General features: G+C 38.7%; 2 protein-coding genes, 2 non-coding genes and 4 pseudogenes across 4 annotated transcripts; 4 read left to right on the top strand and 4 right to left on the bottom strand.

The window, feature by feature from the left end:
- Positions 1 to 79991: 79991 nt before the first annotated feature.
- On the top strand, positions 79992 to 80095 carry LOC136396512 (U6 spliceosomal RNA). The gene has a single exon (XR_010749797.1). It is a non-coding gene; the product is annotated as a U6 spliceosomal RNA (small nuclear RNA).
- A 17731-nt stretch (positions 80096 to 97826) lies between these two features.
- Positions 97827 to 99407, top strand: LOC136393159 (14-3-3 protein epsilon pseudogene; annotated as a pseudogene).
- A 4524-nt stretch (positions 99408 to 103931) lies between these two features.
- Positions 103932 to 463188, top strand: SLC2A13 (solute carrier family 2 member 13). Its single transcript, XM_066368963.1, has 10 exons — positions 103932 to 104629; positions 174022 to 174181; positions 197105 to 197313; positions 276751 to 276859; positions 360589 to 360752; positions 366340 to 366460; positions 403172 to 403297; positions 449060 to 449181; positions 449300 to 449452; positions 458021 to 463188. The coding sequence occupies exons 1-10, from the start codon at positions 104077 to 104079 to the stop codon at positions 458245 to 458247; spliced, it is 1944 nt and encodes a 647-aa protein (XP_066225060.1). The 5' UTR covers positions 103932 to 104076; the 3' UTR covers positions 458248 to 463188.
- On the bottom strand, positions 235968 to 236110 carry LOC136396037 (small nucleolar RNA SNORA67). Its single transcript, XR_010749468.1, has one exon. It is a non-coding gene; the product is annotated as a small nucleolar RNA SNORA67 (small nucleolar RNA).
- On the bottom strand, positions 432083 to 441852 carry LOC136393913 (proteasome subunit beta type-2-like; annotated as a pseudogene).
- Positions 463189 to 480007: 16819 nt separating the features above from the next.
- Positions 480008 to 548094, bottom strand: REDIC1 (regulator of DNA class I crossover intermediates 1). The gene is made up of 10 exons (XM_066365792.1): positions 547989 to 548094; positions 544838 to 544970; positions 544405 to 544453; positions 542056 to 542171; positions 534894 to 535420; positions 533305 to 533374; positions 531362 to 531422; positions 505409 to 505484; positions 484050 to 484132; positions 480008 to 480472 (listed from the first exon to the last, which is right to left on the bottom strand). Exons 1-10 carry the CDS (start codon positions 548092 to 548094, stop codon positions 480008 to 480010), a joined length of 1686 nt encoding a protein of 561 aa, XP_066221889.1.
- Positions 548095 to 556481: 8387 nt separating this feature from the next.
- Positions 556482 to 557591, bottom strand: LOC136391574 (small ribosomal subunit protein eS7-like; annotated as a pseudogene).
- Positions 557592 to 560882: 3291 nt separating this feature from the next.
- On the top strand, positions 560883 to 561269 carry LOC136393157 (large ribosomal subunit protein eL31-like; annotated as a pseudogene).
- Positions 561270 to 564689: the final 3420 nt, after the last annotated feature.

Raw genomic sequence — 564689 nt, 5'->3', positions numbered from 1 at the left:
TAATGAGGAAATGGATATTTCAAGCTGATAGAAAACTATTGTTGGAGTCACACAGATAAGTTGAGGACCATGACTTAAACCCAGGGAGCTCTCCTAAAGCCAAGCTAAAGGTTCTTCCCACTTCACCACTTTCGTCAAGATGAGCCAGGCTCCCTTAATACATTAGGTTGGTAAAATTGCAAATTTAAATTCAACCTGGATACTGTGGATGTGCTTTGTTGTCATAAAGACTTCTTATCTTTTACAGACTTACACTAAAATATTTGTAGTGAAGATGATACAATGGTTAGGAATTGCTTCAAAGAAACCCAGTGGTGGGGAACACGGTGAAATGGGAGGATGTCGAGATGAAACAAAACCATTTTTGAATTGATAATTGTTGAAGATAAGTGATGGGTTCATGTGGTCTATCATACTATTTCCCCTGCATAAAATTTTCCATAGTGAAAACAAACCAAAATCTCTCAACCTTCTCATCTTTATCATCCTTGCAATATATCCTTTCCTTACTGGTTTCTGAACACGTTTCGACTTCTGACAAGCATTCCTAGCAATTAATTTCCCTTTCATTCCTCCATCCTGAAGTTCCTCTGCATCAGTTTCTCCTTCTCAGTGTTCCAGATTATTATCTTGCAAAAAATCAAAACCTACCTTCCTCCCAAAGAAAACTAAATCTAGCCCTGGCCGGTTTGCTCAGTGGTAGAGCATCAGTCTGGCGTGCAGAAGTCCCAGGTTCGATTCCCGGCCAGGGCACACAGGAGAAGCGCCCATCTGCTTCTCCACCCCTCCCCCTCTCCTTCCTCTCTGTCTCTCTCTTCCCCTCCCGCAGCCGAGGCTCCATTGCGCTAGAGTGGCTCTGGTCGCAACAGAGCGACGCCCCCTGGTGGGCAGAGGCGTCGCCGCCTGGTGGGCGTGCCGGGTGGATCCCGGTCGGGCGCATGCGGGAGTCTGTCTGACTGTCTCTCCCCGTTTCCAGCTTCAGAAAAATACAAAAAAAAAAAAAAAGAAAACTAAATCTAAAAAGGTGTCTCTTCCTCAATTCATTCATCATGTATTGTCTGTTTATTGTTTGCTCTCTGTTAGTCAGGCTAGGAGTAAGCAATGTGAAGACCTGAATTCTCTGTTGGGAGCATTTTCCCGCAGTACTACGGTAGTAAGTCAAAGTATCCTCTTAGCTTTCAGAAATATTAATTGATTGACTAAAATCCAAGACTTATTAAGTCTTCAGGGTATTAACAAGACAGAAAAGGAAGGATACAGATACAAATTCATGATAGAAGTAGTGTCTAGTAGAGAATAAAATGGTGTCAGAACACTTGGCTAAATTCCTGGGGAAAGAATAAATAAAATGGACATTGCTAATTAAAACAAACACCAAAACAAATTCCAGATGAATTTAAGAATTATAACTATTTCTCAATCACTGGTTCGTGGACTGGTCTACCAGAAATTTTGAGCTGGTTCACAAAAGAGTTAACCACCATGATATTGTATGAAGATTATAGACCTAATGATCTTAGTCAAGTTTGCCTTTGCTTGGGGTGATTTCTGCCTTAGCGGTCCCTGAAATAATTTTCCTATTTTCACTGGTCCCCAAGTGTAAAAAGATTGAAAACTACTGAGTTAAATGAAAATAACTTTAAAGAGAAAATATAGATTAATAGTTATTTAATCTTGGTATAGAAACCATAAAAACTAAGAAAGAAACCACAGAAGATTGGTATTTCTGACTCCATAAAAATTTTAATTTTCTTTGTAAAAAAAATAATAATAAATAAAACAAAAGCAAATAGCAAACCAAAAAAAAGTTTCAATACATTTAACAAAAAACAAGTATCCTTAATCTTTTAAGAGTTTTTACAAAGTCGTTGGGTAGGGGAGACACCCCATACATATCCAAGGAGAAAAATGGGTTAACGTTGTGAACAGGAAATTTGCTGTGAATGGACAATAAGTATAAGAAAAGTATGTTCATATACAATATGAATATAGTATATTCAATATACAAAAATTGTGTTCCTCAACTTCAGTAATGGTTATAAAATGTAATTTTATGTGTATTTATGTGTGTGTACAATAAAAACAAGAGAGAAAACTTGAAAGCCTATCTAAAAATATTTACAAAACTTTAAGAAAAAATTATTAAACTATATTAAAAGACATTAATAAGGTACAAATAAACAGGTCATATTAATTAATGAGATTAAATATCAAAAAGTATCACTTGTCCACAAATAAAAAAAAATGCAAATCCAATGGAAATCTCAGCAAAGATTTTTTGTTATAGATTTCAACTAGAATAGCCAAGACATTTTTGAAGAAAGACAGAGCAGGAGAATTGCCTAGTTAGACATTGATTTAGGGGTTTCTACTAGCTTTTATCAATTTCCCAAAGAAAGAAAAAGTCCCCCAATCACATCTTTCTGTTAATTAGAAAAATGTGCCCCACCTTGCAGGCAGACAGCCCTATGCCATGATGTACAAAGCAGGAGTTGGAATTCAGACACCACCTGCCCCTTAAACCTGGTGAATGTGTAGATTATATAGAGAAGGTATGTGGGCCTTTAAGTCTAGGGGCACATAGAACCAGGCCAAGATTGCCATGCGCTCTGGGAAAAGGCTTCTTAGTGGAGAGACAACCATGCTGTTCCTGACTTCCTCTGTCTTGAATTTTATATATTCTTTTAAACTTTCCATTATCAGTTATAGTACACACTTATACTAGAGCCAAACTAGGGTGAATAGAACTGGAAGCATCACCGATACTGAAAACAATCTAGGTCAATCCCAAAAGTAATAAATCAAAAAGAAAAATTTTTGATAGAAAAATAGAATAAAATCTTCTGCTGCATTGGCAGTCAAGGCAACCATCTTCTCAAAAGGAAATATTAATTTAGCCCTGTTCAATCCTAAATGCTTATTGATCAGCCACTATCTACTGGGAAGATACTTATAAGCTAGTGAGACTAGCCCCTTTTCTCCGACTATCTACTGCCAAATACTGCCAAGATGAAAGTTTACATAGGATATAATAGAATAGAACTAATAGAAAGGACACCTAAATATGTCAATCTCTTGCTGACAAATTTCTTCTTTGACTCAATCCAATTGTTGAAAATTGGCAGATATAAACTGAGAAAGTTCCTGTCATGTTTACCATAGAAATATTATTGTGTTGAAGAGTCCTTCAAAAAGAAATTTTAGAGTTTAAAATTGGATAAAGGCATCAAAGAATATCTTGATGAATAATATATTAGGCATCAAGAAATTTTCACCTTCATTTTTCTGACTTGGAAGAATAAACAGAAGAAAATGAGAGGACATTTTTATACAACATGTTAGTACAAATGTTGCAACTGAAAGATAAATCTCAATGATAAAACATAATAATGATAAATTAAAACAAACATCCAAAGTGGGATTTTATCATCAAAATATATTACATCCTTTAGGAATGTTATAGCAAGCTCTCTAAACACAAGGCTAAAAAAAAAAGAATACTAAAAATGTAGTCCCAGGGGAGTCTTACAATATAAAAATACACGGTTTTGCCATATTCCATAGCAGAGCTCTGGAAAAGATGAAAAAGGTAACAGAAGTCTGCTAGCTGCAAAAACTGTATCAGGTGTTTTTAAATTGCTACATATCCTGCGCGCGCGCGCGCGCGCGCACACACACACACACACACACACACACACACAGTCTATAAGTGATCCCAAAGAAGAGTAAAAACTTCTTTAAAAAGCTAAAATTGCAATGGCCCAGCACTTGCTACAGCAGAAAGAAGGAAAAGAGAAACCATAGCAAATGTCAGCCTAACCATTATAGAGTGACCATGCTTCTCTGGTATGTGACATTTGTTTGTACTTCTGGCTCAAGGGCATTATGTAAACGTCCTGGGTAGACGCAAAGCCATTGTCCTCAGTGGTCAGCAATGATGATGCAGGGTAGGAAGGATTTCTTGTTACAGTTTAGATGGCTACCTAGGAAGTAAAAGGGGGGATGGGCAGTTGGAAATAAAGGGAGACAGAATTTACTGAGCGCCTAATGAACCCTGCTTTATGCAAGATATTTTACATATACAATTTATTAAAGCTCAACAACCTGAAGAGGCTGCTATTGCTCCTATTGTTCAAGAAATAGTGTTAGAGAAATTATAAATTGCCTACGTAAGAGGTTCACAACACATAACTATATAACTTTGAGTTTCAAAGACATAATTATATAACTTTGATACAATTCTTACCAGGAAGACTGGGCCATCTAAAGGCAGAATACAGAGTGATACACCCAACAATGTGACAGGTCTGGGACCCAGATCAAAATAGCAATAATTGTTAGAATTTTCTTTGGCTGAGAGCATAATGGAACCACAGATAAGAGTCTCTCCAACTTTAATTCCTGTCTTAAAAACAACAAAATAAGAAGTGTTGTTTTCAAAATTGGTAACTAAATTTGGATTCATACACAGTTAAGTTATACACCATAAAATGTAATCCACATGTCATTGGCCACACCAGACTAGGGGTCCACAGTGACTCAAAGTAGACAGGCAGCAATTCTTGGGAGGTGTCATTATCTGCTCTGGGCCAACATCAGGCCCTTCATGTTCTTCCAAACATGTCTGGGTCCCCAAGATGTATATCATATGTACCCTCAAAGTATTCTTTTGTCTACCATGTGAAAACTTAACTTTACTTTTTTCTTCTTTGCATTGATTGGATTATAAACACCATGATACTCCATGATTTTCTTACTCCTATATCTTCAGAGTTTAGCCAAGTTCCTTAATTCACAAAAATGGTCAATGAGTACTAAGCAAATGGAAAATTGTCTGTTTCTGTCGCAGCAAAAGGAAGACAACTGTTGCTGACCACAGGCCGGAGGGCACCATGGGTTCCTGCTGCTAAGCCAGGGAAACCATCTCCCAGTCCCTCCAAATCATCAGCCTTGTCCTTTCATTGTGGCCAAATGCTGCTGATACCAAAGCTGTGCCCTCTGTATGCTGTGACTACCCCGTAAATGATATTAATGATACAGTGATTTTAATTTTTCTTTACCTGATTTGTTGTTTCATGCCTCAGGCTAGAGGACAGTCTTCATGACAGACACTGTACTAGTCTCAGAAACAACTCTTCCCTCTGAATTTTATCCTCTTGTCTTTAAAATAACCCTGTCTCCATATTTCTTTTTTCTCTTAGAATAGCCATTTTTAAGCTTTTTATATATGTATTTATTATATATAAGCTTGCAATATGAATACATGCATATGTATGTATATACATATATAATATATAGCAGTGGTCCCCAACCTTTTTTGGGCCACGGACCGGTTTAATGTCAGAAAATATTTTCACGGACCAGCCTTTAGGATGGGACGAATAAATGTATCACGTGACCAAGACAAGCATCAAGAGTGAGTCTTAGACAGATGTAACAGAGGGAATCTGGTCATTTTTTAAAAATAAAACATCGTTCAGTCTTAAATATAAATAAAACGGAAATAATGTAAGTTATTTATTCTTTTTCTGTGGACCAGTACCAAATGGCCCACAGATCAGTACCAGTACACAGCCCCGGGGTTGGGGACCACTGATATATAGCATATATAGTGCATATCACCGGTTATTACATAATATATAATTATAATATATAAGTATATATTATATACCATATAGTACCCATATCATATATTGAAATATTAGAATTATATAATTATATATAATTCATTATAATATAATGTATAATTATATATAGTTTTCATATACATATATGTAATCAGGGTAGGGAAAAAGTAAGTTTATAGTTGTGAGTATGCAAAACAGAGTATATTATTGTATTATTATTTATTAGTTATTATATTATTTTCCATAAGAACAACTGTAAACCCACTTTTGCCACACCATGTATGTATATATAAATTTATCAGATGTGTGTGTATTTGTGTGTGTGTGTGTGTGTGTGTGTGTGTGTGTGTGTGTGTGTGTGAAGGAAAGAGGAAAGAGAGGAAAAAGCCTTAAAATAGAATGAGTAGGTTTGGGGTTTTAATTTCCAGATGTTCCTTTCTAGAAAGTGGTGCTCCCTGTAGCTTGTACCTGAGGGAGTGGTTCTGATCTTTGCCCATCTACATTACCTCTGGTCCTGTGCCTATGATTACTTATGTCCTGGACAATCTAGCCCAAATCATTGCCTAGGTACATCAAGAAGAAGCAGGACTTTGTAATCGTCATTGGAGATCATTTTGGATTTTTGCTCTCAGTGCTTTTCCTTCAACTTCCATTTCTAACTATTCAGGCCCTTTGTGTTTCTTGCCCAAGATCTATGAAGCTCAGAGGAAGATTCTTCCCCAGCTTTGTTCTTCTAAGGCTGTTCCAAGTAAGAGATAAAGCTAAGTGCCAATAAAAGCGAGGTGTTATCTGAGGGGAGAGGCAGTGGGAGTGGGGGAAGTCAGATTTCCCCCAGATTTTGTTCCTAACTGAGGAGTAGGAGAACTGGGAGGCTTTGAAGCAAAGCAGTTCTGCGTAAGGGAAAAGGCTGACTTCCCTCCGGTCTTCCCAGCAGCAGCTCAGATTCCTGACCCCCTATGGAACCCAAGAGGAGAGATGGCAGGACTTCTGCATGCTTGGGCTGGAAGGAGAACCAGAAGAAGCCCAGAGTTCATTCTGCCATTTTCTGAATCACAGGTAAACCTCTGATTCGTTGCCGCCCCAGGAAAGGCTTCAGAAACTGGATTTCCCGCTGTGCAGTGGAACGCTGTTTGGAGTTAGAACCCAGTTCATTTAAAGAAAGTAGTGATAATGTTGACACAATCAAGTGTTCCATCAGAGATGTACTTTTATTATTAAGACTTTTAAAATTTTAATGTTTCCTCAATGAACTCATTCATTCAACAAATACTTATCGAAGGACATGTAAGTGCCAGACATTCGGGATAAAATGGTGAACAGAATAGACATGCCAGGGTTTGTAGCCCAGCAATAGAGTAGGCTCATAAATACACTTAAATACAACGTGCCAAGGATGATGACAGGGTGAGTTAATTTCATCAGGGGAAACACAGGGGACCCCTTATCTCAGACCTGAGAAGTCAGAGAAGACAATGTCTACCCAGAAAGCGGCCAGGAGGGGAGAGAGTGCAGTGAGTACTGGAGAAAGGAAGATAAACATGGAATTCAAGGTGGGAGTAGCTAGAAGTAACTCCATAAAGGACACCAAGGCCCAAGTCACTGATAGCCTCGAAAGCCATGTTAAGGGATTTGGGCTTTTCAGTGACTGCTCCAATTTTTAATAGCTAGTACAAAATTTACTTCAGTTTCAAATGTTTTTTTCCCCTCCCATTGCGAGCCTAGTGGCTACCGCTACGGGTTTAGCAGGAATTACCTCTTTGACTTGTAGTGGCTGGTTTATGGCTGGTTTAGAGCTCTGTTTCTCTCTTACTGATCAGTAAGCCGTGAGGGAAGTTTTGTGAGTCACGAGTGCGTTTCACCAGAAACGGGCAGTTTCCAATCTATTATCTGAAAATGGCCCTTCCTTGCACAGGATTCCCACACCTCTGTTTTGCTTCCTTTGTTGTAATATCAGAGGTCCCCACAATTGCAGCTGCTCAGGTCTGCTTCTGTCTAAAATAAGGAAGAGGAAATTCACTTCTACTTTCAATTTAGATTTACCTCATCATTCTTCATTATTTCAGTTCTGAAAATGAGCCTACATTCAAAAACTAACCAGACTAACTGATTTACTAGGTGAGGCAGAAGTCTTAGAACCTGCCAGGAACAACACAGGCCCACGGGCTCAACACTGATGGGTGATTTGCTCAAGGGGAGGATAGGGTAAGGCTTCCTAAAGTAAAAATCATATTAAAGATATATTTTCTTTCAACTATATGTCACCCACATTTGGAAAATTAAAGAAAGCTTAAACATGAACTTTGTTGTCACTCATTCAAAAGCAAAGGATGTTATCTTATCTATAGCTAAAATTTTCCACTTTCTAAGGGCTGCAAAAATCCCAGTGAATGCTTTACCTGTTCAAGGAAGTTAGATGACCAAACCATTATTATTTAGATGAATTTATATTTGCAGCATGCAACAGTTATAACTTAAAATCTAAAGAAAGTTACAAACATTGGAGAGAAGACAATGGATGCAAAGAGATCTCAAACCACTGTTTGTACTCCTGAGTGGCAAGCAAATTTTTATTTTTTTTTATTTTTTATTTATTTATTTATTTATTTATTTTGGGGTATTTTTCTGAAGTTGGAAACGGGGAGGCAGTCAGACAGACTCCCGCATGCGCCCGACTGGGATCCACCTGGCACGCCCACCACGGGGCAATGCTCTGCCCATCTGGGCCATTGCTCTGTTGCAACCAGAGCCATTCTAGCACCTGAGGCAGAGGCCACAGAGCCATCCTCAGCACCCAGGCCAACTTTGCTCCAATGGAGCCTTGGCTGCAGGAGGGGAAGAGAGAGACAGAGAGGAAGGAGAGGGGGAGGGGTGGAGAAGCAGATGGGCGCTTCTCCTGTGTGCCCTGGCCAGGAATCAAACCCGGGACTCCTGCACGCCAGGCCGACGCTCTACCACTGAGCCAACCGGCCAGGGCCGCAAGCAAATTTTTAAAAAGTCAACCTATACAATAATCTCACAGCCAGCTACAGAGTAAAATCAGTTTATGAGCTGATAGGCTTTTGTATTCATTTAACTTGGTAAGTTATCTAATATCTATTATATTTGAATTTCCTCAGCTTGGGTGAATTCTATTTGGAATCTATGACATGGACTAATAAAGAGTTTATGAAAATGCCATATTTTCCCAGCTCTGTAATGTTCAGTAGTGCCATCTAGCAGGTCCTCAGAACAGAGGCTGATACTATACAATGTTGTCTAATATCCACAACCATGTGGCCTGTTCTCTGAGGGGTCCAGGCAGCCTATGGGAGGGGCCTGCATGGCTATAGATATTTTATGTGTTTCAATTCCTCCTCCTTGAAAGCCAGTAAGTGAACGGTTTTGTTGAGGTCACTGATGTACATTAGCAACTCCTCGATTGCAGTTTTGTCAGGGAGCCATCACACAGCCTGGCCCTCTTCCAAGATAAGGGACAAGACAGAATGCATAACGATGCAGCATTGCTGTGTGACACAGAAAAAGCTGAGCTTTAATCCACAAGTATTTGCAACTTCATTGTGACTCTCTTAATGTGCGTTCCATTTAAATCAAGTGTTTGAGGACAGTGTATCATGTGGCCTCTTACATTAATAAGCAGTGGAAAAAGGGGGAGAAAGTTCTTCCATTCTGATAAAGTCACAAGCTTTATAACCTCTGGACAAAACAGCTGGAAACTAGCAGTTTATAGAAAATTAAGCAAAAAAAAAAGCTAATTTAGATTTATAGAAAAGATGAATGTTATAAGGAAATACATAATTATATTAGAACATTGTTTACATCATTGCTCCGCTAAAAAGGACCATTCTTTCTAAAGCTAAATAAAAATAGAGAACTTCCAATTAAACCAAAACCAACAAATATCCTGAGACTATGTGACAAAAGAGATCACAAAGTAATACACTAGTCACAGTGTTCATCTCTACCACAGATATCTAACTTAACAGGTTTAGAGATTATCATTTACCTGAAAGGTTATAAGTCCCTCAAACACAGTTTTACAAAAGTGGATCTACTAGTAACATTAAAATAATACTTGAGAACATCAAAACTTATCAAAAATTTTTGTGACAAAATTAACAATAGCAAAAATAACATGGGCAAAATACCTAGAACATTATCTGAAATATACTAAAAATGGTTGTGTAGTTGTTATGTATTAAACCTGACATAGTTCCAAGAAAAACTAAGGTCACTTGACAAAAACATGCAATTATTTACATACATTTTAGTATAGATTACACTACTGAAGACAATATATCATGAATAAAGCATAACTGTATGAATAGGTACTTAATATTTTTTTTTTTTGTATTTTTCTGAAGTTGGAAATGGGGAGGCAGTCAGACTCCCGCATGCGCCCGACCGGGATCCACCCAGCATGCCCACCAGGGGGCGATGCTCTGCCCATCTGGGGCATTGCTCTGTTGCAACCAGAGCCATTCTAGCGCCTGAGGCAGAGGCCATGGAGCCATCCCCAGCTCCTGGGCCAACTTTGCTCCAGTGGAGCCTTGGCTGCAGGAGGGAAAGAGAGAACAGAGAGGAAGGAGAGGGAGAGAAGTGGAGAAGCAGATGGGCGCTTCTCCTGTGTGCCCTGGCCGGTAATCGAACCCAGGACTCCTGCACGCCAGGCTAATGCTGAGCCAACCAGCCAGGGGCAATAAATTTCTTTTTATTGTAATAAATATCTACTGTAAAGCTTATCCTAAAAAGGAGCATGCAAATTATCTATATTTTAGTGACTAATCTTCAGAAACTTTAATCAGTCCTAGCAATTCCTACTCTTGTATTAGGAAACATTTTAGTAAACATAACTTAAAAAACAAACTCATAAGTCTGTGAGTAGAAAGACACATTATTACTGTGGATCTTAATCAACTGGAAAATCTTAAAAAAACACTTTTACTTAAATAAGCTTACTGATGAAATAAGTTTTTATAGTGTACCTCCTTTATTATAGGTAATGTGATAGGTGTTGATGATTTAAAAACAAACAAACCATGAGCTCTGCTCTTAAGAAACTCAGAATATCTCCCAGTTTGCTAATAGGAATATACGTCAATGTCTAATAAGGCAAATAGTTATTATTTACCAGTCTTTTGTAAATTCTGGGTAGGTCATAAGATAAACAGAAACAAGAAAAAGTGAGTATTTTAAAGAGCTTCACTATTTGCAAGTTATATCTTTATGAGTCTAAAGAATTTAAGTGAGTGATTACAAATCTTTTAAAATTATTAAGAGTTTACTAAAGTGATAGAATACAAGTTTTATGTTTAAAATATAGTTTACAATAGAACAACAGTAAAAGAGTTTGTAAATATAATAGAAAAAATTTTACATAAATAACTACAAAAATAATAAGTGAAAAATAATCCTGGGGATTAACCTAAAAATAAATGTGTATAGGGTCTATTAAACATATTAATATACATATATACACAGAAAACACCCTTAACTTTATTAAAGTACATGATGAGATTGGAATAAGTGGGTATCTCATGTTTCTAGATGAAAAAAATTAAATACAACAGAGCTCTATAAAGATATTAGTTCATCCAAATTAATTTATTAATTTTATATAACTCAGGCCCTGGATGGTGGCCCAGTGAATAGAGCATAGGCCCTGCATATGGACATCCTGGGTTTGATTCATGGGGAGGGCACACAGGAGAAGCCAACCATCTGCTTCTCTGTCCTTCCCTCTCCTCCTTCTCTCCTTCTCTTCCCACAGCCAGTGGCTCAATTTGTTTGAGCATGGCCCCAACCACTGACAATAGCTCAGTTGGTCTGAACATCATCCTCTGGTGCTAAAAATAGCTCAGGTGATTCAAGCATCAGCCCAAGAAGGGGGTTGCTAGGTGGATCCTGGTCAGGGAGCATGCAGAGTCTGTCTTACTATATCTCCCCTCCTTAAAAATTTTTTTCACTTAAAAAAAACTTTTTTAACATAAGTCCAAGAAAAGTCAGTGGTTTTATTGTCAGTAGTGGAATTAAATATAATGTTTCTAAAAGTTTATCTTGAGAAGCAAGTTTGTTAAGAAAGCTAAGAAAGTTTGAAAAAAGAAAATTAGAGAAGATTTGCCCTAGGAGACAGATATAAAGTATATTAGAAGGCAAAAATAATGAAAGAGTAGACAATTGTTGCAAATATTATTATACAATAAAACAGAATTGATAGATCTAAAATAGCACTTCACATATATCAGAGCTGAGTAGTGATCAGAGAAGCATCATGAATAAGGAACAAATGGATTATTAAATAGATAATTCTGAAGAAATTCTAATTATTGAAAGAAGATGTCAAATTATTTCTCACAATAGAATATATATCACATAAATTCCAGATGGATTATGGGAATAAATGTAAAAAAATTTTAAATGTAAAATTGCTTTCTGAGTATAAGTTTTTTAAAGCCTACCATAAAGAAGAATATTACATTTAATTAAAATTTTAAATCCTAAAAAGAATTTTAATAAAATAATTTAAATCCTGTACATAAAAATGCACTAAAATTTTATCTGGCAAAGAACAAACAGAATATATTTGTATAATATATTATGGGTAAAGGTATAGTGTCCTTTCTTCTGTCCTTTTCTTTTTTCTTTCATTCAACAAACATGTACTAAGCTCTGGCCTACATTGTGCAGGAATTAAATATGCAATGGCAAACAAAAAACATCTAGTCTCCATGGCTACTGCTACCCACAGGGTACCTCTGTGCAAACGAGAGAAAAAGGGGCCACTTATTGGTTGCAGATTGTGGAATTAAAAGGGTCAGGTTTCAGGCTCCACTAAATTTCCTCAGTTGGTGCTCCTGGGCAAGAACGGTGGACAGCCCTATACAGGGATTCTTCAGTTCTCCTGCTAACAGCCAAACAGGCAATAATAATAATAAAAAGTCATTTGAACAACTACTGTGTAAGCACTCAGGCGGAACAAAGGAGGGAGCACCTACCCTGAACTAACACGCATGAGAGGGTAGCTCCAAAAGTGGCAAGAGCTGAAGAGTGAGCAAGGTTGATACATGGACACAGAACAGCATACATTTCAGGTGAGAGCCTCATTTTCTAAAAACAACCAATAAAAAAAAATTTGCATTCCTGCCTGAGCTGTGGTGGCACAGTGGATAAAGTATCGACTTGGAATACTGAGGTCACCAGTTTGAAACGCTGGGCTTGACGGGTCAAGGCTCATATGAGAAGCAGCAACTGAGTTGATGCTTCTCGCTCTTCCTTGCCCCTTTTCTTTCTCTCTTTTTTCTACAGTCAATAAATAAAATCTTAGAAATTTGTTTAATTAGCTTTACAATATAAAACTAGGCAAAATACATTAAAATTCATAGGGTATTAATCAAAGAACATGAAAATTTGCTCATCTTTCCAAGTAATCTTAGAAATGCAAATTGAATCAATAATTGAGTTACAATTTTCTTCTATAAATGTCACAATACTTGATAATACTTTTGTGTTAAAAGCCCCGAAAGTATTCATACACTTTGTCATTTCACTATTAAAATTCTAATATCAAATAATAGTAATAGAAATGCAAAGGTATAACTGTAAGATCATTCATTGTTAAACATGTATGCCATTAACTGACAAAGGGAAAAACAAAAGGTTATCTACTGGAATAAAGTTCTAATATACGCTACATCATAAATGGTCCTTGAAAATAATATATAAGTGAAATTAGCCAGCCACAGAAGACCAAGTAGAGTTGCAGTGGTTGCTTAGAGTTTGGGGGTAGGAGGTAGCAGGGAGGAAGGACAGGGGATGTAACTCAAGGGTACAAGGTTTCTTTTAAGATGATAAAAATGTTCTAAAATTAACTGGTAATAGTTGCATATATTTGTAAATATACTAACAACCATTTAGTTATATACCTAAATAGATGAATTATATGCTATATGAATTATATCTCAATATAACTTTTAACAAAACAGTATGTATGATAGCAAATTGAAAAAGCAATAGTCAAAAATTTTTGAAATGATTAAACAACATAAATGGTACCAGTGTAAATTGAAAGAGTATATGTGAAACACTGCATAATGCAATATTGAGGTATAAAAACACAATACTATTTCTATCTATCTATGTAACATCAACATTAGTTATCTAGTTACTTCAGGATGGTGGCATTCATGGGTGATTTTTATCTCTTCTCTATATTTTTGATTCATTAAAACTCCTTTGTAGCATAAGCATCTGATTATTTTTACAATTGAAGAAAATTGTACATTGAAGAGAAAACATTAACACAGATTGGTAAAAAGAATTTTTTCGATGCAGAATACAACCTCTGGAAGAACAACACAGGACCTGGAAGTCAGCACACTGAAAGTGAGTAGTTCATTTGACTTTCTTTTTCGTTGGTTCCCGTTTTTTAAATGTGTGTAATATTTTACGTAATTAACTTTCTGCCTTATACTTCCTGTGGTGAACCACAGCTGTTTAACTTTTTTCTGTCTTGTTAACCATTCAGTCAAAAAGACAAGCTGTTCACCAATGATATATGTGTGGCTCTAAAAATCCTATGTTCTTCTTGCAATTTCAACATGTAAAAAAAAAATTCATTCAGTGGGTGTTCCATAATAAGATTTTTAAACTGCTGGTTCCTTAGAAATGAAAAAAAAATGTAAAGGACTATTAAAATTCTTGAAACCATAATATAACTTTTAGCATTATTTAAGCTGACCTTTCCCCCGAAGTGTGGAGTTTAAGCTATTTAGAAGCAATCTTGTCTAAAATCATCACCTTTTCCAAATGTTAAGAACACATTATAGTTATGTAAGAAAATATCCATAATTTTAGAAACTTATATGTAAGGGTGAAATAACATAATGTCTGTTATTTGCCTTAAAATACTTAAGCATCAGGAATGAAAAGTATATGTGATGGATGAAGCATATGTGGTAAATTTTTGATAATTATTAATTTTGAGTTATTGATATATTTGAATTGCTTGTGAGTTTTGAAAATTTTATAATAAATGTATTTTGAGTGGAAGAGATATTTTAAATTTCTTAAAAAGAATATAAATATCACCTAAAGAAAGAAACCAATAAATTATACAGGGCACAGAGGAAGTTTATAAATCTTAATTAATATAAATATGCTAAAGATATTTAAATTTGTGTTGTGACTCTGAACATCTGTAATCTAGTGCAAGAATAAAATGTCCAACTCCATATGCATTTGAAAATTAAAAGAGGTCTGAGACTGTCTTCATATTATCATAACAGATAAAACTCTCACCAATGGGTGTAAATTCAAGGAAGGCAAATATTCCAGAGATGGCATAGGCTGCCTTGGAAAATTGTAATTTATCCATTCCTGGAAATAGCAACTAGATGTGCTCTCAGAAAAGCAGTTAAAACAAGACGTTAGTCATCAGATGTGGCGCTGGACTGAGTCCTTTAAACTAACTTTGTTATTCAAGCAGGGTCAGGAAGTCATAGTAATGAGCTGGTTACTAGTTCTATGACTCCCAGGTCAGTCATGCCCAACTTTTAGGTGCTTATGAAGTAGTATGTATCTCTCAGGGCTGATGTGAGGGTTAAGTTATAAAATATATATAAAGCATTACAATAGTGCCTGCCATATAGTAGGCACTCAAAAATATTAAGCTTTATTGTGATGATGATTAATGTCATAAGCTTTGGAGTCAAACATCTGGTTTCGAACCCACTATTTGTTATTCTTTTTCTTTTAAATGTCAGGGAGTTTCACTTTTGTTTAAATCCATCTATGCTAAACTTTGGATAACAAGTGCTAGAATTTGATAAATGATGCATACATGACACAAGATCAACACTCAACAAATGATACTTATTATATTATAATAACAATGACGCATTATTTCCTCCATTTCAAAAAATCTATTATTCCAAGAAAAAATTACTGAAGGATATTTCAAAATTGGGTTTCCAACAATATTGTTTGACACTACTATTGTGCTTGAAATTTACTTTGAGAATATAACACACCCCAGAGAGCAATTGCTGAGAGCCACATGCGTCATTAGCAGAGCAGAGGAACCCTTTGGTTTTTGCTGGCTGGACCCTCTGGCAGAGCTCATCTACTGAGCAGCTGATCTTGTGACAAGAGATGACTTCTTTTCTCCACAGCAACCGTGTTCTGTCACCAGTGAGATGTGTCCAGAAGTAAAATCTCTGTGGTGTTTATGATTTATTTTAAGATCTTTGCAAGAAAAGTTAAAAATGAAAAACATGAGCATTGTAACATTTGTAAGACAGGCCATCACAAACTTATCTGTATGTAAGGAAAAAAAACTATATTTATTGTTCTGATTCAAGACAATACATTTTAAGATTTACTGCTTTGTAGTTAAAAATATATATATATATTTAATAATGTCTGTTTATTTCTCTCCATATTTCTGTAACTGAAGCAAGAAGTCCTGAACTGAATGCACTTTGAGTCAGTTTTAAATATGAAACATGATATTTGGCGTCAGCGTCTAGCATGATGTCCTTGGGTGGGCAAAAGTAGATTTACATACACCCTCATAAGGCTATAAGTGTTCCATCCATTTCCTCTTCGAAGTAATACACGTCATTTGTCATACCGACATGAGAAAAAAGCCTATAATTCTCCCAGTTCTCACCCTGTGCCATAAGATTAGGTTGAAACCATGATGGGGGGATAGGGGACCCATCAGCACTCATCCATGGAAAGAGAGTGTCATGAAAAAACTGATCGCCAATCACCTTGCCTTTAATTTTTGTGTGCCCACTCTATCAGCCAGGATACTAGAGAGGACAGGCAAACAGCACTCAGCAGAGCAAAAGTAAAATGAAAACTTGCATTGCATGTGCTTTTTTCATTAAGAGAACTTAACTTCCTTCTTGTGAGTTGTCTTTGATTGAGCTCTGTAGCTAAAGTCATTGGAAATTATAGAACACCAAAACTCAGAGCTAAAATCACTAACTGAAAGGATCTGGCCACAAAAGCTACATGATGCAGTGTTTTTAAAATGTAGCCCACAACCCATCAGTGTGTCAAGCGATTAGTTTAACAGATTAGTACTAGGATTTAAAAAAATAAAAAAGAACAAAAGGCTTCAGAGTGTACTAGGGGTTTTTTCGGGGAAGGAAAAAATCCCAGTGTGGTTAACAGTATTAACCTTTACACGGTTTTTGAGCAACAATGAAGAAACTTGAATTTAGACCATTTGAATCCATGCCACATGCTTTGGGCTGCGTAATGCATCTCATTTTTGCTGGTTTTCAATAACATTATCTCCTAAATGTCTCAGTTGGTTATATTCTTAAACATGACTATGCATTGATCTTGAAGTACAAATTCCATGCAAGTTAGTTTACCTCTCTGAGTCTCATCTGTGAATATAATGATTTATTATAGGCTAAATTGTGCCCCCCCCCTTATTTGTTGAAGCCCTAACCCCTAGTATTATGGATGTGACTGTATTCAGAATCTTTAAAGAGGTAATTAAGTTAAATTGAGGTAGTGAAGGGTGGTCCTAGCCCAATTTTACTAGAGATTAGGAAACAGACAGGCACCAGGTATATGCACACAAAGCAAAAGCCCCATGAGGACACGGTAAGAAGAAAACCATTCACAAACCAAGAAGAGAGATCTCAGAATAAAATCTGTCAACATTGTGGTCTTGGATTTCTAGCCTCCTGAACTGTGAGAAAATCAGTTTTTGTTGTTTAAGCCAGCCAGTGAGCGGTATTTTGTTATGGCAACCCAAGCAAACTAATACACGGTTGTTATAAATACTGAATGTTAATATATGAAAAGTTATTGACAATAAAAGTTCCTTATTGTTGTTTCTTGCCTCAAAGTCCATTTCTCTATGTCTTCAATTCTTAAAGCTAACTTCTTCCTTATATGTAACCCTATTCATTTGTTTACTATTTGCCCTTGGGCTAATTTGTAAGCCTGCAAAAGAGGAAGCACCATGTTGGCCTGTTCAAATAGAAGAGAATTTGGCTCATATTAAGGATTCACTAAATAATTACTCAGTTATTGAAGCCCATATGACAGGTATCTCTCCCACTACAGTATAGTTTTTAACTCTACGACAGAAGAGCATTCAGGATAGGGACAGGGGTTGTCTATGATTCATGAGTTTGATGGAGCAGGGTCCAAGCCACCCATTAAAAAAATCCTCAGTCCAGTTATAGAATCACAGGCACCACTCACTATTCTTGTATCTATCAAGGTTCAAGTTCTAGAGCTTACACTGTGGGCTTATCCTGCTTATAGCCCAGACCTTAAAGGCTCTGCTGAGATTTGTGTTTCCTGAGCATGAAGTAGATAAATAGATGAAAAGGCAGTATCCAGTGTGAGGAAAAAGGACTGTGCCTCCTGCTCTGTCAGAATGTGTCAGTACATAAGAGATAGTAAGAAATTATCAGTGGGGGTTGGGCAATGCAGCCAGGCACTGAAGTATCAGCTAAGGCTCAATAAGGACAAAAGCAACATAACCTTTTGAGGTAAAAATAATTCATACTTCATTAATAATACAATGACTATGATTCATTCCAAAGACAGGAGCATCATTAAGTCTTGGAAATATCAGTGTAAGGTGTTTTTTGGTCAAAAGAATCAATAAAATGCCAGTCACCTTTAGTAAGGAAGCAAATTGTGAAACAGGATGTTTGTTGTGTTTAGTTTCTTTAATATACCTCTAGTCTCTAAGGTAGTGCAAAGAAGTTCCGGGTCAAGAAACTTTCAAGATGACTTAACAGATTTGGAGGAGAGACGAACACACAACCAGAATAATATAGGAAGTAAAGGGGCTTCTGTATGAGAAAATACCTATGACTATGCAGTCTGAAAAAAATGAAAGAAGATAAAACCAAAGATTATAACATGAGGACAGGCTTACACAGAACATCTGTACAGTTCATCAGATCACTGAGTTAGAATGACAAGGGACCAACTTGATAGAACATCAGGACTATACAGAAACTTAGAAGCCATTCTAATCCGATCCCTTTATTAAAATTTAAGGAAGCCTGACCTGTGGTGGTACAGTGGATGAAGCACTGAGATCACTGGTTTGAAACCCTGGGCTTGCCCAGTCAAGGCACATACAGGAAGCAACTACCATGAGTTGATGTTTCCTGTTTCTCCCTCCTCTGCTCTCTCTTCCTCTCTTTCATTCTCTCTCTCTCTTCTCCCTAAAAGTCAATAAGTAAATCTAAAAAAAATAAAAATAAATTAAGGCATAGAGACCCAGAGAGATGAGGGAACTTCTCCAAGGACACCCTGCTGGTAATAGCAATGCTGGGACTAGGCCTATTTCTTTACCCAGTCACTTCTCCTGAGTCAGTTTGCACCCTGGCTGGTAAATGATGCCTACCATGGAACCTTTTCAGTGCTGTTCAATTAATTCTCTGTTTGCAGTCATGAATCATTCAACATAAGAAGTAATTTACTCTAAGGTAAAAAGAGCAATAACTCTATGCCTTGCCTCTACCATGTATTTCTATTAAGACTCCTGAAGATGGAATACCCTAAACCAAAAAGTCAGATGTCTACATCGCCACTTCATGATGTGGGAGATAATGAGAACTAAGGCCATTCTCCAAGACTTTGTAAAATTATACAACTTAGATACCAACTAAGTCCTCTTAAAAACAAGACTGAAGGCTCATAATGGAGTCCCTTAGGCTAAGTCCAACCAAACTGATACCTAATTACAGTTTAGGTTCATCCAGAAATAGAAAATTAAGCCAGCCAATCAGAAATCACCTGATCAGCGTTAATTAATCAGTGTTTTTCAACTTCCAGGCCATGACCGGTCAGCCAGAAATTTTGTGCTGGTCTGCAAAAGAGTTAACCACCTTGATGTATAAAGATCTTAATTGAATTCACTTATGCTCAAGGTGATTTGTGCCTTAGAGGTCCCCAAAATAATTCTCCTATTTTCACTGGTAAAAAGGTTGAAAACCATTGAGTTAAGTAATCTGCCTGATAGATTCCTATCATCCTCTATTAGGAAGTAATTTTTCAATAACCAGTTTGCTAGTTTTGCCTAGTAAAAGTTATTGCTTCTGCTCCCTCTGCCTATAAAATTTCTTGCTTTATATAGCTTTTCAGAGCTATTTTCCATCTGCTAGAGTGGATGCTGCCAAATTCATGAATCACTGAATAAAACCAATAAGACCTTTAAAATCTACTCAGTTAAGTTTTGATTTTTTTGTGTGTGTGTGTGAAAGTTTTTGTGGTAGCAGTGATATCTGAAGGTTTGGAGACAATGAAAGACAAAGGCATCAATACTCACTGAACCCTTTGATGTCTCTGTCTTTCTCAATATTTCTGAGAGCCATTTAGTAACTTCCTCTTAGTTCTGAACTCACATTATGTATGCAAGCTCCTTACTCTTGCAGGTTTTCCAGGGCAGGATTAACGGCTGGATAAGACTGACAAGTGGCTCTTTCACAGCACCAGTCCTTGGCCTCTGTTAGTCCAGAGTTGCAGTCCAGGGCTTAGCTGATCAGCCGGAGCTGGCAGACGGTTCCATCTGAAACTCCAGTCCCTAGCTCCTGGCCAGTCTGCAGTACCATGTCTTTGGTTACTTCTGATGTCCATAGTTCCATTTCCTTGGTTATTGTAGGTTTCTGTTAATTTGCACATGAAGTAAAGGAATAATAAATATAATGGTAGTGAGAATCTTGGAAGCCAAAGCTGCAAAATTAGTGAGGATGGGTTGAGCACTTAGAAGCTGTTAGAGAACTTGCCACCTAATTCTAAGACTCTCATGCAAGGATAAGTTGGTCATACAGATGGTCACCTAGATCAGTGGTCCCCAACCCCCAGGCCACGGACCAGTGCCGATCCATGGGCCATTTGTTACCGGTCCACAGAGAAAGAATAAATAACTTACATTATTTCCGTTTTATTTATATTTAAGTCTGAACGATGTTTTATTTTTTAAAAATTACCAGATTCCCTCTGTTACATCCGTCTAAGACTCACTCTTGATGCTTGTCTCAGTCACGTGATACATTTATCCATCCCACCCTAAAGGCCGATCTATGAAAATATTTTCTGACATTAAACCAGTCCATGGCCCAAAAAGGTTGGGGACCACTGACCTAGATGACCATTAGGTGACAAGCCAACCTCAGGAAAACCTTCATGCAACGAGGTATGCTGTAAAACACCACAAAATCCCCAACCCAGAGGCACATCCCCCTTAGGTATTAATATGGTTCTGAGAGACCCAAGGCTTAACTAAAGAAATCAGAACCTCAAATTCCAAAGAATTAAGTGCTCCACCTTCCAGCACACCTGCTTATTTTTAAAACCTATAGTCTGGGAAGCTATAGATATCTACAACAGTGGCATAATCTTTCCAATGAAGTACCCTTGAAGGCAGTGGTTCCCAAATCAAAAAAACAGAATGGGATACCTATTTTATGTATGTACATATGTATGTATGTATGTATGTATGTATTTTTATTTATTTTATTAAGTGAGAGGCAGAGAGACAGAGACACCCAGCAAGCCCGCCCCCCCCCCCAGGAGATGCTCTGCCCAGCTGGGTCACAGCTCTGTTGCTCAGCAACCAAGCTGTTTTAGTACCTGATGCCAAGGCCGTGGAGCAATCTTCAGCGCCTGGGGCCAACTTTATTAGAACCATTCCAGTCATGGCTGCAGGAGGGAAAGATGGGCCATGAAGGTGAAATAGATGGTTGCTTTTCCTGAGTGCTCTGACCAGGAATTGAACCTGGGACCCACACACACTGGGCCAACGCTCTACCACTGAGCCAACCAGCCAGGGCCAGGATACCTGCTGAATTCTCCAAAAGGCTTCAAGATTCTAAAATAGCTTCATTGAAAGATTCATTACAGCCTGACCAGGCAGTGCTGCAGTGGATAGAGCTTCAGACTGAGATGCAGAGGACCAAAGTTCTAAATCCCAAGGGTCTCCGGCTTGAGCACAGACTCATCTAGCATGAGTGTGGGCTTACCAGCTTGAGCATAGGGTTTATGCTGGCTTGACCATGGGGTCATAGATAATGAGCTCATGATTGCTGGCTTGAGCCCAAAGGTCACTGACTTGAGGCCCAAGGTTGCTGACTTGAACTCAATGTTGCTGGCTTGAGCAAGGGGTCACTTGTTCTGCTGAAATCCGCTAGGTTAGAGCACATATGAGAAAGCAATCAATGAACACCTAAGGTGCTGCAATGAAAAATTGATGTTTCTCATCTCTCTCCCTTCCTGTTTGTCTGTCCCTATCTGTCCCTCTCTCTGTCTCTCTCTGTCTCTGTCACACAAAAAAAGAAAGATTCATTACACAGGCTAATGAAAAATTAAAGACACAGAAGAACCTAAATCAAAGACAGTAAAATTGATGTGACGTTATTGCTCCCTTCCACCCCCCTTTACCTGTGAACTCAGTCTGCTAATCTTCTCCTGAACTGCCTTTGTGCTCTGAAGAAACTATTCAAGTTACCTTTTTATTTATTTATTTTTTCTGTTTTTTAAAGATTTTTATTTATTGATTTTACAGAGGTTTGGAGAGGGGAGCAAGAATTATCAACTCATAGTTGTTTCACTTTCGCTATTCATTGATTACTTGTTGTATGTTTCCTTTTTTAATTTAATTAATTGTGTTTACATAGATTCTAGTGTCGCCCGGAATGCATTCTCCTACCCCCGTATTCCCCTCAACATCTCCTTTGCCCCCTCCCAACAGCACCCTCCTCCCTTCCCTTCAGGTTTATCCCATCCTATCATCCCCTTTCCCTCTGTCCTCTTTCACTCTGGTCCCTTTGATCTCTCCTCTGTCTCAATTCCATTCCTCAGTTCTCATTATTCCTTGGATTCCTCAAATGAGTGAGGTCATATGATATTTTTCTTTCTCTGCCTGGCTTATTTCACTCAACATAATAGTTTCCAGGTCCATCCATGTTGTTGCAAAAGGCAATATTTTTTCTTTTTCATGGCCCCATAGTACTCCATTGTATATATGTATCACTCGTCCACTGACAGACACTTGGGCTGTTTCCAGATCTTCGCTATTGTGAACAATGCTTCTATAAACATGGGGGTGAATTTTTTTTTTTTTTTGAATCAGTGATATGGTGTTCTTGGGATATATTCCTAAATATGGGATGGCTGGATCAAAAGGCAGTAAGTTCACCGACATCTCTTACAGCAATATATTTGCTGATTTATCTCCACGGGCAAGTGAAATAAAAGCAGGATAAACAAATGGGACTATATCAAACTAAAAAGCTTTTGTATAGCTAAAGACAATATGAACAGAATAAAAAGACAAACCACACAATGGGAGAATATATTCGACGATACGTCTGATAAGGCATTAATAACCAAAATTTATAAAGAACTTGTAAATCTCAAAACCAGAAAGACAAACAATCCAATCAAAAAATGGGCACAAAAAATGAATAGACACTTCTCCAAAGAGTACATACAGATGGCCAATAAACAGATGAAAAAATGTTCAACATCACTAATCATTAGAGAAATGCAAATTAAAAGCACAATGAGATACCACCTCACACCAGTCAGAATGGCGCTCATCAACAAAACAATACAGAATAAGTGCTGGCGAGGATGTGGAGAAAAGGGAACCCTCCTGCACTGCTGGTGGGAATGCAGACTGGTGCAGCCACTGTGGAAAACAGTATGGAGATTCCTCAAAAAATTAAAAATCAAGTTACCTTTTTAAATAAGACCACTGGAGGCTGCAGGTAATCCCCTTCAGGTATTTTCTACTTCTTGATCAAAGACCAATTCTGAGGGCCATGGATAAAATATTTCCTAAACCTGGGGAAGATCCCCAAAAGTTTTCTGAAGCCTTTAGATTCTTCATCAGAGGCTTTCACCCTGGCTGGCAGATGTTTACCAGCTGTGCAAATGCTGGCAAGGCCTGTTGCTGCCCAAATATAAATGTGGGAAGCAGAATGGTAGAATATCCAAAAGTGATATTCAAGATCTTCGATTTACATACAACATGATCCCCTTAAAAACCAGAAAAAGCTCACAGAACAGCAATCAACCTTTTAAAAGTGTTTCGTAGAGACTTCCCTACCGCACATTGATTGATCTATTATTCAAATCTACAAACAAACAAAAAGATGAATCTGTGGCAGCCTTTTAAAGCCCATCTGTAGGTTTTCTTCCTGTGGCTAAGGAATGGCAAGGCAAGGTAGGCAGGGACACACCTTAAGAGAAATTGCCTGTTTCCCAGTTTTTTGCTGGGTCTCTGAGTCTTCTTATTCTTGACACAGCCACTGTCGAGCAGGAAGGAAAAGCTGCCAGGGTGCTGCCTTCTAGAGTGAATGCTTGTCTTTAAATTTCCCTCCACAGGTTCACCCCCTCAGAATGTTAGTCTCTGAAATGCTCCTGTCTTGTACGAAATGAAGGGAAGGAGGGACATTGTAGCCAAAACTATAGCAGAGTTTACAATTTAAGCCTGAAAAGGCAAAAAATAAAAAATAAATAAGAAGTCAATGTAAACACAAGTGGAGGTGTATTCAAGTCTCTGAGCCTCGTTGTGTGTTTAAAGGGATGAAGACCGTGGAGAACAGGCTCAGCCGTCCCTGAGGTGGCCGATCAAAGAAAATCTTGGCAGCATCTCATCTCAGCAAACAGAGCTTGAGGAAATGATCCATTATACAGACAAGTTTCTTTTACTTTATAGTTGCATACTCAAGCTTTATTAGCAAGATTTCAAGCAAATACTTGATTGCACTAATAACCTAAAAATTTAGCAATGATCTCTCCGTGTAGAGTCACCCAAGCACACATATTAGAGATGATTGCAAGGGATCATCTCATCTGTCCTCTCATACTGAAATATTCCCAAAGTCAAGAGGATCCCTTATTTTAAAATATTTTGGGGACTTCATCAAGAACTTTGTGAATTTTCTTGAATTGCACACATAAACATTCTTACTTGTTTACTTAAGAGTTTATAAGTAGATGATTATGTTAGAATAGTCTACCATATAACTATTCTCTGAGAGTTTTGCTAATACCAGAAAACTTTAAAATCATGAGGGAAAAAAAATCTGAAAGGTTACTATCTTTAATAAAAGCATACTGTGGTTAACTTTGGAGTAGGATTTTCAGTAAAAATGCTTACATGGTACACCAAGCACTTTTCAAGTGCTCAGTAAATATTTGTTGAATAGATGACTGATGCTTTGCCTGATGGGAAAAGAGTGCCACTTAAAAATAAGAAAATAAACATTTGAAAGTGGAAAATTCCAAGAACTGGAAGAAACAGTCAAATGCCAGTTATGTTTTGAAATAGTACTATCAAATATGCTATTGACAGATTACCTCTCTTGCTTATGCTGAGCCAATTAAAGAAGGCAGTGAACCTGCATTAGAAGGCTTTTAGAGAGGCATTTGGATTTTGATGACTTTGTGTTTATAACTTTGAGATACAGAAAAAAGCAACAGAATTAGCTGATTCTTTTTAATTTGCACAAGTATTGGTTTTAGTAGGTTTTAATGGGTAGAAAAGGCTCTTTCCCAAAGGACCACTGCCCATCCATCTACAAATGACTCTCTTAGCATGGGAAGCAGGTACTAAATAAAAAGAGGACAAAATCTGGATTCTGATACACCTGGACAAAAATCTCAGCACCAACATTTGTACTTGTGTGGTCTGCAGTTAGACAAGAGCAGAGCAAGGACTATAGGCCAGGCTCAGAGGCCAAAAGGAGGTAAAGCCCAGGTGCCTAGCAACGGGCAAAACTGGGAAAACAAGGACCTGGCCCTCAAGGTGACCTTTCCTCCCTTAGCTGGTCATGCATGTCACTAGTCATGAAATTCAGATACTCCTCTGGTGTATAGCTACTCCTGCGGTTTTAGATCCCCCGAAGAACAAACAAGAAAGCTGGAGAACAGCCTTAAGCATTAACCCATAGAGATAACATCTAGGCCTCAGTTGTGTTTCAGTTCCAGACCCAGAAAAGCAGCAAAGCCAGACAAAAGAGAGCCACGGCTGACCTCAGGACCGGCTGCATGGACTAATGACCACCTGCTCAGCACCAACCAGTGGAGAACACAACCCTAAAAGAACACACCTGGAAAGCTGATGAATATTCTATTGAGATTCTCCCTGGGCCCTCCCCTAAAATCCTGACTCTTAAAATCCCTTAGGATGGCCTGTCCAGGCGGTGGCGCAGTGGATAGAGCATCAGACTGGGATGCCGAGGACCCAGGTTCGAGACCCCGAGGTCGCCAGCTTGAGCGCGAGCTCGTCTGGCTTAAGCAAAAAGATCACCAACTTGGACCCAAGGTTGCTGGCTCGAGCAAGGGGTTACTCGATCAAGGCACATAAGAGAAAGCAATCAATGAACAACTAAGGTGTCACAACGAAAAACGGATGACTGATGCTTCTCATCTCTCTTTGTTTCTGTCTGTCTGTCCCTATCTATCCCTCTCTCTCTCTCTCTGTCCCTGTAAAGAAAAAAAAATCCCTTAGGATGAAGATCCCAGGGAGCTCTCCCTTCTGGGAGTATGTCTGTGCCCTTCCCTTCCCCTTCCCCTTCCCCCATCCCCTTCCCTCTTTTCCCTCCTCCTTCTCTTCTTCCTCCCTCCAGGAATGTTTTCCTGCCCCCCTCTCTCTCCTAAATTCTAAGGGACCCCACAAGACTTGCCACCAGGGGAGCAGTGGGCAGCAGCAGCTTGTCCTGGGCTAACCCCCTGAACCTGTCTCAAAGGCCCCCTTTCCTCTGACTCTCTTCCTCCGTGGCCAGTAAACGCTTCCTTTACTTGCTGCAGTTTGTCTCTTCACTGAATTCTTCCTCTCACAAGACAAAAATCTAGATCTCACCACTCCCCAATAACAGTTCCATGTGACCAAAAGCAAATAATTTGGTAGAGCCTTTCCTTTCTTTTCTGAAAAATGGAGACAATAACATTTACCTTTCAGGATTGTTGTGAGAGTTGATGACAATATATGTAAAATTCATAACATATAAATGTTAAATTAAAGATTGCTGTTATCATAATGATAAAGAATATTCCAAAATGAGACCAAGTTATGAAATAAGCATTGATTTAAAAATAACATTAAAGACTACAATTCTGGATAGAGCTCATGACCCAGAATCTGAAGTAGTATTACAGAAGTACTATGTTGTTTTTTTTAAATTTTTCTATTTGTATAAAAAAATCTTATAGAAAGGCTGAAGAACAGCATGATGAAACCTTTGTACCCTTCATCTAGACTCAACAATGAATAATGTTTTGCCACATTTATTATTTTTTGCACATGCACACGTACTTTTTATTTTTTTTACCTCTTAAGAGTAAATGAAAATATGATAATGCACTCCTAACAACTGCAGCATGCCTTTCCTAAGAATAAGAACATTCAACAGGCTCATTTATTTTAATGCATCAATGTGGAAAGGTGTCAGATGAAAAATAATTATAATTGTTGACAGTACATTTGGTTTCTCGTGCAGGGAATCTCTGCACTTTTCCAGCTACCAATTTGCAATTTTGGGCTTGGCAGACAATAGACACTAATAAGACCACTTCTATAGTAAAGTGTCTTATGTGACCATTTAAAAATTACCTATTTTATTATTAAATTAGAGTTTTATCATTAGCAACTGTATTCATGAAAACATGTGCTTAAATATAGCAACAGAGCTGTGGAAAGCTATAAATGATTATATAAACATATCTGCCCTGGCCGGTTGGCTCAGCGGTAGAGCGTCGGCCTAGCGTGCGGAGGACCCGGGTTCGATTCCCGGCCAGGGCACATAGGAGAAGCGCCCATTTGCTTCTCCACCCCTCCGTCGCACTTTCCTCTTTGTCTCTCTCTTCCCCTCCCACAGCCAAGGCTCCATTGGAGCAAAGATGGCCCCGGCGCTGGGGATGGCTCTGTGGCCTCTGCCTCAGGCGCTAGAGTGGTTCTGGTTGCAACATGGCGACCCCCAGGATGGGCAGAGCATCGCCCCCTGGTGGGCAGAGCATCGCCCATGGTGGGCGTGCCGGGTGGATCCGGTCGGGTGCATGCGGGAGTCTGTCTGTCTCTCCCTGTTTCCAGCTTCAGAAAAATGCAAAAAAAAAAAAAAAAACCAAAAAAAAAACCAACCATATCTAAGACCTGAAGCTCAGTTTTCCAAATTTTATTACCTACTGTTACCTTTTCCTAGTCTGTATTCTGCAACATTTCTGCACAATAACTCAGCTGTGCTGGGTTCAGATTATCACCAAGAGCCATCTCACCAGAGAACTATTTTACAGAAATCTGCTTTCGCAATACTGTCCTTTCACCTCAGCCTTATCACCGTATTCAATCATTTCCTACCTTTATTTGTGCACAATTCTGTCAATTCTAGCTGAGGCCACTTCAATATGCCTCATCATATAGCCAATACCTCAGTAACTCACCTGTGTTAACAATTTCCTCTCCCATGAATTTCCTCTATTACAGCTTTTGCTCATTTATTGCAAAAAGATCTCACTCCCTCTCTACACCTAGCCTTTTCTGTTCTCCTCCTTTTCTTTTTACTGTGAACTAACAAAATCATCCCAACCACTACTAATTAGCTAGTTAACCTTGAGCAAATTGCTTGAATCCTCCTGGACTTTAGTTTTCCTTCCTGGCAGCCAAGGTTGAATGACTGCTATCTGCAAAGCCAGAATTGAGAGCTTCACTTGAGTGAGATTAAGTATGTGTATTTTGGCCTCCACTGGCCTGGGTTCAAATCTCTGCTTCTCGGTTACTAGTCTGATGGCTGTGATTGAGTTACTTAACTTTATATATTTTGGTTTCCTGTCTGTAAAGCAGGAATGTTAATAAGAGTACCTGCCTCATATATTAAAATGGAGTTAATACTTATAACCAGGGACACCGTCTGTGATTGAAAAATCATGTTCAGAATATACCCACATGCTCTGAATATACCCACATCAGGAAAACAAACACTAGAAGAACGGAGATCAATATAAACAATAAAGAACTAATGGGATCAAATATCTAAAAGTATTTGTTCGGCCCTGGCTGGTTGGCTCAGTGGTAGAGCGTCAGCCTGGCGTACGGGAGTCCAGGGTTCGATTCCCGGCCAGGGCACACAGGAGAAGTGCCCATCTCTTCTCCGCCCCTCCCCCTCTCCTTCCTCTCTGTCTCTCTCTTCCCCTCCTGCAACCAAGGCTCCATTGGAGCAAAGTTGGCCCGGGCACTGAGGATGGCTCCATGGCCTCTGCCTCAGGCACTAGCATGGCTCTGGTTGCAGCAGAGCAACGCCCCAGATGGGCAGAGCATCGCCCCCTGGTGGGCATGCCGGGTGGATCCTAGTTGGGCGCATGCGGGAGTCTGTCTGACTGCCTCCTCGTTTCCAGCTTCGGAAAAATACAAAATTAAAAAAAAAAAAGTATTTGTTCAAGGAAAGCCCCCAAAGTCTAAATTCAGGATTGATTTTGAAGAACTGACATGTAGTCTTATCTAAATTCATAAGAGCTTTCATAGGAGAAACTTACAGGGCAAAAGCATCTGCTCCAATAGTGGGCTGGGCTATGCAAAATCCACACCCCTCTCAGAACGGGGTCCCTTTTTATAGGAGGTTAATAACAAAACCACATGATGGGTTGTCATATGGACCACCATAAAAAACAATGCATTTATTTCTAAGTTAAAAGATAACATCAGGTAGTTGCTACGCTCTATACATTCATTAACCTCCCTCCTGACAGGATGTTTGTCTTTGGGCTGCAGCATTCCAGCTGGCCTTTGGAGCAGTCAGCACAGCATAAGGTTGCAGAGTCGCAGAGGGCACAGCACTGGAGCCACACTGCATCTCTAAAGTGAGTTCCCCTACTGTACAGAACACATGTAAGATGTCCTATCAGAGCAGATACTTACCAGGGCTTCCACTTACTTTCTTCTCATCCTCTAATCAAATATACCTTCCAGCAGAAAGATAATTAAGGTTAAATTCCTTAACATTATGTTGAAATTACTGTCATTACTGTGTCAGTGATGGCGCAGTGGATAGAGCCTCGACCTGGGACACTATGATCCCAAGTTCAAAACCCCAAGGTTGCTGACTTGAGTGCAAGCTCATCCAGCTTGAGCGTGGGATCATTAACATTATCCCATGGTCACTGGCTTGAACCCAAAAGCCACTGGCTTGAGCAAGGGGTTACCGGCTTCACTGAAGCTTCCGCCCAACCAATCAGAGCACGTATGAGAAGCAATCAATCAACAACTAAATTGCTACAACTATGAGTTGATGCTTCTCATCTCTCCTTAACTCTCTCTCTCTCTTTCTCTCACTTAAATATATATATATATTTAAATATATTATATATATATATATTTTAAAATAAATAAAAACAAAATTATAGCATCAACATGTTACTGGGGTTGGGGTTCTTGAGTTTCTCAAGATAAAAATTGAGAGGGAACCCTAGGGTCTGGACAGATCTTATGAAGCTTATGTTTGAGCACAAGGGAGGTAGTGCAGTGGGGGGGGAAATGGCCTCTGTACTGGCGCAGGGGCTGACTCAGCTTGGCTGCTTTTAGAAGCTGGGGACAAAGTGACGTTTTCTGAAAGAGTGGAATTTTAGAAAAAGGTAAGCTTATGGAATTTACATTTCAGAGTTGGGTGACTTCTTTCTCCAGCTGCATTGCTGGCTACTTATGTTTGGGTCTGTGCTGTGGGGGCAAGATGGCAGACTGCTCATTGCTGCTGCTCTAGAAAGGTCGAACAGTGGTCAAACCTTGATCAGTAGTTTAAGCAAGGAGTCAGAAGGGAGCTAAAATCAGCCAGCTCTGTGTTTTTGAGTAGGGAGTAGAGGGGTGATGACATTTTTGCAGTCTGCTTATCCCTCGTTCCTTCTGACCACCTACTTTTAACTTGGCTTCCTGGACACCTGGTATTTTCTATTCCTGGGCCCAAATCCCTATGCTGTCTCAAACAGGGCTATGCTCTCTCTCAAGGTTCTCAAGAAAAAGTCTCCCTTGCCTCTTTCTAGTTTTTGATTTTTGGTGGCCGCCAGCCATCTTTGGTGTTTTCTGCTTTAAAGCTACATCATTCCAATCTCTGCTTTCATCTTCACATAACATCCTCCCTCTGGGTATATGGCTTTGTGTCTCAATTTTCTTTTTTCTGTTTTTGTTGTTTGTTTATTTGTTTGTTTTAATTTTTTTATTTATTTACTTTTTTAGATTTTTTTATTTATTCATTTTTATTAGAGGGGGGGGGAGAGATAGAGAGAGAACAGGGGAAGGAACAGGAAGCATCAACTCCCATATGTGCCTTGACCAGGCAAGCCCAGGGTTTTGAACCGGAGACCTCAGCATTCCAGGTCGATGCTTTATCTACTGTGCCACCACAGGGCAGGCTCAATTTTCTTTTTTTATAAAGATTCCAGTCATTGGGTTAGGGCTCATCCTAATTCAGATGACCTAATTGTGATGACCTCATCACAACCTGATTGTATCTACAATGACCTTGTTTCCAAATAAGGTCACATTCTGAAGTTCCAGGTGAGCATGAATTTTAGGGGACACTATTCAAACCAGTACAATTAGCAAGGATTTTTACCTAATAATGCATCCAGTACTTGGAGTCACCAGGTCTCATCTCTGTCTCTCATACCACATCTGGTCAGCCGAAAGCCTATTACTCTGTGTTTAAAATATCTTTTGAATCTGACATCTTACCATCATTTCTCCATCTGGACATTGCAGCTGCCACCTACTTTGTTTCCTGCCTCTCTTCCTGCCTCCCTGCAGTCTCTTCCCCACACCATGCCAGGGTGAGCCTTTAAAACCTCAGTCAATGAATATCACCTTACTGTTCAGACTCTGTCAAGAACTTCCCATCACACTTAGAATGGAGTACAACCTCCTTGTCAGATTGTACAAGGCCTTCCTTAGATGCTCTAGACCCTTGGCCCCTATCTAGTCTCATTTCTAACCCTTCTCTTTGCTCATTCTTCACAGATAACAGTTCCCATCTGCAGCCATTTTCACTGGTTATCCCCTCTCTCTGAAACAGTCTTCCTCAAGCATGGCTGGCCAACTCATTGTATTTAGGTCTGTGCTCAAATGTTACTTTTGCCATGTGTCCTTCCTTGATTGCTCTTTCTGAAATAGAATTCTTTAAGCACTCTCTCTAGCCTTTCTCTGCTCCAATGTTCTTCAAGGAACTTATGACTACCTACCTGATATTACTTAGTTATGTATGTACACATATTAATGCACGTGCAATATATAGTAATGTGAATATAATTTACATTATACCTATATATAATATACGTTATAGCTAATTATAGGTGTACATTTCATTTTGCTCGTCTTACTCTGTCCACCAAGAGATTCTGCAAGCATAACATTTGTCTTTTCTTTCTAGAAATCTTAATCCCTGTGTAAGTAGGGCTGCTCACTTATACAGGAAGTTCTCAATGTTATTGCTAGGTTCTTGAAAACTGCAACTTGTAATGAAACAGTGTATAATAAAACCAATTTTAGCGTGCGGAGGACCCGGGTTCGATTCCCGGCCAGGGCACACAGGAGAAGCGCCCATTTGCTTCTCCACCCCTCCGCCGCGCTTTCCCTCTCTGTCTCTCTCTTCCCCTCCTGCAGCCGAGGCTCCATTGGAGCAAAGATGGCCCGGGCGCTGGGGATGGCTCTGTGGCCTCTGCCCCAGGCGCTAGAGTGGCTCTGGTCGCAACATGGCGACGCCCAGGATGGGCAGAGCATCGCCCCCTGGTGGGCAGAGCGTCGCCCCTGGTGGGCGTGCCGGGTGGATCCCGGTCGGGCGCATGCGGGAGTCTGTCTGACTGTCTCTCCCTGTTTCCAGCTTCAGAAAAATGAAAAAAAAAAAAAAAAAAAAAAAAAAAAAAAACCAATTTTACCATCGGCTAATTGATATAACTTCCCACAGCATATTTCTCATCACAAAAACATTAGAAGACCCAAAACACTTCTAATATTAACCATTGAAATACATGTTAGCTATACATACATCTAAAAAAAGATGAATAACAACAAGTAAGATTATTTCTCTTCCCACATATACAGTTCAGATTGAGGATGGCTGGAGCCTGTCCCGGCAGCTCAGGGAACCAGGTGTAGCACCCTAGACAGGACACCTTCTCATCGCAAGGTACATTCTCACCCACACCCACACTCACTCAGACTTGGACAGTTTAGACATGCCGAGCAACTACCCTTGCCTGCGTATCTGAGAGGTAGTGGGGAATCTGGGGATCCAGAGAAAACTAGCATAGTCATTGGGAAAATGGCAAACTCCACGGAAAGGGGCTCTGGCTGAGAATAGATTTTTTTTCTCATCAACATTATAATAAAACAGCATTGAATGAAGCAATGTTATTTGATGATCTGCTCTACCGTGTGGCCAACCTGTCATCTTAATTTCTAGAGAAGAGATGCTTCCAAAAAAAAATAGAAATACCTTGGGTGAGTTATACTTATTGAGTACCGTAACATACACAGGATCACAACAAATATGAGAAATGACCATAGCCTTCAAATACTTGCTACAGATTAGTTATGTACAGTATTATAATATCCTCAGCTTTAGTTTTGAAAATAAACCTTCTGCTCCCAATATTAAATTCCCAGAAAGAAAAAGAAACCCCAAAGTAAAGTGTCCTTCAGTTTGTTAATTTATATTAAAAAAAATTAAAGCTCAATATTCTTTCTTTTCTAATTCTCTTTTCTTCTCCATCTCAGCGTAGGGGGTCTCTCTGGTGCCCTTGACATGGGGTACTGCCACCTGCAATGGGTGAATTCCTTCACTCCCTCAAGACTTGAGTTAACCCAGTACTAAATCTCTTGTGTCCCACTGTGACAGGACAACTCTCTAGAGATTTTTGGATCTGAATTCCTTCAGGGAAGTCATTCTAATGTGTTCCCTGAAAGCTTGCTTTTTGTATTATTTTTTTTTTCTCACCCCGAATGCCTCCCCCCTCCCCCCTATTCCCTTCAACATCTCCCTTACCCTCCCCCCTATAATTCCCTCCCCCCTTCCCTTCAGGTTTATCCCATCCTATCATCCCCTTTCCCTCTGTCCTCTTTCTCTTTGGTCCCTTTGATCCCTCCTCTGTCTCAATTCCATTCTTCAGTTCTCATTATTCCTTGGATTCCTCAAATGAGTGAGGTCATGTGAGATTTTTCTTTCTCTGCCTGGCTTATTTCACTCAACATAATAGTTTCCAGGTCCCTCCATATTGTTGCAAAAGGTAATATTTCCTTCTTTTTCATGGCCCCATGGTATTCCATTGTATATATATACCTCCGCTTTTTAATCCACTTGTCCATTGACAGACACTTGGGCTGTTTCCAGATCTTCGCTATTGTGAACAATGCTGCCATAAACATGGGAGTGCATTTCTTTTTGTTCAGTCGGTGATATGGTGTCCTTGGAATATACTCCTATAAGTGGGATGGCTGGGTCAAAGGGCAGTTCCATTTCTAATTTTTTGAGGAATCTCCATACTGTTTTCCACAGTGGCTGCACCAGTCTGCATTCCCACCAGCAGTGCAGGAGGGTTCCCCTTTCTCCACATCCCCGCCAGCACCTATTGTGTGCTGTTTTGTCAATGAGTGCCATTCTGACTGGTGTGAGGTGGTATCTCACTGTGGTTTTAATTTGCATTTCTCTAATGATTAGTGATGTTGAACATTGTTTCATTTGTCTATAGCCCATCTGTATGTCCTCTTTGGAGAAGTGTCTATTCATTTTTTGTGCCCATTTTTTGATTGGATTGTTTGTCTTCCTGGTTTTGAGTTTTACAAGTTCTTTATAAATTTTGGTAATTAATCCTTTATCAGATGTATCGTCGAATATGTTCTCCCATTGTGTGGTTTGTCTTTTTATTCTGTTCATATTGTCTTTAACTGTGCAACAGCTTTTTAGTTTGATATAGTCCCATTTGTTTATACTGTCTTTTATTTCATTTGCCTGTGGAGATAAATCAGCAGATATATTGCTGCAATAGATGTCGATGAGCTTACTGCCTAAGTTTTCTTTTAGGATACTTATGGTTTCATGATTTACATTTAAGACCTTTATCCATTTTGAGTTTATTTTTGTGCATGGTGTAAGCTGGTGGTCTAGTTTCATTTTTTTGCAGGTAGCTGTCCAGTTTTCCCAACACCATTTGTTAAAGAGACTGTCTTTACTCCACTGTATGCTCTTACCTCCTTTGTCAAATATCAGTTGTCCATAAAGATGTGGGTTTATTTCTGGATTCCATTGATCTATATGTCTGTTCTTATGCCAGTACCAAGCTGTTTTGACTACAATGGCCATGTAGTATAACTTGGTATGAGGAAGTGTGACACCTCCCACTTTATTCTTCTTTTTCAAGATTGCTGAGGCTATTTGTGTTCTTTTTTGGTTCCATATAAATTTCTGGAATATGTGTTCTATATCTTTGAAGTATGTCATTGGTATTTTAATTGGTATTGCATTGAATTTATAAATTGCTTTGGGTAATATAGACATTTTAATGATGTTTATTCTTCCTAACCATGAGCACGGTATATGCCTCCACTTGTTTTTGTCTTCCTTGATTTCTTTTATCAATGTTTTATAATTTTCTGAGTACAAGTCTTTAACCTCCTTGGTTAAATTTACTCCTAGATACTTTATTGTTTTTGTTGCAATAGTAAAGGGGATTGATTCCTTAATTTCTCTTTCTGACAGTTCATTGTTAGTGTATAAAATGCCTCTGATTTCTGTGTATTAATTTTATATCCTACCACCTTGCTGAATTGGTTTATTACGTCCAGTAGTTTTTTGACTGAGACTTTAGGGTTTTCTATATACAGTATCATATCTGCAAATAATGATAGTTGTACTTCTTCTTTTCCAATTTGGATACCTTTTATTTCTTCTTCTTGTCTGTTGTGACTAGGACTTCCAGTACTATGTTGAATAAGAGTTGTGAAAGGGGGCACCCCTGCCTTGTTCCTGATTTTTGGGGAATTGCTTTTAATTTTTGTCCGTTAATTATAATGTTGGCTGTGGGTTTGTCATAGATGGTCTTTTTTTTTTTTTTTTTTTTTTTTTTTTTTTTTTTTTTTTTAATTTTTCTGAAGCTGGAAACAGGGAGAGACAGTCAGACAGACTCCCGCATGCGCCCGACCGGGATCCACCCGGCACGCCCACCATGGGGCGGCGCTCTGCCCACCAGGGGGCGATGCTCTGCCCATCCTGGGCGTCGCCATATTGCGACCAGAGCCACTCTAGCGCCTGGGGCAGAGGCCGAGGAGCCATCCCCAGCGCCCAGGCCATCTTTGCTCCAATGGAGCCTTGGCTGCGGGAGGGGAAGAGAGAGACAGAGAGGAAAGCGCGGCGGAGGGGTGGAGAAGCAAATGGGCGCTTCTCCTGTGTGCCCTGGCCGGGAATCGAACCCGGGTCCTCCGCACGCTAGGCCGACGCTCTACCGCTGAGCCAACCGGCCAGGGCTCATAGATGGTCTTTATCATGTTGAGGTATGTTCCCTGTATTCCCACTTTGCTAAGATTTTTTATCATAAATGGGTGCTGGATTTTTATCAAATGCTTTTTCTGCATCTATTGAAATTATCATGTGGTTTTTCTCCTTTCTTTTGTTTATGTGATGAATCACATTAATTGATTTACAAACGTTGTACCATTCTTGCCTCCCCAAAATAAATCCCACTTGATCATGATGTATGATTTTTTCACGTATTGCTGGATCTGGTTTGCTATATATAAATATTTTGTTGAGGATTTTAGCATCTGTATTCATCAGGGATACTGGCCTATAATTTTCTTTCTTTGTGTTGTCTTTGCCTGATTTTGGAATCAGAATTATGCTCGCCTCATAAAAGGAACTTGGAGGTGTTCCTTCTTCCTGAATTTTTAGAAATAGCTTGAGAAAGATAGGAGTTAGTTCTTCTTTGAATGTTTGTAGAATTCACCACTGAAGCCGTCACGCCCAGGAGTTTTGTTTTTTGAGAGCTTTTTGATAACTGTTTCGATCTTTTTTGTTGTAATTGGTCTGTTTAGGTTTTCTGATTCTTCCAGATTGATTTTTGGAAGATGATATGTTTCAAGGAATTTGTCCATTTCACCTAGGTTAATTTTTTGACATACAGTTCTTCATAGTATTTTCTTACTTTATTTTGTGTTTCTGTTGTGTCAGTTGTTATTTCTCCACTCTCATTTCTAATTTTATTTCTTTGCATCCTCTCTCTTCTTTTCTTGGTGAGTCTTGTTAAAGGTTCATTGATCTTGTTTACCCTTTCGAAAAACCAACTCTTGGTTTCATCGATCCTCCGTATTGTTTCTTTAGCTTCTATGTCATTTATTTCTGCTCTGATTTTTATTATTTCCTTCCTTCTACTACCTCTGGGCCTTACTTGCTGTTCTTTTTCTAGTTCTTTTAGATGAAGGGTTAGGTTGTTTATTTGAGCTTTTTCAAGCTTCTTAAGGAATGCCTGTAGTGCTATGAACTTCCCTATCAGGACTGCTTTTGCTGTGTCCCATAAATTTTGAGTTGTTGTTCGCTCATTATCATTTGTTTCTAGGATTTTTTAAATTTCTTCTTTGATTTCATTGTTAACCCATTCAAAATTTAATAACATGCTATTTAGTTTCCATGTATTTGAGTATTTTTTAGTTTTTCTGTTGTGGTTGATTTCTAGTTTCATCCCATTGTGATCAGGGAAAATGCTTGATATGATTTCAATCTTCTTAAATTTGTTGAGATCGCTTTTGTGTCCTAACATGTGGTCTATCTTAGAGAATGTACCATGAGCACTTGAAAAGAACGTATATTCTGCTGCTTTAGGGTGAAAGGTTCTGAAGATATCTATTATATCGAGTTGATCTACAGTGTCCTTTAAGTCTGCTGTTTCTTTGTTAATTTTCTTTCTTGAGGATCTATCTAGTGATGTTAGTGGGGTATTGAAATTTCTAACTATTATAGCATTGTTGTTGATCTCACCCTTTATATCCATCAAAGTCTGATTTATATATTTAGGTGCTCCTATATTAGGTGTGTAGATATTTATGATGGTTATATCTTCCTGTTGGATTGCTGCCTTTATCATTATGTAGTGGCCTTCTTTATCTCTTACTATAGTCTTTGTTTTAAAGTCCATTTTGTCTGATATAAGTATTGCTACCCCAGCTTTTTTTTATTTCTATTTGCATGAAATATTGTTTTCCATCTTTTTACCTTCAGTCTGTGTGCATCTTTTGTTTTAAGGTGTGTCTCTTGTAGACAGCATATGTATGGGTCCTGTTTTCTTATCCATGCAGCTACCCTATGTCTTTTAATTGGATCATTTAATCCATTTACATTTAAAGTTGTTATTCATATGTAGTTGTTTATTGCCATTTTATTCTTTAAAGCTGTATTTTTCTTTTGCCATATTCTTTTCCCACTTTGATCTGTTTACAACAGGCCCCTTAACAATTCCTGCAGCATTGCTTTGGTTGTAATGAATTCCTTGAGGGTTTTTATTGTGTGTGTTTTTGCCTGGGAAGCTTTTTATTTCTCCTTCCATTTTAAATGATAGCCTTGCTGGATAAAGTAGTCTTGGTTGTAGGCTCTTGTTCTGCATTACTTTGAATATTTCTTGCCATTCCCTTCTGGCCTCAAGTGTTTCTGTTGAGAAATCTGATGTCATTCTTATGGGGGCTCCTTTGTAGGTGATAGTCTTCTTTTCTCTAGCAGCTTTTAATATTTTCTCTTTATCGCTTAGCTTTGGTATTTTAATTATGATGTGTCTTGGTGTAGGTCTTTTGGGGTTTCTCTTTAATGGAGTTCTCTGTGTTTCTTGAACTTGTGAGACCCTTCCTTGCATCAATTTGGGGAAGTGTTCAACTATGATTTGATTGAATAAAGTTTTTATCCCTTGTTCTTTCTCTTCTTCATCCCCTATGATGCAGATGTTATTTCTTTTCATGTTGTCACAGAGCTCTCTCAGAGTTTCCTCAGACTTTTTGAGACTCTTTTCTTTCTTCTGCTCTGCTTTTGTGCCTTTGTTCATCTTGTCTTCCAACTTGCTGATTTGAGCCTCAGCTTCATCCATCCTGCTTTTAATTCCTTCCATTGTGATCTTCATTTCTGATATTGTATTTGTCACCTCCTACTGATTCCTTTTTAATATTTCAGTGTTCTTCTTTATACTTGCTATTTCTTTATTTAGGTGTTCATAATGACCATCCATTGTTGTTCTAAGATCCCTAAGCATCCTAACAATCATTATTCTAAACTCTGCATCTGGCAGTTTGGTTATTTCCATATCACTCAGTTCCTTTTCTGGAGATTTCCCTTGTGATTTCATTTGGATTGCACGTCTCTGTCTTCTCATTATGTCTGTGTGTTTGGGTGTGTTGTTTGTAGGGCTGGTTGAGTCTAGGTTTGGTGTTGTCTGCCTCCAATTTTCAGTTGTGTTATTTCTAGGTCTTCTTGGGTTGGTATCAGCTGTTATTTGTAATCTACTTTCAGATTTTGGCTGCTTTTAAGTCTTAATTTGTTTGTTTTCTTCTCACTTGTAGTCTTGTTTATTGATCTCAGCAGGGTGCTTATTTGAAACTGTATCTAGAAATGTGGTGGATGTAACCTGAGACTCTGAAGGCCTTATCTGCCAGTTACTTTCTGGGGGCCGGGTGCTTTCTCTGCTTCAGTAGGGGGAGGTGTATCTCAGATCTCCATGGAGACCTGAGTTACTGCCCCTCCTCCCCACTTCTTGTTTTTAGCTGTGTCTTGTTGCACTGATTGGAGCTGGAAAGATGTCTGGAGATGTATGATTGCTTTTTGTATTATTAGTGTTGTTAATATCAATAATAATATTATAACAATAGCTTATGTTTTAGACGCTATTCTAAGGTCTTTATACATTTTATCTTAATCCTTTCAACAATGTTATAAAATCACATTTTTATTATTTCTGTTTTATAGGTCAGAAAACTAAGGCACAAAGACTTAAAAATAATAACAACAATAACTGAGATTCAAAAGCCAGCATTGTGGTTTCAGAGGCCACAGTCCTAACCATATACAATATTGCCTTTACAAATCTTTTTTCATTTTGGGGAGACCCAGTCATACACTTCAATCTAGTCACAAATAAATTTGGCCTCTTTCCTTGAACTCTATTATTTAGAATAATTGTATATAAGTGTATTATATTATCTTTTTCCTTTCTCCTACCATAACATGAAAACTCTCAAAATTTCTTCTAAAATGTGTTTGCTTCTTTTAGTTCTATCAATAAGTTTTTCTTCATTTTTGTTTCATGTTGCTACTGTTTCTAGAACAACTACTTGTCTTTCATATCAGACTTTTCTTTGATATTGTTTCCATGAAATAAACATATGCATATATACTTTATATGAAATTATTTTACTTATCTTAAAAATAATAATCAAAATTAAAATTTCACAATTATTAAACAACCTTGCTTTGTTTTTTTTGTTTTGTTTTGTTTGTTTGTTTAGTGCAGGTATTTCAGCTGGTTGTTCTTATTATCTTTCTTATAATGGATTGTTATTATGTTCCTAAACCCTCTTCAAGAAACTCTTTTAATCTTTGTGGGAATTCGAAGTAGGAGAGTGTATTTGCTCAGTAGCTCATTTAAAATGTAACAGATAATAGCCTACTTTGGTATGTTCCATTTCTAAGATCAAAGAAATTCTTTAAACCACTTCCTGTAAAAGTTCCTTTAAGAGAAAAAAATCAATGTGCTTTATTATAAAACTGAAGCTGGCCACTGTCAAAGTCCTTCAGAAAACCACCAAGTCCTGGAAGTTGTTCATATAGTGATATTTACTCATCCATCTTCACACACTATGCAGTTATCTTACTTGGGAAGAGATGGATTAGGAGGAGTCTAATTTTGGAGTCAAGCTTCTACTTATAGCTCTATAGTTATTGGTAAGGAAACTTACACAAATCCTACTTATGCAAACAATTTTTTTTTAAATTTATTTCAGAGAAAGCATGAGAATCAGAGAGGAATAGATAGGGACAGACAGACAGGAACGGAGAGAGAGATGAGAAGCATCAATCATCAGTTTTTCGTTGCGACACCTTAGTTGTTCATTGATTGCTTTCTCATGTGTGTCTTGACCGTGGGCCTTCAGCAGAATGAGTAACCCCTTGCTGGGGTCAGCGACCTTGGATCCAAGCTGGTGAGCTTTTTGCTCACACCAGATGAGCCCGCGCTCAAGCTGGCGACCTTGGGGTCTCGAACCTGGGTCCTTCCACATCCCAGTCCGACGCTCTATCCACTGCACCACCACCTGGTCAGGCTATGCAAACAATTTTATTTCATAGTAGGTATATATACAAATAACAAAGAAATATACCCATTGTTCAATAGTAAAAACTCTTTTATGGAAGTTGTTTACCAATGTATTTTTTAGTTAGCAGCTTAATTATCTCTTAAAAGTATACATTAACATAAAAAAATAACAAAATTGTAGAAAGGTGCTCAAAAGAGATAATACAATCCAATTTTATCCTAAACCTATAATAAAACTGTGCTTTCCTTTTTCAAATGAAAATTATTTCTCTCTTTCATTAACAGTTAAGTTGATGTTTTTTATAACCAACTTCACCTAGAACAAAATAATAAAGTAATTATTTTACAATAAAAAATTATTAGTACCCATAAGATTTTAGAATTTACTATGTGAGTACAAGAATTTGATATGTTTTTTTCAATTTCTGATTAAATAAACCTCAATTTATATGGTTATTCATTGTAACATAACAAATTAGCTTAAAACTTAGTAATTTAAAACGATGAATATTTACCTTCTTAGTATCTATGATCCAGCAAGTTTGGGAACAGATTACCTGGGCAGTCTGGTTTGGGCTCTCTTAAGAGGTTGCAATCAGTGAGACAGGGCTGCAGTCATCTGAAGGCTTGTCTGGGATCTACTTTTAAGGTGGTTCACTTTCATGGCTGCCACATTGTTGCTGGTGTTTTGGCTGGAGTTCTAAATTTCCCTGTGACCCTACCCACAGGCTTAAGTGTCCTCATAACATAGCAGGTGGCTGCCTTCCCACAGAAAATGGTCCATATGGAACAAAGTCCTATCTGCAATGTCTCTTATGGCATCGATTCAGAAATCACACACTGTCACTTCTACCACATTGTAGTTGTTTGAAACCAGTCAATAAGGATGGCTCAACAGAAAAAAAATTAGACTCCACTTTTGGAAGGGAGGGATGTTAAAAATGTATAGAGATGCTTGTTTGTTTTTTAATAATGATTTTTAAAATTTGTTGATTGATTTTAGAGTGACAGAGAGAAGAAGAAAGAGAGAAAGAAAATGAATGTATGAACATGTTTTTAAAGCACTTACTTTATTTCCTATGTATTTTTTTAAAAATTTTAGCATAAACCTAAACTTCTAATAATAGATATTTATTTTATTCTCAAATATTTCCTCAATAAACTTATTTTACCCTCTATATCCTTAAAAATCTTTCTCATAATTTTATTGCTATTCAACATATAAGCCTGTTCCCACTTTTACTATTGCTAGATTGTGAAGTTCTTTTTGAGCTTTGAGCTTTGAGATTTGAAACTTGTTGTTTTTGCTCATTTATCTCCACAGCCTCAGAGTTTCCATTATGTCTGTAACTTGGATAGCACTCAGTAAATGTTTGGTGAATGAATGAAGTAACTATATTCCTTTTTGTTGTTGTTTGGGATTCTTGGATCCAGCATTTCCCATTATGTTTATAAAGTAATCTCACGGATTTTCTAAAATTAGTATATTTTGTGACCTGAAAAGTTACAGCAAAAATATATATGGTGAATAATTTTCATTAAAAAAATGGAGTACATTATGAAAAAAGAAAATTAATAAGATGATAAAAGCATTGAGTAGAAAAGAGTGGTAAATTGATGTTAACCTCTCTTTTCTCTTAAAAAGGTGATGTAAGAAGAGGTTTCAAAAGCATAAAACACAACGTGCTGAAAAATAGAGAAAAGTCAGCACAGTCACCATGTGAAAATAGGGCACATAAAGGAAACGGGAAGTTTGTATAGGAAAACAAAAGAAAGAAAAAGTTATTTTGGAGAGTAGAATAGTGAGGGAAGTTAAGAAAATGCGGTTTACTGCAGTGTCATATGGAGGTCCCCTTAGAATTAGTAGTCAGTAATTTAAACTGACAATAATCAGAATGATTATATGATTTTCTCCAGCCACATTCAGCTGTTGGGGAAAAAAAAATAGAAAGGCGTTCAGTTTGAATTATAACTGGGGTTTTGGCAGAAGTAACTAAAGGGAGAACAAGGCAAGGACTATGCAACAGACCATGGGATCTATAGTGGGTAATCAGTGAAGACAAAACAGACATGATGAACAGCAAAAAGGTGATAAAATCAGTAGAGTGGAGGTCCGTTTGGGACTGGAGAATCTGGGAGTACAGATGATTTAGCTAGAAAGATAGTGGCAGTGGGAGAGTGGGATGTCAGAGCTTATGACAGGAGAGACTTGGTAATTATACCGTCTAAGCTGAGGCCACAGAAGTGAATGATTGGCATGATGTGAAGAACAAGATATTGGAGAGGTAAAAGAATTAACAGGCCACTGTTCTCATAAGTACACTATCAGACAGTTTCTGAGAATAATTATTTAAACTTAGAATTCTATATTTATCCAAATTATCAATCAGATATGAGCAAAAATTAAAAGAGATTTTTTTAAACAAAGAAACTTAAACAACATACCACCAAAATACCATAAATAAAAGTAATCCAGTCTGGAAAACAGAATAATATAATATATAGCCTTAAAGCAAAACAATTCACTTTAAGGCTATATATATTAAGGTTTTGAGTAACTCCATTTAAGAAATGATAAAATGGAGTTACTCAAAACAGGTGATGGAAGCTAGAAAATGTGAAGAGGGTCCATTACATTCAAACAAATGGAGATTTCTCTTCAAATGGAAAAATTTAAATGATACAAGATTATATATCCCCTTTCTTTGACTCTAATCCCATAGTATACTATGAGTTATACAGTGAACTAATTCTTTCATGCTTTGAACATAAGTTGATTATACAAATGGAAGCCAAATAAGCGATATCTACAATATGAATATATAAATAATAATTACAGTTACAATAAAAATGTAATCATTATAATTCTAAATAATGTAAAATGATAATAGACCTAAAGATAATTAAAGAGTAAAGTTGGAAGGAAGGGCAAGGTAAGGGTACCAGTTTCTCATCTTTTTTGGCCAAAGGTGGTTGATATTGCATAAGTCAATATAAGAAGGGAGTCCAGGCCCTGGCCGGTTGGCTCAGCAGTAGAGTGTTTGCCCCGCATGTAGAAGTCCTAGGTTTGATTCCCGGTCAGAGCACACAGGAATGGCAAGCACTTGCTTCTACACCTTACCCCCTCTCTTCTCCTCCTGTAGCCATGGCTCAACAAGCAAGTTGGCCTCAGGAGCTGAGAATGGCTCCATGACCTGGCTTCAGACACTAAAACTATCTCAGTTGCCAAGCAATGGAGCAGTGGCCCCAGATGGGCAGAACAACAGCCCCAGATGGGGTTGCTGGGTAGATTTTGGTTAAGACGCATATGGGAATCTGTTTCTCTGCCTCTCTGCCTCTCACTTGATTAAAAAAAAAGAGTTCAAGTGTATTATTTCAAAAAGAACTAATGTTGATACTATAATTTGGAAAGTGGAAGTTCAAGTAAACTAAATTCCTCCTACCTCATAGCAGATACATGAAGTAAGGAACTGAAGTAAATAATGACCATAAATAGGTATAAATGTAACCACAAAAAGTACAACAAAACGAGAATGGTTGCCTCTGGGAAACAAAATAGAGCCTGGGACTTGGGAAGAGAGATTATTAATCTTTATTTTCTGTCTTTTTGAATTCTTGGCTTGAAAAATATTTAACTTTGAAAAAAAATGCTTTCTTTTTATCTTTTTTTAAAAAGCTCTCAAGAAAAATAAAGAATGTGGAAGGCAATGGGGTAGGGTGTATGCTACACATGATTAATTTCAAATCTACTTTTTTTGTCATCTTAGAATATAAGTAATTATAAGTTTACTTTGTTTTATAAGGATAAATTTTGTCATATAGAGACAATAATGAATAAAGTCACAATTTTTATCTTTAAAAATTACCTACTAATTTCACTTTTTCTTCTCTTATTTATTATCATCAGTAATGTTTTTATTACTATTATTAAGTGAGAGGCAGAGAGGCAGAGCTAGACTCCTGAATGCACCCCGACCAAGATCCACCCGGTGAGTCCCCTATCAGGTGATACTTTCCCTGTCTGGGCCACTGCTCCATTGTTCAGCAATTGAGCTGTTTTAGTGCATGAGGTGAAGCCATGGAGCCATCCTCAGCACCCAGGGCCAACTTTCCTCAACCATTTGAGCCATAGCTGCAGGAAGGAAGAGAGAGAAGGAGATAGAGGGGTGAGGGGTAGAGAAGCATTTGTGTGCCCTGACTGGGAATCATACTCAGGAACTCTATCACTGAGCCAACTGGCCAAGGCTATCGGTAATGTTATAGCATCCTTTTTCTTAAAAAAGAAAGAGAAAAGAATAGGAAGAGTAGGGAGTAGGGCTCAGAAGAGATGAGAGAACTAAACAGTGAGCTAGAAGTTTGAAAGAAGCAAATCTGAGAGTTAATTATATAGAATAGAGGTAAGATGAACCATAAGTAGCATCTACTGCAATAATTCACAAAGCTTGTATATTTAAATAGTTTTGCATCTTTTGGTAGGGCATTCATAAAGAGATCTACCAAACATTGCCAAATAAGTTTTATATATTAGATGATTCTTTGCAATGTATTTGATAATGGATTACAAATAATTCAATAAATGTAACAAAATGATTAGAAATAATGTAATTCTTCCAGTGAAAGATTACTGATATGTTCAGGAAATTATGAAATTTTTGACTAAATGTATTATTAGTTCTGGTATGTCATGTCACAGCCCTAATTTGGAGCAAATTGTTCTGCACTTTTGAATTAAGTCCAATTTTTTTTCCTTCACTTTTGATCCTGTGCCCTACCACCTCACTTTCTCTTTCTTTTTGTTAATTCTTTTGATTGTGTCATCAGTTCAAGGTCATGGGTCCATTCGAGTAAAGTGACCAGTGTGCAAGAGATAAAACATGGTGAAACAAGTAGAAATCTTATTTATTTTATTTATTTGCTTATACTCCTCTTCCTTTTTTTTAAGGACAACTTTATCACCAAAATGAGATCACTCTTTTTTAAAAGCATAATTTTATAATTATGTGTAAGTATTTCTACAATCTGTAGATGAGAAATAAGGGGAATGAGGGTATTTCTAACACCAGTGATTCTAACAGCAAAGGGACAAAGAAAAACCTAAATATAAAGCTGATTGATACCTCTCTATCTTGCACAGATGAAACCTCAGGTAAGTCACCTAATGCCTCTAATCTTCAGATCTCTTGACTATTTGAATTTTTTATAAAATGAGGGAGTATGGAGAAAATGGGGGAATTAACATGTTCTGTTTGCATCACTGGAAGGCAGTGAGAATGAACTGAGGTAGGGTATGTAAAAGCTATACAAACATTACACAATGTGATAAACCATCATCCTCATTATTATTGTGACACTAGATAAGAGCACACTATGTTCTATGTAACATCATACTTACCCTGCTCTAGCTCTGTGGAGTTAAATAATCAAGTTTCTTCTTATACTTTCACTCCAGAAAGCATAACACCACACATTTTAAAGGCAATCTCCACCTGCCCCTTGGTAAGGTTATGCACCATGAGTTACAGAAGGGGATTGGCTAAATTGGAAAGACCACTTAAATAACTTATAACTATTATTTCTTAGACCATGCATGATTTCCCTGTTTAAGTTAATGTGATAATTTGAGGAAATCATATATGAAACAAAATGCAATATATGCAATAATATCAATATGTAATCTGTTCTGAAATTCAGTAAGCTCATGAAGAAGGGACAGAGTTAAACCCCTGATATTTAGTAAAAATTAAAGAAAAATTCACAACAGAATAGTCTTTCTCTGTGGAATTCATAACAGGCGATAGCTAATGGAAACAATGTGTTAATGATCACCTACCAATGTGTTAATGTAATGAGAAGAATACTGGACTTGAAATAAAAGTTTTGTTTATATCCCAGATATACTCCCAATTATAACAAGTTACTGAGCAGCTCTTGTCTGTTTTCTCATTTATACAATAATATTAGTAGCACCTCACCTAGTAAAATTGCTGTAAAGATTAAATTAGGCAAGGCTTATTAAATAAGAGTAATGCATATCATACTCTCAGTTTCTCTTTTTTCCTCCATCTTCCTTAAAATTTGGTTAGAGGAAATCTTGCTTTAAAGGACCAATATGTATATCTTCCTTCCTTGAAGCTAAAACCATTTCTAGTGAGCTTCTGCTCATCAATTGTGTAATATAAGCATCATTCACTTGCTATGAATGGAGGTCTTTATAATTTGTGGCATTTATTTTTTACCCATAAATTCTGCAACTCCTGATCTCAGACTCTAATTCTAAAATGTAAAAAATATCCTTCATGTACTCACTTTGTGAGCATACTTTATCACCCCCTCCATATCAGCTCCTATGGTAGAAACCTATATAATTGTAAAATGGTTGCATAGCAACCACATTATCAAGCATCTTTATTTTGCCTCCTCTATCTTAAAACTCCAAACAGCCAGAGGAATATTTTCAGCTAACAATTGTCTTTGATCAAAAAAAGAGGATATAAAATCCCACGTTACTAATTCAGTTTTTTAATTTACCTCTATTTTTATATTCACCAGGCTGTGTAAAGCAAAATTGAAGTGCTCACAGATGAGGCAGCAATTAACATCTAAACATACCATATGCCCAGGGAGAGCTGTTGTTAAGCTATCCAGAGTTCTCTAGGTTATCACTGACAAAGAGCTTCTCCAGAATATAAGAAATCGACAGCCATCTGCTTCTTCTTGGCTGGTGGAGTAAAACAGACTTTATAGTCTAGTAGCTCTGCTAAACTATGAATTACAGGTGAGCCAAAGTCACACTGCCAGCCATTGAAAGAAAAATGACATTATCCAGAAGGAGGACTCCCCCTTGCCAAAAGAAAGGAAAGAGACTAGAGAAATCATTTAATCCAAAACCTTCATTGTACAGATCATAAATTTAAGGTCAAGTGTTTGACTAAAATCATAACAGTTATTTAGTTACAAGAATAGAATGAGTGGAAAAATTTCTGCTTAAATTAAGAATCCTTCCAGGAAGCCAGCATGACACTGTATTTTAAGAACACACCACCCGTATTGAGTGAGACTGCCTTGGTTTATATTCTAATTATATATAAGCTATCAAGTTAACCTTTAGGAACTACAATTTCCTCAATGCTATTTTATAGGATCATTTTGAAGAGTACATGAGACAATCCACATAATATTCTTGTAATTTCACCGTGCACAATTTAAGTATGTGTAAGCAATATTTATTATTATTAAATGGTCTAGAAAATCTAAACCTTGTCAGGTCTCAAAATATCTTATTGATATCTTCAAAATAAGGAAACATCTTACATCTAACGGAACTATAAAGTCAAATGAACTTCTAAAATTTTAAACTGTATCTAGATCACCAACTATTCAGTCCCTTTAAAATTCTCTCTTCCATGTCTTTGGAATGACTGTCTTAAACTTTCAGTAGATTCAGATGGCCCAGAACGGTAATCACATTTAACACAGAGCTTAAGAAATGCGGATTTTATTTCTATCTAAACATTAATTTGAGCCTTTAAACCAGATTCTATCTCTTTTATAAAACTAAAAGAAAAGGAAACAAACTATAACAAAAGTTTATTAAGTAGGAGCTACTCTGCCTAACTGGAGCTTTGAGATATGGTTTAAACATTCTTTCAAAGGAAAGCCTCTATGACGAATTACTCCTAATTTTTTTTTCATCTAGGACATCAACAATCAACTAGAAGTAACACTTGGGAGAGTCTGGTTTGGTTTGCCTATTAATCTTAGCCAGAATGGTGTGGGAGAATGTATTGATAGAAATGTTTCAGAGATCAGGATTTTCAAAAAGACCAAAGCATGTTTCACCCCACACCAAGATAACAAACAAAACAAACAAAAAATATGGAGGGGGTGGGAACTTATACAGCTCCTTTAAATAGGTTCTTAAAAAAAAATCATTTTGCATATTACTCTTAAGTCTGGCCATACTTACCAATAATAAGAGTATGGGTTTTGGATACCTTCTTCTACAATCATCTCTCCTTCACCTAGTAAGGAAGACCCACTCCTTATCCAACTTCAAAGATCAATAAGTATCGTCAAGCAATGTCAAGCTATCGTTTAGCTTACCCCCCCATTAGAAGGTATGTTTTCTCACATGATTTGCAAGTATTATTTTACCACATATATTAAAACAGAGGTTATCAGAAGTGTGTTGTTGGTTCACAACCTTAGAAATTCTCGGTGAAATCTGAAACTGGTCTGCACACACAGAGGGCAAGGAAAGACTGAAGAAAGAGGCAGAGAATTCCAGATTGGTAGGTGGCAGGTTTAACAGCAAGGGAACTGACACAGGAGGCTTGTCTTGGTGGCTGAAAGATGAGTAGATCTCTGCACATGCCCACCAGAATCTTAAAAGTTGATATAGAGGCCTTAATTTGGTTCAGTCATCACATATTCAGTCCAGATGGTCTTAACAACAGCTTATTTTCTCAAGGCTGTGCCCTTGAAGTGGCTCCTAGTTCAGGAACAGCAAGCAGAACATCTAGGGGATGAGATGCCTCTGATTGGATAAGGCTAGGGGATGAGAGCCTCTGTTTGGATAAGGCTAAGGGATGAGAGCCTCTGATTGGATAAGGCTAGGGGATGAGAGCCTCTGTTTGGATAAGGCTAAGGGATGAGAGCCTCTGATTGGATAAGGCTAGGGGATGAGAGCCTCTGATTGGATAAGGCTAGGGGATGAGAGCCTCTGATTGGATAAGGCTAGGGGATGAGAGCCTCTGATTGGATAAGGCTAAGGGATGAGAGCCTCTGATTGGATAAGGCTAGGGGATGAGAGCCTCTGATTGGATAAGGCTAAGGGATGAGAACCTCTGTTTGGATAAGGCTAAGGGATGAGAGCCTCTGATTGCCCAAGTCCAGCTCAAAGTCCATTTCTGGTCATGTCCTTGTTAGGACCACCTCCAACTGGCTGAATCAAGCAATTGGAGCACTTAGCTGGAACTTTCAGATTTTTTCCTATTTCCTCTGAACTAATTACACTGACTCATAAAGAAGTGGCTATGGTAGTCTCAGGCCAGCTTCATTATAGTATTATAATCTGCTACTCCAAAAATATTTCTTTCATTTTCTTGATGATGCAGTGGACCCTGAAAAACATTGTGGGGGTTTTCTGTTTGATTATTTATGTGAGTTTTTTGTTTTTAAAAACATTATTAATGCAGATGATAATAATGAAGACCGTATAGTCTTAATGTATGTAAGGTTGGTTAAAATTTTCCCAGTTGGTATTTTCTTCTTTTGCCTGTGTAAAGAAAATTCATGTTTTGTTGTTGTTGTTGTTGTTTAAGGGGACATAGTATTAGGTGAGAGAACTCTCAAAGCAAACTTAAATTCAGGCAGGACCACCACCTTCCTTTCCCCCATTTCATTGATATTAGATTATGAAGCATTTTCCAGTTAATTATTTTTGCATTTTGGTGCTATCTATGACCATGTATAAAAATTGCTATCATGTATTCAACTGCAAACATGGGATGATAAATTCTTTAAATAAAAATTGAAGCCCACAGTAAGTTATGAATTTCTGTGATGGATTTATGCAATAGTAAAGAAGGTGGTATGAATTTGACACACCAAGTAATAGTAAGTCAATTAGGAGGTTGGGGAATGCGGACAAATGGAGAAAAAAATGGGTAATAGATCCATATACATCTGGCACAAATATAGAAGGGCCAATAACATGAGCCTCGTGTAACCTCATTTTTTCTAAAGCTTAGGGTACTTGGTAAGGGTAAAGAAAGATTATTTAAGAATTATTTAAGAATCAGCTGGAATTTTGAAGAATTATGCAAAGTCAGTGAGTGATCCATGAAATGACAAATATTGTACGGTATCACCTATGTGAAATACCAAGGAGAGTCAAATTCATAGAAACAGAGAGTCTGGTGGTTGCCAGGTGCTGGAGAGAGGGGAAAATAAGATTGTTTAATGGGTATAGATTTTCAGTTTGTAAAGATAAAAAAATTTGCCTGACCAAGAAGTGGCACAGTGAATAGAGCATTGGACTGGGATACACAGGACCCATGTTCAAAACCTGAGGTTGTCACCTTGAATGCGGACTCATCCGGCTTGAACGCAGGGTGACTGGCTTGAGTGTGGGATCATAGACATGATCCCATGGTTGCCAGTTTGAGCTCAAAGGTTGCTGGCTTGAAGCCCAAGATCACTGGCAAAGGATCATTCACTCTGCTTTTAGCCTCCCGGTCAAGGCACATATGAGAAAGCAATTAATGAACAACTAAAGTGCCACAACAAAGAATTGATGCTTCTCATCTCTCTCCTTTTCTGTTTGTCTGTCCCTCTCTCTATCTTTCTCTCTGTCTCTGTCAAAAAAAGAAAGAAAGAAAGAAAGAAAGAAAGAAAGAAAGAAAGAAAGAAATGAAAAAATTCTAGAGATAGATGGTAATGATGGTTGCACAACAATGTGAATGTACTTAATGCCATGGAACTATACACTTTAAAATAGTTAAAGAGGCCTGACCTGTGGTGGTGCAGTGGATAAAGTGTTGACTTAGAACACTGAAGTCATCAGTTCAAAACCCCGGGTTTGCCTGATCAAGGTACATATGGGAGTTGATGCTTCCTGCACCTCCCCTTCTCTCTTTTCTCTCTAAAATGAATAAAGTTTTTAAAAAATAAAATCTAAAAGAAATAGTTAAAGAAGTAAATTTTGTGTTATGTATATTTTACCACAGATATATTTAATGTTACCAAATTTTCTTATCCTAAAATCTGTTTTTATCTTAAAATGTATAGAAAGCTCAGCAAAAGAGTGCCCCCTTGTGGACCTCTGTGAGGTGGCAAAATATATAATGATTAATCCTACATGTCCCTCTTAAATTACAGAACTCTTTTGAATTATACATCCTAGTTTTTGCACATAACACCTATGCTCATATTGCTTGCTAGTAGAGGACTCAAAATCCTCCCAAAATTTAATCCAAAAAAGGAAGACTAAAATAAGGACCCTGATGTATTTTGAAAAGATTCTCTTAATTTTTTAGTTGACAAAGTCAAATTTTCCTGAAAGTTTAAATGTTGAAGCTCCGTGGTTCTTATGCTAATTGTAACCTAGGGCGTTTAAGTTCACAGTGGGTTTCTGGAAGAAGCTTCTTGATAGGAAAAAAAAAGAATATATATATATATTTTTTTTTGTATTTTTCCAAAGCTGGAAACGGGGAGGCAGTCAGACAGACTCCCGCATGTGCCCGACCGGGATCCACTCGGCATGCTCACCAGGGGGCGATGCTCTGCCCATCTTGGGGCGTCGCTCTGCCGCAATCAGAGCCATTCTAGCGCCTGAGGCAGAGGCCACAGAGCCATCCTCAGCGCCCAGGCCAACTTTGCTTTTGTGGATCCTCAGCTGCGGAGGAGAAGAGACAGAGAGGAAGGAGCGGGGGAGGGGTGGAGACGCAGATGGGTGCTTCTCCTGTGTGCCCTGGCTGGGATTCGAACCCAGGACTCCTACATGCCAGGCCAATGCTCTATCACTGAGCCAACCAGCCAGGGCCAAAAAGAGTTATTTTGAGTGTGTTTTTTTGGGGGAAGGGAGGCAGTTTTTGAAGATTAAATTTATGTCATTCATTACTACATCTTGTTCTGTTTCTCATCAGAAATGACCTTTTCCTGTTACTGCCATCCAACGTGGCTATTAAGAAGAAATCAGCCCTGGCCAGTTGGCTCAGTAGAGCATTGGCCGGGCGTGTGGAAGTCCCGGTTTTGATTCCCAGCCAGGGCACACAAGGAGAAGTGCCCATCTGCTTCTCCACCCTTCCCCCTCTCCTTCCTCACTGTCTCTCTCTTTCCCTCCTACAGCCAAGGCTCCATTGGAGCAAAGTTGGCCCAGGCACTGAGGACGGCTTCATGGCCTCCACCTCAGGCGCTAGAATGGCTCCAGCCACAATGGAGCAACGCCCCAGATGGGCCCAGCATCGCCCCCTGGTGGGCATGCCAGGTGGATCTTGGTCGGGGTGCATGCGGGAGTCTGTCTGACTGCCTACCTGCTTCTCACTTCGAAAAAATACAAAAGAAGAAGAAGAAGAAGAAGAAGAAGAAGAAGAAGCAGCAGCAGCAAGAAATTGGGGAAAACAAATATATTACTGCAAAGTAGTATGATCTCCTACCATAACAGATATTTTTAACATTTTTATTTTACATTACTGTTTGATTACACAATTGTTTCTCTTTTGTATCTTATAGAATATTATCAACTGCATTTGTTGGCCAAGGAAATGGTTAAATAAAATTTTCAAGGTCATTGAAAGAATGAATGGCAAAGCAAAATTAAAATTCTGATGTACTGATTTTTTACCTTAAAATGAACTGATTGCCAATGTTGCTGTTCTAAAAAATGTATATTTTTAAGTAGAAACAATTTTAGTTGGGTTTGTAAAGGTAATTCTATGAGTTTGTAAGAAAAAATAATGTGGAATTTTATAAAATTCTCTTGCAAATACAGGGTCTTAACCTAATGTTTATCTTGAATGAATATTTAATTTTTAAGAAGACATTAGAAAAACTAACTACACCTGCTGGCAGCTTTACTTGACCTTGAAAAGGTTAGAGTCATCCAGAAATTTCATTAAAAATAATGTTTAGTGAAAAGTTCAAATTAAATATTTATCTGCACTTGGGTTTCTGTTTTCTTAGGACTCTGGAACCTGGACCTGCCTGGTATTAATGATATAATTGTAAGTAGTTTAAACAATTTGTAATTATCCATCCCAAGATGCTCTGGAGACCATTAGTTGTAAGTTCAAGATGTCATTATAATGTCCCATTAACAACCTATTTTTATTTTCGAATGTAACTATGTGAGGATTCATTATAACTTTTTATTTTGGAATAATTTTAGATTTATGTAAAAGTTGGAAACATAGTATGAAGAATTTCCAGACACCCATCACCCCACTTCCCTTTATATTAACATCTTATACGACCATGCTACATTTGTCGAAGTTTAGGAACTAATATTATTGGTACATTACAAACTCTAAAATTTACTCAGTTTTTCCTCTAATGTTTTTCTTAATTGCAGATTCCCATCCAGGATATTGCATTGCATCCAGTCACATTGGTTCCTCTATGACAATTCTCAGACTTTCTCTGTTTCTGACCTTGACCATTTTGAGGAAGATGTATTTTGTCAATTACCCCCAAATTTGGGTTTGTCTGATGTGTTTCCTTACGAGAACACTGGCGTTGAGGACTTTGGTGTCGAATATTGACAAGGTGGCAATGCTCTTCTCATCACAGCCTGTCAGATGTGTATGATATCAACATGACTTATCGCTGGTACTAAAACCTTGACCACTAGCATAAGATTGTGCTCATCAAGTTTTCCACTGTTTCACATCAGTTATTTGTGAGAAAAGCATGTGCAGCCCTCCTACGTTGCTCACAACTCACCTTTATCTGTAATATTTGAAACATGCCAGAAATGATTTAGCTGTCATTTTGATTTAGGCAATGCCAAGTATCTGTAAACCTAATTGACATGCATAAAATATGACTTATGAAAGGTATCCAAAGGATTTTTGTAATTTTTTTCTATATATAATAAATATATGTTTGTGATTGTACTCGAGAAAATTTTGCTTGTTTAACAAATTAGGAAATAGAAATTTCTACCAGAACAAGAAATTATTTCCCAACATTTTCAGTGTAGTTTTTTTAGAAGACATAATGCTTTTTTCTCACCATATTTAAAATAGTCGTAATCTTATAATAGATCAACAGGGACATCATCAACTATTGCCTTGTGAATATAAACAGTTTTGTGGGGAGATACAGCGTGCTTAATATAACTATGCACAAACCGAACTAAATTGTCTCAAAAAAGCAATTTCCAAGTATTGACAGTCATTGCAGCAAACCCTCATATCTGAAAGTAGCATCCATAAGAACTCAATTCAAATATCAATATGTAGTTTCATAAACCCTTATTGATTAAAGAAAATAAATGCACTTTTTTTAAAAGAAAAAAGGTTTCTGTAAAATGAGATTGCTAAAAGTCAATATAATTGCAGCAGCAGCCTCTGAGGAGAAATGATATTTCAAGAAGTATGTATTTTATATGGAGCCCAGATGTCACATGGGATCTCCAGACTTCTTAAGAAAAATTTCCTCCATCATCCCGTGTCATGCCTCATGTCAGTATAAAATATTTTCTTAATTTTTATGAAAATTTCCAAACTCCTACATTTTTTTTTGTGGAGATTCTTTTGGCCTCTAGCATTTTGTCCTTTGAATTTGTTTAGCTGATGAATAATCTTGCCACCTAAAATTATCCTTTCTTTTCCAACCATGTTAACCCAGACAGGAAACCCAGCCATTTATGGTAGTCCCACAAAATAAAAAAAAAATTTTTTAATTTAATAGACACATAATGTGTGGAACATAATTTACGAAATTTGGGAGGAGATAAGAATAGAAAAGACTTTACAGTGAAGCAACATGAGCATCTTAAATTAAATCACAGACACCCTAACTATTAAAAACCCTCAGCCACCCACCCGGGCATGGATTGTCCCTGCTACCTCACTGCAGGTCGGCCTGTGGCTCCTCATTCATCTTCACCCTCCTCACTCTCCTCTTCCTGCCCTTTTCTTACTAAATTGCCACCCAGAACATCAAATTCAGCAGAGAAATTCATTTTCTCTTCCCCCAAGTGTCCTAAAAAAAAAAAAAGTCTGAATAAAGCTTCTCTGCTACTGTTTGAGCAGGAAGTGATAGTCAAGGGAAACAAGAATGAGGCAAAAAGGAAAGTGAAGCAGAGAGGAAGTGAAGAAAATATGAGGGCGCATAACTGACCTGTTGCAGTTTCACAAGAAGACAGAACAGGATAGTCAGACGTGGGAACTTTCTGCATCTTTAAACAGCGGCTGGAAGGGAGCCAACTTTATTGGCAGGACCCTTTCTATCTCCCGTCTTTTGCTGGTCAGTTTCCTTCCAATGTGACATTAATATCCCTGCCCTTGTGGTTTTAAACTCCAGTATTCCTCATCAGATGTATAGGTAACAACATTACTTGATTCCTGGGTATAAATAATACATTCCTGCTTCCGAACCTGAATTAGCCATCAAACTCACTGGCATTGATCACTCTCCATTTCAATAATCTCTTACCAGTGTCCTAAATTCTTCTACCCTGTTATTCTGTTGTCACAATATGCTGGGGGTAAGGAGGTGGAAATCCTAGAAAAATGTACCCATATTGAACATCGCTAGAGGAAATTGTACATCTGAGAATTCTGGCTACAAACTCACCAACCTTAAGTGGAATGTCCACACTGCCTGACTTGACTGTTTTGTTTCTTGTTCTTCACACAATTTGAAATCTTCACCCTCCTGAAATTTCAAGTCCCGTGCTTTTGTCCCATTCTCAGGAGATGGCTTCATCACCTACTTCAGAAAGAAAATGAAATCCTTTTTAATGGACAACCCATCGAATTCCTATCACCCAGTATTGAGGTCTACCTGCGTTTCTTGTGTCAACAACAGGGCCTGGCACCGTGTGGGTGCTCAATAAATATTTATCAAATAAATGCACACTGACTCTTACCTCCTCCCTCATTCATGAACAGGAAATGTCTCTTCCACTTATCTCCAAATTATTTTTCTTCTGCCTTTCAAGAACTTCATACATTTCATGTTTTTATTCTCTCTTCTATATCTTCATCATCCCCTCCTTACTATTTCTCATAGACATTTAAATATGCAATAATACCTCTTTAAAAAAAACAAAACTTCCTTATACCCAAGTCTAAGGAAGATTAAATAAATTTCCCCAAGTCATATGAAGTGACCTTGACTCTGGTCTTTCTAACATGAGAGCCTATAGTTTTGTTTTGTTTTTCCTTTTTGTGACAGAGAGAGAGAGAGAGAGAGAGAGAGAGAGAGAGAGAGAGGAACAGATAGGCAGGAAGGGAGATGAGAAACATCAATTCTTCGTTGCGGCACCTTCGTTGTTCATTGATTGCTTTCTCATATGTGCCTTCATGGAGGGGGTACAGCAGAGTGAGTGACCCCTTGCTCAAGCCATTGACCTTGGGCTCAAGCCAACAACCTTGGGCTTCAAACCAGTGACCTTTTGGCTCAAGCCAGCGACCACGGGTCATGTCTATGATCCCGTGCTCAAGCCAGTGACCTTGTGTTCAAGCTGGTGAGTCTGCACTCAAGCTGGTGACCTTGGAGTTTCAAACCTGGGCTCTCTGTGTTCCTGTCCAATGCTCCTGCACCACCATCTGGTCAGGCTGTCTTCCTTTTTTTTAAAGATTCTATTTATTGATTTTTTTTTTTAGAGAGAGAGAGAAAAATTTGGGAGAGGAGCAGGAAGTATCACTCATAGTAGCTTCTCATATGTGCCTTGACCAAGCAAGCCCAGGGTTTTGAACTGGCCACCTCAGCATTCCAGGTCAACACTTTATCCACTGCACCACCACAGGTTAGGCTGTTTTCCTTTTCTTTCTTTTTTTTTTTTATTGTGCCTCTGCCTCAGGTACTAGAATGGCTCTGGTTGCTGCGAAGCAATGCCCCAGATGGGCAGAGCATCGCCCCCTGGTGGGCATACTGGGTGGATCCCGGTTGGGCACATGTGGGAGTCTGTCTGCTTCTCATTTCGGAAAAATAAAAAACAAAAAAACAACAATAAAAAAATCACTTCACATAATGTCTATATGACGTCTATCCGCTTAAAATGTTAAGTATACAATACAGTATTATTAATTATATGCACAATGTTGTACAGCAAATCACTAGAGTTTCATCATCTGGTATGACTGAAACTTTATGCCAGCTAAATGGCAACTATCCATTTCCTCCTCCTCTGAGCCCATGACCACACCGTATTACCCTCTATTTGTATCTATTTGATTATTTTAGATACCTCATAGAAGTGGAATCATGCAGTACTTTTTCTTCTGAAAGTCTTTTTTAATTTATTAACTCTTTGAAAAAAGAGCAAAGAAAAACCATAACATTTTTACATAAATTACATAAGTATGAAAAATAACTACATTTTCAAAAAATGACTAGCTGAAAGAGTGGCATAGTCTTACATATACCCATCAACCTTATTAAAATATTTGAGCTACTGAAAAGCATCAAGTTCATGCCAGCCAACACAGATTTTTCAAAATATAATTCTTCCTTCTAAACTCAAAATTTATCATTGGCAACAAATATACTGTCAGTTGTTTTCCTTGAAATAGCAAACTCACTTTTTTCATTTTTGAGAAAATATTTGCCAAATATCTAAGTCTGAATTGGTAGTTTGTCAATGTCCTTTTAAATATGTTCTATTCAGTAAACAAAAGTGACCACTTCAACTTGTAAGTCACTTACACAAATGCTTTCCTTCAAGACAACAATAGTAATTTTGTGAACAACCAAAGAGTCTTCTTTGTGCTTCCCATTTCATCACTGGACATGTTCTTAAGGGTTGAGAGTGAATAACATTAATAATTTCTATTACTTCATCAAAAACATACTTAAGAATCAGGCTTTTTTAATGCAAGTTTGTGATTGTGAAGACACAGTGACTATTAATATATTTTGGTGCCATTTTGGATTTGGGCTAAGGTGCCAGCAGTTATTTCTTATTGCTTTGGCACCATCAGTGTATAAGTCAATACAGTGAAAAAGGCAAATAACATCTTATTTACTTATCATTCAAATAGTTTTGACTTCTTGGAACCCTGAAATGTTTTGGGGGTTCCCCTGGGTTTCCTAGACTACACATTGAGAAGTATACAAGGTATTACCACAGCTTCCTACCTGCTCTTCTCCAGTTTGATCTCCCCATAACACTCTAAATTGGGTTGGGTTGCCCTTCTGCGCAATACTGAATGGACTTCCCACCTCCTGCAGAGCAATAAGGAATGTCCTGATCCTTCTGATCTCAATTCCTACCATTTTCTCAACTGCTCACCTTCCTCACATCTCATGCTGCACTATTGTTCTTGGACTCTTTAAGCACACTTCTGCACAGTGGGTCTTCATACTCTCAATTCTTTCTGCATAGGGCATTTTTCCCCACACACACACAGATTTTTTGTGGTTCTTTGTCTCTCTTCTATTTAAATATCACCTATGGAAAGGTGTCCCCTGGCCGCAATCTACAACTGCACCTCTGTCATTCTTTAAACACTTCGACTGTTTTACTTTCTTTTTTGCCACTTACTTGTTTATTTTCTGACTCTCCCATACTAAATGTCAGCTCCATGACTGGGAAGCCCTCTCCTAAATCAACATGCTACTTCCCAATGTGAGGCATTATTAGATGCAGGTATGTATGAAAGGCAGCTCGGCAGTGTGCTAAGTTATTATGCAGAACACTCAAATTTTTACTGATTGTGATAGTGAAGATGGTCATAAAAATATGTAACTTGACAAAAATCAACATAAAACGAGATGAACTAATTTTTCTATATTTACTATAATATTAATACACAAAAATCAATCATATTTTATATACTACCACTGATCAATCTAAAAATGAAATTAAAGCAATTCCTTTTATAATAGCATCAAAAATAATAAAATGCTTAAGAAAAAATTTCATAAAAGAAATATGAGACTTGCAGGTACTACAAACTACAAAATAAAATTAAGTGGGAGGACACCCCATATTCATAGTTAAGAATATTTTAATATTGTTAAGATGGCAACTCTAATTCTCAAACTGACCTACAGATTTAATCAAACACCCCTCAAAACTCCATCTGGCTCTTTTGCAAAACTTGACAACCTGATCCTAAAAGTCATATAAAATTCAAGGGATTCAGAAAAGCCAAAATATTCTTGGAAAAGAAGAGCTATGTTTGGAAAGAATAGTCTTTTCAACAAATGATACCAGAACAGCTATATATCTATATACAAAAGAATGAAAATGGATACTTTCTCCACAACATACACAGAATGAATTCCAAATCGATAAGTTTACATTTATGAACTAAAACTATAAAATATCTTAGGATAAAAAATAGGAATAAATCTTTATAACCTTCAGTTAGACAAGTCTGTTTAGACATGATGCCACAAGCACTATAGGAAAAAAAATGACGAATTGGACTTCATCAAAACTAAATGTTTTGTGCTTCAAAGGATACCATTAAGAAAGTGAAAAGAGGCCTGACCTGTGGTGGTGCAGTGAATAAAGTGTTGACCTGGAATGCTGAGGTCACCGGTTCAAAACCCTGGGCTTGCCTGGTCAAGGCATATATGGGAGTTGATGCTTCCTGCTCCTCCCCCCTTTCTTTCTCTCTCTCTCTCTCTCTCTCTCTCTCTCTCTCATTCTAACTCTCCTCTCTAAAACAAATAAATAATTTTTTAAAAAAAATTTAAAAAAAAAAGAAAATGAAAAGACAAGCTACAGATTTACAAGAAATATTTGCAAATCATATATCTGATAAGGAACTGGTGTTTACATATAAACAACTACTACAATTCACTATAAGACAAATAACTCAATTAAAAAATTAACAAAGGATATAAAAAAACGGTTCTCTAAAAAAATAGGCAAATAGCCAGGAAACTCATTAGAAGATGCTCCAAATCACTAGCCATTAATGATAAACACATCAAAATCATAATGAGATATTACCTCTACCTAACTAAAATATATGTAGCTAAATTAAGACAATAAAACAAATGTCAGCAAGAATGTAGAGGATTTGAGCCCTGGCCAGTTGGCTCAGTGGTAGAGTATTGGCCCAGCTTGTGGATGTCCTGGGTTTGATTCCCAATCAGGACACACAGGAGAAGCACCCACCTGCTTCTCCACCACTCCCCCCTTGCTTCTCTCTCTCTCTCTCTCTCTCTCTCTCTCTCTTTTCTTCTCCTGCAGCCAAGGCTCAATTAGTGAGAGGTGGCCCAGGACGCTGAGGATGGCTCCATGGCCTCTGCCTCAGGCGCTAAAAAATGGCTCCAGTTGCAACAGAGCAAACGTCCCAAATAGGTAGAGAATTGCCCCCTAGTGGGCTTGCCAGGTGGATCTCCATCAAGCACATGTGGGAGACTGTTTCTACCTCCCTTCCTCTCACTAAAATTTTTTTTTAATTTTTAAAAAAATTTTAATAAAATGTAGAGGAATTGGAATCCTTACATGTTGGTGGTAGGAATGTAAAATGGTGCAGCCACTTTAGAAAACAATCTGGCAGTTCCTCTAAAGGTTAAACTTAGAGTGACCAGTAATTTTATTCCTTAAATGAAAACTCCCAAAATGGAAACAAATATTCATGAAAAACTTATACCTTATTATCACAGCAGCATTATTCATAACAGCCAAAAAGTAGAAACAGCCTGACCAGGCGGTGACGCAGTGGATAGAGCATCAGATTGGGATGCAGAAGGACTCAGGTTTGAGACCCCGAGGTAACCAGCTTGAATGTGGGCTCATCTGGTTTGAGCAAAGCTCGCCAGCTTGGACCCAAGGTCACTGGCTCAAGCAAGGGGTTACTCGGTCTGCTAAAGGCCCGCGGTCAAGGCACATATGAGAAAGCAATCAATGAACAACCAAGATGTCGCAACGAAAAATGAATGATTGATGCTTCTCATCTCTCTCCATTCCTATCTGTCTGTCCCTATCTATCCCTCTCTCTGACTCTCTCTCTCTGTCTCTGTAAAAAAACAAACAAACAAACAAAAAAGTAGAAACAACCCAAATGTCCATCAACAGATTAATGGATAAAAATAAAATGTGGCATATCCATTAATGGAACATTATTGGCAATAAAAAGGAATGAAGTACCAATACATCGCAACACAAATGAGCTTAAAAACATCGTGCTAAGTAAAATAAGCCAGTCTGACCACATATGAAAAGTTCAGAATAGATCTGCAAAAACTCTAGATCACCTATGACAAGAGATGAGGGCTTGGGAGAAACGAAAAGCAACAACTAATGGGTCTATGGTTATGCAGTTTCTGTTGGAGTTGTTATAGAAGCCCAAATGGACTAAGACAATTCCATATCTCAAATATCTGATTTCCAAACCCTAAGTGTGTCCAATGCATAGTCTTACTAAGCATGTTACCTTCCAAGGTAATAAGGAGAGGAAGCTTTCAAGGAGAGGAATCAAGTGAGCCTCTTGGTTAGCTCCTGAGCTTCCTTTCATAGCCTCCCTGATTAACTTATGAAAAAATTACATTGTTTTTAAATTATAGCCCTCATTACTTACAAGGTTTATTTTGGCATAATTTTTTAAAAAATACATTCTCTTAAAGTACACTAACTGAAGGTAAATACTGAGCAACACTCAAATACCCTTTCATTGCAACATTGAAGTATTTACTTCACTGTATTTTATTTTCACAATAAAGAATTGTCTAGCCTAAAGACTATTAAATTGTATAGGAAATTACTTTTTTATTGTGGTAAAATGTTTACCATTTTAACTATTTTCTAAGTGAACAGTTCAGTGGCATTAAGTGTGCTCACATATTGTGCAACTATCATAGCAAATGACTTTTATATAAATAGTTTAATGGAAAAGTCAAGGATATAATTAAATCTACATTGTACCCTCAATTACTAAACTAAAATCATAGGTCTAATAAAGAACGTTATCACAAGACTTCAGATAAAACTAGTAATCTTATTGATAAATTCATGTTTTATGGAACTGCATTTAAAATTTATTTACACTTATAATTTCCTTTTACAACCCAACATTTTTCATCCAGATCTCAAATTGAAAATAAATTCAGTGATGCATCATGAGATAGATTGCATATTGAGTACATTAAATGTCAGGCTTGTTATTCTATTTTCCATTTGCAAAACAAATTTTCCCAAAGGCATGGACAGATGTTTATAAGACAACAGCAGCTGTGGCACAGAATACATTTTCATTAAGGAAAATTGAAAATGTTTTTCTTTAATTGGTAAGGTTATCGATAATACTTTGGAAGTATGAGACAGAGTTGTTCCAGGATGTTTTAAACAAAAACATCTATACTCAATAATCTGTCCACTGTGTTTCTTACTGCAATACCAGCAGCTACTGTCTTATCTCCCTCTAACACACATCAATCAGCCTCCAAGGCTATGCTTGCCTGACCCTATTAGGTCAAATCATAGCCCCGCACTTGACTAAGAGAATTATTCAATCAAACCAGACTTTCCTGTTTTCTCTCCTTTCATGTGTTTCCTTCTTTCTGCCTGGGTCTTTTATCCATGCTCTTCTGGTCCTTAGGAACTTGCTATCCATCACTTTCCACTCAGCATTTTCACACTTTGAAAAGAAAAAAAATCAAAATCCCTTTTCTTCTCTCTCATATTCCCACCTAGTTAGTGTTTAAGGTCTCCACTTCACTTCAAAGACAAATTTCTTTAAAGAGAGAATGACATCTCATCTCTATTTTCTCACCACAATTCACTCCTCGATCTACTGGAAAGTTACTTCTACTGAAATTGCCCAGTTGCTCAGACAGCTCAGGTCAATGGATATGTTTTTGTTTTCTTACATGACTTCTCTCTGCCTTTGATGGACTTATGCATCCTTACACTTGACACTCTCCCGCATTGGCCCCTCCAACACTCCCTCAGTTCTTCACGTTTCTCACTCCTTTGCAATTTCTCTTGTGGACTCTTCCTTCCTGTCTTCTTCTAAAGTATTGATGTTTCCCATGCACCCAACTCCTTACTAAACATCTAGAATTGGACAGACCATCTCAAACTCAATTACAAAATTTAATTTTTTATTTTCTCCCCAATCTTTCCCTCCTTAGCTGTTTTCCATCTCAGTAAAGGTCACCATCGTTTGCCCACTAGTTCAAGATTTAGCACCGCCCTGACTTCTCCTTCTCTCCCCTCCTGCATAGCATCAACTACCAGGGACTGTTGAGTTCTCTCCTCACCCCATTTCTAACCTATTTCCTTCACCACTCTGTGCCTCGTGCTCAGAACTGGTTTACTGCAATAGCCTGTGTCTATCAACTCAGATTCTCCATATTGCCTCTGGTTCGTTGTCCTAGTTTTAAATCTGATCATGCCACTCCATCAATGCCTCTACATAAGAGAATAAAGTTTAACTTTGCCTGCTTCCCACTTTCCACTATATCCTTCACTCTTATTGTTCCCAAGAATCATTCTGCATTCCAGCCAAGTGAAATTTAGTGACTTCCTCCAAACTATACTGCAGTTTCGCGTTCCTTAGACTACTCTTCTCACTTTTCCCTCATCCATTAAAAATAAGCTACAGGCCCTAGCCGGTTGGCTCAGCAGTAGAGCATCGGCCTGGTGTGTGGAAGCGCCAAGTTTGATTCCCGGCCAGGGCGCACAGGAGAAGTGCCTATCTGCTTCTCCACCATCCCCCCCCTTTCTCTCTCTGTCTCTCTCTTCCCCTCCCGCAGCCAAGGCTCCATTGGAGCAAAGTTGGCCTGGGCACTGAGGATGGCTCCATGGCCTCTGCCTCAGGCACTAGAATGGCTCCCATTGCAGTGGAGCAATGCACACCATCGCCCCCTGGTGGGCATGCAGGGTGGATCCCGGTCAGTCACATGCGGGAGTCTGTCTGTCTGCCTCCCCACCCCCGCTTCACACTTCAGAAAAATACACACGTGCATGCACACTCTCTCTCTCTCTCTCTCACACACACACACACACACACACACACACACACACACAGCTAGAACATCACTACCTTCATGAAGTGTGCTTTCATCTCATCCCACGTCACATCCCCAGGCATGAACTCAGACCTTAGTTGCCCCTCATTTGTCCACCTAAAGCCACTTCAATATACCTCTTCCTAACTGGCTCATATCAAAGTCAATTATATTCCAAGGTTTACTTTTATTTTCTCTGCTAAATTATCAACTCTAGGGAAAGGAATGTGCTTCACTTTCCTCTATATACTAAAGCTAAGTATAGTGTTTGTCTTTAGCAGTAAGCAATAAGTTTGTTGAATTAATGAATATAGGAATAAAGTTAGTCAACTCAAGTTTTGACTTGAATGCATGGCCATCTCTACCATAATATAAGGACCCAGAATTTGCCCTGTCCAGATAGCTCAGCTGGTTAGAGCATTGGCCCGAAAAGCAGAGGTTGCCGGTTTGATGCCCTGTCAGGGTACATACAGGAATGGATCAATGTTCCTGTCTGTCTGTCTGCCTCTTTCTCTCTCTCATTCCCCCTTCTTCTCTGGCTGAAATCAATAAATAAAAACTTTTTAGAAATCTTAAAAAAAGAACCCAAAATTTTTGTCCTGCTACTCAAAATGTCCTGCTCCTTCATAAATGGAATCTACTCAATGTTTGGTTTTCAGTTTGGTTAATTCTTAGACAAGAAGCCTTAGTGTACTATAGAAGTTATTTCATGAATTTTTAGACAGTCTTATTTTCCCTCATTTTTGCAATATGTCACATATGTGAACTCTAATGGAAAAAATATCTGAGCTTGACTTATACATTTGGTTGGTAAACAGTTGTTTGGGCATGAAAATAAAAATCTCTGGTCACCATAATATCTCAACCCAAGTAGTTCATGAAGCAGAGGGACTTCCAGCAAAGTTGATCACACTGTTACAAAGACAGAGGGCTCCCACCAGTGGCACTCGGGTGGCACCAGCTGCTGTAGTTGGTTTCTTTGCCTGCTTATTTTTCCTTGCCTTCAGTGCCTGACACTGCTAAGTACAGAATAAGAGCCGAGTAAACATTTTATTTGATGCTTATTTAGCAATTGACATTGAAAAGTACTTTCTTGTTAATTTTCCCTTTTTATGCATTTGTGTTATGTTCATTTTACTCAATCTTCCTAAATCTTTGATGGCTTTAATAAGAAAAGAAAATGGATTCCTTTTACCATGTCTCAACATTAAAATTCTATTCTGTCTGAATGTATTTTTAAAATATCTTCTGTATGTTTCCATTTTGTTTCAATTAGAAAAAAATGGTCTGTCTCGTGTATTATGGTATTTTTAAGTGAGCTTGAAGTGATTTGTTTTCTATAAAATAAAGATAGGTATCATTCAGAGAGATGTACAGCTCAGATCAAAAGTATTCCAATCACTTCTTTGGCTGACCTTGAGCTACAAATTACATCTTTGAATATAATTCGAAGACTCCATTGCTCTTTGTTTATCAAAGAATATACTTTGTTCAGCTATCAAAGTAACATGTCAAGTCCTCACTTTATTTTGAAGTTACTCCTTATTCTTGCATTATTGTAAGGCTCTTATAAATACCTTTTCTTTAATGGAGAGAAAGCAATAATTGTTCTTTTTAAACTTTAGAAATAACTTTCTCTCTTGTGTTACCCTCAAACCTGAACCTTTGGAACTTACCGAACTTATTCTGGCATGCTATTTACTCCCAAGGCCTTCACATTTAGTTTCTGGATGCTATGTAGGAGGTACGCATACTTAAAATGTATACCTAATTGAATTTATTTTAAACTGTCTGTGTCTCTCATGAGTTGGACACATATAGAGACTGTATGATTAGGCATATAATAGTCAACAACTAGTTTTTGACTCCTGCTGCGGGCCAGACATTCTTATAAGCCCTGTCATAGAGCAGTGAACAAGCAGTACTAATATGTTGCTGTCATACAGAATGACCCATAGTGTCTTACAGGAAACATCTTGGTGCCCATCATTCTGTTTGGAGTGACACCTGAAGTCTTATATATATATTGTTCCTACCTTAGTGTTTCTTTTGCCCTTAATACCCTCATACATTATTCTTAAATTCTTGATTTGTATGCACATTTGTATGACACCTCAAATTATTACGGAATGAGCATGACAGGAATAACTAAATACCACTCTATGTAGAAGTAAATTTTTCAGCATAGATATAATAATGAAGTCACTCTTTCCTGCAAGTGAACAGGAAATGAGTTTGCCTTTGCCTCAACACATTAAAGAATGCACAGTCCTCAAGTCGGAAATCAGAAAGTCAGCACCAAGGAAGTGGAGAGAGAAATCCTTCCCAGAATAATCAGCAACACACATTTTGCGAGCAAATGTTTTAGGAAATATATATCAGGTTCACATTTAAAGTGAACCATGAGGAAACAATTAGCCAAACCCAGAACTGTGGAAAATTCTATAGCACAAATCATCCAACTTCTTCAATAAATAAATGAAAGGTAGGAAGGAAAGAAGGAAGGAAGAAAGGAAGGGAGGGAGAGAGGGAGGGAGGGAGGGAAGGAAGGAGGGAGGGAGGGAAGGAAGGGAGAGAAGGAGGGAGGGAGGGAAGAAGGGAAGGAGGGAGAGAAGGAGGGAGGGAGGGCAAGAAATAAGGGGAGAGAAAGAGAAAAAGAAAAGAAACTGCTACAGATTAAAGGTGTAAAACACATATCAACCAATTACAATATATGACCTTGTTACAATTCTAATTCCAATAAACTAGCTGTAAAAAGATGTTACAACAAAACTAGAGAAACTAAAATTATATTAGGCATTAGATAATATAATGAAAATATTGTTCATTTAGGGAATGTGATTATGAGATTGTAGTTACATTTTTAAGGCCTTATATATTAGAGTTATATATTAATATATTTATAGAGGAAATGATATAATATTAAATATTTGCTTTAAAATAGTCCAGATTACATATTTTATTTGTGAATAAATAAGATTATCAGTTTAAAAGTAAGTAAAAATAATTAAAGCAACCCTTGAATTACAGTAAGTTTCTAATAGGTTTTTTAAAAAATCACAATGAGATATCACCTCCCATCTGACAGAATAGCTATCATCAAGAAATCAACAAAAAACAAGTGTTGGCAAGGGTGTGGAGAAAAGGGAACCCTCGTGACTGTTAATAGGAATGCAGCCTGGTGCAGCCACTGTGAAAAGCAGTATGAAATCACCTCAAAAAGTTAAAAGTGAAACTGCCTTATGGGCCTGACCTGTGGTGGTACAGTGGATAAAGCGTCGACCTGGAAATGCTGAGGTCACCGGTTCGAAACCCTGGGCTTGCCTGGTCAAGGCACATATGGGAGTTGATGCTTCCAGCTCCTCCCCCTTCTCTCTCTCTGTTTCTCTCTCTCCCTCTCTCTCTCCTCTCTAAAAATAAATAAATAAAATTTAAAAAAAAACTTAAAAAAAAAAAAGAAAGAAACTGCCTTATGATCCAGAAATTCCACTTCTAGGAATATACCCACAGAGACCTGAGATACCAATTTGGAAGAATGTATGCACTTCTATGTTAATTGCAGCATTATTTACGATTGTTAAGATTTGGAAGCAGCCTACATGCCCACCCTTAGATGAGTGGATAAAAAAGCTGTGGTACGTGACACAATGGAATACTACTCAGCCATAAAAATGAAAGAAATCTTACCTTTTGCAACAGCATGTATGAACCTGGAGATTATTATGCTAAGTGAAATAAGTCAGGCAAAGAAAGATAAGTACCATATGATTTAATTTATATGTGTAATTTAATGAACAAAATACACTGACAGAAAAAATAGGAACAGATTCTAGATATGGAGGACAGACTGACAGCTGTCAGAGGGGATAAGGATTGGGGGACTGGGTGAAAAAGGTGAAGGGATTAAGTAAAGGAAAATAAAACTTATAGACACAGATGACAATGTGGGGAATTGTAGGAGAGAGAGAGAGTAGAGAAAGGTGGAGGAAGGAAGAGGGGAGATTGATGGTGATGGAGGGAGAGTTGACTTGGGATGGCAAACAATGAAATATACAGATGATGTATTATAGAAATGTGCACCTGAAACTAGTATAATTTTATTAACCAGTGTCACCCCAATAAATTCAATAAGTATTAAAAAAATAAATGAATACAAATTACAGGGTGGGGCAAAAGTAGGTTTTCAGTTGTTCATATGGAAAATAATATAATAATTAATAAAAATACAAGAAAAAATCAGTGTTTCATGTACTCAAAACTGTAAACCTACTTTTGCCACATTCTGTCTATTGCTGTCTCAGTCTGGGTCCCTTCAAAAGTAGTAACTGAGAACAAAAAAGCATACTGGAAAGAAATTCATTTAAGAATGTTTTCTCACAGAACAGCCTCGAGAGTCAGAGAGAGTGAAAGTAGGAAGAAGAGAAAGCCAATAGAAGAATGCATACTGAGCTGGCTACCACTTTTGAATGACGTGGAGCTCAGTCACGCAAGGATAGCTAAAAGCCTCATGAAATGCATGTCAGAATCATCCACTGGGGGAAGAAAGGAGAAAGCATTTATCAATCACCTCCCTTCTCCACTGGTCAAGGGCTAAGCCATAAGGTAGTAATACCTCTGAACTTTTTAGTTACCCAACCATGAATTCTGAGAATCCTGTGCAGTGGTAAGATTCAGCCAGTTTGCCCCAGTTTGGCAGAACCAATACCTCATTTTTTGTTGAGGTCAGTGAACCAGTTGTTAAAATGGCACTTATAATCAGGGTTCTCTCTCAGATGGGCGCCTGGGCAGCCATCCAATGTGGAAATCACAGATTTACATTCCTTACTCTTTTTTAAAGTTCATCTATGCAACAGCATATACTAAGCGCCTGTAGTAATGTTCATTCTGTCCATAGGTGAAAAAATTTGCAAATGAGAACACCAATCAAGAAGCAATACCTCCCTGGTCTAGTGGTTAGGATTTGGCGCTCTCAAGAAGTAATATGAAAGTATCTTAAATAACAGTTTTATTGGGGGTTTTTTGTGTCAGGTATTATTTAATATTTTTTCATTAATATTTTAAAACTCATAACAATCTATGTTTGTGTACCTCTTTTATTGTTCTTATTTAAGTATTAAATGCATGAAATAAAAAACTACCTTTCAGTAGATCATTTTTTTAATACTTAAAATGGTCATTAGGTCAGAGAACCAGTTCTTGACTTATTTGAATCCCACTTCTGGTCCGGTAGCACCTAATGACTATTCATAATAGAAGCCCTCCAACAGGAAGTGAGAGGTATCCAGCACTGGCATGAGGCAACGTGCTGTTGATTGCACCTGAATGAGTCTGGTTGAAGTCTTTCTGGGAACTAGTATCTACAGCTAAGATAAGAATAAGAGGATTAGAAGAGGCACACGACTTGTTCTGATACAGTCCATTCTCATTACCTACTACTCCCTTTACCTTCCATTTATAGGACCCTCTTCAATATGGTGGCCAGTTGGAATCTGGGCAAAGACCTAGTGTAAAAAATTCAGTGAAACAAGGTGTAATACCTAATGCTGCACCTGGTTCCAAGGCCATAATAGGTACTGTTTATCCCCCACTACCAACTTAGCCTTCTCTCATCCTAGACCTGTGCCTGTGCTGGCCTATGTTTTCCTGGTGGCAAGGCCCAGACTTTGATCCCCAAGTGGTCTGTGCCCTTGATTTTCTTGTGCTTGTCGGGCTGTAGTTGCTACAATTTTTCATCCACAATTTTCAGCGGTCATGGTAGCACCAAGAGACACCAATTAGCATCTTCTAGGCATCCTATAGGTCCCAGATCTATACCTCCCTGCCTTCATGTTGTACCAGGAACTAGCTCTGTGTGGGAAAAATCAATAATACTTACTACTACCAATACAAATGCCCTTCCTGCCTACTGTTAGAGTTCAGAACCACCACTGTTCCAACATAACAATGTACTAGGTTACCACCAATAAGGTATTTGGACTGTAACATTTAATGTGGTAACAGGCAGTGATGAGGGTCACAAACAATCTAATATTACGTGCAACAGCAGGTGTCATGTTATACTTTTGTAAACTTGACTTCAAACCATCAATTACCTTGAAATGCAAAAAGACAAAACCAAACAAAAACAGGGGAACATGTCTCAAAAAAACAAGGCTGTGTTAAATTAGATCTTTTTCCCATAAACCACTTAAAAAACTAATTCCTGTCTTTTTATTTTTATTTAAATAATTTATATTTTTTCTCATTCAATAAAGATTTAAAGGAGATGTGTTGGATTAATAATTTTTAGCAAGTGTGGACAGCGACCTAAGAAAACTTATTGAACAGAAGAGTGGAATCTTATCTACCTGATTGGTTATGCCTATTTTAGATAGATTTGCTTGTTTGATAATAATAAAAATTATTTCACTATTTTATCCACTTATTTTGTGAATATGCAGTGATAGACTCTTACATAAATTGGCCTTAGTCCCCATGATAATCCTGCAAGATAAGAAATTGAAGGGTTATAGGAAGTAACTTATCCAAAGTCAGTCACTTTTCCAATTCAGACCTGTTGCCTTTCAAATCATTATCTGGAGTACTAAAAGAAGTCATTCAATTTAAAATTGTAAATATTGTGGGAGATCTGTGTAGATTGGGGCTTTTTGGATTGTCATTTTGTGATTCCAAATTAAGAACAGAGGTGTAATGAAAAACAGATAAGTAATTTACAAACTGTTGTTTTCAAACAGCTGGCTTTTATTGTATATTATTCCATCGTTGTCTGTTGTATCATAGGCAAAAGCAGAAGTCTTTATAAAGTTTTTGTGGGTTGTAAAATAAGGTGCCTTGTTCTACCATAGACAAAGAGTTGTCATTTTTTTCCTTTTTACAGAGTCAGAGAGAGGGATAGACAGGGACAGACAGACAGGAATTGAGAAGCATCAATTATCAGTTTTTCGTTGTGACACCTTAGTTGTTCATTGATTGCTTTCTCTTATGCGCCTTGACCGCGGGCCTTCAGCAGACCGAGTAACCCCTTCCTCAAGCCAGTGACCTTGGGCTCAAGCTGGTGAGCTTTTGCTCAAACCAGATGAGCTGGGCTCAAGCTGGCGACCTCAGGGTCTCGAACCTGGGTCTTCCGCATCCCAGTTCGACGCTCTATCCACTGCACCACCGCCTGGTCAGGCCAAAGATTTGTCATTTAACTTAAGTTCAAACAGTTAAGTTTTCTCTCCTGAGATTTTGACATATGAGTGAAGGGACACAATATGCAAAAATAGATGGAGCACTTATTCCAGGGAGCAGCATCCTTACAACACAATCAAGCAGTCAGGCAGCTCAGCCTTCGAAATCTGTTCTTTTTTGTGGGTAGTTCTTTACTCTTCCCATAGATTTTGTAAGGTTATCATGACCTCTTTCCAATAAAGTTTTTTTTCTTATATTAAGCAGATTCATTTCCTGTTGCTAGCAATCAAAGAACCTAAAATTATGCATACTTTAACTGAGAGTGACCTTTTCTTTCTGTAAATACCAGTTGCATTAAGAGTCCACACCACACAATTTAGCATCAATGTCCTCTAATTCCATCAGGAATATTGCCTCCCTAGTTTGAATGTAAACTACTTCGATAATTTTATTATTATTCTTTGGGGTGTCCTCATATGACCTAGCACAGGTCGATGGATAGATTTTAAAAACAGACTAAGATGGATATGATGGTGAAGCATGGGCTGTTGGGTAGATCAGGGGTAAAGAATGAAGATCAGGGAATGCCAAAGCAGAAGTCCAAAGTCTTCTCCTATATCCTGCTTCAACCTCATGACTCTTGTAAAAACACAGTTCTCTGGCCACTTATTCAGACTAACAATTAAGTACATAAAAAAACATTCATACTGGTCATGTCAGCTTGTGTTTATGCAAACCCACTCTCTCCTACATGGAGAGATTTGGTATCATTAGATTTTCATGGAATAATGTATGAGTTGTGAACAAATTATTCTTGTACAAATATATAAAAAGTTACTAGAGTGAACCTGACCTGTGATGGCGCAGTGGATAAAGTGTCAACCTGGAATGCTGAGGTCATTGGTTCAAAACCCAAGTCTTGATTGGTCAAGGTATATAGGAGAAGCAACCATGATGTAATGCTTCCCGCTCCTCCCCCTGTCTGGCTCTCTTTCTCGCTCTCGCCTTTCTCTAAAATCAATATATAAAATCATTTTTATAAAGAGGTTAACTAGCCTGACCAGGCAGTGGTGCAGTGAATAGAGCATCGGACTGGGATGCAGAGGACCCAGGTTCGAGACCCCGAAGTTACCAGCTTGAGCGCGGGCTCATCTGTTTTGAGCAAAGCTCACCAGCTTGGACCCAAGGTCACTGGCTTGAGCAAGGAGTTACTCGGTCTGCTGTAGCCCCATGGTCAAGGCACATATGAGAAAGCAATCAATAAACAACTAAGGTATTGCAACAAAAAACTAATGATTAATGCTTCTCATCTCTCTCCATTCCTGTCTGCCTATCCCTATCTATCCCTCTCTCTGACTCTCTCTCTGTAAAAAATAATAATAATAAGGCTAACTGTTGTGGACCGTTAATGGCAAAAAGCCATTATAGATTCGAGGCTTGGCAGGGGGCTAAATTCTACCCCCTCTATCTCCATATTTGGCTTTGATGCTGAGTGTTTGCACCCACTCCACTTGTTTCCTTGGGTTGCAGGAAGCAATATACATGCCCTTCCTCTGACTCTTTGTTTGTTTCAGATGTTTGTAAATTTCACTAATGTATCCTGTTTTTGCCTTGGGAGAGTTCCTGTCTTAGCCTTTGATGTGCAACTTTGTATCAGGGTCCTTGATTTGCATAGGTCTATATAATAAAGCGAACTGGGGCTATGAGGCACTCAGATGTTGCCAGGCAGTTTGAGAAGTTTTCCTGGTCCCATCCGTTTTGCTGGTCCGCGGCAAGTGGTGCCCAAACAGACGATTTGAGTATGAGTACGAGGAAACTAAAACTGAAGGAAGGTGATGGAACTCCCCAAAGTGAAGTGCGCACAGTGAGTAAAGAAAGTTTTTGGGGAAAGTGTAGTTGGGAGTAAAAGATTATGGGACAGATAGGGTCAAAAGTAAGGGACCTTTATGTAGAAATGTTTCTGTATGAAGACAAATTGTTGTCTGAAGAGTATCAGGGTGAGCTGGAAACAGAGGTATGTGAAAACAAGGATAACTTAGAGTCTGAGGATGACAGGGGGGATGAAAAATCCGTGACTATGGCTGCCTTAGCCGCGGGGCCTCTGCTGCCCTCAGTTCCTTCCTATATTCAACCCTCTGCTCCTCCGTTCCCTTATCAGGCTGATTACCAGGCTCGAAATGTAGGGGAAACAATAAATGATGGCTTTACCCATTTTCCTGTTGTAGAAAGACAGGATGATACAGGGAGACTAGTGCGAGAATATAAACCTGTACCTTTTAGAACTCTGAAAGAGCTTAAACTTGTTTGTGTTCAGTATGGGCCTACTGCCCCTTTTTCACTAGGTTTATTAGATAATATTAGGGCAAAGGCTCTTCCCCCAAATGACTGGAAGGTGATTGCTTGTGCTTGGCTCTCTGGGGTAATTATTTGCTGTGGAAGTTGGACTTTCATGAAGGGGCTGTTGAGGTAGGAGAAAAATCTCAGCATAGTCAACCTGAGCTGCCGGTTACAGCAACTATAGAATTTGAGAATGGATAGGAAATTCAGGTATTAGGAAAGTTACAGTTTTTCCTGTCCTGATCTGATTTTCTTTAATGTTTTGGCTATGATCTTCTAAACTATCATTTTGTTTCTTTCTTGTTCTTTGCCTGGAGGTTGAGGCAGGGGATCTGTGTTGGATCTGACTATGGAAAATATCCCAGCAGCTGCCGAGAGCAAATTTTCTCGGGGAGATTTTGTTTAGTCACATCCTTCAGTCCCTCTGTCAGAAAATGCCCTAATATCAGGCAGGCATCTTTCTAATCTGGATGTGCTCTGAAATCCCGGGTTTCTCTCTGGTTTGTCTGATTCATCTAATTCTTGTTTCTGTTTAGTCTTCGTTTAATGTTGTCAAAATGTGTCTGTTTTTAAGGCCTGAATTAAGTTTGTTTTTGCATGCAAAGGTTGGAAATGCTGGCTCTAATATTTAGAAAAAATAAAATGTTTTTAGAACTTGTAATGAGCGCTCATTTTAATTTAAATAGAATAGAATGTAGATCCTTAAGACTTACTGATTTGGTTAGTGCATTGTGAGGTGTGTTCAGAGTTAGGAGCCAAATAGCAACTTAAGTATTAGGAAACTCTTGCAAATCTTCTTTGTCATGCTCTTTTCACTTTAAATTTTTTGAATATTGATGTACAGGGTCATTCAGCAGCAGAGAGACTCTGGAACCCTGCAAGGAAAGCCTTCCCTGAAGTGCGATGGAGGGACCCACTCACAGGAATCTGGCAAGGGCCAGACCCTGTTCTCTTATGGGGCCGAGGATATGTGTGTGTTTTTCCTAGGTCTGCTGAAGCTCCTCGGTGGATCCCTGAATGACTGGTGAGACACCATGGTTCTAGATGAGAGACTCACTTTACAAGAGCAATTGCATAAGACTTACTATGCTCTCTTCCCTTTCTCAATTATTATTATCTATTTTTTTAAATGTTTTAGATCATTTTATTTTCCTGCTCCATTGCTTGATAAGAGGGCGAAAGGGGGGCCTGATTTGGGTATTGCTGAATAGAGATCTCATACGGCCGTCTTGAGATTTTTCGAGAGAGAGCTCTGTTTAGTATATATCCTTATTATGTTCCTATTAAGGTAGCCCTACTTAAGATCAAGCAGGCCATAGTTTAATCTCTAAAACCCCGGGTTTCACTCTTGATTTGTGTGATTGTATGTGAAGTCTTTGTATAATGTCTAAGTGTTTTTGTTTATAAGGCCTGAATTAAGTCCTTACATGAAAAGTAATGATGATAACAGTTTTGGAAGTGCCGGCTCTAGTATTGAAAACAAAATGGGGATAATTTCATTTCCCTACATAAATATAATTTTGTTTGGAATAAGTAAAGCACACTCATTTTGGATCCAAAAGACTTGCTGGTTTGGCCAGGCTGCTCCAGGCCACAAGTGAAAGGCTTGAAGCAGCATAGATTTACATAATAAAAGTGTAAAGATTTTTTTTTACTATAGGAGAATAATGAAAATCACACTGGGATTTTTCAGTTTTGATATGTACTCTTTTAAGGTGCCTATTAATTAATATTAAGGGAGTGTTTTGATAAGTGTGGGAATGTTGCTTGAAGGTGCATTTACTCTATTTTTGTTAAAAGTTAACAAAGTCAAGAATTTCTTGCAATCTTTGAAGTCAAAATATTGTAAAGTGTGCTTAACATTTGCTTGAAGATTCAATTGTAAATAATATAAAAAGAAAGGGGGGGGGGGAGTCATGTCCTGGAGCTCCTGCAGGTCTACCCTGTTACGCTTTTTACTTCAAACCATTTATTCTGAATGCTGATGTACAAGAGATGCCAAATTTTTTGTCCTGCAAACTATTACTCCTTTTTAATTTTTATTTGATTCCAGCTAATAACACTGTTTTGTTCTTTTCTGAATAGCTCCAGATATATAGGCAGATAGGGACTCTCAAGCCCCTCAGCGAGATCTTCTGAGCATGGCTTTTAAGGTACCAAGAGGCCAAAAAAGCCCAAAGGAGATCAGGTAAAATACTAGCTCTTGGCATACGCCCTCAGAGGCTCCATCACTCCAACTGGAACTTCATCAGGGCCCTGCTTCAATAGTGGAAAGGATGGTCATTTGAGCCAAAGCCTGCCAGGCTTACATGCCTTTGCTGTGAGGAAGAAGGGACACACTGGAAGGTAGGCTTCCCCCTCACTCCTCTAAGGGAGGGTTCAGTCTCTTCCAGCCCTGCTCCAGCCACCTGTGACCTAACCTTGCCCAGAATACTGGGATTTGCCACTGAAGGCTAAAAGGTGCCCAGGGCCGTCGGCCCCTTCTACGACACTGTGAATGAGCCTGGGGTATTTCTTCCAAGTAGCCGGTAGACTGGTCTCATTTACACAAGGGCCATTTAACTAGGTCTTGCCTGAATATTCAGGTTTTTTATTCTTCCCTCGAAGATCTCTGTTGTGGATATTGATAGTCCTGTTTTCTGCTGCTTTGATTAATATATAGTCTTTCCTTTATTCCTCCTGCCTCAATGCCCCACTCATAGTTTAGGCTAGGACCTACTCCTAATTCAGAGCTCCTTTTTTCCTTTTTTGCCAACTTACAATTTTACCTCTGCCACCCAGCTTAGTGTATCTCAAGGTTCTCCTCACCACCCCATGACTGTAAAGCTCCAGTATAGGACCCCTGGGTTCATCTTTCCAGTTTGAGGAAAACGGAAGCTCCGTCTTCATGCATGCTGCAGATGGCTTTTCCAGTCTACCTGGGTCATTGCCAGCTGGGAGCACCGGTCATTGGGACTTTGACACTAACTGCAGAGTGTAGAAGTGTAACGGCAATTCCAGTGCCATGAGGACTTCTCCTGAAAGTGAACTTTTCCTGGACTCCTGCTCCTGTGACCATTTTTGATGGACTGAACCGGGGTTGGGTTGCATTTGCAGAGATTTGGAATGGTGTTGGTGCCAACTTGGACTTGGTGAACACTTTAAGGACATTACTCTTTTATAGATTCTTGTTGTATTAGCTTAAAGAGTTTGCTTAAAGGCTTTAATCACTGTGATGTATTAGTATACTTGTTTTGGGTATCTGTTAGCATTGGCTATACTAATTTTGTGTTTGTTCTGTATTTTTTCCGTCTGCCTCCAAATTAGAAAATCAGATGAGTGCAAATCTCAGCACACAAATTAAAAAGAAAAGGGGGATATGTTGTGGACCATTAATGGCAAAAAGCCATTATAGATTTGAGGCTTGGCAGGGGGCTAAGTTCTACCCCCTCCATCTCCATATTTGGCTTTGATGCTGAGTGTTTGCACCCACTCCACTTGTTTCCTTGGGTTGCAGGAAGCAATATACATGCCCTTCCTCTGACTCTTTGTTTGTTTCAGATGTTTATAAATTTCACTAATGTATCCTGTTTTTGCCTTGGGAGAGTTCCTGTCTTAGCCTTTGATGTGCAACTTTGTATCAGGGTCCTTGATTTGCATAGGTCTATATAATAAAGCGAACTGGGGCTATGAGGCACTCAGATGCTGCCAGGCAGTTTGAGAAGTCCTCCCGGTCCCATCGGTTTTGTTCTGACAAAGTGTGTTTCCTTAATTCCGCACCGTTATTTGGAGCTGCGCTGGTCCGCGGCAGCCTACTACTATTCTCTCAAGAAGATAACTTTTTAAAAATTTAATAGAGTGGTATTCTCATCTTTCATCAGCATTAATGATTATTTAAAATATTAAGGCAATTGTCAGGAAGAATATATAATCTCTTATTAGATGCCGTAAATGCATTACAGTAGTGTCTCCCTTATTCTTGTTTTTGCTTTCTACATTTTCAGTCATCCCCAGTCAAACGTAGTCCAAAAATATTAAATTGAACTTTCCAGAAATAATACTTAAGTTTTAAATTGTGTGCTGTTCTAAATAGTGTGATGAAATTTCATGATATCTCTATTGGGATGTAAATTATCTTTTAGTTTGCCCAGCATCTTTGTAAATGCTCCCATTAGTCACAAAGCAGCCTTCTTGCATATCAGTATTGTAGTGCCTCATTTTACTTAAAAATGCCTCCAAAATGAAAGAGTAGAGATGCTGGTGATTGAGAGACAGATATGCTACAGAGAAGCTGCAAAAGGCTTCCTTCAAGTGAAAAGGTGAAAGTTCCCAAATTAGTAAGAAAAGGAAAAAAAGATATTTGCTAAGTTTGCTGGGATATAAGGTAAAGACTAATGTTTTAACCATGACACTGTGAAGAAGGAAAAAGGAATTTGTGCTAGTTTTGCTGTCGCACCTCAAACTATGAAAGCCACAGCTACAGTGAGTGATAAGTGCTTAGTTAAGATGGAAAAGGCAGCCTGACCAGACGGTAGCACAGTGGATACAGCCTTGGCCTGGAATGCTGAGGACCCAGGTTTGAAACCCCAAGGTCGCCAGCTTGAGCGCAGGCTTATCTGGTTTGGGCAAGGCTCACCAGCTTGAGCCCAAGGTCGCTGGCTCGAGCAAGGGGTCACTCTGTCTGTTGTAACCCCCCGGTCAAGGCACATATGAAAAAACAATCAAGGAACAACTAAGGTTCTGCAACAAAGAATTGATATTTCTCATCTTTCTCCCTTCCTATCTGTCTATCCCTGCGCCCTCACTCTCGCTAGTGATGGGAAAGACATTAAAATCATGGGTAAAACCTGACCTGGGGTGGTGCAGTGGATAAAGTGTCAACCTGGAAACGCTGAGGTCACCAGTTTGAAACCCTGGGCTTGCCTGGTCAAGGCACATACGGGAGTTGATGCTTCCTGCTCCTCCCCCCTTCTCTCTCTCTCTCTCTCTCTCCTTTCTCTATAATGAATAAATAAAATCTTTTAAAAAAAAAAAATCATGGGTGAAAAGCCAGAAGAGAAAACATGGTCCAACTGATGACAACATGTTGCTCAGAAAGCATTGAACCTATTGGAAGACTTCAGGGGGGGCATGTCCTGAAATGAGTGACACCAAACCATTTGCTGTAAATGAGAGATGATTACCCAGATTCAAACTGGAAAATATAAAAATGACTAGAGAGGCTGTGTCTGCTGATGCCACATTTCCAGGAGAGTTGAAGGAGTTGAATAGGGCATAGTACTATCTAGTTTCAGGTATTCTTAGGGGTCCTACAATGTATCCCTCAAGGATAAGGAGGGACTACTACTGTATTTTGAAGAATTTTAAAAATCACAGTACAATGATCTATTTTCCTTAGCTTGCAGAACATATACAATTTATTTCACAAAAATCTCAATAGAGATTTTTTAAAGTATATTTTAAAAAAGTGCTTATTCCACAAGTGCTTATTCCACAAGTGAAATCATTCTGATATATGAATTTAGAGCATATGTTTGTTCATAAGGCATGGCTATTCTTACCTGAAAACTGAGAAAACAAAAAGAAAGAAAAACCATTTAGAAATAGTCTTTAAATTTTTAGCAAATAGCAACTGTTCCGGTTGAATAGCATAATGTCTACTGTTTCCTCTTTGCTTTTATCTATATAAATGCATGCCCTCTAGTAAGTACAAAAGGTTACTCCAATTCAGAATGGTCTCATTTACCTTGAGATGAGTCAAACATTACCTCACCATGCCTACCTACCATGCTTTTCTTCATTACTATAATTTTCTTTGAAACTTTTCTTAAAGACATGTTATTATGGTTAAGTATATAAGGGAGAACTAAATTAAATGTATCTTTGGAATTTGTGCACAAGGAACATTTTTTTGATGCTTGCTTTGGCAGCACATATACTATAATAAAATTAGAACTATACAGAGAAGATTAGCATGGACCCTGAGCAAGGATGACACTCAAATTTGTGAAGCATTCCATTAAAAAAAAAAAAAAAAGCCCTGACCTGTGGTGGCTCAGTGGATATAGTGTTAACCTGGAGCATTGAGGTCGCTGGTTTGAAACCCTGGGCTTGCCTGGCCAAGGCACATACAAGAAGCAAAAATTGTGAGTTGATGCTTTCTGCTCCTCCCCCACTGCCTTTCTCTCTCTCTCTTACTTCTCTCTAAAATCAATAAATAAAATCTTTAAAGAAAAAAACATTTTTTGGAAACTAACAATTGTCTGTGAAGTCATTTGATTTTGAAGGGTATCATGAATTCTACAAAACTACATAAAAATTATTTAAGGAGTTAATCCAGAAGGTGTGTAAAGAAAACAACAACAACAAAGATACAAGAAGCAGAAATAGCTAAGTTCATCCAGAAGTCTAAAAAAATCTAGAGAAAAATTAAGAATATTGTAAATCTAAATGGACTGAAAGATCCCCCTTAGAGTAGGAAAATTAAATGATACAAGATTGCATTTACTTCTTTACACATCTAACCACATTATTTTATTCAACAGAAAATATTTATATAGCAATATTGTATTTGCTGTTTACTGGATTTGGGAATGAACATACAACAGATAAAAAATATAATTCAGTGACTGTCATAAACTTTAACTATCAATACAATAACACTAATACAAAAATAAAAACGAGAAGGTAGATGGGGGAAATGGAAATTGGTAAGTAGGGTGGATACATCAAATGTTTCATCTGTTGAGTTGGCAATCAACAGATGCTGTCTAATGTTGTTGGTAAATCTAAAAATGGCAACCAAAGGTAGATTGACTCTGAAATAATAACGTTTAAACTTCTGGAATCTTCACTGACAAGGGGTTCCTGCAAGGCACTGGGAACAGTCCTAGTAATTTTATATATGTAGTTTTGCATTTATTTACTTAAAGGCTTTTTCCCCAAATGTATACATTTTAGGCTTCACATAACCTGGACCCATTTCTGGGCCACTCCCATAGCTTTGGAGAGACCTCTGCACCTGCAGGGCCCCAAAGCTAAAGTGTCTGTTTGCTACAAGGTTAATCCAACATTGATGGTAACCAGCAAAATAATTGAAAGTAGAAATTGTTGACACTCCTTGCTTTTGGGGATAGTCCTGGTAGAACTGGGATGGGTGAGGGAGAAAGAAAGAAGGACATTTGACTTTTCATAGCCACCAGTGCCATTTTATTTATTATCCCAAAGATGTGCCTTTATTAAAAAACAGTACAATTCATTTATAATTTATGTATTACTCAACATAAACTTTCCTCTTTCATGCGAACTGAAGTTGTATATTGAAGGCAAAAGATAGGGTTGCAATGTATAGAAGTATATTTTATACATTTTTCCCCAAATTGGTGGCAATTTTTATTTCCTCCTCACAGATACATTTATTCTGGATTGGGTGCTACCTTTCAAGCTAACAGAAATTTCACAGAGAATTCACAAGCAGCAGCAGTGTGTAAGATAAAAGGAAACAAAAACATCTGGAATTATTTCCCTCTCCCTAGGAAGAATGACTCCAGAAAGCATCAGTGATAGCCTTTTCCTCTCAAATACCTAGTGTTATTGATAGAACTCTTAAAACTAGACTAGTGTTTTCTTCCAAGATTTTCTCATGAATGAAATCTTTCCTAAATACTTTTAAAAAGAGATTCATGATTTTCATGATAGAATCCTGTAGCAGCATAACAACAGGATTTTGCTCTTGTAACAGTAAAGTAGTAGTGTTTGGGGTAGATATATTTAGAGCTTGCAGTAGAGTAAGAAAAAAATTAGTTTATGGAGGAATTTCAAAGTCTCGTATACTGCGTTGGTAAAATGAAGCGTTGCTTTTTTCGGATAAGCAGACCGTTCCCTACCTGCCCTGAACAAGTGCAGCTGCCAAGAGACTCGAACTCCATGGCAACATGCAGATCAGCGTAAACATCATTTCTCTGAACTTCTGCTCAGGTATTTATTCTCAGTAACGGGTTAGACAACTAGCAGCAAAAGAAATGTTTAAACATGTTTAAACTAGAAAACAGTATTGGGTCATTCAACTTCTTAAACAAGAAAGGATAGTTTTAGCAAATGAAGGGGAAGAATGCAGGAAGATTGACGCAGATTTCCTCCTAGGCTTGAGTTGAGAGCAGATTGACGGGAAGATTCCAGCAGGTAACTAACTGGGAAGCGCAACTGCTCTCTTTTTGCTTATCTCCTGAACAGCTTTGCAAAGAGTGGCAGAGCTTATAAAGAGACTTAACTAAACGACACAAATACCTGGGTTTTTTTATTCTTTTTTTGGAGTTAGGGATGATTAATCCTTATTTCTTTCTCACTGTGTGTGTGTGTGGCTTTAAATAATTTACTTTCAAGTCTTGGTAAGAAAGCCTACATAAACATTTATTATACCAAATGGAGTCTTAAAGTATTGTGTGGTTAGGCCATTTTTTTTTTTTATTCATTTTAGGGAGGACAGAGAGTGAGAGAGAGAAAGTGGGTAGGAGCAGAAAGCTTCAACTCCCATATGTGCCTTAGACCAGACAAGTGCAGGGTTTTGAACCGGTGACCTCAGTGTTCTAAGTTGACACTTTATTCACTGTGTCACCACAGGTCAGGCAAGTTAGGCCATTTTAAATGAACAACTAAGGTGCTGCAATGAATTGATGCTTTTCATCTCTCCCCTCCTATCTGTCTGTTCTTATCTGTTGCTCGCTCTATCTCTCTCTTCTCTGTCACTGTAGCAAAAAAAACAAAAACAACTACATAGGATATTCAGAGGTAAAATACAACCTTGAACTATTTAAAAATTCTGAACTACTCTTGAAAAATGCTAACTTATAATGGTATGGTAGGCTACAGCTGGCATGAGAGGTAACTGGTAAAAAAAAAATGGTTTGTTTATAAGAATAAATGAAAAATATGTCCCTTAGAAAAATAATGGAACAGGAGAAAATATAAGAATATGTAGGCAAAAATATTTATGGGTAAAAAGTTTACTAGAAAAAGTATTTTAGAAGTAGACATTTTAAAGCCCCCAAAACATTTGTGATAGCAGAATTAATAATAAAAATGAAACTTAAATGAGTTATTTTAAACTAGAAAAAATGAATAATTATGTATATAATACAATATACTATACAATAACAAAGTACTAGCAGGAGCAGAATGCCATGCAAGTATATTAAAGACTAAATAAATAATTTGGTGTCATATTCAAGAATTTAAAGATCAAAGGAAGAAAAATGTCAAGAAGAATCAACCAAAAATTTATTAAGAGTTTATCAGTGAAAGACACTCATTTTACAAGACTTTGGGCTTCATCCTTGCTATTTTTCCAAAATCATTTCATTCCTCCTCACCTTTCCCAGGCCACACCTTGTGTTCTGGTCACATGATCTTCTTTTACTTATTTGAACATGCAGAACTTCAGGTCCCCTAATGAAGCTGTTTCTTCTGCTATGAATCATCTTCCTCTTAATATGCTTGACTAGTACTTCTTCATTGTTTAGAATTAGTTTAAAATACTATTTTGACGCATTCTGATCCATATTTCAAAACAATCTAAGCATCCAATGTTAACCCATGACTACTGACTACCATTATTTTATATTTTAGCTATCCTAATATCTGTATCCTATAGGACAGTGGTCCCCAACCCCCGGGCCACAGACTGGTACCTGTCCATGGGCCATTTGGTACCGGTCCGCAGAGAAAGAATAAATAACTTACATTATTTCTGTTTTATTTATATTTAAGTCTGAACAATGTTTTATTTTTTAAAAATGACCAGATTCCCTCTGTTACATTTGTCTAAGACTCACTTGACGCTTGTCTCGGTCATGTGATACATTTATCCGTCCCACCCTAAAGGTCGTTCTGTGAAAATATTTTCTGACATTAAACCAGTGCGTGGCCCAAAAAAGGATGGAGTCCACTGCTATAGAACACATATCAAAAATTGCAATTCTTTTATTTTTAAGACTAGGAATTAATTGCATAACTAGAAATTAAGCCAATAAGGGAAGGGATTGTATCTGTCCTTTTCACTGGTAGGAACCCAAGTATGGAACTTGGCATATGGTAGACACAAAACAAAGAATAATTAAGTCAATTATTACTAATAAAACATGTAAATAATATGATGTAAAATATAATGTAATAGGTAAACAAACATCTGTTTGAAGGTTGTCTTTTGTGAACCTCATATGTTTCCGAAAACTCTTTATGAAATTCTGGTTTACTTTAGATGATAAGACTACAGTGTAGCTGCCAGTGATCATGGAGAACAATTATCTGGACTTTTTGGTTACTAAGTTAAGGCCCCCAACAAAATTGAGCAGAGTAGTAGATTTTCCAAACATCAGAGAGGGGTCAGATACTAATCAGCCAAAAGCCTCCTAAGAAATGTTCACAAGAGCCAAGGATCCTCACACTGGAATTAATTGTGTATAAGGGCTAGAGAAGAGCTCCAATGAAGAAAAACAAGTGAGTTTATCAACAGCTATTAGCAAGATCCTGTTGAGTACCTATTGAAAATATGCTTTGTGTCAAGCTCACATCCAAGTCCCTAGAAGACAAAGAAGAAAAAGAAGAAATCTCTGCTTTCCTGAAACTCAGTCTAATAAAAGAAGCATACATGTATACACACAGTTTTCTGCAATTTTGAGAAGTACGTTCCTGAAAACTCTTTGACAATAACTTGCATGCTAAAAATGTAAGAATTTAGGCCCTGGCTGGTTGGCTCAGTGGTAGAGCTTCGGCCTGGCGTGCAGAAGTCCCGGGTTCGATTCCCGGCCAGGGCACACAGGAGAAGTGCCCATCTGCTTCTCCACCCCTCCCCCTCTCCTTCTTCTCTGTCTCTCTCTTCCCCTCCCTCAGCCGAGGCTCCATTGGAGCAGAGATGGCCCGGGCGCTGGGGATGGCTTCTTGGCCTCTGCCCCAGGCGCTAGAGTGGCTCTGGTCGCAACAGAACGACACCCCGGAGGGGCAGAGCATCGCCCCCTGGTGGGCGTACCGGGTGGATCCCGGTCGGGCGCATGCGGGAGTCTGTCTGACTGTCTCTCCCCGTTTCCAGCTTCAGAAAAAAAAAAAGGAAGAATTTAAGAGACAATAGAAATGTGGGACGAAGTTCAAATGAAAATGTGAGATTTTTATATCCCTAAGTGTGTTGCAGGAGAGCAAAACCTCAGAGGATTGACATTCAGATAACTTATAAGAGGAAAAAGAGAATTAATTAAGCCGGTGGAGCACACAGAGCTATAGCTCCAAAGACACGTGCTCCCTGAAATTAGATTTCTTACATCTTATATACCCTTTACCGAACATAAGTTCACATTCGTGGGTCACATGATTCCTTTGTCGTTAATTACACGATTTCAGGATGGGAGGAGGCTTACAGGATGCCAGAGGATAATCATTTGTAAATTGTCCATTAAGGAGAAAGAAAAGGGAGAGGAAAGGGCTACTCAAGTCTCCCTTCCCCCTTCTACATTCCTGGCTGTTTTACCTTCTTTCACCCAGGTGTATAGAAGGGAGGGGGTCTGAGCTCCTTCCTCTTTCTATTCAAACTCTTCTAAGTAGGAAAACCTCTTTATTTACATTATAACAGCCCTTCCTAAGCAGGAATATGATCAACCATCTTGAGATTTTGTAAATTACACAAGTACAATATTATATTTACAAACTTTCTCTGAATGCTTGGCCTATATCAGGGGTCCCCAAACTTTTTACACAGGGGGCCAGTTCACCGTCCCTCAGACCGTTGGAGGGCCGGACTATAAAAAAAACTATGAACAAATCCCTATGCACACTGCACATATCTTATTTTAAAGTAAAAAAACAAAACAGGAAGAAATACAATATTTAAAATAACAAACAAGTAAATTTAAATCAATAAACTGACCAGTATTTCAATGGGAACTATGCTCCTCCACAGACCACCTATGAAAGAGGTGCCCCTTCCAGAAGTGCGGGGGGGCTAGATAAATGGCCTCAGGGGGTCGCATGTGGCCAGTGGGCCGTAGTTTGGGGACCCCTGGCCTATATTATAAAATATCTTTGAAGCCTCTTATTTGAAGGGGGGGTCTCCTTCCTCAAGAGCAGATATTCAGTAAAAAGAAATCATTCAATGATTTTAAGAATGATTTAAGAAATCAATGATTTCTTTTGAAATTCAATTTATTAAGATTCTTCTTTAGAGTTTTAAGTTGAATGCACTAATCTAGTCTAGTTTAAAGTCTAATAATTTTAGCAGTTTCTGAATAATATTTGATATTGTTGTAAAGTATCCAAACCTCAATTCCACAGGTTTACATAGAGACACCAAATCCAGATGCATTTGAAGAGTTTTATTAAAGGAGGAGATTTATTAAATATGCCTGCCACATATAGCTTATATGAGGCAATCTGGAAGGCCCAAATCATGTGTTTCAAAAACATCCTAGGGGTTGGTTATATACCCTTAATCACACACGGGCTGGGGAGAACATGACATCATGAAATAAGCTTACAACCTTTGTTTTCACCTATACAGGTTTGGGAAAAGGATGAGGGTGACGGGACACAATTCATTAGCAAGTTTACAACATTTGTCTATAGGATTCATAAAAAACGTTTTTACACATTAAAACTTATAAGGTAACACAATAATAAAAATGTCATTCTACATATTAAAAGATATTCCTAAATTTTCTAGTGTTCATTTGCCATTCCTTTGTTTAGAGATACATACATCAACTACGTGCTTTCAGGAGGGGAGGGGTAGTGTCCATGGCACTAGGGGATAAAATGCCTGTAAATGGCCCATCACTATAAGAAAAAGTTTATTTTAATTTTTCTCTTCCTGCACCTGGCTAGCTATTTACCTGCTTCCTTACAGGTGTGGGAGAAGGACAGAAATTTAAATCTCCTTCCCCTCTTCATTTACAATACAATGCTATCAGCCATCCTGAGTTGGTGCTCATCTCACAAGTATAGAAATCACATTTACAAAATCTCTCTGCACGCCTAGCCCAAATTAATAAAATGTTCTTTAAGCTTCCTAAAATATTAATATTAATTCTGTAGCTTTTTGGTACCTTAAATATTAAGACCCATTTAATATTTTAAACTATATTAAGAAAAATAAAATATTCAATTTCCTCCTTATGTTCTTTAATTATATGGCTTAAAATCCTCTCAGGTATTGGCCCTGGCCAGTTGCTCAGTGGTAGAGCATCGGCCCAGCATGTGGAAGTCCCCAGTTCAATTCCCGGCCAGGGCACACAGGAGAAGCGCCCATCTGCTTCTCCACCCCTCCCCCACTACTTTCTCTCTGTCTCTCTCTTCCCCTCCCACAGGCAAGGCTCCATTGGAACAAAGTTGGCCCAGACACTGAGGATAGTTCCATGGCCTCTGCCTCAGGCGCTAGAATGCCTCCGGTTACAATGAAGCAACACCACAGATGGGTAGAGCATCGCCCCCTGATGGGTATGCCAGGTGGATCCCAGCCAGGCATATGTGGGAGTCTGTCTCTCTGCCTCCCCACTTCTCACTTCAGAAAAATACAAAAAAATAAAATAAAATCCTTTCAGGTATAAAACTGGTTTTTTATAAAAATATTAAATTAAACTTCTAAATACTTTGATTCTTGATTTCTCTTAAATGTTTCAATCTATGCAGTTAATGAGGGCTTACTTTAAAAACAAAAGTCTAAATTAATCACAAATTAATTTTAAATTAGAATTAAATGCTTGATATATGTTGTTCTAAAAGGCCTTTTTTTTTTTTTTTCATTACAAGGATACTCCAATTATGTTTAAATTCCATAACACTGAAATGTCAATACTGTGATTCTGATTTTCTTTAATACCTCTTTACTTAGTCCTAAATCTTCTAGTAATTGAAAAGTGGTTACTTGATAAGAAAATAATTATGTCATCCCAACCAAATTTCAGCATAACTTCATCGCTGGTTGGTTTCATAACTAGGGCATTGGGCTTTGATGCTGACTGGATTCTTAGCAACTGATAAGAAAAATTTAGCACGATAGTCATGCACTGCCTAAGGACCGGAATTCATTCTGAGAAATGAGTCCTTGGATAATTTCATCATTGTGAGAATTTCATTGAGTACTTATGCAAACTTAGAGGGTGTAGTCTACTACACTTGTAGGCATTATGGTATAGCCTATTGCTTCTAGGCTACAAGCAAGTACAACATGTTACTGTACAGACAAGAGATTAAATAAAGCACAAGGGAAAATGATACAGTTAAGAGACCTACATTTAAATGTAAACATGAGATGTATGAGGTTGCTGCTGACATAACATGGGCATACAGTTTCACAGAAAACTCTTTTTATTTGTAAGTAGAAATAGTACATCCTAAAATAATGGCAAAAAGTATAGCATTGTAAATATATAAACCAGTAACATAGTTGTTTATTATTACTATCGAGTATTATGTACTGTACATAATTGTTTGTGCTGTACTTCATAGTAGGTTTGTTTACACAGGATCACCACACACATGTAATGAGTTGCCCTATGACTTTATGACTGCTACAGTGTCATCGAGTGATAGGAATTTTTCAACTCCATTAAGATAATTTGAGACCACCGTCCTATGTACAGTTTGTCATTGACCTAAAAGTCCTTATTCAGTGAATGAATACTTGTACTCCTACAGCATTGCAACTTACAGTTTATGTAAATCACATCACAGGGGTCAACTTACAGGTACCTGAATCTTCTGCTTACTCACAGTAATCTTATATCATGGTTTCTTATATCATATGACTGGGTTTCATAGGTTATAAGCATTTGAGACATGTGCATTATTTTCTGGCTAGCTCTGATCTGGAAGGAATCTTATTTATAAAATTTGTATGTTCTATTTCTTAGGACACACAAGTGTTATGAATATTATAATAATAAACTATTCAATTTTTCATTTTTAATCGCTTAGTATGACTATTTAGGTACAATTTCTAAATCAGTCAGGATTTTAGTTAAACTGCTTGTAAAAAAATTCAAAGATCAGTGTTTTTTAAAAATCAATGTTTTAAATTTTCTTATATATATAAAGAATACTTTTTGCATGGAGATAACCAAATGTTCCATCTTCATTTATTGAAAGGACTATCCTTTCTCTACCCAGTTGCCTATTACTGCGTTGAAAACCAGTTGTGCATATATATGTGGATCAATTTCTGGTCTAGATGCTATTAACTCTGTTATATTGTCTGTTTTACATCATTGTCAAACTATCTTGATTATTATATCTTTGTAATAAGACTTAAAATCAAGTAGTCCCTGATTTTAACTGGCCAAATCAAGCGTGTTTTTAATCTTCCAACATTCTTTTTTCATTTTCAAAGTTGTTTCATATATTCCATCTCCTTTGCATTTCCACATAAACTTAATATCAGTTTGTCAGTATCTTTACCAAAAAAAACTACTAAAATTTTGAATTGGATTGTATTTAATCTGTGGATCAACTTGGGGAGAACTAATATCTTAATGATACTGAATCTTCAAAACCATGAAAATACTAGGGATCACCATTTGTTTAGGTTTTCTTTCATTTTCCAGGCAATTACAGGTTTGTTTTTTTACATCTTTTATAAAATTTATTCTGAAGTATTTAATATTTTTATGCAATTGTTAATTGTAATTTTATTTCAACTGGTGATTGTTTCAAGCATATAAAAATATAATTGATTTTTGTTAATGATAGTATATCTCATAACCTTGCTAAACTCATTAATTAGTTCTAATAAACTCTTTTGTAAAGTCCGTTGGATATTTTAGAGACTAACATTATCTGTGAAGAAAGACAGTTTCTTATCTAGATGAATTTTGTTTTATTAGTATTTTATTTTTTGTTTCACCTACTGTTTATTCAGTACTAAGTTGAATAGAATTGATGAGCATGAACGTTCTTACTTTGTCTCTGATCCTAACAGTCAAGCCTTCAGCCTGTTATCACTAAATATGATGATAGCTATAAGCCTTTTTAAAGATAAAAAAGTCTTTTATTTATTTATTTATTTATTTATTTATTTATTTATTTATTTGATGACAGAGACAGAGAGAGGGACAGATAGGGACAGACAGACAGGAAGAAGAGAGATGAGAAACATCAACCATTCGTTTTTCGTTATGACACCTTAGTTGTTCGTTGATTGCTTTCTCATATGTGCCTTGACCCAGGGCCTACAGCAGACTGAGTGATCCCTCACTCAAGCCCGCGACCTTGCGCTCAAGCTGATGAACTTTGCTCAAACCAGATGAGCCTGCGCTCAAGCCTGGCGACCTCGGGGTTTTCAACCTAGCTTCTCTGTGTCCCAGTCTGACGCTCTATCCACTGCACCACCACCTAGTCAGGCAAGGAAGTCTTATGATTCCTAGTTGCTAAAGGATTTTTTATTTTATCATAAATGACTGAAGTATTTTTTAAAATGTATTTTTCTGCTTCCATTCAGATGATTATATGGCTTTTTAAAAACAAAATTTTAATATAGTGAATTGTATTGATAAATTTTGAATTTTAAAACTGACCTTGCATTCCTAGGACTAACTCCAGTTAGTCATAATGTATTATCCTTTTAGTATATTGTTGGATTTAATTTACTAAAAATCCAGTTTAGATGTCTTATATGAGAATTTTGTAGTTTTCTTGTAATGACTTTGGTTTTCTAATCAAGATAATGCTGAAGTATTCTTTTTCAATTTTCCAAAAGGGTTAGTGTAGAATCATATTTCTTCCTTAAACATGAAGTCTTATAGACTTCACTAGTAAAACTAACTCCAGTGGGCCTGAAATTTTCCCCATGGAAACTACAAATAGATATAAGGCTTTATAGATGATCTTTTCTTTTTAAATGAACTTTGGCAATTTGTCTATTTCAAGGAATATGTTTATTTCATCAATTTATGGCATAGAATGTTTATAATATTCCCTTACTATTCTTTTAATATTCGTGAAATGTATAGTAATGTAGCCACTCTCATTCTTGATACTGGTTATTTGTGTCTTCCATCTTTGATCCTTGATAACTATAGTGAGAAAATGATCAATTTTATTAATCGTTTTCAAGAATCTCCTTTTATTCTCATTTGATTTTTTTCTGTTGTTTCTATGTTTTTCATTTCATTGATGTCTACTCTGACCTTTATTATTTTATTTCTTCTATTTAAAATTTCATTTGCTCTTCCTTTTCTTGTATCTAAAGGTTAAAGCTGAGGTCAATGCTTTGAGATCTTTTTTTTGTTTCTCTTATAGGCATTTAGTGCTATGAATTTCTCCAGAAAGGTGCTTCAGTGTGATCTTACTAATTTTGATCTGTTGTGTTTATATTACCTTACTTCTCACTGGTATTAAAATTATTTTTTAAGACATTTTATTTATTTATTTATTTATTTTTATAGAGACAGAGAGAGTCAGAGAGAGGGATAGATAGGAACAGACAGGAACGGAGAGAGATGAAAAGCATCATTCGTTTTTCGTTGCGACACCTTAGTTGTTCATTGATTGCTTTCTCATATGTGCCTTGACTGTGGGCCTTCAGCAGACCGAGTAAACCCTTGCTCGAGCCAGCAGCCTTGGGTCCAAGCTGGTGAGCTTTGCTCAAACCAGATGAGCCCGCGCTCAAGCTAGCAACCTCGGGGTCTTGAACCTGGGTCCTACACATCCCAGTCCGATGCTCTATCCACTGTGCCACCTCTTGGTCGGGCTGGTATTAAAATTATTGACAAAATGTCAACTGTCTAAACTATAGAGTAAATGATTTTGTTTTGTTTGGGTTTCACAATCTACTTAGTTTTTACATTTATCTGGCCTATTAGTGATCACTGTCAGTCACTATTTGGGGAACCTTAGGTTAGAAGTGGCAAGTCACAACTTCTGTGGTATTGCTATACATTCATAGAATTTTGCAAGTGCCAGAAATCACAATTGGAGGCTATGTTTTCAACCACATCTCAGTTTCTCCACTGGCTGCTGCAACAGACCCTTCTGCTACTGCTGGGTCAAGACCCCACAGTTCCTGTTGTCAAGTTGGCCTATACCCACTAGGACTGTTGCTGCCATATTTTCAAGCTATATGTCTTTCCTCTGTCCATCTCTGCCACCCTCATTAAGATGGATTTCATGGATAGCCTCTCTTTTCATGTTATTCTTTTCCAAATGAAGTCTTGTATAGATGTATTTGATTGGCTGAGCCTGGGTCTCATATCTGCCCCTGCCTCTGAGGAATGCTGGAAAAAAACCTTCTGGCTTCTGTTTTGGTAAATGTAGGCAATTCCCCAAATGGAGAAAGAGTGTTCAAAAGTACCAGGTCAAAAAGCATAATAAATGTCTACTATAAATTGGGAAATTAAAATGAATACAGGTGATTCTAGAATATAATTTTAAAAAGAAAATATTAAAAGAACACATAATAAGTGCTGGCAAGGATGTAGAGAAAAGGGAACCCTCCTGCACTGTTGGTGGGAATGCAGACTGGTGCAGCCACTGTGGAAAACAGTATGGAGATTCCTCAAAAAATTAAAAATGGAACTGCCTTTTGACCCAGCCATCCCACTCTTAGGAATATATTCTAAGAATACCAAATCACTGATTCAAAAAAAGAAATGCACCCCCCACATTTATGGCAGCATTGTTTACAATAGCCAAGATCTGGAAACAGCCCAAGTGTCCATCAGTGGATGAATGGATTAAAAAGGTGTGGTACATATTCACAATGAAATACTACAGGGTCATGAAAAAGAAGGAAATTTTACCTTTTTCAACAACATGAATGGACCTGGAAACTATTATGTTGAGTGAAATAAGCCAGGCAGAGAAAGAAAAATATCATATGACCTCACTCATTTGAGGAATCCAGTGAACAATACAAACTGAGGAACAGAATAGAGGCAGAGGCAGGATCAAAGGGACCAGAGGGAAAGGGGATGAGAGGATGGTATCAGAGAAGGGAAAGAGATTGGTGAAATTATATATACATAACACAGCGTTGTGGAGAGCAGGAAAGCAAATCCTAGAGGGAAGGGGGGAGGGCACTGGGGAGAGGGGAAAAGGGGGATGTTGAGGGGAACAAGGGGGTGGGGGGTTGTATTCGCTGGGACTCTTGAATCTATGTAAACACAATAAATTTAAATCAATAAAAAAAGAATGCAAAGTTTTAAAAATAAAAGTCACAAAGCACATTATATACCTAAACCATATCAGAAACCTAAAATATTATTTTTAATATCAACAAGGATTTTAAAATTATGAGTATTATGTACAGTTGACTGTTTTCCCATGAATCTCTCATCCATTAGGATGATCACTGAAAGCTGAGGCTACGCTTAGCCAGTAGATCTATGAAGAATAGTTGTGATTAGCCCAGGGCTCCTGCATGAACATTTCATGGCAATTTTCCAAAACAAAGATCATCCCAAAGAAATTAACTTTGCTTTTCTTGTAAGTGCACTATTACATTCTTATTTTCATACCAAATCACTCCCTGAGGAATATCTGTCATCATTAGCCAGGGGCAATGATGTATTTACTGAATTTTTCTATACTCATTTAAACATGTCCTATGACAATTCAAAAATTCAGAGAAAATAATAAAATTTTCTCAGCTTCTCAGCTCAGAAACACAGTTTGTTTTTGTGTTGCATTCTAAGAATGCTTTTTCACACTTGGAAGAGTTTCTTGTTCTTTCAGCATTGGAAGCGTTGCTAGAAGAATTCATCTCATTCTTGATTTCCATAAAATTTGGAGTGATTTTCCAAGATGACAGATCACTGATTACCAAGTATATTGACTTAGCTTCCAGCTTTAAAATTGTCAGGATTTTCTTTTCAATGATTTTCAAAGGATGTATTTTTATTCTGTTTGGGGTTTATGCATTTTTTTAAATTTGACAATTTTTCTTTAGAATAATATGCAAAATCACAGCGATAAGCAGGGTAATCAGGTATCTGGTTAGTAGCTGGGTAAATTCCTATTAATCTGGAGATAGTTCACAGAAGTTGTGCTTTGCCACCTGTAACCTAGGGCTCCTCAGATAAATGACAAACAGTGATCATTAGTAGGCCAGATGAATGTAAAAACTAAGCAGATTCTAAAACCTAAACAAAACTATTTATTCTTTAGACAGTTGATATTTCTTCAACAATTTTAGTACCAGTGAAGAATAAGAATAAATCTATTATAACAATTTTTTTTTTACTTTGTAGCTATGAACAGGAGAAAAAATACAACTTTATTTTTTAAATATTTTAAATTTCAATAAATTGATCTCTTCTCTTTCCTCCTGTTTACGCAATCAGAATTTTTTCACTTGTAATAATTTGCTTCATAATGATTTATATAAGCTCTTTTATCTATTAACTTCCAGTGTTTTCCCACTGGGAATGAGAATAATTGAGGACAGTACAAAGAAAGTGCTTTTTATAAAGTAAATGCTTAAGGGTTAGTACATTTATTTTTACTAAAATCCATAGTCTATGCTCTATATTTCTTACAAACCATTTTTTTTGGATCAGTTAAAATCTGACACTGCCTGGACTCTATATATATCGGGTTGGAGTCAGGGGTATGTTATACAGACACTTATATGCTCTCAGTTGTCATTATTTCATCATATTGCGTATAGATGTGGAAAACGATGACTTACAGACCCAAGTCAAACCTATTTCATACAGAATGACACCATTCATTCACACTGGATCTTTCATTCATTTCTCAATAAATGTTTTTGAGTCCTGCTACATTCCAGCAATGTGTCAGAGAATCAGGGATGGACAGAGCCTGCTCCCCTTTACTTAGAACACTCTTCTTAAGTTGTGGGCTGACTCTTAGATAAAACCTCTCTAACTGCACTATGAAGACACATTCCCTGAAAGACTCCCCAGTTTAAGAAAATCACAGGAAGGAAGTAGTGAACACTCCTACCTCCACAGCAGAGGAGGTAGGAGTTCCACACTTACTGACCTTGAGCAAGAAAATCGGATACAAAAGCAAGTTCAACATCACTCAAGTGACAGTGTATTTGAGATACTGTATATAAAAGTATTTTGTGGTGTACATTGTAAAAATTGTGAGAGAAAGTCTGAAAGGAAATTATATAATATTATAATGTTCCTTTGGAAACCTTGAGGTTGACCACTCTTGCTCAAAATTTTCTTTTTGCCTTAGTTAGTTTAAATGATCTTATTTTGCATTGCAAGTACTAATGGCTGTTTGTTAATACCATGTAACTTATATGAGCAATGAGTTACAAAATTTGTATTATCAAATTAAAAGTTTGGGTTCTCCTGAGTTAGGAGGATAGTATATGGAGACAGAAATTTATTAATTTATCTAAATAACTTCATTAGCCAACTATAAAATATAAGTAAATTGTTTCAGCTGGATAGTTTATTTAGTTTTAATATGATAAATTCACTCGATTTCGAAAAGCAGAGTCCTAATATCACCATGCTTACAACTTCAGACAGAGCCACTTTCACAATTAAGTTTACAATTTGGATTCAAACTGCAAAATAAAGCCTACTGAATTGTTCAAATGTGATTAGTGAGGACCTCATCATGTTGCAAAACAAATTTGAAAAGTATTTTCCACTACTGGCCAAAACATTGAAACTGGCTGAAGAACTAGTAACCCAAAAAATAAATTCTCAATCAGAAAAGGTGAGTTATTGTTAGTTTTATTAGTGTTTCAACTTTGAAACAAATGCTTCCCACTATTCTCATGTCAAATTACTAGATTCTGTTTAATTAAAATATTTCTTGAAATTGTAAGCCATGTTTTAAATTTTTTTTTTGCTTGTTTTTTAACTGTTATCATTTGCAGCTACTCATTCGGGTCAATAAAGAATATTCTGACACTCTGCAGTCAAGGTTGAGCTCCACTGCAATTTTATCACTACAACAGTTTCGTACATAGGCTTTAGGTGTTTTTACATGTGGTCAGGTGGTCTTTTTCTACCTGGAATGTATTACATTTGAGGATAGGAATGAGGTTCTATGCTTTTCTGTATAAATTGGACAAATAGGATACCTGGAAATGTTGGAGCTCTCTCACAACTTTGAAAGAAATCAGCAGAGGATAAAACTAATACTTAAGAATAGCAGAATGGAGAAAAGAATAGAATCTGGATCTTTGATACCATTTTTCTAAGACCACTCATACTATTCCTGATGCCAGCGCCTGGACAGTCAGATTTATACAATAATACATTTCTGTAGTGTATAAGATAGTTTTGAGTGTGGAGTTTCTGTTTCAGAATGAAACCATCTAAATATTGTAAAACTATCTAAATAATGAAACCATCTCCCTTTTAGTGAAGAGAGAACTGGTACTTAGAGGAAAGAAGTTGTTCAAGGTCGCATAGTCAAATAAGTAGCAGAGTAAAGACATAAACTGGGGTCTTTCTGCCTACAACATCTAGGCTCACTCCTCCCCTCCAACCACTTATTCAATCAACAGAACTTTTTCCCTGTTCTTGTTACTAATACTGTGTTGCCTTTTTCTCAGAGGAAGAAGTGTTCCTCTTCCGCCTATGGCTAGCTTCTCCCCAAAGATTTTTGGTTTTGTTTTTTTTTGGTGGCAGAGACAGAGACTCAGAGAGAGGGACAGATAGGGACAGACAGACAGGAAGGAAGAGAGATGAGAATCATCAATTCTTTTTGCGGTTCCTTAATTGTTCATTGATTGCTTTCTCATATGTGCCTTGACTGGGGGGCCACAGCAGACTGAGTGACCCCTTGCTTGAGCCAGCGACCTTGGGTCCAAGCTGGTGAGCCTTGTTCAAACCAGAAGAGCACTTGCTCAAGCTGGCGACCTCGGGGTCTCGAACCTGGGTCCTCCACATCCCAGGCTCCCCCAATGATCTTGCTCTTTATCCTCCCTGACTTCTTTGGGACTTTGCTCTATCAATCATTTAGGCTCTTGAATTGTCAATGTCTTCCTTCTTTTCAGCATCTAAATAAATTCAAGTCAGGCCTGACACCTTCACTCTTTCTCTTGGTTCTGCTAACTCTTTAAGCTATTCTCTTCTTTATTATGTTTACCAAGAGACTCCTAGAAACTGTAGTGTATGTTTGCTATTTCCCACAAATGTTCTCTGAATTGAAATTGCCCTTGTAAAAGTCTGTGAGGTAGAAGAGGCGTTGCAACCCTCCCCACCCAAAGAAGGAGGTGGCGATATTTTGTTGTGTTACAGGTTCTGTTCCTAGGTGGATCATGGTGATTAGTGGGCAAGGTCAATGTGTGTTAAAACATCACCCATGCCTCGAAACAGGCAGGGAAGACCACTTCCCATCAGCTCAGGGCTCCCAAGACCCTACTCACTCTCTGGCTATACCAGAGTCATAGGGCCCCACAAGCTTTAGCAGGGCTCCTCTCTCTCCTCTCTTCTGAAAAACCAGCTGGGGGAAAAAATACCCACCTCCAGCGAACAATAGCAAACAATCACCCCTCCCAAACAGGAAGGCAGTCCATCATTTGAAATCTGCCACACTGAGGGCACGCACCACACACTTCCCTAGACTATACACACACGGAGCTGCCCCAATACAAGGAGCAAATTAAAAAAAACAAAACATTTGTTTACCCAACGGCATTGAAGCAAGATCTCAACAGACTGAGAAAAATCCTTCCTAAAATAACAGCTTGCAGTTTCCATTTGTGCACTGGGAATTCAGAAGGGACCATAAAGAAGATTACATGAAGGTGGGAGAAAGCAAAGTGAAGACTGAATACAGGAAATGGTGGAATCAATTAAGAAAGTAGCAGGGACGGATGTGGAGTTAACAGTTGAAGAACGAAACCTTCTATCTGTTGTATATAAAAATGTGATTGGAGCTAGAAGAGCTTCCTGGAGAACAATCAGCAGCATTGAACAGAAAGAAGAAAACAAAAGAGAAGAAGACAAACTAAAAATGATTCGGGAATATCGGCAAATGGTTGAGACTGAACTAAAGTTAATCTGTTGTGATATTCTAGATGTACTGGACAAACACCTCATTCCAGCAGCTACCACTGGCGAGTCCAAGGTTTTCTATTATAAAATGAAAGGGGACTATCACAGGTATCTGGCCGAATTTGCCACAGGGAATGACAGGAAGGAAGCTGCAGAGAACAGTCTAGTGGCTTATAAGGCTGCTAGTGATATTGTAATGACAGAACTTCCACCAACGCATCCTATTCGCTTAGGTTTTGCTCTCAATTTCTCAGTATTCTACTATGAAATTCTTAATTCCCCTGACCGAGCCTGCAGGTTGGCAAAAGCAGCTTTTGATGATGCAATTGCAGAACTGGATACGCTGAGTGAAGAAAGCTATAAGGACTCGACACTTATCATGCAGTTGTTACGTGATAATCTGACACTATGGACTTCAGACATGCAGGGTGATGGTGAAGAGCAGAATAAAGAAGCGCTGCAGGATGTGGAAGATGAAAATCAGTGAGACATAAAAGCCAACAAGAGAAACCATCTCTGACCACTCTACTCCTTTCCATCCACCCCCTCCCGGAAATTTCCCCATTGTCACTGAGAACCACCAAATCTGACTTTTACATTTGGTCTCAGAATTTAGGTTCCTGCCCTGTTGGTTTTTTAAAAAACAGTTTTCAAAAGTTCTTAAAGGCAAGAGTGAATTTCTGTGGATTTTACTGGTTCCAGCTTTTAGGTTCTTTAAGACACTAACAGGAAGGACTGCTAGAGGCTTTTTCAGCATTACTGTACTGTCTCCTGCCAGATATGGCAAGGTCACCTTAGAACTGAGAGTTACATTTGCAAGCCATTAGACTTCTAGGTGAAGCAAGCATCTAAGAGAGAGATTAATCACACTATAGAGGCACACATGATATCATCCTTCCTTTTTCTAATTGTTTAAATTGAATTTTATACCAATGTTTAAAATTGGGCGTTACCTTGAGGTGGTGAGAGATTGTTTGGGGAGTTTGCTGTAATGGTTTTGCTGTAAAAAGTGTTTCAAACTCCGCTGAAATGTTGCTGAAAAGCATGGTGCTGGTAACAGTTCAATAGTCTGTGGCTGCTCATTCTTGCCTACTTTTACTCTCCCTCTGAAGCAGGTTAGCATTGAAGGTGGTATGGAAAAGCCTGCATGCGTGTTCAATTCTTTGTTTCTTCTCCTTCCCTTCCCCTTCACCCCTCCTTCGCTCCCTCAACCTCTTTTGTTCAGTATGTGTAACTTGAAGCTAATTTGTACTACTGGATATCTGACTGGAGCCACAGATACAGAATCTGTATTGTTCTTACTGAAACACAGCATGGAATTAACATTAAACTTAAATAAAAACAAACCTAAATTAAAAATGCCAAATATTATTGTGCCTCCATCTTTTATCTTTCTAAAATAAAATCTTTTAAAAAAAATCACCCATGCCTCATGCATTCTTGTGTTTCCTCCCCCCATCTCCCTACAGAACACAGTTCTTGATAGTGCATTGTCCATTAGGGCATGCTGACCAACCTTTCTTCTTACCCTCCAGTCTCGCCTTCCCCATCCCGTCTCTTTCCTCCTGCTCCATAGAGCAAATCAAAGAAAGGCAAGATCTGGGGAGAACTATTAAGCACATGTTATTATATTTTATAACTAAACCATGGAACACACACTTCATCTTTGTACTATTGACTATTTTTCTCTATTTCCCTCCAGGTTTATTGTGGTATGAGTGACAAACGAAAATCATATATATTTAAGATGTGCAATGTGATGTTTCTTATATACATATACACTGTGAAATCATTACTGCAACCAAGCTAATTAGCATAATCATCATCTTAGAGAGTTATCTCTTTTTGGTAGTGAGAACATTTAAGATCTCTATTAGCAAATTTCAAATATACAATATAAAATGAACTATTCACTATAGTTACCATGGTGTACATTACTTAGGTACTCAGCATTGACTTTCTTCTTCCCCTCCACCACCACCACCTTCTTCCTCCTCCTCCTCTTCTTCTTCTTCTTCTTCTTCTCCTCCTCCTCCTCCTCCTCCTCCTCCTCCTCCTCCTCCTTCTTCTTCGCCAAGGAGAGATACATAGACTTCCTCATGTGCCCTGACTGGATCTATCTGGTAACTCCCATCTTGGGCTGATGCTCCACCCATCATGGGTCATGCTCATAACCAAGCTATTTTTAGCACCTGAGGTGGAGGCTCCACGATCCATCCTCAGCACCTGCAGCCGACACACTAGAGTCAATTGAGCCATGGCTGCGGGCGAGATGGAGAAGCAGATGGTCGTTTCTCTTGTGTGCCCTGACTGGGAATCCAGCTGGGACATCCACAGGACTGGTTAATGCTCTACGACTGAGACAACCAGCCAGGAAACCATTGACTTAATAGTCAAAATCAGTGATTTTATATATTTCATTTTCTTTGATATTTATGCAATATATTTTATTCTCTCAGCTTTTCCTCCTTCTTTAAATGCTTTACTTAGCTTTTATGCCATGTTACTTTATTAGTTACTTTTGATAACTCAAATCTGTTGGCTTTATTGTTCAGTATTTGCCTATCTACTGGCAAAATAGTACCCTATATTTGTATGGGAACACCCCAACCATCTCAGCCTATATGATACAATTCCACTAACAGTTCAAGATGTGGGCACTGCTTGGCCCTCACCTGGTCATCAAACTGCAATCATCAAGCTACGGTAATTGGGTCAGGGATGGGTGCATAATTGACATATCCAATTAGATACAACAAGAAGTTTGCTAGGGCTGCAGAAGAAGAAGCTCTTTCTGTGCCCCTCAGACATGAGTGGAATAGGATATAGAAAATGGAGCTTTTTGTAGCCTTTTGGTCACCACATGGAATTTGAGAATGGAGCCTAAGTAGCCAGAAACAGGATGGAGAAATGAAGTCAAGTCTCCTCTTGGGGGATCCTGGTGTTTGCATCCTAGATCCAGCTGTACTTGAAACCAGTTACTTTAAACTTTTCAGAGCCAAGAGTCAATAAATCCACCCTTTCTGCTATGATTTTGATTTGGTATTACCAGTTTGATTGGGGTTTTCTTCCTTTTGCAATCAAAACAATACAAACCAGCCTGACCTGTGGTGGCACAGTGGATAAAGTGTCGACCTGGAAATGCTGAGGTCACCAGTTCGAAACCCTGGGCTTGCCTGGTCAAGGCACATATGGGAGTTGATGCTTCCAGCTCCTCCCCACCTTCTCTCTCTCTGTCCTCCTCTCTGTCTCTCCCTCTCCTCTCTAAAATGAATTAAAAAAAACCAACAACAATACAAACCAAAACAACCTCCATATTTTACTCTGTATATAGCAATGTATACATATGCATGCATAGAGAAAGTTCTGGAAAGACTCATTTTAAAGTAGTAGGAGGGCTTATCTCTGAGGAAAAGGGACTGTTATGGTGGAAGAGATGATTGAGAAGGACTTTGTGTTATCTTTTTTGTTAGACTGCTTTACAACAAGGATGCATTTCTTGCGTAATTAAAAATAAACATCCAACAAACATAAAGAAAACAGTCAACAATAATCACCACAATTACTTATATTGAATTAACGACTAATGTCTGGGCCTAATATTCAGGATCTGCAGCAGTATAGATAACCACAGTTGCCCCCCCACTGCCTTCTTTCTTCTCTCCCTTCTCTAGAGTAGGCTTTGAGGGTTCCCGCACGTTGTAAAGCAAATATACTTAAAACTGGGGATTTTGATTTTACCTTGTAAACCAGTAGTGATGCTTATATTTATTATTTACTCTGCAATAGCAATTAATTATATTTCAAAAATACTTTTTCATGCTTACTCTAGTTAGTAGTTACAGCATCTTTATATCCTTTGCAAATGAGAAAACAAAGCAAAAACTAATCAAGTGGTTTGTCAGAAGTTGTAGAATAAAACAGTGATCGTGGTAGAACTCAGGTCTTTTGATGCTCAGCTGATGGGCTTTCCATGAACTTTAGTTGGGGCAGGCTTTGGGAACCCCATGTTAGACTCACACTGTGTTGCTAAATTGAATTGGGCTCCCTCCATAGGCCGAGTAGAACTCTGTGTAACTCTCCATGCCCTTTTTCTAAGTCATATTTCTTTTCAGATGTAAACTGATGGTATTTAAATACCCTAATGACACGGAGTAAAACTATTTAAGTAGTTTAGTGTTCTGTTACACAAAGTTGGATTTCCAACAAGGGGATGCTCTGGAGGCAAGGTGATCCCTACACGGGCTGGTAATAAAAGGCAGCTTGTTTCACCTCAACAAGAGAACTGTCAACAAGAACAGCTGATCTCAACTAGGGTGCCTTTCTCATCAGAAGCGGTGAACCGGATCACCACCAGGTGGCGCAGTTTTACTATGTAGGCATGGAAAAAGGCGCTCTGAATCTTTTCTGACCCTGAATATTATTAAGTTCATTGGTCCAGTGTTTAAAGCTCTCTGTGTATAACTGATTCCGGATGATGATAGAGCCTTGCTTTGAACCCACATAATAAGTTTCAGAAGTTAAGCCCTCTGAACTCTATTTTTCCCTGTTGCTGGACAGGAAAGTGCTATATTATGGGATATAATCATGACTGATAATCCAAATAAAGGCGATTTTGACAAATTCTAATATAACTTAAAACAGAAACGACAAAATCCTTTCGTCTAAGAGAAAAAAGTTTTGGACTACATGAAAATAGGCCTCAGGCTAAGAAATCTTTTGCTCAAACAAGGGACATAAAAGAGCACCGAAATTGCAAGGACTACAATCATATAAAGCCCTCAGCCCTCCTGCCCTTCAGCCCTCAGAATGAAAACAAATCAGAAAGTGGAAGTCATGCTTCTCATCTGAAGTGAAACTGTATGGAACGATTTACAAATGATTTAGATCAAAGGGAGAAAAAATTACGAACAGACAATTAATTGCAACAGTTACAAAACAACAACTGGTTGCAAAAATGTTTTGCTTTGTTACAAGCAAATGAAGTCGTTCAGTTTGTCCCTACAAATGGAGGGCAACGTTGGGGATTTCTCTGGGAGAAGATATCCTTCCTTTCCGTGAGCAAGTTGGGGGAGGGTGTGAAGGTGGCGTGTTAAGTCACAAAATAGATTCTTGGGTTTATTTTCTACCACTGGCAACTACCTGGTTACACAAGAGTGAAATGAATAAACGTGAATCTTTTACACATCACGAAACCATAGAAGCAGCTTTGGGATTCACCTGGGCAGATACGTGATCTCTGCCCACAACGAATCGAGGTGTACCATGTTTTTAAAATAAACATAAACTGAGGAAGGACTGGCGATAAGAGAAAAATGCGTTATACAAATGGGAGAACACAGCCTTGAACTGCTCCACAACAAACTCATTTATGTCACAATATTATGAAGTGAAGGGTTCTTGCTGTGTGCCACATTAGACCCTTTCTAGCCATCGACATCACCAGGTGGGCAGAAGGCGGGTCAGGATGTTTTAAAGGGTTCTCTCCCTATCCTCCCGAACTCTGCAATCATTGTAGCCTGTTTCTCCGGTATGGAAACCTATTGCCTGGCATTCCCAAACTGGCCTGTTTCTCAACTGCAACCACCAGGCCGGGATTTATCCCTGAGAGATGGCCAAAGCCCTAATGAAGCAGCAGCCTAGACCAGAGGTTTCCCTGGACCTGGGGGGGCGGGGTCCGGAGCTGGCTGAGCCTGGCCCCGCCCAGGGAGGGGGCGGAATATCTCCGGGTCCCGGGCTACACGTGACCGCGGCCCCGCCTCCCGCCCGCTCCGCGACGCCAGCTCGGCAGGCGCGGGGCGTGAGTCTCGAGTGAGACCCGCCAGGCTCCAACTCCGCAGCTCCGGAGCTCGGCGGGCAGCAACTTTCTCCCCGGAGCGGCCGCGGCGGCGGCGGCTGCTGCCGCGGATCCGGAGCGGGAGCCGGGAGGAGGAAGGCGGCGGCGGTTGCTCCTGCCATCTCAGGCTGCCCAGCCCTCCGAGACCGCCGGCCCGCGGAGCCTCGCCCCCCGGGAAGCCCCGGGCCCCTGCCACCCTATGTCCCGCAAGGCGAGCGAGAATGTGGAGTACACGCTGCGGAGTCTGAGCAGCCTGAAGGGCGAGCGGCGCAGGAAGCAGCAGGAGCCGGACGCGGCGAGCGCGGCCGGGGAGCGCAGCCTCCTGGCGGCCGCCGAGTCGAGCAGCAGCCTGCAGAGTGCGGGCGCGGGCGGCGGCGTCGGGGACCTGGAGCGCGCCGCGCGCCAGCAGTTCCAGCAGGACGAGACCCCCGCCTTCGTGTACGTGGTGGCGGTCTTCTCCGCGCTGGGCGGCTTCCTCTTCGGCTATGACACCGGGGTCGTGTCGGGGGCCATGCTGCTGCTCAAGCGGCAGCTCAGCCTGGACGCGCTGTGGCAGGAGCTGCTGGTGTCCAGCACGGTGGGGGCGGCCGCCGTCTCGGCGCTGGCCGGGGGCGCCCTCAACGGCGCCTTCGGCCGCCGCGCCGCTATCCTGCTGGCCAGTGCCCTCTTCACCGCCGGCTCCGCGGTGCTGGCCGCGGCGAGCAACAAGGAGACCCTGCTCGCCGGCCGCCTGGTCGTGGGGCTTGGCATCGGTGAGTTCGGGCTCCGGCACGGGCACCCGGGGGCTCCTGGCGTCGCCGCCCTGGACCCTGGTCGCTGCGCTCCTCCAGCTCCCCCGGGGTCCCCGTCGGGTCTTTCCTTGAACGCTCCCTCCACTTGCCCCGAGAGCGCCCGCCCGTTAGTCCCGCCTCTGAGGCTGCCTCTCAGAGGGGTGGTGGGTTGCTGAGTAGTCAGTCTCCCCCTCGCCCCCGGTCCCACGTGGAATCTCTGCTCACCCACGGATAAGTGAGCCCGCTGATTGTTGCCTCTCTGGGCACTTCAAGAACCCCGCTCTTCACCGGCTTTTTCCTTGATCTAGCCCCTCCTGATGCCGTTCCACACTTCATGAGGGAAGGTCTCTTTACTTTTCTCTCTGCATGGTCTCGCTTTGTTTCTCCACTGCTAGCTCCTTGCCTTTTCTAGATTCCAAACTCCAAACCCAATCAGCCTTAAACTCACAGTAAGTTAATGTTAAAGTAATTCTGTACTCAAAAACTATTCTTTGCTATCCCTTCTTTTTCCTTCTTTAGTCATTTCTCTTTAGGTATAATTTTTATCTCTTTTTACTTTTACTTTTTGTATTGCCCTTGACTTTCATCTTCCCAGTATGCATTCCTTGCTCCTCTGTTTTTTTCTTTTTCCTTTAAATTCATATTCACCCATTCTTCTCTTTGTTTTGCCTCTCCTGCCTTCCTGTTGGGAACCAAATTATCTATTAAAGGTCATGTTTATTTCCTAAATGTATGTAGGAGTTACTTTCTCTGTGGATAAATGCCCAGCAAGATAGATATTTGCAATTTACTTCAAAAATAAGGGATTAAGGGTTCCCTGGCATTGATTTTTTCACCCTGGTTGCTGAGCAGGGGAAGGGAAATTGGCGAGTTCTTGGCAGATGGAAGCTATTTGGAATGTGGTCAATATTATTAGAAAGCGTTTTTGAGGGAAAGTGGGGAGGGGTTGAGACTTCAGCCTCGCTAAGACACACCGCTGATGCTTTTCAAACGTTGCATTTCGTAATTCAGTTTTTGTTTCCTTTAGGGTGCATTTGATGTTATTTCTTCCCTGCGGCTGGGGCTTGAAGAAAGCCCTGTCAACCTGGGGCCCATTCACCATTCATCTGACGTTTATGCTTCTCACCCCTTCTCTGTAGGCTCTCGGGGAAGCGAGCCCCGTTTAGACAACTCCACACGTAGAAACCATAAGCCTAAACCCCAGCTCACAGCATTTTTTGTCCCAGAGATGTCATGACCGACCTCCCTTTTTATTTATAGGACTGCTAATTAGTGAAGCAGGAGGAGGCTCCCAGCAAAATGTTAAGTTGGCACATTAAAGTCCAAAATGTCCAAAAAGTACAGCTTTAGAGAAAACCTCTCTTAGAGGAACCACCTGTGCCTTTAGGGCCCTTCAGCAGGTCACCTGGCGTTCAAGTCAATTGATCCGGATTCTTTTTCTCGGCATTCTCTGCTTGGGATACCCAGACCACTTTTTGTTTCTTCTGGCATAGAAATAACAATCTTGTTTGTGATTTTGAAACTGAATAATGTTTTCCAGAGATCTCTAAATGAAATTTCCTAGTGTTCAGCTATTGGCAGGTGCAGGGTTTTGGGATATTATGTTGTTGACTCTTATCTGTTAGGAAGATTGAGCGCCCCTTGTGTGTCAGCACCGTTTCCAGATGTTGTGAGCAGAATGATGAGGAGTGTTGATACTTCAGTAGGGGAGTCAGGAGGGACTAAAGCAGGATAAGATTTGCTAAGATCCATAAGAAAGGCTTTCAGGGCTGTTGAATTCAAAGAGGTTAAGGTTACCTGGAACAGGAAAAGCCAGAAACCTGTCCTGATGGAAATGGTATGTTGTTAAGTACTGTAGTATTTTAACAGTGGAAATGAGTAAAGGCCCTTTATGCTGGGGAATTGAAATGAAGAAAGGAAAGCATGCAGAGGTAGTCAAACTTTTTATAAAAGCCGCCCACTTTTGCAGAGCTGGTCAACCTAGTCCCTACCGCCCACTAGTGGGCGTTTCAGCTTTCATGATGGGCGGTAGCAGAGCAACCAAATGGCGCCGCGATTGGCCCACCATGAAAGCTGGACCGCCCACTAGTGGGTGGTAGGGACGAGGTTGACCAGCACTGCAAAAGTGGGCGGTTTTTATAGAAAGTTTGATTACCCCTGGTAGGGCATGCTTGGGTGTCAGATTGGATGTAACAAAGAGGGTGAAGCAGGAATTAAGATTGAGAAAGTTGGTGTGCAGAACCTGTGGACACCTCTAGGTCTCAGCCTGGTCCTGTAGCGCCTGGGTTGCCTGCTTGACGTCAAGGTGCATGCAGTGAGGACGTGGTCCTGACTCAGTTCTGGGAAATAAAGCCTATGCCACTGGTTTGGGGGAAGCATTGCTTAGAATAGAACCCCTGATACAAAGTTTCGTAAAAGCTCTGCACTTATAAAATGAAGAATCATTTAAGGTCATAAACAGGCTTTGAAATATGCCACATTGAACAACAGTTGCCACATTTCAGATTAGGATCCTGCAGTGGATGCAGTTGTACATGGGAAATCCTTGTAACTCACAACGACTACTAACCTCATGAAAGAGAAGTCACAAGAATTATTTTTAGCTATAAAGAAATGAGTCCCTGATGTAAGCATGTTTTTAGGGACACTAAATCAATTTTGTTTGTTTGATTCATTAAATCTGGGTTAATTTTAAATAGCTCAATTTTATGTGCGGTCAAGAGTTTTTTGTTTGTTTTGTCTGTTGATCTTTTTGAACCTTACTTAATGTCGACAAATTGTAGTGATTATTTCTTTCACAGATTTACCTATGGAAATATAAGGCCCACAGGGACAAGGTATTTTGTTCTTTTAGTTCACTGATGTAGTCCTAACCCATAGATGATACTTATTTAATAAACAAATTAAATGAATGAATAATACGCAGAAGCATTAAAAAAAATTCCACCATAAGTTAGAATTGTTCCTTTTTTTAAAATGTATTATACAATATTTGAAAGACCATCTAAGGTTTTCAGTTGGTCACAATTTAGTGAAATTCATTTTTCTATAGAACAAATGCTAATTAAACTTCCCTTATTGATTCTGTCAGACTTGAAGTAGGCAGTAGTTAGATAAAGATCCCACCCTGGAGGTTGTCATTTTAGTGGCACAGAGAGACCGCCCACAAGCAAGTAGAATGCAGTGCTCTCCCTTTCAGTGTGTTGGGACAGACTCCCATTCCTCTGGGGAGGGGGAAGTAAGGAAAACCCAGAATTAAGGAGGTTTTACAGTGACAGACTTATTTAAACTGGGGTGTGTAGTGTGAGCAGGAATTCAAGAGATGTAGAGGGAGCTGGGAAAGGAGATGCAGTGCTTTAGTATGTACTAGCTACACTATTACTGAACATGCGTTTGTCTCCTGTAGTCCTTCTGACTCTGAAAGAGGTGTGCGACAGGTCCCCTAATGCTGGATGTGGAAATAGCTCACAGCAGGTAAATGACAAGGTCACTGGTACAGAGTCAGGATTAAAAAAGCAAAACCTCTTTCTGTTGCTCATACTGGGCATTTAAGATGGACTGAGCAGAGTATAATGGCACAGAAAAATCAAAGTAGTGTTTGAAGCATAAAGTGAGTGAAGCGTGGCAATGGGGTGGTCATGAAAATAGAATGAGGGTTTTTTTGTTGTTGTGTTGGGAGTGGTTAGGCTGACAGTCCCTGGGACAGTCTTATGCTGGGACAGTCACTGGAGGTTTTTAGTTATAAAAAGATGAAACATCTGTTGAATCTGATCCCCCCTCTTCGCCTACCATTCTGCTTTAAACTTTACTTTCAACCCCCCCCCCCCCCCCCCCAAGCTCATGCCTCCTTAAATGTTGTAGTACTAGAAATCCTTGGCGAAGAGTTACTACAGGGTGGGTAAAGCATAGCACTTAGTCATGAACTTCTCTAATTGGAAGAGTCCTTTAACAGAAACCTCTAAAAAAGATCAAGCCCTTGAGTGTAGTTTTTAATCTGTATTAAATGAGTTATATAGTAAAAGAAGCATCTGAAATCTTGGGTATTTGTATTGGCTTAAGTTTAAGGGTTTCATTTCCTTGATGAGTTACAACAATATCAGCTAATTGAGCCCCTGTTTTGAATAGGCAATCTTTTTAGGTTTTTCGTTTCATCAGAGGTACCTTTGCCTCTTCAAGTATGTCTTGCTATTATCCTTGACTTGAAACAGTCCTGGAAACAGACCACTATCTGCCCTACTACCATTGCCACTCAAAACTTTTGAACTTGAAGATTCAAATTTCGGAAAGGACATGGTAGAGAGGAAGACACTTTCCACTGCTTTTCTAGGTTTCAGCTGGTCATGAGACAGATTAGATTAACAAAACATACATATGTATGGGAACCCCACATACATATGTGAAAGAGTTGATACCCCACTTGCATGAGAGGTTCAGAAACAAAGTTCAAATGGGGTGTATATGGCATTTTGAGTTAACAAAGAGGTAAGGCGCCTTGGGGCTTCAGAGGAAGAAAGGGCATCGGGAGGAAGATAAGAACAGATACTCAGTAATTAGATGTTTGCCCTGTTCTATGGCTAGGTCATGAAGAAGTAATCTCTGACAATATTTTTTACTAGGGGCAATGATCCCAATTTAAATTATTTGAGGGAGATCTAAAAGTTTCTCTTGAGCTCTCAGCACCTCCATTACCTCCAGCTGAAAGGAATCCACAGGCCAGAGTGGCTCATCTTGGCAGGCCTGTCCTGAACTTCAACACAAATCTGTGTTTCCAGAGCTTATTATATTTTATGTGGGGCTCTTACTTGTTATGTTCTCTACATACAATCACATACTGGAAGGTTTGTTTTGCAGTGTTGTACTGGAATCAAAGTTTTTAGGTATGGTTGGGTATAGCAGGATTGAGCTTGTAGTTTTGTTTTATTTGATTGTTATTTGGGATGTTTTCTCATGTATTAACACTGCAAAATGTCCAGAAAAGGCAAATTCCAAGAACTTGGTGCTATTTTCACTGTTAGTGCATACATAGCCAAAAAAAAAAAAGCAAGCAGTGTAATTTAGCCCTTTCTTTGTGGTGTTGTCATTTACTTTGCCCATTTTAAGTGATAACCTGGTGCCCTGGTTGGCAAACCGCGGCTCGAGAGCCACATGCGGTTCTTTGGCCCCTTGAGTGCAGCTCTTCCACAAAATACCACGTGTGGGTGCTACCTTGATAAGGAATGTACCTACCTATATAGTTTAAGTTTTAAAAAATTGGCTCTCAAAAGAAATTTCAATCGTTGTACTGTTGATACTTGGCTCTGTTGACTAACGAGTTTGCTAACCGCTGAGGTCCTAGGGCCTGTGTGGGCAATGTCAAGAGATCTCTAAATTTGGATATTCACCAATATTCAAAACCTTTACTGAGAATTGAGGATGTCATGTATACAGCACTGGGTTTGTTGAATTAACCTTAGTCAGTTTCTCCTGTCAGCCTCTGTTCCAGTGCTCCCTCTACTGGAACACAACTTGTAGCTGCACAATGCAGCTTGTAATTAGTATGGTATAGCCTGTTGAGTAATTGTTTTAAATAAATATATCACATTTTCCCTCCAAATAGCACTCTGTATTCTTATTCTTTAATGCAAAGCATATATATCAAAAAAGAATTTCATTTAAGATAAGCATAGTTAGCTAGAATCAGCCATATTTTAATTAATCAGCCATGATTCTTTGTTTTGCAATAAAGTGTGACTTTTCTACCCTCTTCCCCAATAGTTTCATTTTTTTTTTCTTTTTTCTAGGGAGAGATAGAGGGAGCGAGATGAGAAGCATCAACTCGTAGTTGGGGCACTTTAGTTGTTCATTTCATTGATTGCTTCTCTTACGTGCCTTAATCTAGGAGCTTCAGCCAAGCCAGTGACCATGGGGTCATGTTGATGATCTCATGCTCAAGCTGGTGACCTTGGGGTTTTGAACTTGGGACCTCTGCGTCCTAGGTCAACACTATATCTACTGTGCCACTACTGGTCAGGCCAGTTTCAACTTCTTTTAAAGCAGGATTTCTGTATTGGATTTAGGCTCTCTACTGGTATGAAACTGACACGTAAAGTAAAACTTCATTTGACTTCCTTGTTTCTTTATTTCATACACATGAACAGTTTCAGTTTATGTGCACTACCTTCCCTATTTTATTTGTGATGGCATTGACATTGCAGAATTATAGTGAGGATTATGACGTAGTTGTGTTTGCCCAGTATTGCAGCACCCTCAAGTAAGTAGTAATTGAAATGATGGAAGTCTATCACATGAATTCTATGAAGTTATTCATGTGACTTCTGTATAAAACAACTGTTTCTTACCCACCCATATTTCCCTCTTCAGTATTTTAAGCCCAAAGTAAGAATATAGCCTAATTGAATAACTTCACACTGATTCTTTGGCTTTAACACCTCTAATGATGTAGAACCTGCTGGTAGATGCCAACTAGCAGGCAGTCTTTGTCATCTTTAATCAACAGCACGTGAAAGTATTTCCTTTTCTTTTCTGATTCAACTGGGTTCCTTTGTATGTCCTTCCTGTCTACAAATCTTTTCATTTTTTTACCTTAATTTTTCTCTTTGACCTTCACAGTTACTAGTAGCAACACTTCTACAAAGAAAACTTCCATTGTTATAAGGAAAAGCTGTATTCACCTGAAACCTCAAAACATTTTTCCACATTTAAAATTGAATTTCCCTGAATGTAGAATGAGAAAAAAAATAGCCTAGTTTTGTGATATTCTAAACTTGTTGGGAGTACTGCGTGCTTTCAGCTCGGGCCTTTTATTAAATACTAGCTCACTGCTTGGAACGGTGTGGTCTGGAATATGTGTCAGAAGCCTCATGGCAGGAGCCTGCCATCACAGCACGGCCAGGCAGCGTCGCGAGGTCACCAGTGCCCCCCGAGGTGGTGGCCTCTTATTTTTTTTATTTTTTTAAATTTAATTTTTATTGATTTTAATTTATTGTGTTTACATAGATTCAAGTGTTCCATCGAATATATTTCATCGTCTCCCTGTCCTGTCTTGGGAGAGGTACATAGCATCACTCTTCACGGGAGAATGTGAATTGACAATCCATTTATCTGCCAGTGCCCTGGAATGATAATACTTAGCATTTGCTCAATGCTACTTTGTGTCAGGCATGCTTCTAAACTCTTTGCATATATTTACATAATCTTCATAATAACTCAGTGACATAATACTTTTTTTTTTTTAAGGTAAAGCTGTCCAGCAGAAAGAGATGAAATAACTTTCTCCTGGTCGCAAAGCACCTGGTGGAGCCGGAGCTCACTCCCAGGAGGAGTGCTTTTGTAGTCGGCCATGTGCAATGGCTCAGGGCCACTGCCACTAGTCCCTGAAGCTCGCATAATCATTCTTTACCATGATATGTGATGTGGACGTTATTTTAAAAATGTAAATATTTTTTAAAAATTTATTGGGCTGACACTGGTAAACAAAATTATACAGGTTTCAGGTGCACAATTCCACAACACATCTTTTTGGCAATGTATTGTGTGCTCACCCCTAAGTCAAGTCTCCACCCATCACCATTTATCCCCCAGGCTCTCCTCCACTCCTCCACCTCTCTCCCCTGCCCACCCCCGTCCACAGTCACCTCACTGTTTGCCTGTGTCCATGAGGTTTTTTCTCCCTTTTTGTCCTCTTTTGGTCAGTCCCTTCACCCCCCTCACCCAGCCCCGACCCCTGACAGCTGTTAGCCTGCTCTCTATGTGTAAGTCTATCTCTATTTTGCTTGTTTATTTTGTTGATTAGATTCCATATATGTGTGAAATCCTATGGTAACTGTCTTTCTCTAACTGGCTTATTTTACTTAGTGTAATGCATGCTGGCCCATCCATGCTGTTGCAAGGATGAGATTTCCTTCCTTAGGCCCTGGCTGGTTGGCTCAGTGGTAGAGTGTCAGCCTGGTGTGTGGATGTCCTGGATTCAATTCCCGGTCAGGGCATGCAGGAGAAGCAATCATCTGCTTCTCCATCCCTTCCCCTCCCCTTTTCTCTCTTTATCTCTGTCTCTCTCTTCTCCAACTGCAGCTATGGTTTGATTGGTTCGAGTGAGTTGGCCCCAGGTGCTGAGGATGGCTCCTTGGCCTCTACCTCAGGCACTAAAAAATGGCTCGGTTGCTGACAAAGAGGCAACAGTACCAAATGGGCAAAGCATCACCCCCTAGTGGGCTTGCTGGGTGGATCCTGGTTGGGACACATGTGGGAGTCTGTCTCTCTGCCGCCTCTCCTCCCACTAAAAAATAAAAAATAAAGAAAATAAAAAAGATGTCCTTCCTTTTTTATGGCCGAGTGGTATTCCATTGTATAAATGTACCACAGCCCTTTTATTCACTCATCTACCGATGGGTACTGGGGGCTGCTTCCAGATCTGGACTATGTAAATAACACTGCAGTGAACATAGAGGTGCATATATTCTTTAAAATGAGTTAAAATGAGTTTGTCAAGACTCCTGACATAGCATATCATAGAATGACAATGAGGCAAGACAAGCTGGTTAGAACATTTCTTTGCTAAGAGCTGTGAACAGTGATGCCTCTTATCAAGACGGCCATGCTGCACAACTTAGGGACTCCATTCACACTGCATTTACCGTGGGGGGGGGGTGTATTCACGTGGAATACTGTGGGGCCTCCTGGAATTTGACAACACAGACTGCCTATGATATGGCAACTGAAACTTAAAAAAATGCTGCCCTGGCCGGTTGGCTCAGTGGTAGAGCTTTGGCCTGGCGTGCAGGAGTCCCAGGTTCGATTTCTGGCCAGGGCACACAGGAGAAGCGCCCATCTGCTTCTCCACCCCTCCCCCTCTCCTTCCTCTCTGTCTCTCTCTTCCCCTCCCACAGCCAAGGCTCCATTGGAGCAAAGTTGGCCCGGGTGCTGAGGATGGCTCCATAGCCTCTGCCTCAGGCACTAGAATGGCTCTGGTCACAACAGAGCAACGCCCCCTGGTGGGCATGCCGGGTGGATCCCGGTCGGGTGCATGCAGGAGTCTGACTGCCTCCCTGTTTCCAACTTCAGAAAAATACAAAAAAAAAAAAAAAAAATGCATTTTCTGCTTTTCCCTTTCAGCCCATGATATTCTGTCTGCTTGGAATGTCCTTTTCTATAACATTTTCTCTACCCCTGTCACACAGCCATTGACTGAGTGATAACTTTGTTGGGTGCTAGAGAGACAAGGATAAAAATAGTCCCTGTTCTTAAACCTAAGTCTGCTGGAGAAAGACAAACACGAGGCTGGTAGTCCTACCATAGGTGTCTGAAGGTGTTCACTCACCCTTCCAGGTCTAGCTTCATCAAGAAAGCTTTCTTGGCCTCTGCTAAATGTTAGCACTTTCTCTGAACCATGCACTCAGGGCATTTAACGGCATTATTCCTTGCAGTGTATGGTTTAGGCCGTGACTCATCTCTCTGGTAGATCAGACACTTACAGAGTTAGCTAATTAGGTAGTAATAGTATTTATGTCCTCTCACTGCACTTACTACCCTACTGTTTATATATTAAGCTCTTAAATATGTAACAAACTAAAGAATGCAGAAAAGCAGTACTCAACAGACCATTGCCGTCGTTGAACACAGAACCTCAGGCACACAATTAATTCAGAAAGTGGAATAACATGGTGTGGTGATGCTTGGGCCTCCAGATTCACATGGCCTGGGCTCGCAGCCTGGCTGGCCACATACTGCCTGGGTGCCCGTGTCAAGTCTGGTACTTCAGTTTCCTCATCTGTAGAATAGAGAAAGCACCTGCCTCACAGGGCAGGGTCGTTAGGATTCAATGAGTTAATATTTGTAAAGTGCTTTTATAATGCCTGGCAAAGTAACCATCGATGGTTACATGTTAAGTGATCACATGGAAGCCACATAACCTTTGGCAAATTACCATAGTGTGCTTCAGTTTCCTTGTCTCCAGAGCGAGTGTTGTAACAGCACTTAGGAAATAAGGCTGTGGTAGAAATGAGCCGACGCAGGTGCCGCGCCTGGCTAGCACTGCACGGCAGCCTCGGGCACCGCCCTGCCGCCGCCTTACAGTCATGGGAAAGAAAAATTATGAATTTAATGTTTATCATAACTAGTAACAGGTCAGTAAAAATTCCATATATATATATATATTTAATAGTCGGCCTTGAAGGACAGGATGAGAAATGTAAAAGGGGACAGCACTCTGTCTTTCCGGTGCTCAGTTTACGTTCTGGAAAATCGTCTTCCCACCAGACAGGCGGAGCTTTGAACCGGTCTGGAAGGGAGTTGTAACCGTAGCTTGTCTGAGAGAAGGGTACTTTCCTAGTGAGGAAGAGGAGGGAGGTAAAGGCAAAGCCGTGAGGAGAACAAGCCGTTTTCTTGTCTATGGGGAGGGGTTGAGTAAGAAAGGAGTAGAAATGGGAACCTGTCTCTGCTAGTAGTAAGGGACCAGTTGGACCTGTGATATTAGATCTGTCTTGTAATATTTTTACATGCCTGTTTATAGACAAAAGATACATCTTTTTCCCAGGGGAAAAGATATATCTGCCTTTTAAGAGGCAAAGAATGAATAGTTTTAATAAAAACTTGAAAGTAATAGCTTTGGAATAAAAGAATATTAATAAATGGGAAGCTTTCATGTAAAACTTCATAATCATATTTTTGGATTTAGTTTATGACTCCATGTCAGGAACTTATTCCACATAACAGAGAGAAAATTGGAAACTAAAATAGTGTGACTAGTATTCAAGGACGGGACAGTCACCATTTAATAATTCAGTTAGCAAGTGCTTGTAGTTTTGAAAGGAAATTATACAGTGACTTTATCATATGAAACAATGGGTTTCAAATATTCTTGAAATGTCGGCATTATGATAAGTTGATGTCAGTAAAACCTGAAGCAGTTATTGTCAAGTCTACTTAATTCCAATATTTGCTATAAAGTCATAAAGAAAATGACTACTAGAGCTCTTCCCTCACTAGTTTTGGGTGGGCGGGCAGTATCAGTGTAGTCCGGCCGTCTGTGGTCTTGCAGGCGAGGCAGTGTGTGTCAGGACCATCTCGGAGGCCCTGTGGTGCCCACGGGCCTCATGCCACCTGGCAGTGCAGTCACTGAAATGAAAACATGCAAAACACTCTCTCTCTCTCTCTCTCTCTCTCTCTGTTGGAGTCCCCTGTCATTCTTCTTGAAAGTAAACTTGTTGGGAATTACATCTTTCGTTGTATTCACTCCTATCCTGTATTAAGGAAACCTTTAGAATTAATTCAGTTACTGTTCTTTCTTCTACTTGTTCCCCTTTTTAAAATGATGCCTGATGTTAAAATTCATCCAGTATGTGTTAATCAAATACTACAAACATAGAGTTGTAACAGTCTGTCATTTTTCCTTGAATACTGAAAATCTCTAATCTTTACTTCCTGTGCTATAATGCTTATTAGAGGTACTGTAAAAAGTCAGAGTGTGGTAACTTCAAAAATGGCCCATTCTTTACACCTGTGTGTATGTGCATTTTATGTGCATTCATGCACTAGCCAAGGAAGTGAGTGTTTTCCTTACTTGAAGAGTGAGTTAAGACGTGCGGAGAAGGAGAAGTTAGGTAAATCACTGACAGTGCTGAGGTTCAGATCCGAGTTTCTGATCAAGGACCAGTGTGTGCCCTGCCTCTTCATTATATGACAAATTCAGTTCTTGATTGTGAAAGCTAACTATATGATGATATTTCCTTGGTTAATGTATATATTTAGTCCACTAGTAATTCAGGCTCCAGTAAGATACTTTATGAATGCTTGTTGAGGGAACAGTGATGAGGTTAGCAAAACAGTACTACTGAAAGACAGGAAACTACTTAGATGGAAAGCAGTTACTCCAAATAAAGAATATATAATGTATAATGGCATAATATTGAATATATTATTGAAAGCAAAAAAGAGATGAGTGGAACAAAATATATCTAGCAATAGATCCAACTATTTGTAAGAGTTTAGTTTTGAACAAATCAGATAAAATAATAGGGAAAAGAATTGTATTAATAAGTAATTGGGAAAAGGAATGAATATGAATAAAAATAATGTAAATAAAATTTAGATCTTATTCTCAGTATCGTATTTAAGAGTCTCTAAAGTTTTAAAAAATGGAATAGAATGATTTCTTCTGTCTGTGTCAGTGACATGGTTCATTGTAATATAGTTTTTATTTTATTTTTATTTTATTTTATTTTATTTTATTTTATTCTTTTGTATTTTTCCAAAGTTAGAAGCTGGGAGGCAGTCAGACAGACTCCCGCATGCGCCGGACCAGGATCCACCTGGCAGGCCCACCAGGGGGCGATGCTCTGCCCATCTGGGGCGTTGCTCCATTGTGGCAGAGCCATTCTAGCGCCTGAGGTGGAGGCCATGAAGCCATCCTCAGCACCCGGGCCAACTTTGCTCCAATGGAGCCTTGGCTGTGAGAGGGGAAGAGAGAGATAGAGAGGAAGGAGAGGGGGAAGGGTGGGCACTTCTCCTGTGTGCCCTGGCCGGGACTTCCACATGCCGGGCCAACGCTCTATTGCTGAGCCAACTGGCCAGGGCCCTGTAACATAATTTTTAAAACTTCAGTACAAGTTTTAAAAGCAAGATGACAGATTGGAAAAATATGCTATATTTATTTACCTGAAAGCAAATACAGTTATGCTCAAAGCATGTTAAATACAGTATTTACAGCAGGAGAAAATGCAATTAAAAAGTAAACTCAGTAAAGTGTTAAACGTTGTTAATTAGAAGTGAAAATTAAGATAACATAGTAAATTAGCAAATTAGGAAATAACTTAGTAAAATAGCAAATTAGGAAAAAATACTAGCTGTTGGAAGGAAAAGATTTTTTAGTTGTAAAATAAATTGGAATATGATCTGTAGAGAATATTCTAGATACTAGCCAGGCATATTTAACATATTTCATTCATTTGTTATTTTGCTTATACATCAACCTACTTTGGATAACGATGAGTATTAGATACCAAAGTATATAAATACTTTGGATATAGAAGTTAATATAGTGAGGAGTATGTTTTTGGCATTCATTTGTAAAACTGCTAATATTCTTTGATTTGAAAATTTTACATGAGGGATTATAATATAAGGCAATAAAAGAAAAACATGATTTTGTATAAAAATGTTATTCGTTGTACAGTATGTAATATTGTCAAACCCAGAGTGCAGGGGAACCTCAGAATGCCTAGGGATTAGGAAGTGGTTATAGATCACACAGAATGTGATAGAACTTTGCATTGCCATTCAAATCAAAACGTGGACGTGAAGTACATATACAAATAATAAGCCCAAACTCTAGAACCTAGTTTTATGGACAGCTGTTTACAACCATCTAAAAAATTATGTCTGGGCATAGAGTTTGGATGAAGGCATAAAACTGTACAGCTAGTGCTCGATTTACGACAACGATTGGTTCCGATAGACCGGTCGTAACATGATTTGGTCGTAAGTTGAGTAGGCTATATGTACAGTACTGTGAAATGATGTTATAAAAATCTTTAAGTCATATTTTATCATAATTCTCTTATTATTGTTATATATCATAATTTTCTTTGTTCATTTTATGCCATTTGTATCATCTCTACACTATTTTGTTTCTTATTTTTACATTCTTCAGGTTTAAGTAAAACACTGCATTACCAGTACAGCTGGTTTAATATTTGCAAAGACAGTTTCGTCTTGGTAGACATCTTGGGACGGGGTTGATGAAAAATATCCAAGAAACAAAACACAAATTGCTGTACCGAGTCTGGGATAAAAATTGAAATGGTGCACGTGGAGATGGTAGTGCTGCCGGAAGCTGGCCCGCACTGTCATACACCCAGCTGGGCAAAGCTTCGCTGACAAACGCGGAGCAGTCATGGCTAGTGATTGTGGTCGTAAAGTCAAATGGTCATAAATTGCATAGGTTGTAAGTCAATCGATATTTGTATATCATATGGCAAAATGATCTTTAAATATCATTTTTTTGCTATTATTTTTATATTTTTCATTATAACTTAACCTGAAATTCAGATTTTTTATTTTAAAATACACATACACTTATAACAAAATACTCTCATTAGTAGTTAAGGAACAATGACAAAATGTTTTAAAGAAAATAATCATGAAAGTTGTGTGGATGTATTTTTCCCCCAGTTTTTAACTCATTGCATGAATTAGCAAGACATCAGGATGTATGATGTACATTGCTCAGATATCTTATTATGTTATGTATCCCAGTAGAATATGCTGCTTACTCTATCACTGAGGAAAATAGACACTTTCATCCAAATGAGAGCTCCCATTCCCAAATTCCCTCAGCTCTTTAATGTTTTCTCAAATGTCCCTGCATCCCTGCCTGCACCCTGTCAAATGTTCTGTCTTCCTGGACCTCTGGATATACTATTTATGTTTCTGGCCAAGGCCAGTACCTTAACTTGTGTCTGAGACGTCATCTTCTATTCAAAGCTATCATTCCAGCTGTTTCCATTTATTTAAAAAATTTCCCATTCAGCTGGATTATTTCCGTAAGCATGCACATATGCTAGTTTTTTCCATTTTAAGACTACCCCTTTCTACCTCACTTCATCTTTCTATCATTTTTGTCTCCTTTTCTTTACAGGAAACAGTTTGCTATATTCCTTCTCTTCAGTTCTTCTCACTGTGCCTTTGCCCTGGCCACTCCACCAGTGTTGCTCTTGTCACGTTGATCATGTTCTCTGTGTTGCTCAACCCAAGGACAGTTCCCCCTCCTCATGCTACTTGACCTGTGGAAGGCATCTGACACAGTCATGCCTTCATGAAGCACTTTATCTTTGGCCTGAGGACGCCATATCCTTCTGGTCTTTCCTTAAGTCATTTCTTCTCAATCTCCTCTGCAGATTCTTCCCCATCTCCCGGAACTGTTAGCTTTGGAAGGCCATGGGGTCACCTCTCCTTGGTTTACATTCCCTCCTTTGGTGAACTCATCTCAACTCCTAGCTTAGAATACCTTGTGTTTGCTGACTGCCTGATCTCAGCCCAGTCCTCTCCTGGTCTCCAGACTCTCAGACCAGCTTCTCACCAGCTTCCACTTACTAGGTAAGTCATCCCGGTGTTCCTGGTGTGCAGGTCCAGAGCCTTGGTGTGGTCCTGGGCTCTTAACGTTCCACGTCTAATCTGCCAAGGAATCCTTTGAATCTAGCTTCTAATTATATCTAGAACCTATTTCTCATCGCTTCCACTGCTGTCACCCAGATCCAAAATGCCATCTCTCACCTGAAGCACTGCAAGTCTCTTAACTGTTCTTTCTGCCTTTTCCCTGACACTCTCCCATCTTTTCGCCACGTGACAGCCAGAACGATTCCTGTAAACATAAAACAGATCATGCCACAACGATGCTCCCTAAAGTACTGCCAGCGGTAGCTCCAGCGCAGCAGAGAACCAGTAGCCTGCTGGGCTGCAGTGGTCCCGCCCCTTCCTCCTCTGGCTTTCCTTCCTGCTGCTCTTCACGCGGGCTCTCTGAGAACAGGAAAGCACATCATTCCTTCATCTTTGCGTTTCTCCAATGTCTCCTCTTTCTGAATTCTAACATGATCATTATTTAAAGTTGCCATTGCTACTCCCTACTCTTTATTTTTATTCTCATTTGTTTTCTGCCTGCTTTTATCTTTCTCTGTGGCAAATTTCACTAATTGTTTAATTTTATTGATATTTAGAGAGAGGAAGGGAGGGAGCAAAAGAGAGAAAGAGAGAGACAAGAACATTGATCTGTTCCTGTATGTGTCCTGACTCGGAATCGAACCAGCAATCTCTACTCATTGGGCTGAAACTCCAACCAACTGAGCTATCCGGCCAGGGCACTAATTGATATTTATGTTGCTTATTGTTTCCCTTCACTAGAACCTAACCTCCATGAAGACAGGTTTTCATCTTTCTGTTTTGCTTATCCCTTTCCCACTAGTGCATAGCGTGGTGCCTGGCACACAGCAGTTATTCAACAAATAGTTAATAGATAAAAACTAAAACAGCATAGCTCTGGTGAGTAATTTTTGAGCTGAGATCAGATTATGTAGGCATCAGGGATGGCATAGAAAAGTGGTGCAGTGGGTGTCAGTAATTAATATTCTCTTGGATTGCTTCTGACTCAAGTCTATCATTTCAAACTTTTTAAAGTAGTTGGGAAAAATAGGTATTTTTTTAAGTTAAATTTTGGTAGACATTTAATTCTACCATTATTCTTAATACTTGGAACAAAAGATCTCTTCACCAGACTTGCAAGTCTAAAAAACGGAAGTTGATTCATATATGAAAAATGATTAGACTTTCAGGGATGAACTTAAAGTGACTAAGCTGACCCTTGAACAACATGGGTTTGGACTGTGTGGGTCCACTTTAATGTGGCTTTTGTTCGAGGTATGTACAGTCAGCCCTTTGTATCCGTGGATTGAAAACAATATTTTTGATTCATGGTTTGGAAACTGCAGAGGCAGAGGACTGACTGTATATATTGTTCTACACCATTTTATATAAGGGACTTGAACTTCCAAAGATTTTGCTATCCATGGGTGTCCTGAAAACAATCTTATGTGGATACCGAGGGAGGACTATAAAATTTCGGGAGAGTCAGAAATTAATGTGGATTTTTTACTACACATGGGTCAATTGTATGTTGACTCATGATGGTGGAATCAACTGGCGTGCAAACTTCTTATGTGGGACATGTTTTTTCCCAGCGCACAAATGCTAGGAATACTGTCTCTGCCATTTCCTGGTAGGAAGAGGGATTATAGTGAAAAAACACTTGCATTTTTTTAGTTGCGCCTGGAATTAAAGCAAGATGGTGGTTGGGTTGGGGGTGAGCGTTGGATTGTAAAGAGGCCTGAGGAGTTTTCCCTGACCTTGAAGTCATCTCTTTGATGACTCAGGTTTCCAAAATTCAGTGAATCTTTCTCTTGGATAATGCAAGATATGGAATTTGAAATCTCCTGTTTTCTTTCTGGTGCTCAGTCCATATTTCAGATTCTGTGATAGATTTTATTAAGTATGTAGTTACTAAGCACTGGACCAGGCACAATGCTAGTATCTCAGGATTCAAAACCATAGAAGACATACTTTATTTTTCATTATGGACCTGGTTATAAATTTAGAAGGGGACAAAATATAGGTAAATGTATTATGGGCTAAATTTGAAGAGATGTTATTAAGTGTATGGAATTTTAAAAGAAGTATTATGATCTTGAAGTAGCTCTGATTTTTTTTTTTTTTTCAGAGACAGAGAGAGAGTCAGAGAGAGGGATAGACAGGGACAGACAGACAGAAACGGAGAGAGATGAGAAGCATCAATCATTAGTTTTTCATTGCGCGTTGCAACACCTTAGTTATTCATTGATTGCCTTCTCATATGTGCCCTGACCGCGGGCCTTCAGCAGACCGAGTAACCCCTTGCTGGAGCCAGCAACCTTGGGTTCAAGCTGGTGGGCTTTTCCTCAAACCAGATGAGCCCGTGCTCAAGCTGGTGACCTTGGGGTCTCAAACCCAGGTCCTCTGCATCCCAGTCTGACATTCTATCCACTGCGCCACCGCCTGGTCAGGCAGTTGCTCTAATCTTTAAATGATCTATATTTGAATTCTGGATATGAAAAGTAGGGTGTTACTTCAAGTGAAGCCAGTCTGTATCTTCATAGCAATGAAGTGGCAACACGAGTCCAAATTATGAGAATTTAATGGTAGTCTTATATTAAATTTTAAACTTATTTGAATTGGGTACTTCCGATAAGTGTGGAAACTTAAATTGTCAAACAAACTAATCAAATTATGCTGTGGAGACCTGACTTGAGCCAATTTTCCAGTTTATCATGTTAGTTTTTAATCTTGTAAACCCTTTAAACTCTTAATACCTGTGAAATTGTCTTTGACATCCCAGACACACTTTATTATGCCTTTCTCTAGACCTGGTCTGGGATGGCTCAAATGTGATGTTAATATATCTTTGATGTATACAGTAACAGAAAAATATGCAAGGCAAAGTAGACCAGATAGTGTCTAACTGGAGATAGCAAGTCAGACTTTACAAAGAATTTATTTCATAGAGTTCATGTGTGGGTCAGATGATAAAGTAGCTCCTCTTAAGATTGTTATACTTGTGATTTTTCATAGCTGTATTCTCTACCATATTATAAGTTTTTAAAAATTCAAAGGTGATGTCTTTTGCCACCCCCTGCCCGTTTTTCATCCCTGTGACCTAGCCCAGTGCCTGATACGTTACTGGCACCTGTGTTTGATTAATTGATCTAAATTATTGTAGAAAGAAGCAACATCTGTTGAATTAGTGAACAGAAGCAGACTATGCAGAGTAAGTTTTCTTGGCTTGTTAGTAATTAACAAAAACCCTCTGAAGAGCTAGAATTTCAGTATTGGTATGAGTACAGTGGGTGAGTTAACCTAGCTTCACAGCCATAATTACTGGTTAAATGCAGAGAAAAATTTGAAATTTTTATGGTGTGATTTGAGCCTTGAAATACTGTATAGGCTGGACAGAAAGAAACAGAATTTACTACAAGTATATATATGGCATGCCTTTACTCTTTATTGTCAGTAGTTGGCCATTTTCAACTTGAATTGATGTTTAGGAACAAAAACAACAAGAGATTCTAACATTATGCTTTAATTTTAGGTCAGATTTCTTCCTTATTCTGTGAAATATATAAGAATAAATAAATGACATTTTAATAATAGTCTTAATATAAGTAAATTAAAGGATATAATAATGTTCAGATGAATGGATTATTTATTGTGAATGAACAAATCTTGAGACTGAAGAAATAACTCATTTTTTTAAGAACTCTTTTTTTAATGGTTAATCCCCTAATTAAGAAAAAACATGAATGTTGAAAAAAAAACATTAATTTTGTGATACTCATTTGGTAATTACACATCATTTATTTAATATTTATCTATGTAATAGATCATTATGTTCTAGAGCATTTTCAAAATATATTTTTCTAAAAATGACACCCATTGTTAAACATGCATTTATATGTTTTAAGCATTAAGAATTACAGTTATTAATAAGCATTGAAGCTTTGCATATAAATTTTGAGTGCTGTGGTTAGCACTTAACTTCTTTTATTTGCTTTAAATGAACAACTAGCCAACTTAATCTAATTTGAATTAAAATGATTTATAGATGGGAATTTAATGCCACTGTCAGTAAATTTCAAAGCAGTCATGAAGCTGAGGTATCTAGAGATAAGGCATTTAGTAAAACTTTGCCTTAATTATTCAAAAGAAAATGAATTCTAGGAATTATAGATCAACAGACCTGTGATTAATTTCTAGCAAAATTATAAAATATGAAAGTGAAGGTTTAGGGGCATTTGCAAAATAATCTGATGATTACTAGAAGCTTTTGTGGATTCACTAGGAATATGTCTTATAAAACTAACCTCATTTTTTTTCCTTTGAAAATAGGACTGGGTTTGTAGATTAGGAAAATTCTACAGATAAAGAGTTTGACATACTCCCTTTCTTTCATTTAACGTATTTGTAAAACCCTTTATACTAGGTGGTGAACAAAATATACTTTTATTAGTCCCTTGGGGGATTATGATAAATAACCTCTGAAATTTTACAGATAATAAAACATGGCTTAGTTGGATGCTCTGTCAGGGATGAATAGCAGGGTCTCTCATGGGTTCCAACCCAGAGCTCAGTCCTTTATGCTCTGTGCTCATCCAGCCTGAGGGAGCCCAGAGCCAACCAATGGCTGTTATGCTTGATAACAGAATTAATATTCAAAATATTTTCAGTATACTACTATTAAAAGTCAGGAAAAATAAGCCTGGCCTGTGGTGGCACAGTAGATAAAGCATCAACCCGTAACATTGAGGTTGCGGTTGGAAACCCTGGGCTTGCCTGGTCCAGGCTCATATGGGACTTGATACTTCCTGCTCCTCCCCCTTCTCCGCCTCTCTCTCTCCCCCTCTCCCTCTTTCCCTCTTTCCTTCTTTCCCTCCCTCTCCCCCTCCCTCCCTCCCTCTCCCCCTCCTTCCCTCTCTCTCTCCCTCTCCCTCTTTCCCTCTCCCTCTCTCCTTCTCTCTCCCTCTCTCCTTCTCTCCCCTCCCTCCCTCTCTCCCCCTCTCCCTCCCTTCCTCTCTCCCCCTCTTTCTCCCCCCTCCCTCTCTCCCTCTCCCTCTCCCTCTCTCCCTCTCTCTCTCTCTCCCTCTCTCCCTCCCTCCCTCTCTCCCCCTCTCCCTCCCTTCCTCTCTCCCCCTCTCTCCCCCCTCCCTCTCTCCCTCTCCCTCTCCCTCTCTCCCTCCCTCTCTCTCTCCCCCTCTCCCTCCCTCTCTCCCCCTCTCCCTCCTTCTCTCTCTCCCCCTCTCCCTCTCTCCCTCTCCCTCTCCCCCTCTCCCTCTCTCTCTCACTCCCTCTCTCTCCCCCTCCCTCCCTCTCTCTTTCCCTTTCCCTCCCTCGTCTAAAGTGAATAAATAAAATCTTTTTAAAAATCAAGAAAAAGGCCCTGGCCGGTTGGCTCAGTGGTAGAGCATCGGCCTGGCGTGCGGGGGACCTGGGTTCGATTCCCGGCCAGGGCGCATAGGAGAGGCGCCCATTTGCTTCTCCACCCCCCCCCTCCTTCCTCTCTGTCTCTCTCTTCCCCTCCCGCAGCCAAGGCTCCATTGGAGCAAAGATGGCCTGGGCGCTGGGGATGGCTCCTTGGCCTCTGCCCCAGGCGCTGGAGTGGCTCTGGTTGCGGCAGGGCGACGCCCCCTGGTGGGCAGAGCATCGCCCCTGGTGGGCGTGCCGGGTGGATCCCGGTCGGGCGCATGCCATGCAGGGGTCTGTCTGACTGTCTCTCCCCGTTTCCAGCTTCAGAAAAATACAAAAAAAAAAAAAAAATCAAGAAAAAGTAAAAGTATTAGGTAATATGTTTATAATATGTTTGTATCTTTTACATTTTAAATATTTTGCACTGTTTCTTTTGGCCTACACTTCGACCTGGCCAGCAATGAGACAGACTCCTTCAGTGATAGTCTGTAGGCGCCTGTACAAGTAGGTGGTCTGCACACGGTTAAGGTATTGAAGGCGAAGTGTGCGTTGTACTCACTGGCCTGACTGTAGGGCCTCGATAGTCCCATCTGCTTCCAGATTTCGAAGGGCTGCCTCAGTGATTGCAGTGGAGAAGTGGTTTCATCAAATCTGTAAGAGATCTTGTCCTCTGAAACAGAATAAATCAGTTAAGATACTCAAGGTTGCAAACTATGTGAAAGGGAAAATGATGTCACCTTTTCTGACTTCCTATTTGTATGTAATAAATGTTGGTTGACTTGCTGACAGCACCTGAATCATTTTATTATATTTGGCCTCTGCCTTTTAAGTTATCAGATTAGCTTAACTTTTCTTAAATGTAGTGTGAGTCTTCCTTTTATGAAATCAAGAACATTATTTTATGTTGTTCATTTGAGAAAGAGAATTTGTAAAATGTGGCGATGACAACTTTGAAAGCCATATGTCTCTGGCACCCTCAGTGGAGCTCCTCAATTCTCTCTTGACTCTTTAAATGATTCATTCTGCCACTTGCAGGATTTCTTTCAAGAAAACCAATTATTTAGTGTTCTTGAGTGATTGATTTGCAAATTAGTCTTATTTTAATGATGCTATGATAAACATTTGCCTTTATTTTTTTTTTTTTTTGCTGTTGTAAAAAACCTTTCACCAAAGGAATTAATATTACCCTTGTGAAAACAAAAGCCAACCATTTGTCACCTGCTTTGTTTCCACTACTCCCTGTCCCTTCATCATCTTCTTCCTTCCCCTGCTCTCACCACACTTTGCTGTTGTTATTCTTTGCTAAAATGCTTGGTGTTTCTCAATCTTAAGTGTGAATAAAAGCATTTTTAGACAGCTCTGCCATGTTTACTGGTCTGTAACATACAGTATAGGTAGTGTGCTTGCTGTGCCAACAAAGCTTCAGGACAAGACCCCTAGCTCTTCTCCAACCAGACTAACACCCCCAAGTCCCACCATGTAGGGCTCCTGGATCTGTGAAAGCTGTCTAGGTCAGTGGTAGTCGAGCTGGTCCCTACCACCCACTAGTGGTCGTTCCAGCTTTCATGGTGGGCAGTAGCAGAGCAACCAAAGTATAAATACAAAGATAGATTTAGCCTGACCAGGCGGTGTTGCAGTGGATAGAGTGTCAGATTGGGATGCGGAAGACCCAGGTTCAAGACCCCAAGGTCACCAGCTTGAGCGCGGGCTCAATCTGGTTTGAGCAAAAGCTCACCAGCTTGAACCCAAGGATGCTGGCTTGAGCAAGGGGTCACTCGGTGCTGAAGGCCCGTGGTCAAGGCACATATGAGAAAGCAATCAATGAACAACTAAGGTGTTGCAATGCTCAACGAAAAACTAATGATTGACACTTCTCATCTCTCCGTTCCTGTCTGTCTGTCCATCCGTCCCTGTCTATCCCTCCCTCTGACTCTCTCTCTCTGTCTCTGTTAAAAAAAAGAAAAAGATAGATTTAACTATAGTAAGTTGTTTTATAAAGATTTATTCTGCCAAGCTTAGCAGAATCTGACATAAAGTACTTGGTAAGTAATTATTATCATATGCTTTAACTTGCTGTAACTCTGCTTTATAAATTTTATAAAGTCAGGTTACTTCCCTACTTTATAAATCACCATTACTGTGGAACCAATGGGTGGTTAGAAAATTTTACTGCTAACAGAGATACAAAAGTGGGCGGTAGGTATAAAAAGGTTGACTACCCTGGCCTAGGCAATACAGCTTTCCTTAAAAGGCAGCCATTGTCAATGATCGACTTCAAAAATGATTTTGAAGATGGGATTATTCTCTCCACACATTAGAATGTGTAGCTACCTAGTCAGGTGCAGTTTCTTCCAACTTATAATTTCTTTTAATGTGTGATGATATTGAGGTCAGTGGGAAAGATAACAATTTTAAAGTGGGCCAATAAAATCAGGTTAAATGTCATCTTTTTCAATTTAGATATTGATGAAATAATCAAGTCCTACCAAGCAGTTTATGTTTGAGCAAGAGCTGCCTATACTGTGGGATAGCTTATCTTTAACTGTTCTGCATGTGAGCTTCATGTTCTAAAAGAAATGTTATACTAGTGATGTTACTTAACAGCTTAAACCTTTTCAGGCCATTAAAAAAAAATGAGGGACTTGTTTCTTTCTCTGCCACCCTCCCTTCCTTTCTTCATATAAATATTTAGTAAACTTTAGGGCAAGGAAAATGCTGAAGGATTAGGAAGAGGTGGTAATATTTTGTCTTAAAAAGAAAAAAAATTCTTGTGGTAAAAACATTGAACATGAGAATTATCCTCTTAAATTTTTAAGTGTGTGGTACAGTATTGATAACAATACGTACAATGTTGTACAGCGATCTCTAGAGCTCACTAGTCTTGCTTCCCTGAAACCTTATGCCCGTTGGTTAGCAGCTCCCTGTTTCCTCCTCGCTCCAGCCATGGCAACCACTATTCCACTCTTCTAGGCTATGAATCTGACTATTTTAGATGCCTCATGTAAGTGGAATCATATAGACTTCTACTTCATCCAACTTGAGCTGTTTCTTCTTGAAATAGATTTCTTCCCTTGAGCATTGTTCAAAGTATTCTAGTGTGTAACTCATTTAATCTTCATACCATAGAGTAAATACTGTGTTGTTTCTCATATTATACAGATGTTATCTTAGACATAGGGAGATTAAATAACTTAATGAAGAACTTATGTCTAGTAAGTTGTGGAGATGAAATTTGAACCCACCAGTTTAACCCAAAGTCTGGGCTCTTAACCACTCCACCACAATGCTTCAGGGTGCTAACAAGAATACCTGCTTCACAGAGTTGGTGTGAGAAATCAGCTAAGCTGTATAGAGCTCTTAGGACAGTACCTGGCTTGTAGTAAATATATCATAAATGGTAGCTATTATTACTGCATTTTAACTTTAATATGTGTACTAGGTATCTGCCTCAGTGAAATACTGTAAAAGGATATTTATACTGATTTGTAGTATGAGTTGTTTCATGAACTTAAGTGATTTACTGAGTCCTTGGTTTCTCAATGTTTTATTATTATTTTAATGATAAAATAATATCTACATCAGGGGTCCCCAAACTTTTTACACAGGGGCCAGTTCACTGTCCCTCAGACCGTTGGAGGGCCAGACTGTAAAAAAAACCTGTGAACAAATCCCTATGCACACTGCACTTATCTTATTTTAAAGTAAAAAACCAAAATGGGAACAAATACAATATTTAAAATAAAGAACAAGTAAATTTAAATCAACAAACTGACCAGTATTTCAATGGGAACTATGGGCCTGCTTTTGGCTAATGAGATGGTCAATGTGCTCCTCTCACTGACCACCAATGAAAGAGGTCCCCCTTCTGGAAGTGCGGCAAGGGCCGGATAAATGGCCTCAGGGGGCCGCATGTGGCACGCGGGCCATAGTTTGGGGACACCTGATCTACATCATAATGATTTTTTAAATTTTTTTAAATTTTATTTATTCATTTTAGAGAGGAGAGTGAGGGACAGAGAGGGAGAGAGAGAGGAGAGAGAGACAGAGAGAGAAGGTGGGGAGGAGCTGGAAGCATCAACTCCCATATGTGCCTTGACCAGGCAAGCCCAGGGTTTCAAACCAGCGACCTCAGCATTTCCAGGTCGACGCTTTATCCACTGCGCCACCACAGGTCAGGCCATCATAGTGATTTTATGTGGATTAAATCAGGTAGAATTATATCAGGATACCTGGTACACATAGAATACTTAGTGGTGTTGGCTTCTCTGCTCCCTAACGACATCTGTGTTTCTTGGGGATAGGAACAATGTTTTATTATTTTTATATCCACCCCAGAGTCTATCACAGCTCTTGGCACATAGTAGGCATTTCGTAAATACTATTAGAATAAGTGAATTAGAGCATTGGAAGGAGAAAGAACAGAAGGAAGGTCAAATATGTGGACATTATTATTACTATTATTTATTATTATTTTTTGTATTTTCCTGAAGTGAGAAGCGGGGAGGCAGAGAGACTCTTGCAGGTGCCCAACCAGGATCTACCCTGCATGCCCACTAGGGGGCGATGCTCAGTTGCAACTGGAGCCATTCTAGCACCTAAGGTGAAGGCCATGGAGCCATCCTCAGTGCGCAGGCCAAGTTTGCTCTAGTGGAGCTCTGGCTGCGGGAGGGGAAGAGATAGACAGAGAGAAAGTAGAGGGGGAAGAGTGGAGAAGCAGATGAGAGCTTCTCCTGTGTGTCCTGGCCCAGACATTTTTCTAATGAAGGTAACTTTCTCCTAGAGGAAAAAAATAATCATTGGAAGGCAACATGGATCTAAAAGTTTATCTTTTTGTTTGTTTTTAATTTAAAGGTTAAACTGATCTGGTATTTAATTCTAAAGTATTATGCAACTAAAATGGCCACTTCAGGACTGGAGAATGGAAGAGAGGGTGAAGGAAAGCAAGGGTAAGAGACTTAGAACTATAGACATGTTGTACTCTAAACTCAAGTCATGCTCTTGAGCAGTCTTCAATCTTAGTAACATTTATTGGGGCCTTTGGAAAACTAATTCGATGGTTAGCCTTTATTTTTTGAAAAATTATTTACTGTTTGCCTTTACATTTTGAGGAATCCTTTCTGAATGAAACTGCAGCACAAAACAGTAATGAGAGGCATGGAGTGCCGAGGAGGGTGTGTGTGTGGTTGCGGCACCAGGAAGCAGAGAGAAAAGCCCTGGTACCTGATGAAATCAGCCTGAGGACGGGTACGTGTCCTTCCCCTCCACGGGCAGAGCAAAGGCAGCTGCTGGGGGGGAAGGTGCTCCGTTTCTAGAGTTGGTTGTGATGTCTTGTCTAATTTTACCTCTTGGGATGAGATGGTGAAACTTATAACTGGAACTGGCCTTTGGTAACTGTACGAGAGGACCAGCCTAAACAGGTCATTCACTCAGTGTGTAGATTTCTTCAGAAACGTGTTGCAGTCTTCAGTCAAGGGAACAAACCAGGATCTGTCCTTGGCTTCAGAGGCACACCTGTTCACTCTGCCCATCAGCTGGGCCCTGGCGCTTGTAGTACCCTGCTCTTGTGGCAGGTCTTTCTGTGTGGACAAGGGACTACAGTGCCTCTTTTGTTTCTTCCTCTTAGTTTCTGTTTTGCTTTTAACTGAATTGTCTGGAATATCTTCTGCTGTTGATGTAATAAGGAAAAGCAGGTGGTGTTTCTAACCAATGGGGAAAAGTAAAATATTTCTTCCCCAGAGGGATGAAACATGAGAATAGACATGTCACATCTTGTTTGCGGGCCTGTCTTATTTCTCGCTTCAGGTTCAATTCTGCCATGTTATCAGTGACCTCAGGTTAAGAAAACAAGTGGCACCAAAAGCAAAGACACATTTTCTTTTATCATGGCAACAGGTGTTGACTTCTATTTATGTTTATGAGTAGATGCAATGAGAAGGCTTCAAATTAAACATTTTTAGAATGGTGATGCCAGGTGGGGACAAGGAGACTTAAAAAAAAATCATCTTCCTAGACCACCTGCATTTTGACTGCCGTGTGTCTGTTGCTGGTGCTGTTGCTTCGGCAGTTCCCGGGTTTCTGCTCTTGCTTAGAAGGCAGCATAGCAGAGCCGAGGAAGCTTGGGAGTGACATTGGAATTCCTGGGTCGCAGTCTTGCTTTTACGTTTTGCTTAAGTATGTGATTTTTGGACAAGTCACTTAACCTCTCTTAGCTCATGTTCCTTTATGGAACGTAAGGGTTTTATTAGATTCTGGACAAAGTTTCTTCTAACACGGGAGCTTCATTAACCAGGTGAGAGGAAAGGAAAGGGAGTGTTGAGATGACCTGCTCCCTACGCAGGCCCCTTTTGCACTGCGCAGTGGGCAGGAACCCAGGCTGTGTCAGGCCTGCGCGGGAGGGAGAGCTTACTCCTAGACTCCTGAAATTCTAAGCTCTTAGATAAACTGAGGTTATTATGAAAATGAGGCTTCAAGTCCAGTGCTGGCCTAGAGTGAATCTTTCTGTGTTCACTCTAAAACATTTTAGCTTTTAATAGACTGCTCTTTCCCTCTGTTCAGACTTGGTGCTCAGTTCCAGACGCCTCTCCAGTCAGATCACCTGACTTAGGTTGAATTTTGTCATTTGAGACGGCTCTGGGAGCAAGCCTGCCTACTGGCTATTTTTGTGTTTGTTGTTATTTAAGGCATCTTGTTGAAGCTGCAGAGTACTCTCTCTGAAAGAGTGATTTTTAATGGAAAGCTGTTGCATTGAAAAGGGGCTTTGTGTTTTTATAGACCACGCAATTCTATGCCAACTGACACAGTTTAAAAGTGGTTATTGGCGGGTAGAACACACAGGTGAGTACTTGAGAGCCTGGTGGTAGTATTTTGAAGTACTTGTACTTGAGAAGAGAAGAAAGCACAAACCAGGTCTGAAGTCTTCTGTTTGATGATTTTTATAATATCTTAAAATAGATTGATGTTTCTGTCTTATTCTACCAGATGTGTGCTTCATCTTTAATTAGATACCTTTAAATATATCAGTTAAAGAGTGTTTGCTTCAATATCCAGTGTTCGTAATTCTTACTGATATTGTTGGAATGTCTTTTTCTGCCTCCCAAATTCATATTTGTGTCTGTATGCTGTAAGGAAAACAATTGTTTTAAAATGTGACGAGTGATATCTGATGCTAGTCAAATGGCGTGCGTCCTCCGTCCTGTCCTTCCACTGATTACAGCTACAAGTTCGGGAATCGTGCAAAACACAGCTGAGGGCCCTTGAGCGTACATGACACTCTCTGGCTCCTAGGGTCCCCCGTTTCCCAATCAGATGTCTAGAAGATCAGGGTTTGTCTCAAAACTTTAAACCTGTCATACCATTCCGCATACTAGGGACTGCCCTTGGGGAAGTGGCAAGAGGAACTGGAGAGAAAAGGAACAGTGATACCTCACATGCTCTCCACCCCAGCACTGCGGTGCTGCACCAGGGCCTCCACCCTGCAGCGGGGCGCCTTGTGCCGGGCTGGCCTGACACAGGGCCGGGCCAGGCGAGGAGGGAGCAGTGGGGGATTTCTTCCATATCCTCTGGCTCACTAGGAGGAGGGTCCATTTTCTCAGTCCTTCAGCTAGAAAGAGTGGGTTTCTCCAGAGGTTTTGTTTTCTTTCTTTCTTTTTTTTCTTTGCTGCTGTTCACTCGAATAGTCTTGGGCCTCAGCCCATCCACAGGTCAAACCCAGGAGATTAAGCTGGAAAAACACAAACAGTAAACTCAACTGCATTATCAGTTAGTTTACACATTTTGAAAGTAAATTATGAAAGCGAACTGTTGAAAATCAAAGAGAGAAACAAAACAAAACTTGAAAGCAGTGAGGAAAAAACCACAGTTTATACACACAAGGGACCAATGACACAAATGATTGTGGGTTTCTCATCAGGAACCAGGAGGCCAGAGACAGAGGGGAGAGAGGACTTTTTAGGTGCTGAAAGAGAAAAGCTATTGTCCAAGAATGCGATTGTCAACAGCTGTGCTCTAAAATACTAAAGCAGCTACTTCAGACTGAAGGGAAATGATATCAGAAGAAAACTTAGAATATCAGTCATGGAGAGTCACAGAAATAGGAAATAACTAGGTAAATATAATTATTTTTTCGCATGAGTTCTTTAAAATATGTATGATGTTGAAAGCAAAATTCATGACATTGATAGTTTTTCAAGGTATGTAGTTGTAATATACTGTATATGACACCTATAACAATGGGAGAGGTAAAGGGATCTCTATTATTGTAAGCTCTCTGTATTTACGGAAAGTGATAAAATATTAATACTGAGTAGTTTGAAAGTTAGGGATGTATATTATAATCCCTAGAGCAAGCACTAAAAAGTGAGTATAAAGTGATACTGCCCGGTGACCCAATAGATAGGTTAAAATAGAGTATAGGAAAATATTTTTTAAATGCAGAATAAGGCAGTAAAGAGGAACAGAAGAACATAAAGCAAAGTATACAAACAGAAAACAAGTGATGCAATAACTATATTAAATATATATGATCTAAGACAAAAGACACAAATTGTCAGATTAAGTAAACAACAACAACAAAAATCCCTAACTGTACTCTCAATAAGAAAGTGATTTAAAATATAATGTTGAAGATAGATTAAAAGCTAAAAGGATGGAAAAAGATACATCATCTTATTCACTGCTAGTGGGAATGTAAATTGGTACAGCCATTACGGAAGAAAGTATGGTGGTTCCTCAAAAAATTAATAGAACTACTTTATGACCCAGCAATCCCTCTACTGAGTACCCAAAAAACTCAAAAACATGGGTATATAAAGACACATGCACCCCCGTGTTCATTGCAGCATTATTCACAGAGGCCAAGGCATGGAAACAACCAAAGTGTCTATTGACAGAAGATTGGATAAAGGAGATGTGGTACATATATACTATAGAATATTACTGAGCCATAAGAAACTGACATATTGCTATTTATGACAACGTGGATGGACCTTGAGAATATTATCCTGAGCGAAATAAGCAAATCAGAAAAAACTAAGAACTATGATTTTACATATAGGTGAGACAAAACTGAGACTCATGGGCATAGATTAAAGTGAAGCGGTCGGTTATCAGGGGAAGAGGGTTGTGGGGGAAGCAGAGGCGGAAGAGGAATAAAGAGCGACAAATATACAGTGACAGAAAGTGATTTGACTTTGGGTGATGGATATACAATGTAATCAACTGTTCAAATGCTTACAGAAATGTTTACCTGAAATTTATGTACTCTTACTGATCAATGTCACCCCATTAAAATTTCTAAATACAATTTTAAAGGAATATTGAATGTCTGTTAATATCAGGTTTCAAACAAGAAAAATTTCCAGAGCTGTCCTGCAGTAAATGAATGAATAAATTGATGCATCTATACAATTCATATGTATTACTCAGTGCTGAAAAGAATAAGCCTGGAAAGACATGGAGGAAACTTAAATGCCTATTACTAAGGGAAAGAAGCCAATGTGAAAAGGCTGCATACTGGATGAGTCCAATGATATGACACTCTGGAGAAGGCAAAACTGTGGAGACAGTATAGAGATCAGTGGTTGCCAGGATTTCGGGGTGGGGGAGAGGGAGGGAGGAATGAACAGATGTGGCACAGGGGATATTTAGGGCAGTGAAACTGTTACGTGTGATGCTGTAAAGGTGGATGCATATCATTAAATATTTGTTGAAACTCAGATTGTATAACAGAAAAGTGAACTCTCATGTAAACTACAGACATCAGTCAATAACAAGAATATTATCTCATCAGTTTTAACACACGTACCACACCAATGTGAGATGTTAACGAAAGGGGTACTGGCAGGGCAGTGGGAGATGGAAGGGGTGTAGGGGAACTCGGTACTTTCTTCCCAATTTCTTAGTAAAACTAAAACTTCTAAGAATAGATACTTTTAAAAAAAGATGCTTAATATCATTATTAGAGAAATACAAATTCAAACTGGATACTAGTATACACCTGTTAGAAGGGCAAAAACAGAAATCTGACAATACAAAGTTCAAGTGCATATGGGTTGCCAGTGGGAAGCTCATACATTACTGTTGTGATTGCAGCTGGTATAGCCACGTTGGAAAGCTGCTTGGCTGTCCATTCTAATGTAAACGTATACTCACCATACGACCTATCGGTCCTACTAGAAGATATTTATACAAGGGAAATAATTTATGTTCACATAGAAATGTATGTGCACATGTTTATAGCAATTTTATTCATGATCATCTAAAACTGGTAACATCTGAAATACCTTCAAATGACAGATAAACTGTGCCATTGTATATCCATACAATGGAATACTGCTCAGCAATAAAAAATAGAGTATTGCTACGTCACACACCAGCATATATGAGTCTCAAATGCGTTGAGTAAACCATACCTAAGGACTACATATTGTATGATTTCATTTACATGACAGTGTAGAGAAGCTGAAACTAGAGGGATGGGTGAACACAGTCTGTGTGGGGCTGCTGTTTATACAGATGGAGAGATTGAGGGAAGGGTTATGGTGATGGAAGGGTTTTGCATCTTTATTGTGCCTGTGGTTACATGACCATGTATTTGTCAAAATTCATAGAACTATACACTGAAAGGAGCTAATTTTACAGTATATACATTTAAAAATATATTGTTTTTTGCCTTTTATACAAATGAGGGAACTGAAACTTGTCGAGGTTAAATAAGGTTTCTAAGCTAATAAGTGGTAGAGACGGGATTCATTTCACTCCTAATTGAGGCTTTCTCAGTCTCAGCACTATTGCTATATTAAGCTGGATAATGCTTTGTGGTAGGCATCTGTCTCATGTATTGGAGATATTTAGCAGCATCCCTGGCCTGGACTCAATGCCAGTAGCAAAACTGCCCCCAGCTGTGATCAACATAGTTTCTCAGATAGTGACATATTCCTCCACTCCCGGGGGTGGGTTGGGGTGTCTGTGTGAGGGTGATAGGAATTGTCCCCAGGTGACAACCATTCTAACCCATTGAATCACTGCATGTGACCTATTGGGTCATTTGTTAGTTCCCTCATATAAAAATGGGCTGATAACAGGCCCTGCTTATTTCAGAAGGTAGCCCTAAGTATCAGATGAGAGGATAATGTGTGGACGTCCTTTGTCAAATGTACTGCTCCAAATAGATTTTATTATTTTAGGTTGTTGGAAATAAATAAAGTTGGGGGCGAGGAGAATGCCCAGAGGTGAAGAAAAGTACCTACTATGATCACATCAAAGAAGACATATTTTATTAGAGGTGGAGATTGACATTTAAGGGAAGATGGAGAGGATTGTTCAAGCAGGATCTCATAAGATGGTATTAACTTTAGTGGGGCTGCTAATATCTAGATTCTGGCCCTCAATTTTTTAAGTCTGTAAAGTTGATCTCTCCCCATTCTTACTGAACTGATTAGGTTTAAGGGTGCTGATTCCTACTAAGCCAGCATAGAACAGAAGGAGGAAGAACCAGATGCCTGTTGTGAATTAAGGGAGAACAAGAGTGAGAGTCAAGTGAATGGAAGTGCTCGGTCTGGCTGGTCAGTGTTGGAGTTTCTGTTCTGTCGCTCCTTCATCCCCACTCGTCCTGATGCAGAGTTGCTCTGGGAATTAGCAGTCGGTACAAAGGAAGTTAGTAGCATACCTGGAATATAATTGGTGTTATTTAAATATTCATTTTCATTTTGTTCATTTTTCATATAAAGAAAAATCTACCAAATCAAGTGGCATCTTTCACTGTCTTGTCAGGAAATTCTCGGCTCTTTCAATGCCAGAGACACATTGAAAGTCTTAAACTTTGGCTTTGTTTTACCTTAGATTTCACAGAGACCAGTGAGTGGTTCTCTGTTAACATGCTCATTCAAATTACTAAAAATATGACGGACTAGTTTACGTTATTCTGTTCATGCCTTCCTGAGGGCATGTTCTCATTACCTTGATTAATATAATAGCATTGGTGTTTGGCAACCTTCAATCAGTATTTTTTTTATAAACCACCTCTTATGGAAGGGAGCCATAGCAATAGTAATATAGGTCTCATAATGATTACAAATAGCTCTCTTAAACTGATTACACAGAAATAATGAGCTTATAAAATTAAGGATGCACAGGAATGATTTAATGTGAAACCTAATGTTGTAATCCAAAATTTAAAAGTCATAGCAAGTAAATAATATGTTACTGATGCCGCTTCTGGAAAAACGTTTAAATAGCAGCTGATTAGGAGATTTTAAAACATGAGGTGTTTATTAAATGGATAAGAAACTATATATTGTATAATTACATTTATGTCATTGTATTAAAGAAGGTAGGCATTATTTTCACCACAGTCCTAATTAAGTCATATATTCTGCATTTCCATGGAAACAAGATAGTATCTCTAGATGCTTGTCATTTAGTAATTGCTAATGGATTTAAATAAAATTTATCATTACAAAAATGTCTGCTATTATGTTGGACACAATAGTCCAGGAAAGCCATTTTTTTCTGACTTTTTTTCCTATTGCTTAATAGGTGTAAAATTTATATCATTATTTATACGTTTAATATTTCATCTTAATGGATTCAAAAGGGAGTTGACTTTATTACTAAATACAATCAAAAGAATTCTTTGGAAATGTTTAATGAATATGTATAATATGCAGTTTCTTTAACTTATAGATACTTTTTGAATATAATATTTCTGCTAGTGATAACCATAAATACTTTGAGATCTTAGATAAATTCTATGTTTTCTCCTTTTCTTCCTCCTTCTTCTCTTCAACAGATATTAAGTACCATAAATATATATATTTAGAGAGATAGGGAGAGAGAGACAGGAACATGAGCTCTTGCTGTATGTGCCCTGACTGGAGAATTGAACAAGCAACCTCCGTGCTCTGGGACAATGCTCCAACTAACTGAGCTATCTGGCCAGGGCTTTTTTTTGTTTGTTTGTTTGTATTTTTTCAAAAGTGAGAGTTGGGGAGGCCTGCATCTGCCATACTGGGATCCACCAGGCATGGCCACCAGGGGGTGATGCTCTGCCCATCTAAGCTGTTGCTCTGTTGTGGTTGGAGCCATTCTAATATCTGAGGCGGAGGCCATGGAGCCATCCTCAGCACCCGGGCCAACTTTGCTCCAATGGAGCCTTGGCTGCGGGAGGGGAAGAGAGAGATAGAGAGGAAGGAGAGGGGGAAGGGTAGAGAAGCAGATGAGCACTCCTCCATGTGCCCTGACTGGGAATGGAACCCCAGACTTTCACATGCTGGGCTGACACTCTAGTGCTGAGCCAACTGGCTAGGACCTTAACCAAAGTTTTTAATTCCAACTTTTACTAAAGCAACGCATTTCTCTAAGCACTCTACTGATGAGGCAACTGGCCAAGGCCAGGGCTTAATTTTTATTTATTTATTTATTTATTTTTATTCATTGGTTGATTCCTAGGCAGAGAGAGGAAGGGAGAGAGAGGGGAGGGAGAAGGGAAGCACTCATTTGTTGTTCTATTCAGTCATGCACTCATTGGTTGCTTCTCATTTGTGCCCTGACTGGGGATCGAACAACAACCTTGTCGTCTCAGGACAACGCTTAACTGACTGAACTAACCAGCTAAGGGCCTAAGTACCCAATATTTGCAAACTTATTCTAGGTTCTCCTCATACTTTGTTTTTATGACTATTATTATACATTTATGACATGTAATTATGGGAGACATAAGTGTATAAAAAGACCATCTTTCTCTGCCTGCTTTGTCTAGGCAGCCCTCAACGTGACTGGTCACCAGCCGTTTGTTCACCAGGTCCAGCTCCTTGCAGGTGAGCACTGCCGTCAGCCGTTGTTTATTCAGCCACTCCTTAGCCCTTTTTTTTTTAGCACTTTCTTCCTGGCTCCTGCCTTTGAGTTGTTTCACATTTAGACAAGAAAAAAACAAAAAAAGAACTCAGATTAAGTAATTACTTTGGTATTTATTTATTATTCCTATCTTTACATTTTGCAGATTACTTCCATAGTTATTTTTAAATTTATGAAAGGTACCTAAAATTCAGAAGGTTAAACTTTCTGGGAAACAAAGTACTTGTTTATCATAATAAACAATTTTCACTAGAAGCAACCTGTGTATGAGGCTAAATAGTCAAGAAGGGGAAAGAAGAGAGAAAACCAATTAAAAAAATTTGTATTTTGACAGATACTCTGAGTAATATAAACTTGTAAAGAGAAACATGCAGAATCATATTGACATCAATATTTCTAGTTTCTTCAGTCCTACTTATTATTAAGGTGACCAACTTTTTTACAATGAAAAGGACAAAAATAAATTGAAGAAAACAATATTGTAAATAAAAGAAACATTTTATTCATTGCAACAGTAATACACTATAATACAATAAATGCATAATAAAAACATTTGTAATCTTTTATATTGTAATTATGCTTATTTACATGCCTTAGTTTTTAATAGTAATTATAAGAAAAAAGTACTCATTTCCATTGAATGAATTTTTTTTTGTCAATGTATCATCTTGGAACAATATATTGGATATATCTGAACAAGAAATATCCTTCATATTGAATTTTATGGCAAATGCTGCAGCTAGAGTACCAGCATTCAATCTTGATTTCTCACTTGTCCAAAAATCATTAGAAATTGAAAAAACTCAACTGCTGTGTTAGTTCTAGGGCAGCACAGTGTAAATTGAGCAAGAATAAATTTTCACATGGAATATGTTCATTTTTGAAATGGCTGAGTATTTCCACCCATCTTTTATCAATTTTGACATGTTCATTTTCCCATTGTATTAATTTTTCAGAATTTAAATATACATTCAGTCTTCTAATTTCTTCAAAGAGACCATTGTCGTCTATTTTGATGTCTGGCATTTCTTTTGATAAAAAACTTTTGATAAAGACAAGATTCAATATCTGTCCAATATACTTGCGATGAAGTAAAAAATAAACCACTGAAAACTGTTATTTCCCATGATGTTTGTTTCAGACCATTCTTCGATATATTGAAAACATGTTTGGTAAAAATTCTGCACTTCTTTGATAAACTTTTCTGTTATGCCTGGATTTGATTCCTCTAAGTCTGACAATTTTCTTTTTATAATTAAAGGAAAGAATTTTTCTTCAAAATGAGATTTATATTGCAGGATAAAGTCATTCAAAATAAGACTAACTTCCATAGCTGAAATGTGTTCACTTTCAATCTTTTGAATCATTTTGTGAAAAACAGATGCTTGATTATGTACAAAATACATTAATATCTCAGATATTTTATTGAAAAACCGATTCCAGGATTTTAGGACATTTGTCTAAACTTAAAAAATATGAACGGAGAGGCTCAAATAATTGTAGAATACGCTCTCCATTGCAGTTGTTAGAGTAAGCCATCTGACTTTTGAATATCCTAAAAGTTTTTTGTATTCAATATTTGCTTCACAAAATTGTTTTAAAGTAGCAAGATGAATGGTATTACTTCTACATCAATTGGCATGGCACATGACGCTGTGTTGATTGCATTTGACAAAATATGTGCATTACAACCTATTCCTAGTATTTTATTTTGGAGTAACTCTTGTAATTTTGCATACACATTATTCACTCCTTTGCATCTTCGCCCACCAAAATTTATATCTGTATTATCAGCCGTTACTGCAATAGCTTTGGATTTCAAATTGTTTTCATTTATTACTCTGTATAGAAGATGGTTTGACAAAATTTCAGAAGTTTCACCCTCAATGGATTCTAAATGTAAAAGTTTTACTTGAATGCCCTTGGTAACATTAAAATACTTACTATTATTGGATACAATTTAATTTCATTATGATTTGATGCATCAGATAAAATCATTACAAATACTGCAGTTTCCAAGTCCTCTGTAAGTATTTTGTCACAGTAATTTTTAAATACTGATTTCAAAGTAGCCTCGCATTTTGTTCTGGCACATGAAAATTTTGCATTGTGAAACTTTTTCAGTAATTTAATTGTACAATCCATACTACGAAAACTTTGTGAATTATGTTATGAAATGCAAATGTTCCCTCCATTGCAGCCAACTGTTTTTTTATCTTCAGAATAATTTGAAGTTTTTAAAAAAACTTGTTACTTTACAACTGGAAGCTGATGCATCTAATGATTGCTTATGTTTGTTGGTGGTCAAGTGTTTCATTATTGCTGCTCTGCCCCCAACTGCAATACAAAATTCTCCGCTGCAAATATTGCAGAAAACAATGGTATCTTTCTTTGATATGAGGAATGGACATTTATTTTTCAATTTATCATTGAAGTGGCATTTTCTCTTTTTTGATTTTTCCATCCCTTAAATGAAATTTAAAATTAAAAATAAAATATAGAGCTACACGAATGATGCAAGCACATTAGGAACTGAAAACGTTACATCATTGTAGGCAAATTTTCCGGAAGCTAAATTAACAAAACTAAATATCAAACAAAACCACTAATTTGGAGTAATATTCGGGTGTATTTATTGTTTTCTAATTAAAAAACATCTGTTTTATGCATCTATTTAATAAAAATGCATTATTAATAGATACGGTTTGAGGTTAGATTTCCACTTTAAAACTTGAATTTCTGGGCCCTGGCCGGTTGGCTCAGCGGTAGAGCGTCGGCCTAGCGTGCGGTGGACCCGGGTTCGATTCCCGGCCAGGGCACACAGGAGAAGCGCCCATTTGCTTTTCCACCCCTCCGCCGCGCCTTCCTCTCTGTCTCTCTCTTCCCCTCCCGCAGCCTAGGCTCCATTGGAGCAAAGATGGCCCGGGCGCTGGGGATGGCTCTGTGGCCTCTGCCTCAGGCGCTAGAGTGGCTCTGGTCGCAACATGGCGACGCCCAGGATGGGCAGAGCATTGCCCCCTGGTGGGCAGAGTGTCGCCCCATGGTGGGCGTGCCGGGTGGATCCCGGTTGGGCACATGCGGGAGTCTGTCTGACTGTCTCTCCCTGTTTCCAGCTTCAGAAAAATGCCCCCCCCAAAAAATGATAAAAAAAACAAAACTTGAATTTCTGGAAAATACTTGTAAATAAAATTTTACCTACTTGGAAATTATTAAATAATGAATTAAACATGAATTGTGCTTACCTGTCTATGATTGAAAATTCACTGAGAAAGAAAAAATTATGAGTCTACACTGTCGTATGTGCCGAGTTGTGTTTCAGCAAGAAGTACACAAAGCCATCTGCATGCTCGGTATATCATGTTCTCGCTCAAGGTCTCCCGTGTGGAGCTCATGCATCTCATAATCATGTCTCGCAGCACTGTACTGATCCTTGACGAATCGTCATGTCAAATACAAATACGTCACATCACATGCAGTGGATCGACTCTGCATCAATCGAATATGGACATTTACAGATTAGTCTTCCAGTACCAAAAAGGAGGACATGTAGGAGGACACTTTTTGAGGGAGGACGGAACTTACAAAAGAAGGACTGTACTCCCTAAAGGAGGACGATTGGTCACCTTATTACCAACAACCCATTGGTGACCCAACTAGACATATAATAGTAATACTAATATTAGAATAAGGAAAAAATAATAGTTATGTTTAGAGGGACTGTAGAATGATATTAGAAATTACAACTGATACCATTGAATTAGTACTTGTACGTAAATGAAAAGAGCTGGTTAAAAAAATTTTGAAAATAATATACGGTACTAACCATATTTACTATACTTAACAGACCCAGTTTATTGTTAGAGATTAAAGTTACTTTAATGAAACCATTTTGAGATAGAAAAAGCAGAAAAGTTTGTTTAATTTAGACTAAGAATTTGATTGTAAAGAATTTAGATAATTAACTCATTTTCTAGAGGACATTATCTAACTGAGGAATCCTAAAGCCTCTTGAGTTAATATTATCACCCACATTTTATAGATGGGTAAACCAAATAGGTTAAATAATTTGCCATGGTTACATTCAAAGTATAATGTAAGTTGGCAGAACTACAAATTGAATATTGTGTATTACTTAGACCCAAATTCCTCATTCTCTCCATATGCCACAAAGCATATGTAATTTGCTTTAATATTTAAAATTATTTTTCTTAGGACTAGTAAAACTACATCTTTAGGATTTTTAAATCTCTGATTCTAGACAAAAAGAAGCTTTCACGAACCCACCCCAAACTTGTGGCATTTAGTTTTTGCCAGTTATGTGACTGGGATAGCTGTTCATTAAGATGTATCATTTTCCTTTCATTACCTTACCTCTTTTTTACTTGCAAATATGGTTCTTCCATGAAACTGCCTGGCAAACCCAGAGTGATCTTTCCCTCCTACAGCTTCAGGAGCACTTCTTATCATTAGTGTTCCTCTCACACTTCCTGATAACGTGTTATTATTGATGGTATGTTTTGTGTGTCCAGCTATATTACAGGTTACTTGTATTTTATATATCTTTATGTGTAGGCATAGCATTTTATTGTAGTGCGTGTTAAATATTCCCTGAATGTATGCTGGATTGTTATTGCCCATTTTTTACCTTCGTTCTACCTCTGGACCGTGATGGGGCATTTCTCCCACTGAATGTTCATTAGGCAGAGTTTGAAGAAGCTGAAAGCCTTTGCCATTCTGTCGTTTCCTAAAAGAGTGCATGTTATTTTTTTGAACAGAAGTTCACGTGATATTAGAGTTTTCCTTTAGAGCAGTTATATTTTAAGTAAGCAAGAGTGGAAGAAATATCTGTGGGTTTAAGGCTGGCTTTGGAGCCATTAACTGAATATTATACTCAGCACAGCTTGTCCTTCCCTCAATACTTTATATTATGAGACACAGGCCTAAAATTTTCTGGCCAGACCTCTTAACTGGAAACTGGTTGTAGGGACTCAAAGTTACTTTAATAAATATTTCATCTCAAATGTCTATGTTTAGTTATGTACATTAGACAGCTCCATTTTTATGTGTGCATGATACGTTTTCTTAAATTGTTTTTAATGTGTAAGTTTCCTAAAACCCTTTTGAAAAGTGGGCTGTGTACAAATGTTTTTAGAGAGACTTTTTTTCTATTCATTTTAGAGAGGGCAGAGGGAGAGAGGGAGACAGAGAGAGAAAAGGGGGGAGGAGCAGGAAGCATCAATGCTCATATGTGCCTTAACCAGGCACGCCAGGGATTTCAAACCAGTGACCTCAGCATTCCAGGTAGACGCTTTAACCACTGTGCCACACAGGTCAGGCCTAGAGAGACTTTTTACCCACATAAGTGTGAATACTTGGATTAGACAGTCCTGTCACTTAACTAGTTGGGTGCTCTTATGTATTTTATTCAACTCATTCAAGCTTCTGAGTCTTCACCCAGTTGTAAAATGGGACTAACAATGCTTATTTTAAGTGCAGTTGTGAGAACTAAAGAAAGCATGTGTATAAAAATCTGACTCATAGTAAGTGTTCAAGAAATTCATTTTTTTTGACAGAGACAGACAGAGGGACAGATAGGGACAGTCAGACAGGAAGGGAGAGATGAAAACCATCAATTCTTCGTCGCGGCTCTTTGTTGCCGCTCCTTAGTTGTTCATTGATTCCTTTCTTACATGTGCCTTGACTTGGGGACTATAGCAGAGTGAGTGACCCCTTGCTCAAGCCAGGGACCTTGGGCTCAAGCCAGAGACCTTGGGCTTTAAGCCAGCAACTATGGGGTCATGTCTATGGTCCTGCGCACAAGCCAGCAACCTTGGGGTTTTGAACCTGGGTCGTCTGTGTCCCAGTCCAATGCTCTATCCACTGCACCACTGCCTGGTCAGACAAGAAATTATTCTTCTAATTTACCTTGTCTCCACCGTGGTTTAATTTTGTAATTAGCATCACAATTAATATTCTTCTTAAAATAAGTTGGCTCTTTGTGTTCCTTAAGGTTGCATTCAAGAAGTTATAGAGTGTGCCGTACATAATTTTTATAGAATCTTAGTAGACAGCTAACATTTTTAAATGGTTAGGTTTTGAGGGATACCAGATTAATATCCATATGTTAATAAAATACCCAGAAGGCTGTACAGTAATCCCTTCTTATATAAGGGTGATTTCTTCTAAGAACCTCCCATGGATGCCTGAAACCATGCATAGTACCAAACCCTTATATGTACTGTATTCTTTCCTGCATATACATATTTGGGATAAAGCCTAATTTATGTTAGGCACAGTAAGAGGTCAATAGCAATAACTAATAATAAACAGAATAATTATAACAAGTTTCATCCTTATTACAATAATGCTGTAATAAAAGTTATGTGAATGTGGCATTATGAAGTAAAATAAAGGTTACTTGAACACAGGTGGTGCAATACTGTGACATGACATTTAATAACTGAGATGGTTACTAAGTGACTAATGGGCAGGTAGTGTGTACAGTGTGGAGAAGCTGGACAAATGGATGATTTAGGTTCCAGGTAGGATGAGGATGGAATGGGGTGGTTCCAGATTTCATCACATACTCAGAATGGCACTCAATGTAAAACTTATAAATTTTTTCTTTCTGGAATTTTTCCATTTTATATATATATAATATAATATATATAATTATACATTATATAACATTTCATTATATTATACATATATAATTATATATTATATAATATGTATATAACATATAACATTACACATATTTTATTTTATGCATTATATATCATGCTTATATATCATATTTAGATATTATATAATATATACCATATATTATATATGATATGTACCATATATTATATATAATATGTGATATATATTATATATGGTGTATATTATATATTATACATATTATGTATATTATATACATTCCATTTATATATAAGATCTATAATCAATTTACATATATAATATATATATTCAATTTATAATATTATATATTATATATATATATATTCTACTGCAGTTGATCATAGGTAAATGAAACCATGAAAAGCAAAACCCCAGATGAGGTGGGACTACTGTATAATTATTGTATAATCTCAGCCATTTCATTTCATGCTGATAATCTTGCTTATGAAGCCTAGCTTGGACTACTGTTACCTTCATTTTTCTTTGTCTCACTTAAAAGTTAGTGATTCACTTTTTTATTTTTTAGTAGCTAGGCTTTAAGCTTTTCAAGGTTGAGTACTATAACTTTCTGGTATGATTTGTATAGACCATGCACAATAGACCATTGCTAAATCAATTATATTACAAATAAAAAATGGATTGTTTTGTTATTTATAGTGATATCACTGCTTAGTTTTTAAAGTGTTTAATACAGAGTGTTTGATTTTAAGAAAAATTTTTATTTTTCTGTGAAAAATATTTATTTTTTAAAAACTTATATATTGATTTTAGAGAGAAAGGGAGGGAGAGAGAGACAGACAAAACATCAGTCTGTTTCTGTATGTGTCCCTACTGAAGACCAAACCCTGCAACCTTTGCCTGTCGGGACAATGCTCTAACCCAGTGGTCCCCAAGCCTCTGTTACATTCATCTAAGACTCACTCTTGACACTTGTCTCGGTCACGTGATACATTTATCCGTCCCACCCTAAAGGCCGGTCCGTGAAAATATTTTCTGACATTAAACCGGTCTGTGGCCCAAAAAAGGTTGGGGACCACTGCTCTAACCAACCTAGCTGTCCGGCCAGGGCTACTTAGAAATAATTTTGTAACAAAGTTTATTTTAATACGTTTTTTAATTAACCAGCAAAGTACAGGTTTTTGAAGGATTTCCTGTATTATAATAACTAATGATTCACCATTATTCCTGCTGTTGCTTCTCACCACTAACACTTAAGTATTATATTTTATGACAGCTTCAAATAGCACCCTTGATGAAATATTAATAGTATTGATTAAATATTTTGCTGTATTTATTGTGATGGAAACTTAATATACTGAGATAGTACTATGAGATATAACTGGCTTATAATGGATTCTTATTTTAGTAACTTTAATAAGGTGGAGAGCTGTGGGACACTTACTTGGAGTGAGATTCTCTAGATCATGAAAAAAAAATTCCTTGCACTGTGGGCGTCCATCAGACATTTTTAGTATTGTCATTTTTATTCTTTCCTTCCTCCTTTCATCAATAAATTATTATGCCATCCTAGGTATTTTTATTTAGGTTGAAATACATCAAAATCACATTTTATTTATTCATTTTTTTTCTAAACGTACATATTAAAAATTGAAGACCTTCCTGTTGTAAGAAATGGATTGATATTTTAAAATATATGTATAATTGATATTGAAGGGTTTTTTCCTATGAAGTCCACTGGAGAAAAATTATCTGATATGTGATATATCATCTAAGCACTGATGTTTAGTTTTAACAAAAGGGAAAGAATAGATCATGAAATAACATAGTCATTGTTTTCCTGAGTTATGCTAATTAAAGTCAAGTCCAGTCTAACACTTATGGCCATTATACAGCTTCATTAGTCTGTCCTCTGTGGTTTTCTTGTTGGAGGCATCTTCCAGTTATAAATAGCCCAGGCGTGGTAGTTCAGATGAACACGTGTGGCTATTGTTTCATTGCTATGGCAATTGTACAATTGGTGTGAAGTTGCTGGCAAGCTCTTGAGGGAGAGGGTTTTGATGTACTGACTTGGAAGGGAAAGAATAAAACCCTTTTCACAGCTGCTGTGTGTCCTGAATAGACACAGCAGCTGCTTTTTTTTTTTTTCAGTTTTATACTAATTTAGATGTAGACATTATGCTTCAGTGGATTGTTGGCAGGAATATCTCCTATTCTCCTGTCTATCAAAGGAAAACAAATTTGGGTTTAAAGTAAATATTGGGGCAAGTTGTTTGTGAAAGTTCTAGAAAGTAGTCCTGGCACTGAGATTCTGATCTTGGATTTAAAATTGAAATGTCACAAATAGTAGAACAATCAATCTACAAAGCTTCACCAGGAGATTTTTTTAGTTACTGGAATGCATAGACTTGTCCCATTTCTTGGAATGAAATTAAAAGTTGTTCAGAAGGGTAAATGAAGAAATATCTCTATAGAAGAAACTGTAAAATAAATACTGCAAAAATGGTAGTTATATATGCATGTTGTTAGCCCAGCTATGAACTTTTTTGGTAAATGTCATTTTAAAATTAAGATACAGTGATGTCGTCCACTTGTATCACTAAGTTCTCATAGAGGTAAATGAAGCAGGACAAATAATTCAAGCTTTCAAAGGGTAGAATTTTCTCTAAATTTAGAGTGTAATTCATGGCAATATTCTCAAAGATTTTAAGCAATTTTTTTCCTAATCAATATTAATTTGTAAACTATATGAAACTCTAAGGTTTTTTTTTTTTTAATATAACAGCTTTGTACTTTTTTAAATATAAAACCAGTCTAATTTCTTTTTCAGAATATGATTATACTATGCAGTAAAATTTAGCCATTGGTTTCCTTTTTGAAAGTCCTCCTAAGACATTTTAAAGTTGACTTTTTAAATTTCTTTTTAATTACAAATGTATTTTTCTCCTTTGTTTCCTCAAATCGTCAAATATATAAAATCAGACACACTTTTTTTCCCCGCTCTTCTGTGTTATAAACAAAAATTCATTTTTTAAAATATCATTTCCATGTTCACAAGCTGTGGATCATCTGTTTTTCTGTGTTGTTTTTTTTCTGAAGCTACAAAAGTAAGGAAACAGTCATTGTTTTCTGTGAATTTGTACCATAGTAATAATCAATTTCTGGTGAAGGCCTTACCCCCTACCATCAACCAGGGTAGGTTAAAGCGAAGTCTTGTAGATTTTCTTCTTACCAAAGAGTAGTTTACCATAGGTTACCTACCACGAGTAACCTATCTTGTCTTGTAAAAACTTTATAGGTTTGCTTTTGATATGTATTTAAATCATTATAAATTGATTTTTGCATATAGTGGAAGGTAAGGGTTCAGTTTCATTTTTAACTTACTGATTTCTAGTTTGCTCACCATGGTTCCCCCCCCCCTTCTCATTGAATTATTTATTCAAAGGTCCTTCTTTTCCTCCATCTCCGATACCCCTCTGCTGTGTATAGTTGTTGGTACAGGGGCATGTATCTTACTCTGGGTGTTCTCTTCTGTATTTGGTCTGGTTTTTTTCTGTCGGTTCTGTGTAGTTATATTAGCATGGTAGTAAGTCTTGAGCTGGGAAGAGAAGTCCTCCTTTCTTTTCATGTGAAGTGATTGACTATCCTTGGTCCCTCGATTCTCATCGAAATGTTAAATCTTCGTTTTATTTTCAGCTTGTCAAGTTAAAAGAAAAACTGCAAATTTGTTGGGATTTTGATGCAGATTATTGTATTGAATCTATCAATTTGGAAAGAATTAGGATCTTTATACTGTTGAGTGTTCTAGTCTATGAACATGTTTTATCCATCAATATTGAGATATTCTTTACTGTCATAATAATAAAGCTTTATAATTTTCTCCTTAGACTTTTTTTTTAATATTTGATGCTGATACTTTATAATTTTTATTGCTGTCGATAATGGTATATTTAAAATTTTTATTTTCAAGCTGTTTGTTGCTAAGTGTAGAGATTTATAGTAGACGTTTGTGTACTTTTTAAAGAATCCAGTGACATTGTTAAACTTTTATTAAATTAAAATAATGCATCTGATTTATTTTTTAGATTTAAAAAATTTACAATTATCTGTGAATTATGATTTTTCTCTTTCTAATTTTATATGTATTTTTTTTTCTGTTGAATTGGTTGGAATCTGTAGTGTTGAAAGAAACCTTCTTCCTAATTTTAGATAAAACACTGTAATCATTCTATTGTTAAGAATGATGTTTACTATGGATTGTTTTGTGGCTAACCTTTATCAAATTAATGTAGTCATCATTTATTATTTTGTTCTTCTTTTTTAAAGCATGAATGGATGTTGAATTTTATCCAGCAGATTTTCTGCACCTGTTGATAAAAGTATATGATTTTTTTAAAATCCCTTAAATACATCAAATAATATTGTAATGATAATCTAATCTTGTGTTCCTAGGTTATGATGAATTTTTATATAGTGCTGGATTGCTATATTTGGTTTGTTATATTTTTTTAGGATTTTGTTTTCCATTTGCTCATTTGTGGTAAAGGATTTACGCTAGCCTTTTTAGGTTTGAGTATGTTAAGAACTGTGAAGGTTGTAAACTGAAAGTTAACCTGCCATAATTTTATGGAATCTGGTAGAAGACATGAGATTATAGGGTTATGTATGAAGGACAGTTTGTAATGCACAGCAGTATCCAGAGAATCGGTATTTTTGTACCTATTTCTTGAGCCCCAGTTCTTATCTGGTGATGGTAAAAGGACCAGCACACAGTGGATTGGGTTAGAGAGAATCATTGAACTTAAGGAAATTAACTTTGTAATAGGCAGTAAGCACACCTACCTTTTGCTCTGGAGATAGTATTTATATCTTTAAGGCTATATTGAAAATTATACTTTGCTTTTGAAAGGAGATGCTGTATCTGTCTTACAGGGTGTTTGCTATAGTAAACATCCTAGAAAAGGTTCTATGAAACAAAGAGCAGTCAGTGCCTACTTGTAAGACATGCAAAAAGACAATTCATGGAGACTTGTATCCCAACACAGCAAAAAAACTGGTTAGACTAGTCCACAGAATTAGTTGGGAAATACGGCCTTTTTCTAATACTGTAGGATAGTTTTTGTAAGAATGAAGTTAATTTTTTTTTCTTAAATGAGAAGCGGGGAGGCAGACTTCCACAAGCGTCCCAACTGGGATCCACCCGGCACGCCCCCTACCAGGCAATGCTGGCCAGTTTGGGGCCAGTGCTCTGTTGCTTGGCAACTGAGCTATTTTAGCACTTGAGGCAAGGCCATGGAGCCATCCTCAGCGCCCTGAGGTGGGGGGAACCTGCTCACAGGGAGCCAATGCTGCAAGAGGCAAAGGGAGAGGGGGAGGGGCCAAGCAAATGGTTGCTTCTCCTGTGTGCTCTGACTGGGAATTGAACCCCAGACTTCTACAGCTGGGAGGATGCTCTACCACTGAGCCAACTGGCCAGGGCCTAATTTGTTTCTTGTAGAAACTTAGTTTAACTAAATAAAGCCATCAAGATTTGAAGTTGTCCTTATGGGCATTTTTATTTTTTTGATCATTGATCCAATTTTCTTGATGGTTATAGGACTATTATTTAGGTTTTATAATTCCTCCTGAATAAACTTTTTCTGTGACTATGTCAATTTTATAGGATTAAAGTTGTTCATAGTGGCCCCCTTGTCTTTTTAATGTTTCTGATTTTTGTAGCTATTTTTCATTTGTAATTGATTAATTTTAAAATTACATTTGTTGGGGTAACATTGATTAATAAAAGTACATTGGTTTCAAGTGTACAAGTCTATGATACATCATCTATATATTGAATTGTATGCCCACTGCCCAAAGTAATATCTCCTTCCATCTCCATAAACTCAACCCCCCTACCCTTCCCTACCTTCCCACCTCTCTTTCCTTCTGGTAACTAGCATACTGTTGTCTGTGTCTGAGTTCTTGTTTCTACTGTTTGTTCATTTGTTCCTTTTAGTTTTATATCCCACATATGAGTAAAATCATATGGTCTTGACTTTTTCTGACTTATTTGCTTAACATGATATCCTCAAGATCCATCCATGTTGTCACAAATGGCAGTATTTAATCTTTTCTTATGGCTGAGTATTATTCCATTGTATATGTGTACTATAGTCACTATGGAGAACAGTATGGAGTTTTCTCAAAATATTAAAAGTAGAGTTACCGTATGACTAAGAAACCTCTCTTCTGGGTATCAATGTGAAAATTTTGAAGACATTTATTCCAAAGGTATAATGTATTGCTATGTTCATTGAAGCATTATGCATAGTGGCCAGACGTGGAGACAACCAAAGTGTCCCTGAATAGATTGAAGTTTTTTTTATTATTGGTATTGGTTATTTAGGCTTCTTTTTCTTTCCCTGTCTTTTCAGATATTTGTGAAATTTAATATTTTAGAAGAACCACCGTGTATTTTTTGAATCCTCTTGTATTTGTTTTTTATTTCATTAAATTCTGGTTTTTTTAGTATTTATTTCCTTCTGCTTTTTAAAGTTTTCTTCTTCCCCCCCCCCTCGATTTCTCTGGATAAGCATAAATGATTTATTTCCAGTGCTTGTTATCATTAAAAAAATTTATTTTTGGTAAATCACAGAATTGATAATATGTAACATTGATTTTTCTTTACTTCCAAAAAATTTAATTTTCAATGATTTCTTCTTTGACCAATGAATTATATGAAGTTGTATATCTCTTTTTAAATTTATTTTTTAAAATAGTTAACTGATTTTTAGAGAGAGAAGGAGGGCAAGAAGCATCAATTCAACTCGTTGTTGCTTTACTTTAGTTGTTCATTGATTGTTTCTCATGTATGCCTTGACCAGGTAAGCCCAGGGTTTTGAACTGGCGACCTCAGCGTCCAGGTTGATGCTCTATCCATTGTGCCACCACAGGACAGGCTGGAGTGGTATTTCTTAATTCTCAAGCATATATGGTTGATGTGTTTTGTTTATCTTTTTTTAAAATCAGTTTTCCATGTAATTGCTTTGAGATTGGAAATTATGGTCCATATCATTTTGGTGCTTGGATGTACTGTGAGGACTGTTCTAATGGACCAGCAGATAGTCAATTTTTAAAATTGCTTCTATTATGCTTGTAACAATAATGTGTAATTTTACTTGTTGAATGTAGAGTTCAGAAAGTGGATGCAAGTCTTAATTGTATCATTCAAATTATCTCTAAATATTTTTATCGAACTTTTGTTTCCTAGATGTCTGTCAGTTACTGATTCTGATATGTTACTGTCACTCATTCTGGTTGTGGATTTGTCTATTTTTCCTTGTATCTCTGAAATCTCTTGTTCTCTATATTTTGAAACCATGTTTTTGGTTATACATAATTTGACTGTTCTCTTTTGCTGGTGAATTGAACCCTTTATAATTATGAATTGACCCTGTTGGTCTTTAGTAATACTTTTTGCTTAAATGATTATTTAGTTTGGATGAATATGGCAACCACAGCTTCTGTTTAGACTTTTCCTCATTTATTTTTCTAATTACTTGCCTTCAGTCTTGTTTCTTTTTAACTTTTCCTTATTTTGTACAAAAATAAATTACACATATTAAATTCAGGCTGATAGCTTTAAATCTAGGCGAATTGCTCTTCTTTTAACTTGGTACATTTGATCCTTTTGGACATTATGATGATTGATATAGTTGACTTTATATCTGCCTTTGCATCCTTATTGTGATTCTTTTTCTCTCCTTTTTGAATTGCACTGCATATGTATTTTTTTCTTAAGCAACTTTCAACTAGTTTGGAGGTTATATTTTGTTTGTGTATATTTTTTAGTAGTTGTCACTGAAATTTTACTTGTCCATATTTAAAATAGAGTTGAAGTTTCATAATGTCTTTATCCTTCATTCTAATAGTACAAGCAACTTTGAGCACATTAACTCCCTTTATATACCCTTTTCTCAACTTTAATTCTATTGTGGTTATGTGTTTTGATATTCCTTTACACCACAAGATACTGCTACTGGTTTTTTTGTTGTTGTTGTTGCCTTCTTATGATTTACCACTTTCTATGGTCTTCATTCCTTCTTGCATTTTTATTCTTCTTGCATCATCCATTTGGGTTCACTTTCTATCTGAAATACAGTTCGAATTTCTTTTATTTCAGAATTAGTTCTTGAGAGAGATTTCTTTCTCTGTTGAACCAAAAACCTAGGTTGATACATTCAGCATAATAAAAACACCATTTTGATGTTATCTGGGTTCCATTGTTGCTGAAGAGAAGTCAGCTGTCATGTAACAGAGAAATTTAACAGCAATTAGAGGATTGGAGGTGGTCAAAACACTGTGAATATTTCTTGCCTCCTACTTTTGTATTTTCAAAGAAACTAGACATGCATAGGAATTTTGCTTTTTTCTCATTTCTGATCTCCTGTCATAAACATAAAGATGAACACAAGTTAAAGGTGGGCATATCTGGAGAAAGGAACCTTAGGATTTGGGAGATCATTTCCAAATTGTCAAGACAAATGTAACAAAAGGAAGTTTTTAACTTTTTGCATTTAAAGCTACCCATTTAAGAGTTTTCTTTAGGTTGAAATTAGTCCTTTGAAAACAAAGAATATAAATAATCTTTAGCTATCTGTCTATTACCATTATTTATCTCTCATCTGTTCATCTTTAGATGAATCATTTTACCTCATCATTTGTCAAAGAATTGGAAGTCAGTACTTTATTCTGGCTGTATCAGTGACTCAGTGCTGCTGGAACAGAAGTTAGAGATAATGCCGGCTAATTGGTAACAGAGCCAGGTTCTATCGAGTCAGAGCTGCCACTAGATCTACAATTAGAGTGAAAAGATGTTTATAAGCTATGGGGTTATTAACAAGGGTTCATTTTAATCTCTTCCAAAAGCCAATTTATGAGAGCTCATACTGCCCTTTTTACAGGCTCATTATTTGTCATTTCACTTGGAGTCTATTCTAAGAGTGTTAGCCACTTTTTTTTTCTTTTTAGATTTTATTTATTGATTTTTAGAGAGAGAGGAGGAAGAGAGAGAAAAAGGTGTGGGTTGAGGGAGAATCAGGAAGCATCAACTCGTAGTTGGGCAAGTCCAGGGCCTTGAACCAGTGACCTCAGCATTCCAGATTGAGGCTAGGGAGCCATTTTTATATGCATATTGCTTTACACATGTTGCTTATAACATTTCATAAATGTTAAGGATCCCTCTATTCTCTTTAGATCTTACAAGAAGAGACAGGATTGTAAAATGTTGGTAAATGTTTAACCATGAATGGTGCCTACCATTTCAAAGAATCAACTAAACAATCTTTTAATTATGTGTACATTCCTCGAATAATAAAGAACAACATGTGATATTTGCTTTGTCTGTTAAAGTAACTCTGTATACTAAAGAGAACCTAAAGATTTTCCCCTCTCCTCGCTCTGTTCCATTTATCATTAGTGAGGCCTTGCTTCCTCACAGCCTGACGGTACAGAACGAGAGCTCCTACAAGCAGACTCTGTTTCATGTTAAGGTGGTTCTTTGTCATCCTGACCATAGTTCTTTAACAAATTTTTTTCTATTTCAAAAGTGGCTTGGGAAATAAGTGCAAGAAGTATACATGTAGAAAATAATTCCATACTTTATAGGAATAAAATAAAAGGAAGTGAAAGTTAACTTGGCTGTGTTCCTCATCAAACATTTAAAATTTCATAATAGATTCCAATGAATATCATGGATTATTAAAGAAGAGTTTAGGAAAGTGTGTTGTGGATCATTGTTGATCTTAAAAACGTGCTTTTTCCTCTTTCTTTTTACTCGGTAACGGTTTTATGACATTGATTTTTAAATATAAGTAGATAGGGATTTTCATATCCTAGATGGAGAAATAATATTGTAAGAGGTTGAGAAAGATAGATATCTGTTGGTGGGTGGCTTATATAATTTCTACCACTTTAAAAAACTCAGAGGTCACTCACAGTCATTGCGTCTACTTTTTAGAGACAAAGGAAATCATTAATAGGTATCTCTGGTAATAAAGATGGACATTATGTTGTGCAATGATTCTATTCCTCTTTGAACATTAAAAAAATAAGTAGAAAAAAATTTAAAGTACTGAGTCATAATGTTCTAACCAAGTAAAATGTGTAGCCATTGTTGTTACTAAGTTCTAGCACAGAAAAAGACCTTTGAAGAAAATGCTTTGAAGTGGTTATAAGACAAGCCAGATATTCTATGTAACTCCCAAAGTGTGTTACTCAGAGAGGAAATAGGGAGAATAGTTGAGTGAACGAACACTCAGTAGTTTACTTACTCAGCTAGATTTCTGTAGTACAAACTGAGGGGCAGATTCTCTGAGTGGTTTATATTGAACCTCCCTATCCTTAAAGTTTTTGTTGTTGTTAATTTTGGGGTTGGTTTAAGGTTGTTTCGGAAAGTAAACGAGTCTTTTATCTCATGGTATTTATCCATCACAACTGGATTTTTAATACTGTTTGATTATGAAATTGTATCCCTTGGCAAGATAGAAGAAACTTGGATCACATTTCCCTCCAATTGTCTGCAGTTGTTGCTCGCATTTCATATTGCCTGGTTGTTGTTATTTTGTAGATAACCTGTTTTTCTTTCTGCCCTATTAATTTGAAGAAAAAAAATCATTTTTGTTAACTGTGCAAATCAGGAAATTTTCTAGGATGTGTTGTCTAGCTGTTACTACCTACTAGCCCTGGGTCCATTTCTTTCTTTTATAATCTTCTTTTTTTCAACAATATCTTTTATCATTTTAATATATTTTGCTTTCCATTTTTGGAGAGCATCTCAGATTGATATTCCATCCTTTCTCAAATTTTACCCAGCTTTATTTTTGTTATTTACTTCAATATGTTATTTACTTTTGTAATTATTTGCATATTCTGCTATTAAACTTTTAGTGTTTGCAGGGCTTCCTTAAAAAACCTACCTATTTCCTTGTTCAATTTGATTCTGTTGTCTTTTTATTTAAGCTGATTCCCTCCTTGTAGCTCTCTGTTCTTGACTTTTTGGCAAGACTTTATAGTGAACAGCTTTAAAAAATTTACAGGGTGTTCATACATTATTTTGGCAGCCTAATATTTCCTTCAACACTTTTTAAAAAAACTTCTCTACCCTTAATATTTATTGCATGAAAATTTCTACAACCAAATTCTAGCCTGGACTTATTTTATTCTGTACACATTTCTTGTATGTTTTATATATACCTTTTCAATTGTAATCTATACTCAGGTGGTGCACAGCCTCTGGGCTCCTGTTTCAGTCCGCACTGTTTCTTGTCCTTAAACTCGGACCTCCAGATGGCAGATAGAGCTAAATATGAAAAAGCACCACTTGTGTTCCTATTTGCTAAATTCACTGCCTTGAGGAAACTGTATTGCTTTCTTCTTAACCTTTCTGCATTCCATTTGCTAGGTTTAAAAACATACTGCTTTTGGGTGGCATTTCATACAGGTATATGGCTGAGTAGTATTCCATAGTGTATATGTGCCACATCTTCTTTATCCAGTCTTCTATTGAAGGGCTATTTGGTTGTTTCCATGTCCTGGCCACTGTGAACAATGCTGCAATAAACATGGGGTTGCATGTGTCTTTACGTATCAATGTATCTGAGTTTTGGGGGTATATACCCAGTAGAGGGATTGCTGGGTCATAAGGTAGTTCTATTTTCAGTTTTTTGAGGAACTACCATACTTTCTTCCATAATGGTTGTACTACTTTACATTCCCACCAACAGTAAATGAGGATTCCTTTTTCTCTACAGCCTCTCCAACGTTTGCTATTAGCTGTCTTGTTAATAATAGCTAATCTAACAGGTGTGAGGTGGTATCTCATTGCAGTTTTGATTTGCATTTCTCTAATAACTAATGAAGATGAGCATCTTTTCATATTATCTGTTGGCCATTTGTATTTCTTCCTGGGAGAAGTGTCTATTCATGTCCTTTTCCCATTTTTTTATTAGATTGTTTGTTTGTTTGTTGTTGAGTTTTATGAGTTCTTTGTATATTTTGGATATTAGGCCCTTATCTGAGCTGTTGTTTGAAAATATCATTTCCCATTTAGTTGGCTGTCTATTTTGTTGTCGGTTTCTCTTACTGAGCAAAAACTTCTTAGTCTGATGTAGTCCCATTTATTTATTTTTGCCTTCGCTTCCCTTGCCTTTGGAGTCAAATTCATAAAATGCTCTTTAAAACCGAGGTCCATGAGTTTAGAACCTATCTTCTTCTATGTACTTTATTGTTTCAGGTCTTATATTTAGGTCTTTGATCCATTTTGAACTAATTTTAGTACAAGGGGACAAACTGTAGTCATGTTTTATTCTTTTGCATATGGCTCTCCAGTTTTCCCAGCACCATTTGTTGAAGAGGCTTTCTGTTCTCCATTGTGTGTTGTTGGCCCCTTTATCAAAAATTATTTGACCATATATGTGGTTTTATTTCTGGACTTTCTATTCTGTTCCATTGGTCTGAGTGTTTATTTTTCGGCCAATACCATGCTGTTTTGATTGTTGTGGCTCTATAATATAGTTTGAAGTCAGGTATTGTAATGCCCCCAGCTTTGTTCTTTTTCTTTAGGATTGCTTTGGCTATTCGGGGTTTTTTTATAGTTCCATATAAATCTGATGATTATTTGTTCCATTTCTTTAAAAAATGTCATTGAAATTTTGATGGGAGTTGCATTCAATTTGTATATTGCTTTGGGTAATATGGCCATCTTGATTATATTTGTTCTTCCTATCCAAGAGCAAGGAATATTCTTCCATCTCATTGTACCTTTTTCAATTTCCCTTAATGATGGTTTGTAGTTTTCATTATATAAGTCCTTTACATTCTTTGTTATGTTTATTTTTAGTTATTTTTGTTGTTGTTGCAATCGTGAAGGGGATTATTTTTTTGAGTTCCTTCTCAAATGTTTCATTGTTGGCATATAGAAAGGCTATGGACTTTTGTATGTTAATTTTGTATCCTGCGACCTTACTGTATTGGCTTATTGTTTCTAGTAGTCTTTTTGTAGATTCTTTGGGGTTTTTGATGTATAAGATCATATCATCTGCAAAAAGTGATACCTTTACTTCTTCTTTTCCAAAATGGATGCCTTTTATTTCTTTATCTTGTCTGATTGCTCTGGCTAGAACATCCAGCACCATATTAAATAAGAGTGGAGAAAGTGGACAACCCTGTCTTGTTCCTGATTTAAGGGGGAAAGCCTTCAGTTTTGTGCCATTGAATATGATGTTAGCTGATGGTTTATCATATATGGCCTTTATCATGTTGAGATATTTTCCTTCTATACCCATTTTGTTGAGAGTCTTAAACATAAAATTGTGTTGTATTTTATCGAATGCCTTTTCTGCATCTATTAATAAGATTATGTGGTTTTTGTTCTTTGTTTTGTTTATATGGTGTATTACGTTAACCGTTTTACATATGTTGAACCATCCTTGAGATTCTGGGATGAATCCCACTTGATCATAATGTATTATTTTTTTAATATGTTGTTGTATTCAATTTGCTAGTATTTTGTTTAGTATTTTAGCATCTGTATTCATTAGAGATATTGGTCTGTAGTTTTCTTTTTTTGTGCTGTCCTTGCCCGGTTTCAGTATGAGGGGTATGTTGGCCTCATAAAATGTATTTGGCAGTATTGCTTCTTCTTCAATTTTTTGGAAGACTTTGAGTAGAATAGGAACCAAGCATTCTTTAAATGTTTGATAGAATTCGCTAGTATAACCGTCTGGGCCTGGACTTTTATTTTTGGGGAGGTTTTTAATAGTTTTTTCTATTTCTTCCCTACTAATTGGTCTGTTTAGGCTTTCTGCTTCTTCTTGACTCAGTCTAGGAAGGTTGTATTGTTCTAGGAATTTATCCATTTCTTCTAGATTGTTGAATTTAGTGGCATAAAGTTTTTCATAGTATTCTACAATAATTCTTTGTATATCTATGATGTCCGTGGTGATTTCTCCTCTTTCATTTTGGATTTTGTTTATATGAGTTCTTTCTCTTTTTTCCTTGGTAAGTCTTGCCAAGGGTTTGTCAATTTTGTTGATCTTTTCAAAGAACCAGCTCCTTGTTCTATTAATTTTTTCTATAGTTTTTATGTTCTCTATTTCATTTATTTCTGCTCTGATTTTTATTATCTCTTTTCTTCGGTTGGTTTTGGGTTGTCTTTGTTCTTCTTTTCCAGTTCCTTAAGGTGTGAAGTTAAGTGGTTCACTTGGGCTCTCTCTTGTTCATATTGGCCTGAAGTGATATGAACTTCCCTCTTATCACTGCTTTTGCTGCATCCCATAGATTCTGATATGTCATATTGTCATTTTCCTTTGTCTGTATATATCTTTTGATCTCTGCATTTATTTCTTCTTTGACCCATTCATTTTTTAAAGTATATTGTTTAGTTCCCACATTTTTGTGGGTTTTTTCCCCTCTTTTTTGCAGTTGAATTCTAGTTTCAAGGCTTTATGATCAGAAAATATGCTTGGTAGAACTTCAATTTTTCTGAATTTGCTGATGTTGTTTTTGTGGCACAACATATGGTCAGTTCTTGAGAATGATCCATGTACACTGAAGAAAAATGTATACTCAGTCACTTTGGGATGAAATGTCCTGTAGATGTCTATCATATCCAGGTGCTCTAGTGTTTTGTTTAAGGCCACTATATCTTTGTTGATTCTCTGTTTGGATGACCGATCTAGAGCCGTCAGCGGTGTATTGAGGTCTCCAAGTATGATTGTATTTTTGTCAGTTTTTGTTTTAAGGTCAGTAAGTAGCTGTCTTATATATTTTGGTGCTCCTTGGTTTGGTGCATATATATTAAGAATTGTTATGTCTTCTTGATTCAGCGTCCCCTTAATCATGAAATGACCATTTTTGTCTTTGAGTACTTTTTCTGTCTTGTAGTCAGCATTATTAGATATGAGTTTTGCTACGCCTGCTTTTTTTTTTTTTTGGATGTTATTTGCTTGGAGTATTGTTTTCCAGCCTTTCACTTTGAATTTGTTTTTATCTTTGTTGCTTAGATGAGTTTCTTGTAGCAGAATACAGTTGGATTTTCTTTTTTAAGTACATTCTGCTACTCTGTGCCTTTTTATTGGTGAGATTAATCCATTTACATTTAGTGTAATTATTGACACTTGTGAGTTCCCTATTGCCATTTTATACATTGCTTTCTGTTACTTTTGTGTCTTGCTTGATTCTTCTCTTTCATTTTTCTATCTTTTGTTTTTGTTTGGTTGTATTCCATACATCTTTCCTCTGTTGCTATCTTTTTTAAATAATGTGCTTCTGCGGTGGTTCTATCAATGGTGGTTACCATTAAGTAATGAAAAGGGTTCCTACCCTGTTCATTATAGTGCACTATCTTGTGAGTACTTTTGCACTCCATCGTCCTTTGCTACTGTTAATCTCCGTCCTCTCCCCCCCTTTTTTTTGTTGTTGTCACAGTTTAAATTTTTTTATTGTGTTCATGGTGGAGCTTTTCCTTGTGGTTTTGTTTTGTTTTGTTCTTTTTATCTGGTTGGAAAACCCCCTTTAGTATTCCTGGAGTGGGGGTTTTCTGATGATAAATTTTCTCATCTTTTCTGTATCTGTGAATGTTTTTATTTCTCCTTCATATTTTAAGGATAGCTGTGATGGGTATAGTATTCATCGCTGAAAGTTCCTCTCTTTCAGGACTTTAAATATTGGGGTCCACTCTCTTCCAGCTTTTAGAGTTTCTGTTGAGAAATCCAATGATAATCTAATGGGCCTTCCTTTATATGTTGTATTCTTCTTTCCCCTGGCTGCCTTGAGAACTTTTTTCTTTGTCATTGGTTTGTGCCAATTTCATTATTATGTTCCTTGGAGTAGGTTTGTTGTGGTTAAGAAAACTTGGAGTTCTGTTTGCTTCTTGAATTTGAGGCTTTAGTTCTTTCCACAGGCTTGGGAAGTTCTCATCTATTATTTGTTTGAATATTTTCTCCATTCCATTTTCTCTCTCTTCTCCCTCTGATATACCTATTATTCTTATGTTATTCTTTTTGATGGAGTCAGACAATTCCTGTAGGGCTTTTCATTTTTTTAAAATTTTTGAGTCTCTTTCTTCTCTCTCTGTTGTGCCTCAAGTTGCTTGTCTTCTATTTCACTAATTCTACCTTCTATCTGGCCTGTTCTATTAGCTAAGCTTGTTACTTCGTTTTTCAGCTCATGAATTGAGTTTTTCATCTCTGTTTGATTTGTTTTTATAGTTTCAATTTCCTTGGTAATATATTCTTTGTGTTCATTGAGTTGTTTTCTGAGCTCCCTAAATTGCCTTTCTGTGTTTTCTTGTATTATCTCTGAGTATTTTTAGGATTTCTATTTTAAATTCTGTCATTTAGCTCCAAGGTTTCCAATATATTAAATTTTTTCTCCATAGATTTTTTTCCTCATCTATCTGTGCTACCTCTCTTTCTTTTGTATCCATGATATTTGATTTCCTTTTCCTTAATGGCATCTGAGGGTGGTTTTGTTGATAGCATTAATGAGAATTAATAAAGAATAAAAAGTTAAAAAATAAAAATAAAAAAGAATAAAAAAAATTATTATTTCCCCCCTTTTCTTTTCTCTCCTCTGCTCTCCCCTCCTTCTTGAGAAAATCTTGTGTGAACTGTGAATTATATTGTGCTAAATAGAACAATAATTACCTATAATAGGCGGCCTGAGTTTGGGAGACATGATAAAGGGTAAAAAAGAGGGTATGGACCCACAAAATGCAAAAAAGGAAAAAATTTGAGTCAAGAATAAAATGATTTGCTTTTAGGTGGTGGTTGACTAAGAGATATGATGAGAGGAATAAGAGGAAAACAAGAAAAAGGGGAAAAATTAAAAAATTACTATTGTATTTAGTGGAGCAAGAACTAGATAAAATGGAGAGCTAGGGTTGGGAGCACTGCTAGTGAGTTAAAAAAGCAAAGTAAAAATCCCCCAACGCGCCACAAAGGAAAATTTGAGTCCCAGATAAAATAATTTGTTCATGATTGAGGATTGAATGAGAGGAAAAGTAAAGGAGCAAAGAAGAAATTAATATAGAGGGAGAAAAAAAAGAAAGAGGAAAACACAAAAATAAGAAAAAAGAATAAAAGAGAGAGAGAGAGAGAGTTAAGGGTTTTGGAGTGGAACCCTCAGAGAGAGAAAGGAAGAAGAAAAGATAATGGGAGATGTAACACTTACGGGTAGTGTAGTTCAAGGAGAGGAGAGAATAAGACCGGCAGAGAATTAAACGACCAAATTGGAAGAGGAAGATAATAATCAAGACAAGAAGATAAGAGAAACAAACGAACAAATATAATAAAATGGGATAGGTTATAAAGTCTGTGGATTGTTCTTGATTTTGAGAGGTTATCGTCTTGCTTTTTCTTTTCTCTCCCTCTTCCTGGTCGGTGACTCTGTACCCCAGGTTCTGCCCCTGTGGCACGTTTAGGTAGAGGTTTGCAGTTGATAAGTCTCTACGGCGATGTCATATATTGGGCTTCAGTCTTGTTGGCAGTCGAGGCTCATTAGCATTTGCAGGCTCCGCCAATGAGAGAATCCGTGTTCCCGGAGCCTCTTTCCTAGTCTTTCCTTCCTAAATTAGTAGCCTGATGATCCAGCTATGGGGTTGCTGCTGCCTCTGCCTGGAGAGTAAGAGCTCAAATTGCTGGCAAATCCCCACTCTATTCCCACTCAGCGCAGGGCTCTGGGTAAGGCTCAATCAGTCAGAGCCGCTAGTATAATCAGGCGGGGCTTCGGCCCACACAAAGATCTCTGACTCTGCCCCTCTGTCCGGGAACATGGGCGCTCACTCCTGGGGGAATCTCTCGCCCACTGTCTGCGCTCCCCGACCAGGATATCCAGCCAGCCGCCTCTCACTCCCAGTGAGGCACCCCGCCCGCACGGAAAAGTTTCAGTGTAGGGAATTTCGCTCCCGCTCCCTCCCCGTACACTGCTTTTTCAGGGCGCAGGGGCGACCCCGAGATTCCGCTTTCGGCCCACACGAAGGCCTCTGACTCTGCCCCTCTGCCCCGGAACACGGGCGCCCACTCCCGGGGGAATCTCTCGCCCACTCTCCGCACTTGCTAACCAGGAGATCGGGGCAGATGGCTGTCCCAAGTGCCTTTCTTTGTCTGGATTTGGCGCGAGCGTTAGCTTGTGTTGACTGGGTTGCCACAAGCACAGTTTTTCCTTGGCAGAGAAAAGGGAATGTTTGTAATGTAATGAGTTAAAGTTACAGACTTTTGGAAAAAGTACTGCAAGTTATAACCAAATTTTGCTAGTGGTTATCTGTGGGTAGTGTAATTTTTTTTTTTTTTTTTCATTTTTCTGAAGCTGGAAACAGGGAGAGACAGTCAGACAGACTCCCGCATGCGCCTGACCGGGATCCACCCGGCACGCTCACCAGGGGCGACGCTCTGCCCACCAGGGGGCGATGCTCTGCCCATCCTGGGCGTCGCCATGTTGTGACCAGAGCCACTCTAGCGCCTGAGGCAGAGGCCACAGAGCCATCCCCAGCACCCGGGCCATCTTTGCTCCAATGGAGCCTTGGCTGCGGGAGGGGAAGAGAGAGACAGAGAGGAAAGCACGGCGGAGGGGTGGAGAAGCAAATGGGTGCTTCTCCTGTGTGCCCTGGCCGGGAATCGAACCCAGGTCCTCCACACGCTAGGCCGACGCTCTACCGCTGAGCCAACCGGCCAGGGCGGGTAGTGTAATTTTTATTTACTTTATTTCTTATCTGTACTTTCCAGTTTTTCCTGAACGATATCCGTGCCACAGCCTGGTTCAGACGTTTGTGCCGCAGTCTGGTTCTATTCACACCCTATGCCTGCCTCAGTTCCTATACTCTCAGTTCCCAGTGAAAGCAGCCCTTATTTAGGTTAGTGAGCAAGGCAGAGTGTTTCTTCCTCCTTATTTCCTTCGGAGTTAATTATATATTTAGTCAATTTTTCGCTCGATCATACCTTCGCGTTTAGTGTGAAACTTTTGCAGGCTCCAAGGATAGATTTTTCTGTCTCTGGTTGAAGATCTTGTTGAATTTTTGGGGAGATTTATCGGTATCACTCCTTACAGCGCCATTTCTCTGACGTCACTCTTGTTTAATTCTTAAGTTGCCACTCTCCCATAAAGAAATTTTTTCAGTCTCTCTTCTTTTCCTGCCCTCTTCATTTGTGTATTCTAGGAACACTTCTCTTCATCTGAATTCTGGCATATTATGCTGTTATTTAAATTGATCTTTTATTACAATGGTGCCAAACCTATAAGTATCCAGTTAGTACATTGGTTACATTGGGATTTGTCTTGATGGGCTGTTTTCTTTGGCCTACAGAGTTGTTCTTTAGTCAGCTTAATACTTTGTATTTTATACTCATTCTGCATCTATATTTCTGGTACCTGCCTATTTATGTAAGAAGTTCAAGACCCCTTTTGGGGAAAGAATATTCAAAGAAAAGGGAATGTTTGTAATGTAATGAGTTAAAGTTACAGACTTTTGGAAAAAGTACTGCAAGTTATAACCAAATTTTGCTAGTGGTTATCTGTGGGTAGTGTAATTTTTATTTACTTTATTTCTTATCTGTACTTTCCAGTTTTTCCTGAACGAGTAATGCCTTTAGTGTAAAAACCAATCAGTAAACAATAATTTAAAAGGACATGGTTTTGTGTATGCATCCCATTGTACTAATCAGCAGGGTCTGTGCTTGACACTTAGGTGAGTTGTATTTCGGAAGGTGCAGGCACCGCTGTCCTGGGCAGGATGGCTAAACTGAAATGTGCAGTGAGGGATATTGTTTGTTCAGACAGATTCTCTTTCTCCTTAGGACTACTGTTTCTTTAGAGATCATAGAGCAACAATTTATAAAAATAAAATGAGGACAGCATAATCCTTCTTGGTCAAGAAGCATTATTATTAAAAGGTGGCTTCATGTGCTTCTGAGAAGCTAATTAGTTGCTGTCCGCCTTATCGTGCTGAGAGCCTGCTGTGATTCATGGGTGTTTACCCATCGCGACAGGATTTCCTAATGCTGTTTGTTAGGAAATTATTTATACTTCTGACTCAGGGCTTTAAAAGGGCTTCCAGCAGTTTTTGAAAGCCAACTTCTGGGCTCAAAAGTGTTTTGTGCTGTTTATGGTGAATCATCCTGGCAGCATGAGGGAGTGTGAGTCCAGTTTCACTGCATTGTCTGAGGTGCAATTTTCCAGTGAAACTCCTTGCCAAGCATGATAATGAGTTTTCATTGTAGACTTTTTTATTTTGTGAGAAACAAACTTTTCTTGTATCAAACTTTTAAAAAGTACTCAGAACCAGTACCACCACAGGATTTTTTTGTGGTTCCGTTTAGTGTTCTGGCAGTCCTTCCTTATCCTATCCATTTCCCTGTTCAATTTGATTCTGTTGTCTTTTTATTTAAGCTGATTCCCTCATTGTAGCTTTCTTTTCCTGCTTTTAAGGCAAGATCTTATAGGGAACAACTTAAAATTTGAGGGGAAGGGCTGTTCATATATTATTTTACTATCCTCATTTTTTCTTTAATAGTTTCTTCTCTTTTGCTTTTCAACACTTTATATCTATTGCATGAAAATTTCTACAACCAAATTCTAGCCCTAGGTTATCTTATACCCCTAACAGAGACGTACACCATTACTTTCCTTATGTTAATTTCAGTTCATGAGTTTAGTATGGGTGAATAAGAATTTATTCTTTCTTTATTAGACATTTATCTTCTTTGACTACTGATTGCTGTGGGGGGAGGAAGAAAATTTATTCTACTCTTCGAGGTTCTTTCTGCAAGAGAAAATAACCAAATCTAATTACATACATATGTATGGGCACCTCACATCCATGAAGGAGTCAGACACTGCACATACAGGAGATGTTTAGAGACACAAAGGTAAAATGAGGTCCTTCTGAGCTAAGGATGAGGTAGGATGCCTTGGGGCCTCAGAGGGGAGAAAGGTCATTCAAAGGATGATAAGAAGGGCAGATGTTCAGTGCCTTGCCCTTTTGTTAAGTCATAGCAAGTTGTTTCTGGTAACAACTCATTATGTGCAAGGATCCTAATTTAAATTCTTTAAAGGGAGAAAGAGGTAAAAGCTTCACTTCAGCCCTGGAGGTCTCTGTTGCCTCCAGCTCAAAATAATTCACGTGCCAAAGTGACTCAGCCTGGAGAGGCCTGTTCTGAACCCCTTCATTAGAATAGAGAAGAAATCAGAAGCTCTTCAAAGAACCTGCTTAACTTTAAATATCATTAATTACACCCATTAATGAAGCATTCCCATTTTGGGGAATCTCATACAAGATTGACCGTTCATCATTTGAACAGTGAATTTCGTTTGGGGACAGAATTCCATGTGTTTCTCTAAGCAGGAAGGAGATTTGGGGGTGACATAGCCTTAATGTCCAAGACTTTTCAAAACTGGTCATGTTTGGGGATCCATAAATTATGGTTTTATGAATAACAGGGTAGGTTAAATAGGGTCTTTGCCATGCATATTGAACAAACATGAATATAGGGAACACGAGTCTGCTGATCTTTCTGATCATTAGCATTCTTTTATAGTTCTCTATTGCTTGAAATGACATAGTTAGTCACATTTAGTTCTCAGTTTTCTGAGTAATTCATCTGAGCTCATACCGTGGTACCTGGTGGCAGTAAGTTATGTAGCAGGCAGTAGGAGCAGGGAAGAGTTTGGACACTCTTGCTTCTAGAAGATCGTGTGTGCTAGCTAAGGAAAGAGGGCCACAGAGAAAATGTTTCTGAGAAATTTACAAAGGACCACATCCTGATAAGGGGCCTGATACTCAGTCCTGGAGTGGCACATTACAAAGATTAGGGGACTTAAATCTGGGAGACCCATTCTGACGATAACCTTCTATGATGTGTCTTTCTGAAAATCTCTTCTTCTTGTCCTCTAAGGTTTGGTTTTTTACTTTCCCAAGGGAATAATGAGTATCTGTCCCACCTACCTATTGATAGGATGACCTTACATAGTAATGCAAAACCGTAACGTAAAAAATATTTTAGAAATAACATACTATTCAAGAGTAAGGTAGATGCTTGCTGGTTTCTCCTTCTCAGTTTCTTTCTCCAGCATTTTCTTAAATATTACAATTTTTCTGGACTCAGTTCTAGTCATTCTTCTCATTCCTTTTTTTGGGAGGTCTCCATTCCCATGGTTTCAGTTATATGCACCAGTCACATAGAGCCATCTTCTGAGCTGCAGATATTTGTGTAACTCCCAAACCCTGCTGAGCCCAGTCTCAGTTTGGAATTGCATTTAGAGAAATAATAGTCCAGCAACTAAAAGCAATTGAAAAGTAATACTACTTTTGTGTCTTGAAGAACATAATAGCATTCAGGTTATAACTCAGCAGTCATTCTTAAAATCTGTTGTCTCAGTCAATCCCTTTGTTATAGGCTCAGTTTTTCCCATACTGATCTTGAACCTCGCACTCACAACTCTCTCTGACCTTTTTTCATTTGAACTTCTCCCCACTAGCCAAATCTTGGACTCGTGTTTTCTTCTCCATCTTTTTTTCTCTTCTGTGGTATGATAACAGCTCAAGAACTAGGCTGACAAAGACCATATTTTCCCTAAGGTTGAAGGAGAGGTTGGTTATTTTGGGAAAGATTCTTATTGGGTAAGAGAAGAGAAGGAGGCTGGGGACGTTCACATATAACTAATCTATATTCCCAGCATATTTACAGAGCGCTCTACTTGCGGTATGCTTGTATATTCCACAGAGCACCTTTCTCAACCTGTCTAAAAGTTGACCTTATTATGCTCTACCCAAACTTGCTTTTTCTCCAGTATCCCTTATCTTTGTACAGAGTACCTGTCAAGTTGCTGGTGGCTTATTTTGGACATCTGAACATCATCCTCAAATTCTTCCCTTCCTTGTCCTTCACATTACATTCAAATTCTCTTTAGCCTAAATATGAATTCCATAAATCCAGGATTTCTTCTTTTTACTCCATTTCCAGTGCCGTCACTGCACTCATTGCTTCCCTGCAATCAGTTTTCCCTACTACCGACCAAAATGATCCTTTTACACAATTGTGACTTTTCCTGCTTTACATTATTCAAAGTCTTCTTAGTACCAAACCCTTTCCTGTATTGCCTAATTAATCTCTGCCCACGTCTCCAGAAAGTCCTCACCAGTATGCATTTCTTCCTGCCTTAAGGCCTTTGTCTCAGCTGGTCTGATGGTCAAAAGAGCCTCTCACCCTCCCCACTACCACCTAGCTCTGGTTTACTCATTCACCTTATCTCGGCTTAAATAGAGCCTTGCTCAAGGCGTTTCTGAGTCCTCCTCCAGCGCCTTTGCCATTGGCTCATGTTCCCCACACTTCCCTTTTGGTAAGACCCATCATACTTGAAATGTAATTACTTGTTTAAACACAGTTTTCTCAGCATACCCTCAGGACAGAGGGCATGTCTTTCTCCTGAACACTCTGTCCCCAATGCCCAGCAGATCAAGTGGTCAGTGGATGCTCACTGATAAGTGGATGCTGCTTCCATGATGTGTGCCCTGTCTGCCTCTCCCACCTCATCTCCACATACCCTGCCTCACACTGTTGTGCGACCCTTGAGAAAAGCCAATGCCATGTCGTTTTTCTGTAAGGTCATGCTCTTTTCTGTAGAACTGTCTGCCCAGCCTGTCCTAGCAATGTCAGCTCCAGAGATAGGAGGCAGGTGTATAGCTGTTTTGTCACCTTTATCTGTTATATTGAAATTTTATATCTAACTGCATGGTTTTTGAGTAGGGTTTGTGTGTTGCTTCCTTCAGGGAAGGGACCTTATTTTATTTACTTATACTTATTTATTTTGATAATCCCAGCACCTAAGACAGGTCAAACTGAATCACAATGTTGGAATACCTTCTTACTAGTGATATAATAATAATAGAAATACTGCTGATTTTACTGACTGCTTTCAGTATGCTAGGCACACTTTTAAGTGTTTTATTTCTAGTAATTCATTGAATTTTCCCAACTTCTATGAAGAGTTACTTTTTTCTATCACACAGATGAGGAACTGGAGACCCAGAAAGGTTAAGTAAATTGTCCAGACGTAGCCAGCAGGTACGTGGCAAGGCTGGATTCAAGCCCACTAGTTCCAGAGCCGGCCCTCATCTGTGGTGGTCAGTCAGTGTAGCCTAGTGCTTTCAGAACTGGGTTCTGGAGTCTCGCTGTCTGGTTGAACTTCTAGTTTTTCCACTTACTTACTCATTGTGAGACCTGGGGTAAAATCCTGCAGTGCAAAATGGGAATAATTATATGTCCTTTAAAGGGATGTTCTGAGGATTAGAGAAAATAATCAGTTTATGTGATGTATCTAACAGACTGGAAGCAGTTGTAACCGTGTTAAGTCAATGTGAGCACTCACCAGACACGTCTTTTCGGGTTCTTTCCAACTCTAAATCCAGCAAGTCTGTTTTTTTTCTAGTTTTTTAATCTTTTTCCCTCTGTTATTATCTGTTACTTTTTAATGTTGTGGTGTTTATTTTTAATAATCTTTACAAGGACTTGAGGACATCTCTGCATATCCTATCAAATAAAATCTGTGGGCTTCGAGACAAGTGGGTGCTGCCTACAATTACCTAGATCCCCATGCTCCGGTCTGCGGCTGGATGGCTGAGGACTGACCTCTAGCCGAAGGGAGCACCTGAATCCCTATTGACCACCAGACCAAAGCGGAAAAAAGATAATCAATTGCTGTTGTCTGATTTTTAAAAAAAGGTTTAATTATTTTTTTTTTTCATTTTTCTGAAGCTGGAAACAGGGAGAGACAGTCAGACAGACTCCCGCATGCGCCCGGCCGGGATCTACCCGGCACGCCCACCAGGGGCGATGCTCTGCCCCTCCAGGGCGTCGCTCTGTTGCGACCAGAGCCACTCTAGCGCCTGAGGAAGAGGCCACAGAGCCATCCCCAGCGCCCGGGCCATCTTTGCTCCAGTGGAGCCTTGGCTGCGGGAGGGGAAGAGAGAGACAGAGAGGAAAGCACGGCGGAGGGGTGGAGAAGCAAATGGGCGCTATTCCTGTGTGCCCTGGCTGGGAATCAAACCCCGGTCCTCCGCACGCTAGGCCGACGCTCTACCGCTGAGCCAAAAAAAGGTTTAATTTTTAAAAGAACTGAAGAATGTCAACTTTTGCTGCAAATGTTTCCTCTTTCCAAGTTAGATGAAAGCCATTTTAGGGTAGTCTGTGTTGTTAAATTGATTAGTCAGAAGGAAATTTTTAGCTATTTAGGTGCTGATTTAATTACAAAGACTACTTTTTTTTTTCTTTTTTTCTTTTTTTTTTCCTGAAGCTGGAAACGGGGAGAAACAGTCAGGCAGACTCCCGCATGCGCCCGACCTGGATTCATCCGGCAGGCCCACCAGGGGCGACGCTCTGCCCTCCAGGGGGTGATGCTCTGCCCCTCCGGGGGCCTCGCTCTGCCGGGACCAGAGCCACTCTAGCGCCTGGGGTAGAGGCCCAGGAGCCATCCCCAGCGCCCGGGCCATCTTTGCTCCAATGGAGCCTTGGCTACAGGAGGGAAAGAGAGAGACAGAGAGGAAGGAGAGGGGGAGGGGTGGAGAAGCAAATGGGCGCTTCTCCTGTGTGCCCTGGCTGGGAATCGAACCCGGTTCCCCCACACGCCAGGCCGACGCTCTACCGCTGAGCCAACCAGCCAGGGCCCAAAGACTACTTTTTGTCTACCAACACATATATATATATTCTGAAATTCATAAAATCATAAGATACTTTCTATCATTGCCATATTTTGACAGGGACTATATAACATTGATGGAAACTACAGAGTGTATAGTTCTGAGACTTACTGGTCTGACTTGTGTGCAAACATAGTGACTACTTCACAGTAATTATACAACAATACAGTGAATGTTTCAGAAGCAAACATATGTTACTTAAATCTTGTCTCACTGTTCATTTATTTATTTGCTTTGCTCAAAAACAAAAAATCAAAACACAGAAAATAAATATATTTAAAATAGGTGAAATTGGTTGTGATTGTGACATCAGCAGGGAGGTTAGTTGGCAGAATAAATACCATGAAGTCTAAAACATGTGATAGAGCTGGGCCTCTGCCTGTATAGAGAGGTACATGAGAGACAGCCCGGTGATTTATAGTGCCAGTAAACAAGCAAGTCAGTTAATGAGAAGCACAACTATCGCAGTTACAGAGACTAGAGAGAAATGTCTCTTGTCTAGAATGTGGTAAATAGCACCTTCAACAGCCCTTGTCCAGAAAACACAGCAGCAGATTTCTTAATGCTGCTACCTTTAATAGAAGCTACTTTCTGGCGTCCTGAAGATCAGTTCATTAAAAGCCATTCTAGATGCACCTGTTTTGCAACCTGTTGATGTCTGATTTAATCTAGGAATCAATTTATAGAACCTACAGATATAAAAAGATGAACTTTTCTTAGTCCTGCTTCTGTTTAGTTCTTTTAATGAACTATTGGTACGTATTGATTAGATCTTAGTTTTAGGTTGACAATTGGAAGTGCCACTATAAGGTAAGCTAGATATGGCCAGCAAGGCCAAGGTTTTTTTTTAAGAAACAATTCTGGATTGGCTCAAGATATTGAACTATAGAACCGTAGCTTTATAAATATATGGTGAGCGTCAGGATCACCTGGAGGATTTCTAAAAGACAGGCTCATCTTCTAACTTTGCAGCTTTTTATTGACATCTGGGGTGGCTGAGGTGAGCCATCTTCATTAAAAAAAAAAGAGCCACATAAATGATTCTAATGATCAATGAAGTTTGAAAACTACTACCATAGATTATGTTTCATTGATTTTTAGATAGAAAAATATTTAAAGCAGGTATAATCAGGTACACTTAACCTGTTTTGTGGTTAAGATCATCTGTTTTTGAAAACTGTCAATTCCCAAAGTAATGTCCATTGTGAGCTATTTCTGAAATGTACACATAGACAATTAAATAAGGTGATTTAATGTGTGGATTTTTTATCAGTAAACCAACTAAAAGTTTGGGTGAGTCTGCTGGAAATGATGACTTTGGATAGTGAATATGTATTCTGGGATAATTTTTTATTTTCACCATTGTCTGATTACATTTTCAAATAAAGTAAACATTTCAATAATTATATGCTCTTTAGTGAGCATTTTCATATTTTTAGTTCTCAAAAAATTATAAAGCATATTTACATGCATTCTAAAGTTATCTGAGACCTCTAGAGTTCATTTGTAGGTTTGCAAGCAATGATACAAAAATGATACTCAGAAACTGGTGTTTTGTATATATCTTTACTGATCTGTAGTATAGCTAGAGCTTGACTTATGACTACGATTGATTCCAACAGACCGGTCTTAACATGATTTGGTCATAAGTTGAGTAGGCTATATGTACAGTACTGTGAAATGATGTTATAAAAATCTTTAAGTCATATTTTATCATAATTTTCTTTCATTATTGTTTTATATCATAATTTTCTTTGTTCATTTTATGCCATTTGTATCATCTCTACACCATTTTGTTTCTTATTTTTACATTCATCAGTTTTAAGTAAAATACTGCATTACCAGTACAACTGGTTTAATATTTTTGCAAAGACAATTTCCTCTTGGTAGACATCTTGGGAGGGGTTTGATAAAAAATATCCAAGAAACAAAACACAAACTGCTGTACCGAGTCTGGGATAACAGTTGAAATGGTTCTGGTAGTGCTGCCGGAAGCTGGTCTGCACTGTTGTACGCCCAGCTGGGCAACGCTTGCGCTGCCAGACGCAGAGCAGTCGTGGCTAGCGGTTGTGGTCGTAAAGTTGAATGGTCGTAAGTTGCATAGGTCGTAAGTCGATCAATATTTGTAATCACTAGTTATGGAAAGCATCTTTAAAATATGTGATAGACCTTTGTTTAAAGTATAATACCAGGCCCTTGTGTGTGTGTCTCTTAATCTCACATTAATATTTATTTATTTATTAAACAAGGGACAGAGGCAGAGGCAGACAGGAAGGGAGAGAGATGAGAATCATCAACTTGTAGTTGTATCACTTTATTGTTCTTTGATTGCTTCTCACACGTGTCTTGACCAGAGGGCTCCAGCTGAGCTGGTGACCCCTTCCTTGCTCAAGCCTTGGGCTTCAAGCCAAGTGTCCTTTGGGCTCAAGCCAGTAACCATGGAGTAATGTCTATGATCCCACACTTAAGCCAGCGACCTCAGGGTTTCGATCCTGGGACCTCAGCATCCCAAGTCGAGGCTCTGACCACTGCGCACCACTGGTCAGGCTTGCATTAATATTTATAACAACACAAACATCTTGAGTAAATGTCTTGTTTATTTTTCATTGTTTCTTTGCAGGCATTGCTTCTATGACAGTGCCGGTGTATATCGCTGAGGTCTCACCGCCCAATTTAAGAGGTCGATTGGTCACCATTAACACCCTCTTCATCACAGGAGGGCAGTTCTTTGCAAGTGTTGTTGACGGAGCCTTCAGTTATCTCCAAAAAGATGGATGGAGGTCTGTAAATTGTTCTTACATTTAATTTTCAAATAAATCATGATTGTTGGGGATGGAGGAAGAAAGTTGAGAAATGAGAGGAAAAATATAACTGGGTATTTTAAATCATTATAGCTTATGTATAAGTGGGTGGCATTCAGCAAAATTGAAAGTGGACAAGAAGTTGATATTTATTTTAATGATAGACAAGGAACCAGCCAGTGAGAATTGATATTTACAGGGCATTTTTAGCATTTAGGTGACATTTCTCACACTGTGAGAATCTTTTGCAATATTTGTTTTAAAATGAATTCAGCAGTAAATATGCATGGAGTTCTTGAATTGTATCAGTGATTGACAAGCTGTTTATGAACTGCAAATAAAACTAACATCTTTTATTATTATTTTTTTTGTGACAGAGACAGAGAGAGACAGAGAGAGGGACAGATAGGGACAGACAGACAGGAAGGGAGAGAGATGAGAAGCATCAACTCTTCGCTGTGCCACCTTAGTTGTTCATTGATTGCTTTCTCATATGTGCCTTGACCGGGGGCTACAGCTGACCAAGTGACACCTTGCTCAAGCCAGTGACCTTGGGTCCAAGCTGGTGAGCCTTGCTCAAATCAGATGAGCTTGCGCTCAAGCTGGTGACCTTGGGGTTTTGAACCTGGGTCCTCCACGTCCCAGTCCAATTCTCTATCCACTGCACCACCGCCTGGTCAGGCAACTAACATCTTCTTTAGAGGCTACATTCTAATCTGAATGGCAGAAAACCCATTGTTTAAAGCTATAGATTTAGCTATACTGTATAAAAAGATGTTAACATATATACATTTAAAATACACAGATTATTTCTTGATCACTATTTAGTTGATTTTTAAAAAAAGAGATAAGATATTTTTAAGCTGCTTTAATATGTATATTTTCAAACTGAATATTGTAAAAATAAACTAATCTTATGTTAAAGCTTAAAGATAGTATAAACTCTAAATTTTGATATCATACTTTATAATATTCAAAACAACAAATTCATGTAACTGTTCCAGGGAGGTTTCATTAAAAGGCATAACAGGCTACATTCTCTAACTTATATTCTTGCCATCATTTATTACAACAAATGTTTATTGAGCATCTACTCTATATAGGTCTTGGGAATAAAATATTAAAGAAGACAGATTTTAGTACTTATTTGCATGGTGATATAGTGTTAAAGTTAATTTTTAAGCTTACAAAAAGAGTTCAATGTAATGTGGATGTAGAGAATTAAACTTCTGTGTAAGCAGCACAATAAGTAATATGGCTAGAATAAGCCATTAAAGACTTAGATGGAAGTTATGTTAAACATCATGGGGGAAAACTTGTTGAAGCTAGTTAGGACCTGCATTTGTCAGGACTGTGAAAGAGAAGACTCGGTTCTTAAACATCATTACCTCTGTCTGTCTGTGTTGCTAAAATGCTTTCTACCATTTTCTGCCAAAGTGAGAAATTCCTGGAAAAATTAAAAAGCATGAAATTTCAGCTTCCTTTTTCCCACTCTGTAGATGAACAAAGAGAGGGAGATGACACCTGTTAGGAGCATAAGCTGATATTTTGAGTTTTTCTTGGGAGCTCAGTGGAAGCCATTTAATCTTTCAATGCTATGAGTATTTAAAATCTAAATCATGTATTACATTTGGTTTACAATTTATTAATGAAGCTAGTATAGAGATATGTGTATACTTTTATTAAAAATCTGTTTTTAAATGGAAATCTAAAGTTCCTAAGCCCAAATTTTGAGTTAAGTATAGCAAGTTAGATATTTTTCCGCAGTACTGGCTAGGAAAGAGAGAAAAGATTATATACAGTGGTGAAAAATGACTTGTGAGTGTGGCATTCCTGTGCAGAAGTTCAGGCCTTGGGTCAGGGATGATGAGGACACCTTTCAAAGGCAGGATGACAGGGTTATAGACAGACCAGGATTTAGAATGGCTTTCTTCCAGTCATTCGCTACGAACCCCAGACAAGCTGGCTTCCCTGGGCTTTACTGTGTCACTGTAAAAAGTGGGACCAAAACCACTCATCTTGTACAATTGAGGGAACTAAATTACTATATGTAAAGTATTCAGCCTAGTGCTTGGCACATGGCAAATGATCAATAAATATCGAATCACATTATTATTTACTATTCTGATGAGTGAATAAAGGATGAGTGCTACAGTAGGTGAGCTGTAAGGGTGGTTGAAAGAAAGCATACTATGGCTTCTGGTTTCTTTATCCGTGAAGATAAGTCTTGGATTGATAGGGTAGAGACAGAGAAACGAAAGTTAAATGCTTATAGCAGCTGTAGGAAGTATAAAAGGAAAAGCCTGGAGACAGAAATGATTTTTCAAATGACATGGAACTCCAGTTGAAGTTGGAGCCATATTATCTGCAGTAAAGACAAATAGTATTCCTCTGTGATTCTTTTCCACAGTCCTGAGAGGACCCAAGGATGAAACAATGAATTAGAGGGTGGGACAGCTAACTTGGCTGGTATTCAGACCAGTGCATCACCACACCAGATCACTTGAACCCACTTACTGTTTGCACAGATACACATTAACTTATACATATAGGCAAATATGTTTCCTTTTTTTTTTGTATTTTTTTTGTATTTTTCTGAAGCTGGAAACAGGGAGAGACAGTCAGACAGACTCCTGCATGCACCCGGCTGGGATCCACCCGGCACGCCCACCAGGGGGCGACGCTCTGCCCACCAGGGGGCAATGCTCTGCCCCTCCGGGGCCTTGCTCTGTTGCGACCAGAGCCACTCTAGCGCCTGGGGCAGAGGCCAAGGAGCCATCCCCAGCGCCCGGGTCATCTTTGCTCCAATGGAGCCTCGGCTGCGGGAGGGGAAGAGAGAGATGGAGAGGGGGAGGGGTGGAGAAGCAGATGGGCGCTTCCCCTGTGTGCCCTGGCCGGGAATCGAACCCGGGACTTCTGCACGCCAGGCCGACGCTCTACCACTGAGCCAACCGGCCAGGGCCTGTTTCCTTTTTTTTTTAATGGGTGAATTTTCTGTTACTCTCTTTAATTATCATATTTAGCATCCTTAGCAGTATGTTTACTTCATCTGACTCCTAGGCTAATAGGACTGTGGTTTCAAGCATATAAAGATTGAAGTGGTACTGAGCATCAATTTTAGAAAACATATCTAAAAAAACAATTATTGATCATTTTAACAGTGCCAATCAGATTAAGACATACAGAAGAGCAAACTGTTTAATCAGACAGAAAATCTTAGATTTTCATGTTGTTGAAAGACTAACCTTTTGTGCCAGACAGGTCAAAGCTTCTGTTCTCTTATTGTTTGGATGTCATAAAAATAAATTGTTTTCCGCCCAACTGGAAGATTAGTTTTCTCAGGAAAAAGAAAAAGGAATTGCCAGGAGACTATTGAAGAAAGTATTATTAAGTACTCCAGTACTTACAGTACATCCTGTGCTGGGAAGGATGTCATCTGGTTTCTTGAGAAAGGAGGAATAAAAATTTTGAAGAGATTGTTAAAGATTAGATTTTTAAAATATAACTTTATTAAGATATAATTCATATACCATTTAATTTACCCATTTAAAGTATACACTGCATTACCTTTTAGTATATTTGTAGAGCTGTGCAGCCATCGCTGCTTTCAAATTTAAAACATTTTCATTATCCAAAGAAGAAACTTCACCGCATTTGTCTGTCTCCCAGTTCTTCCCAGCCTTGGCAACCATTAATCTACTTTTTGTCTCCGTAGATTTGCCTATTATCGTATTTCATATGTGGTCCTTTGTGACTGGCTTTTTTTCACTTAGCAGTTTTTCAAGATTCATCCATGTTGCAGCATAGATCAGTATTTCATTTCTTTTTATTGGCAGATAATGTAGGTATACCACATTTTGTTTATTTTTTCATCAGTTGGTGGACACTTTTTGGCTATTATAGATAACGCTGCTATGACTATCTGTGTTCAACTTATAGTTGAACATATGTTTTATGTTTTTATTTCTCTTGGTTATATACCTAGGAGTGGAATTGCTAGGTCAGATGGTTACCCTGACCTTTGAGGAAATGACTGTTCTCCAAAGAAGCTATACTATTTTATAATTCCACTTAGCAATGTAAGAGAATTCTGGTTTTCCTATATCCTACTAAACACTTATCTGTCTTTTTGAATATAGTCAAACTTAATGGGTATGAAGTGGCATTTTGTTATGGTTTTGATTTTCATTTCTCTGATAACTAATGATGTTGAGAAAGGTTTTATTTTTACCTAGTATATTATACTGCTTATAAAAATGGCAGAGGTAAAAAAAAAAATGGCAGAGGTAGTTTGACAGTTAATAAAAATTATATAGCCTGACCAGGTGGTGACGCAGTGGATAGAGTGTTGGACTGGGATGCTGAGGACCCAGGTTTGAGACCCTGAGGTCGCTGGCTTGAGCGTGGGCTCATCTGGTTTGAGCAACAGCTCACCAGCTTGGACCCTAGGTCGCTGGCTCAAGCAAGGGGTTACTTGGTCTGCTGAAGGCCCGTGGTCAAGGCATATATGAGAAAGCAATCAATGAACAACTAAGGTGTCACAATGCGCAACGACAAACTAATGATTGATGCTTCTCATTTCTCCGTTCCTGTCTGTCTGTCCCTGTCTATCCCTCACTCTGACTCTCTCTCTGTCTCTGTAAAAAAAATAAAATTAAAAAAAAAATTATATAAAATTTTATTATTGGTTGCCCTTTCCTGTGCTACTATTTTTTAATCTTGCTTAGTGAATGAATATAGTGAAATTTACTCACCACACCTCAAGCAAGCAAAGATTTTCTTCCTTCCTTCCTTCCTTCCTTCCTTCCTTCCTTCCTTCCTTCCTTCCTTCCTTCCTTCCTTCCTTCCTTCCTCCCTCCCTCCCTCCCTCCCTCCCTCCCTCCCTCTCTCCCTCCCTCCCTCCCTCCCTTCCTTCCTTCTCCTTTCCTTCTCCCTCCCTCCCTCTTCTTCCCTCCCTCCCTCCCCCTCCTCTCTCCCTCCTTCCCTCCCTCCCTCCCTCTCTCCCTCTCTTCTTCCCTGCTTCTCTTCTTCCCTCCCTCCCTCTCTTCCTCCCTCCCTCTCTTCCTCCCTTCCTTCTTTCTTCCCCCCCCTCCCCCTTCCCTCTTCTCCTTCTGTTTCCCCTCCCTTCCCCTCTTTCTTTTTCTTTCATTTTAATTCCTGGGGTAAAGCCTGACATGTAGCAGACCCTCAGTAGTACATAAAAAGTGAATTTAACTGTCACCACAGTGGTCTAAAACACTTTTCTGGGCATGCCACTGCTAAAATGCTTTAAATCCTCCCCATTTCCTACAGGGGGAGAATTAAGCTGTTTATCATGGTTTGTAGTGTATTCCGTTGTCTGATGGGTGCCTGATCCTCTAGATTTTTGTTGCTCATCATTGCCTGGGTATATGTCTCCTCTAATTTGCTTTGGAGCTCCTGAATGTCATTTTTAGATCTAGGAAAGGGCCTGGAACAAGGTAAATACTCAATAAATGTTTATGGAACTGAACTGAATTGATTGGGCTCTAGGGAAGGGCCAGAGTAAAAAGATATTGATTATAAACTAAAATGCCAGTTCACTATTTATGCTGAGAAATACTTTACAGATAGCTAAAAATATTAAATTATTAATCATAGGTATTTCTTACTGAGCATAAAAATCAGAGAAAGAAAGTTAATTTCTGAGTCTATGGACATTTCTGGACCTAAGAATACGTTTTGTTCTCTCTAGGACGGAGCTGGTTTTCAAATGAAAATGAGTATTCCTATGTTTATAATTGCATAAACCATAACATGATTTATATAAATAAGAATGGTGTATTCATAGAGAGGCTAAGTTCTCTTTCACGTTGTTTCTTTTTTTACTAATTTTTTCTTCACATTTAATAATTTTAAAACTAGTTCTTTTGTTCCAACTCACTAGCTGATGCACAACCATTGGTTAAGTGTCTGAGTGTGCTAGATATTTTTATAATTTATATGATGGTTTCTTGTTTTCTTGGTATTGTAGGATAAGTTGAGATGTGTCCAATGAGAAATAGGAAGTACTATTAGTGCTAGCAACATCCCTATGAGAGATTTTTCTGTAGTGTCTTCTGGCTAATGCATGTGAGACTCATGCTGAGCAGTGAAGAATTGGTGGGATTTATGGAGACCAAGGTAAAAATGAGGGCAGAGTGGACTGGGTGAGAGCGTAGTCGTGGGTGTGAGGGTGAAGGGATGTGCATGGCCGATGGGAGCCAGACTCTAGGGCAGGGGTCGGGAACCTTTTTGGCTGAGAGAGCCATGAACGCCACATATTTTAAAATGTAATTCCGTGAGAGCCATACAACGACCCATGTACGTTACGCATTATCCAATAAAAATTGGGTGTTGTCCCGGAGGACAGCTGTGATGGCTCCAGCCACTCGCAACCATGAACATGAGTGGTAGGAAATGAATGGATTGTAATACATGAGAATGTTTTATATTATTAACATTATTATTTTTTTATTAAAGATTTGTCTGCGAGTCAGATGCAGCCATCAAAAGAGCCACATCTGGCTCACGAGCCATAGGTTCCTGACCCCTGATCTAGAGCAGTGGTAGTCAACCTGGTCCTTAGCTCCCACTAGTGTTAGCTTTCATGGTGGGCAGTAGCGGAGCAACCAAAGTATAAATAAAAAGATAGATTTTAACTATAGTAAGTTGTTTCATAAAGATTTATTCTGCCAAACTTAGCGAAAATTCAACATAAAGTACTTGGTAAGTAATTATTATTATATGCTTTAACTTGCTGTAACTCTGCTTTATAAATTTTATAAAGTAAAGTGACTTCCCTACTTTATAAATCACCATTACTGTGGAACTGGTGAGTGGTTAGAAAATTTTACTACTAACAGAGATACAAAAGTGGGCGGTAGGTATGAAAAGGTTGACTACCCCTGGACTAGAGGCTGTGAATTCTAGGCTGGAACTTTCATCTAAAGGCAAAGGGAAGCTATTATTTTTCTGAGCAGGACATGTAGTCATATGAGTTGATGATTAATATGACAGTGGTGCTCAGAATTTATTAGAACTCTTGGCTCTTGGGCTGGATTCAGGGAACCTGTTTATGAGGCAGCTGCCGGAATGTGGATGTGAGGCAGTGAAGTGATACTATCGGAGACATGTGTTAGTGTGAAAATCCTTCAGTCATTTCCAAAAAGTTTTCTTCAGGCATCTACTGTCCAGTGCGATGGTGCTTGGTGATAGAGATGAAAGGTCCATAAGAAATGTACCTGTGCTCAGTCAGGCACCTGACAGTCTGAGGGAGAGACTTTTAATGGTAAATGGTGTGAGTCCCCGGGGGAGTGAATAACAGGGCTTCCCAATGGAGAGATATTTGACCTGAGTCTTTTATGAATAAAAGAGTTTCAGGCACAGTGAGGGAGAAGGACATTCTAGGTGAAATATAATTTTCAAAAGCCGCATGTAGACCATCCTGTGAAGGTTAGAGCGCCCGGTTGGGGCCGTGCTTACTGCCTCGGAGTCTGAGGGTGATGGGGAAAGGCGTCTTCAGTGGGCATGGAGCAAATTTTAACTACGTTGCACTCTCTTTAACAGTACCTTGAGTTTGAGTTTGTTTATGGAAAATCTCAGAAAATAAATTTTATTTTATTTTTTTTGTGACAGAGACACAAAGAGGGACAGATAGGGAGAGATGAGAAGCATCAATTCTTCATTGCAGCTTTTTGTTGTAGCTCCTTAGTTGTTCATTGATTGCTTTCTCATATGTGCCTTGACAGGGGTAGGGGGGGTGCTACAGCAGAGCAAGTGACCCCTTGCTCAAGCCAGCGACCATGGGGTCATGTCTGTGATCCCACGCTCAAGCCAGCGACCCCATGCTCAAGCTGGTGAGCACATGCTCAAGACAGTGACCTCGGGGTTTCGAACCTGGGTCCTCTGTATCCCAGTTCAATGTTCTATCCACTGTGACACTGCCTGGTCAAGCTCAGAAAATAATTTTTAAATAATCATACTAGTTTGGGATGAAAATATTAATGAGCTTCTGTTGGTCAAATAAGTTTGTAAATATATATGTTTGCTCGCTTATAGTTTGTATTGGGTGTGGGGGACAGGCTGTGGGCAGGAGGGATGGTTATAGCCTAAGGCTTGGTTTTAAGACTAAGCTTTTCCCACACCCTTGACTGATTGCATGGTGTGGGTGCTGCACTCTCATGCGGGGTCCTATTGTGCCTCGGATGGGTGACTTTGTGTCTGAGACTTCCTATTTTGTATGTTGGATTGGGGGTTTTGATTTCTATACTGTAAAGTGGGGCAGACTGGGAGCTTCCTCTCTCTTGGTTCCTGCTATCACCATTGCAGGGGCCTCCCTGATCCCTTGCCCTTCATGGGAAAAGCTGGTTTTCTGCTTTTCCCTTGTCCTCTCTTGTGGTTTTCCTGTCTTGGTGAGACACCAATTAACAGAATGGCCCGCCATCCTCTCACTCCACCATTTCTTTACCATCTGCCCGAATCCCAATGGGAAACTGCATGTGAATGGCCACGATGGCGGCTCCTGGCCTTACAGCCTCTCTCACCCATAATACTGTACAGTTTTAAAACTACCATCGATAAGATGCTTTTAAAATCATTTAAAAGAGGGTGATATTTCTAAATAAGTTTATGCTGAGCAAAGTATTCTTATAATTTATTGTTAATAGGTTGGTGGTATCTGGCTTTATACAAAATATGATATATGAAGCAGTCTTTGTCTTAAATATTTAACTATGCAATGGCCATTTTAAGAAAGATGGATTTGGTATGGAATGCTATGGATTGAATTGTGTCCCACAGCCAGATTCACGTGTTGAAGCTGCTGACAGTCAAAGTGACTATATTTGGAAATAGGTCCTGTAAGGAGATGATAAAGGTAAATGAGGTCATAAGGGTGGGCCTCTAATTAAAAAAAAAGAAAAGAAAGATGAATTTGGTTAAGAGCCTGCTTACAAGGAAATACCTTAATTCTGAACACATTTTTAAAACGTAGAATTGTTTATCATCAAGTATCACAGTGTAGTGGGAGGAATGGATTTAAAACTTGCTTCCACAGCACAGGAATTAATTTAAGCTCTAATATCTGCATGTAGCTAATGCTTTACAATTGCACATTGTTGCTGTTAGGATCAGGTGAGTTAAGGGCTGTGCACATACACACAAACTCTTAAATGCTCCTAGGGATTGTTGGCTGTTATCTCCAGACAATTTTAGATTGACTGTATCTTGCATCTAAACCTGGTGATGGAGATTGCTCTCATGTTTAATTACCTGGATTTTCCAGGCAAAAAGTAAATATTAATACTGATGAGAGTGGTGTCTTGTAAGAATACCCTTCTCTAAAGATAACTATTGTAAATCATAGACAGAATATAGTCTATGATTTAAGATGCTGGAGAGGTCCAGCTTCAGGGGTAGATCAGAACTGAAAGGAATTTGATCCTTGAAGTGAATGGTTCATGGTGGGATTTACATTTATGGCTTTGTCCCTGAGGGCAGCCCTCATCCCTGAGGTTTGGCAGCTAGAACTTCAGCAGAAAACTACAGTTTTATTGACTTGCGGTATCAGTGGCTAGAGTTAGCAATGGCCAGAGCAGCTGGAATCTGGAGGGAAATCCAGGAAAAGAATGATCCATAGAGGAGCAAGCCTCTAAATCTGAATATTTATTCACCACAAATGTTTTTCTGATTTTTGAACTATGAATATACAGGAGAGATTCCGTGGAGCCTGCAGGAAGTAACAGAAGTTGGTGAAAGCTGAGAGAGGTGTCGTTTCCTGCCCATAGGAGGAATGACATTTCTGGACTTTAAAGCCTTCCAGGTCAGAGGGGCCAATAGCTTGAGCTTTTCTGCAAGACCCCTGAAGGACCATGCATTTGGAGTAAAGACTTTGCTGCTTGACTAAGCATTTTTCCTGAGACCAAGTCAAAACTGACAGTCACACTAACCAAGTCTAAAACCAAGCCATACAAATTTAAGGTGCCTGATAGGACAGTGTCAACATTCTTTAGGAGAAGAGAAGAAAATCTAGGGTCTCTACGTTTTATCCTGGGCCATAAAGATGAAATTTAAAAAATGAAATCTTATGGAAGATGTCCTCTCATCACAGCAGAATTAAATTAGATATCAACAGCAGTAAGATAACCAGAAAAGCTTCAAATATTTGAAAAATAAAACATGTTCTAAATAACTCATGGGTCTAAGGAGAAATCGAAAGGAAAATTAGAAAATAGTTTTGAACTAAAAGAAAAGACTATATCAAAATTTGTGGAGTGTAACTTCAGTATTGCTTAGAGGGAAGTATATAACTATAGTGATTATATTCGAGAGAGGACAAAATATCTAAGTTTGGGGGTAAGAAGGTAGAAAAATGTAAGCATATTAAACCCAAAGAAAACAGGCAGAATTAAATAATAAAGAATGGAAGTCAATGTAAAAGAAAGCAAGCAAACAATACAAAAAATAATCTTGGAGCTTTGAAAAGAGAGTCATTTAAATTTTTTTTTCAGTTATACAATAGTTAACATAGAATATTTTATTAGTTTCAGGTGTACAACATAGTTATTAGACATTTCTATTGCTTATGAAGTGATCACATGGATAACCCATCTGACACCTACATAGTTATTAAAATGTTACCGACTGTATTTTTATTCTGTACTCTACATCCTCATGAGTATTTTCATAACTGTCAATTTTTACTTCTTCATCCCTTTCACCTTTTTGTCCATACCCCAAACCCCTTCCCATCTGGCAACCATCAGTTCTCTGTGTCAATGAATTTGTTTCTGTTTTGTTTAAGTTTCTATATTGTGGTATACTTGACATATAATATTAATTTCAGATGTACAACCTAATGCTTTGATATTTGTATATACTGCAAGAAGGTAGACACAAAAGAGTAGAATCTCCATGGTTCCCTATGAAGTTCACCCGCATGAAAAATAAGCTGTGAGGACAAATATTTGGTCATTGCTTGGCTATGGCAATGAGGATTAACTGGAAAGAGGAGGTTATAAGGGAACTTTCTGACATCATGGAAATGTTCTCTTTCTTATTTGGATGGTATTAATATTGATAGTTACAAGGGTGTATATATACTAAAGACTCATAGAATTGTAACCTTGGTTCTCTTTATTTTATTGTATGTAAATTTTACCTGAAAAAACTCATCTGAACTTTATGTTGGCTCCTTCCATTATATTTCTTTTCTGCTTTGCATTGAATAATTTATGTTGTTTCTGCCATGATGCTTTTTCTTTAAGAGAGAAAGAGACAGACAGACAGGAAGGGGAGAGATGAGAAGCATCAACTCGTGGTTGTGGCACCTTAGTTGTTCATTGATTGCTTTCTCAGGTGCCTTGTCGAGGGGGCTCCAGCCAAGCCAGCAACATTGGGCTCAAGTCAGTGATCTTGTGCTTCAAGCCAGCAATATTTGAGCTCAAGCCTGTGATCATAAACATGACCCCATGTTCAAGCTGGCGACCCGCACTCAAGTTGGCGAGCCTGAGCTCAAGCCAGAGACCTCAGGGTTTCCAACCTGGGTCCTCAGTGTCTCAGGTTGATTCTTTTTTTTTTTTTTTGTAAACTTTTTTATTTATTCATTTCAGAGAGAGAGAGAGGGAGAGAGAGAGAAAGGTGGGAGGAGCAGGAATCATCAACTCCCATATGTGCCTTGACCAGGCAAGCCTGGGGTTTTGAACTTCCGACCTCAGCATTCCAGGTCGACATTTTATCCACTGCGCCACCACAGGTCAGGCTCAGGTTGATTCTTAATCCACTGCACCACTGCCTGGTCAGGATATGATGCTTTTTCTAATTGCCTCTGCTGAAATCACTTCTCTCCTTACTCTTATACTGTGCCTAAACCTGAGTGTTAGCAATTAAACAATTCTGATGATTACTATAAGCTCCTTGAAGCAAGGGATGTCTGCTAATTATTACTGCACCTCCATAATCCCTAGCCCAGAGATTTGCATATGGAAAATTCTCAGTTTGAAAAAAAGAGGGTATGTGTGTCTGTCCCATTGCGTGAGCATTATTTTCACCACTAGTACTGTGAATTTAGTCAAGACAGATACATTTCACCATGTTTTTTAAAACTATCTGCCTAATATCTATGCAAAATATATTCAGTTTGTTTCAGTAGTACCACATCTTATTCTATCAAAGCAAGTGCATCTGCTTCTTGTACTATAATCACAACACTCTAAATCAGTGGTTCCCAACCTTTTTTGGGCCACGGACTGGTTTTCACTGACCAGCCTTTAGGGTGGGATGGAAAAATGTATCACGTGACCGAGACAAGCGTCAAGAGTGAGTCTTAGATGGATGTAACAGAGGGAATCTGGTCATTTTTTAAAAATAAAACATCGTTCATACTTAAATATAAATAAAACGGAAATAATGTAAGTTATTTATTCTTTCTCTGCGGACCGGTCCGCAGCCCGGGGGTTGGGAACCACTGCTCTAAATAACCTTGGCCATATCACCTACTCTGTATATTGATATCAAATCATTTTGAGAGTTTTCCCCCTAGCTATGTAGGTCATTAATATTTTCTTACATTTGCATATTTGGTGATGATTGTTTTTTGCTGTTGACACAGAAATATTCACTGGGTAACACAAAAATTTCCCATTTGTTGATCATATATCATTGCTTTTTACTTGAAAGAATTTAACTGAGCCACCATTGGATTATCAGGTGCATCAGTCATCAGGTTGATCTACCTAGCCCGTGATGGCAGAGAAAAATTTGCTTACCAGCCTGCGGTCTCAATTTGGCAGTGTTTTCTTATTTTAATTTTTATCTGTTAAAATGAAGTTGTGAATCATGAACTAAAGTTGTAAACTATGTTATCAAATGAGTTGCGACTATAACTGGTGGTTAATTAAGTTCAGTGCTCTTTTTGCATCTAAAGTGTTTGCATTAAGTACAAATATATTGCATGTCACATTGTAATTTATGGTTAGTGGTCATCATGTAAATATCTTGTAATTGATATATAGAGATGACCATACCTTTTCTAAATCCAAGAATAGATATCTTTTGGTAAATGAGTCATTCATGTGATTATTACTTAAGTGTAACAGAAGTATATGAAGAAAACTCCAAATTCATAAGAACATTGAACAGTAAAAGCAGGTAGTGCTAGCTGTAGGGCTGAAGGAATAATGTTCTTGTATGTAGTTTGGGGTTGGATTATGCCTTTATGAGGAGAAAACCTCTCACTATTGTAAACAGTTTATAATGGTAAATAGTATTGAAAAAAATGATGTTTTTGGAGTGATGCAACATGACACTGTCTCTGGTTAAGTTTATTCATGATGCTTAATGATTGACTTGAGTTTGGCACTTAATATACATTCAGAAGTTATTAGCTGTGTAAAAAGCTCAGAAAGAACACAAGAAATTTAACTATAGCGTGCCAAGCAGGGTAAGTCTTCATTAGGTAACTGGCTCTAACTGCAGACCTTTCTATTTTCAATGAACTGTTTCTAGGGGGGAAAAGGTTTAGAGTTTATTTATTTTATAGTTGTAAGTGAAAATATGCCAGTTTCAAACTGTAGGGTTTTAAAGAATAAAGCCTAGCATCTTGATATTTATACTATTTCTTGAATATACTTGGGCTGTACACAGTGGGCTAACATGGGCATGATTTGTAAATTAATAACCAGTATAAACAGAATGCTGGCTAGAAGACAATGGGAATAAAACTATTAGAATGACAAATACGGTTTTGTTACTTGATTATGACAGCATATGATATTAAATAATATTGCTAAATACCCTCCCTGTACTCAGGACTGAGTTTCAGAGGTTGTCACTGAACTAATCTTAATGTTTCAAAAATATAAGGTAGAGGTTTGGTTTGAAAATGGATGCTTTTGGTAACATGAGGCTGAGAGACAAGTAAGGAAGTGGTTATTGACTGTATGTACCTTACTGCTCTCATGGTCTATTCAGAGGATAACTGGCTACATGACTGTGGTGTCCAAAACACCTTTCCTGTGCCTTTCAGAGTGGAAGGTTTCTTTCCTTTGTAAAATTCAGCTCCTCAAGAGCTATGAAACCAATAGCAAACAATTTGTTTTAAATATAACCTATTGTAATGCAGATCCATTATCTGTGATAGTTTTTCTGTTATAGCTAGATTTACAATTAAAACCATAAATCATACAGCTCTTCTGTTGTGAGGCATTGACAAACTTCATCTGTGAACTTCTGGATGAAAAGGAACAGAGAGGAGGAGAGAACAGAATGGAGATGCAGGATAGACTTCTTGCACACAATTCCTTCTGGGAGAGGAGAGGCTGCGGAAACCTGTGGGAGGCAGAGACTGAAAAAGAATAGAGAAAAACAACTTTAGTTCTTCGTGTTCGTTCCAATATTTATAAAAGATCAAATCTCAAATTATATATTTTGCTTCCAGTCATATTTTCAACTATCTGCTTCCTTGTTACCTGTATTTTTCCTACATGAAAAGTTTACTTATGTACATTAAAGGTGAATGACATAAAAATTCAGTTTGGCACAGTGTTGAGGGCAAGCAACTCATGTTTACCCTTACCAGTGAGATTCTTTGAACTAGTAGCCAACCATTTTCATAGTAACACACTGCTGTCAAGAGACTAGCTATAGGCCCTGGCCGGTTGGCTCAGCGGTAGAGCATCGGCCTGGCGTGCGGGGGACCCGGGTTCGATTCCCGGCCAGGGCACATAGGAGAAGAGCCCATTTGCTTCTCCACCCCCCCCTCCTTCCTCTCTGTCTCTCTCTTCCCCTCCTGCAGCCAAGGCTCCGTTGGAGCAAAGATGGCCCAGGCGCTGGGGATGGCTCCTTGGCCTCTGCCCCAGGCGCTAGAGTGGCTCTGGTCGCGGCAGAGCCACGCCCTGGAGGGGCAGAGCATCGCCCCCTGGTGGGCAGAGCTTCGCCCCTGGTGGGCAGAGCGTTGCCCCTGGTGGGCGTGCTGGGTGGATCCCGGTCGGGCGCATGCGGGAGTCTGTCTGACTGTCTCTCCCCATTTCCAGCTTCAGAAAAATACAAAAAAAAAAAAAAAAGAGAGAGACTAGCTATACTCCATTTGTCACCAGCAGGTCTTGGTTAGTCCAGCTTGTATGTCCCCGCCCCTGGGTGCTATTGTGTCAGGAGCTGTGCTTGGCCCCATTCAGGGTGGCTGGTCCCAGCTAGCCCTTTGTGCTGTTCTTCTCCAGTGCTCTGCTGCATTTAACAGAAGTCAGTGAACAGTAAAACTTCTGAAGGGACCCTCAGAAGTCTTTAAACATGAGAATAAGGTAAATTAATGGCCCTTTTTATGAATTCTGCAGAATTAAGTTAACTACTCGTTGAACATTTATTATAGCTTCACTTAACAATAAACATTTGTGCCTGTCCAGGTGGTGGCACAGTGGATAGAGAGTCAGACTGGGATGCAGAGGACCCAGGTTTGAAACCTTGAGGTCGCTGGTTGGAGCACGGGCTCATCTGTCTTGAGCACAGGGTCACTGGCTTGAGTGTGGGATTATAGACATGACCCCATGGTCACTGGCTTGAAGCCCAAGGTTGCTGGCTTGAGCCCAAGGTCACTGGCTTGAGCAAGGGGTCACTTGGTCTGCTGTAGCCCCCTGGTCAAGGCACATGTGATAAAGCAATCAATGAACAACTAAGGAGCCACAGCTTCTTGTCTCTCACCCTTCCTGTCTGTCTGTCCCTATCTCTCCCTCTCTCTGTTTCTCTGTCACAAAAACAAAACAAAAAACAATAAACTTTTGTTCTTTATAGGAGCCAGACTGCCTAGATTTTAATCCTAGTTCCACTGCATACTAGGTCTATATCTTCTTTGTAGCTTGTCTTTAAATGGGGGTAATAATGGTACTCACCTCAGAGGGTTGTTGTAAAGATAAATTAGTTAAGGTATCCAGCCCTTTGAACAATGCTTAGCACATAAAACAAATGCTGTATATTAGCTGTTACTATGGCTATTGGTGTTACTATGGTTATTGGTGTTAAATGATTTCATGTCCACGATGAGTTTGTACGTTCAAGTAGATTTGCCTGTATTTGATTCATAATCATCACTCTTGTGGAACTACTAGAGAGTAAGTAACCCATTTATTTGTTATCACTAGGCCATGTTATCAGATAATCATGCTGTGTTCATTCAGAGGAGGGGGACAATTATGAGCTGGAAAATTATGTCTGAAATGGCCATCTACCAGAGGACACTTGTCTTTAGCTTCATAGGTGAGAGCATGTGACTCCTGTAAAACAAGAACGATGGCGAAGGTTCAGTTTAGAGAAGGACCTGTCTGGTTTTGTGTGGGGTACCTGGCGCTCTGTTGGCGGCAGGTCTGCCCAGCTGCAGAGGGGCAGGCTGGCACCCAGGAATGCGGGACCTTCGATTCACAGAGTTTCAGGTGTTGGCACTGGGAAGAAAGCTTAACCTAAGGGGAAATAACTGGGCTTGTCTCTGTGGTTGATGGCTGGCCCGACCGCCCCGTATGACAGCATCGCTCTCCATTCTTCTCACCGTCCTTCATTTTCTGGTAAGCAGGTGCTGGTACTGCTGGCTGGACCAGAAAATAACTTATTTGTTAATTTCAGTTTAGAAAGTTGAGAAGGTACCTTTCTGTGAGTGATCGTGATGCCAAAAAATATTCTGAGGATTTTTAGAACGTCTGAAAGCTTGGCATTTTTGCTAGAGCCAACTTACCTACTCTCCCTTCTTTGCAGCTGGCTTTTGCGTAAGGTGTGGACTTTGGGTGCTTATTGTTCACTCTCATCCCCTGGGTTTTTAAAACACTTAGGTCAGTGGTTCTCAGCCCTGAGTGCACATTACCACCTTTCAGGAGCTTTTAATAAAATGGAATTCCCTGGGACTGGAGCTCAGACCAATTAATCAAAATTCCTGGGTTGAGTAGAGCATGGACACTACTATGTTTTAAAAGCCCCCTGGATGATTCTAATGTGAAGCCAGGGTTTATAACTTTGGCTTTAACTAATAATAATAAGATCCCCATATCAGTAGGGGCCTTCTTGTATGTTTAGGGATTGATCAGTATACTCTTTGTCATATCAGTATACTCATTGCCGTTTGTCTGGTTGCTGATTTCCTTGGTTCTAGGGAAGTCCCCAATACTGCCTTAACTGTCTGCAGAGTTTCTGCTCTTTCAGTAGCATGATTAAAATTCCCCTCAGTGCTACAGCAAAAGTAACTTCTTATTTGTCTTCTGTCTGCCCATCATCAGAGGAACGGATCTTTCTTGAGAAAGAAATTGGTTAGTTCTACCTACCAAAATTCGCAGTGGATAATACAGCCAAGATGGACAAGTTGCTTTGAATTAATTAAAGGGGAGGGAGTCAGAGGTGAAAACATTTTTTGCTGAGCATCTACTCCATTTTAGGGACTAACTGAGTGATCTCACCTAAGTATCCCAGCGATCCTATGCAACAGATACCATCACCTGTGCGTTAAAATGTTGTAAGTAACTTGCCCAGGTTTTGTGGTTAGCATGTCCAAAGCTGAAGTGTGACTCAGGTCTGTTTTTCTCTCTCCATCATAACACAGCTCTAACCCCTCTCACCCCATCTTGTGTCTCTGCAAAGCCATGGAACTTCATTCCTATCAAAATATCTTTCCTTTTATGCCTCCAGGAGCAAGTTTGAGATTATACATCAGGTTCCCTGTCAAAATATCTTTACCATGTAAGATAATTAAACTATAGTAAGAAAATGTGCCTTTGTTTTATTTCCAGAAGAGAAACCTTAGGATGTAAATGTATATAGCAGGTTTTATCTTGAGTAGCCTCTGGAATCAGGCTTTTAATATCCTTAAAGATTGGCAGCAGCGTGCGAATTTCTTTTGCCCATCCTGACATCAGGACGTGGAATTGTCACTTTCAGACATAGACTTGTCACACAGCAGATTTCAGAGGCTAGGGAGCTAAAGTACTGTGTCTTCTGTAGCCTACTTTAGCATCATAGGCTAGCCAATATGTATGTTTACATTTTCCCCTTCATCTTTTCTCCTTTTTTAATAGGATTAAACAGTAAATATATAGTAAAGTGCAAAGTGTTAACATCAGCATGTTTGAGCCTGAAAATGATTGTTTCTATATTCATTTCAATTGCCCTTCTGAAGTATTCTGTACTTCTCTTTAATTTTATTTATCACTAACGGGTGTTTGGAGAACAGAAGGAAAGATCATAAGCAGGGTGGAGAAACGAAACATAAAGGCTTTCATTTTGAGGACTTTAAAACTTATTTCCTGGGCCTAGTTGGGTAGCTCAGTGGATGAAGCCTTATCCCCTGTACACTGAGGCCGTGGGTTTGGTCTCTGGTCTGGGCACGTATGAGAAGCATCAAGGAGTGCACACTGAATGGCACAACCAAGTGAACAAGTGGGTGTTTCTCTCTCTTCTCCTCTCTCTCACTCTTCCTTCCTCTCAAATTAGTAGAAAAATTAATAATAATAAAAAATGTATTTCCTAATCTATTTATCTTTCATTGCTTTTCTTTCAAATAATTGGTTATAATTATATATATTATATATATACGTATATATATACACTATATATATGTAACCTTTTCTTTTAAGAGAGTTCAAACGAATGGAAATTTCATTCATTTACAGCAGTGATTTTCAACCTTTTTCATAATCATGGCACACATAAACTAATTATTAAAATTCTGCGGCACACCAAAATATATAGTCTTTGCTGATCTGACAAAAAAATTAGGTGTAATTTTGATTCATTCACACTGGACAGCTATTGTTGTGTTGACTGATATCAATTTTTAATTTGACAGTCGAGGGGAAAAAGAGGTCAGTGCCCCTAAGTAGTTAGGTATTGCATGTTTTAAATTTTTTTGTGGCATACCACTGTGCCTCTTGTGGCACACGGTTGAAAATCGCTGATTTACCTCAATAAAACTGATGTTTAAGTAATAGATTTGATATACAAATTAACATTGTAAGTGGAAGAGGCCAGAAATGTGCATTGGTTTGAGCTGATCTCTATCTCTCATCTGAGGAATCTTACCAACCCTTCTTTAGATGAGTCATCTTCAGAACGGAAGGTCTGGCTGTATCTAAAAGAACAAGAGGTTTTGTCTCTTGGTTCCTGAGATTATCATTAGAGGAGAGAGCAGAGCAGAGAAAGGCCACGTGGAGGAGGCCAGGAGAAGCAGCCAAGATGGCGGAGTGTTGAGTGAGAGGCCAGTTTGTGCAGAGTTTGCGCAGGGAGAAGGAAGGAGATGGGGAACAGAGGTGAATATGTCTAGTGAGCTAAAAACCTTTGATTCTAGAAAACTCGGATAAGTCAGTAGCTTTGTGAGCACTGAATGAGTGGGCTTTGGAGCCCAATGTGTATTTTTTACTTGCCCGCCTGGTGCAAGCTAGAATTAAAGATAGTGGCCCACCAGTTTTTGGCTCTGTTGTTTCTTTACCGACTGTCCGAATCCAATGCGAACCTGCATGGGCCGGGTGGCTGTGATAGTGGCCTTGTATACTGGCTTCACATTTGGCATAGTCTGCGGCAGGATTCGATACAGATCAGCAAGGAGCCTTTGAGTGGTGGAGTAGAGGACTGGCTAGTGTTAGGGTTCCCCATGGCTGTCCTTTTGGGGATTGTAGGCTGGCTGACTTTTACAGCCATGCGTGAGGAAACTGAGAGCTCTGTGGAAGAGGCTGCCCGGGACCTGCAAACCGAGCAGTGGAAGGAGCTGGAGCAAACGCAGGAGAAACCGATGCTGACCCTGGAGTTGGAGGAAGCGCTGTAGGAGGAGGCCGACCAGGTTAGCGAGATTCGCCTGGAAATGGAGCAGCTACTGGAGGAGGATTCACAGGTTTGTGAGTTGCAGATTGCCCTGGATATTGTAGAGAGCCAGCAGCGGCAGGAGGCTGAGGCCAGGGCTAAGGCCAGGGCTGGAGCTGCGAGGTCTGCGGAGCAGAAGGTGGCGGCAGCCCGGGGTTTGAGCCTGGCAGCCGGAGCTGGTGTTTTCAGTTCCTGTTTGGAGGATGAGGAGAATTGGGCTGGAGTTGCAATCTGCAGTCTCCATAAGATGGGAGCCCAGCTGGAAAGAGCACCTACTACGGCCCTGGTAGGTGTGCAATTTTGGGACACAGGGCTGGATATGCTTTCCAGAGCAGAGATGGAAATGCTGACTGCCATTGCCATGTGCCCCTCTTTGGGACAGTGTAAGACCTGCCAGGATGGCAGGAATGAGGGGGGTGGCTGAGGTCTCATGTGCGTGGACTAATTTCCTGGACTATGACCGGAGTGGGCATTAGCTCCTTTGTTGGATGGACTTACGAATTTTGGACAATGTGAAATACCCTGATGGGGGTGGGGGTGGCTTTGCTGGAAGCACTCCCCTGCCCCAGGAAGCTTTTACCATGGCTAAAAAGAAGGCCGAGGACATTTTGCGCTTTGGGCAAAGTGCTCAGATATTTGTGAAATGTACCTTATAATTGTTGAAATTGTATGATTTGCCATGCTATTGTAATTTGTGTGATGTGTTAATTTCCTTGCACAGGCATGCCGGTGATGTAGATTGTGGGTAGTAAAGTGAGCATAGGGGTGGATTGTTGGGCAGATAAAATGTATTATGCTCACTTTGTTAAAGATGGCGCCGCTGCCCACGTGGAGGCCGTTGCCCAGGTGATATTAATGTGTGTCTCTGTGGGCAGGCAGGATCATTGTAGCCTGGGGCTTGGTTTTGGGATTAAGCCTTTCTTACCCTTTTTGATGTGGGGTGGTACAATCCCATCATGCCTCAGAGAAGTGACTGTATTAGAGACTTCCTTATTTTGTATATTGGATTAAAGGTTTTGAATCTACACTATAAAATGGGGGCAGAACGAGAGCTTGCTCTCTTGGTTCCTGAGATTATCATTAGAGGAGAGAGCAGAGCAGAGAGTAGAGAGAGGCCATGTGGAGGAGGCCAGGAAAAGCAGCCAAGATGGCGGAGTGTTGAGTGACTGGCCAGTTAGTGCAGAGTTTGTGCATGGAGAAGGAAGGAGATGGAGAACAGGTGAGTAAGTCTGGTGAGCTAGAAACCTTTGATTCTAGAAAACTTGGATAAGTCAGTAGCTTTGTGAGCACTGAATGTGAGTGGGTTTTGGAGCCCAGTGTGTATTTTTTACTTGCCTGCCGGGTGCAAGCTAGAATTAAAGATGACAGCCCATCAAAAAAAAAAAAAAAAAAAAAGAACAAGAGGTTTTATTGGAAGGAATTACTGTGCAAGTAAGTCTGCAGAGCTAAATGATCCAGAGTTGCTACATAAGATATTGTTGTATGAGTATGAAGCACAGTTATTTTCTGTTTATATAATACAGAAAGTTGACATATATATATATCTACTTTTGTATAATTTTGTAAAACATTTACTAAATTCTGTGTTCAAGATACTTTATTAGGTGTTGTGCTGAAGCAATCAAATGGGACAGGTAAATAATTTATTATAATACAAGGAAGGCACAAGGACATAAACTGAGGTTAAAACCTGTGTTCTGTGGATGAACAGAGGAAGGAGTGATTCAGTACATTATATTGGTGATCTAGTATTTTCACAGCCCCTGGCTTAAAATATAAAACTCTTCTAAGAACATTTGTTTTAATACTGGAAGCCAATTGATTTTTTTAGTCAGTCATTCATAAATGCTTTGTTTACTTTCTAAATCTTAAATTTTTATATTCATATGTAGTTTTAGCTACTGTTTTGAGTAGGAGTTATTCCTAACACCTGTGTGACAATTGTATTTTTTTTTTCCTTCTGTTTACAAATTAAAATGAAATTGCTTTAGAAATAATGGGCTTTTTTACAAGATATATATCTGGAGCTGTGGATGCTATACATTGGGTTTAACAGAGCTTTAAAGTCAGAATAGCTTTGAAAAGCATATTGAGGTAGGTGACTTCTCACTGGTTTATTATTACCTGTGAGCATGGTTCTTATGTAATTGGAGTTGGTCTTCTGAGCTCTACCATCATGAATCCACCATGGAATGTGCACAGGAAACTTCAATCAGTTGAAAGTATCTAGGTGTCCTAGATTCATAGAAATTTATAGTTGAAAGAGACCTTGAAGTTGACCTAATCTAATCCCTCAGTTCAAAAGGAATGAGTCCTAAGAATATTAGGAGATTGGTCCAATGGCAGAATAATTTGGAGACATCTTTGATATTAATGTACTCCTGTTACTATTCTGTTATTTTTCTGATGGATTTAAAATGATATTTTATTTACTATGTAGCATTTTGCCGGTCATTAGAACAGACATTTGAAAAAGATGGTATATAACTTAGAACAACATGAGGAGGGGCTTATTTTATTTTATTTGTATTACTATAATTTTAATAATAATTATTTCCTTCCAATTCCATTTTCCTTTTATTCCCCCTATTGGCGACTACTACTTTGTTAATGATGGTTGAACATGATGCTTGATGGCTAAATGAAATAACTGATCATTCACAGAGCAGAAATAACTAAAGAAATCAATTTGGGCATTTTATTGAAAGGTATACTTTTTCAACAGATCAGAGAATTGTGTCTTAATCCTATTTTATCTTGTAGAATACAGAATCCTATTACATATATTAGTATTGGTTAGGGATGGTGATTGTGGTGTTTTGCATGATGAGTTTTGATCAAAATGCATATATGTAATTGTGACCTTTGCCCACTCTTTTTCATTATAATTTGTGTGAGAGATAGAGAAGAATCAGACTTTTCTCATTTTTCAGTTTCTCACTACCACATAAAAATATCCGTTTCTCTCATGACACATATAATAAAAAGAAAGTCATTCTGACTAATTTAGGTTTAGGTATTATTTCCAAAGTGGCGCTAATAAGATGAAATTTCAAAATAAATAGATGTTATTTTTTTTTATTGCAGGTACATGCTGGGACTTGCAGTAATTCCAGCAGTTATACAGTTTTTTGGCTTTCTCTTTTTACCTGAAAGCCCTCGATGGCTTATTCAGAAAGGACAGACTCAGAAGGCCCGTAGAATTTTGTCTCAGATGCGTGGTAATCAGACCATTGACGAAGAATATGATAGCATCAAAAACAACATTGAAGAAGAGGAAAAAGAGGTTGGTTCAGGTATGTGGATTTTGTACTTAATAGGAATTTTAAAACTATACAGTGATTTTATTTAGAAATTATATTTTAGTATTAATATTCTAAATCTTATACAACCAAAAATATTTCAATTTTGTAAAAGCAATGTATATAATAATGTTATAAAAGAATGAAAAAAAGTAAGTCCCTAATGCTATTTTCCTTAGATAATTACTATTTTAATTTTTGTATAGTCTCTATTATTCTTTCTAACGTGAATATATTGGACATAGTTGCCATTATTTGGTGTGTATGGGTATTTTTTGAGTGCTTGTTATAAATTTGTCTTATATATAAGGATACATATGTATTATTGACTTTCCATATTAATTTATGTGAACTGTTGTCAAAATGAATCACCATAGCAAAATTAAATATTTGTTTATGTATGTTATATTAATTTCCATACAAATTTTTATAAAGACTAAGAATACCTTCATATACTAGTTTTGGAATCATTTCGTATGTTCTTGTTTTCATTAAAATGTTTAGGCAGCCATCTAACTTAATTATGCCATGTCAGAAAACCACAAAAGAGGAAGATTATAGTTAAGGTATGTTGATGAGTTTATTTTCAGAGAAGAAATCATGTAGGGATTTACAGAATTCTCAGACAAGATCTGTGATCTTGACAGGCTGATTTGGGTAAAGGATAGATAAGATTCACATAATGGGAAGAGGTAGACATTTACAGTACATTTCTTCAATAGTAGCCTGCCAGATTCACATTTCCCAAAACTGTTTTGTTTTCTCTTGGCTTTCCTTTTGCCTGTACATTAATTCATTAATTAGTAGCCTAAATGAAGACACTAACATATTTCTAAAATTAATTTTTGTACCTGAGAAAATGCCAAACAGACACACCTCTTTATTGATATATGTCATACACATACACAGGTTTTGGAAGGTCTCTTCACTCCATTTTCCTATGATTTTTTGGTGGAGTCAAAGGTTGTGCTTTCCCGAAACAATAGAATGAATATGGCAGAAACTGGCTACTGTGTCAGCCACACATGGCTTGACTTAACTTATGTGAAGTACAGTAGTGTGTACTTTATATAAGTGGCTCAGACCAAAGCCCAAACTCAACTGAGCCCATTTTAGGTGAAGGTCATTTTGAACAGTTTCAGAGCATGTGCCATATAACCTGGCACTCTCAGCATTTACAGACTAGAGCATTAGTGCAACTAGTAGAGGGAAGTTTGCTTTAACAAAGTAATATACTTTTACAGAACTCAACATTGTGTTAATTTTAAAAGTGTGATTTTAAATTACAAATTACTTCTTTTATGCTCCTGTTTAAATTCCTCTCAGCAGTAGCTTGAATGAAATATGAGGTTGTTTTTGTAATTACCAGTGTGCTTGAAACCCATGGACTAATAGTGTGTGAGTGAAAAACCTTTCAGAATATTAGGTTATTAAATACCACTTAGAACAAAAGTTTTCATTAATTTTCATAAAGGGTAAGAAAACAATTTAATAAAAAGCCTTCTTGTTTAACAGTAGGAATACCATTGATTTTACTACAGTGCACTGGGCACATATCTTCATTTTGACTACTTAATAATTTGTTTGTCTAGCCATGCAACTGTTGAGGATGCACACTGAGTTCTGTGACTGTTTGGAAAGTATACACAGATGGATTTTAGAAACTTGATTTATATAGGATTACAGTTATCTGCATCTTCTATAGTTTTTATCAGAAGTCTTTGAGAGCCACGTATTAGGGCACTATTTCTTGGGTGTAGATAAAATATCTATTTACCTCTTTCCTAATATTGCTTTATATACACATCTGATGCAGGTTTTTAAAAAAATACTGTTATCCACTGAATCCTAATAACATTTGTCTCATGCTTGGGTGAATATTCTATAGTTTGTAACTAATGGGATTAATAATTTTCTCACTTATGGATTTGTGTTTCTTGAGTACTCTCATTTTGCTTAATTTAAAACCTAGTCTTGTGTTGTTGTTTTTTAAAGTACCAAATTAACAGCATTCTGGCATGAAGGTGTACAGACAGATCAGCCAGTGTTGTATGGCACCAGTGATATTGGGCCTTGTTTTGTTTTTTTGTTTGTTTATTTTATTTTTTTACAGAGACAGAGAGTCAGAGAGAGGAAGAGACAGGGACGGACAGACAGGAACGAAGAGATGAGAAGCATCAATCATTAGTTTTTCATTTTGCATTGTGACACCTTAGTTGTTCACTGATTGCCTTCTCATATTTGCCTTGACCATGGGCCTTCAGCAGACTGAGTAACCCTTTGCTCTAGCCAGAGACTTTTGGGTCCAAGCTGGTGAGCTTTTTGCTCAAACCAGATGAGCCTTCACTCAAGCTGGCGACCTTGGAGTCTCGAACCTGGGTCCTCCGCATCTCAGTTCCACGCTCTATCCACTGCACCACCGCCTGGTCAGGCGGGTCTTGTTTTTATGAGTGAGAAATCTGGCCACAGGAAAACATGTTCTGCACAAGTGTGAATCTTATTTCAGTATGTTATGCAAGATTCTGTGTCAGGTCAGTGGGAATAAAAGAGACTGGTGACTGGTACTATGGTTAAACTGATAGGGTCCTGGCCCTCGGTAACTTTACATTTGAAAACAATCGACTAGATGAACAAATACACGTGAAGAAGCAGCTAACTGGGAAACAATAAAAATGTCCTGGCCCAGAGTAGACAAGTCAGCCATTGCATTAGCGGGTAGGCAGTGACTTGGGTTGATTGGCCCATGGATCCTAGTGAAGTGAATTTTGAGGCATGGCTTCGAGCCTGGGAACTACGAGAAGTGGAAGGCAGCTGCTGCAGGGAAGACCCTGACCTGGCCACCTTGGAACGCTCAGCCATTCCAGGAAGTTAGAAAGACAATGATTATTCATAAGACCCCTGCTTTCATCAGGGAAAAACTTTTTATTGTTAGTCATGGTGACTCACTTACTTGCTACCTGTGAGCTTCCAAAGAGGTCTAATTCCAGATCATAAATCATGCCCTTTTCTTGAGGTTTCCAGAGGATTTGAGACTCGTGACTGTTACAGTACTTGCTCCAGTGACCCTTTTCCTTTTGTAGGACTTATTTTCTTGGTCACTTGAGTTTATATTTGATCTCTTTTAGAAAAATAGGCATAGCTATTCAAGTATGTATTTTTTTTAATTAATTTTTGAAAGTATGAGATGTCAGTGTATATAGCTTTTAGTTACTTCTCCTAGTTTCAAAACATACTTTATGAGTTTATCAGTGAATGTGGTGGCCACGTTGGCAGCAGTGCTGAGGCTCACAGGACATGCTAGCAAAGACTGGATTGAACTGGGCTTCCCTCTCTTCTGTGCATAGCATAAGGTTAGCCTTCTTAGCATGTGATTGCCCTACTCTAGGTGGAAGAAAGATTTTATGGGCCCTGGCCGGTTGGCTCAGCAGTAGAGCATCGACCCGGCATGTGGAAGTACTGGGTTCAATTCCCTGTCAGGGCACGTAGGAGAAGTGACCATCAGCTTCCCCAACCCTCACCCTTCTCTCTCTCTCTGTCTCTCTCCCCTGCTCCTGCAGTCATGGCTCATTTGAGCTAGTTGGCCCCGGGTGCTAAGGATGGCACCATGGCCTCACCTCAGGTGCTAAAAACAGCTCAGTTGCTGAGCAACAGACTAATGACCCAGATGGGCAGAGCATCGTCCCATAGGGGGTTTGCCAAGAGGATCCCAGTCCAGTCGGGACATGTATGGCCAGCAGTTGCTGCCGTTGCGCCATGCGCATGCAGGTTCACATTGGATTCGGACAGATGGTAAAAAACAGTGGAGTAAAAAAATGGTGGACCATTCTTTATTAAAGTCTTGCACCGGCCGACGAGCAACACACACAGGGAAAATACTTCCTGTTCACTCAGGGCTTCCAAAGACACTGACACATTTTCTGGTTCTACAAACCAGGAGAATCTTCTCCGGTTTCTCCTAGAATCAAAGGCCCCACCCGTCTCAGTGGAGCTCACAAAAGCCCCTCTCCTCTTGTTCCCCATTTGCACACCGTCTCTTTCTGTACAAACTGGCTTCTTCCTCAGCACAGTCTCTCCCACTCTGCAAACTGTGGCTTCCTTCTCTCTTCATCTCCTCCCCTATTCAAAAACTTTCTGGCATGAAAACCTCTCCTCCAACAAACATTAGCAAGACAGTGGCCCTTCTCAAGCAGGAAGGTAATTTGCAGTTTCACAGATCACATACCTGGTGCTGCCCTGCACCATTTTTTAACATGAAAAGTGAGCAAACTAAAAAAATATACATTTTACAAACTCATGTGCCCAACAGGGCATATGCAGGAGTCTGTCTCTCTGCCTCCCCACCTCATTTAATAAAAAAAGAAAAATAGGGTTTATGGGTAAAGAAGCGAACAATTGATTTTTACATGTGTTTAACATTATTTATATATCCTGTAGGACTAATAGAATGAAAGTAGATGAAACAACAGCTTGGTTTGCCAGGCTCCCTGGAGTGAGACAGGGAAATGAATACTAGTCCTGGCTCCGCCCCAAACTCGTAATCCTAAAAGGATTGGGGGGAGTTGCTGAGCTCAGTTTCTTTTTATGTTTGTAAGAAAAGAGAGCCAGATTATAACAGCTTCACAGTCTGATTTTTTAGAGTTTTAAAAGTCTGTGAGAAATGCCTATTTTTTAAAATTTTCTAAATGCATACTATGCAGTAGTTTCCATTCACAAATATTTATTGACTGACACAGTAGTGGTGGAGCTGTGACAGTAAATAAGACAGACAAGGTTCTGGCTCATTCTGTTAGGAAGAGACAAACAAATGATATAAAAGATTAAATAATTATCAGGTAATTCAAATTGTGGTAATGTCTTTGAAGGAAACAAACAGGATAGTTACATTTATAGCAAGTCTGGAGAGGGGCTACTTTAGGTGGAATAGTTAGGAAAGGCTTCTCTGAGGAGGTGAATGTGATAAGTTAGAAAGAATCAGTAATGCAGAGAACTGAAAGGAAGAGTGTTCCAGGCAGAAGGCACAGCAGGTACAAAATTCTGTGTATCAGTAAGTGAACCAAATTTATTTCCTTGGAAGTTTTGATTATAGTTGTAAAGTGTACATTGTTGGGCAGATAAAATGTATTATGCTCACTTTGTTAAAGATGGTGCTGCCCAGGTGATATTAATGTGTGTTGGGGATTGTTGTAGCCTGGGGCTTGATTTTGGGATTAAGCCTTTCCCACCCGTCTTGATGTGGGGTGGTACAATCCAATCATGCCTCAGAGAAGTGACTTTGTATTAGAGACTTCCCTATTTTGTATATTGGATTAGAGGTTGTGAAGCTACAATATAAAATGGGGATGGAGTGGGAGCTTGCTCTTTTGGTTCCTGGGATGATTAGCATGAGAGAGCAGAGGGAGCAGAGCAGAGAGCAGAAAGAGGCTATGTGGCCAGGAGAAGCAGCCAAGATGGCGGAGTATTGAGTGAGAGGCCAGTTTGTGCAGTTTGATGCTGGAGAAGGAAGGAGATGGGGAACAGAGGTGAATAAGTCTGGTGAGCTAGAAACCTTTGATTCTAGGAAACTCGGATAAGTCAGTAGCTTTGTGAACACTGAATGTGAGTGGGTTTTGGAGCCCAGTGTGTATTTTTACTTGCCCGCCGGGTGCAAGCTAGAATTAAAGACTATGGCCCATCAGTTTTTGGCTCCACTGTTTCTTTACCAACTGTCCGAATCCAATGCGAACCTGCATGGGCTGGGCTGCTCTGATGGTGGCCCTGGCCTTGGCTACTGGCCTTACATACATGTATCAGATTTTTAAGATATTGCTGCAAGACTGTGTTCTTTATTAATCCCAAATTGCCAAGACTAAGCTTTAAATTAGTAGGGGCATAACTACTATTTTTAGAATCAAAAACAAATTTGAGTACAAAGTAGTATATATAATTTCTATTATTTTGTTGCTAATCTCTTATGATTTGTCTTTTTAGTTTATTTCAATGTTGGATCGATGTGTAGTAGAGCTATGATTTGTATGTACAGCAGAAGAAGAAACCGTAGAGAAACCTAGGTTTTACGTTTGACAATAATTTGCGAACATACCCACTTAGCTCCAAAGGTGAGTGGGGATCTGGGTATCATAGCAAAAGGCAGCTGCAGTAAGCTTAATGTTTATTTAAATTTTAATGCTTTATCCTATAAATGAGCACAAGTATGTATTCTGTTATATAATACAGCTACTTTACTTGACTCTAAATATGTTTCTTTGTAACTGAATATCTTCAGTGATTATTCATTGGCTGTATGTTATATGTTCCATCATTCTGTTATGTACACACCGTGAGATATGCATATCTCAGTTTGATAGACATGGAGTTATAGTGTTTGGAGTTTCTCTCCTGGGCAAATTATTTAGGCAAGGTGTTACAAGTTGAGTCTGCCTAGATGGTCATCTCTTAATTTATCGGGCGTGTGAAAGATAGAGAGTCTTTGTCAGGAGCTTTAGTTTAAAACAATGAAGAATTTGCTACCACAAGAAAAGTAAAATCAATTAACAAAAGAGACTTGATTCTTCCAAAGAGAGTCTTAGGGAAGAAGCTAAATGAAGTTGGTGTGTTTATATGCTTCATACCATCTGGTGTGATAGCATGCTCTAACTGACTTCTTCAATTTCCTTTTCTTTTAATTGAGCTTTGATTGACATGTAATATTATGTAGTTTCAGGTACACAGCATAATAATATATGTATATGTTGTGAAATGATCACCACAGTAAGTCTAGTTAACATCCATCACCAAACATTGTTAATTTTTTTTTCTTGACTTCTTCGATTTCTTATCCTGCACCGGAGAACAAGTGTATCCCTGGGATGAGGTGGAAGGAAGGCAAAGGCACTGCTTGAGCTGAAGAAGCCTCTTGGGCAGGGCTTAGGGAAAGGCTTCAAAAAGTCACCATCTCTGCCGCTCCCTTCTCTGCTCTTCATTGGGTATGAGAGCAGGCTCATAGGAGGGAAGAGTAAACAAGGTAAGCTGCCTCTCCCTAGAGCCGTGATGGCGAACCTTTTTATAAAAAACCGCCCACTTTTGCAGTGCTGGTCAACCTGGTCCCTCCTGCCCACTAGTGGGCGGTCCAGCTTTCACTGTGGTCCAATCACAGCGCTGTTTGTTTGCTCTGCTACTTCCCACCATGAAAGCTGGAATGCCCACTAGTGGGTGGGAGGGACCAGGTTGACCAGCAGTGCAAATGTGGGCGGTTTTTATAAAAAGGTTCGCCATCACAGCCCTAGAGGAACTTGCAGATATTGAGGTTTAAACTACTACACAAAGACAGGGAAAGAAGAGGGAGCATATGGCAGGACAGTGACAGGGCAGCTTCAGTGCAACGTAAGGTTGAATGAAGGGAACAAGCAAGGGAGAGGCTGAGTGCGGATGCAGGGCAGAGGCAGCAGCCCAGCAGCCTCCCACAAACCTAGTATCGACTTAAAAAGAATGTTTTTTTCATTAATTTGAGAGAAAGAGAGGGAGAGACAAAGGGAAGGGAAGGAAGATAGAGGAGGAGCAATTAATTCCTTTTCATTGTTGAGTCTATTTGTGCACTCATTGATTGCTTCTCAACAGTGCCCTGACTGGAGGTTGAACCCATGACCTCTGGCATGCCAGATCAGTGCTTTATTCACTGAGCCACCCAGCCAGGGCCCACCTATTGTCCATTTGTTGCACAGGGTCTATTAAGGGAAGTTAAAAAATGTATATGAGCTTTTTTGGAAAATAGTTTTGTGTGTGTCCCATCTTCAAAAAATTAAATATACACTCACACATAGTATATAAAGGGTGGGCAAAAGTAGGTTTACAGTTGTTAGTATGGAAAATGATGCAGTAATAAATAATACAAGAATGAAGTCTGTTTTGCATCCTCACAGCTGTAAACCCACTTTTGCCCACCCCTGTATATCTTTTAACAGTTAATATTACCTAGATCATAGTTACTTCCAAAACGATTTATTGCACATAAGAATATCAACAGGAAAATTGGCCCTGTCCTTTGATCACTAAAATCTTCACCTTTAGGCATGTGTGAGAGGTAGCCCCCCGGGGGCCCCTAATGCTTCAGACTTGGCTCCCTCCAGGCCCACTGGCTGCTCGCCTGTCCCAGGACTCTCAGGTTACCTGTGCAATGTCTAATTGATGCAAAAACATTCAAGCCAACAAGGTTTGTACTGTTTAACTTTATCAACTAATCAAGGCAGTAATCTGGGTGAATGTGGCTCTGTGTTTTCCCTTTTTCGGGTAGTTAAACCCACAGCCTGGAAAGGAGGAATGTTGTAGGGAGAAGAATTTATTCAATTCTGACTTCACTTAAACTTAGGCGTGATTTACCTCCAGCTCTTTGAAGGTCATGGCTACCATGGGCAGAAAGGGACAGCTGCATCTTTTCTTCCCACAGTAACTTTGCAGTTAGGTCATCAAGTCTTATCTTTTCATAAGTCATTTTCTTTTTCTGTGAGTAGATATGGCCTGTGGCCATTTCAACAAATCATATTCTGCAGAGAGGTCAGAGAGGGTAGATATTTATCATATTTTGATAGAAATTCTTCCAAAAGTTTCTTTAGAAATCTAATTCCAGCATAATGACCTTGCAGTAGGATGCTCATCATGGTTGACATCTGCTGCACTTAGAGGAAAGTTGTCATTTTTTCTAGTACTTCTGGTAGTTCTGCTTGTATTTTCTTCATGTGGTGGCGCAATGTTTTCTGACCTGAAGCAGTGCATGTAATTTACTGGATAAACTTGAAATGGATAATGACAAATTGTTTCTCAGCAAGAGGTCCCCAACGTATGAATATAGGCAAAAAAAATATTTCTATATCTAATGTTCTCGAGGTTGTGGCAAAATTGCAAAAATTGTCAGCCTGATGCTGTTACACATCTGGTGGTAAACAGTAGAGTAAAAGAAAAGGTCATGTAAAAAGTGGCTGTCGGGTGGATCCCGGTCGGGCGCATGCGGGAGTCTGTCTGTCTCTACCTGTTTCCAGCTTCAGAAAAATGCAAAAAAAAAAAAAGTGGCTGTAATTCTCTACCCTTATGTTAAGCTATAAGCTGGAGGAATATTAAAATAATATACAGTCTATTCAGTTTTTGGTAAAATTTATTTTCTTAAGTGTGCTGACTTATTTGAAAGAAACTTTATTTAACTCAACACGTCTTTAAATAAAGGTTGCCGTCTCTCTTCTAAACTCCAGAGGACTTTTAAAATCTTAAACAGGGTTGGAATCACTCTTGGATTCTACCATATTTCCCCATGTATAAGATGCACATTTTTTCTAAAACTTTGGGGTCTAAAAACTGAGTGCGTCTTATACCGTGGTTATAGATTTCTTTACTTGCATTTCCTGCTTTTTCACGCTTGTTTTCACGTTCATTGTTGAAGACAGTGATTTGTCATCAGACACAGATGAGGAAAAGCTAATGGATGGGAATTTTGATAGTGATGAAGAATTGTATGAATTTTATGATGAATAAAACTTGAGTTCAATAACTTTATGTAATACTTTTTTTTTCAAATTTCAAGCCCCCAAATTAAGGTGCATCTTATACATGGGAGCATCTTATACATGAGGTTATATGGGATTTTATAATATATTTGACTCCTCTCTTACATGGGGATAAAGAATGGCACAGAGAAGATTTTCTACTCAGCACACTCATGGGAGAAGAAAATGATTTCAGCTTACCTGTAGGCTTTCAAGAAGTTTTTCTTTTCTTTTTCTTTTCTTTTTTTCCTGAAGTGAGAATCGGGAGGCAGAGAGACAGACTCCCGAATACACCTAACCGGGATCCACCTGGTATGCCCACTAGGGGGCAATGCTCTGCCCATCTAGGGCATTGCTCCATTGCAACCAAGAGCCCTTTTAGCACCTGAGGCAGAGACCATGGAGCCATCCTCAGCACCTGGACCAACTTTGCTCCAATGGAGCCTTGGCTGTGGGAGGGGAAGAGAAAGAGAAAAAGGAGAGGGGGAAGGATGGAGAAGCAGATGGGTGCTTCTCCTCTGTGCCCTGGCCAGGAATCAAACCTAGGACTTCCACACACTGGGCCAATGCTCTACCGCTAAGCCAACTGGCCAGGGCCTAAAGACGTTTTTCTTGATAATGTATTGAGAATCCAGGTTGACTTAGTAAATTGCTGGATAATACCTGAAGGCTTATCTTTCTGCTTTCTTGCGAAGATGTACTTAACTCTATATCTCATAAAAAGAAATCCATGCTGGAGGAGTTTTGACTGTATCAAAGTTTTTAGACTGTGTCAAAGTTTTGTTTTCCTCCCAGCATATTATGAAGTTCACACTGTTTTGTAATTCAATCAAACAGGAGGGAAAATAACCTAACAACGTAGACATCTGAAGAAGAATATAGTGCTTAAAATGCTGATTCAGGGCAGTTCATTTCCAACTTAACGCTAAATCCATCCTTCAGCTCTGATGCTCGTCTGCAGTGTAAACAAAATCATAGTCTGGAGATTTTTTTTTCCCCTTCAGAAAAGACAAATTGCTGTATCATTTAATGGTTACTTCGTATTTAGAGAAGGTTAGGGAAGATGAAGAAAACCCAGTCTTCATCACCTCAGAGGAGTGGGTTCATGAACCACTCTTGGGTATAAGGCCTTTTTAGTGGTAATGGGACCATTCCATTGATGGACTCTAGAATCCTAATATTAATAGCCATGCCTATTTACAAATATCAGAAGAGATCTCTTCTTGAATTAAAAATCAAAGTGTTACTCTTAATTTTTTCTAATATTTTGCATTCAGTTTGCATTTAGGAGATGGCGTGGTCAAATACTATTAATTTTCTTTTTCCTTTGACACTTTACCTCAGGCCCTCTAAAGCAGCCGTTCTCAACCTGTGGGTTGAGAACTGCTGCTCTAAAGCTTTTGGTCTAACCACTAAGCAGTATTTTTATCAGTATCTTAACTGAACACTTATCAAAAATGTACATTTCAGTTAATTTAACACCATCCATAGTGCTTGAAATGTAGTGTCTGTTGAAAAGGAGATGTGGTAGAAAAAAATTACTAGGTTTTTGAAGTTAAAACAGTAAATCACTATATAGGCATACCTCTGAGATACTGAGGATTCAGCTCTAGACCACCACAATAAAACGTGCATGGTGGCCAAATGAGTCGTAATCTTGCTGGTGGAGGGCCTTGTCTTCAATATGTAAATAACTTAACATTTATGAAGTACAATAAAATGATGTATGCTTGTTTCAGTGTCTCACATTTTGAGTACTATTTTTTCTTCCCTGCATTTTTAAAGATATTTCCTTGAAAAATGACTCTCACTGCACATGCCTCAGAATAAAATAAACCCTCAAAATAATGTTTTAGACAACTGAGCCCAGTAACTGCTCTTTCCAGAGGGGCAGAGCCTTTCAAAACCAACTTTGGCCTGACCAGGTGGTGGCTCAGTGGATAGATCATTGGCCTAGAATGCTGAAGCCCCAGGTTCAAAGCCCCAGGTTCAAAATCCCGAGGGTGCCAGTTTGAGTGTGAGGTCACCTGCTTGAGCACAGGATCACAGACATAACCCCATGGTTTCTGGATTGAGCAAGGGGACACTGGCTCAGCTGGAGCCCCCCCCCCCCCCCTCCGTCAAGGCACATATGAGAAAGCAATCAATGAATGGCTAAGGTGCTGCAATGAAGACTTGATGCTTCTCATCTCTCTTCCTTCCTGTTTATTTCTCTAAAATAAAAGCTTTTATAAAAAAGCAGAGACCTTTTGCAGTTTTAACTTAACATTCATATTCACATTTGACTAATTGTCGCGGTCCAGCCACGATGAGTCTATTACAGGGTCTTCGAATGGGGAAAGGTATGGAATTGAAATAAATGATAGACAGGGACTTAAAGACACACACACACACACACACACACACACACACACACACACACACGGGTTCAGGAGGATGCCATGGCAAACAGTTTCTACTGTTCCTTCTTAACTTAACGTGCCTGCTCCTGGAAACACATCCAATTTTATTCATAGAAAAAATGTGGTCCATCAGCAATTCAATTAAGTTTCCAAGGCAACTCAAAGACAACCCCCACCATACCATCCAAATCTACTTCACACTAATAAGAAACTAGCTTCCAGCCTCCTCCAGAGAACATGGGTGAGACAAGTGAGAATCAGGTGTAGCTCTTTGTTAACGAGGCAAATGAGGTGGGGTTTGGGCCCAGCACCTCTGTCCAGATTGCAAAAATACCCTGTTTAGTTATTCGGTCCTCAACAACTAATACTAGTGTGAAACTACTGGTAACATTTACTATTTAATGCCTGTTTTTGTAAATGAGTGTGCACATGCACACATTCTCTCTGATTCTTAAAACAACACTAAAAATTAGCCATTAAGATTCGTATTATAATGAGGAACTGGAGAGTTGTCCAAGTCACACATCTAGGAAAGGGAAGAGGCGGGACTGCGCCCCACCCACTGCCTCCCGCTGCGCCTGTCTCGCTGGACTACCTGCAGCTCTGTACCTCTGTGCTGTGCGGTTTGGGTACAGATGCTGGGAAAGAGAAAGAGGCATAGTCTTTGCTCTGAAAGAACTGAGAACCTATCAAATTTCCTTAAGATTGTCCTTGTTTTCTAAAAGGAGAGAACACGATACAACTACAAAATAGAAGAGTAAGACAAGAAACCTTTAAAATCAATTGGCAAACGTTTAGTTCAGTGGAGAGTGTATCTTCCGTCATTTTCCTCTCCCCCACTCTCACTTCACTGTTCGGGTTAGGTCTCCGGTTCCTCCTCGGCCGGGTCGCTGTCTCTTCCACTCCTGTCCGTGCTTCTAGATCTTCCTCCCCGCCATAGCCTCAAGTTACCATCCCGACCCACAGGGTCATGTCCCACTCCTCTTCAGAATCAAGTTGTGTAACATACTGTTAAATTTCCTTTAAAAGCTGCGTTGACTTGAGCTTCTCGGTTTAGTTTATTTCGCTGGAGCCAGGACTCCGTCGTCATTCTAAGGGAGAAAGACGCGCCCTCATTGGCAGAGAGCGCCTCCAGACTCCCAGGAGGGGGCGAGATGACAGGGTTTGGGGCAGAGGGGTGGGGCGGCGCCAGGAGCTCCTGAGCTTCTCTGTTTAATCCAGCCGATTTTAAAAATAATTGTCCATCCGAAGTACATTCAAAAGAAAATATTAAATCTGAGAACTAGTAACATCTTAGGGACTTTTCTGTGCTAAAAGGTTCTTTTGATACTGTTCTTCATTAGATACCTTAATGTAATTTATTGTTCATTTTACTTTTAGAACCTTTTTTGAAAAAGGCTGAAATGAAATGACGCATTTCTCGCTGTTTAGCTTAGTTCAGTAGATGCTATTTTTTTTTATTGTGCTGCACAAGAGAAAAAGTCTACAAATTAGCCAAAATCACATTTTCTCTGAAAGAAAGAACTGAGAAGTTAGTAATAGGGATATTTCAATTCTCTATAATAGCTTTGTGGCTGCTTCTTTTGTTGGTAGAAAGGCATTGATTTTGACGCTTTATTCCAAGAGTCGGCAAACTTCTGTAAATAGTAAATGTTCGGCTTTGTGGCCATATGGTCTTTGCTGCAGCTACTCTGTTCTGCCCTTGTAGCATGGAAGCAGTGACAGTATATAAAGGAATGCATTGGCTTTGTGACAGTGAAACACAAAAGCTTATTTGTGTGTGTGTGTGTGTGTGTGTGTGTGTGCGCGCGCGCGCACGCAAGTGAGAGTTGAATATTTACAAAAATGGAATGCCGATCAAATTTGGCATGACCCCTTGTTGGGCAAATGAGTTTGTAAAGTTTGTATTTTGTTAGTTTCCTCACTTTTAATGTTAAAAAATGGCTCTGGGCAGCACCAGGTATGTGATCTGTGAAATTTCAAGTTACCTTTCTGCTTGGGAAGGGCTCTTGTCTTGCTAATGTTTGTTAAAGAGGAGTTTTCACGCCAGAAAGTTTTGAAGAGGAGAAGGAGAGGTAAGAGAGAGAGAAGCCAGTTTTGCAGAAAGAAAAGCCATGTTTTGCCGGGAGAGCAGAGAGAATGCAGTGTGCTGAAGAAGCCATACTGGAGGAGAGAGAAGGTGTGCAGATGGGGAACCAGAGCTTGAGGGGCTTTGCAAGCTCCGTTGAGACTGGTGGGGCCTTTGATTCTAGAAGGAACCGGAGAAGATTCTCCTTGTTGTGGAACCAGAGGGAAGTGTTTTCCTGTGTGTTTGCTCGTCAGCCGGTGTGAGACTTTAATAAAGGAATGGCCCACCATTCTTTGGCTCCACTGTTTCTTTACCGTCTGTCACAATCTAATGAGAACCTGCCTGTGCATGGCCATGACGGCCGTGACTACTGGCCTTACACCCCTTCTCTAATCAGTTATTAAATAAGTTTGCGTTATCAGTTGCCTCAGTTTTTACTCATGGCACTAATTTGGGATGCTGCTTACTTTAAAAACATATATCTGCATTAACACCTGTTCAACATAGTGTTCACTAGCAGGTGTGTCTCCTTTGGTGTCTGTGCAGGCGGTGAAGTTGTGTGTGTGCATGTGTGTATTTGTGTGTGTGTAAGTATGCACATGGTGTATAGTCACAGTCACGAAAGAACCTAGAAGACAGTGTTGCAGGGAAGCCTCTGGATAGTTGAAGCAATACAAGGAGATCCTTGGTAAGATCATATTGCTGTCTCAAAGTCTGGGCCAAACTCCTGTATTTGTCACCGTATAACAGGCCCGTCATGACGCACTGTTACATGTGACCTGGTGGGGATTCGGGACGCAGGGATCAGTGGTGAGAGCTGGGTCTCCTCATCTGATGCTGTGGCTGGCTGTCCTGTCAGAACAGCTGTTCACAAGGAAACAGAAACCCTCCGTCCCTTTCCTTGGACTACAGTCAAAGCAAGGTGATAGCCTTTGTGGAAGACAGTGCGCAGGACAGTTGAGATGTTTTTTATTCAGGTTGCAATAGGGAGAAGGGTCATTAATGAAGAACTTCTCAAAGAAGAGGGGGGAAAGCTGGGGTTTTGATAGAGCAGATAAACAAGGGAGTCCCGGGGCAGGGTGGGGGTGAGTCTTAGCCCGGAATGGGGGGGGGGTGCTTTCCCTCGCCGTGCCTCCGAGTTGATCTCTGTAGCAGTCAGTATTTGATTTTCATGTCCCTGTCTCACTAGTGACTCAGCCTGATTTACCTCTGCATCCTCCCCACCAGGTACAGATTCTGCTTTACGTCAATAAGGTTTTTAAAATACTCTGATGGAGGAGTGGAGGCGATGTCTGATCTTCGACCGCTGAGATTTAGAGGAGGAAGTGGAGTTTTTACAGCTTGAGAAGCCTGAGCTGTGTATGACTCAGTTATTATGAAGCTTTGGGGAACCCTGAGTGGTGGGTGAGGAGGAGATGTAATTTAGTGCACTGTGATTATTTCTGAATGACTCTGTTTCCAGGGGAGGATGGATACTTTTAGAATCTTACTGTGGATTTTGCCAAGACTATTTGGAATTTATTTGTGTATTAAGAGTTATTAGTATTTACTCCTAGTTCTATCTCACATGTTGAGTTCAAATAAAAAGCCTAACTTTTGAGGTCAAAAGTTTCATTGATAAGTACAATGAAATTTCAAACATAGAAGTTGTAAAATTTTATATGATTTATTATTATTTTAGAATTAATTTTAAAGCAGGCCCTTGCTATTTCTAAATCTGGGACATACCACTTGCAAAGGAATGAATTAGCCTCTGCTTATAAGTATAGGGACTGGACTGTAATTCAGAGTAAGCCCTTATTATGGGTATGCATACTTTGAGATGTGGCAGACTGTTCTGCTATGAAAGGTGAGCCTTACGAAATTCAAATATATATATTCACTAGCCATGGCTACAGTGGCTTTGGCTCTCTTAAAGCTAATGACAGTATTGATCGTAGAATTGTAGTTTATGTGTGGAATTTGGTGTTTGTTTTATTTCTGCTATTCTGTTAGCTAGTGTATATTTGGATGTACCTACTTCAGGAAGTAATTGTGGAAACATCTATTTCTCAAAAATGTTCTGAGAAAAATGTTTAAATTTTATTCTTTGAAACAGCTTGTCATTAGAGTTTCTGTTCATCCTCCAAGAATTACTGACAAGATGGAAGAGTAGGGTGATCCTGACTCACCTCCCACAAATACCCTGGAACTACAACTATTGAATACATGTAAAACAACAATCACTGAAAACACCTGACTATTAGCAGAACGGATTTACTCCAACATGATATAAATAAAAGATACATAGGAGGAACGGAGGCACAGTCTAGTCAGGACGCACATCCCTGGTGGGCCACAGGGGGAATGATATAACAACTGTGGAGCTTCCCCAAACGAAGTGAGAGGGCTGAGCCTCACATTGGGCTCCCAGCCTGGGATTCTTGTACCAGAAAGAGAAACCCCTACAACACCTGTTTTTGCAAACCAGTGGGGCTTACGCCTTGAAGAGTTGAAGGAAGCAGACCCACTGCTCTTAAAGGGCTCATGTACAAAATCACTGGATCTAGTCCTAGAGTGCTGGCAGCAGTTTGAAAAGTGCTTAGGTCATACATGAAGGAAATCCATTGATTAACTTTAGAGTGAGTGCTGGAGGGGCAGGGATCTGTTGGAAATTTCTTGGGGGATGGAAGCACTGACAGGTGCTAGTTGTTTTTTTTGTTTGTTTCTTTTTTTTCCTCCTTTTCCACTTGGCTGTCCCAACATTGACAGGCACCAGTTCTGATACTCTTAATTAAATAATACCATAGTTCACTCCACCTTAGCATGGCCCCAAGAACCCACCTGTGCAACCTGCTGCACAGACTGACAACCAACCAAAGCGACTCCAGCTCAGCCACACCTAGTAGATGGTCTTGGCTCCCAGTGCCCCTCCAAAGCGGCTGTCACTTCAAGGAGCCAGGCCCTGCACCTGAGTGTGGGTCAACCACTTAAAAAGTTAGCATGAAGGTTAAAAGACAAAAGTAGTAAAAACAATTATTAACTACAAAAATTAGTTAAGGGGTACACAAAATGAAACAATGTAAAATGTGAAATCAAAAATATTAAATGTGGACGTGGGGTGAGTAAAAATGTAGAGATTTAGAATGCATTCAAACTTGCTAACAACTTAAAATAGATTGTGTTATAGGTGTGTGTGTGTGTATACAGAGAGAGAGAGAGAGAGAAGCTGTATGTGTGAGCCTCATAGGAACTCATCAACCACTTGGAGATAAAGCAAAAGAAGAAAAAAAGTAACAGAAAGGAACTATAAAACCAACAGGAAAAAATGGCAATAAGTACATATCTATTAATAATTACTTTAAATGTAAATGAATTAAATAAATCAATCCTCTGCATATGCAGATTTCTAACTGCAGATCACAAATACAGTTGATCTTGAAAAACATGATTTGAATTGCATGGGACCACTCATACATATCAACTGTACATTTTATCATACAAAATAGACTTTAAGGCAAAGACTGTATTAGGAGACAAAGAAGGTCATTATATAATGGTAAAAGGGTCAATTCAATAAGTCCACAGGACATTTGTAAACATGTATGCCCCAACAGAAGAGCACTTAAATATTTAAAGCAAATATTAACAAACATAAAGGAAGACTTTGACAGGAAAGAATAATAGTAGGGGACTTTAACAGTGATTTATATCAATAGATATATCAGACAGGAAATCAATATAGAAACATTGGCCTGAAACCACACATTAAAACAGATGGACTTAATAGATATATACAGAAAATTTAATCTAAAAACAGCAAACAATGCATTCTTTTTAAGTGCACCTGAATCATTTTTTAAGATAGGTCACGTTAGGCCATAGAACAAGTCTCAGTAAATTTAAGAAGCCTGAAATCATATCAAGCGTCTTTACTGGCCACAACAATATGAAACTAGAAATTATATACAAAAAAACCCCCTGAAAAAAACACAAACATTGACCATTATTAAACCAATGGGTCAATGAAAAAATAAAAAAATAACTTGCGATAAATGATAAGGAGATACCTTTTCAAAATCCATGGGACACAGCAAAAGCCATTTTAAGAGGAATGTTTGTAGTGATACAGGCTAACTTAAAAAAAAGGCAAGAAAAATCTCTAACCTTATACCTAAAAGAATTAGAAAAAGAAGAACAAACAGAGCCCAAAGTTAGTAGAAGGGAGGACTTAATAGAGGTAAAAGCAGAAATAAAAGATGATGGACATTAAACGAACAAGTAAAAACAATGAAAAAGAACAATGCTATTAAGAAATGGTTACTTGGAAAGTTAAACAAAATTGATAAATCTTTCCCAAGACTCATCAAGAGAAAAAATAAATAAAATCAGAAAAAGAAAGAGAAGTTACAATTGACACCACAGATAAAAGAATACAGTAAACAATTATATGGCAACAAATTGGACAACTTGGAAGAAATGAATAGATTTCTGGAAACATACAACCTTCCAAGATTGAACCAGGAAGAAACAAAATGTACACACATTGGTTAGTGTTAGTCAAATAAGTTTGTAAATATGATATATATGTTTGCTCACTTATAATTTGCACTGAGTGTGGGAGACAGACTGTAAGCTGGCACAAGGTCCTTATAGCCTAAGGCTTAGTTTTAAGACTAAGCCTTTCCCACTCTTAATACTAAGATCTTTTCAACATCCTTCTAATACTAAGATCTTCTCAAAACTAAGCTTTTCCCCACACCTTTGACTGTTGAATGATGTGGGATGATGCACTCTTATGAGGAATCCCATTTATGCCTCAGATGAGTGGCTTTGTATCAGAGACTTCCTTATTTGTATATTGGATTAAAGGTTTTTATTTCTACACTATAAAATGGGGCAGACCAGGGGGCTCTCTCGCTCAGATTCTGCCATTAGCATTGCAGAGGAGAGGCAGCCAAGGTAGTGTGGTGCTGAAGGAGAAGCCAGTTTGTGCAGAGTTTGCAAAGAGAAGGAGATGGAGAACAGAGGTGAATAAGGCTTGTGGGGCCTTTGATTCTAGGAAACTCAGATGAGTCAGTTGCTGTGGGAGCCCTGAATGGAAAGGGAAGTGTTTTCCCGCTGTGTGTATTTCTCGCCCGCCGGGTGCGAGCTAGGATGAAAAGTAATGGCCCACCAGTTCGTGGCTCCCTTGTTTCATTACCATCTGTCTGAATCAAATGCGAACCTGCACGGGCCCAGGTGGCTGTGATGGTGGCACGGCTACTGGCTTTACAGTTAACAATAACAAGATTGAATCAATAATCAGAAACTCCCAACAAACGTAAGTTCAGAACCAGATAGCTTCATAGCTTAATTCAAGCAACTACATAAGAATTACCTATCTTTCTCAAAATATTCCAAAAATTGAAGAGGAAGGAATGCTTCCAGATTCATTCCATGAGGCCAGAATTACCCTGATTCCAAAACCAGACAAGAAACTGGGAGAGAGAGACAGAGAGAACAAACGAATTATAGGCCAGCATTCCTGGCTAACATAGATGCAAAAGTCCTCAACAAAATATTAATGAGCCAAATTTAACAATATACTAAAGGATCATACACCATCTTGGGTGATTTATTTCAGGAATTCAAGGATGGTTTAATATCTGCCAATCAGTCAATGTGCTGAAACACATTCATGAAACCAAGGGTAAACATATGATCATCTCAATAGATGCAGAAAAAGTATTTGACAAAATCCAACATCCATTTACCATAAAATCTCTCAATTAAGTATGTATAGAGGGAATATGCTTCAATGTAAAAGTCCATTTATTATATACCCACAGTTCATACTCAATGGTGAAAAGCTGAAAGCTTTTTCTCTAAGATCAGGAACAAGACAAGGATGCCCACTCTCAATGATTTTATTCAACATAGTATTGAAAGTCTTAGCCACAGCAATAAGACATTAAAAAGAAAGGCACCCCAAATGAAAATAAGTAAAACTATCACTATTTGCAGATGACATATTATATATAGAAAACCCTAAAGACTCCCCCCCCAAAACTACTAAATTAATAAGGGAATTCACTAATGTTGCAGGAAACAAAATTAATACACAGAAATCAGTTGTATTTCTACTAATGAAATATAAGAGAAATTAAGAAAAAACCCATTTATAATTGCATCACAAAGAATTTAAATACCTAGGAGTAATTTTTTTTTTTTTTTTTACAGGGACAGAGAGAGAGTCAGAGAGAAGGATAGATAGGGACAGTCAGACAGGAACGGAGAGAGATGAGAAGCATCAATCATCAGTTTTTCATTGCGACACCTTAGACACCTTAGTTGTTCATTGGTTGCTTTCTCATATGTGCCTTGACCGTGGGCCTTCAGCAGACCGAGTAACCCCTTGCTTGAGCCAGCGACCTTGGGTTCAAGCTGGTGAGCTTTCTTGCTCACGCCAAATGAGCCCGCGCTCAAGCTGGTGACCTCGGGGTCTCGAATCTGGGTCCTCCGTATCCCAGTCCAACACTCTATCCACTGCACCACCGCCTGGTCAGGTACCTAGAAGTAAATTTAACCACGGAGATAAAAGCCCTATACTCTGAACTCTTACTCAAATTGTAAGATGTTGATGAAAGTGATTGTAGATGACACAAATAAATGGAAGGATATTTTGTACTCAAGGATTGGAAGAATTGATATTGTTACAAGGTCCATACTACCTAAAGTGATCTACAGATTCAGTGCAATTCCTGTCAAAATACAAAGGCACCTTTTCATGGCTCTAGAACAGGTAATTCTAAAGTTTATATGAAACACGGAAGACCCCTAATAGGCAATAAAATGTTCAAAAAAAACAGAGGCTTGCCAGGCTTACATGCCTCTGCTGTGAGGAAACAGGGACACTGGAAGGTAGGCTTCCCCCTCGCTCCTCTAAGGGAGGGTTCAGTCTCTTCCAGCCCTGCTCCAGCCACCTATGGCCTAGCCTTGCCCAGAATGCTGGGGTTAGCCACTGAAGGCTAAAGGTGCCCAGGGCCGTCGGCCCCATCTACAACACTGTGGACGAGCCTAGGGTATTTCTTCCAAGAAGCAGGTAAACTGATCTCATTTGCACAAGGGCCACTTAACTATGTTTTGCCTGAATAGTCAGGTTTTTTATTCTTCCCTCAAAGATCTCTGTTGTGGGTGTTGATAGTCCTATTTTCTGCTGCTTTGCTTAGTATATAGTGTTTCCTTTATCCCTCCTACCTCAATGCCCCACTCATATTTCAGGCTGGGACCTACTCCTAATTTAGAGCTCTCTTTCCCCCTTTTGCCAACTTCTATTATGAATCTACCTTTGCCACCCAGCTTAGTGTATCCCAAGGTTCTCTTTACCATGCCACAGTCACAGAGCTCCAGGGAAAAGCAACCTGATCTCATCTCTCCAGGCAGAGGAGAACAGAAGCTTCATATCCACGCATGCTGCAAATGGCTTTTCCAGTCTACCTGAATCACTACCAGCTAGAAGCAGCGGTCATTGGGACTTGGACATGAGCTGCAAAGTATCGAATGGTGACAACAATTCCAGTGCCATGAGGACTTTTTCTGGATGTGGACTTTTCCTGGACTCCTGCTCCCTGTGACAGCTCCTAACAGACTGAACTGTGGTTGGGTTGCATTTTTCAGGAATTTGGCATGGTGATGGGGCCAACTTGGACTTGGTGAACATGTTAAGGACACTACTCTTTTATGGATTCTTGCTGTATTGGCCAAGAGTTTGCTTAAAGGCTTTTAATCACTGTAAAAAAAAAATAGAGGACTGGATGGGGAAGATGGGGCACATATACACCATGGTATACTATTCAGCTAGAAGAAATGATGACATCGGATCACTTACAGCAGAATGGTGGAATCTTGATAACATTATGCGGAGTGAAGTGGGTGAATCGGAGAGAAACAAGAACTGCAGGATTCCATGCATTGGTGGGACATAAAAACGAGACTAAGAGACATGGACAGGAGTGGGGTGGTTACGGGGGGTGGAAGGAGGGAGAGGGGGAGGGGGAGGGGTACAAAGAAAACTGGATAGAGGGTGACGGAGGACGATCTCTCTTTGGGTGATGGGTATGCAACAGAACTAAATGACAAGATAACCTGGAAATGTTTTCTTTGAATATATGTACCTTGATTTATTGATGTCACCCCATTAAAATAAAAATTTATTTATAAAAAAAAAAAAAGAATGCATAGGAGCAAGGTCAGCTGGCTGGATGCCACGTTGCTCAAAGCTACTGCTTCTGCCCTTAATAGTATGAGTGATTTCTCACTCCGGGTGCTTTCTGCATTTGTATACCTTCCAAACTTGCTATTGCATGTACATGTGCATGTGTAGAAATGTATTTCTTTTATAATATGAAGAAATTTAATAACAATTTTACAGAGACCCCCCCCAAAAAAACAACAACAAAAAAAAAACACAGAGGCTTCACACACTGATTTCAAAATAAACTATAAGGCTATAGTAATCAAAATAATATAGGACTAGCATAAAAACAGACCAGCAGAACAAAATAGAGATCTCAGAATAAAACCCATACTTATATGGTCAATCTATGACAAAGGAAGCAATAATGCAAAACGGAGAAAAGGCGGTCTCTTTAATAAAGGGTGTTGGGTAAAATGAAAAAATATATGCCATAGTCCACAAAAGTTAACTCAAAATTAACTAAAATTCTTAGAAGAAACCATAGGTAGAAAAATTTTTGACATCGCTCTTAGCAATATTTTTCAGATATTTTCCTCAGGTAAGGACAATAAAAGCAAAAATAAGCAAATGGGACTACATCCAATTAGCAACTTTTGCACATGAAAAGGCATCCTAATAAGGGGATTTATTTGCAAATGATTTATCTGATAACGTAATTCATATCCAAAATATATGAAGAATTTATTATACAACTCAATATCAAAATAATCCAAACAATTTGATTTTAAAAGTGGAGAGAGGAACTGAATAGACATTTCTTCAAAGAAGATAATGCCGATGTATAAAAGACAGAAAGCTAGCTACTCAACATCCCTAATCATCACAGCAATGCAAATCAAAACCACACTGAGGTACCACCTCACACCTACCAAAATGGCTGTTATCAAATAGACAACAAATAACAAGTCTTGGTGAGGACGTGGAGAAAAGGAAACCTTCCTGTACTGTTAGTGGGGCTGTCAACTGGTGCAGCCATCATGGAAGCAGTAAGGACATTGGCCTCAAAAATATAAAAGAAGAGCTAGCATATGACCTAGCAGTTTCACTTTTGATTATTTGTCTCAAGAAAACAGAAACACTAATTTCAAAAGATATATGCACCCCTTTGTTCATCAGAGCATTAAAGTGAAATGAAGAGGTTGTATAGCTTGTATGTTAAAAGTTAACCTCACTTTTGGTATGTGTATATGAATATGTTGGCTTTATTCTCAGCTTAACTCTCCCTATAGGCTGGCAGATTAATTGGGTTAAACAGTAGAGTTGTAGTTGGCAAGGGCTTGAATGGGGAGTGATAACTAATAGTTATGGAATTTCTTTTTTAGGTAATAAAAGTATTCTGGAAATAATGATGATTTAGCACAACTTTGTGAATATACTAAATCATTGAATTACATATTTTCAGATGGTGAATTTTATGGTGTGTAAATTATGTTTCAGTAATTTTTTAAAAGTAATCTCATCCACTTGGGTGGTGGCACACTAGGGTTTAAGAGAAAGTAGTCGGATGCAGTGTGTTATTTAACCTAATTGTTTTACTGAGGATAGATTTCTTAGGGTTTAAAACATTCTAGATTAATTTTCTGATCTCAAGCTTATAAAACTCTTGAGTAGGATAAAGGTTGTTCTGATGATGAGGCAGCTAACATTTCACTCGTGGAGCAGACGTATTAACGTGCACTATTTCTAAAACAGAGTCATGTTGATATCTCTTTGATCTTAGGTGAACTCTAGGCATCATTGTTTTTTACCTATGCCTATGAGATATTTTTGTTTTACTGAATTTTATTCAAAATAAATTTTGTTCAAGAAATGAGACTCTAAAATGTAACCATTTAAATGATGTTATGATTAAAGATGATTTTTTAAGAGATTTAATCTGTGTGTTGTATTTGAAATTGTTTCCTCTCTTGAGTGAACCAGTAAGGTTATTATAATTCTAATATCTTTTTAAATACCCAAATAAGAATAAATTAGAGCCATTAAATAGATTTGTATATAATGTGAGAAATATTTCTTTTAAAGGTTCTCTGCTATACTTCATTACTTGTTGATTTATACCAGCAGCAATACCAACATTTGCCCCAAAAGATGTTTATTTAGTGTCTGGGAGTTTTTACTAATTACTTGATTCAGTTGTCTTAGAAAATTAGTATTCCCGAAATGTAGTCATTTACATAATTTTATTATTATAGTGATCTTTGAGATAAAAACTGCTGCATCTAATACTGTTTTATGTTAGTAATCTTACTCCACGTAGAAAGGTGATAGTTTAGAAATATCTTTTGTAAACTTGGATGAGTCTGACACTTGATTTTAAATTATTCAAAAAGAATCATTATAGAATTCTTAGGTGAATTTTCTTTCAACTTGATGTTTTGGTGTATTAGTTTGCTAAGCTTTAAAATCTTACTCTTTTACTAAAGAGATAAACATTTTCTGTAGTTAGATAAATTAATGAGAACCAGAGATCACCAAATATACTGATGGTTTATACTTGGCCCTTAACAGGCACATACTAGACACTCATCATGCATTGGTGGTTTGACCAGATACACATCTCTGTCCGTTATTTGACACGTTTATCAGGAGTTTGTGATTTGCATGTTATAGTACTAAATTATTTTTTAAGTTCCTGTCTTTAAGAGCTTTTATACTTTACTAGATAAGATCAAACACGTAAACAAGGAGGCAGGAAATTGGCATTATATAATGTTTAAGTTATACACACACACACACACATATATATATATATGTGTGTATGTTTATGTCTTAATACAGTTACAGTTCCTCTTTTGAGATTATATGGTTTTTGTTTAAAAATAAGCCTGACCAATTGCTACCTGTGTAAACATGACCAAGTCACTTACTTTTTTTCCTAAGTATTAAGCCTTTCAGCTGTAAAAGCAGGTGCTGCGGTTGGCTCTACCCCACTGTTGTGAAGTGGGAGTGGGGTGGGGTGTGGACAGTGAGTGGCACAGTGCCTGCTCCTGTGGGGCCACAGAGTAGGAGCCCATTCAGAGTGGAGCTCGCATCTTTGTTTTATACGTTAGTGAAGTGAGCCTGCAAGAACATGCCCACAGTCACATTCTAATGAGCTATTTTTATTATACAAACTAGACAGATATGGAATGTCTTAGTGGCATACTGTTGTGGGTTTGGGATCATGAGTATTATATAATGCAGTGGGATCAGTTTCACAAAAAGACAGGCTTGAGTGGGTTCAAAGCCAGACCATGATGTTGGGTGAGTTACTTAACATCTCTGAACTCAATTTTCTTATTTCCAAGATGGTGATAATATCTCAGAAGGCAGTAGTAAGATATAGAAATTCCCAGCAACTTTGTTAAAATATTATTATTTTTTAAAAATATTTAATTTACTGATTTTGGAGAGAGGAGAAAAGGGCTGGGGAGGAGAAGGAAGCATCAACTCATAGTAGCTGCTTCTTGTGTGTGCCTTGATCAGGCAGGGCTGGGGTCTCGAACCAGTGATCTCAGCATTCCAGGTCAATGTTTTATCCACTGCGTCACCACAGGTCAGGTTTGTGAAATTATTGTTGACTTAGCAGCTTTATCTATTATAAACTCCTGTCGATCTCTTAAGACTCATACTTCACTGTGATTTATACAAGTTTTCTGACATAGGTGTTGCCTACAAATTCAGTGGTTTATGTCTAGAGAGCTGTCTGCTTTATTATATGTGGGGCTTGATGATGCCTCTAAGTACTTAGGTAGCAATTATTAAGAGATAAGTATTTGGCAGACCCACACTAATTTTCTTAATTTTATATGAGTTAAGCATAAAAAATGAAGACATTTCCTTTAAACATCATATTCCCATATAATATGCTCTTTTGTTAAGCATCCTTAACATATGAGTTTAAGCAATCCCTTAAGGCTATATAGGTCTGGGAGGGAGAAGAGGCCCATGAGGAGGCCGTGCTGATCTCATGTGATATGGACTTCTTGGGAAGTACCAGAGGGTCCTGGGGTTGCCTCCGTATTTGTCCCTTTCAGAGAATAAGCTGTAGTGAAGATGTACGGATTCTTGCTGTAATTTATTTTGGGAGAGTTTAGGAAAGACTGTTTAAAGATATGTTAAAAGAAGCAAAGGAAGTCATACAGTATAATAAAAAACAAGCAAAAGGCTCTTCTGCTCCTCCACTATATTGAAAAAACCCCACATTAATCTTGTTTTGCTATAACGTTTGGCAAAGGATAACCTTCAGATTTATTGGCAACATAAGGAAGAGTTTAGTCTTTTTCTAGATTTGTGAAATGATGACATTCTTATTGTGAGTGAAACAGGAAAGCAGTGTTTTGCATGGTACCAGTTTTCCATCCCTGTCGTTTTCTTTACACGTGTGCGTGGCCGGGCCGCGTGGGCTCCGGGTGCCTGGACTTCTGCAGCTGTGCAGCCTCAGGTGGTGTAGTGACCTCCTTGTGCTTCAGCTTCCGCTTCGGTACCATGGAGGTGGTTGTAATATCTGTCTCAAAAATTACTTTGAAGCTTGAATGATTTAATGTGTGAAGCTATGAGAACAGTGCCTGGCACATTATAAACTCTGTAAAAGAACTATTATTATTGAGGTTTAGCATACCAACAAAGTAACCAAGGGTCTGCTAAGAGTAATTATCTTGTGCACCTTTTCCATTTTTAAAAGTAGATTTCATAGAAGGGACGGGAAGTCAGATTGTAATCTACTATGTGCCAATTTATTCTGCTAGATTTCATTTTAAAAAGTCTGATTTTTTTTCCCTTCTTTTCTTAGTGGAGGTGATAACCTATTTCACTGACTCAATAAGTATTTCTTGATTGCATATAACATTGTAGGTACAGGAAAGAGGGTGGTGAACAAGATCTCTCTCCTTTTCCACCATACTGTAAATTTTAGATCTCACGCAGCCTTTGTTAAAGACATCTCATTTTGCTCCCTTTGCCCCCATTATTTTCTAAAACCACTTGATGATTCGGGCTATCCGTTTTGCAAATAGTTTCTTAGAAGCTCTCCTTTATAACACCTTTTAACTATACAAATTTTAAAAACATTTTTTTTATTTTTACTTGGATCACATTTCTGTTAGTTTCTCCTTAAAAAGCTCATAGAAATAGCTTTCGATGGGATTTTTCTAACCAACACCTTTGAACTTAGAAACTGGGAAGCAGAGAATTAGAAGTGACATCTTCTGTCAGATGTTCTCTGCCGAGTGCTTCCTACATCATTGTCATTCGGTCCCAGTTTCAGAGGTGAACTGTCTATGACTGCTGAAGTGTGACTTCCTGTGGCACTTTCTATTCTGGGACAGCAAAATTGGATTCCAAACACTTGTCAGGGAGCTTGTGATTTTTTGTTTTAAACCTTACTGAACCAGAGTACTAACCAACTACTTCAGTTTTGGAAGCAACTTTATCTGTGACATAGATGTTTATTGCCTGCTTGTTTACATTGGGAATAATGTTTTTTGAAAAGACAGGGAAAGAATGAAAAGACAGAGTCAAGGAAGTCCTAATGATCTTTAGCAGGTGTAAGACCAAACTGACGATAGTGAAGCTAGATTTTTAGGTTCCTTGTGGTCGCACACATGCAATGGTCAGAAAACCTCACATCTTTCAGCAACACATATCCTGAAATGATTATATCTTCTTTGACCATGTCAGAAACAATGCTAATTTTCACACCTGGAGTCAAAACATTTACTGAATGTAGAAATAATTTAAAGAATTGATTCATTGCCAAAGATAATTTATGAGGAAAGAGTAGCTGTTCCCAAATGGCAAAAGAATATCATTGATATCTTCTCTAGCAAAGACAGGAGACAGATGCTACTAATAAAATATAATAAACTATAATGAACTCTTCATGGTTTTGCTTCCAATAAAACACAAGTGATTTCATGGTCCTAAAATTTGAAATGTCAAACTAAATTAGGTCTGTTTTGAAAAATCTGGATTTTTAAAAAAAATGAGGTGAGAATCTTATTCACTATTATGTCCAACATTTTTGCTCAGTATAGAGAATATTAGTGAAAAGGTGTGATAAAGACAAAGACCTGGGACAAAGAAAGACAAATTAGATGTCTAAAATATTAAAACTCTTTACTCACAGAGAGATGTAATAGATATTAGTGTGACTCTGAGTTTTGTGGAAAGGGCACCAGAAATCCCAGGTTATAACTCCTGCCTTGCCCTTGACTAGGAACCCTTGGAAGGGCTGGCTTCCTGGACCTTCTGCACTCAGAAGGGCCCTGTGCCGGTTAACACTCTGCTCTCGCTGTCTGGAAATTTGTATTGATGTTTGAAAAAGGGGCCCACATTTTCATTTTGCCCTTCACCCTGTTAATTGTGTAGCCAGTTCTGGCTGTTGACAGGTTACTTCTCTGAATTTCAGTCATGGCAACAAAGATCTTTCATAGATTACAAAATTTGAAATTCAATGAGTCCCAGCAAAGTTTTCTAGACACTGAAATTTCCTAGTCCACCCTAACTCAGTGTGGTTCTCAACCAGGAGCAAGTTTGCCCCCTAGTGGACATTTTGCAATGTCTGGAAACATTTTTAGTTGTCCCAGCTCAGGGGATAAGTAGTATCTAGTGCAGGGGTAGTCAACCTTTTCATACCTACCGCCCACTTTTGTATCTCTGTTAGTAAAATTTTCTAACCGCCCACCGGTTCCACAGTAATGGTGATTTATAAAGTCGGGAAGTAACTTTGCTTTATAAAATTTATAAAGCAGAGTTACAGCAAGTTAAAGCATATAATAATAATTACTTACCAAGTACTTTATGTCGGATTTTCACTAAATTTGGCAGAATAAATCTTTATAAAACAACTTACTATAGTTAAATCTATCTTTTTATTTATACTTTGGTTGCTCCGCTACTGCCCACCATGAAAGCTAGAATGCCCACTAGTGGGCAGTAGGGACCAGGTTGACTACCACTGCTGTAGTGGGTCATAGGATGTTTAATCTTACTTACTAATAATGCTCAGGACAGCCCTCACTTTTTTAACCTCAAATTTCAGTACTTTGCAGGTTGATAAACACTGTGTTACTCATTATTTGTCTCTAAAACCTGATTCTGGCCCTGGGGAGTTCTTCAGTACTTGTGGAACCCATGGGTAAACATATTGTAGATGTGAGAGGGTTGTGTTCCTTATTGTGTTCAGACAAAATTACAAATCTGGTGATTACTAAATATAATCTAACATGTGCATGAAGTGCAGTACAGAGATGCCATTTCTTCAGTTAACTGCTGGGCACCCAACCCTCTTAAACACGCATGCTCACATGGGGTGGATGCCTTCCAAGATGACCTGGTACTTCTGCTGTCACATGTAGGGTTGTCGGTGCACCAAGATTTTTAAGTGTGTTCTCAGATCTATTTATGGCATTGTGCTGGTTGCCATACTTATGCAATGTCATCAACAATTATAGGAATTTAGGGAAAGAAAAGTACTAAAAGGGAGAGAGATTTCCGGGAAAATCTAAGTGGAGTGTGTTGGAGAGGTTCAATAAAGGTATCACTGTAGAAAATTGCTCTTGACTTAACTATAGGCAAGGTGACTCAAAGACTTTGGAGAGAATCATTAATATTAGATTCTGTGTTGAATATGCATAACTATTTTAAGTTTGCACTGTTCTTTATAGAGATTACAGATGACTACATCTGTGGTTCCTGCAAGAAAAATAATACTTTAAGTAGCTGATTCATGCTCAGGTAAAAGGCCTTGTCCTGCATCACAAAATGGCAAAATGAATGACATTTATGTATTTTAAGATGATATAAATTATTTGATTTAGGAGGGTAACTTTAGATTACTTTCCTAATAATTGGTGTGTCATACAGTAAGCCTTCTACTCTTTTCTGGTGACAAACAAAGAAAAGGAATATGATCAGATATTTTACTCGTAGAGCCAAAGAACTGTCAGCTCACTGATATCTGTAAATAGTTTTTCTTACTTAACACCATCTTGTATCTTAAGAAGATAATTGTTTATTCCATAAACATCAACCTAAAGTCTCTCTTTCAGATCCTGTACTGAAGTGTTCAAGAGCTATTTGCTTCCTTTTTTTAGTTCATATATTTTCTTTCTTGAATTTTCCATGTACTTATACAGATTAGAGGTAATGTGTCACATTCTTTTAGAATTTAACAGGTATAAATAAATAATATAGTCTGAGCGGGTGATGGTCCAGTGGTTAGAGCAGCACCCTTGGACTCTGAGGACTCAGGTTCAAAGCTCAGGGTTGCCAGCTTGAGCACAGGGTTGCTGGCTTGAGCGTGGGATCAGACATGAGCCCATGGGCACTGGCTTAAGTTTGAAGGTTGCTGGCTTGAAGCCCAGGGTTGTTGGGTTGAGCCCAACGTCGTTGGCTTGATCAGGGTGTCACTGGCTCAGCTGGAACCCCCAGGTCAGGCATATAATAAGAAAATCAATAAACAACTAAGGTGCCACAAATATGAGTTGATACTTCTCTCTCCCTTCCTGTCTGTCTCTCTCACTAATTAATTAATTAATTAGAAGTGTAGTCAAATCACTTCATTTCAAAATACTGTTAGAATGGAGGTAAGAGACATTTGTCAGTCTATGATTTTCATGATGGTTTTAACTTGTTATTATCTTGTTAGGACTCATGTCTCTGAATTAGATTTGGGAGCAGAGTTCTGAGTCTCTTTTTTTTTTTTAAGTGAGAGGAGGGGAGACAGAGAGAGACTCCTATACATGCCCACGCTGGGATGCACCTGGCAACCCCCGTCTGGGGTTGACATTAGAACCAGTTAAGCCACTGGCTGCTAGATGAAGAGAGAGAAAGAAGAAAAGAGGGAAGGAGAGAGAAACAGATGGTTGCTTCTATTGTGTGCCTTGACCAGGGATTGAACCCATGCTGAGTTGGTGCTCTATCTACTGAGCAAGCCAGCCAGGACCCTGAGTCTCTTAATACTGAACTTGATAAAAGAAAAAAGTGGATTCCTTTTTAATGTAAATTAACCATTGGTATTTTTGTTAACATTTTGAGAGACTTTATAATGTTTTATTTTCCTTCGGTTGTCATTATTTTGCAGATATTTTCAAACAATTTATAGACATAAACATCTTATTTAGCTATAAAAAGATTTAACATTTACGATAAAAAATATCAGACTTTTTTTAAAAGTAGTTTAATGAGTAATATATAAATATAGCCTCCCTTTAAAAGGTTAGAACATTATAGATAAAGCTAAATTTCTCTTTGTCCATTTGATAGGGACTTAGAATCCTTCCAGACAACCAGCCAACACACACACACACACACACACACACACAGATTTTTTTTTTTTATAGTGGTGGCATGTATTGTTTAGTTATTTTGGTTTATACAGTCAGGTGGCATAAATTTTAATCAGCTTTTCTATAAATCTAGTTCATTCCTTTTAGCTGCTATCTGATATTTCAGGTATGAATATACCACATTATATTATTCCTCCTTTAAAGGACATGAAGTTGTTTTGTATCAGTACTGTAATGAAGCATGTTTTCTTGAGCACGTGTGTATGTTTTTCTCTAGGGTAGGTCACTAGAAGTAGAATTGTAGACCGTCAATATCATAGCATTACAGTGTTGGCTTGGTTTATTTGTTTTAGTGGTAGATTCTTTCTAAATTACATAGTACGTAGTACAAAAGTCATAGAATCAAAGGATGAAGGATTAGTCAATAGGTTTATCCATACTCAATATTTAATATTTTTCACCCTAGAGCTTCCTTTACAACTTGCCCTGCTTCTGATGTCTTAGTCAAATGAGATTGGCTCTTCTAGTGCCTCTACTTTTAGTAAAAAAGTTCCAGAATACAAAATATATTATCTTGTAAGGAATCACTTTAGCAGGTGTGTTACTATATTCAGTCTTAAATTTTAAAGTCTTTTTATTAAAATACTTTCTTGAAATGTTCTAAGAGATTAATTCTGTCAGAATTATACCTACGTTACATTAACACTTTGGATCTTTGGATAGTGTTTAATTACCTCAGAAGAGGAAAATACTTAGATTTAAAATCCCTTAAAATCCATTTTGTGTTATAAATGTAACAGATAAGGCACATTAGTATGGTAGAAAACAGGGCTGATCGCCTCCTATCAGCTTTATTTAGATGGTGTTTTTCCATTTGAAGAATTGCACCACTGTTCATATTCAATGCCTTCTATGTATGAGGTGCTGTGCCCGTTTTCCTTGAATTCTTACAGTAAACCTAAGAACTTGAGAATGTTTTTCTCATTTCATAGTTGTAAAAATTAATAGAGAAGCTAAGTAACTTTTCCAAAGGTCACTTATTAGGGAGTAGGGGAGCTAAAAATGCAGAGCAAAGCTGATCTCACTTAGAACCATGTACACTCTTCAGTGTGCTGCATATGCTATCCTTTCATCATCATCATCATACCAAAATCATGTGAGCCTGATTAATTTTAATGATCCCAAAGTAACTCAGTTGCTTTCAGGCATAATTGTAGATAAAATAGTTTTGTGCTGGATAATCACAGTTAATTTTGTATGCTTTTTTTTTTTTAAATATACGTGTAAAGAGAGAAGGAGAAAGAAAAGTCAGGAAGGGAGAGAGGTGAGAAGCATCAATTTGTGGTTGTGTCACTTCAGTTGTTCATTGGTTGCTTATCATGTGTGCCTTGACTGGGGGGCTCCAGCCGAGCCAGCGACTTAGGCTCAAGACAGCAACTTTTGCTGTCTTGATCAACCAGTGATCATGGAATCCTGTTGATGATCCCACACTCAAGCCAGCGACCTCAGAGTTTTGAAACTGTGTCCTCCGAATTCCAGGTCAATGTTCTGTCCACTGCACCACCATTGGTCGGGCTGTATGCTCCTGGTTTTTTCCCCAAGAAGTCAAAAGAACTTACCAAGCTTTTAGGACATTTGTACTTTTTTTTTTTTTTGTATTTTTCCAAAGTTAGAAACAGAGAGGCAGTCAGCACACTCCCACATGCACCCGACCAGGACCCACCAGGGGGCGATTCTCTGCCCATCTGGGGCGTTGCTCCGTTGCAGCCGGAGCCATTCTAGCGCCTGAGGCCGAGGCCATGGAGCCATCCTCAGTGCCCGGGCCATCTTTGCTCCAGTGGAGCCTTGGCTGCGGGAAGGGAAGAGAGAGATAGAGAAGAAGGTGAGAGGGAAGGGTAGAGAAGCAGATGGGTGCTTCTCCTGTGTGCTCTGACCGGGAATTGAACCTGGGACTTCCACACACCAGGCCAACACTCTACTGCTGAGCCAACTGACCAGGGCCAGGACATTTGTTCTTTCAACTTTATTTACTTATGAATTATTTATTTTACTTTTTATTACAGATAAGGCCCTATGCTTACAATTGTCAAATTTTGAAAGCAATCTATGCTTATTATGAAAATTTTTAAAATATTCTAGATTATTAAGAAGAAATGAAAATTACAGTAATTCCATCAGCTCTTTTTCTAACAACAAAATGAACAAGTGGCTGCACCCCACCCAGAGCACAGGCCTGTGTTCCTGCGTGCGTGCTGACCACTTCTCAGCCACGTAGCGCAGTGTGAGCAGTTCAGTCGTTTCAAGAAAATCTTACACCAGTCCAGCTTAGTGAAAAAGAAAGTAACTGAATAATGGACACCTGTCTGTTTACTAATTAGATGGTACTTATCTTGGTCATGTGATAATTCTGTTTAATTGCTTGGTCAGTTGCTTCCAGTTTTCCATAGTGGCTGCACCGTTTCACATTGTTACCAACAGGACATGGGATCCACATTCTCCATGTCCTCACCATGGCTTGTTATTTGCTGTTAGCCATCCTGATGGGTGTGAGGTGAAGAAAACTGGCGTTTTGAAAAAAGAATGGAAGAGAAAAGAGCAGATAAAACCTTGTTGTTCAGGTATAAAATTGCCACTAATAAATTTCTTTTTGTATGGCTATGGATTGCTTGTATAATAAGCAAGATAGACTTGGGTAGAGAGGGATTCTATTTTAAAATTGTAATTAGCAATTTCACACTCAGTTTGTTGTTTATACAATTAGCTATGTAAAATTTCCCTTGAGACGATCCTACTATTCCAACTACACATATTTTAGGGTAGTTGCTATGCATCCTTATAAAGTATATTTTTTAAAAATCTTATGGTCATGCCTTTGTGATTGCCCCTAGATAGATGTCAATTACATTATCAATTAGCAGACAGTCTTTATATTGACATTTAACAAGGAAAAAAAATAGGTGGCAGTTAGATGTGGTAAGAGTAACAGATTGTTTTTGAGCAAGAAGTTCTTCAATTATGAATTGTTGTGAAGATTAAATGAGATGCAGTTTGTAAAGGAACAGGGTTGAGGAGTGGTGCAGAATAGAAAATTACCAACAGAACTTTGCAGCTTAACTTGTATATTGAATGCCATTGAAACGTCTAAGGTTTTTGTGTTTTTTTTACCATCTGCCTAATACGTCTTTTGGCAGCCTTAATTCTAAGACTTGTCAAAGCTTGGGTATGACTTAGATCTAGCCAGTGTATATCCTTAAACTTGTTATCTGCTCTGTTGGAAAAAGAAATTTGACACTTGATTCAATGATTAGTTTTACCTTGTTTTATGTAACTTTTTTTGTTTGAGAAACTGAATTTAGAGTTAAATAGTAGGATTGGCTCAGTTTCCTCATAAATTTCATTGGGTTAGTGAGAGAATAGTTAATGCATCTAAATGGCTTGAAACAGTGTTAGGCACACAGTCATCACATAAAAATGCCTATTATAATTAGGGTTTGCGTAAGTACTGCAGCAGAACAGGGTGGTAGGTAAGGATGTTGCTTTAGAATTAGGCTGCTTGGCATTAATCTCACCTTCACCAATTACTAGCTTTGTGTCTTTGGCTAAGTTACATAAATTTCTATATTTCAGTTCCCTCATCTATATAGAATGGGAATAATTACTTTCATTTTTTTGTTGTGTGATAGTATATGAGATTCTGAGAAAAATTTCTTTGTAAGTACTCAGTAAAGACTAGATGCAATGTATTTTTACAATTTTTTTTATTGAATTGGGGTGGCATTGGTTAATAAAGTTATATAGGTCTCAGATGCACAATTCTTCAGTACATCATCTGTACATTGCATTGTGTGTTCAGCACCTCAAGTCAGGTCTCCTCCATCACCACCTCTTCCCACCCCCTTTCCCCCTGCAGTCCCCACACTGTTGTCTGTGTCTATAAGTTTTATTTTCTTTGCTTAATCCCTTTACCTTCTTTACCCAATCCTCCAGCCTCCATCTCCTGTGATAGCTGTCAGTCTGTTCTCTGTCAATGTATTTATTACTTATGAGAGTTTGTCTTTGGAGCGGATTTGTTTTTTTATATCGGGAGTTAGGTCATATTAGGGATTTGGGGTGTTGTTAGCCCCTTTAATAATCTACCTTAGTAGGCATCTCAGAATTAACGACCCACTGGGCATCATGCCTAAGGTAGCATGTCAATCCTAGACTTAAGAATTTAAGAACCTTTATAGATGTTTGCCTACAAGGTAACTCTGACTTTGAAATATGGTTTTGCTATCAGCTCCCATTTATTATGTAGTTAAATGTTTGTTCTTGTCTCTCCTTTTTCTTGATCCTTGAAGATACCCATTACTTTATTAGGAAGCTAGCCCTGCATTAAAAATCATAGGCATTGAAATTTATCTAAAATTCTAATTGTTAAATAGGGTAATTCATAAACTATTCTGTTTGAAGCAGAAGTTAAAGCTGCATAATTTATAAGCATCCCTCCAATAGGCAATGCTTTATTAAAAATCAGTTTCATTCTTGATGATATAACTTTTAATTAACAAACGTTTTTGGGGAGTGAGCTGTATATCAATTTCTACTTCTGGATTGTGGTTTTCAGACATTCTCTTTGCCTTATCCCCATTATTTTTTAATTGTACTTATTGGGCTGGCACTGGTTAACAAAATTATACAGGTTTCAGGTGCACAATTCTATAACACATCAGTACACCGTATTGTGTGTTCACCAAACCCCCTGTCAAATGTCCATATATCCCTATTTATCCCCACTAGACCCTCATCTACTCCTGCCTCTTGTCAGCCTACTCTCTCTATGCATCTGTCTCTATTGATTCTGTCATTCTTCACTAGGGGAGAGGAGGAAGGTGGAGCCCTGAGCAGGACAGTGAACCTGTGACTGATATGCCCATTAAGTGAGCATCCCTCTCTTACCTACAAATTGCAGGTCTAAATTATTGATTCATAGTTTGTGTTGTGAGTAGTCATACTTGACACTGCAGATTGGAATCTTTTGTCATATATTTTTTGCTCTACTGAATTCCAGTATAGAAGAATGACTTTTCCCCCCACTGTTATATCATTGTGTGGATTTATAAATGTCTATAGGATAGCATCACAGTCCTAGTTGATTCAATTAATATTGAGACATCTTTTAGAAAATGGTCATTTTTTTTCCAAAGTAATTTTTATTTTATTCCTGGTGACTGCAGCCTTCAGAGAGCGAGAATTAGACAAAGACTGATACGAGAAGTTGCAGCATGAATGAATTCTGACTAGGATTAAGTAAGGAGGCCATTTTTGAAGACCAATTTCAGAATCACTATAATATGAGCCATACAAGAAAGAAATCTAATCCAACTATCCACCTTACAGGAAGTCTTTTGATTTCATGGTGTGGTGGTGATTTGTATTATAATAACCTGAAGTCGTTCATTGTAAAGTGCAGTCTTCTGAGATGATTTTAGGTATAGTTAATTGTGTTTCTATTATCAGAAGATTCTAAAAAAGTATCTTGAGAGTTTTAGTTCATTAATAATGCATTGTTTTATGATATTATGGGTTACTATTGGTAAATAATTAGATAGCACTTTAATAGAATATTGGAATTGCTTGTTCGACTGATAATAAAGGTATTAATAGCTGTCAGAATTTAGAGCTCTTTGAACTAGTATCAGAGATTCACTAGTTTAAAAAGTAGTAGACTTACTTGTTTTAAAATATAATACCCCATCTACCCAATTTCCAAATAAATACTGTATTACTCTCCTATATAAAGTGGTAGAATAAGGAAATATTTAATTTGCAAGTCACAAACATGTTAAATGTTTTAAACCCTTTTTTTTAGAGTAAAGGGAAGTATGAATAAATGAATAACAAAAAGAAACTAATAATTGTTGCTACAAGGAATAAAAAACCTCTACCTTCTTTGCTTAGCAGTTTGTTACTCCAGAAGCCTCCAGAAATTGTATTCTTGCAAATACTAACAGATGTTTACCTTCTGATGACGCCACTCCATCTTAAGAGAGCCACCATGATTTGTAAGATTGGGTACATCATAGAAATGTCAACTGTTTATTTAAAATCAACAGCTATTTCAAGTATTCCAAGTGAAAATAAATTTAAAAGTGGGCACATAACTCACTTGTAGTTTATTTAGTATGAAATGGATATTTGTGAGTGTTAGTAAAATGGAGTAAAACAAAAAATGGCTATTATTTCTTAGGTTGTTTTAGGTTTTTCAGTGTTTAAGTTGTTCAAAATAGGGTTTCTTTTTTCCTTTTAAAATAATCTTTTTTTATGAGATAGCATGAACTGAGGATAGATAAGTAAATAGATGTAAACATGATGATTTCAACTAAGCACTTTCAGTTATCTAATAAAAATACAACTTTTGTTTGTTTTGCTTTGTCTTTTGTTTTAGGAGTAGTTTATTGAAAATTGAGTATTCAGGTGGTACAGTCTATAAACCTTGGAAGTATTTTATTTCTATCTATATATTGCAGTATTTACTGAATTTAAACCCTATATAAAGACATGAATCTATATAGCATGAGCCTCAAAATAGATATAAAAATGCAAAAATACTGTGCATCATAAACAGTTATACATGTTTCTCTATTCTCAGTAATAGTAGTTATTAAGCACCATGTAGTGATAGAATTTTATCTTAATAAACCATGTTAGTGAACTATAAACATTGAAACTTTCCTTTGGGTTGGAGCAATGATCCATATAACATTTTTAAAAATCTTTTTTATTTTTTGGCCTCAAAAACTTAAATTTATTTTTTCAGTTTTTTAAAAAGAGAGAAGTATGACAACAGTGTCTATGCCTGATTCCCTCACCTCTTGCTCCATTTCTTCCTCAGTCCCAGAATTGGACCCTCCCTGGGCCTAACAGACCTCTCAGATGATGTCAGCAACATTGAGGCATGTCCTCAGTGGATATATTATAGACTCCTTATCCCAAGATGTCCTCTTGTCCTCTTCTGTGACTATGTTGATTACACCTTTATGATCAAAATGTCCACTAGGACCGAGTCTGTCGATATAATTTGCCCTGTTGGGGGTGAAGTCATGGTTAATAATTGAAGTAACCAGTTGCACATCAGTGCCTCTGGACCGTATGCAGAAAGATAACAACTTCAACATGTGGAGGGGGAGACAGGAGGACTTAGGCATATTTATAAGCATTCGGAGGTCAAAAGGAAACATGTTCTTACTCTCACAGACCTTGGGCATGCCAGATTTTATCCCAAGTTGCTCTGTATCTGGGAAGTTGGGGGGCACTAGTTGGCCCTTTTGAGAGGGGTCACCTTGAAAGAACATACTATTGGCCTGACCTGTGGTGGCGCAGTGGATAAAGCGTCGACCTGGAAATGCTGAGGTTGCCGGTTCAAAACCCTGGGCTTGCCTGGTCAAGGCACATATGGGAGTTGATGCTTCCAGCTCCTCCCCCCCTTCTCTCTTTCTCTCTCTCTCTGTCTCTCCCTCTCCTCTCTAAAATGAATAAATTTAAAAAAAAAAAAAAAAAAAGAAAGAACATACTATTTAATATCTATGCATGATCAAATGAGCGTTTTGTGTAAAAGGAGAGTAGTGTCCTTTGCATGAACATAGTGGAAGTTCACTAACATAATATTTGGTTATGACCTTCTTCTCTACAACCTTATGTAATTATTTTATAAGCTTTTACCAGTTTCATGTTTCTTCTATACGGATTGCTAACCTGCTGACTCACTTAATCAAAGGACTTAAGCAAGAACCAGAGTCTCTAACTTAAGTTTCATCACTTATTTTTGTGTTATTTGTACTTGTTTTTTATGTTCCTAAAAGCTTCTTTAAATTCTTGTGTGCATGTATAATAAAGTTGATATAAGAAAATAAAGTGTCACTATCTAAAAATGCTAACAGCCAGGAAAGGATGGGCAATGTGATCAGTTATTATATATATATATGATGTTTGTTTGATTTTAAAAGTATTCCAATAATTTGGAAGAAGGACAAGTTTTCTGGTATTGAAATATGAGATTCGATATGCTTTATTGGTGCTTATGAAGGAGACACTGTGATGTAGTAGGTTGGCTCATTAACAAATTCCTTAAAATAGTAGAACTTGAATTTTCTCTTTCATATTATGCTTCTAGGTCATTTTCAAAAACTATTTTGATTAAAATTTTGTAGGCTATAAATTTATTCATCCTGCTTAATTATTTTTATCATAATAAAATTTACATTGCATAAAATTCACCTTCATCTATTATTTAGCTTGTATAAAGATTATCCCTGAATAAAGCATGACTAACAAAAGTTGTGTATTTGGTTCATATGTATAGTTTTGGCCCATCAAGAGATCTACCATTTTGCAACTAACATGTTACTATTTTGTCATTTGCTTGCAATGAGAGTGAGAAGCTCCTTCATAGGACGTTTCTGTAACTTTAGTCTATGCCATTGCCTGCATGAATGCCTTTTAAAATCTCTTCTATATATAACCCTTCCTTGGTAGATTTTGAATCCCTCAAGGGCAAGGATTATGTCATATTATTCACAGACTCTTAAGGACCTAGGAGAGTTTCTCGTTCATGGTATGTGCTCAACAATTTTGTTGCGTGAAAGAGTGAATGAATGAAATTTGTTCTTTTTTAAAAAAAAAAAAAAAACCTTTAGAGGAAACTCTATAATCTTATTCATTCATTTTATGCTTATTAGTATACACCATTTAGAAATTATATGTATTTTTGTTACTTTACAAGTCCTTTCTTTGCCCATTTTCAGTTGTGATAGGCAATATCATTATTTGTGTTCAGGATCATGCAGTAGAGTAAAATACAGTACAGGCTTTGAAATTAAATAGAGCTGGTTATGAGTTGGGGCTTAGCCACATTTTCAATCTGGGTTATTAAATACACTGCTGAACCTCAGTGATATCTCTTTATTATAAAATGAGTATGAAGTAGTCCCTGTCATGGAGTAGTTGTGAGGATTGAGTGAAACAATGTACATAAAGTGCTTAGCCTGGCATGTATTAAGTGCTTAATAAAACAAGTTTTAGTGTAATTGATATTGAGATAGTTGGTTTTCCCTTCAGATTATATAAGCTTAATTTATTTAACTATGTTAAAGTTTACTTGTTCAGTGGTTAGTTATTCTCCTTAAATCAGTGAGCTGAAGAAATGCTATAGCCTAGTGAAAATGTGAGGTAGATTAATAAGATCATCTGGTTGATAAAGTCATCTAGCTACTAGATTAAATTTTGCCTTGTATTATTATGGAAATTTCTTTTTTTATTTTGAACTTTTATAATATTTACCCAGTTATTTGACCTAGTGCAATAAATTCACACACACAAAAAAATGCTGCTTTTAAAATTTAAGCTGATTGCCATCTTAACGATGTTATATTTGTTGTAGAAGCGATCAAATGATGTTTATTTCTGATTAAATTAATTTTGTGGTTATGTGCAGAATTTCAGCAAATTTTATTTTATTTATAGAGTTTACTTCCCAGCGGTGCTAAATAAAATGAATTTCGCAAGATTGTAGTTTCAGCACCCTGAGTGTCATTAAGTTGCAAGAATAAAGAGTGCTGACTTAGAAGTCAGAAGACCCGCATTCTCATTCTGATTCACTTGGTAATGAGTTGGTGACCTTGGGCATGTCTTTTAGCTTTACTCCGTTTCATTTTCCTCATCTTTTTCTGCCTCCTCTTCCTCACTGAGTCATTATGAGGGGGGAAAGGAGAAAAATATTGGGAGATGGTAAAAATTTAGATAGCTAATATATTTTTGTGTGAGGCAGTGTTCTGTGATGTTATTTTTAAAGATGAAATTACAGCGCAGGCTACGAGTGGAAATGTGGTCAGTTCATTTGCCTTTTTATTCCAAATCAATTTCAGAACTATTCAAGAACTGCTTTTAGTGATTTTTTTTTATAACTCCCTTTGAAAGACAAATTGCAAAGTCATCACATTGTGGCTTGTTATTTCTGTCCCCTCCCAGTATTTGCTGTATATTTGGAATTTAGCAGTGCACTTTTTTTTTAGTTGAAGGCCAGCTTGAGTAAATGCCAGCGTTGGTAGAGTTGAGGAAACTTTCTGAAAACGGCAGAACATACCAGTGTTTGTCCTTTCAGTTTGTTGAGTCCAAGAGACTTCTGTCTCCTCAGCCATGTTGACATTTATGTATGTTAACACAATTTCTCCTGAATGTCCATGCCCTCCCTCACTGTCTCCTCTCTTGATAAGGACCTGGAGCTTTCTGATCTTGGGGATGTTCTCCAGCCTGTGTGTGGAGCTGGTCACTCGTTCAGCATTTCTTAGTGCTTAGTGTTCTATCGAGAACATGTAGAAGTGGACTGCTGTGGACAAAATTGTGTCCTTTTAAGGTCACATGTTAAAGTCCTAACCCCTAGTACCTTAGAAAGTGACCTTATTTAGACAGGGATTTTACAGAGGTAATTAAGATGAAATGAAGTCATATGGGTGGGACTACTATGACTCGTCTCCTTGTAGGAAGAGGAAGAGATAGCAGGGATGTGCATGCATGGGGAAACACCATGTGGGGGCACAGCGAGCAGACGACCATCAACAAGCCAGGGAGAGAGGCCTCGAGAGAAGCTAAACCCGGTGACACTTTGACCTTGGATTTCTGGCCTTTCGAGCTGAGACAATAAATTTGTGTTGTGTAGGTCGCCCAGTCTGTGGGATTCTGTTGTAGCCGCCTTGGCAAACTAATACATCGAGTGCCCCAGATCCTGGGTGTGGGACACTTCTAGTGCAGGTGTCAGCCGCTGGGAGCACAAGAAACGTTTCAACAGACCCCAGAATCTGCATGTAGATTCCGTTCCAACTTGAATTTAGTAGTGGTCCACAGATTCTGTAGTTTGTAAGTTCAGTTTTCTTTTTTTCTTTAAATAGACGTGATGGCAAAGCTACCCCTAGCATGGAATAGCATGGAAAAGACGAAGAAGACACTATTTAAAATAGTTCATTTAAAAGCTTGCTCTTATATCTTTCCTAGCTTTTTATATTTTTCTACTTTAAAGCTGTGGAAAGATTTATGCAAAGGCTTCAAATCTTTTGAAGGGACATGCGCAAGGTTAGTTCTTCTTGTGGTTGTTTTTGTTTGTTTTCATCATTGTTTTTCTATGTTAATTCACGCCAAGTTACTTACTCTTTTGGTGTTAATATGAACGAAGCAGTCTAATTTATGAGAATCACACAGTGAATTCATGGATCCCACATTTTTGAAGTCTCCATCCAGAGTTCTTTTTTCTGTTTCTTGGAGCAGGTAGGCTAAACCCTGAGGAATCGGGTGCGTGTGTGTTTGTGAGTGTGTGCACGCATGCGCACCATTAAGTGTTTCTAGTCCCCTCCTTTGCTCTTCTAGTAATTTTGAGGCAGATATTTTATTATGGTAGTGGTGATATGTGTGTTTTCTTTTCCTTTTCTATTGTATGCACTAGTGTGCATGTGCACATGCGTATATGTGCAGCAATATCTCAATATAGTTTGAAGCAGTGGAAAAAATAGTTCTCATCATCTGTAAGTCTGGATAGCAGGATGTGTGCAACTTCTGGCTGAAAAAAATATTTTAAGGTGTCTACAGCTATTACTTTTTATTTCAGTGAATACCAGAATCTGTTTATCATAAAGGCTAAGACCCCAAATCTGTGACTTTTGAAAAACATCCCCTGTAATCTTCAGCTTCCTAAGGTAGCAGCAGTTTATGAAGAAGATGTGTCAGTATAGTAGATACCTATTATGTTAGTTCATTGTGCCTCAGACCTAATACTGAATCCCTGTCTTGCACGTTTCCTAGCAACTGACTCACACGTGGAAGATGCAGAAGGAAAGCCATCAGGGACCTGCTCTGCATTTCTCAAACAGCATCTGAGAAATGGTACCCAGACTACACTGTTTCTCTTTACAGTGTCTACTGAAAGCATGCCTTTTATGTTTGTTAGCTCTCAAAGAAGATGGTCATAAAAGTGGAGCATGAAAAATTGAGTAGTGATGATAAAACGTCTAGTCAAATTATTGGAAATTTTTCTCAGTAGTAGTATTTTTAAAATAGGCATTGCTATTTATGTATATCTTGAAATTGTGGTTACTGGTCTAAGAAGATGAAATCCTGTTTTATGTTTGAGAATTAAGATCTTTATAATTGTATGGTCATTCCTCTTAGATGCCTAAGTACTTGCTCATAATTGTAAAATAAGATGCATTTTCAGTTTTTTTCCTTAAAGGAGAGGAGGGCAATGCACCATAAATATTTTACACATAAGTGTATGTGTATGTAACTGTTCATACACACATCTGTGAATTTTAAGCCTTTAGATCAGCAAATTGAAAAATGCTTTGAGCTAAATTTTATTACTTATAAGCAAAGAAAAAAGAACAACAACCTAGCCCCAATTTCTCTTAATGGGAAATTAATAGGTTGATGTTGTCAGTTTGAACATGTTTAAAATAGGAAGTATGATTTATATTTTTATATATTTTTATTCATTTAATCATGTCCCTTAATTTTGGTAAAGTAAAATATAATGACCTTTATTAATAATTCTAAGGCATCTAGTAGAAAACACTGGCTTTTGAATGACAAGAATCTGAAGTGATGTCTCTTTCTTAACTGTCACTCTGCCATTGGCTGTAACTGACTATAGGAAAGGGGATGAAAAGATAGTCAAAGAGTGATGGAGGCAGGTGGCCAAAGAGAGTGCGAGGAAAACGCCAGGAAAGATGAAGAATAAAAAAAAAAAAATGGCTGTGAACGGTGGGGCTGTGAACATTGGCAGCTAATCCCTCTTTCTCCCTACTGCCTCTATAAAAGTATTCATTGATTCTTTTCCTGTCCCGTATTGAGTTTGCTAACAAGGCTAGTTCCTATCAGGGGAAACAGATGTTCTCCATGGGCTATCCAGAGTGAAACAAGAATAAGGTAGAACACATAGCGTCACTATTTGGGGCCTTAAGTGTGAGCTGACAGCCATGTTTTCTCCTGTATCAGACAAAGGCTTGAACTAGATCAGGTGTTTCTTAGAAGTTTACTTGGTGGCCTGTGCTGATTCACTGAGAGGTTTTCCTTGACTTGCAGCTAGCTCAGAAAACTAAATATTTTATATCTGGTTCCTTATATGGTGGTTAAGTTCATGGAGTTCAAACATAAAAATAATTCACTTTTTCTCTCCTCACTGAGCCTAGCAGTGCTTTGTAGAGCTGCTCTTTCTCATAGGTAAGCAGAGTTCTCAAATTCTGTTTCCAAGTTTTTCTATAAGTCTGTTTGATTGAAAACTTCAGTTTTACATCTGATTGAAAACGGTGTCCTTCCTCTCAGCTGAGCTCAGAGTGGCGTTGCCCGGCCACATGCTAGTTGTTCAGGCTAATCCTTCCTCCACCCCCACTCTCTCCCATTTTCCCTCCGCCACTCTACCTTCCTCTCCAGTTCTCTTTCCTGCCTGTGCAAGGAGACACAGGAGGCGGGTCAGCAGGGACACTTCATGTGTCCAGGGGATTCAGGGTCTTTCATTCAGGCACCTCCCATCTTTATGAATGATTCTCTTGAGCCTTTATCTTGGGCTTGGGATGTGAGGAGCACCATTCCCTCCTCACGTGGGAACTCCCTTTAGAATATAGGCTACTTGAGTGCCCCTTGGTTCGCACTCCTTGGATCCCACTCACGGCATCTGTGCAGGGCAATTTAAAAAAAGCCCCATTCATCATGCTATTATTTTTTCACATGTGTAGGATAAAGTTTCCTAATGTCCTTTCTGGGGAAGTGTTGCTCCTTATATATATATATATTTTTCAGAACATGCAACAATGTCTTTTATTATGAGTGGGTTTTAGAAATTATTCCCTTAATCTCTCCATACACAGGCAAAAATAAAGTGTACTGTTTAACATATTAGAACCTGCAAAACTGATCATTGCCTACCTACAGCAGGGAAAATTATCCCCCAAACCTGCTTAACCAGGAGGCCAGTTCATCTGCTGACCCCCAAGAACATGAAGATGAACGTAATATATTCTTACTACTTGAAAAAGTTTTTTATTAAATAGTGATAATAGGTTATAGTTGATTTATTTTTTCTGACGGAAGAATTGAAAGCTGCCAGCCCTTTGTATCACGCATATCCTGGTTTGGTAAGCCCAAGTATTCTTCTGGCATTCTTCCTTCCCTTTATGCTTAAGATCTGAGTGTGATGCATCCACTGTTACCCTGAAGCTGGTTTTAAAAGGAAAGAGAATCAACCATTGTAGCACAGATCACAGCTTTATCCAAACCAACAACCATCACTGAGCTTGCAATGTAGCTGACTTGTCTGGCCTCTAGCCTCAACTGAGACAGCGTGTGTGACCTTGTTCAGGGCTGCCTGGTGTGCGGGTGGAGGTGAGGGAGGGAGGTGGCCTGTAAGTTCACAAAACCTGTAAGGGAGCCGTCACTGCCCAAGGGGACCTGGACCCAAGGAGAGGAGAAGGATCCACGGGCAGCCGGCTGGCCAGTGCGGAAGTCACACTTGATAATTACCTGTAGGGGCTGGCAGGGAATCAGCAGGTCAGAGTTCCTTTATTAGCCAGTGAAACATTTCACAGTGCTGTAAACACAGAGAAAATCTTGTGCGGGATGCTGATAGCTGTGTATGAAATGGGTAATGATGAATGCATAAATGGATGAGTGAATTCTGAGGGTGAGCAGCAGACAATGCAGTAAGCATAGGGAAGAAAGCTGCAGTGATGAAAAAATCGACAAGACCTGGGCCTTTATTCCTAGGCATGTCAGTGTAATAAAGTTGAGACTAATTTGAGTGTGTGTGTGTGTGAGAGAGAGAGAGAGAGAGAGAGAGAGAGAGAGAGAAAGAAATGAAGAGAGAGTTTGGAAATTTCAGAAGCACTGATATTTTGACTTTTATTATACTTTATTTTATTTTTTTAAGTGAGAGAGAAAGAGAGAGGGACAGACAGGAAAGGAGAGAAATGAGAAGCATTAATTCTTTGTTGTGCCACCTTTGTTGTTCTTTGGTTGCTTTCTCATATGCGCCTTGACCATGGGGCTACAGCTGAGCCAGTGAACCCGCGCTCATGCTGGTGAGCCCTCACTCAAGCAGGTAACCTCGGGGTTTTGAACCTGGGTCCTCCGCGTCCCAGTCCAACACTATCCACTGCGCCACCGCCTGGTCAGGCTAAATCTTATTTTAAAGACAGTATGCATTGCTTATATTGACATTTTCTAAGCTGTGATCATATAATGAATAAGCTAAGTATGGGTGGTATTACACAGAAGTTTCCCAAGTGTAGCTGTCACTTCTCTGTGTCAGCACCACCTAGTCATAGCCCTGGCTCCAGGGTTGGGGGGATCCCTTTGCTTTCTATTGCAGCCATTTCACAGATGTTACAGCCTCCCTGCTATGTGCTGAGATACTAGTCCCAGAATATGGTAAAGCCAGAAATGCAAGTGTGGACATAGTTCCACTTGTACTTTTGATAATGTTTAGGAGAAGAATTCATAGGAGAATAGCTAAATCAGATGCTGGAAGTTCAAGTCTTAACTCCCTGTGTGACATAGTTATTCATTTATTATTTGAATTTTGTTCATTTACTGAGCATTTCTTGGGTGCTCTGTGTGCTTGGCACTGATCAGACCCTAGAGGCATGATGGGAAAGATAGATAAGCACCTGCTCTATTAGAAAGACTTCACTTTCTAAGGGAATGAAGAAGAGAAGTAAGAAGAAAATAAATATGTGTGAGACCATTTCAGATAGTAAAAAAGAGGTAAATTTGGGAAATATGATTCCAGAATTGCATGACCATAGGTGTTGGCAGACGAGTTGTACCTCAATAGACCTCTGAAGTTGAATACTGTTTTCTTCTCCTTGGTTAGCTGTTTAAAAATCAGAGCTATAGTCCCACTATGTAGATAAAACACTAAGAGAATGAAATTGAACTCTTGTAGCAAAAAAAAAAAAAAAAAGGTTGAGACACATCAATAAAACAAATTTTTATATTATTTTTACATATAAAACACATGTTTACATTATTCAGGAACTTAATGTATTTTACAGTAATGTCTCATCTGTAAAATTTCATGAGAACAGTGGCAGTTTTCTTGTTAATTCATATCCTGCTCCTTTTCTTATTTTTTTTCCTGGAGATTTCTCTCAGCTAAAAAGTTCATTGTCCTCCTTAAATGCATTCTTATGCTTCAAGATTTTGTAGAAAATGTTGTGCATATGGCAGTGATATTTTTAGCCCTTTCTATGTCAGACGAGCTTCAGTCTTTTTTTCAAGACCTAGTTTCAGTGTCATCTGTTTTGAATAAATCCATCCCTGTCACTCCCCATACCAGCCAGAGCGAGTCATCCATCTTTGATTATTCATTCAGAAAAATATTTTGAATACCTGTTGCATACCAGGCACAGTTATGGACACTGAAGGTTTAGCAGTAAACAAAAGGAAGCCTTCACAGAGTTTCCTTTCTAGTGGGGAGAGGTGACCTAACATCTGAATGCCAAGGGCTAATAAAAGTTAATGAGTAGATAAAGATGATAGAAGACAGGGGGCAAGGAGTTTGAACATCTTTTATAGCTGGGTGCAGGAAGATCAGAAAGATGGCATGTGTTCAAAAGGCCAAAATAAGTGAGGAGAGCGAGTCATGCAGATATCTGTTCCAGTATGGCTAAAACAGAACAACCTGGCATTTTAGAAGGTAATATCAGAAGAAAAGATTGTGTAGAGACTGTAGGGATGTAGGCATTCATTCTGAATGAGAAGGGCAGCCACTGCAGGGTTATGAGCAAGGGACCGACACATCCGACTTCGGGTTAGAAAGTCTCATCTAACTCCTGGATTCAGAATGAACTGGTGTAAGTCAATGGTGGAATCAGGTTTCTTAAAATAGAGGCTATTGGATTACAGTAGTCCCCCTTTTTGTGGGGATACATTTCAAGACTCCCAGTGGATGTCTGAAACCGATGGTGGTAGCAAAGCCCGTACTGTACATGCTATGTTTGTACTCTGCCTGTGATAAAGTTTAATTATTAATTATGCATAGTAGATTAACAATAATGAGTGATAAAATAGAACAATTATAACAACATACTACAATGAAAGTTATGTGAATGTGTACTCTTGCGCTTGCTCTCTGGCCCTCTATCGTAATTTTTATATTTTTCAGCCCAAACTTATTCCTAAATCTGTGTAACCACCCCTTACTTTCAGTTGCAGTAAATGGCTTGCTGTCACACACTTCAGGGGTCCCTTGCTGAAGTCTTCGTAGGGGTTCAGTGCTTTCTGGTTTAACGTGTTGCCATCAGTTTGAACACATTTTCTGTTCATGTCTTCCACCCACAAATTTAATGCCTTTTCCATCTTAACTGAGCACTTTCCATGCACTGTGCCTATAACTTTTGAAGTTTTGGGATTTGACAGAAAACTAGCAGAATTTTTTTTTCTTTCTTCCTAACTTCACATATAGAGAACTTGTTCTTACTGTGGATTTCAGCAACCTCAATATATGACTATTTTCTTTCCTTGTTATTTCAGGAATGTTTACTTTTTCACTTGAAAGAAGCACTTTACGGCTTCTTTTTAGCATATCAAAATTGCCAGCATCAACACTCTTGCTCCGGGACCATAACTAAGTAAAGTAAGGGTTACTTGAACACAAGCACTGAGAAACTAAACTACAAGTTGATGCAATAACTAAGAGGGCTTCTAAGTGACTAACAGGTGGGATTGTCTGCAGAGTGGAGACTGGGACTGTGGACAAAGGGCTGATTCACACCTGGGCAGGATGGACTGAGAAGGCACAAGATTTTATCACGTTACCCAGAATGATGCACAACTTAAAACTTTTGAATAGTTTATTTTTGGAATTTTTCATTTAACATGCAGTTGACTATACTTAACTGAATCTACGTAAAGGGGGGACTACTATAATCCCAGAAATAACAGGCCAGCATCTAGATGATTGCTGAGAAGGGAGGGTGAGAATTGGTAGAGTGTGCATGCGACAGTATTTACTAATGCACTGGAAATGGGGTATAAGAGAATTAGAGGAATTCAGATGTATCTTAAGGATGGGGTAGTCATTAATTGAGAGAGACATTGGTAGAAGCACATTATTATTATTGGGTGTGGTAGAGTTAGGAGTTTGCTTTGAACACACCTAGTTTGAGATACCTTTACTTAAAAAAATAATCATCTTGGCCCTGGCCGGTTGGCTCAGCGGTAGAGCGTCGGCCTAGCGTGCGGAGGACCCGGGTTCGATTCCCGGCCAGGGCACACAGGAGAAGCACCCATTTGCTTCTCCACCCCTCCGCCGCGCTTTCCTCTCTGTCTCTCTCTTCCCCTCCCGCAGCCAAGGCTCCATTGGAGCAAAGATGGCCTGGGTGCTGGGGATGGCTCTGTGGCCTCTGCCTCAGGCGCTAGAGTGGCTCTGGTCGCAACATGGCGACGCCCAGGATGGGCAGAGCATCGCCCCCTGGTGGGCAGAGCGTCGGCCCTGGTGAGCGTGCCGGGTGGATCCCGGTCGGGCGCATGCGGGAGTCTGTCTGACTGTCTCTCCCTGTTTCCAAGCTTCAGAAAAATGAAAAAAAAAATCATCTTTTATTTTTTAATTACAGTTGACATACATTATTATATTAGTTTTAGGTTTACATCTCAATAATTAGACATCACACAACTTACTAAGTGATCATCCTGATAAATCTTGCACCCATCTGACACCATGCATAGTTATTACAACATTCTTACTATGTTCCCTGTGCTGTGCTCTACATCCCTGTGACTATTCTGTAACTACCAACGTGTACTTAATCCCTTCACCTTTTTCACCCATGCCCCTCCCATCTGACAACCATCAAAATGTTCTCTATATCTGTGAGTCTGTTTCTATTCTGTTTGTTCATTTATTTTGTTTTTTTTAGATTGAATTGTTGATAGATTTATATTGCCATTTTATTGTTCATATTTTTTTATCTTTTTTTTCTTCTTTCTTCTTCAGAAAGGAGACTCTTTAATATTTCATGTAATACTGGTTTGGTGGTGAAGAACTTCTGGAAGCTCTTTATGTGCCCTTCAATTCTAAATGATAGCTTTGCTAGATAATCTTGGTTCTAGATCCTTGCCTTTCATTACTTTCAATATTTCTTGACAGTCCCTTCTGGCCTGTAAAGTTTCTGTTAAGAAATGGCTGCCAATCTTTTCTTTTTCTTTTTCTTTTTCTTTTTTTAAATGAGAGGAGGGGAGATAGTAAGGCAAACTCCCACATGCACCCTGACCGGGATCCACCCAGCAACCCTGTCTGGGGTTAATGCTTGAATCAAATCGAGCTATTTTTAGCATCTGAGGCCAATGCTCAGACAAACCAAACTACCCTCAGCACCCAGGGCCGACACTTGAACCAATTGGGCCACTGGCTACAGGAGGAGAAGGGAGAGAGAAGGGGGAAAGGGAGGGGAAAAGCAGCTGGTCTCTTATGTGCACTGAGTGGGAATCAAACCTCGAAATGTCCATAAGCTGGGCTGATGCTCTGTCCACTAAGCCACTGGCTAGAGCCAGGAGCTGCCAGTCTTATGGGAACTCCCTTATGGGTAACTGACTGCTTTTGTCTTGCTGCTTTTAAGATTCTGTCTTTGTTTTTAACCATTTCCATTTTAATTACATTGTGTCTTGGTGTGGGCCTCTTTGGTTCATTGTGTTTAGGTATTTCTGTATTTCTTGGACTTATATGTCTATATCCTTCACCAAGTTAGGGAAGTTCTCTGTCATTATTTTTTTTAAATACATTTTCAATTTCTTGCTTTTTCTCTTTTCCTTCTGGCACCCCCATGATGTGCATGTTGGTACACTTGACAGTGTCCCAGAGGTTCCTTATACTATCCTCACTTTTCTGGATTCTTTTTTCTTTTTGCTGTTCTGATTGGGTATTTTTTGCTTCCATATATACCAACTCGCTGATTTTTTTTTTTTTTTTTGTATTTTTCCGAAGCTGGAAACGGGGAGGCAGTCAGACAGACTCCCGCATGCGCTGGACCGGGATCCACCCGGCACGCCCACCAGGGGACAATGCTCTGCCCATCCAGGGCATTGCTCCGTTGCGACCAGAGCCACCCCAGTGCCTGAGGCAGAGGCCACAGAGCCATCCCCAGCGCCTGGGCCATCCTTGCTCCAATAGAGCCTTGGCTGCAGGAGGGGAAGAGAGAGACAGAGAGGAAGGAGAGGGGGAGGAGTGGAGAAGCAGATGGGCGCTTCTCCTGTGTGCCCTGGCCGGGAATCGAACCCGGGACTTCCACACACCAGGCTGACGCTCCACCACTGAGCCAACTGGCCAGGGCCCCAACTCGCTGATTTGATTCTTAGCTTCATCTACTCTACTGTTGATTCCCTGAAAATTAGTCTCCATTTCAGATACTGTATTCTTCTCTTCTGACTGGTTCTTTTTTATGGTTTCTCTGTCCTTTTCTTTGCTCTGGAAATTCTCACTAAGTTCCTTGAACATCCTTATAAAGAGTGGCTTGAACTCTGTATCTGTTAGGTTGTTTGCCTCCGTTTCATATAGTTTTTGTTGTTGTTGTTCTTTAAATTGGAACTTTTTCTCTTTGTCTCCTCATTTAACCTGCTTCCTCATATTTGTTTCTATGTATTAGGTAGAGCTGCCACATCTCCTGAGTTTGGGTAGAGTGGGCTAATGTAGTACGTATCCTTTCTTTAGGGGCACACTGAGATCAGATGCTGCTTATTTGAGAGATTTTAGGAATGTCTGAAACATGAGCCAAGATAGGCCATTCACGTAGGCCCACAAGTTAGGTGGGGCAGGATCTCAGGGAATCACCAGAGCAGGGGGCTAACATCCTTAGGCAGGTTTATGGAGACTTGGTTCTGGCAACCTCCTGCCAGCTCTGTGGCAGGGAGGACTGACAGAAGGAACAATAGCCTCTGCCAGTACTTCTGTCTGGGAGAGAGCTACCCCAACTGTTGCCTTGATACCAGACAATTCTTTCCTCGCCGTATGTCTCTGGTTCCTTTCAAGCTACTGCCCCAGTGCTGGACCTCAGAGGGAGTGAGTCCTAGTAAGTCTGTACACGGGCGCTTTAAGAGGAATGCCTGGGACTCCAGTAGCCCTCTCTCTCCCTTCCTCATCCTCAATGCCTGATGGTTTTTACAGCCAGAAGTTATGGGACTTACATTCCTATCACCGGAACCCTCCGCGGGTGCCTGCTGTGAGGCTGGGGCCCTTCTCTCTTCACCAGGCACCTTTGCTACTGAGATATCCCTTCTCATCTTTATCTGCCACATGTGGGTGAGGGACCAGTCTTGATCTGCACCTCCTAACAGTCTCAATATGGCTTCTTTAAATCCTTAGGTGGGGGACCTTATTCAGCTGGATTTCAGGCAGTTGTGAGTGATGATTGTTCTGTAGTTTTTAGTTGTAATTTTGATGTGGTTGTGGGAGGATTTCATTCAAGATGGGTTTTACTTAATGCTTTACAGGAAAAGTCATTTTTCTAAAATATAAAACGATTGTAGTTTAAAAGCGGCTTAAAGGGGAAACAAGTTGTTAAATTTACAGTTTATAGGTCAAAGCTTAAGATTTTATCCTTCTAGGTATTTGAATCTTGCTCTCAATAGCAGTTATCCTTTTGTTCTAGGAAATACATGTCTTAGGTGGATAGACCCACTCAGTACAGTCATAGTCCAGGCATAAGTGGCAGCTTTAACCCAGATAATTGCCCTAGAAGAAATAATCTTTATGTAAACTCAGACCTTAGCCTGTTCTAGGCACCATAGGTATTCCTGAGACATAATGATCTTTGAAATTGGTCGGCTTGATCAGTGTCAACCAAGTGTGGCCCTGTCTTTAAATACCCCCCTTTTGATCTGCTGTGTGTTAAATACAGAAAATGAGAATAAGCATTTAGAAACTTTTATAGCAACGGTCAGAGTAATTTTGTGTCTATTGACTCTAATAAAAAAAACTGCTTGTGTTTGTATATCTGCTTTTAAATTTTATCTTTCCAGCAATACATTTTATTGTATTTAACAAAATATGAGTCTGCAAAAATGGGAATTTGAAACAGTTGGTTCATCACAAATAATTTGAGCAGCTTTATAGTGGTTCGTACAATAGAAGGCACTGCATTAGTTAGGGACTCAGCTAAGTCAGTGATTCTCACTGGAGGTGGGTGGATGAAAATTTAGCTAGAAGGCATGATTAATATCAACAGAAAAAAAATGTGTATATTTTGAAAAAAATACTCTATATTTCACATCATGACTTAGTCATAAGGTTATGATACGGCAGCATGGAAAGAGGGTTAAGAACCAGTCTCCTACAAGGAACATAAAGGGTTTAGGGATTTGTTTAATTTTTTGTTGGTCCAGTTGCCTGTCATCTCAAGCCTGACATTGTGGTGGGTAGATTTATAAAGCCTATGACCACCACTGGGTTTTGTAAATATTTCCTTTCAGCATCCAAACTTCAGGTGTATCTGTATGTGTCAGTATGTTTTTTTATGGTCTCCTAAAAGCAACCTCTGAGCTACAGCTCATCTGTGCACCACGTATTAACCTCGTTTCTTAGCTACTAGACATTCTTGCATCTTTCATTTTATCTCTTTGACACTTCAAAGGGATGTTATCAGGAGACACTCTGATTTAATAATCACTTTGGTCAGTTCTTTAATTCTTTCTTTAACCGTTATTATATCTCATGAATAATTTTATTTCATTTTGATTAAATAAGCAACAGTAACATGCCTCACAGAATGCAAGTAACCTGGTAATCTCAGAGAAAGGCAGGAGCAGATGTGAGGAGGAGATGGCAGGGAAGCTGGGGAATTCTGTCAGGCCATCTGACGCTGAGAACGGAACAGCAGGATGAGCAATATGCACAGCAAAGCACTGGGGAGAGAAACAAGATCACGACAACTGTGGCTTTCTCTAGACTGAGGTTCAAAGCTGTTTCCCATTTTTCATTTTTTAGAACTTCATAAATTATCAATATGAACCGTATATTAGTATTATAAATATTGTTTATATATAGTCCTCCCCCAAACATGTGAGTAACCTACCTGTAGGTCAGAGAAGCAAGTTGGTGATTTGGTGTTCTACTCTTGATGGCCTTGCTTTTGGAGGAACTGAAAAATTATTGTCAGACTCTTTCTTCTTCATGATTTCCCCAGTGACCTTCTGTAGATTGCTTTTTCCATCTTTTGTAAAGAAATATGACAGCAAATCTCTGCCAGTTAGCACATGGAAAACTGTTTTGTCTAAGGGCTGTTGGTTTTGCTTCTTACAAAGCCATAATGATCTTGGCAAACATTTCTCAATCCCAGTTTTTAGTCATCAAGGACATTAGCCACTTAAAAAATTAACTGAAAGAAATTATCAGCTACCTTTATGAAACATTATTAAAGAAATGGTTTTGATGAAGCAGATGATAATGATAAGATCCGATGGTGTGTGCACACTGCCCAGACATTCACTCAACAGTTGTTAACCCCTGTCCTGGGTTCTGCATTATTAACATCCTGTTAAATCCCATAATTTTATTTTATTTTATTTTATTTTATTTTATTTATTTATTTTTTTTTTCCATTTTTCTGAAGCTGGAAACAGGGAGAGACAGTCAGACAGACTCCCGCATGCGCCCGACCGGGATCCACCCGGCACGCCCACCAGGGGCGACGCTCTGCCCATCCTGGGCGTCGCCATATTGCGACCAGAGCCACTCTAGCGCCTGAGGCAGAGGCCACAGAGCCAGCCCCAGCGCCCGGGCCATCTTTGCTCCAATGGAGCCTCGGCTGCGGGAGGGGAAGAGAGAGACAGAGAGGAAAGCGCGGCAGAGGGGTGGAGAAGCAAATGGGCGCTTCTCCTATGTGCCCTGGCCGGGAATCGAACCCGGGTCCTCCGCAGGCTAGGCTGACGCTCTACCGCTGAGCCAACCGGTCAGGGCAAATCCCATAATTAATGATAGTAAAGGTTTTCTAAAATTTACTTCCTCTATGTGTATTGTATAGCATATTGAATCCTAGTTTCAGTGCCATAAATTTGCATTTAAGTTGGGTAGAAACAAAATTAAATTTAAAAATTTATTTTATTATCCTTTCCCTTTATTCCACTTCTTGTTTATACAGGCAGCCTGCAGGTTATGAATGAGACAGGTTCTCTAGTTTTGTTCTTACGTTGAATTTGTACATGAATTGGCACAGGTGCATTTACCTATTAAATGCGACTTAGACTGATGTTTGTCTTAACATAGTCTTTATTTTTGTCTCTTTGATCTTTGGAAAATTAGCCTCTCAGAGCCCTTGTTTTCTAATCTGTCAAGTTGGATTAATACTATAAATCTCTTAGGTAGTAGTGCAGATTAATTCATAGTTTGAATCTACTAGGTGTCAAGTATTAGCTCATGCCAACCTTTCTTTCTCCATTGTCTTCATCCCCCATTTTTACCATGGTTGTCAGACTGAATGAAATCCATTCATTAGCTTAAAACACATTTATGTTGTTTCCATACTTTCCTTGTGTGATTTTTAAAAATTTATTTTTTCAGAAATCATGTTAGTATATTATAGGAGATGGCAATGGTGGGGTTAAGAGTAGAAAAGACAACATGAATTTTTCTAGCAGTATATTTAATTCTTCATCTAAATAAGGCCAGAAAACTTTAAGAGATGTGTCTAGCAAGGTGGGAGTTTTGGGTTTGATAACTGGAAAGTATACAATAAAAAGATCTTCTATAAAGCCTTTGATAAGGTAAGTCAATTTGGTCCCCTTCACTCAAATGATATATTTCTCATAAAAGGTTAAAACATTGTTATAAGTAAGAAACACCAGAAATCACATTTATGAAAATTAATCTTTGTAACCTGAAATGATGATGGAACTAGTAAATGTATTTATAGCCTACTTCAGCTAGAATCTCTCTCTCCTGTTTTCCTCTCTCAGCTCCTTAGTTCCCCCTTCGTGGTTCTTACGATTGTCCACTGTGCCATCTTCACTGTAAGTTTCTTGAGGGCCAGGGCCCTGCCTAATTTATCTTGGAAACTCTCTGTTAGTATAGAGTCCCGGTGATGGAGATAAACAATAGCATTTGATGGTAACTAGAAAGAACGTGCTTTAGTGCTGTCTTAATAGGTACCTGAGATGATTGTTCAAGGAAGCAGCTATTGTAAGGTGTGTTGTTTTCAGCCTTATTAGAAGAAGATGAACTGAACAAGACTGACACCTGTGACAATACTGCCTCTTCTGTGATTCTCATTTCTGAAAATTGTCATTGTTCTTATGTATGTCTTGTTATATTTTGGACACTTAGCTGAGAAGGCAGTGCTCCTAGTGTGCTGTTCCTGCACATGATTACTTAGAGTGTTCAAATTTTATAACTCAAGATCTATAAATAAGTATGCAGTGTTGAAAATTTATATACTTTGACTCTTGAGAGTTGCTCTATCCATTTGTGATGCATGTTAATAGGAAATGAAGTAAAAACCGTTGTGATTATTAAATCGCTACATCTATTCTGTCCATGGGTTATTTGAAGTTTGGAAAGCTGTTCTGATCAAATAAATAAATCTTTCAACATGTGCCTTACTTACTTGAATACTTATAACTTATTTTCCAGTTCCTTATAGGAAATGTTATATTTGGCTGAACTCTCTGTAAATTGTTTTATCTGCCAAGGATAAACCTGGGAAGAGAAAGCTTCAATTAAAATTGATGAGACTTATCATGGGGAAATTTAGAAAATTGCCACTACCTTTCAGTGGCACAAATATAGTAAAAATGTAGACAATGTCCAAGCAACGTTTATTACATGGACTTATTTTTATAAGGGAGTTCAAAATGCAAATAGATTGTCTTTAAAAGGATATATGTGGTTTAAACTGCTGTGTTGGTTTAATATAAGGGAGTATAAAATTTTCTCATTTCCCTCCTTGGGCATTATCTTTTTCCTATTCCATAGCAGATAAACAAATAAAGTGTAAACTAGTTAAAGGAGGTGATTTTTTTCTCTCTTCCTCAATTTTCTAAAAGAAGTTTTTAAAGAAAGTATATAATTTGTCTCGGTGAAATTTGCTCTAAAAATCTGCTAAATATCTATCTACACTGGAGGCATTTGTAAAAATCACAGAGTAGGTAGCAGTTCAGCCCTTTCTAGCCATAGTAAAAGCACTTAATCATGTGACATAAAAGAAAAATCTTGTACAGAAAGAATACATGTTTTTTTGTTACTAGGTGAGTTTTAAGATTTCTAAATGGTAACATAAAATTGAGTTATAATTCAGTTATTACATATTTGTGCCTGAACACACAAAAAATGATTAATTCTGCATTTAAGAAATGTTGACAACAGCAATAAATTTTGCCTCTTAGTTGTCTGTGAAAAATTATGTAAAAGTTCACAAAGAAAATTTATAGTGTAAACACATTATAAGGGGAGTAGGAATTATCAAGATTCATAATGTAAAACTTCTCAGCTAGTTTACAGGCAGTGATATGCAGTGAAATTCACATTGTTCCATGCAATTTTTTCTAAAATTGTACAAATTGTTATATAAATGATATATTTTAATAAGTTTAAGCATATATTGTAAAATAATTTTGAAATATTTACATTTAATTTCATCATGAAGAAGTACTTCAAAAATACTGGAAGAAAAAGTATAGAGACTAAAGAAATATTTTGTAAACAATATGAAGCTTTAAAAAATGTAGTCAAGCGCATAGAGGCATCAGAACTCAGGACAGGGAGCAGCAGCTGTTGGGTATGTCTGGGCAGTGTGCACACATCGTCAGTTTGTGTCATCATCACCTGCTTTATACATGAGGACACTTTATACATGAGGACACTGATTACATCAGCAGGAACATGAATAGATAACATATCTGGCCTGGAGTTTTCTCTGTAGCAATTCCTAATTATGTGGGAGACTTTGGAAATGTTGTTTAGGTTTGCAAAAGGGTCTTTAGCGTTTGACCCTCATCTGAATCCTAGCTTTACCAGTTAGCAGTTTTGTGATCTTTACAACAGGAATGATAACACTCACCTCACACATTTGTTGTTAGGATTAAATACAGTGAGTAAAGAAGTTATAACATAGTTTGTGGTGTTGAAAGTTCAGAAATAATAAAAGGAAAACCAATGAATGACCAAAGTCGTAATTAGTAGAAGTTTATTGTGCACACATCAGAGAGAGTGAGTTTAGGAACTAGAAACACTCAAACCAACACATGGACTGAGGCCCAGGGTATATTGTTATAAAGCAGTTTATACAGTGGGAAGGTAGTGACTTTATTCTTCACAGTGATTGGTTATAATATTAGAATTTTCTTAAATGATGGGGAATTGAATAGTGGTTACCTCATATCAGCCTTGGGAAGCAGTTTTAAGTTCTGCTTATGGTTTTCAGAGGCATAAGCAAGAAATTACCCAGGTCAAGGCAATCTTGCAAAATAAGCTAAAGCAAGCTTTGTTTGTACGACTTAAACTGCTTTTATCTGTTCGGGGAATTTTCAAGACAGGTCTCTATTTTCTATGCTAATGGTGGGCTGTAGTAAGTGCCTAATAAATGATGTTGATGTCAAGGATGTTGCTGCTGGTGGGGGCTGGGTGGTAGGGCAAAGCTCCTATGGAGACCCAGGCATATCTGATTTCAGGTCACATGCTATTTCTACTTGCCTCTGGTTCTGGCAAAGATCAGACAGAAATGTATGCAAGTGTGCCTTGAATCAAAAAGCAATTGTAGTTTTTGAAGCAGAAGACTTCTTTCAACAAATATGCAAGGCACGGACTGTTCTAGGGGTGAGCATGAGAGATGAGGACACCAGCCAAATGGAAAATAGTCCAGTGAGAGGGAGAGACAATAAACAGGGAAACAGATGCATAACCCGACTTCTTACAATTGTAAGTGCTGTGAAGAAAGAGCGGCCTAAGTGGGTAAATTTAACTGACAGGTGTGAGGGGAAGATGACTAGTTGCTTGAGCAGCTGAGTGAATGGAGACTTTATTACATGGGGGAGGTGGAGGGGATGCTGAAGGCCAAGTTCATGGGTCAGGTATCAGGAGGACTGGTTTGCCCCTAGAACAGTTTGAGATGCTGATTATGTACGATTGTGTATTCAAGTGCATATGCAGATTAAGAAATCGGGCATGTGAGTCTGGAGCTCAAAGGTGAGGTGAGCATGGCAGTGTTAATTTGGGAGGCATGAGATTGAAGGCGATCCAGGGGGAATGCACCTATGGAGAGATAAGAAGGAACTCGGGGCATTCCAAGTTTTGGAGGGCTGGTCTAGGAGCTGGTCCAGCCAAGGCATCTGAGCAGAGGCGTCTAGTGATGTAGGAGTATAGCCAGGACAGAGTGGTTTCTGGAACTAGTGATGGAAGTGTTTCAGGAAAGAAGAATAAAGCAACTTCCCTGTGTTGCTGTTAGCTGAAATTTGAGCATTGGATTTGCCCAGTGAAGGCTGTTGGAGACCTTCACAACACTTTCAGTGGATTATTGGGGATGAAAGCCTCTTAGGACAGGGTTGAGAAAACAGGAGGTAAGGTTGTGGAAATGGAATGTATAGGTGACTTTTAAGGTGATATTTCTCTAAACTAGGACAGGAAAATTAGACATGAACTAAAGGGCCATTTGTATTATTTTAAAAGTTGCTTTTTCACTTTTATTTTACTATAGCTGATACTATATAATACATTCAGATTATATGCTGATGGGAAGGATTCAGTAGATGAAGGAACTGACATGGAGGAACAGGGATGGATAATTATTTTTTTTTTTTCACTTTTCCAAAGCTGGAAACAGGGAAGCAGTCAGACAGACTCCCGCATGCACCCAACCGGGATCCACCCGGCATGCCCACCAGGGGGGCGATGCTCTGCCCATCTGGGGTGTTTGCTCTGTTGCATCCAGAGCCATTCTAGCACCTGAGGCAGAGGCCATGGAGCCATCCTCAATGCCTGGGCCAACTTTGCTCCAATGGAGCCTCGGCTGCGGGAGGGGAAGAGAGAGACAGAGAGGAAGGAGAGGGGGAGGGATGGAGAAGCAGATGGGCGCTTCTCCTGTGTGCCCTGGCCGGGAATTGAACCCTGGACTCCTGCACGCCAGGCCGACGCTCTACCGCTGAGCCAATTTGGCCAGGGCCAGGGATGGATAATTATTACAGGAGCAATATTCTCCAAAGATGTAAAGGAGTAGGATTCAGAACAAAAGTAGAGAGGTGAGCCTTATGAGTCAATATTGCCATTGTGGTGCTGAGAAGATGAATTAGTTTTCTTCTAATAGTTTCTGTTTTCTCAGTGAAATAAGAACAGAGGTCATTAGTAAGTGCAGTGTAATGGATGAGTCATGTTAATTAACCAGCATCTGCATAAACTGCATTCTTGGGCAGAAAGCTCTTGGGAGATGTTTCCCAACAGAAGGGCTTGGTTGGGGCTTTGTGGGCTATGTTCCCTGCCCTACTTTTGTCATAAATACTGTTCCTGTGTTCCCACCATGTGATTCTTACAGAGTTCAGTTGAGCAGTAAGGTGTGAATAAAAGGCCCCAATAAAGAGCCTACTTTATACCTTCAGTTTTTTGCTGCATTTTTATCAGTTGACTTCCTAAGAAGTAGGGCATCAACAATTTTTATGCAAAAAAAATATTTTCATTTTTATTAAAAAAATGTATATTGTTTTAAACCCCTACTGTAAATTAATGTGATTTGTGACTATAATGTATATAGTGAGTCAGATGGTATTAGAGGAACCGTCACTACTGTAAAGAAACTATAGCATTGGAGAAGAGGTGCTGATATCACCCAAGCCAATTTTGAAATGATGGAAGTAGTTCATGGTTAATAAACTTCTTGCACCTTTTGACCAAAGTGGTAACATTTCAAATTATTATATTTGTTAATGTTAGACCTTAATGGAGAGAAATAAATTTGTTAGATGAAAACAATTTAAAGGAGATATTTTATATAATCAAATTATCTTCGAATTCATCTCGATAACTGTTCACTTAGCACTGAGGAACCAAACACGTGCGTAGGCACATGGACTCAGCTGGTAAGGGGCTTAAAAGCCTAGTGGTAGATAAACAAACATAAAAAATAGCCACTGTACAAAGTCAAAATATAAGTGATAGAAGAAGAGTGTGAAAAATAAGATTAAGCAAATAATTGACATTTGAGTCAAAGTAGGGACAGTTCTGTGGATAAGATAGTATTTGAGCTGGACATCAAGGGATGGGTAGGATTTGGGAGGAGTTTGGGATGATTTCAGTGTTTCCTGAACCTAAAGAACTTGAAATAAGGCATAAAAATATGGTAGTACATATGTTCAGTGAGTGGTGATGAGTTCAGTGCTACTGTATTGTGGGAGTTATATTTGAAGCCTGGTACCAGATTCTTTTCAGCACTGTAATAAAGAACCTCTAAATGCTGGGAAAGCATTGAAATTATGTTTTGAAGAAGGGAATGAAATGATTATGGCAGTTTATTAGTTTGATGGTTAGTCACAAAGGGTGAACTAGAAGTAGGGAATAATCTGAGAACATTTGACAAGCATATTTGTTGATCATCCAGCCCCAAGTAGTATATAATGAGTAAAGAGAAACCAAAACTGAGAACTGAGCTAATATTTTCAGAATGATTTTTTAATACCCTTTATCGAGAGAGAGAGAGAGAGAGAGATAAAGAGATACAGAGCAAATATATCATATTTATTTGTTTTTTTTGTGTGTGTAACTGTGAGTGATTTAATGACTTTCATGTTGAATTTGTTGAGTATCTACAGTTGTTCTACATTATTATTTGCTTGTTGGTTTAGTTACAACCTGACGTATTTCCTAAATGATATGGGGAAGTTGACAATAAATACATCCAATAAAATAGAATTTAAATTAAAAAATAATGATGATGGAAATGAAAAATTAGGAGAGAAAGTCAAAAACACTGAGGAGAACTAACCCGTAGATATACATTATTGACCATGAAGGCATAAACACTTATTATCAATTGGTTGCATATTTGATTCTGGGCTTCCTGTCAGCCATAACAGGAAGAATAATGCAGTTACATGATTCTCACTGTCCGAGGATAAAAAATGAAATAATGCCTTCAATGCCATTTACATTTTGTTTTTATTTTTCTTTTTATTGAATGTATTGGAATGGCATCAGTTAATAAAAATTATATAAGTTTTAAGTGTGCATATTTTGTAATACATAATCTGTGTATTATATTGTGTTTGTGACACCAAGTCAAGTCTTTCATCACCATTTATTTCCCTTTTACCCTCTTCTACGTTCTGCTGTGAGACTTCATATAGATAAGAGTAATTAAAAATGTCTTCCAAAATAGCAAATGCAATAATGAGATTTATAAAGTTATTGCAGCATCAGGACACTTAAATATTACTTTGTTGATCATGAAGGAGGACAGGATTCTAGATAAAATTTTTATATACGTGTGCATGTTTTTTGTTGCATTCTTAAAAAAAGATGGAATTTTGGAAGTAAAAGAAACTTGCTACAATAGAATTTAAAGGACGTGGGTGGAATAAAACCTTGGAGAATGCCTACATAAAGATAACAGAAGAAGAAGAAGAAGATCCAGCAAAGGTTGCAGGAAGGGAACAAAGAAATGTTAGAGGAGAAACAAAATTTTCTAGTGTCAGAGATCACAAGGGATATGAGAATTTTACAGAAGAATCGCCCCTAACATGAAATACAAGGAGATTTAAAAAAAATGGCTAGAAGTTGTAGTTTAGTATAATTGGGATATAGGGGGGATGAAAGGAGAATAATGACATGCGGGACCCCAGAGGAGGAAGGAGGCAGTAGATGAACCGTGTAAAGGGGGCGTCAGAGAAGAAAGGATTACTTTTACTGAGCAGGAGGGGAAAGAGAAACGGGTTATGATATTGAGCAACTTTGTATTGGAAGGGAGGTAAATTACAGGAAATATCATCTGATGGCTTCTGAATTGGTTAAAGCAGCAGTTCTCATATGTATTTTCGGATGGCTTTAGGCGACCCCTGTGTTTTGGTCGTTCGACCCCTGTCGGGATCTCGACCCACAGGTTGAGAACCGCTGGGTTAAATAAAGATTGAGGTAATTAGCAAAGTGGAGTTGAAAGTATGTGTGGATGGGGAATCTATTTAGGATGTGACTCTAGGTCAAAATACCATTTTAGAACAGACATTTTTGAGGTAATGAAAATGCCATTTTTTCTGGTTTTGAATATGTCAGTGTTTTGTTTGTTAGAACTGATTTAGCTTGCTTGGCCGCTTTATAACCATTCAACTCCCTTGCAGATGTATTTCTTTTCATTAAAGGAACAAATGCATATATAACAATAAAGTGAAAAAACTTCATATCAATAGGCTAAATAGAATATTTATGGATAGTGCTTTTTTAGAAAAGTGGTGCTGGGAAAATGGCTTTTTACTATTTTCCTAAAACATTTATAGTAACTTGATGAATAATGAATGGGAATAATTTATAAAAGCTACATATCTCATTCACATAGAACATTTGTTTATGCTCCTCCATACCTACATAACAGTTACACCATGGCTGTGCTTCACATAAAGAGCCATATATTTTAAAATAAATGTTGTTAAAAATTATTTTATTCAAAGAGTCATAGAATCTTGGTGTTTTAAGGGATCTCAAAGGATGAGATATTCTAGAATATCCCTAAGAAGCATTCATCTACACATTGCTTTACTTCTGTTTAAATTGTGCATTCAAATTATCATGAGTCATACTGGAATATAAGTCATGAACAAGTTGAGTAATGAGATTAGAATCATTTCTACCTCTGATAATGAATAGAATGTATGCTCTCTATATATGCACAACTGAAAATATATAGAAACGACTTTTTTAATTTAATTTTTATTTATTTATTTTTTTTATTTTATTTTTTTTGCATTTTTCTGAAGCTGGAAACAGGGAGAGACAGTCAGACAGACTCCCGCATGTGCCCGACCGGGATCCACCCGGCACGCCCACCAGGGGCGACGCTCTGCCCACCAGGGGGCGATGCTCTGCCCATCCTGGGCGTCGCCATGTTGCGACCAGAGCCACTCTAGCGCCTGAGGCAGAGGCCACAGAGCCATCCTCAGCGCCCAGGCCATTTTTGCTCCAATGGAGCCTCGGCTGCGGGAGGGGAAGAGAGAGACAGAGAGGAAAGCGCGGTGGAGGGGTGGAGAAGCAAATGGGCGCTTCTCCTGTGTGCCCTGGCCGGGAATCGAACCCGGGTCCTCCGCACGCTAGGCCGACGCTCTACTGCTGAGCCAACCGGCCAGGGCCCTGTAATTTAATTTTTCAGTCCATAGGCAGATTGAGTTTTTAAAAGACTAAGCTTCAGTAGTCTGAAAAAGTAGATAGATCAAAGTATTTCTAAGGAGAAACTCCCATTTCAGTCAGTATTTTAAATAGACACATCCTGACTCCCTTCACAGAAGATCGCTATTGGCCATATGGTAACTGCAGACATGCCTCAAAATAAAACAGCCATATGTAGATTTTCAAATACTGACCTCATCCCTAGAGAGCCACATTTATCTAGAAGAGCATCTCAACCCATAATAAGTAAAATTATGGTTTATGTCATGTTAAAAGATTAGAAGAATCTGCTTAATGAAAAACAATCACACATTAAAAACAAAGATGCCAAGGAAATATGGTTAGATGCCCATAGACATCGAACAGCAAAGGCATCTGGAGACATATCTTTTGAATTCTCCTTGCCCCATTGTTACACACCATAGGATAATACATGAAAGCTGCATTAAAATTGATTCTGTGTTGTCATCAAATGGATTTAGTGAAAATGCTTAAGGCCTGATCTATAGGAGTTGAGTGACATGTTGATCAGTTCTTGGCTAGCAGGCACTGGATGCAGATATTTTCTGTCTGCTGGGTTTGCTCGTCGAATACCAATTTTTATTTTTTTCTGATTCCTACCATAGAGTTTCCAGAATAGAACAGGTGGAACTCACTTCTCCTATTTCCTGCTACTGATCATTCTCTGTTGAAATTCTGGCCAGCTTTTCATAGCTTTTAGACTTGTGGGCATATGCCTATGCATTAAACAAAAACATGGAAGAAGGAACAGAATTGCTATAGCAGTTAGAAAAAAATGTATTTGTATATTCAGTGATGCCTCATTGTCCTCATCTAAGTAGCAGTGGAGAAGAGGCATCAGAAAGTGAGGGTCTGAGTGGTAAGAGATTCTGTAATGGTGACTGAACTACAAAACAGTTCTCTCCTTTTTGTGTTTGTATATATGTATATATGTACACACACATATATACTCATACAGATAATACATACAAGTACATACATCTACATATGACACATTTATATCACACACGTATATTTATATACACACATACATACCTCATGGTGTCCAGGCAAGTCCCGTTTTCCATAGGTACTGTGTTTTGCTAGCAGATCTCTCATGTTAGCGTTTTGTTTAAATCTGGGTACTCAGGGATATGTAATTTGCCTAAAGTTAACAAAATAATACTAATCACTCCTAAGTGCTATTGGAGACCTTTACTTTTCCTTAGCTTTCCTTTTTTTTTTTATTGGATTGTGTTCAGTGATGAGTTGTGTTTCGAGTATAATGATATAGCATAGGTTGGTCTTAAAATAAAATTGTGATCATGAAGGAAATCACCCTCATAGATCAAGACCTCTGAAAACTGTGCTGTCATAAACGGTAACTGAAATTTCTGGACTAATTTTATGATACATGAATAAACATGAACCATGTCCTTTACAAAGCTAAGCTCTTCACTTGTATATCATTGGACATATAAGTAGAATTTGTGAAAACTTATTTTTAAAATAATATTTTTGTTTTTTGGTAAGTTAGATTACTTCATTCCAAGCCAGATTTAAAAGTACTTTTTAAAGTAATTTGAATTTACTCAGATTTATTAATCTCTCTCCTACTCTTTCTAGTTATCTTGCTATGTTCTTTTCAGTAGATGTCTTTAACAGAAAAGCTTAAAATTTTATCTCCAATAAAAATGATCAGCTCCTTGTGGCAGTTCAGTAGCTTTGTTAAAATTAAAACAAATGTCCCAGCTTGTTAATGTGCAATGTTGAGAAGTTGTTTTTCAATATTGATTTATTTTAGGTATTGAACTCATGAGGAAGGTTGTTTAGTTAGTTGCTGTCAGCCATAAAATGTTTTGAGGACTAGGAAATTAAAAGGGTTGCTGTGGTACTATGTTGTTTTTCATGCAATGTCTTTCTGGAATAAATGAAGCTATGTTTATGCCAGTTAACTGGTCTTCCTGTTATTTAAACTGTGTTTGATTTGGGAAATAAAATGAGTATATTTTGTCATTAGTGTCTAACAATTTATTAGTGATTGTTTTCTTCAGAAAATTTATGAGTTAAGAAAAGAAGGCTAAATGGCTTTTCTAATCAAATTTATTCAGAGAGAATCCAGGTTTTGATTTAGACTTGCTATTTGTACCAACTTCTCTAAGGTCCACAAACTGAATAGTATTCTTTACTAACTCAAAGCAAGCTCAGCAGCTGCTAAGAACTTTGCTTGAAAGACCTTAATTGTGACAACAGCCAGTGTGTAAAGCAGCCCTAAAAAGAGAGATTTCTTTTATTATACATGCTACAATATATAAAATTTTTGCCTTGCCACTGTGAACAAAATTGATCCCGGAATCTCTCACCCACCCTTGAACTCCAGGATTCTGTGCACCGGCTTTCCTGCATTTAGTGACCAGATGTGTGAACGGAGCAGCCTTGTAGGCTCTATTTGTTGTGTGTTCATGGGGTGGTAAAGACAGTTTTAAATCTCACATGTCCTAGTACATGTGAATAAATGGAAGATACAGCTATTGCCCTATTTATTTTCAACAGCATTTACATTCTAATACGTTATTTATTTTGGGAGTTGAACCTTTATAAGCGAATGATGAGAGTACTGGGAAATCCATATTGTGAATCGTTGAGCCCGATGTTCTAATTCCTGCCCCGCTTTGTAGAACTCAGGACTCAGTGCTTTTTATAGAAACTTTTTGTTTCTTCCTCTGTATTTAACATCTGGCACTGATGTTAGGTAACATGTAGGAAATCATGATCTTTCATCTTTATTTTTTTGGTGGAGGTAAGTGAAGCAAGCGTTGGCGAAGAAAGTTGGGGCAGGAGAACTCACTCAGGAGCAGAGAGCACATTTATAGACTCCTATACTTGGTTCATTTTTAATTTTAGTCCCTGTGTATTTTTGGAATAATTTTTATGAGAACTAGGCTGACAGAAAACAGTCTCTTTCCTTTAAGAGATTATATTTCAAGATACAACATACGTATGTAGCAGTCATGCTTCCGGAGTCTGGCAGACCACTTGGGGATTTTAGATATTCTGCCACACCTGAGGCTCTGAGCCATTCCTTTGGCCTGGTTCTTACTTTCTGGTATCTTTCTTCATGGGAACTTTCACAGATAAAGTCCAATATGGTGAGAAAGAACAGTAGAAAATACATGAATTGTGGTTACATTTTCCTCTTTATTCTCAATGGTGCTTATTTGTTGACTGCTGAGTCTGTAAAAGGAATGGGCTCAGAGAATATTACTATTCAGACATTCATAGAAATTTCAAATAGCCATATAAATACATACTTCTTTTTAAACCAAGCAAATGATTAATGTTTAGAAGCATACATGTATCTTAAAATGTTCTAGTCTGATAGAGATATATGCATACTTAAATTGTACAGAGTCTACACGTGATCGAAAATGAAGTCAGGGGAATGAATAATTCTCATTTATCTACCTATGCTTGTATGAATGGTTTAGCTACATATATCATTGAATCTGATAGAACTTAGTACTAAGTGCCACTTATTATGGGAGTGGACTGTTAATTATAAAAGAAATAGAAATGATGAGTATAGAATTCACTTATTTTTATGTTAATGAAGCTGTTTGAATTATTGTGTTGCATCTCAAAAATGAAGACTGATTATTTCCATAGGAGAACCCATGCAATTTGTTGACAGTTTTTAATTTAAAACTTTCAAACTATATTTAGCTATGGAGAAATTCTACTAGAGAGCTGTTAGATGAAATGATAGCATCATTCTTTTTTTTTTTTTTGATAGCATCATTCTTTGAGTTTTGCTGCTGTGTGCTTCATATGCATTACCACTTTAATTATCAAAACTCACCTATGAAGTAGATGTTGTCACACAGGAGGCATGTGAAGCTCGGGGTGAGGACCCTGTCCCAGGGCAGACAGCTTCTGCCGCTGAGCTGGATTCAAACCTGAGTGGGGAATCTCACTGTTTGCACTATTGCTTATGAATGTAAAGCCTGAAGCAGAGACAAGTCATAGATAGCCTTGTATATCTCAGTGTATAATAACTATTGAAAAATTAGGTGAGAAATTTTTTATATTACTAAGAATGACAACTTGTTTTGAAAATACTGTCAGAATATCATTAGGTTAGGAGTATGTGTCCTGTCGTTAAAAAAATTATTTTGTCCAAAAAACACTGTTAATGTTAAGAATATAGTTGTTTAAGAAAATTTACTTTTTTTTTTAAAGGATGTCTCTATTTGCTCAAGAAAAGTTTTCTAAGGTAGTAATTCTTCCCCAGCCCCCACCATGGCAATATACTACACTGTCAGAGCTGCTGGGAAGTTCAGAGATCTCTTGTGTGAGAATTGCTGATCTAGAGGATGTATTTTTTGATTGCCTTTGTTTTTGTAGATGACTTTGATACAATAAGTATTTTTGACTTTTGGAAGAATTCTTGATAGTAACAAAACAAAGTTCTTGAAAACGGCATTGTAGTAACATTAAGAGTTATCATCATCTCTCCTTAGAAGTAGAAAAAGGTCTTTAGCAACCTGGAATAATAATGACTAGATTAACATAGTCAGTGCACACAGGCCTTAATGTACCATGGTCAGCTCACAAGCACGCATCTATAGACAGCCAACCCCACACAGCATGTTGGCAAATTGATAGCCTAAGAAGGATTTTAGAGGTATTGGCATAAATGCCAGACTGAAGGAATGATTGCGCCACATGGGGCTGAATTTATTAGTAGCAGCAGTCCATTCTTTCAAACAGCACATGTGCCAAGCACCAGCTCGTCATCGCAAACATCATCTGCTGCATATTGAAGAGGAGAGCAGCCTGGCGTGCTCAGGATCTCAGTGGTAGTTTATAATTAATCACAACATTGTTTAACAACTTGCAGTGTATTTCAGACTGCTTCAATCTTGAGTTCGCAATAACCATTATTTGCCCTGGTGTTTCTTTCTTGTTCCTTCCCTTCCTTCCTTCTTCCTCATATTCATGGAACAAATATTTATTGAATTTCTTCTATTTGTATGACCCTAGGCTAAGTACAGTGGGAAGTAAAATGATAAAACCTGAGCCATCCACCCCACACATTCAGTATGGAGGTCAAATCCAGTACAGAAGCGACGTCAGCTACATAACCTGCAAAACAAATTAGCCAGCAGCGAGAGCATAAGAGAGGTATAAAAGTGACACCAGGATTCAGGTGACAGACTGTCTTCTTTTGGGAGCAGGGCTGGCCTCATAGAACAGGAATATTTTAAGAAACAGAGATATAAAAATATGAGGCTTCTTTTTATAAAACAGGTTACCTAAAGATTGTTGAAGCATTGTCTGTTAGTGGAGAAGTAGATGAGATAAGTCACGAAGGGTAACCTGGGGCAGGAGTGCACCCTTTTTGAAATAGGTCCTGATGGTCTGTTATCACAGGCTTTAAGCAAGTAAGTGAAGTAAGAGATGAATGGTATGCATTAGTAGACGACGAGGGTGGGCAGTGGAGTGGAGAGGCTGGATCTGCTAGAGATTGGGAATGTGCAGACCATATGCAATGCTTTGCTATTGAATATAATGTATTAGTATTAGGATTCTGCGAAGAAACAGAACCACCAGTAGGGGAAGGATTGACAGAGAGGGAGAGAAATTGATTCATTCACCTGTCGATCATGAGGATTGGGCTCACATGATTCTAGAGACTGAAAAAATGATATAATCTGCCCTCTGCTAGCAGCTGAGGACCTAGGAGGTCTAACAGTATAAGTCCCAGTGTGAGTGCAGGAGAAGACCAGTGTCCCAGATCAAACAGGCAGGTTGAGAAAACAAACTGTCCCTTCCTACTCTTTTTGTTCTATTTTGACCCTCCGTGGGTTGGATGCTGCTCACCCACTTGAGGAGGGCAATCTGCTTTACTCAGTCTGCTGATGCAGATGCTAATCTCCTCCAAATACATCCTCAGAGGCACACCCAGAATAATGTTCAACCAAACATCTGGGTCTTCTGTGACCCCAGCAAGTTGACACACAAAACTAATCGCCACATATAGTGTATGCCAGGAAGCCTATTATCTCTAATGCTCCATGGCAAGTACTCCGGCTACTATATCCACGCTTAGAAAGGTTGAATAACATGCTTAACACCGCACAGCAGCTCAGCCATGGCGCTGGAGATTCCACCTGAGTCTGCAGAGTGCCGCGTGCTGCCCGGCAGTCTCACCCAGGAGGTGGGAGCCAGGCAGTCAGGGCAGTCGTGAGCTGGGAGGTAGAGAGGGAGGACCCTGATACAAAAACAAGAGACATTTTTTAGAAAGAAGTCAACCTTATATTCATGAATTTTCCTTAGAATTTTGCAACTTTCTGGATATGGAAAGTAGAAAGAGGGAATGAATAGCCAAGTGTCACCTTCTTTCTAACTTAATATGAAATTAAGTAACACAGGGTCAAGAGAAAGTTTGCGAAGAGAAAGCACGGCTTCTGTCTTATATGTCCTTGAGCTGCTACCCCCTTTCTGCGGATCCTTCCCTATTCCTCAGTCCCACAGTACTCTCCATGCACCTCTGTGAAAGCACGTAAGCTCTTGAGTTGCTTGTTTTGTTGTGTGTCACTCCCTCCCCGTGGGATACAGTGAGCCCCTCTGGGCTCCATAATATTTCTGTACCTGATGCAGAGCAGACTCACACTAGGTGCTCAGGTTCAGTAAGTGGGTTAGTGAATACTGGTCAGAGAGGCTGGAGAGAACAATGGAAATTCAAGGAGGAATAGATGTTTGAAATGGCTGTTGTGAGAATATGATTGGCAGTCAACTAGAGGTGGGTGAAGGCCCTTCGGTAGCATGGGGGACCTGACTCCTCCAGACACTGCCTTTCTAATGAACCAGGGCGGCCCACTTTCCTAATAATTGTGAACAGTGTTCAACTCCCTGGATATCAGAAGGGAGAAAGGAGTACAGTGAAACAGATGTTTTGAAATAGATAACTTTGGAATTAAAGCTGGGGATAGTGTCAAGTGAGGCCATAGAAGAGAAAGAAGTTCAGAGATTAAAGTCAGAATGAAGAGTATGTTTATTCCTGTAGCTTGAAAGTGCTGCAGTTTTGTGTTCTGTTACTCACACTGTTCATAACTGTTGATTCATTTATGCCGAGAAAAATCCACTTACTTAAGTATACATATAAAATTTCTTGACATTTATGGCACGAACAAGAAGTCAGCTCAAGTCCTAGCTTCAACATGCTTCTTCGTTTGTGCTTTGGGAAAGCTATCACATCCCTCTGTGCTTCCTGTCCTCGTTAGCAGCACCTGCTCTTCCTCACTTTGCGAGGCTCTTACAATGATGAAAAATGGTTCATAAAGCGTGAAGAACTATTGAAATATTAGAGAACCTACTGAGATTTGAGCAGATGCCTAATACCCTTGGTGTTATGGATTGAATGTTTGTGCCTCTCCCAAATTCATACACTGAGGTTCTAAACTGCCCCCCCCACACACACCACCAATAATGGTATTTGGAGATGAGGCCTTTGGGAGCTAATTAGTTTAGAGGAGGCCTTGATTTGGGAACCCTTGGGATGGGATTAGTGCCCTTAAAGGGAGAAAACAGATCTCTCCTCCTTTTCTCCCTTTCCCCCTTCCCCTCCTTTCTCTCCTCTCCCCGCCCCCATTCCCCTCCTCTTCTCCTCCTCTTCTCCCCCTCCGTCTCTACCACTTGCCCCATCTATCCCTCTTCCTGTCCCCACGTGAGCACACAGTAAGAAGGTGGCCATATACAAGCCAAGAAAAGAGCCCCACCGGGAATGAAACCTGCCAGCACTCTGGTCGTGGACTTCCCAGCCTCCAGAACTGTGATAAATAAATGTCTGTTGTTTAAGCCCCCAGTTTATGGTATTTTGTTCCAGCAGCCCAGGCTGACTGAGATATTTGGTGATTGATAAAATAATTAAAGTTAAATGACTGTCAAAAACATGTGCTGGTTAGAGCTAGATATCAGGATGTCAAGTTTTCTTGGTGCTGGTGGGAGACGGAGCGGAGAAGGCCAGAAAGGCTGAGTGGTCTTTCGCAGCCCTGCCTCTCCCTGAGGGCTGCAGGGTGTGCGCATGTCCCCCTCCACGGCCTTCAGGGGAGGGCCATGGTATTGGATCCTGCTGTGCTTGATTATGGCCCAATCCTAGGGCCTCAAATTGGGGTACAGAGGGAGTAATATTTGAAGCTGAGCAGTGATTATCTTGCTCACAGCAAGGGCCTTGCTTTGCCACTGAGGCGCCGTTACCTAGAATAGAGAATTGAGTCTGCAAGAGGCCAGCAGCAGTGAGGAATCCTCCGATGGTTTGCATCTTGTAATTCATTAGTTATAATGTGTTTTACTTTTTCTTCCTTAAGTTTTCCTTAGTATGAAGTAAACTCTAAAAATGAAACCAAAAGAAAGGGAAGCCTGACTAGGCAGTGGTGCAGTGGATAGAGCATTGGACTGGGATGTGGAGGACCCAGGTTCGAGACCTTGAGGTCACCAGCTTGAGCGCAGGCTCATCTGCTTTGAGCAAAGCTCACCAGCTTGGACCCAAGGTCGCTGGCTCAAGCAAGGGGTCACTTGGTCTGCTGAAGGCCCACGGTCAAGGCACATATGAGAAAGCAATCAATGAACAACTAAGGAGCCACAACGAAAAACTGATGATTGATGCTTCTCATCTCTCTGCTTTCCTGTCTGTCTGTCCCTGTCTATCCCTCTCTCTGACTCTCTCTCTGTCTCTGTAAAAAAAATAAAAATAAAAAAAAATAAGAGCAAAGAAAACCTTGAAGAAATTCTAAGGGTCCTGCATCCTGGCTGGTCCCACTTAGTAATCTTGCAGTCAACCTCATTGGTCCAATTTACCCAAGTACTACTGGTGCTTCTACCCTCTGTTCCTCATTTAAGTGAAGGTCAAGATTTGTGAATGTCTGAATTTTCTTCTTATCCATTTCACCATTACAGCTAGCTCTCTTGACATCTAATTTCTTATAAATTTTTTAAGCACTTCTATTGAGGCATAATTTATATAAAATCAACAGCACATGCTGGATGGGGCAAAAGTAGATGTACAGTTGTATGTGAAACACAGAGTATATTCTTGTACTCTCATTTATTAACTGTTGTATTGTTTTCCATATGAACAACTGTATATCTCTTTTTGACTCACCTGTGTTTAAACTTTATACCTTGACAAGTTTTGGCATAAGTATATGCTATGAAATCCTTACCACATCTGAACAGTGAACCTGTCCTTGCCCCTCAAACCTTTCCTGTGTCCCTTTGTAACTTTTCCTTCCACAGGCAGCCACTAGTTTGCTTTCTGTCAGACCATTCAGACTTGGGAGAAAGTTTTTAACTATAGATTCAGTATTTTTAATAACTCACAGGGCTTTATATATATTTAGTCTGTTTCTTGAGTTAGCTTTGGAAGATCCTGTTTTTTTAGAGAATTTGCCCGTTACATCTAAGATGTTGAATTTAATGCCATAAACTTGTTCATAACATTCCTTTATTACTTTTTCTATCTGTAGATTCTGTGCTGAGTTCACTTCTCTTATTCATGATATTGATAATTTACGTCTTCCCTCTTTTTTTCCTGATCGGTCTGGATATTAGTCTTCCATGGCTGCTGTAACAAATGACCTCAAACTTGGCTTAAAACCAGAGAAATTTATTCTCACAGTCTGGTGACCACAAGCTCAAAATTAGTTCAGCAGGTCAAAATCAAGGTGTCAGCATGGCCATGGCTCCCTCCAGTGGCTCTCGGAACTATCTGTTCCTTGCTTTTTCCAGCTACTGGTGGTAGCCAGCATTCTTTGGCTTTATCGCTGTATTAATCCGGTCTCTACATTCCTGGTCATGGTGCTTTCTCCTATTCTGTCCTGAATCTCTCTTTGCTTCCTTCCTAGAGGGACCCCTTTATACCTGTGATCCTATTTAGGGCCAGTTGGAATAATCCAAGATAATCAGAATCCCTAACATAATCACATCTGCAAATTTCTTTTTGCCATCCAAGGTAACATTAACGAGTTCCAGGGATAAAGACATGCATATCTTTTGAAGGGCTGTTATTCAGCCTTCCAAAGTCTGGCTCACAGTTCATCAATTTTATTGATATTTTCAAAGAACCAGCTTTTGGTATCATTGTTGTTTTCTCAACTGTCTTCTTATCTTTTTCAATGATTTCTGTTCTAATCTTTATTATTTTTTTGTGCTTATTTTTGGTTTCATTTGTCCCTCTTATTCTGCTTTTGTATGGTGGGAGCCAAGGTCATTGCTATAAATTTTTCCTCTATTTTACTTTTGCTTTATTCCACAGTTGTTTTTTAAGAGAGAGAAAGAAAGAGGGGCAGACAGGATGGAGAGAGATGAGAAGCATCAATTCTTCATTGTAGCACTTGAGTTGTTTATTGACTGCTTTCTCATATGTGCCTTGACTGGGGGGCTCCAACTGAGCCAGTGACCCCTTGCTCAAGCTAGTGACCTTGGACTTCAAGCCAGCAACCTTGGGCTCAAGCCAGCAACCCTGCGCTCATGCTGGTGAGCCTGCGCATAAGCCAGATGAGCCCATGCTCAAGCCAGTGACCTCGGGAATTTGAGGCTGGGTTCTCAGCATCTCAGGTCAATGCTCTGTCCATTGTGCCACTGCCTGGTCATGCATTTCTACAAATTTTCATATGCAGTGTTTTTGTAATTTTTTTTCAAAATATTTTCTTATATCCTATTATTTTATTGATTCATGGGAATGTATTATTTATTTTCCAATTTGGGGAGACTTTTTCAGATACTGATTTCTATATTTTATTATGGCCAGAGAACATTCCTTTGTTTATCTTGGATCCTTTTAAATTAATTGAGACTGGTTTTAGACCTCAAAATGTAATCTATCTTGGTAAATGTCTCAAGTCATTTGGCATGCATTTACTCTAAGAAAGAATGTGTTTTCTGCTCTTGGTCACATATGTTGTTCACATATCAGTCAGGTCAAATTAGTTGAAAATGTTGTGGATGTCTTCTGTATCTTTGCTGATTTTCAGCCTACTTTTTCTATCAGTTATTATGAAAGAGATATGCCCTTTCAGCGTATCCACTGATGAAATATCTGAGTATATTTGTGGGTTTTATATTTCCCCTTGCAGTTGTGTCAGTTTTTGCTTCAAACTTTCTGAAGCTCTGATTAGGAGCATAGACATTTAGGGTTGTTCAGTCTTCCTGATTAATTCATCCTTTTATTATTACAGGTTGTACTTTCCAGTCTTTCTACATGCCTGGTAATTTTTTTATTGCATTCTAGACATTGTACTTTTTTTCCTTCCTGTTGAGCTTTGTTTTGGGACACTATGCAGTTACTTGGAAGCAGTTGGGTCTTTTAAACTATTTTAGATGCTCTCTACCCAATGTTTAAGACTAAATTTATAACATTACTGAGGTAAAACTCTCCTGAATACTTTTCTTATGGTCTAGGTTTTTCACTCTGGTTGGGAGGAACAGGTCCGGTTCCCAAACTGTGTGAGGTCCTGGGATTGATTTCTTTAATCCTTTCCTTTGTGTCCTTCCCTGCCTCAGTAGTTTTCTCACACATATCCACTGATCAGTGCTCCACTGAGTACTCGGGGGGACTGCGGATCCCCACTGTCCTTTCCTATGAATCTCTCTCTTGGACACTCTGCCCTGTGAACTCTAGTCACCTTGGCCTCCCTGGATTCTAAACTGCATCTTTTCAACTCAAGGAAACCACCAAGGTCTGCCTGACTTCCTCTCCTTCTGTTGCAGTCTGGACATTCATTTTTTTTAAGGCATTAAGCTAGAATGGTTGTAGATTTCATCTCATTTGTTTCCTGAATCAGGAGTCACTATCCTTTGTTCCATTATCATGAGAACGGTCGTTTCATTCATTGTTGCATGGTTTTTCAGTCGTTTCATGTTGGTGACTGTTATTCTATCTTGGCTGGCAGTGGAAATCAAAAGCTAGGATCTTACACAAAGTCCATTCTGGTGCATTTTTAAATCACTCCTGGAGAAGCTTCCATAGGCTCAGCACCCTCACAGACCGCCTGTCCACAGGAGGGGCTGCTCTGTGGGACTGTCCTTGTCGTCTGTGCTGCCAGAGCCCCTGCCACACCTGGACAACTGTGAAAGTTACTTAGTAGGAGGTGTTCAGAATGAAGGAAAAGATGAACCCATTTTGAGTTCTTGCATTTATTGTTCTATATTATATTTTGAGTCTTGCATTTCCAATCTACTTGAGTTATTTAGAGGTTTTATTTTTTATTGTGTGGGAATTTCTGCATTTCAGGGGCACAATTTTTTAAATTAAGAATAAAATGTTTGTGTGCACAAAATATTTTTAATAATAAAAATCAAAGAATTGTAGTAAGTAGAGCATGACATTTTAAAATTTCAGTTACGAATACTTAACCAATTAATCTATTTTTCTTCTGCCTCATAGCTTCTGTGATATCAAGATTAATGATAGTTTGCACTAAGTTTTACTGCCTAATAAAGCTAGGTTTATGATTTTAATAAAAGGAAATTCTTTAGTTTGGTTTATGCATAATCAGATGTGGAGCTACTGTGACCAAAAATGTCTTTTTTTTAAAACCCAGTCTTATAAGGAACTACCATTGTTTACATTTAGCAGGAAATTTAAAGCAAGAGAAAGTCTAAAACCAGAAGATCAAAAACTAGAAAATAAATGTGATGTACATGTAATACTTTATCTGCTAATATTCTGTCAAGTCAGACTTGAAGTCTAATATGTCATTCATTTTTTCTTTAATTTTTTTGCCCTTTAAAATTAGTACTACCTAGTCTGTCTATCAAATAATGGAACAGTTTAATAGTAAATGTAGATGCTGCTGCCCAAAGATGATAACAGATTTCTTGCAGAAGGGCAGTTCTCATCTGTGGAAGCCCTAAAAGCTGAAAAGGGGTTTTGCTTGTTTCAGTTTGGTTGTCAATTGTTTTATACATTTTTATGATGCACAAGGTGAATGATAATCTTTTTTATTTGAATTGTTTGGTTTATGGAAATAGGTAGTTATATATAGGATATTAGGTATGCTTTTTATTTTGTGGCTCCTTTATAGATGTGTAGATTTGCTGACAAGCCTGCTTATCTTTCAAACAACTGATCCAGATAATATATTAATACTGTCACAGTCAAGCTCTCAAAATCTACCCATTTCAGATAACCTTTCTGATATATTAGGTTTTAATACTGCTTTACCTGAGTCTAAAGCAATTTGACCTTTATAATACTCTCAGCCTGCTTTCTAAGTGGGTTGTTGTCACTGCACTGAACTTTGAAAGATTATCGGTGGTTCTCTGTTTGGGTCCTGTCTCACCATTTAGAGACAAAATCATTTGCAGTAAATCAAGTAAGTCTGCATGTGGTTATAATCATACCTCTGTAGAGATAAATATGCTCACTCCTATAAACTCAGTTCTAATCCAGGCCCTGGCTTGACATTCCACATTAAATTTTCTATTCAAACAACAGCATGTTCTATTCCATTTTTGTGACCTGGAATGTTAGATTTCTAAAAGATTCCTGAAATGATGAACTTTTCTTGGATTTTAATTTACTTGTCTTGGTTTAGAGTTCACTAATGAGACTTGGCCTCCAGGAAAAAATGCCTCTAATTAATCAGTTAACATCTGAGTGATATCAGACAATCTCTTCTAACAGCAGAAATATAATTCCTTGGAGTCAACTCTGGCCTCATAAGGAACACTATATAGAATACCTCTTAAGGCTAAGGTGAAGGTATAATTAAAGCACTTATGAGACTAGCAGTGATACTTCATAATTATGCACAGACAACAGACATCAATAAAATGAGTCACCTTTTAAGGCCTCCGTGGTTCATATGTACAGATTGCCAAAACTGATCTAGAGTTCTGATCTGGACACCAAGGCATCTGGACCATTTTGAAAGCCTATTTATATTTTGAGATGATCACTGAATGCTACTTGGGGAACTATTCAAAATCTAGAAATATCATACACCTAAACATAATATACATTAATTTTCTTTTATTATTTTTGGTAACTTTTATTAATATTCATTATAGTCATAACAAAGTCTGATATCATGCCCAAATTTCTTAACTGTAGTTGAGTAGATTAGAATGAATTTTGTTACTTTAGTTGAATGAATTCTGTTCCTTGTTTGTTTTTAATGAATGCAATTTTTTTGAATGATTAAAGTCAAAATGTCAGTGACTTTGTAAGTTGTCCGGCATTGTACAGGTTTTAAGTAATAATTAATTGCCAAGGAAGTGGAAGAACAAAGAGTGGTTAATGCAGCTCATAGGGATCTAATTAAGAATAATTTCTGACACTGTTATGTAGATCTTCCTAGAGTTCACAAATTGCTTTATTCTCTTACTGCCTTTACAGTTTGACCTCAAATATAAATACTAAGTCTGTTAAAAATACATATATATATATGTATATAGTGCTCAAATTTCTGTAAAAATATATATGTTCTATTTTGAAATTCTCAAACATGTTGATTTCACAGAAATTTGGGGACATTTATCCTAATGGGTTAAATAACTGTGGCAACTTAAAATAATAGATGTGTCCTTCTTTTTCTTTCTTTTTTAAAAAAGCTGGACCCGTGATCTGCAGGATGCTGAGTTACCCCCCCACTCGCCGCGCCTTAATTGTGGGTTGTGGCCTACAAATGTTTCAACAGCTCTCAGGCATAAACACCGTCATGTATGTATTTCTCTCTGACTTCTTACTCAAAAGATTGTGAAGGTATTCTTTTACAGAAGAGAAGAATAGGACTCTTGGCGATGTGTTATTAAATATGTAGGATTGTCCTTGTGGAAAATACTTTGCTAATTATTTTGTGCTATTAGTTTGTAACTTGAAGGAAGTAAATTACTTTGTTTGTTGTCATTATTGACTTTATTTGACTTCATACAATTTCTCTTTTATGCCATCCAGTACTTTCTTATATTCTGAATTAATGAATATATCATTTTCATAAGCCAGTTCTGGATGCTGGTTAGAAAGTAAAGAAATGGGAGTCATCTGGCATTGCCAGTTAATGGGCACACAGGTAACTAATGTATTTCCTCTTGGGGCAGACAGTTACAGTGCAATGTGATAAGAACATTGATAGAAATGTCTATTACAGCCAGAGTACAATGGACCGGGGAGGGAGTGGAGGGAAGTGGAGCAGATGCAGGAATTCTCTGTTTTCTAGTTTTCAGAAGAACCCCAAAGTTACATGTGTGTTGGGGATAAGGTGGGGTCAATAGTCGGGGGTTCTGTGGTCTTTTGGTTATTCAATTTAAACCTGTTTTTGATGGCCTGTTCTGTACTAGATACATTAGCAGTGAGTAAGGTAGATGTGGCCTTGACCTCACAGAGTATCCAGGCTGGTGGAAGAAACACATTAAATAAAGTCACAGTTTAATATATACTTTCAAATTGTGATCAGGACTATATAGGACTATTCCAGTTCTTCATAGAGTAGACATTAAAGATCCCAGGTAATAGAATGTGGGTTAGGAAAATGTCACGGGTTTTACTGAGAAACTAGTCATAGGGGGAAAAGCTGCTAAGTCTTAGAGGCTTTTTTCTTCTACCTATTTAATATTATTTATTAAAAAAATACAAATTATGTAAAATTAATATTTACATGGTAACCATTTGTATTTAAGACTCTTGATATTTTCCTTTAAAATTACTTGGGATATGATGATTTTTTATATATATATATTTTGAGAAGAGTGAATTTGCTTAAAATGATTGTTAAAGATAATAATTACGATCCAATGCCTCATTTTATTGAATCAGGATCCGTTAAGAAACTGCATTTTGAATACATCTACACCCTTGTTGAATTTGACTTTAATCATGATCCTTGTTAGACTACAACTTTCTGGACATCATTTTTTTTTTTTAAGTGAGAGGAGGGGAGATAGTGAGAAAGACTCTTGCATGCAACCCGACCGGGATTCGCCCAGCATCCCCTTTCTAGGGCCTGATGTTCGAATCCACAGAGCTATCCTCAGCTCCTGAGGCCAACACTCGGGCCACCCAAGCCACTGGCTGCAGGACGGGTAGAGAGAAGGGAGAGAGAGAGGGAGAGAGAATTAGATGGTCACTTCACTTATGTGCTCTGACCAGGAATTGAACCCAGGACGTCTGCACACAGGGCCAACGCTCTGTCCACTGATCCAACCAGCCAGGGCTGGACTACATTTTTAACATTTGGTCCTCTCCTTGTTCTCTCTGACATTTCCTTTCATTTTCCTCGCCTCTGTTGGCTTGTCTGTTGGTACAGTGCCAGCAGGTGGGTTTGTTCTCTGGGTGTGGCACACCGTGACTGTTCTGAGATGCGTCCACCAGCCTCAGTGGGTGACGCCACAGAATTGTAACAAGGCTAGCACCACACTTGCAAATAATGCAAAGCAGTAAGAACTGCGTGGCTATCTAGATAATCACCCTAATTTAAAATATGTCCTATTTCTAAAACTCATTTTCATTTGTTCTGCTCTTTTTTAGGCATTTAAACTTGACAAGTTTAAAAGCATAGAGAATGAATTTTTGTTGTACTTTTTTGCATTCCTATAAAACAGGGATTACATCAGCCGACTCATTGATGAGTGGTGGCTGAGGCCAGTGACTGTCATAGTCCATTTGTAATATCTAGTATAAAATTTGTTGATCAAGATTTTAAAATTTTAGTAAAGAATTTATTCAAATTCTCAATTTTTTCACAGTGAGGTCAAGTGATATGAGTTTAAGGATCCTGATATTCCTTAATATACATGATAATCATGAATGTGCTTTGCTTGTCAACCACACGTGATGCAGGTAGCGTAAAGTCATTCAGCTTTTGCTTGAGGTTGAGTCTTTATCCCAGAAAGCAGGAAGAATAAAATAAGGTAAATGATGGTTAAATTTATATTATGTCTATGTGATGCAAAACTGCTAGTTACTTAAATGCAATAATGCCTATGCTAAGTAACTGTGGTTATTCATTGCACACAATGTCATAATTTATATTTTAAACCCATAAGACTTAGTATAAATTAATTTCATTATAATAGGCTTTACCTGTCATCCAGATAGAAAACACGTAATCTGGGACTCTCCTGTAATGTGTTTTCTCCTGTTCTCTCTTCTCTGTATTCATGTGTGTGTGCTTGTGAATGTGTATGTATCTTTTTCCATTGTTCTTAAGATTCAGTAAATACTATCCCAAATTTTTTTCTTTTATTTTAAAATAATCTCTTTTTTTAAAAATAAATTTTTATTAATGTTAATGGGATGACATTAATAAATCAGGGTACATATATTCAAAGAAAACATGTCTAGGTTATCTTGTCATTAAATTATGTTGCATACCCCTCGCCCATAGTCAGATTGTTCTCCGTCACCCTCTATCTAGTTTTCTCTGTGCCCCTCCCCCTCCCCCTAACTCTCTCCCTCCCTCCCTCCTGCGTCCTCCCTCCCCCCACCCCTGGTAACCACCACACTCTTGTCCATGTCTCTTAGTCTCACTTTTATGTCCCACCTACGTGTATGGAATCATGTAGTTCTTGTTTTTTTCTGATTTACTTATTTCACTTCGTATAATGTTATCAAGATCCCGCCATTTTGCTGTAAATGATCTGATGTCATCATTTCTTATGGCTGAGTAGTATTCCATAGTGTATATGTGCCACATCTTCTTTATCCAGTCTTCTATTGAAGGGCTTTTTGGTTGTTTCCATGTCTTGGCCACTGTGAACAGTGCTGCAATGAACATGGGGCTACATGTGTCTTTATGTATCAATGTTTCTGAGGTTTTAGGGTATATACCCAGTAGAGGGATTGCTGGGTCATAAGGTAGTTCTATTTGCAGTTTTTTGAGGAACCACCATACTTTCCTCCATAATGGTTGTACTACTTTACAGTCCCACCAACAGTGGATGAGAGTTCCCTTTTCTCCGCAGCCTCTCCAACATAAAATAATCTCTTAAATGAAGCCTAATAGTTTATTTTTTGTTGTTTTTAGCAGAAAATATTAACTCCATTATTTCTCATTTTAAAAATGATATTTTTTCAACTCAGAGTTTTGTTTGTATGCTGTTTCATTATGTGTATTCCATTACTCTTGCTCTTTCTTCCCAGCTTCTTCCTGTATTTTAAGTGCGAGTAGGTAGGCAGTGCTCTTCTGTATTTACAGACCAAATCTAAAAATCTGTAGAAGTTGAAATGTGTTTTATAAACTTCATCCTTCACTCCAAAGATTGTGTGAACCTGAAATATGAGGAATTTTGAAATCTGTATCTCACCATGAAAAGTTCATAGAAAGATCATAAAGAAAACTGTTGAAATATAAATCATCCTTACAATTGCCTTGTATAATCTTATTATGTTGAATTTTCTCTCTTCTCCCTCATAGGATCTGTATTTCTATCTCCTTGACCTATTTAATGTCCTATCTCAGTCAAGTAAATAAATTTTCTTCTTGGAATATTTAATTTTCTTATCTTGTACCATGAAAATATAACTGCTCACAAAATTTAGGGAATATTTCAAAATGAATATAAAACTATAAAATAGTCCCTAATTTTTGTGAGCAGAATATATATGTATATATTATATTATGTGTATATGTTTTATTTGTATTACTCGTATTTATATCTTAACCTATACTTTGTCATCTTTTATTTTATTGACCAGAGGACTTTGAAGTTTTTAAAACCATTAAATACTTGAGACAATTACATTTTCTTTTAGAAGAGGCCATTTCCTAGTATGACTTGAATCACTAACTTCAAACATGCAGTGAATAGATTATTCTCTATTCACGGGAGAGAAAGAACAGAGCAAATGAAGTACTAGCTTTCCTGATATAAAAGTGTCAATATTATTGCACTACATCTCACAGACCAATAAAACATTTTCACAGAGAAGGAATGATAGAGGAAGAGGATGATCATTAATGTGAAGAAAAATCTCTTTTAAGAAATTCTTTTTTGTGTGATCTATTCTAAACCCTAGTTATAATTTCCCATTTTATATATAAAATTGTTATCTGGTAGCTACTAATAAATGAAGCCTTCCTACAATATTACTACAACAAAAGTATGTGAGTGTGTGTGCATGTGTGATTAGGTAGGAAAGTAGAGAGAGAAAAAAAGAAGAAAACATCTGATTCTATCTAGGTTTATTAGCATTTTGCTTCTTTTGGGGAACCTTACAATAAGCTATGGTTTTTTGATTTTTTTGTTTTTTTGTATTTTTCTGAAGTGAGAATGTGAGTGGAGAGCAAACAGACAGACTCCCGCATGTGCCTGATCAGGATTCACGGCATGCCCGCCAGGGGGCGATGTTCTGCCCATCTGGGGCATCATTCTGCTGCAATCAGAGCCATTCTAGCACCTGAGGCAGAGGCCATGGAGCCACCACCCTCAGCACCCGGAACAACTTTACTCCAATGGAGCCTTGGCTGTGGGAGGGGAAGAGAGAGATAGAGAGGAAGGAGAGGGGAGAAGGGTGGAGAAGCAGATGGGTGCTTCTCCTGTGTGCCCTGGCTGGGAATCGAACCCAGGACTTCCACATGCCGGGCCAACGTTCTACCGCTGAGCCATCTGGCCAGGGCCAAGCTATGTTTTTCTGTATTCTAAAAAATATATAATCAATCCATCATAGACAGGTGGATGGTATCAGAATTTTACCTGGGAAGAGCATGCAGTTAAAGAACTCATTTTAAGGTTACACAGAAAATCAGCCGTGAACAGAAAGGAGAAAAAAGGATGGTGGGGTAATTAACTGCTTCTGGATACTCTATACCAGTCCTCTACTTTTAATCTACTCTACTTTGACATTGTTGCTTCCGTATTTGTCTCTGCTTACTCATGCCTTTCTTACTAACTAATGTAAAGTAGGGGTAAGAAACAGGCAATCATGTCGGTTGGGCAGATGATTCTTACTTCCATAACTGCCTTGCCTTAATCCTCAGGCGATCACTTCTTCCATCGTATTTACAAGAGATAATAAAGACCTTTGGATACCATGCCCTTGTAATAATAACATCTATAATTTATTGATCATTAAATACAAGGTACTACTTTAGCATATATTAACTTAATAATAAATATTAACAGAAAAGGAAAAAAAAATAGAATAAAACTGTTAGCCCCTCTAATGGTATAATTATTTTTATTGTCATGATAAACATTTTTACTCCTTTATATGTATAACACCATAAAATGATTTCATGGACATAACCTCTCTTGATCATCATAAATGTCCTTTCAAGTAGGTCTTCTGTTTATTCTCCAGGTAAGGAAGCTAAGACTTAACGAGAGAAGTGACTCAGTCACTGTTCCACAATTAAGTTTTCGAGCTGAGGGTAGAGCCCTGATTTTCTAACTCCAGATCACATGGGCAACCTTTTAGTTGTAGACCACCAGAAATGCTCAGAGCAGACTGTTTGAAGCTTGTTTGCGGGTAATGTAAGGTAAGATCAAAGTTAGAGGAATTCAATACTGTCCTAGGATATAAATTTAAAATGTCTGTGTGCTAATAAAATTGCATTCATCTCAAGAATCATTCTCTTATCTGGCCCTGGCTGGTTGGCTCAGCGGTGGAGCGTCGGCCTGGCGTGCAGGGGACCCGGGTTCGATTCCCGGCCAGGGCACATAGGAGAAGCGCCCATTTGCTTCTCCACCCCCCACCCCCCCTTCCTTCCTCTCTGTCTCTCTCTTCCCCTCCCGCAGCCAGGGCTCCATTGGAGCAGAGATGGCCCGGGCGCTGGGGATGGCTCCTTGGCCTCTGCCCCAGGCGCTAGAGTGGCTCTGGTCGCGGCAGAGCGATGCCCCGGAGGGGCAGAGCATCGCCCCTGGTGGGCGTGCCGGGTGGATCCCGGTCAGGCGCATGCGGGAGTCTGACTGTCTCTCCCCGTTTCCAGCTTCAGAAAAATACAAAAAAAAAAAAATCATTCTCTTATCTACTGGCATCTAGGTAAGGCCTTTGCTAAATACCCTCATTTAGAGTTCCTGGACAAGCCAGCCTGGTGGTTGGATGAGTCATTTATATTTGTTAATCATATTTAATTAACTTGATAAGTGCAATATTTTTTAATCTTTTTCATTCTTGTGGAGAGCTCTTCCAACAAGTACTTCTAGTATAAAAAAATTACTGTGCAACCAGGAAACGTGGCACAACAAGCAGGCAAGACCAGATAGATGGTGGTAAAAATGGAGAAAAATAAAGGTGACAGGAAATGAGAGAAAAGAATAAGGATTTATGCATTCTTGTGTTGTGAATCTGAGCCAGAGGTGAGGTTTTCCTCTGTCTGCGATAGGCAGCAGGTATGAGAAATGGAACAAAGCACCAGCTCACTCACGTGAGGCCACTCCTCTGTCACCTCCTCAGTATGGCTCTGACTATCATATCATCCAAAGAGCTGTTGAAAGATAATGTGCTTATCTCAGTGGAATGTTTCAAGATGAGCATATTTGTGGTCATTTGTGTTTCCTGAATGAACGTCATTGAGTAGAGGAGAAAATGTTAAGGTTCATGGTTCACTCTTTTGAAAGATGAGTTTAATGTGCTGGGAAGATATTGACCCAAGAATCAAGAGAATTAGCTCCAAGCTCTGTCTCCACTGTGGGACTTTAGGCATGCCAGTTAACTGCCTTCATTCTAATTGCCTTAAAGTGAACGAGATAGACTTTAATGTGCATTTGAATGAGGAAAAATGGAATTTCAAGTAGAAGTAGAAGCTAAAACATTTGAAGTACCTTAAATCTTTCTTGGATGAAAAAGTTATTTGATTGTAGGAGATCAGTTTTAGTATAAAAAAGAAAAATTTATTTTGTTCACATAATTTTTGGAAGATTTATTAAACGCTTGGCACTTGCTAATGATTGTCCTAGATGTTTAGCTTCTTATATGTTAAGACCGCATTTTTTATTTTCAAGTCATATCTTTGAAGAAGAATGGTTTTGGTGGTAGTTGACGGGGTCTCTTTAACCTAAGATTGTGTAGTGGCCCCATGACCTGATCTAAAAGAACTTTCCTTAGCTTCCGTAATGATATAGGGTAGGCTCAAGCACAGTGAACTTCACTGGCCTCTCAAATTATATACATATGCATTATAATGGAAAGGATCCACCTTTCACCTCTGGAGAATATAGCCATTTTGGGTGGCAGATCACTATCCTAACATACAAAACAAAGAATTCTCATCAGGTGAGTCTCTAAACAGAATGGCTTAAGAGTGGAACCGTCAGAATGTTCTTAATTACTTTCCATTTTCCTTTATATATGTTGTACGCCTGTGTTAGTTTGGGTTCACCAAAAAAAAACCCCTATGACAAAGATTTGGATGCAGGTGATAAGGTGGTGGTGCTGGTAAGTGATACCAAGAAGCATGAGTAAGAGAATGTAAAAGTGTGATGAATGAGGAGTGGGGGAGTGTCCCGGGGTGGGACTTGCAGTAACAGTTGCATTGTTAAGCAGAGATCTCAGTAAGCAATTAGAGCTTAATCTGCTAAAGAATAGTGGAGAATATGCTTCACAACTATTCCAGGAGTATTTATTCACGGTCCTCCGTCCCTCAACATGAATGTCTCCCCTGCAGACAGCAAATCAAGTCCTTCCAGGCTTCCCTGAATAATCTTTCATGGTGCTAGAATTCTCAGACAGAAAAGTGGAGAGACACAGGAGTTTGACTGGAAACCGTGAGATGCTATGGTAGGTTGTCATGATAGCTGCAAGGGGATTCAGGGAGGGCCCCAGAGGATATCGGGCAGGCCTGTCTTCAAATATGTGCAAAAATAAGTTTATACAATAGGGACATGAACTTCCTTAGTACCTTCATGTATGTAACAATTTATTTTTAGTGACATAAGTCAAAAACCATAGCGAAAGTAAGCTATAAAATGGGAGTTTCATAAGAAATGTTGAAAATATATTTTCTTGAATATGTCTTTTATTTCCTTTGTATAATTCACAAGTAATTTTGTTCTCTTTAAAGAAATGTAAACTACTTCTGCTAAAGTAGTCATTCATTTACTCGACTAACATTGACTTGATTGTTGATAGAGCTTCAAATATTTGGAAACTATATTCTTACCTTTGAGAAGTCTGTATTGTACCTGAGCAGATAGAAAAATAATTGCAATGCAGCATTATAAAAAATAAATATGTTGTAGGAATACAGAAAAATGAGAGATTAATTCTACCTAAAATGTGAAGAGGGCACATATAAGTGATTTTTTTTTGTTATATTTTAAAATTTTTCTTAATATGGAATTGTTTTCTGGGGCAGAAACTAGATATAACTAATATTAATGCAACCTTTGGTATTAGATCTGAATTTGAATCCAAACCCACCACACTTGATAGTTGTATAAACGCCACAAGTTAGTTAACTTCTCAGAGCCTCAGTGATCTGGAAATCGGGAATATTACTTCCTGCTGTTCTTGCAGTGATTAAACGTGATAGCAGATATGGTTTAGGCCCATGGGAGGAACCATTCCAGGTTAACGTCCCTTTTGCTGACTGTACTGCAGTGTAGAAATCTCAGGACATTGTGGACAGCAGGGACATTTCACAGTGAACCCATCCTCTTTGTCTCACGCTCAGCAGCCCAGGATTTGTGGCATCCTCTATAGACACAAATTGTTACAATGCCTTCTTTCATGCATATCTCTATTTTCACAATATAGAAAAGAGTCATACTAGTGGTCTTCTAACTTATTGATGTGGTAGAAGTGTGGTCTGCTTCAGTATGTGGATGTGTTCTTTAATATCAAGTTTAAATCAAGGAGAAAACACCTCAAGGACCTCTGAATGGTTTAAGAGCTACCGATGCCTTCCTAGGAGGTGAGGGAACTGTCTGTAGCTAAGTATACCCTATGTGGCATGACTTGTGGTTTACATCAAAAGAATGCCAAATCCTTTTGGCATGCTTTCTGAATCCGATGTGAATTTAAGGTTCTGTGGTAATGGTTGGAGATTTATCTTCATGGTTTGTACAGTTTCAGCAACAATGATTTTGGATTCCCCAGAATATCTCTGGCAATGTGAAAACATGATTTCCCTGCCTGCCCTTTCTTTGATGCTTGTGTTTTCTGAATGGTAAGTAGAAGAAATTGAGATGCTGTTAATGAGTTGAAATCGCAGCAGGAAATCCAGGAATGTGCCCCAGGAAATAGGCTCTCTGTGTCAAAAAAGCAGAACCTTGCCCCACCCTGTCCGCCCCGCCCCAAGTCATATGGGAGGTTGAGGGTAACTAGTTTGGTTAATTCCAGGTGTAGACTATTACAAAAGTGTAGAAATGTTTGCTTCTTAATTCATTTTTAAACAAATAGGTGGCAGGTGCTCTTTGGGGACTATAGATGCATAATATGACTTAGCCCCTCCCCAGAGAACTTTGCTCCTTTTCCCTTATCTTTAAAAGAATATGCTGTCACCTCCCTTGAAAGGGTGCTGTGAAGATGAAGTAAGGTAGCGAAATGCCTGCTTGATAGGGGCAACTTATGGGGTGTTGGGATTTGGTTTTCCTCTTCCCGCACCCACCTGTGTTGTCCCCGGTAAGTCAGCTATCTGAACGCTCCTTGCTTGGCCATGGCTCTTTAAAAACCTTTTGTCCTACTGACACATCGTGGCATTTCATATTGACTCTCCTTCCTGATTTTTCCTGCTCAGCTTAGACCTTGGTGTACAGTTCTCCCGGGAGATTTTGTCTGCTCCCGTGGCTCTGATGACCACCTACATGTCGGAGGCGATTGCAGCCACATGTCTGGGTCAGAACTCCTCAGAAATGCATGGCCATCTCTACCTGCTGGACGCTTCTACTCGGCTATCCTACTCTTACCAGTCTCTGCATCATGCATAAAGCCGAATCCCTGTCACTTCCCGCCAACTGGGCCCTCCTCCTGCGGTCGCCAGGGCCTGACGGGTGTGACCAGTGGTGTCCACGACTGTAGCCGAGGAGCCAGCACACCCAGTTTCAACCGGTTGCAATTTCCTTCAGTTTTACTTTCCTAGCATCACTTACATCTTGGCTATTCTCTCCAATATTTTCATTATCTGTCCAAGTTCAGGCCCAGATTTAGTCAGGGTTCATTGTATTTGCAACTGAAAGAATCCCACTTGAAGCAAGCTTATGAAAAGTGAAAGGGGTTTACACTAAGGGCGGAGGAACTGAAGGCAGGAGGTGCGGCTGGGCCAGGCCCGGGCCGGAACCAGACACTGGAGTCACTTGCTGAGCTCTGTGTCCACATGGTGTTTGTCCTTGCTTCTCTCTGGCTGTGTGCATCCTCTTCCCTTTTTTCTCTTTGAGGTCTTCCTCTAGTCTTGTTCATATGTGGATGTGTGCTGCCACCATGAACGCTATAGATAGACAGGAACTGTCCCAATTCCTAAGAGCAAAACACCAGAGTAGACTGACCTTAGCCCAAGTGTGTGAGGATATCCCCAAACTGGGCAGCACTGTTGGGATATACACATATCATATATGTATGATTTTCTGTCCTAAATCATACCTCCTTCAGTTTATCCTTCTTATCTCTGCCTCTGAACTTCTTGAAACAAAATCAAATCATATCCCTGGCTGATTAGCTCAGTGGTAGAGCATTGACCCGGCATGTGAATAATCCTGAGTTCGATTCCCGGTCAGGGCACACAGGAGAAGTGACCATCTACTCCACCCCTCCCCCTCCCTTTTCTCTCTCTCTTCCCTTCCTATAGCTATGGCTCAATTGATTTGAGCAAGTTGGTCTCCCGCACTGAGGGTGGTTCTGTGGCCTCACCTCAGGTGCTAAGATAGCTCGGTTGCCGAGAAATGGAGCAATGGTCCCAGATGGGCAGAGTATCACCTGGCAGGGGGCTTGCCAGGTAGATCCCAGTTGGGGCACATGTGGGAGTCTGTCTCTCTGCCTCTCACTTAATTTAAAAAGAAATCAAATATTCCATCTTTACTTAAAGTCATTCATGTAATGATTCCCACAGCTTTAGCAGAGCTCAAAGTCTAGACCCCTTCATGACCTGACTTTTGTTCATTTCTGCACTACATCATGTCCAGCCACTTCCCGTATGTCCTGCGTCCTGCTATACAAAGCGTCCTATCTTCTGGCGATGATTAAAGCTGATCCAAGCTTCAGTGCCTTCACACATACCATTGTCCCTGGTTGAAATATCCAGCTAACTCTAAAAGACCTCGAAACTCAGGTCACATGCCATCTCCCTACACCCAGAGGCTAATTTAAGTGATTCTCCTCTAACCTCCTGTAACACTCTAGTAGATATCTCTCATAACAGTTATAATACTTTATTATATATGCAGATTTATGTATATATTTCTTACAAAGATTATACAAATAATAAAATTTTCCCCCTTAAAGTACTCCCCAGGGAGAGCCAGCTATAGTACTATTTTTTGTTGTTGTTGTTATGTTCCTAGGCAAGGTTGTAATGTGGTATTACTGGGTTTGTCTCAGTCTGACTGTTGGAGTGTGTTCCTACACTGATTTTGGATATGACCTTAGGAAAATAAAAGCCCCAGTATTCAGGATTTGGGAACAAGATCTTTCAAAATTGCTGCCCAGAGAATCCTAATCTTTAGGACAAGCTACAATGATATATCTAATGACTTACAGTATTAGATAAATGCTCTTTAAGTGTAGTTTGGAATTCAACACTGAAGATCCCATGACAAAAATTCTGCAAGTCAGATGTCTTGGTGCCTTCTTATGTCAACCGGAGAGCTAAAGTTAGTGCCTTCTATCCAAGTTTGTGATTACGTTTCCTATGGCTGATAGAATTGCAGGATTTCAAATGCTGTTAAGCTGCCTAATGCCAGGGCAAGTAGTCTGATGACAGTTATTCATGGCAGAGAGAAAAATGACCAGTATCTCTTGCTGGAACATCATCATTTATTTTGATAAGATTAGTCTTAACTGGACCCATTAAAATATACAGAAATAAACATAAGGTACTCCTATTTCCAATTCTGTAAAAAGACACAGTACTAGAAAATGCAACAGTAGATTTAACCATGCAGTTTTAACGTTAGTTTTCTGCATAGATCACTTTTCTAATGATTTTCTTCAGCTTATTTAAGGCTGTCCCCGCAGCCACTTATCATAAGTATATTTGAGAAATTTAGTCCTGTACCTAAGACTTTGCAAGGGTGAACTTAGCCCTGAGGCGTGTTATCTTTACAAAGTGCAGAATTTTTGCACATGTCAAATTTCACATTAGAATGCAGATTTCAGAGGACTCCATTGCCTCTTGGGGAATATGTTCTCTTGGTGTCCCCCCAATCCCCTGCTGCTCTCCAAGGCTGAGCCCCAACAAGGTCAGTGAGCTCATTGGGGTTATGCCACCTACCCTAAGAAATAGGCTGTCAATTAATAATCTACTTAGAACTTTCCCTATATCTGTCTTGTTAGCATCTGGGTTGAGATGAGGGCAGGCAATTAGACTGCTCTGACCTTAGGAATAGAAATAGAGTCGGGTCATTGCAAGTACAGCTGTGGACATTCATAAAATGTTCAGTTTAATTTTTCACTCCCAAAACCTTCATTTCATATTAAAAAACGATATTATGACTAAGGAAGACTGCCATTTGCCAACACCTTACAATCACTTTTATCAGCAAAAAGGGAGTATGTTGTAGGTGTCTTTGGAATCAGATCTACTAATACTATTGTTAGAATTAAATTAGATATTGTATTTAATATACTCTGATGTGACTCACTCATGCAGCTTATTGCTTATTATTATTTTATTTGGAATCAGACAGACCAGGAGTCAGATCTTATCATGTTTCCAACCAGTTGTGCAACGTTGAATAACTTCTATAGCCGCTCAGTCTCAGCATCCTTATTTGTGAATAGGGAGTAACGTACCTTTCAGAGTGCTTGTTTTCCTTCAGTCTCATGCATCTCAGTGGGTGACAATATCGTCTAGCTCCTTGCTCAGGCCTAAAATCTAGGGATCACCTTTGATTTGCTTTTATTCTTACGCCCCACATCTTCAGTAAGTCTTAGTTCCAAAACCATAATTCCCAGACTGCAGAGGCACGAGACATTCCCCACAGGGGGGCCAAGGGCTATTTAAAATGCGTGAAGGAAACTTTGACATGCTCAGACTGCTACAGTTAAGTACTATAGTTCATTCTTTAATAAACAGAACCATTAGGTATTTCTTTTGGCTTAAGGGTGCCATGAAAAAAATTCCTGAGACAGTGAGAGCCCTGCGGAACAGCAAGCATGGGAAGCTCTCTCCGTCATACAGCATATAGCTTTCCCTTTATCCTCATCTCCGCTGCTGTCAGCCATCCTCGCCGTTTTTGCCTCTTGCTTGTTAATTGCAATAGCCAGTCTCCTAATTAGTTTTCCCATTTCCATGTCTACCCTCCATAAACCATTTTCTACAGAGCAACCAGACTGGTCTTTGAAAAATAAAAATAAAATCTTAACCCTTTATTACTCAGAACTTCTGGTAGCTTTCCTCCCCACTTAAAGTCAATCCAGCTCTCCACCGTGGTCCACAGACTCGACCCACCTGGCCCCCCTCTTGTCCACCATTCTATTCTCCTGCCGTCAGCTCACCACCCACAGAGTCTCAGCCACACTGGCTCTTCTCATGCTAAGTTTGTTCCCACCTCAGAGACTTTGCAGTTGCTTTTCCTTCTGCTTGTGTCTAAATTTAAATGTCACCACTTCAGGTAGGCCTTGACACTATCTGAAGCAGCCACCTCCTCCCAACAATATCACATCACTTCCTTTATTTTTCTTCACAGTATTTATTACTACCTAAAATTATCCTATTTGTTTACTAGTTTATTAAGCTCTTGAGATTAGAGCCCTTGTCCGTCTTGTTCACCTTTGAACAGTGTCTAGCCCACAATAGGCACTCAGAAATTGATTGTATTGGAAATGCAGACAGATATCTGTCTTTCCCTTTGTCATGCCATATCATTAATGAACATGTGTCCATTGCTGCTTTTATATCACAAAGCCTTACTAAAATTGTGAAAGAGGAGAAACTGTTTTCAAGTTTAGTGGAAACACTGGATTATTTACTTTTACTCATCTCGCTTCTATAGTCAAGAAAAGAAATGTAGCCATATTGGACTCTACCTTTATTTGAAATGCCCGACTTTTCCAAATCCTTAGTAAACTGATTAACCAACTGAGAGAAAACTCCTTTTCTGTTTCTCTCTTTACCTGAATCTCTCCAGATTGGCAAGCCTCACAGTGGGAGAAGCACTAGGGTAATACATAGCAAACTCAAAGTCACCCCTGTGCACCACTCATTCCATTAAAACACAGGAATAAGAAAACCAGCATGTGAGAAAGGTGTCAGTGAAGCCTTTGGGTTTATCTCTGCACCTTTTCTAGGAAGTGAATGAGCTAAATTGCCATTATATTGTGCAGGGTCTGTTTTCAGTTCAATAAGACGAAACTTCCAACAATCAGTTGAGCAAAGAAGAGAAAAAACTACATGAGTAACAAAATGAGGACTCCATGAATTAAGCTCAAGAAAACTATGATATTATAATAATATTATATACAGTAAATGGAAACTATAATAATATTTTAGTAACTAGGACAAAATGCAAACAAGTAAATTTGAATACATACTTACTAGTGTAGGTATTTATATTCTGGCAATTTGTTTTATGGGAGAGTATTTTTCTCTTTCATTTGTCTTTATAGAGTTCACTTCCAATTTATTAATTGGCTGTTTTTAAGAATTTACAGTAATTGGAAATACAGAAGAATCATTCCCCGATAGAAACTCTGTGGCTATGTTAAGCTGGTACACAAATTCCCCTGTGCCTTATCATATCGGAAACATTGAAACAATCATATCATTGCTGTTATAGGAAAACTCCCAAGTTACAAATCAAGGCTAAGTGTTATTTTCCCTCAGCCCCAGAATTCCCATAGCACTGGCTTTAGATGCTCAGAAGGCCCAGGCTTCTCAAGGCGCAAGTCAAGTATGGGTATAGGTAGGTCGGAGACCCTGTTGGCATGCAAACAGGGGGATAACAACACAGAGGTGTCAGCAAGGGCAGAGTTGTAGTAATGAGAATGAGAACTCTGGTCGTAGTAGGGTGTTCATTTTCTCCCTGGTAGGGGAGGAAAGAAGTAGATGATCCTTTTAGTGATTCTGATAGCAACTGTTAGAGATGAAAGGGGCACAAGATCATTCCTGGGTGTCAGTTGTTAGTGAATTATATGTTTGTACATAAGTGATTTATCTCTAATATGGATATATTAGTTTATAATTAAAATGGTTTTTAATATCAAAAAAAATCTGAAATGACTAGGACTTCTCAGCATGAATCATATAATAATCCTGTATTTGTCTTCACGAGTTTATTAGAAAGCTAATTTATGAATTACTTTGGTTATCAAAAGCATTGCTAATTTAGGTTGCATGTATAGAAGTTTCAACAACCAGATGAAAAATGGTTTGCTGGTACTTCGGTGGTAGAGTATGAATCAAATTACCTGACTGATTTGATTTGAAGAATACTATTAGAGAATAGTAAAACAAGGTTTCCTAATTTGTTGATTTTAACTTTATTTTCAGTAAACAATAAACTATGCAATTAAGGTGTGTCATTTATGTGGTGAGTTAAATAAAGTCTCAGACTTTTTCTAATATTATTCATATTTTTTATTTTGAGTTTAGTTTTATCCTAGTATTACATAAACAAGAGTCAAGTTACTATCAAGTTTGTCATGAAGTTTCTTCTTCGTCTGCCTCAACTTCTGCTCCACAGGGGCGGTTGCTTTCATGTCTTCTGGTTATTTCTAGCCAGCATAACAATTCTATTTCTAAATAAATAATATATATAATTTAATTGGCTTCACTTTTTGAAATTCTGTATTGGCTTTCCATGGTGTAAGATGAAATACTTCTAGCTGCTGTCCCCAGCCATTCATACTCATACTCATACTCATACTCACACTCACACTCACACATCCCCCACTTACAAAATTTTTCTTCTCTTTTTTTGAGAGAGAGAGAGAGAGAGAGAGAGGAATGGAGAGCGATGGGAAGCATCAACTTGGAGTTGCTTCACTTTAGTTGTTCATTGATTGCTTCTCATAGGTGCCTTGACTGGGTTGCCAGTGACCCCTTGCTCAAACCACGAACCTTGGGCTCATGCCAGAAACCCTGTGCTCAAGCTGGCAAGCCCACACTTAAGCCAACAAGCCTGCACTGAGCTTCCATGTGCTGATCTGCCATGAGAAAGGAATTCCTAGCAAGTTTTCATTACAGAGAGCATTTGTTTTTTTGGGTTTTGGGGTTTGGTTTTTTTTGTATTTTTCTGAAGTGAAAAACAGAGAGGCAAAGAGACTCCTGCATGTGCCCAACCGGGATCCACCAGGCAAGCCCACCAGGGGCGATGCTCTGCCCATCTGAGGTGTTGCTCCATTGCAACCCGAGCCATTCTAGCACCTGAGGCAGAGACCATGGAGCCATCCACAGCCCCCCAGGCCAACTTTGCTCCAATGGAGCCTTGGCTGCGGAAGGGGAAGAAAGAGACAGAGGAAGGAGAGGGGGAGGGGTGGAGAAGCAGAAAGGTGCTTCTTCTGTGTGCCCTGGCCGGGAATCAAACCCGGGACTCCACACACCAGGCCAACGCTCTACCACTGAGCTAACCGACCAGGGCCAGAGGGCATCTCTATTTATTCTTCAACATGATCAGGTCTTTGAATTGGACTCATGCAAGGCTCGGTGGGACAGAGCGATCTTGTATTTTCCAAGCAGGGATTCCAGCGTTCTGGGTTGATGCTCTTATTTACTGTGCCACCAGTGTGATCAGGCCTCCTACTTATGATTTTAGTTCAAGTGTTTGGATTAAGTAGTATTGATTGTTTTTATCATTATGACTGCAGGAATATTGTTTCTAACTAGCACCTGAGGTTGCTGTGATTTCATGGAGTTCCCTATTGTGCTGCATGTCTTCTGTTTGCTACTCTAGTGGCATCCTCCAACCTTCTCTACCTACTCTGCGCCCTGGAGTCTGACCTGGTGAACTGACTGATACACATATATATATACACACACACACACACACACACACACACACACAAACACACCAACATTTATTTCCTCTCCTGTATGTTGTAAATAATTGTCTCCTCCTTTAACTTGCTCAGAGCTCAGGGAACCCCTCACTAACCCTCTCCCTATGCTCTTCAGTGAAACTGTAAAACCCCTCTCTTCATGGTTAAACCTAATGAGAAACACCAGGCCCTCCATCTCTGAGGTCCTGCTTCCGCACCCTTTGCCTTTCTTGCAGGCATGCCTCCTCGAGCCTCCATTTCCTGCTCTAGTTGCCTGTGAAAAGCTCAGTGGGAAGGAAAAAATGTGAGACCATAACCCATTTTATCCTGCGCCCAGACTTGATTGTTGTTCTCCCTCAGAATCTTTTTGGCGGAGACATTGATTTTCAGGCCATGCCTTCCAGCTGACCTTAACTGTGCCTGCCGTCCTCACGGCTGAAAAAGCCCAGTCACTCACTGTCTCTGGACAGGAAACCTGTCTCCTCTCCTGCTGTGAGAGAGGAAGAGATCTGGGAGGGCGGTGGATGAGAAGGGACAGCTCCACTGATTCTTATGAACACTTTCAATGAGTACTCCTGGTTTTAGCCCCTGCCTGTAATATCTGGTACCTGCATTCTTGGCCCTTTTCAGAGTTCTGTTGTATGAGTCATTGTGCTTCTCTGTGACCTGTATGTTCTGTTCTTTGACCAAGTCAGCACTTGTCTACTCTCTTTCCATTGTCCAAAACTTCGAGTCTAGTGTTTTTTATCCTTCCATATTTTAAAACACATTATTGTGCTCATTTTAGTGAAAGGTGAGAGAATAAACCTGCTAATATCAAATGGACATCTTGCCTCAGTTATTTAAAAAATATTAAGTAGACACAATATAGTCAAGTTCATAATAAAATGCTTCTCTGAGACTTAAAAACATTTATTATTAACATTAGTTCTACACTTAATAGCTTCAGAAATTTTAAGCTTTTGATTTTTAAACTGAATCTCTATAGTAGAGAATCTAGCATTTTGGCTCTATTTTATTTATTCCTCATTTATTAAAATGAGTACTCTTGGCCCTGCACCCACACAGAAAGTACAGTCAAGTCTGAATGGAGGATTGGCAGTCTCTCAAGTCAGTAAATTTACATATTAGAAGTGCATGGATTTACTTCACAGAGTCCTCTAATGTGAGTTTGAGTGAGATTTTTGCCAAGTTTAACTTTCAGGAGAATTCTGTAAAGTGCACAAAAATGTATTGGAGCATTTGATAAAGAATGGGAAGGAAACTATTACTGGATTCACCAGGCCATGTAGGCAAAATCTGGTGCCCAATCCAGTAGGCAAAAAACTGATCCAAAGCATTCCAACCAAATATTAGTGCTTGGAAATTAAATGTTTTCTGATGTATGAAATACATTGTATAATTTTTGAAATAGATGTTACTCAGGTAAAACTTTATTTCCCTTTCAGAGGTAATGTTGCTATAGAAAAGAATCCAAATGAAGTAACATAAGTAATGAACTCTTAAACATATACCAGGCTCTTGTTACTGGAAATTTAATCCATTGCAGCTAAATATTCATTTCATACTAAGCTTACAATTACCATATGATTTCATTTATACTTGAATGTTCGTGTCCAGTTTACTTAATTCATTTAGTTATGTGTGTACTATTTATCTCTGTATTCTACACATCATAGAAACTGAATAAATGTTAAAACAATCACATTTTGCATATCTAACATAATGCTTTAAACATAGAAAGCTTAATAAATCTGTCAGATTAATCAAAAGGTATCCCTTTCTAAATCTCTCTTAAAATAAAAATCTCTGAATAGGAAATAAACCAGATTTAGCCAAGATATTATAACTATTGCATCAACACTTCTTTGCTTTGAAAAACAGGTTTGAGGGTAACAATAACAAATAAAATATTTTCTTGTTTAGTATTTTATCATTCTAAAAACGATAAATTCTAACTAAATGTAGACCACATATAATGAATATGATATTTGAAGTAGTAAACGTTTCGTTAACTTTATTAATAGGGCATGATATCCTGAACTAACTGGTATTACTAAGATTTTATATGTTAAATCACATGGGGCATGTTGGGTGGGAGTTTGGAGGGAAGCCAGGACATGCTTTAATATATTTATATGCTTTCCAAGAACTCTTTGAATTCATGTGGCTCACCAATTTTCAATTACTTTCTACTTTCTCAATATTCTATACCTATAAAAAAGTTAAACTCCACAAATATTTTGGTATTAGAGATCAAAGGTAGCAGAAAACTTGCCAAGTTTAACTTTCAGGAGAATTCTGTAAAGTGCACAAAAATGTATTGGAGCATTTGATAAAGACAATGGGAAGGAAACTATTACTGGATTCACCAGGCCATGTGATTATGATACATGAACTATAGACTTTTGGCTGACAAGAATTTTATCTGTTTAAAATGCTCAGTGCAAAATCTATTACTATTGCATTTATGTGTGAACAAACTAAGTGCTTTGGTTCTGAAGGTGTCATTAGTTAACAACAGCACCTTGATGGATTGCTGTATAAACTGAGCTGCTTTTCTCACTCTGATAGCATCAGGAAAAGATTTTTCTCTATAAATAAAACCTCTAAAAAAGCTTCACTTTTTAAAGTTAGAGGTGTATTCAATTTATAAAATTGTAAAAACAGCTTTCTTATCACTGAAATAATGACCTGGCTGTTGAAATACCAGTGAGAGATAAGCCAAAATACTCAAGAGCAGTTTATGAAACAATGTTCCAGGCCGTATTCACTCATTCTAAGATGCTAACCATGCAATTTATTGTTCTGCTCTGATTTTTATAACTCTCAGAACCATATACATCTGTTTGAATTTTTTAAATTTGTCATAATAAAAGTTTCTATTATGTTTTCTGCTTGCACTTGTTATGCATTTGAATTGTATGCATTGAACGTGAGAGTTCCATGCAGGATGTTCTTAAAAACTGACTAAAGGGATAGTAATCAGTTCCTCAGAGTAGTTATGTCATGCTTTCAAAAAATATTTCCTGCTAGCTTTGGGTATAATTTGTCCTTCTTTTCCTAGTTCCTTAAGTTGTAATGTTAGGTTGTTGATTTGGGATCTTTTTTTTTACAATAAGTATTTATAGCTGTAAATTTCCCGTTTAACACTGTTTTCTCTGTGTATCATAAGTTTTGGTAGGTTGAGGTTCTGTTTTTATTGGTCTCTAAGTATTTTCTAGTTTTCCTTGTGATTTCTTCTCTTATCTGTTGGTTGTTTAAGAGTGTGTTATGTAATTTTCCAGTTCTACTTATGTTATTGATTCTAACGTTCTCCCATTGTGGTCAGAGAAGGTGCTTTGGAAAATATATATATTTTAAATTTTTTGTGACTTAGTTTGTGGCCTGTTATATTGTCTGTCCTGGAAAATGTCCTCTGTACACTTGTGAAGAATGTGTATTCTGTTGTTGGATAGACTTGTTCTGTATATGTCTGTTAGATCCGCATAGTTTATTGTGTTAAGTTCTCTGTTTCCTTGCTTATCTTCTGTCTGGTTGTTCCATTATTAAGAAGAAGGTATTGAAATCTCCGGGTTGGAGTATAAAAAAGGTTTCCAAGGATTCTCCATGAGGAAATGAAAATAATGAAATTCTTGATGAGTGAATGTTGTAGTTTTAAATGACTGACAAAGAACTTGAGGTTGAATTAAGGATAACGACATAAAAACTAAGAAAACAAAAACATATCGCAATCATTCTGTCTATGGATAAAAACTATTGTGTAGGAAAGGAATAGTAATAATAAATAGTGCAGTATAAGGTTCAGCTGCCAACAGCCTAACATATTGGAATTATTGGAAACATTGAATATTGATATAATTGAAATGACATTATAACAGCATTGGGAGGCTGAGGATGAGCAGGGTGCTTATGTGGGTGGTTGAAATGAACAGTAAGAGGGAACTAAATTCCTGTCTTTAAAGGGAAGTAATCAGTAGAAATTACTGAAAATGTTTTACTAAAAAACATATAGATAGATATAGAAGTAAATACCAAAAAAAAGTAAAGTGGCAATGACCTGAGACATGGGTGAGAAATGATATAGGGGACTAGTATTTTAGATACCTGTGTGATTTTTTAAATAGTAAGAATTAAAATAATTTATATAAGCATGACTAAGCCATAAAAGAAATAGAAAACTTCTGAACCATACTTTAGACTTTTAGGTATTTCTTTACCATCATTTAAAAGAAGATAATTCTTTTATTTAATATTTTTTTAAAAATACACAAATGAAAAATGTCAGTGCATTGTCAATAGGTGTGCTCAGCTGGCATAGAGGTAAGTGCAGCCATTGAGATGTGTTACTATGGGGTTGTTTTTTTTAAGGATGATATCAAGTGGTGAAAGAAATGACAAAAGTTGAAAGATTGCCTTTCATTCAGTTTTTCATCACTTTCTGATTAAATTTAGGTAGGTAGTATAAGTACCAATAATGTATCAGTGTATAAATAGGACAGTTGACCTATTTATTCATGTGTTATGTGTCATATTCCCTAACACATATGATGATTCTAAAGGTTGAAGAATGGTTGTAAAGGAACAGTTCTTGGCAGACTTTCTACAGTATATTAGCATAGATGAACAAAGAAACTTGCTTTTTATAATTAGTATGTACATGAAGGCAGAAAAAGATGAGGCCTTTTAACTTGCTAAATGACTAATTCAGCTTCCCATGTATCTTCCTGACACCCCCCCCCAAAAAAAAATTTTTTATGCTAGAATTTGGTAAAGGTATTCATTTCAAGAATGTTTTCAGTTTTCCGAGTCAAAAATTGTGATATTCTGTGTCAACATAATTTATAATAGTTTAAGGGTATACATTATTAACATATGCAGAAGATAAATGAAAGTCATTTTAAAATAACACTTTTCTTATTGTTCTTTCTACTTACCTTGATAAGCTACATTCAATACAAGTAATTTTGGAGCTTTAAGTATAAAAGTCTTCAAGAAAAAATATAATTATTATACCTTTAGTGGAGAAATGAAAAATCAATAGCATGTTTTGGGTTTCAATTTTTTCCCACATTTGTGCAATAGTGTGTCTGATGTTTTCATTCACAGGATACAGATACACATACTTTACCTCATAATCGTACTTTGAGGGAGGCAGAATAATGATGAGGTGCTAAGCAATTTGGAAAGTTGTATAATTTTTTCCTTTTTTTATTTTACTACACTTTTAATATTTTTATTGAGGTAACTATCACAAAATTTTGATGTTTTTACTATTTTAAATATACAATTCTATAGCATTAATTACAGACATGTGCCATTTAATGGTAGAGATACATTACGCAAAATGCATTGTTTTGTGATTTTGTAGTTGTGAGAATACCATAGAGTATAGTTAGACAAATGTAGATGTATAGCCTAGTGCACACCTAGGGCATGTGGTATAACCTATTGCTCCTAAGCTGCAAGGCTGAGCATCTCATTATACAAAAGAACATGGAATTATAAATGAAGCACAAGAGAAATGATGCAATCAAAGGACATGATAAACATAAGATGTGTAAGGCCACTGCTGGAAGAACACAACATACTGTTTTACAGCAAACTTTTAAAATAAAAATGCTTTAGACTTTTCTAAAATTTCTCAAACAGGAAGCTCCTAGCCTCAGAGTGTCCTGTATAAGGGGCCCCAGGGCAGCACTAGCGGCAGCCAGCCTCGGTTTGCAGCTTGGCCTCCACTGGGCAACTCCAAGCCCAGCACAAGTAACAACCATCTGAAGAGCACTTTGTAGTTTATGTCAGTGGCCCCAGACAGAAGACAAGTGGTGGCCAACTTTAGCCTGCACTTCCAGAGAGGCCCCAGAGTTCACACACCTGACAGACAGTGCAACACACATTGAAGCCTCACCCAACCATTTCCCAAGTGACACACACGATGCACCAGAGCCCCACTGAAGTAAGACCTACTCTGTGAGTTTGGCCCCTGCACAGCTGATCCTCCATGGTGGTCATAGCCAATCCCCGCAGCTGATCCCTCCCAGTGATGTGCTAACAGCAATCAAGACTCAACTAGAACAGGAGGGTACACACAGCCCACATGGTGATGGGGGGATATGTGGAGGGGCACACCTGGAGTGCCCAGCTCAGGTGAACAGGGAAGCTGTGTCACTGGACCTTCCAGGACACCTACTACATAAGGCTAACCTGCCAAGCCCAGGAGAGGTAGCAGCTGTACTTAATACATAGAAATAGACACAGGGAAGCAGCCAAAATGAGACAAAGAAACATGTCCCAAATGAAAGAACAGAACAAAACTCCAGACAAAGAACTAAACAAAATGGAGATAGGCAATCTACTAGATGCAGAGTTCAAAACACTGGTTATAGGGGTGCTCAGTGAAATTAGGGGAAGAGTAGATGAACTCAGTGAGAACTTCAACAAAGAGGAAACATAAAAAACGAAACTAGAAAACATAACAACCAGTCAGAAATGAGGAATTCATTAACCCAGTGTTTTTCAACCACCAGTCCACCATAAAGAAGAAGATTATAGAAGTCTATAATCATTGGGTCTATAATCTTCATACAGCATCAGGGTGGTTAACTCTTTCACGGACCCGCACCAATACACAGACCAGCGGTTGGAAAACACTGAAGAATACATTACAGAGAATCAATAGTGGAGTATATGAAGCAGAAGATCAAATCATGGACTTGGAAGATAAGGAAGCAGGAGATACCCAATCAGAACCACAAAAAGAAAAATTCCAAAAAAAGAAACATGATATAAAGAGCCTCTGGGACAACTTCAGGCACAATAACATTCATGTCGTAGGGGTGCTAGAAGCAGAAGAGAGAGAAATTTATGTGAAAAAAAATGACAAAAAAACTTCCCTAACCTGGTGAATGAAATAGACAAGTCCATATAGCTCCGAGAGTCCCAAACAAGATGAACTCAAAGAGGCCCACACCCAAACTGATCATAATTATTGCTAAAGGTTAAAGATTATTGCTAAAGGTTAAAGATCGAAAATCTTAAAAGCAGCAAGAGAAAAGTAGTTACCTACAGGGGAGCTCCCATAAGACTGTCAACTGATTCCTCAACAGAAACTTTGCAGGCCAGTAGGGAGTGGCAAGAAATATTCCAAATGATGAAAAATAGGGACCTATAACTAAGATTACTCTACCTCGCAAAGCTATCATTTAGAATCCAAGAACATAAAAAGAGCTTCCCAGACAAGAAGGGAGTTCATCACCACCAAACCAGTATTAGATGAAATGTTAAAGGGTTTGCTTTAAGAAGGAAAAAGATATAAAAGATATGAGTTATAAAATGTCAATAAATATATATCTATCAACCATTGAATTTAAAAAACAAAATAAATGAACAAGGAGAACAAACACAGACTCAGAACATTTTGACGGTTACCAAATGGGAGAGGTGTGGTAGGGTGAGTGGATAAGGTGAAGGGACTAAGTACAAATTGGTTGTTACAGAATAGTCATAGGCCTGTAAAGCACAACATAGGGAATATAGCCCATGATAGTATAATAAATAAATAAATCCATACGGTGTCAAATTAGTATTAATACAAGATGTATCAGGGTGATCTCTTAGTAATACAGTGTCTAATCACTGGATTGTATATCTGAAAGTAATATTTTTGTCAACTATAATTGAAAAATAAAAAATTACTTAACTTAAAAAATAAAAATAACAATAAAAAGTATAGTAAGTAAATACATATGCTAGTAACATAGTATAGTAAGTACATATGCTAGTAACACAGTCATTTATTATCATGATCAAGTATTATGTACTGTACATAATTGTATGTACCATACTTTTTATAGAATGATTGCACAGTAGATTTGTTTATACCACTGTCACCACAAATACATGAGTAATGCATTGTGCTACTTCCTGACAATGGCTGCAGCATCACTAGGAAAAAGGAAATTTCAATTCCATTATAAACTTTCTGAGACTATTATTGTATATGTGATTCGTGTTGACTGAAATGTTGTATGTCACATGACTGTACATTCATAGTGTTGTATAACCAGCACCACTATCTATTGCCAGAACTTCTTATCACCTCAAACAGAAACTCTGTATCCATAATACAGTAGGGTTCTCAAAGTGTGCACCAGGGTGCACTGGTGCGCCCTAGAAGATTTCCAGGTGCGCCCTATGGTATTCCAGAGAAATATGTGCCAGTTGGGGACCAAAAAACCAACAAGGTTTTTGGAGTTTAGATTTGGGGAACAGAGGTATAGGGAATTGGCTGTAAGCCGATAGTCTGCCCAACCCCCCACCTCACTTGCCTGATTAGGTTGCAAAAGGCTGTTAAGCTGTGGTGCTGGATTGTTTACCCCCCATGTTCCCTGGAAAGACTGAAGGCAAGTTTCTTCTATCTTTTGTTTGGTGTAAAGTTAAGATGGTATGTACGGTGTGGGTTTTCTGCACTCAATACAATTAAGAGTAAAAAGAGGAATTCTTCAATGTATTGTTGAGGAAATGAGAGTTCGCCTTTCAAATATATGCCCAAACATTGAAGAAATCACTAGGACACATCAGGCTCATGTTTTTCATAAGCACAAGAATGAAAAAACTTAACACATTTGCACCAGGACCTGCCAAATTTACTAAATCTTACTAAAAATATATCTATATATATATATAAAGATAACCTTTTTGTCATTTTTTAATTTTTTAACTCCTCTTTTTTACAAATTCTAAAAAGGATAACTCAAAAAATGTAACAAAAATGTTTTCTAATGTCAGAATAAATTTAATTTTGTCATATTTATTTTGTTTAATTACCATAAAAGCATGCTTGGACTTTATATTTTTTTCTTTAATATTTGACTTAGTTATTAAAACATTTTTCTCAGAAATTTGTATATAGTGTGTCTACAATTATTTGTAGGATTTTAAATGCACCCCGATTTCAAAAAGTTTGAGAACCACTGCCCTAATGTAATAAAGGTATATTCACCCTCCCCTCAGTCCGTTATCATGTCTAATTTATTTTTTATTTTTATGACTACCTATTCTAGATATTTTATATAAGTACAGTCATACAATATTTGTTCTTTTGTGTCTGCCTTGTTTGATTTAGTATAATATTTCTAAGGTTCATTCTTATTTTAGCATGTATCATTTCTTTTTTATGGCTGAATAATATTCCATTCTATGGATACACTAGTTCATTTATCCATTCACTTGTTGGACACTTGAATTTGTACCTTTTAGTTATTGTGAATAATGTTGTGAATATTGGCATACAAGTATGTGTTTGAGCCTGTGTTTTCAATTCTGCTTCCTTCTTTTATTTTTTATTTTTGAGGACAACAAAACTAACTTATCTAGAACAGAGAGTTTTGGAAACAATACCAGAATAAAAGGACTGAGAATATAAGGTGCAGCAGCCTTGACACTCTGTCCTGCGTAACAAAGAAAAACTATTATTGTCCTTTGTAAGTGAAAAGTCCAAGGATGTCTTGATTCTACAGGACTCAGGGACTGTCACTGGGACTCTGTTTCTTCTCTTCCTTTCCCACTTCTAAGTTGTTCTTCCTTTATATCACCTCAAAAAGAATACCTTAAGAGGAGAGCAACTCTTTCCCAAGTTAGCTCAAAGATTCTTAGTCCTGAAGGTGGATTCTTTGTCTGATGAGGGACAAAGACAAACACCAAATACCAATCTCCTTGTTTAAGGGAGGTATGGTACACTCTGATTGGTGTGGCTTGGGCCTTTGGCTATCCCAGGAGGCAGGATTGTGGGGTTCACCCTAATGGAACGAGAGGACAAGAGTGGAAATTAATAGAGGCCACATCCAAAAAGATTCCACAGGAAGAATGAGAAATTCTTCCTGTCAGGATCAATAGATGAAAACGATTCTGTTAAATATGGTTATCTGGGAATCTTTCTGCTTCTCATTTTCAATTAAGCTGATATAGAAAGCAATAGAGATTTAAAAAAAATATTTGTAAGCCTTAACAGTATAGGTCCTATACACTTTAAGGCATGTTCTTGATCTTAAAAGTTCTCATCACAAGAAAAAAAAGTATAACTATGTGTGGTTATGGACATTGACTAGATTTATTATGATTATCATCTCACAGTGTTGTACATCTGAAACTAATATGTTATATATCAACTATATCTCAACTTTTTTTTGTATTTTTCCAAAGTTAGAAGCGGGGAGCAGACAGACTCCCACATGGATCCACCCACATGCCTACCAGGGGTTGATGCTCTGCCCATCTGGGGCATTGCTCCGTTGCGGCTGGAGCCATTCTAGTGCCTGAAGCAGAGGCCATGGAGCCATCTTCAGTGCCTGGGCCAACTTTGCTCCAATGGAGCCTTGGTTGTGGGAGGAGAAAACGGAGACAGAGAGAAAGGAAAGGGGGAAGGGTGGAGAAGTAGATGGGTGCTTTTCCTGTGTGCCCTGGCCATGAATCGAACCCTGGACTTCCACACACCAGGCCGAAGCTCTACCACTGAGCCAACCGGCCAGGGCCTTAATTATATCTCAATTTTTAAAAAATCTTCAAATTATTCTTTTACTCTAAAAAAAAAAATTACATAGCTGTTGAGTAAAACAAAGACTCAGTTCCAGATTACTTTGACTCCAAAGCATGTATTTGTGACTGTTATGATCTTATTTACTATGAAACACAATAAACTCTGTACTCCTTCACTAGAAATAAAATCATGAAAATGGGTAATTTCATACTCAATTTTAGAGAGGACCCCAGTCCGTTTTTAACCTGCCACAATTAACCCCAGCAAGGTGTATTTTTTTTTTTAAAGAGAGTGAATGGGGGAGGATAGACAGACAGGATGGTAGAAAGATGAGAAGCATCAATTTTTCGTTGGGGGTACCTCAGTTGTCCATTGATTGCTTTCTCATATGTGCCTTGACCCAGGGGTCTCCAGCTGAGCCAGTGACCTTGGGCTTCAAGACAGCAACCTTTGGGTTCTCAAGCCAGCGACCATGGGGTCATGTCTATGATCCCACACTCAAGCCAGCGACCCTGCACTCAAACTGGATAAGCCTGCAGTCTAGGGGGCCACCTTGGGTTTTCAAACCTGGGTCCTCAGCATCCCAGGCCAGTGCTCTATCCACTACACCACTGCCTGGTCAGGCAAGGTGTAATTTTTTAAATGAAGGAACTGATGATACTCAAGTATATCCCTTTGCCTTTGAAATCTCAATAAAGAATATTTTCTCTAAGGAAACAATAAAAGACATATTGCTGTGGTATGCATTTTAAAGGATATGAAAAATACTGAGAAGTGTTTGTTACCCTATGAATGTCAGTAAATCCAGATAACACTGGAGCTCAAACTATGTACTAAGGTGCCTTGTATACCTTGATGCTTCTGAATTAACCTTTGTTTGTTAGCATTTTTATTTTTTGCATTGTTTATTATTTTTAAATTAAGTGTCTTTATCCTATTGAAAAGTTGATTTCTCTGTTGTTTTAGCTATTATTTAAATTAGTCTTTTTGGCCCATTAAATTGCATTCTAAATTATTATATAGTAATCTAACTTTATTTATTTATTTATTAGTTTATTTATTTCATTAGATTCCACATGTAAGTGAAATCATGTGGTATTTGTCTTTCTCTGACTGACTTAATTCACTTAGCATAATAATCAGCACGTTCACCCATGCTGTCCTAAAAGGTAAGGTTTCCTTTTACGGCTGAGTAGTATTCCATTGTGTAAATGTACTACAGCTTTTGTATTTACTGATGGGCACTTGGGCTGCTTCCAATTCTTGGCTGTTGTAATTAACATAGGGATGCATATATTCTTTTATACACTAATTTAACTTGAAATTAGTTTTTTTTCCTTTTTCTGGAGCATTTAAAACACACACAGGAATTCCTCGCATAACCAGTATGCTCAGTTAGGTTCCTTCAGTGAGGTATTTGACTCTTAAATGGTGCCTCATGGCCAAATCAGACTTTGAATTGCCAAATTAAAGTAGAATATAAAAATATAATACATAGGCCCTGAACTCATATCCTTTGGAGAATGTTTTGTTGTTCATCAATCCTGGACTCTTTTTTTTTTTTTTTTTTTTTTTTTTCATATTTCTGAAGCTGAAAACAGGGAGAGACAGTCAGACAGACTCCCGCATGCGCCGGACCGGGATCCACCCGGCACGCCCACCAGGGGCGGTGCTCTGCCCCCCAGGGGGCGATGCTCTGCCCATCCTGGGCGTTGCCATATTGCGACCAGAGCCACTCTAGCGCTTGAGGCAGAGGCCACAGAGCCATGCCCAGCGCCCGGGCCATCTTTGCTCCAATGGAGCCTTGGCTGCGGGAGGGGAAGAGAGAGACAGAGAGGAAAGCGCGGCGGAGGGGTGGAGAAGCAAATGGGCGCTTCTCCTATGTGCCCTGGCCGGGAATCAAACCCGGGTCCTCCGCATGCTAGGCCGACGCTCTACCGCTGAGCCAACCGGCCAGGGCGATCCTGGACTCTTATATACAATAATATTTATCACTGGAGAACAGTTTGCTCAAGTTAGACAATTATAGCTGTTGGGAGCCACCGAGACTGCTCAGTGCAAGCATAGCCAGGACAGTCCTGGGTACTGAGACACACTGAAGGTCCTGACTGGGAGGGGGGTGACGGGCAGGAGAGAGCTCCCTTTCTTTGTTATTGACATCTCTGAACTAAGGAAACCTTCTACTGCAGAAAGATTCCCCCAGCTGTTATTAATAACTGAAGATGATCGTTTTCCAGGAACAGAAACAGAGAAACTCATGCACCTGAAAACAAGTTCAGTCCTTACCCTTGAAAATAACCCCCTTTGCAGTCCTATTTGGCGATCCCAGTATATCAATCCCATTTAGAAATCCATGGACATACAACCCAAATCCGTCAGTTATGTTTTCAATTTTGTTGTACATTTTAGAATCCCCTTTAATGTTTTCTCAGATTTGTGGTTTACTGTATTTGAACAGCTCTTTCTTTCAAAAAAAAAAATTGTTATGCAAAGCACTGAAGAGCTAAGTGCTGATGTTGAGGTCAGCTTGTTAGTTGCATCATCTAATGAGGACAGGAACCAAGTTTCCTTTCATTATCTGTAACTAGCTTTTGGCATCATATCCAGCATTTTGTAGGCATTCTAATGATAGCTAAGATCTGTTCATTTGGGTTTGTGTGCCAGAATGTTTTGCACAAATGACTTTATTTAATCCCCAGAACACATTTATGTGGTTGATATGATTACTATGCTGATTTACAGATAAGAAAGCTGAGCATGTGAGGTGTGTTACCTGGGGTCTTGGAGCAGTGATCCATATAGCTAGCTGGAATTCATAGCCTGGGCCTCGGCCCGGAGCTCTTAACCATCCTACTACTCTGTGTTTACAAATGGTCACTGAGCAGATGCTCTGTTAAGGTAGGAGCCAGCAAATATTCAGCTGTACTGTTTGGTTCATTTTCAGCTTTATACCCAGTTCTCATCAAGATAGAGGGTAAGAAGTTTCACCACTTAGCAAACCCTTCTATCCTAACTGCACTCTTCATTGTGCAAGCTGTTAGCCAGTCAGAGGAATTCAGTTTGATCTCCACATTGCGTGGAGCATCTACATTGCTTAGAAAAATATGCTGGGTGTTCTGGAAGGTAATTAATATGTAGAAATTCACAGCCCCTGGTTATAGACATACATACATACATGCATGCATACATGCACACATACATGTACTATATGGCTGATTCTAGTTAAGACAGAAAAAAAAGGTAGAACAAATAGTATGTATACACATTCTCTCTCTCTCTCTCTCTCTCTCTCTCTCTCTCTCTCTCACACACACACACACACACACACACACACACACACACACACACACACACACACACTGGGTATCTGAAGGGTTTAGTGTTAAAGATGGTAAGGTGGGAGCGTTTTAGCTGTGTCTTAGATGATGCTGAATGTAAAAAGATAGATTTTCCTCCGTGAGCACAGGCCAGATGGGACTTTCCGCCAGGGATTAGTTTGCTAATATTTCACAGCTGTACTCCAAAGTAACAAAGGGGCTAATTATAATATTATTCAGAGGTAATAAGCATATCAAGGTGACAAGTTCAGTTTAGGAAACATTTAAAATTTAACATAGCACCTTTGGGGACAGAAAAGAGGCTGAAGTAAGTAAGCACTGTAGAACTTTTCACATCTGGCCATTATTATGAATGCCTGTGTGAAGGATTCTCTTTAAAACTTATTATTGTAAAATGATGAGTTTTATTAATATAAGACCATCAGAAAAGGTAAAACTAGCCAGTTTTTATGTACTTTATAAAATATTCGGTACGTGTAGATTTTTTTGTTATATTTGTGTGTGTGTCCTTTTAAGTTTTTATATTATGGTCTAAAATATTTATATTAATTATACTTTTATCTCAGAACATGTTAAGATAACTATACTTTGAGACCTATGAGTTAATAGATTTTTTAAATTAACTTTGTTAGTTATAGAGCAGAGAAATTTTAGACATATGAGTAAATAAACCATTCCTGAAAAACAGAAAAGGGAGTAAAAGTATCAGCTTATCTTCATTATTTTCATTTTACATAGTACCTCTGTATCTTAGCATAAAACAAAATATAAAGACTTCAACATTATTTTGCTATCTGTAATCACAAAGTTGCCTTTTTAAATGTTGAAATACTAATATTTTCTTTTACAATAGTGGCATTTTTCTTAAGCATTAGCCAGAAGGAATGTTTACAACACATATTATTTATTATTTCATATTAAAATATTCCTAGCTACAAACACCTAGAACCCTCAGATCTGGTTATAACTAAAACGTTGTTTCTTCACTCTTCTGAAACTGTGTACATGTGCACTCACCAGCCACCCCATCTTGCAGAGCCGTGTAGAGTGCGGTAATATTAATTGAATATTTCTCTCTGATGAAGGATGATTTACTGCGTGTCAAGTCAGCTTTCTGATATTTGCAGTCTCACTGCTTGGCATGGGGCAGGTGTTTGAGGTTGAATGGCCTGTCTCTGACCATACTTAGCAATAACTATTAAACTTACAGCGATGGGGGATTAATGTCTGGTACAAATTTTTTTTTTTTTTTTTTTTTTTGCATTTTTCTGAAGCTGGAAACAGGGAGAGACAGTCAGACAGACTCCCGCATGTGCCCGACTGGGATCCACCCAGCAGGCCCACCATGGGGCGATGCTCTGCCCATCCTGGGGGTCGCTATGTTGCGACCAAAGCCACTCTAGCGCCTGGGGCAGAGGCCACAGAGCCATCCCCAGCGCCCGGGCCATCTTTGCTCCAATGGAGCCTTGGCTGTGGGAGGGGAAGAGAGAGACAGAGAGGAAGGCGCGGCAGAGGGGTGGAGAAGCAAATGTGCGCTTCTCCTGTGTGCCCTGGCCGGGAATCGAACCCGGGTCCTCCGCACGCTAGGCCGACGCTCTACCGCTGAGCCAACCGGCCAGGGCCAAAATTTTTTTATGTACATTATATTCTTTGTTTTAGAGGTGAGGATGTGAAAAAAGTTATTGTTAATCAGAATACGGTTCTAATTATTCCAATAATTTTTATATGGGAAAGACAATGGTAACTATGTGAAGAGATGTATATATTGATGAGCTTGAATTTGGTGATTATTTCACAATGTATATGTATATTAAAGCATTGAGCTGTATTCCTTAAGTATATACAAATGTAATTAGTACATGCACTATATTCAGTACCAGAGGAACACAGTAAAACAGTCGCTGAGATCCGGGAAAGAAGAGCACAGCATCTTTCTGAGCCCCACCACGTGTCAGGTAGTGTTCTGGGCACTGGGGAACCCTTGGGAACTAAACAGGCAAACTTACCTTGATGGATTTTAAAATTTAGTAAAAGAATAAACAACATAAAGAAAATGTATTTTAGAAGGCAATAAATACTGTAGAGAAAAATAAAACAAGGGAAGGATGATAGAGCAGCAGGAATAGGGAGGGGTTTGAATTTTAAATAGGAGTCAGGGGAGCCCTCACTGTGAAGGTGACATTTTAAAACAAGTCCTGAAGGAATTGGGGGACTGGCCCATGAGTATGTCTGGAGGAAGAGCAGAGAGAGCATGCCAGAACTCTAAGAAGTGCCTGGTGTATTAGAAGGACACCAGGCCCTGGCCGGTTGGCTCAGCGGTAGAGCGTCGGCCTAGCATGCGGAGGACCCGGGTTCGATTCCCGGCCAGGGCACACAGGAGAAGCGCCCATTTGCTTCTCCACCCCTCCGCCGCGCTTTCCTCTCTGTCTCTCTCTTCCCCTCCCGCAGCCAAGGCTCCATTGGAGCAAAGATGGCCCGGGTGCTGGGGATGGCTCCTGGGCCTCTGCCTCAGGCGCTAGAGTGGCTCTGGTCGCAATATGGCGACGCCCAGGATGGGCAGAGCATCGCCCCCTGGTGGGCAGAGCATCGCCCCTGGTGGGCGTGCCGGGTGGATCCCGGTCGGGCGCATGCGGGAGTCTGTCTGACTGTCTCTCCCCGTTTCCAGCTTCAGAAATGAAAAAAAAAAAAAAAAAAGAAGGACACCAAAGAGTCAGTTGGGGAGAGGAGGAGGAATCCCGGTTTGCACACATTGAGTAGTCTATCAATACTGCTCACAAATATTAGGGGATATTTTATAACTTCATATTTATTCTGAAATATCCTGTCATTTTTTGTGAACAGTATATTAATGTATCAATAGGGAGAGGAGTTGGGAGAAACTGTCCAGTCTGAGGATATGAACCTAGGAGTCAGCAGTAAGTAGATGGTATTTAAAGCCATGCAGCTGGGTGTGATCAACAAAGACGCTAAAAGAAAAGGGTCCCAAGGGTGTCCCTGGAAGACTTGGTGTAAGATGGAGCCCACCAAGAAAAGGAGCCGCCTAGAAAATGCTGTGGAAAAGCAAGGTGGGAGGAGCTGGTTTCAGGGAGGAAGGAGCGATCCCCTGTATCAGATGCTGTTGGTAAGCCACGTAACGGAAGGACTAAGAAATGGCTATTACATGTAACAGCGTAGAGGACGTGGGTGACCTGGACATACAGTGGTACAATCAAAAACCTAAATTACAAGAATAAGAGGAGAATAAGTGAGTATAGCCAAGTCTTTTCAGTCCTCCGCCCTGACATTTTTGAAGAGATTTGGGATCAAGAAAGTTGCATGAGTGTATGAGTGTATTAAACTTTTGTCTGTTGATGGGAATGTTCCCGTAGAGAGGAAACAAATGGTGCAGGAGAAAGAAGGAAGATTGCTGGAGGGGTGCCCTGGAGTAGGCGACGTGTTTTCAAATGAGCAGAAGAGCACGAGTCAAGTTGCAGGTATAAGCACGTTTTGTTCAAGAGAGAGTGAAGAGCACAAGCTCGTGTGAGCATCAAAAGGGAATAGGAGACAAAAGAGAACTGAGCTTTTTTTTGTAGGTAGTGGGATGCTGTGAAGGGTTCTGAGCCAGACTGACAAAATACTCATTTGAGAAAACTGGTCTGGCAGAAATGGACAAGATCAATAGGGAATGCAGAGACTGTATATAAGGGAACAGAGTAAAGGGACTTTGCAGGTGTATGTCTGAACAAAGAGGAAAGGGTAAAAATGCTGAAGGCCATCAGATGGGCCTGGATAGCTATGGACTACATGGCACAAATGAATCTGATGTTCCTGAGTTTTTCATCCCGGTAACTGATAACTGACACATTAGTCATCGGTAAACAATGTGTACAGTAAGACTAACAAATATACTTTCTTAATGGGCTTTTTGTTTATATTTTAGTTATTAAGGCTGTTTAATTAAGAATATAAAATACTAATTATCCATTATATGGGCGAACATTTCAGGCCCAGGGACAGTTGCTAAGGTCTGGCCCAGTCTCCTCAGATCCCCCTTGATTACCATTGTATATCATTATTCTGTAACTGTAATTTGGCTCCTAATCTTATACTAGATTTCTTTCAGTCTTTCACTCTTATAACTAAGAGCAATGTTGGCTTCTTATTTGTCTCTATAAATGAACAGAGTAAACAATAAATGTAGAAAACTATAAATCTTTTTTAAGGCTTCTTTAATCGGTTAACCTTGAGACAATTGAGGATATTTGAGTATGGACAGTATACCTGTATTAGATTATATTATTAAATTATTCTTTTTCCTTTGGTGTGTGTATAACTGTCTGTGTTTATGTTGTGGATTGAATCATGTCCCTCCCCCAAATGTTGAAGCCCTAACTCTCAATGTGACCATATTTGGAGATGGGGCCTTTAGGGGGGAAATTAAAGTTAAATGAGGTCATTAGAAATAGGATCCTGATATGATAGCACTGAATCGTTCTAAGAAAAGGAGGAGACACCAGAGAGTATGCGTCTCTGCACATGCTTGGAGAAAAGGCTTTGTGGGAACACAGGAGAAGGTGTGTCTGCAAACCAGACACCACCCCGCTGGCACCTTAGCTTGGGACTTGCACCCCCCCAAAAAAAAAAACCTGGGAGAAAATAAATATCTGTGTAAGCCTGTGGTATTTCATTATGGCAACCAAAGCAGGGGCAGGAAGGGACTGTGTCTTTTGTTTTTTAAAAAAGAACTGAATCTAGGTGAAGAGTTGGCAAACTATTTCTATAGAGAGCCAGATAATCAGTATTTTGTCCCTGTATCTATTCATCTCTGTCACGACTACTCAACTATACCATTATAACACAGAAATTAGCCACAGGTATAAACAAGTGTCATGGCTGTGTTCCAATAACCATTATTCACAGACACTGAAATTTGAATTTCATAACTTTCACGTGTCAAAGAATTTTATTTTCTTTTGATTGTTTTCAACTTTGGAAAAATGTAAAGGTCATTCTCAGGTGGTGGGCTATACAAAAACATGCACAGACTAGATTTGACCCCGGGCCATAGTTTGTCAACCCGAATCTAGATGAGGAGTAAAACAGTATTCATTATGTTATATTTTAAGGTTTTCTGTAGAATTTTGAAAGTTCCCACAATAAAAAGGTGGAGGAAAGTGATTAATCTTGAGAATAAAAATGTAAAACCAAAGGACAGTTTCAGATTTTTTCATTGTTTTAAACTGCTGAAGCAAAAGGTAATAAAAGCTTTCTCAGGAGATCACATCTCTGAGAAACCTGGCGTTAGTGGAGAGAGAGCACTAGTCACATAGGGGACAAGTGGGGTGACCATACAAGTGGGGATACTTCTGAGAATAAAAAGGGCACCCGGTTGGCTCAGCGGTAGAGCGTCGGCTTAGCGTGCGGAGGACCCAGGTTCGATTCCCGGCCAGGGCACACAGGAGAAGCGCACATTTGCTTCTCCACCCCTCCGCTGCGCTTTCCTCTCTGTCTCTCTCTTCCCCTCCCACAGCCAAGGCTCCATTGGAGCAAAGATGGCCCGGGCGCTGGGGATGGCTCTGTGGCCTCTGCCTCAGGCGCTAGAGTGGCTCTGGTCGCAACATGGCGACCCCCAGGATGGGCAGAGCATCGCCCCTGGTGGGCAGAGCGTTGCCCCATGGTGGGCATGCCGGGTGGATCCCGGTCGGGCGCATGCGGGAGTCTGTCTGACTGTCTCTCCCTGTTTCCAGCTTCAGAAAAATGAAAAAAAAAAAAAAAAAAGGGCACCAATAATAAGTTGGCCAGGGCAACAGGTACCAATCAAGATGCGTGCTCGCCCTCGATGTGGTATTAAGAAGGTTGTGTTCATTGTGCTTTTAACAAAGTGCTGTAAACGGGGTGGCTTACAACAACAAAATGTATTCTCTAACTGTTCTGAAGGCCAGAAGCCAGGTATCAGGGACTCAGCTCGGCTGCGCTCCCTCTGAACGCTCTAGGACTTCCTTGCCTCTTCCAGCTTCTGGTGGTTGCCAGCTCTCCTTGGCGTTCCTAGGCTCTGACATACCACTCTCGTCTCTGCCTTCGTTGTCACGTGCTCTTCTTCCGTGTTTCAGTGACTAAATCCCCCTTCCATTTTTTTTATAAAGACTCTAATTGTGAGGATGAGAGCCCACCCTAATCTAGTATGGTCTCATCTTAAGTCACTATATCTGCAAAGGCCCTACTTCCAAATTAGGTCACATTCTGAGGTTCTATGCAGACACTATTCAACCTAGCACAAAGTTTTATTTGGTAGGTTGTTTGGCTAGGTTCTTTTATTATTATTATTGATTTTAGAGAGAGAGAAAGAAACTTTGATCTATTTCTTATGTGCCCACGTTTGCCTATTCCAACGATGCTCTAGCCAACTAGCTTTCGGTCCAGGGCTTGGCTAGTTTTGCTGTAAAACAGGAGAGATTCTGGTATGCTCAAGGAATGAGGGGAAGCAGCTAAAATGATGGAGATAAGGGTGTGTTTTCTAGTCAAGCCTCTAGTTCTTTGGTTTGTATTAAACAAAATCCACTTAAACTACATCAAGAAAAAAGTCAGCAAAAGGCTTACAACAGCCTGACCTGTGGTGGCGCAGTGGATAACGTGTCTACCTGGAATGTTGAGGTTGCCAGTTCAAAACCCTGGGCTTGCCTGGTCAAGGCACATATGGGAGTTGATGCTTCCTGCTCCTCCCCCCTCCTCTCTCTCTTTCTCTGCTCCTCCCCCTCCTCTCTCGCCCCCTCTCTCTCTATCTATCTCTCCTCTCTAAAATAAATAAAATCTTTAATTAAAAAAGGCAACAACAGAAAATTGCACAGCATCTAAGCACTGGAAATCATGTGTGTCCCTTCAGCGCCTTTATTTTCTGGCTACTTCTGCACAAAGAAGGAGGGATTATTGTGTGACTGTTGGTAATAATGGGGAAGCGGAGGAGAGAGCGCAGGTTTCAATCAGGTGAGAGCCGGGGTTACTTAGGGGTTATTTAGTCACGGAGAGTGGCCTGGGTAGGGAATGGGTTACCTCACAGATAGGCCGCTTATTCTGTATTCTGCTGCGGCACGTCTTGTCTTCTCAACATGTCAAGTGGATCTTTTCATGCTTCTCCACAGAAGGTCATGTCAGTAGAGTTGTGGGTATCCCTGGAGATCTTTCCTGAAGTAGTTCTCCACGAACACTTGTCTATATCCCCCTCACAAAAAATTGAAATCTTATATTCTATACTGTAGCATATCCATTTTTATTTTTAATTTTCTCCCCTTCCCCAAACACTGGAGTTAAATTAAAGCCCATGTAAGATGTATCACATTAATAACTATTGGGGTTTTAATACTCCCTAGGACAAGGTTGTTGCCCCAGGGGTCTGAACACCAACAGTTACAGACTGTTAACACTGTTATATCTAGGATATGTGACTGTCATAATTTGGAAAGCATGGCTATAAGGCTGTTCATTATTGTTTAGATGCACATGGGCAGTGACCATGTTTATCAATCCTAAGGGCTATAAATATAATGAATTTATATTTTCGTTCACATTTCTTCCTTGAGGCTTAAGGGTTTTGGTCATTTTGTGGGGGAGGGCTGCTTTTTCTATGCTGTACTTCAGCTGCTTTTTTATCTTTGGAGTAAGTGAGAAATAGTTAAAGAAGAAGGAAAACTGAGATAAACTGAATACTAGAGAAGGGAGAGGAAGAGGCTGAGGCTGCTTTGCTGTTCAGCCACGCTGGCTTTGCCCTGGTTCTCAGCACATGTTGTCCTGCCCCACAGACCTTTGCATGTGCTCTGTTTTCTGAGAAGACATCCTTTCTTTCTGAGCTAACTCTTCAGAACTTTTTTTAATCAACCCTTCATTGGGGTTGACACTTCTGCCACCCTGATTAGATCATACTCTCAAAGCTCCCTATGTTCCTCTGGAGTCTGTCACATCATAACTTTATGTTCATTTGTAGATAGTTGATGGATATGTGTATCCTACCCTAAACGAGAACCTCGGGGTGGACAGGGACTATATTTGGTTTTGGTACAGCATAGTGGATGACCCGTGGCTGGTGCTCAATAACTATTTGTTGAATGGACATGTGAAGTGTGACACATTTCACTCATATAATTAGGGAAAGGAATTCTTGTAATCTCATGAGATCATCTAAAATGGAGGAGGAACAGAGCTGTTTTTGTGGTCTTGGGTGGTAGGGAAGATGATGACATTTCTAGTACCTGTGCATAAGCCAGTGAGAAGAACAAACTGTCTTCTGTTTCCACCTCGATTACTGAAATTATACTCCTTCCCCAGGACCATGACTAATGAATTGGGAGGAAAAAGGTTCTAAGTCTATTAAGTCCTTAAACACATGAACTTGAAATTTTTGTCAAGGTCAGGTTATGCTGTGATCATGATAGATGTTTTTAATATATTATGATGGTGTGAGCCAAAGCTGACCGAGCTGCGTGGTGAGGGTTAGTGGTCTGTGTTCCAAGCGGACATTTATGGAAAACATGATTAATTTTTAAAGTGTTTTTCTCCTCACATTAAAAAAAGAGAAAATCATTAACCTTTATTGTTAATACCGTTTAGTTTTAAAATCCCAATATGTGTGCTATTTGGATACATATCGTGTATGTAATTAAGCTAGTGGCTGAGGTTTCCATTTTCAGAATCAACATTTTTATCAGTAACAAAAGAAATTAGTTTTGATTCTCAATGAACAGAGAGATCTGTGTTTTATTTTTTATAAAGGGAAGCACTGGTGGACTTAATTTCTTAGAAAATTTTCTCTGGACAACTGACAGCAAAGGCAAAAATTAATACAGTTTGGCACCCGATTATGTTCCATTATATTCTTACTATGTACTGCCCTCCTTCAGTGTGTCTGTGCCACAGTGAAACTTAAGAACCGTACTAATTTATGCTTCTTAAATTAATGCTGTCCCTTCATAGTAGTCTCCTTAGCAATTTATGGACACTCAGAAGATGCAGGTTTGAAATTTTTCCTTTTTAATTTGCTTTTTAATTCCTAAAGCAAGTTCTTTTGAATATCCTCAGTTGTAATAGATCTTTGTCATTTGAGGATGAAGCAATTCTTGGAAATAAGAATAAAAGGCATTTAGAAGGTACTCTGTGTCTTTTGAATTAGGTACTTTTTTTTTTTTTTTGAAAATGTGATGTAAGAGGTTTGTCATGATGCAGTCAATCAATGAGCTCTTTATGTCACATATATTCTTAATTTTCACATTTTTGTTTTATGGTAACTGGTTGATGTTTGGACTTGTGGGGTTTGGCTTTGGCACTGCAGTTATTTTAAGTTGGCAGTGTCCTCAGTTGTCACTTTGATAAACCAGCTTGGTCTAGGTATTTTTAACTCTAGAAATTTTTTTTATTTTTTATTTTTTGCTGTATTTCTCTATAATAATCAAAAATCATATTTCATCACTTGCTATTTTTGGGTTCTCTGTGAATGATGACAATAAATGCCATGTCTTTTACTCCTTGAAATTGATAGGCTAATTATTTCAAAATCTTCTCTATGTTCAAGTTTCTTTTCAGGAGGAAACTTTTCATTCCTCAGCCATAGTTTGTCTCTGTGACTGAATCAAATACCTGACCTTGCCCTATGACATTTCCTTCCTACGGAGGGTGCTGGCATGACTGTCTTATGCATCATTATTATTGCTGGCTTAATCAAAACCCTGCTCTTGACTTCGATTAGTCATTCATTTCATGTCAGTTAATTCATCTGTCAATATGATTAACTTTACTGAAACTTTTTATATTATTTCATACTCATTTTTATGCCAATATGAAACATATTAAAGTCCTGTCTTAGTTTTTGTACGTTATCATTGCTATTCCATACATGGCTCTTAATTTTTTTTATTAATGCATTTTGCCCACTCTTTCTTTCTCCATAGGAATTCAGTGTACCTCTGAATTCAGTATTCAATGTGTTTAACATACATTCTTTCAATCTAATACATTTTTATTTTGATTATTTGGTTTTGTGCTATTGTCCTAGAAATCTTATTCTCTAACTTATCGTCTTAATATTAGGCTGTTATATGCAATTTTAAATATTTTGATCACTGGCTTGACCTGTAGTGGCACAATGGATAAATCGTCAACCTGGAGCACTGAGATTGTCGGTTCAAAACCCTGCACTTGTCTGGTCAAGGCACATATGGGAGTTGATGCTTCTTGTTCTTCTCCCCTTCTCTCTCTCTTTCTCTTTCTCTTTCTCTTCTCCAAAATGAATAAATATTCTAACATATTTATATAACATTTAATATATCTATATTCCTACTGATGGAGAATCTAGGTGTCTTCAACTCTTAGCTTTAATAGACAGTCATGCAGTGAGCATTCTCTTGCATATCCTCACATAAACCTCTGTGAGGATATTTCTGAGGTACACATCCAGGAGAGGAGTGTCTAGATTCTAAGATATTACTCTTAATTTGACCAAGTCTTTTTAGATTGCTCTCTAAAACTGAATAAAAGTGGCTTTATTCATTTTCATTCTAAGAATCTAAGGGTTTCCATTCTCAACTCCCACCTTTCTTAACACTTTATATTATACAACTTTATAAATTTTGGCAATCTGGTAAGTACATATTGTTATCTAGTATTTTTTATTTGCACTACTCTGATTTTAAGATTATTAGTTATTGATAATTTCTTTTTCATACATGACCATCCATATGTTTTACCCATATTTCTAATGGTTTTCCTTTTTGGCTGATTTGAAGGTGTATCTTATATGTTACATATATTAATTCCTTGTGGTATTTCGTTCCTTAAAATAATCTAACTCAAATCTGTCATCCACTTGTTAACTCTGAATTACCCGTATTTCCCCATATATAAGATGCACTTTAATTTGGGGGCTGGAAATTTGGAAAAAAATATATTACATAAAGTTATTGAACTCGTTTTATTCATCATAAAATTCATACAACTTCTCATCATTGTCAAAACTCCAATCCATTAGCTTATCCTCATCTGTGTCTGATGACGAATCACTGTCTTCATGTATTGCCTCGTCCTCAGTTCCATCTGTGGCATTTGAAATGCCACACTTCTTAAATGACTTGACAACGACCGACCTGCCGTAATATACCAGTAACAGGTGCAAAACAATGAGCACAAAAACAAGCGTGAAAAAGCAGACAATTCAAGTGAAAAAAAATCTACAACCATTGTATACGATGCACCAAGTTTTTAGACCCCAAATTTTTAGGAAAAGGGGTGTGCCTTATACATGAGGAAATATAGTACCTTTGTTATATAGTCAACAATTTTTTCCTTCATAATTTATGCATTTTAAAACTTAAAGATATTTTACTTTTTACTGAAGTCACAAAGATATTTTGTTACATTTCCTTCTATTTATAATTTTGTACATTTAGGTCTTATATTCATATGGCTTTGTTTTTCTGTGATGTAAGGTAGAGAATCCAATTCTCTGTGTAGAGTTGGTATTTCATGCATCACTTACTGTATTTTAAATTTTACATCATTCCATTTTATTTTTCTATATTAATCTATTCCATTCAGATATTCAAGTCATTGGTTTAAAGTTGTTTATAATACTCTATTTTGTGCTCAATCTGTATAATAGTTCATGATAGTAGCTACCCCATGTTTCACTGTATGATTAAATTATGGTTTTTTATCCTTTTGATCAGTCATGCCAAAAATTTGTTTATCTTATAAGTCTTTTTTTTTTGTGACACAGACAGAGAGAGAGAGACAGGGAGAGGGACAGACAAATAGGGAGAGAGATGAGAAGCATCAATTCTTCGTTGTGGCACCTTAGTTGTTCATTGATTGCTTTCTCATATGTGCCTTGACTGGGGAAGACAGGGTTTGCAGCAGACCAAGTGACCCCTTGCTCAATCCAGTAACCTTGGGCTCAAGCTAATGACTTTGGGCTTCAAGCTAGCGACCATGGAGTCATGTCTATGATCTCACTCTCAAGCCAGCGACCCCACACTCAAGCTGGTGAGCCCATGCTCAATCTAGATGAAAACGTGCTTAAGCTGGCGACCTTGGGGTTTTAACCTGGGTTCTTTGCATCCCAATTTTACGCTCTATTCACTGCACCACCACCTGGTCAGGACTTTCTTATAAGTTTTTTTAACGAGTCAGTTTTTGTTTTGTTAATCATTCCATTGGAAGGGGCTATTCAACTTTAGTGAAATATATACTTTATGTAAAATTCACCACTTTTAAGTGAATAAGTACATTAGTTTTGACTAAGATATATAATCATAATAAAGAATAATTTTTTTACCCTCAAAAGTGTTCTCATGACACTTCTCAATTATAATAATATAAATGGGAAAAAATAGTTTTTTAAAGAAAGAAAAATCCACTGATAGTTTTATAGGCGTTCCCTTGTAACAAGTTGCTTTTCTCCTTCTGATTTTAAGAATCTTTCCTTGTCTTTAACTTTGAACAATTTAGTCATAATGTTTTTCTCTGCGGATCTCTTTAGCTTCATATTATACTTAGAACTCTCTGGTCTTAGTGAAGCTTTATTTCAGTGACTCTAGTTCAAGGAAGTTTTTGGTTGTTATTTAATGGAATAATCTTTCTGTCCTTTTCTCTCCCTGTTCTCTTCTGGGACCCCTATCATGTATATGCTTGTACACTTGAGGATGTCCCATAAGTCCTTTAAGCGATCTTCATTGTTTCCCAGGCTTTTGTTTTGCTGGAATTTATCCAATCTGAGAAGCAAAACAAAATCCCACTGTCCTGTCTTTGAGTTCTCTGGTTCTTCTTTTCACTTAATCTAGTTTATTGTTGAACCCCTCTATTGAATTTTTCAGTTTAAGTATTGTGTTCTTCAGCTTTCTGATTTGTATGGTACTTGTTTTTGTTTTCTGTTCCTTGGTTAAAATTCTCATTTTTAATGTTTTGCTCTCCTGACTTTAGTGAGCCTGTTTATAACCATTATTCTAAATTTTCTATCTGGTAAATCACTTACTTTCATTAAGATCAGTTTCTGGAGTTTTATCTCATTAAATTGTTTGGAACTTATTCCCGCTTGTTTATTTTTCTTGACTCTCTTCTGCAAAGCAGTTACCTCTCCCAGTCATGACAGATTGGTCTTACGTGGGAGACGAAACTTGCCAATCAGCATGGCGTGATCTCCCGGTTCCCTCTTAAACTTTTGTGATTGTGAAAACCAGTTTTTATTTTTAGCATCTTTTAGTACTATAGTTGAGGGTGTCCTAAGACCCATCAGTGTCCCAAAGAGGAGATGACAGTCAGCACCTAGCTGCCCGCTGCTTAAAGGACCAGCACTGGTGTTGCAGATGGTAATGTATGTAGCCAAACCCCTTTTAGCGAAAGACTGTGAGAGGGGCCTGCTCCTGAGCCCTGGGGGAATGGAGGTGGGTGGATAACCAAGGCAAATGCTTGCATACCCATTAACAACTCCTCTTTTTTTCTATAGTCTTGTGGGACTAATAAATGTAAACTCTGTTGACTTTCAGAGCTTGGTCATTTTGGGGTCCATCCCTTGAGTTTCAGCCTTAAAAGTTGGGGAACTAGCTGTGTACTCCCAACCCTTTGCTTCTCAGAGAGAAGCTGGGAGTTGAGGGTTCCTTCTCAATTGTGTGTTGTGCTGCCAGCAGTGGGAATTCATGATATGAGTATTTTCTCAGTCACCCAATCAGTAGGAGTCAGTTAGTTTCTGGGTTCTCAGAGGAACTTACTCTGTTTGTTAGCTGTATATTTGATGTGGTCATGAGAGGAGGAAAATTCAGAAGTCTCTTGTGTCACCATCTGGGTCTGGACTCCTGCACTTTCTTGCCCTAGAGTGTTGGTTTTCCCATTGTTGGGGGAAGGCTTCAAAAGTAAATTCAGGGTTAATTCTGAAGAATTGACATGTAGCCATATCCAAATTCATAGGACCTTTTTTTTTTTTTTTTTTTTGTATTTTTCTGAAGCTGGAAAGGGGGAGAGATAGACAGACTCCCGCATGCGCCCGACCAGGATCCACCCGGCACGCCCACCAGGGCCGAAGCTCTGCCCACCAGGGGGCGATGCTCTGCCCCTCCGGGGCGTCGCTCTGCCGCGACCAGAGCCACTCTAGCGCCTGGGGCAGAGGCCAAGGAGCCATCCCCAGCGCCCGGGCCATCTTTGCTCCAATGGAGCCTTGGCTGCGAGAGGGGAAGAGAGAGACAGAGAGGAAGGAGGGGGGGGGGGTGGAGAAGCAGATGGGCACTTCTCCTATGCGCCCTGGCCGGGAATCAAGCCCGGGTCCCCCGCACGCCAGGCTGACTCTCTACTGCTGAGCCAACCGGCCAGGGCCCATAGGGCCTTTAATAGAGGAACTTATGTCCACACGGGCACAGTAACTGCTGGCTTTCCGGGGTTGTTGGCCAGGTAAAAAGTCCATACCCCTTGCAGAACGAGGTGCCCTTTTTATAGGGTGTTAACAACAAAACCACATGGTGGGTAATCACCTAGACCACCAGCAAGAACAATGCATTTCTAAATTAAAAAGATAACACCAGATAATTGTTACACTCTCTATATTCATTAACCTCCCTCCTGGGACAGATGTTTGACTTTGAGGGAAGCATTCTGGCTTTTTGGAGCAGTCAGCACAACATGGGGTTGCAGAGAGTCACAGAGAGCACAGCACTTCCCAGATGCCTCTGCTGCTGGAGCCATATTGCATCTCTATAATGAGTTCCCCTACGGCCATCCACAAATCTTTTTAGATGAAATATTTTTTTCAAATCTTATGCCCTTTATTGCATTGTATGTGTTGTAAGGTTTTTTTTTTTTTGTTGTTGTTGTTTTTTACCAACTAAAGGGCCATTTCTCAGGGTGGTGTTTGCAGTGAACAGCCTTGAGAAATAGGTAACATCTCCCCCAGACAAACAACAAGCTTGGACCCACTTGTTATAAAAGTGGTGTATTTCCCACAAGTTCAGTGTTCATCTCCTATACTGCAACCTTCTGCATGTGCAGGCGTTCATATAGGCTAGTGTTTGCCGGGAAGGAGTAGGGGTCGAGTGAGAACCACTGCCAATTGATGAGAAGTTCATGCTTCTTGCTCTCCCTTGAGTAACAGAGTTTGTCTTTGGCCCAGTTTTGTCTGTGTCTTCTGCCAACATCCATGAGACAATAATAAGCTTATAAATAGGGTGAAAGTCTTAAACCCTTCAGAAATCCTGACAGGTCATACCTCAGTTTTTGGAAGTAGTATGGTCCTTTAAAGACTTGCTTTTTGGCTTTATCAGGGCTGTTCTGGAACCAGTTTCAGTGTAAGTCCAGCTACTGAAATGATCCCCTGCTTTACTCAGTATCCTGTGTGTCTGCTCTGGCTGGTGTGCACAAACTAGTCCTGGCGCCAAGTGATCTCCAGGGGATTTTTTTCCACCTGTTCTTGTGGTGGTTCTTTCCGTAGCCCGGTAGTTTCTTCACACACACGCACAGAGCATTACTCACAAAAGACTCTTGGAGAAACGATGAATGTGCTTTCCTTCTGTGCAGCCCTCCTCTCCACAGCTCTGCCTCCCCTCTCCCCGTGTGAGCACCTGGACCCCTGGCTTGTCCTTGCAGAGCTTACCTATATTCCTCCCCTCTTTCAACATTCTCTCTCCCGTGCTGCCTCTTGGGCAAACTCTGAAAACCCAGGGTTTTTTTTATTTTACCGGATTTTCTGATCTTTAGGGTAGTAGAGACGGTTCAGCACCTGTCATTTCATCATTGTTGCAAGCAGATGTCCCATTTCCTAATTTCTCATGTCGACTGCTTAGCTCGCTTGTTTTCATTCTTTCATTTGATGTGAGAAATCTGTTTAAATCTCTACACTGCACCGGACTGCTTCAGATGCATCTCACACAGCCTTTGACACGTGGAACTTTGGCTGTCATTCAGCTCTTAAGTGTTTTATCATTTGTCTTGTTACTTTCAGTTCATTTAACCATGAGTTCATGTAACTCTTTAGTTTCCTGATATTTTTATGCCTGCTTTTTTATTATGGATTTAAAACTTTATTGAATTTAATGTAGAGCTCATGATGCATAGATAGTTTTTTTGGAATTTGTCGAGATGTCCATTGTGGTATAATATAAAACATTTCTATATTCTTGAAGAGAATGAGCATTTTGTGTTTATTGAGTAAAGTTTTATTATGTACATTGTATACTTTTTGACTGAATTTGTTAATGGAGTAACTCACATTTACTATGTGTTTGCTTAATTTTTCTACTCAACCTACTCATTTCTAAAAGAGGTGTATTAAAATTTCCATTGAAAAATTGTACCTATTTCTATCAGTTAGTAGTTATATATTAGTTAAATATTTACTTGTGAGCCTAATAGCTTATTAATATGTTATTTTATGAGCAAATTATCTATCTTTTCTCTTTAAATTGAGTGGTCAACATTTAAATTTTTATTTTGGTTTTCATTTGGTAAAATTTTACCTTATATGTTTTTTTTTCATCTCCTCCATCAGCCTTTTTTTGTGGACAATTTAATGGGTTTTTGTTTGGGGTTTTTTTGGTGAATCTGATGTGTCAGTCTTTTGATTACAGAATTTGACTAATGTATTTTTTTTACTTTATTTTTATATGGAGACTTTATTTCTGCCATCTTATTTCATGTTTTTATTCATCATGTTTTTTTCCCCTCCTTTCTTATATCTATTATATTGACAACTCAGGCTTTATTCTTTTTGTTCGAAAGTCACAAATACTGTTTTTATTCTGTTATCTCTAACTTATTAAGATTCATTATTTGTTTTCCCCTTCTAATATGTAAAACTTAATTATCTCTGTCTTCCCCCTTTGACAACAACCTTATCAGTTTTTCAACTTTCTCTACTATTGCCTTCCTTTGTAAAATATGTCTATTTATTGATTTTTTTTAAAGAGCAGGAGAAGAAGGAGGCAGAGAAAGATGAGGAGAAGGAAAGAAACATTGATTTGTTGTTCTGCCTATTCACACATTCATTGCTTGATTCTCCCCTGACTAAATATCAAAGCCACAACCTTGACTCATCAGTTCAACTGAGCTACCCAGCCAGGACTATAAACTCACTTTTCTTTATTTTGATATCATCTGGAGTTATCGTTTTGTATTTCTTATGTTTATTCAGGCAACAATAATTTTACTAAGTTATTATTCACCATTGATTCCCTTATCTCTTTGCTTTGGCTAGAATTCTTGTTGGAACACATCCTACAAGATAGTTTTCAAAGAGGATCTGTCGTTGTGTGATATACTTTTATGAGACTAGTCTACTTTTTCCTAATTATGCATCTGTGGTCACATCCAAAACCACTCTATATTTTTCTTTACTCATTTATTCAGCAGCTAGGTAGAGGTTACCTACTATATATCAGGTATTACCCTAGGTCTGAGGAAGGAAACAGAACCAACACAAAACTCTTTTTTACACAAAGTGCAGAAGAGAGGAGTAGGAATCTTTTCAGTGGTCCTTGGAAACACCTCCACACCCCAACAGAGCCTGGGGCTGCCATGATGCTACCCTCTGGTCTCTGGGGGGTACAGAGCAGGAGGTAGATGCTGTGTTCTTATCACAGCGCGATGACTGTGCAAGTGATGTTGTAACCAGGGAACTCTCGGAGAGAAAAAGGGCCTTCTAGAGTCTGTGGCTGATGACTCTTCCTCTTTAGATTATAACTTTCCCATTGTATTAGGACAACTTCTTCCTGCCCCCTAGGGTTCTGGCTTGTTGTTTTGTTGTTGTTACAGTTGTTATTTATTTGCTAAGCAAGGAGGGTGTGAAAACCATCAAGACCCAGTGTTATCAATGAGAGCTCTGGGACTCGTCTGCAGCCGGAACCCAGCATCTGTGGTAGTCTCTCTCCGTCTTGTCCAGAATTGGTCGCCCAGTAGAATTTATTATTATTTATTATTATTATGGGATATAGGTGCCAATGGAAATCAATGGCAAGGGAGTTCTCATAAATGATTATCAAGCACGTCCTTAATTTAAAAGAGAAAAACTAGGAAATTTAATTGCATATATGGTCCATTACCCTATAAGTTATCACAGAATCTTAGGAAGTTGTTATTTGCTGAGCTGGCCTGGGGGGTGCAGCCGAGGTCTGCTCACTGCCCTTCTTCTGTTGGAATCTGGAGGTGGAACTAGCTCCTACATCCAGTCCAGCTCATCACAGGAGCCAGGAGTGAGTGAGCATACTCTGATCCGAGTCAAAAGCAGCTCGGACTTTCTGAAAAAGCAGGGACAGGACTCTCATAAAGAGCAGCTGCTGTGCCTAAGCCACACTGTCCATCTGACAGCTTCCTAGCGATGTGCCTGGCACACCTTTGATCCTAAACCATTTCTTTCTCCTGTTTGTGCAGTCCTGATTTTAGGACAATCTCTCCCCCTATTGTCTTTGAATCTTTTTAAATTTCCAGTTAAAGGACTTTAATATTAGGCCTGACCAGGCGGTGGCGCAGTGGATAGAGTGTTGGACTGGGATGCGGAGGACCCACGTTCGAGATCCCGTGGTTGCCAGCTTGAGCGCGGGCTCATCTGGTTTGAGCAAAAAGCTCACCAGCTTGGACCCAAGGTCGCTGGCTCGAGCAAGGGGTTACTCAGTCTGCTGTAGCCCCCCAGTCAAGGCACATGAGAAAGCAAGCAATGAACAACTAAGATGTCGCAACAAAAAAACTGATGATTGATGCTTCTCATCTCTCTCTGTTCCTGTCTGTCCCTATCTATCACTCTCTCTGACTCTAAAAAAAAGGGGGGGGGGACTTTAATATTGGATCCATGTAATTTCCTTGATCCTCACAATCACCTCAGACCCTGTTTCAGGGAAGGGGGCTAATGCTGCAGTAGTCAGGGGTCATCAAAAAAGAAAAAATTGTGATTTAGGGGTATGGTTCTCACTGTAAAACATAATACATAACTTGGAGGCCAGACGAAGTGAAACCCAGAACTGTTAAGGGCTATATAAAATTCCTTTTCCTATAAATCCTCTTGTGCTGTTTCTTTTGTTCCCTAATTTGTATTAAAACCAGTATCACAAAGGTAGACAACAGGTGAGGTAACAGCACCTTAAAACAGCAACAAAGCAGGTTCTATGCTTAATGCACTGTGTATATTTGGTAACCAAACAAAACAGTTGACCGTAAAATAGTGTCAGTTAAGAGAAAGAATCAGGACAGTGGTGATGTCCTAAAGACAGCTCAGTAAATAAAAAGTGAGCATTAATTATAAACAAAGTTGTATTATTTTAAGCTACATTTAGTCACGTCCTTGCCAAAGCCAAACTGAATATATTCACTGTGTGGTGTGCTCCAAGTGTCTAACAGGGACATACGGTAGAGTGTGATGTTATCTTAAGCTTGTGAAAGATCCATGAGATATCAATTCTGATTAATATTAAAAACATGGGCCTGTTCTTTCTTTAGCCAAATTAATTATTTAAACTACACATATACACACTCACATACTTACACAGTTACACACTTGCACCCAGCCCCACCAGGTTGTAGTGGTGAATGTTTTTCCTGTCAGAGAGTCTTAGTGAGTCATAATTTGTTGAGCTGAGAATCTGAGTCCTGCAGCTGTCAGACGTGTCCGTGGGTTCCCAGGTTGTTGATTTCCTCTGCTGCAACAGATGGAGTGCAAGCGAACAGAAGAGGAATCCATCTCGCAGGAGGCGGGCCTATTAGTATTCCAAATGTATTCATGTATTAAAGCCAGGCACTGGTTATGTCTAAAAACAATTACACTTACCAAAATACGACCTATAACTCCTTGGTGTCTTGATAGTGGTTATAGTCTTTAAAAAAAATTATTTGAGGCTCATCCAAGTTTTAACTATATCACATAGGTGGTACAAGCATAAATACATAGTTTCTTTTTTCCATAAGTATAGACCAAAAGACCATTGATTCAAAGAAATGATTCAATTATAAACATTCAGATATATCTATTTAAATGTAGCAATTATTAAAAGTTTACCCACTTGTATAATAATAAACATCAGTTTCTTGGATTATTCGTGTGTTTGTACTTTATTCAAGAACTATTTGCATGTAACAGTAGTCAGTATTGCATAAAGAGGCAGGTCATGAGATTTTAGTTCTTTCAAGGGCTTTTAAGAAACTCATATAACTCTAGTGAATCTAAGGGCCCTTTTTATTTTATTTTTTTATTTTTTTAAATGAGAGGAGGAGATAGAGACAGAATCCCATATGCACCCTGACTGGGATCCACCCAGCAACCCCTGTCTGGGGCTGATGCTTAAATCAACCAAGCTATCCTCAATTATCGGGGCTGATGCTTAGACTAACTGAGCCACTAGCTGCAGGAGGAGAAGAGGGAGAGAAGAGGGAGAAGGAAGGGAGAGAAGCAGATGGTTGCTTCTAATGTGTGTCCTGACTGAGGATTGAACCTGGGATGTCTGCACGCCAGGTCAGTGCTCTATCCACTGAGCCATCAGGCCAGGGTCTAAGGGCTCTTTTTAAAAAGGGGACAAGTACAGTACTTTAACTATCTCCCAACAAAATAGTAAGCTAGAGCTTCTTCTTCCCTCTGTATTGTTTTATTGTTTGTTTGTTGTGGTAAAATACCAGAGCTCCTTTTAACTTGCCTTCTATTTCAGACATCTATGGGGGGTTTTTTGTTACTATAACCTGGGGACAGTGGGCAGGGAGGAAGGAGAGAGCTAAGTGTTTATGGATTCCTATATCTAGGGAGACATCTCTATGTTATTTAACCTCAAAAAATTAAAGAAGAGAAATGAGAAGAGACTTGATATTCTTTGAATACCCAACACCATTCAATTAGCTACATTTTCTTATTTAAATTTCAATGAAATTTCAGAAGTATGTTTCATTCATTAGCACCATTTGCACAACTTGGAAAGATTAAATATATTGTCCAGCACAACACACAGTTAAAGCTGTGAGCTGAATTTAAAATCAAGTCCTCTTGAGTGCCTTGCCTTCGCAGCAGAAACTGTTTCAAATTGACAGTGTAAGTGGTCATTATTTCTGTAACTTCAAATCTTCATTTCTACTCAGAGATTTACATTTATTTATGGAGGCAACATTGTGTTTTAATTATTTTTTTTATAATTTTGGACCTTTTCTATCAGGGCTGTATGTATATAATGAATATTTAGCAACATTATAGCAGTTAATTGAAGACTCATCCATTCTTCTGCAATGTTAATAGTAAGCAAAACAAAGAACACTGAATCCAGAAAATTGAATGGTGATTTTTTTTTTTTTGACACATTTTGGCAGATACAAGCTGTTCATATTTTGTTATTGGGTAAATTTGTTAGTCCTATTGTAAATGTCATCCTTCTCACCCTGTAAAACTAATTTAAGACAAGAAAAGCATATTTAAAATAGAATTTAAAAATAAAAAGAAATGATCTCACAGCAGTGTATGATACAAAGGTTTTAGTATAATCATTTTATTTTTGAAAATTGATAAGCACAAAATATTAATTGTTATTAATTTCTTTTTTTTTTATTTTTAATGGGGTGACATCAATAAATCAGGATACATATATTCAAAGATAACATGTCCAGGTTATCTTGTCGTTCACTTATGTTGCATACCCATCACCCAAAGTCAGATTGTCCTTTGTCACCTTCTATCTAGTTTTTTTTGTGCCCCTCCCCCTCCCTCTTTCCCTCTCCCTTTCCCCCCTCCCCGCGTAACCACCACACTCTTATAAATGTCTCTTAGTCTCACTTTTATGTCCCACCTACGTGTATGGAATAATGCAGTTCCTGTTTTTTTCTGATTTACTTATTTCACTTCGTATAATGTTATCAAGATCCCACCATTTTGCTGTAAATGATCCGATGTCATCATTTCTTATGGCTGAGTAGTATTCCATAGTGTATATGTGCCTCATCTTCTTTATCCAGTCTTCTATTGAAGGGCTTTTTGGTTGTTTCCATGTCCTGGCCACTGTGAACAATGCTGCAATAAACATGGGGCTGCATGTGTCTTTACGTATCAATGTTTCTGAGTTTTGGGGGTATATACCCAGTAGAGGGATTGCTGGGTCATGAGGTAGTTCTATTTTCAGTTTTTTGAGGAACCACCATACTTTATTCCATAATGGTTGTACTACTTTACATTCCCACCAACAGTGAACTAGGGTTCCTTTTTCTCCACGGCCTCTCCAACATTTGCTATTACCTGTCTTGTTAATAATAGCTAATCTAACAGGTGTGACGTGGTATCTCATTGCAGTTTTGATTTGCATTTCTCTAATATCTGTTATTAATTTCTATCCTAGAGGTTTCCAAACATGGAAAATAATATGTCACTAAATGTCTTGTGAGCACTAGTTGGTTCAACCCCCATGAATTTACCCCCTTTATAATATAATCAATTTTAAAAATAAAACCATTCTTTGTGTGTATTAATTTTCAAGTCCTGGTATAGCTCATCTCTGTTTTACCTCTAGCCCTCAACTATAAGTGATCCTTCAGATCGTATTACCAGCTATGCACCTATTCTGAATTACCCCACATGGTTTCCGTCTTCCTCAGACAGACAGTCTGTGTTTCTGGCCCTCCCACATAACAAACTCTTTCGCCTTTTGCCTCACCCCTGCGACCAAGGCTTCGCAGCGGTTAGGGTGTAAGGAGTATTGATTTGGAGTTTAGGATGAGAGTGAAGTCAAGTATGCACCTTTCTCGCTCCCATAAAACTCATCTTTGGTGCCACTGTCCCAATATTTTTGCAGTCCTAGCTTTCTGCCCTTGACCCCTCATCTCATTCTCCTCAGCCACACCCTGCTAGTTTTTCCCTTCCTTCCCTCCCTCCTTTTTTCTCTTCTCTCTTTTCCTCCGTTAACCCAGTCTGCTGCGTCAGCGTCAGATCTTTTTTCCTCCTTGGTTCTGAGGAACAGAGTGCAGCCACATAGTCGCCCCTTTCCCTGTAACCCTGAAGTAAGCCCGCAACTCTTGGTGGGTTTGAAGAGGTCGGGGCGGGTCACTATTAGAAACACTAGGGTGTCCAACAATAAGGAAGATAATAACAACAATAAGAAAACATTCGCATTTCAAAGTATTTTTTGCTCTTCTCACAGTTAAAAGTTGCTACCTGAGACATTTCTTTATGGACCCAAAGATGCACCTTTGGAATCTATATCACCCTCAAGCGCCTCTTTCCTCATTGTTGTCAGAATTAAGAAAGAGAAATTTAAGAAGAAAGGGGTCCCTCAATCTCCAATTCCTACAATAGATGGTCTTGACATTTCTTGTGATTGGTAAATTTTACAGAACACCCCCGTCCCCACCCCTTGCTGGTTGGTCCCCACATGGCTTTCCACCAGGGCTCCAATACACTGAAACTTTGGAAAGTGTGATTGTAAGGGTGGAATGATGGGGAAAGAGAATGGTTGTTGGTCAGGAATGGTCTAGACTCCATTGTTTTTCTGATACCCAGCAGAGAGCATTTGGACTAAAACAGAGTTAGAATCAGTGAAGAAAACATTGGGTAGGCTACTTTTAATGGCATATAAATTATTCCCAGACAAATATCCAGTCCACATACTATCTAGGTAGGTATACTTTTTATACCTACCGCCCACTTTTGTATCTCTGTTAGTAGTAAAATTTTCTAACCACCCACCGGTTCCACAGTAATGGTGATCAATAAAGTAGGGAAGTAACTTTGCTTTATAAAATGTATAAAGCAAAGTTACAGCAAGTTAAAGCATATAATAATAATTACTTACAAAGTACTTTTTGTCGGATTTTCACTAAGTTTGGCAGAATAAATCTTTATAAGACAACTTACTATAGTTAAATCTATCTTTTTATTTATACTTTGGTTGCTCCGCTACCACCCACCATGAAAGCTGGAACGCCCACTAGTGGGCGATAGGGACCAGGTTGACTACCACTGATCTATAGATCCTTAGAGCTTTCTATTTCCTAGATCATCCTAGAGTTTTCTATAGAAGGGTGATTAGTGAGATGTGTCTGATTCTATTTCCAAGACAATATGTACAGTATAGGTAACCTTAGGAGTCAAAACTGGATCATTTAACATAATTTCCTCAATCATTAAAATATCACTCTGCATTGTGGACAAGTTCTCTATTTTATTAGTACATTGTGGATTGTGTATGGTTTTGTGAGAACTCTGGGCCTCTCACATTTTTATGGGAAAATTCATCCTGAGTACAATACAAATACATTTTTGGAATTTTATAAACTAGGGATCAGCCTGTAAAGTCAGTGAACAAATACTTTGTTTCTCAATTGAAAAAAAATTAAATAAGGAAATGAGCATAAAGTTTAAATTTGCTCACTATGTCTATGTATAACATAGATATTCTCTTTTGTCATTTTATGTCGTGTTTTTTCATGAATATGTAAATATTTCAAAAATTAAATACATACTCCTACTTGTATGAGTCAATAAAATAAAGTGGCTTTCCTATGTAGGTTTATATATTATTTTAGTTATCAAAAAATTATAAAGAATTACTAATGTGTGATAACAATTAAGCATTAATATAGCATATAAATATAGTAGAACTTCTACTCATTTACCTTGATATATATGTTCACTTGTTTTCCCTTTTTTTGTATTTTTCTGAAGCTGGAAACGGGGAGAGACAGTCAGACAGACTCCCCATGCGCCCGACCGGGATCCACCCGGCACGCCCACCAGGGGCGATGCTCTGCCCACCAGGGGGCGATGTTCTGCCGCGACCAGAGCCACTCTAGCGCCTGGGGCAGAGGCCAAGGAGCCATCCCCAGCGCCCGGGCCATCTTTGCTCCAATGGAGCCTTGGCTGTGGGAGGAGAAGAGAGAGACAGAGAGGAAGGGGGGGATGGAGAAGCAAATGGGCGCCTCCTCCATGTGCCCTGGCTGGGAATCGAACCCGGGTTCCCCGCACGCCAGGCCGACGCTCTACCGCTGAGCCAACCGGCCAGGGCCTGTTTTCCTTTTTTTAATAGCTCACTATATGCAATGGAAATCTAAGGGACGAAAATTAAAGCAAGTAACTTTTGTATTTATATAAAGAATGAAGTAAATATATACTTTTATTTCCTAATGGACATTGCAAAACAAATTTTATCTGACCTACTCTGTCTTCCCTCATAATGGTTTTTTTCTACTTTCATACTTCAAGTATAGTGGAGAAAAAACATTACTGCAATTATCTCTACTTTATCAACCTTTAATTTTTACAATAATCACAGAAGACCTATGAACCCCCATGTTTAAATAGCTCTGACTTTAATAAGCATTTTAGTAATTGTTTTCATATTTGCTTGTCCTGAGTAATGCATCTGAAATTCTCGCCACCACCCCATCCTCATCCTCTTGGTTGCCTGGCAACCTGGAACAGAGCAGAGATCCAGCAGAACAACCACCAAAAAAAAGAAAAAAAGACATCTTTAACTATCAGGGAAACTGATGAAATGAATCTAGTTCTTTCAGATTAGATGAAATACTGGAAAAGTTATCTCGTGATTTATGTATCTATGTGAGTTTGCATGTATGTACATATGAATTTAATCCTCATAAACAGTATTAGTGACAGTTAGCTACCTCTGATTTAATTTAGCTAACAAGCTTGCTTAGTTATTCAAATAGAGATTCAGTTTATTTGCCCATAGCCTTAATTTCTTTCCTTAGGATAGAAAATGAGAACTGGAGTTATTCAGGGGTTAAGGAGTAGGGGTAGAAAAGCCAGTAAAACACTGTTTCTTATAAAATGGTCTCGGTTGAAAACAAACAACAGTTCTTTGCATGCAAGAACTGAGAGCTTATCTAACATTGGGGAATTTTATCACAAGTTTGTAGTGATAGAGTTGAAATATATTTAGAATTTAGGATGTTTTTCAGATAAGAATGTTTTTTTGTTGTTTGTTTGTTTGTTTTGTATTTTTCTGAAGTGAGAAGTGGGGAGGCAGGGAGACAGACTCCCGCATGTGTGCTCCACTGGAATCCATCCAGCATGCCCACCAGGGGGCGATGCTCTGCCCATCTGGGGCGTTGCTCCACTGTGACTGGAGCCATTGTACGCCTAAGGCAAAGGCCATGGAGCCATTCTCAGTGCCGGGGCCAACTTTGCTACAATGGAGCCTTGGCTGCGGGAGGGGAAGAGAGAGACAGAGAGAAAGTAGAAGGAGAAGGGTAAAGAAGCAAATGGGCACTTCTCCTGTGTGTCCAGGCCCGGAATCAAACCTGGGACTTCCACATGCTGGGCCGATGCTCTACTGCTGAGCTAGCCGGCGAGGGCTCAGATAAGAATGTTTTTAATTAGCTGTTTGATTTTGAGAAGTAAATTATAAGTATACTGTTTAAGCCAGATATAATTTAACTTTTATATTATTCAGCACAGCCAAAGAGATTTTGATTAAAAATTCCAAAGGGTATCTCATCTATGAGAGGCAGTGGAGTGAGTTACCCATGCAATTAAGAAAAAGTTTTCTAGGTATTTTAATAAAAGCCTTGTGTCATATCAACATCTGTTTGAATTTGTAGTAGGACTTTTTTCTTTAGGTTAAAAAGATATGCATGATTACTTCCTGAGCTTTCTCTCTAGTTCTGTGATTCTGCAGTATGTTTAAGAATATTAATGTTTGTAGGTATTAGATGTCTTAAAAGATAGCATTATTTGAAAGACTTAAACTGAGGAAAATTCTCTCATACAAATCTACTGTCCTTTATTCAAAATGCCTTATTTACTTAAAGATATAATATTATTAGCCTGACCAGTTGGTGGCACAGTGGATAGAGTGTCGGACTAGGACGCAGAGACCCAGGTTTGATACACCGAGGTTGCCAGCTTGAGCACAGGCTCATCCAGCTTGAGTACGGGCTCGGGCTCACCAGCTTAAGTGCGGGGTTGCTGGCTTGAGTGTGGGATCATAGACATGACCCCATGGTCCCTGGCTTGAGCCCAAAGGTCGCTGGCTTGAACAAGGGGTCACTCACTCTGCTGTAGACCCCCCTCGTAGCTTCTCATCTTTCTCCCTTCCCTTTCTGTCTGTCTCTACCAGTCTCTCTGTGTCTGTCACACACACAAAAACAATAAATAAAATAACAGATAATGTTATTAGACCAAATTTGTAAATAAGAGGTGGAGGAGGGAGAATACCACAAAATAAAGCAACTCTTCTAGAAACTTAATTAAAACCATGATGAGACATTCAGCCGGGAGTTTAGTTTATTTTCAGCTAGTCACCTGCAGCCATGGTTCCCCCAGAGGGAGGCTGCCAGGCTCACAGCGCACTGTGCAACTTGGATGAGCAGTGTTCCAGGCTGCTTATGAGCATGTTACATCTGGGATCTGTGGAGAGCAGCCAGAGCAGCAGACTGAGATGCTGGATGTGGCGTATTTTCTAGGTAGGTTTCCAAGCCGCCCACACGCTCATCACTTCTCTTCAATACGGTGTCCAGAATGTAGTAGGAAACAAAGTACAGGGTGGGGCGCAGGAGGTTTACAGCTCTTCTTCTGAAAGGTAATACAGTAATTACAAATCATGTTATAAGAATAAACTCTGGGTTTCACGTACTTAACTATAAACCTCCTGTACCAACTTATTTTTTGTTTTTGATAAGATCAGCAGGTTATTCTGATTTCTAAATAGTTCATATGAACGTAAGTCCTATGTCTGTGTTCATCAGGTTAATTTAGTGACTTGTAGCTGAGGCGGTAAACTGGCTATAGCTCCAGCAACTGAAATAGCCATTTTGCTGCTGACGCTTGGTTAGTTTTTCTACATCTGTACCAGAAATTTGGCGTGGCTCTCGTGTGTGCACGAGCACGTGCACCTTTGTTCAAGGAGCAGCTATACAACCAAAAGGCAATGCAGAAAGTCCCTTAGTTCAGAGGCGTGGCAGCTTTACATCTTGGAATCTAGATATTCCTTCAACAAGTATCAAAGAAGTTAGATGCCCCACCTACTCTGGATACAAAAATAAATAGAACATCGCCCTGTTCCCCAGTGGCCTGCAGTCTTTTTTACTTGGCCACAGCAGAGCAGGGCATATAAAGAAGAGCTGTAGCCTGAAATGAGATCCATTCTTCTATGAGAAAAAGGGCAGATGGTATGACATTGAATTTATCTACAATATCCGTGATGTCCTGTTTAGTAAACAAGAACACTCCACAGAATGTGCTGGGTGGCAGTTGGAAGAGAGACTGTCCTAACTTGAAGTCTTGAAGTATCCTAAAGAAAGACTGCACACAGTCAGCATACGAGTCCAAAGACTGCGGTCCTTAGAAAGGCCTGCTAATCAGGTTGGGCTTTGGCTATTGTTTGGGAACTTGAAGATTCCTACACTGATTGAAAACACTCTCTAAATGGCAGGAGTGCTCGCTCACTGTGTACTGTGTCTAAACTAACTTTTACAAATCATGTGGGTTCTGTTGAACATCTATTTTCCTCCTGGGTGGCTGGACCTCTTGTTCATGCTCAGCAGAGGGTGCCTGTGCAGCTAGTTCCCTGTAAAAAGCCTGGACGCTGATTTCTTGAATGAACTTCCCTGGTAGATGATGTCACAGGTGTCACAAGCTGCTGAAGAAATGAGGTGTGTCCTGTATCGCTCCGCCGGAAGTTTCCTGCAGACTTCATTCTAAGGGCCTTTTCTTTTCCCTTGCTGGTTTTACTTTAAATCCTTCTGCTGCAATATAATCATAACTATGACAGCTTCTGGGTCCTTTGACACCATCTGTAGTGAATCATTACAACTAAGGATGATCTTGGGGACCCCAACAGAGCCAGAATCTGAATTTCAAATCAAGATGTAGCAGCAGAAACTTGATGGATGACAGTATCTTATATATTTTTCTTAAGTACAAATATGGATGAACCTTGAAGGCATTATGCTAAGTGACATAAGACAGAGCAAGTCAAATACTGTATAATCTCACAAGTGGAAGAATCTTTTATTTTTAAGTGAGAGACGAGAAGGCAGAAGACAGACTCCCACATGCGTCCCAACTGGGATCCACCCAGCAAGCCCCCTACGAGGCGATGCTCTGCCCATCTGGGCTACTGCTGTGATGCTCGATAGCTGAGCTATTTTAGTGCGTGAGGTGAGGCCATGGAGCCATCCTCAGTGCCCAGCTCCAACATTGCTCAAACCATTCAAGTCATGGCTACAGGAGGGGAAGAGAGAGAGAGCTAGAGGCGAGGGGGAGGAGAGTAGAGAAGCAGGTGGTCACTTCTCCTATGTGCCCTGACTAGGAATCGAATCCAGGGTTTCCACACGCTGGGCCAACAGTCTACTGCTGAGCCAAGTGGCCTGTGCCACAGTGGAATCTAAAACAAGCCAGACTCGTGGAAGCATAGAGCAGGTTGGTGGTTGCCAGGGGTGAGGCGTAGGGATAATGAGTGAAGGTAGTCAAAGGGTACAAGCTTCCAGTTATAATTTAGTTCTGGTGAAAGAAGGTATAAATGATGACAATTATACAATTGTCAGTAGTTAACAATACTGTATTAATATATTTGAAAGTTGTTAAAAGAGTGGGTCTTAAAAGTTCCAACCACTCACACACACTCTTTAACTATGTGAGGTGATAGCTGTGTTAACTAATCTTATTTCACTGTGTGTTTGTGTGTGTGTGTAATTAAAAAAATCACACTGGTCCACCTAATTCATCCTGTAGCTCTGTCTTCAATATTTTTATGCTTTTGGAAAAATCCTGCCCAAAGTGGCTAATCCATCCAATACACTGTTATTATTTTTAAGTGAGAGGAGGGGAGACGGACTCCCGATGCACCTCAACTAGGATCCACCTGGTAACCTCTGTCTGGGGCCAATGCTCAAATCAACTGAGTTATTTTTAATGCCTGAGGTTGATATACGAGACCAACTGAGCTATCCTCAGTACCCAGGGCCAATGCTTGAACCAATCAAGCCACTGGCTGCAGGAAGGGAGGAGGGAGAAAGGGGGAGAGGGAGGAGGAGAGAACCAGAAGTTCATTTCTCTTGTGCGCCCTGACTAGAAATCAAACCTGGGACATACATGTGCCAGACTGACACTCTATCCACTGAGCCAACCAGCCAGGACCCAATACAGTATTTTGATTAAAGGCCAATCACATGGATTAGCACCCACTTCCAAAATCCTCTTTTTGTATTCCAATTAAGTCCTATATATAAATTAATAGGATAAATGCCATATTCAGGTTCAGAATATTATTCAGACTTTATATAAATAATTGGGTTTATGCTTGTCAGATCAGTTTAGATATCAGCTTTATTTTTTCATCTAGATTTGCTAATTGGACTCAAATTAAGCTATTACTGTATTCCTACGGCCTTTTAATACTATCTTTTCCCCTTATTACTTGCTTCCTAAACACAGTAATCTAACTTTCCATCTCCTCAAAGACCAGAAAAGAGCTTTTTATGAACAAATGTTTTCTGCAGAGTGGTCAACCTTTTATATGTAACTCAATAGGGAAAAAGATGCAGAATAAGGCACTGAATTCTTAAAATAATTCATTTCCCAGTTGCTTCTTTCTTTTGAGTTTGAACATAAAACTGCTGTGCCATTCACCTCAGTCACAGACAGTATAAAACTAAAATTATATACTTTATGCAAATACAGAATTTTATAAACCCCATTATATATTTTTTTCTATAAGATAAGTGGACATAACTCATAGAGGATACGTGAATTATAAGACAGTACAACAAAATGGTAATGCCTACCTATGAAATGTTAAACCTGCTTTTAGCCATACCTTTTCCTAGACTTCACTTTGGAAAGAAGCAGAATATTCCTTCTCATTTGTGACTTCAATTTATTTATACCTGGCAGAGCTTAAAAACAACACGAGATCTTCCATGCTGTGTGTTGGGCAAATGAGTTTGTAAAATTTGTATTTTTTGAGTTTTCTCACTTTTTTTTAAATGGCACTAGGCAGCACCAGGTGTGTGACCTATAAAATTGCAAATTACCTTCCTGCTTGGGAAGGGCGATTGTTATGCTGTTTGCTGGAGGAGAGGTTTTCACACCAGAGAAGTTTTAAAAGGAAGAAGAAGAAAAAGGAAAGAGAGAGAAGCCAGTTTTGCAGAGAAAGAAGCCATATTGGCAGAGTGAGTGCAGATGGGGAACCAGAGTGAGGGACTTTGGGACTGGCGAGGCCTTTGTTTCTAGGAGAAAGTGGGTAACATTCTCCTGGTTGTGGAACCGGATAATGTGTCAGGGCTTTGTGAGCTCTGAAAGAAGAGACAAGTGTTTTCCCTGTGTGTTTGCTCATTGGCCGGTGCGAGACTTGAATAAAGGAATGGCCCACCATTTTTTGGCTCCACAATTTCTTTACTGTCTGCCCGAATCCAATGAGAACCTGCACGTGAATGGCCATGATGGCGGCACCTATTGGCCTTACAGTGTGTACCAGGCAAGTACCACTGTTTAATTTATGGCCAGCAATATGAATGGGCCATTGAAATAAGAGTGCACACTGGTAGGCAGAGAAGAGGACACATTTTAAATTAAAAAAAATTGTTCTCTCTCATGTACATACACAAAGTTTTTACTCTTCATTCCTTTTCTCTCCCTTTCTGTCCCTCTTTTTTCCTCCCACCTTTCACTTTATACACAAAAACAGAGAACGTGTTAAATACAGTAACACATCATTTGCATATTTAATTTGTTCATGCTGAAAGATCGAATAATGCAGAGAGAGATCTAGTGTGAGTGACTGTGGTTCCAATCCATGAATATATGCCCCAGGTCGAGCAGTAAAATGGTAAATTGCAATCTGTCGTTTCCACATGAGTTCTCAGTTCCCTGTAATCATAATGTGAGTATAAAACTGATTTTAGTGTGATTCCTTAATTTAAAGCTGCATTTTTAATATAAAAATACCCCTAAGGACAAGCCAGATACTTTGCCTGGTGTTTAGTTGAAGAAATGGTAATATGTTCAGGAATAGAGGGGGAAATATGGCAAGTACGGAGCTCTTGAGTGGCAGGAGGTGGTGGCTCAGTCTCCAAAAAGATGCACAAATACTGTTTACTAAAGTTTAAGGGTAAAACACAGGATTTGGGGTGTGTTGGGCAGATAAAATATATTATGCTCACTTTGTTAAAGATGACGCTGCCCACGTGGAGGCCGTTGCCCAGGTGATATTAATGTGTGTTGGGGGTGGACTAAAGGCAGGCAGAATCCTTGTAGCCTGGGGCTTGGTTTTGGGATTAAGCCTGTCCCACCCTTTTGTTGGGGTGGTACAATCCAATCATGCCTCAGAGAAGTGACTTTGTATTAGAGACTTCCCTATTTTGTATATTGGATTTCTACACTATAAAATAGGGGCAGAACGGGAGCTTGCTCTCTTGGTTCCTGGGATGATTAGCATGAGAGAGCAGAGGGAGCAGAGCAGAGAGCAGCGGAAAGAGGCCATGTGGTCAGGAGAAGCAGCCAAGATGGCGGAGTGCTGAGTGAGATGCCAGTTTGTGTGCAGTTTATGCAGGGAGAAGGAAGGAGATGGGGAACTGAGGAGAATAAGGCTGGTGAGCTAGAAACCTTTGATTCTAGGAAACTCGGATAAGTCAGTGGCTTTGTGAGCACTGAATGTGAGTGGGTTTTGGAGCCCAGTGTGTGTTTTTACTTGCCCACCGGGTGTAAGCTAGAATTAAAGAAAATGGCCTATCAGTTTTTGGCTCCATTGTTTCTTTACCGACTGTCCGAATCCAATGCGAACCTGTATGGACTGGGCTGCTCTGATGGTGGCCCTAGCCGTGGCCACTGGCTTTACAGGGTGGTAATTATGAGACGTAATCATCATCTCTACTGTCTCATCATCACCACAATCATTGCATCACCCTAATGACTTTACTGGAAGGGTTTGTAAGGCTTCTCCTATATTTTCAAAAAGTGTTATCTTTTCGTTGCTTATTTCCTGTGTAGTAATTTGACAGTAGTTATCCACAGCCTGAAAAAGAGACCTTTGACCCATCAAATCCAATTCTAAAAACCAATCCTAAGAGAACAGTCTTACAAAGAGAACAAATAGATACACAAATATGTTCCCTGCAGGGGTTTTTTAGAAGAACAAAACAGCAACAAAAACCTAACTTCCCAACAGTTAATGGACAGTTTAATAAGGCCATCTCAATGTAATGGGGTACTGTGCAGTCATTGATAACAGTGGCTGATATCTGTCAGGTGTTTACTGTGCTCTGGGCACATAATGAACTTCATTGTATTAATGCAAAATAATTCTAGGATTGTGTAGCCCTGCATAAAAATGTCTAATATATTGCATTTATATGTACTTGGTTCATATGTACATTATGCATTTTGTGGTTTATTAATATATTCAGTAAAAGAAAAGTTCTAAAGGGATATAACAAAAATGTAAATAATGTGAAAGAGGATAGAGTAATTTTTTGAAAAATAATGCATTTTAATTTTTCTAAAGTCAAGCTATTACTTCATTTGGGCCATTAGTTATATATTCGCTAACGCTGTGCTGTAAGTAGAACAGCTCCTGGCCACATGTGACTATTTTCATGAAATTTAATTGAAATAAAATAAAATAAACAACCCACTTCCTTAGTAGCACTTGCCACATTTCTTTGTGCTCAAGAACCCCATGTGACTGGTCATTCCCATATTGGATAGAGCAGATATAAAGTATCTGAACCATCACACTAAGTTCTGTTGGACAGCACTGCCTACCTGACTGCTGAATTAAAGGTTGTAGTCCAGCAACAGTTCCTTGTGGAAGCATTAAAACGTCTCCATCCTGGCCTGACCTGTCGTGGCGCAGTGGATAAAGCGTTGACCTGGAAATGCTGAGGTTGCCGGTTCGAAACCCTGGGCTTGCCTGGTCAAGGCACATATGGGAGTTGATGCTTCCAGCTCCTCCCCCCTTCTCTCTCTCTGTCTCTCTCTCCTCTCTCTCTCTCTCCTCTCTAAAATGAATAAATAAAATAAAAATTTGAAAAAAAAAGTCTCCATCCTACTAGGTGCACAGTGGAACTGCTCCGTCACTTCCTACATACTTGTGATAGACGGTAGGGAACTGTGATGACAGCTCTCAGGTAAGCAGGGGCAATGAGATCCTGCAGCTGGGAGCCGGTTGGGCTTATCTTGCAGACGGGCTGTGAAGGCTGACAGCAGCCTAAGCAGACATTTTCCAAGTGCTTGGGCTGCCCTCTCTGTTTTAAACTGTCACCATCTTCTTTATTTAATGGATGGAAAGATTGAATTTCAGAAGGATTGACCAAAAGGCATAATATGTCTCTTACTCCAGAGGTCTCTTAATTCACAGGAGTAATCATAAAAAAAATAACTGAATCATTACCAGTTGCTTGCCGTCAGAAGGATGAGCACTGAAATAAGAGTGAGAACTTGTTTGTCTCTTCAGCAATGTTTTCTTTTACTACACCCCCATCTTTGTGGTTAAAATTAGAATGTGAAAACATACTGGTCAACTTCTGCTCCACCTTCCATCAAGTTGAAATTCCAGTAAATGAGAAGAGGATATGGGTTTTTCCCATGCATATAACTTGATTATAACAATTATAAAAATTGTATATACTCTTAGCTCACTACTCACAAAATAATTTATTTCTCAATACAAGTATAGATAATTGTATAAACTTTTGATTATGTGAAAACAGCAATTAATATGGAGCACAAGATACCTGACTAGGATATACTGTAAAATACGTGCAGCCTTCCATTTCTAAGAAAACTTGGGGGATATTTTTTTTTTTATAATAATTTTATTTTTTTAATGGGGTGACATCAATAAATCATGATACATATATTCAAAGATAACAAATAAAGATATCTTGTCGTTCAATTATGTTGCATACCCACCACCCAAAGTCAGATTGTCCTCTGTCACCTTCTATCTTGTTTTCTTTGTGCCCCTCCCCACCCCCTTTCCCTCTCCCATTCCCCCCTCCCCCCCATAACCACCACACTCTTATCAATGTCTCTTAGTTTCACTATTATGTCCCACCTACGTATGGAATAATACAGTTCCTGGTTTTTTCTGATTTACTTATTTCGCTTCGTATCATGTTATCAATATCCCACCATTTTGCTGTAAATGTTCCGATGTCATCATTTCTTATGGCTGAGTAGTATTCCATAGTGTATATGTGCCACATCTTCTTTATCCAGTCATCTACTGATGGGCTTTTTGGTTGTTTCCATGTCCTGGCCACTGTGAACAATGCTGCAATAAACATGGGGCTGCACGTGTCTTTACGTATCAATGTTTCTGAGTTTTGGGGATATATACCCAGTAGAGGGATTGCTGGGTCATAAGGTAGTTCTATTTTCAGTTTTTTGAGGAACCACCATACTTTTTTCTTCCATAATGGTTGTACTACTTTACATTCCCACCAACAGTGTATGAGGGTTCCTTTTTCTCCACAGCCTCTCCAACATTTGCTATTACCTGTCTTGCTAATAACAGCTAATCGAACAGGTGTGAGGTGGTATCTCATTGCCAAAACTTGGGGGATATTTTAACCCCAATGAGCATTGTTATTTTCATCAAGAAATTATATTTTTCTTTGAAATATAACTTCTGAAGTTTGGTCACATCCTGAGATCCATCCAAGAGTGGCAGACCCATTTCTTATTACTTAGTTAGTTGTGGTTCTCCTTCTTGTAGGAGTTAAGTACAAGGGTCTGAGCCCCTCTTAGCACATTGCTCATAGGGTCTGTGTCCAGCTTCCTTGTGGGGTGGTCAAGGCCATTCTTGTTAGTCCTCTGGTTTCATCTCTGTTTTTTCTTGCTTTCTTTTCTTTTTCTTTCTTTTCCTTTTTGCTTTTTCTTTCTCTATATATATATTTGTATTCCCTGCTTTATTTCCTAATCTTTACGTCCTCTTACTTTTTAAGTAGAATACACTCAAATCTTGTATATACCTTTTAGCCTAGGATTAATCTTGAATTTAATGATTGTTACTATCTGCTTTAGTTGTTTGCCCTGACTTTGGAAGGTATACATTTAAAGTAGCCAGGAAAGATCAGTTTAATTTTATTTTCCCCTTAAATCATTTCTGTGTTAGGATTTTTAATCTGTCTCAAATATAGTCTAGACTTAACCATTCCAATATCTAAGCTAAACCAACTCAGCAGGAAAAATGACTATTTTGTAGACTTGAAGGCTAGTTTTGTTTCTTGACAGTCTTTTCTTATATCAAGCAAACCTTTTTTCCTTAAAGGTTTTAGGAGCTTGCGTGTTTGAATGTTTATTACGGGTCAAAGGAAAACATTCTTGTAAATCTACTCTCGTTCATCGTGTTTATGAAGGTCTTTGATCAGATTCAACATGTGGATAACACTATTCAGTGAATTAGAATTAAGCAAAGAAAAACAAAAGAAAATTTTAATTCAAAAGCTATGATGGTCAGATTTTTTACTGACCAAAGAAAGACACTTCAAGGTTTTGAGTCTTTCATTTTCAGTCTAGTTAGTAGAGCTACTCCTGTTTCCCCATCTCATGGTCAGCAGATGAGCAACCTTAACTCTGTCTGCAGCCTTCGTTTTGCTTTGCCATGTAAAGCAGCATAGTAGCAGTTCTGGGAATCAGGACATGGGTCTCCTCGGGAGGCCTTCCTCAGCCAACCACAGTGTGGGTATCTTTCATCTTATAAATAATACTGTAAAACAATGATGCTCTAATTAACTTCCCTCTATATGAATCTTTAGTTTACATCTTTATTTTTAAGTAAACAGATGGCCAGTGTTTTCCTGTGAGTTAAATAGTATTTTACTTACTTCTTTATTAAGTATAACTCCAGATTATCTGTATTCCTAATAATTGCCTGATTCAGGCCTAAAAATAATGATACAGACATATGTTACTTCATATTGATGCCCAGAGTTATTTGCTAGGTTGTAGAGTTTCCACTCCCATGTAACAGTTTTCTTGCTGCTTCTGGAAAGTAGAGAATTAAGTTTATGATGTAGAAATATAAAAATTATTGGCAAAAGACAAGTTAGAGACAGAGCTGGTAAACATATAAATTATATTTATTCTTCTGTTGAAATGAGCCTGTGGGGCTTTTGTAAAATATTGACTAATAACCACAAATGAGGTTTTAGACCTTAAAGTAACATGTTATTCTCTACTAATGCATAAACTCTGCCTGTGCTCACTTGATGTGTATTTGGTTCACTGACTAAAAAATATATTGTGAGAGATGGACGGTATGGCTAGATCCACAGTTTCACACAGCTAACATTTAAGTTTTATTGTTCAGTATGGGTGGATTTTATTTTAACTGTTAAATCTCCATTTGAATTTTTGAAAAGTAAACTCTTTGAACTATTCCAAAGAAAAATAGCTGAGTATCTATGGTTGTTTTAGTAGTTTTCCTTCAAGTATAAGCAAATCATACCTGTATGAATCAGATCATAGCTATATGAGTTATGATATAAAGTTAAGTCCCAAGAACTATTTGATTATTTTGAAAGAATTTCAAATAGAGCAAAACATGGTATTAAAAGGATCTGTATGTTGACTAATGTCTTTCCTTGTTATGCTACTGCAAACATTATTAAGTGTGGGCAAAGAATAATCACGAGAGTAAGTTCAGTGCCTTCTTGAAATTCGGTTCTGCCTGGCAAAGGGTGATTATTTAAAAAATAGTGTAAGTTTTGCATGCTGTTACAATTGCGCTAAGTGTAAGTGCCTTACCAAGTTGAATATTTTAAGTAAAAAAACTAGATTAAATACATAAGCATTTTCTCCCAAGGATGAGACAAGCAGCAGCACTTAGGCATTGGAGGGAGCCTACCTAGATGGCACTGCTTTTTCTCTGAAGGGCACGGGTCCTCCGGGGGTTTTTGCCTTGTCAACCCAATCCCTTCATCATTTCATATCCGCCAGATCAGGTTGAGAGAGTTTCCCTCACAGGGCCAGAGAGGGGCAAGATGTAGGGTACAGAGCAGCGGCAAACTAATTTTTGGAGGTTCCCGAAATTAGGAGGAATAGGGTTGTCCATCACTGGTCTGTCCGCACCACTCTCCTGGGTCTGCCTGACTGAATCAGTAAGAGGGAGGAGACACGAAAGGGCCCCGTGCAGTGACAAGAATAAACACGTTTTTCTTGGCTCCAGTTTCCTGCTTTTTCCTTTCTATATCACTGACACAGTCACTTCTGTGCTTGTCTTGCCAAGAAAGAAAAAAAATTTTTTTTTAAATAAACCTAGTTACTATAACAATGATCTCCACAACAGAATAATGGCACTTTCTCATGGAACTGCAATAAGTGGCCAAGACCTTAGCTGTGGCCATTAGGATAGAAGCAGCTGGAAGGAGATTAAGTCTATCTACCTCTGGTGCTTTAAAAAATTATTTCTTTGCTCAATATCTAATAACTGCTTGCCCTGCCATCATGAGCATGGTAGACAGAGGGAGCAGAGAACTCCCTTCCCCTTTTTCCTCATACATTTGTAAAAATGCCCTTTTTACTTATTCCACTTTAAGTCTGCTTATTTTAATTGATTCTAGATCTCTGGGTAGAGAGGAGCCTCTGGTGTAGGCTGGTGCTCTAAATCCCCCTTCAGGGGCAGCACAGGGCTCTCTCCTCTCTAGGAGCAGACTGGTTACCCAGTCATCTGCCCATCTTGGGTGATCTTTAAGTGCTTTTATTAATTTTACACCTTAAGAATTTTTTTTTTTAATGAGAGAGAGGGAGGGAGGGAGGGACAGACAGGCTGGAAGGGAGAGAGATTAGAATCATCAACTCATAGTTGCAGCACCTTAGTTGTTCACTGACTGCTTTCTCATATGTGCCTTGACCGGGGGCTACAGCAGAGCGAGTGACCCCTTGCTCAAACCAGTGACCTTGGGCTCAAGCCAGCGACCTTGGGCTTCAAGTCCTTAGCACCCCAGGTCGATGCTCAATCCACTGCACCACCAATACCTGATCAAGCAGAACTTTACGATTAATGACAATTTATTTAATAACAAAAGTGCTAAACTAGACAAAAGACTTAACTTTAGAAAATGAAAATACATTATATGCAGAAAAAATATAAAGCAGTAAATGTGCATAGGGGGGTTATGTTTTACCCCAAGCATAGAGTGAATAAACTGAGTAAGGATTTCCATAACAGTGTCTTTAGGATCCTGAATATGTATGAGAATGGAATGTAAAATCTTTATGTGGATTTAAGTACACCCTAAAAATGCTTAGCGTTAACTCTTACCAAGTTTGCATTTTATAAGGTGTTTGTGATGACTGATAGAGCACTGAACACTTCTTAACATATAGTAAAATGCTCATTGGATATTATTTCTCCTTTTCCTCTTTTATCAGGAGATAAGTTCTGCCATTGATTCCAACTCTAAACTTGAGTTGCTTGAACTCCAAAAATGCTCTATATCTGTTAGCCATTATTCTTGTTTTCTTCTTCTGTATGTTCTTATAAAGTGGCTTTAGATTTTCATCCTAAGGAAAAGGAAATCTATATGCGTAAAAGAAAGGGGAGAATTAACACAATGCCATCAGTTCAAACACACAAAAATATTTAACTCAAACGTATTTTTCTAATTCTTCTGGATTTGCAGGATTAGCTAGATGATTTCACTGCTCCTCTATAGCAGGGGTCCCCAAACTTTTTACACAGGGGGCCAGTTCACTGGCCCTCAGACCGTTGGAGGGCCGGGCTAGAAAAAAAACTATGAACCAATCCCTATGCACACTGCACATATCTTATTTTAAAGTAAAAAACCAAAACAGGAACAAATACAATATTTAAAATAAAGAACAAGTAAATTTAAATCAACAAACTGACCAGAATTTCAATGGGAATTATGCTCCTTTCACTGACCACCAATGAAAGAGGTGCCCCTTCCGGAAGTGCGGTGGGGGCCAGATAAATGGCCTCAGGGGGCCGCATGGGGCCCGCAGGCCGTAGTTTGGGGACCGCTGCTCTATAGTATCTGAGAAGTAAAATGTTTTTCATGCAGTATTCCCTCGATACATATGCAGTGACTCATCAATAATTGCTTTTTTTCTTCAGGTCACACTTTGTGTGTACACATAGTCAGAATATTTTCTGTCATGTGTGGAAAGTCCTGCAGTCTGGCAGTAATTGAACAAGCATGTCATGGTACCACATGCATGCATTTGAAATGAGCCAGGCAGCGTAGTTTGGGGGTTTTCTGTTTGAGCATCAAAGGGCACTGTGCTGTCAGTGTGCCACATCGAGTGAGCAGCCTGTGTACTACTTAATAATGCATTGCTGTGTCAGGCCTCTGTTAGCAGTCTTTTTGCCCAGGGCTGTTACAGCTCAACTAGTTCTTCCGCTGCTAAAAAATCGATCAACTTTCTTTCCCTGATATTTTGAATAGGAAAAATAAGATTTATCCATATTAATTTAAAAGAATTTATTTATTTAAACCCATCCTCCAGAAAAGGTTTGAGGAATTAGAGAGGCGGTAAGGTATAATAAACTTTAAAATTCATGATTTACGCAATAGGACAAAGTAGGAAAAGATGAAATACTTTCTACCCAAGAAACTTGCTGTTATGAACTAGGTCACAAAGCCTGTCTTTTTCAAAGTGGCCTTGGAACGCCCTGCGTTAGACTTTGTGGAATCAGAATCCTGGCCAGGGGTGTGTGCGTAGGGGTGAGCAAAGAGGATGGACAGGCGGGAGCTGTGCGTTTGTTACCATCTCCACGTGATCCTTATTCCCACTAAAATTTGAGAATGGCGTTGTACTAAATGTTTTAGCTGTCAGTACAGAAAGGGACATAATTCACAGTGTCCCTAAGATAAAACATATCAGTTGCCCCAGAAAAGCATAAAGAATTCCTCCTTACTAAGTCCAGAGTGAATTTCTCTATGGGTGCTTTGGTGGTAATATAATATCCATTAATATTATTCTGTCTTTTCTTAGAAAGCTTATTGTGATAATCTAAACCCATAGGTATTGGTTTTGGTATCTTTAACAGGTAAGTCATGCCATGCAATTCCTTCATCCACAGTATAGCAGGAGAAAGGGGCAGGGGGATCATCTCTGTACTTACCTGTTAGATGATAAAACAGAATAAATTACTTTGGCACCTTGTTCACAGTATTGTATTCCATTTTCCCCACTTGCACTTGTTCTACAAGCCCACACTTTTCAGTAAGAGATGAAACCGTCATCGGGAGTGTTGAAGAAGGAGCATGTCAGGGAATTTCAAGTATGGTCAGTCTGCGTGGTGTTCTCAGTCTTTGGGAACCTAGCAGACCTGTTGCCTTTGATAACATCCTGTCTCTCCAGTGCACCCTCTTCCCCATCAGTTCTTTGGCCTCATGAGCACCAGTGGATGGAGCTCCTTTTCCATTTGTCATGCATCCCCTGCATCAAAGGCACATCTTAAATAGAGTCCAATTCAGACCATTGCCATCTCCTATAAAATCAAAATCAAGAATTTCCTCCCTGGCTATGCCATCCATCTCAGACGCTGCAGGTTTTCTAATCAGTGAACCAAATAAGTATTTGTCATTCTGGGTATGACTTCTATAGTCTGCTAAGTTCTTTGCAGTGTTCCCTGGGTATGATCCTTGAGCTGGCTTTCAGTGCTCTCTAGATCAAAGCCACGGTAAACGGCATCCTAAATTCCCAACGCCTTTTTTTATTTTTGCAATTCCAGAATATGAGAAGTAGTAATGGGCTAACTGGAATCACTAACTAATTATTTGGACTGTTACTTGGAGGTAATCATTGCCTTTATGTCTCAATAGCACAGTGGTTCTCAACCTTTCTAATGCCATGACCCCGCAATACAGTTAGTTCCTCATGTTGCAGTGACTCCAAACCAAAAAATAATTTTGGTGGCTACTTCATAACTGTAATTTTGCTACAGTTATGATTCGGAATGTAAATACCTGATATGCATTATGTATTCTCATTGCTACAAATCAAACATAATTTAAACAGTGATTAATCACAAAAACAATATTTAATTATATATTGAGAAATATTTATTACTAATGGACCTCCTTACCTAGTGTATTGGGGCTACCATTCCATAAATAGCTGCTTAACTAATGGATCTGTTTTTTCCAGATTAGTGGCAAGTTTTCTATATAGAACAGTGTGAACTACATCATAGGATACACTGCAGTTTCTGCACAGCATGGTATCTTTCAGGGTTCTTTCACACTATAAAGCAGCGGTTTCTGTGGTGGAATCCAGATCTCATTTACTTCAATGGGAGACCCATGGATTCCGCAGGAGAGAGATCCCCTGTACAGCAGAAATGCAGTTCGGACACATTTCTTCCTCTCCCCCAATAGACTGAAAGAGGCCTCACACTGAGGAATCTGCTGTGCGGATTCTGCAGTGTAAAAGATCTGCCTCCTATAGAAGTCTATTGGGGGTGGCAGATTCCACCTTTGGAATTTTTCTGCTCTAGGAAAAGTTCTAGCGTGGAAAAAATTAAGCAACATGCTCTATATTTGAGCGGAATCTGCTGCGGCCTCCCATTGACTTGAATAGGAGAGGAAGAAATGTGTTGGAAACTGTCATTTCTCCGCCTCTTATTGAAATCAAAAGGAGGCTATGGTGGATTGTGTGGTAACCCAAGATTCTTGGGAGTTCTCTTCCACAAAATCCACCGCACTCCCAATGAAATCAATAGGAGGCGGATTCAATGCCGGAAACCGCTGATTTCAGCAGTTTCCTCATTCAGAATATGGGAAAATAGTGGGAGATATGGGAGATAATTATACATTGGGGAACAGTGTGAACTACATCTTATAGTGGTCTCTTATAGTATAAGACCGATGTAGTTCACACTGTGTAAATGTATGGTGCTTTGTGTAAGTGTAAGCTGCTTTGTGTACTGTGTAATGATTACACACAAAGCACCTTACACTTACACAGTATTGTGTGTATGGTGTGTGTACTGTTTTTACATTATTAACCTTTTTTACACCAGCAGGTTGTCTCGCAGGCTCTCTTGGCTCTCCACCTCCTAGGCTTCTGTCCTCCGGCGCTTGCTGCACCCACCCACTGATGACATCAGCAAGCGCCGGTCACACGTAATGCGCTGCTATGGACTGTGGGGCATTCACCCCGCTTCCCCTGCCCCTTAGGCCCCTGACAGATGATGCAATCACGTCTGTGCATGACCGCAGGCATTCAGTTTGGAACACACGTCCATAATGGCGTGCGTTCAAGCTGAATAGCACTGCTACAGATGGTAGTGCGACTTCTCAGTGGCTAAAGCCATCGGAAATATGTATTTTCCGATGGCTTTAGGTGACCCCTGTGTTTTGGTCGTTCCACCCCCGCCGGGGTCGCGACCCACAGGTTTAGAACCGCTGCAATAGCACTTACTGCTGTCGTTGAACTTGGCCCACTGGAATGCAGTTGGTGTGTGTGGCAAGCTCCCCGAGTGGCCTGTCAGCCCCTGCCCTTTCACACCGTCCCAGATACTACATTTTGCCTCCCACTGCTTCTAGCACACTGTGAGCCTTGAATAAGTAAAATTTATTTGCCTGTTTTGAGTACAATGCTTTGGTACATATATACTATGGAATACTACTCAGCCATAAGAAATGATGACATCGGATCATTTACAATAACATGGATGGACCTTGATAACATTATACGGAGTGAAATAAGTAAATCAGAAAAAACTAAGAACTATATGAATCCATACATAGATGGGACATAAAAATGAGACTCAGAGACATGAACAAGAATGTGATGGTAATAGGGGGGGTGGGGAGTAGGGGGAGGGGGGATGGGGCGAGGAAGGAGAGAGGGGGTGGGGGAGGGAAGGGGCACAAAGAAAACCAGAGAGAAGGTGACAGAAGACAATTTGACTTTGGGGGAGGGATATACAGCATAATCAAATGTCAAAATAATCTGGAGATGTTTTCTCTCAACATATATACCCTGATTTATCAGTGTCACTGCATTAAATTTAATTTTAAAAAAAGGTTAAGGAAATTTATTTGCCTGTAATTCTCACATTCAACCATTATGTACTTATTTTCCATTAGAATGTCTATTGCTATCATCATGTCTAAATATTCTTTGAATTGCATAGATAAGCTGGGAATGTATTTCAGTGTCTTATTTGTTGTTTGCTTTGGCCATCAAGAGATAAATGACAAGAATCATTTAAGAAAATACTGAGTTTGGCAAAGAGAAAATGAGTTAAAAGTATCTTTTTCTAAAGGAAAACATATTTCTTATGATGTTTGTTTTACTTAACATAATGAATTTAGGTCACAGAATTGAAGGTTTATGGTGCCTAGATACAATAGATGATGTGTTCTAATCTACAAAACTTTAATACTTTAAACAACACTTTTAAATAACATGCTTATTATGGAAAACTGGAAAGATACAAAGAAGAGAAGGTACTGAAATCCTGCAACCTAGATAGAATGTGTCTTACCATGTTCATGTATTTATTTATTTGTTGTGTTTTCCTGTGATTGATTTTAATACTTGAGGTGCTGCCCTCTACATAATTTTGCATTTTGCTTTTTTCACTTTATTCTGCATGCTCTTGACCTATTATTTTGAGTCAGTGATTCCACAGAGACTCAGTTATAAATAATGTGCAGAAAACTGCATAGCTTTGCATAATCACAGTTTGTGTGACCATGCTCCAAAATGTTGCTTTTGTACAGAATGCAGGTTCTTGCAAACTTCTGCTTACAAACATTCGAGTCCATTGCAGCTTAAAATGAAATACTGATTTATTCCCTTTGGATAGTGCCGAGAGCAGTGTTTTTCATAAAGTAAATGCCACAACGGGCCCTTTTTTCTCAGGCTCTTAAACCTCCAGAGAGGAATATTAAATAGACCAGCACTTTTTTCCTCGTGTTTGCATTAATGAGGCATGAGATGGCATAACTTGGAACTAGAGGGACAATAAATGATGGAAACAAAGACTAGTCTGCATTGTTGTTTGAGAAGAAAGGCTCACGAGTCCTAGGTAGTCCTTTTGTTAGTGCTGTCTCCACGGGCTTTGAGGAACCTGGGAACCCGAGGCTGGCAGTGGGGTGGGATGGGGTGGGGTGGGGTGGGAAGGAGCGCCGCTGAGGCCAGAACGCATGGTGGGTGCAGTGTTGGAACCAAACCGTTCAATACGCAGCACTCTACCTTTTTCTCCTACCTTACTCTGGAGTCTTTTTTGGTTCTTTAAACCTGAATTGTTTAAATATTCTTTTAAGTATTAACTTATAATTATTTAGGAGGTTAAAATTTAGTCATACTAAAAATCATGGAATTATACCTTGATATAAATTTTAAAATTAGGCAAGAAAAAAAAGGTAGACAGTCATCCCATCCGTCCACTCATTTAAACAAGCATTTATTAAGTATCTAAAAATATAGGCAGGAGCCTATTTTGGCAGTTGCAATAGTAAGTCACATATAGACTGTTTTTTGGTGGGGGGGGGGATTTATTGTCTAGTAGAGGAAATACAATGTATAGTAAACTAAGGAATATTAGAGGCAAAGTGGCGTGTATTGTAAGAGAGGTACAGATAAATTGCTGAAGAAAAGCAGAAGGAAAGATGAATAAATAACCAGCAGCAGACACTGAAGAAGGAATTGAGAAGGAAAGTATTTGAGTGCTGGTCGGTTTTCCCTGAACTGATGCAGACTTGATCAGGTGGGTTGGTAGCTTTGGTGGCGGGTGAGAGGAGGAAGTGCCCCACTGATGGCTCACTCTTTCTCAGAGAAGATTAGGCAGAATTTCACCCGAGGCTGGATCGATCGGGACAGTGAAAAGAAGAGTGATGCGGTGAAATAGTCCTTTGGAGAGTTGTAGCATGTGCAGTTTCGAGAATTTCAGGTGGTGTCAATTGCTGTTCCTTTGTGTAGAGCCAGCCCTTCAGCTGTGAGGTATTGGTGCACAGAGGTAGAATAACTGGATATAAGTGAGCAGCGCTGGAGTTTCTGACACGGAGATAACAAAGGTGGAACAGCCTGGGGGATTTGAGAATGGTCAAAGAAAGTAATTATGATGGTTTGGGGAAGTAAGTTTTCAAAGCAGTGTCAGCATCACGAAATCGCCATTGAGTGGGGAATGACCAGAAAGGAGGCCAGCAGGTAAAGGAGGGTTAGACTCCAACCGTTAGAGGATGATCCATTGTAGCTCATTTCCTTCCCATCGTCCTCCTGTCCCCCGTTCCCCGGCTGCGATACAGGATGTGAGAGAAAGCAGCCTGTACTCAGATCCACGCTGTAGGAAGGTGGAGCCCTCATGCCCAGACATAGTGCACAAGGCTCAGTGAGAGTGAGAGGGGGTGACAAGAGGGAGGAGGAGTGTGGAAGTAGATGACCAGGTGGAACCGGGTGACCGAAGGTCTTGGGCTCCTGCTTGTTCCTGTAATAAGCGGGGATGGGACCCGATGACGGATGGTGAAAGCCTTTTTAGCTGGCAGGATTAGGGTCAGCACTTGTTTAGTTAACTGAAAGAGACAGTTATGAGGAAATAATGCATTATGTAACTTCAACATTCTATTTTCAGTAGGACAATTATTCATCATATCCACTGCTTGAACTTACAGATTGTTTTTCTTGCACAAATCACACTCAATATTGTCATTTATGAATTCCATGTTTAATTTCTTTAAAATATAACAAGTACTGAAAGATACCTGAGGAGAAACCCCAGGGCAGACTCATTCTCAACTTTTATATTTTATTCCTTTTTTTATTGTGGTGTTTACATAATTTTTAAAGTAATTTACAGTTTGTAAAGCATATTGTTTTGTTTTTAATACAACTTCTTTTAGCATCTTATGTTTTATTGATCTATGCATTATTTGATTAAATTACATTGTTGCGATGACAGGCATAACAAACACCTGGTTTGATGTGTGTGGAGTTCAACAGATGGGAAACGCAGACCTGCCTGAGGTCCCACATGTCCAGGATCCTGTGTTTTATGGAAAAATTAGTAAATTAGCCTGGCACATTGGTGATTTGGAGGTCTTACTAGAGAGCGTCTATCATCGGTCTGAGACGCACAGAGGGAGGTCAGTGGTCCTGTTAAGCGGGGTGTGACTGTGGGTTCCCCTGAGCTTCCCAGAGTGCGACGCCAGCACGAGGGGACTGGTCTCTGAGGAGAGCTCACGTGCGGAACGCCCAGCTTCTGTGGGAATCCCTAACACTTTTCTTTGCACTTTCCAAAGGATTCATAAAATCATTTAGCTTAGGAGAACTGTCTTATAATATATTAAATGTGATTAATTATTATATTTCTGAGGATTACTATAATCTTTGGATTATTGCTTGATTTAGGACATGATACAGTTGCCCTGGCCGGTTGGCTCAGCGGTAGAGCGTCGGCCTAGCGTGCGGAGGACCCGGGTTCGATTCCCGGCCAGGGCACACAGGAGAAGCGCCCATTTGCTTCTCCACCCCTCCACCGCGCTTTCCTCTCTGTCTCTCTCTTCCCCTCCTGCAGCCAAGGCTCCATTGGAGCAAAGATGGCCAGGGCGCTGGGGATGGCTCTGTGGCCTCTGCCCCAGGCGCTAGAGTGGCTCTGGTCGCAACATGGCGACGCCCAGGATGGGCAGAGCATCGCCCCCTGGTGGGCAGAGCGTCGCCCCTGGTGGGCGTGCCGGGTGGATCCCGGTCGGGCGCATGCGGGAGTCTGTCTGACTGTCTCTCCCTGTTTCCAGCTTCAGAAAAAATGAAAAAAAAAAAAAAAAAAAAAGACATGATACAGTTAACTAGCATGTTAGCTCAAAACACGTATGCTATACATGAAATCCTAATTTCTACTTTTCTAACTTTTATTTTTGGCTTTATGGCTTGCAGCTAATACACAAAGAGGATTTCTCATGTTACAAAATGTATACAATAGATACAGAAATTTTAATCATGTTTTACACCATTTTTAAGACCTTTGTATTTGGCTAAACATTTTTCTCTTAAAATTGCTGGCATACTTTCCATAGCTATCCATGTTTTTGACTGTATAAACACCATCAAATATGAAAATTTTTTTTTTCAGTTAAAAGAACATCTTTTATTTGAACAGCTTTTTAAATCTGTAGTCAATGTACTTTGGCATATAATACAAATAAGTGTATTTGTAATAGGAACTAAAACAATATAACTTAGAGAACAGGAATCTTTCAGGGTTTATAGTCAGCTATGCTTGACAACTTCCAGTCTTCTCACGTACCTCGGTCTCTACCCCAATTATGGACAAACCCAAACGATTATTGATAGAAGATCCGGAGATGAGTGTGGTATTTGGAAGCAATCTGCAATGCTGCCAGAACAGTCACCTTTATGCCACATGAATGCAAATAACTATGACTAAATTTCATCTCTTAATTTGCCTTCTTGAGAGTGGCCCTCTTTGTCAGGACAGTATATTCCATATCTCTTTCATTCATGAAATTAAAGTCTTCACAGTTTCTCACCAGAAATGTTTGTCTTTATTATGAACTGGTAAGTTTTGTTTTGTCAGACAGATGAAATTATCCTTTCCCACCTGCCCTGGCTGCCAGCAGTTCTAGAGCTAGCTTGCAGTGACTGCGCAGCTAAAGTTTTCATATATTTACCTGCATCTTCTATCTCACTCTCTCTTATCAGTCTTTAATTTTTGTTTTAGTGATTCTGTGATGTGTCTTTTATCATGAACATTCTTAATTCCTTTTTGAAAGTTGATGATAAATAAATTCAATTAATTCAACAAACTGATTGAGTACCTGATTCTCGCTGTTAAAGCAACTCTGTTGCACTGGCCGTAAGAAGTGAAAAAGACAGGCTCTGGCTTCAAGAGGCTGAAAACAACTTTTTCAGAAATTTGTGAGAAATGCATTGGAACATAAAACATGTATTTTTCCAGACGTGCTTATGTTTATTGTTTCATTGCTAGTTAAAAGTCATCAGTAGGATAGATTGCCAAGCCTTTACCAAAGCCTAAATGTTTTCTAGAGCTATTTTGTTTTTATCAGATTTAAAATCCCGGCTGGTGGCTGGGTCTTCCAGCCCTCTGAGATAGCAGTGCACGTAGATAGAGCCCAGGCCTCTCTGTTCTTAGACGTCTGCAGAGGCTCGTGAGCCTGTCGTCTGCGGGAACACAGACGGCGCCCCCAGGTCTCTCAGCTTCACTCTGGGGGTAGCGGGGAGGTGGTGTGGGTAAGATAACCACAGGTTGTCCAGGGACATCTTTGAAGAAGGTGATAGTGATAGTTTTATCTGATAGGTAGTATAAAGTGATTTTGAAAAGAGAGAGCATCCCTACTTTGAGTCTAAAAAGGAAAGAAAGCCTTTTTCTGTTGTTCATATGGTTCTTTTATGGTCCTTTTATGAAACAGACACTCATATGCTTTGTACAACTTTTCCCAATCCCTTGAAAATTCAAACTACTACATAAAGCTGTAGAAGATTATAAATATGGTGGTAGCCGATTTCATAAATCATTGGCCAATAGCATCATTTATGAAAACATTGGAATTCACACATTTTAAAATGTGCCGTATTTTTTGATCTATAAAACGCACCTGGCCCTGGCCGGTTGGCTCAGCGGTAGAGCGTCGGCCTGGCGTGCAGAAGTCCCGGGTTCAATTCCCGGCCAGGGCACATAGGAGAAGTGCCCATTTGCTTCTCCATCCCCCCCACTCCTTCCTCTCTGTCTCTCTCTTCCCCTCCCGCAGCCAAGGCTCCATTGGAGCAAAGATGGCCCAGGCGCTGGGGATGGCTCCTTGGCCTCTGCCCCAGGCACTAGAGTGGCTCTGGTCACGGCAGAGCGACGCCCCGGAGGGGCAGAGCTTCGCCCCTGGTGGGCGTGCCGGGTGGATCCCGGCCAGAGCTTCGCCCCTGATGGGCGTGCTGGGTGGATCCCGGCCAGGCGCATGCAGGAGTCTGTCTGACTGTCTTTCCCTGTTTCCAGCTTCAGAAAAATACAAAAAAAAAAGAAAGAAATGAAACGCACCTGACCATAAGACACACCTAGGGTTTTAAGGAGGAAAATAAAAAAAATATTCTGAACCAAATGGTGTGTTAAAATATTTAATAAAATACCGTATTTTTTGCTCCATAAGACACACGGCCATTTTCCCCTCCACTTTTGGGGGGGGGGGAGAAATGTGTGTCTTATCGAGTGAAAAAATGTATATTAAATATATCTTTTCACTACCCCATGGCCTAACTTTTAAAAGCCAGGTTCATCAATTATTCTGACCTAGATATATCATTCTCTGCCCATAAGAAAGGGAATATAATTATTGCCTCAATTTTTCAGAAACTGATTACCCTTGACGTGAATATCCTCACCTTCAGTCCTCACCTTCTTCTAACCATTGGCTGTTTGCTTTTAGCCCCTTTATGTGATAGGCAGCGTAACTCCCTCACCCTGAAATGTACATGTCGTAATCTCCACACCCTGCCATGGCTGCATTACATGGCAAAGAGAAATTCAAGTTGCAGGTTGGGTTGAATCTGCTATTGATTTGCCTTATAATAAGGAGATCAAGCTGGTTATAGCCCATTGAGATCACAGAGGTCCTTAAATGAAGGCAGAGAGAAGTGACATGAGAAGAACTTGACCCACCTTTGCTAGCTTTGACAATGGAGGAAAGGGGCCCCAGTAGCCAGGGGAGGCAAGAGTCTTCCAGTTCCTGGAACAGGCGAGGAAACTTGTATCTGGAGCCTCCAGAAAGAAACACCCTGCTGTCATCTTTGATTTTTGACATCCGAAGAAACCCATGTCAGATTTCTGACCTATAGAACTTTTAGATAATAACTTTATATTGATTTAAGCCATTATGTAATTTGTTATGGCAGCAATGAAAAAAAAAATTGCCAATGTTCAAGAAGGAAGGATGAAGACGAATCTCAAGGCACTCCATCCAGGAAAGATTTAGGGAGGGTGGGAGTTGAACCTCAGCCCCTCTCTCACTGTGTCCCAGTATTACAGACAACTCTACAGGTGCCTGTTGCCAGCGGAACGACCTGAAATAAAACACTTCAAAACAATGTATCTTTGCCTCAGTTGGTTGCCAGTCTGCCCATGTGGCCATCATTAATCTTTTGATAGAACAGGTTTAGTTGTGTCATTTCTCATTAAAGTCTATTTTATGATCTCCATTGGCTACAGAGATCATAAAATGGTCCAAACACGTAGGCTGGCAGTCAAGGCCCCTCTACAACAAAAGCTTCTGCTCCCGCCCCACATCACACTCGTCTTTTCTTTGTACTTCATATTCTGCCACAGTTAGGCACTCATGTTCTGTGAGCCTCAAGTAGGATTTTGCACTCTTCTCCTCTGTCCTCGTCATTTCCTTCACCACCAGGTGATCACACCTGCCGGCAAACCGCTGTGCGTTCTTCCAAGACTCAACTCAGGCGTTAATTCTCTGGAAAACCAAGGAAACTTTCACATCAAATAAAATTGTTTAGTCTGTTCCCTATGATGCCATGTTTTAAGTTGAATACCTTGCCATGTTAAAATTATTTTTTTCTATTTCAGTTTTCTTATAATAAACTGCGAACTTCTTGAGAGCAACAACTGGATCTTATAATAACATATCTGTGAGAGCTTAGTAGCACACAAAGCTTATACAGCAGACACTGAATAACTAAATATTAAGAGGGTGAATGATTAGGTTACCTAACCTGCCAACACACCAGAGATGCCATTAGAATGCAGTCTCTGATTCCCAAGACAATCTGTGTTTACACTGCCTCTAAAACTTAGTTAACATAAACATATTTTTCTTAAAGAACTAGGGTACAGTTTACATTTTAATTTTTTTTGATTGATTTTAGAGAAGAAGGGTATGGGGGTGGGGAGGAGAGACAGAAACATTGATAGTATGTGCCCTGACTGGGAATCGAACCAACAACCTCTCTTTAGATGATGCCCTAACCTACTGAGCTATCCAGCCAGAGCTCATTTTACATTTTAAATAAATTTCTGACACTCACCAACTGACTTTTTTGATAACATTGCTCTTTCTATCTCAATTTAACACTTGCAATTTTCTGATTTTATGTTACTGAAAATGAAAACATTGAACTAATCTTTGTTTTGTTTGTGGCTCTATTTAGAAGAAGTATTCTGTGCATGTATCTGTTTTTTATCCTTAAAACACTGAGAATACTCTGTAATTTAATAGAATAGCATGGCAAGTTTCACATTTTAACATGCAGCAAGTCTACATTCTTTTAAGTATGTGATTGAACCACGTATGATGACTCCTAGTTCATTCCGTGGACTTGGAGCTTATCTTGATAGTTCTAGTGAAGCTGCCAGCTGCCCCTGTTCCCACCTGTTGGTCTGCAGTTCACTTTTGAAGCCTTCAGCCCCCCTGTGCCATGGTGGAGTGTTGTTTCTTCTTATACAAAGTTCAGAAATAATTTATCTGAATAGTCTCTCTTTTGTGATTCTTTAAACAGTTTGCATGTTAAATTCATGTTATTACTCTAGCTACTGTTGTTTTGGGGGGGGGTTTTTGTTTTGTTTTGTATTTTTAGGTCAGCTGAATATTCTTCTATATAAGAATAACTGTTTTGTTGGATAACACTCTACAACCACGGTTTTATTCTTGCCTCGCAGGTACTACAGTGCAACCATTCTGCAGATGTCTGGTGTTGAAGATGACAGACTCGCAATATGGCTGGCTTCCGTTACCGCCTTCACAAATTTCATTTTCACACTCGTGGGCGTCTGGCTCGTGGAGAAAGTGGGCCGCAGAAAGCTGACCTTCGGCAGTTTAGCGGGTAGGTGCCTGGATGAGGATTCAATTACAAAGTTTTCTCCAATAATGACAAGTTAACCTTTCAAAGTACTTCCAGTACCACTTCTGACACTGTTTTTTAGCCAAACAATAGAGTTCCTCTAGACAAGAAGTTTTTTTAAGGAGAACTTAAGTGAATGTTACAATCTGTAACTAGAAATGAGAATGTGAGTAATAAAAGAATTGTAAGAACAATTTAAATGTACGGAGGGTACCATTTTGCTGCTATTTTGAGTTCTGCTTAAAGGTAGAAAAGTGACAAGAATAATCGTTTTTTGCTCATCCTTGGTTGAAAAACTTGGTATTCATAAACTCAATTTTTAACATATGTTTTATTCTTAAGTTTGGAATGATAAAGAAGTAAGTTTGGAACATTTTAGTTCAAAGTTCCAAATTATTTCTTCACAAAGCAGAGACAGATACGTTGTGTTGAAACCAGGCAAAATTCTGTGGTAAATTCTGGTTCCTTAAGTGTGTTTTTTGTGATAACTAAGACAAAACCCTTTTTACTTTCAAGTATCTTTTGTCTTTTAAGTTCTGCCCTTTTCATTCATTATTTGTCTGTAACGAAGGGCTGTTACACTTGACAGAATGAGACCCAAGCTCACCGTTGTCTTCACATGATTGCATAATATAATTTTCTCATCTTTTTCAGTAATGCAGGCAGATTTCTACTTATCAATTAGCTATCATGAAGGCTCCTTTAAAGGTTTCTTTACAGTAAGAATAAATTTTTTTCATTACAATGTAAAGTTTTCAGGGCAGCATTGACTAAATTCTGTTTTAACCCATACACCTAAAACATTAATCTATATATGTAGTAGAACTGCTCAGGCACTCATTCCAGATTTGATGAACATATATTTTGCGTTTCATAGTCAGTTATTAAGAACATATGCTCTGTCCTACCGCTAACTCCAAAAGATATAGTGGAATGCATCGGGCCTCTGTTCTCGGCTAAGCAGGGAAAGCCCCTGAGTCTATAATGCAGGTTGAACTGTAGTGTCAGCACTGAGGGGAAGGAGAGGGAAGACTGACAGAAGAATCACAGCTGCAGTATACAGGGAAGGGAGGGACAAGTGAGGCTTTAAAAACCTGTTGAAGAAACCACAAGTGTTCAGCCTAGAAAAAAGTTTAAAAGAGATCATGGATGTCGTATTCTAGCAGATGGTAGATATTATGAGGACATAGATTTTTTTTTACTTAACATAAGAAAAACATTCCTAATAATCTGTGCTATTCAACAATGAATTCATCTGCTTCCTTAGGATGATAAACTCTCAGAAGAGGATTGAACCGTCGGCTAGTGAGGTGCCAAAATAAATTTCTCCCGTTGGTTGGAAAGACCTAAGAGGACAGAACAGCCACTTCAGGAGTATTTACAGGGGTACTCATCCTTTCAACAGGGACTCAATATATTGCTACCTTAAGAGGTCTGGTTTTTTAAGTAGAATTTCAGGGTTTTTTTTTAATTTGGCTTTTGAGATCTAAGAAAACTGCTGATTTTGAGACCCGGAGACAACACGTTTTGTAGCAGCCTCTGTTCCTTCACTTGTTGCATTCCACTGAGACGCTTTCTCATGGGCTCTGCAGGAGTTTGAGGTGCTGGAGAGCCAGGCCGCTTGGGTGTGAGTTGTATGACTTTCAGCAAGTTTCCATTTTCTTGTTTGTAAACAGAGATTAACTGCCGCAGACCAGCGCAGACCAGCACAGCTCCTAATAACGGTGCAAAATTGAGGAAACACACTTTGTCAAAACAAAAACGATGGTACCAGGAGGACTCCTCAAACTGCCCGGCAGTATCTGAGTGCCCCATAGCCCCAGTTCCCTTTATTACATAGACCTATGCAAATTAAGGACCCTGATACAAAGTTGCACATCAAAGGCTAAGACAGGAACTCTCCCAAGGCAAAAACAGGATACATTAGTGAAATTTACAAACATCTGAAACAGTCAGAGGAAGGACATATATATTGCTTCCAGCAACCCAAGGAAGCAAGTGGAGTGGGTGCAAATACTCAGCATCAAAAGCCAAATATGGAGATGGAGCGGGAGAACTTAGCCTTTTGCTAAGCCTCGAATCTGTAATGGCTTTTTGCCATTAACGGTCCACAACAATTAACTGTAGCCCCGACTTCACAGGATTGTAATGAGGACTCCACACATTTGTACATGGATAGCATTTAAAACCCTGCCCGGCACCGATAGTGAACTGCCTGAGCATTTGAGCGACCACAGCATTACTATTACCACCCAAGAGTAATTTTGTGTTGTTTTACCTATAATGTGAAGTCAGTTTGCATTATCAGAATGCAGAAACTTTCCTGAACTCCTCTAGCTGATGGCATGTTTTACTGTTCAGTGTAGGCCCCCTGCCCCGAGGATGTCCAGAGCCCACTCCTGTTTATTAGGAGGGAACATGAAGACAGTTTTTTGGCGGGGGTGGGGGGGGAAGACCAAGAGATTTCAGGGACTGCTTCTTTTGAGCAGCCTGTAGGCACTTTTCTTGCCTGCCCTGCTCTTTTTCCAGCCAAAACCACCAGTGCCCCAGCTCCATCCCCTGCCAGGCCATGTGGTCACACCTCCAGCTTGAGACCACTGGGCTGTGAAGCAGGCATCAGACTCCCTTGTGGCATGGCCAGTGCAAGTGATGATGTAGGCATTACAGTGGTCTAGCGGTAAAAGGCCTGGGTTTTTGTCGCAGGTCTCCTCTTACCCGCACGTACAGATATAAATAGTGCTGCTTATGTAGTTCTGGTTTTTAACTGTGATTAAATAGGTCTCACGGGAATATAATGACCAGCAATAGTTTATACCTTCAGAAGAAAACTTATTGCTAAACTGCCGTTAGTGTTCAGTTATCCCTCGGTATCTGCAGGGATTGGTGCCAGGACCCTCTCAGATACCAAAATCCAGATGCTAAGTCCCTTATATCAAATGTTGTAGTATTTGTATATAACCTATGCTCATCCTCCCGTATATTCTAAATCATCTCTAGATTGCTTAGCATACCTAATACAATGTAAACACTGTATAAACAGTTGTTATACTGTGTTGTTTAGGGAATAATGACAAGAAAGAACGTCTGTACATGTTTAGTTGTGCTAGTACACATCAGCAACAATGTACTTTTTAAAAATGTAGATATTTAATCCTTATTTGGTTGAATCCATGGATGCAGAATGCCTGAATAAAGAGTGTCGACTGGATTAGTATTACTCCACCGTGACCCACAAAATAGATGTTTATTTTGCTTTCTGATGACAGTTGATTCTGAATTAGCCATATTTTTATTTCAAAGTATTTATTTGTTCTGTTGATTTATGTATAGGTATATTTTGCAAATCTAATAGAGCTAAGTATTAGAACACTACTCTATTTAAAATTTTTTAATTAGCCTTAGAATTTTTCAACCTTTGATTCAGTGTTCCTTATTTTGTATTTTTTTATGATTTTTTTATTATATTGGGTTAAAATTAGTGGGAAAACATACCAAAATAATTTTTGAATAGCTTTTCATTCTTTAAAAATGACTGCAAATAAATTATATTTAGCAAGACCTGGACAAAGAAGCTCTTTATACAAAAAAAGTAAAAAGACATATAGTCCATGAATAATTTTAAATGTAGGACATTTTGTGGTGGCCTTTTAATATTTTCAAAGCTTGCTCAGAGAACTGGTGTCCCTTCTAAATATTCCAGACTTAATGACAACCTCTTGATTCTTTTAATAGAAGGTTTATATCTATGTAATCTTATTGCTTATGAATAAGAAAGCCAGGAACACTATGTTATTTTCCCCAAGAAATGTTGGTAGTGGACTATTTCTGAAAACATTACTCACAGGCTGTCGGCACCGGAATTATCAGGGGTACTTATTTTAAAATACAGGTTCTTGTGCCTACCCCAGATCTACGAAACGACCATCTCTGAAGGCGGGGCCTGGAGCGTGTGCACTTAAACGGGTTCTCCAGGTGACACCTGTGCCCACAAAGTGTGTTGAATTAGAGTAGTGGGAAGAGAAATGATATTTTTTAAGTATGTCCTAATAATCTAAGCCCTGCAGCAGGTAGTTCATGTAACTTTTTACACCAGGCATTTTTGAGAATGCTCTTTATCCAGCACACTCACTTCCTGTGGAGAACACCGTTAGGTAGGGGATGATAATTACAGGCATCAGGAGGATGGATAATCATAACCTGCTGTACAATGAGCTATGAATATTTTTATTTGAACTTTAAAAGTTGATGTCAGAAAACCTATTTCATTATGTAGATCATTAAAAACTTGGTCATTCCTTTCTTGTATCAGAAGTTCATAATAAAATGTTTTTCATACTCTGGCTGACTTTCTGCCCTTAGGTGACTTGACAGTGTATTAGTTTTATTCTGAATCTCATTCTCTACATCTAAATCAGACAACATATCTGGAGAGTATTTTTTTTTTGATCAAATGACAATTTTTGTAATAATCTGAGGTAACTGTTAAAAATATTTTACTTAGAGATATTTTACTTAGATTATGGATGGACCTTGAGAACATTATACTAAGTGAAATAAGTAAATCAGAAAAAGCTAAGAACTGTATGATTTCACACATAGGTTGGATATAAAACCGAGACTCATGAACACAGATAAAAGTGAAGTGGTTACCAGGGGGAGGAGGAGAGTAAAGAGGAACAAATATAGTGATGGAAAATGATTTGACTTTGGGTGATGGGTATACAACACAATCAACAGCTCAAATGCTATAGAGATGTTTACCTCTAAACAAGGTACTCTTATATTGATCAGTGTCATCCCATTATATTTAATTTTCTAAATTTAAAAAAGTAAATTAAAAGAAAAACAAGCTAGAGAATGACATTTTCTGTTTATTCTCACAAAGGCGGGACAGTAGTCAGAAATTTGAAAACTTACTTATTTGCCATCAGATGTCTCTCAGGGACTCCAAAAATAAGTTTTTTAAGTGATATACTTAATCACCATTCCTACACCTTACAGTCAGAAACAAATATCCCACTCCAAGTACCAATAGGAAAGAGAAATGAATACGTGTCATGTCATTTCTGTCATCTTAAAGTCTTCAAAAAACGCCACTCCTTTTAAATAAGAAATGCTATTCCAACTACTTTTAAAATATTAAGTTTGTTACTTTTTAGTTTACTGATCTGGTTCTTACATGATCAAATGTCATTAGAACAGTTTTCTTGGCAATGAAAGGAACACTGAAAATCTGCCTTTCATACTTCCTGACATGTTAGGGCACTCAGTAACGGTGGTTACACTAATTGATTTTGAGACTGTCAGCAATGCAAGGTGGGCTTTTTTTGTTGTTTGCTTTTTTGTTTTTTATTCTAGAAAATCATGACCAGTCTACTGCTTGGCTAGCAAATGTATCATGTCTCAGTGAATGTGCCAGTAAGTCTCTCTGAATATTAGTTCTTAGGAGCACTTTTATAATCCAATGAAGAAATGTTCAGGCATTTTTCAGAGCTATGTCTTGCCAGACTCAGTCTGCTTTGGAAGAATGTTGTCAACCATTGTCTAATGTAAGACTTCTGTTTTTTAGGTACCACTGTAGCACTCATTGTTCTTGCTCTGGGATTTCTGCTGTCAGCCCAGGCTTCCCCACGCATCACTTTCAAACCAGTAGCTCCGTCAGGTCAGAACGCTACTTGCACAAGATACAGGTGAGATTTTTGTATGGCTTCCTTTCCTAAACTAATTCTGAAAACTTGGTTTGCTTTTAATTTTTCCAAAATTTGAGTGATGACCAGGAGCTTGTTTATGGGAAAGGGAAGAAAATGTGAAAGGTGTTAGGAAGGAGCCACCAGGAAACAGAACCGTACTTGCAAGATCTGAGGGTGAAAGTGAGCTGTTAAATATAATTCAAAGATTGATAAGAATCTAAGCAGGAATACTGTAAAACTGTTTTGGGTTATGACTCTGTGACATCTGCATTCCAGGTAAAATAAATAACTTTAGTGAATAATTGAACTTTGTCATGTTGTACATGTCAATATAGTTGATTACCGTCTGGATATCTGACAAGTATCCCCTCATTCATGTAAGCAGAAAAGAAAGTTTCCTGTCACCACTGGGGTTCTTCATGAGGATTAGAAAGTAAAAAGAGAATGGTGGAAATGAGTGAAATGTGAACTAATGTCCAGATATAGGTTTAAGAGTTCATGAAGTCCACTGGTGTACACACTATGTGATAAACGGATGGAGAAATGAAGAGACAGTCAGATAGACTGAAGACTGCAAAAGTGAATTAACTGAAGTCTGAATGATTGAACAGATCAATTAATATAGTTGGCAGCAGAGTTTCAGAGTTTTTTACTTCATTTTAGTGGCGGGAAAGGCTAGCAACCCCTTAAAAACATATGGATAGAACATAGACCTAGCTTTAAAATATATATATATATATCTTCAGCCTCAACTAGATGGACACAAGTCTCAAATCAATGGGTAAATGATTGTATTGATTTATTAATAATGAGTAAATAATTTATTAATTTCTAGTCAGATACTCCTATATGAAATTACAGCATTAACACTGATATACTGAATTCTAGGTGAAATCTACTTGGAGCTCTTATTTAGCAAGTAGTCATGGTGGTTTCTCATTACAACAGTGAAGAAGATAAATATTATCAGACCTCCCAGTCCCACATGTGGCTTACTAACTTTTATAGTCTTAATTTTATTCCAAAGAAAACTTAAAGGTGTCCTAATACAGGAAGTTAACCTGAGCATAGACTATTTCTAGATGGAGTGATCTCTCTTTGGACATCCCACTTCGACTGCTGGAAAGAAAGTAGCGTGTGGCCAGAATGTGGCATGCTCTACTTTTGTTTTTCTTTGTGGCTATTTTAAGTAAAATGTTTTTAACACAGTTTTCCTCAAACAAATTATTAAAAACTTGCTGTTGTTTGATCACAGAACATCCTCTAGATCTGATGTCTGATTTAGATTCAGACAAAGGCTGATGCACCTTCAGGCCAACTAAAGGTAGAAAGTCAGCTTGAAAGTGTGAAAAAACGTTATATGAGCCTCTGATCCAGGAAAGAAGTGACTAAGTTTTTAATGATTTACATAATGAAATGGGTTTCTTAATGTCAACTTTTAAAGTTAAAATAAAAATATTTATTGTTCTAGTAAAGCTTATTGCACAGCATGTATGATCTAAGTTATCATCTACCTAATATATCAAAGTACAGCTGGCATGGAGTGAGAAATGTTATAGTCTTATTTTATTCTTATTTAAAAAGAAGCTAAGTTTGAAAACAACCAATATTTAGATGTTCTTTAGGCATCATTGATTATGAAAAAAAAATTATTTATTACGTGAAAAAAAAATTATTTTTTCAGAGTAACATATTAGCCTTTGTTTGTATGTATGTACTGTAATTTGAAAGTATGTACTATATTTATAGTCTGAGTGATTTTATAAAATAAACCTGCAGTTCTCGTACTGATTATCTTTTTAAATCTTATCTATACACTTTTCCCCTTTCTGTAAGATAAACATGAAAAAGTCATATTTGTAATGCCTTGAGATGAGATATCTATATGCTATGAATGTAGGTTTTATGCCTTCCCCATGGAATAATCCCTATAGGAAAATTGAGCAAATATAATATTCCAGAGGGAGAATTGGTTCAATGTCTATCTTAAGAATATTATATATTATTGGTAGGACTGTGGATTTTTCTCTGATTTTGAAAATAATATAGTTCTGCCTAATAAAGTTAAATTCCTATGCTTATTTTTTCCCTATGCTTATTAACTGAGCTATTTCACTTGTAGAAATCTATAGACTTTAGTGATGAGTTGTGTAATTCATCTGACTAGAGTAGATTTTATTTTAAAAGTGAATGCTTCAGAAACAATGACTCTTTTATCTAATTCAGTAAATACAAATTGTATATCAGGAACTATTGTAGTTTAGGGACAAAAATATTATAAGTTGGGGCTCACTACAGATTTTGAGCCCAAGAGATTGACTACCCTAAATAATTTACAATGATAACTTCCTCTTTTAATAATATCTTGATTTTTAATTGATGATTTTTTTCCCAAGGCCTAGTTAGATTTTTGTGAACTAAATGTATTAAAGAACATTTTTCAGATCTTCTTTTTAGCAGATAAAACTGTACAGAGATGAACACAGATGGAAGTTGCTATAGAAAATGTGCAGTCACCTGAATACAAGCTGTCACAGCATACCAGATGTGACTAGGAGAAATAACTCTAGTGTGGGTACCATGTGAGTCATATATCTGAATAAGAATATACACACACACTTCTAATATGGCCTTCAGCTTCTCATTCTCAAAAGGCTGTGTGCTCTCTCTTTCTTAATTAAAGGCATTTTATTATGGGAGGATTCAAACCTTTCTTAGGTAACACTTTCCTCAAATTTTTGACATTATTTATAAGTGTGATCGCAGTATATGCAAATCATTATCATAAAACCCTTCCAAGTAGAGAGATCAATTGTAGAATTCATTATTATATCAAAAGTACCTAAAACAGTGTTTGGCATATAATAAGTGCTCGATAACTATTATAGCCATTGTGACTATCATCCAAACCTATAGTCAGGAGGTGAGATCAGGGTGATGGGTAACCTTCCAGAGAAGACAACACCCAGGATGGGATGTTTGAAGTGAGCCCTGAAGCCGAGGGAAGAGCATGCTGGGCAGAAGAAGTAAACAGGTGCAAAGACCGTGCAAAGCAGGGAGGAGCTTGGCAAGAGCAGGGAACTGAAAAGAGGCGAATGTGGTGTGAGAAGAATGAGAAAGGGTTCGTCAAACAGGCCGGAGCCAGGTCCTGGAGAACCTCATTTATCACGGGAGAGATTCTGATCTTCAGTCTAGGAACATGACATCACTGAGGGGTTTTAAGCAGGGGAGTGATGTGACAAGATTTTTCATTCCAAACTTTCCCTCTGGAGTTAGGGGTGCACAGAGATCACAGGTAAATGTGGGGAGACTGGTTTTTGTCTGAGAGAGATGAAAGTAGGCTGGATAGTGAGGATATTAAAAATAAACAGACACATTTTATTTCTAGATATTTTTAGAAGAGAAAAATCAACAGGGGATTAAAAATAATTGATTAACTATGAGCAACCAGCTAGAATAGATCATAGAAATAACATGAGGTAATTGGATGAGGCAATGGCTACGTTTTTGTAAGAATTGACAAAAGAAACTGCGCCTCTAATTCATTGCTCTGCTTCTTTTTGCTATTGCTAAGGGAGAGTCTGACCTCGAATCATCAGAGGAGGTATTTAAAGGTACCCATCCCTCATTCCCACAGGACCGGTCAGAAATGCTCCCCCAGGTGATTCCAGTACAGTAGTTCCTCAAATAATGTCATTTCATTGTAACATGGATGAGATGCCTTAGCAGCTTAACTTTTGTTTGTCAATTAGCCTATGGTACAGTTGGTTTCATTATATGTCACTTCTCTTCAAGTCACAGAACCTTAACAATGTTAAGTGAGTAATTACTGTATATATTCCTTTGAGAGATTACTGTTTACCTTCCATTTTTTAAACAGCCAACTTCTTTCTTTTTTCTTCTTGAACATGTTAAACCAAGAGTACAAAAATAATTAGTGTGGTTTTCTTTCAATAGAGTAATATTTTCATGTTTCCCTCTCCACACAAAGTTTCCAAACATCCAAATTGACAAACTGTTCTTTTATCATAGACCTTCCAGCCGGGTCAAGGGCTGACCCATCCCTTCAGTGCCCATTTACAGTAAAAAGACATTTGCATTCACTATACTTTTCTTCTCCTTCTGCCAACTTTTTTGTGAGTTAGCATATATCATTGGAATGTGGCGTATAAGACTGTTAGATTCAATCGTGAAACTTTTATACAACCTTATAGATGTGCAGAAATCCTGTTAGCCCCTACTATGTCTTGATGTTAATATTAATATAACTACAGAAGAAAAAATATATATCTCAATATATCAGATGAATAATATCCACAGAACTATTACACATGATGATAAATATACATATATTGGTTGAAAGGGAAAATGAATTAAAACAAAATCCCACGTAACTTTATCATGTACCTTTATCTCCAAACAACTGTACATGTCTTTTCCTAGCACTTAAACAGCCAGTACTGAATTTGACACCTGGATGGAAGGATGATGGAAGAGTCTTGCAGGAAGTTGGCCATTGAGGTTATGGGGCTAATTCATTGAGTTCTTCCTGACCTTTTTATGTTGATGCCTAGGCTGTTGGCCAAGGACCTGCAAAGCCTACATAATGACAGGAGCCCGTATTCAAACCTTGTGTTTCCACAGTTTAGCCCTGCTTCTTGGGAAGCTAGATAGACAAAAAGATGGACTCTAGTTTAGCTGCGCAGACAGTGAGGAAAGCATTCCAGGAAGGCGACAGGAAAATGGCATAAAAACAGACTGGATGGCGAGCTGGTGACAGACCATGCCAGGAGCTCATCCCCTGAGAATTTGGGGCATCTTCTTGGCATACCAAGAAGCCTTGAAGGATAATAGGATGAGAATGACATAACCAGATTTGGATTTGAAAGATCACTTGGACTGCAGACTAGAGAATTGATTAGAGAATGACAAAGGATACTAAAGGGAGATCAGGTAAAAGTACTCAGTAGCCCAGGCAAGAAAGAATGCAGCTTTGACCACAGCAGTGGACACAGGCTGAATATTTTGGAGGGGGTGGTGACAGGATGGGTGTTTGGGTTGGATGACATACAAGAATAAAAGTTTTACATATAGTTAAGATAGTAATTAGATGAGAGGAGTCCAGGTTTTGGAAACTTCACTGTATTTCACTTCTTAGAAACATAATTTCAGAAAAATAAATCTATAAACTCTTTTCCTTACTTTCCAGTTAATTACAGAAGTCACAAAGTCAGCAGAATAGTACTTAATATTTGCTCTTACTTGTACTCATTTGAAATGTCATTTTCATTTCTTCTTGAACTCAAAGATTTTCTGAGAAAAGCTCTTCTGAACTTGTCCATTTAGGTCTGAAGTAATACAAACAGGTAAAAGGAAAATGAGATGACTCATGAGGACCAATATTCTCATTCTAGAAGGCTGGTTATTGAAATGAACAAATAAAATCAACCTGGAGTTCTGTTCACATTTTAAGTCACTTTAGAGCAGTAGTCGGCACACTGTGGCTCGCGAGCCACATGCAGCTCTTTGGCCCCTTGAGTGTGGCTCTTCCACAAAATACCATGTGTGGACACTACCTCGATAAGGAATATACCTACCTATATAGTTTAAATTTTAAAAATTTGGCTCTCAAAAGAAATTTCAGTCGTTATACTGTTGATCTTTGGCTCTGTTGACTGAGTTTGCCGACCACTGCTTTCGAGTATTATCCCCCATTTTACTGTGTGTGAACAAGAGGAATACAGTGTACTCGATCCAGTACTGCAGTAGCAGTAGACTAATCATAATCACTACTGTATTTCCTTAAAATATGGCCTAGAAAACTTTACAGATAAAACAAGGTTTAAAAAAAATAACAAAACTGTTATCTAATTAAGTTTAAATAAAGTGAAGATCACCTTCTTGTAAATCATGATAGTGAATAAAGGATGAAAACAGCTCAGGCACTAACGTTTAAGCATGCTGGCTTGTTAAATTGAGGTATTTCCCATCACATTTTAAACCATGTTACATAGCCCTGCTGTTCTCCCTGTCTGAGAGGTGGGAAAATACCTTTTGCTATGGACCAACTTTTTTATTTTTTATTTTTTTAGCAAAGCATAGCAACCTGGTTAAAATGATCTCTTCAGTGAACATAGCTTTGGAAACTATTATTTTGGTTGACTGGTTGTTGGGTGGATGAGTGGTTGCATAGATGGGGAATTGGTTTTGAAAAAAGGTAGATGATGCTTAACTATAGGAACTTTTTAGTAGAAGTTTTATCTTGGAACTTAGGAATATGAGCTAGAAAATTGGACAACACTTTCTGACTTTAAAAGAGTTGTTGATGTAGGAAGCTTCCAAGCCTTTGTTTATTCAAAGTGCTTAGCCCTTACTTCTGGTCCTGGCTTCAGCATGACTGGCAACAGATTTTTGTAGGCATGCTAGCAGACACAGCTATGTGGGTATGAAGATGCAGCCAGTCACGTTGTTTAGGGAATGCTTCAGTGAATTTTTTTGACTGTTTAGTAACAAGAATGTTTTATTAATATAGTAAATATGCAAATAGCAAAACGAGATGTTATGATACATGCTTCTTGGACCTCCAAGTTATATGGTGAAATAAATTAGAAGCCTAGGGAAATGAAATCATGTAACCTATACAGCCTGGTTTTAGAAGTAGATAATCAGAGATTGATTGTTGTATGATTCTACATACTTTGGCAAATCAGAGAATACAGCACTTTAGAAAAAAATTTATATACATTTGTAGTCAGTTTATTCTTTAATAAACATTTTTGAGAGCTGCAGTAGATCTGGGAGTATTGAGATAAAAGGGGGGGAGGGGAGAAGAAGGCTTATTCCACATGGAGCTCACAGCCAGGAGCAAGAAAGATACAAGGAAACAATTGAAAAGCAGTATATAAAAGCTGATAGATGTATCAGAGTATACCCTGGCATAATTCACGTCTCCAGGGGCCATCACAGAAGGCTTCCCACATACAGGTTCCTAACCTTAACATTAGTCTGCAGGCCGCCTTCTTAGAGTAATGTTTTTAACTACATAAAATAAGTTACACAAGAGTACAAAGGAAATCAATTATATTGAAATATGATTGCCAAAAAAATTTTTTTTTAATTTGTAGAAAATGACTTTATTATGTTGAATCTTCTAGTCTATCAAAGTGGTATACTTCTCTATCACACATCTCTGTTTGGATTTCTTTCATAAGAAATTGTGTAGTTTTCATCACACGAGTCATGCATATTTATTGTTTAATTTAATAAATATTTCATTATTGAGTGAATGTAAATAGTATTAGGTTTTAAGTTTGTTTCCGCTTGTTTGTTGCTCATCTATAGAAATACAACTGATTTTTGTGTGTTGATCTGGTGTCCTGTGACCTTTAATAGTTAGTGGGCTGTTTTGTATTGAGGGGCCGGCAGTGCGCGCCCCCCCCTCCACGTGCTCCCAGGGGATTGTTGGGTAAACAGGTGGTGTATTTTAGGTTTGCTCATTTGTATTGAGGGGCCACGGCCCCTCACCCCCACGTGCTTCCCCAACCCCCGCAGCACCTCTCCCCCACCCCAAAATATTTTTTAAATAAACTTGTTATATAGTAATGAATCTACTTTATTAACATAATAAGTAACAGATCTAGCTGCAGGGCTAATACCCTTGTTTCAGAACCATGGTGAATGTAAATAATACTTTGAGATTTCTGCACCTACTATAATGGGTTATGGAAATTATGTGATTTCTATTGTTGTCAGTAGTTTATTGCCTACATTCATAATTAAAGTAAATAATAAATTTCAGTAAAATATTAATGAAGCATAGATGTAATTGTTTTTCTTACCCGAGTTTATAGGTTCTACTAGAAAGCCCGGCGGTCATATGAAATGACCGCTGTTCTAGATATTATAAATTGTAATTAAAATGATTTGTGCAAAGGTGTCTGCTAATTCAAACTGAATTACCCAGGGCAGGCGGCGAGGACGCCCCTTTGCTTACTGCCCCACGGGGTTTCCCCCTTCTACTTGCTTAATTGCTTAAAGTAGAGTGCAATGAAGGAAACCACTGGCGGTACATTTCTTAAGAACACCGCTAGCTCAATAAATAAAGGTGATTTAAATAATAAAATGTTAATTCACATGTCAGAGATCTCTTTGTACACAACATTTCTTGTGTAGATCTTTCCATCATTTTTAAGCTCGCCTTGCAGAGGACCATCAATTATTTTTAATTTTACGTCCGTTCTTTCACGAACTCTTGAACAGGCAACATAAAGTTGACCGTGTCCAAATGCAGGCTCAGGTAAAAAAATGCCAACACGCTTAAGCGTTTGGCCCTGAGACTTATTGATGGTCATAGCAAAGGCAAGTTTTACAGGAAATTGTCTACGTCTCAATTGAAACGGCAACCCTGTTTGAGATGGAGCCAAATCAATTCTTGGAGTGACATGTATTTCACCTTTAGAGGAGCCAGTCAAAGACTTAGCTATTATGACATTATTTTTCAATTGGAGAACCTCTAGTTTTGTACCATTGCAAAGACCCCTTCTGGTGTTAAGATTTCTTAACAGCATAATAATTGCTCCAATCTTTAACCTCAATTTGTGAGGTGGCATGCCAGAAGGCAAGACTATTTGAATGCTGTGGCAACTTTACCCCATTGGCTAGTACAGTTACGCAAGCAACCAATAAGCTATCAGCGACAAACAGACACTTAAGCCGCATATAATAAAGATGTTAAGAACCCCTCACACAGTAATGTGCTTGATCTCATTATTCCTCAAGGATGAGTAGGAGTTTCTGAGACCAATGAAAGTGGAGAAGCCTCTCAGGGAATGGGAGCAACTTGTGCAAAAACAGAGTTGTGGGAAACGGGTTTAGTTATAAAGGTGGATGGTGCTGGAGAAAGGGATAGCAGTCCCAGGATGAGGAGTGAGGAAAGGCAGAGCCTCATCTACCAGATCGAGATGGGTGATAGAGGGAAACAATTCAATAGCATCAGGCAGGCGAGTAGCTTGATCAAATGTGAACTTTATAAGGAGTTTTCTGCAAGAATATGGGGGTATGTATTGGAGGGAAAAGACTGGCAACTCCAGAGAGAGAGAACAAGAATCTGAAGTTATTGCATGATGCTGAGCTTGAGGCCAAAGATAGTTTTGAAGCCATGATTAGGAGTAAGCTGATTGAGTGTTAAAGGGAAAGACTTAGGGAAAAGAAGTTCAGCAGTTCAGGTTTTTGGATATTTAGTGGGGGTTATGTGAGCCTTGGTGGTATACCTAGGGAGATAGACCATCCTTCCAGGCATGCTTTTTATTTTTAAATAATAATAATTTTTGTTAATTCCTTACTATATATAGGCATTATTTCACAATCTTTGTGAATATTATCTAATATTACCCTTAAACTCTCGCAGAAGAAGAAGGTATTGTTACTAATTTTATGGATAAGAAAATGAGGCCCAGAGTTTATATAACTTGCCTAGAGCGACATCACTGATAAGTTACAGAATCTCTGTTCTCTTCACCACCGCTCGCCAGTTTTGTCAAACCTTTCTTAGAATATGTGTCAAAACTACCCAATTTGTGTGAGTATTCTAAAGAAACTTTCAGTATCAAGTACTCAGGAAGCACAGGGAGGGGTTTTAAGTTCCACATATTTAAGTCCCAAGTATTTATATTTAAATAGTAGGGTTTCTTTGGTGGCTGTTTTTATTTTTTGTTTGTTTGTTTGTTTTAAGAGAGAGGCCGGGAGAGACAGACAGGAACATTGAGCTGTTCCTCTATGTGCTCTCTCTTCCTTCTTTTAAGCTTACCTTCCATTCTTCTAAAAAAAAATGTTACAAGTGTTGGCACACTGACAAAAAACTAATCATAGAGTTAGTATACTGTTGTAACCATTGTTCTTTTCAAAATAATACCAAACAACATGTAGCTATAACTCACATGGTTCCACCTTCCACTGGTGAAACGAGATTTCTCTTTCACAGAGTATGTCTAGTTTTGGACCCGCACAGAGGGCAGGGAGTAGCCCCAGAGCCGTTGCTATAATTCAGCCCGTGTCTTTGTGAGTAAATTAGGCAGCTGCTTTAAGTGGGCAGACAGTCTGAGCCTCCTGTCACCCCTACGAATGAAGGGCTGGCAGTGCAGCAGTCAGCCACAGTCTCTTCCTGAGGCACAGTCACTGAACAAGTCTCTTTTTTCTCTAAACCATCAACAAAACATGGAGCAAGACAATAATTTCTTGACACAGATATTTCACAGGAAATGTATAGCATTTTAAGTGTTATTTGTTGCACTGTAGAAAGTACATGTGAATTTATAGTCTTACTTGGGAGCAGTTGGTTATACTCACAGTTTATGTAATTCTGATAGCAGGGCTTGAAACCCATAAAGAAAAATTTGACCAGAATATCTCAGAACCATTCCAGAGACTGACTCATTTTTATTTCTTCCCCTGGGAGTAAGTTGTTTCTCACAAAACCACTAAGCCAGGGGTCCCCAAACTTTTTACACAGGGGGCCAGTTCACTGTCCCTCAGACCGTTGGAGGGCTGGACTATAAAAAAACTATGAACAAATCCCTATGCACACTACACATATCTTAAAGTAAAAAAACAAAATGGGAACGAATGCAATATTTAAAATAGAGAACAAGTAAACTTAAATCAACAAACTGACCAGTATTTCAATGGGAACTATGCTCCTCTCACTGACCACCAATGAAAGAGGTGCCCCTTCCAGGTGTGAGGCGGGGGCCCGATAAATGACCTCAGGGGGCCGCATGCGGCCCGTGGGCCGTAGTTTGGGGACCCCTGCACTAAGCCGTGTGACTGAGTAATCAAAACACTTGTTATTTACCGGGCTACTTATTTTATACAAATTGTATATTAATAACCACCGTATGCATCTTATCCTGCCCAAATCCACACATCCCTAGTAATCTTTTCCAAATTATGCTTCCCTGCAACTGAAAACATATTTCATAACATCTTCCCATATTCTGTTCTGACAGGACAGGAGATAAAAGATAAGTAAGACATTGTTCCCATTCTCGGGGAGATTTTAGTTTGTGGAAGAGAATAGTTTTTGTGGAAACATGTTATTCCTTAGAAATTAGCATTGATATTAATTCTGTGGTAATTTCATCCTGGAACATATTGTTTTAATGCTACCGTACACTAGGTCCAACTTGCAGGCCAGTTAATAAAGTCTCTTACATCCACAGATGTTAAAAAATGCACTGTTCATTTTTATAATTGTCAATGCCATAAAATCATTGCCAGTAGCCCAGTTGAGAGTCAGAATTTAATTTTGTCAAGCTCCTGATTATTCTTTCTTTTCTTTAATTTTTTACTTTCATAAATCCATGCTGATTAGTCTTATCAAGAATAAAAGTTGTTTCATAAAACTTATTAGCATTTCTTACTCATCCATTTTTAAAGCAAAAGAAAATTTTTTATTAAATTGATTAGTCTTTATATACATATTTAACTCTGTGGGGCCTAAACATTTAGCTTTTCCTGATTTTTTATTTTTATCATTGTATGATTGATATGTGACTATGTAATAAATATCTTCACAAAAGTTTAGTGTAAAATAAATAAACATTTGAAATTTAAGATAGTATTTCACCCTCAAAACAACAAATGTAGGCTTATGTAATCAAATTTGATAAGAAGGTATAATCCTCATTCATATATGCTATATAATTGTGTATAATACTATGGATAAACAAACACAAGGAAATAAATGTATAAATTCCTGGCAATTAGCATGTACTAATATTGACACAAATAGAATTCTTTGTTAAGTTTATTTTAATCTTTCAGTGTGAGTGTGTATGTGTGTGTGTGTGTGTGTGTTTGATTTGCTATATATGATAAGAATAAACTTCAGAAATTTAACCAGGCTAAATTAATATTCCTTCTCTCTGTGCCTGGAGTCCCACACGTGTGCTGCAGTGGTCTCCGTTCTGCGTGAGCGGGCAGTGGTCAGCGCAGTGCAGGAGCGTCACAGGAGCACTGCCCTCTTCATGTCTATTCTGTTGCAGCTATAGGCTGTTCTTTTTTACTGAATACGTAGACTGTTGAAAAGTATACTAGTGCAGTAGAGGAACTCAGTATTTTAAAGAGCCATTTATTTCATTATGTTTTAAAGTAATAAGTCCTTTTTAGTTCCTATAACTGCCCATTGCCAAGTCCATTGACTCTTAGGATATTGTGGAAGGTTTCCCAAAGCTGGGCAGCAAGGAACTGGTTGGAGTCAAGACAGACCAACAGGTGAAGACAGAATTTTGGACAGAGAGAATAGCCTGTGTACAGTGACAAAAAGCAGCTTAATATCTTCGAGAAACTACAAGTATATGATATTCCCTGGTAGCAGATATTTAACTTTACAGACTCCATATTTTTCTTTCAGTAAACTGCATTCTATATGCCTGATTTTTTGCAGATGACCTGAGGAGCAGGCATTTTAAGCTCTGTCATAAGGGCTTTTGCAGTGAGAGAAAAGGCTAGTCCACCAAAGGGGGAGGGGGCCTGAGGATTCTTAAAAATGCTTATGATATGCTTAGCAGAGCTGTATTGGTTCTCCAACTCTGAGGGTCTAACACTGTCTCCTGTCCCTTTCTCTTTCTCCCTTTTCCAGCAGAGGGAGGCTTGCTTGCCAATCAGGGCCAGCATCCCCAGTGAGCATGCATTCCCCTGGCCCAGGGGGCGGGAACCTGTGGCTCGCAAGCCAGATGTGGCTCTTTTGATGGCTACATCTGGCTCACAGACAAATCTTTAATAAAAAAAAATAATAACGTTAAAAATATAAAACATTCTTACAATCCATTCATTTTCTACAGCTCATGTTCATGGTTGCGGGTGGCTGGAGCCAATCACAGCTGTCCTCTGGGACAACACCAAATTTTTATTGGATAATGCGTAATATACACAGGTTGTTGTATGTCTCTCATGGAATTACATTTTAAAATATGTGGCATTTATGGCTCGCTCGGCCAAAAAAGATTCCCGACCCCTGCCCTGGCCTGACCCAGTCACCCTCCCGTCCCCTGTCTCCGTTAGAGAGGTGGATGTGTGGCCAGCTGCACCAGGAGTTTGTGGAGGAGAGCAGCCAAGGCCCTGCCCCCACGGTGGCCTGTGCTGTGATGGCTGGGAAGGGTAGGGACTGCCCTCACCTCCCAGCCCCCCAGTATCCTTCCATAGCTCTGCTCCAGGTGCCTGTCAGAAGCTTAAAGAGCACGGGCTTTGCAGCTGTCTCCATCCCTGCGGCAGGGGGCAGGTGCCTCTGGGGAGGAGACCCGGCTTCAGTGCCCCGGTCCCAGGGAGGCTCCGATGGCTGTTCCCTGTGGGCAGACGTCTCTCACGTGTTCGATTGTTGGCTGTCCGGCAAATTTTTAGAAAACAGATATTGCCTGTGTTTAATTCCAGTCAGGAGACATGGGCTGAGCTCTGTACAAAGGTAGGAAGTGGTAAGAAATAAACCTAAAGAGCCTGTTGGGATTTAAATTGTAAGAAGTCTTGTGTAGCAGTAATAAGGATTTTGAACTCATTTAAAAAATGAAGTGAAGCTATTACAAAGACTGTCATCACCAGATTTGTATTTTACAAAAATCCCCCTGGCAAGTGAAGATGGTAGAAGAGCGAACCATTGAGTCTACATTGAGACTAAAAGTAGGGGTCTGGGTGGTGGGCAGGTCTCAGCGACTGGAATGACTTCTATAACTCACTGCCCAGGTATTGGCTTGCCTCTTTGAACAGAAACTTGTATCTTGAAAGCAGGCATTATGTTTCTCCTCTTTCCCTTTTCCTCTATTCTTGTCTTATGTAAGGTTTCCTGATTTAACCAAGTACTGAGCCCTGATGCGTATGTGTTTTTCTCTGTCGCTGCAGTAATTGCATAAACTCATTCGGAAATTCAGTAAAAGAGTTTTCTGTTGATCTTAGGCCTGCTTCAGCTAACTGAAGGTTCTCAACCAGTCTCTTCCGGTACCCTGTAAACCACTCTTAAGCTATTGATAGGTAACGCTTCATTTCTGTTTGACGCCACTCCTGCGTTTGGCTTTCAGCATGTGTCTATTTTATTCTGACAAACTCAACTTGAATTAAATTTTCAAGGAAGATGTGGAAAGACACAAGAGTCTAAAGATCTTAAACTGCAAAACTAAAGTAAAATTATGTATATTAATAACAAAAACAGATGAAAAAATACCCCTATGAGATAATATTGGTTTTTTTTTAATCATCAGAACCTTGAAGTCTAACCAGGAGAAAATAAAAAAGAGGATACTTGTCATATAGAGTAATTTAGGATCTACAAGATTTTTGAAGATTTAAAGTATTAAAAGAGAAAAGCACCAAATTGGACATATACCAGAACAAACTAAGAAATTTACAGATAAATGAAACACAAATAAACATGAGTCTCTGAGACTCCAAGAAAGACAATCTTAGTAATTACCCTGTCAGAAATTGTAGCACTATAGAAAGAAGTTTCAGCGCTCAGTTACCCTATGAGGAGGAGACACAGAGGAACAATTTACCAGCGCAATCAGAGATGCAGTGAGTCAGATAGATACAGTCATGAGCACAACACAAAATGGAATAATTTTGACAGGCTAGAGCAGGGGTCCCCAAACTGCGGCCCCCTGAGGCCATTTATCCGGCCCCCTTCTGGAAGGGGCACCTCTTTCATTGGTGGTCAGTGAGAGGAGCATAGTTCCCATTGAAATACTAGTCAGTTTGTTGATTTAAATTTACTTGTTCTTTATTTTAAATATTGTATTTGTTCCTGTTTTTTTTTTTTTACTTTAAAATATGTGCAGTGTGCATAGGGATTTGTTCATAGTTTTTTTTATAGTCCAGCCCTCCAACGGTCTGAGGGACAGTGAACTGGCCCCCTGTGTAAAAAGTTTGGGGACCTCTGGGCTAGAGCAGTCTGACCATCAGTGTCATTACTGAGCTAACATCTCACAAATAAAAGGCAGTGCCCAGCCACATAGCCTCAGCCATTCTTGGAGGGATGACATTAATGGAATGAGGTATTAAACTGAGATTTTCCAGGTCACCTTTCATGGTGGCCAAGTAACTTGAAGGAACCAGTGTGCTTGCTAAATGCTCCCTCCATTCATCAGTAGACCTTGACTGAGGTACCGGGAGAATCGCAGTTACCAATATGCACTCATGTGCACACCAACACACTATTAGAGACTTTCTCCTACTTTTCATTCATTCATTCGGCCTACATTACTGAATATTAACCATTTACCAGCTATTGTGCCAGCAGTTAAGGAAACAATGTATGATAAATAGCCCCTTGTCAAGAGTTGGCAGTATCTTAGAATGGCTTTTATTTACATTTTGAACTCACACTCAAGTCTTTAGAGATGTTGGGACTTGAGTAGAAGCGGATATTTCAGATATATTTAGAAATGAGCAAAACTATGTTTTAGGCATTTGAAAAATAAAAACTCTTGTATCAGTTAGGAATTGTTTTGGCTATATACAACAGACAAACCCAAAATAACAGGCTTTAGACAAGAAAGAAGTTTCTCTTTCAGGTAAAATAACTTCAAAGATAGGAAGTTTGGAGAAGGTGGGCTAGACTTAGTATCCTCAGGGATCCAAGCTCATTTCTTTTTGCTGTAGCTTTACTGTGTCTATATTATCCTTCACAAGTTCATGAGCATGGCTGCAGGAGCACCACACCATGTCTGAAACAGGCCAGAAGGAGACAGTGCAGAAGCATTGCTTCCTGGCTGAATTAGCTCCTTTTGAAGTCTCCCTGCAATCCCATGTATTACTTTTTTTCCATCATAGTCCCAAGGCCATATCTAGTTGTAATGGAGACTGGGAAATAGATTCTTCTATTTAGTGTTTGAGAGAGGAATCGGAGACTATGGTGTTCCCAGTTAAAAATTAGAATTCTCTTAAAAAGAAGGAAGCAAACAATGGATATAGCAATAGACTCCTAGCAGTGTTTGGCAGAACAGTAGAGACAGGCGATCTGTTCACTATACAGGACATTTATGAGTGGTTCTGCTTGACAGCCAAAGGGATAAATTAACTGACCAAATAGAGCGCTACCTGCTTTCATGGTTTAGTTCTTAATAGCGATTAGAAGCCTAAGGTGAGCCCTGCAGATGGCAAAAAATATGGCCCTCTTAAATAATTTATCTCCAGCTTTGAAAAGGAGAAAGAGTCCTTAAAATCTTTTGTCCTATTTTTTTGGCCTTATAAACCAGTTAAATAGCTACTCTTTGTCATGTTTGTTCCAAATTAGTGATTTGTTTATTTATTCAAAAATAAATATGAGTCATGCAGTCACCATTTATTAGATAGTCACCACTGTGTAAACCACTGTACTAAGAGCTTTAATATGGATCCTCTCTTTACCCGTCAGCAAAACTGAGGTAGATGCTGTTATTTCCCCTGTTTTATCAATGCCTGGCTTAAAGAAGAGAAGTCATTTTAGAAAAGGATGTGGCTTAGCAGAAAGCTTGACCACTTTTCATTCTGAAATTTACCAATCCAGCTATGGGATGTTCCTTCTGCCCAGAGAGGGTGCACATACCCTCTGGGAAGTAGACAATACTTCCCTTATAACTAAAGGCCACTGTTGCTGTTTTTTCAATCATTTAGTGAAGTTGAGTTTTGTTTTGTTTTTTGAGACATGTTTTTTGTGAGTTGTAGTTTATTTGGGACTTGATATTTTTTTAATTTTGCTCATTTACTTTTTTTTACTTATATTTCATCAGCTCAGAAAATTCTTTTCTTTCATTTTAAGGATCATCATAGAACATCTTTGATATAAAAGCAAGTGTTTAACATAAAGTAAAATCATTCTAAAATATTTTAACCAATTCACCACCTTGGGTTTCCTTAGAGCCAAATGGTCTTAACCACATAGCTTTGAAAATGGGTATCTGGTCCAAGTTAAATTATTATTTTATTTTTGCTTTGTTCATTTTGGGTCTGTGTTGTTTTTAAGGCCTTTGTTACGCAGATAAAAGTAATGCAAGACAAGAAGCAAATATAGATGAGATATACTTACAAAGAAATAGCCTTTAGGCAAATTACAGTATATCTGTACACCCAGATGAGAAAAGGAATACCTTGCAAGCCTTCTCTTCTCAGCTTCCTCCTCCAGTTGTGAGCCTGACTATTGTCCTCAAAGAGAAAAATCTGAGTGCTGATATTAGCATTTTAACACCCCCTTGTGCCACATGTCACTTCACTGATTTCTGTTCGTTTCATCCACCTTGAATTCTTTTGAATTTCATGAAACCCTGTCAGTGTGGTAGGATCCAATTAGTTCTAAGAGCACATGGCTACATTAAAAGTATTCAGGTATCAAAGGCCCGATGAGACCCATCCAGGGAGATGACTTCCAGGCTTTTGTTTTATCTTGATCACACAGCACAGCTTCCAAATCAGACATCTTTCTGGGGCTCCAAGAGTGATTGTTTCTCTCAATCTCCAAGCAAAACATACTTCATCCTTTCCATTCACACACTTCATTTCCTATGAAAATCAAAAAGAACTCCCAAGTAACTGTGGAAGAACTGATAAGCAAAGCTGTATATGCCAAAATGTATTTCTTCTTTTGATTTTGTTTTCTCTGTGTGAAGCACTTCCAATCTGATAAGCATAGTGCTACAAGGCGTTGTGGGGCTTGATGAAAAATATAAAACACACTTGGTCATCAGTTTTCTTTCTTTGTACATAAGGAGATATTTGGATACTACTTAAAAATAGAACAATCAGGCCCTGGCCGGTTGGCTCAGTGGTAGAGCGTCGGCCTGGCGTGCAGAAGTCCCGGGTTCGATTCCCGGCCTGAGCACACAGGAGAAGCGCCCATCTGCTTCTTCACCCCTCCCCCTCTCCTTCCTCTCTGTCTCTCTCTTCCCCTCCCACAGCTGAGGCTCCATTGGAGCAAAGATGGCCCGGGCGCTGGGGATGGCTCCTTGGCCTCTGCCCCAGGCGCTAGAGTGGCTCTGGTCGTGGCAGAGCGACGCCCCGGAGGGGCAGAGCATCGCCCCCTGGTGGGCAGAGCGTCGCCCCTGGTGGGCATGCCGAGTGGATCCCGGTCGGGCGCATGCGGGAGTCTGTCTGACTGTCTCTCCCCGGTTCCAGCTTCAAAAAATAAAGAAGAAAAAAAAAAAAAAAAATAGAACAATCAGCCTGACCAGGCCGTGGCGCAGTGGCTAGAGCCTCGGACTGGGATGCGGAAGGACCCCGGTTCGAGACCCCGGGATAGCCGGCTTGAGCGTGAGCTCATCTGGTTTGAGCAAAAAAGCTCACTAGCTTGGACCCAAGGTCACTGGCTCGAGCAGGGGGTTACTCGGTCTGCTGACGGCCTGCGGTCAAGGCACATATGAGAAAGCAATCAATGAACAACTAAGGTGTCGCTACCGAAAAACTGATGATTGATGCTTCTCATCTCTCTCCGTTCCTGTCTGTCTGTCCCTATCTATCCCTCTATCTGACTCTCCCTCTGTTCCTGTAAAAAAATAAAATAAAAAAAATAGAACAATCAGTTATCAAAGCAAACAAACAAAAGTGGGTCCCCAAAAGAGAGGCAATTTTAGAAAGTGTTTACATAGGTTGGTTAAAACAACCTATTTTTTTATGTTGATATAAAAAAGATATATTAAAGTCACTGTGACTGTATTTATTAAGAATGCAGACATTATATATTCAAGTTTGAATTTTTGATCCTCCAAAGTTAATTCAGAATAAAAATTGATTCCCATTCCCAATGATTAAAAATCATTTGTAAATACTTAACATGTGTTGGTTTGACATATATATTTCTTTATTTGAAAAGTCATGAGCTTAGGTAAGTGCATATTAAAAACCAACACAGTCTTTTCCTTTAGTTCTGAGGAGGAGTATTAAAGCATATTTTGATGGAGAGAGAATTCCCATATATTTCAAGGAAAAGTTATCTACTTAAGAAAATGAGTAAAATTTTCCTTCCTTATTTTTCTACCTCCATTTTTTCCTGTCAGATAAAGAAAGAATGCAATTTCCAAGGTCCACGAAACACTGATGAGGACCAAGTCTACACTGTACCTCCCTGGCCTCTCTCAGCACACTTGTTGAAATCTTAGCACATGACATAGGATCCAAGTGTGTGGACAAGACTTTGGTCTCTGTGGGTACTGAACACAGAATGTTTCAGTAACAGATACCTTGCTTTCTTGACAATTTATTTATATTTTATATTTTAAACAAATGAATGTTTTCTCTTCCAAAAAGGCTACCCTGAGTTGCTTTTAAACTTTTATTTTCTGATTCTGGAAAGTTTCAGAACAAGAAATATTTGTGGTTGTCATTTCTATATATAGAAAGATATTTATGAGCTGTTCACTATTAAGAATTGTACTATTATATTTAAAAATAGTTCAAAATGCTTAATATAGGAAGTGTGTCCCTCAGTGCAGTGCTTAAGTTAAATTTTGATGCCATAGTTGTTACTATGATCCAAAGCGTCTACCTACCCTATGTCTTGACATATTCAAAAGTTCTCATGTGTAGAAGAGGTAGTGTGTGGGGCACTAGACAGAAATCAGCAACTCACATCAGGTAGTTGATTAGTTAAATGCGTATTGCAGGAGGGGTGTGTGTTATACAGCCTTTTAGGAACAAATCAGTGTTTATCCAAATACAGTCACAAAGAGGTAAAATAAGGCTTACATAAAAAACTTTTCTATAGGTAATGATGAGCCCCAAATAAAACTATGTTACTTATGATTTTTAGTGAAACTCTGTTACCTATATATTAATTGTCTGTCTGCTGATTAGCTTGTAATACTTTGAGAAAGACAGTGTGCTGATTACTTTTTAAGACATATGCCAATAATCATATTGCTATATTCAGTAATCAGAATGATACACACATATGTCCAGCTTTTATAGAAGTCAGACTAGAATAGACATTACTAATATAACAATGGCACACCAAAACCCAAAAACTCCAAAATCTTAGTGGTTTAAAGTAAGAGGCTCTGCTGTTGTCTCAGTGACCCAGACCAAAGGAAGCTCCACCATTTGATGATGCCAACCCTTACCTCAGGCTTCAAGATTATCAGAGACATGAAATGCAGAGCTGGAGAGTTGAATACCAAAATTAAAAGCTTGGTCAGCAAGCATTACTTCCACTCACATTGTATGGCCACATTTAGTCACTTGGCTGCTACTCATTTCAAGAGGTCAGGGAGTTGTAATCTTTTATATAACTTGAAGTGAAGGGCAACTAGATATTGGTAAATATTATCTATGAATATCAATTTACTTGTTTAATAATGGCCAAGATTTCCCATCCTTCTTTCTACAAAATGTCATAACTTTTTATCCTGCTAATTGGCTCACTAAGTAATAAATAGCATTATTATCTTAAAAACATCTTCTTTTTCAGTGATGCCAAAAAATGGCAGTTTTTCAAATGACCATTTTCTACCACAGCTTTGGAAAAATTGTTGACATTCAAGATTAGACCTGTATGGATGCAATTGGTTGAAGATCAAATATCAAAGAGTGTGCCTGAAACATCTTGGCATTTTTTCAAAATGTTAAACATACAGTTACCATAGGACCCAGTAATTTCACTCCTAGGCATATACCCAAGAGAGTTAAAAACATATGTTCACACTAAAATTGTATATAAATGTTTATATCAACATTATCCATAATAGCCAAAAAGTAGAAATAGCCCAACTGCTCCATCAGCTGATGAATAGATAAACAAAATTTAGTGTATCCACACAAGGGAATATTATACAGTAGAAAGGAATGAAGTGCTACAACATGGGTGCACCTTGAAAATATTATGCTAAGTGAAAGAAGCCAGAAATAGAAGACCACATATTTTATGATTCCATTTATATGAAATGCCAAGAACAGGGAATCTATTGAGACACAGAGTAGATGACTGGTAGCCGAGAGAGGAGAGGTAGAAACTGGGGGGCTTGGGGTTTATTTTGGGGTGTTGAAATGTTTTGGAATTGGGTAGTGGTGATATTTACACAACTCTGAATATATTAAAAATTACTGCACTGTAAACTTTAAAGTGGGTTTAAATAGTAAATTTTATGTTGCGTTGTTGCTCAGTTTTAAAATTTTAATTAAGAAAAAAGCATGCACCATAGTGGTCACCACTTAGCACATTAAGTGTTGACCTTTCTACCTTCATTTTACTGGGAGTGTAACCACTGCTTCATGTGCTGTCTGCCCATGACAACAGAAGGTTCCAAGTCATCTGTGCTCAACAGATATTTATTTTATCTATTACAGTGACAGTGTCTTTACTATGCTAATCAGCAGGGATCGGGAACCTATGGCTCACGAGCCAGATGTGGCTCTTTTGATGGCTGCATCTGGCTTGCAGACAAATCTTTAATAAAAAAATAATAATAACATTAAAAATATAAAACATTCTCATGAATTACAATCCATTCATTTCCTACTGCTCATGTTTTATGGTTGTGGGTGGCTGGAGCCAATCACAGCTGTCCTCTGGGACAACACCAAATTTTTATTGGATAATGCGTAAGGTACACAGGTCGTTGTATGGCTCTCGCGGAATTACATTTTAAAATATGTGGCATTCATGGCTCTCTCAGCCAAAAAGTTTCCCGACCCCTGCTAATCAGTTTTCCCAAAGGCATAACTTTAAATTTTAACAAACTAAAGGTTAAGTGAATAAGAGTTGCACTTGGAGTCAGACAACCTTCATTAAAGGCATGAACAAGTCTCTCGACTTTTCTGAGCTTTGGTGCCCTGTCTGTAAATAAGGATGCTGATAAACACCTTGCCACGTGGGTGGGAAGACCAGGTGAAAGTGTGTGAAAGTACTTTGTAAACTTGACACTGCTGTAAAAACCATAGTTACTTTTTTCTTTCCAACTTCAATTTAGTATATTCCTTTAAAATGGCTAGCCTATTTTCTTTTAAATAAACGTCTTATGCCAGTCTGGTGTTGGAATGGGTACACTCGGGTTGCAACCCCAGCTCTGCGAACTCTCTCGGGCAGTTTCATCTCTCAACATCTCAGCTTTTTCATCCAACTCAGAGGAAAAGAAATCCTCTCCCATAAAGCCAATGTCAGGATTAAATAAGAACATGTAACTATTTAGTACGGTGCCCCTCATGCTGTAAGTTCTCTCTGGTATAGCCACAGTAAGGCTGGTGGTTAAGACTCACCCTCCAAATACTAATTACTTGGTCTCCTGGCAAGCCTAGAAACTCCAATTCTAATATATTCCAATTCTAATATTTCTTTTCTGTGTCTTCAGTAAGGGATAATGTATCATGTATCCTGCCACCAAAGAAGATTCATTCCTGGGTTACTTTTTCCTTTGAAGCTGTCATGCTGCATACCAAATGTATTATATTTGCGTAAATACATTTTTTTTTTTTACAGATACAGGGAGTGAGTCAGAGAGAGGGATAGACAGGGACAGACAGACAGGAACGGAGAGAGATGAGAAGCATCAATCATTAGTTCTTCATTGCGAGTTGCAGCACCTTAGTTGTTCATTGATTGCTTTCTCATATGTGCCTTGACCGCGGGCCTTCAGCAGACCGAGTAACCCCTTGCTGGAGCCGGAAACCTTGGGTTCAAGCTAGTGGGCTTTTTGCTCAAACCAGATGAGCCCACGCTCAAGCTGGCAACCTCGGGGCCTTGAACCTGGGTCCTCTGCATCCCAGTCCTCTATCCACTGCGCCACCGCCTGGTCAGGCTGTAAATATACTTTGATTACCAACTTGTATTGTAAATATGACTTTACTCTCAATTTATTGATTGAAAAGCTTGTTTATAAATGTGCATATTATATATACATAATATAAATAATATATTTTATTTTATAATATATTTTATTATATAATATGTTATATATAATAAATTGTTTACCTAAATACACATACGTACATATATCAACATATGCATATACATGTCATTTTATATTTGCAATTAGTTGGAATTGGGTTTTTGTTTATAACAGTGTTGATCAAAGGTTTCAGTATAATAAGAAAACATTAGCCCATTGAAGATGAGAGGCTTGACAGATAGAGCTCTATTCACCCTCCCTGCCTCCCCTTTAGAGAAACAATCTAAGAACTTATTAAAAGCAAACAAACTATAAAAGATTAGACAGTTAACTAGAAATTAGAATCTAGGTACCAGTAAATGTTTAAAAGTGAAACCTATTCTGACAAATAGGCTAAATTTGCCCTATTCAATAGTGCTAAAGAGCAAAAGCTTTTAATATTCAGGCCTCACCGCTGTGAATTATTTTTTGCCTGTAGCTCAAGAATCCATTGTATTTTTAGTCTCCGTTTCTAAGGGGAAGAGATGAGAAATAGGACTATGTTTCAGATATTTCCAGACAGTTGTATATAGGTTTGATCGGAGAGCCATGAATTTTAAGGAACAATTTTATAGTTTAATTCAGTCCTTAATCCTTTGATCCCACTGGACTAAGACAGGAAACAGGTGTACCTCCTGTAATGGAACTATAAAAACAACTACCAGATCTGCTGTCCATATAAGTGACATCCATCCATCTCTTATTCAACATCTTTTTACTTATTATAGATCCGAGTGGAGGAGTTCTCCATTCTTTGGAGATAGAATTGATGGTGTCGTCGCTAAATATGAGGGTGGTCTCAGGTCGTGCTCAGGTCTTGAGTTGAGAGACACAGAAGAGCAGTTGGTTTGACAGGAGAGCCAGAGGTGGAGCTCTAGCTGTTTTGAGTTGAGGTAGTTGTGAAGCATCCGGAATATGGGACCATAGGAAATGTGGGTCTGACACTTGGGGAAGAGAAACAAATTGGAGAAACAGGTCATGCAGAGCCAGTGTATTGATGATAGTAACGGTCATGAAAGGTCAATTTCCCATGGAAAGTGTGCAGAGTAATGAAAGAAGATTGCAGAGAACAGAACCAAGCAGAGAAAAAACAAACTAAGATGGCGGCAGTCTGACAGGAGGCAGGCAGAATTGCGAAGGGAGTAGTGTCATTAGGGATGAGAAGATATCAGGAAGAAGGAAAACATTTTAGGGAATTTTATCACGGAACTGTAAATGAAAATGAAGAAAGAGAAGTGCCCAGAGTTAACAGTAAGAAGGTGTAAGAGCCACTGCAGTGGAGTGCAGAGGCGTGCGTGGCTTTGTGAAATCAAAGCCAGTAGATCTCCCGCTTTTTAATTTCCAGCCACGGCCCTTGGCCAGTTGGGTTAATGGTAGAGCATCAGCCGTGAGTGTGGAAGTCCTGGGTCCGATTCCCGGTCAGAGCACACAGAAGTACCCATCTGCTTCCCGCCCCCCTCCCAGCCCTCCTTCCCCCCCACCTCTGCAGCCCTGGCCTCAATTGGAGCGAGTTGGCGCGGCGCTGAGGATGGCTCCATGGCCTCTACCTCAGGTGCTAAAAAATGGTTCTGGTTGCAGCAGGGCAAGGACCTCAGTTGAGCAGAGCATCGCCCCTGCTGGGCTTGCCAGGTGGATCCCGGTGGGGGTACATGCAGGAGTCTCTCTGCTTCCCCACCTCTCACTAAAATAAATAAATAAATAAAAATTCCAATCACTTACGTCCCTAGAATTTTTGTTTTTTGGTCTTTTTTTAATTGTCAAGAGTTCTCTATACAGCTCAAATGGGGAGAGGGAGTCACCATCTACACTCTGGCCGAGGGGGAAGGCAGCCCTATCTTTGCAGTACTCATGCGGAAACCGGGTCTACACAGGGCAGCAAGCAAGGCAGGCTGTCACCCGGGAAGGGTGTTCTCTGGTCAGCGGGATTCCAAGTCACCTGCCGAAAGCGGGGAGGACAGTTAGGACTGAGAAGGGGATAGTAAAGAGAAGGAAAGTTTGGAGTAGCTGTCACAGGGAACAGAGTGACGTTATTGCAAAGTGGGGTGTTAAATTGATGCCTAAGGACCGAGGGAGTGGACGGTGCCCCACAGAGAATGAAAGTGAACCTGAGACAACCGCTCATCCTAACACCTGCACTTGCCACCGTTGACTTTCTGAAATTCAGGCCATGCCAGAGGCAGGCATTTTAAAGACCAAACACTGTTCATCATACTCCCTCTCATTAGCTTTAATGAGACATAATTGAAGCAAATGGACCATTTTCTAGAGGGCTGAGTTTATACCTGACTTCACAGAGTAGAAACAAAAATGTTTGAGTGAACCCAAATCAATTTCTAAAGGATTTTCTCTGGGAGAAAGAATAGGACACATTCAATTCAGACCCAGGGTGCCCTGTGAACATGTAAACTATTGACTAAATGACAATAGGCCATCCTTCCCCCCCTTAGACACTAAGCTTCCTTTTGTTCTCTTCTTTTTTACATTCATTGGAAACATTTTAAAGTTTAGGAACCAGTTTTGTTCCAATTATGGGAATACTTATTTTTCTCCTTTTCTACAAAGAAAGGTCAGAAATTGAAAAAATAAATCTACCCCTCCCTTCAGCTAGCAGGTTGATTTGGTTCTAATGGTAATTTTTGTCTGGATAAGGTATTTTGACTTCTATTAGAGTTTCTACAGAAGCTGTGCACTCAGTTCCCCCAACAGTTTCATCGCCTAGAAGAGCAGCATCATAGGTTATTAAATAGTAGTCTCCCCAAGAGAAAGGATCAGCAATCACGAGCAGTGGTGTGAATTCTAGGCACAGTTATTTACCACAAATTCTCTCCAAGTACTGTACTGTGATGTCCTTTTACTATGAGATTTTGCAGGCTGTGATTGAAAAGAGGACCCTCTCTTTCTGTGGCTCTTTTCTTGGGGCTACATGGAAATTGGCCCTTGCAGCTAGTGTTTCTGAAAGTGCAGCATCAAAATTATTAACCAGTTCCGTTTGGGTTGTGGATTGAATGTTTGCAAATGGCAGCTTTAGCCTCTGGCAACTTGAAAACCTAGCTCAGTTTCAAGTACCCTCTGACAATGAGCTTAAAAATGACTCAGATATATACCTCACTGCCCCTCCCCCCCAAAATGTTTTCCTTAAATGGGCAGGAACAGTAGCCTATAGTCACCCTGAAAACCAATCGCAGGACACCAGTGCTGGTGCCAAGGGAAGAGGTTTTTTCAAGTGCTAGCCACCTGAGAAGATGGGGGGACTCTGGTCCTCAACAACCGGTCTCCCCCTTCAAATACAAGCAAGGGTTTTTATAAGGAGGGAGGAAGAGGGGGCAATAAGCAAAACTAGGACAAAGGAACCAAAAGGAGGGGGTTGAGAGTTTTCTGCTGAAGGAACTCTGCAGTTTGTTCATCTAAGTGGATGAAGGCCACATGTCTTCCGGACCTGGCCCGTCTGAATGCCAGAGTTTCTGTCTCCAGTTTTTACAGGAACTGAAGCTAGCAAGTAACTTACAAACTAAGATTTTTGTTTTGTGTAACAAGTGTCCACAGGTTCCCTCTGTCAGGTTGTCTTTGCCTCCGCGTGGGGGGGGCGTGAGGAGGAGCCGTTATTTTTCTTGCCCGGATGTTAAGCCTTGATGTGCGTCAGTTGGAAGGGAACAGGCCTTTTAACTGTACTGAGAACTTGGCCAACGGTGAGAGCACAGCATTGATTATATACTTTGATTTGTTATAGAATACATAACTTAGATCACTAACCTGGTAATATTTGAATAGTTATAAGAGCTACTATCCAGACTTAACGCCATACAGAAATTCTTTTATAAGCTTGCTTACTTAGTACATTCTTATTTAGCTCTATTTTATGGCTTGTCAGACTAATATCAGTAAATCAGTAATGTAGCATATTTATTTCTGGTGACAATGCCTAGATTAACAGAACTGTTATACATTGATTTGTTTGAAATTTAAAATATTATGTATTAATAGGGTGAAACCCCCATTTTATTTAATTCATTCAGCAATTCCTTTTATAAAGCATAGTGCCTTGCATTTCTTTTGTAAATTTAGAGTTTCTTAAAATAGGGCACACCTATAATTTCTGCCATGAAGTCAGTACGAGTAAATATTTGTAAGATGTTACAACATTTTAATATGCTTTACACTGTTATTTTTTGAAATTTTTATTTAATTTATTGGGGTGGCAGTGGTTAATTAAATTAAATAGGTTTCAGGTGCACAACTCCATAACACATCATCTGTACACCGCACTGTGGCTCACCACCCCAACTCAAGTCTCCCTCCATCACCATCAATCCCGCTCTACCCTCCTTCATCTCCCCAACCTTCCCTTCTCTCCTACAATCCCTACGCTGTCGCCAATGTCTATACATTTTTTATTTGCTTAACCCTTTTCCTTTTTTACTTAGCTCCCCAACCCCTATTCCTGCTGACAGCTGTCAGTCTATTCTCTGAAACTAACTCTGTTTCTGTTTTGTTAGTTTATTTTGTTCATTAGATTCCTCATATAGGTGAAATCATATGGTACTTGTCTTTCTCTGACTTATTTCAGTTAGTTTAATCTCCAAATCCATTCCTGCTGTCACAAAAGACAAGATTTCCTCTTTTTTTTTACGGCTGAGTAGTATTCCATTGTGTAAATGTACTACTGTTTTTTTATCCACTCATTTACTGATGGGCACTTGGGCTGCTTTCAAATATTAACTACTGTAAATAACTCAGCAATGAATACAGCGCTGCATATATTCTTTTGAATTAGGGTTTTGGGTTTCTTTTTTATATATTCCCAGAAGTGGAATTGCTGCATCATAAGGCAGTTCTTGTTTTAATTTTTTGAGGTAACTTCATACTGCTTTCTTCAGTGGCTTCATCAATCTGCCCACCAACAGTGTACAAGGGTTCCTTTTACCCTTGCCAACACTTGTTTGTTGATTTATTGATAGCCATACTGAAAGGTGTGAGGTGATATCTCGTTGTGGTTTTAATTTGCATTTCTCTGATGATTAGTGATGTTGAGCAACTTTTCATATGTCGGCCATCTGTACATCTTCTGTGGAGAAGTGTCTATTCAGGTTCTTTGCTCATTTCTTTTGGTTTTGGGTTTGTGTTGTTTTTCTTTTCCTACTTTTCCACATAGTTATTAGTACTCTTTTATTAATTGAATTTATTAATTAGATTGTTTGTTTTTTTGGCGTTGAATTTTTTTAAGTTCCTTGTAAATTTTGGATATTAAGCCCTTATCAGATATCTCAGTGAATATGCTCTCCCACTCAGTAGATGGTCTTTTCATTTTGTTGATTGTTTCCTTTGCTGTGCAAAAACGTTTTAGTTTGATGTAGTCCCCTTTGCTTATATTTTCTTTTATTTCTTTTGCTCGAGGTGATATATCAGAAAAAAAATATTGCTACAAGACATGTCTGAGATTTTACTGCCTATATTTTTCACTAGAATTTATATGGTTTCGAGTCTTAACATTTAATTCTTTAATCCATTTTGAGTTTATTCCTGTGTAGGGTGCAAGAATGTGGTCCAGTTTTATTATTTTATATGTGTCCAGTTTTTCCAACACCATTTATTGAATAGACTATCTTTACCCCATTGTATGTTCTTGCCTCCTTTGTCAAATATTAATTGACTATAAAGGTGTGGGGGTGTTTTCTGTTCCATTGATCTAAATGTCTGTTCTTATGCCAATTATTTTGCTGTTTTGATTACTATGGCCTTGTAGTATAGTTTGATATCAAGTATTGTGATTCCTCAACTTTGTTCATATTCCTCAAGATCGCTGTTGCTATTTGGGGTCTTTTGTGGTTCCGTATAAATATTTGGGATATTTGTTCTAATATTTTGAAATATGCCATTGGTATTTTGATAGAAATGAGTTAAATCCATAGATTTTTTTGGTATTTTATTATGTTTGAAGCAATTGTGATTATTATAGGTGTATAAAAATGCAACTGGTTTATGAATATTTATTTTGTATCCTGCTACTTTACTGAATTTATTAATCAGTTCTAGTAGTTTTTTGGTGGGAGTCTGTAGGATTCTTTATATACAGTATCATGTCACCTGCAAATAATGACAGGTTTACTTCTTCCTTCCCAACTTGGATGTCTTTTATTTCTTCTCCTTGTCACATTGCTATGGCTAGGATTTCCAGTACTATGTTGAATAAGAGTGGCAAAAGCAGACATCCCTGTCTTGTTCCTGATCTTAAGGGAAACATTTGTAGTTTTTGCTCATTGAGTGTGATATTGGCTGTGGGTTTGTCATATATGGCCTTTATTATATTGTCGTATGCTCCCACTTTGCTCAGAGTATTTGTGATAAATGGGTGCTGGATTTTAGAAAATGCTTTTTCTGCATCTATTGATATCATGTGGTTTTTATCCTTCATTTTGTTTTTGTGGTTATGATGTTAATTGATTTACAGACAGTGTACCAGCTGTGCATCCCTGGCCCACTTGATCATGTTGTATGATCTTATTAATATATTGCTCTTTTCAGTTTGCTAATATTTTGTTGAGGATTTTAGCATCTATGTCATTAGGGATATTGGCCTAAAATTTCTTTCTTCATAGTGTCTATCTGGTTTTGGAATTAGGATAATATTAGCCTCATAAAATGAGTTTGGGAATCTTACCTCCTTTTAAACTTTTAAAAAACAGTTGAGACGGATAGCTGTTAGTTCCTCTTTGAATGTTTGGTAAAATTTACCTGTGAAACCATCAGTTTAGGACTTTTGTTTATTGGGAGTTTTTGATTATTGCTTTAGTTTCACTAGTTGTAATCAGTCTATTTAGATTCTCTGATTCTTCCTGATTCAGTTTTGGAAAATTGTATGTTTCTAGAAATTTATTTATTTTGTCTAGATTGTCCAATTGGTTGGCTTATAGCTGTTTGTAATATTTTCTTACAATCTCTTATGTTTCTTTTGTGTCATTTGTTACTTCTCCTCTTTCATTTCTGATTATTTACTTGGGTCCTCACTCATTTTTTCTTGATGAGTCTAGTTAAATGTTTGTCAATCTTGTTTATTTTTTCAAAGAACCAGCTCTTGGCTTCATTGATTTTGCATTTTTTTTTACTCTATTTCATTTATTTCTGCTCTGATCTTTATTATTTCCTTCCCTTACTTTAGACTATGTTTGTTGTTCTTTTCAAGTTCCTTTAAATTTAAAGTTAGATTGTTTATTTGATATTTTTCTTGTTTCTTGAGGTATGCCTATAATGCTATGAATTTCCCTGTTAGGACTGCCTTTTCTGTGTCCCATAGATTTTGGGTTGTTTTGTACTCATTTTCATTTGTTTCAAGGTATCTTTTGATTTGTTCCTTAATCTCATTATTAACCCATTCATTGTTTAGTAACATGTTATTTAGCCTCCATATCTTTTTTGTGTATGTTGTTTTTTTCCTGTGATTGATTTCTAGTTTCATATCTTTTTGGTCAGAGAAGATGCTTGATAAGATTTCAGTCTTCTTGTTAGAGTATATGTATTTCTGTCTTTTCTTTCATATAGAATCTTGCAACTAGGTAGGTATTTAGAGATTATGTACTCTATGATGGAAGACTTGAAGTCTAGAATTTAGAACTCACCCTAGATCATACTGTAAAAAGAGATAAACTGGCCTGATATAGCTGTCTGCTTTTACAAAAAATTTTCATCTGTGATTAGAATATTCTTATGAATACTTATTTGTCACCAATATATTTAAATTCTCAGATTTATATTTAGAAAATCCTACATAAATTTATCAGGTCATGTTTAAGAAAGCCTTTAAGAGCAAATCATGAATAAAAAATAGCCACTTCTAGAAGTTGTTTCCTTTTTTAATGTCATTTGTTAAAGCCACAGTTATGTTATGTGCTCTCTGTAAAAGGTCAATTAGCAGATTACTCAAGATTATTTAAAGTTTTGTGTTACCTTCTAAATGTCAAGTCAAAGTTAGAAATGTTGTTACATTTGGGAGAATTTTGCCATAAAATCAACTATATAAGTTGGGTCTATAGTCTTCATTCAGCATCAGAGTGATTAACTCTTTTGTGGACCTTCATAAAGTCTCTGGCAGACCAGTGGTTGAAAACCAGTGGTCTATGTGAGGGAAAAAAATATTCTAGGTCACAGATAAAGGTTGACTACATCAGTTCCCAAATGGTGGCCCAGTCCCCCCACCAGTTGAACATCTGGTGGCCCAGATGTTCAAACAAGGATTTGAACATCTTTTTTTGTTGTTGTTGTTTTTTTTTTTTTTTAATGTCCATCTCCTCCTTCCCTTTTTTTTTTTTAATTTTATTTATTCATTTTTTAGAGAGGAGAGAGAAAGGGAGAGAGAGAGGTGAGAGAGACAGAGAGAGAAGGTGGGGAGGAGCTGGAAGCATCAACTCCCATACGTGCCCTGACCAGGCAAGCCCAGGGCTTCGAACCGGCAACCTTAGCATTTCCAGGTCAACGCTTTATCCACTGCGCCACCACAGGTCAGGCTGAACATCTTTTAATACTTGACCTCTTTTCAATGAGTGGCCAGAGATCTTGTAAGAAAGGAGTAACAAATCTGCATAGGTGTACTAGATCAGGGATCAGCAAACTTCCTGTAACAGGGGTCCCCAAACTTTTTTCACAGGGGGCCAGTTCACTGTCCCTCAGACCATTGGAGAGCCACCACATACAGTGCTCTTCTCACTGACCACCAATGAAAGAGGTGCCCCTTCTGGAAGTGCAGTGGGGGCCGGATAAATGGCCTCAGGGGTCGCAGGCAGCCCGCGGGCCATAGTTTGGGGACGCCTGCTGTAGAGGGTCAGGTCAGAGAGTAAATGTATGTTGCTTTGCAAGTCATCTGGATTATTTTAGAACTTCTCTACTCTAGAACTTGAAGGCTGTCTTAAACAGTAGGTAAATGAATGGGCATGATCATGTCCCAGTAAAACTTTACAAAAATAAATTGACCTGTTAGTTGGTCTGGATTTGTCTCAGGGGTTGTAGTTTACCAACCCTTGTTCAAGATAATGACAGCCAGGATGTAGACAAAGTGGAGGTAAAGACTGTTAGAAACCAAGGGACTAAGATGCCTTAAGACTAATATAACTGCTATAAGCCATCTAGATCTAACAGGTAACTAAAGAACATGTCACCCAGCAGAGTACATGTTCTCCCTGCATGCACAAGGAATGCTCAGAATGGATTATATGCCATATAGTGAGATTTGCTAATTTAAAAAGGACTGACACCACACCAGATATATCCTTTAGTTACAATTGAGTAAAATTAGGAAACACAAAAGAAATTTAGGAAATTCACAAATTTGTAAAAATTAAATAACATACTCCTTAATCCAATGGAGCAAAGAAGAAATCACAAGAAAAATGAGAAAATACTTTGAGAAGAATGAAAATGAAGATACAACGTATCAATTATGCGATGCAGCTAAAGCACTGCTTACAGGGAAATTTATAGCTATGCATGCCTACATTAAAAAAGAAAGATATTGCCTGACCAGGCAGTGGTGCAGTGAATAGAGCATCGACCCAGGATGCTGAGAACCTCGGTTCAAAACCCCAAGGTCACCTGCTTGAACATGGGCTCATCAGCTTGAGTGCAGGGTTGCTGGGTTGAGCATGGGATAATAGACATGACCCAATGGTAGCTGGCTTAAACCCAAGGTTGCTGGCTTGAGCAAGGGGTTCTTGCTCTGCTGGAACCCTCTGGTCAAGGCACATTATGAGAAAGCAATCAATGAACAACGAAGGTGCCGCAACAAAGAATTGATGCTTCTCATCTCTCTCCCTTCCTGTCTGTCCCTATCTGTCCCTCTCTCTCCCCCTTTGCTAAAAAATAAGTAAATAGCCTGACCTGTGGTGGCGCAGTGGATAGAGCGTCGACCTGGAAATGCTGAGGTTGCCAGTTCGAAACCCTGGGCTTGCCTGGTCAAGGCACATATGGGAGTTGATGCTTCTAGCTCCTCCCCCCTTCTCTCTCTCTGTCTCTCCTCTCTCTGCCTCTCCTTCTCCTCTCTAAAATAAATAAAAAATAAATAAATATAATAAAAAAAAAAGTAAATATCCAAAACCTAATCTACCTTCAGACACTGGGCATGTAAGAGAACAAAGGGAAAGTACACAGAAGAGTCCGTAATGGTGCAAAGAGAGGGAATGCGCTGAAAGCCCAGATAAAGCAGTTGGTCTTAGGTTAAGAACTGATTTGTCTCTGCAACTGGAGTGTGGGAAAATAGATGGTTTATGTTTTGCTGTAAGATTATAAAATTCCTGTCTTTACCACTTTCATCCTTTTTCTCTGTAAAGCTGGAATTGAGGTCATTTGCAGAGTAATGGAGCAGTAGAAATTTGAAGAATAGTCCTTGTGTAGGGTGGCTGAAATAGTCATCTGGAGTTGGCTAGAAAAAACTATGGAGAATTTCAGGCTGTTGAGGAGCCTTTTGAGGCGGGTAGTCATTCATGATAGAGAAACTCCTAATCTGCTTGTGTGTGAGTCTTTCGGCTGCATTTGGGTGTGTGAGTGAAGGCAACTGTTTTCATTCACGTGATGGCTAGGGTTTGGGCTAGATAGGTGTGATAGAAAAATATATGATTAGTGAAATTTAAGAGGTTGAAATGATGGGCCATGGTCACCAAGCTCAATAAGGATGGAACTAAAGAAAGGAAAAAGCTAGTGAATAGGAAGCAAATAGAGGGACCAATCAACTAGAGGTCATGGGGACGGCTAATGCAAATCACCTCCACCAGTGTAGGGAATCTGTTTTCCTCACAAATGTGTCCCAGCCCCCAGAATGGTTTCTGGCACATAGGAAGTATAAAGTATTTGTATTTGTTGAATGAATGAGCATGACAGAGCAGGGAAGAACAGGAAGTGTGGTCAGAGTTGGATGCTTGAATGAGTGATAGAGAAGGCAAAGCATTATGGGTAACACCCTGTCTGCCTGACACGTATGTTCAGTAGATTCTCAGTAAATATTAAATTTTATTATTACATTTTTGGGCCTTTTTTAGGAATAACTTGTTGTTTTTTGTTTTTGTTTTTTTGTAATTTTCTGAAGCTGGAAATGGGGAGAGACAGTCAGACAGACTCCCGCATGCGCCCGACCGGGATCCACCCGGCACGCCCACCAGGGGCGACGCTCTGCCCACCAGGGGGCGATGCTCTGCTCCTCCGGGGCATCGCTCTGCCACGACCAGAGCCACTCTAGCGCCTGGGGCAGAGGCCAAGGAGCCATCCCCAGCGCCCGGGCCATCTTTGCTCCAATGGAGCCTTGGCTGCGGGAAGGGAAGAGAGAGACAGAGAGGAAGGAGGGGGGGGGTGGAGAAGCAAATGGGCGCTTCTCCTATGTGCCCTGGCCGGGAATCGAACCCGGGTCCCCTGCATGCCAGGCCAACGCTCTACCGCTGAGCCAACCAGCCAGGGCCAGGAATAACTTGTTTTAAAAGAAATAAAGTAGGCCCTGGCTGGTTTGCTCAGTGGTAGAACGTCAGCCCTGCATGTGGATGTCCTGGTTTCGATTCCTAGTCAGGGCACACAGGAGAGGTGACCATCTACTTTTCCACCTCTCACCCTCCTCTTTATCTCTCTCACTCTTCTCCCACAGCCATGGTTTGATTGGTTCCCAGGCACTGAGGAGAATGACTCCATGGTACCTCTGCCTCAGGCATTAAAAATAGCTCAGTCGTGAACATGCCCCAGATTGGCAGAGCATCGGCCCCAGATGGGGGGTTGCTGGGTCGATCCCAGTCGGGCAGCATGCAGGAGTCTGTTTCTCTCTCTCCTCTCTCATTTGGAAAAAAACTGAAAAAAAAAATTTTTTTTAAAGAAAGTCATTTTTCTACAAATTGATGCGTTGACCTTGCCCAAATAGTATCATTTAAAGCCATTGGAACAATCAGGGTTGTTATAGTTCACCTCATTATGGAAAGAATAAACAAATAAAATATCCATTAGAATTATCTTCTTTTCCAAATTAGCCTAGTGTAATTCTCAAAGCCAGAAACTCAGGGGACTTCTAATGCTTTCTCTCACTTTGTTTATTTTGCTTATCATGGATGTGGACGATGTAGTATTTACAGTGCTATGTCACCTCTCTAAAGTACACTGACCTTTCATTAGGCTTTGAAATGCCTCTTTTCCACCTTTAGTGTAGGACTGAAGTCTCACTCAAAAACAGGGATGGCTATTTGCAAAGGAAATGTTTACAGAAGGAGGTTAGAATGATAATCATCTGATTTTTAAACAATGCCAGTATTTTCCCATTTAGCTAAATGAATCGAAGTATTTTGATTTTGAGTCAAGATTCACATCTTTTAGGGAGAACTTAATAGTAGTTCTTATCCTGTGTCTCCCCCACACTCTATTGTTTTGTTTTGTTTTTTACAGAGAGAGTGAGGGATAGATAGGGACAGACAGACAGGAACGAAGAGAGTGAGAAGCATCAATCATCAGTCTTTTGTTGCGACACCTTAGTTGTTCATTGATTGCTTTCTCATATGTGCCTTGACTGTGGGGCTACAGCAGACCAAGTAACCCCTTGCTCAAGCCAGTGACCTTGGGTCCAAGCTGGTGAGCTTTGCTCAAACCAGATGAGCCCGCGCTCAAGCTGGCAACCTCGGGGTCTCCAACCTGGGTCCTCCGCATCCCAGTCCGATGCTCCATCCACTGCGCCACTGCCTGGTCAGGCTCCCCACACTCCATTGTGTAATTACTTGTACACAGGAGATATTTAAAAGTCTGTACTGACCTTTAATTGTAAAATAAACAGTTCTCTGAAGTACCTTTCCTTCTCCTTCTCTGCTTGGTCAATTTCTCTTATGCTCCAACTGGAATAACATCTCTGAAATTATCCCCAGGCCTTTTAAGCAAATGAGCATGCCTCTATCCTTAGAATAGTTCCTATTTTCTCTTACACTGCCATTATTTGTGTATCTGTTTCTCATCCTTGCCTTTTATCTACCAGGGAGCAGGGGCTGGGTCTTACTGTGTTAGTTATCTCCAGTGCCTTGCTCATGTGAGGTGCCCTAGAATTGTCTGGCAAACGAGTGTGACAGCAAGAAAACTCATTCCACAAGTGCACTGCAGCTTCAGGTTGGAAAACCCCGCCCACTAATGGATTTTCCTGTGTAGAATTTTCTGGCAGTTAGAATACAGCTGTTAAGTGACCATTAATTGATTATGGCTCTGTGATCCAAGCAGTAGATGTAACTGACCTAAAAGTTAGCCTTTTTTCCTACACTAACTTCTTGTAAATTAAGCATAACACATAACTGATACTCATTATATATTTGTTAAAAGTACAGGCGTCCACCAGGATGTTAACAGTGACTATTATTTGGATGATGGTATTTTTGTTTTTTAATAGTTTCTTTAGGTATACTTATTTTGTTTCATTCTTTGAATTTTTCTACTTTGGAATATATATGAAAAATATATTTTCTATTTTTAAAAGATGTGATACATAATGGAAACAACTAAGAGAAATTAAGGCTTTGGTATAATTTGAAGCCAGTTATCTGGGTTAAGATGGGCCACTCTATTCTTTCTTAACAAAGCTCAATGGCTTAGAAAAGTACAGTTAATTTGCCGCGGGTTGATTAGGGTCCTCCTACATCCAGTGTCTCAGACTCAAGCCTCTTCCACGTGGAAGTGAGTTCTGAAGGTGCCGCAGCAAGAGAGGGAGAGATGGGGAGGCCTGCCAGCTCACAATGCCTCATCACATCCCTCTGCCGCGCCCAGACCATTCTCACAGACCGGGCATCCTGCAAAGCGGCACGGGAAATGCGGGCGAGCACCACTTGTCTCTGCTAACGTGACTGCAACTCTTCTCATTTTACAGTTATTGTAACGAATGTATGTTGGATCCGGACTGCGGTTTCTGCTACAAGATGAACAAATCGACCATCATTGACTCCTCCTGTGTCCCAGTTAATACAGCATCTACAAACGAGGCAGCCTGGGGCAGGTATGGCGCTCATTACTCCTGTTAGACTATAGGGTCAAGTTTCAGGGGCCCTATTTTAAACTTAGACTGCACTCACCATCGATAATTGCATTTCTTTAAAGCTAATCTTTTTTTAAAACAATCTTTTAAACTGACCTTTATGACTGTATTCTTTTGCAGCGTATAGTGGTGAGAGTCAGTGTAAAACATGGTGAGAATGTGTTTCACTGACTCAGAGCAAAAAGCACCCAAACAAAGACGTCAAGACACCCAGGCGCCAGGCCCAGCTCCGCCCGAGGCTGCAGGAGGCTGGGAAGACAGGGAAGGCCTCCTGTGTATTGGCAAGGCTGTGTTTCCCACTGCGTAGTGTTTACACCAGTAATTTCCACACTTAGCTTCCTAAACTTAAGTGAAAGACAGAAAATTGTCAAGTCAAAATGAATTAATGTCACTTGAAATTCTTTCATAGAATGACTGTTTTCTTAGAGTATCTTCCTGGAGTTTAATGAAATTGAGCAAAACAAGGATAAAAGTTGATCATCGCTGGCATGTAACCAGTCTGGGAGGCTAGAAATCTTTCTCTTTCTGACAGATCATATTGGTTTGTAGTAGGCAAATAAGTGAACTATTTGTATAGAACAAATGTTCCCCACATTAATGAACTAATATTCTTAGCCATGGTCACAGAAAGTATGTAAATATTATTCAACATGGCTTTAACCTCTTTTGATTTTTAAATTCATATAAAGAGGATAATATGTTCTTATCCTGTCTGCCTCAGAGTTCTGAATGAAGGTAATGAATTCTGTTATAAAGTACTTGTACCTCCTCGGAGCTATAAAATACAATATATCATTATTAATCATTTTATTGGGGAATTGCTCTGATGAAATAAAAGTAAATTATATGGCAGTTGAGTGAAAATCCAGATCACGTTTTAAATACACTAATTACAAAGAAATATGTAAAAGAAATTAAATTACTGAAAATGAAAGCTTTAAAAGAGCTTCTTTTAGAAACACCCAAGTGTGTAATTTTCATCAGCCAAGCTTCATTAGGGAGTTAATTGACTAAATATTTCTGGATGTAATAGTTTTATCATTTTAACCCTTGATATTCTTTTTTCAATAGAAAAAGAACTGAAAGTTACTAGGCTGGAATTATGGACATATTATAAAATTCATGTGTATTTCACAGAATTAAGGTCTGAACTTATTAGATATGTTTACAAATGGAAATGGGACAGTAAATGAGACATTTCTTTACTCTCAGAAGGTCTAAAAGCCAGAGATTTACTTTTAAAATAGGAGTCTTATAGTTACTTTTTGCAAATAACAAAGTACATATATAACTCTTTAATAGAAATATATGTTCTTTTATTTCAACATATTCTTATATTTTATTTATAGTTTTGTACTATCATTCCTTGACTGCAGACACTGCTAGAGAAAAGTGAGGCACAGGTAACACCTAAGTAGGAAAAACATAAAGAACTAAACACGATATATAAAAAACTTTATGTTTGTAGAGTAGAAAAATCTTAAACTCTATACCAAAAACACACGAACAGAGCCCACAGGTTTTCTCTCTCCGCTGTGCTGAGCAGCGTCCACCGCCCCTCCCGCTGACCTCTGTGGTGGGTTCCTCAGTCTGTGCTAGGAGAAAGGCAAAACAGGCAGTACATTTTCGCCGTGGAAATTTTTTATAATAGAATACTCATTAGCAGTTTAAATAGCAGTCATGACATTTTTGTGTATTAATTGGTTGATAGGTTTTATACAGATACCTAGAATGTAATTCTCAGGGCAAAATCTAACATTATCTTGGATTTACATCTATAATATGTGACGTAGAGAGATTTCAGGGTCATGTATTGAGATAGTTTGTAGCCACATATCCTGATCTCTGACTGTAGCTGTTTCCTGAAAAAAACACCAGGTAGAATGGTAAGACCATTCATGATGGAGACAGTATTAGAATTTTGATAGCCTCTGAATTGTCTCAGCATAATGAAAACCATTTGCCCATGTAATCAATTATATCTATGTTGTTACACTTCAGTAATTTTTAGAGAAATCATTTAGCTTTCCAAAGAAGATATACAAATGGTCAAGAAGCACATAGAAAATGTTTAACATCATCGCTTCTCGCTTCTCGGCCTTTTGGCTAAGATCAAGTGTAGAAAATGTTTAACATCACCAATCACTAGGGAAATTCAAGTTAAAACTACAGTAAGATACTGTCTCATACCCATTAGAATGGCGGCTATAAAAACATTCTATATAACAGTTGTGGAGGATGTGGACAAATTAGAAAGCCTGTGCACTGTTGATGGGAATGCAAAATGCTGTAGCCACTGTAGAAAACAGGATGGCAGATTCACATTTTTAAATAGAATCACATATCATCTGACAGTTCCATTTCTGTAACCCATACCCAAAAGAATTGAAAACAAAGTTTTAAAGAGACATTTGAATACCCATGTTCACAGCAGCACTATTCACAAAGCCAAAAGATGGGAGCAACCCCAGTGTTAGGTGATGGGTGGATGGATAAACAATACGTCGTATATGTACACAATGATACACTGCTCACAAAAATTAGGGGATATTTCAAAAATGAATATGAAGCAATAAAATACCCCCTAATTTTTGTGAGCAGTATATATTATTCAGACTTAAAAGGAAAGAAATTCTGGCACATACTATGTCATAGGTGAACCTTGAAGGTATACTGGTAAGTAAAATGAGCAAGTGACAAAGTGGCAAATACCATATGACTTCACTAAGACGAGATACCTAAAGTAGTCAAATTTATAGGGACAGGAAGAAGAATGGGGACGGGGAGGAGGGGAGCAGGGAGTAGCTGTTCAGTGTGTATGGAGTTTCCGTTTTGCAAAATGAAATAAGTTTTGGAGATTGCTTATGTAACATTGTGAATATACTTAACACTACTGAACTGTACGATTAAAATTTTTTAATGGTTAAGATGGCAAATTCTGTTATATGTATTTCACCACCATTAAAAATAAAAAGGGGAACCACACTTAATAATCACATAGCATACTTCTAGAAAATACAATCTGGTGAACTGATGGAAAAGCTCCTTCTGCCATCCCCCCTGTACTTCCCACATGCATCCCACACACATGCAAATACGGGTTTAGTTTGGAAATTTAAAAGAAAACTTCAAATTAATTAATGTGTTACAAAGAAATCACAATGGGCCCTGATCTGATAGCTTGGTTGGCTAGAGCCCTGGTCGGCAAACCGCGGCTCGCGAGCCACATGCGGCTCTTTGGCCCCTTGAGTTTGGCTCTTCCACAAAATACCACGTGCAGGCGCTACCTCGATAAGGAATGTACCTACCTATATAGTTTAAAAAATTTGGCTCTCAAAAGAAATTTCAATCATTGTACTGTTGATATTTGGCTCTGTTGACTAATGAGTTTGCCGACTGCTGGCTAGAGCATCGTGCTGAAGCACAGAGGTTGTTGGTTCAATCCCCAGTCAGGGCACATACAGGAACAGATCAATGTTCCTGTCATCTCTATCTGTCTCTCTCTCTCTCTCCTTTCCTCTCTCTCTAAAATCAATAAAATAAACATTAAAAAAATTTTTTAAAAAGAAAACACAATGGAAAACAGAGCATTAAAATTAATAACAAAGATTCACAAACAGATAGAATGAGAACTGAGTTAGCCTGTAGGGTAAGCAGATGATGGAAATCAAAAGATGAGAAGAGAATGCAAAGCAAAGAAAAAGAAATACTAGACAGGACAAAAGGAAAACACAGTCGATTCTTAAAGACCAATATAATGGCAAAACCTGACAATACTCCTTGAGAGAGAAGGCACAGATAAACAGTGTTTAGATGGAAGAAGGGCAGGTAAGGACAGATGCTAAAGATTTTTAAAATCATAAGAAAATACTATTAATAATGTTGTCCATTGTATTTGAAAAGAGATAAAATGGACCATTTTCTAGGAAAAAATAAAATTTTCCAAAACCAACTTAACGCCTCTGTAAAGTACGATTTTTATTCCCATCACACAGATGAAGACCATGATGCTTGGAGGGTCGGAATGACCTTCTCAAAGTCAAAGAGCCAGTAAGTTCACCAATTTTAGGGAAACAACAATTGGGTAACAGAAAGATCCACAATTTAGAGTCATGTCATTTCAAATTTGAACTTTTATTATTTATCTCATAACTGGTACTGGGACAGTTTGGGCCTCTCTGAGCCCCATCCTTATCTGTAAAAGGGCACTACTATGACTGCTGTGTTGAACAGTACGTGTTTTTATGAAGATTAAATAAGAATGTATTTCAAGATACTTGTATAAATGTAATGCCCTGGGCAACTATAAGCAGAACATATCCTGTAGTAATGTTTGTTTTTTTCTTAGATTTGTCAATAAGACATTTTCTGCATTAGAGTAAGCACTTCCTAACAGATAAGTGTATTAGAATACTTTCTTTTTATCTTGTCTTTTCATACACATCCGTATCACCAGGCTCCTTATACACACTAAAGGATAAATCATCGATTCTGGAACTTCAAACATCCCAACTCTAGAAAAGTATTGCTAATGAGGGATACTTTCTTAATGTGCTGACTCAGTGCTTGTGCCCTGTAATGCAACATTTTTGCTCTGTAATTAAACACACTAAAATAGCTAGATAGATTCCCTATTTGGCAATTCATTGTTCTAACTTGCACTGAATGCCTGGTTTATTGTACTCATTCAGCAGCGATATTTTTATCAAAGCTGCACTCTCACTCTGCTAAAACACTTAGCCTCTTTTCCCAGCATCCCACCCCTCTCCCACATAGAACTCCAGTCGGTCAGCTCCTTGCTATCACCCTAATACTCACTGCAATTTCCCACCACTGTGCCTTTCTCATGCTGTGTTGTCTACATAGAATTGACCCTCCTTCAACCCTCTTGTTGACCTCTGCCTGACTTCTAACCAGATCTTTTGCACAGATCAGAAGTCACTTTTTTTGCAGTCTTTCTGATTAACCCCAGAAAACAATGCTAATTAATATCTCCTGATAATTTCTAGCACCTTCCTGTATAACTTATATGATAATTATACTGATAGCAGTTGGGTTTGGAAGTATCTTCTCTTCTAAATGATAGATTCCAATGTCTTTATACTGCACTATTTTTAATCACTTGGTACCCTGTATATATCAGCGCGGGCACACCAGCATGTGTGTGGGGTCTCTGGCTTGAGCGTGGGATCACTGACATGACCACTGGCTTGAGCCCCAAAGGTCACTGGCTTAAGCCCAAGGTTGCTGACTTGAGCAAGGGGGTCACTCGCTCTGCTGTAGCCCTCCCCCGCAGTCAAGGCACATATGAGAGAGCAGTCAACAAACAACTAAGGTTCCACAACGAAGACTTGATTCTTCTCATCTCTCTCCCTTCCTGTCTTTCCCTATCTGCCTCTCTCTCTATCTCTCTCTGTCTCTGTCACACACAAAAAGAAAATCAGTTGATACTAGTATGGTGTTAACACATTATCTAAGTAGAAATTAATAACAATGTTATGTTTTCATTCCACTTTTATTATAACTCTCCTCTGTTCCTGGCAAGTGTGGCTGATTGCATTGATTGTTCAGAATACTGCTGCACTCACTAGGGAAGGATTCGATTTCCCTTGCTCATTCATTTAGTCTTTCCACGTGACTTGCTCTGGCCAAGGAAATGAGAGTGGGCCCAATTTGTGTCACTCCAAGCTAAAGCTTTAAGAGCTAAGAAGGCAAATATATGGAAAAAGAATGGGAGTTATAAAATCTAGTTAGATTCCTCTGCTGCTGTCTCTAGGTGTCTGGTCTCCAGTTGCTTTGTATTAACTTTCATCCTTCTCATTAGTAAGGGATGGAGGGACACCTTTGCAAATATTTGTCCTGCTTCTCGGCAAGTAGGGGCAGAGAGCTTCTCCTGTGCTTGCTGCTTCTTAACTGCTTTCAGCTCAAAGTGTAAATAGGCATATTTTGGAGTGGCATATTCTGGTTTCCTTCATGTGGGATAACAGGAAGGCGGATTGCACACCTAGGGATGTCACTTGAGTCGGAGGAGTGACCTACACCAGTGTAGGAATGCACAGACTAAATTAGGAAGCATGAGTAGAGAATAAAAAGCTGGAAAACGCCGGTTGACTGAGCGTAGGCCCAGTGTGTGGAAGTCCTGGGTTCAATTCCCGGCCAGGCCACACAGGAGAAGCACCCATCTGCTTCTCCACCTCTCCCCCTCTCCTTTCTCTCTATTTCTCTTTTCCCCTCCCGCAACCAAGGCTCCATTGGAGCAAAGTAGGCCCAGTGCTGACGATGGCTCCATGGCCTCCGCCTCAGGCACTAGAATGGCTCCGATTGCAGCTGAGCAATACCCCAGAGCGGCCAAGCATTGCCCCCTGGTGGGCATGCTGGGTGTTTCCCAGTCTGGCGCATGTGGGAGTCAGTTTGTCTATCTCTCCACTTCTCATTCAGAAAGACACACACACACAAAATCTGAAAAACATTATCACAAAGGTATCCAAATAGGAAAGACAAAGTAGAGAAAACACTGGAAATGTGCAGTGAAGATAAAATAGGGCAAGCCTAGACAAGTTCAGGAACGTGTATCTTAGAGACACGTCAGAAAACTCTCTGAGAACACAGCCTGCCCTGTGGTGCACTTTTTCATTTGCAGATCTCTCCCCTGGCTGGACAAGGAAGTGCCTTTGAAGCAAGCAGAATTGCCCCAGATACATTGGTCAAGTTCTGCTAAGACTGACTGCTTTGAGTGCTCCTTACACACTTAGTATTTGGTATCTATACACATTGGATATAGTTGATTTGTAAATATATTTTTTAAATACATAAATACTGAAGGTCAAGGAGTATGTATTTTACTTTGTGCAAGTAACTTTTTTATGAATGTAGATGGAAGGTACTGTATGCTTTATCAAGCCCTTTAGCAGTCAGAAGTCACTTTTCTCCGCTGGCTTCTAGAAAGGCTTCTTGTCCTGTAGTGCAGCCTTCGTTTCAGGCGGGACAGTTTTCTGCATCAAGTGAGGAGCGGGTGGAATATAAACATGTGAGAGCCCAACTCTGTGGGGCGGATAATCCACAACTGGAACAGCCGTTCAGAAGCGAAGCAGGAGTAATTAGTTATCCTCTGGAGTCCCATGGGACTGGAGCAGCAGTGTGACCTTGACTGGTGACCTCTTCTCCCACTGCCTCCCACACACACACCACCCTCAGAATGAGCAACATACAGTGAACTGCAGAATTCATTGTGAGTTAGTCTGATTTTTTTTTTTTTTTTTTGAGAGAGAGAGAGAGAGAGAGAGATGCAGGAAGAGAAAGAGACAAGAACATCGAGCTGCTGTTGTATGTGCCCTGACCAGGGAATCAAACTGGCAACCTCCGTGGTCCGGGACATTGCTCCAACCAACTGAGCTGTTGGACCGGCGCTTAATTTTTAGTGTTTTTTTGTTTTTGTTTTTTTGGGTTTTTTTATGAAAGAGAGAGGAAGGTGGGGGGAGCATTTGTTGTTCTGCTCAGTTGTGCAGTTTTTGGTTACTTCCCATGTGTGCCCTGACTGGGGATTGTTGTTTCGGGATGGTGGTCATAACCAGCTAATCTAACTGGCCAAGCTCACCTTCTCTAGCCTTTCCAAATGTGTGCTGAGTACTCCTGCGTAAGATGTTCAAAGAAGTTAGTGTTTCCCAGTATGAGTCATTCTTTTATTTTCCAGCTCAAAGATTGAATGAGATGTTCTGTGAGTGCTGTTGTTTTGAGAAGGGAAGGATAAAGTCACTACCTATATGTCCTTTTATGTTTTTTTCTTCAAAGCATTTGTGGCTGTTGGCACTCTGAAATTGGGAATGCTTAAAACTACATGGGAGTAATAATATACCTGCCTAAGATAAATGATGGAGCATAACTAGTGCACTAGCTATAAAACAAACTCAAAGCATCTGATCCTGTAAGCATGTGATTAAAATCTTTCCAACTCTTAAGAATGCTAATGTCAGAATCCAGTAGAGCATTGCTGTTCGGCAGCTTACCCCCAGGAGCTAAGGGGAATAATGGCAAATGGATAGAGCTTCTGGCAGCGTAGTCCAGAGAGACCCATGAAAAGGCACGTTTATTTGCTTTTTTACATCTAGTATTTTTTTTCTACTTTTGTGAATTTTTCTTTATAGTCTAAAATGTAGCCATGTTCGGTTTAATAAAATAATTGTCTTTGTGATTTGTCTATGGGTTTTTCTGGACGGCCCCAGTCTACCACCTATCAGTTCATCCATTACCCCAGCACTGAGAAAAAGAAAACATTTGTTCCTGGAATCTGTGCTATTTGATTTGGCAGCACATCAGGACATGTGCAAATGTGACAATAAAGTATAGCTCCACCCCTGAAATGAGCCCCCAGTTCACAAAAATTTAAAAGTAGGCAAATTCTAGTGAAACTTCCAAATCTCAGTTTAATGTCAGTCAAGACAATATATGCTTCATGGATTTAAATATTACAGTTAGGATTTCTGCAAACACTATACAGTCTATAGCATAGCTAATTGAATAAGACTTGAACATCTAATTTAATTTCTTAAGCAAAAAATATGCTCAAAATAGAAGGGAAAATATTTCAGAAATCTAGGTCTTCATAATATTATTGACTGAACCATAAACATTAACAGATTATTTTTACTTCTGCAATGTGTTGGCTATATTCACTTGGCATTTGGCTCTCTTTTACAGAATGCAGGGCTATAAAATAATTTAACTAAAGTAACAGTTAATAATTGTTCCCAGACTGGAAATGTAAGAAGTCATTTCATTGTAGCTAGCACATACAAGATACTTGTCAGCTGTTGCTCCAGAACACCATATATTCATGATCTTAAGTATATCTGCTCTCTAACTCTTTGTATATGAACTGTAATTATTTCCTTATGTTGTATTGGGTTATACCTGTTTGTCTCTAAATGTCCCCAGATGGGATTATAGCTGACAGAAATGTCTCAGTGCATGTAAATATTATTGAAAGAATTGTAACAAAGAAAATGAGTGCTCCAGCTGTGAGTCCTCTAGGTGTCAGCTTTATTTTTCTAGATCTGTGATGGCGAACCTTTTTATAAAAACCGCCCACTTTTGCAGGGCTGGTCAACCTGGTGCCTCCTGCCCACTAGTGGGCCTTCCAGCTTTCTTGGTGGGCAGTAGCGGAGCAACCAAATGGCTCCGTGATTGGTCCACCATGAAAGCTATGCCAGACTTTTTGACAGTCTCATAATGGAAATAGTAGTAGTAAACAATAGCAGCCACACCGTCACCATATCTACTACAGCTCACACTTTTCTTTGCCTAATTCTATTTCTTCTTTTTCTATTTCTGACTCAGTTGAGTATATGGGATTCAGGAAGTTTTCTATAGAAAGTCAGAAATCAAGGACAGCTTAGTTAGCTCTTGTGTAGCAAAGAGTACTACCTGGAGCCAGAAGACTCAGTAACTAACCACAGTATGGCCTTGGCTCATTTATTTTACCTCTGTGACCCCGTTTCCTCATCTTTACAATGAAAGCAAAGAACAGATCTTGCTTGCCATGCAAGATCATTGAAAAAGTCAAATAAAAATATATGTGAAAAGAATCTGTACTCTTAATTAAAAAAAAAAACAACACCCTGTTTATAAATCTTTATTTCTAAAATCTACAATTAGAGTGGAATTGCATATCTAATTGGCAAGTGTAGAATTAAGACTTTCTTTCTTAAGTATGCAAGTATTCTAGATTAAGAGTTTCTTTTCCTGCATACTTAAGTTTGTAAGAACTTTCATCAATATATTTTCATTAAATCTTACACAATTATAACAGTGCTTGGCAGTATCAGAATTTTGATTAAATCTCTTAAGTGTGTCCTGTGCTATTTGACATAAAATCAACTAAGGCTTCTTGTGGTTTTCTTAAAGTAATAGATGTTTTTACTCTACTCTCTTTTTTTTACGGTTTATCTTGTTGATTTAGAAGGAGAGACAGAGGAGCATCTATCTGTTCCCGTATGTGCCCTGACTAGGGATCGACCCCGCACCCTCGACGGGTCAGGGCAGTGCTCTGACTAACCGAACTATCCAGCTAGCTAGCCAATATTTGTAAAAACTTTAGGCTGGTAAAAAAAAATGTACAGTGTGAAATTGTGAATAACTTATTAAATGTCTTTGATGGGTTTACTCCTCGTCAACTTTCAGTTGCTGTCTACATCTATAACTCATTTCCTTGGGAGGTAAAGCAATGATATTAAAACTCCAGTAGTACCATCTACGTCAGAATGCTTAATTTTTTAAGTCATGTCCCTAGTCTTTACATTTTAAGTTAATTTAACTCTTAGTTGTCATAAACAAATAACATGATGCAGGCAACATTTTAGAATATTCAAGAGCAATTTTCCTCCTCTTAGAAGATATGGTATGGCTTAACAGGATTTGGCAATATAATATCGATGAAGTAGTAGAAAACTACTCATACAGGAAATTGTCCAAAATTGAAGCTTCAAAAATATGGAGTTACCAAAGATGCATCAGTGTAAGCATTAGAGAATTTACAAGAATGACATTCTTTAATATAAAATGGAAACTCAGATTTAAAAATACATGTAGTATAGAGCTCAATTTAATTAATATTGCAAATTAAGTCTTTTTTAATTACTTAAAATTATAAATCAGAGAATTTATACTGGGACCTAGGGATGGTGGAGGCAGCAGCAGTGTTTCTAAACCTCCCTGAATCTCTTTCCCCCTTACCATGTCAATAAAAAATAATTGCAAGAAATGACCTTATTTGAATCTTGCCTCAAACTGCGGGAAAAAAATCTTTTTAAAAAACAACCAGGGAAATGTAAACATTACTGGCTGTTCAATGCTGTTAAATTATTTTTTATTTTTTAGATGCAATAATTATTTTGTCTTTTTTATAAGAGATATAATGAAATAGTTACAGATGAAATAATATGATATCTCAAATTTGTCTCAGAATAATCTAGGAGAGGTGAGAATTCGAGACTTACATAAAACAAAATTGGTCATGTATTTATAGTTGCTGAAGATTTATAGCAGGGTATCAGGTATTATCATGTGAAATGGCATATCAGGTTCATTATACCAGTTGTCTTTTGAATACTGTCTTTGAACATATTTGTAATAAAAGAAAAATTTAATGTTACATCAAAATAAATGCTAGCCTACATCAATGACTAAAGATTAAAACAAAAAAAATGAAAGCCAAGAAGCAAATAAAACAGAATATGAAAACAGATGTAGTTAAGACTACAAATATTTTAAAAAGAGGAGAAAGTTGCAAAGGTCAGATGAGAAAAGTGTACAAGAAAAAAATCATAGATTTAAACCAACTATATTGATAAATTACATTAAATGCAAATGGTCTAGAAACTTCCAATAAAAGGCACAAATTTTGCCAGTAGATTTTAAAAAGCAACCTAATTATTTGCTGTCTTGAGTAGGGGGGAAAAAGCAATTTGAATACAAAGCACATATGAATTAGAAATAAAGGGATGGAAATAAACATGTTGTGCAAACACTAATCTAGACACGAAAGCTAGAATGGCTTTGTATTAGACTAAGAAGGCTACAGAATAAGCATTATTATCAGAGATAAAGGGGATACTTCATAATAATAAAGGGGAACATTCATCAAAATATAAAAATCTTAAATGTATTTTTCTATGATAGCAGATCTTCAAAATACATAAACCAAAAACTGGATCCACAATTTTAGCTGGAGAGTTTTTCACTACTCTTTATTGATGATTGATAGAACAAATAGACAAAAATAGTAAAGACACAGAAGACTTGAATGGTCCTGTCAATCAACTGGACCTAACTGACCAGACATTTACAAAGCATTCCACCCACAGCAGAATATTTTCAAATAAATATGGAACATTACCAACATCTACAGTACTGTGAGCTATAAAACAAGTCTCAACATGCTAAATAACTGAATTCCTAGAAAGTACATTTTCTGACCAGAGTAAAATTAACTTAGAAATCAGTTTTTAAAAAAAGGTTTTATAGAATGTCCTAATACTTGAAAATTAAATGACATAATTGCAGATAACCCACAGTATAAAGAAGAAATTGTAAGAAAATTAGGAAATATTTTAACCCAATGGAGATATATCAGAAATGTTGGGATGCAGCATAAATCAATGTTTTGAGCATATGTTTGGTTTAAAATAATTATATTAGGCCCTGGCCAGTTGGCTCAGTGGTAGAGCATCGGCCTGGCATGCAGGAGTCCCGGGTTCCATTCCCGGCCAGGGCACACAGGAGAAGCGTCCGTCTGCTTCTCCACCCCTCCCCCTCTCCTTCCTCTCTGTCTCTCTCTTCCCCTCCCACAGCCAAGGCTCCATTAGAGCAAAAGTTGGCCCAGGCGCTGAGGATGGCTCTGTGGCCTCTGTCTCAGGCACTAGAATGGCTCTGGTTGCAACAGAGTGACGCCCCAGATGAGCAGAGCATTGCCCCCTGGTAGGCATGCCGGGTGGATCCCGGTCGGGTGCATGCGGGAGTCTGTCTGACTGCCTCCCCGTTTCCAACTTCAGAAAAATACAAAAAATAAAAAATAAAATAATAAAATAATTATATTAGAAAATAAAGGTCTAAAGTCAGTTACCCAAACTTGCAATTATGAAGCTATAAAATGAAGAGCAAATAAAACCCAATGAAAGTAGAAGAAAAGAAATAGAAGAAATCAATAAAATAAAAATGGGAATAGTAGATAAAGTAAATGAAATAAACTATTGTTTGTTTTTTGGGTTTTTTTTTTTTAAAGATTTTATTTATTCATTATAGAGAGGGGAGGGGGGGGGAGGAGCAGGAAGCATCAACTCCCATATGTGCCTTGACCAGGCAAGCCCAGGGTTCTTTTTGAACCCGCAACCTCAGCATTTCCAGGATGATGCTTTATCCACTGCACCACCACAGGTCAGGCCAATATAAACTATTGTTTTAAAGAGATCAAAGTTGATTATTTTTATCTATACTCATCAAGGGGAAAGAAAAGAGAAGACATAACTCACCACTATTAGAATTAAAAGAGAGGACTTAGAATAAATGGGCAAAATCTAGTGAATGATACCGGATATTTAAGGAAGAAATAATGCTAATTCTACATAAATTGTTTCAGAAAATAGCAAAGGGTAAACTTTACAGTTCATAAGGTATCATCTTGGTATCAAAACCATACAAAAACCATGAGAAAGGAAAATTATAGACAAACATTCCAGTACCTGTCACATACAGGGATGGGCAAAAGTTGGTTAAATTACCGGCCACCATTACCTAAAAGATAAATTATAAGTAAGGATATGAAATAATAAGAAGACAAATAATACAAATAAATAATACAATAATTAAAAAGAATACTACTTGGTGGGATACTTGAATCTATGTAAACACAATAAATTTTTTTTAAAGAATAAACTGATTCATGTACTCACAACTGTAAACCCACTTTTGCCCACCCCTGAATATAGACACAGAAATGCTCAGATTGAATCCAGCAATATAAAGGAATGCAAGGTTGGTTTAACATTTGTAATCAATTCATTTAATTCATTATATTAATAGAACAAAGGAGAAAAACTACATGATCATCTCAATAGATCCAGAAATGTTTTTTTCACAAATTCAACACCTCTTTGTGATAAAAGAACTCTCAGAAGGCTGTAGAAAGTATGTAACCTTTGGGGATTGCCTTTTTTCTCAGCCTAATAATCTCTAGGTTCATGTGTTTATATTGGTAGTTCCCTCCATTTTATTGCTGATATGTTTGCATAGTATAGGATATACTTCTGTTTAACTATTCACTCACTGACAGATACTGAGTTTGTTTCCAATTTTAACTTATAAGAACTTATTTTCAAGTACCTTGATTTCATTATACCTGACATATATGTTCCTATATGTAATTGAAGCATTTTGGAGAATTCTCAAATATTACAATATTAACTCTCTGTGTACTGTCTAAAGAACCTTAACATATTTTTTCTGAGTCTATGTATAAGGAAATTTGCTTGAAGAAATTACAACTTTTCAAGCACAATAGAGTTTCATTTATGTAACACCTAGCTCTGTCTCAGATTAGATTTTACCATAAATGAGAACATGTCTTTTATGAACATTTTGTAATTTGCAGGTAATGATAAATGCAGTCGGCGTCCTGTGTAGCTTCTAATTGGAGCCCAGGGGAAAATGTATCCAGTAGCATTTAGAGAAAAGGGACAGAATGCCACTTCATCTTGGAAAAGGGTGATTCATCAGGCACCTAGGGTCAGTTAGATACACTGCTTAAGAATACTTTACAATTCATTGGACAAAGGTTTGGTTCTGACATGTTCTTCGTTCCCATTTCAAACGATTGAGAGTTTTGGGTCCGATCTTCCAGCTTCAGAGGTTCCAGACAAGGTCAGAAGCATCTACTCTGAAATAGAAGCTTGTTCGTAATTTTTTTCTAAATTTTTAGTTCGTGAAATTGCATCCTCGAGAGCCCTTGTGAAACCATATTCTATATTTGTATACAAATTGGTTTGTGTTGTTAAATAATCTCTTCTGTAGCTAAGATTGTGTGACTAAGCTTTCTCAGCGGTCAATATCAGAAAGAAGCAGGGAGGCTGCTACTGCTCAGGAAAGTGTTAAATGAATACAGCAGCTGTTAATTGTCTCTTGCTGCTCCGTCCAGTCACCTGTGAAACTAGACAAATTCAGCCTACAGCTTTCTGCTCGTTGCCTGTGTTTGCAAAATATCCCTTCAGCGATCTTTCCTTTTTCCATTCAGGAATCAAAAGTGGGGGGAAGATAGCTAACTTCTCTTCTCTGTCAGTTGTCTAAGACCTTGACCCTCGGCCTGCCCACGGAGCTCCAGCTCCTTCCTGCCTGTTACCCGGGAGGCACTACCCTCCACTCCCTTCATTTCCCTTTGCCTTTTAATGAACAGCTGGTTTATGCACAATGAACTTTTTCAAATATCAGCTGTATTAAAACTTTTTCAAAAAATTTTTAAGCAAGTTGCAATATATTGATTTTTAAACACCGTTATCTCAGACCAATAGCCTGTGGGAGTAAAGACTCTGAAAAGAAAAACAAATCGGAGGCATTAAGAACCTGAGAGAGGTCCTGGCCGGTTGGCTCAGTGGTAGAGCGTCGGCCTGGCGTGCAGGAGTCCCGGGTTCGATTCCTGGCCAGGGCACACAGGAGAAGCGCCCATCTGCTTCTTCACCCTTCCCCCTCTCCTTTTTCTCTGTCTCTCTCTTCCCCTCCCGCAGCCGGGGCTCCATTAGAGCAAAGTTGGCCCGGGCGCTGAGGATGGCTCTGTGGCCTCTGCCTCAGGTGCTAGAATGGCTCTGGTTGCAACAGAGCAACACCCCAGATGGGCAGAGCATCGGCCCCTGGCGGGCGTACATGTGGCCTCCCTGTTTCCAACTTCAGAAAAATACACAAAAACAAAAAGAACCTGAGAGAAAGATTGCAACACGGATGGGTGCTGCTGCCTGAGACTTGTTCATCCAGGGGGCCCTGCACGGTAGACCCTGAATCCTGCTTGTGCCCTGGGCCCTGCCCCTGTCAGTCTCCCCTGGATCCCTACAGAGCCTCCTAACCCGTCTCCCTTTCTTCAGCACTGGCCCTCTGCACCCTCCCCTCCATGTGTTCTGCACAAAACAGCCACAGTAACCCTTTAAAACTGGAAGCCAGATCACACTGCTCTTCTGTTCAGGACTCTGTGATGGCGTCCCACCTTACTTAGAATGAAAACGGAGCACAGGCAACACACAGCTCTGCTCTGGCCTCCAAGCTGTCTTCCTTGCTCTCAGGACACTGCAGCCCCTGTTCTTACACATTCCTGCCGGCTTCCATCTTGGGCTTACACACGTGCCTGGAAAGCTCTCCCCTCAGTTATCTACAGGGGGCGCTATCTTATTTCTCTGCTCAGTATTCACCTTGGCACAGAGCCCTTCCCTAACAGCCCCATAAAAAGAGCGAAGTACCTCTGCCTGGCTCTTTGCACTATGATTTATTTTTCTTTTTAGTACTTAAATATTACATTTATATTTAACATGTAAATATAAACTATTTGTGTGTTTATCTATTTGTTTTCTGTGTTCCCACCTGGAATGTAAGCTTCCTGAGAGCAGACACCTTTTCTGTTTAGGGCTCTGATACTGTAGACAAAGCCTGGAGCCCAGGAGTCATGTAGTAAATATGTATTGAGTCAATTATAACGACTCGGTGTCCCCTTTGTTTCATACTGCATTACCCAATGTGGCAGAATAAGCTAAGAGCAAAAGAATCAGGGAATACTAAAATTACTTAATAAGTATAACATGAGACTGGTAAATAAATTGGTTTTGACAGATTATTTTTATTAATCTAGCAATTTCTGAGAATTAATGTTAAACTCTACCATTCTGATCGTGAAGTCAGTTTTTCTTTGAAATCCTGCAGTGTCTCCTTACATAGCTTGCAGTATATTTAATCGGGTGTTTACAAGATTACAACTATTATATTTTTACCATGAAATGAACCTTTGATTATTATGTATCATTCATCCTTGATAACTGCTTTTGCCTTAAAAACCATTGTCTTTCATTGTGAAGTTTTACCACTTTTCTTTTTGTTAATATTTGTTTGTTGTCTTTTTTCTTTATAAATATTTCAGCTGTCTGCATCCATATGTCTAGGTGTTTCTTCTAAACAGCATACATAGTGTTTTCCCCACCATTCTAACCAACTGTATTTTCATCAAACCACAGCTTGTTTACATTTACCCACATATGCACCAGTTTTTGTTCATAATTTTTGTTCCATCTTTTTCTCCCTTCTGTTTAGTTGCTGAGCTCATATTCATAGACATAGGAATATATATATAAGAACATAGATACATATTTCTTCTTCCTCTCCTGTATCCTTTAGAAGCTTTTTATGCAAGAATATTTGTGGTAGACTCTCAAGCTTTGTCCAGAATTTACTTATTTTTTCATCACTCTTAAATGATAGTTACTTGGACATAGAAATCTAGATTTATAGCTTCTTTCTCTCAACATTTTGAAAACGTTCTACCATAGTTTTCTGAGCAGTCTGCACCAGGCTAGTTATCATTCCTTTCTAAAATTTTGCTTTCTTTGGATGCTTTAGCCCTAGTCTTGGTCTTTAGTGTTCTGTACTTTCATAATGAGGTACCTTGAAGTGAATTTAATTTTATTTACTCTGCTAAGTGATCATTGTTCTTTATAAAGATGAAGTCTTGTTTTCCAGCAGTCATGAAAAATTCTCAGCCATTATTTCTTCATGTACTGTCCTCTTGAATTCTCTCTTCTGCCCTAAAACCCCATTGAGGTGTGTACTGGCCATCATGTTCTGTCCTCTGTTCCCCTAGTTTCATCTCTTTAAAAAGTGCCATGTTCTGGGAAATTTTTTCACAGCATTCATCCACTTCTCTAATATTCTTCACTGGGGTCTAATCTGGTTAGCACATCTATCAAAGGGTTTCATTTCTATGACTATATATTTAGGAAGTTATAATTGATTCTATTTCAAATATAAATATTTTATAGTATTTTCTTTATTCATATGTTAGATATTTCCTTTATTGTGCATGCTTTTTTTGCTTCTAAGAGATGGTTTTCAGTCTAAGGATTTTGCAGCTCTGATTCTGTTTGTTATCTACTGTTATCTGCGGTGGTTGATCACAGTAGAGTGGCTCTTTATTTTTTTTAATTAGTTTTATTTATTTATTCATTTTAAAGGAGAGAGAGAGAGAGAGAGAGAGAGAGAAGGGGGGAGGAGCAGGAAGCTTCAACTCCCATATGTGCCTTGACCAGGCAAGCCGAGGGTTTTGAACCGGCAACCTGAGCATTCCAGGTCGATGCTTTATCCACTGCGCCACCACAGGTCAGGCTAGAGTGGCTCTTTATTCGTTCTGTATAATTGTGACATAGTTCATTTACAGCACAGTTTTTGTCTGCAGTGGTCATGTATAGCCTGAATTAAGAGTATGTCCTTCCAGAGATTTCTTTTTTACTTTTTTTCCAGTTGCTTCTGTTAGAAACAGCAGGGCTATCACCAACCTACAGACTTAATAGGGCACTAAGAGTGGCTACCCTGTGTCCTGTACTTCAGGGGGATCCTATGGGGTGGTTGCATGCTACTCCACTTTTCTGAATATTATTACAAATAAATTTAAAGAAGTCTCTATTCCTGGGATCATAGGGCGGCCCATGGAAGAGACCTGCAATGAGGCCTGCTCTCATGTAATTATCTTGGATGACTCCACAGTGGCTGAGTTGCCCTTCTAGTCAGCATGTTGTGACTTTCTCTAGTTGGACGTTCCTAGTTTATTCAGTGTACACGGAGAAATCTCAGTCTGGTATGTTATTTGGTCTGTGCATATAAATTCTCAGGAAAGAGAGAAAGATATATATATATATATATATATATATATAGAGAGAGAGAGAGAGAGAGAGAGAGAGAGAGACAGACACACACATATACACACATATGTATATATATATATATAAACTTTTTTTTCCAAAAAAGCACACACACATGCACTAGGTTCAAGCTGAGTTTATACCAAAATGGACAAGTTTTCTTGTCTCTCTATGCCAATGGGAGGGTTTTTCTACTTATACACATTTTTATCAAGTGTACTGTCCTCGTGTTTAGATAAAACCCAGCCTTTTACAAGAGCCCTGTACAAACTGGCCTTCCCTACTTCCCTGGCCTCATCTCCTGCCAGCGCCTTTCTCTCCACTCATCAGTCCTCTTGCTCTTCTCTGGTTTTCAAATATGTCGAGGTCACATTGCTGATCCCTCTCATAGAATGTCCTTTAACCCTCGTCACATAGATCCAGCTCCTCATCATCCCAGTCTCACTTCTCTGCAAGACTAGGACATGTGTGGAATGAAAATGCAAGGGCCGTCAGTAAAAATGTCCAGACAGTGACAGCAGCACATGAAAGCCGGAGCAGGCCCTGGCGCCTGGGCTCTGCGCACGTCCCGCACGTCCCACACCCAGCGCTGGCGCTGCGTTCCTGCACTAGCCGGTAGAAGGCCCAGTGCCACTTCGTTTCTGTCTCTCTTCTCCACTTAGTTTCTCTGTCATATAATGCTGGCATTTTTTCATTATGATAAGTACCACTGTCTGACATTATTTATTGGCTTATCTATTATCTCTCTACAATTGCTAGAATATAAACTCTGTGCGAACGGCCTTCGTATTGCTCACTGCTGTAGCACCGGGAGTGGTGTCTTGGCTCAATAAATATTGTGTTTACTGAGCCAGTAACTAGTCCGTTATTTTCTGCATTACCAACAGCAGTCTACTTTAAGGCCAAATATATTTCAGAGTAACTTTCTCTATCCCTGAAGCCAAAAATTCTCAAATATCATGTTTTTAATAGAAAAGTAAATAATCAGAGTTTTAAAATATCAACTTGGATCTTCAGAGGGTTAAAGGTGGATTATATTGAATATTTTTTTAAAAAACCCTTTCACCTTAAATGGTTTACATTTATTGTAGTTTCCCAACATGTGAAGGCAGATTTTATTTATTTTTTAAATAGCAATTTTATTTTGTTCTCCTCAGAGTTCAAGTAAAACTCAATACTGTCGTACGGACTTAAGCAGGTTTTATCACCTTGAAAATATCAGTGACACTGAAGTTTATGATTAACATGTTCTCTTGCCGCTGGATTTCATTGTATCCTTGCCCCATGGACAGTCAGTCCACTCTGGTCAGATAACTCGGTGCCAAGCCTAATAAGAGGAAGTGCATCTGAATTTGTTAACTTTCTGGTTCCCTCTACGTACTTACATTATTTTACAGCTTCATCATAAAGTACTTTAAAATATTTCTATAAATGTGTAAATTCTTTTAGACTAAAATTACTTTAAATCATTTCTAATTTGTTATTTGATTAATACATTTTTAACTATCCTTTTGTTAGTTCATAACAAGGAATAAATGATATCCCCAATAACAGCAATACTACTACTTACAAATCTGGCAGGCAGTTGCCAGCTCTATTTTTTACTGCATTTTTTTTGTGTGTGTGGTTTTTTGGTTTTTTTTTTTGTATTTTTCTGAAGCTGGAAACGGGGAGGCAGTCAGACAGACTCCCACATGCGCCTGACCAGGATCCACCCGGCACGCCCACCAGGGAGCGATGCTCTGCTCATCTGGGGCCTCGCTCTGTTGCAACCAGAGCCATTCTAGCACCTGAGGCAGAGGCCATAGAGCCATCCTCAGCACCCGGGCCAACTTTGCTCCAATGGAGCCTCGGCTGCAGGAGGGGAAGAGAGAGACAGAGAGGAAGGAGAGGGGGAGGGGTGGAGAAGCAGATGGACGCTTCTCCTGTGTGCCCTGGCTGGGAATTGAACCTGAGACTCCTGCACGCCAGGCCGATGCTCTACCACTGAGCCAACTAGCCAGGGCCTTTACTGCATTTTTTTAAAACTTAAGCTGTAAAGTCTACAAATGTTGTGTTTTGTTTTGTTTTGAAATACTGTTCTAGCTGTTTAGAATTTTACAGTGATGTGACAGGCAAAGTGAGTGCAAGGAATTGTAATGAAGTAGTGGTATTATAGCTATGACAGTTAATACTGCCTCCAGCCTATGAAATGTAAAACCATGCCTGATCATGAGCTTGGGGTTTATCCGTGCAACCTAGTACCTACCATTAACATTAATGTACTTTCTTTTTAGATGAATACCAGTTGAAAGAGTCACTGTTACCTCTTCAAATTAATAGCCTTTAAGAGTACAGACTATCCTTTCTATTATTATTATTAAGCTGTTTATATTTCCTAAATGTGTAGTTTTGTTTAAATAACCCATAAATGGGTTTTCTGGTTAGGTACATTCAATGAATAAATGATAGACTGTTATAGCTGTAACATAAAGATGATTGAGTCCAAGGATAGCAACTGTGCACTTATCTAGCCATTCCTCCACCATGCCTTGTCCTGACAGACATTACTAATGGATCACAGTCTTCTTTCCTGACAGATCTCCAAGCAGCCTGAGGATCTCCCTTAATACAATATTGATTTTGCACAAACTAGTAAACCCTAGATTCTAGTCCAGACATTTTATTATACAAATGAGGAAACAGAATCCAGATATTTAAAATGATTTGCTAAAACTCACAAAACCAACTAATGGCAGAGCCAGCACAATATAGTAAGTGAACCAACTCCAAAGTCAATTATTTTTCTCACAGTACTAGTACTGCTGGTGAAATTTCCTGCTCTAGTAGTCTTTGTATTCAACAACCTGACTTTTTAAATCAGCGGTTCTCAACCTGTGGCGGTTCTCAACCGCCGGGGTCGCGACCCACAGGTTGAGAACCGCTGTTTTAAATAATCTTATATTACCAAGTTTTTTTTTTAATTTAAAAAAAAAATTTAGCCCTGGCCGGTTGGCTCAGCGGTAGAGCGTCGGCCTAGCGTGCGGAGGACCCGGGTTCGATTCCCGGCCAGGGCACACAGGAGAAGCGCCCATTTGCTTCTCCACCCCTCCGCTGCGCTTTCCTCTCTGTCTCTCTCTTCCCCTCCCGCAGCCAAGGCTCCATTGGAGCAAAGATGGCCCGGGCGCTGGGGATGGCTCCTTGGCCTCTGCCCCAGGCGCTAGAGTGGCTCTGGTCGCAATATGGCGACGCCCAGGATGGGCAGAGCATCGCCCCATGGTGGGCGTGCCGGGTGGATCCCGGTCGGGCACATGCGGGAGTCTGTCTGACTGTCTCTCCCTGTTTCCAGCTTCAGAAAAATGAAAAAAAAAAAAAAAATTTTTAATTTATTTTAGAGAGTAAGGGAGAAAGAGAGACAGGAATATCGAGCAGCTCCTGTACATGCCTCGACCAGGGATCAAACCAGCAACCTCTGTGCTTTGGGTCAATGTTCTAACCAACCGAGCTATCCAGCCAGGGCCAATTTTGAATCTTACCTTTGTGCCAAGGGAAATTAGGCTAAGTCAGCTGTCTCAAGGAGACTGTCACATCTCTGGGGGAACTTCTCTGTTTATGACTCGGCTACCCGCCATAGCCCCCGTTCCCCCAGGCCCCCTTAGAAACGGCCCTGCCAAACATACTCGGCATAAGCTGCATTCCTGTTTATATCATTCTCAGAAGAGAGTTAGCCAAAAAATTTTTTTCTGTTTATAATTTTCATTCAAAGCATGTCTGTACCAATTACCTTTCTGCAAAAAATGCCAAGGATTTGTAGATGTATGACTGGTTTGGGAAGCTCAATGGCCGTTTTAGAGTTGCTTTGATTTTCTCATGTACTAAAAAGACTGGAAAGGGTCCAAATAACTATCATGATACATATTGTGTATGTTTTCTCAGCAAGGACCTGTTTCTCATGGAACTGCTCACATCAATCTTCATTATGCATTTCGTACGTATCAGCTGCTCCACTGCACATCGGGAGCAAATCCTTACTCTAAGATTCTGACAGGTTACAAAATATGCTGTTATAAATTTGATTCTTTCTGGACCAATGCGCTGAAAGTTCTACCAAGCTTTTCTCTGAGTCATGTGAACTCATAATTCAACCAACCCTCTTCAGTTGTCAGACTTTAGTAATACGAAGGTATTACCCCTCTTTGTCTCCAAGCACATTCTGCTAGAATAGGCCTTATTTTAAAAAGCACTCAGTCACTGCATGTCACTGACATGCATTCTCCACCTTTTGAATTGCTATTACTTGTATAGACCAATGTGTTGCCTTGGTTTTTGCCATCTTTTTGACCCAGCTGGTAGTTAACCTCAAGTACTTTTTGCTCTCTCATACTTGTTTCCTTTATTTGGTTTACTCTGCCAGTAGCAGTGGAAATGAAACAATACTGTCATTTTGAAGATTACTCTGGGTAGGTCCCTGTAAAAGTATACCTTGGGGCACTGGAGTTCAAAATGAAAGAACAGCAATGGCTCTCTAAGTGGGGGTGCCTGTCCTGGGTGGGGGTGTCAGGATCGTGGGATTGCATGAGTTTGAAGACAGGCAGTACCTTCGCTTCATTAACCTGATTTATTTCAGGAACATTTATACAGTATTCTGAGCATCATTTAGTACTGAAGACTGTGGGAGATTTTTATGCCTGTACAAAAATGTCCTGAAAGCTTAAGAAAACCCGAATTATGTCGCATGAGTCTCTTGTGCTTTAGCACTAGCCTGGGTGTCCCCAGGGGGTGCATGGGTGTGCCTTGTAAGGAGGCTGCATGCGGGAGGCTGGGGTCCTGCCCACGAGAGGAGTGCTGGCTTTACAATTAGAAAAGTTAAAGGTTTCTTCTTACACACAGCAAGTCTGCTATAAATTCTGACAAACTGGAAGTTATGCAGGGGGCCCTGGCCGGTTGCACAGCGGATAGAGCATTGTCCTGGAGTGCCAAGGTCACCGGTTCAATCCTGGGCTCACTGATTTCCAGTTTGAGCCCCAGTCAGGGCTCATATGAGAAGCAATCAAGGGGTGCACAACTAAGTGGAACAAGTTGATGCTTCTCTCTCTCTTCCCACCCCCCAAAAAAGTTACTTGAGAATATAGCTTTTAATTTGCAAAAAGATGTCTCCTTTTTCTTTTAGTCTCTTATTCAGGATAACTGATCTTCATTTAACATTCACAGTCCCCATATTAGTAATCTATTGCAATTTAACAACCCCAAAATTTAGCAGCTTCAAACAATAAACATGTTTTGGTGACAAACAACTTCTGTGGGTGAGTAGCCCAGAAACAGCTGAGCTAAGAGGTTCTGCTTGGTGTCGCTCATGGGTGGCTGGCCAAGGTGGTTGGCTCTGCACCTGGCAGGTTAATCAGTGCTGGTCTTTGTCAGTCAGGCCATTTCTCCCCAGGCAGAGCTCCTTGTGTGCCCGCAGGAGGCGGCAGCTGGCTTCCCCAGAGCCAGTGCTCAAGAGAGACAGGCGGGCATCCTGATAGCCGTTACCAGCTAACCTCAGAAGTCATGCTCCAGCCTTCCACGAGACTAGTCACACAGGTTGGCCCATGGAGAAGCTCCACAAGGGTCTGGGTATCAGGTTGTGGGGTCACTGGGGGCCAGCTTGCAGGCCAGCTCCCACAGCCTCAGGTAATAAATTATGTTTGAAGTTAATTTTAATCAGATAATAGCTTTTATATTCATATGGATGGAATGAATGGGTTGAGTCCTGACTGGTTTTTATTATATGTTTCTGTACAGCTATGTTTATCATAACTGGCATATAACATGTATCCATTAACTTTCTTTATTGTTTTAACGCACATTTGTATCTTGGACTATGATTGGATTATCTGATTTGTGCTTATTATTGTCACAGAATAAAAGCTACCAATATGAGACAACAAAAATTAAGGATGCAGTTGTCCCCATCATCTGTGTGAAACTGATTTAGCTACTTTAGAAGAGATGGGTAATTGGATTAGCTTCCCATTTTGTGTCAAATCACCACTTACATACTGTTCACATATTGCTGGCATTTATGGAAACAGAAAACCATTTTCTGTTACAGAACCACAATACAAATGAGGAAGTATTGAGCTGAAATGGGGAAATAACATAATTATAGCTCAGGAAATACAAGTAAGTCAGAATCTCAAAATAAGTTCAGTGTATGCGGAAAATGTTAACATTTTTTAATGTACTTCAAGATAATTACATTGCAAACATAATACAATGTTTACCATTGTTTCCCAGTTGAGGGGCTTAGGGATGCTTGCATGCTCACTTTAAATCATGTAAAGAGATATGTGTTATCTTCTTAACATCAAGACTTATACAAATAACTTACTTACCCTAGGCAAGTTATCAGATAGTACTTTTAGATTATTGAAGTTATTTTTTAATAAGCAAATAGCTTTCTTATACACTGATGTGAAGAGTAAAACAAATCATCTTTCTAAATGGAAATTTGTCACCTGACCAAGTGGTGGCACAGTGGATGGAGCATTGACCTGGGACACTGAGGACCCAGGTTCAAAACCTTGAAGTTGCCGGCTTGAGCCTGGAATCATAGACATGAACCCATGATAGCTGTCTTGAGCAAGGGGTCACTGGCTGGCTTGGCTGGAGTCCCCCAGTCAAGGCACATAGAAGAAAGCAATCAATGAACAACTAAAATGTCACAATTGCAAGTTGATGCTTCTTATCTCTCTCTTTCTCTTCCTGTCTCTGTCTCTCTGTGTATCTCTGTCTCTCACTCGCTCACTAAAAAAATAAATGGAAATTTGTCAATACATATCAAGAGGTTTATTCATGTTGTCACAAATGGTATGATGTCATTCTTTTTAATGACTAATACTCCATTGTATATGTGTACGACATCTTTATCCATTTGTGTATCAGTGGACCCTTAGATTGCTGCCATTTCTTGGCTACTGAAATAATGCTGCAATAAGTGCAGTGGTGCACATATCTTTTTTTTAGAAATTAAATTTAATGGGGTGACATTAATTATTAAGAGTATTTAGGTTTTGAATAAATGATGCATCTATAGGATTTGAATTGTTAATTGCGTTGTGTGCATTGTGTGCCCATCACCTAAAGTCAAATCATCTTCCATCATATCTGTCCCTCTTTACTCCCCTATCCCTCTCCCTCTCCCTCCGGTAACCACTACAGTTTTATCTATGTTAATGAGTCTCAATTTTATATCCCACTTCTGTGTGAAATCATATAGTTCTTAGCTTTTTCTGATTTACTTATTTCACTTAGTATATTCTCAAGACCCATATGTGTTGTCATAAATGGCAATAATAGGTCATCATTTCTATGGTTGAGTAGTATTCCATTGTATATCTGTACCACATTTTCTTTATCCAGTCCTCAATTAAGGGATACCTTGGTTGTTTCTATGTCTCGGCCACTGTGAATAATGCTGCAGTGACCATGGGAGTGCATATGTCTTTGCGTACCAGTATGGTTGAGTTTTTCAAGTAGATACCCAGTAGGGTGATTGCTGGGTCACATGGTAGCTCTATTCTTAATTTTTTGAGAACCCACCATACTGTCTTCCATAATAGTTGTACCAGTTTATTGTTTTGAATTTCTTCAGATTAATGCCCAGCACAGAACTAGGATTGCTAGGTCTTGATGATATTTGATATTTCTATTTTTAATTTTTGGAGGTAACTTCATCCTGCTTTTCACAGTGGCTGTACCAATGTTCATTCCCACCAATAGTGAACAGGTATTCCCTTTTATCAACATCCTCACCAATACTTGGTTGATTTACTGATGATCCTTTCTGACACCTGTGAGGCAGTATCTCTTTGTAATTTTAATTTGCATTTCTCTGATGATTCATGTTGTTTATGATACTTTCATATGTGTTTGGGCTATCTGTATGTTCTCTATGGAGAAATGTCAGTTTAGGTCTTCTGCCCATTTTCACTTCTGATTTTATTTTACTTGAATCCTCTCTCTCTTTTTTATGATGAGTACAGTCAAAAGTTTATCAATTTTCTTTATTTTTTCAAAGAACCAGCTCTTGGTTTCATTGATCTTTTGTTATTTTAAACTATTTCATTAATTTCTGCTCTGCTCTTTATCATTTCCTTTGGGCTTATACTCACTTTGGGCTTTGTTTGTTCTTTTTCTAGTTTCTTCAGATAAAAAGTTAGATTGTTTATTTGAGGTTTTCCTTGTTTCTCAGGGTAGGCCTGTACTGCTATGAATTTCCCTCCTAGAAACTGCTTTGGCTGTGTATTGTAGAATTTTGGGTCATTTTGTTTTTGTTTCCATTTGTCTCAGGTATCTTTTGACTTATTCCTTGATCTTGTTACTAACCTATTCATTAGTAGCATGTTATTTAGCTTCCATGTGATTATGAATTTTTCAGTTTTCTTCTTGTAATTGATTTCTAGTTTTATACCATTGTGTTCAGAGATGGTTATGATTTCAGTCTTCTTAAATGTATTGAGACCTAACATGTGGTTTATCCTGGAAAATGTTTCATGTTCACTTGAAAAGAATGTATATTCTGCTGTTTTGGGTTGAAATGCTCTGGCTTTATCAATTAAATTCATACAACCTAATGTGTCACTTAAGGCTGCTGTTTCTTTGTTGCTTTTATGTCTGGATGAGCTATCCATCAATGTCAATGGAGTGTTTAAATCACCTACTATTAAAAAAAATCTCCTACTTTGTATTACCATCGATCTCTCCCTTTATGTCCATCAATATTTGCTTTATGTATTTAGGTGCTCCCATGTTGGATGCAGAAATGTTTACAGAGGTTAAATCCTCTTCTAGAATTGATCTCTTTAAAATTATTAAATGTCCTTCTTTGTCTCTATTTATAGCCTTTATTGAAGTCTTATTTTGTCTAAGTATTGCTACTCCAGCTTTTTGTTGTTATTGTTTTGTTGTTTTGTATTTTTCTGAAGTGAGAAGCGGGGAGGCAGAGAGACAGACTCCTGCATGCACCCAACCAGGATCTACCTGGCATGCCCACAAGGGGGCGATACTCTGCCCATGTGGGGTGTCGCTCTGTTGCAACTGGAGCCATTCTAGTGCCTGAGGCGGAGGCCTAGAGCCATCCTCAGCACCCGGGCCAACTTTGCTCCAGTGGAGCCTTGGCTGTGGGAAGGGAAGAGAGAGACAGAGAGAAAGGAGAGGGGGAGGGGTGGAGAGGCAAATGGGTGCCCCTCCTATGTGCCCTGGCCAGAAATCAAACCTGGGACCTCCACATGCCGGGGCCAACACTCTACCACTGAGCAAACCGGCCAGGGCCATTCTTTCCATTTTTATAAAGTATCTTTTCAGTCTGTGTGCATCTTTCCATCTGAAGTGGGTTTCCTGTGGGCAACATTAATTTGAGTCTTATTTTATCTTCAGTTATCCTATATCTTTTAATTGGAGCATTTACTTTTAAAGTAATTATCAGTTGATATTGATAGATTATTGCCCTTTTATTCATATTTTTATCTTTTTTCTTCTTTATCTTCTTAAATATGTCCCTTTTAACATTTCTTGTAGTACTGGTTTGGCAGTAATTAACTCCTTTAGCTTTTTCTTGTTAGGCAAGCTCTTTATCTCTCCTTCCATACCAAATGATAGCCTTGCTGTGTAGAGTAATCTTGCTTGTAGGTCCTTGCTTTTATACACTTTAAATATTTTTTTGCCAATCCTTTCTGGCTTGCAAAGTTTCTGTTGAGAAATAAGCTGACAGTCTTATGAGAGGCCCTTTGTAGGTAACTAATTTCTTTTTTCTTGATGCTTTTAAGCTTCTTTGTCTTTAACCTTTGGTATTTTAATTATGCTGTGTATTAGTGTGGGCACCTTTGGATTAATCTTGTTTGAGACTCTCTCTGCTTCCTGAGCATGTATGTCGATTTTCTTTATGATGTTAAGGAAGTTTTGGGGCATTAGTTCTTCCAGTTGATTTTCAGTCCCTTGCTCGCTCTCTTCTCCTGCTGGTACCCCTATGCTGCAATGCTGGTATGCTTCGTTTTGTCCCAGTGGTCCCTTAATCTAGCCTCATTTTTTTTCTTTGTTGTTGTGTTGTTCCTACGGGGTGTTTTTCACTACCTTATCTTTCAAATTGCTGCTTTAATCCTCTGCTCCATCTAATGTGCTGTTGATTTCATTTGATGTATTCTTCATTTGAGTTATTGTATTCTTTAATTTTTTTTAAGTTATCCATATTCACTTTTATTCTGAATTAACTATCTATCAAGAGTCCATATCAAAAGAGTAGAACAAAATAAAAGAGACCATCAAAAAAAGTTCCTGGGCAAGGGGGAGAGAGGGCATGATGTTAGGAGCCGCTTTCAGGGAAGGAAATGTTGTCCAGGTCATGGATGCCATTTTTGTCAATGATTTGAACACTGAAGGTTGGCAGATTCAGAATGACGTATTTCTGGAGCTCCTCCAGACAAACTTCCTAAGAAGCTCCACTGCTTTCTCACATGAGGTAATTGGTGTGTGGTATCGTCCAGAATACTGAGTTAGGAAGGCACCATCGCCATGGGCTGTGAAAGGGGCCTTGGCCGAGGCTGCTAGGTAGTCCCTCTAGGAGAGTTCTGGACCCTCATGCTCAGCGTAGCCAGCCAGGAGGAGGCTGGCATGATATGGGGTCCGACTCCGAAGACAGTCAGCCAGATTTCATCATGGGAAATTAACTGCTGCTGTGGGAAACAAATCATACCCATTTCACATCTTATGAAGTTTCATATTTTTCTGAATATATTCTATAAACTGCACAGTGTCTCCAGCCTCTCTAACACGTAGGAAGTGATTTTTTTCACTCATCTTAAACATCTTGTCGTGATCATCCTTCATCTGGACAGTATTGCTAGCGGCCACCCGGTCAGAAGTGACAAGGACATAGTCGGGGCCCTGGGTGCCGCTAAGGTGGCAGGAGGCCGGGGCTGCAGGCTCGACGGCGTGGGTCTCAGGTGCTCTGCCTCAGCAGGGAGGCTGCACCGGGGACCAGTTTCACCCTACTCAGGCCATCCACGTTTTCATTCTGGCTGGTTCTTTTTCGTTTCCTTTCTCTTTGTGTAAGTTCTCACTGAGTTTGGTTTATCTATTCTTTCCCTAAGTTCCCCATTCAGCATCCTTATAACCAGTGTTTTGATCTCTGTGACTGGTAGATTTGCTTGCCTGCCTCCATTCCACTTAGTTTGTTTTCTGGAATTTTATCCTTTTCTTTTGTTTGGGACATGTTTCTTTGTCTCCCATTTTAGTAGCTTCCTTGTGTTTTTACGTATTAGGTAGATCCATTACATCTGCCAGTCTTGGCAGGGTGGCCTTATGCAGTAGGTTTCCTGTGGGGCCCAGTGCGACCCTCTCCCTAGTCACCTGAGCCCAATGCTCCGGGATGTCGCCTGTGTAGGCTGTGTGCGCCACCTGTTGTAGCTGAGCCGCGATTGCTGTTGGCACACAGTGGGTGGGACTGACCCTCGGGCTAACTGGCTGTGAGAACTGGCCCCAACCACAGCACATGAGCTGTGTGGGGGGTTCCGCACAGTGGGATTTGATTCAGCAGGGCTCTGGTGCCTGCCAGTCTACTCTCTCCATGTGTCATCTGTGGAGCTGTTTAGGTGGTGCTCTGGGATGGTCTGAAGTGGCCTCTTAGGAGGGGCTCTGGGCAAGCCTGGCCAGCTGCTGTCTGTGCCCGGCCTCCAGCCATCTAGTAGCATTTGCACAATGATCAGCGGTTGGGAGCAGCGTATGCTGGGCTTAGAGATACCTGGGAGAAGCAGTGCTGTGTAACCAGGCCAGCCACCACCCGTGTCTGTTTGGGAGCTGCTTAGAAAGAGGTACAGGATACTCCAGGGCCAGTCACTGTTTGGGGTTTGTGAACCTTTGAGAGATTTTAGAAAAGTTCCCAGTGTGAGACGATGCTGGCCACTCATGAGGAACAGCTGCTGAAAGAGATTTGGGCTGGTGAACTAGTTGGGTGGGAGTCTCAGGGTATCACCAGGGCGGGGTGAGCGGTGTTAGCCAATGATGGTGACACATTTGGAGCCCGCCTACACCTTCAGGCTGAGCAAAAGGAGGGCTCAACAGTGGAGCAGTGGTATCTGTCAGCACTTGGGTCCCGGACAGAGCAGCCTATGAACCTTTTTCCTTGAAGCCAGACGATTCAGTTCTTCCCTTTGTTCCTGGTTCAAGCTGGATCCCTTCACTGGAACGTAGGGCAACATTTGTGAGCGAGTGAGTCTGTGCTCGTGCCCTTTAAGATAATGCCTGAATCTACAGCAGCCCTCCTCTTCATCCTGCTGATTTTCACAGCCAGATATTGTGGGGGTGCCTCTTTGCAGCACTGGAGCTTGGAGCTGGGGAGCCCAGTGTAGAGCTGGGAACCCTCACTCTCAGGGGGGACCTCCACAACCAAGATACCCTCCCAGCTCTTGAGCACTGCACGTGGGTGTGGAACCAGCTTCTTTCAGTGAGTCTCTGCCTCTCCTACCAGTCTCCATGTGACTTCTCTACATGCTTATAGGATGTTCAGCTAGTCTTCAGGTGATTCTCACTCATGGCTGTTCTGTACCGTAGTTATAGCGTTGCCATGGTCACAGGAGCAGGCAAGCCCAGCACCTCTCTGCTCCGCCATCTTCACCAGAAGGAGCCCTTGTTTATTTTCAGATAATGAGGAAATGTAAGTCTCCCAAGTGTTTCCATTCACCTTGTATCATGATCCATTTATTTCTTCACAAGCTACTTTCTCTTTTACCCTTTCTGGTTATTCATTTTCATCTAAAAGTTTATCATACAATATTTTCAAAAGACAATGCTTACATTATGAATAGAAAGAAGAAATAAGTTTATTCATGATTGCATGACAAGTAAACTTGTTCCAAAAAGAGTAAAATGGAAGCTAAGGAAGTATATCAAAATGTTATTTAAAAAGAAAAGAGGAAATGATTGTGAGATAGATAAAGAGCTGAAAGAGAAAAAAAGCAAAATGTCATTGAAATCCAGATATTATTTCTCTCTCTTTTAGGAAACACGTCATATCCCCAAGGGAGGATTATAATGTGTAGAACTTCATAAAAGAAAAAAATATATCTTTTTTGTCTTTGGGGCCCAGGCCTGCAAATACATACATTTTAATAGTAGCAACAACAATTACTGTTGTTTTCATAATAATTCCAGTACATGCTAAGCATCCTTAAATGAAGATAGGGGTCTTAAGTAGGTTAAATAACTTGCTTAAGGTCATTGGTGGAGGCTAATAAGTAGTTGAGCCAGAATTCAAACAGGTACGTTCCTGGGTTAACCTCTGTTTAAACCTGGCCATGTACCCAAATCCGTCTCCATTTCCCCCGTAGCTTTTCACCAGATTGAGTTCTTCCTGATATGTCACCACAGGTTTACCTTAATATCTAGGCTGATTAAATTGTTTTACTAAATTCCAGGGCAATGTTAATTTTTTTTTTTTAAAGAAAAATCATTTGCAGGAAATTTAATTGTGGCTAGGATTTGACTTACATAAAAACGTCCTCAGGTAAATGGGAATGAAAAAGGGCTCGAAGTAGGTCGTTTACCGAAATCTCAAATTTGATCAGCACTTTCTTCAAGGAAAAATATTCTTTGTACCTGTTGTAGGAGAGAGGTTTTAGATAAAGCACTTAACCCCCTGAGCTATCTCCCACACTCCACAGAGGGTAAAGATAGTACAGTGATTCACTCACCAATGCTGAGCTGGATTTAATTCTCTCTGCCTGAAGTTTTCCCAACTTCTGAAATTTTGTGAAACTGGAACTCTCTTTTGAGGTAGGGCAGCCTGGCTCATCTGAGCATCCCCGAGGACCCTCTGAACTGTGTTCTGTCCGTCTGTGCGGGTGTCTGCTTAGTATGTGCATTTCGGATGCTTCAGATAAGCGCCCTTAAGGGGCGGGACTCTTCGCGGAATATTGCTACCCAAAGTAAACACAAGTGTTTCTCAGTTGGAGAGTTCCCTTTACTTTATACCAAAATCGCAGGTAGTCTCCCTTAAGTTAGAGTGTGTGCTTTCTCTCCTAAGACCTTTGCCTGATTTCTAGAGATAGTTATATGGCCATAGTGACCTTAACCCCAGAGTAAAAATTCATCTAGGATCCAAGAAAGCACCCAGACACTGAGTAATTCCTAGTTAATATGTTCGTGAAATTCCTATAATCTGAGATTGCCCATCGTTTATTCACTTGCTCAGAATATTCCTGATTAACAGGTGTTAGAGCCAGACTCCTGGACAACTCTACAAATAAGGCAAATGAGCTAAGTCCCCTTCTGCACAATATGTCAGGGTCCTGTGCAAGCCCATCTCCCACTTTGTGCATTGCTCCCAGGTCCTTCACATCTTTCTGAGAAAAGTACCACAGATTTCCACTAACATCTCTTCTTTGAGGTATGTCTGTGTGTGTGTCGGGAAATACAAAAACTTTCATCTCACCTGCCGGTGTTTTTACTGTGTGTCTAATCATTTTTATTTGGCTCTTATAGTAAATGATTACTGAATGATGGAATGAATATTTTATATTCATCTATTCTAATGCTTACTCTTTTACCTAGACCACAATAAACATTTATGTGTTGAAATAATCCAAGGAATAATTTATTCGAGTTAAAATATATGTAACTATATTAAATACCTGCTGTAGACTAGCAAAATATATAATTCATATGAATAGATTATATCCCAATCACAATCTCCTTAGAAATAAAGTAGTTTTAAATTTGTGAGGCAATGTTTTATTGTGACATTGTCAAATGGTGAAAATGATTAGCCCTGGCCAGCTGGCTCAGTGGTAGAGTGTTGGCTCGGGGTGTAGATGTCCGGGTTTGATTCCCGGTCAGGGCACACAGGAAAAGCGCCCATCTGCTTTTCCACCCTTCCCCTTCTCTCTCTCTCTTTCTCTTTCCCTCCCACAGCCAAGGCTCCATTGGAGCAAAGTTGGCCCAGGTGCTGAGAAGGGCTCCATGGCCTCTGCCTCAGGCACTAGAATGGCTCTGGTTGCAACAGAGCAACGCCCCCTAGTGGGCATGCCGGGTGGACCCTGGTCGGACGCATGTGGGAGTCTGTCTCTCTGCCTCCCCACTTCTCACTTCAAAAAAAAAAAAAAAGAATATGACTTATTCATTTGACAAATATTTGTTGAGCCCCAGCTATGTGTTGGCCTCTGAGACACAGGGGTGATGTAGTGAGCGAAGTGGAGGGGGTGCTGGGGAGGCTGGAGAAGGAGGCCGAGCGGGCAGGGGCCTCTCCCCAGGGGGATGCCAGGGCTGCTTTTAGGAGGATGAGCGTGACAGGCGGGTGACATGAATGCTTTGCTCCAGTGCCAGTAACAGATCATAAGGAAGGACAGTCTAGATTTCTTCCTTTTCTTTAATTATAGTTGACATACAGTATCATATTAGTTTCAGGGTACAACATACTTATTTGACATCTATAAATAGAGTAGATTTTAACGGACCTGTTATGGTATATATTCACCCAAGTGGTGGCAGGAAAATCATCTTGAATTTAGAAGAATTAAATCATCTTTTTTTTTTTTTTTTTTTTTTTTAACCAGAGAGATGGACCAAAGACTCAACTCCCTTTTTTCTGGCTTTGAGGATAGGGGGCACTATGAGCTGAGAAATGTGGTGGCCTTTAGAGGCTGGAAAGATAAAGAAATGGGTTCCCCTTAGTCTCCAGAAGGATCTCTGTCTCACAGACACACACACACAGTAGAAAGATTGAGACACGTCCTGTTTTATAATTTTGTTCCATTGCTGATAATCAGTATGGTGTTACAGAAGTTTCAATACAAGTCAGGAAGTGAGAAAAAGCCAATTGCAATTACAGTGCTTAATTTGTAAAGCTGTTACGTTTTCACTTTGCAGTAGATTTAAAAATGTGAAATTGCCCTATAGTTTATAGTTTTATAATACCTTTCCATGCCCTCAGTGTTTACTACATTCATTGTCAATAACTAACGAAAATTTCCTTTTTAAGTAATTACTGAGACATTCTATATGTATTTTCTGGGGAAGCCTTTAATTCCTTACTGGCATGGCTATATCAGATAGTCATTATAAAGCTCTGTGTTTTAGAATATGTATTAGTACTGCTTAATACTGCCGTTTTATTGCATTAAAATCACTATTCTCCTTGTAGTGCATGTGTACTGTTGACATCACTGCCCTCATATCAGTTATTTAGCTATTGAGTTTGTTATAAGATATTTTAACTTCCAGGTAGTATAAGCATTGTTTCTGTTCTAATTACTGTTTTGTGCTTTGGGGCAAAATAGATACTGAGTCCAAAAAGAATATACAAGACACAGACACCCAGATCTGCCGAGATGCTGCTCATTTTAATTCCTACTGCTCTGTGAGAAGCATTTTATTCTCATTTAAGCTGGAGATTTTAGTGACGTACTTTAGCGCTGACATTAAGGCAGAACTCAGGCTTAGGGGAGATTTCAAGCAGAGTTTTCATCTCATTTTCCACTTAAATTCTATAAAAAGTAGGGCAGCTCACGCTGGCAAGGTTTTACATATACATGAACTGGTAGGAGGATTCTAGTGAAGGAAAAGGAAACGGGTGACTGGGTTTCCGACGTTACCTCTGCTGTGTAATCTCGGGAAAGTCACTGTATTTCTAAGATTTGTCTCATGGAAAGTGGGAATAACGATGCTATTTCTTTGGAATATTTTTTTTATTTCTTAATTTTTTTTTTTTTTTGAGAGAGAGAGAGAGAGAGGGACAGACAGACAGGAATGGAGAGAGATGAGAAGCATCAATCATTAGTTTTTCATTGCGAGTTGCAACACCTTAGTTGTTCATTGATTGCTTTCTCATATGTGCCTTGACCGCGGGCCTTCAGCAGACCGAGTAACCCCTTGCTGGAGCCAGCAACCTTGGGTTCAAGCTGGTGGGCTTTTTGCTCAAACCAGATGAGCCCGTGCTCAAGCTGGTGACCTCGGGGTCTCGAACCTGGGTCCTCTGCATCCCAGTCCAATGCTCTATCCACTGCACCACTGCCTGGTCAGGCTCTTTGGAATATTATAAGAAGTAAATAGGTGGTTTCCAACCTTTTACACCTGGGGACCGCTAAGGCAGAAAGCAGATTCGACTAAGGTCATTGGTCTGTACTCTTCATACAACATCAGGGTGGTTAACTCTTTCGCGGACCGGCACAAAGTCTCTGATGGACTGGTCTGTGGACCAGGGGTTGAAAAACACTGGCTTAGTATTTGATAAAGCTTCACACAAATATTAATCAGTTTCATCAAGTGAAGATTTACAGCTACTCGAGGACATTTCTGCTGGGAGCACAGCTTTCATGAAGAAGCCACAGAACTCACACTTGACGGAAGGCAGCTATAGAATGGATTGAAAAGAATCCAAGAAACATTGTTTGCATCAAGATAGCCTCCAGCGGTAGATCAGCCACATTCATTCCCAGGCACCTGCAAACACAGACGGGCGAGGGAGGGATACTGTGCTGGCACTCCGGGAGTGGAGGGAAGTCAGACCGGAGCACGGCGGTGGCTGGGAATTCTCACAGCTGGGGATGAGACAGACGGGTTTCGCAATGCTCATGTCAGGAAAACCTTCTGCCACCGGCAATAACATTTCTTAAGTAGAGATTAATTTCTGAGAGGTAAAAAAAATTGTTTTTGATGACAAATATATCTGTCTTCAATAATGTATATAATATAGTGGAGAAACTGGCATCAGGTGTCTGCAGATCAGCTAAATGGGAACTGATACACTGAATTTTTATTTAGCAAGCATTTATTGGTCATTGATTACATCTAAAATGCTGGGCTAAGCAATGACCTATGAAGCCTAGGGAAAAATTGGGAAATAGAGGTGCTGTATCTTCCACAGAGAAAGGTCCCAGGTAATGCAGTGAAGAATTATTTAAAAAGGGAACGAACCCCTAAGTGTGGAAAAACGTCAAGTCTCTGATTGGAATTGAGAGGGATGCTTTAACTCACCATCCTGAGATCCTTGTCACAGCAGTTATGTGAGGGCCAATCTTGATGCTGTTGCAAAGGAACGAAACCAAGGAGCCGACCCGCAGGTCCAGCTGCCTGTCACCACGAAAGCCAGACTCGTGACAAGTGCTGGTGAAAAGGAAAAGGGACAATTCAAGTGCTGAAAGACTTGAGAAAATAGGGAACTACTGTTTTCAGAAATCCATGTTACATCTCAGTGCAGCCAGGGCTTTTTGTCAGGAGGGAGAGGCAATGGCAGGAAGGTAGAACAGAGATCAAATGGAGAGAGGCTCTTCTGAAACGAGAGGTGAGCTAATAAGCAAATGCGCCATTTTTCTTGTCAGTTCTGATAAAGACCTTGGGCCTCAGCAGCATTTTGGCAGCTAAGCTGGCTGGCTATAATTCGGTCAGGATAGAGGCCTCCTCTTTGTGTAATTATACTCGAAACATCTGGTTAGTTAGTTAACAGTAGCATAAATCTAATGTCAAAGGCTCGGAGAGTTTGAACCTCCTGTTATGATTAACTTGACATCTGTGGTTTTGTTTGCTCGTGTCAGTGCTCCCCGTTCATGAAACAGGCTATTCAACTGGAACAAGAGCTGTGTTAGAGGCGAAAGCACAGGGCTGATTACATTATTTGATGTGTTACAGAATACATAACTCTGATCACTAGATGGGTAGCATTAAATCATGGTTACAGAAATAACTTTGGTCCATTATAAACTGTATTAATTTAATTTACTGTTGTTTTGTTTTAAGCTAGCCAGTATACTGGTAAATGTTTTAGATGCAGTTACTAATATATATTTGTGTGTGTGTGTAATTTATATTTCATTGATTAATGGCTTTTAGCTTCAAATTTCTAATGCTTTCAAAATTTATCTATGTCTATGATTTAATTATCTCAGTAATTCTAAAGGTTTTATTTTTACCAGAAAATAATAGTATTTAACAAAATAGATGATTTTTTCAACTTGCAGCAACTCTACATTAAAATAGAAGAAAAGGCTAGCCAATAGGAAAACATTGAAGGCCAAGATCTTCAACGTGGTCTGCGCCTGCCAGCTTGGAAGCCGTACTTTTCTCAATTCAACTGCAGAAGCGCTCAGTTTAAATGCTATGTTGCCACCCTTGACATAAGTTTATCTTGTTAGATTATTATATAGGAAGGTATGCCAGTGAACAGAAATTAAAGTGCATGAGTAGTAATGAGTCAAGTTTGTAAAGGTAGCTTTTCCTGTTTGCTCTGCTCAGATGCTCACAAGTTGAAATTTCTCATCATCCTGGTCCCTGACTGCTGGGCGTTGTGTTGATTTCCCTCAGAAGAGAGTGACGGTGCCCTCTCCTGGGTAGAGACCCGCCTTTTCTAGGCCCTGCTCCACCTCTACCCTCAGACTGTGTATAAGAAACTCCAGCAAACAGCTATTAGTTAACCCTTCAGGGCATCCACTTTGTTTTGAGGTGGTATCATAATGATCTCATTCGAAGAAATCGCAGTCCTGCATCGGAATCTCGAGATGAGATTGCACTTTACTGACACTTCTCAGTGATGAATGGGCAGGTAAGGAGGAGCAGTGGACCCAGTAGGAGCGGGAGTGTGTCGCACGAGCCATGGTAAGCCCTCCCTGCCCTTCTCCCAGTTCTTTTAAAAACTCTTTTGAGAAGGGGACAAAGTTCTGTAGGTTTCTCCATGATTCGATTTAGACAAAATTTGAAGTTTTGTGAATACAGGTGGTATTCCCTCCCACTCCCATATATGAACATGAAGCAGTTAAAGAACTCCATCCTAGTGAATAAAGGCACAATACAAAAAGCATGTGCTGTGTAGGAGGCAAGGAATCGATTACTAATGGTTCGAGGGCAAGAGCAGTTGCCCTGCTTAGTTCTTTTGAGTAATTTCTTTGGCCTAAGACTCTTCAGATATCGAATAATGAAGTAACACAAAGTACAGTCACAGGCAAAGACAGCTCTGCCTGTGAACTGGTTTGGGGCTTGGTGTTGAGTAGGCAAGGGAGAACTGTTCCACCTCGGAGAGAGCTGTTCATTTCTAGATGTGTTGCTAAAGGAAGCACTGTGCATTCCGTGGCTGGAATAGGGGCTGATCATTTATTCGGTCTGCGTATCAGGTGTTAGACTAGTCATGCTGCTACTGAAGATTAGTTCTCTTCCTCTGCCAGAGACAGATTTCGCCTGCTTGCGTGCGATCTGCAGCTTTGTCTCCACGCAGCTGCCATTACTGTAATTGTTTTCTGGTTTTGCTCCAGGATGTGGTGAGAAGGTGGCCCCATTTGAGAGCATGACGTTTGCTAATCCCAACCCACACACTGATGTCAATGTATTGGCGTTCTTTCTCTGGAGCATTCTGTTCTTCCGCCAGCAGCCGCTAAGCCAGGAAAACATGAGGGCATTTTGCCATAACACTTGGAATATACATTTTTATTTTTCAGCTGAGATTTCTAATGTTTGTATTTTGAAGGCCAGGTGTGATGTCACATTTGTAGTCATTAGCTGTCTTCGTATTGCCGAGTGTGTAACTCTCTCATGTCAGTGCTGCAGTGCTTTTAACATCAGCACGAGGACGATGGGTTCCTAGGCATTTTACACAGATAAACGTGCGTATGTGGCCAGGTGGGGAAAAGCTACGTCAGAGCAAGCACATTCCCCAAAATATGCCACTTTCCTTCGTTCCAGCAAGAGATCACGCAAGGAACTTTGTTAATAATGAATGAAAGTAGGAAATAGAATTTGTCAGTGGACAGAAGGTTAGTGACTGGATTATTTGTAAGCATTTCCTCCCTAGGAGCCTAGCTCTCTGCCTTTGTTGCCTTTCCGCCTCGCCTTGCCTCTCCCTTCCCATCTCATCCTTTCTCTCTGCATCTCTCTCCATCCCTCCTTTCTCTCTCCCTCACCCCCCTTTCTCATTTTTTAACTTTAATTTCTTGAGAAGACTGATTATTTGGAAATGAAGATGGAGGAATATTGATCAGGGAACTTCTGATTCTGTTTCCTACTCAGTTAAATGCAGACACAAAGGCTTCATTCATCATTCAATGACCTTTTATCTCTCGAGAGAGTACCGTTATGGACTAGAGATTGAAATTTGAAAAAGCGGAAGGTATTTTTTTTTTGGCAAAACTTAAATTGCTGTCTTTGTGCCAAGCGATTATCACTATATTTAATCTTTGTAACAAGTCTCTTAGGGACTCATATTACAGCTGATAAGTGGCCAAACCAAAATACAAAACCATACAGACTGACTCTAGACCCTGTGTCCTTAACCATTGAGCCATGCAGCCTGAGGTGAGAGCCCAGTGGACAGGGAGTGTATTCAGATAGGACAATACAGGCTTGAGAGGAGGGAGGGTATTTCAACAGGTGAATGAGAAGGCATCTGGGTCAGCCTCGAGGGCTGATGTCGATGGCGGAGTTCGGTAGTGAGAGTTTTCCTTCAGTTAGAGGATGTGACCTGAGAAGGAGGCGCTGGGCCTGGGCTGCAGACTCAGGAAATAAGTAATCTAGTCTAGTTGGAGAACAGGATCTGTACAGGAGGACAGAATGAGGCAGGCTGCACAAATTTTGTGCATTCCATAAGCAGGTGGGATAAAGGGGTGAAAGGTTTTGAGCAGCTACGTGGCAAGAGCACAACTTGGTGAGGTAGTCGTTTGAAGAATGCTAGAATTCTGCAGGAAGATGAGGAGACTATTCACTTTTTATTTTAGCATAACAGTATTACCACAAACTGAGCAGCTTAAAACAGCACACATCTATTATGTCACTGTTTTTATTTGTCAGAAGTCTAGGCACAGTTCAGGTTTTTGGCTTAGGGTCTCTCAAGACTATAAATGTTGATTGGGGCTGCAGTTCTGAGGCCCAAGTGAGGAAAGTGGAGCTTTTGTTGGTAGAATCCAGTAACAAGGAGCTCAGTCTCTTGCTAGCTTTCTACCAAAGTCAGTCCTAGACATCTCAGTCCCTCCCATGAGCATCCCAGCCCTGGGGTCCCACACACAGCAGCCTGCTTTTTCAAAGCAAGCAAGGGAGTGAGACACTTCAGCTCAAGTGTCAGCCTACATATTCAATCACCTTTGTCCTGTCACTTTTGCCACATTCTGTTGGTGAGAAGCAAGCCACAGGGCACTTCCTCACTCAATGGCAGAGGACTCTACAAGATGGTGAACATGAGGAAACAGGGATCGTGGAGGGGCTAGTCTGGTGAGTCTGCCACAGAGACAGGTGTAGATGGCACAAACACTCGAGTCTGAATTAGGGTTTATTAATGCAAATAGAAAGGTAGACTCAGACTTAGGAATTCTGTCTAGGAAACAGGATTTCTTATCCATACCATGTGAAGTTCTTTGCATACCTTATCTTATATAAGCTTCAAACTATCTCTTTGAGGTAGGTGCCAGGAAAGTCCTTATTTCACAGACGTGGACACAGGCTTTGAAAAGCTAAGTGCCTACATCCTAGTTTCAAATCAGGGCGTCTCAACCTCGATTTGAACTTCAGAGGTCCACCCCAGAGCTCAAAGTCTTAGCTAGTTTTCTTTACTTGGACTTAAAAAGTATAGAGGACTTCAATACAGATAGATAAGAAAATATTGAAAATAACTCCAAGATTTTAATCCATTCCAACTCAGAGAGTGGTGGTTTTAACTAAAATAAGTTTCGTGAGTGGCACCATTAAAGGAATCCATCCTGTGCATACCCTGCGTGTGCATTCTCGCAGTTAATGTTCCCAACAGCTGGAAGGAGTCCTTTCCCCATGTTACAGGACAGCGCCTGTGCCCGCGACACTTGTTTCCACAGTGCACATGGTGGGTATTTTGTTCACGACTATGTCTCTATGTTGGGCAAAGAAGTTTTAGTCATGGTTTGAACTCAGAACAGCACCACTCTGTCTCCTGGAGAAGACAGTCTGTTCCACTGCAGCCCTAGTACATCTGAGGCCATAGCAGGATATTCAGGTGTGGATGTTCAGCAGACACCTAAATTCCATCAGTGGGGATTGAGAAACAGGTCAAAGCTAGAATAACCTATCAAGGGACTAAAAAAATCTTAAAGAGAAAGAACGTCTAAGCCCCAAAATAGAACCTTACAGAACACTTGTATTTAGAGGTTGAGGGAAGGAAGGGTTATTTTTAAAAAGCAATGAAGACATATACATCAGAGAGAGAAGATAGAGAGAGAAGAAAGGGAAGGAGAAAGAGAAGGGAGGAGGTTGTCTGCAATATCACCCACCGCAGAGTAATCAAAGAGCCTCAAAATTAAAGATAAATGAATTGGAGGATTTGGAGGTGAGTTTTGGATGAGCAGATTTAAGACAACAGAGCCCGAGTAGGAGCCAACTGGCGTCCAGGTTGGGGGGAGCTGGGCTGTGTAGTAACGAAATAGTACATGCTTCTCGGATTCTGGACAAGCCAGTAGTGGTCATATGAGAGGCTTGATTATTTGAATAAGAGCAATCTTATGTGTTGTAATGAGAAGGGAAGACTCAAACTAAAGATGGTAACAGGACCCTGGAGCAGACAAAAGGAAATACAGGACCAGTACTAGGAAGAGCACGTCTTAGAAAGGGGCAAGAAACATGGTTTTGTGGTGATGTCCAGCTTCTGAAAGGTGCTTATTGAAAGAAGTTAATGGTGTGCACTGGGTTGGGAAGTGAAATGGTGAGAATGGCAGGGGCGTGTGGATTCTAGAGACCAGCAAACCCCAGACCGGCAGGTTCTCAACTGAGTAATGAGATGAATGAACACGAAGAGTAGAATCTAAAGTGCTTAGAAATGAAACCAAGTGCTTGTAATCAGAACAGTCATGCTCTAAGTTCCAGACCTTGAAGTCAAGTAGTTCCAAATCAAGCACAGTATCACTTGCCCTCTCTGCAGTTTCAGAGATTAAATAAGGGCCTATGAGGCCTTGGTATGGCCCAGAAGTACAATAAGTAGGTTGGAGAAGGTAACTGACCAAGCACCGCCATCACCCAGACAGGAGGAGGGTATGGTGGAGGTCAGAAACACAGGTAGGGTTTGGATGTCAAGTTTCAAAAGTAAAGGTTGACAGAAGTAGAGCAACAGTCTAAAAATGGTAACAGGAATAAGAATGTTTTTTGAGGCCGATTGTGTCTTCGGGTACAATTCAGATTTCAATTAAGGTAAAGAATTGGAAGTGCAACTTGAGCGTCAATCTAAGACCACAGAGGCAGGCGCAGAGTCAGCGGGCAGGACTGATAGAGCAGCAAGCAAGAGCGCGCAGCGGGAAGGGAAGGAAGGGTTAGTGGGAATCAGATGTAAGAATGGTTCCCTGCCCTCATCTATCCTAAGACCCCTTTCCAGTCTTTAAAATTACCTGTAAGGCATTCTCCCCATTTCACAAATAAAAAAATGTTTCTGGAATGTGAATCTTGTCCAGGCCACACAACACACTGCACTGTTAGTCAGAAGGTGTTAATGCAGCTTTCAAGGACTAACTGGAAATAGTGTCTGACTTATAAGGAATGGTTATAAAACACCCATTTTTCTTTTTATTTTTTTACTGAGTATAATTGACATATAAAATACTAGATTCAGGTATACAACATGAATTGATATGTGTACATATTGCAAAATGATCACCACAATGTCTAATCAACGTCCATCGCCATAGTTAATTTTTTTCTTTTGATGAGATCTATTCTCTTAGCAATGTTCAAAGATGCACTGTGGTATTGACTGTAGTCCCCATGCTGTACATCAGTGGTCCCCAACCTTTTTTAGGACACAGACCGGTTTAATGTCAGAAAATATTTTCATGGACCAGCCTTTAGGGTGAGACAGATAAATGTATCACGTGACCAAGAGTGAGCCTTAGACAGATGTAACAGAGGGAATCTAGTCATTTTTTAAAAATAAAACATCGTTCAGACTTAAATATGAATAAAACTGAAATAATGTAAGTTATTTATTCTTTCTCTGCGCACCGGTACCAAATAGCCCACAGACCAGTACCAGTCCACAGCCCGGGGGTTGGGAACCACTGCTATACATTATATCCCGGCGACTTCTTTCTTTGTAACTAGAAGGTTGTATCATTTGACCCCCCTTCCCACTCCTGGCAACTACCAATACGTTCTCTATATCTATGAACTCAGATTTTCTTGTTGGTTTTTGTTTTGTTTTAGGATTGCACATTTAAGTGGCATCACATGGTATCTCTTTCTGTCAGACTTAGCACAATGCCCTTAAGATCCACCCATGTTGTCATAAATGGCAAGATTTCCTCTTTTTTTTTTTTTTTAAATTTTTTCTTCTTCCGAAGTTGGAAACGGGGAGGCAGTCAGACAGACTCCCGCATGTGCCCGACCAGGATCCACCCGGCACGCCCACCAGGGAGCGATGCTCTGCCCATCCGGGGCATCACTCCGTTGCAACCATAGCCATTCTAGCTCCTGAGGCAGAGGCTATGGAGCCATCCTCAGCACCCAGGCCAATTTTGCTCCAATGGAGCCTTGGTTGCAGGAGGGGAAGAGACAGAGAGGAAGGGGAGGGGGAGGGATGAAGAAGCAGGTGGGCACTTCTCCTGTGTGCCCTGGCTGGGAATCGAACCTGGGACTCCTGCACGCCAGGCCGACGCTCTACCACTGAGCAAACCAGCCAAGGCCAAGATTTCCTTTTTATGGAATACTCTAGGCAGGGGTCTCAAACTCGCGGCCTGCGGGCTGCATGCAGCCCGCCCACCAATTTTGTGCGGCCCGCAGACTAATTAAACTTTGTGGATTAGTCTGCGGGCCGCACAAAATTGGTGGGTGCGGCCCGCGGGCCCAAGTTTGAGACCCCTGCTCTAGAGTGTGTGTGTATCACATTTCCATTATCTAGTCATCTATCAGTAGCCACATAGGTTGCTTCCTTGTCTTGGCTATTTTAAATAGTGCTACAGTGATCATGGGATGCAGATATTTTTTTGAGTTAATGTTCTCATTTTCTTGGGGTAAATACCCAGAAGTGAGGTTGCTAGATCGCATGATAGCTCTTTTTTTTTTTTTTTTTTTTTTTTTTTTGAGAAACTGTTATTCTATTTCCATCATGGCTGCACTAATTTACATTCCCACCAGCAGTGCACAGGGGTTCCCTTTCCTTCACATCCTCACCAACACGCTATTTCTTATTGTTTCACGCATAGGCCATGTATGCAAAGTGGCTCCAATGCCAAAGGAGTAGAGAGGCTGAAGAACAATGCAGACATATCCAGCTTGTCAGTTTAGTTTCAATAGGAACTTAGGGGAATGCAGTCTGGGGGCACAGCAGGACAGAAAATAGGTCCCGCACTGTCCACTGTCTACCCCTCTGAGAAATGGACTTACGTATTCCGAGAGGAATGCAGGGAGGGGTGATGGAGTGTAACAAAGGGACCAGATACCAGTGGCTCTGGTGCCAGGGCAAGTTAACCATTGTGACTGCCTGCCCCAGAGGAAGGACTAATGGTAGTTTGTGATTACCTGAAGCCTCTGTGCATATTCCAGAGTCAACCCCAGGGAAACGGGGAGGGGTACAGGATTCAGGTTGATTAGTTTTTAAATGGAGTCAGCTTTTTAAGATTAAGTCAGTTCTGTCTACATATCTGTCTTGTTTGATGACAGCCATTTATAACAGGTGTGAGGGACACCTAATTGTGGCTTTGATTTGCATTTCCCTAATGACTGGTGATGTTGAGCACCTTCTCCTTTACCAGCGGGCCATCTGTATGTCTTTTTAAAAAATGCCTATTCGGATCTTCTGCCCACTTTTTAATCAGATTGTTCCTTTTTTTGTTATGAATGGTATACTCAAAGTATTTCTGTATTGCTCTTTTTTTGTGACAGAGACAGAGAGAGGGACACACAGGAAGGGAGAGAGATAAGGAGGATAAATTCTTTGTTGTGGCACCTTAGTTGTTCATTGCTTGCTTTCTCGTATGTACCTTGACCGTAGGCCTTCAGCAGACTGAGTGACCCCTTGCTCAAGCCAGCGACCTTGGGTTCAAGCTGGTGAGCTTTGCTTGAACCAGATGGGCCGGCACTCAAGCCAGTGACCTTGGGGTTTCAAACCTGGGTCCTCCGCGTTCCAGTTCAGCACTCTATCCACTGTGCCACCACCTGGTCAGGCTATGTTGTTCTTGAATTACAGTCACCTCTAAAAATTCTATGTGAACTTGCATATCTAATACTGTATATTTAAATTTTTTTCAAGGAAAACATCTTGAACTCTTTAATAATGTTAAGAAACATCCAAATGTGTCAGATGATCACATTGAATTTCTGCAACTATATCCTAAAACTCTAATATTCATATTGCATTATTTTTCAGGTGTGAAAATGAAACCATATTCAAAACAGAAGAAGTATTTTGGGCTTACAATTTCTGCCCTACCCCATACTCCTGGACTGCACTTCTGGGCCTTATTTTATATCTTGTTTTCTTCGCACCTGGTAAAAAGCCATCCTTCTTACTGCTGAGTTTATTAAATTGTCTCTTAGAGGAGACAAAAGCTACTCTTTTTTAAATTCCTTACTGTTTAACTGAAATTTTAAATTTTGTAATTCTCAGGAATGGGACCAATGCCTTGGACTGTGAATTCTGAAATCTATCCTCTTTGGGCAAGAAGTACAGGAAATGCATGTACATCTGGAATAAATTGGATTTTCAATGTTCTGGTTTCACTGACATTTCTCCACACAGCAGAGTATCTTACATACTATGGTAAGCGGCTATTTTTTCAACTGTATTTTTATTTTTCCTACTCGTTAGTCTATTAATCACAGATACTATACCATTTGTGGTTAAAGTACATACCATCATGGTATATTTTTGCTGTCACAAATATTTCTGTGTGACTTCCTTGTTCCCCTGAGTCCGTGGAAGCGTGCCAGGCACAGGTCAGAGGCACTGTCCCATCCTAGGCAGCACTGCTCCCTGTGCTGGGCACTGGACAGCCTCCACCCCACCGCCAACCCCAGCATCTCCCGGCTGCCTCCCCAGGAGAACCCTTCACAGCAGAGCTTTTAGTTGAATGAAGAAACACAACAGAGAATGGAAGAAAGATGTATGCAGTCTAGGGCTTTTTAAAGATATCCTGTGACAGGATGGAGTCAGGTCCGAGACCGGAAACCGAGGAGGGCTGAGAGAAGCCCCGCCAGGGCCACGCCTTCCCTGTACCACCTGTGTGTCCGGCCAGGGCGCGCGCAGCTCAGTGCCCGCAGACACCACGCACACCGCCAGACCTGCAGGCATGGCACAGTGTTCAGGTGAAATGTGTGGAGACCATAGCCCAAAAGAAAACAATACTGGGAAGAGGCAGAGTTAGGGGAAAACTTTGGGAAGCTACTACAAGTCCATTTTTACTCAAGTAAAAAGACTTCTGTCTTCTCAGCAAGAGGATTTCTTCATTGTATGAGTTTATAAGTTGTGGCTGGAGTCTAAATAACAAAATAGGAGATTCTCATTCTAATTTCTCGTAAGCCTCTGTGGTGTATATGGAATGCCTACGGCTTAGAACAGTGTTTTTCAACCTTTTTAACTTGGGGATTGCTAAGGCAGAAATAAAAACCATTATTAGTATTTTATGCATTATTTTTTAATTATAATACCATAAAATGAAAACTCTCAAATAACCAGACAATATATATATTTTTAATAGAATACAACTGAAATTTCTAGAGAGCAATATTTAATTCAAGTGAAGCTCCAAATATACCTAAGACAACCTCAATAGTACTTTCATCAGTGATACAGGCTGATAAGTAGAAACTGCCCTGCCATATGAGAATTCAACTAAGCTCACTGGGTCTATAATCTTCATACACCATCAGGGTGGCCCCCTCTTTCGCAGACTGGTGATTGCAAAACACTGACTTAGACCATTCCCTGACTCCTCCCTGTTGCTCCCCTCATTCCATGCTCTGGGTACTTATAATTTCTTTTTGCAAGAACAGGTTTTGTTTGTCAGTTCCCTGCCCCCACAGTACCAGACCATAAATCGCGTGAGCCTAGACGAGGACCAGGCCTTGCTCACCATTATAATCCCAGTACCTTCCAGGGCATCTTATTCACTTGATAACAGCCCTCAAAAGTGTTGATCAGCCTGGCCAGGCAGTGCGTAGTGGATAAAGCATCGGACTGGGATGCGGAGGACCCAGGTTCGAGACCCCATGTCGCCAACTTGAGCGCGGGCTCATCTGGTTTGAGCAAGGCTCACCAGCTTGAGCCCAAGGTCGCTGGCTTGAGCAAGGGGTTACTTGGTCTGCTGTAGCCCCACCGTCAAGGCACATATGAGAAATCAATCAATGAACAACTAAGGAGCCGCAATGAAGAATTGATGTTTCTCATCTCTCTCCCTTCCTGGCTGGCTGTCCCTCTCTCTGACTCTGTCTCTGCCACAAAGAAAAAAAAAAAGTGTTGATCAAATGAATAAATACATAAATGAATTTTGTAAATGGATGACAAATATGATAAACAGTATAAAAACCTATTCCTCCTCTCTTCTAAACATGCTGAAGTACTGTTTTATATAATAGTATTTGTCTAAAATTTTATTATCTTTATAAAACCCTCTCTCTCCAGTCACCATTTATATTATTTAGAAATATTTCTTTTGGAAAGGAAATGCAGAGGCTTTTTAAACTGGTTATATATTAAGTATATTCAGCTTTATCCCATTTGGCAATTAAAATTTTTGCCTAAGTTTATAAATTTATCTTCCTGACACCATAAATATTTACCCATATTGCTGATTCTTGAAAATGTTTAAATGTCTGAAGACCTAAATACAGACTAATATCCTGAGAAGGCATTTCTTAAAGAAAAGTGTAGACCAAATAAAAGTCTACGCAGTAAGACTTTTGATAGCAAACCACCTCTTTCCTGAATTTATGCTACCAGAGAAAACATGAGGCGACAGCCAGGCTTCTGTTGAGAATACCAGTTAAAGGAAGCCTTTTGCTCTGCATTAACTCAGCTTCTATCAGCTGAGTGCACTGGTCCATTAGGTCTGCTGCGGCTAATAATGGAACAATGTTTCAGTTCAGGTTAGTTTCCCTGTCTTTTCAATCGACATTTTAATCTGCATGCTATAATTTATGTAAGGTATGTTTATATTCCTGATTTAACGAATATATACCATAATGACGTGTGTCTGGAAATACCATGTCTTCTTTTATTTGCTCCTTTTTTTGTTTCATGAAACCTCAAATTTTGATTCCTTCCAAAACTACCCTGCTTAGACAGTGTTCCTTGGACCCCATTCAGTAATGTTTATTACTAAAATCACCTCTGAAATGTCACCAGTAAACCATTTTATGTATATCATGTGTGACTAAAATGCTCCCTTGGAGAGGTATTACAATCAGACATGCTCTTTGATTCCTCATTTTGTAAAATTCAATTAAATATTTATTTTAATCAGAAATTTAATACAGGACTCAAAGAAAATTGATTTCCTTGAGAGTAACACTAAGGAATGTCTGCGGTGCTTACCAATCCTGACAAACTCAGTACAGACATTTTGTTTTTCTCATTTTCATTCCAACAGGGAATAATTACATCAGTTCCAGAACTGACTTGCCCATTACATGGAGTAGGTCACAGCCCCGTGGGCCTTCCCACACCTCCGGTGTAACCACAGGCCTCACCAGTGAGGGCCACCTAGGCACTTTTGCATTAGCCAGCTTTAGATTTTATAAAAGGATCTTGTGTTTTATTAGAACTTGCTTGATATTATTTGGCTTTGAGAGTCTGAGTCACAAGTGAGAAGCTAGACGGCCTTTAAGAACCTTCCCAACCATCACATTGTTTAGCACTGACAGATTTCATTAGCTACTTTAACTCGTGCCACTGCTCTAAATTGTGAGAGGTGACGATTATTTCCTCAGTATTACATTTTATAAAGCCAAACTGGGTTTGCTCTGTTAGAGGAGTTCACAGCCTGAGCAGCCTGGTCAAGTCTAGAGTATTTTACCATCAGTATGATTAACATCCTTACCCATTCCCTCCACTAAAGACTCCATTGCTGTTCTTACCTCCACAATTTTATTTGTAATCAGAACACAGGATTTCATCTCCTTTCATTTTTTTCTCAAAATTCCCACATTCTTTAAGAGCTAGCTTGTCAGTATCACCATTGTGACAAAAATATTTCCCATTTACTACTCATACTAGTCTTGTTTTATTCTTTTCTTAATAGTAACTGTGCTTTCCTTTGGCAGAATTTAATAATGCTACCACTTTTTTGAGCACTAACATCCAAAATTCTAAAAAGCCTGTAACGATATACTGTTTCTATTCTTTTTTCTATTTAAGTAGAGTTGATACACAATATTAGTAATTTAGTGTCCAGTGTGCAATATAGTGATTGACCATTTTCATTCCTGACAGTGTGATCACCCCACTAATTCTAGTAATCATTTGTGACCATGCAACGTTATATTATTATTGACGATATTCTTACGTTTTCCACCCATCTCCTCATATCCTCCCTTCTGGTAAAATCCCTTTGGTGTCTGTTTCTATGAGTCTGTCTTTGTTTTGTTTGTCCATTTCTTTGATTTTTCAGATTCCACATATAAATGAAACCATATGGTATATTTATTTCTGCTTAACTTATTTCACTTAACACACCCTCTACAGTGTTTTTCAACCACCAGTCCACAAAAGAGTTAACCACCCTGATGTTGTACGAAGATTACAGACCCAGTGATCTTAATCAAATTTGCTTATGCTCGGGGAGATTTCTGCCTTAGCCCTCTCTGAAATAATTCTATTTTCACTGGTCCCTAAGTGTAAAAAGGTTGAAAACCATTGCTCTAGATCCATCCATATTGTTGAAAATGGCAAGATGTCATTCCTTTTTTATTGCTCTGTGTGTGTGTGTGTGTGTGTGTGTGTGTGTGTGTGTACCACATCGTTTTTATCCATTTATCAGTAAACACTAGGTTGCTTCCACATGGCTATTGTAAATAATATTGCATTGAATGTATTGGTGCACATATCTTTTCAAATTAGCATTTGGGATTTATTCAAATAAATACTCAGAAGTAGAATTTCTGGGTCATATGTTATAATACTTTTTAGGTTTTTTTCTGTATTGGGTTTTTTGTTTTGTTTTGTTTTTAATGAGAGAGACAAAGACAGAGAGAGGAACAGATGGGGACAGACAGGAAGGGAGAGAGATGAGAAGCATCAATTCTTCGTTATGGCACCTTAGTTGTTCATTGCTTTCTCCTTTGTGCCTTGACCAAAGGGCTCCAGCAGAGCGAGTGACCCTTTGCTCAAGCCAGAGACCTTGGACTCAAGCCATTGACCTTGGGCTTCAAGCCAACAACATTTGGGCTCAAGCCAGTGGCCATGTGGTTTTATATCTGTGATCCCACGCTCAAGCCAGATGAGTCCATGCTCAAACCAGTGACCTCAGGATTTCAAACCTGGGTCCTCTGCATCCCAGGCCAACACTCTATCTACTGCACCACCACCTGGTCAGGTTAATCTTTAGGTTTTGAGGAATCTTCTACTATTTTCCATAGTGGCTATTCCAATTTGCAGTCCTACTAACGTGCACAAAGGTTCCCTTTTCTCCACATCCTTGTCAACAGATTGTTTGTTTTTCAGTAATAGCCATTCTGACTGGTCTGAGGTGGTATTTCATTGTAATTTTGATTTGCATTTCCCTGATAATTAGTGATGTTGAGTATCTTTTCATATGTCTATTTGTCATCTGTATGTCTTTTCATGGCCTCTGTTCATTTACTGATCAACTGGGTTTTTTCCCCTCTGTTATTGAGTGGAATGAGTTTCTTATATTTTTTAGATATCAACCTCATATTGGATATATCATTTGCTGCAAACATTCAGTAGGGTTTTTTTTGTTTTGTTGATGGTTTCCTTTGCTATGCAGAAACTTCTTTGTTTGATAAGTCCCATTTGTTTATTTTTGCTTTTGTTTCCCTTGAGGGAACATATCCAAAACGATATTAGTCAGAATGATATCAAATATATAGTTGACTACTTATCTTTTCTTCTGGGAGTTTTATGGGCTTAGGCCTTAAGTTTAAGTCTTTAACCCATTTTGAGTTTATTTTTATATATGGTGTAAAGACCGTGGTACAGATTTAAATGTATGAACCCGCCCTGGCCGGTTGGCTCAGCAGTAGAGCGTCGGCCTAGCATACAGAGGACCCGGGTTCAATTCCCGGCCAGGGCACACAGGAGAAGTGCCCATTTGCTTCTCCACCCCTCCGCCGCGCCTTCCTCTCCGTCTCTCTCTTCCCCTCCCGCAGCCAAGGCTCCATTGGAACAAAGATGGCCGGGCGCTGGGGATGGCTCTGTGGCCTCTGCCTCAGGCGCTAGAGTGGCTCTGGTCGCAACATGGTGACGCCCAGGATGGGCAGAGCATCGCCCCTGGTGGGCAGAGTGTCGCCCCATGGTGGGTGTGCCGGGTAGATCCCGGTCGGGCACATGCGGGAGTCTGTCTGACTGTCTCTCCGTTTCCAGCTTCAGAAAAATGCAAAAAATAAATAAATAAATAAATAAATAAATGTATGAACCCAAACTATAAAACTCCTAAAAGAAAACATGAGCATTAAACTCTCTGACATTGCTCTTGGCAAGTGTCTCCTTGAGCGAGGTAAAAGAAGAATAAACAAATGGGACTATATCACACTGAAGAGATTTTGCACAGTGAAGGAAACCATCAACAAAATGAATAGGCAACCTACTGAATGAGAGAAGAAATTAGTCAATGATACATTGTATATGGGGTAAATATCCAAAATATCTAAGGAACTCATACCAAAAAAATAAATAAATAACAATCCCATTAAAAAAATGACTAGAGGACCTGAATAGACATTTCTCCAAAAAGGACATAACAGATGGCCAACAGATATATGAAAAGGTGGTCAACATCACAAATCATCAGGGATTTCAAAATAAAACCACAATGAGACCGCACTTCACACCTGTCGGAATGGCTATTACCAATAAATCAATAAATAAGTGTTGGTGAGGATGTGGAGAAAAGGAAACCATCACACACTGTTGGTAGGGCTATAAATGAGTGTGGCCACTATGGAAAACAGTATGGGGTTCCTCAAAAAAATAAGAACAGAACTACCTTATGACCTAACAATTCCACTTCATCATAGCATTATTTACAATAGCCAAGAAATGGAAGCAACCTATGAGTCCATCAGTAGATGAATGGATAATGAGTAAGTGCTTCATATACACAATGGAATATTACTTGGTTATAAAAAATAATGAAATCTTGCCATTTGCAAAATCATGAATGGATCTAGAGGGCTAGAGGGTATTATACTAAGTGTAATAAGTCAGACAGAGAAAGACAATTGCCATATGATTTCACTTATATGCAATCTAAAAAATAAATAATAAAACACTGAGATTCAGAGAACAAATGATGGTTGCTAGATAGGAGGACAAGGGTGGGCAAATGGGTAAAAAAAGGTGAAGAGATTAAGAATTACAGAATGGTAATTATAAAAATAGTCATGGTATGGTGTCAGCAGGGTACTAGACTTATTGGGGGGATCACTTCATTAGTTGTAGAAATGTCTAATCACTATGTTATACACCTGAAATTAATATAATAATGTATGTCAACTGTAAGTGGGATATGAAAAAATATACTTTAATAAAAAAATAGTTTTATAGCATGTCAGATGGTGATAAGTGCTATGGACCCAGAAAGTGGCAAGAACAAGGAGACTAGTGAGGAGACTACTGCAGCCGTGCAGACAAGGGAGGATGGCATCAGCGCACTGGTGAGAAGGGTCAGTTCTCAGGTGGTATCTGAAAGCAGATCAGACAGGATTTCCTAACACATCGGATACTGGAGGAGAGAATAAGGAAAAAGGCAAGGTTGACTCCCAGATGCTGGCATGAAAGACTGGAAAGATGGAGTTACCGTGGACTCCATTAAGACATGAAATCAGCAATGTCATTTTATGTCATTGTAGAAATACAAGATGAGAATGAAATTTCTTCCTTAGAGTATCTCCAGTCTAGCAGACAAGACAGACAACAGATGCACATAATTATAGTATTTCTTGGTTGCTCTGACAGGTGCCTAAGCAAGGTGCTGTGAAAGCACACAGGACAGAAACTGTACCCCTAGGCAAGGAACTGAAGAAGGACTTAAAAGCTACTGTCACATATGAGCCTGCTCTACTGCTCTTCTTGAGTTTGGCAATACATAACTTCACAAAAACAAATTGGATTATATTCACAGGGTTAGAACAACCAGGTTAGAATAACCAGGCTGGCAGTATTTTGGGGGTTCCATTTCAGACCACAGTTATGCATGATTGACCAGAGAGAAAGGTCAAATCAAGTGCTCTTTCCAACCTAGGCATGTATACTGGTATGTACACACACACACCAGGGCCTCCAATAACTTAGTTGCATTCAACATTGTTCTAACATTAGTGAGATATTGTAGGAATTTACTCTTATTTATGTCAATTAGCCTATGGTAAAATTGGTTTCTTTGGTTTCTTTACCCAGTTACCCCTTGAACACCACGATTTGAACTGTGCAGTTCCATTTACACACGGATTTTTTTCGATACGTAAATGTACTGTCTTTGTCTAGCTTACTTAGTGTAAAAATAGTCACACAACATATAAACCAATACATACAAAATACACAATATGTGTTAGTCACCTATGTTAACAGTAAGCTTCCGGTCAACACTAGGCTATTTGTGAAGTTTCTGGTGAGGCAAAGTTATAGGTGGATTTTCAACTGCACAGGAAATAGGGGCTTCTAAACCCCACGTTGTTCAAGAATCAACCAAACAGCCCTGGCCAGTTGGTTCAGTGGTAGAGGGTCGGCCCGGCGTCTGGAAGTCCCAGTTTCGATTCCCGGTCAGGGCACACAGGAGAGGTACCCATCTGCTTGCTTCTCCACCCTTCCCCCTCTTCTTCCTCTTTCTCTCTCTCTCTTCCCCTCCCGCAGCCAAGGCACCACTGGGGCAAAGTTGGCCCAGGCACTGAGGACAGTTCCATGACCTCTGCCTCAGGCACTAGAATGGCTCCAGTTGCAATTGAGCAAAAACCCAGATGAGCAGAGCATCGCCCCCTAGTGGGCATACCAGGTGGATTCCGGTCAGGTACATGCAGGAGTCTCTCTCTGCCTCCCTGCTTCTCACTTCAGAAAAATAAAAAATAAAAATAAATAAATACATTGTTTAGCCTCAGTTCCAAGAACCTATTGTGACATTCATGAGGACTTACTATACATTATTTTCCATCTCAGGAGCCTTCTTCCTCTATGCCGGATTTGCTGCTGTGGGACTCCTTTTCGTCTATGGCTGTCTTCCTGAGACCAAAGGGAAAAAATTAGAAGAAATCGAATCACTCTTTGACAACAGGCTATGTACATGTGGCGCTTCAGATTCTGATGAGGGGAGATACATTGAATATATTCGGGTTAAGGGAAGTAACTATCATCTTTCTGACAATGATGCTTCTGATGTGGAATAATTTTCAGCAGCTGATATATGTAGTTATTTAAACAAACTTGGGAGAAAAGAGTGGCAATTGGTGACCTCACTGCCCTGTTTCTAATCTGGTTCTTTCCACAGTCTAGTTTTGAATAACTTCATATTCTAGAATCTGTAGGAGGAAGATACAACCATTTTGACATTTTTTTTTCATTAGCAAAAATGTAAATATATATATATATATATATTTACAGAGATTTTAAAATAATCCTTGAACAAATGTGCGTAATTACTTCCTGAGATAGTCTACAGTGACTGTTGTATTCAGCGACTTCAGTTGTATCCTTCTTTCCTAAGACCAGACATAATTATTAGTGGCACCTTGAGTCAGTGCTAATCTAGCTGAATCATAAGTATGATATAAAGAAGGATGCTGGGATATGGTCCAAGGATGTTTTCTATCAAAACATAGGTCTGTTGGCCCTAAATTATTCTAAGGACAAGTATTTTATCTGTGATCAGCTGTTAGAAAGTAAATTCCATTAAGCTTTCATCAACAAATTCAAAAGTGCCTCTTACAAGGGCACAGCTGTCTTATCTCCTTTAGATTCCACATTTTTGGTTTCTCTGAATTCAGATCTTGAGAGTTCTTCAGAAACTGACTCTTGACAAGTCTTTTAGGGTGTTTTGAACATTATGAACATTATGAAAAGCAGGTCTTTTAGGGTATATTTTCATACATATTTTTTGCATCAGTGATAAGTGTACATTTTGCACAGATAAGCTAGCAAGTTTTGATAAGTATATTTTATTGCTAGAAAGCAAGAAAGAAAAGATTTTTATGGATCCCTAATGGATTTAAGTCACTTAAGTATGAAACTACAAATATAAATAGCACTAGATCTTCAACTGCATTTCTTTCAGGGTCAGATTTTGTTCATGCCAAAACCACCTGATACCATGCCTTTGCTCATCAACTCTTAAGTCCTACTGTTTGTGCCTTCTTTTCTGTTAAATAGCTGCTAGCAGACTATTTTCCCCTTCTTTTATTCAAATAATTTCTGAAACAAAAATGGAAGAAAATCAGTGACAATCCTGCTGTTAATGGTGTTTGTTTCATTAAAAAGGGAGTTATTTTTAACTTTTTATTCATCTTACTAAGGGAACTGTCACATTTTTTAACTTCATAATACTTGTCTTTTTTACTCTAAACACATAAACTAGTTTTTATTTTGCACATCCTTTCTCAATGTTCCTGACAATTTATTCCTCCCCAAAAAATACATAGATCTGTTTCTGGATGTTTCCCTTTACTCATGTTTGGCTTGAATTTTTTCCTTCTTGTTTAAAAATTGGGATTTTTCTACTGGAACAGGTTAATGGTTCTCGTATAGCATGTGTCTTTAAGAAATGTTGACTTTCTACGTTTCTATAATGTCTTTTCAAAGTCTTTGTTAGTTTTTATGTTCCTTTATCAGTGAACTCTAATTTTTGATCTTATATTAAGAACTATATATATAAGATATACAAAATTACTTGCTAGTTCCAGTAAAATTATGAATGACCTTTCTATGGACAGTTAGGAGTGCATAAGTTTGATGCATTTTAACATGGCTCTAAACATCTGATAAAGTACTCTTCACAGTGAAAAGGTGGCTATTTCTAAATTCAGTGTGTTCCTGCCAGTCTTCAGAATGTTTTGTTCAAATTAAGTCTAGCTTGTTCCTATCACAATGTCAAAGCTGAGAACGTGGCCAAGGAGGTTCATTCTCTAAGTCACCAGGGGTGTGACATGTGCTTTAATGGTCACTACTGGTCTAAAAATTTTTCTCTCTGCATATAACAAAAAAAATTCTAGTTTACTTTTTCCTTGAATTAGGTGCTTTGAGAATTGATTTCTAAGGAGATATTAATATTAATTTATATGATTTCATAGAGAAAATTATTATTCTATTGATAGTTCTTAACCCATAAGGAATTTCTTATCCATGTAATATTTCACACAGGTAAAGTGAAGTTGAAAGGAGGCTGTTGTGTGTTAAAATATAATAGGAGAAAAAAGTATTTAGACCAATAAAATACTTTAAGAATTTTTCTGATTTATCCAGATAATTGCCTCGGTTCTCTTTTACATACATTAGCCTTAATCCAGCTGGGCTGAGTGCACAGTAACTTTATATCCATAAATGCACATGATAGCAGGGAACAGTAGGCACACCTCTCCTCTATTCTCTTCAACCCCTTCTTTAAAGGATATTTGTTATTTATATAGCGATAAAAATAATAGTCCATATCTTTGAAGTACAGAACAGAGAGGCACAGTACAAAAGTTATTTATATATTTTTAAAAACAAATAACTACTTGAAAAGGAACCTTATACAATTAGGGTATTATTTTTAGATTCGATGACTAAAATTTTAATGTTTAAATTTTGATTTTTTTTATCTGATGCACCTTTTAAGTTCTCAGCATCTTTAGCTACCACTATCAACTTGAAAACATTCCATTTAAAATATCGTCAAATACATATTTTGTAGGACAATTTATATATGGTATGATTTAACTGACCATATTAAAACACATGAAGCATCATGCTTTTAACTGAAATTATAGGTTGTTTCTAAACATGTTGCAAATTCAATAGACATATATTAAATGTTAAGAAAATATAGTGAAGAAAGTTGTAACCTCTACTGAGGTTTATTAGCTGGATGACTGATGAGATTTACACTAAACTTGAGAAATATAACTTTTCATCTGCATCTGAACACTTCAGTCAAAAAGTAATGTCAGATAAGTTTTGAAAACCTGGTATTGACATTTTCTTCAATATGAACATGCACCTTAGTTAATAATTACCCAACACATGATTTTTACTGAACATGTAAAAGAGCTAAATTAAAACTAGATTTTTAAGGTTTAAAATTTTGTTCCAATCACATGCAATTCAATGATAGAAAATGCTATAATAATGCTATCAAGTGCTTCTCATACTTTATTTTACCACTGAACAATATTTAAGTATATGAATCCAATTTTTTGTTATTCACTCTAAAATGAGAAATCCTAGAAATTATTCTAATTTCAAAATCAGTTATCAAGAGGAAGAATGAATAGGAAAAATATAACAACTTACCCTTTTTCTTTGTTCAGAGAGTAAACTTGAAATGCATTATAATAACCCATAGATCCTGGGGAAGATAATCTACAAAATATTCTCCATATGTTATCTGAGAAAATCACACAATCTAACACTAACATAGTTTACCGTACAGTGAGGGGACTAGAAGAATTGTTTTGCTTTTATTCCATTGGCACAGTAATTAATAAAATTAGTGAAATATTTTGTTATAATCAGAATTTGTTAACCATTTTCCTACTTATAAAATCTCAGACTACATGAAGCACCCAATAACTGACAGTTGTCATGACAAGTTTTCTTTTCTTTTTTTATAATTTTATTTTTAATGTGGCGACATCAATAAATCAGGATACATATATTCAAAGATAACAAGTCCAGGTTATCTTGTCGTTCACTTATGTTGCATACCCATCACCCAAAGTCAGATTGTCCTCTGTCATCTTCTATCTATTTTCTTTGTGCCCCTCCCCCTCCCCCTTTCCCTCTCCCTCTCCCCCCTCCCCCCGTAACCACCACACTCTTATCAATGTCTCTTAGTCTCACTTTTATGCATGACAAGTTTTCAATTACCAAATTCAGATCTTTTCACTAACAACAAATATAAGAATGACATGCCAGGCCAGGAGCAGAGAATTTATAATATGTGCTTTTATAAAGCAAAATGTATTAAATTGTGTATCATATTTACAGCTTATATGTTAAGTGCCGCCTATGAAAAGACATGGAATTGTTCTCTAGATTAATTTTAACATCCTGTTTTCTCTCACTGCCTATTAATCTTCTTAGCCTCATGTGCAGTAATGTTCAGCTAACTAATGAAGGGATTCAGGTTGTAGCAGTGTTTCAATGGTCAGTATATTCAGTTCAGGGTTGGCAATATTGCTGCTGTTTTCTAGAAATAGCAATCATTTAAGAATGCCAAACGGCTAACCTATACCAACTCTCGAAATTTTTGTGTGCCAATAATCATTGAGATATTTTATAAGAGTGTTAATCTTCAGAATTACATGGAAGAATTATATCCTAATTTGCTTGTAAGTATAAAGCAATGATTCCTCTAAATCTTGACTTTGTATGTATAAAATAGTCTGTTGCACTTGAGTGATTTGGTCTATGGAATGTTAAATACCCACCTTCATTTAGCAGTAATATTCCAATTTTCATTTTAGACAGTTCGTGTATTTGATTTTGTCATATCAGTATAAATGAGAAAAAGAAATGCAGCTACTTCAAGATAAAAACCAATGTTTTGTAATGTTTTAAAATTTTAATAATATTCGAGTATCATTCCATCTCATTAAAGGTTAAAAAAGGTGGGACTCAACTCTAGCCAAAGTAGTAATTTATACTCTACACGTCCAAACTGGTTCCTAGCAGCTTTTGGATTATATCTCACTTGATGTTATAATATCTTTTATTTATAATGTTCAAATTTCTATTTAGAAATTCTAATGTATATCTAGATTAAATCAAAATAGTTTTATGCTTTTAAAATGTTTTCAAAGTGTATATTTTAATTTGAGTGCACGTTACATAGTGTTTAATATTAACATGTCTTGGCAAATCCAATATAAATATTTATTCCTACATGTGACATATGAAATAGCTCTTAAAAATTATGAATATGTATCATTTCTTTCAAAGTCATTCTAGCCTATAACTGTATCAAAAGTATTGTATATTTTATGGAGATTTAGTGATGTATAAATGTTTTTTAATTTATTTTATCAAAGGTCAATCTTTACATAAAATTAAAATCTTTTTTTTTTAAAAAAAGTGTCAGTGAGTGCCAGAAATGTAAATGAAAATAATCAAATAAAAGTTAAGATAATTCATTACTCATTTATCTTCCTTGCATGTCTGTATTTTCTGTAATTCTCTTCCTTAGGGTTTAGGCTTTAGATTATACAGGAAAAACATCTACAAAGAGTCCTTATATCTCTACATATGCAATCCTACTCATTTTGATATTTTACCTATTTTGATCATGGGTAAACACATATTTAAAAATATTTTATAATACCTAAAAATTGTTCTAAGGAATTATTCTAAATAGTAAATATAAGACTTTGAAATGCTTAGGAACCTTTGAAATACTATGTCTGGTTCTTATCAGAACCAGATGTTAACATGAACCATTGTCAGGTTGTTTGCTACTTTGTAAATGAAAACAAAACACCTGTTGGATGACCAGTTAATAGTCCTTTTGAAATTTTGTTGCTCTCCACTACTATTCTGCCCCAACCATAGCCATTATGAGTAACCATTATATTAATCCTGGGTAGCTACTAGACTTAACCTCCCTGGTTAGGGTGTTCCAGCCCAAGCCTTGCCATAGAAACAGCCCAAGCAAACCCTCTGAAGATACTAGATCCACTGTCATTCAAAGGCTTCCAATGGAGTTGCAACTTAACCAAGGATTCTGATGTCAGCAGGTAAGGGAAAAATACTACAGTCAAAATGACCCTTGAAAATCCCATAAATTATGCATAAAGTGTCCACTCTCCTGGACAACTGAACAGTGTGGTACTTGTCTGAACCAGTACAGTGGTACCTTGAGATACGAATTTAATTTGTTCTGTAACCAAGCTTGTCAGTCAACTCGTATATCAAACTGCCGACACTGGACCCGCGTGCCAACGCACCAACTAGCAGCAGCTTCCTGAATCATGACTTGTATCTCAGAATTTTGCTCAGATATCGGACAAAAATATGGACTGAGTCGCAGCTCATATCTTAAAAAAGTCATTATGTTGGTCTGTTCGTATCTCAAGGTACCACTGTAGTCAGAAAAGTCCTCATTTAACTATCCAATCTGGAGGGACAAGTGTCATCATCCTTTTAACAACACTAAGACAGAATATTTTGATGACTTGCCCAAGATCACACGCTAGGAAGTGGTACAAAACCTCCTCTCTGTGGTGACTACTCCAGCAGTCTTCTGTCTTCCTCTCAGTCCTCATATGGAACGTCTTGGCAGATTCAGGCAGAGAGGTTAGAGCGGCATTGCAGAATTCCTATATGCACACTTAGGAAGTATGAAGAAGAATCACACACCTCATTTTAAACTGGACTATATAGACACAAATCCTGAAAACCTGTGATCTGGAGATTCTTTTCCAACTATGAAGCAGTATATAGTACATTGTTTAAGAGGTCAGACTGAAGGCAAATTGTCTGGGTTTGTATCTGTTTTCAACCTGCCGCCTGGTAAACTAAATTACACTGAGTTACTCTTCGCCTCACTTTCTTGTCTGTAAATGGAGATGCTGTTACTATCATACATTATAGCAGGGGTCAGCTAATCATGTAAAGCACCTACAGCAATGACTTGAATGACTATTGGCTGTTCTTAGTATCATCATCCATATGCTACCCTGCTGCTGCTAAGGTCATGATGTCCAGTTAGAAGCGATGTGCTTCTAACTCCTTTACCTGGGAGCGACTACTGGAAACAGGAGCACGGGGCTTCTCTGACATAAGGTATGTCATACAGGCTGTGTGGCCGCAGCAGGCAGGCTTCCTGCTGACCAGAAGAGTTTGAGCTGACCTGGCTGACTAGCCTGTTTTCCCTCTTCCTTTCCCATCTCTTCCATGAAATCCTCCTGAATAGCACTGTTGGTAAGACATACTGATGGTCTCCAGATTAACAGCGTTAATCTACAGTTTCTATTTATGTGATCTCTTAGTCAAACAAAAATAATTTTAGAATATTTTTTAGTCAATATTAAGTTTCTTTCAACAGTTAAAAAATAATTTTTGAAATCCCCTCCAAATGAAGGTTAGTTGTCACTAACCCTTCACTAAGTGGCTATATTAAAATTAAGTTCACATTACTATAGATGCTATAAATGCAATATGAAATAATGATGGTATTTTTTACCTGTAATATTTCATGTACTTTTTTCCATTACACTTACAAAAACTTAATTCAGATGATCAGTACATAGAGTAAATGTTTTACATAAAAGAAAATAATGGCATGCTTGACTTTTAGCAAATGGATACTAAAATCACACACAGAAACCCAAAACTCATAGGCCCAGACAAAAACAGGGTGGTTACCAATGGGGGGGGGGGTTAGGTGGAAGGTAGTCAAGGACACAGGGGTCAAACATGGCGATGGAAGGAGATTTGACTTCAACTGGTAAACATACAATGCAATATACAGATGTATTATAGACTTTATACATAAAACCTATATCATTTTACTAACCAGTGTCACCCCAATAAATGTTAAAAAATGATTTGTTAGAACAGTAGTTTTCAAAGCATCCTCAGACTCACAGCACAGGCATCCCCTGTGAGTTTGTTACAAATGCAAAGCCTGTGGGCCTCACCTGACCTACTGAATCAGAACCTCTGGAGAGGCAGCCCAGAAAATTATGTTTTTGTAAATATGATTGACATTTAAGATACACAATGTATTGATTTGATACATTTATATACTCCAATGCAATTACCACCTTAACTTAATCTAACACCTCTGTCACATCACATACATAAAAATATGGTGGGAACAATTGAGACAGACTCTTCACTTCCAAGTTTAAAATACAGTACTGTTGTCTATAATCTCTATACTGTGCATCAGATCTCCAGGACTTATTATCTACTAGTTCCAATTTGTACCTTAAATATTATCTACCCAATTCCACCTCCAGCTTCTATAACCACCATTCTACTCTGTTTTACAGGAAAACAATATCAGGAAAGAGTATTATAACAAACTCTCCAGGTGATTCTGAACATATGATAGTGTGGGAAACACTGCATTAGAATTTTGAAATCACCACTTTGAAAAGGAAATCAGCATCATGTTCTTTCAAAAAGTGAGCTCATCTAGTGAATAATATATAAAGTGATTGGATACATTTATATGCAAGTTGCTTAGGAATTTATAAAGCTAAGTCATTCTCATCTCAGGGGCTTTGCACCTCTGCCTTGCATGCTGGTTGCCTATTATTTGTGTGTGTCTAGTTTCTTCCTGTTATTTAGGTACCGGCTCAAAATCATCTCCTCTAAGAGCCTACCTTGACTATAGAATTTAATTGAACCCTTCCTGCCCAATACATTATAATTCAACCTTGTTTTATTTTCTTCCTAGTATTCATTGAAAATTATGTTTATTTCTTGTCTGTTTCTACCACTAGAATATACACTGCATGAGGGTAAGGAACATATATTATTTTCCACTATCTCTCCAGCACCACATACAGACCCTAGCATATAGAATGTGCTTAATAACCATTTGAAGAAAAAATGGATGCATGCATCACAGATGCTTATATGGCCCATGAAGGAGCAATAACAGTTTTTCGCGGGCTGGAAAAAAATTGGTTAAACTGATACCATGGCACCTGGCCAATATCAACAAGTATGCTTTATAAATGAACCTTTGTAATAACAAAGCTGTTTTCATCAAGCAGCAAATCCTCACAGCATATGAATTCATGTGTATTCACACAAACACATTAAGATGACAAATTTGCCTCTGTATTTAAATTAGGTTTCTTAAAGATAACATCTAGTTAGATCTTGCTTTTTGATCCATGATGACAATTTGTACTTTTTTTTTTTTTATCTTTTTTTTTTTTTTTTTGTATTTTTCCGAAGCTGGAAACAGGGAGAGACAGTCAGACAGACTCCCGCATGCGCCCGACCGGGATCCACCTGGCACGCCCACCAGGGGCGTCGCTCTGCCGCAACCAGAGCCACTCTAGCGCCTGGGGCAGAGGCCAAGGAGCCATCCCCAGTGCCCGGGCCATCTTTGCTCCAATGGAGCCTTGGCTGCGGGAGGGGAAGAGAGAGACAGAGAGGAAGGAGGGGGGGTGGAGAAGCAAATGGGCGCTTCTCCTATGTGCCCTGGCCGGGAATCGAACCTGGGTCCCCCACATGCCAGGCCGACGCTCTACCACTGAGCCAACCGGCCAGGGTCAGACAATTTGTATTTTAATTGGTGTATTTAGACAACTGACACTTAAAGTGATATAGCTACCATATTTGTTATTGTTTTCTATTTGTTATCTTTGTTACTATTTTTGTTTTTCACTTTTTCTGACTTTTGTGGTTTTAATTTAGCATACTCTATGATGCCATTCCTCTCTTAGCATATCAGTTATACCTTTTTCATTTTTTAGTGATTGCCCGAGTTTGCAATGTACATCTACAACTAATCAAAGTCCACTTTCCAATAGCACTGTACCCTCCCTTCACAGTTAGTGCAAGTACCTTGTAAGAACAAGATATTACTAATTTCTCCCTCTTGTCTCTTATATTACTGCTGTCATTCTTTTCACTTGTACATAAACATGCCAAAGACTATTCTACAGGCCCTGGTCAGGTGTCTCAGTGGTAAGGCATCAACCTGGCACACTAGAGATCACGAGTTTGATCTGGTCAGGGCACTTTCAAGAAGCTGAATCAATGAGTGCACAACTAAATGAAACAACAAATTGAAACAATGAGTTGATGCTTCTTTCTCTCTCCCCTCACCACCCAAATCAATGGATTAAAAAACAAACAAACTATTCTACATATTGCAGTGAAATTCAGTAAAGCCAGAGCCATTACCAAATAATTTAGGAAGTGCCACTTAGTAATTTGAAAGTGCGGAGGAGGAAGACTACTTGCTGTAAAGTCAGATGAATTTATTGCCAAGTAAAAGCAGCTCAAGGAAATAACGACCCTTTGAAGCTGGTCTCTAAAAGATAAACCCAAAATGGCCCACACCAAGATGCATCATAATTAAAATGTCAAAAGTTAAAGACAAAGAGAAAATCTTAAAAGTAGCAAAGAGAAAAGCAGTTACCTCAGAGGGAGTTCTCATACTCTGGTTTCTCTTCAGATCGTATAAATCTTTTGCCTTTTATTAAGAGGGAGCTCTCATAAGACTATCTGCTGCTTTCTCAATGGAAACTTTGCAGGCCAGAATGGACTGGCATAAAATAGTCGAAGTGATGAAAAGCAAAGAACTACAACCAAGATTACTCTACCTAGAAAAGTTAATTTTTAGAATCAAAGTACCAATAAAGACAAGAAAAAGTGGAAGGGGTTCATCAGCACCAACTCAATAGTACATGAAATGTGAAAGGGTCTTCTTTAAGAAGAAGAAAAAGATTAAAAAATGAACAATAAAATGGCAATAAATCCATCTCTGTCAACAATTACTTTAAGTGTAAGTAGATTAAATGATTCAGTCAAAAGACATGGAAGCTGAATGGATAACAAAATAATACCCTTACATATGCTATCTACAAGAGATTCACTTCAGATCAAAAGATACACAGACTAAAGGTAAACGTATGGGAAAAGATATTTCATAAAAATGAAAACAAAAAAAAGCTGGAGGGGTAATACTTATACCTGACAAAATAGAATAGACTTTAAAACAAAGGCTACAAGAGACAAAAGGCCCCAGCAATTTGAGCATTTATTTGAAGGACATATACATCCATATGTTCACTGCAGCATTATTTACAATAGCCAAGATATGGAAACAACCCAAATGTCCATCAGTAGATGAGTGGATCAGGAAGTGGTGCATATATACAATGAAATATGTATGACTCAGCCATAAAAAAGAAAAAGCAGCAGCAGAAGAAGAAATGCAGCAACGTGCATGAACCTAGAGAGTTTTATGCAGAGTGAAGTAAGTCAGACAAAGAGGACAAATGCCAGATAATGTCACTTATATGTGGAATCTAAAAAACAAAATGAATGAACAAGCAGACCATAAATAGTCACTTAAACAAAGAATATTTTAATGGTTGCCAAATGGGAGGGGGTTAGGGAATGGATGAAAAAGGTGAAGGGATTAAAAATTACAAATATGTATTGATAGTTACCACCTGACCTGTGGTGGTGCAGTAGATAAAGCATCCACCTCGAACACAGGTCTCCAGTTCAAAACCCCGGGCTTTCCTGGTCAAGACACATATGGGATTTGATGCTTCCTGCTCCTCCCCCTTTCTCTCTCTCTTTCTCTTCGTAGCTCTATATCTCTCTCAAAATGAATAAATTTTTTTTTTTTTTTTTTCATTTTTCTGAAGCTGGAAACAGGGAGAGACAGTCAGACAGACTCCCGCATGCGCCCGACCGGGATCCACCCGGCACGCCCACCAGGGGCGACGCTCTGCCCACCAGGGGGCGATGCTCTGCCCATCCTGGGCGTCGCCATGTTGCGACCAGAGCCACTCTAGCGCCTGAGGCAGAGGCCACAGAGCCATCCCCAGCGCCCGGGCCATCTTTGCTCCAATGGAGCCTTGGCTGCGGGAGGGGAAGAGAGAGACAGAGAGGAAAGCGCGGCGGAGGGGTGGAGAAGCAAATGGGCGCTTCTCCTGTGTGCCCTGGCCGGGAATCGAACCCGGGTCCTCCGCACGCTAGGCCGACGCTCTACCGCTGAGCCAACCGGCCAGGGCCCCTAAAATGAATAAATTTTTAAAAAATACATGGTTACAGAATAATCACAAGTATGTAAAGTACAGCATAGGAAATATAATCTGATACTGTAATAAACATGCATGATGTCATAGGGGTGCTAAATTTATCAGGGTGATCACTTTGTAACTTATATAAATGTCTAATCACTGGGTTGCATACCTGAACCTAATATAACATTGTTTGTCAACAATAATTGAATAAAAAATTATTTTAAAATTATCTATTTCTAAAACTATAATATCTAACATAAAAATTGTCAAAAGTATTTTCTACTCATTCTTACAGGTCTTAATTTTTTCAAGGATGAAAGCCATTCAATGGCTCCAGTTTTCTTATACTTCATAAATTTCCCATGAAAACAACAACCTTATCTTCTGTGTTACTGAACTAGGTCATCTTAGCTCTGAACTGTATGCACATAAGTACATTTTTAATGGCCGATTCTTTCCATGGATCCCTAAACATGAGTCACAAGAAAAATGTAGCAACACACAAAGCAGCAGGAAACAAGGCATCATCAGTTCTGGAGAAGCAGTGGGTAACTAGCAAATCAAATAAATGGAGTGGGTGAACTCAATGGATATATCAGCATCAACTACTGGAAACCTATGTTAAAACAATTTAAGCACAGTCAGGAGCATACAGACTTTGGAGTCAGAGAGGAACCTCTGACTTGAATCTTACCTCTACTATTGACTGTACTACCTTGAGGAAGTCACTTCACCAACTTAAACTTCTATTTCATTATCTCTATAGTGGGGATAATAGTCCTACTGGTATTAGGATTAAAAGAGGTAAGGTATAGAAGTTACTCTTATGTTTTTCACAAAGTTAAGGTCAATCAGTAAATAATTACTGCTTGTTTACTATGTATTAAATACAGTTCCAAGAAACTGTGGCTCTTATATATATAAGGTCAGGCTCAATATATTTTAATAGTTATCATCATACCATGAGGCAGAAGTTATGGAGTCACAGTCAAGATGAAGTAAAAGTGATACTCAAATTATGAACTAGAGCCACAGTAAGAAAATAACTAAGGCAAACAAAACAAGAACAGGTTCACAGGAGAAATATGAAGTGACCCAACTATAGTAGATTTCTAGAATGAAGCTGCTATACATGCAGTCTGGATTGTGCATTAATCCATTTTAATAGCATCAACTGAACTTACTGAGTACCTGCTATGTGAAAAGCACTACGTTAGATCATACACATTTTTTTAACTAGTGCAAAATAGCCTGACCTATGGTGGCACAGTGGATAAAAGCGCCAACCTGGAATGCTGAGGTCGCTGCCTTGAAACCCTGGGCTTGCCCAGTCAAGGCACATATGGGAGTTGATGCTTCCTGCTCCTCCACCCCCCCTTTCTTTCTTTCTCTCCCTCCCTCTCTCTCTCCTCTCTAAAACGAATAAATAAATCTTAAAAAATAAAAAAAAACTAGTGCAAAATAGAGTTCTAGTTCTCAACAATAAATGTAGCAATGTGGACAATAAGACATGTAAACATGAACTATTCCAGTTATCTAATGTTGTATAATATAACACATCAGCTCTAAATTCTGAGTGGATTAAAATAATATTTTATCATATATATCAATCTAGTAGGGCAAGCAGTGACAGCTTATTTCTTTACATCTTTATTTGGGGACTCTTGAAAGCGGGACACTGGTTCACTTACACATCTGGGGCCCGGGCTGAAAAATCCCACTAGGCTGGGGGTGGGAAAGAGAGGAATCTTACCCTCTGTCTGTATTGTCTTTCCACATGGCCTCTCCAGCATGGAGGCTTTACCACAGCCAGACTTCTTACATGGCAGCTCTGGGCAGCAAAGGTATATGTTCTGAAAAAGGGAAAGAGAAAGTACTAACTTTGTCGTTTTTTACGACATAGTCTTGGTAGTCATGCAACATCACTTCCACCTCATTCTGTTCATTAGAAGCCAATCACTAAGGTTCATCCATATCAAAGGAAGAGCATTTAGACTCTACTTTTCTTGGAATAAAAGTCAAAGAAATTGTAAATATATTCTCTGGCCTCAAATGAGTGATATTCCTTTTGCAAGTAAAATACACTCCCCATTTACGGACAATTTCAACTCTGCAAAAGTCTCATCTATTTGGTACCAGGCACAGATGCAAAGTCCAGAATCTCAGCCAAGTGTGTATGCAACTCTTCAAACACTATTTATCAAGTACAGTACAGCTCCTTGATATGGCTATTTTCAGTATGAGTACCTAGAGAACTAAAGAGACAAGTTATACATCCTCTGAACCCCAACATCCAATAGTGGAAGAAATAGAATTATTATAAATTTTTCCAAGGAAAGGAAAGGGAAAGGGAAAGGAAAGGAAGGCAAACGGGAGTACTAATCCATAACAATTCTGAAGTCCAGACAGGTACATGATGGTTCTTGACTCAGACCTGATCTCTGGAAATGCAGCACAACATCTCTCTAGGTCTTAGCTCTACCCTCTGAGCTCATGGTTCCATCCCCTTACATCATCCTTTCCATTAAAAAAAAATGTCTTATGTTTGTAGCTAAGTAGTTTTACCAGCCTGCTTCCTGTCAGTAGTCTTCAAAAGTCCAAAGGCCTCTTTTCACATTGTAATGTCTCTGTCCCTTTTAGTCCAAGCAGGTAGTGTTTTTGCAAGTACACTTCTCTTAAAACTATGTGGGTTTCTTATGAATCGTACTGGAGTTCACCTCATTAGACAAAAGCCATACCCACAAAATTCAAAATTGGCTTTGTTAAAAACCCTATTGTTGAACAGAGATAATCTGGAAGAAATACATGCTCTTTAATATCTTTAGAAATATGTATCTGAGATACTGCCTCAAATCTTTGCAGAGGTCACTGCAGAGTTGTACACATTGGATACCACCTCAGATGTTTGAGGTCTTCTGCAGATAATGTATATCCTTTATATTATCTTTACTCCCATTTTCCTGACAGTGTTCTGGAATTAACGTTTGTCCAAAGTCTTTTCATAATTTTAGCATAATTTGCTATCTGAAGAAACTGGAATGAGAAATAGGTTTTTTTTTTCTTTTTTCTTTTTCTGAAGCTGGAAACGGGGAGGCAGTCAGACAGATTCCCGCATGCGCCAGACCGGGATCCACCCGGCACGCCCACCAGGGGTGATGCTCTGCCCATCTGGGGCATCGCTCTGTCGCGACCAGAGCCACTCTAGCGCCTGGGGCAGAGGCCAAGGAGCCATCCCCAGCGCCCGGGCCATCTTTTGCTCCAATGGAGCCTCGGCTGCGGGAGGGGAAGAGAGAGACAGAGAGGAAGGAGAGGGGGAGGGGTGGAGAAGCAGATGGGCGCCTCTCCTGTGTGCCCTGGCCAGGAATCGAACCCGGGACTTCCGCACACCAGGCTGACGCTCTACCACTGAGCCAACCGGCCAGGGCCAATAGTTTTATTTTTGATTCTAGCAAGTTATTTTTTTCACTCAATATTCTTATATTGTATTTTACTACAGGCAGCTAGAAAAAGTGGCATCATCAACACTCTCCTTTGAAATCCCCTTAATTTTCTAGATCTGTTTTCTCCTTAGTTCTATTCTCCCATTATTACAGGTGGCAGTGCTGATTTACTTTCTGCCACTACATAATAAATGTCCTGATTCTTCCAACTTTCAATAATATTATCCTCAATTTCCCTTCAGCCCTCACTGATAAGCAACCTTAAGGACCATAAGGTTTCCATGAACAGTTTCTTCAAGGGCAATTAGACTTCAACTAATAATTTTCTCCAGCTTCTTCCAGCTTCAGCCTGCCACTCATTCCCCAAGCCACATTTCAGGTTCTGCTATAGCAGTACCTGCCTCACTTCAGGTACCAAACTGTGTTCCAATGATCTACAATTAGGTAACAGTCATCCCAAACTTGTAACTTAAAACATCAATATTTTACTTTTAATAAAGCTGCAATCTAGGCAAAAGCTTTATATAAAAAAATTGAAGAAAAATAAGTGAAGAGATATATTCACAGATTATAAAACTAATTGTCCCTAAATTACTATATAGATTCAATACAACCCATATCAAAATCTAACTAAATTTTTTTCTGTAGAAATGGACAAGCTGAGGCCAAAATTATATGAAAATGCATATAACCCAAAACAATTATTTTAAAAGACAGTAATAGTGCCTGATTTCAAAACTTGCAACATACATCAAAACAATGTCACATTCATATAAAAAGACATGTAGATCAATGGAACAAAATAAAGAGTTCAAACCTACACACAATGGTCAACTGAATTTTTACACAAGTACAAAATTCAATTGGAGAAAGAATTGTCTTTTCAACGACAGAAGCAGCAGCAACTGGATAGTTCTATGCAAAAAAAAAAAAAAAAAAAAACCCAAAAAACTTACAAACTTACAATTCATTTTTTTAAATAGCTGGAAATGAATCAAAGACCTAAATATAAAAAACTAAAATGCTAACTCTTTAGAAGAAAATATGAAAGAGAATTTTTGTAACCACAATCATTAATTTTCAAAAAGATTTTATCAAAATTTAAAACACTTGCCCTTCCAAAGACACTAGTAAGACAATAAAAAAGACTACTGTCTGGAAAAAGTTACTTTTGCTATAAAATGTTTTAAAAAGGCAAACTTGTTCCCCCCATGATACAGTAGAAACAATTTGAACATAACTTGAATTTCATACTGACGTCCAATTACATCTACAAAATACACTGGGTGAATACACAAAACAGCAACCTTCTTAACTGAGCCACATTGGTCTATACAAAATAACCAAATCCATTCAAAAATAAATATATACATAACACAAAGACACAAATACAAGTGCGGCAACAGCTAGAAGGGAAGGAGGGTGTGGACAGGTGGAGGTAGGAAATAGGAGGAAAATGGAGAGGGAAAAAACTTTGGGGTGGAAGGTACATGATGCAGTCTGCAAAGTGTTTTGTTAAACTGTAGACTTGAAACTTATATGGCTGTGTGAACCAATGTCACCCCAATAAATTCAATTAATAAAAAAAAAAGATCAAGTCCTATCTAGGTAGCTTAGGGGAGCAGAAAATCGTCGTGAAAGTACTGAAGGCACAGCACAGTCAGAAAGTAAATTTTTTAAAAAATGAAGCTTTCTGAGTACTAAGGACAATTAAAAGGCTTGTTCTGTTAAAGAAAGAAAAAAGAACCAATGGGAGTGTGGAGCAGGGTGTGAAGAGGATAAATGGTGATGAAGATGGTATGACTTGGGGAAGTGAACACACAATACGGTATACAAAGGTGTTGTAGACTTGGACAACTGAAATTTATATCATTTTGTTAACCAGAGTGTGTATTAATTTTTATGGTTGTGTTTTGCTATCCTTTCACATTTTGAAGGTATATATACATACACACACACACACACACACACACACACACACACACACACATATCAACATCCCAAATACGTCTAAGTATCCAGATTCAAAAACACCAGTGAATGTTAAAGAAAAGTTTAAAGTAGTCAAGAAAAGCTTGAAATATTAAAGCATTTTTAAAGAAATGAGAGAACATGTGATACTACCTCAGCCACATGCATAAAGGAATACACACTACAGATCACTGGAGGCAACACAGGGAATAAAATAAATTCCTACAACTGGAACAACCCCAAGTGCTGCAAAGGCCATACAACCACCTACAGAAAAAGCAATGGAAAAACTGTTGACTTATAGGTTAAAGACCAAACAGTGAAAAAATCAGAAACTTTTCCCACACACAGAAAAATAGCAATGCCTATATAGATTCAAAAAAACCTTAGCTATAAATCATCAAATCCTTTAGAAATGGTCCCTTGATGCTATTACTGGCTAGTTTGGTGGTTTCAAACAGTGCTAGAGCTATAGAACTGGAAAAGCAATTCCAGGGTAGCACTTTCTATCTGGATTGGAAGGTATCATTACGCTGTCTTTTGGATTCCATTACTGTCATTAAAAAGTCATCTAACACTATAGCTGTCCTGCTAGGAAGACAGTCTTTTTCCCTCCAGCTGTTTTTAAGATATTCTCTTTGTCGTTGAGGCTATCATTTTACTATGCAGGGTCTCAATATGGATTTCATACTACTTATCATAATTGGAAATGTTTGGCCTTCCAGAATTTGTAAATTAGTATGAGTGAGCAATTCTGGAAAATTCCTAGCCACAATTTCTTCAAATTATGCCTCTATCCCTGTCTCTCTCTTCTCTTATTGATACTTCAATTTAACATATATGTCAGATCTAATCATTAATTGAATATATGTTAGATCTAATCATTCACCCTCACTGTTTAATTCACATTTTCTTTGTCTTCTTGCATTCTGGATCATTTTTCTGATGTATATTTCAGTTCACTAATTCTCTCATCACTGTGTCTAGTATGCTGCTACATGCCCTTGAGTTGTCATCAGGGGGCAGAAATGAAAAACTGGGACTAGAGAATTGTTAAAACTAGAAAAATTAGCGATTTTACCACCTAAGTATCGATTCATTCATTCATCCATTTACTGTGGTCCCTAACCTGTCAGTATGGATTCCCCCCCCAAAGCAAACCATAATCTAGGGTACAAGTGCGTGTAGCTGGGGTACGATCTCAAGAAACCTCAAGTTGGAGGAACGAGACTGGAAAGGAAGCTAGGAAGGGCTTTATTATCAAGCAAGCTACCCTGTACACAACTGAAGCTTAATCCTGCTGAGGAACTATGGAAGAACAGCTCCTATTTAAGCAGATTCCTGAGCCCCACTCACAGAGATTCTGATTCAATAGTTTTTGGCTTGGTTCTAAGAATTTGCATTTCTAACCAACTCCCAGGAAATGTTGATGTTAATGTATGGCTCAGTGGATCACACTTTGAGTAAGCACAGAACAAGCATCTAAGGGAATTATTCTGCCAAAGACATGGTAGCTGAGGTATTTATCCATCAGTCCAGTCTCTCATTGTTTGCAAAGACTGCTCTCAAACAGCATTAATTCCCTGGTACGCCTGCCTACCTGACATAGGCGAGCAGGTATTCTGCAGCCAAGAGAAACTCCTAAGGAATGTGTCACAGGTACTGGCAGGTGAAAATCAGGTTGGCATGTACTAAAATGGAAAGTGCCAAGGAAATATTAGCAGAGCACTGACAGCAGTTGCTACACTGCTATATAGGGTGTCATGGGGAAAATAAACATTAACCAAGAAATTACATGAATAAATTACAATTATGGTAAGTGCTATACAAGTAAATTACATGAGACCATCCCTAAAGATAGCCTCATATTATTTCAGATGGCAACTTCCTAGAGTGTTCCTACTGACAAAAATAATGCACTGTTTCACAAACCTGTTAAATACCAACTCCAAATCAATATTGCATACATTAGCCATTAATGAATGGTACAATATCTCATTTGAAGTCACCATGATTGGAAGTTTACATTACAAATGTGTGAAAAATCATTTTTTCCCGATTCGTTTCATTTGGATAAACCCTAGCTAGGATTTAGTTTGTTTTATAAACATTAAATTGAAAAATATGGAAATAAAGCTATGTTTCAATTTTTTTTTTCACTAAATGGTTTCACCAGGAGAAAACAGATCATTATTATACTTGAAAAGTATGTTATAATCTATTGTATTATATGTCTATTTTATTTTGTAATTCTATACTTGCTTTCCTTTAAATATATTTGTCTCTTAAAGCAGTGGTCCCCAACCCCCAGGCCGCAGACCAGTACCGGTCCGTGGGCCATTTGGTACCGGTCCGCAGAGAAAGAATAAATAACTTACATTATTTCCGTTTTACTTATATATAAGTCTGAATGATGTTTTATTTTTAAAAAATGACCAGATTCCCTCTGTTACATCCGTCTAAGACTCACTCTTGACGCTTGTCTCGGTCACGTGATACATTTATTTGTCCCACCCTAAAGGCCAGTCCGTGAAAATATTTTCTGACATTAAACCAGTCCGTGGCCCAAAAAAGGTTGGGGACCACTGTCTTAAAGCACCAAAAGAGTTGGCAACTGCAAAGTTAGGGAATAGTCCACAAAGCAGCCCTTACTTCAGGGGTTTGAAGAGCCCCCTCATATTTGGCAATTACTAGAAAGATATGAAAGTCACTGAAAGCTACTTATATTCATAGCTACAGTTCATAACAGGGAAAGGATACAGATTAAAATCAGCCGAGGTAAAAAACAGCTAGGACAGAATCTGGGAAAGTAATAAATGCAGAGCTTCTAGTTGTCCTCTTTTGTGGAGTCACAGAAAGTGTTACTCTCTTGGTACCAATGTGAGCACACACAGAGAATATTGCCAACCAGGGAAGCTCACCTGAGCCTTGACGGCCAGAGTCTTCAGGGGGTTCCATCACAGCTGCATAGTTGACTGACCACATGGCTGACCTCAGTTTCTAACCCCTTAGGAAGTTGAGAGGATTCTTCTTATCTCAAAGTCCCATCCTAAATCACATTGTTGCTATCTGACTTGACCCAACATCCTCGAGCAAACTAAAACACTTCTTTCAGGCATGACAGTCCAAGGCAGGGGTCCCCAAACTGCGGCCCTCTGAGGCCATTTATCCGGCCCCCACCGCACTTCCTGGAAGGGGCACCTCTTTCATTGGTGGTCAGTGAGAGGAGCACAGGATGCATAGGGATTTGTTCATAGTCTTTTTTTATAGTCCAGCCCTCCAACGGTCTGAGGGACAGTGAACTGGCCCCCTGTGTAAAAAGTGTGGGGACCCCTGGTCCAAGGGCTTAGAGTACCTCCCAAAAGTCAAGGGCAAAGGCCAGACCTCTTTCTAGGCAAATTTAAATTCTTTACTATTCTACCTTTACTCACCCTGCTCTTACTGTGTATGGTCAATACACTAAGAAGAACTGATATTCTTTTTCATCTTACTGAGTTTAACTGCCAAATATTAATAATATAACTATGTATAGACTTCTGAGATGAATGTGATTTCAATATTGCCAGATTTAGATATTTGGGAAAAAATTAGTTTGTTTCTGAAGCCAACCCAAATTTCACAACTCAATCTTACTGTACTACTACTAGCACAGTCTTCTTCTTCCATACATAGGTCTTCATTCCCATATTTCTTGTTTTGCAAATTAATGCTCAGGATAATCAATCCATGATGGAATACTTTTCATTTAATATCAGGATGAAAGCATGGCCTTTTGAAAAACTTAGCAACTCACTGTGCTATCTCTGAGGCAACAAAACAAACTTCCTCAAACTAGCTAAAAACATGACTGTTACTGTTTGAACATGAACTGTTTTGTATTTCTAAATCATTATGCATTAGATAACCTCTCAACACAAATTACTGAGTGATATTAAATGATATGTATGCATGTAAAAATACAGTAGTATCTAATCATTCTTTTCATTAAAGGCACAGAAATGCCTAACAGTTTTATTTTTGTTTCAGTTAGAGATCAGAATGCCCCCTGCTGGGTACTTTGTAATATATCCATACAAATAACAATTTTAGAGTACATTGAAAATCTTGACACAAAAAATAAATATTATGTTGAAAACAAAGCTTCTATTTTCATAAATGAGAAATCCTGATGTAATATTTAGAAAAAACCTTAGCAATATTAAAAGTAGTAAACATAAATAATTTTTCCAATGTTGAACAGTTACTTTATAAAAGCACTGAAACACTGTTTAATAGTGAAGAGAAAAACATTTTCCTTGGAATACAAGCACCCACAAAAATGTTACCAAAACAAATTAGAAAACCTATTTCATCTAAAAATTAATGTGCAATTTCTTAAGATAGTAGCTAATAAAATTCTTGTAATGAAGTTATACTTATAAAATGTATTTTATATTATTTGGTATTATTTTCTGTCTGAAAATCTCAGAAGAGACAATTTTACTAAACATGTGACTGCACTAAATTTTAAAGTACACGAGAAAGAAAACAAACATATTTTTAATCCATAAATAGCAGAATATAATATAATGAATAATCACCATAAGAGTGGTAGACAGTAAATTTACCCATTTATTTTCTAAAAATGTAAAGATATACTAAAACTCTTAAAGAAATCTCTACATAAACATATTAAAATATTTTAAAACAAACCATAAATATATCCTCTGAAAAGGTTCACCTTGTGTTCAGCTACATTTTCTCATTCCTTATGATGTTAATGAAATTCTGAACATTAAGTGAAATGCTAAACCTCAGGCAGAGATTTCCGAATACTAGTTGTTCTTAAGGATTTCCTGCCCTCCAGTGGTGTCTGCCTTAATATTTTCACCACACTTGTCCACATTACAAAGAGGAAGCACATCCCTTCTACATTTACATTCTAAAATTCTGTCACACTGTATGGCAGCATCGAGTTTTTCGTTCCTCACAGGTTCACTCTCTGTTTGTACCCAGGCATCACAGCTTACAAACTGCAGAGTGCAGTTATCACTGGCTTTGTTTTGTAACATGTGTGCTGAATTACTCTGAGACTCTGCAAACAGATCTGTGTTATTTTTGATTGAGAACTGGTGAAAATTCTCATTTTGTTTATGAATTTTGGCATTGTTATCAATAATCCTAACATATGGAAATTCTGCCATCCTTTCTAAAGAACTATTAGTTGTTTCTTCGTTTTTGGTGGCTCTCTGACTTGAATCTTCAATTTGCTGCAATGACTGATCTTCATCTTCAGATGGCTAAAAAAAATTTAGTAATTTTACTGTAAAAGATACTTAAATTTTTAAAAAATCATCCCATCACTTCAAAGCATAAATTTATATTATAGAAAATTTCAAAGCACAAAAGAGACTTTGGCAAAATGGAAATCAATGTGGATATTTGTTTTTTAAATATCAAGGAGGTTATGAAGCTTTAAAATAACAAGAACAATAATGTTCCTCATAGTAAAAATACAAAGGTTCAAAAAGAGAAAGGAATTTTGTCTATCAGTACCCATAATCATGGGCTACATCATCCCCCTACTCTTTCACACAGAGGAAATGGTAGGCATCATACTCTTTAACCCAGGGGTCTCCAAACTACGGCCTGTGGCCCTCCGCACTTTCAGAAGGGGCACCTCTTTCATTGGTGGTCAGTGAGAGGAGCATAGTTCCCATTGAAATACTGGTCAGTTTGTTGATTTAAATTTACTTGTTCTTTATTTTAAATATTGTATTTGTTCCCATTTTGTTTTTTTACTTTAAAATAAGATGTGTGCAGTGTGCATAGGGATTTGTTCATAGTTTTTTTTATAGTCCAGCCCTCCAACTGTCTGAGGGACAGTGAACTGTTCCCCTGTGTAAAAGTTTGGGGACCCCTGCTTTAACCACTCAGAAAGAATGAATGAAGTAGCAGTATAACTCTGAAAGAAACAGTTAACACCGAAAACTTCTATTATTCATTCAGTGACTTACTTAGCAAGTCAAAATATAACTATATTGTAACTTTTATGAGCCTAGTCTCATAAAAGATATAACTTAAGCAGAATTATCAACGGATAGGAAATCAAATAGTAGTTAAGTTAAATAGCAGTAAATATTATAACTTATATGAGAGTCAAATTTTAAGTATTTTAAATAGGTTTAGATTTCAATTTACTAGTGTGACCTTTTCAATCTCATGAAAAATTTATTTTTTAATTACTAAATTAACCAAAATATTCTACGAAAATCTTATAGAAAAGAATTAATTATTTAAGCTGGAAACCAAAGCAAAGTTAACATAAAAAGCCTAAAGAAAGGTACACCTCAGCTGGCACTGAGATAGAAAATGTAAGCCCAAGAAAGAGCATCGAGACTGTGGGCACAAATTAGAGAAAACTAGCTCAATAAATTTATTTATTCAAGAAATGAATATTCATTTCACATCTGCAAAGTGAATGAAGCAGACATGACTGCTGCCCTCTTACAGCACACATTCTGGATAAAATGACATTAACCAATAATCACACACATGACTGTACAGTAACAAACTGAGAAATATATTATGAAGAGCAAGTATGAAGAACTCTGAGAGTGTAACTGAGGGAACTAATTTAGACTGAGGAGCCAAGGAGGGCTTTTAGAAAAAGGGACATCTTAAACTAAGGCATACAGGATGAATAAGAGTAAGGTAAAAGAAACAAGATACTTAAATGCCCTGAAGCAGACAAGAGACTTAATAAGTGAAGGAAAGTGAAACATCAGTATGTGTGGAGTGTAACCAGAGAAGAATACTAGACATTAGAGATGTTACAAAGGCCAGAACATATATGGCCCATAGCCACTGTATTTTAGATTCTAAAATAAATTTGAAATCCATTGGATAAATAAAAATAATATGATTTTAATTAAGTTTTCAAAAGATCATGATAATTGTTACTGGAGAAAAACTGGGATGAGTAGAAGTAGAGAAATCTTTCTAGAAACAATTAAAATAGTTTAAGAATAATGTAATGGCATCTTAGACTAGGGTACTGACCCTAGAATTACAAAACGTAGATAAATATGCATTTTATTTTGGAGGTAGAATTAATTAGATAAAGTGATGAAATAAATGTGGTTTAGGAAAGCAGGTAAGAGAAAGAAATGACAGAATTAACTACTAGGTTTCTGGTGCGAGCAACTAAGTGCAAGAAAAGGTATCTACTAACATGAGAACAACAGGAAAGATCAGAGGCATTCTCTTTGAAGTATGAAAATAAATAGATTTTTGTAAAATGTACATAAAGATATATCCAATAAAAAACTGGACATCTAAATACGGAACCAGGCTAAAGTCAAAGAGTTGAGACCTATATTGAGGAGATAGTGTATTAAACAACATCAGAGTTTGGAGTCTAGGTTAAGATTACAAAAGGGATCTGTAGCAAACTCAAAACATTAAAACATTTAAATAGGGGTAAGGGTAGAAGAGAAATGGGCAAAAGCATAAAGTATCATTCAGAGAGGTATGAAGTAAAATGAGATAGTGTGCTAGCAGAAAAGCAAGAAGTTTTCAAAACAAGAAAATAATCATTTTGACCAATATTATTTGGAATTCTCAGAAAATAAAAACTAAAAAGTGTCCAATAAATTTGGCAACATGGAGGTCATTAGTGTCTTTTTTTTTTCTGAAGTTGGAAACGGGGAAGCAGTCAGACAGACTCCCGCATGCACCCGACCAGGATCCACCTGGCACGCCCACCAGGGAGCAATGCTCTGCCCATCTGGGATGTTGCTTTGTTGCGACCAGAGCCATTCTAGTGCCTGAGGCAGAGGCCATGGAGCCATCCTCAGCGCCCGGGCCAACTTTGCTCCAATGGAGCCTTGGCTGCAGGAGGGGAAGAGAGAGACAGAGAGGAAGGAGGGGGGGGGGCGTGGAGAAGCAGATGGGCGCTTCTCCTGTGTGCCCTGGCAGGGAATCGAACCTGGGACTCTTGCACACCAGGCCGACGCTCTACTACTGAGCCGACCAGCCAGGGCCGGTGTCCTTTCTTTAACAAGAATAGTTTGGGCCCTGGTCGGTTGGCTCAGCGGTAGAGCGTCAGCCTGGCGTGCGGGGGACCCGGGTTCGATTCCCGGCCAGGGCACATAGGAGAAGCGCCCATTTGCTTCTCTACCCTGCCCCCCTCCTTCCTCTCTGTCTCTCTCTTCCCCTCCCGCAGCAGAGGCTCCATTGGAGCAAAGATGGCCCGGGCGCTGGGGATGGCTCCTTGGCCTCTGCCCCAGGTGCTAGAGTGGCTCTGGTCGCGACAAAGCAATGCCCCGGAGGGGCAGAGCATCGCCCCCTGGTGGGCAGAGCGTCGCCCCTGGTGGGCGTGCTGGGTGGATCCCAGTCGGGCGCATGCGGGAGTCTGTCTGACTGTCTCTCCCCGTTTCCAGCTTCAGAAAAATACAAAAAAATAAATAAATAAAAATAAAAATAAATAAATAAATAAAAAGAATAGTTTGGACAGTGAGTTAGAGATAAAGGCAGAAGAAAGAAAGATGGAAATACTAATGGAGTAGAATTTCATTTAAACCTTTAAAAGAAATACATCATATGTATATACATATATACACACATCTTGATAAGAATGGCTTTTGTAAATAACAATGCACAGATTCATCATCATTATAAATGTGAATATATTATGCTCATTTACATTTTATATTTTTCATATTCTTATTTTTAATATTTTTATTTTTGTTTATATTTATTTCCACTACTGGCTCAACTTTTTTCTAAATGTAAACTATGAGAAATACAAATAATTTAAAACTAGTAGAGCATATATTAACAAGCAAAAAATAAAAAGGGGGGAACGTAACTTACCATCTCCGAACTAGAACTGAAATAACTATCTGTTGGCCTTGGAGAGTAACTGGAAGACTGACTGCACTGGGAAGAATCAAGATCTGAAAATAAAAGGTTAATTTATGAAGAATGGTATTTACTAATACTCTAGAAAATATAAACATAAACAGAAGATATCTGCTGGTAAAATCAAGCTTAGCTAACATACTATAGAGCATTTTAATGTATGCCATAACTACTAGTTAACATTTTGAATACTTGGCAGCTTGTGTTTTTGACAGAGCATCACGGGATTCTTTTATACTTAAAAGAGTTGTATCTACAAATAAGGTAAGTACATACTTAAGGAAAGAAATGGTAATAAAGAAAATTAGATTGATTTTTTCCCAATATATGAACCATATTTTTTTAGAGAGAAACAGAGACATGTAAACAGGCAGACAGGCAGAGATGAGAAGTATCAACTCATTGTTGTGGCACTTTAGTTGTTCACTGATTGCTTCTCACTCGTGCCTTGGTGGGGGAGGGAGGGCTACAGCCAAGCCAGTGACCCCTTGCTCAAGCCAGCAACCACGGATTATGTCTATGATCCCATACTTAAGCTGGCAACCCCATGCTCAAACTGGAGAGCAGCACTTAAGCCAGCAACCTCAGGGTTTCAAAACTGGGTCCTCAGAGTCCCAGGTCAATGCTCTACCCACTGTACCACCACCAGTCAGGCTAAACGAACCATTTTTTATGAACAAATAAAGTGTCAACATACAGAAAGAAGGAACAATCAAATTTATTAAATACCAAGGCACCAGGTATGTGCTAATCTAGTAAATGAAGCTTTATTGTGCAATATAAACAGCGTGTAAAAAATAAACTGATTCAAAGCATTAAGTACAATATTCTTTCATTATCCACTTAATGTCTTCTGATTGTAAGTAAAGTTTAAAAACAAGCCTGAAAGATAGGTCATGACTTCCTACAACAGAAGCTCCTCCTCTTGTTTATGAAAATGGGCTTGCTATCAAGAAAAGCAAAAGGTAACAAAATGTAGATCAACAACTCATCAAATCACATGCCCCCCTACAATAAAAATGAATACTATCTATTCATGCTTTGGATCAAAGCTGATGCTCTCTTTAATAAAAACTAACCATCAGTCAGCTGACAGACAGAATTTAGCTGAACTCAGATACCCTTAGTTCATCACTCTAGAAAGAAATTGATACTCCATGGAACAGGTTCTCCCTGAGAGTGGAGTGCAGAGTATAGAAAACTGAATGGCAGAATTTCACTAACAACATACTCTAAGGGCCTTCCTCCACAATAAGTCTCATTCAATCCAGAGGTACAGTAAACTCAGAGTCATTAGTGGAGAAGATAAATGCCTATTGAATGAAGCCTTAACAGTGTAAAAAAAGACCATGAAGATCAAAATGTAAAGCAATTCAACACATTATGTAAGGCATTATAATAGTAGTGATACATGGCCATATGCTCAAAGTGTTCAGAATCTTGTAGCAAAGAAAGGCATACTCTTTTTTAAAAATAGTCCCAAAATTAGGTGCAGCAATAAAAGTCACAAAGGATACAAAAGTAAAAGAGAACTCTAAGGAAAGAGATTTGTTGAAGTTATAGAGAAAGCACACTATAAAGAGTTGGTTTTGAGAGATGAATAAGAATTTTCCAGAGATACAAGATGAAAAATAGCATATGGAACAGAAGAAAAAAGGTGCAAGAACATACTTAGTGTTAAAGAATTTTGCATTTTAGATTATCTAACAAGGAATCTAATACAGGGTGGATTAAAGAAGGGTGTGGCTAGATAAAAGCAGGTCAATCTGGAGATCAACTCAATCTAGTTATGAAGTGATAAAGCAAAGTGAAATTGGGATGAAGATGCAAAAGATTTAAATTTCAAGCAAGCTTTAAATTACTGCAATTTTTAGATGTATGTAGCTTTAAAATTTTTCATGAATCCAGTATAACATTAGTACCAAAGTCAGAGAAGGATCAGACACACACATATATACACACACTCAACAAAAAGAAGACATTATAACTGATACTACAGAAATTCTAAGGATTATAAAAGGCTCTTATAAACATGTATATATCAACAAACTGAACAACATAGAAGATATGAAAAAATTCTTAGAAATATACAGTTTACCAAGACTGAATCAAAAAGAAATACAAAACTGATCAGAGCAATTACTAGTAAGGACATTGAATCAGTAATAAAAAAAATACCAACAAAGAAAAGCCCAGAGCCAAGACGGCTTCACTAGTGAATTTTATCAAACATTTATAAAAGAATACATACCAATCCTTCTTAAATGCTTCCAAAAAATTGAAGAGGAAGGAACACTTACAAACTCATTTTACAAAGCCAGCATTATTCTGATATCAAAAATAGAAAAGAACATTACTAGGCAAGGAAACTATAGGCCAAAATAATTGATGGATATAGATAAAAATGTTCTCAAGAAAATACTAAAATTCTAGCAACCCAAATTCAGCAGCACATTTAAATAATTATACCCCATGATCAGGTGGGATTTATCCCTGAAATGCAAGAATGGTGTAACATATGTAACTCAATGTGATTCATCACACTAATAGAATAAAATGAAATAATCATATGATCATCTCTATGGACACAGAAAAGGCATTTGACAATATTCAACATCCATTTGTGGTTAAAGAAAAAAACTTAACAAATTAGGCACAGAAGAAACATCTCAACATAGTAAAGGCCATCTATGGCAAGACCACAGTTATCATACTCTATCATACTTGTTGGTGAAAAGTTGAAAGCTTTTCTTCTGAGATCAGGAACAAGACAAGGGTTCCCACTCAACCTCTCTACTCAACATATTAGCAGAAGTCCTAGCTAGAGCAATCAGGCCAGAAATATAAAAGTTGCCAGAATTAGGAAGGAAGAAGTAAAATAGCCTCTATTTGCAGATAACATTTTATATATAGAAAATTTTTAAGAATCAATCCCCAAAAAAAGTTAGATCTAGTCAATGAATTTAGTAAAGTTACAGAATATTGAAAGTGACATTAAAAAATCAGATTTCTATACACTAACAACAAATTTTTAAAAAAATAATTATAAAGAAATCAATCCCATTTACAATAGAATCAAAAACAATAAAATACTTAGGAATAAATATACTAAGGAGGTGCAATATTTCTACTCTGAAAACTATAAGACATTAATAAAAAAAAATTACTGAAGATACAACTAATTAGAAAGGTATCCCATGTTCATGGACTAGAATAATTAATATAGTTTAAATGTCCATATTGCCAAAAGCCATCTATATACATTCTATGCAATCCCCATCAAGATTCCAATGGTGTGTTTTACAAAAGGAGAAACACTCTTAAATTTATAGTGTAACATAAAGGCCATAAATAACCAAAAAAAAATCCTCAGAAAGAAAAACAAAGCAGCAGACATCACAATTCTGGATTTCAAGTTACAGACTAAAGCTACAGTCATCAAAAAATATAATACTGGCATTAAAAGCAGACAGACAAATGAAACAGAGTCAAGAACCAAGAAATAAACCCAAGCATATACGTTCAAATAATATTTGACAAGGGAGCCAAGAAAATCCATTGGACAGAAAAAAACAGTGTTTTCAAACTCTATAACAAAAATATACAAATAACTCTTAAAATTCAATACCAAAAAATAATAATCTGGAGTGACGTCAGAGAAATGGCACCGTGAGGAGTGCGACCAACAAATCTCCCCCAAATTTCAACAAGTTCATCAACCAGAGACAGAAAAATCTATCCTTGGAGTGTCTGGGAGTTCCACACACTGAAGGCGAAGGTAGGGTCGAGCGAAAAATTGACTAAATAGATAATCAACCCTAAAGGAAATAAGTCAGACAAAAAAACACTCTGCCTTCCTCACTAATCTGAGCAAAGGCTGCTTTCACTTGGAACTGAGAATCGGGGTGGCTAAGGGTGTGGAGGAGTCTAGGCTGCGGCACAGATGTTCGTTCAAGCTGAGGAAAGAGTGTGCCTGTAGTGCATCAGCCCACGTGAGTAAACGCCCAGGCGCAAGCAACCCAACCGCCCGCGTGTGCGCTGCGAGCAACCCAACTTCCCCCATGTGTGCCACAAGCAACCGCATGTGCGTGAGCAGCCACCCGTGCCACGGGCAGCAGCTGCCAGCGGCGCGCAGGGAGTGCACCAAAGCGAACTTCCCTACGCCCGAGCTTCTCTGGGCGCTTCACCCAGCCATTCAAGCTAACAATCAAGCGTTGGCGGAGGGATGCCCGGGCAGCTTGCAGTCCTTTCTGGAGCAGATCGGAGGATCCAATTGCTGAAATTAGCTTAACCCACAGTCTGCTCATCTCCCAACTGACCTACGCGGCTCTAATTGACAAGATCTCTCTCAGTTCAGCGATCTAAGACAAGAAGCGTGATATTTTTTAGTGCTTCTTGCTAAAGGGGTGGGGGCAACTTCTGATTGACAGAGCTTTCATACTTAGGGATATATGCTAAAAAGAGGGACTTGGCAGTGTTAAGACCTCCTATATTGCAGGCAGCGACTAGGGCATCTTCTTCCCAGCCAAAACACGTTACAAAGTGTGGAAAGCCTGGGGAGAGTGGTCCCACAGAGTGCTAGGCTGCTGAACAGGCCTGGAGGCTCATTGAAAGTCACCTTGAGAGCAATTGGCTCCCAGCCCCGCCTGATTATGCTGGCGGCTCTGACTGGCAGAGCCTTACCCAGAGCCCTGCATTGGGTGGGGATAGAGTGAGGATTTGCCAGCTCTTTGAGCCTCTTACTCCCCAGGAAGAGGCAGTGGCAGCCTCATAGCTGGATCATCAGGCTGCTAATTCAGGAAGGAGAGACTAGGAGAGAGGCTCCGGGAAAATGAACTCTCTCATTGTCGGAGCCTACAAACGCTAACAAGCCTTGACTACCAATGAGACTGAAACCTAATATATGACATATATATTATGTCATATAGAGTCTCATCACCGTAGAGTCTCATCAACTGCAAATCACTACCTAAGCGTGCCACCGGGGCAGAGCCTGGGGTACAGAGTCACCAACCAGGAAGAGGGAGAGGAAAGAAAAAAAAAGAAGTTAACCTCTCAAAATCAAGAAATATCCACAGACTTATAACTTTCTCCACTATTTTTCTGTTTCTTTCATCTTCTTGCCTTTATTATTATTATTTCTATTTCTTCCACCTTGGTCTTTTTTTCTCTGCCCATCTTATTCTGTCCTCTTCTTGAACTACACTACCCATAAGTGTTAAATTTCTTTTCTTCTTCTTTACTCTCCATGAGGGTTACACTCCAAAACCCTTAACTCTCTCTCTCTCTCCCTCTTTTTTTTTTTTTCTTTTTTCTTCTTTTCCTTTTCCCCTTTTTCTTATTTCTTCCTCTCTATTAGTTTCTTCTTTTCTCCTTTTACTTTTCCTCTCATTCAATCCTCAATCATGAACAAATTATTTAATTTGGGACTCAAGTTTTTTGGGTTTTTGTGGCATTTTGGGTGCTTTTTAACTCATTAGCATTCCTCCCAACCCAGGATCTCCATTCTAGTTAGTTTTTGCTCCACTTAATACAATAGTTATTTTTTTTCCTTTTTCCTGTTTCCCTCTTATCCCTCTCATTATATCTCTTAGTCGACCATCACTTACAAGCAAATCATTTTATATTTGACCCAAATTTTTTCCTTTTTTGCATTTTGTGGGTCCATACTTCCTTTTTTGCCCCTTGAACACTTCCCCCCAACTCAGGCCCTCCATTATAGGCAGTTTTTGTTCCATTTAGCATAATATAATTCACAATTCATCATGATATTTTCTTAAGGAGGAGGGGAGAGGAGAGGAAGAGAAGAAAAAAAAGGGGGGAGAAAAATAATAAATTATTATTGGGGTTTTTTTTCTCCAATTTTTTTTTATTTTACTTTTTATTCTTTATTAATTTTCATTAGTGATATTAAAAAGACCACCCTCAGATGCCATTAAGAAAAAGGAAATCAAATATCATGGATACAAAAGATAGAGAAGTAGCACAGACAGATGTGGAAAAATCTATGGAGAAAAAATTTAATATATTGGAAACCTTGGAGCTAAATGACAGAGAATTTAAAATAGAAATCCTAAAAATACTAGGAGATATACAAGAAAACACAGAAAGGCAATTTAGAGAGCTCAGAAAACTCAAAAAACACAAAGAATACATCACCAAGAAAAGTGAAACTATAAAAACAAATCAAACAGATGAAAAACTCAATTCATGAACTGAAAAACGAGGTAACAAGCTTAGCTATTAGGACAGGCCAGAAAGAAGGTAGGATTAGTGACATAGAAGACAAGCAACGTCAGGCACAACAGAGAGAAGAAGAGAGAGACTCAAAAATTTTAAAAAATGAGAAAGCCCTTACAGGAATTGTCTGACTCCATCAAAAAGAATAACATAAGAATAATAGGTATATCAAAGGGAGAAGAGAGAGAAAATGGAATGGAGAATATATTCAAATAAATAATAGACGAGAAGTTCCCAAGCCTGTGGAAAGAACTAAAGTCTCAAATTCAAGAAGCAAACAGAACACCGAGTTTTCTTAACCACAACAAACCTACTTCAAGGCACATCATAATGAAAATGGCACAAACCAATGACAAAGAAAAAATTCTCAGGGCAGCCAGGGAAAAGAAGAATACAACATATAAAGACAAGCCTATTAGATTATCATCAGATTTCTCAGTAGAAACTCTACAAGCTAGAAGAGAGTGGAACCCAATATTTAAAGCCCTGAAAGAGAGAAACTTTCAGCCAAGAATACTTACCCATCAAAGTTGTCCTTCAAATACGAAGGAGAAATAAAAACATTCACAAATACAGAAAAGATGAGGGAATTTATCATCAGAAAACCCCCACTCCAGGAAATACTAAAGGGGGTTTTCCAAGAAGATTCAAAGAACAAAACAAAACAAAACCACAAGTAAAAGCTCCACCAAGAACACAATAAAACCAAACTTAAACTGTGACAACAAAAGCAAAAAAAGGGGAGAGGATGGAGATTAACAGTAGCAAAGGACGATGAAGTGCTGAAACACTCATAAGATAGGGTACTACAATGAATATGGTAGGTACCCTTTTCATTACTTAATGGTAACCACCCTTGAAAAAACCACCACAGAAGCACATGACTTAAAAAAGGTAGCAACAGAGGAAAGAAGTATAGAATACAAACAAAAACAAATGATAGAAAAACAAAAGAGAAGAATCAAACAAAATATAAAACTAACAGAAAGCAATGTATAAAATGGAATAGGGAACCCACAAGTGTCAATAATTACACTAAATGTAAATGGATTAAACTGACCAGTAAAAAGACACAGAGTAGCAGAATGGATTAAAAAAGAAAATCCAACTGTATGCTGCCTACAAGAAACACATCTAAGCAACAAAAATAAAAACAAATTCAAAGTGAAAGGCTGGAAAACAATACTCCCAGCAAATAACATCCAAAAAAAAGCAGGTATAGCAATACTCATATCTAATAATGCTGACTACAAGACAGAAAAAGTACTCAGAGACAAAAATGGTCATTTCATAATGATTAGAGGATACTGAATCAAGAAGACATAACAATCCTTAATATATATGCACCAAACCAAGGAGCACCAAAATATATAAGACAGCTACTTATTGACCTAAAAACAAAAAGTGACAAAAATATAATCATACTTGGAGACCTCAATACACCGCTGATGGCTCAAGATCGTTCATCCAAACAGAAAATCAATAAAAATATATTGGCCTTAAATGAAACATTAGAGCACCAGGGTATGATAGACATCTACAGGACACTTCATCCCAAAGCAACAGAGTATACGTTTTTCTCTAGTGTACATGGAACATTCTCAAGAATTGACCATGGCCCTGGCTAGTTGGCTCAGCGGTAGAGCGTCGGCCTGGCGTGTGGGGGACCCGGGGTCGATTCCCGGCCAGGGCACATAGGAGAAGCGCCCATTTGCTTCTCCACCCCCCCTTCCTCTCTGACTCTCTCTTCCCCTCCTGCAGCCGAGGCTCCATTGGAGCAAAGATGGCCCGGGCGTGGGGGATGGCTCCTTGGCCTCTGCCCCAGGCGCTAAAGTGGCTCTGGTCGCGACAGAGCGATGCCCCGGAGGGGCAGAGCATCGCCCCCTGGTGGACAGAGCATCGCCCCTGGTGGGTGTGCCGGGTGGATCCCGGTCGGGCGCATGCAGGAGTCTGTCTGACTGTCTCTCCCTGTTTCCAGCTTCAGAAAAAAAAAAAAAAAAGAAAGAAAAAAAAAAGAATTGACCATATGTTGGGCCACAAAAATAACATCAGCAAATTCAGAATAATTGAAATTGTACCAAGTATATTTTCTGATCATAAAGCCTCGAAACTAGAATTTAACTGCAAAAAAGAGGGGAAAAAAACCCACAAAAATGTGGAAACTAAACAACATACTTTTAAAAAATGAATGGATCAAAGAAGAAATAAGCGCAGAGATCAAAAGATATATACAGACAAATGAAAATGACAATACGACATATCAGAATCTCTGGGATGCAGCAAAAGCAGTAATAAGAGGGAAGTTCATATCACTTCAGGCCTATATAAACAAATAAGAGAGAGCCCAAGTGAACCACTTAACTTCACACCTTAAGGAACTAGAAAAAGAAGAACAAAGACAATCCAAAACCAGCTGAAGAAAGGAAATAAAAAAATCAGAGCAGAAATAAATGAAATAGAGAACAGAAAAACTAGAGAAAAAATTAAAACAAGGAGCTGGTTCTTTGAAAAAATCAACAAAATTGACAAACCCTTGGCAAGATCGACCAAGGAAAACAGAGAAAGGACTCATATAAATAAAATCCAAAATGAAAGAGGAGAAATCACCATAGACATCATAGATATACAAAGAATTATTGTAGAATACTACGAAAAACTATATGCCACCAAATTCAACAATCTAGAAGAAATGGATAAATTCCTAGAACAATACAACCTTCCTAGACTGAGTCATGAAGAAGCAGAAAGCCTAAACAGATCAATTTGCAGGGAGGAAATAGAAAAAAACATTAAAAACCTCCCCAAAAATAAAAGTCCAGGCCCAGACGGCTATACTAGTGAATTCTATCAAACATTCAAAGAAGACTTGGTTCCTATTCTACTCAAAGTCTTCCAAAAAATTGAAGAAGAAGCAATACTTCCAAACACATTTTATGAGGCCAACATAACCCTCATACTGAAACCTGGCAAGGACGGCACAAAAAAAAAAAATTACAGACCAATATCTCTAATGAATACAGATGCTAAAATACTAAACAAAAAACTAGCAAATCGAATACAACAACATATTAAAAAGATAATACATCATGATCAAGTGGGATTCATCCCAGAATCTCAAGGATGGTTCAACATACGTAAAACGGTTAATGTAATACACCATATCAACAAAACAAAGAACAAAAACCACATGATCTTATCAATAGATGCAGAAAAGGCATTCGATAAAATACAACACAACTTTATGTTTAAGGCACTCAACAAAATGGGTATAGAAGGAAAATATCTCAACATGATAAAGGCCATATATGATAAACCATCAGCCAACATCATATTAAATGGCATAAAACTGAGGACTTTCCACCTTAAATCAGGAACAAGACAGGGTTGTCCTCTCTCTCCACTCTTATTTAACGTGGTGCTAGAAGTTCTGTCCAGAGCAATCAGACAAGAGAGAAATAAAAGGCATCCATATCGGAAAAGAAGTAGTAAAGGTATCACTTTTTGCTGATGATATGATCCTATACATCGAAAACCCCACAGACTCCACAAAAAGTTTACTAGAAACAATAAACCAATACAGTAAGGTAGCAGGATACAAAATTAACATACAAAAGTCCATAGCCTTTCTATATGCCAACAATGAAATATTAGAAAACGAACTCAAAAAAATATGGAATATTATTACACACATACATAAAAAAAAAATACGGAAATCCTGCCATTGGTTAAACCTAGAGTGCATTACGCTAAGTGAAATAAAGAAGGCAGAAGAAAACATACTGTATAATCTCACAAATATGTGGAATCTTAAAAACAACAATAACAAAACTCAGAAAAAGATCAGACTTGTATTTACCAGTGGTGGAGGGTGGGGAGAGGGAAAACTGGAGAAAAGTGGTCAAAAGATATAGATTTTTCAGTTACAGTGGTACCTTGAGATATGAGCAGATCAACATACAAATTTCTTAAGATATGAGCTGCAACTCGATTTGTATTTCTGTTTGAGATCTGAGCGAAATTCTGAGATACGAGTTGTGATTCAGGAAGCTGCCGCTAGTTGGCGTGTTGGCGCACAAGTCCAGTATCAGCAGCACAGCACCAGCATCTCTTTCTTTCTCATGTGTTACTCACAGAATCAAGTCGAATCTCGTGTGCTGTACTCATTCTCGCATCATTTTGCATTTTTTACTATTTTTATGCGCTATCATGGGGCCAAAGAAAGTGAGTGTAAAGGACAGTGGTGAGAAGAAGAAGAGAATGATGTCGATAGAAGTAAAGCAAGAAATAATAGAAAAACATGAGCATGGTGTAGGATTGATTGAACTGGCAAAGCTGTATGACCACAATACATCCACAATTTGTACCATCCTTAAACAAAAGGATGCCATCAAAAGTGCAAATCCAGTGAAAGAAACTACAATTTTGTCCCAATTAAAAACAAATATCCATGAAGAAATGGAGAAGCTTCTGCTGGTATGGGCGAAAGAGAAAGAGCTGGCAGGAGATACAGTGACAGAGACTGTAATATGCAAAAAGGCACGTATTATTTACAGCGACTTGAAGAAGAAAGAACCATCAACCTCAAAAGAGGCAGCAGAAGATACGTTTAAGTAAGGGGTTGGGAACATTTTTGGCTGAGAGAGCCATGAACGCCACATATTTTAAAATGTAATTCCATGAAAGCCATACAACGACCCGTGTATGTTATGCATTATCCAATAAAAATTTGGTGTTGTCCTGGAGGACAGCTGTGATTGGCTCCTGCCACCCGCAACCATGAACATGAGCGGTAGGAAATTAATGGATTGTAATAGATGAGAATGTTTTATATTTTTAACATTATTATTTTTTTTATTAAAGATTTGTCTGCGAGCCAGATGCAGCCATCAAAGAGCCAATCCTGCTTGCAAGCCATAGGATTCCTGACCCCTGGTTTAAGGCAAGTCACGGCTGGTTTGAAAATTTCAAGGAGAGATTTGGTATCCACTCGGTGGTGAGGCATGGTGAAGCTGCGAGTGCTGACGTTAAGGCAGCTGAGGAATACATCGCACGTTTTGCTGTGCTTATCACAAAAGAAGGCTACATCCCCCAACAAATGTTCAACTGTGATGAAACAGGGTTGTTTTGAAAAAAAAAATGTCCCGGAGGACTTTCATCACTGCAGAGGAGAAGAAGCTGCCAAGCCATAAACCCATGAAGAACCGTCTGACCCTTGCATTGTGTGCAAATGATAACAGTGACTGTAAAGTAAAGCCACTGCTAGAGTATCATTCCAAAAATCCTCGAGCGGTGCTTCCCAACGTGGGGACCATGCCCCACAGGGGGGCAATTCGATAGTTAAGGGGGGCAATTTGAAAATGGACTCGACACGACTTTAACTCTTTCGCCCCGGGCCATTTAAATGCAATGCTAGATATCAGTGCCGAATTTAACAAAAAATGCAATTCTTAAATAATTGCGGTAAATAATTATTAAGTATAATTTCGTTTGACGAGACCAAAATATCAACTGGATGATTGGTGTCGTCAAGTAAACTTCGTCCTGGGTTCACCGCGGAGCGTGCCTTCTGCCAGGGGGAACCCCGGATGAAAAACTCGCTGAACAATGCAGTTATTCTCACCTAATTGGCCCATCGCAACTTCTGTAGTGTTTCATATCATTCAGTTGGTGTTAATTTGAAATAAGTGTCAGTCAAAACTGTTGTAAAAGCTCGTTGATTTAATAAATATACATATATATATTGTATAGATATAATTGGTAAGTATTTGATTTTATTTTTATCAATATTAAACTCTTTATTAAGTACTTCTTGCATCGGGGCTAGAAAGCACTAATATTTTATAAATATTATTGGGGCTATAATAGTGCATGCATGACAATTTTAATTTTAGAAGCATAACTTTCCAGAAAATTTTGTCAAGTGGAAAAAATATAGATACCTTTTGATTTGCGGTGGTAGTGTAGTAAATGTGTTATATACATTTAAATAAATATGAATTTTTAGTATACGTTTATGTCACATTGAATATATTTTAACACATATTTTAATATTAGTTTTTAATTGATCTTATTTTTATCTCTTATAGCCCATAGTAAAATGAGTGGTGCAAGCAAGAAAAAAACTCGTCAATATTCGGAGGAATATTTAAAATTTGGGTTCATACCCGCTGTTCACAATGAGCGGGTTCCTTTTTGTCTTTTATGCCAGCAATGCTTGACCAACAAATCAATGAAACGAGGTCGTCTTGAGGCGCATTTGAGGGCGAAACATAGTGCTCATAATAATTCAGATTTGAGTTACTTTAAAACTTTAAAGAAAAATTTTGAAAAAAGAACAACATTAAAGTCTCTATTTACTGCTCATACTTCAACTAATAATCGTGTTCTTGAGGCTAGTTATCAAATTTCTTTATTCATCGCTAAAACTGGAGAAAATCACACTATAGGAGAGAATTTAATAAAACCATCAATATCAGCATTTCTTAAATGGGTTCTTGAAAAAGATGACAAAGATGTAAAAGCTATGCTATTCAGTGACAATACTGTTAGCAGAAGAATAGACGAAATGAGTGAGGATATTGAAAAACAACTTATTGAAAAGCTGAAAACAAGAAAATTCTCCTTGCAAATGGATGAATCAACTTTGAGAGACAGTGAGGCAGTATTGATAACTTACGTAAGATATATTGATAAAGGACATTTTGCTGAAGAAATGTTGTTCTGTAAAAGATTAGAAAGCACCACTACCTCCAAAGATATATATAATAAGCTAAAAAACTACTTAGATGTCAATGATATACCAATGAAAAATATAACATCTTGTGCTGCAGATAGATGGTGCTCCCAATATGATGGGCAAAAAAAATGGCTGCTTAAAATTGATGAAAGATGCGAATCCAGAAATGATTCTTGTGCATTGTGTTATTCATAGGGAAAACTTGGTAGCTAAAAACATCTCGCCTGTTCTGAATGAAGTATTACACACAGTAATAAAGTGTGTTAATGCTATTAAAGCTAGTGCCAAATGTAAGCGTCTTTTCAAGCTATTTTGTGAAGAACAAAATGAAGACCATGTGAGACTTTTACTTCATACTGAAGTAAGATGGCTATCTAAAGGAAACTGTTTGAAAAGATTTATGGAACTGTTTGATACTCTTAGTGATTTTTTAAGTGACAAACCTGAAATGAAGTATCTGTTAACAACAGATGGTAAAGCATTTGTGAGTTATTTAGCCGATATCTTTGAAAAACTAAATATATTAAATAAGCAACTTCAAGGAACAAATAAAACTCTTGTCGATGCAAAAGCAAAGATATTTGGTTTCATTACCAATATTGAGTTATGTCAGAAACATATTAACAACAAAAACTTTAAACAGTTTCATTGGCTCCAAAAATGTGAACTGATACCGCTTTACTTGTTATTGTCAATCATTTGAATATTCTATCGGCTGATTTAAAAGAAAGATTTTCTGATTTAAAACAAATTGATTTCCCAACATGGATGATGCAGCCAATGTTAGTGGATTTGTCTGATATATCAAATATGCAGTATCAAGAAGAACTCGCAGAATTGCAAAATGATGAGTCAGTTAAAGCTTTATTTAATATCAAAGGAGTGATGGCATGGCTTTGTGAGGAAACAGAAATCAAATACCCAAATTCAACCAAATGTGCAAGAAAACTATTGCTACCATTTCCATCTTCATTTTTAGCTGAATGTGGATTTAGTGCTGTAAATGATTTACTGGTAAAAAAAAGAAATCGGCTGGATATAACACAACGTGGAGACTTGAGACTAAAGCTAACCAAATTGGAACCTAATATAAAATCTCTGTGCAGCAAGCATCAAGCGCAAGGATCAACTAAATTAAAATAATAAATTAATATAGAAAAATCTGTATTAAAATTATTTGGAATTTAAGTTTCTGTTTTTCATTATATGTTTTGAAATTTTACTTACTGTGTTTTGTTAACAATTTCATAGTGATTTCTTCCTAGAACCTATCATTTATGTTTATTAAGTGAACAAATCAATTTTTTAATGTTAAAAATTATGTATGTTACATAGGGGGGGACATAAAAATTTTAGAAAGGTTAAGGTGGGGCATGGCACAAAAAAGGTTGGGAAACACTGTCCTCGAGCCTTTAAGACTCACAAGATTCTTAAAGAAAAACTGCAGGTTATGTGGTGTGCCAATGCTGGGGCATGGGTTATGTGGCAGTTTTTTATTGAAAGGGTATATCTCATCTTTAGCCCTACAGTGAAGAAATATTTTCAAGAAAAAAACTCCCAATGAAAGCATTACTAATCCTTGAAAATGCTCTAGCCCACCACCTGGTCTTGAAGATGACATTCTCGATGAGTTCAAATTTGTGAAAGTCCTCTACCTCCCACCCAACACGACTTCAATCTTGCAACCTATGGATCAGCAGGTCATTTCCAACTTTATAAAGATTTACACAAAGCACTTGTTCTGCTGCTGCTTTGAGGTGACTGAGAATACAGACCTAACCCTTCGAGAGTTTTGGAAAGATCACTACAACATCGTGATATGTTTATGCATTACTGACTTGGCATGGCAAGAGATTACAAGAAGAACCTTGAACTCGGCATGGAAAAAGTTATGCCCTGATGTTGTTGCAGACAGGGACTTTGAAGGATTCAAACCAGAGACCAAGACCGAGGTAGAAGCATTGGAGGAGATTGTGTCCCTCAGAAAGTTGATGGGTCTGGCAGTAGATGAGGGTGACATAAACAAGCTCATCGAAGAACATGAGAAGGAATTCTCAACTGAGGAGTTGAAGGAGCTACAGATGATGCAACATATGGAGCTTCTGCAAGAGATTAGTAGTGAGGAGGAGGTAGAGTCAGAGGAAGTGATTTCTACAAGTGAAATTAAAGACATGCTGGCAATGTGGGAGAAGCTTTTAAGTTTCATTGAAAAGAAACACCCAGAAAAAGTTTCAACTGGTTGTGCTTCAGTGCTTTTTTAATGACACTTGTTTGTTACATTTCTGTAACATTTTAAAAGGCAGGCAAAAGCAAACCTCTTTGGATAGATTTTTATTCAAAAGTCCTGCAAGTGAAAGTGCCGAAAGTGCAGCCCAAAAGGCAAAAACAGGTGATGATTAAATGAAAAATACGTAATATTAAGCTTAGGTTAAGTTTAAAGTTAAGAAAGTGCATTTTTTTACAATTAGTTTTTGTGGTTTCATTTTAAGTAAAGAAAGTGCAGTTTTAGTTTTGTTTAAAGTAAAGAAAATGCAGTTTTAGTTTACATTTAGTGTTAAGAAAGTGCAGTTTTAGTTTACGTGTCTGCAGTGCCTTCCTCCCTCCCTCCTCCTCCACCATTCACCTCCATTAGCTGCACTCGTCTGTCTCCAAGGTAAGAATACAGTACTAAATAACACATTTTTCTTTTATTTCATACGTTTTGTTATGCATTGGTAAAGTATACATGTGTGTTTCTTAATTAAAAACATGTCTTTTTTCATAATTTAGGATGATTTGGGGATGTTTCACAGGGCTGGAACAGATTAAATCTATTTCAGTTATTTTAAATAGAAGAAATTTGTTTGATATACGAGTTGACTGACTTATGAGCTCAGTTATAGAACGAATTAAACTCGTATCTCAAGGTACCACTGTATAAGATAAATAAGAACTAAACATATTATGTACAACATGGTGACTGCAGCCAACAGTGCCACATGATAGGATAATTAAGAGAGTAAATCCTGTAAGTTTTCATTGCAAAAAGAAAATTTTTTTCTTTCTTTTTTTAAATGTACCTACAAGAAGATGAATGTTAAGTGAACCTACTGTAATCATTTCCCAATGTATATACATCAAACTATTATGCTATACACCTTAAACTTATACAATGATGTCATTTATTTCTCAATAAAACTGAGGTTGAAAAAGGAAGAAAATAATGTCATATGCTACAACATGAGTGAACTTTGAGTTTATACTATGCTAAGTGAACTAAACCAGTCACATAAGGACAAATATTGTATGATTCCACTTCTATGATATCTAAAATATTCAAACTAATAGAAACAGAAAGTATAGTAGTGGTTGCCAGAAACTGGAGTGATTAGGAATTGCACTGTACACTTGGAAATGTTTAGGAAGTTAAATTATATGTGTTTCATGCCAGAATAATAATAATTTTAAAAAAAGATCTATGAAGGAAAATCAACAATCATTTCCACTGATGCTCAAAATAACTCTTCCCCAAATTATTGATTTTTCCAAAATCAACACCTAAAAATTTTCAAAATAATCAACCCACATGTGCCTAAGTCCAAAATCCAGAATCTTTCTTAATGTAAAAACATTGGGTGTATATATTCACACTAAAGTAGCAAGAAAAACAACAAAAAAGTAACTACAGCTAAATCTAAGAAGAACTATACACAATATACTTGAGGAAAACTTTACAAAAGTTGGTTAAAGGTGTTTAATACAACCTAAAATTACAAAATTACACTGTATTATTAGAAGGAAATCCTTTGTTCTTAAATAGAACTATTCAGCATAATTACAATGAAATTTCACACTGTTATACATAATTTTATTAATAAAAATTAAAACATTTCTTTGGACTTAGACAAGTTCATTTTAAAGTTTATATACAAAATGATCAAAACAATCCACAAAAAATATTTTTAAAAAGTCTAAATAAAAGTGTAACTCTTTTAGAAATCAAACATACTATAAAGTAATCATAATAAAAATATTAGTATGGTATTAGCACATGAAAATTAAGAAAAACCAATGGGCCTGACCAGGCAGTGGCACAGTGGACAGAGCGTCGCACTGGGATGCGGAGGACCCAGGTTGGAGACCCTGAAGTTACCAGTTTGAGCGCGGGCTCATCTGGTTTGGGGAAAGCTCACCAGCTTGGACCCAAGGTTGCTAGCTTGAGCAAGGGGTTACTATTCTGCTGTATCCCCACAGTCAAGGCACATATGAGAAAGCAATCAATGAACAACTAAGGTGTTGCAACAAAAAACTGATGATTGATGCTTTTCATCTCTCTCCATTCCTGTCTGTCTGTCCCTATCTATCCCTCTCTCCGACTCTGTCTCTGCAAAAAAATAAAAATAAAAGAAAAACCAATGGAACAGTAAAGAAAACAACAAACAGACCAAGTACATATGTAAAGTTAGTACATAATAAAGATGGCATCACAAATAGCTAGGGAAAAGATGCATTTTAAAAATCTGAATCATTGTTTATCACCCAAAGTCAAATCTCCTTCCATCACCACATACATATTTGACCCCCTTTACCCTTTACTTACACAATGAAATACACAGATGATGTGTTATTTGAAACTTATGTAATTTTATTTACCAATGCCACCTCAATAAATTTAATAATAAATGAAATGGTCTTCTTTTAAGAAAAAACTTGAATCAATACACATTCCACACCTTAAATCAGGAAAAAATCCAAATGGGTTAAAGACTTAAATGCAAAAATATAAAATCATAATAATACCAAAAATATATATAAATAAATAAATTCAACCGGGAAGTGTAGCATCAGTCTTTAAAATTAAATCCAAAAGTATTAACAGATTGATAAAATTAACCACATAAAAAATGTTAAGCCTATTTAAACAACAAACACTATAAGCGAAGTGAAAACAAATCAAAACCCAATAACAAACAAAAAGAAAGATTCTTAAATAGCAAGGGAAAAAAAGGGTCATAACTCAATTGATCCAAAGATACAGATGGAGAGTTTGCAGAAAAAGAAATGTAAATAGCCACTGAAGACTTTTTAAAAATGTTGGGTTTCACTCAGAGAGAGTGCAAACTCAAATTTCTATCTATGTTTGTAAGAGTCACAAACATTCCTAAATTTGACCACAATCCCTCTTGCTGAGGCTGTGCAATAAAAAGCGCATTTCTGGCGGAACTGCCTAATGGTACAACAGAGAATTTGGCAATATCTAAAAAAAACCCCAAAAAACAATGTGCATTAAGTTCTCACTAAACATTGCTAATAAGTTCTGCAACTTTAAGGGAAACAAAATAAAACTAAAGCAACTTTGCCATAGGTTAATTGATATAAATAAGAGTTAAGTTCCTACAGCATCTCAGCAATGTTATAACAAAATGACATTGTATTTTTTTTGTATTTTTCTGAAGCTGGAAACGGGGAGGCAGTCAGACAGACTCCCACATGCGCCCGACCGGGATCCATCCGGCACGCCCACCAGGGGGCATGCTCTGCCCATCTGGGGCGTCGCTCTGTCATGACTAGAGCCACTCCAGTGCCTGGGGCAGAGGCCACGGAGCCATCCCCAGCGCCCAGGCCATCTTTTGCTCCAATGGAGCTTCGGCTGCGGGAGGGGAAGAGAGAGACAGAGAGGAAGGAGAGGGGGAGGGGTGGAGAAGCAGATGGGTGCCTCTCCTGTGTGTCCTGGCCAGGAATCGAACCTGGGACTTCTGCAAGCCAGGCCGATGCTCTACCACTGAACCAACCGGCCAGGGCCATAACAAAATGACATTGAATGGAACAATGTTATTCTAGGACCCTGCTGTTATCTCCCCTTCGACTAGATAATCCTGCTCCTGGAAAGTACCCTGACAATACGTCTCCACAATTAAATAATATATGCACAAAGTTGTTCACTGCAGCATTATCTATAAGGAAAAGATTCTGGAAACAACCCAAATGTCCACCAATTGGACATGACTGAAAAACTATAGTCTATTCACATAACAGATTACTAAGTGGTCATTAATAAAGGATGAAGAAATATCTAGTACTAACAAAGAGAAACCTATAAAATATATTAAATATATGAATCCATTAAATTCATTTATAGAATACCCTATATTAAATAAAATATCCTATATTACAGTTAGAGTGAGAAAAGCAAGGAACTAAGAAATCTGTATATGTGTGTTCATATTTTTTAAGCTTTATTTTTAAAAATACACTGTAATAATAGACTATAACCAACAAAAATACAGTTATTCATATACGACAAAAGGAAATAAGGCAGACAGAACAGAGATAGAAATCAGACTAATATTTTATAAAGTCAGAAAATTAAATTAAATCAAAATTAAAATGTCCATAAAGATTTCGAGGTATCCTAGAATGCCCTAAAGAGTCCCTTTATAACAAAATATCTAAGTGTCAGAAACTTTTGTCCATAAAAAGACAGTACAGAATAAATAGACCACTCGAATATGAAGTATTTGCTACACACAAGCCTACAATTAGTATCTAGGATATAGGATACATACATACAGATATAGTATATAAAAGACACAACTAGTAAAGAAAGTCAAAATTCCTAAAAGAAACATGGGTAATGGATATGAAAGGCATTTCCAGATGACACATAGATGGCCAATCAATCTAATTAACAATCAGGGAAATATAAATTAAAATTACAATGAGATAGAATGCCAACAATGATAAAAAGCTAATCTAGTATAAGTAAGAATATGTAACAGGTATGAGTCTTGTCTCTTACTAGCAAAAGTTTAGACTGTCACAACTAATTTGGAAAACAATTTTGCATTATCTAGAATAGGTGAAGATGACATATCATATGAACTAGCAAATTCTACTCATAAAACTATATCTTAGAAGGACTTTTTATACATGTGTGCCAGAAGAAATGCCAAGAATCACCAAAGTAGCAGTGTTTATCATAGTAAAATAATCAAAATAACCTAAAAATAATCACTGCTAAAGATGCATAAATTACATTCATATAATAGAATACTGTATAGCAGTAAACAAATATTAAAATTACTAGAATCCCAAGTTTCAGAGTAGATGAACCTCAAAATATATTCCTGAAAAAACACACAAACAAACAAAAGTTGTAGAAAAATAGTGTTTGCCTCATTTTGTAAAAAGTTCAAAAACAAGCAAAGGAAAGTCTGTGAAATTACAAGAAACAAATTCAGAATAATAGTTACCTCTAGAGGGCAGGATAGGTAATGCAGTTGAGAAGATCTTCAAAAGTACTGGTTATGCAGTCTTTTTCTTTTTTATTTCTAATTAACATTTTTAAAATTCAACTTATTGGGTGACACTGCCTCACAACACCAAACAGGTTTTAAGTGTACAGCTCAATAAAACACTATCTATACACAGCACTGTGCGTCCATCACCCCAAGCAAAGTCTCTTTCCATCCACTTTTTCCTCACTTTTTTCCCACCTCCACCTAATTCACACTCCTCTTTCCCTCTGGCTATTACCACAGCAGAAGAAATCATCACTAAAACGAAAAGGGAACCCACTAATGGGAGATCATATTGGCTAATGATACATCAGATAAGGGGTCAATTTCCAAAATATATAAAGAATTCATACACCAGGAAGAAAATCCAATTTTAAAAAAGAGCAAAGAACCTGAAAAGACACTCCACTCCACTACAGATGGCCAATAGTCATATAGAAAAATGCTCAGCATCACTAATCATCAGAGATACAGAATAAAACCACATTATCACCTCACACCTATCAGAATGGCTACCATCAACAAATCAAACAAGTGCTGACCATGATGTGGAGAAAGGGGCACCCTCGTGCACTGTTGTGGGAATGCAGACTGGTGCAGCAACTGTGGAAATCAGTATGGCATTTCCTCAAAAATTAAAAATGGAACTGCCTTTTGACCCAGCGATTCCACATCTGGTAATACAACCTAAGAAATCAGAAATACTAATTTGAAAGAACATATGCTCCCTATATTCAATGCAACATTATTGACAATAGCCATGATCTGGAAACAGCACAAGTGCCCACGAGTACATGAGTGGTTATGTATCATTTCTCAAACTATAAAGTGAGTACAAAGGTATCTGTTTTATTATTTATTAAACTGTATATATATTTATATATATACAATATATGTATAACATATTTTACAAAAAATAAAAGTAATTTTAAAGAGTCTATTGCATTATTAGTATGTATATTCTAAGTTAACTATGTACTACTTCCTGGCAAAAATCTTAAAAACCAGAAAATTTGATTTCCATTTAAATATTTTTTTAAAGAATAAAATTCATTTACCGTTATGCTGACAGATTTTCTGCGTAGTTGTTGGTACACCTTGTACAGGACACGTTCCTCCTTCTTCCATAAGATTCTAGAAGAAAAGTAAAATTATAACAACTCCCAAATATACACAATAATATCCATTTATATCTCCATTTTAATTCCACCAATTCATTTCTACAGTATTTTTTTCATGTTACTTTAATTGAACAATGATGATTTTGTTTTGAAAATTAGAAAAATTTGCCTGTGATGAACAATAAATGAAATGAAATTAAAAGTGCTTTAGAAACACAAGCAAAATAATAAACACTTGCTAAGAAATTAATTACTGACAAACAGGAAGGTTTCAGGTAGTCATAGTAAATGCAGTTGAAAATCAAAAAGATATTAGCAATTTGGAAATTTATTGTTATTTCCTTTCAAATTTCTCAAATTAGACAACAGTCCATTTATCTTCAGGTTTTTTAAATAAAAAGCTTTCGGGTTCGATTCCCGGCCAGGGCATACAGGAGAAGCGCCCATTTGCTTCTCCACCCCTCCCCCTCTCCTTCCTCTCTGTCTCTCTCTTCCCCTCCCGCAGCCAAGGCTCCATTGGAGCAAAGATGGCCCAGGCGCTGGGGATGGCTCTGTGGCCTCTGCCTCAGGCGCTAGAGTGGCTCTGGTCGCAACATGGCGACGCCCAGGATGGGCAGAGCATCGCCCCCTGGTGGGCAGAGCGTCGCCCCCTGGTGGGCGTGCCGGGTGGATCCCGGTCGGGCGCATGCGGGAGTCTGTCTGTCTCTCCCTGTTTCCAGCTTCAGAAAAATGAAAAAAAAAAAAAAATTAAATAAATAAATAAATAAATAAAAAGCTTTTAGAGGTATAAATTTTCTGTAAAGCATGTTTGTTTTACTTTCTATCAATTCTTATATAATTTGTAACTTATTTTCACTGTTTCTTTTTTTAAACTTAGAATGTTTTATATTAATTTTAATGGGGTGACATTGATAAATCAGGGTACATATGTTCAGAGAAAACAGCTCTAGGTTATTTTGACATTTGATTATGCTGCATTCCCATCACCCAAAGTCCAATTGTTCTCCATCACCTTCTGATTTTCTTTGTGCCCCTTCCCCTAACCCCAACCCTAGCCCTCTCCTCCCCGCCCGCCCCGTAACCCCCACACTCTTGTCCATGTCTCTGAGTCTCATTTTTATGTCCCACCTATGTATGGAATCATATAGTTCTTAGTTTTTTCTGATTGATTTATTTCACTCAGTATAATGTTACCAAGGTCCATCCATGTTATTATGAATGATCCGATGTCATCATTTCTTATGGCTGAGTAGTATTCCATAGTATATATGTACCAAAGCTTTTTAATCCACTCGTCCACTGACGGACACTTGGGCTGTTTCCAGATCTTCGCTACTGTGAACAATGCTGCCATAAACATGGGGGTGAATGTCTTCTTTTGAAACAGTGCTATGGTGTTCTTGGGGTATATTCATAAAAGTGGTATAGCTGGGTCAAAAGGCAGTTCGATTTTTAATTTTTGAGGGATCTCCATACTGTTTTCCACAGTGGCTGCACCAGTCTGCATTCCCATCAGCAGTGCAGGAGGGTTCCCTTTTCTCCACATCCTTGCCAGCACTTATTCTGTGTTGTTTTGTCGATGAGCGCCATTCTGGCTGGTGTGAGATGATATCTCACTGTGGTTTTAATTTGCATTTTTCTAATGATTAGTGATGTTGAGCATTTTTTCATATGACTATTGGCCATCTGTATGTCTTCTTTGGAAAAGTGTCTATTCATTTCTTTCGCCCAATTTTTGATTGGCTAGTTTGTCTTCCTGGTATTTTTACAAGTTCTTTATAAATTTTGGTTATTAACCCCTTATCAGACATATTGTCAAATATATTCTCCCACTGTGTAGTTTGTCTTTTTATTCTGTTCTTATTGTCTTTAACTGTGCAGAAGCTTTTTAGTTTGATATAGTCCCATTTGTTTATCCTGTCTTTTATTTCATTTGCCCGTGGAAATAAATCGGCAAATATACTGCTGAGAGAGATGTCAGCGGGCATACTGCCTATGTTTTCTTCTAAAATGCTTATGGTTTTATGGCTTACATTTTAGTCTTTTATCCATTTTGTGTTTATTTTTGTGAATGGTGTAAGTTTGTGGACTAGTTTCATTTTTTTGCAGGTAGCTGGCCAATTTTCCCAACACCATTTGTTGAAGAGGCTATCTTTACTCCAATGTATGCTCTTACCTCCTTTGTCAAATATCAGCTGTCCATAAAATGTGGGTTAATTTTGGGTTCTCAGTTCTGTTCCAATGATCTATATGCCCGTTTTTATGCCAGTAACAGCCTGTTTTGAGTACCAATGGTCTTGTAGTATAACTTGATATCCAGAAGTGTGATACCTCCCACTTTATTCTTCCTTTTCAAGATTGCTGAAGCTATTCGTGTTCTCTTTTGGTTCCATATAAATTTTTGGAATATGTGTTCTATATCTTTGAAGTAAGTCATTGGTATTTTAATCGGTATTGCATTGAATTTATAAATTGCTTTGGGTAATATAGACATTTTAATGATGTTTATTCTTCCTAACCATGACCATGGTATATGCTTCCACTTGTTTTTATCTTCCCTGATTTCTTTTATCAATGTTTTATAATTTTCCAAGTACAAGTCTTTAATCTCCCTGGTTAAATTTATTCCTACGTACTTTATTTTTTTGGTTGCAATGGTGAAGGGGATTGATTCCTTAATTTCTCTTCCTGACAGTTCACTGTTAGTGTATAAAAATGCCTCTGATTTCTGAGTATTAATTTTATATCCTGCCACCTTGCTGAATTCATTTATCAGGTCCATTTTTTGACTGAGACTTTAGGATTTTCTATATACAATATCATATCATCAAATAATGATAGTTTTACTTCTTCTTTTCCAATTTGGATGCCTTTTATTTATTTTTCTTGTCTGATTGCTGTGGCTAGGACTTCCAGAACTATGTTGAATAGGAGTGGTAAAAGGGGGCACCCCTGCCTTGTTCCTGATCTTAAGGGGATTGCTTTTAATTTTTGCCCATTGAGTATGATGGTAGCTGTGGGTTTGTCAAACATGGCCTTTATCATGGAGGTATGTTCCCTGTATTCTAACGTTGCTGAGAGTTTTGATCATGAATGGCTGCTGGATTTTATCAAATGCTTTTTCTGCATCTATTGGAATTATCATGTGGTTTTTGTCCTTCCATTTGTTTATGTAATGAATCACATTGATCGATTTGCGAATATTGTACCAGCCTTGCCTCCCAAGAATAAATCCCACTTCATCATGGTGTATAATTTTTTTCATATATTGCTGGATCCGGTTTGCTAATATTTTGTTAAGGATTTTAGCATCTAAATTCATCAGGAATATTGGCCTATAATTTTCTTTCTTTGTGTTGTCTTTGCCTGGTTTTGGAATCAGAACTATACTCGCCTCATAAAAGGAGCTTGGAAATCTTCCTTCCTCTTGAATTTTTTGAAATAGCTTGAGGAGGATAGGAGTTAGTTCTTCTTTGAATATTTGGTAGAATTCCCTTGTGAAGCCATCAGGCCCAGGACTTTTATTTTTGGAAGTTTTTTGATAACTGTTTCAATCTCATTTATTTTAATTGGTCTGTTTAGGTTTTCTGATTCTTCCAGATTAATTTTTGGAAGATTATATGTTTCAAGGAATTTGTCCATTTCATCTAGGTTGTCTAGGTTTTTGGCGTACAGTTCTTCATAGTATTTTTTTACAATATTTTGTATTTCTGTTGTATCAGTTGTTATTTCTCCACTCTTGTTTCTAATTTTAATTATTTGAGTCCATTCTCTTTTTTTCTTGCTGAGGCTGGTTAAAGGTTCATCAATCTTGTTTACCTTTTCAAAGAACCAGTTCCTGGTTTCATTGATCCTCTGTATTGTTTCTTTAGCTTCTATGTCATTTATTTCTGCCCTGATCTTTATTATTTCCTTCCTTCTACTACCTCTGGGTTTTACTTGCTGTTCTTTTTCTAGTTCTTTTAGATACAGGGTCAAGTTGTTTATTTCAGTTTTTCTAGCTTCCTAAGGTATGCCTTTAAGGCTATGAAGTTCCCTCTCAGGACTGCTTTTGCTGTGTCCCATAAATTTTGAGTTGATGTATGCTCGTTATTGTTCGTTTCTAGGAATATTTTATTTCTTCTTTGATCTCATTATTAACCCATTCGTTATTTAATAACATGCTATTTAGTTTCCAAGTGTTTGAGTATTTTTCAGTTGTGGTTGATTTGTAGTTTCATGCCATTGTGATCGGAGAAAGTGCTTGATATGATTTCAATCTTCTTAAATTTGTTGAGACCGCTCTTGTGCCCTAACATGTGGTCTATCCTAGAGAATGTACCATGAGCACTTGAAAAGAATGTATATTCTGCCTGACCTGTGGTGGCGCAGCGGATAAAGCGTTGACCTGGAACGCTGAAGTCACCGGTTCAAAAAAACCCTGGGCTTGCCTGGTCAAGGCACATATGGGAGTTGATGCTTCCTGCTCCTCCCCCCTTTCTCTCTCTCTCTCTCTCACTCTAACTCTCCTCTCTAAAATGAATAAATAAAAATTAAAAAAAAAAAAAAAGAATGTATATTCTTCTGCCTTGGGGTGAAAGGTTCTGAAGATATCTATTAAATCGGGTTAATCTAGTATGTCCTTTAAGTCTGCTGTTTCCTTGTTAATTTTATTTCTTGGGGATCTATCAAGTGATGTGAGTGGGGTATTGAAATCCCCTACTATTATAGTATTGCTGTTGATCTTACCCTTTAAATCCATCAAAGACTGCTTTATATATTTAGGTGCTCCTATATTAGGTACGTAGATATTTATAACGGTTATATCTTCCTGTTGGATTGCTCCCTTTATCATTATGTAGTGATCTTCTTTATCTCTTACTATACCCTTTGTTTTAAAGTCCATTTTGTCTGATATAAGTATTGCTACCCCAGCTTATTTTCATTTCCATTTGCGTGAAATATTTTTGTCCATCTTTTTGTCTTCAGTCTATGTGCATCTTTTGTTTTAAGGTGTGTCTCTTATAGACAGCATATGTATGGGTCCTGTTTTCTTATCCACACAGCTACCCTATGTATTTTCATTGGATCATTTAATCCATTTACATTTAAGGTTATTATTGATATGTAGTTGTTTATTGCCATTTTATTCTTTAAAACTGTATTCCTCTTTTGCAATATTCTTTTTCTACTTTGATCTGTTACAATGGGCCCCTTAGCATTTCTTGCAGCCTTGGTTTGGTTGTAGTGAATTCCTTGAGTTTTTTTTGTCTGGAAAGCTTTTTATTTCTCCTTCAATTTTAAATGATAGCCTTGCTGGATAAAGTAGTCTTGGTTGTAGGCTCTTGTTCTGCATTACTTTGAATATTTCTTGACATTCCCTTCTGGCCTCAAGTGTTTCTGTTGAGAAGTCAGAAGTCATCTTTATTGGGGCTCCTTTGTAGGTGATAGTCTTTTTTTCTCTAGCAGCTTTTAATATTTTCTCTTTATCACTTAGCTTTGGTATTTTAATTACGATGTGTATTGGTGTAGATTTCTTTGGGTTTCTTTTTAATGGAGTTCTCTGTGCTTCTTGAACTTGTGAGATGTTTTCCTACCTTGAGGAAAGTTTTCAGCTATGATATGTTTGAACAAAATCTCTATCTCGCCCTGGCCGGTTGGCTCAGTGGTAGAGTGTCGGCCTAGCGTGCGGAGGACCCGGGTTCGATTCCCGGCCAGGGCACTCAGGAGAAGCGCCCATTTGCTTCTCCACCCCTCCGCCGCGCTTTCCTCTCTGTCTCTCTCTTCCCCTCCCGCAGCCAAGGCTCCATTGGAGCAAAGATGGCCTGGGCACTGGGGATGGCTCTGTGGCCTCTGCCTCAGGCGCTAGAGTGGCTCTGGTCGCAACATGGCGATGCCCAGGATGGGCAGAGCATCGCCCCCTGGTGGGCAGAGCGTCGCCCCCTGGTGGGCGTGCCGGGTGGATCCCGGTCGGGCGCATGTGGGAGTCTGTCTGACTGTCTCTCCCTGTTTCCAGCTTCAGAAAAATGAAAAAAAAAAAAAAATCTCTATCTCTAGTTCTCTCTCCTTCTTCAGGAACCCCTATGATGCAGATGTTATTTCTCTTCATGTTGTCACAGAGCTTAGAGTTTCCTCAGACTTTTTGAGTTTCTTTTCTTTTTTCTGCTCTGCTTCCGTGCCTTTATTTATTTTGTCCTCTAACTCGCTGATTCGATTCTCAGCTTCATCCATCCTGCTTTTAATTCCTTCCATTGTGTTCTCATTTCTGATATTGTATTTGTCATTTCTGACTGATTCTTTTTACTATTTCAATGTCCTTTTTTATATTTGCTATCTCTTTATTTAGGTGTTCATAATGACCATCTATTGTTGTTCCAATATCTTTGAGCATCCTAACAATCGTTATTTTAAACTCTGCATCTGGTAATTTGGTTATACCTGACTCATTCAGGTCCTTTTCTGAGGATTTCTCTTGATTCATTTTTGTTGCATTTCTCTGCCTTCTCATTTTGTCTGTGTAAAAGAAAGTTTTGACCACCGGAGTCCACTGGGTGTGGCCTCTGTGTTCCCTAGGTGTGGTCTGTCTGCAGGCCTCTGCTGTTGCTGCCTAGGATATTTGGGTATGGGCATTGCTGGTGCCTGCCCCCTGGGATTGTTGCTGTGGTTTCAGCCTCTCCTTCACGGGAGTGGCTGTGATCATGTGCTTGTGTGTACAAGCCTCGGTGGCCTTGGCCTTCGCCCTGCCCCCACGGGTGGCGTTATGCTCTGCCCTGAGGGCAGGGGTGAGCACCTTTGCCAAGCTGCGGGTCTCCGCCTGATTCCAGGCTTTTGCCCCACCCTTGCAGGAGGAGCCCGCTTGTGGGACAGCTGCAATCCTTGGCTCCACAGACCAGGCAGAACTGCATGCCCATGCTCAGTAGCAGAACTCCACCTGTTCTGGGCTTTTGGCTCCACCCCCACATGAGGAGCCAACTCCCAAGTCAGGCCACAAGCCTCGGTTCTGCCGGCAAGGCAAGGCTGTGCTCCTGCGCACTTGCTCAAGGGAGGGTCTCTGCCCCTTCCGGGGCTCCTGCCCTTCTCCTGTAGAATGGATTACAGGCAGTCCGCAGTTGGGCTTGACCACTTTTGCACGTCCCCTCCTCTCCAGCCGGGCAAGACTGAGCTCACACCTGGGCCCAGTGGTGGCCAGCCGGCTTCCGCCCTTGCCAACAGAACCACGCTTCCGCATCCCACTGCCACCCACCGTCGGGCGAGCCCTCAGCCATGTGGGTGGGGGCACTGCAGCTCAGACCTTAGGACTCACCTCTGTAGTCCCGAAAGCTCCCTCCTTCTAAGTGACTCTGCTCTGAGTGCCGGGGGAGAGCTTGTTTGGCTGGTGTCCTTCTTCCCTTTGCTGGTATTGCTGTTTCCAAGGGAAATATTCACTTCAGATTTGGGGAGGGACTCATCCCAGAGGTTAGGGTGGCTGTCTCTCAAAATGTTTCTCCCTGTGCCTCCTAGATTACACTCTTTTCCTGCTACTCTGGTCCTCTCCTCTATCCCCATCCCCCAGAACCCCGGGTGAGTGGTTGTGAGAGAGGTTTTCTGCATGGTCCCTTTAAGAAAAATCCTGGGTCTGAGAAATCAGTCTCTTTCTCACAAACAGTATCCTGTCTTGTTTCCAGCTAAATACTGTCCATACACCTCTTCTAGGCTCTGAGGCTGCAGGCTGGGGCTTTGTTCCTGGAACTCACTTCCTGCCCCACGAGTCTTTCCTGGCTGCCATTCGCTCCGGGGAGCTGGGCAACCCTCTCCACAGTTCCGCTTTTCCTACCAGTCTCAGTGTGGCTTCTTCAGTGTTCCTTGGTTGAAGAGTCCTCTTAGTTTAGTCCAAAGTTGGTTTTTCCAGATGATGGTTCTTAAAATTGGTTTGTAATCCACTTTGGTTCTGGGAGGTGGAAGTTGGTACGTCCGCCTACTCCATCGCCATCTTGTCTTCTCAAGCTATGTTTATCTTTTTAATTTTTACGTCTTTATGATGGGGGTAAGGAAAATTTTTACACAGCGCATGCAATGCTAGAATGAATGGTATAGAAACTTAGTTTTGGAATTTTAGAAAATGTATCTGGGCTAAATTTCTATAAAACATCCCTAGAATGTTTCTTAATTCTGAAGAAGTTGAGGGAAGTTAAACATCAATTTTTGTTGTTGATTTCTAATTAAATGATTTTTTTTTTTTTTTTTTTTTTTTTTTGTGGCAGAGACAGAGAGAGCCAAAGAAAGGGACAGACCGACAGGAAGAGAGAGAGATAAGAAACACCAATTCTTCATTGTGGTCCCTTAGTTGTTCTTTGATTGATATCTTCTATGTGCCTTGACCAGGGCTACAGCAGAATGAGTGACCCCTTGCTCGAGCCAGCGACCTTGGGCTCAAGCTGGTGAGCTTTGCTCAAACCCAATGAGCCTGCGCTCAAGCTGATGACCTCAGGGTCTCAAACCTGGGTCCTCCACGTCCCAGTCCGACACTCTATCCACTGCACCACTGCCTGGTCAGGCTCAATGATTTTTTTTAGTATAGACTGTAACAATGAATCACTCCTTAAATCTCTTGGATTTTATGGCTTAACACCAGAATTATGTTTGCACATGCACCATGGACTTACTAAAAATACAAATTCTTTGTTGGTGGGATATAAAATTTTTGATAGACAGATAGGTAAGATGAAAGAGAAGCTGTCTAACTGCAGCCAAACCAGTTTCCCTTCCCTCTTAAGCATACATTTTCTAGCCTCTTTTGGAGCTGGTTTGGACAAGTGATGCATGTTCTGGTCATGGGTAGAAGTGGTGTACATACACCACTGCCAGTCTTGGCCCATAAAAATATTCACCACAGTATCAAGCCTATACTACAAATACAGAAACAACCAGTTAAAGATAAAGTCCCTGCAAACTTGAGACCCTAAGTACCTTTATGCAGTAGAGTCTCTTCTTAAGTCCATCTATTCAATTATTGAAAAGTCTTGTATGTTTAACTTTAAAAATAATTCAAGTCCCGGTGTTAGAGAATCGGCCTGGCGTGTGGAAGTCCCAGGTTTCATTCCCTGTCAGGGCACAAAGGAGAAGGGCCCATCTGCTTCTCTACCCCTCCCCCTCTCCTTCCTCTCTATCTCTCCCTTCTCCTACCGCAGCTGAGGCACCAGTGGAGCAAAACTGGCCTGGGGGCTGAGGATGGTACCATGGCCTCTGCCTCAGGCGCTAGAATGGCTCTGGTTGCAGAGGAGCAATGCCCCAGATGGGCCAAGTGTCGCCCCCTGCTGGGCATGCCGGGTGGACCCGGTCGGTGCATGTGGCAGTCAGTCTGCCTCCCCCCACTTCTCACTTAGAAAAAATACCCCCAAAAATATATATATATATAAAATAATAATTCAAGCCCCAAACTTACAGCAGGAACACACAAGCTGAGAAAGCTAAACAGACTACAAAGCTGACACATACTTTTATACCCACTTCAGACCTGTTGATAGAGGATAACAGACAAAGAAGAGCATTACAAAGAAAAGAAACTAAATTGTTCAAGGAATTTCCCCATCCTCTAGGACAGCAAGGCTCCACGATGCCTGCCCAGCCGGATTTCATGATTAGTATGTAGTGGTTATTCTAGATCCTTCTTTTCCAAATAGGCATTTATACTGTCTCTAATACTACATATCTTCTTTGTACATCCTTTGCTATCTTTTTATTTTCAACCTTTGTTATATGTCTTGCATGTTTCTTGAAAAATATACTGAAATTATTTTTTCTTTTCAACTTATTCTTTCAATCTTTTTTTTTTTCATTTTTCCGAAGCTAGAAATGGGGAGGCAGTCAGACAAACTCCCGCATGCGCCCGACTAGGATCCACCCAGCATGCCCACCAGGGGACGATGTTCTGTCCCTCTGGGGCATCACTCTGCTGCATCCAGAGCCACTCTAGCGCCTGAGGCAGAGGCCACAGAGCCATCCCCAGTGCCCGGGCCATCTTTTCTCGAATAGAGCCTTGGCTGCAGGAGGGGAAGAGAGAGACAGAGAGGAAGGAGAGGGGGAGGGGTGGAGAAGCAGATGGGCACCTCTCCTGTGTGCCCTGGCCGGGAATCGAACCCAGGACTCCTGCATGCCAGGCCAACGCTCTACCGCTGAGCCAACTGGCCAGGACCTTTCTTTCAATCTTGATAATAAAAATCACCCCTTCTCATATATATATTCCTATATATATATATATATATATATATAGGAATATATATATATATATATTTTTATTTTTTTTTTACTTACAGAGACAGAGGGATAGATAGGGACAGACAGAAATAGAGAGATGAGAAGCATCAATCATTAGTTTTTCATTGCAACACCTTAGTTGTTCATTGATTGCTTTCTCATATGTGCCTTGACTGTGGGCCTATAGCAGATCAAGTAACCCCCCTTTCTCAAGCCAGCGACCTTGGGTCCAAGCTGGTGAGCTTTGCTCAAACCAGATGAGCCTGTGCTCAAGCTGGCGACCTCAGGGTCTTGAACCTGGGTCCTCTGCATCCCAGTCCGACACTCTATTCACTGTGCCACCGCCTGGTCAGGCTCCCCTCTTCATATTTAATATGTTAATTGCTAAGCAGGTTTCATTCCTTTCATTTTATGTTTACCATTGTAGATGTGCTATTTCACTTTTTCCCACCTTGATCAGTTTTCCTAATGTGACATCCCCATTCTTTTGAATTCTGAAGTTTTTCTATGTGTTTTCATTAGTCCAGTGAAGAAATTACCATTTAAACAATATTTAAACCTCTTTCCTCTCATACTTAAAAATTAAATGTTCCAATTTAAGATGGTGACGTAGGAGGATCCTGAGCCCACCTCGTTCCACAGACACAATGAATCTACAGCTATATATAGAACAATTTCCTCTGAAAGAAACCCAAAATCTAGCTGAGAGACTCCTTCCTACTCATCGAGTAAACAAGAAAAAACCCACAGAAAAATGGGTGTGAGAAGCTAAGACACAATTTCACCATAAACACCATCCCAGGCATGGCAACCAACAACTCCAAGCTTCTCCTTGAGGAGCAGTTTGGACATCAGATCTGGTCTCAAATTTTCAAGACCTGAACCTGAGAAGAGCACCCAAAACATCAAGCTGTGAAGGCCAATAGGACTTGTATCCACAAGAACCACTGGCCACAGCAAACTGAGAAACAATTCTTAAACTGCTCATCCAGGCTCACTGTAGCTACACCCCAAAGCCTAAAGCAGGAGCTGCCCACTGACATACCCAGTCTTTCTTTGGGGGAAAAGAAAAGCCTATTATCTTCATAGCTTTAGTCTGACAGGCAGGCTTCCAATTAAACTCACATGTAAGGACTGACTGTAACCCTCTCCATAGACCCCAGAGTCTGGGAGCTATTTTGGCACTCTCCCTCTGCCTTGCTCCAGGTTGCCAGTTATCTCCCAAAAAAAGTTTGTGCATACGTCTAGAGACCTAGTTTTTAGTGGCTGCTGACCAGGAAACACCTCCTGATCACCTGGCTCTGGTATCGCCAGTCCCACAGAACTGTAACAGAGTAAGAGTTCTCAACCAGCTACAGTGTAGTGTAGGGCATAGCACAGACCCGGATACACACCCCCAATCATTCTGTGAAAGAGGCCTATTAGTGTATGTTCATACCGATGGACCAACAACCATGCTTCTAATAAAACATACATCTAGGGGCCCAATGCAATCCTTTCCAGAGACTCAAAAGGCCATCAGGTGCTATCTTTATGCTCTCCCCCAGTCCCTCTCCTATCTCCAGTGTCTCCAAAAAGGAATTTGTGCACACACCAGGCCCCCAGCTTTTGTGGCTATTTCCTGGAAGACCCCTTTCTGATGGCCTGGCTCTGGTAGCCAGTGTGCCTTGTGTTCACAGGTTCAGTGGGATGGCAGCCAACAAAGAAACAGTTCTGAATTGACTATCAAACCAGGACTCAATGCAGAAGAAGCAGACAGAATTGCCCATCTCAAAGTATATTTGAATACTTAAAAACAAGACTCATCTATATGCCTAAGGATCTGGTTTCCAATCAGTCTGAATCTAGGTGCTGCCTAGGATCCTCGAATCAGAACACTGGCAGTTACTACACACCCTTACCTACTAAAAGCCATTAAGAATTATGTAGGCTGCCTGAACAACCAAAACGGTTTGAGAGACAACTAAGAGGTAGGACAGGGTTAAAATATAAAGTTTATTTCCTCCACAGGGCCAATCCTTTAAGATTAAGGGAGGTTTCTTTTTTTATCTAATGCATAGAAAAATGAACAAAGTCAAGGAAAATGAAAAAACATAAAAACATGCCCCAAACAAAAGAACAAGATAAAGCCTCAGAAAAGGACCTTAATAAAATAAAGTAATTTATCTGATAAGAATTCAGAATAAAATTGCTCACCCAGGTCAGGAGAACAACACGTGAACAAAGTAAGAATTTCAATAAAAAGGTAGAAAATATGAGATCACCAAACAGAAAGCACAGAGCTACAGAATATATATAATAACTGAACTGAAAAATACAACAGAAGGATTCAAAGAAGACTAGATGAAGTTGAAGAAAGAGTCAGCAAACTTAAACACATGCAGTGAAATTTATCCACTCAGAGGAGAATAAAAAAAAGGTGAAGAGAGTGTACAGGACTTATGAATCAATATCAAGTGGACCAACATTCACATTATAGGGGTCCCAAAGTAATAAAGGAGAGAAAGGGCCAGAAGATATATGTAAAGAAATTATGGTTGAGGCCCAGGCCGGTTGGCTCAGTGGCAGAGTGTCGGCCCAGTGTGTGGAAGTCCCAGGTTTGATTCCTGGCCAGGGCACACAGGAGAAGCACCCTTCTGATTCTCTACCTTTCCCCCTCTCCTTCCTCTCTATCTCTCTCTTCCCCTCCCATAGCCAAGGCTCCACTGGAGCAAAGTTGACCTGGGCACTGAGGATGGCTGCACAGCCTCCGTCTCAGGCGCTAGAATGGCTCCAGTTGCAATCAATGGAGCAACGCCCCAGAGGGGCAGAGCATTACCCCCTGGTGGGTCCTGGTCAGGCACATATGGGAGTCTCTCTCTCTGCCTCCCCACTTCTCACTTCAGAAAAAAAAAAAAAAAAAAAAAAAAAGAAAAAAAATTATGGTTGAAAATTTCCCTAACCTAGCAGAGGAAACAGACATCCAGATCCAGAAGGCCTATAGGATTACACATAAGATACACTCAAAGAGACCTTCACCAAGACACATTATGATTCAGTTATCAAAGTTAAAGACAAGGAGAAAATCTTAAAAGCAGCAACAATAAAGCAACTTATGTATATAACAATCCTCATAGGACTATAAGATTTTTCACCAGAGACTTTCCACGCCACAGGCATTGACATGATACTGTATATTCAAAATGCTAAAAGACTAACTGTCAAACAGGAATACTCTACCCAGCAAAGTTGTCCATTGATATAGAAAAAGAGATTAAAAGTTTTCTGAAGATGCAAAAGCTAAAGGATTTCATTACCACTAGACAGCCCTTACAAGAATTGTTAAAGGAACTTCCTTAAACCAAAATAAAATGGCACAAATTAGTAACAGAAAAATATAAACCTCACTGGAAAAGGTAAAAATATTGTAAAATTCAAAATAATATAATGTTGTAAAGGTAGTGGGTTAATCACTTAAAAAACTAGTATGAAGGTTAAAAGACAAAAGTAGTAAAAATAACTATAATAATTTATTGATAAACAAAATTAAAAGATATGTTGTAGCATCAAAACATAAAACATGAGGGGAGTAAAAATGCAGAACTTGAGAATACTTTTGACTTAAGTTTTTACCAACTTAAAATAGACTGCTATAAATATGTTGTTTTATATAAGACTCATGATAACCACCAATCAAAAATCTATGGTAGATACAGAAGAGATAAAGAAAAAGAAATCTAAAGCATACCACTACAGAAAATCATCAAATCAGAAAGGAAAAGAGAAAGAAAAAAGTAACAAAGGAATTATAAAACAACCAGGAAACAATGAACAAAATAGCAATAACTATATAACTATCAATAATTACTTTAAATGTAAATGGTCTTAATTCTTTCATCAAGAGATACAGAGTAGCTGATTGAATTAAAAACAAAAACAAGACATCTAGATGCTACCTACAAGAGACTCACTTCAGATATAAGGCATAGACAGACTGAAAGTGAATGGATGGAAAAAGATAATCCCTGCAAACAGAAAGCAAGCTGAGATACCTATAGGTATAGAAGACAAAATAATTTTTAAGGCAAAAACTACAATAAGAGACAAAAAAGAACATTATATAATGAAAACGGTGTGACTCAAACAAGAGAATGTACATTTGTAAATATTTATGCATCCAACATCAGAGCACCTAAAAGATATAAAGTAAAATTTGAAGACTTAAGGGGAAAAATAGACAGCAGTACAATAATACTAAGAAATTTTATTATCCCACTTTCATCAACGGATAGATAATCCAGACAGAAAATCAGTAAGGAAAAATAGGCCTTAAATGACACTTCAGATCAGATAAATGAAATACACATAGAGAACATTCCATCCAAAATCAACAGAATATACATTCTTCTCAAGGGTACATGGAACATTCTCCAGGACAGATGAATTACGAGGCCACAAAACAAGTCTTAATAAATTTATTACTGAAATGCTATCAAGCATTTTTTCAAACCACAATGATATAAAACTACAAATCAATTATAAGAACAAGCTGAAAATTTCATAAATATGTGATTAAATAACATGCCCCTAAACATCCAATGAGTCAAAGAAGAAATCAAAAGAGAAATTTAAAAATTAAAGAGAAATTTAAAAATATGTTAAGACAAATGAAAATGGAAATACAACAAACTAAAACATATGGCATACAGCAAAACAGTACTAGAAGGGAAATTTAGAATTTGTTAAGACAAATGCCAAAACTATTTTGTCTTCTATACCAAAACATATGGAATACAGCAATAAACAGTACTAAGAGGAAAATCCCTGGTGATAAACACCTACGTTAAGAAACAAGAGCCCTGGCCCTGGCCGGTTGGCTCAGCGGTAGAGCGTCGGCCTAGCGTGCGGAGGACCCGGGTTCGATTCCCGGCCAGGGCACACAGGAGAAGCGCCCATTTGCTTCTCTACCCTTCCGCCGCACTTTCCTCTCTGTCTCTCTCTTCCCCTCCCGCAGCCAAGGCTCCATTGGAGCAAAGATGGCCCGGGCGCTGGGGATGGCTCTGTGGCCTCTGCCCCAGGCGCTAGAGTGGCTCTGGTCGCAATATGGCGACGCCCAGGATGGGCAGAGCATCGCCCCCTGGTGGGCAGAGCGTCGCCCCATGGTGGGCGTGCCGGGTGGATCCCGGTCGGGCGCATGCGGGAGTCTGTCTGACTGTCTCTCCCCGTTTCCAGCTTCAGAAGAATGAAAAAGAAAAAAAAAAAAAAAAAGAAAAGAAAAGAAACAAGAGCCCTGAAGATGGCAGCGTGGCAGCGGAGTAGTTGGATGCACAGACACCCAGCTCTCAACACCAAACTGGAATACAAATCAATTTAGAAAAAATCAGCATGAAAAACCAAGACTGAACTGCAAGAACAGCTCCCAAAAACCAAGGACCAAAGAGGAAGCCACAATAATCCTGGTAAGGAGTGCCTGAATCTCCTCTGCTTACAGGAACGGAAGGGGGGGGGTGAGGCTGAGAGCCCAGAGAGGATTTCACAGAGGAAAAAGAGCAGAAACTACTGCTCACAGCCACTTACCTGGCGACCAGGGAGCAAGGTGGGTTGAAAAGACCAGCTTATCTCCCAAGTGGAAAGGACAGGGAGAGGGACAGACTGTGAGGGGCTAAGGTATGCAAGAAACGAAATAAAAAAGCTGACTCATTCGTGCTGGAGGCGGCCATAGCTGGGGGAGGGACTGAACCTTTCACAAAACAGAGCTGAAGTGCTTCCAGATCAGAGATCTCCGGACATCTATCCAGCTCCAATCAGAGCAACAAGACACAGCTGAAAACAAGAAGTGGGGAGGAGGGGCAGTAACTCAGGTCTCCATGGAGATCTGAGATACACCTCCCCCTACTGAAGCTGAGAAAAAACCCTGCCCCCAGTGAGATTAGTTGGTGGAAGAGACCTTCAGCGTCTCAGGTTACACCCACAGCATTCCTGGTTACAGTTTCAAGGAAGCCCCCTGCTGAGATCAGTTAACAAGACTATCACCTGTTAAGAAAACAAACAAATCAAGACTTCAAAGCTGCCCAAATCCCAAAGTGGATTACAAATAATAGCTGATACCAACCCAAGAAGACCTAGAAATAACACAACTGAAAACTGGAGGCAGACAACACCAAGCCTAGACTCAACCAACTCTACAAATAAAACAAAAAAAAAAAAGAAGATGAGAAGACAAAGGAGTGCAATCCAAATGAAACCACAAGAGACACCTTCGAGAGATGAACTGAGTGATATGGAAATAATCAAACTTCCAGATGCGGAGTTCAAAATAATGATTGTAAGGATGCTTAGGGATCTTAGAACAACAATGGAGGGGCAGTTTGAAAACCTAAATAAAGAAATACCAAGTATAAAAAAGAATCAGTTGGAGACGACAAATACAATATCAGAAATAAAGACCACAATGGAAGGAATTAAAAACAGGATAGATAGAGCAGAGGATCGAATCAGCGAGTTAGAGGACAACTGGAATGAAGGCATGAAAGCAGAGAAGAAAAGAGAAAAAAGACTCAAAAAGTCAGAGGAAACTCTTAGAGAGCTCTGTGACAACATGAAGAGAAAGAACATCCGCATCATAGGGGTTCCTGAAGAAGAAGAAAAAGAACAAGGGATAGAGACTTTATTCAATCATATCATAGCTGAAAACTTCCCTAAATTAATGCAAGAGAAACTCTCACAAATCCAAGAAGCACAGAGGACTCCATTAAAGAGGAACCCAAAGAAGCCTACACCAAGACACATCATAATTAAAATACCAAAGCTAAGCGATAAAGAGAAAATATTAAAAGCTGCAAGAGAAAAAAAAGTTATCACCTACAAAGGAGCCCCCATAAGGATGACATCTGACTTCTCAACAGAAACACTTGAGGCCAGAAGGGAATGGCAAGAAATATTCAAAGTAATGCAGAACAAGAACCTACAACCAAGACTACTTTATCCAGCAAGGCTATCGTATAAAATCGAAGGAGAAATAAAAAGCTTCCCAGACAAAAAACAACTCAAGGAATTCATTACAACCAAACCAATGCTGCAGGAAATGCTAAGGGGCATGGTGTAAACAGATCAAAGTGGGAAAAGAATACAGAAAAAAAAAAAAAAAAGGAATACACCTTTAAAGAAGAAAATGGCAATAAACAACTACATATCAATAATAACCTTAAATGTAAATGGATTAAAATATCCAATCAAAAGACATAGGGTAGCTGCGTGGATAAGAAAACAGGACCCATACATATGTTGTCTACAAGAGACACACCTTAGAACAAAAGACACACATAGATTGAAGGTAAAAGGATGGAAAAAAATGTTTCATGCAAACGGAAATGAAAAAAAAGCTGGGGTAGCAATACTTGTATCAGACAAATTGGACTTTAAAACAAAGGATATAGTAAGAGATAAAGAAGGCCACTACATAATGATAAAGGGAGTAATCCAACAGGAAGATATAACTATTATAAATATCTATGCACCTAATATAGGAGCACCCAAATATATAAAACAGACTTGGATGGATTTAAAGGGCGAGATCAACAGCAATACTATAATAATAGGGGATTTCAATACCGCACTAACATCACTAGATAGATCCTCAAGAAAGAAAATTAACAAAGAAACAGCAGACTTATCGGAAACACTAGATCAACTCGATTTAATAGATATCTTCAGAACCTTTCACCCTAAAGCAGCAGAATATACATTCTTTTCAAGTGCTCATGGTACATTCTCTAGGATAGACCACATGTTAGGGCACAAAAGTGCTCTCAACAAATTTAAGAAGACTGAAATCATATCAAGCACTTTCTCCGATCACAACGGCATGAAACTAGAAATGAATCACAGCAGAAAAGCTCAAAAATTCTCAAACACATGGAAACTAAATAGCAGGGTGTTAAATAATGAATGGATTAAGAATGAGATCAAAGAAGAAATAAAAAATTTCCTAGAAACGAATGACAATGAGCATACAACAACTCAAAATTTATGGGACACAGCAAAAGCAGTGCTGAGAGGGAAGTTCATAGCACTACAGGCACACTTTCAGAAGCTAGAAAAAGCTCAAATAAACAACTTAACCCTGCATCTAAAAGAATTAGAAAAAGAACAGCAAGTAAAGCCCAAATGTAGTAGAAGGAAGGAAATAATAAAGATCAGAGCAGAAATAAATGACATAGAGGCTAAAGAAACAATACAGAGGATCAATGAAACTAGGAGCTGGTTCTTTGAAAAGGTAAACAAGATTGATGAACCTTTAAGTAGACTCACCAAGAAAAAGAGAGAGAGGACTCAAATAAATAAAATTAGAAATGAGAGAGGAGAAATAACAACTGACACAACAGAAATACAAAATATTGTAAGAAAATACTATGAAGAACTGTATGCCAAAAAACTAGACAACCTAGATGAAATGGACAAATTCCTTGAAACATATAATCTTCCAAAAATCAATCTGGAAGAATCAGAAAACCTAAACAGACCGATTACAACAAATGAGATCGAAACAGTTATCAAAAAACTCCCAACAAAGAAAAGTCCGGGCCCGATGGCTTCACAACGGAATTCTACCAAATATTCAAAGAAGAACTAACTCCTATCCTTCTCAAACTATTTCAAAAAATTCAAGACGAAGGAAGACTTCCAAGCTCCTTTTATGAGGCGAGCATAATTCTGATTCCAAAACCAGGCAAAGACAACACAAAGTAAGAAAATTATAGGCCAATATCTCTGATGAATATAGATGCTAAAATCCTCAACAAAATATTAGCAAACCAGATCCAACAATATATGGAAAAAATCATACACCATGATCAAGTGGGATTTATTCTGGGGAGGCAAGGCTGGTACAATATTTGTAAATCAATCAATGTGATTCATCACATAAACAAAAAGAAGGAGAAAAACCATATGATAATTTCAATAGATGCAGAAAAAGCATTTGATAAAATCCAGCACCCATTCATGATCAAAACTCTCAGCAAAGTGGGAATACAGGGAACATACCTCAACATGATAAAAGCCATCTATGAGAAACCCACAGCCAACATCATTCTCAATGGGAAAAAATTAAAAGCAATACCCTTAAGATCAGGAACAAGGCAGGGGTGCCCCCTTTCACCACTCTTATTTAACATAATCCTGGAAGTCCTAGCCACAGCAATCAGACAAGAAGAAGAAATAAAAGGCATTCAAGTTGGAAAAGAAGAAGTAAAACTATCATTATTTGCAGATGATATGATATTGTATATAGAAAACCCTAAAGTCTCAGTCAAAAAACTACTGGACCTGATAAATAAATTCAGCAAAGTGGCAGGATATAATATCAATACTCAGAAATCAGAAGCCTTTTTATACACCAACAATGAACAGTCAGAAAGAGAAATTAAGGAAACAATCCCCTTCACAATTACAACCAAAATAATAAAGTACCTAGGAGTAAACTTAACCAAGGAGACTAAAGACCTGTACTCGGAAAATTACAAAACATTGATAAAAGAAATCAGGGAAGATACAAACAAGTGGAAGCATATACCGTGCTCATGGTTAGGAAGAATAAACATCATTAAAATGTCTATATTACCCAAAGCAATCTATAAATTCAATGCAATACCAATTAAAATACCAATGACATATTTCAAAGATATAGAACACATATTCCAAAAATTTATATGGAACGAAAAGAGGACACGAATAGCCTCAGCAATCTTAAAAAAGAAGAATAAAGTGGGAGGTATCACACTTCCGGATATCAAGTTATACTACAAGGCCGTTGTACTCAAAACAGCCTGGTACTGGCATAAGAACAGGCATATAGATCAATGGAACAGAACAGAGAACCCAGAAATAAACCCACAGTTCTATGGACAACTGATATTTGACAAAGGAGGTAAGGAAATACAAGGGAGTAAAGACAGCCTCTTTAACAGATGGTGTTGGGAAAATTGGACAGCTACCTGCAAAAAAATGAAACTAGATCACCAGCTTACACCACTCACAAAAATAAACTCAAAGTGGATAAAAGACTTGAATGTAGGCCGTGAAACCATAAGCATCTTAGAAGAAAACATAGGCAGTAAGCTCTCGGACATCTCTCGGAGCAATATATTTGCTGATTTATCTCCACGGGGAAGTGAAAATAAAGACAGGATAAACAAATGGGACTATAAACTAAAAAGCTTTTGCACAGCTAAAGACAACAAGAACAGAATAAAAAGACAAACTACACAATGGGAGAACATATTTGACAATACGTCTGATAAGGGGTTAATAACCAAAATTTATAAAGAACTTGTAAAACTCAACACCAGGAAGACAAACAACCCAATCCAAAAATGGGCAAAAGAGATGAATAGACACTTCTCCAAAGAGGACATACAGATGGCCAATAGGCATATGAAAAAATGCTCAACATCACTAATCATTAGAGAAATGCAAATTAAAACCACAATGAGATATCACTTCACACCAGTCAGAATGGCGCTTATCAACAAAACAACACAGAATAAGTGCTGGGGAGGATGTGGAGAAAAGGGAACCCTCCTGCACTGCTGATGGAAATGCAGACTGGTGCAGCCACTGTGGAAAACAGTATGGAGATTCCTCAAAAAACTGAAAATCGAACTGTCTTTTGACCCAGCTATCCCACTTTTAGGAATATACCCCAAGGACACCATAGAACGGCTCGAAAAGGAGAAATGCACCCGCATGTTTGTGGCAGCATTGTTCACAATAGCGAAGATCTGGAAACAGCCCAAGTGTCCATCAGAGGACGAGTGGATTAAAAAGCTTTGGTACATATATACTATGGAATACTACTCAGCCATAAGAAATGATGACATCATTTACAATAACATGGATGGACCTTGACAACATTATACGGAGTGAAATAAGTAAATCAGAAAAAAAACTAAGATGAATCCATACATAGAAGGGACATAAAAATGAGACTCAGAGACATGAACAAGAATGTGATGGCAACAGGGGCGGGGGGTTGGGGGAGGGGGGATGGGGTGAAGATGGAGAGAGGGGTTAGGGGAGGGGAGGGGCACAAAGAAAACCAGATAGAAGGTGACAGAAGACAATTTAACTTTGGGGGAGGGGTATACAGCACAATCAAATGTCAAAATAATCTAGAGATATTTTCTCTCAACATATGTACCCTGATCTATCAATGTCACTGCATCAAATTTAATTAAAAAAAAAAAAAAAAAGAAACAAGAGCCCTGGCCAGTTGGCTGGCTCAGTGGTAGAGCGTCAGCCTGGCGTGCAAGGGGTCCCAGGTTCGATTCCCAGCCAGGGCACACAGGAGAAGAGCCCATCTGCTTCTCCACCCCTCCCCCTCTCCTTCCTCTCTGTCTCTCTCTTTCCCTCCCGCAGCCGAGGCTCCATTGGAGCAAAGATGGCCCGGGCGCTGGGGATGGCTCCTTGGCCTCTGTCCCAGGCGCTAGAGTGGCTCTGGTTCGCAACAGAGCGACACCCCGGAAGGGGCAGAGCATCGCCCCCTGGTGAGCAGAGCGTCGCCCCCTGGTGGGCGTGCCGGGTGGATCCCGGTCGGGCGCATGCGGGAGTCTGTCTGACTGTCTCTCCCCATTTCCAGCTTCGGAAAAATACAAAAAAAAAAAAAAAAAAAAAAGAAACAAGAAAGTACTCAAATAAACAACCTAATTTCATACCTCAAGGAATTCAAAAAAAGAAAAAACTGAGCCTATAGTTAGTAGAAGAAAGAAATAACAAAGATCAGAGTGGTAATTAATGAAATAGAGACTAAAAATAAAAAGTCAATCAAACTAACACCTGGTTTAGAACAGAAAAGTAAGTTGACAAACCATTAGCTAGATTAAACAAGAAAAAAGAGAGGACTCATATAAATACATGAATGAAAAAGGAAAAGTTACAACTGATACCATAAAAATACAAGGAAATATAGAAGACAATTATACATCAACAAAATGGACAACATAGAAAAAAAAAAGATAAATTTTTAGAAACATACAAACTACCAAGACTGATTCATGAAAAAATAGAAAACACATATTGACTCATTTTTCATAAGGAAAGTGAATCAGTGATCAAACACCATCCAAAAAACAACAGTTGAGGACCAATGGCTTCACTGGTAAATTCCAACAAAGAATAATTAATACGGATCCTTCTCATATTTTACAAAAAGTGCAAGAGGAGGGAACATTCCCTCACTCATTTTATGAGGCCAATTTTATTCTAATGATAAACCAAACAAAAACACTACAAGAAAAGAAAATTTCAGGACAGTATTGTTGTAATGTCCATAAATAAAAGTCCAGAACAAAATACCAGCACACCGACTTTAACAATACCTTAAAAGGATTATACACTGGCCCTGGCCGGTTGGCTCAGTGGTAGAGCGTCGGCCTGGCGTGTGGGGGACCCAGGTTCGATTCCCGGCCAGGGCACATAGAAGAAGCGCCCATTTGCTTCTCCACCCTCCACCCCTCCTTCCTCTCTGTCTCTCTCTTCCCCTCCCGCAGCCAAGGCTCCATTGGAGCAAAGATGGCCCGGGCGCTGGGGATGGCTCCTTGGCCTCTGCCCCAGGCACTAGAGTGGCTCTGGTCGTGGCAAAGCGACGCCCCGGCAGGGGCAGAGCATCGCCCCCTGGTGGGTAGAGCATCGCCCCTGGTGGGCGTGCCGGGTGGATCCCGGTCGGGCACATGCGGGAGTCTGTCTGACTGTCTCTCCCCGTTTCCAGCTTCAGAAAAATACAAAAAAAAAAAAAAGGATTATACATTACTAAGTGAGTGTTAGCCTACAGCTAACACCATATTCAACTGTGAAAAGCTAAAAGTTTTCCTCTATGAGCAGATACAAGAAAAGGATGCCTACCTTCTCCACTTCTAGTCAACATAATATTGGAAGAGCTAGCTGGAGCAATCTAAAAATAGAACTACCTATATAATCCATTAACTCCACTCCTGGTTATTTTTCCAAAAGAAATGAAGACACTCAAAAAGGCTATCCTAGTCCCCGTGTTCACTGCAGCATTATTTACAACAGCCAGAGTAATGCTAGTTTTTTGTTTTGTTTTTTGTATTTTTCTGAAGTGAGAAGTGGGGAGGCAGAGAGACAGAGTGCCTGACTGGGATCCACCTGCCTGAAGCGTTGCTCCATTGCAACTGGAGCCATTCTAGTGCCTTAGGCAGAGGCCATGGAGCCATCCTCAGCACCCGGACCAACTTTGCTCCAGTGGAGCCTGGGCTGAGAGAGGGGAAAAGAGAAGTGGTGAGAAAGGAGAGGGGGAAGGGTGGAGAAGCAGATGGGCGTTTCTCCTATGTGCCCTGGCTGGGACTCGAACCCAGGACTTCCACACGCCAGACCAACACTCCATCACTGAGCCAACTGGTCAGGGCCCAGTTGTTGTTTTTTTAATTACAAAATGTACAGTGCTCAAGCACTATTATTTTTTTCTCATGTAATAATCTAAAATGAGTTTTTCTGGTCAGCGGCCAATTTTTTTCCACTGGTGATTTAGAGACCCAGTCTTTCCCATCTTATGCCTCCAAAAAGCCCTTAGGGCTTCAATGCCATCTAGCCATTAAGAGGATAACACTGGAAAAGGAATTCTCCCTTCTTACAATCCTTGAAAATGATTCTCACTTCTGATAACATTCCATTACTGATATCTAGCCATGTGGCCATACTTAGATGGATAGAAGATTAGGAAATACATTCCTTGGCTGGGTAGCCATTTCACAGTGACAGCTTCACTCTATAAAATATGGTACATAAATTTTGTTGAAGTGTTACCTTTACTGTAACCTCCTCCTATATTTTCGATCTTAGTGAATGATACCATCCCATCAACAACCCATTCATTTACCCAAATCATAAATCCAGGTCTTCAATTTTTTTCTTTCTCCCTTAAACTAATCATCAGATCCTAACAATTCTAAATCTTCTAGATTTTTTTTATACGTTGTCCCTCATTTCCATCCTTACTGTCACTGGTCACCTTCAAGCCCTAATCATTTTTACCCTGCCTTGAGTCTTGCCACTTCTCAAATCTCCTCATTATTGCCAGACACATCTTAATACTCTAATGTCATCATACTCCTCCAATAAAATTTTTCAGGGGATTTTCTTTCTGTTTAGTGATAGGAATTTAAACTGTTATGTCATGCAAGGTCTTTTATGCCAACCCTTTATATTGTCCAAAATTATTGATGTCCCCCTAGCCCTTGGAATATGTACTATAGTAGTTGCAATAATAATAAAATAAAACAAGTTACTTGCAGCTTTTAAAACAAGCCATACTCTCTCACATTTTACTTCCTATCTATGTTGCTCCTTCTTTGTAGAATGAAGACATTTTGTCCATTTGTAAGCTTATTAATACCCAGATCAAAAACTTTCTCCTCAGACCTGGCCAGTTGGCTCAAGTGGATAAAATTAGCCAGTCATGGAGATGTTCCAGGTTCGATCCCTGATCAGGGTGCACATGATAAGCGACCATCTGTTTCTCTTCCTCTCCCTTTACCCATTCTCTCTCTCTTCCCCTCTCACAGCCAGTGGCTCTACTGGTTCAAGCATCAGCCACGGGTACAAAGGATAGTTCAGTTGGTCAGAGTGTCCGCCTCAGGCTCTGGGGATGGCTTGGTCGGTCTGAACATCGGCCTCAGGTGCTGAGAGTAGCTAAGAAGATCCAAACATCAGCTCCAGATGGGGGTTGCTGGGTGAACCCAGTTGAGGTGCATGTGGAAGTCTGTCTCTCTATCTCCCTTTCTCTCACTTAAAATAAAAAGTTTCTCCTCTATCACATCTTCCTCTGACTAGTCATGACTTTTAGAAGTGCCTTTTTCTAGGCTCCTACTCCCTTTTATACAAACCCCAGCTGGATCATTTTAGCTAAATGCATTAGATTTTTTTCTGTTTCTGTCTTGCAATTAGATTATAATTTCTGAAAGATAGGTTCCCTGTCCTTTCATCTCTGCACCTTGCAGAGTCTGGTGCATAATAGAATATAAACTTCATGACAACAAAAACTTTGTTTTTCCACCACTGTATCCCCAGTGTCTAGAATACAGGAGATAATAAATATCTATTAAATGAATGCATAATCTACTCAATGCGTGTTCACTGAAGATAAAAAAGAAAACTATTAGTATAGTCAAAAATTTAGATAAGACAAGCATTTGAATTCTGGCTCAAGTGTGTAACCCTGAACAAGTTATTTAATCTCTCTGAACTTGAGTCTCTTGCAGTGAAGACTTCACAGGATCAGGCTCTTGCAGATTAAAGTACATAAAGCTCCCAGCACAATGCCTGGATTGCTGCAACAATCATACACCCTTATTATGAGCAAGGGTTACAACTTGCCTAACCAGGGTTTATAAATGTTTCAGTATTCCTAATCATGTTCCACATATGGCACATTGAAACCTAAAGCAGTTTCATCTTGTAAGAAATTTTATAAAAGTTATCAAAAGAATTTTAACTGTGCCTACGTTAGTCTGTCTCAAAGCACATTATAGTTTCTGAAAAGGTGTTAATTTTATTTCTATACCTAAGCTATAATTTCTTCAGAGTAAGAAAACATAAGAAAAGTTTCTGATAAAAGCTAACCTTAAATCAAAATAAACTGCAAATACTAAAATATAACATGATAACATAACTTGAACACGTTACCTCGCCAAGTCCAGCATCCCATGATTTCTTAGAATGCAATTCCTCCAAAGAGTTATTAATTCTAAAAGTCATAAATAAGACAGTATTAAAGTTTTGTTTTATTCCTTCTGAAAATTATTGTTCTAAATTATGATTCCTAAAGTTGGCTGTGAATCAGAAGCTTTTTTAAAAAGGATTCATAAGTTCCATCCTAAGGAGCTTCTTCACTATGTGTGGATCAAACTTGCAATTTTGTATTTTAAAATCTCGCCCTCAAGTGATGTGAGTCTGAGCCAGGTTTAGGAACCATGTAATAAACCATTTCATAAAGTATATTTTAAAATTCAAAGTCTAACATGCTGATTTTCATTCATAAATTTCTGGATATTTAAAAATTTGATAATTTTTTGACTTATTAAATAAATTGGAAATCTATATTTTATGGGTAATTTTTTGTGCTAATCCCATCTATAAGAAAATATTTCCAGTATAAAAAACCTATTCTAGTTCATAATTTTTCACTTAGCAAGATTTGACTAAAAGCACAATTATTACCAAGAAAGTTAGGACTATTCTGAAACAAGTTGTTTTTTTTTAATTATCTATAACTGCAGTGTCATAGACTATTCATATGCTTCCTTGCGCCATTAACATATGAATTCTATCACGTCTTTATTCTGGTTCTAGATAACCAAGCAACCTTCCCAAGGAGAGCTGCCAAAAGTTAGAAAATATGCTTATTGTGCCAGTAAGCATTCCTATACATGTAATCCTTTTATATCTTACTATAAATTAATTGATATTCTAAAGGGTATATGTTTCTTGAACACATATATCAGTTTTCTCAAATCTAACACCAAAATTCAGATTAAAAGGTACTTTTGCACTGGCGAATATGAGCACCATACTCTCAAATAGGGTTGTGAGCATGTGTAGCTAGATATTAATAAAGGAAGGAAACAGAGCTTATAAGATTTTGAGCTTAATAAACTAGAGATGAGAGAATCAAATATTATGATTAATAAAACTCAGAGGCCTACTTCAGTAGGAAGTTACAGCATTCCATTTATTAGGAAGCTATAGCATTTACAGTTTCAGATACCCCTTCTCCCCATGAAAAGAGGAAGAAGCACTTTTTCAATCTTCCCAAGGTACAACAGGTTCACCTCCAGACTAAGGGAAGAGGTGCTTCTGTGCTTCCACTTTGAGGTATGCGCAGAAGCCAAAATGGTGGCCACAGGGTCCTGTCAGTCTAGCCTAGAAAAAGAATCTGATTGGTTACTGAGAGCAACCAACAGAAGCCTATGAAAGATTAAGAAGCTGATTGGTTGGTTTGACGAAAAGATAGACTTTCCCAGCTGAAACAACACAAGCCTAACAAAGGAGTGTGTAGTCTCTCTTTTCTCAATTGGAAATATGCTCATCCCATTCATTCAGAAGTTCTCCAAGCAGCCATGCATTTCTATAAGCCACACAAGCTGGCTGCAGCCATGTGGATTCCAAGCACAGGCCTGAGCACAACAATTCAGCACCTGATCTGGACTAAGGTTTGATATGGACTGAACCATAGTATGAAATTCCTGGACACTGGTCTTTCCCCTGGGCCTGATGAAGACTAGACTGGACTTTTCTCTTTTTTTATGATAGGATGGATTCAGATGAGACATTGGGAACCTATGGGCAGCCTTCTGTTTCAATCCCAAATAAATCTTACCATGAATGCCCTCCTCCTGCCATATTTGAGTCCTGTAGAATACCTTCCCCGTAACTCCACAAAAGAACACCATTTCTAGTAGAAATAGGGTGATAGAACCAAGATTCTGACAATTGGTAAGGCTTCTTTGAGAGTAGCCTGCCCAGCCTCAGACAGCAATATGCCTACTTCAGTTAGCATTCATTCATCCCTTCAAAATCCATTATACTAGATTCTAATTTGCATTCCCCAGATTTACCTAAAAACTTACATATTGTTCACTGGATATTTCTGGATTTCTATCTGTGATGTCTTCTCTAGGCAGTCCCTTTCAAATTTTCCTTTAAAAATAAAAGGGTGCAATGAACCAAAACTTTAGCAAAAACTATTTGTTTTTTAATTTGAAGCTTATGAGTATGACTCATATATAGAAAAATACCTGGTCCACAATGTCATATAATAGAATGCCATTCTACTTTTAATTCCATATTCCTCCAAATACACACAATCACACACACATACATATACAGTCTACCGGAAAGTTCTGTCCGTTTTTGGAATTAAAACAAAATACAAATTTTTCTTACCGTCAATAAACTTTATTAAATAATATAATTGCCATTATTATTAATGATTTCTTGCCAGCGTGAGGGCAATTTGTATATCCCATTTTTGAAAAATGTTTTATCTTTTGATGCAAAAAATTGAACCAGTGCTTGTTTGATATCTTCTTCATTTTTGAATTTTTTGTCCTTCAAAAAATTTTGTAAGGACAGAAACAAGTGATAGTTGGAGGGTGCTAAGTCCGGGGAATATGGTGGATGCGACAGAATTTCCCAGCCTAGTTCTGCAATTTTTTGACGAGTCCCCAAAGCAGCATGTGGCCTGGCATTATCATGAAACAGTATGATGTTCTTCCTATTGAACATTGCCAGCCTCTTTTCTTGGACTGCTGTCTTTAAATTATCCAGTTGCTGACAATATTTCTCCGAATTGAGCTTTTCATTCGGTTTTAAAAGCTCATAATGTATTGGTCCTCGAATGTCCCACCATATACACATTCTCTTATTTAGAGTCAAATTTAGTTTAGAGGTGGAAGGGCTAGGTTTTCCAGGTTCACAATATGCTCTTTTCCTTACGATGTTTTCGTAGGTAATCCACTTTTCATCCCCAGTTATCATCCGGTTCAAGAAGGGCTCGATTTTGTTCCGAGCAAGCAGAGATGTGCATATGACGACTCGATCATCCAAATTCTTCTGACTTAATTCATGTGGCACCCATCTTGAATATTTCCACACCAATTCTATCTTCCAAATATGGTCCAAAACGGTTTGCTGAGCTGAATTAAGCCTTTCTGCGATCTCCAATGTTATCAGAAAAGGATCTTGCTCCAACATGGTCTTAACAACATCGTCATTGATCAAAGATGGTCGCCCAGAACGTGGCTTATCAGAAAGGTCGAAATCACCTGTTTTGAATTTTTCGAACCATCTTCTGCATGTCCTATCAGAAACTGTACCTTCACCAAACACTTTCAATAAATTTCTACATGCTTCTATAGCATTTCTTCCTTGTTGAAATTTGTAAAAATTACAGTGGCATAAATGAACTTTATCAGTAGCCATGGGTACACTATCGCTTCACACATAAGACTAACGTGAATCAACTTTGTTTTAGTTAATTTGCTACGTCAGTACGTATACATTAAGTGATAAAAATAGAGAGGCACACATGCGCCAAATAAACATGTGCTTACGTGTCAAAACTTGTTGTGATAGAAACAGACAGGACTTTCTGGTAGACCTGATACATACACCATAACTGAAATGGACTATTATGTTTTCTACATATAACACCAACCTTTTTCTTCAGAGCTAGCTGGGTAACAGTCCTTCTCAAGAAATGTACTAGGATTATTTCCTTCATTATTGTATTCTCTCTGGTAGTTGTTGTTTGGCTGACACTTTTCTGGATAACTTGTTTTATTAAAGTTAGAACTACTGAAATTTAACTCTGGATCTGTAAAAATACTTCTAATACATCTATCAGAGGAATAGTTTATAACAGAACTGGTGACTGCATAAATATCTCCCACACTCTCATAACCACATTTATCAAATGGTTTCTTTATCCTCTCTTGATCTATGCTTAATAAATTGATCACATTTGCATTTAAAAAAGAATCAAAATTCCCTGGTAGAAGGTTGGGGGGTGGCTGGTTCATATCTTCAAGAAAATTTGAAACTTTTTTTCTATTTTCTCCCCAAATATGTTGTACTGATTGTTTTTCAGTAATGAAGTCTGAATGCCTTCCCTTATCCATGCTTGCAAAATCTTCACCCATAAATACAGCAGGTCTTCCAGTGAGGAAATTAATATTTCCTGGACTTTGGGGTAAATAAAAACATATTTAGCAAGAAAAACATAAGAGCATTTTCATTTAGAAACTTTTCAATTCTTAGAAACCATATTGAGCAGCTACTAATATTTGTCTAGACTATGTTTTTATTTTTCATATTAAATACATAATATTACTCTGGGTAGAAATGTGTCTAATGCATTCTTGTAATGCTTTAGTGAGCATAAAAATAACTTACACTTAGTTTAGTATCTCAATGTGAAAAATTAGTATGTGGTTCAACTTACTGTTATATTAACAAAACAAAACATGACCAACCTGTAGTATGTCTTCTGTAATAACATCTAGCAAATAACCTACACAACCACTGTATGTCACTGATGCTCCATTTAACCAGAAAAAATTATGTTTAAAACTGTGCTGAGAAAAATTATCTCCAATGTTAAAATATTAAATCAAATACGAGAAAATTATAATAGCTATTTCTCAACCTAACAAGGATATCAAAACAATTCTGATGTCCCCAAGGAAGAACAATATAAATAGAAATGCTTATATAGGTAATAAAATAAAATGCATATAAGTAATGAGAGAGTTAAGTAAGTAAATTCCCTTCAAATGCTGAAATCATAACTCTAGGTTATATCCAACTTGTATAAAAGATTCAGAGCCATCACAGAAAATTAGTAATCAAGATATTCTGGATTTTGTTGCCACTGACTATCTACAATTTTATTTGGGGTTAGGTTGTTCCAGAGATTGGAGATACAAAAGAATTTTATAAAAGAAATATAGACTGCTAAAACTGATTGATTTCCTATTTTACTTTTTAAGTTATTTATAAAGAGAAAGATGTTTTGCTCGTGAATATTCACAGATCATCCTTTATTGTTTTGGAATATGTTTTCTGGCAGAATAATGCTATTCTGTTATAGCAAAGGCTTAACTGATGGTTAGCAATAATATCCATCATTAACACCAGAAACATTTCTATTAATAACTCACATCACATGATCCCAAACCTAAGCAGCAGCCAGTCTTGGCCTGAAACAGTTTCATCTAAGCCTGGCATTAGCACAGCCAGCCCTCTGTACAACACGGACTTCCTAGTTGCCTCCAAACCCTGCATAAGCAGCAAGCAACTACAGATCATCTTGTAACTCCTACCAGGCGGCCCTAAGCCTGGCACAAGTGGTAGCTGACCTTGGCCTGCACTTGAGAGCTTCTCAGGAGACTCTAGATGTAACATGCCCAGTGGTGGGTTTCAGAGCACCACCCAACCAGCTCCACAGATGACACACTCAAAAGAGAAACTTGGCTGGTACCATAGCCCTGCTAAAGCAACTCCCACTCCATGGACTCAGTTCCCACATAACAGCTTGTCTGCTGTAGTTGCGGCCAATCCTCACAGCTTGAGCATAAACCCCATTCACTGACTACCAACAGCAATTGAGGTCCAAATACAAAAGGAGGGCATACAACCCTTCCAGGGACACCCCTGGAACACCAAGTTCAGGTGCAGGGAGACTACACCACTGGGCCCCACAAAACATGTAAGGCCTCTCTGTCAAGACCAGGAGACACAACAGATCTACCTAATACATACAAACAAACACAGGGAGTCAACCCTAATAAGGAGATAATGAAATAGGTCCCAAATGAAAGTACAGGACTAAACTCCAGAAAAAGAACTGAATAAAATAAAGGCTACTAATCTACCAGATACAGAGTTAAAAAAAAAAAAAGAAGCTGGTTATAAAGATGCTCAATCAACTTAGGGGAAGAATAGGCGAACTCAATGAGAACTTACACAAAAAGATAGAAACCATAAAAAAGAACCAGTCAGAAATGAAGAATACAGTAACGTAATTAAGAATACATTACAAGGAAATCAAGAGTAGATCATATGGTGCAGAGGATTAAATCAGTAATTTGGAAGACAAGGTAGTAGAAAAAACCCAATTGAGACATCAAAAACACAGGGGAAAAAAATGAGGACATTTTAACAGACCACAGGGACAACATCAAGCATAACAATATTCACATAATAAGATACCAGAGGAGAAGAAAGAGGGAGAGAAAAAGACTGAAAAACCAATTTGGCTGGCTGTTTCAGAAGATAGAGCATCAGCCCAGCATATGGAGTCCCAGGTTCAATGCCCCATCAAGGCACACAGGCCAAGCGACTATTTGCTTCTCTTCCCCTCTTACAGCCAGCAGCTCGATTCATTCCAGTGTCAGCCCCAGGTGCTGAGGATGGCTCAATTGGTCTGAGCGTCAGCTTCACACACTAAAAATATCTCAGTTGATTCAAACATCAGCCCCAGATGGGGGTTGCAAGGTGGATCCCAGCCAGGATACATGCAAGAGAGTCTGTCTCACTACTACCCCTCCTCTCACTTAAAAAATAATAAAAATAAAAAGATTGAAAACTATTAAAAATATGACTATTAAAAAAAATAATTTCCCTAACATGGTGAGGGAAATAGACAAACAAGCCCAAGAAAGGCAGAGTCCCCAGCTACATGAACCAAAGAGGTCTACACAAAGACATATCACAATTAAAATTAAAAGGTTACAAAGATAAAATCCTAAAAGTAGCAAAATAAAAGAAGTTAATGATGTACAAGAGATCTCCCATAAGACTATCAAGTGACTTTATAATAGAAACTTTGCAGGTCAGAAAAAAATATGGCACAAAACATTCAGTGTTGAAAGGCAATAGCCTACAACCACATTACTCTACCCAGCATGGCTATCATGTAAAATGAAAGGATATATAAAAGGTTCTGCAGATAAGAAAAAGGTAGAGGAGTTTATCACCACTGAACCAGTATCAGAGGAACTCTTAAAGGTACTTCTATAAGTAGAAAAGATAAAAAAACATGAATAAAAAATATAGGAAAGAAAAATAATCTCACTTACAAAGGCAAACACTTAGTAAAACCAGTGAATCAACCAACTATAAAGCCAGTACAAACGCTAAAAGACGAAAGTAGGAAGACAAAAATCATGCAATTGCAACAATAAAGGAATACACATAAACATACACATAACAAGTAAAAAAACAACAAAGGGTAAGTAAAAATTGTAGTTGATTTAGAATGTGATCGAACTTAAACAATCAACTTAAAATAGACTGCTGTAAGCTTATTTTGGTATATATGAATCACATTGTAACCATAAAGCAAAATATATAAGATATAAATAGAGGAATTCAAGCATAACACTATAGAAAGTAATCAACATACAAGAGAAGAGATAAAAAGAGTAAGAAAGGAACAACAAGACCCTGGCCGACTGGCTCAGTGGTAGAACGTCAGCCTGACATATGGACATCCTAGGTTCAACTCCTGGTCAGCGCACAGGAGAAGTGACAATTTGCTTCTCCACCCTTCTCCCTCCTCTCTTTATATGTCTCTCTTCTCCTCCTGCAGCCATGGCTCAGTTGGATCAAGTTGGCCCCCAGCACTGAGGGTGGGTCCATGGCCTCGCTTCAGGTACTAAAATAGCTCAGTTGCCTAGCAGCAGCCCCAGATGGCCAGAGCATTGCCCCATATTGGGCTTGCCAGGTTAACCCTGGTTTGGGAGCATGCAGGAGCCTCTATGCCTCCCCGTTTCTCACTTAAGAAAGAAAAAACAGAAAACAATTAATAAAATGGCAATAACAGCATACCTGTTAATAATTACTTCAATTCTAAATGAACTAAATGCTCCAAACAAAAGACATAGGGTGGTTGAATGGCTTTAAAAAAGACCTGTACATATGCTGCCTAGAAGAGACCAACTTCAGATTGAAAGACAGGCTGAAAGTAAAGAGATAGAAAAAAAATATTTCATGTAAATGGAATTTTAAAAACTTAGGGTAGCAATACTTACATCAGATAAAATAGACTAAAAATAAAGCTTATAAAAAGACACAAGATGGGCATTTGATAATGATAAAGGAATCAATCCAATAAAAGGGTATAACTCTTATAAAAATCTATGCCCCAGAGGTGGAAGTACCTAAATATGAAGCAAATAGTGATGGACATAACAGAAGAAATCCACAGTACAGTAATAAAGTGGGGAACTTTTACCACCCACTGACATCAATGGATAGATCATCCAGACAGAAAATCAACAAGGAAAGTAATCATCTTAAACGACACATTAAACTAGATCAGCAATTTTTAACCAGTGTGCTGCAAGAAATTTTAGAACATGGAACACCTGACCATTGAGACAGGGGCACTAACCTCTTTTCCCTTAGATTGTCAAATTAAAAAATGGCAACAGTCAACACAACAATAGCTTTCTGATGTGAATGAATCAAAATTATACCTATTTTTTGTCAGATCGGCAAAAACTATATTTTTAGTGTGCCACAGAATGTTAGTAATTAGTTTGTATGTGCCAGACATGAAAAAGGTTGAAAATCACCGGACCAGGTTGACTTAATAGATATTTTTAGGACATTTCACTCAAAAGCAACAGAAATACATTTTTTTCAAGTGCACATGGAACATTTTCTAGGATAGATCACATTAGGTCACAAGAAAAAAACAAGAGTAAATTAAATCCAAAGTAAACAGACAACAGGAAATAAAGGTATAAGTCAGAATTTAATGAAATAAAAAATGGAAAAATCAAAATCTTTAGCCAACAACAATCTACAGGTGCAACACCACCACAGAATGCCAGCCTAGGAGCTACTTCAATAAAGAAAGAAAAATCCTCGTATTACAGAGAAGCCACCATGATCATGCTGAGAAAGTGAGCAGTGAATCTGAATGAGAGCAGGGAGGTTGAGGTAAAAGCCAGACCTACCTCAAAGAGGACCCCGACTGCTAACATAAATTTCAGATTTAATGCTTTATTTAGCATATGAGCTCTGGTGTGCAAAGCAACCATACAGCATTGGGGGCACCAAAAATGTTGCAATAAAAATAACTCAGTGAGCACCCACACAAAAGAAATGTGAATCTAAGAGATGATTCAATGAGAAGATAAATAAAATTGGTAAGTCTAATCATAATGACTAGGAAAAAAGGAAAAAAATGCAACTTACCATATCAGTAATGAGAGAAAAGACAATACTACAGATGTTAAAGATTTTAAGTGCATAATAAGGAGATTTTATGAATAACTTTAAGTCATTAAATTCTACAACAGAGAAAATAGGATACATTCATTGTATGACACAAACTACCAAAACTCTTTCAAGATACTTTACTAACTTATATCTAGTATAAAAAAAAAAAAAAAAAAAAAAAAAAAGAAAGAATGAAAGAAAAAATGAAAAGGAAAGGAAAGGAAAGGAAAGGAAAGGAAAGAAAAAAGAAAAGAAAGGAAAGAGGAAAAGATAGGGAAGGAAAAGGGAGGGAGGGAGGGAGGGAGGGAGGGAGGGAGGGAGGGAGGGAGGGAGGGAGGAAGGAAGGAAGGAAGGAAGGAAGGAAGGAAGGAAGGAAGGAAGGAAGGAAGGAAGGAAGGAAAAGGGAAGGGAAGGGAAGGGAAGGGGAAAGAAGAAAAGAAGGGAGGAAGGAAAGAGTAAGGAAGAAAGAAAATATTGCTTAAGAAAAACAAACAAAACCTCTTGAAATAAGGGTAAGAATGATGTGGCCAGAGGAAGGGATTACAAAGATGCTCAAAGAAATTACTGGGGCTGATGAATACTATATTCATTTTATTTGCCTTATGTCAAAATTTATCAAAGTGGATATTTTAGATAAGTTCAGTTTGTTGTACATCAATTAGAGCTGTAAAAACTAAATAAATAAATGGATCTCAGGGCCCTGATCAGATAGTTCAGCCAGTTAGAGTTTTGTCCCAAAGCACAGAAGTTGCTGGTTCAATCCACGATCAGGACACATACAGAAATAGATAGATGTCTCTGCCTTTCTCTCTCCTTTTTCTTAGCTGAAATCAATCAATAAATTAAAAAAGAAAAAACGAATCTGAGGACAAAGAAGAATCAAAAAGAACTGTATGTAGCTGTTACAATTCTTCTGGCAAGAGGCAATGGTAACTTAAACTGAGATGGAACTGTATAGGTAAAAAACATGAGTAAATAATTTTAAAGTTTGTTAGAATACAGGATTGGCAATACTTTATTGGTGAAATGAATACTGGGAGTAGAAAGAGAAAAGAAAGAATCAAGGACACTTTGGTTTAAGCAAGTGAGTGAATAGTGGTACCATTTACTAAAATGAGGAAGACTGGGATAAGGTTACCGAGTCAAGGTTTTTCTCTGCAGTTACAAAGAATGACTCAAACTGGTTTAGCAAGTTTAATAGATTTAAACAACAAACCAAGGTTTATACATAGACATCAAGAGAATAAAAGTGGGGCACTGATCAACTGCCATAAGTGAAAAAGAAATCAGTATGTTTATGATGCAGAATAACAAACTAGTAATTCATGGAAATTATAAAACAGATGCAAAATACTTTGGCTCAAAATATTTTTAAATAAATAAATAAAAGGTTGGTGTGTCCATTAGAAAATAATTACTTTACACTATTTTATTTAAATACTATATTTTACTTGTAGTGGGTTTTTTCTATAGTATTACCTAGGTTTGTCTGCATTTTTAACTAAAGATATTTGTGCCCATTAAAATCAAATTAATAACTCAAAGAAATAATGCTACAAGTTATTTCCTTCCATATTTTTGCTTACCTGTTTAATCTTCCAAGTAATGTTCTAAATTCTGCTGTGTTATATGATGGACTGAGAGCATCATGACTTTCATTTAATTTGGAAACCAAGGAATTAGAATAGTTACTATTACTAAGCTGAAAGAAAGAAAAGAAGAATGTGCTAAAATGGTAAATGTTCATATACACAATTTAAATTATTTACTATAAAATGCCACTTAAATAAACATCTATATTAAACAATGTACTTTTAGTCTAAAATAAAGTAACAGTGTTTTTATTGAAAATAAAATAAATGTTGTTTTAACAAGGAAAGTGGTATCAGTACATAGTAATTGTTAAACTAACAGAGTTGATACTATGGTGAGCTAACCATTTTCTCAGAGGTTTAAAAAAAAAAACATTAAAAAAATGATCCAGGATAACTGGATCTTGAGGATACAAAAGTTAAATTTTCCTAAAAGAATATAATAGTTTTTCCCAAGGAACCACCTATACTTTATCTCAGTTCTTCCATTTATTGAGTAATTTTATAAACTGCTACTTTAATCTTTCTAAACACCAATATCATTGACAATGGGCAAGTATGTGAAGACTGCTGTGAAAAGCAGATGAAATAATCCATTTGTTAATGTGGAAGGAACCATATGAATGTAAGATATTTTACTGGCCCAACATTAATTTATCCAGCAATAATAATTTTATCTGTAGTATATTTTATTTATGAGCAATGAAACAAAGAAATGAGAGTTCCAAAGACAATCAATGGCAGAAACAGAAAGAGAAAAGAAAAGGCCCTGGCTGGTTGGCTCAGTGGTAGAGCACTGGCCCAGTGTATGGATGTCCCTGGTTTGATTCTTGGTCAGGGCACACAGGAGAAGTGACCATCTGCTTCTCCACCGCTCCCCCTTCTCTCTCTCTCTCTTACTCTCCTTCTCTCTCTTCCCCTTCTGCAGCCATGGCTCAATTGGAGAAAGTTGGCCCTGGTGCTAAGGATGGATCCATGGCCTCTGTTATACAATGCACTGAATTATTTTCAATTTCACTACTATCAACAAATTTATAAAAGAATGAAGATTTCAAATATTTTTATAGACTATTCCAATTTTTAGACTCATAATCTTCTACAGTGAATAAATTTAAACTTTTCTCCTAAGAGAATTATACTTAATTATCTCCTAATTTGGCTATATGTATAGCAACTCACAACTAATATTTTTAATTTATAAAAGAAGAAAAAATAATACCATGAAAATATAAGGATATAAAATACTATGAACTAGTAACCCAAATATACCTGATCATTCTGCTGTTTTTCATATGCAGCTTTCTGAGGACTAGATGCTATTCTGGTGATGAAATTTTGTTTTATATGATGTCTGTCAGAAGATAACTCTGCTGAAAAAGATGGTGGAGTGAAACTGCAGTTTTCTATTCTGTTGAACTGAGGTTCGAAAATTCTATATGAGTCCATGACTTGTGATGACTATAGGAAAGAAGATACAATCATGTGAATTGCCAAAATATATAAACTAGAGAAGATGAAAGTCAAAATAGAAAAGGTCATGCATAGGTTGCAGAAAAAGTCCCAAGGAAAGGCAAGTCATCAGTAATTGACAGGACTTATTAAGACAAGAGAAGTTATCAACTAAGCATGTTTTTAAGAGTTCCTTTCCACCTGTCTTTTTCACTCTTGGTCCCATTCACCCTAAAGCACCATTCCTGCATGTCATCTAATGACAGGAAATCTGTATTTCATTAACCCACAAATTTAGGTAAAAAGATTTCCAGAAGATTTTAGTATTTGCCATTATCTTTTTGATGTAGTTTAACTTTGACAATTCAAAGAAAAGAAAGGATAATAACATGGTATTGGACCTTAAAATTTCAGGTGTTAATCACAATCTATGCACTTTCTAGTTGATTACAATATTATTTGCTAAAAAAATAACCATACGCAATACATCAAAAAAATCTTGAGATCAATGTGAATTTTAAAAATCACAATTCGATATAAATCAATCTGGTCGCTATAACTGAAGAGATAATTTGACAATGATCACATTAACCCAAAGTATTTATTTCCCAAATGAATTTCCTTTGTAATTCATCAATAACAGGCAGAATCAAATGTTATTTACATATAAGCCAAGTGTACATTACCAGAATTCCAAAGGGCTTCTCAGAACAAATCAGCTGAAACATTATGGTACAAGGTCCTTACATAAAAAATTTTAAGAAAATGATTTTAAAAACTGTAAAAATATTTTAAAGGATAACTAATTTTTCTTGATACTCAAAATAATTATAGTATTTGGTGGCATGCCACAATTGTTAAAATAACTTATAAAATTTTTTTTTTAATTCTCACCTGAACTGGGCCTGGTTCTTCCTTGTTGCCCAGTCTTTGATAGTGTATACTAATGAAAAAAAAATTTTTTAGATTAAAAAGAGAAATGGAAATAAAACTGACTTTTTACATATATTTTAAAATTCATACTATTCTATACAAATGTACAAAAACATATGAAATTCTAATTAAATAATTCCAGGAACATACTGAGTTTTATAAAAATTATACTATTACTAGAGAAACATTTTATAATAAGAAAAGTCTATCCATGTACACAAAACACTTAGTATGAACATTAGGTCACTTGACAAAGGTCTTAATAGTTTAATAATACAACGAAAAAAATAACTGGCAGTAATAGAATAAGCTCTTTGTACAGTTCCTAATGAATAAAAGTGTTAATAATTATCCATTTAAATATCTAATAATATATGACCTAGCTAAAACTTACTTGTTTTCTATGTCGTCAATGCAGAGCTTAGATGGTACACGAGGAGGCGACATCGGAAGTTCTAAATTATGTTTTCTTAGAGGCATTTTTATGTCTCTCTTCATATTCACATGGACTGGTTTCCTCACAGTTTCTATAACAAAATAATTATAATTTAAAAGTAAGAATAAGATCTTATAAAAGCACTGTTTGATATACCATGTTATTAAAATAAATGTACATCTTAGAAATTTACTAAAACCATCTATATTCTATATATGCTAAAAAAAGTTATTACAGTACTATCACAGATCACTCAAATCATTTTTCTTCATCTGCATATTTCTCATAAAAAAGGCTCTACTGATTCAGTTCTACTTCTTTTCCTCCAGACCTCCCTGGCCCCACCAGGTAAGACGCTCTGCTCTGTACTGCCAGGGCACACATGTTCTCCGCTGCGGCACTCGTCAGAGTTACTGCACTTGGTTTCCTCTCTTTCTTTCCCTCACTAGGTTTTCAAACTTCACAGAAGCAGAAGCCTTGTCTCTCCTTATAAAACATATCACTATTTTGTCTTTTCAGTACTTTTAACTATTCTCTTGTTCTGAGAAATGCTTTTTATACACACACCTTCATAACTTAATCACCTCCTAAGGACCCCACTTCCTAATACCTTAACATTGGGGTTTAAGATGTCAACATATGAATTGGGAAGGAGTAAAACATTCAGTCCATTAACATTAAGTGAATATGTGTTTTTAAATTTTCTGTCATTTGCAGTCACGAGTCCTGACTAATAAAGTTTTATCTTTGTAGGGGAGGAAAAATATTTCTTTCCTCTACTCTTCTAAAATCTCAGCTGGGGTCACTGTAACAAAAGACAGATTAACAAGAGAAACTTATTCAATATAAATTCTTATGTGAAAAACTTTATAACAAATAAAGACCCAAAGAAATAATTAACCTGAGTATTTTCATGCTACATCTGATGAAGAGTAGAAAATCATGGGAAAAATTATAGGACCTAAAGGGTATGAGCTAAGTGTAGTAACCTGGGAAAAAGAGCAAGACCTGTTTACCTAGATTCCCCTTAGTGTCCCTCTGTCTTGGACATAAAGATCCTCTGGGTCACCTGACCAGTTATGGTGCAGTGGATAAAGCATCGACCCAGAACACTGGGGTCACTGTTTCCAAGCCCCAGGGTCACTGGCTTGAGCAGGGGAATCATCCATACAATCCCAAAGCTCACCAGCTGGAGTCCAAAGGTCACTGGCATGAAAAGCTCAAAGTTGCTGTGGCTTTAACAAGGGGACACTGGCTCGGCCATGGTCAAGGCACATATGAGAAGTAATCAACGCACAACTAAAGTGAAACCAACTACAAGTTGATGCTTCTACCCCTCTCTCTACCTTCTTCTTCTCTCCCTCTCTCTCTAAAACAAAGACAAAATTAAAAGTAGAACTACCATATGACTTGGCAATCCCACTTGTGGGTATATAGCCAAAGGAAATAAAAAGATATCGAAAAACTATCTGCAGTACCAGATTTATTGCAACATTATTCACGATAATCAAGATATGGAAGCAAGCTCAGTGTCCACTGAAGGATGAATGAATAAAAAATGTGTTGTACATATACATAATGGAATTTTTTCAACCATGAAAAAGAAAGAAATCCTTCTAACATGGATGGACCCTGAAGACATTATACTAAATGAAATAAGTCAGACAGAAGAAGACAAATACTACATGGTATCACTGATCTGTGAAATCTAAAAAATATTAAAAAATTAAAAGTCAAATGCAAAAAAAAAAGTGGTTGTCATGGGCTGGGGACTGGGGAGTGGGGGGAAATAGGGAGAGTTGGAAAAAGAGTAGAAACTTTCATCTACTACCTGAATAGGGTCTGAGAATCTAATGTAAAATGTGGTAACTATAGTTGACAACACTGTATTATATGAGAGAAGGGGAAAAATGTATCAAACATATTTATAAAATATTTTATTCCTAAAGTCTATAAATAATGTACGTCTTAAAGTATAACTAAATGTATAACTTAAAGTATAACTAAATGTATAACTTAAAGTATAACTAGATGTAAACTGTCATCTGTAGAAGGAGAAACAAAAATGGCAGAGAAAGGAAAAGACAAGACACTAACAATACTATGATCAATTTCTATTTCTCCTTTGTGAAAGGTCTTATTTGTTCAGATCTCATTTTTAGAACTTACAAAAATTAAGTATCGATACATGTTCCCTTGAGAGAAAATAATACTGCATTTAAATTTTTATTTACTTGAAGAATCAAAGTAGAGACCAAAATAAACTTTATTTTGAAGTATGAGACTAATATAGTTAACATCCCAGGAATGTATAAGAAATCATTTGAGTTGTGAGATAGGAAACTAATCACTGAGGGAAATATTAATATCTTTTCAGCTCTTCTTTTCAAACAAATTCTTTGAATAGCATTAGATAGTAAAGAAATTTATTCTCTGCCCTTTAGCTAAACTTTTTTTCTTTTGTAAGTGAGAGGTGGGGAGGCAGAGAGACAGACTCCCACATGCACGCCAACTGGGACCCACCCAGCAAGCCAACTACAGGGTGATGTTCTACCCATCTAGTGCGTTGCTCCATCGCTGAGCTATTTCAGCACCTGAGGTGAGGTCATAGAGTCATTCTTAGCATCCAGGGCCAAAATGCTCAAACCGTTTGAGACATGACTGTGGGAGGGAAGGGGAGAGAGAGAGGGGCAAAGAGAAATGGGAGGGGGAGGGGTGGAGAAGAAGATGGTCGCTTCTACTGTGTGCCCTGACCAGGAATCAAACCCAGGACTTCCACACACCTGGCCAATGCTCTACCACTGAGCCAACCAGCCAGCAGTTTAGCTAAAATTTGGTAACCATCTGCTTAGAATAAGAGCTGAAATAACAGTATAATAATGACCATACCTCCTAAGATTAATTTTACGTAACACACAACCTAAAAATAAAAATGGATTAAGCAATCTAAGATTTTAATCAAAAATTAACAAGGCTTCCAATTTAGAGAATAACCAAGTTTAAAAATTAGTGTACTTTCTGCATCCTTTAAGCACTAAAATTACAAACTTATTTGAAAACTAAATGCTATAATTACATCAGAGTCAAAACAAAACACTACAAGACTTACCAGGTGTTTTCTTTTGGCAAGAGATCTGATTTACTACATACAGGTTAAGGAGGTCTAAACTGACAGCAGAATTTTTGACAGGGGATGAAATTCCCAGTAATTTCATTTTTGATTTTAACCTTTTCTTTTCAAAATATTCCTAAAATAATTACAAATTAAAAGATTATTGCAGCAACATAAGGTTTCAGGCAGAATGATAAAAGGACAAATGGCAATAATGCTATTAAATAATTTAGCTGATATTATTATATTTTTGTGACCCCCCCCCCCGGTTTATGTTTACATATAATTCAGTCATGATGGCTTGTAATTTGCCCAAAGACCCTAATTTTCATAACCAGTTATAATCTTTCTTTTGTTAAATGTAATGCCTATAAAAGAGAACTTTATAAAGTCATTCCCAGGTATCAAAAGATTAAAAATTTTATGAATATGGAAAGTTTTTTTTAAATCTCATAGAATAAATCTAATAGGCTAAAAACTTTTCTTACAAGGAAGGTATCCTACAGATATAAAAAAAAACCTTACAGATATGCAGGCTCAGGACCATTCAAAGTCACTGTAGCCCTGGTCAGGTAGCTCAGCTGAGCAGAGCATCGTCCCCACTTGCCAAGGTTGCAAGTTTGGTCCTCAGGGCAGGTACAAGAAACAACCAATGAAGGCATAAACAAGTGGAACAACAAATAGATGTTTCTGTGTTTCTCTCTCTCTCCTCTCTTTCTCTCTTCCTCCCTTTCTCTCTCTCAAATCAATCAATACATAAATTTTAATAAACTAAAATGAAAACAGGAAAAAAGAAGCCATGTGAGAACTAATCTCCAGCAAAATCTAATTTAATTCCCTTTGTTAGCCCTCCATGACTTCCAGAATTTTTTAAACCAGACTTGCATGTAATTATAATTTTCATCCAGTATTTATTTTTTCTTGGTTATTTGAACTATAATTATTATTCCTTATCTTCATTTTTTCTTTCATATTACATCCTTAATTTAACAAATTCAAAGGCATTTATTTGTTTAAAATTAATTTACAGAGCAACTATTAGACACTGAAAATCATAAAAACATCTTCTCTTCCATTAAATAACTTCCAGTACAGTGCCATAAACATGGATTATAAATGTAAGAGACCAAAAGTGAGAAAAGTCCAAGATGGCAAACAATTTAATGCAAATGTAAATATCACTTTTCCAAGAATATAGGCTCTTTTGCATTAATTTCAGAATATTAATTATAGCAAACTTTTAAGATGTAAAAAACTTGTAAGAATTGTAAGAGAATTGAAAGCTATCAAGCAAAAAAAAAGTCATGTTCTTAAGCAAAATTAACCATAGATAAAAAAAGTATCTGTTTACGTTTCATTTGAGTGATTTACAACCCCAACTTGAATTTCTTTTTTTTTTTAGACAGATTCAGAGAAAGAATCAGAGAGAAGGACAGACAGGGACAGACAGACAGGAAGAGAGAGAGAGATGAGAAGCATCAATTCTTCGTTGCAGTTCCTTAGTTGTTCAGTGACTGCTTTCTCATATGTGTTTTGACCGGTGGGCTACATCAAAGCGAGTGACCCCTTGCTCAAGCCAGAGACCTTGGGCTCAAGCCAGCGACCCTGGGCTTCAAGCCAGCAACATTTGGGCTCAAGCCAGCGACCATGGGGTCATGTCTATGATCCCACGCTCAAGACAGCAGCCTCTTGCTCAAGCTGGTGAGCCTGCGCTCAAGCCAGCCACATCGGGGCTTCAAACCCGGGTCATCCATGTCCCAATCTGACACTCTATTTACAGTGCCACTGCCTGGTCAGGCATCATTTAAATGTCTTTAAAAAGATTACACTGTATAGTTCAGCAACGAAATGCCAGGACTTTCAAGATGTAAATATTTTTCCCCCTTGAAAAATATTACTATGGGCCCTGGCAAGTTTGCTCAGTGGTAGAGGGTCAGTCCGGTGTGACCATGTCCTGGGTTTGATTCCCAATCAGGGCACACAGGAGAAGCGACCATCTGCTTCTCCATCCCTCCCTTCTCACTTCTCTCTTTCTATCTCTCTCTTCCCCTCCAGCAGCCATGGCTTGGTTAGAGCAAGTTGGCTCCCAGAGCTGAGGATGGCTCCATGGCCTCCCCTCAGGAGCTAAAATAGCTTGGTTCCCGAGCAATGGAGCAAGGGCCCCAGATGGGAAGAGCATCACCACATAAGGGGCTTGCCAGGTGGGTCCCAGTCGGGGTGCATGCGAAGAGTCTGTCTCTGTGCCTCCCCACTTAAGAAAAAAATTTTTAAATAAAAATTTAAAAAAAGAAAAATAATACTATATCTCTTATAATGACTGGTATCCTGAAATTATGTAAATTCCAAGAACAGGAGATGGTATAGGATCCTCAGGAAGGATATGTAAACTATTGGCAGGTGGGGTGAGAGTAGGCAAAGGGAAAGCTGTAGGGTAGGGAAGGTTTCTTAGGAAATTTCCTAGAGTCCAGGAATAAGGAAAAACAGTACAAAGGCTATATACTCCAGGGAACACTTCTGAAGAGGTTGGACCCTCATACTTGGCCATATGATAGCCTCTAATGTTTGCATTCCTAGAAAGAACAAAAGCATCTGACTAACTTATTTACCAGACAAGGTTAAGCTTAATTTTTCTGTCGTTTCAACTGACAGAGATAAGTAGGAGATAATTAGAAAACTTACAGAAAATAAATGGTCATATTTTAATGTGAAAATAGCCATCTAACAGGAGCAGCTGCAAAAACAGAAATAAAACCTGGAGAATATGTCAAAAGAAACAAGGGAAGAGCTTGTTTCAATATGAAGGGAATGAGCAGCTCTCCAGGTGGAGACTGTTCACTTCATGAAATGGTAAAGGAAGTTTGTTTGTATCATTTAAGAAAAATAGGTAAAAGGAATGACACACTATGAAGGAGATGATGATGTATTAATGTTGGACTGAAAAATATGCTTGAAATGGAACATTTTTACAATAGCAAGAGCTACAGGGTGGAGTGGACTGAGAAGCGAATGGGAGGTGAGACTGAAGGGGCAGCAGCAAGAAAGAGAAAGAATCCAGAGAGGCCTGTACTTACTTCAACAAGAGGACTGAAATACCGATAGAAAGCCTCCAGTTGACCCGGAGCGGAAAAAGACACAAAAAGGAAAGAAGTAACTTAGGTACTTGAAAAGGCAGAAATAAATGAAATCCAGATAACAGAAAGACACCTTCCTTTGACAAAACGGAACTACTTCTGTAGTCACGGCAGGGAAAGAAAAGATGAGTGAAGATATAAAATGGTTTATAGAATTGGTGGTAAAAACTGAGAATTCTTATCTAATAGTTTCCATTTCCTCTGAAATATGAGACAAGGTCACCTAATGAGTATGAAGGGACAAAGAATAAGGTTTGGGGAGTCAAAGAAAAATATAAAATTTTCAAATAGGAAAGTAAAATGACTAGAGAACACTTGGGGAAAGGGCTGTTTGTCTCTCCCTTTGTTATAAATATTTGGAAGAGTGAACCAAATAGAATAAAATTCTGTTTTAAAAATAGTCTGGGGGCCCTGGCCGGTTGGCTCAGTGGTAGAGCGTCAGCCTGGCATGCAGAAGTTCCGGGTTCGATTCCCGGCCAGGGCACACAGGAGAGGCTCCCATCTGCTTCTCCACCCCTCCCCCTCTCCTTCCTCTCTGTCTCTTTCTTCCCCTCCCACAGCGAGGCTCCATTGGAGCAAAGATGGCCCGGGCGCTAGGGATGGCTCCTTGGCCTCTGCCCCAGGCGCTGGAGTGGCTCTGGTCGCGACAGAGCGACGCCCCGGAGGGGCAGAGCATCGCCCCCTGGTGGGCAGAGCATCGCCCCTGGTGGGTGTGCCGGGTGGATCCTGGTTGGGCGCATGCGGGAGTCTGTCTGACTGTCTTTCCCCGTTTCCAGCTTCAGAAAAAAAAAATAGTCTGGGGACGGATTACATTCATAGTATATTTATTATTGAGTACCTATGTTATTGCTAGACACCGTTCTAGGCACAGGAGATACAGAATGAACAAAGTAAGACCCCTCTTCTCATTGATATATTTTAATGAAGGGGGAAGGAGAACTGAGCAAAAATCAGAGGAAAATACTAGATTATAAAATGAGTGATGAATAAAAGGGTACAAGAGACAGTAATTGGAAGGCTGGAAGGTATATATTTTGATGTAATGATTAGAGGAAATTGATCTAAGGAGGATACTTTAGCTGAGACACAATAGTTGAGACAAGACACATGCAAATAACTGGAGGGATAGTATTATAGATGAAAAAGGGTAACAGAAAGAGGTCAGTGTGGCTGAAATACAATACACAATAGTAAGTGGTAAGAAATAAGGTCAGAGAAGCAGGGAGGGTGCAGAGTCTTCAGGCCCTCGTAGGCTATGGTTAAACTCAGATTTTACTCTCTAAAGGTAATGAAAAGCAATTGAGGCTGTTAAGCCAAGGAATGATAAATTGTGATCCGTGCTTTGAAAAAATAGTAACGGCTGTGTAAAGAACAGGCTACAATGTCATAAAATATAGCAGAAAAAAGTTAGTAGTTTTTCCTTACCTTTTGCTTTCTCTTTTCCTGCTTGATTATAACCCTGGACCTGCAACAGGAAGGATAAAAAATATAACAAAGTGTCTCTCAAACAAGTTTCACTTCAGTTGAACTGAAGACTTAGAATTACAACTAAAAGTGTAGTGATAAAAAAATACAAGGTCTACCAGAAAGTTCTGTTCGTTTTTGGAATAATATTATTATTTAATATAATTGCCATTATTATTAATGATTTCTTGCCAGTGTGAGGGCAATTTGTATATCCCATTTTTGAAAAATGTTTTATCTTTTGATGCAAAAAATTGAACCAGTGCTGCTTTGATATCTTCTTCATTTTTGAATTTTTTGCCCTTCAAAAAATTTTGTAAGGACAAAAACAAGTGATAGTCGGAGGGTGCTAAGTCCGGGGAATATGGTGGATGTGACAGACATGCTTCTGTAGCATTTCTTCCTTGTTGAAATTCGTAAAAATTACAATGGCTTAAATGAACTTTATCAGTAGCCATGGGTACACTATCGCTTCACACATAAGACTAACGTGAATCAACTTTGTTTTAATTTGCTACGTCAGTATGTATACATTAAGTGATAAAAATAGAGAGGCACACATGCACCAAATAAACATGTGCTTACATGTCGAAACTTGTGATAGAAACGGACAGAACTTTCCGGTAGAACTTATATTTTGTAATTAAAAAAAGTATAGTGATAATTACCTTATTTTCTGAAAAGAAATTATGAAAATGCTCTTAAAATACTTATACTATATAAAGTTGCACATAATTTTTTTAGAAAATCTAAGAATAAAACAGATCTATACCTATGATAAATAATTATGCATAAAATAAATCTGAATTATAAAATCAAGATAAGCAAAGAAAAGTCAAATATTAGAAAGGATCCAGTATTTTTCGCTCCATAAAATGCACTTTTTTCCCCGAAAAGTGGAGGGGAAAATGCCCATGTGTCTTAAGAAGTGAAAACTATGGTATTATATTATTATAACTATGGTATTATAATATTTTAACACACCATATGGTTCAGAATATTTCTTTTCTTATTTTCCTCCTTAAAACCCTAGGTGTGTCTTATAGTCAGGTGTGTCTTATGGAGCAAAAAATATGGTATATGACTGAAATATTCTCATCTGATAGCAATATTCTTGGTCAACACTGCTATTTTCTTTGCCTTTCTTTATATTGAATATTACACTAAAACCAACAGGAAATAGACAATTGAAATCTATACATAGGATCTAAGAAAATGCTGTTTATCATTAGAACAACTTCAGCTACAAATATATCAACTATTTGTACTTAAAATCCCTTATCTTCTTTAAAAAATATTCTTTATGGATGTCCTTCATACCTAAGACCTCTGTGCCAAACACTGTATTGAATCACAATGATAGTACAATATCTAATAGTTTAAAATATTTGTTCTGTTAGTAATAGTAGAATGCTGCCTGACCAGGTGGTGGCGCAGTGGATAGAGCATCAGACTGGGATGCAGAGGACCCAGGTTTGAAACCCCGAGGTCGCAGACCTGAGTGCAGGGTCATCAAGCTTGAGTGCAGGCTCACCAGCCTAAGCGCATGGTCGCTGGCTTGAGTGTGGGATCATAGAAATGACACCATGGTCGCTGGCTTGAAGCCCAAGGTCGCTGGCTAGAGCCCAAGGTTGCTGGCTTGAGCAAGGGATCACTTGCTCTGCTAGAGCCACTCAGTCAAGACACCCATGAGAAAGCAATCAATGAACAACTAAGAAGCTGCAACGAAGAATTGATGCTTCTCATCTCTCTCATCCTGTTTGTCCCTCTCTGATTCTCTGTCACAAAAAAAAAGTAGAATGCTAAAACATTCATGACAACATAAGCAGATCTGCACAATACACCTTTTGAACAGACATGATACTAAGGTCTCAAATTCAAGATCTGTGCAAGAATTTCAAGTAAAATGACAAAATGTATCTTAGCTCTATGAGATTATGTAATAATATAACAAAAGTAGCAATTGCTAATAAATAGCATATGTCTTGCACCATTCTGGATGCATCAGTTACTTCACATGTACAAGCTCATTTAATACAGTAACTCTATAAGATAGGTTATAATTTTATTCCTACTTTATTGATAAAGAAACTAAGACACAGAGAGGTTAAGTAACTTGTCCACAATCACACTGAATCGTAGAGCTCAGATTCAAACCCAAGATTTATAATTTTGAAGTTTTTAACCAGTGTAGGATATTACTTCCTAAGTATATGAACTGTAAATATACAAAGTTGTTCATTTTCCAAATGATTTTCATAAGCTACATGAATATGACCATCACTGAATACCTCCAGACTCTTGCCATTTAGTGAACTTGTTCTTTACCATATTTCCTAATAGTTATGTCTTAATTGACCATTTTGAGCTCATTGAGCAAAGAATCTGGTATATTCAGCTCCATGAAGCATCATAAGTTATATTATTGACTTTCAAACTTTAGAAAAGAAAATGTTAATAAGTTACATTTCATTGACTCATCAAATGCTAAGTCTAGAGTGGACCTTAAAGTTCAGTTTATTCCCCACCCTTTTCAAGTTTAGGCATAGAGGCTCTGGCCGGTTAACTCAGTGGTGGAGCGTCGGCCTGGCGTGCGGAGGTCCCGGGTTCAATTCCCGGCCAGGGCACACAAGAGAAGCGCCAATCTGCTTCTCCACCCCTTCCCCTCTCCCTCTCCTTCCTCTCTGTCTCTCTCTTCCCCTCCCGCAGCCAGGGCTCCATTGGAGGAAGAGATGGCCCGGGCACTGGGGATGGCTCCTTGGCCTCTGCCCCAGGTGCTGGGGTGGCTCTGGTCGTGATAGAGCGACGCCCTGGATGGGCAGAGCATCGCCCCCTGTTGGGCGTGCCAGGTGGATCCTGGTCAGGCACATGCAAGAGTCTGTCTGACTGCCTCCCCGTTTCCAGCTTGAGAGAAATAAAAAAATAAAAAAAATAAAATAAAAAGTTTAGGCATAGAAAGCAAAGTTACTTTTCAAAGTTCAGAAATACTATATAAGAAATAATCTGTATAAAGAGATAATAAATATCGATTCTGTGAGCAGTTACCACATTATAAAGCTCAGTAGAATGAGGAACATGTCAAAGTCTAAATACAGTCTTCATATACATATAAATCAAGTGACTTTATTCCAGGCTGATTCTCCATTGTCCAGGTTGCTCTTACAGTTCTCAACAAACTGTATATACTACATAATCCCTATTCCTATGGGCAAAAAAAATAAAAACTAATTAGAAACTCAAGACCAATTGCGAGATCAGTGTATTAGTCGCTAGACCACAGTGAAAATGAAAAAGGATCCTGACTTGTAAATAAAAGGTCATTTCTTAAACAAAACATTTTAAATTATTAAGGCAACCAATGCTACTAAGTCATACTATATGTCTAAAAGAAGAGACTGCATCAGTTAATATTTTTAGCTTCAAGAAAGTAGAAGCAACTTAGGCTAATTTAAACAGAAAATTTATTAAAAGGAAACTGGGTTAGCCAACGGACTTGCCAAGAAAGCTAAAGTAGTAGATTTGGCAACAGGAATAAGAAAAAAGAAGTTGTTTAGGGAGCTATGTGATCCCAGTCGAAATCCTGTCATAACTAGTCTCTAAAGTCCCCACTGTTGGCATTGCTGAAAACTGAACATCATCACCTGACTGCAGCATCGCCACTTCTAGACAGTGCACACCTCCCCTAGCATCACTGGCATTGATCCTGCTGCAGCTCCTGCAACTACCTGCAACTACAAAAGATGCTAGATGCTCTGCAGTCCCTATTTCTTTGGGTCAATAACGTGTGTGTGTGTGTGTGTGTGTGTGTGTGTGTGTGTACATGGTATTTTATTTAGCCATTTATTTTGTGTGTGTGTGTGTGTGTGTGTACATGGTATTTTATTTAGCCATTTATTTACAACTGAAACTCCAGGATTTCAAAATTAACATCTTTGCCCATGAGTTTCTTATAGACACCAGAAAAAGTTTCAACCTGTGTTCCACATTAATCTGCTGGGCCTTATCCAAATGAACCTTCAGGAGCCAGCTGCCACCAGTTTCACATGGATTCTTTTGCCCACAATTGCCCTTGAGAAAACCAAGTCCTCCAGGATGGCTTCGTGCATGGCTGTCCGAGAGCAGCTCCTGATACACTTTTGCTTATTCTTTGTACAGCTTTTCTGAGTAGGCTTAGGCAGAATTCTCCTCTGAGCAATAAAGACAATGTGCTTACACTAAACTTTTTCTCCAATTCATATACGAGCCAGACTTGGATTTTCTGGAAAGAATTCAGTTAAGGAACAGGATCAAAGAGTATAATAGCTTTCCGACTGCTACCAACTTCAATTTCCTTGGCTGCTGTTATACTCACTCAGCTCCTGAAGCTGGCCCAGAGGTCCGAGTTCACCTCCAGCTCAAGGAGAGTCTAGGACAGGGGTAGTCAACCTTTTTATACCTACCGCCCACTTTAGTATCTCTGTTAGTAGTAACATGTTCTAACCATCCACCGGTTCCACAGTAATGGTGATTTATAAAGTAGGGAAGTAACTTTACTTTATAAAATTTATAAAGCAGAGTTACAGCAAGTTAAAGCATATAATAATAATTACTTACCAAGTACTTTATGTCAAATTATTGCTAAGTTTGGCAGAATAAATCTTTATAAAACAACTTACTATAGTTAAATCTATCTTTTTATTTATACTTTGGTTGCTCTGCTACTGCCCACCATGAAAGCTGGAACGCCCACTAGTGGGCGGTAGGGACCAGGTTGACTACCACTGGTCTAGGAGATGCCAGACTCATGGAGGAAGCAGGCATATCACCCATCTCCCAGTCTTTCCCTCAAAAGGTTTACCTGTATACTATAAAAGCTGCTGCACAAAATCCAAGCTTATAATTCTCAGAGCCCTCCCTGACTGCAATCCTCCCCAGAGACCAGAGAATCTGGAGGATACCTAACCTGCCTTTTTCTTCCAAAGCACTCCAAGTTACCAGTATCTGCCTGAACTGCGTTTATAACCATACCTGTGGCCCAGCTTAACAGGGCACTGGGTGCTCTGGCTCTATAGCCAAAAGGGCTTTCATTCATGAAAACAATAGGACTCTAGAAAAGATTTTGTGTGTGTGTGTGTGGCAGAGAGAGTCAGAGAGGGGGACAGACAGGAAGGGAGAGAGATGAGAAACATCAGTTCTTCGTTGCGGCTCCTTAGTTGTTCATCAATTGATTTCTCATATGTGCCTTGACTAGGGGGCTACAGCAGACAGAGTGACCCCTTGCTCGAGCCAGCGACCCTGGGCTCAAGCTAGTGAGCCCTGCTCAAACCAGATGAGCCTGCGCTCAAGCTGGGGACCTCGGGGTCTCGAACCCGGGTCCTCTGCATCCCAGTCCGATGCTCTATCCACTGCACCACCGCCTGGTCAGGCTAGACAAGATTCTTAACTGGATATCACCCCAGGACTCAGCCTAGAAATCAGGCAAAATTGCCTGACGGCAAGGCTTCTAATATAGGGGGCATCGAGGGGCTGCGTGTTATTTTCCCAAGACCAGAGAAGCCCGCAGACACCTTTCAGATCTTATCCCTCCAGCCCACTCTAATAATAATACTAAGTTGCTAGTAGGTCCTCAGAAGGAGCTTGTTCACTTATCTTGTGCCACAGCTTTCGTGACAGCCACCAGAAGAGCAGGTTTCCAAATCATCTCACTTCAACAACCAAAGGGTCTTATATTCACAGTCCCATAGGAATGTAACAAAGAAAAAAATAGCTCTTTTCTTTTTTTTTTTTTAAGGTTTATTAATTTTACAGAGAGAGGAGGATGGGGAACAGGAACGAGAAGTATCAACTCATAGTTGCTTCACTTTAGTTGTTCATTGGATGCTTGTCATATGTGCTGCTACCAGGCAAGCCCAGGGTTTTGAAATGGTAACCTCAGCATTCAATCCAGGTGGATGTTGTATCCACTGCACCACCACATGCCAGGCAGAAATAGTTCTTATGTATTACAGAAGAATATATCTATCTCTATATAGAGAGATGGATTTTTTTTCTGAGAGAGAGAGAGAGAGAGGGGAGGGGGAGAGAGAGAGAGAGAGAGAGAGAGAGAGTGAGTAGGAGGGGAAATGGGAAGCATTACCTCATAATAGCTGCTTCTCATATGTGCCTTGATGGGGCAAGCCCAGGGATTTGAACCGGCAACCTTAGCATTCCAGGTCAATGCTTTATCCACTGTGCCACCACAGGTCAGGCCAGGCAGAAATGGTTGTTGTTTTTTAATTATTTTCCAAGTGAGAGGAGAGGAGATAGGCAGACTCCCACATGCGCCCCAACCAGGATCCACCCAACAACCTGCACCTGGGGCTGACGCTCTGCCCATCTGGGACCATGCTTGCAACCAAGGCAAAGGCTCCACAGAGCCATCTTCAGCACCCGGACCAATACACTCAAACCAATCGAGCCATGGCTGAGGGAGGGGAAAAGGAAGGGAGAGGGAGTAAGAGAGAGAGACAGAGAGAGAGAAAAGGAGAAGGGGGAGGGGTAGAGAAGCAGATGGTCACTTCTCCTGTGTGCCCCGACCAGGAATTGAACTTAGGACATCCACACACTGGGCTAATGCTCCACCGAGCCAACCAACCAGGGCCATGTAGAAATAATTCTTAATCGTCATAGGAACACCATCCAGAACACTAGGTTCAGCAAAGAAGGATTGGAAAAAACAACTCATCACCCAGTTTCTTCCTGGAAGGGTCTTAACTACATACATGCCTCAGCTGCTGCCTGAGGGTCAAGCTTCCAATCAGTTAGTATCTAGATGCTGACTGTGATCCTCCCCTTTAAGATACCTATGGGTCTTGCCAGACTCCCAACTACTGAGAGACACTAAGAACAAAGAAGGAGGTTGGGAAATTCCAAAACCTGAGAGACAATCAGAGCTAGGGCCAGGCTGTTGGAGGTGCTTCATCTCCTGCTGAGACCATTCAGTCAAACTGGGAGAAGTGGCTGTTTATCTACTTTGCAGAAACCAAAACAGAGGGTCAAGAAAAATAAAGAAACAAAGGAAAATGTTCCAAACAAAAGCACAAAATGTCTCCAAAAATAGATCTAAATGAAATAAGGGTTGAAAGATAAGATTATTAAATATAACTATAGCCACAATAATTTAACAATTAGCCCAGTGTGTGGATGTCCTAAGTTCAATGAAAATAATGCAAACGTGCTATCAAAATATAAAAGGTAAGAATGAAAGAACTTTGATAGGGGTTTGAAGTTAGTTATTATCAGCTTCAAATAGACTGTTATGTTTATGTAAGACTCATGGTAACCACAAAGTAAGAGCCTATCATAGATAAAAGAGAAAGAAAAAGGCATCAAAGCATAACACTAAAGAAAAATCATCAAATCACATATGAAGAGAGTAAGAGAAGAAAGAACAGAGGGATTACAAAACAACCAAAAAACAACTAACAAAATGGCAATGATAAGTCCATAACAATGATTACTTTAAATGTAAATGGTCTCAATTCTCCAATCCAAAGAGACAAAGTGGCTAAATGGAACACACGAACACACACACACACACACACACACACACACACACACACGGCCCAACTATTTGTTGCCTACAAGAACTTCACCTCCGCCCTGACAAGGTGGTGGCGCAGAGGATAGAGCATCAGAATGGGACACAGAGGACCCAGGTTTGAAACCTTGAGGTCGCCAGCTTGAGTGCACAGGCTCATCCAGCTTGAGCATGAGCTCACCAGCTTGAGTGCGGTGTCACTGGCTTTAGTGTGGGATCACAGACATGACCCCAGGGTCACTGGCTTTAGCAAGGGGTCACTCGCTCTGCTGTAGCCCCCCCTCCCATCAAGGCACATGGGAGAAAGCACTCACTGAACAACTAAGGTGCCACAGTGAAGAACTGATGCTTCTCATCTCTCTCCCTTCCTATCTGTCTGTCCCTAACTGTCCTTCTCTCTGATTCTCTCTCTTGGTCAAAAAAAAAAAAAAAAAAAAGAAAGAAAGAAACTTACCTCTAGTTCTCTAGTTTAAGGACATTTATAGACTGAAAATGAAGGGATAGAAAAAAATATTCCATGCAAATAGAAACAAAAAAAAAACTGGGATAGTTATACTTAAATCAGATAAAATCTACTTTAAGCCAAAGACAGTAATAAGAGACTAAGAAAGTTGTTACATAATGATAAAGAGGTAATTTCACCAAGAGGATATAATAATTATAATTAGTTATAGGCAACCCTGCTTTCCCTCTCTCATATTACCTCTCTCTCTTTCTTTCCAACTTGAGCCTGGCATAATGGCTCCTGAAAATAAGAGTGGCAAGAAGAAGAAGGGCCGTTCTGCCATCAACAAACGAGGTAGTGACCAGAGAGTACACCATCAACATTCACAAGCATATTCATGGAGTAGGTTTCAAGAAGCATGTCCCTCAGGCACTCAAATACAATAGATCCAGAAATTTGCCATAAAGAGGATGGGACCTCCAGATACACGCATTGACACCAGGCTCAACAAAGCCATCTGGGCCAAAGAAACAAGGAATGTCCCATACCGTATCTGGCTGAGCTTGTCAAGAAAATGTAATGAGGATGAAGATTCACCAAACAAGCTCTATATGCTGGTTACTTAGGTACTAATCATCAATTTCAAAAGTCAACAAACAGTTAATGTGGATGAAAACTAACTGCCATTTGTTGAAGAAAGTTATAAAACTGCCCCCCCCCAAAAAAAAAGAGCCCTGGCCAGTTGGCTCAGTGGTCAATTGGTCAATTGTTCACCCATCGTATGGATATCCCAGTTCAATTCCAGGTCAGAGAACACAGAAGTGACCATCTGCTTCTGCACCCCTCCCCTTGCCCCTTCTCTCTGTCTCTATCTCTCTCCCCCTCCCACTGCCATGGCTCAATTGGTTTGAGCTTATCTCCCTAGGCACTGAAGATGGCTCTGTAAAGCCTCTGCCTCAGGCACTAAAAATAGCTCAGTTGTCAGCATGGTCCCTGATGGGCAGAGCATCGGCCCCAGGCTGGGGTGGAGGGGTGGGGGGCAGGTAGATCCTGGTCAGGGCACATGTGAGAGTCTGTCTCTCTGTCTCCCCTCCTCTCTCTTAAAGTAAATAAAAAAGTGCCAAAAAAATAAATAAAAATTTATACACCCAACAAAAGAGTACTTAATAAATAAAACCAATATAAACAGAGCTGAAGGGTGAGATAGGAAACATTACAATAACAAGGAGACTTTAATACCCCACATTCAACAAGTTGATTACTATGATACTGTGATTAAAATAAAAAATATGTATTTGTTCTTTATCCCCAATCCTAGCACAGAGTTCCTAAAACCCTTGGAATTTCCTAAATGAGAGCATAAAAGGTATCTTCTGTTATATTAATGAAGTGACTCGTGGAAACACAACTTGGATGGAGCTGGTTGCCAAGAGACATGCCCATGTGGTTAGTGGTTTGGAACTTTAATTCCCCCCACAGGAGGGGATATGCACTGGTGGTCCAATGGCTGCCAATAGAAAATAATATAATTGATCCTGCCTGGGTGATGGAACCTCTATAAAACTAAGGTTAGTGAACATGTGGAGATTGGTATGTGGAGATGGGAGGGGTCATAAATCTGGAAAGTCCATGGAAATTCCACACCCTTTCCCCATACCTAACCTTACGCATCTCTTCCAACTGGCTGTTTCCAAGTTATACCTTTTTAAAATAAAGCTATAATCTAGTAAGTAAAATGTTTCTCTGAGTTCTGTAAGCTCTTCTAGTAAATTTATTTGACCCTAGAAGGGGCTCATGAAATCTCCAATCTATTATTGGTTGATCAGAAGCACAGGTGACATCCTGGACTTGCAACTGGTTACTAAAGTTGATGGGGGGCACGATTGGGACAGTCTTACAGGACTGAGCCCTTAACCCATGGACTATAACACTATCTCCAGGTGTATACTATCAGAATTGAGTTGAATTGTAGGATACCAAGCTGGTGTTGAAGAATCTTGTAAAGGTGGAAAAAACAGATACACTGGAATGGAAATCAGAATCAGAATCATCCAGATATAAAATCAATATGGGAACATTGAACTTAACTACAAATTAAATCAGATGGACTTAACAAACATATACAGAACATGTCATACAGCAGTAGCAAAATATATGTTCTTCTCAAGCACACAGAGAACATTCTCCAAGACAGATCATATATTAATCCACAAAACAGGTCAATAAATTTAAGAAGACAAATCATATCAAGCTACAATGGTATGAAACTAGAAATCAATTACAGGAAGAAAAATACACATTTATGAGGAGACTAAACAACGTGCCCCTAAACAACCTATGGGTCAAAGAAATTAAAACAGAAAATTTTAAAAGATGTCTTGAGAGAAATGAAAATACAAACACTACATATAAAAACTTATGGGATGCAACAAAAGCAGTTCTATGATGGAAGACTACAATAATAAATGATTATACTAAGAAAAAACACTCAAATAAATAACCTAATTTACACCTCAAAGAAGCAGAAAAAGAACAAGCTAAGCCCGAAGTTAACAGAAAAAAAGGCTACCATGTATGTCTAAGTGGAAATAAAAGAGACAAAAAAGACAACAGAAAAAACTCAATGAAACTATGAGATGGCTCTTTAAGAAATTAAAGAAAATGGACAAACTGCTAGATAGAATTATCAAGAAAAAAAGACAGATGATTCAAATTAGAAATTAAATAGGAGACATTATAATTGATATTATACGAATAAAAAGAAAGGATCATAAGAGACTACTATGAACAATTGTAGACCACAAACTGAACAACCTAAAACAAATGGATAATTTCTGGAACACATACAATCTATCAAGACAGAATCATGAAGAAACAGACTACTATTTCAACAGGTCAATTACTAAAAAGTAGATTTAATTAGTATTACAAGACCATCCAATAGCAAAAAATCCAGGACCAGATGGCTTAACTGGTGAATTCTACCACACATCTAAAAAATAACTAATATTAAGCCCTATCAAACTCTTTCAAAAAATAGAGGTGTAGAAAACACTTCCAATTTCATTTTACCAAGCCAGCATTACCATGATACCAAAACCAGGCACGGATACTACAAGAAAAGAAAATTGTAGGCCAATACCCCTCTTAAAAATAGAGGCAAAAATCTTCAACAAAATATTAGCAAACCAAATTCAACAATACATTAAAAGATCATATACTGAGATTAAGTGGGATTTGTTCCAGGGATGCAAGGACAGTTCAATACTGATACAGGAATCCCAGTTATATACTACATAAACAAAATGAAGGGGAAAAATTACATAATTACTTCAGTAGCTACAAAAAAGTCATCTGAGAAATTCACCATCTTTTTATGATAAAAACTCTCATAAAAGTATGTGGAGAATTTACTTCAATATAATAAAGACCATAAACGACAAGCCCACAACAAAAACTATTCTCAATAGTGAAATGTTGAAACCTCTCCAAGTTCAGGAACAAGGGATCCACTCTCACCACTTTTATTCAACATAGTAAGGAAGTCCTAGCATGTGTAATCAGACAAGGAAAAAATTAAAAGCATCGAAAACAGAGAGGAACATGTAAAATCACCTTTAATGGCAGATAACACGGAAACTCTAAAAACACCACCAAAAAAAAAGCAATAAATTCAGTAAAATTGCAGGATACAAATCAATCTATAATAATCACTTGTGTTTTATATACTATCAACAATCTATCAAAAAGGGAGATAAAGAAATAACCCCATTTACCACTGCAGCAAAGGGAATCAATTACAGCAAAAAGTACTTAAAACAGGTGAAACACCTGATACTGAAAACAATAAGACACTGATAAAAATGAAGAAGAGAAAAATAAATTGAAAGATATTTTGTGATCATGAATTGGAATACTATTTTTTAAATGCCCATACTACTCAAAGGAATCTGCAAATTCAATACAATCCCTGTAAGAATTCCAATGACCATTCTCACAGAAACAGAACAACCTGAAAATCTTTAAGGAACCACAGAAAGACCTTGAATAGCCAAGGTAATCTTGAGAAAGAAGAATAAAGCTGGAGGCATTACGTTTCC

Source organism: Saccopteryx leptura, chromosome 2 (assembly GCF_036850995.1).
Source record: "Saccopteryx leptura isolate mSacLep1 chromosome 2, mSacLep1_pri_phased_curated, whole genome shotgun sequence".
Taxonomy (NCBI): Eukaryota; Metazoa; Chordata; class Mammalia; order Chiroptera; family Emballonuridae; genus Saccopteryx; species Saccopteryx leptura.
The sequence above is the reverse complement of the archived record's forward strand: the minus strand, read 5'-3'. Positions and strand labels throughout refer to the sequence as shown.

Excerpts from the sequence above, each read along its gene's own strand:
- REDIC1 (XM_066365792.1), bottom strand. The coding sequence starts at position 548,094 with ATGAAATTACTGGGAATTTCATCCCCTGTCAAAAATTCTGCTGTCAGT. Across the intron at positions 542,172-544,404 it reads AAGAACCAGGCCCAGTTCAG|CTTAGTAATAGTAACTATTC; the intron begins GTGAGAATTAAA and ends TCTTTCTTTCAG. Across the intron at positions 531,423-533,304 it reads AAATATCCAGTGAACAATAT|AATTAATAACTCTTTGGAGG; the intron begins GTAAGTTTTTAG and ends TATGACTTTTAG.
- SLC2A13 (XM_066368963.1), top strand. The coding sequence starts at position 104,077 with ATGTCCCGCAAGGCGAGCGAGAATGTGGAGTACACGCTGCGGAGTCTG. Across the intron at positions 197,314-276,750 it reads GGAAAAAGAGGTTGGTTCAG|CTGGACCCGTGATCTGCAGG; the intron begins GTATGTGGATTT and ends TTTTTAAAAAAG. Across the intron at positions 366,461-403,171 it reads GCTACTTGCACAAGATACAG|TTATTGTAACGAATGTATGT; the intron begins GTGAGATTTTTG and ends CTCATTTTACAG.